The sequence below is a fragment of the Vidua macroura genome, chromosome Z (genome assembly GCF_024509145.1).
Source record: "Vidua macroura isolate BioBank_ID:100142 chromosome Z, ASM2450914v1, whole genome shotgun sequence".
In the NCBI taxonomy this organism is placed as follows: Eukaryota; Metazoa; Chordata; class Aves; order Passeriformes; family Viduidae; genus Vidua; species Vidua macroura.
Genome location: NC_071611.1, coordinates 42,267,625 through 42,844,340, shown reverse-complemented (window position 1 = coordinate 42,844,340; position 576,716 = coordinate 42,267,625). Strand labels below are relative to the sequence as shown.

At 44.1% G+C, this 576,716-nt stretch overlaps 13 protein-coding genes across 37 annotated transcripts; 5 read left to right on the top strand and 8 right to left on the bottom strand.

Moving 5' to 3' along the window:
* Positions 1 to 157,620: 157,620 nt before the first annotated feature.
* Positions 157,621 to 184,812, bottom strand: KIF24 (kinesin family member 24). 3 transcript variants are annotated; one of them, XM_054003913.1, is made up of 15 exons: positions 184,741 to 184,788; positions 183,371 to 183,477; positions 182,393 to 182,475; positions 178,398 to 179,019; positions 174,871 to 175,060; positions 173,537 to 173,634; positions 171,933 to 172,148; positions 170,717 to 170,804; positions 168,630 to 168,751; positions 166,974 to 167,079; positions 165,097 to 165,168; positions 164,311 to 164,420; positions 160,976 to 163,348; positions 159,986 to 160,079; positions 157,621 to 157,838 (listed from the first exon to the last, which is right to left on the bottom strand). In XM_054003913.1, the coding sequence occupies exons 4-15, from the start codon at positions 179,003 to 179,005 to the stop codon at positions 157,698 to 157,700; spliced, it is 4,218 nt and encodes a 1,405-aa protein (XP_053859888.1). In that variant the 5' UTR covers positions 179,006 to 179,019; positions 182,393 to 182,475; positions 183,371 to 183,477; positions 184,741 to 184,788; the 3' UTR covers positions 157,621 to 157,697. The 3 variants fall into 3 exon arrangements, with proteins under 3 accessions (XP_053859888.1, XP_053859889.1, XP_053859890.1); XM_054003914.1 differs by lacking the exon at positions 183,371 to 183,477 and having other exon boundaries at positions 184,741 to 184,812; XM_054003915.1 differs by lacking the exons at positions 182,393 to 182,475; positions 183,371 to 183,477 and having other exon boundaries at positions 184,741 to 184,801.
* Positions 184,813 to 184,974: 162 nt separating this feature from the next.
* On the top strand, positions 184,975 to 191,618 carry NUDT2 (nudix hydrolase 2). Of its 5 annotated transcripts, XM_054002849.1 has the most exons (5): positions 185,086 to 185,243; positions 185,608 to 185,661; positions 185,791 to 185,873; positions 186,206 to 186,363; positions 189,746 to 191,618. In XM_054002849.1, the coding sequence occupies exons 4-5, from the start codon at positions 186,231 to 186,233 to the stop codon at positions 190,057 to 190,059; spliced, it is 447 nt and encodes a 148-aa protein (XP_053858824.1). In that variant the 5' UTR covers positions 185,086 to 185,243; positions 185,608 to 185,661; positions 185,791 to 185,873; positions 186,206 to 186,230; the 3' UTR covers positions 190,060 to 191,618. The 5 variants fall into 5 exon arrangements, with proteins under 5 accessions (XP_053858826.1, XP_053858824.1, XP_053858823.1 ...); XM_054002848.1 differs by lacking the exon at positions 185,791 to 185,873; XM_054002851.1 differs by lacking the exons at positions 185,086 to 185,243; positions 185,608 to 185,661; positions 185,791 to 185,873 and adding an exon at positions 184,975 to 185,058.
* An 836-nt stretch (positions 191,619 to 192,454) lies between these two features.
* On the bottom strand, positions 192,455 to 205,901 carry LOC128822307 (uncharacterized). The gene is made up of 6 exons (XM_054003999.1): positions 205,890 to 205,901; positions 197,515 to 197,809; positions 194,833 to 194,973; positions 194,375 to 194,440; positions 193,760 to 193,850; positions 192,455 to 193,425 (listed from the first exon to the last, which is right to left on the bottom strand). The coding sequence occupies exons 1-6, from the start codon at positions 205,899 to 205,901 to the stop codon at positions 193,218 to 193,220; spliced, it is 813 nt and encodes a 270-aa protein (XP_053859974.1). The 3' UTR covers positions 192,455 to 193,217.
* Positions 205,902 to 213,694: 7,793 nt separating this feature from the next.
* On the top strand, positions 213,695 to 215,918 carry LOC128821647 (myogenesis-regulating glycosidase-like). The gene has a single exon (XM_054002843.1). The coding sequence runs from the start codon at positions 213,695 to 213,697 to the stop codon at positions 215,780 to 215,782; it is 2,088 nt and encodes a 695-aa protein (XP_053858818.1). The 3' UTR covers positions 215,783 to 215,918.
* A 2,934-nt stretch (positions 215,919 to 218,852) lies between these two features.
* On the bottom strand, positions 218,853 to 232,555 carry LOC128821648 (myogenesis-regulating glycosidase-like). 3 transcript variants are annotated; one of them, XM_054002846.1, is made up of 2 exons: positions 232,525 to 232,555; positions 218,853 to 225,484 (listed from the first exon to the last, which is right to left on the bottom strand). In XM_054002846.1, the coding sequence occupies exon 2, from the start codon at positions 225,360 to 225,362 to the stop codon at positions 223,326 to 223,328; it is 2,037 nt and encodes a 678-aa protein (XP_053858821.1). In that variant the 5' UTR covers positions 225,363 to 225,484; positions 232,525 to 232,555; the 3' UTR covers positions 218,853 to 223,325. The 3 variants fall into 3 exon arrangements, with proteins under 3 accessions (XP_053858821.1, XP_053858820.1, XP_053858819.1); XM_054002845.1 differs by lacking the exon at positions 232,525 to 232,555 and adding an exon at positions 229,871 to 229,989; XM_054002844.1 differs by lacking the exon at positions 232,525 to 232,555 and adding an exon at positions 227,137 to 227,170.
* A 13,279-nt stretch (positions 232,556 to 245,834) lies between these two features.
* FAM219A (family with sequence similarity 219 member A) lies at positions 245,835 to 331,157 on the bottom strand. Of its 3 annotated transcripts, none has more exons than XM_054002487.1 (6): positions 331,106 to 331,157; positions 274,651 to 274,750; positions 253,348 to 253,450; positions 248,393 to 248,473; positions 247,999 to 248,053; positions 245,835 to 246,856 (listed from the first exon to the last, which is right to left on the bottom strand). In XM_054002487.1, the coding sequence occupies exons 1-6, from the start codon at positions 331,130 to 331,132 to the stop codon at positions 246,698 to 246,700; spliced, it is 525 nt and encodes a 174-aa protein (XP_053858462.1). In that variant the 5' UTR covers positions 331,133 to 331,157; the 3' UTR covers positions 245,835 to 246,697. The 3 variants fall into 3 exon arrangements, with proteins under 3 accessions (XP_053858462.1, XP_053858459.1, XP_053858460.1); XM_054002484.1 differs by having other exon boundaries at positions 331,073 to 331,144; XM_054002485.1 differs by having other exon boundaries at positions 245,835 to 246,853; positions 331,073 to 331,144.
* DNAI1 (dynein axonemal intermediate chain 1) lies at positions 331,141 to 470,049 on the top strand. 6 transcript variants are annotated; one of them, XM_054002477.1, is made up of 20 exons: positions 331,141 to 331,900; positions 343,341 to 343,403; positions 345,236 to 345,325; positions 346,222 to 346,302; positions 348,057 to 348,183; positions 349,570 to 349,670; positions 350,505 to 350,663; positions 352,398 to 352,457; positions 354,535 to 354,669; positions 360,824 to 360,908; positions 361,700 to 361,817; positions 364,036 to 364,079; positions 393,886 to 394,133; positions 412,817 to 412,906; positions 418,164 to 418,251; positions 420,061 to 420,140; positions 427,204 to 427,352; positions 428,167 to 428,266; positions 441,165 to 441,350; positions 469,786 to 470,049. In XM_054002477.1, exons 1-20 carry the CDS (start codon positions 331,553 to 331,555, stop codon positions 469,888 to 469,890), a joined length of 2,457 nt encoding a protein of 818 aa, XP_053858452.1. In that variant the 5' UTR covers positions 331,141 to 331,552; the 3' UTR covers positions 469,891 to 470,049. The 6 variants fall into 6 exon arrangements, with proteins under 6 accessions (XP_053858452.1, XP_053858449.1, XP_053858453.1 ...); XM_054002474.1 differs by having other exon boundaries at positions 350,493 to 350,663; XM_054002475.1 differs by having other exon boundaries at positions 331,142 to 331,900; positions 360,821 to 360,908.
* On the top strand, positions 331,912 to 334,902 carry LOC128821433 (uncharacterized). 4 transcript variants are annotated; one of them, XM_054002481.1, is made up of 3 exons: positions 331,912 to 332,397; positions 333,575 to 333,670; positions 334,785 to 334,902. In XM_054002481.1, the coding sequence occupies exons 1-3, from the start codon at positions 331,975 to 331,977 to the stop codon at positions 334,848 to 334,850; spliced, it is 585 nt and encodes a 194-aa protein (XP_053858456.1). In that variant the 5' UTR covers positions 331,912 to 331,974; the 3' UTR covers positions 334,851 to 334,902. The 4 variants fall into 4 exon arrangements, with proteins under 4 accessions (XP_053858456.1, XP_053858458.1, XP_053858457.1 ...); XM_054002483.1 differs by lacking the exon at positions 333,575 to 333,670 and having other exon boundaries at positions 331,912 to 332,293; XM_054002482.1 differs by lacking the exon at positions 333,575 to 333,670.
* A 5,883-nt stretch (positions 470,050 to 475,932) lies between the features above and the next one.
* On the bottom strand, positions 475,933 to 478,528 carry RPP25L (ribonuclease P/MRP subunit p25 like). 3 transcript variants are annotated; one of them, XM_054003543.1, is made up of 2 exons: positions 478,176 to 478,528; positions 475,933 to 477,270 (listed from the first exon to the last, which is right to left on the bottom strand). In XM_054003543.1, exon 2 carries the CDS (start codon positions 477,259 to 477,261, stop codon positions 476,713 to 476,715), a length of 549 nt encoding a protein of 182 aa, XP_053859518.1. In that variant the 5' UTR covers positions 477,262 to 477,270; positions 478,176 to 478,528; the 3' UTR covers positions 475,933 to 476,712. The 3 variants fall into 3 exon arrangements, with proteins under 3 accessions (XP_053859518.1, XP_053859519.1, XP_053859517.1); XM_054003544.1 differs by lacking the exon at positions 478,176 to 478,528 and adding an exon at positions 478,047 to 478,154; XM_054003542.1 differs by lacking the exon at positions 478,176 to 478,528 and adding an exon at positions 477,669 to 478,026.
* Positions 478,529 to 479,032: 504 nt separating this feature from the next.
* DCTN3 (dynactin subunit 3) lies at positions 479,033 to 483,507 on the bottom strand. Of its 2 annotated transcripts, none has more exons than XM_054003545.1 (7): positions 483,394 to 483,507; positions 483,190 to 483,274; positions 482,196 to 482,282; positions 481,233 to 481,319; positions 480,628 to 480,686; positions 479,825 to 479,884; positions 479,033 to 479,410 (listed from the first exon to the last, which is right to left on the bottom strand). In XM_054003545.1, the coding sequence occupies exons 1-7, from the start codon at positions 483,490 to 483,492 to the stop codon at positions 479,321 to 479,323; spliced, it is 567 nt and encodes a 188-aa protein (XP_053859520.1). In that variant the 5' UTR covers positions 483,493 to 483,507; the 3' UTR covers positions 479,033 to 479,320. The 2 variants fall into 2 exon arrangements, with proteins under 2 accessions (XP_053859520.1, XP_053859521.1); XM_054003546.1 differs by having other exon boundaries at positions 481,233 to 481,316.
* Positions 483,508 to 486,910: 3,403 nt separating this feature from the next.
* On the bottom strand, positions 486,911 to 506,171 carry ARID3C (AT-rich interaction domain 3C). Its single transcript, XM_054004276.1, has 8 exons — positions 505,983 to 506,171; positions 505,019 to 505,342; positions 494,026 to 494,098; positions 490,196 to 490,379; positions 489,743 to 489,987; positions 489,183 to 489,452; positions 488,913 to 489,002; positions 486,911 to 488,104 (listed from the first exon to the last, which is right to left on the bottom strand). Exons 1-8 carry the CDS (start codon positions 506,019 to 506,021, stop codon positions 487,962 to 487,964), a joined length of 1,368 nt encoding a protein of 455 aa, XP_053860251.1. The 5' UTR covers positions 506,022 to 506,171; the 3' UTR covers positions 486,911 to 487,961.
* A 6,303-nt stretch (positions 506,172 to 512,474) lies between these two features.
* On the bottom strand, positions 512,475 to 514,687 carry SIGMAR1 (sigma non-opioid intracellular receptor 1). The gene is made up of 4 exons (XM_054003998.1): positions 514,537 to 514,687; positions 513,604 to 513,804; positions 512,993 to 513,085; positions 512,475 to 512,701 (listed from the first exon to the last, which is right to left on the bottom strand). The coding sequence occupies exons 1-4, from the start codon at positions 514,685 to 514,687 to the stop codon at positions 512,475 to 512,477; spliced, it is 672 nt and encodes a 223-aa protein (XP_053859973.1).
* Positions 514,608 to 519,424, top strand: GALT (galactose-1-phosphate uridylyltransferase). Of its 4 annotated transcripts, none has more exons than XM_054003650.1 (12): positions 514,608 to 514,911; positions 515,185 to 515,354; positions 515,429 to 515,504; positions 515,610 to 515,658; positions 515,889 to 516,018; positions 516,317 to 516,373; positions 516,671 to 516,793; positions 517,655 to 517,787; positions 518,218 to 518,301; positions 518,384 to 518,538; positions 518,637 to 518,730; positions 519,269 to 519,424. In XM_054003650.1, exons 1-11 carry the CDS (start codon positions 514,686 to 514,688, stop codon positions 518,697 to 518,699), a joined length of 1,266 nt encoding a protein of 421 aa, XP_053859625.1. In that variant the 5' UTR covers positions 514,608 to 514,685; the 3' UTR covers positions 518,700 to 518,730; positions 519,269 to 519,424. The 4 variants fall into 4 exon arrangements, with proteins under 4 accessions (XP_053859625.1, XP_053859624.1, XP_053859626.1 ...); XM_054003649.1 differs by having other exon boundaries at positions 519,246 to 519,424; XM_054003651.1 differs by having other exon boundaries at positions 518,637 to 518,736.
* The last annotated feature ends 57,292 nt before the right edge of the window (positions 519,425 to 576,716 follow it).

Sequence of the window (576,716 nt, the reverse complement as noted above, 5' to 3'; positions counted from 1 at the left end):
TAAGTCTCAGATTATTCTAGATGTTCAGTGAAGGACTCTGGAGAAAGAGTCTCTTCTTCATGCATCTCCATGCAATCTCCATGCATCTCCATGCAATCTCCATGCAATGCAATACATTAAAATATATTTTCAAAACATCAGGATATTATTAGCACAACTTTGCAAATATGTTTTCACCTTAGGCAAATTGCATTCATTACTGGTAGTGACTCAGGTGTCCTATAAATACAGACATTATTTTGCTTGTAAAATCTACCACATTGGTAGTTTGAGTAAATATTTGCATGTCTCTGCAGAACATATTCTGTCCATTCTCCCTTAGACAGATATCCATATAAATGCTGGGTAATGCATGTGGTTCAGGCATCCAACTGCATGAATGTCCTTGCCACAGACAGAAACAGACAGGATTGGATATAGCATTTACTCAGGCAGAAAAAGTGCTTCAGGGAAAAATTTTTCATGGGACTCCTATCTTCACTCGCAAATTTGAGCTGTGGCAGTAAAATTTATTCAGTTAGAGATTCTTCATACTGGAGAGCCTTCCTCAACCATAATAACTTGCCTAGAGGAAGATCTGGGCCTCCATAATCATTTACTGCACCAAACCTCTCCAGTGACAGATAACTTTTGACTTTCTGTTCCAGATAGGTACATATTTCTAATATGAAATGGGGAAGAATGCCAAAAAAGCAAAGTGGGCCATGCTAAAATGCCCTTGAAGACAATGGTAAGCCTGTGAATGTATTGCCACAGCAGAATCTTTTCTGTATAAAAAGCACATCTGTTTCTTTTTAGGATAAATTACAAGGTATGCCAAGACCCTTTATGGAATACCATGGTCTAGTGATCTCAGATTTCCTCCACAGATAAAGTCTGTTAGTCATTTTAATTCTTTAAAAGCTAAGAAACTATAAAATTACTTCAGTGGATAAACTGTTCAAGAGTTGTGATTATTTCTCCATTGACAGCTTTCCAGAAAATCCACTGCTCTTGAGCTAAGTAGTGCTCTCTCCAGGTCAATACCTTGTGTCTCAGTGTTTTGAAAACAGAACTTTTGGATTGGCATCTTGATCCTGCTCCATGATAGTAACACATCATGTTGCTCCTGGTGGGGCTTAGTGTAATTTTTTAAAGTTCTTCTTGAGCCGCAAGAAAGTTTCTCCTCCAACTGCAGCTATGTGGTATGCAACAGAGCATGCATGGCAGGTGACAAATCCACATATCTCAGGGTATGCAAAAAACCTTCCCTAAAGACAAAAATTGTCTGTCATGAATAGAAAATGGTGGTTAGATTCCTAGTGCTGCTTCCAAATCTATACATTAAAGTGTAAAGTAGCTGTTCACGCCCATTTAGGAACACTCTTATCCTGTCTAAATGTAGAAACTGCAACAGTTACAAATTTAATCTCTGCAGTAATCTTTGGAAACTTTACATCATCAAATTCACCAAACCATTTATCTTGCCTCTCTGCCTGTTAGCATGCTGTAAACATGGTTTAATTCCCATCAAAGCTAGTGGGATGACTTCAGAGTTCATTCTTTTGGTATTTAAAAATAACAATAGTTTTATAATTTCAGGATTGGATTACCAGCATTTCATGCTTAACAGCAGTACCTTGCTAACAGAAAAAGTAAGTCCTTATTGTGAAAGATACTGCCCATTATAAGTAACTGAAATATCTTTAAAAATCAGTTAAACCATGCTTGCAAGCTCTTTTGGCCAAGTTAGGAAATGTTGGGCTGTGTTTTTCCTAAAGACATCTTTCTCTTACACAAGAGAAAATAAAAAAATTTGTCCAGATATAAATATATAGGAAAGGCAGCCTTAAGCATTGGTCCTGGGGAAACTAGTTCAATTGAATAATACCAAGAAAATGTAGCAATTATTTGGTTGCAAAATAGAAAGGGGTGAAATCCCTCTGACGTGTGGAAGTGTAGTTACATAGGAGATAGGCATTTTGCAGTTTCCCTCAGAGAGCAGGGATAGCTGCTATATTTAAAGTATAATACTGAAGATGAAAATGCATTTACATGTAGCTGCAGTTCAGAAACCACTAAGGGCAAACACAAGAACGACAAAACAGTGGAATGAGTGTGTGTGTGCCAAGGTCTTTAAAAAAAGGAAAAAAATTAATTGAAAAATCATGCACAGTGAGCTTTAAAAATTGTCTTTGCCTAGGTTCATCACATAACTATCTAATATCACTGTATGCCACAAACTGAGATCTAAATTTGCAGAATCCTGTTTACTCAGGACCTGGATCTAGTGAAGTCTCACTGCCTCCATGTGCTCATGGCTTGCTAATCATCCTTTCCACAGGCAGAGGAAAACTATCCTTTTCTGGATAAATCCAACAAGTCCCCTTTGGGATGCTTTTTACCACTATTTTAACCAAGTCTCTTTAATGTGACAGATGCAACTTGAAGCTTCTTTCATGTTGGTGTTTTAGTTTCCTCTTCCACAATTTAATAGGTGGAAATTTTGATTAAATAAGCTGAGAAGCACAAACTGAATCTTTGAATCTACAGTGATGAACAGTTTCAAAGCTTTCGCAAAGCACACACCTGGGGTATGAGATTAAGATCTTCTTCTGTAGTTCATTCCTGCCTCAGTACATCAATTCCTCCTAATCATGCAGTATGTACATGAAATGTAACTTGCCAAGTCCTGTTAAAGCGAATATGAATAACATAAGGAGTGTCCCAAAGACGAAACATAATGTAGTCCAAAGGCTACTGTGGAAAAATCAATGTAGCACATGGCAGGTTCACTGAGAAACTAAATCAGCAAATTATCAAGTATTCTTTTTAATTTATCACAAGTGGGTGAAAAAAAGCTTTATTATTTTGCACCAACATTTGAAATAATACTCGAACCAAGGTTTTTTATTGAAAGAGTAGAGATGCGGCAGGCCCACTCCTATTCAAGCATGAGCAGTCCAGCTCTAAAAACAGACCTCCATGAATCATTCTTGTTGTTTGACAAAAATGTATTCCTGCCCTGGAAATTGATGCAAAAATCCAATAGATTTCTTTCAGTGACAAGGAAAGAAGTGTGAGTTTTCATTGTCCCCATAGAAAGGAAAATTGGGTGCAAAGCATAGTTTGCACAAAATAGTTGGCTAACTTCAACTGCCAAAGATTTAATGAATAATGAACAATATAAGCTGTAAGAACATATCAGAGTGTAACTTTTTTTAAGCAGATCTGAAGTCTTCAAAGCATCACTGTTTGTTATATTCCTGTATGACTGGAAAGAACACTGGACATTGTGAAAGTTAACAGTGTTTAATTAATTAAATAGCAAAGTAAAAATTGTTCTTCTGAATGGGTGAAGACAGACAAAGAATAGATATTTCCAGGAAAACTCAGTATTTTGTATAGGTTCAAGAACACATCAGACAAATTCCATCTCCCAGGTAACAAGTGACAGGATGAAAGGAAATGGCATCAAGATACACCAGGGAAGATTCAGGTTGGACATAGGAAGAATTTCTTTACAGAAAGGGTGATCATGTCAGAATGGGCTGCCCACAGAGCTGGTGGAGCCATCATCCCTGGAGATGTTCAAGAAATAACTGGACATGGCACTAAGTGCCATGGTCTAGTAAACAAGGTAGTAGCGTGGGTAATCAGACAAAGGTTGGACATGATGATCTTGGAGGTCTTTTCCAACTTAAATGATTCTCTGATATTCTGTAAAATTCTCTCAAGTGAAAGCTAGAGAAAAAAAATCACATAAATATCATATTACTAACAGTGAAAGACCTAGACACTGATGACTCACCACAGCATACCACCACCAGGATGAACTCAGCACCCTTCCAGGAGAAAGTAATAAAGCATTTTTCACCAAGAAAAACTGTATAAATTGTATAAGAATTTGGGCTTTATTTTTATTCTTCTCCCACCTGCCCAATTATTATACTCTAAATTGCATTAAAAATACTCTCTTACCTTTACAGAAGGCATACTATCTCTTCGCCCATAAAAAAATTTTAAGCCTAGCAATAGTAGATGCAAGTTTTCCGTTCATTCAGGAATGTCATTACCACATGCAATAGCAAACTAAAGCCCAGGTGATGATTGTCTCTCCTTTTATATAGAGACGTACACCATGCTGGAGGCCTTGTTGCAGAGAGAAACATCTGATGGCTGCAGCAATAGTGATACAATGAGATCTTGGAAGGAGAAGACAGTCCTGTAAATTCAAAGCATACACATATGTGGGACAGCAAAACTGCATGAGCCCCTGCTTACTTTTTCCTGTGACAGTATCAAACATCCTGGCTTTTAGGCAGCGCTATCTCCAGAAAGAAAAGACAACACCGAAGCTCTGAATTTGGCAGGAGTCAGAGTTAGATTGGGTAGCCTCACTCAGCAACATTACTCTTCACTTTTCAAAGTCTCCAATGCATTTCTTACTCTCTTCCTTCTCATTTAAGAACCCTCCCTGCACACCTTCCACCTAAATCTCCCATAATCACAGCAGTGGTAAAGCCGTGTACACATAATTGACGATAGTTTTGGGTGCCTGAATTTTCTCTTTGAAATGCAATACTTCCCTGATCTAAAAAGAAATCTACAATTATGTTTAGGAAACAAAATTGTCTTTATATATTTCCTGAATTCTGTTTTAATAGTAACATAACTTCTATGTCTGAAACTTCAAGATTAATTTACAGGTTACCAGGACAACACATTCTCCAGACAGATTCCGTTAAATATAGAGAAGAACGAAGAACAATCTGCAGATAATTCCTTTAATTCCAAACCAAAAAGACCTATTCCAGGATAATCCTGTCTGCACAGTCCTGAATTTAATAGCAGTTAAACCACTCAGTTGAGTTGCAACAGCTTCCACTTCTATCATTTATTACATCCCTTTGTTTTAATAGCACCTCTATTTGCAAGCCCAAACACAGCACCACAGTCTAATTTTGCCTGTTCTTTGGACTTTCTGTATCCTGTTTTCCCATCTGGTATATTCTATATTTGCTATAGTACACTCTCATTATTTAAACTTCTGTGGGAAGCAGGTTCTATGTTATACCCTGTAAAAACCATTTCACCTTTATATTAATTGAACAATAACATCTACAGTGAATATGCCCTGCAAATGTGCCCTGCAAATATGCTAATAACTTAATGGGTTTTTCAAGCTGTCATTGTGGACTATACAGAGGCTATGTTATAGGTACATAAGTGAGTAAAGGAAAAGGAGCAGAAGCTCTGTGTTCTATGTTATGTTAGATAGCTGACATTTAAATAGAAGCAGTTTAATTGTAAAGAGTCCTCAGCAGCTTGCTGAAGCTTTGGATGTCTAGTCGATTCACACAAAATACACTGCTACAGCAAATGATGGCACACATGTTTGTCTAAAGATCGAGAGTACATCACCTTCTTTACAGTATATGCCCAAGAAAAACACTTCACCTATTCTCTTTGCTGAGTAAGTTACAGTGTTTGAACTGTTACTCTCCAGAGCAATTATCCTTTTCATGACACAATCAGGCCACGAACTTGAGTATATCTTATTATTGTGGTCTTTTGCTTCTTATATCCCCTTCCTGGTTTTTCTGAACACAAGATTCTCATAACACCAGGCAAAACCACAGAAGCGGAAGCAAAGCGAATTAACAAGTTTGAATGAAACTGTAGAACACAACGATGAGTATTAAATTGTTATTATTTAACACAATTATTATTAAAATTTTCCTTGTGCCCAGCAGAAACCAAACCAACAGTGTTAACTAAGAAGTAATATTCTGTTGCCCTACCAGGCCATAAACATCCCCAAAGCCTGGGGATGATTTTTTTCTCTCCTCCTCACAAATTCTAATCCTAAATAGGGGCAATGAAAAAAGCATCCAGGAAAGTATGTGGGAAAGTATCCAGGAGCTTGTTATAATCCATTGCTCCAGTACTTCTTCTTTTTCATTTTTATATAGAACTGAAAACTACCAGAGACCAGAAGATTCATTTCTAGAAGGCCTTTTTTTCCAATATCTGCACAACCTGGAACTGTCATTAACCAACACGGTTGCTTTCCTGCGTTTCAGCTTATTTAGAGTATAGATAGCACAGAATATAATTTTTTTTCCCTAGAAGGTCAGGGCCATCCTGAAATGCACTGGACATGCACTTCTATTGCTTACTTATTGCCATCTAAATATTTTGTCCTTAAATTGCCTAAATATTGAGATACTATTAATATTTTTATGAAGCCCAAAATAACCTTTTTTGTAGGCACATCAGTTTACTGAAGTAGTGATCTGAATCTATATAATTTGTGTTTAATGTGTTTTCATGATTTACTTACAAAGTCTGAGTCACAAATTCAAGTCACAGAATCCAATTTAACATTGTAGACATGTCACGTTTTATAAAGTTCTCAAAAAATAACAAGTTCACTATCCTCTCTGATAGGCTCTTTAAATGTTTCATTATTATGCTAGCGATTTGCTTCTTATTTTAATATTGAAATTGTCAAATTTCAGCTTATAGCCACTGAATCCCATTATTGCTTTGTCTTATAAGCTTCCTAATATCTCTTTTCTGCATTAGTACAAGTCAGCCCTAAGTTTTCTCTGATAATGAGAATTAACTGAGTATCTCAGGCCTGTTTTCCTGTCTTAGACCTATAGTAGTTTTACGTGAACTACTTAAGTGAAGTGAACTACTTCACACTGTAATCCTTCTCTTTAGTCATCTTAATTTTGGATTCTCCAGAGTGTTCTTCAGCCTCAGATGTGTGGCTGGAGCACCTCTCCTATGAAAAAAGGCTGCAAGAGCAGGGGTTGTGCGGCCTGGAGGCAGAAGACTCCAAGAGGACCTTATAGCAGTTTTCTAGTGCCTAAGGAGCCCACAAGAAAGCTGGAAAAAAGACTTTTTATGAAACCAGAACAGACAGCAAGTAAGAGATCTCTCTTAGGGAAAAATCCGAGGGAAGCTCATCCTCTTGGTGAGTCTCTGCAATTCTTTGTTTGTCAGTGCCTCTAAACTATCAGCAACTGGCTACTTTGCATAAAATCCCCACCTAGGACAGTTGTGTTCCCCAATGGCAGAAGATTGCTCCTCAGCAGACATACACTACATTGCCTCTGTAAAGCTGGCAATTAAAGACATGCTTTCATATGTATAACCTAATCCTGAGCCTAAATGTACTGCACACTTTTCAAATTCTCAGTTTGTGTTCTCTCCTCTAAAGAGAGCATATTTGTATTCAACTTTTAAATTTTTCCTTGCAAATTACTGGGGTTTTGATTTTAACAATTCCATTGGCATTGAACAGAAGTAATTTCTAACAACTTTACATGTTCTGTAAACTGGTGGCCTTCTCAGTTTCAACTACACCACAGTGAAACGATAGCAGCAATAATTTTTGAGAAATGCATTTCTCCTCAGCCAAGGTCTGGACTTACTGAAGTCCCAAACCAAGCTTAGCTATCTAGTTAAATTACTAATAGTAAGGAGTAATAAATCTAAGTAAGCATCTAAGACTGCATGAGTGAAAACAGCTCACAGCTGACAGAGATTTCATGTAAGGAAGAAGCATGCTACATATATTCCAGTCAGCCAGAATTAATAGAGGCTTTGCTTTTTGTTCATGAAGATTTGAGTGGAATTTCACTAAACGTTGTTGAACTGCTACATCACCACAAAATACTGTTGTTTTATCTTTTAGTTAATCTAAATCTCATTTTCTCATTTTAACATACATGGAGTTTTAACACAGATTAGAAATTTGGCAGGTATGCACCAGCCCCTTTTTGCACTTTATCAGCACATGGTGTTTTCAGATACTGCTTCAACAAAGACAGTCATGACTTAACAGAGGAATGCACTATATATAATGTTCATAAATGGTAGTAAGAGGCAGCCATAAAATTGCAAACCAGACTTCCTTTGGAATTTTTTTAGCAACTGAAGTTTAGCAAAATTGAAGGAAGAAGTTTGTCTTCCAAGTCCCAAGACACAGTTTAAAGGAAGCTGGGAAAAAGGCTTTGACTACACACCTTTAAAATCTAGCTTTCAAAAGTAAAATGCTATAGCCAAGACATTACACATATATTATTTTAAATTAATAACTCTCAGAAACAGAAAGCTGTTCTGGAACACAGCAGTTCAAAAACATAATGAATAATGATGAAGAGCTGAACACAAACACTACAAAAATCAAACAACACCAACTTCTCAAAAATCTGTATACTAGCTATATTTATGCTGTAAACCACATGTGAAATGTGTATGGTCTATGAAAGTCACAGCCATCTTAAATCGAGTACAACACCATACTATGCAGTACAATGCTATATGTGCTATACATACATTTCACTTTTTGGTGTCAGTAATTCCACAGCAAAATTTATGTGGCAGAAATCTTGTTTTTATAGGACTTCATTATTGTGTGCAAATAAATGGAATAGACTTTTAAAAATTGTTTTAAGACACTCCTGAACATGGCCTTCCCATTAGGCTTCATTATACAATCCAAGTTCTGAGAAGATTTCGTTAAAGAGCACTGGCATAAAAGAGAATTTTGTTCTCATTTGTATCAGTGTCTCCAGTAGGCAGTCTAATCCAGATGGTATAAATACAAATGAAATACTAGGCCAAATAAAGTGAGCAGAGCACAAAATTTATGGGGTGGGGAGAAAGGGGGTGGGGACGGGGGAATCACAGTATCAGTTCATTATACTGAACATAGGACAAATGGCATTCAGAAATTGCTACAAAGGAAGACAAACTTATGATAGTACGGCATAAAAGCAGCAGTGATTATTTGAAAAGCTACATGCTGCCTTGTTTTTCTTTCCTCAGTGTTAATGTGGGGAGTACAACAGATGGGTATGCACTAGCCTACATCTTATTCTACCATTGCAGTTCTGGGGTGCTAGTATATGGGAGGAAAAGTAACCCAGTGGTTTGGTTGATTCCAGAGACAGAGGTTCAGGTGAGTACCTCAACCAATATCAGTATCACAAGTGCTATTCAATGAAATACATTCATAACATACAAAACATGCAACTCCACATGATATGACACCCTTCAATCCTGAATGTTATAGCACCATCCAAGAGAGTACCATGCCAATACTCGTGGAATACATACCCCATGAGTCATTGCGCACAAAATAATACAACCCACAGTCCAATAAATAACAGGCAATGCCATACACACATTACAATTTCATACATGCTATATATAATGTGACACAAAATACAGTGCAACACACAATATGTGCAATGTAATACAAAGCCATACCATGCAGTACAATGCAGTATGTGCAATACATACATACAAACGGTATCATGCTACACAGTACAAATACAGAGAAGTCCAAATACAGCACAAAATACAACTCAATCCATCAGAATACGACACACAATTACTATTGACGTAGTCTAAGAAACTACGACAATAAATACCATCCAACACATAGTCCAATATAATATACAATCTGTTAGCATACATGCTGTGTGGGATATATTTAATGTATTTTAAAAAACTAAAATATTTATATAGACCTAGTGAAGATATATTGCATGATTTGCATAAAATTTGTTTTATACAGCCTGAAAGACTATTAAATGTCAGTATAACAATCAGAAAATACAAAAACATAATAATGTATTCTACATAAGAGATGAAAAGATGGCAAAATATCAGGAAAATAATGGATTCAAAATACAAAAGAAATGTTCTGAATGTCAAGTCTGAATGTCTCCTGACATGATTTTGAACCATTTCCACACTGTGTTACTGGGAAATCTCAGAAAAATACAGATCTGTTAGTCTAAACTCAATGCCTGGAAAAATTATAAAGATTGTACTTGTGTGCTTCTGACAGACAGGAAATGCAATCATCAGGAACAGTCAGCATAAGTCCACAAAGGGAAAGCCCTGTCTCACTAATCTGGGATAAGGCCACCTGCCTTGTGGGTGAAGAGACAAGGGTGGATATGGCATTTCTAGATTTTTGTAATCCCTTTGACACTGTTCATTACAGCATCTTGGATAAGTTGCCCATCTGTGAGATGATCAGGTGCATGTTTGTTAGGTGAGGAACAGGCCTATGACATTTGGAAGCACTTCCTCACCAAGAGATTAAGGTTAAGCATTATAACAAGACATCCTAATGAGGTGTTTGATACTCCATACCTGAGAGTACCTTAAAAAGTACCTTAATGAGAGTACCTCATTTTTTTGTGCCAGACACCTGCAGAGCACCAGAGAAGACACTTTCACCCTTCACTTTTGTGCCCAGCTGCCTGCATAGCACATAGACCCACACAGGCTGTATAATGTTCCCACATCCAAATATACTCCCATATTGGTATCAAAGTCTTCTCAATTTTTAATTGTAAACTCAGATTAACAGAAGTCCTCTATCTTGATGCTTATCATTAGATTGGGATGACTGAAGAAATACATTCCATGATACTAAAAAAGAGCTTTATGAGTGAAAGCTTGTTAGAATCAGAATTAAACTTTATTAATGAGATCCAAGGTAGCAGGGTAGCTGTGTTGTGCAACAAACAAGGGACAATTTCTCCTTATCTCAACTCTGAGAGAGAAAAATCAGCAGACAAATTTCTATGCTGTGTGCTGAAACAGGAAATGCTGATGTTCCTACATAAGCATACAGGGATAACAGACCTCACAAAATCTCATTAGAGCTTGTGTAAGGTGCCCATTCTGGCCATTCTCCCTGCTGTGCAGGTATTGCTAATATCTGAATCGCCAAAATCCTGTTGGAGAAGGGACAAAGTGAGTGATCTGCTACTGCATTGTGTAAAGGTGCACTGCCTGCTTCTGGGAATAGAAAGGGCATAGTGTGCAGGAGAGAGAAAGCAGAAATGTTCAGAACTGCTTCTCATTGCAAGCAAAAAACATCTCTCATGTTATACAATAAACTGGCAAGCGATTGAGGATAGACCCAAGGAATTGAATTACTGCACTTCTATGGGGAAGATCTCAAGGCCTCGTTACCCAAAGGAAGAAGTTTTTAATAAAGAATGTGTACTTGGATGATGTTCCAGAGAGAGAACCCAAAAATATTCTCTTCAGTTCCAACTTTTTTGGACACTCTCAAGAAAGACAATAGCATAAGCTATTAGCCAACATGAAAAGACAATAAAGAAAAAAGAGCTGCAGAAATGTGACAGTCAAACAAATGACTTAAGAATAGGAAAGATGAACAGGCTACAAGCTAACTGAGAGAAACAGCACGAATGAAGTTTTACCCATGAGGTCTGGCTTTCTCTTGAGACTTAATATCAGCAAAAAAAACCCAAAACAACAACAAGACCAATATCAGTAATATAGTGAGAAATGTTATATATATATCAGAAATGTTATATATTTAAGACACTCAGATTCCTTTAACAATTTCAAAGTGCCCCACACTTCCACTGACTTCAAGCCTCATCAAGCTTACAGCAGATTTCTATTTCTATGAAATTTCAAACAGAAATACAGTGCCCAGACTTTTTCTAGCTGAGCTTCCAGCTGAGCCTGGTACCCAGCTGAGAGTCAGGGTGTGTCTATACACCCAAAAGGGAGTGATGCTCCTCCCCAAGGTGTGAACAAGAGAGAGGGATGTAGATGAAATGTTGAGTGCCAGGAGGAACTGTATCTAGGCATTCATGACCATCAGGCATTGGAGAGCAGCTTGTCAGCACTGGAACTGCAGGGTGTGAGACATTGCCTCTGGCAGTAAGTTCTTGCCATGCCTCTTCACTGTGAGGCAAGTTTACCCTGGAAGCCAAACCACACCCTTCTGTCTGGTTCCTTCTCATGGTCAGAGGAACTATAACAGTGCTCAGAGATGTTTACACCGAGGTGTCACAACTGTGCAGCAAAAATGGATGCCTGCGAGAACATGTGGGTTTTTGCCCCTCATGTTGCTTTTGCACAGGTTCTCTTGGCTTGCCACCCGAGGTTTTGCTTTGTTACCATGGACTGGAGCCCAGCCACAGTACAGATTCCATCCTGCTCCTGATGGTAAGGGACAAAGGTAATCAGAACTTTCTCACACACTTCTTTTTTCTTCCTAAATATAGGGCCCATTTCCCCAGGGAAATGAAAGGCAAATAAAAACAACAATGAAAGGTCATGAAAAAAATCTTTTCCTTGATTTGCCATACAGCTCATATTTTCATGCACTCCTACTCATGTGTGCTTTGGGAGGAAATACTAAGCAGAGGAGTAGAAACCAAAGGCAAGGGCTGTACCATGCCTGATGGACTAAGGCTGGTAGATATCTCTGAAAAAGGTTTAGCATGTTCATCTCTGCTTTCAGAGGAGTTCTGTCAGAGAGGGATTACATCATACTTATAAATAAGCTCAGATTCTGCTTTCTATTTGTCCTGAAGAGCTCAGACCACCCCCAAGACAAAATTTTTATTGTGTTGAACTATTACTTGGGAGCGAAATTCTGAAATCTTAACTCAGAGTCACACTATTTCTCTGATTTACTTTTAGACATTGAGCTACACATACAGTTTAGAGCAGCCAGCTTCCCACATTAGAGTATTTACATTCCTGTGCAGAGTCCTTGGGCCAGCTAAAATCATAACTGGTAGAGCCAGCTAACACTTTCACAGCACAGAAAGAAAGCATACACTCCATATTTCAATGGGAACATGAGCATCCACAAGCAATGAGTGCATTTTTTTCACTCGCATATTAGCCTGGGAGTGAAAACTGAAGTGGAATATTTTGAAAATTTCACAGAAGGAAGTGATAATCTTTACAAAGGTCTCACCTGCCTCCAAGAAATTAATGTTTGCTGTCTTAAAGAACGGTATCTTGAAGTACTTGGAACAGTTAGCTGAAGCTGGTTGCTGTCCTGACTTTGCATTTGGACAAGGGGAAAATAAAAGCAAAGAAAAGGAATCAAAGCAATGGCAAACTCTGCTTCCAAGTGTCTCTGAACAGGACATGGTATGAGGAAAAACTAAATAACAAGCTACAGAAAAGAAGAATAGCATCACTGAAGATATACTCTGGAGAAGACACCAGCACTTCAGGTAGTCTCCAAGTGATTGTGTGCAACAGCAGAGTGGAAGGAAGTTCGGAAGGAAGGAAGTTCGAAGGGAAGGGAAGGGAAGGGAAGGGAAGGGAAGGGAAGGGAAGGGAAGGGAAGGGAAGGGAAGGGAAGGGAAGGGAAGGGAAGGGAAGGGAAGGGAAGGGAAGGGAAGGGAAGGGAAGGGAAGGGAAGGGAAGGGAAGGGAAGGGAAGGGAAGGGAAGGGAAGGGAAGGGAAGGGAAGGGAAGGGAAGGGAAGGGAAGGGAAGGGAAGGGAAGGGAAGGGAAGGGAAGGGAAGGGAAGGGAAGGGAAGGGAAGGGAAGGGAAGGGAAGGGAAGGGAAGGGAAGGGAAGGGAAGGGAAGGGAAGGGAAGGGAAGGGAAGGGAAGGGAAGGGAAGGGAAGGGAAGGGAAGGGAAGGGAAGGGAAGGGAAGGGAAGGGAAGGGAAGGGAAGGGAAGGGAAGGGAAGGGAAGGGAAGGGAAGGGAAGGAGAATTATCTTCGATGGGGAGAGAAAAAATGTTAAAGTTCAGATGAGCCTATGCTACCTGATCCAGGGCTGAAGAGGAAAGTTAGAGCTCCAAATACTGACTGGGCTGCCTGTACAACTCTGGTTTAGATTAGGAGAGGAGAGGATTTTGCTGCACTCTGAAGATGTCAGAGGCTTCTGAAAGGGAACTAGTCTTTCATAAAGTAAAAATATTTGCTAACCAGCAGTTGCCCAGTCCAGACAGGAGACTTTTTTCCTGAATTGCTGTCTCAAAGAATAAATCTGACACAAGAATTTTCCACTCCTTTTCTCTGGAGACGTGTCCACAACTTCACTGAGCTGTACCTTGAATGCTTTTTCACAAAAGCCAACTGGAAGTGGTCGTGCTTAGCTGAGGAACAGTGCTCAGAAGCCTGAGCTCAGGCAAAGGATGAAGCAAACTGGTGTCAAAATTGTAGGCTCTGACCAGGACATGGTGTTAGGCTAAACATATCAAAAGCAGTCTGGGCAGAGTAAGAGTATGCACCAGAACAGAATAATTAAAAGAATTAATGTAAGCAGCAACTCCTTTCTTTCTAAAAATATCAAAATATTTGTATCACAAAACTTTGCTGCTGAGGCTGGCATCACACAAATGGTGTTCTAAGAAGTACAAAGGGAGAACTGATACTATTTTGCTGCTGAAATTTATGATTCTGTTTTAACAATGTCCATTAAAACAAAACAAAACAGACCCCTAAGGCAGAACAGAATGTGGAGCTCGTTTAAACAAACGTATAAACATATCACATGGGGCTATACATGCTCTTGCAAACAGCACAGGCCAAGGAAATGCCCAGCACTTGTGAAGCAATACAGCTATAAATGATTACGGCACTATGTAACAGAGTATGCAACACCACCACGCTGACAAAGGTGATGGCAGCAGCATTCACTGTGAGGTCAGAGGATCTTTTCCAGTAGCCTGCAAGCAAATCAATTCATGAAAGTCCAACTGACTGCAGGAAAACGTGGTGCCAGAAATACTGGCAATAATACTAAGGAGGAGCTACGGAAATAGCAGTGAAAGCCAGAGCCAAGCTTCCTGAAACTAAGGATACATTTGAAAAACACACAAACCAAGCACATGACAATCTGTTCTAGCACACCCTCGACACACACTGGTAGTTAGAAAGCTGTTCCCATGATTTTCAAACCATGCATGTTATTGTACATTACTGCTTTTTGCTTCAAAAGTAGTAGGCAGGGAGCTGACCTTTTTGGAAGGCTCCACAGGAAGCAGGTGGCACCAGGCTTGTGTTTGAGGGGGTGAGGGCAGACAGGGTGTGCTGTGTTACAAAAGCCATCCAGCTGAAAACTCTATGGTGAACACAAACCTCTCTGGCTCCAGGTGGTTACTGAAAAGCATATAGCTTTCCTCAGCCATGCCTGAGGAGGGCAAAGGAAACACGAAAGAAAAAAGGGTGCTATTCCTAATTAAGGAAGGAGGCAGAGGATATGTTCATAGGGATGGATCTAGATTTCCCAGGAGATTTGAACAATCTCTGCAGACCAACCCAGTCCTCCAAAATATTTATGTTGCTTCTCTGGTGATCCATGCATACAGCAGAGGTTACCTTTAGGGCAATAAATTTGGGGCATAACTCAGATGTGCTGCCAAGGTATTCTTGCATTTAGGAACTAGGAAGAGGAATATACAGGACTTCTTTCACCTGTCAGAGAGGGCCTGCAGACAAGACATATTTCCATCCTAGCTGAAATATATCCAAGAGAATCATAGCATAAAACTGAAAATCTCATAGGCCATCTTGCTTTAAGCATTGATAATTCAAAGAGTTTCCATGCCCACTGATTTTAATAAGTTGTTAAGAAAGCCACAAATGAGATAGAACTACCTAACTGATATATTCCCTTTTAAACTATTTCCTAATAATTATATAGGAATAAAATTTTCTTCTTTGCCTAATAAGCAGTTAATTTTCTAGAGATACTTTATGCATTAATGTGTCACAATAGTTGCTGTCAACAACCATTTTAACTTACAGAGGAATAGTCAATCCCCCTTTTCCCTCTTCCCTATATTAGCAAGTTCCCATTTTCCACTTAGAAATATTTTTAAAGTAGCAGCCATAAGAAAAACAAAACAACTGGTACCTTTTAAACTTAAAATTTTCAGCTAATATAATATTCTCTGGAGTGCTTCAGTTCTGTGGTTTTGAATGCCTTTCACATAATAGAGATTAGTTACTAGACAGTGACTCCCCATAACACTTGGCTGCAGCATGTCAGATTTTGTAATAGAAAGGGAAATTAAGACATAATGTCAACTTTTGCTTTTTGCTTTTGCTTTATGCAATGACCCTCATTCTGCAACATTTCACATATGGTGTTGTCTTTAAATGGTAGAACTATACTTTATGCTGAATTAAGAGATATCATAGTCATCATCAAAACTTTGTGGGACGAGCTTAAATATCTCTAAAAGAAGTTATGCAAGGAATAGAAATTTCTTACCTGAAGAGCTGATGGCTCTCTATGTCCATACACCCAGACACACAAAATGTTTACCCTCTTGGCTCATACAGAGAATTCTCTGTCAGGGGGCTAGCTCTAGGGATGCTCACAATCCCTGTGCCACACAGATGCCCCAAAGGATCTCTCTCAATATCGGCCAGTTTTTGGCACTGATGAGACAGGAGCCTCCTTGCTTCCTGTCTTTCCAGTTGTCACTGCGGTCCTTTACACACAAGCCAAGGCTGCACAGAGAAGTGAGGTGTGTTTAATACTTGCATTGGGACATATTTTCAATTCTTCATTTTTGCACACATTTCTTGTGGGCCTCCAGCACTGCCAAGTGTGAGGAAAGAACAGGTAGTAATCAATAACTGCTCTGCACCAAAATAAAATTGTTCATTTCAGTCCCATTTAGCAACAGCACAGAACTACACTACTACAAGATTTCTCCCTTCCAGTGAGCCTCTGATTTGCTACGGATGAAGAGAATTTATTCTTTATCTTTTCTATATTTAAGGTTCCTATATATACAGTAAACTGAAGCAGTCTCCAAGAAATTTTTCATTTTTCAATCTAAGAAATAAAAAAAACTGCCAATGCAACACCACCCTTTTTCCAGGGAAGAAATTAACTGCTCAGAGTTACTTCTGTTAATAGCAGATAAGCAGAACCTGATCTTTAATTCAGTCAGGAAATCTGATGAAAACATGCAAGGCCTGTGTTCCCCTCCACCAATATCCATTTAATGTATACATATGTGCATATTTGTGTTATTCATGGATTTCTGGGGTTTATAAGGGATTTTTTATTGGTCTGAAGACAAATTTTTCCTTATAACATATACATATAACAATCATCAGCAGAACTGTTACTACCAAGATCATGGGTTAAAATCTGTGGCCCATGCAAATATGTATATTGTTTATAATCCACTTACCTGTAAAGATTCTCAGTGGAGCATTTCCCTGTCAGAGGCAAATATCTGAACAATACCTACACTTACGTCTCTTTCCACCTTGTTGTAAGGGATGTTAGGCAACTTTAGGAAAATAAGAAAAGGCACTCATGAGTCTCCACTAAGACAGGATCCTTTGAGGACCATTTGTTTTAAGGACCAAAGAGGCTGAGAACTAGGAAGCCAAGCTTGGTCTATAACCGGTCATGAATTTCCTAATAAAATTGATGTTTTAGAGGCTTTTTGAAGCAAAAAAAAAAAAAGGTTTTGGCATTTTTTCTTATTTTGTAGTGCCCAGGGAAAGAGTTTCACAGTAGATATACAACAGACACATCAACGCATATGTATCTATCTAAATTATTTATTTTTGCTAGGATATATGGCTCCTGCAGAGCTGCTCTAACATGGAAGTACGGCTTTACTGTTGCTTGTCATCCACTTGCAGACACAGGGTGGCAAATGAGTCCTGGCAGGCAAACCAAGCATCAGGCTGCATGAACAGAATAGAAGGATACACTTATTTTAAAGTATAAACTTGATCAAAAATGCCCATTAGCAGCAAGCTAAGATAAAGCCTAAAATTCCCTTCGGTCTTGGCACAGAGTTGGAAGCTAATGAGTAGTTCTACCGTTTAAAGCACTTTCATTCCTGTTCCAATGTCCCTGGCACAGGGCAGATGGCAGAGCCAGAAGTCACAATGAGCTGAGGATTATCAAAAAAAAAAAACAATGGAAAGACAAAATTTCTACATGAATCAACTCAGGGAAGTGGCAGTGCCTGAAACGCCAGTCCTTACCAAGTTTACTGTGGGATCAGGCATCATGAAGTGTACTAATTTACTGTTTTTACAGATGCAAGCTGCTGGCAAAACACAGAGATTCATTAAACCCTTGTAAGACAATATCTGGGTATATATTTCCTGAATAAGCATAAGCTCAAGTGTTTTCCCTTGAAAATACAACATGCCCTGGGATAAACTGCACTTGTAATGGGGCCATCATCTTCTACTTTCAGCATCAATATTTAACCTGCTCTACAGGTACAGCAAAAGACATAAAGAAGTTCTGACATAAAAGCCCTCAAAACCAGTGAGCTTTTACTTATTTAACAGGTTTACACCCTGAATAATACTTTACATTGAATAACTAACTGGATCTGAAAGACGTATCTTCAATGAATAGGTGTGAGTTCAAGATCTATTGTTAATTAATAGGAATTACAGGCATTACAGTCCCTCTCTTTGGTCTACTTTAGAAAAAAATCTGGCTGTTGAGAAAACATAGCATCCAGTGCCCAGTAGCTTATGAAATTGACCACAAGTATTTTAAGAGACTGTGCCCAGAGCACAATCCTGTTGATTGGATTTTTACACAGGCTTGTACTTTTTTAATATTTACTTCTTCTGTCTCAGAGAATTTTATGGAAAAGTAAATTTCAATAGTCAAATGAGAGACACTGGAAAAAAATTACAATCCAGAACTGACAGTTCTGCAGATTTCTTATAGCAAGTTCCTGATTAATGCAGTAGGAAATGACAAATGGATAACCATGACTGTGCTGGATATACTTTTCCCTTTGACCTTGAGAAGAACTTTTTCAGGTGTAGCAGTACAGTAGGAACCTCTTACCTGTGTCACAGTTACACACTCCACAGAGCAAAGGTTCTCTTTTTTACTGGAGCTAATGTGACACATGTATGAATGAATTTATTTTTCCATACCAACAATGGCTAAATGGATCTTGCAGATTCATTTTAAAAACAGATTCCTCCAAGATGGGATTTTAAATAATAAATGCCGCCAACAGTAAGTTTGTAATGTCAGTTTTAAGCACAAGCAAAGGTGACTTGGACAGCCAAATAGACTCCAAGTAAAGTATGTCCCAATCTCCCTCGTTTTCTTGTGCCTGTTATGGCATTTCTTTTCACCTCCTTGGAAATTCTGGCTAAAAGGATTAGGAAAAATTTTACCTGTGTGTCCTCTATACCCCAAAGACAGAAAAAATGTGGAAGAGAGGAGCTGAACTCCTCATCTTGGTAGTCAGCACTTCGAGATTTGAAGGTTTTTGTCATCTTTTGAAAGTTGCAGCTGGGGTGGCTGATGGAGACTGGCAGCATAAGCATTTTCACAAAGGAATCTATCACAGCTCTGTACATCCATACAGAAATGTTACAGGAAACAGACAGGGATGTAATTTTTCATATCCCTAACTGAGTAACAGTGGATGGCTGGGGAAGAAAAAGGCAAGCAAGTATGGAAAGAGGTAAGATTACCACATTTCAAGGCGCCCTCTTGATATAGACAGTGCCCTGGCTAATCTCCTCCCACCTCCTTGTAGAGGAACACAATGAAAGGTGCAAATGACAGCTCCAGTGAGAGTGGCAGTGGTGCCGTCTTAGGAGTGGTGTAAGTAACCATAAATGACAAACATACATTGTGCTTCTGCCCCAGAAACACACTATCCCATCCAAGACTGGGTCCTTACTGAATGGGATCATGTAGATATCCCAAACCTGTGCCTTCAGGGATGAAAAGGCAGGCCAAAGACAGGGGTATAAATTCCTTTCACCTTGAAGAAGTCAGAACTTTTGTCTTCAGTGCTATTCCTTTAGGAAGTCTTTTCAGCAGCAGATGTTCCAGTATGTAATGAAAGAGGTTCACTGCTTGCATCTCCATCTGCTTGTGTCCCACGTTGCATGTAGTAAAAGGAGGCCTGGGGAGGGCATTCTGCAGCTGCAAAACCAAATTTTTTGCAAGGACGGAAGGCTGGTATCAGAAAGAGAAAAATCCATTTTACCTGGTCTACTGGCATGCCTTGAAGTCACTCAGAGCATCTGCAGTAAAGTCTTGGTGAGTGTATTTGGTGGATGAGAGAAACTCATACAGTTTTTTAATAATTTTTCAAAAAGCTGGCAGGAATATTTCAGATATATTTTTTGATTTTTTTTTTCATCCCTTTTGACTTTCCTACAAACCACATTAAGAATACACACAGTCTTCCCCTTAGGCACTATAAACATATGTCTAAACCCTTTAACTACTACTAGCCTGAGAAAGTTTACAGCTGCAGTACACCTGCAGTACACCGAAGCCCAGATCCAATTTCCCAGCACTCAACAAATACTGACACAAAGTCTTGGACAGCACAATTGTAGACTAGTTAGTTAGATTGGCTTTCATCCATTGTTTTATGAAATTATTTTAACCAACACTAGATTCAATAAAAGCTGTTAAAATCTGCCTAGAAGTTCCTTTTTCTATGGTGAACACTCATAGTGCTCCTACACTGCCTATTGATACAAATGGCACATGAACAGCAATATTAGAGAAGGTTCAAATATAAGAGCTCGATCCACCTTCAAACACACCTTAATTTGATGACACTGGCATAAATTTGATTCATTGACCCCCCAGCAATAATGGCCACTTTCTAGGTTTTTTACCTTGTCACTCTGGGTGATTAGTCACACTCGGGACTTTATTCAAACTGATTCTTTTTAAATCAATTAATTCTGTTAAAAGATGGGAGAAAAAATTGCTCATCTCCCTTGCCCTGACATGCTTGGGCATATGAGTGGAACATGACAGGGACATTAACTGACAAACAAAAATAAAGAAATTCAAATTATAAAGTAATTTTTCTTGTTTCACAGCCATGACTTTCCCTCTATTAAATATGATTGTGTATTTCACAGAGAAGGAGAAGTTCCAGACATTTCTAGGGCTGTACTTTTTATCTGGATCTAAGAGAAACCAAAGTACACACAATGTTCTTACAATCAGACCACAGTCTGATTTAATTGCTCAGAAATTCTGGGTGCTTTTCGAGCTACATGTCCTTGCTTCCAGGCCTATACACAGATACTTGAGACATGTCACAGTCACAGATGTCTCCTTTTCCTTGACATTGGCAACTTTCAATGAAGGGTACTCTTTTAAAACACAGGAACTTGATTTGTTTTTGACAAGATGCCAGGAAGTACAATTAGAGCATTTATGGCTGGGAATTGTCACTTTTTTTTTTTTGTTTTGTTTTTGTTTTTGTGGTTTGTTGTAGTTGTTGTTGTTGATAGATTTTTCCCCTTTTAGAATTTTATTTTATTATTGTTACCTCTCCTGTGGTCCCCAAAACCATAAGCTGTAAATTAGCAGGTTGATATTTCTAAAGAAACCAAGGTATGCAAAGAAATTGAGATGATTGAGAGAGCTTTTCTTTGTGCTCTTAGATTAATGGAGATTTACATAGGACTCCTTACAGCAAGAAAACTTCACCAAGATTTAGCCAGTTGATGACCTCTTGTAGGAAGATATTACATTGTCTTACCATTCAATAACTATGATGATAACTACATATCTTACCAAAAAAAGTCTTATGTTGCAATTGTGCTCAGAAGTGCTAAATCATGTGCTATGCACAACACAGCATACCACAAGAAGATACTGTGTGTCACAGGGTGTTTCTACTGCTTCCTAACACTTCTAATCCTCTTGGCTGTTGACTTGGTATCTCCAAAAATATGTGGTCCCATAAAATTCCTTTCTGATCACCGTAATACAACACAGTGATTTCTGAACATTGGCCTTGGTCATCTTTGTTTTGAAGGAAAGCTCAACTGTACTTTGGCAACTGAACAAGTTCAACTCAGAGTAGTAGAATTTCTGCTTCATCTCTCTCATACAAAATCCTCTACAAAAGTTACTATTACCTGCAAAAAGTCCAGCACTAATCAGTACTACTGCAGTCACTACTTCACAACATATTTTCTTTCACAAGTAAACAACCAGCAAGGTTCAATTTTCATTTAGCAATTTCAACTTAATTATTTTGCACTACTTCTCCTAATGTTTTGTCTCTCAATGAATACCAAACATTTGGAAGAGTTGTAGAACATACTTGAATTGGTCAGGATTTATTTGGTCACTTTCTAAAAGATAAGGTTATCTTCCTGGTTCAGGAAAAAAATAAGTTTAAAATGTTAGATATTTATATTTAAATAATGTAAATCAGATCATTTAATGGTAATAACTATAGATACTTGTTGGGATGCTAAAGAATTCTCTTTCTTTGCCAACGCTACTTAATTGTTGGCCTTCTTAGGCATAAATGAAATTTGCATGGCCAACAATTTAAATTAAAATGCACCATTTTTAAACCTGCAGATGATATAGGGTTAGCTTTCTTTTTGATGGTGAGGACATCCCACAGAATGACACAGATAAGCTGTATAAAGCTTTACTGCCTAGAAATATGGGTGGTTTTCCCCTGAATTTAAAAATAATTTTAATTCCTGAAAAAGACTACCCACTCTGAAAAGATAATTATTCATAATTCCATGCACCACCAACAGCTTGTGAAGCAGTAATTTGAGCTCCTCATTTTACCAGTTTGTCTCACTCTTCAGCTGCTAGGAATCTCCAAGACCTAGAAAAGTGAGTAGTACAGATTCATCTGCAAAGTCTGCCAAAAATGAGACCCATTCACATCTGGTAATTTTGTCTTGGTTTCCTTGATGTAAATTCATGCCAGTGAATTGATTGAGACTGTCAAAAGATTTCATAAGGGCCACCACTTGAATCAGATAGTCACCATGTCACTGATGAGATTATAGCATCAAAATAGGTAACTGATTATTACAACTCCCCTTGACTATGCAGTCCCAAACAAGCCCACAACTAGCACCCAAGAATTTTTTACCTAAGTATCTTAAAAATTAGTCTCAACCAGCTCTTCACTGATTCAGTTTCACATAGTATTTTGCAGAAGATATGGATATAAATTAATTCAGGCATTGCAATCAAACTAAATATTGAGTGGTATCAGCACAAATACAAAACAACATTGAAGCATCTATAAGTTATCAAGTCAGTATTTTATACTAGATCACAGAGCAAGTCAGTATTTTATACTAGATCACAGAGCATCAAAGAACTTCTCTCATTAGCAAACATTATTTCTGCTGGCATGAAAACGACAAGAATGTAGGCTAGAAGCATGTCCTCTGGAAAGATCTTTATGTGACAGAAATCTACAGATTACAGTACAAGTAAAGTAGTATTAAAGTGCAGTAGGACTTTACTTCAAGTATTTCCAGATAAATAAGAAGGCCAGGGAAAAGTCTAGTACCTCTTATTTATATGACAAAAACTGCATTGCCAATTAAGCACCAGATACTCACCTGAGAAGATGCAAGATGTACTGCTGTATTTTACAAAATGTGTTTCTCTCTATCCTTTCTAGATAGTATACTCAGCTCTTTAATGAAGTGCTGTGGGTAGAACAGACACATGCCTGCTTTTATAATGTTAAATTGGGCCTCCTATTTTAGCTTTCTCTTCTTTTCTGGAGAATCTTTTCATCTGTAGTGAGGCTGTGTGTATTTGGCTGCACTGTATCAAGAGAAAATTACTGAGACCAAACAAGTTCACATTAATGAGCCATGGAAGGCAAATACAACAGCATCAGTTATTTCATGAAAAAGAATAATTTTGCTTTCTCATGCCTGCAGGCAGAGAGATGTGATGTAGTAATTCCTGGAGTACATTAAATTTTTATAACTGAAATTTTAAAAAATCTTTGAGGATTCTATCATAAGGAAGTACATAATTGTACATATAATGACCCACATATCCATATTTCAGTATTTGGGGTAATTCAGCCCCAACATATCTGTGATTTTCTGACTTCCCAATTCAGAAAATAAAAGTCTGCAGTATTATTTATTTTTTCATTATTCTTCTACATTTCTGCCTTCTGTACCCAAAGACATGTTCTTTCTCCTTGCAGTTCTCCCTCATCAACTTCAAAGCTGGAAACAAGAATATAAGAAAATTGCTATCACTAATAACAAGAACATACCAAAGATGACAAAAGAGGGCCCTAAACCAATGAGAAACATGAGAGTGCAGCAGAAAGAGCAAACACTGTATGTTAGTATGAAGTTTCAACAAAGGGATTGGGAAGTCCCAGCACAGTGACCTGTTCCAGAGAGGAGGCAAGCTTGCTTGTGCTCTGAATGTCTCTCATGTCCACCACAATCAGATATCTATCTTGTAATGTCCTGCTAAATTTGAGTTCTTGAAATAGCTGAGACTAGGGAGACACAGCTACAGATTACAGCCTAGACATAGTCCCAGGCATAATGATACAGGCAGATAAATACAATTAAAATAATAAATCTGTCTCTCACTGGGGGGGTTTGAGCTTTTTCCTAGAGAAAGGTAATTTTCTAGAAAATAAAAGCTTTACAGTATTTTCCCAATTTTGCATATGTCTTCTCTTTTAGGGGATACTTTACCTAAAAAACAACCTATGGCTATAAATTGAAAATTGGCATGGCCTCATGGGCAATGCTCATTCCATCAGATGAGGTCCTGGTACTGGAAGAAAATCACTGTTTGGATTAATTATTCACCCAGGTTGTACAGAGTATATTGACAGCAGTGGCTAATAAGCAGCAAAGGAGTTTACTAGGAATTGAATGCTACATCCATGAAAAAAAATAATCTCATCCCTTTTAACATATGTTGGGTCAGATGCAAGTGCACTCTACGCTACATCAGTGAGGTTTGTTGAGTATTGAAGGTCATGCATGTTTCTACCCTACAGAAATTAAAATGGGCATTATTAATGTGACACAGACATTAGTTAGATGGTTGGCACAAAAAATGTGTTTGGGAGAGAGCCTCTAAAGGCACTCATGTAAACTCTACCAGAAGATTGTCTATCAAATGAGACCACTGGCTTGTTTGCAGTATGATTAGCAGACACTTATCAAAAGAGCATTAGCCAACTGAAGTGAAATCCTGGACAGAAAATAGGAGAGAGTCTAAAGCACTCTTCACGAGTTTATGTGCTGTTCATTGCTGTTCACTGGAAGGCCTTTTTTTCTAATCATGTTCAAATTTGGAAAAATTCGCCATCTGAATAGGTCTACACCCTAGATCAAGGCTTTGGCTTTGTTAAAGTCAATGGAATAACTGTTAAATGAAATCTAGAATGTCAAAAAAATCCTTTTCCTTACTATTCTGAACTAGAAAATTTAAGCTTTAGTGTTCAAAGTGATTTGAAGTAACATACTGAAATGCAAATAAAAGGCATACTCAAAAGAAAACAGAAGGTTATCTCTAAGTAGATAAAACCTCTCTTGATAAAACCCCTGCTTGTCATAATCCAGTGATAGCATCTTAGATACTGACAAAATATATAGTAAGTATTTGCAGGTCTTTTAAGTATATTTTACGGCTACTACCTTTAGCTCTCAATCTGACTTTCAGAAATACAGATTAATATGCAATATTCCTTGCTCCATCTCAAAATTCATGTTTTCCTGTGGCTTACACCTAAGTGCATTAGTATCAGGGCACTATCACTCCTCACCAGCAGTTTAATTATGGAGCTGTGGGAAAAGAAGAGAAAATACTGAACTCCTATTACATCAGGGATAGAAAATCAAATCACAAAAGGTTACTCCAGAAGCCCTAGTCACAAGTGTACAAACATATTCAAAGCAATGGAGCTGTCACTTTGGAGGATGCTTCATCTCCCTACATACCTCTGTAAGTTACATAAAGTGATTCTATTTCCCAGAATTACTTCAGAGTGAGTCCATTCACATCGACACAACAAAGCACAGTGCAGTGCTAAAGCACCTCTCTCTAAAAAAGTAACCCAACCTTTTCAGCCTGTTGGCTGAGTCTTGACTATAAAAGCTACCAAGGACACAGAAAGCATTTGGCTATATTCAATGCAAGTGATTAGGTAGAACAATATAAAATTAATTAATAGTCCCTATCTTTTCACCTACACAGCAAATCACAGAGATAAGGTTTTCTTAGATAGAGCAATATTTGCTGAGATCTGAAACAAATAATCATGTAGGTCAGCTTGGAGACAGCAAGGGTAATTTTCATTTGTACCAAGACAAATAATAAACAAAGTGCACCAGATCAGGTGACAACAAGGCACACACAAAAAAGATACAGACAGGGACGATGAATCCTGGGTCAACGGAACAAAATAGAACAAGGAAAGAAATGGGCTTAGACAACTACAGCAAAAGCAGTTGCACATTTTAACTTCACTGTGACAATCTGGTCATAAGCCAAGGACAGCCACCCTCACAATCTAAACAGCCAAAATATCTATGAATATATACTGAACAGGCTATTTTTCCAATTCTGACAAGACTCAGCACCAGTTCAGCTATGTATGTTTGCCATGTATCTGGTTGTGGAAATGCCATGAACAAGCTGTGAAGGGGACAATAAAATTAAAGAGTGCTACTGCTGTTACTGGAGAGCTAATTTTGAGCTCTAAGTTTAGATAGCTTGCAAAATTTGGCAACAGTTAATGCATAATGCAGTATCATAATTCTGGCATCCATTAATCACAGGTCTTATGGCCTTAACTCAAAATACCTTAAATTCAATGAGGAAAAAAATATAAGAAAGAAAAAAAAAAAAAACAGAGAGACTGGAAAAACTCTTAGTGAAGTTGAATCAGCTTTGATTTACTACTTAATATTTTTGGTTTGGGTTTGGTCTGTAATATCTGGGCATGTGTTTTGAAGACATAAAGCCGAAGACAATGTTGTGTGAAAGGACCATAAGGACCAGCTCATGCCACAGGACCAGGTGTGAAGATGTTAGGAGGTCACCAGCCTTACATAGCCCCCAGCCACGGCCATCTTTTTACCATGCTGCATCTCCTTACTTTTCTTATGAAGCTGAAGTGAGGTGATAGAAATTAGTCAGGAAAGAACTGCCTAACCAGAGCCCAGAGCAACAAAGGCAGTTTTGGAAGAAGAACCAATTGCCACTGTACCCAGGTTTTTGGAATATTTCTTTTCCACTTTTCTATAGGTCCACTGCTGTAGTGCAGTCACTGTGCTATTATGATGCTGTGCCTCACTGATGTCTGATAAGGCAGTTAATGAGACCAGAGTGCAAGTTTGGTATAAAAACAATTGGGAAATCTTACCCCTAAAGCCAGATGTCTTTTAAAATTTTTCATGCAGTGCAGATGAGCTTATTTTGCATACATGTCTGTTGTTTAAGCTAAAGACAAACCTAGTGAGCAAATGCTGATATGCTGAAAGTAGTATTTAACACTTGAAAGGACACTAGGAAGGATAAACTGGGATAAATAAACAAATCAGACCAATGCATATGAATTATAGGTAAATTGGTAGGGAATTACAACGAAATTTACTCATGCAAGGTTTTGGTGATGGCAGAAAACACAGGTCCCACTGTATACACAGAAATGTATTAGCTTCCTGTTTCTAATCCACATAACCATCTCCTGCCGCAAAGAAACCTGGAGATAACTTTGCTTATAAGGACTGAATGGTAATGCACTTAAGAATCCTTAACTGCTGAAATCTCTGCGCTTGACAGGCAGACTAATCTCAGCTGAAATATCCCTCCATTACAGCATGAACAGAAAAAATACATTTGCAATAAAATCATGTGCATAACTTTTTTTGTTTCTTTTTCTTTTTCTGTCAATTAACAAATTGAGGAATGTATAGCAAATCAAAGCAAGCATAATCTGGCAGATATTAAATGGGTTTTTAAATGCAGCCAGGGACTTTTTTTAAGAAAAGCTCCATTGTTTTGATTGAAAGACTAAAGTGAAAGATTAATTTTACTTTAAAATTTAGCACGAAAAATCAGCAATAACCAAATTAATTATTGAAATCTTTTGGTATTGCCACTCTTGTCAGTGCAGTCTCAGATGAAATATTTCAATCCTACATGCTATACCAAAATGTATAATTTCTCCTTCTTTCTGTCACCCACATAATGGCCTGCACAGCTGCTGAAGTCCCTTAACGGTTAACATATAACCAAAAAAGTTTGACAGCCTTTTCAAGAAAAAAAGTACGTTCTTAGTGCCATCATTCCTACTCTGAATTTGGAGGTATTGGAGGTATGGCTGTGATTTTTGGGAAATTGCATAAGCACTCTGTAATTTTAATTCCATTAGAAAAAGGTTTATCTGTGGAATGCTTTAATATATCCACTTCTTTGTCAGGCACAGCTAAGAAAATTCTTCATCAGAAGTGGTTCAGCAAACTCTAGAAACTCCAGCAGAACATCCAGACACTGTGTTTCAGGACACTTCTCTCATGGAAGATATTCTACTTACCACACTAGGCATTATGACAAAATAGAACTATTTAATGAACCATAAGATATTCTGAAATTATATCAGCAGTGTCTACTTGAGGATTCAGTTGCAGCATAAGCTCTGTCAGTAAAAGTTAGCTGTCACACAAGAAGTAACATCAGTGCAGCTACAGCATGTCTTCACTTGGTCATGCGAAAACAAAACACCAGAGCAGACCAGACAAATTGACAGGTTTAAATAACAGGCAGGAAAAGGCTTTTAGAAAAGATATGACATTTTTTTTGAGCAGATAAGTAAAAAACATGGGATCTGAATCTAAAGAAACTAAATTATCCTCCATAGTTATACAACTTCATTTGGGTCATATTCACTGCTTAGTTATCAGCAGCAAGTCCTGCAGAAATAATGCAGACTCACGTATAAATTCAGAACATTTCTTTGCTGTCTGAATTATTTCTTGATTATATGTGTATAGTCCATTTCAAATTTAATTATGCTCCATTTTTCCTAGCAGTATTTGTTCAGCAGCAGTGGTCTGAAAATATGAACCAGATATGGCTTGCAGAAAGAAGTAGTTCCATCTCTTTGTAAAATATGAGTTGTGGAGGTGGAGATATTTAAGAATTTGCTTTTCTATTTACTTTGCATCCAAACTTCAAGGGGCATGGCAGAACATCTGGTAACAAAAATTGAATTCAAGAACTAAATGCAGAAAATTGGTGAAGTGTTGTCTTTGAGAACATGAAAGCTGTGGAGAAAATTAATTTATAATTGTTTTTGAACACACATAAAATGTGTTGCTCAAATTCAATAATAGGATTTGATAGAAGATAAAACCCCGAAGTTTAACCTCAAATACAAAATAACATTACAATCTGCACACAGTTTACAACAGTACAGCAATAACAGTTTTAATGTCTGCAGAGACTCTTATTTATGTACAAATATGTAAGCACAATAACAGCAACCTTTAACTGCACAGAGTTCAGGTCTGCAGAGCTTTACTTTGAAGAACAAAAAATATTCAGTTTTGAGATGCAAAAGTTCAACAGCAACATCAAATTCTATAGCCCTCCAGACAAAGTCAAGCATATTTTTAGAAGATTTCTGAACCAGTGAAGAACTAAAATAACTTTTAGCACCCTGTTTGAACGTACTGCAATTTATTTTAAGACATAAATATAAAATAAAAAACAATGCTTTTTACATATAGAAGGCTTAATCCAGCTGGAATATCAGCAAGAACAAAGTAATAGGCTGCATAAGCCTTCAAGAACAAAAAATTAATTTTTTTAATTAATCCTGGCTATTGACTTTCAGTAAATTGTTTGTTTTTACACTTTGACCAAGAACCAAATGAGTCCACACAGAGATTTACACCAAAGTAGCTATATTTGCCAGAATTCCCTGTTTTTTTATCATTTCATGCCCTTTTTGATACTTAGATCATTTTAAGCTTCATTCAATTAATTAAAATGAACTGAAATCAAACAGCAGCTCTTAAAAACAAATGAGAAAACGTCTATGCTCACTTGCTTCTAGTTGAAGATTGCCCATCTAATGAAATCATATTAAATGTGTGTATCCCTACACTGATGTCTCCTTGTTCTTCTGCTTTTTTTAGTGGTGAAGCATACCAGCATGGTTTGGGTATTTGTCTAAAATTATCATAACTTATTCCTATGAATAAAAATTATATTTATAGTGTAATTTTCAGTAATTCTGTTGGCCTGGAGATAAGGTAGATTTTTCTAAGAACTAAATTCATGAGAAAAAGTCCAACTTTTTTCTCATTCTCATTGCAGGGAAACCATGCAGACCCAAAAAGACTCAGCACCTTAATGTGAGCCTTTCCAGTTGCTGGACTTTTAACTTGACAAAGAAGCTGTTGTCCCTTATGTATTTAAATCTACTGAGTTGAAACAGTAACTATAGAGACTCTCAGCTATGGTATTTGATAGTGAAGAAGGAAGTGCACAGAAGCCTCACACACTGCTTCTCTCTCCTCCATAACAGCAACTCCAGGGAACAAAGATCAGCACTTTGGGGAAGCTATAGGGAGCTGGCTGATATTGTCCAGGACTGATGCTTATTCATAAAAACTATAGACAACTACCGCATGAGGCCAGAGTGAAGCCACCCCAATATACTCCTTTAGGCTATGTCCACTGAATTAAGAAAATACTTAATCCAGAACACACTTCATCCTGGTGCTTGCCTTCAAGGATACCTGTGGCTTTTTCATGGCACTGACTTGCCCCAGGACCACTCCAAGACCACTCCATAAAAAGGCAACAAGTGGATTTGCTATGAGATCACAGCAGCAGACCCAGTTCTTATGAGGCAGTGTTTTTTTAAAAAAAGGTCAAATAAAATTTTCAATAGCTATTTTCCTGTGAAATACTTGTTTAATTCAAAGACTTAGGGAAATAATCATAGAAGGGTGAGAAAACTTTGAAAAATCTGAGCAGGGCAAGAGGGAGTTCTCCAAAGCACCAAAGTGCTTGCCAAAAGGCCAATGACAGGGAGGTATTGAGTGCCATAGCTCTTAACAACTTCAACATTTCATTCGGGAATGAAAAGGTCACATCAGGATTTGGATTGGACAAAAGAATTTAAACCTTCACTACCTACTGTTGGAACCTGATAATCTCCTCTTCACCAAAATTTCTGCATGATTTTGAATAGTAGAAGCAAAATTTGGCAATATACTGTAAAAAAAAAAAAAGCAAAAAACAAGGGTGTGATAACAACACTGCATGGGTAATGCATTTCTTTTTCCAGTACTATATATCATTTCAAGCTATACAACAAAAATCACCAAGTAATAAAACAAGTTATAACAGACTGTTAGGTACCACAGGAACGAGAATATTAACTAACTGGAGCAGCAAAGTAGGGTATCAAATCCTAAAACACATTTACCTGTCCTCGGACTGGACAAACATAAAATGTACTTGTGATATTTAACATTTTTATTACCAGAGAGGGCTCAAACATTTGAATATTCCCCTCTTTTTATTCTTCTATAATAAATAAACAAAATATCTGGGGAAAATAAAATAGGAAAAGAAAAACCTATTTTTCAGTCTATTCTAGGGATTTGTCTTCCCCTTTCAATTTTTCTCTTCATTTTTGTAGAACTTAATTTTGTCCTCAAACAACAGAAAATACAATCAGCACAAAATACTGCCAGTAGAGACCTGATCTTCCCTGCAGCCTCATTCACCTTCACTGATGCCATAATTCCCACCTGGTAATCTTCTGAGGTACATGCCTAACTTATTCCTTTGAGTATCTGTGTTTTGACATACTGACATACTTTGGGATATGACATCTGTGTTAGTGTATTACCTAAGCAGAGCCTAGAAGTCTTTGTCCAAAACAAGCTCCAAGAGCCAAAACCATGAAAATTAAGTGTAATTTCCATAAGAGCAGACATCTTAAGTTAAGAATAAACAAAGTGCAGTGGCAGAAACACTTCATTAAGTTTTTTTCTGATACCACTGGCAGGAAGAAAATGTTTGAATATTTTACAATGAAAGATTGCATGCAAAATTCTGCAGCTCTTTGTGAAAAACAGCACATGAAACAAACCTTGCTTGAGACTAGATGTGCAATACACAGAAGGATATATACTATCCTATTTCTCACAATTTCAGCATTTTAAGGAATTCTTCAGTAGTTTGGAGAAAGTTTTTAAAGTTTTTTCTGCTCAGAATTCTGCTTACCTTATGTACTTTTATTACTACTCTTCACCCATCTTTGCTGATACGTTTTCATTACTTTAAAGTAAGCACTACTAACCGTTCAGCAGATTCTCAGGACTTAACGTCAACAATGTTTGGGAGAAACTAATGGCAAGAAGAGGAGGCATATGGGTCAGGAGAAGAAAATTTTTCCGAAGTATTATTTCTCTATTTTCCCACGATCTGCTTCTTCCACAGCTCCATTTACCTGTATTTTGTACAGCAGTGAGTCTTATGCACATTATTACTCTCTAAAGCTCTTCTTTCTTTTTTTCTTTTTCCTTTTTTTTCCTTTTTCTATATTTCCTTTTTCTATATTTTCTTTTTTCTATTTTTTATTTTTTCTTTTTTTGTCTCAATTTCTTCCTTCATTGAAAAAAAATAAAGGATATGAGAGAAAAGCAGAAGAACACACAAGCAGCTAAAGTAATTTCTCAGAAAATTGAGGGTAGTATGATGGCTGCACCTTGCTTACATTGTTTCAGTGGTAAAAATGTCAAAATCACAGAATCTGCTCCAGAATAAAGGGATAAGGAGGTGGTGAAAGTTCAGTATTAGCTGTCTTTTTGGTGTTATTTATGGGCACATAGAAATGTTTTTCTTAAAAGGCTTTGCCACAGACTGCAAGATAATTGAAAAAGTGAGATTTTGCCAAAACACAATGAAACCTGTGCTGAACACAAGGCAGTGTGTTTTGGGAAAGAAGACTTTTCAAAAGGGAAAACTAATACCATGAACTTAGATTCCTCTTATGTCCTGGATTTCTCCTGTGATACTCTGAACATCCTCCACTTTAGGAGTAAAGCGAACAGTAAATATACCAATAAACACAAACATAGAAATTAAAAATGGAACTACTAGAGCAGTCTGTGATTTCCTTTCAAACAGCAAAATCTTTCAATGAGGAAAGAAAAAGGATCTGTAACCTTTCAAGTACTTGATAATGTAAAATTCCATTACCAAGATGATATGTCATTTAGAAATTAAACCATATTTTGCTATTTTTATAGACTACAAGAAAATAACCCCTTTGTTGGAGTTCAGTTGATATATTACACAACAATCCTCTTCATTCATAGCTAAAAGCTTAGCCTTTTTTTCACTGTTACTATGTGGAATCTGAGTCCCCCACCATGTATATACCTGGCATAGCCCACTGTGACATCTATTCCAGCAGGGAGCACAAAGGTTCTGGCAAAGTCGAAGAGATGTGCTCCCTTTCAGCATGCTCTACTAGATAGCACAGTCTGTCTGGCACTAGGGCAGCACTACAGTATCACTTCACTGCGAGACTCAAAATACCCTCCTCACTCAGGTACCACAACCAAGATGTGTCTGGGTATACCCATTGTGTAATAGCACACACAAGCTCCTCTGTACTACAAAAGATATTATACAAAATGCTGGTAGTGGGCTTTATGGAAGCTTCAGAGTCAGTGCATAGTTCTGTAACTCATACCTTGAAAAGGTCCTTGAAAGCCCCACAAAATGCCTCTCTCTGGTTTTAAATCTGGTCACTTTTGCCCTCTCCAGAGAAGATGCACAGCTTCTGGCTAGCTTGAGGACTCTGGAAAAGGGGAAGCAGGGCTTAAAGCAAGGAACCCTGCATGTTAATATTTTCTCCTTTGCTCAGAAACACCTGCAGAAATAACGCTAGCTGGAAAAATACAAGTACTTTACCAAAATGTCATTGTGGAAAGCCAGCCCACATAGAGATAAAGACTGATACTTCCTCTCAGAGGCAAGAACGTCAAGTTAGGAAAGGAAAGGAAAGAAAAGCTGGAAAGGAGGCATAATCACTGATAACTTCTGCTGTATAACTCAAAATCAAGATGAGTTTTATCCTCATTTAAACTTGATAGAAAGTAAACACCCCCAGAGTATAATTCTGTGTGGGTACTATACTGGAGGATATCAAGTATTTTAACCTGTCAGGCAACAAAGATGGGAACTTCTAATTTGCTCCCATGAAAAAGTTGGACATCCAAAGCAGAGAAAGCCTCTTGCACAAGAGGAGGAAAACAGCTGGGGAAAAAATACAGAGGAACAGTATTTGCTTGATGTAAATAACATTTGACTTCACTAACGAAAATGAAGTGTAGCAAAAACAGTGTGGCAAAGCCACGGAACTTCTTCCCAATATTTATTTTGAATGCTTTTTTTTGTGTTTTCAAAGATTCCTTACCATACTGATATAAATTTGACACAGTGATGCATGTCTACAAAGGCAAGGAGTCAAGTGAAGTATTAGAAAAAGTTATTTGAGCCTCTTTTCTCTTAGGTTCTGCTATTGACTTCTCAGGCGATACCGGATAGATAAATCGTTTAGACTCTCAGTGTTTCATGTTCTTTATCAATGAACTGAAGAGACACATTTTATGAAAAGTACAAGAGCTCAGTATTGCTATCACCAATATTGAGCCTTAACAGCTTTGAAAGCCATAGATGCTGGACAATGAGTTCAAATATAACTCAGAAGAGAAGAATTTCAATATGCTATGCAAGACACTTAGATCACTTAGATATTTGTCAGAAGGGCTTTAACATTAAGACAATAATAAAGATGCACAGCACTATCTAAGCACTCTCCCACAGCCAAATGCTTCTTCAGTCATTTTCAAAGCCAGGAAAAAATAAATTACAATATTTTTAAATCAAAACAATTGCAATGCTGCATTTTTCCTTATTTTCTTAAGGAACATAAGAAGCAGAATGGTACATTTTCTCCTGAGAATTGTGAGAATTTAGCAACAGATTAATACTTAAAATTAATTAGTCTCATTTTCACAACTAATTTAAATATTAAATATACTCAAATCCACAGCTAGCAATGCTGCAGCACAAAGGGTGGGTATTTACATTTTTTTTTTAATTAAACAAATGATCTGCTGTCCATGAAACTAATGTCCCTGTGTTTCTAACTTGAATATAATACTCAATGAGAGAATTTAAAGAACACTTAAGGGCATAAGATAAGGCTTTGCACTCCTGGAAAAAAAATGAACGGGCCCACTCTAAGTTCAATCAGACTTGTGCTAGCTACAACTGCAGCAGAGCAAAGAGCAAAAAGATTGCAGTCAGTGTAAATTAAATAAAAAATGACTGATTAAAGGCTAGAAGAATTGATTAGAAAAACAGTGCAGTAGACTTGAAAGGAAAGTAGCCCCTCTACCAGCATTACCTTCAGTTCCTAAATTTCCTCACGCACGCAAATTTCTTCCTGATTGCAAATGAATCTTTTCATCTATAGGGATAAATGAACATTAGAGCCTGATTTTCTTTCACAGAGAATCACAGAATAATGAGGTTGGAAGAGACCCCCAAGATCATAAAGTCCAACCTATGCCCTAACACCTCAACTGGACTATAGAACCAAGTGTCATGTCCAGTCTTTTTTTAAACACATCCAGAGATGGTGATTCTACCACCTCTCTGAAAAGACAATTATTTTTTCGGTGAAAATTTTTTCCTAATATCCAACCTGTACTTCTGCTCATGTAGCTTTTTGTGGTTCTAAGATTTTCACTGAAGTATCCCAAAATTTACTTTTATATACAAGTTACAATAAAGGAACAGTGTGGCAGGGGGAAAAAAAAGCTTAAAAAATCAGAAAAAATTGAAAGATCTGCAGAGAGATCTTGCTCCCAGTGCAGCCGTGGAAATACTTCTCTTTAAAATTGGACAAAGACCAAAGCCTGACTGATCTTAAAAGAATGTTCCTATTTGAAATATTTTCACAGTAGACGGCACCAGCTTTATCATCCAAACCACCTCTCAATCATAGCTAGGACCTCTGAATTCCAGTGACTGAAATAGTTCACCACATCAGAGGAATAGTAACATTAAAAACATAATGTTTTCTCCCTGTGATGGCAAGGCATGCCATGAGTTACCATATTTCCCATAGAAGCAAACGAAGCACTTCAAATCTTGCCTCTTGCCAATCCCATATGTTCAAATTGCCTTCTGACAGGGACTAAATCTGTCCTGATAAAATGGGAAGGCATTCAAAATAATGATTTTCATCAAGGATAATGCACTCCTGGGAACAATCACATCTAAGATATTCTGGGCATTGTTGCAAACTATCTTCTTCTTCTTTTTCTGTGGATAATGTAGACAAAAATCCCAAAATACATCCTTAAATTTGAGGGTTTTCAGACCCTGAGCCCATGTTGACTACTAAGTGATTGCTAATCCACTTTACTTTGAGGCCCTCAATAGCAACTAACACATCTCGGGCTGAGATTTACTTGTGCTCTTTATTTCTACAGCTTATTTGATCAAATTCTTGATGGTTTTTAATAAGCAGCCATACCACATCAGAGAAACTGTAAATAATGGCTATGCACCCCTGAGCAGTAGGAAAACACTTCCTATGTCATCTCAGGCCCTCCACTGATTGAAAAGGATTTCCAGGCCTATGAATACGCAGAAGCTGTGACACAGCACAGATATTACTAGCATTGTAAACAATGGAGTTAGGATTATCTGAGCAGGATGGTATGCAAAAGAATATATAGATAACTACAAGCAATATTCCACCATCGGTCTTTGCTAATGTGGCATTCTGACATCTTTTCCCAGTGTATTTTTGGTGATTATCACTGTAACATTATCTTTTTTGTGCCTTAGATCAATGAAGTAGTAATGTTGCCTATATTAAGCATAGGTACTTGTCCTCTGTAAAGAAACAAATGGATGACATGACTCTTTCTTTAAAAAGATTTGACTACATTAACTCAAGAGTTTGAAAACCTACATGTACACTGATATACTCACTTTTCACAGAACACTCATTATGACATCGCTAGTTAAACATTTGAACTTTTAATTTAGCATTACAGATTTCTAAGCAGTGTTCAAGTAGCAATGATGAGAAACAAAAATTATTGTAAGTAAAAATAGCTGAAGTGGTACTTTTTCCATACTTGAATATTTCTAGCTCTAAACTAACCTCCTTAAAATGCAGATTATGTTTTACTAGGTTTTGAAAAATTCCACCTAAAAAGTAATGCCTAATGCTTATGCTGCACTTCATCACTTGAATTCTCTTCTGACACAAATGCTGAACAGGTCCACAAAACCACCAGAAACCAAATCACTTCTTACCTTTCGGTTTTTAGTGTAGGCTTAGGGTTATGTTCATTATATACACTATGCACAATACAGTTATGTTCTGCTTTACATCTCTTTTACTGTTTGCTTTTCCACTTTCTAGACTTTAAAATTTTTTTTAGTTAGAAGAATATTATTTTTTAAAGTAATATGATGTTTTTTAATCCTCTTTTCTAATGCTTCAGAAGGGCATGAAAACGATGAGAAACATCTGAGGCACCATCTCTGTCTCACAACAATACACAAAGAAATCTGGAAAACTCCAGTGTACATCAAGTATGTTTCATACAATTAAACATTTGAGTTTTCCCAAAAGGAAGGGAACTGGTCAGCTTACAACTTGGTTTTCACCCTTATATTTTCTTTCTGAAACCAAATTAGATGCTGGGTGGCAAAGATCTTTCTTGGAGGACAGGGTTTTGCCATAGATGTACTTATAAAGGTATCCACTCATAAGGCAGCCTTCTTATGCAGGTTTCCTTTACACATACTCAAACACTGATGATGCTGAATGCTTCACAAGACTTTGCTCTATTGCTCTAATTTGTTGCATCAGACACCTAGAAGACAGCAGAATCAAAGCTGAACATGTTTCTGACATCACTCTTTGAACAGTACAGGAGACATAGAAAAAATATGAAGTCAGAAAAGAGTAAGAAGAAGACTTTTACACTTTTGACCAGAAGCATTAATTATTTTCCTTGAAATATTGAGACTGCAGGTGATGAAGAAAGTGTAAAGGAAGACCATGAAACAGAGCTGTGGACAGAGGCAAAGGAAATAAGAGACATTTCATTTCCAGGCCTTCCTAGTGTTAGGAAGTATCATATGACATGGATCATAACAAGGTTCAGGCAGCAAGTTCATTTTGGTGTGAGTAAAAAACCTTTCTTTTTTTAAAGAACAAATAAGAGCAGCAGTGGGCATTGAGATAAAGCAGAGAATAAGAGCTTGCCTTGCCTTGTCCTGCCCTGCCTTGCCAGTATTATTCCTGGGCTATAGCACAAGATCCAGAGCAGCAGTGAGCAGAAGTAGGGAGAGACTTCAAACACCCTTGGAATCCCAATTGATCCCTCTCGCCCCATCTTCCTTTAAATCCATAAGTAAATAGAGAAGTATATGAAGCATTCTGAGATTCCTAGCATAAAGAAACCCAAACGCTGGACTTGATGATTATTGTGATTCCAACTCAGGATATTCTGTGATTCTTTAAAATAGACTTGCAGCTGAGATAGCAAACTGAGTGAGGACAGAACAGAGACAGCCCCAGGAGTCTGAACATTTTTCTTCGTTGACCACTCAGGCACTGTTGTAGTGCATGGCTACACAAACAGAGCAGAAAGCTTTGTGAATTTGGAGTTTCTGTCTCCTAAACCCTAAAGCTGGAGTTTCTATTCTGTATTTTTACGTGTATTTACCCTTCCCCCTGAAGCTATTCCCATTGGATTTTACCTATAATGTATTCATACTGGGCATTGTTCTATTGGTTTCACCTTATCTCTTATTTTCCCCTATAAAACCTGTAACCCAACCCCAGACCGGGGTCACTTGTACGCACAGCGTTCGAGCAAATACAGCCTACTTCGGACTGCACACAAGTGTCCAATCTATTTAGTCTCTTTATCCCAGTCATGATCGCGCTCTCTAAATAGCTCTGTCTGTATCAAATAAACCACAAAGGTGCTTGTCGCTTCTCACCGGCTGCTCCCGGAAGTGCCTGGCCAGCACCCTGGGAAAAAGGAGCCGGGCGGAAACAAGGAAGTTGGAGAGAGAAAGCGACAGGGCACAGTCTCTGAGCAGGGACAGTGCAAGGAAGTACAAAAACAGAATCATGTTATTTGTGTTTTTCCGTGCTGGCAGCCATTCTGAGAGGTTTACAGATGACAGCAAGAAAATGTAACACATGTGTGTACTCCAGAAAAAAACAGGAGATCCCACACCACATAGCAGATTTCTTGTGGGGCCACATCTCATGATCTTCCTCTGTTCCCCTCGAATCTGTCTTCCACATGGGTCCAGATTTTAAAACAGGCACCATCACATCCGAAAGACATTTCTTTTCAGTTTGAAGTAGAAAGGGTGTATTTTCCTAGGCTTGAGGGAGTACGTCCATCTTAGGAAGCAATAAACTGATACTTTGATTCATGAGATTTCTGACTGATTTTCAGGATAAATTCCGGTGGAGTCTGCAGGATGTACTGCACTCCTACTGCTGCAGAGCACAGTGCTGAAGATCAGGAATAAAACAGTTGGACATGCAGCAATGCTAAAGAGAGGGAATTATATATGTTATCCAAATCATATAGTTCCTATAAGGCTCCACCTCTAGAAGCAAATACTGAGGAGGTTAAGAATACCCATCTTCTCAAACTCAGTTCATTTTAATCCTGCTGGAGTTAACATTTTTGTTCTACAGCTTCCTATGCATACCATTTCATACTGCTCAAAACATTGTCATGGATTTCCTGACCTCAGTGAATTGTCCAAAGGAGTCCTTCCTGCCAATTCTCAGCTGCTTGCTGCTGTGCGGGCTCCTGCAAAGGTCAAAAAATGGACACAGAGGAAGAAATCTCCCTTGATAACAGTGTGCTGCCATAGTGCACCTAACACTTCTCAACGACTTGGAAGAATGCTAGAACAACTGGGGGTTTTTTCCTGTTAAAAAGGCTTCCTAAATATAGGCATCATTTGAGGATGATATGTCTTTGCAAGACATAACTTTCTTTCCATCTCATCCCATTTTCTTCTGATGTGAATTTTTTTTCTGCCTGGGGAGTGTTCAGCACTCTGCAAAAGGCTCTGTAACATATGTTGTAGTTCTTTATAATTATATTTCCTTGTGCTGATGTTTTAGGTCTAATTCTTTAGTTTTGGACTGAAGGCTGGAGGTAAGCTCTTGCCATTTTTAATTATTTCCTTTACAAAAGATAAAGGAAGACATGTCCCTCTGATTTTATAATTACTGACAAATCTTTTGTCAGCCCTTTCTTTTTTTCTTAATATTTTGCACATTCTTAAATGAGCCTGAATCATTTGCACTGGCAGGCTTGCACAAACTCACACAGACACCTCACAGATAAGATCTCTCTTTTTAAATCTTAGCTTCAGGCATTTTAAGCTACACTTCATAGACTTTGCTTTTAATATTTAATTTGCCCGGAAATCATTATTGTACTAAACCAAGAATTTTTAATGGTTCAAATAATAAGTGTTTTAAGTTGCCACTGTAAAAAAGTCTAGACAAAAGTCCTGGGTGATAAATCATACAGAAGGTGTCTGTTTTGTTTTAAATTATCATTGTACATCAAGTTACCATGCTTCAGCAAGTATGCTTTTTTAGTCATTATGAAATAGCCCCAAAAAGTGCACATTTAGAATCATTTAGCTATGACTATACAATACATCTGTTCTGGTTTGAAAGCAAAACCAGTGAGAGACTCCAAGTCAGAAATACAATTTATTGGGAAAAGGGAAAAAAAGACAAAAAAATACACGCAATGATACAAAAGGAAGACCACTGGCAAAGTCAGAATACAACCTGATGCCTGCTTTGGCCAGTGTGCTGGTAGCAGTCTAAATTGGAGTGGCTGCAGTCCTCTTGGAGTGACAGATGTGGTTGCTGTGTCTTCTCGGAAAACCTGTGGAAAGTCTGCTTTTCAGTCTAGAAATCCCTGGATTTATCCAGGTGGGAATGCCTAGCTTCTCCCCCTGGGCGGAGCATCTCACAATGGGCTGATGTTATTTTGAGTCACAAGGTGTGTTCTTAATCACCTGTTAAACAGAACTGGCTCCTGGAGAGTGTTATCTCTGAGTCATGTGGCAAGACATTGATGGGCCCATTAACAGGAGGTAAGGAAAACTGTCCAGATGCAACTGCTACTCGGATGGTAATAGGAAACATCTTGGTGCTCAGCCTCGGACAACATCTTAATTCACTGGAAAGTGCTCAGCTGAGAAATGTTCTTACATAATGCATGCAATAGAGACCCTTACTGAACAGCATGGACTACGATTGAACAGTAATGGTAATTCTGCTTGGAGATAAGGTCAGATGATCCAGCCATGCTGAAATTGCCAAACTCACCTTTGTGCCACCAAGCACCAGCCTGGGAGCTGCTGTGGGTGGTATGTCCACAGAGAGTTTACAGGGAATGTAGACAACAGGAAAGAATAGCTGCAGATAGAAAAGGGATGAAGGATTTGGGAATGCCACAACATATATGAGCACCAACATAAACCCAGAGATACTGAGATGGGCATATGAAAGTAAGGGAGGATGTTACATGCAAGCACTTGAACATACAGTCAAAGAGAAATGACAGTCTGTGTTTACATGTCTTTGATGTAATCAGATAATAATTAGGATGAGTTTCAGCTCAGAATTCAAGTTCTTAATAATATTTATATTTAGTATAAATGTATGTGGTCCACAGTTACATATTTAATGTACATTTCTATTTTCAAACACTGTGCTAGTGCCCATAAAACTGAAAGGCCAGAGCTCATGCAACAGATTTCTGTTTTAAAAAAGCAGGCCATTTTCAGGTGTTTTGATGAGTTTAAGAATGCATTGAGCTGCACAGGCTATTCAGCTGGCACCACAGAAGAACTCCTTAATGCTCAGGTGTGCCCAGCCCTTAAAGGTTACCATCACCAAGGCATTTAATGATCTCCCAATGAAGGAGCAGGGATTGCAGACAGATGTGATTTGATGAATGAGCAACTGTTTTTAACAGGGCTAACCACTGAAGGAGCAGCACAAGCACTATGTAAACATGCTGCAATTTAGCCACCACCAGGTAGGAACCCTGCAGTGTGCAAACTGTAACATGGAAAGAAAAAGGATATGCTAAATGACAATGTTGGGCAGATTAAATTAAATTATCCAGAGGCAAATTATAAAATTGACTGCCCGTGCTGCCTGTAATTACTACCTGACATCCCTGAAGTATGTATTCACAACTTACACTATACCTGCTCTTTAGGTTGTTAAAATGCATTTGAGAGAGAGGAAATGTCCAAGTTGGTCAAAAGCTCACCTTCATGAGCTTACATTTACTCATCCAGATTTTGAGGGAAATTGCTGACTATTCTCCCGGTGTCCCTGATGACATGATTAGTGATCCAAGGACAAGTGTCACAGTGCTTGGATTTCATGGGAATAGCAGAGACATACAATGAGGGCAAAAGATGCTACACATAGGACCATTAATTTTCAATTATCTTTCAAAAAACTCCAGTTGTTGACAGTTAGTATCTCAGAGTTATTCTCCCCTTTTCTGTGGAAGCAGGCATTTAAAAAATTTATTAAAGCCTTACTAGTTTCTCTTGGATTAATTAAACACTTTATTGAACACTTGACTTTTCACAGTCAACTTGCCAGGTGATATTATTTTTTTTTAATCATTTACAAATAACCAAGATTAAAAATATTTTGTATTTCAAAATTTGCAAAAAATACAAAGTAGAAACAGAGATGGATCTTCTGCTAATTTTATTCTAATGTGAAATAAATTTAATCACTGAAGAATTACAAAGGAACCCAGTCAAGGTTAAGAGGAAATACAAAGCTCTGTTTAACAGTTCATGTCTGACTGGTCTGTTGTTAATCCTATACTGTAACTATTCCATAGGCTTTCTAAAAATGTGATTTTCCTGGAATTTTTAAATACAGTTTAAGTACCTTTTAAAATAATGTTTTTCTTTGCAAAGTGTCATAATTTAGGAATGGTACTTCCCAATTTATTTTCCCTCCTGAGATTTTCCATACCATACTGCTACTTTCTCCTTCCCCCTTCCCCCTCTTTAATCCCCACTCCAACACAGGTGGACAGAGAGTAGAATTGGAGGTACAAAAGGTGAAGATCATGAGTTTAGTTAAGAAGAACAATACTGGAAACAGCAATGAGGAAGACAATGAATAGTAACAGCAATAATGTTAATAACAAAAGTATACAAAAAGAGATAATTACTCACAAACAAAAATGCTCACTGCAGATCCTAGGACAATGAACAGGAAATGGAACCAGGACGCATGTCTGAAAGATAGATGTTTTTAAATTTCCTTAGTCTGAGGCAAGGAGAAGAGCTATAGACTTTATTAAACTGAACTTACTGTCACCTTTCCCTGAGGAGCACCAGAGAGTTCATGAAGAAGTAACATGTGGGGCAGGAAGAATTATTGACTTATGTGTAAAATACTGGGAACTTGACAGGGCCTTTGCAGAATTCATTCAATACCTTTGCAAAGAAAGAGAAATAAAGCTTTGGAGAGGACTGTTTTCCTGGTATCTTCTATTTTCTATCTATTCTGTAATTCGGTAGACAACCTGAACAAGAAGTAAAGAAAAATATGAGGACTTCAACAGTTTTACCTTAAAATGTGGTCAATGTTAATCTTGTATCTTGTATCACACAATCCTGTATAAAAGCCTGCTTTCTGAAAATACAATTTCGTCATTAAAAAAGACAAAATACATGTAAACATTGAATATTCTCTCCCCTAAATACTACTAACATAAAGCTTAGACATGTCTTATGTAAAATACATGTGAAAAACAGAGCTGCAAAAACCTCCGTTGTCTTCATAACTGAATTCACAGTCATCTTTAAAGGTACCGAGGCTTAACAACCATATGTGTTGTTTCACACCTTCTCCTGCATTTTATCTTTGCGCCTTTTATGTGCTATTTTATGCCTACAGTGAGTACTCTCCCTTACTTTAGTACTGGTTTCCAAAAATATGTCTGGGGTTCACCAGTTACCCAATTTGGGCCTTCTCTTTTCCCATCCAAGCACTTACAAATCTCCCTAAGCAGAGTCTTTCATGTGCTGCTGCGATGGCAGTCACCCAGACCTGAGGGACACGTCTACTCATGCTCACTCATATGAAGTGCTGGCTGGCTTCTGCACAGACACTGGGATAATTCCTCAAAACATAACCTGTGGCCATACTAGACCCCTGTTTTAATCTTCAGACTGACTGAGGTTTCTCATACAATCTAGAGACACAATAAATAGCCTAAGTACAGAGCCACATGGTACTGCTATTAAACTTTTGAAGACAGAACTGACCTTTTACTCCCACAGCACTTAACTCCTAATTAGCTTTGTGCCTATTTTTAAAACTTATCTTTAATCTCCTGAAGGTATCTGGCAAAGATTTTGAGACTTCAAACTATTTTTTGAAGGATGTATAATCATTGCAAAGAGATCATGCTTTGTAGTGACACCATTTCTACTTAATGCGTCAAGTGTAAAATGAAGCTCATGTTTAATTTCTGTACTTGGTCATTTGACATGAGGTCTAATGATATAGCAAACATGTAATTAAATGCTTTATAACTGCTAAGCTATAAAGGAAACCATAACAAATAAACTATACAGGACATTAAGCACTAATTCATTTAGTGTTATCTGCAAAGGATCTGCTTAAAAATCCTAAATTCTTCTGAGACTGCTACCCACTGCTTCATCCTTTCCTTTCAAACTTCCCCCATGTTGATCATTGCCTGTTGTCTTTAGCTGCTGTCTGCTGTCCTGTAATACGTCACCAGCTCCTTGTCCTTTTTGCATGGTTGTGAGAATTGTAGCTTATTTCTGACAGTCATCTTTGACCAAAATGCTGTGCTACCTGTTAAGAGGGAGCAGAAAGTGAGCTGACTAGGCACTGACCAGATCCTCCTGAACTGCACCATGATTTGTAGTTTGAGGGAAATGTTAATGAAAAACAAGGCAATCAAAAAAATTTCATAATTTTCAGTAACTCAGCTAATTTAAATTAGAATTACTTTTTGCTTCATTTTAGGATTCAATAAGAGACTGTGCATTCTTTAAAAATTAAAAGATTTCTTTCTCTTGCTCTTCCTGTAAAATATGGATTTTTTTTTTGTTGTTGTTATGAGGACATCAGGACAAGAGTCAGGAACATAAACTAAAACTATTGCAAAGCACTATGGCAAAACTACAGTTTCTGCATTCTGTGCCCATATATGGGCAGGTACATGGCATTAAGCGTAGTTCAGATTTTAAAAAATTAAGCTTATTAGATATTCTTTACGGTCATCTTCTTAGACAATATCTGACATGGACTAATGCTCCTAGAGGCAAACTCACATCACTTCCAAAACAGAAGACGCCTCAACCACTCTTGGGTCACAAATGGGGACAATATTTCTGCCTCAAGGACTTGGCAATATTAAGACTGAGCCTCTTTCTGGAGCTGTGGATATTATGTCTGAGCTCCTGCCAAGCTTCTGTACAGCTTCTGTGAAAAGATCCTTTCTTACATAAAGTGCAGCTAAAGTTAACATTGGTATTGACAGATGCACACTCTGTCTCTTTCATTGGAATGTCAGTCAAGAATCAGATTAATCAGAAGTTGAGAAACGAGGTTAAGTCACAGAGAATCTAAGACTTGAAAGAGAAAGATAGTAACAAGAACTGCTCTTTGAAATAATTCAATTTATTTTCTTCTTATTATATAATTATCTTTAGGGTTTTCTGCCTTAGTTATACACTTAGGATAAGTAGGCTTTTAGAGATAGGAAATGTTTAAATAAAGATTTTTTTAAAGTGTATTGTTATCCTGGTTTTCAGTGCTCTATGTGCAACAGGGTTTCCAAAGATTGTTTCAAATAACTTTATATGCATGGATAATAAATAAATAAATATTTTTATTGCTAGGCTTAAGCTGCCAAATATCCCAACCTGTGTCCCCTGCCCCTCAGCTCCATCTGCTAACCTGCATTTGCTCACACACCAGTTTTAGAACACTACAAATCCAAATTTCAGCCTGCTAATAGAGAATTAAAAATACTGCCCCCTTCTAACACAATCTGCTATTTTATATTTTCAAGGTATTTTCAAACAATATGCTCTATGCAATCAGCCTCATGTATTTTCTCAAAGACAGCATAAAACTGCCATGGAGGAAGCATAAATGCTCACTAAGTCCTCTGGCTAATCTGACTAAAATATAGCAGAAAAATGGGTAAAGTGAATTTTCTCTAAAGACTAACTTGGCAGTGTTGCTCTGAAATTTCAGAATGCCCACATTCCATCAGTAGTGTTGTAAAGGTCCCCAGTAGTCATCTTCAGGATGTTGCCTCTTTAAAGGGCGCAAAAAATTTTAAGAATGGAAAATTTTTGTATGTTTTATTCTGCTACCTTTTTATATTATTTTAATTTAGAGCATGTTTTACTCTTCCCAAATAAGTAACAAAGTTAGATTTATACTTTCACTCGGAGAGAAGTGTGTGAGAACAGAGGCCTTCACAGAGTAGCACTTTTATATTTCCTATTGGTGATGGGAAGATGCAAAAATAAGTTATGATGATGTTTCTGTGTGAGCATGGCTCAGTTAGAGAGAAGAATTCTAAGTTTATTAGTTGCCAGGAAAAGCGATCTGCTTCCATATGTATGGCTCTCTTTCTCTGCATTTTGTCTCATTAACAGTAAGTAAAAGTAAAATTTAAAAAATCAAGAAAAGTAAGAGGTAAGTAAGTAAGTGAAAAAACCCAAATATAAGGGTACTATTTGCTGTGACCATTATAGCTATTTCATAAAGTTATGTTAACTCATTTTTCAGGCTTTGCCACCTGGGGCTTATATTCTGCTTGCTGAGCTGCTTTCTCTGCTGTGTAGAATGTCCTGACAGCAAGATGAAAGAGCATAGCCCTAGTGCATTTGAAAATCACCTCATGCAGCAGAATTTGCTTTCTACTCCATGGAACAGGTTTCTCAACTGCTGGTCAGAAAACTGACTACTGAGCAGGCCTTCCTACTTTTCAAGTATGAAACAACAATTCTAATGCACCCTAAGAGCAAAGAAGACCTACATTATTACAGGTCAGGAAATTAGGAAAACCATCAACAACTGGACAAGTGAGAGACCCTTTGAGATCAATCGGAAGTGCTGTGTCCAGTTCTAGCCTCCCCAGCACAAGAGGAAGACAGACGTAGTGAAGCAAGTGTCCAGTGCAGGACCATTTAAATGGATGCAGAACAGGAGTATCTCTCATGTAAGGAGAGGCTGAGAGAGCTGGAGCAGCTCAGATGGTAAAAGAGAAGGCTCCAGAGTATCTTTTCAAAGTGCATTGAGTCTGGGGCACAAGATTTATGAGGAGCAGCTGAGGGAGCAGGGATTGTTTAGAAAAAAGGTGGCTCAGGGGTGGGTGGTGTTATCACTCTGCACAACTGCCAGAAGGGAAGGTGTTGCCAGGTGGGGATTGGTCTCTTCACCCAAGTAACAAGAGAGAGGACCAGGGGAAATGGCCTCAAGTTGCACCAGAGTTTTAAATTGGGTATTAGGAAAAATTTCTTTGCCAGAAGGGTTGTCAAATCCTGGAACAGGCTGTCCAGGGAAGTGGTTGAGTCATCATCCAAAGTATGCATTTAAAAGATGTGTAGATAGGGCAGTGATGGACATGGTTTTGTGGTGAACTTAATGATCTTAGAGGACCTCTCAAGGACCTTTCCAACTTAAACTATTCTATGATTCTGCAGGAGGGAGGGAATGAAGTAGTTTATTACATCCCTTAATTGACAGGAGGATCATGCTCTCAAATGAACTACCACACAGCCAACATTGCCTCGCAGTTACAAGCAGAGAACCAATACTCTGTGAGGCCTCTTCACACAAAAAGCAGAAGCATCTCTAGAGTGCTTCCCTGTTCCTCACCATCTCTCCTACACACAATGCCATGGTGACGGACTGCTTCTGAGGATATAACTTCTCCAGTTGTTCAAAAGCTTTGCCCTTACACTCCCCTTGCTAGGCCCTCCTGGGCACACAGGACATGTCGGAGGGAAAGGACAGCAGAGAGACTCGCCATTTCTCTTTCAACTGAAAGATCTGGCCCAAGAATTTGCATTACTTGTATCCTCATGTGGTTCTGAAGAATAAAGTAAGACAATACAGCAGCCAATCAAAATACCCACTTTCTTTACAGAGATTTATTGGGACATCACATTAAGTTTCCTTAATCTCAATCTTACATCAATACTTCTGTCCAGCCAATAACTGAAAGAAAATAACACTGAATTTCAATCCTCCCAGCTACTTCAGCCTTCAAAACTGCTGAGAGATCATAGGAGCAGATCTATGATGCAGATCTATGCATTCTCCCCTCTCTTGCCTTCTACCAGCAAAAGCTACACTATTTTACTTAATGAATATATTTTAAATATGCTAGATGAAAAAAAAAAAAAAGAGCAACACAACAACAAGAAAAAAAAAAGACCAACACAACAACTCTGCTAGGTATGGACTCCTAGAAATATAGGTTGAAAAATAATATGGGATTTTTTCTCATGTTGGCAGTCTATCATATGATCCTCATGGATCAATAGTGGGAACCACACCGTTCAACATCTTCACCATCTTCATTAATGACTGGGATGATGGGATTGAAATCACCCTCACTAGGTATGATGATGATGCTAGACTGTGTGTTGAAGTGAACATATCAGAAGAGAGAGCCATCTTACAGAGAGATCTGGTCAGGCTGAGAGTAATACACGGGTAGCAAGAACAGAACTGCATGAAGTCTAACCAAAGCAAGAGCAAATTCCTGCACCTGGGTCAGGATAACCAAGAGCCCAGTATCAACTAGGATCCATGTGGCTGGGGAGCCACAGCAACCATTCTAGGGGTCCTGATGGACAACAAGATGAACATGAGTCAGCTGGGTAACAATAACAAAAGCAAATCAGATCCTGGGCTGCATCTACAGAGGCATTATTAGCAGAGATGCAGACATGGTCATCCTCATCCTAGAGCTTGTCATGACGCATCTGGAGTGGTGCACTGAGTTCTGGTCCACACTATTCAAGAGCGATGTGGGCAGACTGGAGATAGTTCAAAAGCAGGGCCGTGAAAATGACTAAAGGGCAGGAGAACCTGGTCTGTCTAGAAAGATTGAAGGATTCAAGTCTCATCTCTCTGGAGAAGAGGAAACTCAGTGAGAACCTCATCAGAGTCTTCCAGTATTTAAAAGATGTTAGAAAGACAGCATAAGCTTTCTCTTTACAAAGAAAGGGAGAAGAAAAAGTGCAACAGGTACAGATTTCATTTCAACTTAGGAAATAATTTTTTTGCACTGAGAACAATCCTTCACTCCAGGGAACAATATCCTGGGATGTGGTGAAGTCCTCTTCACTTGCAGGCTTTCAAGATGCAATTGGACAGGGTATTTTGTCATCTCATCTAGGCTTCCTTATCCATGAAAGGCTGAATCAGGTTATCTTTTGAGAGTTATATTATGATTCAAGGACAAGAATCATGATCACAACTAAATCTGTTTTCAATTTATTTCTGTGAATGAGCCCAAGGATGCAATATGACATTTAGGATAAATTCCAAGGCTTTATATTACACCATATACTTACAGTTGAAGTGATGAAATAACAGATACTACTGATAACTGAAATAACTGTACAGATCTGAACTTTGTAATAGTCAGTATAAATACAATATTGAAGAAAATAAATTGGGAGGGGTGAAAGATATTACTGGAAAGTAAGAATATTAATTCTATTTAGATGAAATTTAGCAAGAAAAAAAATAATCCAACACCTGACTTGACATTTGGGGCTGCATATCAGAAACCTATGATCTCAAAATGCCAAGGCATCCTTGGCCTCATGTAACAAAGAGGAGAAAAGAGAATGTTCTCTTTTCTCTGCTCCATACTACATCTTTAAAATGGCCCAGTATTTAGAGTGAATGCTCTACTCTGTCTCAGGTCACTATCTAGTTAAACACATATTCTCCAGCAATCGTGATATACTTCTCCTTCAGGGTTACTGTAGAGAGATTTAGCATTGGCCAGTAAGTTTGCAGCATGGCTGTCAAACAATTATAAAAGCTGCTGCCAATCAAGGGCCAGAAATACCTCAAGGAAAAGTATATGGCTGGTGTTTGGAATCCTTTCTGGCCCCACAGAAAGAGGCATTAAGAGACTATGGGGGGATTGGCACTTGTAGAAGGAAAAGTTGAAAATTATCCAAGAAAAATAAATTTTAAAATATAGATCCCAAATTCTGCTGTTAGCCACCTACAATCATCTCTTCGGTTTTACTGGCACATTCAAAATTGAAGCTTCATTCCTAGCAGAAAGTTTCAATTGTATGGTGTCTGCAAAATTATGGCAAATCTATATTTATTTCACTTCCAGAAAAAAAAAAAAATGTTTAGCTATCAAAAGCACCTTTAACTCTGCCACCTAATCAGGTGGTGGCATTATTTCTTCATGTTGGTGACATAATCTTTTAAAGATAAATAGATTAAAAAGCCAATTTTTAATTGAAGATAAATACAGAATTATCTATCAAATGAGATTGCCTCCACCATCTTTTCCTTCTGTCACCTACAATGCTTCAGACACTTTAAAATGCTTCAACTGAAAAAAAGCAAACAGAGCAACAATAAAATAAATAAATAAAACACAACCATTTTTATAGTAGTTAACTTTTCAGGGATAGCATAAGACACAAATACATCTTCAGTCTATGCTATTGATAGTAGAAAATGGAACAGAGACAGCTTCTGAAGAAAAACACCCTAGGCAGAAAATGCATTTACAAATGAAATATCTTCATAAGGAAATCTTCACACGTTTTACACATAAGAGAAAATATTTTCTTGAAAAGTAATGCTGTGAAGATTAGAAATGCACCAGTCAGGCATTCTATTATTACAGAAATTGAAAAACAACTTTCATACAGACAATGCACAAGTAGCTTAATAAAGGATATAGTTATTTTAGGAGACAGCTGTTAAGAAAAAAGGAGTTGGTAGGAAGCAGCAACTAGACACTAAAAAAAGAAATAGCCTTACGTCAAAGTACTCGCAGCTGCATCTTATATTTTTGTATAAAACGAAAACACTGACAAAAAGTATGGGGAAAGCAGATTATGTAAGCTTATGCATTTAGGGGGAAAAACCAAAAAAAAAAAAAAAAAAAACCAAAAAAATCAGGTAGTAATTCAAAAACTAAAGAAGAGAACAAAACTGATATCTTCTTAACTCCCTACTATTAAGCAGACACAGATAGAATTGTACACCACTGTGCACTGTATGATTAACAGCAATGAGAAATGTATGTTGAGGTGATTCAGGGATCAGTGACTTCAGATCAAGTCTGAAGAATGTTTCTCAGGAAGTAGATATAACCTTTTAAATCTCTTCTGTCAACTTTTTTTATAGTTGTGCTGTCTCAAATCAATATGTAAATGCATGCAATAAAATGTGGACACATGTTGAGAATAAAGAATATATTCAAATAAAAGGTAAAAAAATAGCCCAATGCAAGAGCTGAGCATTACTACATAAGGCAGACATAGCTTCTGGCTGAAAACTTTTGATCAGAGGGGTTAAGGTACAGATTTTCTTCACAGGAAGGCTGAAAACAGCCTCTTTTTATTAGACTTCCTTTTCTATTTGATTTTAATTGATTATGTTTGTTGAGCTCATTCCTTTGGGAACCAATATACTATGTTATCCTTCTAAAAGCCATAGAAATGAGTTCAAGAAAAAATAATCACCATTTTGTCAATGATAGGAAATAATTGGTATAATCTTCTAGCTTACTACCTTTTTCAAGTCAAAAATTAATCCTCAGTTCTATCAACTGCAAGCTGCAGATGCAGATGTAAGAAAATCCTCACAAGATTCAACCATCCTGGTCGATCTTTCTTGCTGACAATATCTTACTTTTAGAGAAGAAGATGCAGGCATGCTGCAAGATATACAGCTGAGTGAAAACCAAGATGCAGCAGAGACAAGCTTAGCAAAAGCTCCAGAAGCTCCTGGTGGCTTGGGGAGGGATAACTATCAGCAGCTAAAAACAAAGCTTTTGCTTGGTATTTCATCTGTGATAATACAAAAAGCCCAGATAGCAAATCTTATCTGAAATTGGGTCAAAACATTTTGAGGAACAGAGCAGAGAGCACAAGCATAGGACTTCAACTGGGGCATCCATACCAGATCATGCATATAACTGCACCCATATCCAGACGATTCTCTCATCACATTTGTTGCTGCAGTGAAGCAATTTAAAATAGTGATTTAAAAATTGTGGATTATCTTTTAGTCATTTTCAAATGCATGAAAAATACCTCAGAGGAGAGGCTTGTAGGAGAGGCTTGGAGTCTTTTATTGCTATGGTAGTATCTATTGTGCTACATTGGATGGCACTCCAAGAGGTAAATACTCAAGTTTTTGAATTGTCTAATGAGTTCCCAAAGAATATGCCTATTTTCACTGAAAGTAGTTCAAAAAAGCAGAGATATGAATTATGGATAGAAACAAACAAACAAACAAGAAAAAAACCAAGAAACCAAATGAAACAGCACTGAAAAGGTGTTTTCTACTGGTGTAAGAAGAAGAGACAGTGGTGCTGCGCAATGTGTAGCAAATACTTTTTCATGAAAATGGGAGGCAATGTGCTTGAAAAAAAGGTTCAGAAAGCCATTTACTTTCATGTGAATATCTGGGAAACACACCCTTGCTTATAAACTCTGATCAGAAACTGCAGAGAAAGGCTGATTTACTGAGAACTTCAGCAAATAAGGTGAGGTAGCTGAATAGAGGATTTTTCCCTCAAAATTTTTGACAGTCCAAGACAGGTTGTTTCTTGGACTAACCATGGCAGACCCAACCTTTCTGTCTGAGTGATTCCTCCCACAACCAGCTAGTTTTCAATCTTTCTCAATTACAGAAAACCAGGTATAACAATCAAGAATTCAAAACATATGCATTTGAACTTGAAACTGGTATCTCAAATTCAGTCAACACCACCTTGTAAAATCGTGTTTTTCAGATAGGTGATTCAAATCAGCCTGGTGTACTCCAACTTTCACAGTCCACCATAAGAGGAGTCTCTGATCAGTGTAAAAAATATATATATATATCTGGACCGGTCTAAATTGGATTTTATTTTTATTTTTAGTGTTGATTTTTACAGTTTCTGTTTTCCAAGGAAAATATTTCTTTTCAACCCCATAAACACTGCTCATACAGCCAGCACTTGTGGGAGGTCTCCTCTTGGCTCAGTATGTGCCATGTAGCTGACATTCATACAGCAGTAAATCTCACCAAGATTTTGGGAGGAAGACCTTTACATTGTCTAGGGCCTGTGAGCTTTCTGTATTTAGACAAGAGAAAGGCAAAACCACAGGCTCAACCTCCAGAAAGAAGCTGGGAATGTTTTTGCTCAAACTGTCTAGCACTCCAGTCAGGCAAAGCAGGATTTTTGTGAGTTATAGTGATGCGAGTTGTAACTGAACAAGTAATCTGAAAGACATCATTATTAATAACAAAAAGCAAATACTATGAAATGAAGCTTTCCACAGCAGTTAGCCTAGTCACAAAAAACCCACAATATTTCAAGTTAAAATACAACTGAGCAACAGAATACACTTTTACATTGTAGGCTACAAAGTCACAAATAGGTGTAGAAATGCACACAGAAGACACAGAGGGTTCTGAACAGTACATTAGAAACACCAAACCACTTCTGTAAAGTAAAAAAACTCCTTTCTTCTAAAGTTGGAGTATCTTTCCTCCAAATAAATTTCCTGACAAAAAATATGGGAATGAGGCAATGGAAAGAAGGCAAAAGTAAGTGGGCACACAAAAGTAAACCAAAATTTACAGAATTTCTCTTCTAAAATAAGGTGAACCAAAAAATTGCTGCCTCAAGCACCCTACACTAGAACTCAGCAGTATTAACTCCTTGTCACACAATTACTGCTTGTTACTCTGGTCCTCTTATATGAAAAATCTTACGGTCTGGTAAAATGTTTTTGCAGTCTACTTTCTACTGTTGTTCATAACCTTACGGGTTTAGTTTTATTTAAATTTCAAAATTTCACTGTGGATCTTTTTCAGTCCCTTCTGCTACAGACTTGTTTATGGCTGATCTGTGCTTTTGAGAGAACTGGTGAAATCGGACTTCCAGCTGAAAATAAGAACTTTCAGTGTTCAAGCTTTCCCACTTCTTTTCCTCAAGTTTTTCTTTCATACTTCTAAAGTTTACTCTTTTTTTTTGATTTTCTGTCTTTGCACTCACTATTTAGATAGTGGTTAATCTTTCTTCTCACACATTTTTGGCATTTCCTGCTGCTAGATCTACATAAATAATCATCATTTAATTTTCAAGATAGTGGTCCAAAATATACAGCCTAACTCATCATATTCTCAGCCTACCATTCTGATTTGCTTACAAGGTGCTTAGTGCTATATGTTCTGCATTTAATATTCTTTCTGTTATGGCAAATCTATGCTGTATTGTGCTCTAGAATTAGCTGTCAGTGAAACAGGATTGTAATTCTGTCTAACCCCATAGTCAAGGCAATTTGCAAAGCAATCGCAAGTATTGCACTCTAAGCCTCAACCTGTCATCACTGCTATTCTTGTCATTGTTTTCCTTTTCCCTTCATTGGTAAGTCTGTCGATATTGCAATTTGAGATTTGTATGGTTCTCTAAGGCCCTCCATCCATACCCCTACCTTCAAGAACTCTAAATGCACAAAAAACGTGGAAACAAAACTTAAGCCATCATCCGACCAAAAAAATAAAAAGCTAAGAAGTCTAATCCTAACTCTATTTTGGACTTTTTCTGGACTCTGTGTTAAACTCTCACATTTGTTTCTGTTCCCTGGTATTTAAAGTTCTAAAATATTGCCTAAAGTCCTCTTGTAGCTGAGTGAATTAATATTTCTAACATTTATTTCTCCCTTTGTTCTTTGTCACAAACTGTATGTAACAAAATCTATTCATTATTCAGAATGATTCACAATTTCCTTCAGTGGCTAATTCTTAACCAACCCATAAATCTCAAATACTGAAGGAATAATATTGGAATCAAATGTGCTATCTGAAATCCTTTCCAGGTTGGCTAACTCTGTAAGCCAATCAATAAGAAAAGACAAAAGAATCTCAAATGTTATAGAATTTTTTTGGCGGAGAGCAAGTTCAGAATGATGAGATTTTTGTGGCATGACTAAGTAATTAGTATATTATTACAATTCACCGCAGATATGATCCCCATTTGCCAAACAGCCTCTATCCTAAAGCAAGGTGTAAAATTTTTTTGGTGAAACTTCCATCTGAAAATTATAAACCCATGACACATATTCTTGAAATGAAATAACTGAAAGTGAAAATGACACAGATTCCAACCAGTATTTTTTTAGAAGAACACACCCTCAGGAACAAACCAACAGATATATTCAGCCTAGCATTTTTCCCCTAGCTATCAATGAATCAACAAAGGCCAGATGCTGTAGTCCTGCTGCAGTCCTGCAGTCCTCCAGACCAAGCAGACACCACTCCACCAACCATAAGCATCCCAACAGGTCTCTGAAAATATGCTGCTTTCTAAGATGATGCTAAGATAGAATCTCTACAAGGCTGATGGAGGACAAAGTCAAAATTCACAATTACCTTGGCAGATCGAAAACACAGTCTCAAAAACAAAAGAAAAAGCGGATGCAATTTAGTTAGTTTATTGTACCGCTCTGTACTTTGGGGGGAATAACCATTTTCACAAACAGGAAAAAACAGACAGCAAAGGATTGACAAGGTAATAGATATTCAAGACAGATCCCAGGAACTACAATAGACTATGAATTGCAGATGAATGAGCAGTGAGATACTACTAGAAAATATAATTTTTTTCAAAAAGTCAAATATTAGATAAAAACTTGACACCACAATTTTTTCATTCTACTCAGCACTACTAAAACTAAAGTCTAATGCCCAGTTTTATATACTGCAATTCAAAAAAATAATGTGTATCAAATTGGAGATAATCCAGAGTAGAGAAAAAAGAATGAGGAGGCATCTGCAAAACACAAGCAATAAAGTAAGATTGAAATAATTGGGTTTGTTTAGTCTAAAGTTAAAAAGATTACAGCCAGGTGTGCAAAAGGGTGGAGAAGGACAAGGCTTGAGAGAAAATGATGACACTCTTTAAATATTTAAGAGGCTTCTTCAAATGGGAAAGAAAAAAAAAATCATATACACTCTTTGGTGCCAACAACAACAAAAAAAGTTTGTTGTGTAATAAGAGAAATTGAAATTAAACTTCATGAAAAAGAATTTATAAAATTAAAATAGGAAAGTACTATGATAGAAATCAAAAGGATAGGATTTCTAACTGAAAAACTATAGCTTTTGAAATAACAAATTAAACCAATACCTGTCTAGAATAAATGAATTTTTCTAGTCCTTTACAGCCTTTTTTTCTGTCACCATGATTATCCGTGCTACACAGATCATCTCTTTTAGGCTTAAAAACTGTCTTCACTAGAGTTCTGTGCCTGTCATTTATTTGCAAGTATTTAGCTACTTATTATGTCCTTAGGTCAATTACATCCAAAAAATCATTAAAAATGTAATAAAAGAAATGCAGTATGTATTTCTGAAGAAAACAGGAGCAACACCTAATTAAGTCAGTGTTTAAGACATCTACTTTTATTCCCTTTGCTCATATAGTTATCACAAATTGCATGCTATGTTCTCAGTCTGTAGTGAGATTTCCAACAAGGTACATTTCTCAGGGTCATTTGACATGTGAACATATAAAACATACCCTCTTACTTTGACATACTAGCCCCCCTCAAGATTTCATACCTCAGTAAGTCTTTCATGATAAATGGATTCCAAATCAACTCCCATCCCTCCAAAAAAATTTAAAAAAACCAAAAAAACCCCACCCACGTTTGCATGGAAAAAAATACCTTTCTGATATTTTTAGTGCATAACTCTTTCCTGAGACAGATTATTATTTACTCCTGTATAAAGAAAATTTGCAGCAGTATTCTTCATATCTAGTTTCATGTCATGACAAAGTTCAAGGAATACAGAAGACATTACTAGCTTGCAAAATTGTCATGACAACCACCAAACACAAATCTTTCATCTGCTCCTTAACAGGGATATGCTGCATGAAAAATGACAAAAGAAATCTCAAGTGTCAGATAAATCTTTTCTAACACATCAACTAAGTCACCTTGGCAAGAACTGAGGCGATCAGAGCTCTATTGCTGATTCTGACAGCAATCAAAAATATCTTGATCAATGTCCTTCACAGCACTGCTTTTCTTCTTGTATTTCATTAATGCAGATTACACAAATCCATTGGAATATTTTTTCTACAGGTATGTAAAGTGAAAATCAGGTTAGTTTTGACTTCAGCCAGGCACTGCAGTAAGGCCATTGAATAATTAATTTTAATGGTATATAGAGAGCCTTGTGAAGATATGTAGGTAGTGATCTCCAGTGGATACCAAAAATTAACAGCACTGACTATCCTTTAAATCAAAAATAACAGGAAAACGTCAACACAGCTAATCTGTATGACAAGCAGAAATAAAGAATTATTGATTACTGTTCACAAGAACCTACAGGGCTTCTGGATTAAATATTGATAATTGCTTCCACAGACAAACACAGTCATAACTATTTTTCAGAAGATGGCAATGGATCAGTATTTATTTTGCAGATACTTTTTATGCTAATCTGTTTACCATCGTATTCATTAAGGAATATATATTGATCAGCCATACAGGAATGCACTGTTAGTAAGACTCAGAATATATGATACATATGATATTTAATTTATGACTTGCTTCTTTTGTAAAGTTACTTGAAAAAAAGAAAATAAAAGGAAAAAAAAGGAAAAATAAAAGAACTTTTGGCTGTGATTCACCCCTTGTTAGGGAGGAAATATGCAAATAGTAATTGGGAAAGACAGAATAGCTGCTTATGGGTCTGACAGACACCAAATAAACCTCCTACTGAAACTGGGATCTTGCACAAACTTATAAAAGACAAGGAATTCCCCATTAAAGCATAAACTCTTGTGTAACTAGTAATCACATGAAATTGTCTCAACAAGACATAGCCTGTGACACAGAACAACAGGCGAATTTTGATTATGCCCTTACTTTTGTTTGTATACTTGTCTTAATTCTGAAGGGGATCACCACTTATTCTCTAGTTTCTGTGGCTAAGAAACTGAACAGGTTTAGAGCATCCACCGCATAGCTTCCCTTTGGAACCTTCCAGTTCAATCTGGTCTGCTGGCTTCAGCGCATACAGAGACATGTTCACTGTTCTTTGAATAATCATTTTGACCATCACAAATAGAGTCAATAGAAATAAGATCATCATCTTTCACAGCCGCAGGCTTAGAGCAAATGCTTCTTTTCAGCCATCTCTACACTCTCTTTTCCTCAAGCAGCCAAATAAGGTCAGAACTGACAAAATAAGAATAGTTGGCTTCCTGTTACAGCCACCAACTTATGAAGACTATACAAACTCAAGGATTCATAAGATGACAAAGAAATAATTGTGGGTTTTTTTTTCCTAGAAGAAGAAAATTATACTTTAAAAAATTACAGTAATATATTCTTACTTTTTTAAAAATAATGTTTAATCTTGTTGAGAAGTTATTTATTTTCAATGCTTACTTTAGTAATTTTTTCCATTCAGACCGAGGAAGAAATTACGTATAGAGGCTTAGGAGTTGGGTCAATGAGACTGAAAAATTCCTGTCAGGCTGGAGGAAGTAAGGGTTCCATTTTGAATCCTATCTCATTCAAGTTACAGCACATTTTTCATTCTAACTAAAGCAAACAAACTATAGCAAACAAATTATAGATGTTTTGTGACAAATTCATAATACATTATTTTTCTAATTACTTCATGCACTTTTTTTCCCCCTAGTTCTGCAGCTAAGTTACAGCTGTTACCCCCACTCACTTTAGGTGGTTTCAATTCAATACATCCAAGTGTATAGAAATATAGATATTAGATCCTAAAGACTTGATTTCTTTTCTATTCTTATAGTGTGTTTGTATAATACTGTAGGTCTTCTGAATATTTAAGTTACATGGTTCTGTTGTATCTTTAAGGTACAGAAAAGTGATTGGCATTTTCTGTCTTTGTAACAGCTCTAATTGTAACTAATATGATTGTTATTCTATTTATTTCCATTAGCATTGCTTCTAATTATTATTTGTTATTTCTTCTAACAGTACTATTATTTGACTGCATTCATCAGATAAATCATCCAAAAATTGCTCGTGAAGAAAGGCAAAGGCAAAGAAGAAACAGAATTTCACTCTGGACCATACAGAATTTGGAGCTCCCCTGGAAAAAGCTTTTGATATAGTATTTGTACAACAGAATCTCCTCACAGCATACCTCTGCAAGACACTCACCCTGAGTCTTCATAAAGCATGTTCCCCATTATGTGCAGCATGGAAATGAAAAGATGTTTCCTTGCTAATCTAAACAGTGGAGGAAATGTCCACAGCTCCATGCAGAAAAAACAGCTAAGCGACCTTTTCTGCTTGAAAGTTTCCTGCCATGCTGAGTACCTACAGCTCTGGAAACACAGCCAGAATGTCTGTAATTAAACTAAAAGCAGAAAAGAAAGCAAGAGCCAGCTGGAGACACTATGGACCTTCTGCTGGATGATAGAGACATTTACAATGTGATATATTCCAGCCTTCAGCAGCTGAAGACTGCATGCAGGCCAGCATGGAGAAATGTTACATGTTGACAGAGCATGTTCTTTAGATTTCATCTCAACCCAGCTGAGCAAATGAGATGCGTAATGTGGGCTGAATGAATACATTTGATCTAAAGGAGAATACCACATTTGTGAATAGAGTGGTTTAAGCCATAAGTCTCAAATTCATGGGCTATTTTCATTATATTTGTGTATGTGCTGTAAGGCGTTGCTTATCAATATTCTCATCTGACTTACTCTACCTTAAAAACAAACACAAAAATATACTTGGCAGAAGTAAACACATGCTAATATATTTGAATTTAAACTGTAAGCCAAGAACTAAATATGAATATTAAGAAGCAGGTTTCTCTATGTCATTAAGTTGTTTATTTACAATACTTTGTGAACAATTCAAGAACCCTAGTTTTAAAACTCTCTAATAGATCATGCTTTAGTTGTAGCTTTTTTCAGCTACTCATCACAGAGGTACCTAACTTCACATTTCTTTGGATTCTTTTAACAACTTAGCTGTCCTCAGCTCATTTTTAAATTGCTCATTAAGCCCCTTCTGTGTTTCTATTTTTGCCCTTGGTTTACAACAAAATTAATTTTCTGGTTTAATTGCAGGAAATATAATATTTCTCCTGCAAGCATTAGTGTTTCTGCATTATATATAGCAAAAACCACACAGGACTAAAGACCAGATGAGAAGATATTCCAAAAGTCTCAAGGATCTACAATGTTGTGTTTTCATTAGCTTGTCTAAACCATCTGAACCAACACAGAGATATTTTAATGGATTTTAAAAGAGAAATCAGGTCTCAGATGTACCACTAGATTTTATCTTGCCTAGTATTCAGGCCTAGATTTAGGTTAGGGTTAGGAAAAAAAAACCCAGAAGTTTTCATTTTATAGTGTTAAATGTAGATTTGGGAGGAGGAAAAGCTATAGCCTCATTGATTATGTTCTTAAGAAGTGGCCCTATGTAAGTCATTATAGCAACATATCCTGAAGACCTCATTAAAAAGACATTCTCTGCTTTTAGCCGGTTTTAGGTTTAGAATACCAACAATTTCCTCTACAGTTGATAAAGCTGTGGTTTCAGGATATGAAGAATGAATATATTAATTCAAGACGGTAATATGTCTAAATTCTTCATGTTGGAATTACCTAAAACTGTAAAGTAAGAAGAGGAAGTTGATAGAAACAGACTTTGTCACTCCACTAAGTCAGTAAAAACTTTCTGATACACTTAAAGAAAAATATACTGTCTGAAAGTTGAAATATAAGTAAAGGGCGAAATAATCACAATACAGCAGGAAGTTGATCCTCAGCTTTTGCGGATCATCTGGAAACCTCTTCAATAGTGCTGTCTCCACTACAAAACTGGAGGAAATGTCTAAGTAAGGTTAATCAACTCAGCCAAGGCTGAGAAGTGTTACATGAAGTCCTAGATTGGAGACAAACACATGACACAACACCATGGGCCATCAGCAAACAGCAATGAGTTTAATATGGCTGCCCCTTTTATAGGGACTTTGGATTTCCTGGGCTCAGATAGTTGATTGTTTGGGACCTCTCTCCACCCCGCTCTCTGCCCAGTGGTGTATCTGAATCTAAGCTAGAACAGGGGTGGCTGAGGTCTTTGCTTGGGTTTGAATCCAACCTAACGCTGCCTTATCCAGGGACTTGTTTTCTGCTAGGTTGGTTGAGTTTAAGGGGCAGCTTCAGATCAGCTGCAATGCAACAGAGAAGATGCAGAAAGAGACTTTATGGCATCTGACTGTTTGTAGCTCATCTATACTGTTGCATCCTGGGATTGGGTCTTACGGGTTCTTATCTGTGTTAGCTAGCTGAGTCCTGTGTTACCCCTGGGCTTCCCCTGTGTCGTTACCCCCCCTGCGGTTTCTGGCCCCATGCTGCCTGCCGTTGGATTTTCCCCCCCTGCCACTCCTGTAACCACTCCTGGGAACCCCCATGTCCGCTGCCCCATCCCCATGATCCCACTCAGCCAGAGGCACAGTGTCCGCCCCTGTGGTATGCCGGTTGGTCGCTGTCCTACGTCATCATCGCGGCACCCGCACGGATTGGGGGGGCGGTGTCTGCCCTCCCTATCACATCCCCTATATCATCCTGCTCCCTTCCGGGTCCTGGCGCCATTTCCCTCATGTGGAGTGGGAAGTGCGGGTCGCTACCCCCGCACTTCATCTCTCAGCAACAATAAAGCCTTCCTGCCTTCCTTCGTGGGTGATCTGGACATTCCTTCCCTCTTTACCTTGGATCCTCACGCGGGCGACTGAACCCGGCAGACCCCGACCGGCGTGCTGGTGCCAGTGGCATGCGGGAGAGAAGAGGCAGACCCAGAAGTCTGGGTGGGGGCGGTGCCAGAGGGCATGAAGCTGCCCTGGACCTGGGAGAAAGAGTGCGACGCTGCACTATACATTTGATGTTATATCACTTTCGTTGAAAAATCGCCTGAGACCACTGACCTTGACAGAAAACACTGAAGTTCTTGAGAAGCATTTCAAAGCAGTTGACATGCTGCTCTTAGGTATCTTGAGGATGCCATGGCAAGAACCTTAAGCACTAGAATTTCATGCTAACAAGTTAGATTTGTGACAATAATCACACAAATTAAGATAGTTACTTCAGGTTAGCTGAAAAAATTAGCTTAACTACATGATGTTTATCCCAGTTTTACCCTCAGGGCTGCTAATTCTTTAAGCTTTCCTTGACAGCTAGCCTGGAGAAGCATGGGGCTTAGTTCCCACAGGAAATTAATGTCTCTATGATACATTTGTGGGGATGTTACTGGAGTATCTTAACCAAGCAGTTGAGAAAACCACCTTACAGGTAAAAGAATAACTCTAGTTTTCAACACTGCAGAAGATACTGCACTGCATATGATTCTGACTCAGTCTTCTAGGAAAGATTTCTAGGAATTCAGGATTTCAGATCCTAGGAATAGGATTTCAGATTTCTAGGAAATCAAACCTAGACTATCTGGCAACGTAGTGCTTCAACAGAAGCTCACACCACATTAAACATCTTTCTGTGGTAGCCTCAATCCTGACTAAAACTTTTGGACAGTACCAGGCCACCATAACTGAAAAGGGGTATATTCCTCAATAAGGCAACGTGGAGAAACCTATAGAAAACTTTGTGAAAAGATAAAGCATATGACAAGTCTAACAAGAGTTGTAATTAGATTAAATTTGTGGCAAACTATTCTTTGGTGTCACAGGGGATCATCAGTAAGGGGTCCTGATATCAGGGATCTGTGTGTGGCTGGTTGAAAGAAATGATGATAGGAGTAGTTGAACTGTAAATGTAAGAAAAATCCAAGTGCTAGAAAAAATCCAAGCGCAGACCCATCATGGAGTTGCCATCTGAGAGTTCCTTGGGCTGAGGTTCAACTGACTTTTCTCTATTGATAAAGGTCCTGGTAAGACTTTGATGAACATGACAAAAGTCACTTACGCAAAAAAGTAGCAAACAAGGCATTCTGAATTGTGACCATGACTGTCATTGCACAGTTACATGGTGACAATAAATCATTGCATCAATGTAATCACTGGTTAAATTCGTACCTATCTTGCAACTGCATTTCAAACCTCAGCTTAAGAGTTACATCCTTGGGTAGTTTGTAGTCACTGCATAAAGAAAATTGAAGTTCTTTTGTTTACAAAGCATAAAGAATTAAATTTCTGGACATATCTGCAAACTCTCCAACAGATAAAGGGAAAGGTTCAGGCCTTTTTCACCTACCATTTTTTGTTGTGATTCCTAAGACCATTCTCTCTGACACAAGAAGACTGTAAATGTAATTTCAAATGGCAAAGAACCGAAAAGGTTAGAGAATATTTGCAAATCTAAAATTTAAGCTCAATTAAATGAATTGGTTCATTGGGCTTTATTACTAACAAACACCTAAATACAAATTTGCTTGTGTAGGCAAACAAATTTAAAAGGCACTAAAAGAAATATGAGGTGAAATAAAAACTTATGACTGCACATTAAACACCTTCCTCCCAAATAAAAACAAGGATGGAAATTTCCCTGCAGTTCTTTGCAGTTTGGCTGGCCCTAATTTTTAATTAGTCAGTTTATGCTTAAGCCACAGTAACTCCTTCCAACTTATATCGCAGTATGTCTGAAATATTAAGAATGTCATTTCCTGTTGCTACACCAAGTTGCAGTAGGATTTCTGGTAGGAAAATATCAAGATTCATTAGAAAGTCAATGACTTACCAAGTAAACTCACAAAATGACAAAATGCCTTCTCCACCTGCCCACACATACGGATTAATTTTGATTTGCTTTGCTGTTCCTATTGTCTTGTATATGCATAGAGACTACACTAAAATGCGATCTAGCCTTTCTCATTGCAAACCCTTTAGAGGCAAACTTCTGAGGTGAGAGAAAATAATGAAACTTGAGAATTTTTGAGACCACTGTTTCAGAATTTTATTTCCAAATTATTGAGAATAGTATGAGAAGAAAAAAAAGTTACAAAACTATGCCCAAGTCAATTTCCTAATCTGTGATATATCTAATCTTTGTTTCTCTCTGTGTCGCCTAGTTATATAATTTAATACAGGCTAATAAATTACTTTCATGTCATTTTCTGCAACCCCTTATTATAATAAGACAAACTCCTTATTGGAAGTTAAACATTTTCACCACTCACTTATCATAAAAGAGTGGGGGAGGAAGAAAAGTGGATTAATTGTAACAGTGAAAGAACACCAAATCTGGGTGCATTGGGTGCACTGGCACAGAAGGTGCTTGAGTCTGACTGTGCCTTCTGATCTTGACAGCACAAGTGGGAGATATTAACCCTCTCAATCACTGGATAATCTCCTCATAGTAAGGCACATGTCATCTCCTGCATGTATATTTCAGAAGTCTGCTTGAAAATTCTGGAACCTGAGTGAAAAGGTGCTGTGTATGGACTGGGGATGAGGGAAATTAGATTTAGACTAGGATGGTTTTCAAAGTTCTGCAACCTCCCTAGGAAGTCTGAAGTGTCAGAGTGAGAAACATCAAACTGAAGGATGATTGCATTTCTCCTGAATTTGCACCCAATTGTACTCTGTACATAGATAATGAAGCTTTCAGAGGCACCTTCAGGAAGAAGTCCAAGATTCAAAAGTGTCTGTTTTGACCTTCCAGTTTCCTTCCGGAAGCCCTCCCTCATCCATGAAGACTATGGCAGCCACAGAAGAATACCTCTGAAAACACAATCTTTACAAAACTATATGTGCCCTTCAGAAACCGTATACAGTCTCAGCTTCACTGCCTTGAGAAACAGCTCAGGTGTTTCTCAAGACTCCACAGAAATGTTAAATATGCAAACACCTGGCCAGATTCTTCTGTGAATGAAACTGCAGTGAAGGCAAAAAAAGAGAACAATTTAAATTGCTTGTCTGCTAACAGGAAAGGAAGGCTACAAGGAGGAGGCTGGATAGTGATAGCTTTATGTTTTCAAGAGAGGAACAAAAGCAGAACAAGCCTTCTGGCCTCTGAGCTTCTGAGTGTTTCCCAGGGTACAGAGATTTCACTAAGAGGAGAACAGGTGAAATAAAGAGCCCACAGGACAGAAAACCAGTGAAAGAAAGGAATTCAATTTTGTTCAAAAATTCTGCATATCTACCATTTCATCTTAGAACAAATTATTTTGATATGCAAAAGAAGAAATAATCAAAAAGAAGACATTTAAATTGAATTAAGCTACTAAAAGAGTATGAGAGCCATGAAAAATGGCATAGCTCAGAAAACTCTCCAGGAGGAGTTTGACAAACCGCCATAATGAACGGGAATTGAACTTTCTCTCTTGATTCCAAATATATGATCCATCACAATCCTGGCCTGTCATCTGGTAAGGTCAAGAGACCTGTGTTCAGTTGCTGATTTTCTATCCCTCTTGGCTTCTAACAGGACTTTCTTGAAACAATGCTGTGTTTACTGAAGCACAAATGATAACCATATTTTGATAGGCTCATGGGTGTGATATGGAAGCCTAACTTGCTGGAAGTAAAGCTGTATAAAAGCTAACATCTAATAAAGTTCTCTTAGCTACATATAGACTATTAATATGTTGTGGCTTGTAGGCAAGTGCAATCGAGAAACTAACAAAACGGGCTCTGCTCAAGAAGGAACAAAATGCTCATAATGGAAAGAAGGGATAAGTTGTCATAAGATATATATAAAAAAATCTTTTCTGGGCCTAAGAGTTCCAGCTCATTATAATCTTGTATTAAACAGCTTTACATGGTGTATTGGGTTTTTGTGGCAAACTGTTTATAGCAAGGGGGGCTACAGAGGTGGATTCTGTGAGAAGTTTCCAGAAGCTTCCCCTGTGTCCAAGACAGACCCATCGCTGGCCAGGGTCAAACCCAACAGTGATGGTGGCAATGCCTCTGGAACAATGAACTTACAAAGGGGGAAAAAACCCGTGCAGCAGCAATCACAGCCAGAGAATGGAGGAGTGAATGAGTACACATGACAGCAAGAACCCTGCAAACACCAAAGTCAGTGAGAATGAGGGGCAGGAGGTGCTCCAGGGGCTGGAGCAGATGTTTCCCTGCAGCCCCTGGTGCAGACCATGGTGAAGCAGCTCTGCCCCTGCAGCCCATATTAGAGCAGAGATCCACCTGCAGCCCATGGAGGACCCCACTCTGGAGAAGGTAAACATGCCTAAGGGAAACTCTGACCCTGTAGGAAAGCTCTGCTAGGCTCTTGGCAGGACCCGTGAAGAGAGGAGATCAGGTGGGAGCACATTTGCTGGCAGGACTTTTGACCCCACAGGAGACCTACTATAGAGCAGCCTGATCCTGAAGGAAGGGATTCATGCTGTGGAAGGGTTCACACTGGAGCAATTTGGGAAGAACTGCAGCCTGTGGGAATGGTTCACACTGGAGAAGTTCATGGAAGACTCTCTCCTGTGGGAGGGACCCCACACTGGAGCAAGGGAAGACTATGAGGAATCCTTCCCCTGACGAAGGAAGAGCAGCAGAGACAATGTGTGATGAACTGACTACAACCTCCATTGTCCACCCCCTGTGTCAAGGTAGAGAAAATCACGAGTGAAGCTGAATTTGGGAAGAAAGGAAGGGTAGGGGGAAGGTGTTTTAAGATTTGGTTTGTACTTCTCATTATCCTCTGATTTGATTGGAAATAAACTAATTTCTCCAAGTTTGCCCCATATGGTAATCAGTGAGTGATCTCTCCCTGTTCTTATCTCAATCCTCAAGCTTTTGGTTTTATTTTCTCTACCCTGTCCAGCCAAGGAGCAGACAGATAGAGTGGCTTTGGTGGGCACCTGGTGACTAGCCAGGGCCAACCCACCATATACATGACAAAATAATGTTAAAACAGACAACTTAGTATTATTTTATATAAGCAAATCAGCAGCAGATACCTCAGAGAACTGAATAACAATGGCATTTAAAATTTATAAAATCATTATGTTCCACAGGGTCTCAAAACTTTTGGGGAGCATTTTGTTCATTACAGGAGCTCCAAGAAAACCTCACATACCCTCCATAATTAGCAACAAAGAAAACAGATCATAAGCAATTTCTGTGTATTTTGTAAATATTGGCATATTTAGTTCTAAATAGAATTAGTTGCACAGCTGTAAATTTAGTAAATACATCTTAGTCATGAAACACATAATGAGTAAAACCACTTAATTAGTATATCTCCCTCAGATATTATTTACCTAATGAAATGTAATTGCAGTGAATGTTGTTTAATTGAACACAATTAGCATGTGTTCCATACCATGGTACTTATTCATTACCGAGGACATTCTGTGGTGGTTACCCAAGTGTTAAAATCACTGCAAAGTTTCAACTTTTCCACCAGCTGATAACACAAGTTGCCAAAAAAGACAGTGATCACACTGTGATCACACTGTGATTTCTTTTCTTGCATTTCTATTCAATTACAGTATTTTCTGTCAGCTTTTTCCCTAATTCTAAAATTAGAGACTTAAAAACTGGATGCTAGGAAGTATTTGTAATTTCTTCCATTTAGGGAAACACTCTAAATTCCTTCGGGCAATTAGAGAACTTATTCACACATTCATAAAAATTGCACATGCAAATGGAACATGGATCCCAAGTCTTCAGAGATGATTATTCTCAAAATATCTTATAACCATGAAAGCCACTTAATTAGGACTCCAGGATATCTAATTAGATTTCCCAATTACCAAAATAAAAATATAACTCAAACCAGCTGTAAATCTGAAGGTAAAAAAGAAATAGATTGGCAGGCATGTTGCCTTACTCTCTCTGTGCCTGCAGCTGCTCTATAATGAGCTGGCAGCTGAGCAGAGCCACTGTTCACTTAGAGAACTGGCAAGAGACAAAGTGATGGGGTCACCAGTTCATCCAGTAAGGGGGCAGAGGCAAACCAGGCAAACAAAATCCTGAGCTAACAAGGCACTCACTGACAGCTGGAGGTGATATGTTTTCTCATGGACTAATAGTAGTTTAAAGACACACTGCCTCCAAAATGCATTTTGAATTCACATTTGTTCATTTATAGACAGAATCTTAGTCCAATACTGAGTTTTTACCAGTGGAATAAACATTCAAGAAGCTGCACTGCAGGTACTACTGAGATGAACCCACTTGCCCATTCTCTCTGTTACACTACATGGTGATCTCAAAATAGTTTTCCAAAAGCTAAATGGAGCTGTCAGAGCTGAAATGACCCTTATCTAGCACTGGGACCCATATGGCTGTGTCTGTGCCATTCAACCACTGCACTACAAGCAGTCACTGGGGCCTCTCAAGGTGAAATCCTCACTCACATTGTCATTGCACTGGAATTCACTATGTGTCTGGGACAACAGTGCTCAAACCAGGTTGCTCTGAGAATCACTGAGGTGCGTGCAGATCACTATAACACTTCAGCTCATTATTGAAGAGTAACAACAAATAAGACAGCATGGAAAAACCTTGACATACAAAATCTAACTTCACCAAGCTACATCTTTTGACATGGAGCATCAAGGGCAAAGGTTGGCATATTGCCTGATAGACCCCACACAGGGCTATTTCACAACTGGAGCAGGCAGTACATCAGCGAGCACACAGAAACAGAGCCACCCCTGTTGCCCTCATCTCAAAAAGCTCTTCTTTCACTGTTCAGAAATAAGGATAATAGGTCCATGGGATGTCAGCATCATACCTTCAGTGCTCCTCAAACCACCCTATCCACTTCATGAACACATGATGTTTACACACATGGAAAATTCTGCTTGCAGTTTCACTAGGTGTTTGTCTGTCTCCATCATCCAAGGTCCACAGCCAATACTAGTGAGTATGCAGGCAGCCACTCTCATTAAGACAGCTTCTTGGGGCCAAGGGCCAGCTTGCACTGTACCTTCTAGATGAAAGCAGGTAGAGAGGGAGGAAAGAAGGTACGGGCTTGGCACTGCCTGCTCTTGCATTGAGAATGTCTCTCTATCATCCATTACATAATCATCACCATATGCCAGGAAAAGGGCCAAATTTCCTAATCTATTTGCAGCTGAAGAAGTCCCCCATCCTTGTCCAGGGACGCCTTCAAAGTGCTCACATAGCAGTCAAGTGAGACTACTGTAACAAATATGTTTGTAGGAAGGAGACAAAAGTTCCCTTTATCTTCAGAATAATTTGGATAATGTTCTCTCCTGGATCTGAATGTTCTGATTGCACATGGTGATTGGTCACTGTATCTAGGACAGGCCTTGTCACAGAGGGAATTATGCACTTCACTGATAAAAGAGAAGTCACAATATACTTAATTGATATAAAGCTGTGATATTACAAAGTGCAATAGTAAATGCAACAGTGGTTTAATGGCAAGGCATACTTGACTATTTACTATATAGAAAACGGACAAAACTGTCAGTGAGAGCTCACAGGCTTATATGTGAGAAAAGACCAAACGAGCAGCTACTGCCTCTATATTTAAACATTTTAAAAAGCCAGATCTTACATGACTTCAGCCCTACACAAATGAAAACTGAAGGTTGACTCATGATGTTAAAAGCACTCCTGTGCCCATTGGGGTTGTTCTGTATCATCCAGGAAGAACAACTGCCTGGACAGAGAGCCTTCAGATGATTGCTTTAGGGCCCAAACTGAACTACATACTAAGACAGGAGACACTCTTTTCTGTCCATTGTGATTTCTACATGATGGCAGGACTCTAGAGTATCTTCTTTGCTCAAAATCCCTGCAAATGGAAAAATAAAATTTAATTCTGTCGTGGAAATTAAGAGCAAAATATTCTTCTGATGTCTATTACTTTTATATATGTTTTACCTCTTGACAAGGTGCTCTGGGTGCCAATAGAAACTGCCACATCATCAATCCACAGAGGACTTTGTTCTTACAGTTCCAGTACAGTAGTCTTAAACCATCTTCCCCAGGTATGTCAGGTTCAGCACTTCTTCTGTGGGAGCACGAGGGTAGGTTCCCACATTTCCCTACTCTTGCTACAATGTGCTGGTAAATTTGTGGCATAAATCAGCCTGGCCCACACAGGTAGGCCAAAGCAGGCAGTTTGGGTTGAAGCAAGTATTAGGCATACTCTACCAAGGTCCCCAAGGATAGATATTATCTATTCACCTATTAATGTGCAACGTGCCATAGGGTGTAAATGGAGTAACATTCAGGGTATGGGTATAAATAAGGTGCATTCTACTGAGCTGGACCTTAGGGATGACCGCACAGATCAACATGAATGTAGACGTTAAAGCTGCAAATCAAAAGATTTTCAGCATCCCTTAAGCCTTGAACCCATTAACAACCACAATACCCAACAGACCTTACAGGTACTTTATTTTCAGGCAATCTAAATTATGTGTTTTAAGTAGATAGCTTTTACTTGCAGCCGATAACATTGAACAGGTGAAAAACATTATGTAAAAGCCCATCAAAGCATAGAAGAGGCATAGTAAAGAGGTAATAAGGATATATTTGAATGACTACCATTGCTCTCTGTCTTTTGTGCTGTCTTTTAAGTATCCACAGCAGTCACACAAAGTACTAATGGGTTTAGCTCTTTTATATCCCTACATTCATGCCTCTGGGATCTTCAGAGTGACTCTATCTTCCCTTCGCCAGTGACATCCTCCACAGAAATTACTTTGGGTATCCTTTCTGATTTGACTATGCCACAAAAAGTGTGTCAGAAATCCCAGACTGGAAAAAAATTCAGAAGTGTTTATATTTCTGGACTGGTAGCTTTCTAAGAGTGCCTGGGAGCACGAATTCCTGGAGAATGAGAAAAAACAAAAAAAACCCCACAAAATAGGGAGAAAGAAAACAAGTGTATTATACAACACTCATAATCTCATCCTACTTTGCTGTCTGCTTGCTTAGCAGCAGCAAGTTTGCCAAGCAAGGAAAGTGCATATTAAGAAAATCTTTCTCAAGTAACAACCTGTTTCAAGTTTCAACTCTCACAGGCAACGAAACTGGCAGCTACTTGTATTAACAGAGTAAAAGACACACAGCCATTTTCAATTTAGAGATACTAGTAGTCCACAGGATAGCAACAAGATTCGCTAAGTTTTACAGAGAAAAAAAAAAAAAATAACCCTCCATTGATTTAGTACAAATCTCCCCATATCATTTGCTTTAATAAGACTGTAGCAGTACATCCGAAGAAATACATTTTCTATCAATGACTTTTCTGAAGAGAAAGTAACATAAAGCACTTGAAGCAGGCAGAAATATTGGAGAACTTTGTGTTAAGTGCAGATGATTTCGATAGCTCCACAATATGTAAGTAAAATCTTGAGCACAACACTGAGTTTCTCTGCCATGAGTTTTTCCATTCTTTGTGCAGGAATACTGATGCTTACAGAATTGCCAGCCTTCTTAGCATTTGACATACATGATTGAGTCTACTGACAGGAGGCAAAGTGCTAGAACAAAAATACTAGAAATGCTTATTCACTGAGTATCAGAAAACATTGATATTACACATTACAACATTCCAGAAGTCCTTTTAAAACTGTTTATCATGAACTCAGGAAGATATTCTGTGTTTTTTAGGACTAGTTAATGAGAGTTCATCCTTCAAAGTTATGATGTGGATTTGGGTTTCTAATGAAATTAAAAATAGACATAATTTTGCCTCATTTGGGTCTAAGACCTCAGCTATGTGAATCTGATGTGCTCTGGAGTACATTCCCTCTTTACATTCAAAACAATTCTGTATTTAAGGCATAACAAAGGCTTAGTAAAAGAAGACTGCAATATACTGTGTTCTTACTAAAATAGCATGATAGACAAGCAGAATTAAAAAAACCAACCAGGGCTACTGCATTTATATTATGTCAAATTACTGTTTTCTCCTCAATATGTAGAAAAACAGTTCTAGCTAGAAGCCTCCAAAACCAAGAGAGTTGTGTATGCCATGTCTACATGACACCAAACATAGACAACAGTGAGTGAAAACCTCACTGGCTTCAGAGGCCAATACAGGATAGCTGCTGTAGCACATTTTATTCCACAAGATGCAAGAGCCATTAGCTTGGGCACACTGCCATGGTAACAGATGATTAGGAACAAGGTTTTACATGCAAGACATTATATGCTTTCAGGAACAAGGCACTCTACCCAAACAGTGCTGTGCTGCACTTTGTGATCCTCAAGCACATTTGAAATCTTTATACCTTTATACACAATAAAGAAGATTGTCCCTAGGGAAAAGAAAAAAAAAAAAAAAAAAAAGAAAAAAAAAAAAAAAAAGGAAAAAAAAAGAAAAAAAAAAGTTGGCTTCAGATCTTTCATTGGATGTTTTTATTAGAAAATGCTGTGTTGCAATAGATGGAACAGTGTTTCAAAAATCTGCAAATGTACAGTACCCTGAGGAAAAGATGCCCTCATTTTCCAGCTCCATCTAAGATTTTTTTCTCTTGTGGATTCAGTAAGGAAAATGTTGTAAAGAAAAGACAAATCATTTTGGCAGATAAGATGCACTTAAAATTTAAAGTGAGCAGGAGGGATAGTCAACTACCTGCTGAGCCATCTGTGTTGAAAGATAAAAGCCAGTACTCACCTAGGCTTTCTTCACACAGCAACACAGATCCCCCAGCATGCTCATTCTTAAATAAAACCTGGGAGCAACAAGGATCTCAGCATCAAACAGAAATGGAAACAATATCAAGCAGAGGGAGTTCTAACAAGCAGCCATGAATCTCAGAATTTTTGTTAGAGATGCATTAGCAAATGGAAGCTTACATAGAAGGTGTGTTAAGTAACATTCTCTTGTGCCTTCTGTGCTGTATCAGTGGTAAGTAAGACACTGATGTAAGCACAATTTGTTCTTTATGACTCCATAGCTTGCTGTCTTTACAGTTCAAGAAAAGTAAGTTTTACGTATATATGTTCATCTACATATTTATGTACACATATATATTTATAAACTGATATATCTATGTACATATATATATTAAAAGACTTCATATATGAAAGCAGTCCTGAAGATAGAAAATTTCATGCCCTGTAGGCATGCATGCAGAATGTAACTCTGCATAGGAATATACTATTTAGCTGGTGAAATTTTCAAATTTCAAGTCTGTGGACCGCTATATAAAATATATGTGAAAAATGCATATTTTATGATTGGCTTTTCGCAATAGTTACAATGAATATTATATGTGTAATGTTGGAAAGTTATGCTGTATTAATTCTCTCAAGTAGTGTGTTGAATGTATTTTTAGGTTATAACACAATGTTAAAATAGAAACTATACTATGTAAGATACTTTTTAACTAGCTCAAGAAAGAGATGAGATAATCAAGGAATTCTTTGCACAAAGGTAACAATTACAGAAACCCCTAAATTTTCCAGAGGAGAGGAATTTATGACTTTCCTTATCAACAGAAACGAACTTCTTCAAGCCTGACTGAGACTCGAAGGCACCTGGGAATTAACAGAAACTTTTTGACAAGTACCAGACAAATTTCTTGTTTTAAATAAAATATATGCATAATCATGAAGTGTTTTGTATATGCAACAGGCTATTGCTTTTAAGGTTATTCCTTTGTTCACAAGACATGCTTGTCGTGGCTTAAGTGCCCGAGAGCATCCGGACGTCCGTAATTCTTTGCTTTTTAATGTCTTGTAATTGTCCTAACTCTAAATTTTTATTACTCTGACTGTATTACTATTTTTATAACCATTTTATTATTATTATTAAACTTTAAAACTTTTAAAAACCAAGTGATTGGCATTTTTCACATATATGTGCAAGTTTAAAAAATATTCCAGTCTTTTTTTTTTTTTTTAATTAAATGTAATTTGGAGGTAAAATCCTTGCATAGGCAAAAGAAAAATATTATCATATTTCTCGCACTCATTATATATTAGATTCAAAACTCATATAAACTACACATACTTGTCTCTTTTTTTTAATCAAATGTAAAGTATTTTCCATTATTATGTATATCAGGACAAAATTTCAAAAATTTATACCACTTATGGGTGCCAAAAAGGTGTAAGATACAGTCCCAAAGAAGAAATGGATCTTCAATATGCAAAATTCTTGATTTCTGTTATGATATTGTATTGAAGAACTAGAAGTAGAAATTTTGAAATTATGATTTTGTTCTGTCAGAAAGCAGAACAACCTGCAGGTCTTTTAGAGGACATTTAGAACCCTCTTCTCCTAATTATCTCTATAGGAGCCAAAGTAGTCTGCTGCTAGTCACAGAAATCGAAAATGCTCCCATTACTTATTTAGTGTAGAACTGCCATAAGGAATCTGCAGTTTCTCATATAGCATACAACATAGGAAAGTATCAGATAGTGTATGTAGATTTCAGTGGTTGACCAGAAAGTCATGATACAGATTTCTTTCATTATTCATTCACACTGTTACCAGTAAATGGGCTGATTACTCTCCCATTCTTCTTCTTGGTTAATGTGTAACACAATCTTACAGAATAAGCATTGAGTGGTTCCATAGGCTGTTGGTTTCTGATTAATGAGCATTGTATTAACCCACAAGGTGTGCAAACAGTTCTTTATCTGGCAAGAACACAACATGCCCTAGAGCCAAGACAGGAATTTGAACCCTATTTGGGTTTGAATCTAACCCTTCACAGAGCTGAGATTCATCTCTGCTGAGAGCTGAGTGGGAGTATTCAGTATCTCCATATAGCCACTTTCATTGCTGCAAAGGTAAATTCTCAGCTTGGTGTCATGAGACCACAGGACTCCAGTGGAAGACTGGGTGATTTCAAGAACAAAGGATGACAACCATTCAGTACCTCAGCTGGTCAATAAGGCTGCTGCATATGCTTAAAAACAATGCAGAATAAAATACCATAGGAAATTTATACTCAATTTACTTCTTCCCATGGACATGTATATCTGAAAGCAGCCTATCTGTAATGTTTGTAACGTTACATCACCATGGTCCCACTGGACAACAGGTCAACATTGTGCCCTTGTGGCAAAGAAGGTTAATGGAATCCCGGGCTGCATGAAGAGAAGAGCAGGCTGTGGTGCAAGTAATCCTGACCCTCCATTTAGCACCACTGAAGCCACACTTGGAGTCCTGTGCCCAGCTGTGGGATTATTAGTACAAGAGGGACATGGAGTTACTGGAGACAGTGCAGTAAACAGTCACTAAGATGATGAAAGGACTGGAGTATCTTTCCTTTGAAGAGAGACTGAGAGAATGAGGTTGTTCAGGCTGTAGAAGAAAAGGCTCAGCGGAATCTCCTGATACTCTTGAAGGGAGGGCACTAACAAGACACAGCCTCTTTCCAGTGGTTCCCTGTGACAGAACCAGATGTAGCAGGCCCACATTGAAAGACTGGAGGTTCCATTTGAACAGTGGGAAATGATTTCTTTACTGGGAAGGTGACTGAGCTCTGGCAAAGATTGCCCAGAGATGAGGTGGAATCTCCATCCTTGAGAGACATGGTTCTGGGCATCATGCTCTAGCTCTCCTTATTGGAACAGGGAATTTAAACCAGGTGACCTCCTGAGATCCCTTCCAACTGCAGCCCCATCATGATTTTATATTTTGTTCAGGGAAAGTAGCATAAGTAACCACATGAGAAGTTTCAGCTGAGGAAAAAAATCAGATTAATGATCTTAGGATCATTAAAAATAGCATCACACTTGTCAGAGTTCTCAGTATGCTGACTGGAAAGAAACATAAAATTGCAATAATATTTTACCAGAAAGGTTACTATATATTGAGATAAAATTTTTATCAAGTTCTCTTTCCCATGCAAAGAGAAGAAGTAGAACTAGTACATGGCATATAGGTGAGTAGAAAATTCTGCTTCCTCAGCACTATTTAACATGCTGTTCTGTATGTTCTGTACCATGCTTCTGAATTAATTTATAAACTGTATATAGGTAAGGTCATAATGTCTAATGACCTATCAAGACCACTTAGACCCACACAAAAAAGGATTCCTGAAAAAAATAAAGAAAGATACAGGAGCTGTACTTCTTCATTTGACATTGCCACAAGCTTCTGAACACTAGTTCTCTTAATAGAATGGCTATCTTGATACCTTTTTTGGTGGCTAAGAAAACCTTCAGGACCAATAATTTCAATTAAATTCAAATTAATAAGAACCTCAGAATATGCAAAAGAAAAAATACCCATAAATCGGTACTTGTTTATCGCAAAACATATAAAATGGTCTGTTGTCAATGATCTCATGACAATGTTATTACCTACTAGCCTATAAGAGACCAAAATGTAAGATATATGAAGGAAATTGCAACTTGCTATTTCCTTTCTAATAATTCAATATTCTCAAATATCTTTTCTGCCAGTCTGTATGCACCATACTGCCTTATACCACAAAAATGATAAATGAACAAAGTCAGCCTCTGACTTTTTGATCTGTCTCTTAGGATAAGCACAGAGGCTGCTTTGGACAATGAGGTCGTAATTCAATTGGAGTCTTCAAACACTTTCTGCAATTCAAACACAAGTGAAATTATGATGCCAAGAAGTTAAATTCCAGCTCTGTTTAGATAAGTCTGGATATCTCCAAAACAGCATGTTAAAATATTATAAGATACATAAAATACAGCACTGCCAGAAAGAATCCATGAAAGAAAATCAGGAAACTGTAAAGATAAAGTATGAAAAATGAAAAATTGGAGAGAAAATCAGGCTCTGCAAACCACTCAACTTGTTCTTCTGTATACTGTACTCACATTTGGTCCGAGAGATGCAGGACTGCAGTCCATAATCTAAATTTGCATCAGATTCCAAAAGGTATTCTGCCTGATTTTCACCGTCATTCTCACAGAGTGCAGAGTATCTCTTCAGTATTAATGATCTAAGGAGCAAACTTTCTTTCACCAATGAACAAAAGGTTTCCATTCTTCTGTTTAGGTCAGTGCTGGAGACAAAACAGTTCACTGGCTGACTGCGTTACAACTAAGGATAGATTCTGTTGTAAAACACACTGGTCAAATACAAAGCTATGCTTATTTTTCACCTTGTTATGTAAGTTTTCAGAGGCACTCAAGTCCTCATCTTGACTTACAGGAAGGAGAAAATCCAATGAGACCACAAACATTTGTGCATGGGCCTGTACAAGTACCACACAGCACAAAAAAATGTAACTGTATTTGATAGCAAAGAGAGGATTTTTGAGTGAAATCTAGAGGCTGAGAGCTCTGGAAACACATTCCCAAATGCACTCCCAGTCACTCAAAAACTCCCAGTTACTCAAAAAGCCCAGACAATCCACACCTGTTACAGCCTAGAAACAATTAGACATGCCCTGTGCTGATTTCCATCAGTATATATCCTGAGGAAAAAGAAGTCCTAAAAGCAGCCATGAAGCCCCAAGAGAGGACAATTCAGGATGTTTCATAGGATAAACTATCTTGAATATTTTAGTTTATATATATATATAAACTATTGATGAATATTCTTAATGCAGACAAGACACTAATGCAGGAAAAAATAAAGTGAACCTTCATAAATCTATGAAAATTAATGATTTCATGTTAATTTCATACTGTTTGTCATAGCACATGTGGTATAGACAAGTCATAAACAAAATTGAAAAAAATAACACACAGCCCTCTCTTAAACACCTTGCAGAAATTCTGTACCATTTGGGCACTGTACTGGTGTTCCTCACTTAATACCACAAGATTTTTCTCTGAGAAATATTTAAAGTCCAAATCCTCAAAAAGACACCAAAAACAGTCACTGCACTTAGGAGGATGCTAATACAGGAAATAATTGTCTATGGCCGGCAGAATATCAGTTTCTTTTAAGTCCCAGATAGGACTTTTCTTTCAGTAAGGGTTTTAAGACCAATTCATCTCTCAGTAAAAATATTTCAGACATGAGCATTTCACAATCTTTAACAGCAGGAATACAGTAAACTTACAGTAAACTTGTAAAGAAGGCATACACAGAGACAAAGGAAAACTATACTATTAAATAGTCTGATGTTTCTGGGAGTAAATTAAATGTCTAAATTTACTTAGAAGCTTAAAAAACATAGCATCTACTATTCCTTAGCAGCCACAATAAAATTTTGGTCACAAATTTTCATTATGCTCATTCATACACAGTGATCTGGCTTAAAATTTTCAGTCTCAGTCTTCTACTGCACACACAGGTGAACACAATAACTGCAAAGGGAAGAGAATCCACATTATAATAACTAGAGATGGAAATACCTAAAACACAGAGGTATGGGGTTTGAACATGGAAACATGAGTTCTTGAATAAATCAAATTTACTGAGCTGTAAACCAATGAGTAGCACTAATAGCAAGAAGCAGGCCCTTTTGCTGTGTGCCAGTGCTACCATAGCAGCAGTCTCTGCTATATGATTATTCTGCAAAGAACTCATTTTGTCATATATTCATAGTGCCTTTAGAAACAGAAGAACTGGCAACTCTTTGGTGTACAATCTTTGTGTGCTGTCCTGGCTTCCATTTCATTAATTCATTCACATTCACATACAGGATTAAAATATGTTGTGTTCTTTATGTTAGTCAACAGTCACATATTTTTACTAGATTTCTTCTACAAACTACAAGCTGTCCTCCTTCTCTTTCTCCAGAAAGATTCATATTCCCAGCATGTATTTCTGAGTACATGCCACAGTCATGATTTGAGGACAGTGGAATGTCAGTATTTGTGTGGTCACCTTCCCAATGCAGTCTCCTTGCAATCTCTGGGTGGTCAACTCAGTGCCAGATTTTTCATCTGTGGTGAAAATACTGATTTGGTCCAGGGAAACAGACAGCACAGTAAGTCATATAAAGGATGCGACTGGGAACAATTTTTCTAAAAACTGAGATCCCATAAAATACTTGTTCTTAATACACAAATCTCCTAGGCACACCTCCAAGGTGATTTTCCACTGCTTTTCTAAGTACCTTTTTTCCACTTACAAACAGTAGCAACACCAAATACAAATCCAGTACAGTTGCATTTCTCTCATAGTGGAGGACTTAAAAAAATTCCCAAACTCTAGTGTGCAAGCCTGGCCTCAGCAAATGGGTCGGTGGGCTATGGTCTCCCCCTGCCGGGCCCAGCCAGAGATGATTTTTAGCACAGCAGCTGAGCCAGTTTTCCTTGCAAATACTTTCTTCTCCTCCAGTTGTGTTTACTTCTCCTTAAACCTGAGTTAATTGGACAATAGTACCACCTTTATCTTATATCAAGTTCCCAGAACACAGAAGGCCTATTTGGGCAGTGTTGAGTTTTGGTGATCGTAGATTCTTTATGCAGTTTGCCATAGCAGGCAAAGTCCTTCAGTGGTCTTTATAGTGTTTAAGACAAATATGATTTTTAAGGCTCTTACACTATGGAGTGTAAGAGTGTAAGCCACATACATGTTCCTAGTTTCATGGTGAGATATGCAGATAACCCTCATACCATGACCAGTGAAATACCCTGGATAAAATTTTCCTAGCACTGGAATAAGCTGGTTTACTACCTTGTGGAAATCTGGCAGTCTGAAGGTTGTGGGGACACCAGCAGTAAAGTGCAGCACAAGAAAACTTAGAACATGTAGGGGACAGAGCACATTTCAACAGCACACATTTCACTTGACTAGGACAGAGCACATTCCAACAAGCTAGACACATACAAGCCCATGGGAACTGACAGCAAACACCAAGTGGTGCTCAGGGAACTGGACAATGTCACTCCCTCAGTCATCACAGCAATTAGAAAGGGTGTTCCTGAGCACTGAAAGAAAGAAAGCTATTATTTCTATTTACAAGAAGAGGAAGAAGGAGGAGCTGGAGAACTACATGCTGATCTGCTTTGCTGTTTCTCCTGGGAAGATGATGGACTAGACATATAGTCTAGTCCAAATGTATAAAGCACAAGAAGGTTATTTGGAGCAGTCAGCATGGATTAATGAAGGTGATTCATTAGTGAACAATGTTATAGCCTTCTATGATGAGATGAGCAGTTTAGTGCATGGAGAGAGAGGAGAATGAGAGAGGCTGCTTTATCTTAACTTTAAAAGATTGTCTCACATCACACCTTCCCAGACAAACTGAAGAAGTACAGACTAAATAAGGGGCAAGCAAGAGGACTGAAAACTGACAGATTGACAGGCTCAGAGTGCTGTGGATAAGTGTCACAAAAAACAGTTGAAGGCCAGCTGTCCACAGTGTACTCAAGGCATTGATTCTGGGACCAACACTGCTTAAAATCATCATTAATGACAGGGCTGAATGAACTCTCAGAGAGTTTTCAGATGACAGAAAACTACAAGAAATAATTAATATTCCTGAGTGCTGCCATCCAGAGGGACTTTACAAGCTGAAGAAAAGGGTAAACCTCATGAAATGCAGCAAAGGAAAATTTAAGGTCCTGTCCCTGAGAAGAAGTAACTGCAGACACAGTATGTGCTGGGGGCTGGCCACCTGGCCAGTAGCTTTGTGAAGAAGGATCTCAGTCCTAGATAACAAGCTGAAAATGAGCAATGTAGTACATCTTTAGGGCAAAGATGGGCAGCAATTTCCTGGCTGCACTAGAAAAAGCTTTGCCAGCAGGTCAAGCAAATTGTCCCTCCTCTTTTCACAGAGCTAGTAAGATACTTCTGCAGTTCTGGGTGTAGATCTGGGCACTCCCGTACAAGAGACGTGGAAATACTAGAGAGAGTCCAATGCAGGACCACAAAAACCTCAGAAGACTGGGGTATCTTCACAGAACTCCAGGGTGAAGGAGTTGGGTCATCTATAGCATGGTGAAGACAAAGCTCAGAAAGATCTTGTGCATTTGTAAAAATACTTGATAGAAGGATGTAAGGATGATAAAGCCAAAATCTTCTAAGCAGTGTTCTGTGACAGGATGAGGAGCAATGAGAACAACCCAAAACACAGGAAATTCCCAATAGGTGTAAGAAACCCTCCTTTTTTATTATAGAGTTGATAAAACACTGTCACATGTTGCCCAGAGATTACGTGGAATCTCCATTCTTGATGATATCCCATACTCAGCTAAGAGATGGCTGGGGGAACCTGCCTCAGTTGGCCTTTTCCTCATGCTGGAGGATTGTCATAGACAATTTCCAGACGTGCCTTCCAAAATCATTGACTCCGAATTTTACTGTTTTACACTTCTTTCCTCTATAAAGGATAGGACTCACAGCATGCTCAAACCAGGTGACAGGGAAAAAGGTAGGGAGCTGAGGAGAAAGAAAGTGGCAGGATAAATCCTGCATTACCAAACCCTTACACAAAATAGGGTCAGGCTGGAAACCCACAAGCAGCAAAGGTTCAGCTAGACCAGAACTTCTCTACATTTTCTAAGTCTACTTTTAAAGTGACATGGTAAAAAATTATTAAAATACACTATTTTTAACAAGTTGAATAGTTCAAAGTTATTTTCACATGTGAATGAATATTTTCTTTCACACTGCACAATGGATCTTGATTATCTGCTTTCCTTATGGTTACAAAGTCACATTTATCACTGAAAATATGTGTGAAAGGCTTCCCTGTCCAAGCAAGGCTTTTTACACATTCTTCTCTCTAAAAGTTATGCCCTTTCCCTTCCAAAAGCAAAATCTTTTTACAGAATGATGATAATTAGTCCCAAAACTTTAAAAAATATCAGGTGCACATTTTTCAACATTTCTGCAAGTCCAAAATTATGGTCAGCCTTCCCTTACTAATACAAATTCACCTCAAGTGCCAAAAGCAATATCCACCTTTACCTATAACATATTTCTGTATCCCACGATGAAGCCATAATTCCCTTTTGGCATGAACTTCAAATCTCTACTTAATACACCAGGAGAAAATTCTGCAAAAACTACTCCCACACCTGACATTTAGGCCACAGTTTATATGTAAATCTATTCCCACTTCTCTGGATTGTGTGTAAGCAAGGAATTATTTAATCTCCTCTCACATTTGTTGCTTTACTAAGCCTACCTCACACCAACTATTACATTACACACAAAATCTTCTTACGCCATATTCATAATACATCAAATAATAAATACAATTCAAAATGTATCTTTATGCAACAAAGTGCTACAACGGGTTTTATCTGCAGTCCTGAAGGACTCTGTTACCTTAGATATTCACTTTGCAGATCACAACTCCTGAATAAAGCAGTGTTGGAGGAGGGCATGGTTGATTGTTTCTCTATTCTCTTTTACATCTTTGGAGGCAGCTGCTAACTGATTTGCCTAACAGAAATTTCCATACAGCTTCCAATTACAGAGAATTATGAAGGAAGAACAAGCAGATGAGAACCTCTACAAATACATAAGAGCAACCAGACATTCACAAACCCTGGTCCTCATGGGGAACTTCCAACACCCCAATAGCTGGTGGAGGGAAAACACATCAGGACATAAGTAAACCAGGAAGTCCATGGAATGCACTGATGATAATTTCCATCTCGAAGTGATAGAGGAGCCAACAAGGAGAGGTGCTATGCTGGACCTTGTTCCCACCAACAAGGACGGTCTGTTGGGGTATGTGAAGCTCAAATACAGCCTTGGCTGCAGTGACCATTTACCTGTGGAATTCAAGATACTTAGGGCAGCAAAGAAGGCACACAGCAAGCTCACTACCCTTGAGCTCAGTGTCTTGGTTTGGAAAGACAGGTGTCTGCTAAGGAAGACAGGAGTCTCCCCTGAAATGGAAAAATGTAAACCCCTTCCCTCCAAATTGTTATATATTTGAAATTAAGGGGGGCTCTCAGGCAAAAATATGGGAGCAGGAATAACAATTCTTTATTAGGGAAGAATTTTTTTTTTAATGAAATAAACAATGCAGTGAACCAAAACAACACTGACAGAGTCAGAATACAACCTGACACCCTGTTAGTTAGGGTGTTGGCAGCAGTCCAATTGGGAATTATGGCTGCAGTCCTCTGGAGTGTCAGGTGTGGTTCTGTTGGAGCAGTGATCCTGTAGAAAAGGGGTGTAGTCTTCCTGCAGTGGAAGAGGCACCTGTTCCTCTGGGAAAGCCAGTGCAGGAAAAGCCATACTGGGGCTCCAGAAACTCAAGACTATATCCAGGTAGAAATTCTTGGCTCCTCCCTCTGGGCGGAGCATCTCACAATGGGATATTATAGTTCTTATCAGTCATGCAGTGACATTCAATAGCCCATTATCAGCAGATGTCTCCCCTGAGAGAGGATTGGTTGTGAAAGAGATAAGGAAAACTGCTCACTTAACAGAAGACAACTGCCATACAGATGGGAAATGGAATACATCTTGCTTCTCAGTCTGGGACACTCAGGAAACCAGATGTTGGCCTCTTCAGGGATTTGCTTGGTAGACTACCATGGGATAATTCTCTTCTCCTAGAGAGAAGAGAGGCCTAAGAAAGCCAGTTAATATTCAAGGACTACTTCCTCCAAGCTCAAGAGTAATGTACCCTGAAAACAGAAAGCCAGGCAAAAGCTCTGGGAGGCCTGGATAGATGAACAATATCCTGGAAAATCTCAAATGCAAAAAGGAAGGACACAGAGGGTGGAAGCAAGGATAGGTAGCCTGGGAGGAGTACAGAGAGACTATCTGAGGACCCAAGGATTAGTTAAATCTGGCCACAGACATCAAAGGCAAAAAGAAAACCTTCTACAGATATATCATGATAAAAGAAAGACCAGGGCAAATGGTCTTCTTTCCTCTCCAGAGAAATGGGAGGCCTGGTTATGCAGGATTTGGATAAGACTGCAGTACTCAAAGACTTTTTTTTCCTCAGTACTGGCAAGTAATCTGTGTCATGACACATGGAAGTAAGGTGATGTTTATAAGGACCCAGGTAAGGAAGGTGATGTTTATAATAAAGTCTCATCCTGCTATTCAAAGATACCAGTCCATGTGATAGAGAACTCTTGCTTTTATTATAGAGTCATCTTAACTCTGGCAAGTACTCCTCTATTTAGTCTCAAAAGCGCTGGTTAACAAGCCCTTACATTCACACAAGCTTCCAATTCCTTCAAAAAACTCCAATACAGAGTAAGGGGTAGAATATTATAGCACTTTGCCCAAACAAAGCAAGGTAGGAGAGAAATAAAGACATAAAAGAGAGAAAGAGAAGAAAGAAGTTTGCCAATCTGCAGTTCCACATTGATACTGCTGCACAGATCGTCTGGATCTGGGATAGCTAGACAAAAAGAAAAAGAGGAAAAAGGGGTACAGGAAGGATCAAATTTTTATAGTTATTCTGTTGTATGCCTCTTATGCAAACTAAAATTTTTGTGCCAGTTCGTTCGCCCATGAACATCCAGATCTCTAGGAGGTGAGTCAGAATGGGCATCTCTAGGTGGAAAGGGAAGTTGGCTTAGAACAGGGATGTCCCACCTCCATAGGATCTTTCTTCCAATCACTACTTTTCTTTCACAACAGTCAGAATGCCTGAGATGTGCCTGGTCCTCACATCTAGCCACACCAAGCTGCGGAAGGCAAAGGTGGGACTGGGCGAATGAAGAGAGCAGAGCAGATCTGATTCAAAACCTTATCTAAGAGGTCTGAAGGTGCAAAAGTCCTTGGGACTTGATAAGAATTCATGAATCCTGATGGAACTGCCAGAAGAAGTGGCTAAGCCACCATCATAATATTTGTGAAGTAGTGAGAGTCTGGTGAGGATATCACAAACTGGAAAAGAAGAAGTATAAACACCCATTTTTAAAAAGGGAACAAAAAGATCCAGGTAACTACAAGCCAGCCAGGCTCAATGAGTGTGGCTCGCAGCGGCCATGGGATGGAGGCTTGCCGGCTAGCTGTCCCGCTGGTGGCCGGAGGGCAGACACGCGAGTGGCCGCCCCCGAGTCTCTGCCGAGACTGTTGCAGGTGGCAGTGATTGCTGCGGCGTGAGTAGCACAGCAGAGGCACAGAGCACGAGGAAACCGAGGCAGAGGAATAAGGGAAGGACACTTGTCTGAGTCTCCAATATTTAATCTCCAAGGGGGGCAGAGCAAGTGACAAATCTGAACCTGAAGGGGCTACTTTTAAAGGGTAGGGGGAACATGGGGAGGACACAACCTTTGACCAATAGGAAGGCATTCGGGGAGGGGTGCAGGGTAAGGGCTCCCCAACAGAAGCCAACATGGGGAGGGAGCAAACCTTACAATCCAATTCTGCTTCGAGGAAGGGATGAAGACAGGGAACACTCCAGAACCAAAGGAGTGTGCTATCTTTGACAGACAGGGGTAAGACAAGGGAACAAGGGAGGTATACAGGTGGATTGACAAGTAGATTGACATATATTTTGGTGGGGAAAACTGTGGTAAATGACTCAGGACTCAGGACTCAGAACCATCAGGGAAGCCAAATGGGTTACATAGGAGGAACCATTACAAATTTATAACAAGGAATATTAAAACATATTACAGAAGAACAAAGTGTAAAATAACAGACTACTACAGCTCACTTCTATGCCAAGTAGGATCTAGGTGCAGATCCTCCTGGAAACTATGCTAAGGCCTATGGAAAATAAGGAGTGACAGTTAACTTGGCTTCACTAAGGGCAAATTGTGCCTGACAAATTTGGTGGCTTTCTATGACAGGGTTACAGAATTGGTGGACAAGGAAAGAGTGACTGACCTTTGCAAAGCATTTGACATTGATCCACACAACATCCTTTTCTCTAAAAAGGATTTGAGAGATTGATTGTGAATAAGGAATTGGCTGGATGGTCATGCACAAAGACCTCAACATGCAAGAGGAGACCAGTGGTGAGTGTTGTCCCCAGGGCCTGGCACTGAGACCAGCACTATTTAACAAAGACATGGACAGCAGGATCAAGGGCACCCTCAGAATCACACGGAATCTCAGAATCATCTACAGCCAGATTAGCCCAGATTAGCCCTCAGAATATACAGCTAGATTAGCCCTGTTTGTGAATTCTGAAAACATTCCCATTCATCCATTCATGTTTCTTCACTTGCTGTCATGTAAAAACTTATATTAGGAATAGGGGCATTTTATAAATTATAACATTAATTTTATTTATGTTCTTATCTATAATTTACCTAAATTGTAATGTGGAAGGAGTAAAAAAAAATTTCAGGATGAATTAACTAAAATAAAGCACATTTAAGGTATGACATGTTCTGCTTAAATGGCAAGAAAATGCAAAAACTGGATAACAAATTATTTTGTTGCTATTTATTGTAGCATACACATCACTACCATCAAATTCAAGGAAATATAAATTGGAACAGAGATTATCTCTAGCTTGAGAACTCCCAAGGGTGTATGTAACCTTTTAAATCACAATGACTGAAAACATTAGAGTTGTTTTTTGAATAATTCTAGAGGTAAAAATCCTGCTCATTAAATGAAGAACACCTTACAAAGAGTATTATATTTTGGAGCATCCTGGTTACAACTTCCATGATTCTTTCAAATGGTATTCTCCATACTTCTGAAATTAGCATAATTTCCTTGGTCTGCATCCTATAACAAAATGGGGAGATTTCAGGTGAAAAAAATGTTGCTGTTAATACAGTGAAATTATCTTCTCACTGGACAGTAGAATTTGAGCTACAAAGAAAGCCTTTGTTTCACCTCTAATAGTAAAATATTTCTTCAGAAAGCAGATGAGGTATTCTCTCATTATTCAAAAGGATGTTAGGACCCAAAGCAATCATACCACAAGTGTGCAATCATTGCCTCAGCATCTTACAGTAGATAAGAGTCACAGGAAGAAGCCAAGGACACGTCCTGAGAAGCACCCTCAGAAAATGTTGATGTCTCTATCTAGTATTCCCCAAAGTGCTAACGGTACATGCTATTTAAAGCAAAATGAGAAAACAATACTGCAGTGGTTCTCCATCTGTTTTGGATATCCAGCTGTGAAACTGGTGCAGGCTGGGGGTTCATGTGGTTCAGCTGAATGTGAAGCAGATGTTGTAAGGGCACAGGGTGTGTTGCATCCTGGGTTTTAGGTTCAGATTTGGGGTTCTGGTCTTTGTTAACTTATCGGTTCCATGTATCCTTATGTATCCCCTGTGTTTTCCCCCCCACGGCAGTTAGCCCCAGGCTGCCTGCCATTGGGTTTTCTCCCCTGCCACTCCTGTGACCACTCACCTGTCTGGTCCCTGGCAGTTCTATGCTCGTCACCTCATTCTCGCGGTCCCACTGGCCCTGAACCCCTGTGCCCACTCCCCCGCCCGGCCCCGGGAGTTCCCATTGGCCGTTGTGGTAACGTCACCGCCACGGCGTCTGTGTTCATTGGGTGGAGGGTTGCTGTCCTTCCCTGTCCCATCCCTATATCCCTCCGTGGCACCCCAGCCTCGGGGCCAGATTCATCCACGTGAGGTTGGGAGTGGCCGCGGCTTCTCCATCGCGGCTCCAATAAAGCATCCAGCCGCCACGCGGATGGGTTTGGACAATTCCCTGCCTCTTCGTTTCCTTCCCTTGCGCCGACGACAAAGCGCAGCCAGCCCCGCCCTCGGAGCGCAACCGCAGAAGCGCCCGGAAGTAGTGGCGGCACCGACCCTGACAAGAAGCCGAGGCGCCGAGGCGCCAAGACGCATTCTCGGGAGCCAATCGGGGCGGGAAACGTAACGCGCAGCCATAGGATGGATGTTAGGTGGGTGTGCCAGGTCAGCAGTTTCAGCTGGCAGCCCACATGCTGATACTGCCCCAATAGCTCACAGGTCCACACAACACCAGCCTGGTGCTCCACAGAGTCATAGCAACTGAAGCAAAGCCAGCATCCTCTTCCAGAGCTGACATATGGATCATTAGTCCGTCTCTCTGCTGGAACTGGTCAGAAGATGATGGGCTCTGTAACTAACCCACTCAGAGCTGCATGCTTTATGCACCTCAGCCAAAGTTTAGCTGAAACTGTAACAATGGCTCAAATTGCTCGCTCCAGATAGTGGCAAAATCCACATAAACATGCACATAAATTCATACAATATATGATATTCAGAACCACCGGCATGTATATATCAACATGTTAAAAGGGTTCTGCAAAACAGCTCCATGTGAACAAACCTTAGCAAGCACATTATTTAAGAAAGGTGTGAGAGGATGATCAAATAATATTCTAAAATCAGATAATCAGAAAGCACTCCAGTTAGGTAGAACTGAACTAGTTATAATCTAAAAATGCTGAAAATTAAAAGGACTTGAGATGGGATGAAATGCAGAAAGAAGGCCAAAATGGAAAAAAACCCCAAACCTGTAATGACATGTCTGCCTTTTTCACTCCTTTATGTATTTAAATATAGTTAATCAATTAGTTATACTCATTTTGGTATTTAAGTAATATAACAAGGCCTTAATGCAACTGTTACTTCAAACCTTTACATGATCATGTTTCACAGCTCAAGACCTGAATACAAATTTTCTCACTCAGAAAAATGATTTTGAAGGTACTTGGGATTTCCTAGTCTGATCACGCACACACAGCTGGCAATGGTGTGAGTTAGAAATCCTTGACAGCTTTTCATTGCAAGGATGGCCTTAGCAATATCTTACTGTCACTTTCTACCATATGTTAATTTTTCAATGATATCTAGAGAGAAATGAGAAAGTATGAATATCCTCATATAAACAAGTATTTTGTCTTTTCCCAACACTCTAATACACCCACCCTATGAATGAAAAAGAACCTCATAAGCTCCCATTTTTGGCTGAAGAAGAGGTTGTTTTTGAGACTATGCTCCTCCTCATTATCCATAAGTAAATACACCTTCTATAAAATAGACTACTGAACACTGTCATTTAATATTTATGATATTTCAGCATATGCTCAAAACAAGGAATTTACATGCCCCACACCAAATTTGGCTTTGTTGTGGTTCATTGCCAACTCTGCCAACATAGAGGCGTCTGCTGCAGAGCTGCAGTTTTTGGCATAACATACAATCCAGCCAACATAGCTACATGATTCTTTTATTATGCAGTACATCAACAATGATATATTAACTTTCAAAAGTGTCCTAAATGCACTATTTGACCTGGAGTCACAAAAAAAAATATTATTTTGAAGGAGCCTGTTTCTGTGTTTGGTAAGCTGAAACAGAGCTTCAAAATACACTTAGGCACAGACAAATTAAAACTATCAGACTGCTTCAATGCACCTCTGTAATAACTACTTCTTTGCCTATTCTAGCCACCTGGATCTTTGTCTTACCAGGCACAACCAGACAACATATGCTGCACTTAACCTAATTCTCTACCTCTTATCTGCACAGCTAAATACAGAGGACTTGGGTAGAGCTGCTGCTGCCACCTTTACATTCATGAGAAGGATGAAGGTGGATAAGACCACAGTCTCTCTCAGAAGCAAAAGCTGCCTTTCACCTCCTCCTCAGCAGCCTCAGAAGCGGGAAGCCCAATTTCTGAGTTCTCAGCCGGCCACTTGTGCCAGATACTTATTTTGATACAGGTTTTTGTTGTTTGGTCTTCATTCTTGGTTTGGGCAAATTCACATTGACATTGCTCAGAAAATTGTAAACAGTCCAGAAATGTTAAAGTGGAATAGAAGAGAGAACAGGACAAATATATGGCCGCAGCCCATCAAGGGAGCAAGGCTGTACTGAGTGCCCTTAGTGCTGCTTGTAGAGGAGAGAAAGACAAAAGAAGGTAATTGTATTTCTACCCTTCCTCTGCCACTCAATACCATTTTAATTTTTCAAACCAGCTGCCCTCTCGTGCAGGGCATTAATGCTGTCCATACTAAGTAAGTAAATGTCCAGCAGAGGAAAGTGAGTTAGCACAAGGTGACTCATGTGAGCAACGTTTGCAGCCCCAGCAGGTTCCATGAAAATATTCAGGCTTTTATGATATTAATGTGACTATTGGTCAGATGAAGCCTAAAGTGAGATTGGTTTGAAATTTGATACAGCAGTGCCTCAGCATGTATCTGCCAGATTTAGAGAAAAATTAAAACAGCAAGGTTCAGTTAAAAACTGCCAACACCTTAGCATTCCCAAATAAATATCTTTTAAGAAGCTCTTTCATCACAACACATGTTTAAAAGGCACATAGATTTACAGTACCTTTTAAAAGCCTTAAAAGATATTTTCTCTTTACTGAAAACCCCTCAATTCTTATAACAGTACTTGGTTTTGTTAGTGTAATGCATTCCTATAGTAGAAGGAATACTTTGCCAAGGCAAACATGCTCATGATTACATTATCCATAAACCTGAAAGGAACATTCTGCCTAAGATCGAGATTCAGACCCACACAAGGATACTCCAGCTGCACAGATAATTACAAGCTGTGCAAAATTTGCACATGGTAGCTGTCAGAGGACTTACAGCAACAGGAATGCACAAGGGCAGACATTTCTGTTAGGGCTTACATGGGCATTCTCTCCACACAGCATTGAGTTCTTAATGCAACACTTTAGAAATAACAAAAGAAAAACTGCTAGTTCTTATCCTATTATATCCTTTCTCCATACTGCTATTATCATGACATCATTCTTTTATGCATCACTGATACTCTTTCAATTCCAAAACACTTTAGAAGATTAACACAAACTTTGCCCAAGTTAAAATCACATATCCCCAAAACATTTCAGGAAAAGCCCAAAAATAAATATTATCAAAAGATGGCAAAAATCAAGAAGGAAGAGTACAATTTTCCAAACAAAGGACTTGATGACTTACAACTACATAGAGATTAATACAAGTTTTGCAAAAAAATATGGGGATGTTCTGGCCACAGAAAGGTCTCTGAAAATCACTGAGACAAAAAATGTATCCAACAGTGGTAAAGTGGCTGTTTTCTTTATTGGATCAGACTGTTATAAATGAATGCTCCAAATTATTAATTAAAGTAAATTTATTAATTGGTCCAAATAAAAATTTAGAAAATAACAATGAAAAAGCCACTATCTAAAAAAAGGCAGTGCCAAGACCGGGTATTGGTGCTGGGTGAGACACAGGTTTGACCGCTACAGCAGAGCGTCTCCTATGCTTCACGCCAACTGTTCTGTCCAAGCGATTTTTATATGGTTTTTCTTGCCTGAGGTAGAGTCCCTTTTCTTCCTTTTCGGACTGCGGATATTCATGTGGAGTTCTTTCTCTGTGGCAAATTGAACAAAACATATCTGGAGAGTGATGAGCACCCATGATCCCATTCCCAGAATTCGGTATTGAGATGTATCTGCTATCTCAATCTCAGATGTTATAATGAAAAATAATCCAGCCGAATTAAAAAAATAAAAAGAATTTATTTTAGCAATAGAGATCTAACTTAGCCAGCCACAAGGAAAAGGACAGTGCCGAGCCCGGGATCGGCGCTGGGTGCAAGACGCAGAGATCAGCCTCAGCAGAGGTTTCACCCTATGCTCCCACCCCACCATCCTGGTACAAGCGATTTTTATAGGGAAAATTTTGCCTGAAGCCAGGATTTCAGCATTCAGTCCTTTGTTTCATTCAAAGTCCCATAAGTTGATGAGATTTCCTTCTCTGCGACAAGGCAGAACAATTCGAAGTCCGGTGTCATTGAAACCCTTGATGAAATTTACGGGAACACGGTAATCACATGTCTCGGCCCAGGGGGATTTTCCTGATGTCCATCTCGGGTCGCTCACGCGATGATCAGCGCCTGAGTGTCTCCATATCGCCTCAGATAAGGCTCATCTCCTGGCGAGCCACATCCTTTTGCTTGTAAATCAGGTTTCAACACACACCTGGTTTTGCCTGAGAAGGGGGGCTTCTAATGCCAAAGGGTACATTCTAACAACTATTTAATATTATATATATATCATGCAAAAAAAATGGCACGAATTATACCTGTTACATATAACATCAGATATTTATCACGTATTCATCATCCAGGTGTTTCTCGGATCACCGTGATGGACAATCCATCTCCGGCCTGGCCACGTTCATTTGATTGTAAATGAAGGTCTCCCTCCTTTGTCCAGGTGGTTTCGACATTGTATTACAATCCCTCTCACTGGCTTGTGCATTTTAAAACTTCTTCTAAAAGTTAACAGTACATAACTATAAAATATATGACAATTTTATTTGTGTATATGAATTTTATTTGTGTATATGAATTATCATATACACATATAACAAGACCAAAGGCACCACAGTATCTGCAGCACTGGTTAACTACTGATAGAAATTCTTTGCCTTCATGGCCTTTTGCAGCACTAAGCTACATAAAGCAAGCTACATTTGCAAGCTCTGCCATGCATTTACTTCAGTACTTGAGCATGGCTCAAGTGACTCAGGTCACTTGATCTGAGTTGATCTCATCACCATCAGGCAGCACTTATCACACTCTTGACAGCAAATTGATCCAACCTGCTCCAAGAGTCGTATGGAGGGATTTTTGTAAATTGAATGCCTGTTCATGGGCAGAACATCAAGGAATAAACGAATCTACTTTTATTTTTGCTGGATTTCTTTAAAATAATTTGAAGTGCACTTACTCATGTCATAAATAATAATGCCAAAACAATCTAACTACCTAACCTCTGTCTGTGAACACTTCAAGCAACCAATCTTTCTAACTATATTTATTAAAGTTTTTGTAGGTGTATCAGAGATTTTGCTCTTCTGTGACAGAAGGCAGGATTTCCATTAAGTCATTATTTGTTTAGAGGTTCTGTAAAATTGCATTTTATAACTGTAACCTTTTATAGTCTTCAACACAGACTACAGCTGCCGTTTACTCATATTGATTGTTGCATGCAAGGGGAAGGACTGAAATCAGGATGCTCTCTATAGCATCACTGTTAAAGATCTAGGAAAAGGGGAAAAAAGTGCAACTGTGATTTTAAAACCTCCCTAGTACCACATAGTGGATGGAATCAAGAACTACCATAGCACTTCAGAAATCATACTCCATTCTGGTTTTCTCTATATAGGAACAGCAAAGCTACACCTAAAAAAAAACGTGCACCTCTTTGTGTCCATTTTCCTAGTCAAATTGTCTGAAGCAATTCTGTTCATGGCCTACTGGGGGGGACAATCCATTAATTTGTTTAAGGTTCCTTGTGTTAGTGAAGAGAGGCAGTTCTTAATGGAAAGATTCCTTGGTGACTGCTTCCCTTCTTTTTCATAGATGAACAATCCCTATGCCCAAACAATACTCCAGCAACTGCAAGTCTTGTATGTAGGGAAATGGTATTGGGAGAGTATTTAAATACTGTTAACTTCTGGAGGCATTTGGCAGCTAGACAATGAAAAGAAGAATGATCAAGTTAGTCCTCCAGAGAAGAATATCCCACAGGAGACAGCAATGCTGATATCCCCCTTGTAGTTAACAGGGAATCATGCTGGAGTTCCATTCGTCAAAACCAGGAAACTCTGCTCAGCACACAAGTTTTTTTTTTCAGTAACAGCAGCGGAAAGAAGAAACTTTAGCTTCATAAAGATGCTGCAGAAACATAATCCTATTTCAGTTTTGTAGCAATTCAAAAGGCAGAGTTATCTTTCTGAAAGTTTAGTTCCATACTGTGCAGGATCTTCTTTAATGGTGATGGTGCTCCATCTGTCATCCAAATAAGCCAATATTCCGTTCTGCAAGGGTACTGTCACAACTGCCATGTACAGGATATTCTTCCATATTCTTCCAAATCCTTCCTTCCTCTGCTGTTTTGGACTTGTGTTACATCAGCCACTGTTTTTCTTTGCCCTCTCTCAGGGCCTTTCCTTCTTGTAGTTACCTCTATTTTATCATCTACGTAAAAATCTGACACTTTCTGGACTTCTCCTAAAGTCCTTTTCAGGAAAAACAAATCTGTTATATTCAGTTTATAGGAAGCAGATACTGATTCAAAGCTATTTTCAGCAGTAAAGTATATTTCTTTTTATACTTCTGTGATCTTGCATTGAAGAGAGATCTGTGAGACAGCTCTGAATTCTAAATCGTTCAAAACCAAACACACACTGGCCTGTTCAGCTACTTCACTGCAAATCCATAAAGGCAACTTACTCCTACTTATGTATCATCACAATCACAGCACACCATTGTGTCATTAGCAGCATAAATTTCAAGGAGCATAAGTTCACAAATACCAGCAGCAGGTCTATTCCAGTGGCTACCAAGAGAGTCCTAGAGATGCTTTTGATGATAAATCTTGCCAGAAACCTCAGGATTCTACAGTTATTTTGTAGAAAGTCTCGAGAGCTATTTCTAGGAGGTTACTGAATTTCCGGTCACAGAGGGAATATCACTGCCTTGAAAAATCATTAACAGCCGCAGTCAGAACCTACTTTCTTTCTTGAACCAATGCTATTTCAGACACTCAAACCCTTTCATATTTTCTGCTGCATTTCTCAAGTTCACACTCTAATGCACTATAACATCTGTTTTGGAAACCTGTGAAGATAACCAATATGAAAGCACTCTAAGTAGATAATTTAAAAGGAAGAGTATTTTAAAAATAGTCCAGATGGGGAATAATGAGTAAGTTGTTTCTTTAAGTTCATCTCCAGCTTAGAGGCTCCCAGGCTTCAAAGTCAAACATCTAACCTGAAAGATAGGGGGAGGGATATTTATAACTGCCTTCCAGCTCCTGTTACTGACACACTCACTGATATTGGGGGTGGGTTTTTCTCATGTTTGGTGAGTGGTTGATTCAGCATTTCTCCTTGATACAACCACACGTGCAGGAAGGAATGGGTATCAGACTCTGTGCTCCCCAGTCAAGCAGTTAATGTGGTCAGTAAGCACAGATATGCATTGCAAGAGAATACAGAGTACAGTGAGAAAGAGAAGGGTAGAAACAAGTAAGTCCTAAATTAGTTTGGCAACAGAGTGCACACCAAAAAGAGTGGGGAGGCCATTGGGAATACCGAGTTGGGACTGGTATGAGAAAACTGGGACAGTACAGTTCTGTGCCTGACTGGCGAATATTTTCTTTGTTCTCAAGTCATAGATTCTCAATTTTTTCCATACACAAAGTCAATGAAGATTCAGCTTTCCCTTTGATTTAATATTGAACTTCAGTTGCATTTTGCATGGTGAATTTGATGGTGAATGAGTAATTTCAAAGTAAGGACACAGACATAAGAAAATTTCTTTGATGAGCTAGTAAACATAGTGCCTCAAGAGTCAAGTTATAGAAAATGAAATTTCAGACAATACTGCAAAAACATCTTTCCTCGTTTTTTAATTTCAAGATTACAAGAAAGTAGGATTCTATTTACCCTTTCATTCAAAATTTGCACAATTGGATGAGAAAAGTGAAAGAAACCCTCAAGAGGTACCCTTCATGAGAAAGTGTACATCATTGCTGTATAAATGCATAAGGCACATAACCTTTCCTATTCCAGCATTACCCCACTGAAAATACAGCTATTTAAAAAGTAAGTTTCTGGTTGTTTTTATCACCTTTTTTCAGAGGAAACTATGTAAACTGAAAAAATAGAACAGATAACAATGTTCCTTTGAGATTTTCAAATTACAGCATTACAGCAATTGTAATATGCAAATTGGACATGATCATTTGTTCTGACTAGGAATTCCATACACATAATGACTTTTACAATGTCCTTCTCTGCAAGAAGTCTATTTTTGGGCATATACATGAAGAATGGATTGATAAGCCTTCTCTATTTTATAATAAACTGTCAAAACACTTGAAAATATTGCCCATCAAAAACAAGGACAAAGTTGTATTTTCCTCTTCTAGCCAGTATACTACATTAAATCGTCCAGAGCTGGAGTTCATTTCCCCATAGCAGACCTCATGGTGCTGTGCTTTGCATTGATAGCTGGAAAGGTCTTGATAACATACCAGTGGTTTGGCTACTTAACCTAAGATGGTAAAATGGCACAAGCTTACTTAGGATTCACAGATGGATCTTTGTGTTTGCAGTGGAAAATTTGCTGGGCAAAATTTAGCCCCTCCATTTTCTGAGTCATTGCAGTAATCATCACTCAGTACTAAATTCCAAAAACATCCTGAACTGGACTGTGAAGGTCCGATGCTTCATATAGTGCTTCTATTGTCACAGCATGATGAGGAAACCACTGTAAATTATAATTATTCTTATATTACAATTAAGGAGTAATCATAAAAATGTATTATCCACATTAATATGAGGCTTTTGAGGAGAAGGAATAGGCTTGCCTCCTTGTGCTTCATTCAGAGATAAGTATTTTTCTGAATAATTTCAGTTTTAAAGATCAGTTTTATTGATTGCATGTAGAACAGTTGTGTTTGTCAGAATTATGGTCTACAGCTGATATTATCATAAAACAAGAGCTAAATTATTTTACTCTGCTAAAGTACCATGGTTTATTAAGGCTCGCAGTAAAACTATTTATTAGAAGAAATCTAGTTCATAACTATAGGTTCATAAAAGGAAAACATTTAATGCCATTCAAAACCTGGATTACATATATATCTTTATTAGAAGAAAGTGCTCAATCACTTAATTTATCAGCAAAGGGAGAAGAGTTGTCAGTACTGTTGGTGATGCAATTGTGAATTTCACAAATTTGTTCAATGCTTGCAATTTTGCCCGACAGGTACTTCTTCCACAATGTCGTCTTGGTTTGAAAAGACAGGAGTCTGTGAAGGAAGGCAAGGGCCTCCCATTAAATGGAAAAGGTAAACCCCCTCTCTCCAAATTACCAAAATTTCAAAATAAAAAGGCTCTCAGGCAAAGATATGGGAATGGGAGTAACAGTTCTTTACTAGGAAAAAAACTAAAAAAAATATAATTAGTACAAAAAAAACTACTGATAGAGTCAGAAACCTGACACCCTGAAGAGTCAAGGGTGTGATAATCCAGTTAAATGGTGGCTGCTCCCCCTGTAGTGGTGGATGAAATGCTGCTGAAGCGATGATCCAGTAGAAGGGTGTAGTTTTCTCTGAAGGTCTAGTGATAGAGTAGATGGGCCTGGTCTTCCTCTGGGAATCCAGTGAAGAGGCTGAGTTGATGTCCCAAGAAATGCTGATTTTATGCAGGTAGGGATGCTTGGCTCCTCCCTCTGGGTAGAGCATCTCACAATGGGATGATGTAACTCTCTCAGTCATGCAGTGAGCCATTCAATGTCCCATTAACAGAAGATATCTCCCCGCAGGGAGACATTGTTCTTGGAAGAGATAAGAAAACTGCCCAACAGAAGATACCTGCCCCACCTCCAACAGATGGCAAATAGAATATATGCTTATCTTACAAGCCAGGACAGACATATTCTGTATCAAAAGTAGCTGTGGTTTGAAATTAATTTGTATGATCAGTCAATGCTCTCCACACAACTACCATACTAAACCTTGTTCTAGAAAATGGTATCTAGAAAAACCAGGATGTATGCACTTGTTTATCCAACATATATAGAAAGACTATTATGAACACCAGCAAGAGAAAGTCCTATTTCATAATGAAGATTACATTAGAAATCTGGATTTCACTCATGAATAAGTAATATGTCATGTGACATATTACTTTCCAGTGCAAAGGAAAATTTAGGGTATTTCAAAGAACAAAATACAAATGTGGTACTCATTCTAAAATACATATTAAATGCCTTAAGTTATCATTACCCTTTGTATCTCTTGGCATACACTTATGTGACCTTTATCCTCCTAGAAATGAGCACCTAAAGGCAAAGACCAAGTCCATGTCTCTTGTGGCAGGCCTTAAAGAAATTACTAAAATTAATAATTAGATATATTAAAATATTAAGTATCCCTTGAGGTATCTGCATGGTATATATTTTCACTGCTCAAGTCTACATTGATTCAGTGATCTCAGCATTAAAGTAGTATTAAAATATTAGTCTAAATATTTGACTAAAGGTAGTCAAAGTTTGCCACACATCAGTAAATGACTCGAAGTAAACTTCAGTAAGATTTTTTTTCTATCTGACAAGATACCATAGCAATAAAAAAATTCCTAGCAATAAGGCAAAACCATATCATTAGCTACCAGCTAGGTGTTGCTTTACAGTCAGTATTACAACTCTCATTCCAAAATCAGCTAAAAAGTGTTCACAAGCACAAGCACAGTTTCACTGAAAAATTCTAAGAGATCTGGTAGTATGCCATTCACAGGTGTTTTCTTTGCTCTTGAACCCATTCATGACTCCTGTTTTTACCACTTTAAATCCTAAATATTCATGCCAGGCACAGCAGGCCCATCTATACACTAATCTGTTCACTCACTGCACTGAGTTACAGTCTCTAAAGACAAACCAGAAATTTCTCTGCTGCTGGTCTGCTATAGTGAGGTAAAGAAACCTTTTAGGAAACTCCCAAGTTCTCTTCCCCATTTTGGGATGTCTTTTCCTTTTGCCCAGTCTCTTCATGGTATGACCTTGTGTCTTAGCAGAAGACACACTACAGTTCTCTATGCTTTTGAGATAATAAGTTTTCATATGCCTATTGGCATGGAAAAATTATTTCATGTCACAATCACAGTGGTAAATGACATGCCAAAATACAGGACTTTTGGGATGGGATCCTTTTCCTGGATGATTTTTTCAGTCATGCTGGTATGGCTTCTCATCTTGATGAAGAAGCCCATTTCCCACTCACCTGGTCCTCCAGCTCCAAGAATTGTGTTCTTCACTTATGTATAGAGTTTTACTCTCTCTCAAACCCTTATGTCTTATTCCCTGTACACTGTAATGGGTTTTTCCAGTTCCTAAAGCCTGAAAACCAAACTACAAAGCCCTAGTGAAAATGTGGTGCGGACTTCAGCCCAGGAGAGGTAGTGATGAACAGCCCGGGGATAGGAATTGAACACCTCCCTTGGACAGAATTTTACCCCATAGAAACACATACCACTCACATGACAAACTGTAAGGGAACAAGTGCCTTAGCCTCCTTGTTTCCAATATCCAGCCCATGGTTTGTTTCTTTGTGAGTGTTCCTAGCCACACTACCAGTCTCTGTAAATTCAGACATTGAGAGAAATAAGGAGGGCACAGATTTGCAAGTCTACATCATCTCATGCAGTATAAGGAATGGGGGTGCTATTATGTACATAGACAGTAAATGCAGTTTCAGTTGGTATTCAGAGGGATTTATGAGATTTATGATGAAAAAAGGAGAGTACTTAAGCCTCTGAAAGTTGATTAGGATGTTTTCCTCTCTGTCTAAATCACATTGCTCACCAATCAGATGCTAAAACAGCAGATGGAAAGGCGACCACAATGTGAAGTTTGCCTGGAAACAAACATCATGCTATGTATACTATAGCAGCTCAAAAACTGTCTCGTACATCCATGCAGCAAGAGCAGAGCTGACTTTGGAGGACATAAACATTTGTTTTCCATAAGAACCTTAGATCCAAGCCTGGATCCATGATGTGTTGAGTGTCTTTTGGCCCTTAACTACAAGAAAAACATTGAGGTGCTGGAACAAGTCCGGACAAGTGCAACAGAGCTGGTAAAGGATGTGGAGCACAAGTCTTATGAGGACTAGCCGGGGGACTTGGGGGGTGTTTATTCTGGAGAAAAGGAGACTCAGAGGAGATCTTACCCCTCTCTACAATTATCTGAAAGGAGGTCATAGTGACATGGGGGTCATTCTCTTTTCCTCAGTCACAAGTGACAGGACGAGAGAAAACAGCCTCAAGTTGCACCAGAGATGTTTAGATTGGAAACATTTTTTTCATGGAAAGGATTGGCAAGCATCTGATGCTCAAAGACCAGTAAGGAAGAAAAGGCTTTTTTTCTTGGAGTCCATCTGATTTCTAGATGTCTAAAAAAGATTAAATATGCACAAGCAAAAGAGAGGCAATCCTTTTCTTACAGAAATGGGAGCTAGAGAGCATGCTGAACTCTTTCTGACACAAGAAAGTGCCTGTGATCCCCACACAAGTAGTCACTTCTCATTTGGAGTTCTTCCTCATGCAACATATCATTTTCAGATTGCTCATATCTAATAGTGCTTAGGAAACAAAGCAGTACCTTAACAATCAAGAATCGCAGCAGCTTTTGGAAGACACGTGGATCTTGACCAAAACCTCACATGAAAGCACCCATAAGATCCGCAGAAGTTCTCATGTAATCAAATACATTGCTAAGCTCTTGAAGCAGGGAAATTTGAACAATAAATAAAATCAGTAGGAAAACTGGGGATGTAACAGATGATGTATACGTATTTCTGTTTACTACTAAGAAAAAGAACTACCCATTATTTTTACATATACAGTTCAATGGCTGAGATTCTACTACTGGTTCAGAGGCCCCTCTTAACTTCCAGCTTCATCTTAGATTTCAGACATTAATAGGTAAGTCACTGCCACCCAAAAGCAAGAGTAAATACAAAACAGAAGTTTAAAATAATTTCATGTTTTATTTAATGTTACTGTTAAGGATATTTTAGGTTACTATATCAATTGTATTCACCATCAACTTCTGGGATTTGATGCCAGCACAACATAAAAAAACTCCACCACTGAGGTTATAACAAAAGGACTTAGCTTACTAAAATCAGTATAGTTGAAAGTTTTACTATCAAAGCTGTTAGATGCATGCATAATTATACACTAGTAGCACTGTATTCATCCTCATATAAAGGATGCTTTCAGTAGGAAGAATTTCTTGCTTTCTAAATTATAAGACTAAAAATTCAGTATACATAGGCCCAAGAAAAGACAGTGTTTAGGGAACAAAGCAACTGAAAAATATGTTAGGATATTTTCTCTTTGGCAATGAAAAATCCCAGAATAAATGAGATCAAAGGCAGCCTAAATAAATGTCACCCCCGATACATATCTACAGAGTGGTGTCAAAATGTAGAGCCTTCCAACAGAGTATTATTTTTACCTGCTATATATACTTCTTAGCACATACCCCTACATACCTAAAGAATACAAGCAGTTTATTTTACAGAGATCTCTCAGTACACTTGAAAGACTATTGTTCTTTAGTATTTCTCCACAGCTTTAGAGCTTAGAAGTTAACAGTCAATCCCCGAGACAGACACATGCCTCTCAGTTGCATGCTGGCAACTTTCTCCTTACACCTGCCCAAACAAAAGGGAATTACTTTTCAGGCAGAGAAACAGCCAGATTGTACAGCATTTCCTAAAGGCCCTTAAAGGACTTCTGATTTACAGGAAGGTGTAATCAACCCAAGAATAAAGCAGACTCCACAGCTCATGTGTCTTTCCCACTTTGTATCTAGCTGAAGCAGCAGATGTCAATACCTTCTTCAGTAGACACACTTTTTTTTGGAAGACAAGGAGAGAAACAGGGCAGATTTCTGCAGACTAGATGAATATGCAGCTTTTAAGCACAGTAAAGCTTCAGCTAATTAGAAAGTTCTAAAGAATACAGCTGCTTGTTTACAATTATAATGTTTTAAGATCATTAAAAATCAAGTATCTTTGGAGCAGACCAGCATTCTTTGCAGTTGCAAAATGTAAGAAACATACAGTAGAGAAAATTAAACTGATTCATGGCCATCTATCAATAGATCTATTCTGTATGTAAAATTGGTTTTGAGATATTTAGACCCCCTCCTTGAAAAAGAAAGTAATTGTCTTTCAATCTCTAAAGATTATTCATTTTGGAAAGTGAGCACCAAAAACTATCAGCTGAAACCCATGTTAATCAGGAACATTAACTCTATATTAGAAGTGTTAATGCCATTGGGAACTTTGCTAAAGTTAGTGCTTCCAGCTACACAGATCTTCTCATGGCTCTTTTCCACAGTTTTCTCTTCCACTGTGATACAGAAATCCTTCACAGGACTTCTATATCATTGTGACTACACATGGAGATTGATAAAACACAGAAGTACACAGGCCATACTCCAAAGACCTAACATTTAACAAAACAAACTGAGCACAGGATTTATAGCATCTACTTTCTATATTGCAGGTGTTCTGGTTTGAAAGCAAAACCAGTGAGAGACTCTAAGTCAGAAATACAATTTATTGGGAAAGGGGAAAACAAAAGACAAAAATACACGCAATGATACAAAAGGAAGACCACTGGCAAAGTCAGAATACAACCTGACACCCCTTTGGCCAGCGTGCTGGTAGCAGTCCAAATTGGAGTGGCTGCAGTCCTCTTGGAGTGGCAGATGTGGTTGCTGTGTCTTCTTGGAAACCTGTGGAAAGGCTGCCTTTCTGTCTAGAAATCCCTGGATTTATCCAGGTGGGAATGCCTAGCTTCTCCCCCTGGGTGGAGCATCTCACAGTGGGCTGATGTTATTTTGAGTCACAAGGTGTGTTCTTAATCACCTGTTAAACAGAACTGGCTCTTGGAGAGTGTTATCTCTGAGTCATGTGGCGAGACATTGATGGGCCTATCAACAAGAGATAAGGAAAACTGTCCAGATGCAACTGCTACTCGGATGGTAATAGGAAACATCTTGGTGCTCAGTCTTGGACAGCAGGTTTTGGATCATAGGAAATAAATGCATTCACACAGAATAAAAAAGTGAAATCAGAAAAAGCAGCAGCTTATCATAGTGATTTTTCTATTTCCACACCACTCCCATAGAAAACCAGGAAGACTGTCCAATACACAGGGTGCTGAGCTAAAGCCAGTTCTGGCAGCAAACACAGGACTGGACCGCCATCCCTGCAATAGGGAAACAAAATTAACCAGCTTGCATACACACTATCATTTCTTTCCATAATAATAGTTTCTTGATATAAGGATTTGCAGCAGTAAGTTCCTTCACTTCTGCCTAAAGATGAAGCACTACAGTGACTCCAGGATTTTGTCTCTCTAAGACACATTTTACCTTTTTTAGGTGGTTATGGTTACCTTTCAGTTGCAGATTGCAACTCTGTAAATTCACAGCTGGAAGATCTAAAAGCAAATGAGTCAATGGAATACCTGCAACTCACTGCAAGCAGTGAAACGCATGGACAAAGCATATAAAGGCCAAACTCGAACCACTTTGCTATATAGTTTAGGTACTAGTGGTGATGTCCCCAGGTACAAGAAGATCTCAGAATTTTACAAAAGCATGCAGTTGAGCATTTAGCTTCCTTTATTTAAGGGAGGAAAAATTTATCTTGAACAAATTTTCAGAAAACAAAATTTTGAGAAGTTTCAGGATCTTGCCTAAATCTGCTTCAACAGTTTGGCTACTGCACTTATATGCATGCAAAGCCTCACTTCATTGTTGCTTCAGTCTTTTACAATTCTTGAATGCAAAAGCATATGTAATCAGAAATGTTGCTAATTCATAGCCTTTAATTTGTTTCTCAACCTCTTCCAAAGTCAAAATACAAAGATGCAAGTCTGCTACGTAGGTGGTAAAATACCTCTAAAAAACAATTAACACCCCCCTCCCAACTTTTAGAACCTGACACCTGTTGGGGAAGATGAAAGAAGAAGGCCTTATAAGTATGATTGCCTAGTGGGGGATTGGGAAAGTGCAGAGAATGCGAGCCAGATTGAGATGAAAAAGAGCTTTGAGATGACAGACCTTGGTTGCTAAGTAGCTAGTGGACAGTGGTGTAGCTGGTGGAAGATAACTCCCTTTTTTGACCCACAGACAAAGCAAAGGGTCAGATAAAGTGTTCTGTCTCATTCCTCAAAAATGTAGAGTTTATCTTGCAGTTGTAACCATCCCCTGAAGTATAATGTATCTGTAATCCCATTGGTCCAAAGTCCTTTTCCGCATCCACCTTCAAGCCCCCTTGATAAGGTGTACCCGAGAAGCCGGGGCCATCTTCTTCTCTTCTCTTTGTTTTTCTTCTTGCTCTTTTGCCTCTCTCTTGGACCCTTTCGCTATCTCGCCCTGCCCCCACTCCCTGGGGCCTGCTTCGGTCTGTGCCTGGCAGCTCCGAGCAGGGCCCCCACAATAAACCATATATCCTAAGATCGGGCTCTAGATCTCTCGTCTCTGTCTGTCGTGACCATCCTGGACCAGCACTTGCCACCGACTGGCACCCAACATGGATGTGCCACAACCTTCAGCTTTTCCACCTGTGTGAGACTTCTCCATGGACGGTAACTAAATAACCAGTTCTACCCCTCAAATCGGTGTCGTGAGCGTGGCATCTCGCTGCTGGACAGCGTGAAAGCCACAGCTCAATTTTGCCGAGGCTGTCCTCCAGCACAGGCTGCCATTACTATATAGCGAGCACCTGGAGCTCCCTGAGGAGCCTTGCCATGCCTTCCCTCGAGCATGGAGACGCTGCTAATCAGCGCCGACCGGAGCTCTCTGGAGGACTTCGTCAAGCACAAGCGAACACTGCTCTGCACCACCCGCACTGTGGCTCTGAGTGAGTGAGTGGAGTTTGGAGCACGGAAAGCCATTGCCTAGCAATGCCTGGAACCGGAGCTCTGAGGGGATCCTCAAAGCAGCGTCCTGGACCCCAACTGGAGTGTCTGGACAACATCCCGACGGAGTTCTGAGGAGGACCCTGCTTCTGTGACACCAAGGTGAGCTATACTTGTGAAAAAAATGGGACAATCCCACTCTGCTCATGACAGAGATCTCTATAAGCAACTAAAGCATTCCTTAAGATGTAGCAACATCACATTACCTAAGCAAGAGCTAAAAAACCTTTTGGAATGGACTGTAGTTAACTTTCCAAATGCTGACCGTTCAGCATCTTTACCAGAGACTTTTGATACACAGTCAGAAATAGACTCTTTAATAATCTCTCCCGTTGCGACACGGCTGCTGCTGACCCTGTGTCAGCGTGCGGGGCATTGCTCGAGTTGTTTGCTGCACAGACCACACCCGCAGTAGTTTCTCCATCTGTCCATGCTGTTGCTCCATCCCTCTGCAAGTCTGGAGCGCGGCACATCCCCCGTTTTCCCCCCACGCCCTGCAGCATATGTATTCGCGGCTCCGTTAACCCCTACCCCGTCGCGGTAGCGCCCATTCCCCCGGACCCCTCCCATCATCGCGTTCAACCCTGCTGTCCCTGTTACTGCAGTTCCTCCCCCCAGCTCCAGCGTCACCGCTGCGTCTCCACCCCTCGCTGCCGCCCTTGCGAGCCCGCCCACTAGCGCCATCGCGGCAACACCCCCTACTGCTGGCTTCACAGCAGCCCTGCCCCCCACTTTCGCCGCAGCTCCGCCTGTGTCGCCCCCACCCCCGCGGGTCCCGCTGCTCCTTCACTACGCCTCTTACGGCAGTGGCCGTAGCCACCACCATTGCCAGCCTCTTGCAAAGCCAGGCTGCCACACTTCTGCAAGCAGCCCAAGTCCCCTTCGCCGCCGCTGACGCGACGCTGGTTGTCCCTGGAATCTCGTCTCCGTTCGCCGCAGCCTCCTCTTCACTGTTTCTCACCAGTTCCGGATCTGCAGTGCCGACAACGACAGCCATGCCCGCGCTCGCGTCCCCAGCACCTCCTGCACACGTGGCCATGGGAACACTGCCCACTTGCCCTGCTGTTCCAACACATACAGTGTTATAAATTGAGGCAAATAATTTGTTCAGCCTTTCAAGAGTCAATCAGAAATTTATTGGTTACAGCAAGCAATGGCAAGCAGTGCTGAGTGCAGCCAGGGAGTCAGCACTCCGCCTACGGCTCATACCATTTCCCCCTTCCCACAGTCTTTTTATACTCTTTTTCTTCCGTGTCTGTGGTATTTCTGGGTGTACTCTGCGCTTGCGCCCTCTGTTGCTAGGGGGTCTTCTTTTAGTCTCTGGTGGTCGTTTGAGGAAGGCTCCTCACTTCCTCCTCGGTGAAAGTTCATGGCCCTGTAATGATCTTTTCCATATAAGGTTATATGTTATATATGCCTAAGTTCTAGCTACACAGTCAGTTTAAGTAATCAACATACTAGCTAGTTTCTGTCTTGCAGTTTTCTGTTATCTACACAAGTATTTTCCTTTCTGTCTTGGGTTTTTCTGTTATCTACACAAGGCTTCTCCTTTCTGCCTTGCGGTTTCTTTAATGATGAACAAAGAGTCCTTTCCAACTTACCACAGTCCCCCCTTTTCTTCTTCTTTATTTTGTTCATCAAACCTTTTTAGTTCTTGTAAGCTAAGGGCTAAGGTTTCATTAGTCTCAGGATCCTCTGGTTCATATTTGGCTCTTATCAACATGAGGTGAGCGGCCTCCAATCTCCCCTTTACTATGTCTATGACCCTATTAAAAATACACGGGCCAAAGGTTAGTCCCAAAATCAACAAAATTAGGGGCCCTGCAATTGTGGACAATAGGGTAGTCAGCCACGGGGAACTGTTTAACCAGGTTTCATACCAACTTTGTTGGGCTTCTTTTTCCCTTTTTTGTTTCTCTAATCCTTCCCTTAGTTTTGCCATTGTATCCCTGACCACCCCTGTGTGATCAGCAAAAATACAACATTCTTCTCTGAGGGCAGCACATAAACCTCCTTGCTGTAAGAACAGTAAGTCTAAGCCCCATCTATTTTGTAAAACTACCTCAGACAATGACCTTACGGATTTCTCTAATGCTGAGATGGATTGCTCTATTCAGGTCAAATCTTCATCCACGGCAATTCTTAGATTATTAAATTCTTTGATCTGTTTCACTAGAGAGGCTACCCCAGTGCCTACACCAGCAGTTCCCATAATCATTAGGGTAACTACTGTAAGTGCAGTTAGTGGTTCTCGTTTCTGTAGGTGGTGTGTATCCTATACATATTCATTAGAATGATATACAACCTTAGGAATTACTGCCACCTGTATACAGTAGTCAGAGGTTTCATCAAATATTTCCAAAGAGATGCACAGGGTTAACTTTGAACATATCCATTTAGTGTTTTTAGCTGGAATTAACCACCTAGCTGGATTATCTTCCCTCTTAGCCTTAGTAATTGCTTCACATAGGTGTTCCATGTTTGTTGGGACTCTTCCAATACATCGTCCCCTTCCTATTACTGAAGTAAGAGTTATTCCCTGTGTCTGGCTTTCCTTCCAATTACATTGTGGGGGATTACTACCGTTCAGTCGTCTGGCTCTTTCAGATATCCCTATAGCTTCATAATATGGAGGTCAAATATCAAAGCAAAGCCAACAATGCTCTGTGAGTAAAGGGTTCATCTTATTAAGGACTTGATAGGCCCCTTCTATCAGTTTCCAGAGAGTACCAAGTTGAGGATTACTCGTTGGTAATATCCTTGTTTGATTAGTAAGGGTTTGGTTAGTATCCTTGGCCCCTGAATGGGTTGAATTACCATCTTCCCCAAGGTAAATGTCTTTTCTCTCTTCAGCTATTACAGGATTTGGGCCTAAAGCTTGTAGGTCTTGGGGCACAAATCCTTTCTTTACAGCAAACATGTTACCTCTGTCCCTACCCGGCTCCCAGTATCTAATCCCCCAGGTTCGCCCCACAATCCATCCGGGATCTGTTGGTTCAGTTATATTCAGATATATGAATTCACAGTTTCCCGGGTTTGTCACCCCCCCACTTGAATCCCATTTTGGAGGGTCACAGCCATATGGCCCCCAGGATACTTTAAGGAATTTATCTTTCTTTACTTCCCAGTCCAGTGCTACCGTTTCACAACCCCAATATCCACAAAAAAATTCCTCAGGGTAATTACAGTACACTTTCTGGGGTTTGATGCTGGACACATATAGAATCCTTTTGTGTCTAAGCAAGGGTCTATGGGGGTAGCTCACATAAAGGGGTGAAACTTGGAGACCCAGATGTTATCTTTTCCTGAATGTCTGTACCATCTACTCAGGTCAGTGTCCATCTAAAGGATTGATGTGAAATTTGGGAACCTTTCCCTTGATTCAAGGCACAGAGTATGATTATTCCCACAATTTGCCAACAAAGGTGGGGTCCTGGCCATACTAAACCAAATTTATTATGTCTCATTTCCCTTTTCTGGATTCATTGCCCTCTAGGTGCTTTAGGGACAGCTGAGCCATCCTGCAGAGGGAGATCAGTATTCAGTTGGCAGTAATTGGAGCATTTCAGCATTATTCCACTCGCGGGGGGCCTGGTTCTTTCCCCTCTGCCTCACCCACCGACTTGGGTGCTTCAAGCCGCAGGGTAGACCATCTTCCTGGCAGCAGCAGTACTCGCCAGTGCACCCAACCCCTTGCCCCTGCCTAACTTTATACTGCTCCCAGTTTTTATCCTTTACTGGGGTTGAGTCGCACAGAACCCTCTTTATTTCTGTCCGGCAGCACCTCTTTGTAATCTGGGCAACAAAGGGAGTGGGCTCACTAGGGTGGAAGCAAAAATTTTCTGCATGTACTCCTCTGGAATACACCTCCCACCACGTCCCAGTCAAATCGTATGCACTCCCCTGCCAATTCCCCTAATTTTAGCACTACCTCCTTTAGTTCCCTCTCGGTTTGATAACACCCTTTACAGATTTCAGTAGGTGGTCTCCCGTTCTGGCAATGGACCCACCACCGTTCTTGGCAAATTTTACAAACAAAGCATACAAATGGGTAACATTCACAGTCTGTTCTTTCACAAACAACCGTATAATCACTAACAAGGGGGTAGGTGTATCCTTTTTGGTCTCATATATGGTTAGTCTGTACTATCGGTACTGAGTCCATTAGTTCTTCTTTAGAGTGACCTTTGTATCTCCCGGCTGACTTGTGATTTTCCAGTGATCGTCCAAAGTGATTGGTCCTTTTACTTGGCTCGCATGAGTCCACCCTTTTTTAGCAGTTCGTATCGCAGTTTCTGTAGTAAGCAAAACAACATACGGGCCTTCCCAACAAGGTGTTGAAGAGTTTTCTTTCCTGATTTAATAAGTACTTTATCCCCAGGCTTAATTTTATGCATTGCCAAGTCCAGGGGTGGTCTCTGAACTAGAAGTCCTTTTTCCCTCAATTCCTTCCTTCTATTCATAATTTGTATAAGGTAATTGTTGATCTGTGAGTTATCTATACAAGGATGGTCAACAGGAGCTTCCAAATCATATGGCATATCATATAACATTTCAAAGGGGGAGATTCCCACATCAGTTTGGGGTTGTGTACGAATATTTAGCAAGGCTAGGGGCAAGCATTTTACCCAAGACATTTTGGTTTCCATCATCAACTTAGTTAATTGCTTCTTAATTTCCCCATTCATTCGTTCTACTCTTCCCGAACTTTGTGGGTGCCAGGGGGTGTGGTACTTCCACTGAGTGCCTAAGGCTGTAAAGACCTCCCTTGCTACTTTAGATGCAAAATAGGGGCCTCAATCTGAATCTATTATTTCTATTAGTCCATACCTGGGGATTATCTCCTCCAAGAGTAGTCTTACTACTGCCTGCGTGGTGGCCCTTGCTGTGGGAAACGCTTCCAAATCATGAGTCAAATGATCTACCATCACTAGCAGGTATTTTTATCTCCCCACTTTAGGTAGGTCTGTAAAATCCACTTGTATGTGTGAAAAAGGCCTTCAAGCTAGTTCCCTTCTGCCTATCACCCTCTCTCTTTGCTGTTGTTTGTTTACCCTTTGGCATGTTAAACATTGCTGTATTACCTGTTTAGCTAAGTTGTATATCCCTATACACATGTATTTAATGGCAAACTGATCAATTAACGCCTGAGTTCCCCAATGAGTTTTATTATGTATTGCTTGCAATATTCTTAAGGTCATTGCTTTAGAGAGCACCTCTCGGCCATCGGGTAAAACCCATTTGCCTTCCTCTTTTTCCCGCACTCCCATTTGATCCAATCTTTCTTTTTCTCGTGTGGTGAATGTTAAGATGTATTTTAGACCATGAAACCAACAATGCTTTTTCTTACGATTTCTGCAGGCACATCGTATGGAATCTACTCCATACGTTTTCCAACATGACCAGCAAGGTGTTGTCTCTAGATCTTCTCCACAGGTGGTACAGTCTTCCCTCCGCATAATCACTGGTTTGTATGTTAGCGTCAGCAATGCTGCTCTTTTTGCCTCTTGACCAGCTAGGTTGTTTCCTCTTACTATAGTTCCTATCCCTGCCTGATGCCCTCACACACCACTACTATTTTCTTCGGGTATCGTAGGGCTCGCAAAATTTCTTTTATCAATTCTTCATTAATCAGTCCTTTTCCCTGGGAGTTCATTAACCCTCTTTCCTCCCAAATTTTCCCAAAGGTGTGCACTATCCCATAAGCATACTTAGAGTCAGTATAAATGGTTCCTTCCTTCCCTTTCAATAGTTCCAATGCTCTAAGTACTGCATATAACTCACATGCCTGAGCGGACCAGCTAGGGCTTAGGGGACCAGATTCAACTACCTTCAAGGTTTTTCCATCTACTATAGCATACCCAGACTTTCGTTTCCCTTCTACAACCCAGGATGATCCATCTACAAATAATCGGTCTCCAAGCTCCAATTCTTCTTCTTCTAGATCTAGTTGGATCTTTGTTTGCTTCTCTATTTGTTGGAGGCAATCATGGGCAAGCTCGGAGGTTGTCTCCCCATACAAAAATTGGGCAGGGTTTTGCAAATTTGTGGTTTCTATGGATAATTTAGGAGATGATATCAAAACACCGTCATACTTCAAAAGTCTAGCATCTGTAATCCATTTCTCCGCCTTCTGCTGTAATACTCCTCTTATGTTATGGAGTGACATAACTTGCAGTTCTCCCCCAAAGGTAATCTTGCCTGTTTCTTCCACCAAAAGAGTTGCTGCTACTACTACTTGTAGGCAGGTAGGCCAACCCTGGCTAACGGGATCGAGGAGTTTGGATAAATATGCCACGGGTTTCTTACTTCCAGCCCAGTCTTGGGCCAAAACCCCATGTGCTGTCCCTTCACCTACATCAACAAATAAATAAAAGGGTCTCTTGAGGTCTGGAAGACTGAGGACAGGAGCATTCACTAGTTAGGTCTTAAGGACCTTCAGTCGTTCCTCATCCTCTGGGGACCACTTTAATAATCCATCTTTGGTTAGTTTGCCATAAAGAAATTTTACCTTTCCACTGAAATTCTCTATCCATTGTCTACAGTATCCCAAAAGTCCCAATAATTGCCTTACTTGTCTTTTTGTCCAGGGAGCCTGAAGTGAAAATATTCCCTGGACTCTTTCAGGATCCATTTTTTTTGTTCCCTTAGTCAATCTGTGTCCTAGGTATTTCACCTCCTCTTCTACAAATTGTAATTTAGATTTTGATACTTTTAGTCCTCTTAGGCTAAGGAAATTTAGCAATTTTATTCTTTCTTACCTTACTGCTTCTTCTTACTTTCCTGCAATTAATAAATCATCTACATATTGTATTAGAGTTGTCTCTTCCCCCAGTGTATAATCTTTTAGGATCTGTTCCAAGGCCTGTCCAAACAAATTAGGAGATTCAGTAAACCCTTGGGGGAGCACAGTCCATCTCAATTGCTGCTTCCTATGTGTGTCTGGGTCTTCCCATTCAAAAGCAAAATGACCTCTACAATTTTCTTTAAAGGGGACAAGCTCAGAAAGCATCTTTCAAATCTATTACACTATACCATTGATTCTCAGGTCCCAATTGACTTAAAAGTGTGTAGGGGTTGGCAACCACGGGAAATCTCTCAATAGTTCTCTTATTTATCTCCCTCAGATCATGTACCAACCTGTAGCTGCCATCCGGTTTCTTTACCGGTAAAATGGGGGTGTTAAAAGGGGACATACATGGTTCAAGCAATCCTTGCCTGAAGAGCCCTCTATTTCCCGTTTCAATCCTCGTCTCCCTTCATTGGATAAATGATACTGTTTGACCCTTATGGGAACCTCAGGGTTCCTAATGGTTACTTCAAAGGGTTCAATTTCCAAGCTTCCCACCGTGTCAGGGGTATACCAAACTTCAGGGTTTATCTTTGCTTCATCCACAGCTTGTAAGGGGCACAATTTAACACTTAACCTATTTTCTATTATATCTACTCCAATTCCTAATTCTACCATTAAATCTCGCCCCAGGAGATTATAGTCTGCTTCTGGAACTAGTAGGAATGAGCCCAGCCCTACTTTGGAATGAGTTTCAAGGAAAACATCTTTTATTACAGGGACTCCAAAAGGTTCCCCTTTGGCCCCAACTACCTGTATTGTTTCAGATGATATTTTACATCCCTGGGGAAGGGTTTGGACAGGAGACCTTTCTGCCCCCGAGTCCACAAGGAACTCAGACGCTTGTTGCTGGGGACCTAGTTTAACCTTTACCAGGGGCTCTGTTCTCTCCCGTGTCCCCAGCAAATAAAGCCCCTGACACCCCTAGTCTTCATGAAACTGTTTTTCATCAGCCATCCTTTGTCGACATTCCTGCTTCATATGACCCCTCCTCCCACAGTAAAAGCAGGTAATTCCCCTTTCCTCCTTCCTCCCATCCATCCCATCAGTCCACCTTGGAACTCGCTTATTTCCCCGCACGGCTGCCCCCTTCTGTAAAGGGGAGGGGGAAGTTTTCTGTCCTTCCCGAACTGCCACTACCATCATTCTAACTTGCTTTTTATGAGTTTGATCCTCCCTCCTTACATAAACCTTTTGCACCTTTCGCAATAATTCATCCAATCCTCTTCCTTGCCAATCCTCCAATTTTTCTAGCTTCTTCCGAATGTCCACCCATGAGTTTGCTACAAACTGTGTTTTTAGCAGGGCCTCGCCCACTGGGGTATCAGGGTCCACTCCAGAGTATAACTGAAAGGTTATACTATATACAGAGTATAACTGAAGGTTTTTCTCAACCTTTCCAACCATTCTGTGGGGTCTTCATCTTTTTTCTGCTGTTCACGAAAAGCCCTGTGAATATTCTGTCCTCAAGGGACAGCTCTTCTTATTCCTTGTATTATAATGTTCCACAAATCTACCCATATGGGCTCTGTGTTGTGGATCCTGGTTGTTGAAGTCAGGGCATTGCATAGGCCACTTGGTGTCTGCAAGGGGCCCTTGTTGGTGTTCATCATCCCATATTCTCATCCCTACATCTCTAATCATCCTCCTTTCCTCTGAGGTAAATAATATACCTAAAATAGATTGCATCTCATCCCAAGTATAAACGTTTGGACCCAGAAATTGGTCTAACCTTTCGGCAACTCCAAGAGGGTCCTCTAAGAGGTGTCCCATTTCCTTTCTGAACTCCCTCACATCTCCCGAGTTCAAGGGTACAGACATATACCCAGTTCCTAAGATTTGGGCCGGTTGCCCTGGTTGTCCTGCATTAGGGTTAGAGACCATCCCCATTCCTGCTTCTCGGAGTGGGAACAATCCCAATTCCTCCAGCCTTTTCCTAGTCTGGCTTCTAGTTACCCGCTGGTTATTCCCCTGGAGCTCAACATCCAACTCATCCCCCACCGAGTCATCTTGTACCGGGGCAGAGGGTTCAGGATGTTGTGGTGAATGTGGCGGTAGGGATGGGTAAAGGTTCCGGGGAGGAGAAGGGTGGGGGATGGGCGGTAAGGGGTGGAAGAGGTGGTGGAGGGGGAGGAGGTATGTAGGGTGGAGGGGTGGAATCAGGTAAGTCTGTATCCTCTTTCAATCTTTTCTTCTTCTCCCTAGTACTAAGTGCAAACAACAGTGCGAGTTTCCTCCACTATCCAGAGGGAGGCATACTCGCTTTCCTCTAAGTTCAAGGGCTCTTTAGAACTCACGAGTGGAGGGAGCGCAGCGCAGGGCTTAAGTCGGGGCTTGCAAAGGTGCTTTAGGCGCGGCCTAGCTGATAGCGCAGCGGGCGCGCGGGCACAAGCCGCAGTTTGAGGAGCTGCTTTGAACGCTGCTAGCTGATAGCGCAGCTAGTGGGAGTGTGGTACAAGTTGGGAGTTACAAGCACCGCTTACAAGCATCTCTGGTTAGTAAAGGGCTTGCAAAAGTAGCCAGCGAACCCGGCTGGGCTAAGAGTTAAGTGTTTGTTGTGCAATAGCACTGCCCTTTAGTGTTAAAAGCTGTCACTGGGAGATCCTTTGCATTACGGGGTTTGCTGTTTAGTTCTTGTTACAAGTGAGAGGCGATCTGCCCACAGTGGCTGCAGAACTCCAAGCCCGGGCCAAGGGAGCCCAGCCTCCCAGATAGGCTCTCCACAGGTGGTGTCAGCTTGAACTAAGTCAGTTTCTTCATCCATCAGGGGACTGGGTAGTCATAGAGCGGGAGGACAGAGAGAGAGACAGAGTGTTCTTGGGAGGGATATACCAAAGTTCAACAAGTTGCTATCTAGCTTTTGACTGGGAACAACCGCCAGTTGAATGGGTGCTTAAGAACCCCTTGAAGTGGAGTCTGGAAGGGGTAATCCCCTGCTTCGTGTGTGGATTGACAACCTTTTGCTAGAAACCAGACTGGCACACAGCTTGGGTTCTCCTCCGATGCTTGAAGTATCAGAGGAGGTGGTATTGTGTTTCATGTAGACAGAGATCCACATGCCGTGCATGTACCCCTGAAGTACCAAGATACTATAACCCAGGGGCTGAACAAGCAAAGTGTGAAATAGTGAATTTAATCTGTAAGAAAAGCATTAAAAGGAAGAACTAAGGCAATTTTTTTCTCCTTTTCTTTCCTCCCCAGTAGTTTGGATTGAACCCTTAGGAGTTCATAAATTTATGTGAGATGGGGCAGATAAAGGGAGAATGAATGTGTGTGAATGAAAGGCGGGCTGGTTACCCCAGACCTGCTAAGCGAGAGCGGTAGTCTCCCATGCTGCGTTTCCGTCTTTTTCGCGAGAAAAGCGGCCAGTAAAGAGACGAAGCGAGTGATAAAAAGGGTGAGAGAACCCCCCCCCCCCGGGACTGGGTCTCAGAGAAAGAGTGGGACCCCTTAGTGGGGGGGGGGAATAAAAGGTAATTAATTAGAAAAAAAAATTAAAAGGTAAAAAGAGGGTTTTCTTGGCATAATCTATTGGGGAAAAATAAAAGGTAAAATGTGTAGGAGGGGCCCCTAAAAATTCTGCTGGATTGAGGGATAAGAATGCCCAAGAACATCCAGAATTAAACCTGCTGGGTTGAGGGATTAACATACCAAGAGCACCCAGAATTAAGTTTGCTGGGTTGAGATATTAATATTCGAGAGCACCCAGAATTAAGTTTTGCAGGGTTGAGATATTAATATTCAAGAGCACCCAGAATTGAATAAAAATTTTGCTGGTTTGAAGATAAATCTGAGAGGATGTGGAGTTGGGAACAGCACAGCTAGATTGACGGGTATCCAAGAACACTGGGACTGGCCAGGGAAACCTAAAAGTGTAATAAGTGTGTTGAAAAATAAAAGGTACCTTGTTGTTGTGATTGTTTTGTTGTGTGTGAGAGTAAGTGAAAAATAAAGTTAAGTGAATGTGGACAAATAAAAGCATATGTATGCATCCTGCCCTGTTAGGCAGCCTCACTGTGCTCCCCTAGTGTGACCAACAGACGCCAGTTACGATCCGATAGACAAAAGGACTACAGCTGACCATTGGAGAGTAACAAGCCAACCCGGAAACCTGAAGGTCACCTTGAAGAAAAACTAATGGACTCAGTGTGGGTAATCCAGATAGACCAATAAGGGGAACAGAAAGGATACACTTACTCCTTGGCTGATGATTATAGAGTAGCGTGTAAAGAAATACGTTGTGATTGTTATCCTTTTGTGTGCTTTGTAAAACTTGCCAAGAACGGTGGTGGGTCCATTGCCGCAAAGGAAAGCCACCTACTGGGATCTGCTCCAGCTGCTACAAGCTAGAGCGAGGATTAACAAGAATCATATTAGAATTAGGGGAATTGGAGAATAAGTGGGTAAGGTCCAAATCAGAAGAGTGGTGGGAGGTTTACAGAAAAGGGGTTAACCCTGAGAATTTTTGTTTCCACCTGAATGAACCTGCCCCCTTTGTTGCCCATATTGTAAACCGGTGTTGTCGGAAAGAGCTGAAAGGAATCCCGTGTGACTCATCCCCGGTCAAGGATAAGAACTGGGAGCAGTATAAGGCTAGAAGGGGAAAAGGGAATGGATGTGCTGGAGAGTACCGCTGCTGCCGAGAAGATGGTAATCCCCGCAGCTCGAAGCACTCGAGTCGGTGGGTGAGGCAGAGGGGAAAGAACCAGGCTCTTCCCAATCCCAAGTAGAATAATGCAGAAATACTCCAAATATTACCAACTGGGTATTGATAATCTCCCCAAAGGTACCAACTCAACCACCTGGGTAGACAAAAAGGGCAACAAGCTAAAAGGGAAATGGTAGGAAATTATGAGTTAAGTGCAGAACCAAGACTCCATCCTCCTTGGCAAGTTATTGTTATTGTAATTCTGATTATTTTATTACCAGGAAGATATTCTCAATTTTCACATCAACCCTTTAAATAGATATTAACCCGAGTAGATAGGAAGGAAATTCAAACTCAGATATCGTCCAGATCTCCTAGTTTTACATCGTCATTATGTACATTGGCCCCCATTGAACCATGTTTCTACATGTGTCCAGCATCAAATCCAGGAAAGGGATTTGCAATTACCCCAGGGAATACTTCTGTGAGTACTGGGGCTGTGAAAGAATTGCATTGGATTAGTCAGTAGAAGGAGATCAATGGCTTACTGTTTCTTGGGGACCCCATGGCTGTAAAGCTCCACAGAAGGACTGGTCGGGTGGCATAGTCAATCAGGGGAATTGTCAATTTGTGTATCTGAATGTAATTAAACCATCAGATCCAGGATGGACAGTAGGACGAACATAGGGTTTTCAGTACGTAGAACCCGGTAAGGACAGAGGTAACATGTCTACCATAAAGAAGGAGCCTATCCCACCAGATACCCGGCCAGTAGGCCCTAACCCGGTAATAGCCAAAGATAGAGAGCCAGGTTATGTTGAAATAATCAGTAATCAAAGTAACTCAAGAATGGAAAATTCAACTGTTGATACCCAGACAATAGTACCCCATGTGAGGATTCTTGATTTAACACCCTTTGGAAGCTGGTAGAGGGAGCGTACCGGGTCTTGAATGTAACTAACCCCCACTTACAGAGCTTTGTTGGCTTTGCTTTGATGTTAAACACCCATTTTATGAAACTGTTGTTAGAATATCAGAAAAAGGCAAGACGTGCAAATGGCAGTAACCCCCCTTCATGTAATTGGAAAGATTTGCAGGAGCAAGGAATCACATTAGCCTCAGTAACAGGGAAGGGGAGATGCATTAGCCGAGTGCCCCAGCACATGGAGTTCCTGTGGAAACAATGACTACAGCAAAACAAGAGGATAAGCCAACCAAGTAGTTATTCCCTGCTAAAAACACAAAGTGGATCTGTGCAAAAAGAGGACTCACACCCTGCACCTCCCTAGAAATTTTCAATGAGACCTCAAATTACTGCATACAAGTAGTTATAATCCCAAAAATTTTATATCACCTTCAAGAATGCTCATGGGGGGAGCGGTTGTAAGCACGGGAGTGGCCTCCTTAGTAAAACAAACGAAAGAATTTCACTCTCTAAGGGTAGCAGTGGACAAAGACTTAGAGCAAATAGAGCAATCGATATCATCCTTAGAGAAATCAGTAAGATCCTTATCTGAAGTGGTTTTGCAAAATAGGAGTGGATTAGACCTCCTGTTCCTACAGCAAAGAGGGCTATGTGCAGCGCTCAGAGAGGAGTGTTGTATCTATGCAGATCACACAGGGGTAGTCAGGGAAACCTGGTTCAAAAGTTCCCCATGGCTGACTACCCTATTGTCCACAATTGCAGGGCCCCTAATTTTGCTGAATTTGGACCCTTTAGCCCGTGTATTTTTAATAAAATCATGAACATAGTAAAGGGGAGATTAGAAGCCACTCACCTCATGTTGATAAAGGCCAAATATGAACCCACACCAGAGGATCCTGAGACTAATGAAACCTTAACCCTTAGTTTACAAGAACTAAAAAGGTTTGATGAACAAAATAAAGAAAAAGAAGAAGAAAAGGGGGGATTGTGATAAGTTAGAAAAGACTCTTTGTTCATCAAGACAAAAAGGGGAAGTCTTGTGTAGATAACAGAAAACCAAAGGGGAAGCCTTGTGTAAATAACAGGAATCCAAAGGGGAAACCTTGTGTAGATAACAGGACTTGAGCTTAGGCACATATAACATATAACCTTATATGGAAAAGTTCATTACAGGGCCGTGGACTTCCACCAAGGAAGAAGAGAGGAGCCTTCGTCAAACGACCACCAGAGAGTAAAAGAAGACCCCCTAGCAACAGAGGGCGTAAGCGCAGAGTACACCCAGAGATACCGCAGACACAGAAGAAAGAGAGTATAAAAAGACTGTGGGAAGGGGGAAACGGTGTGAGTCGTTGGCAGAGTGCTGACTCCCCGGCTGCACCCAGCGCTGTTTGCTTGCCATTGCTTGCTGTAACCAATAAATTTCTGATTGACTCTCGAAAGGCTGAACAAATTATTTGCCTCAATTTATAACACAATGATGCTCCAGGGCTCCGTGGCGCAGCGCTGCCGCCTCCATGGCCACGGACGTCCTGGCGTTCCCTTCTACGGCCACAACGGCGGCCCCTGTTATAGTCTCCACTGTTTTGCTGCCTTTTGCGGCTCCCACAGCCACCATCACTGCTGGCCACGCAGACCTTGTGGCGCAACCCCCGCATGTGCAGTTGCTGTGACTCCCAGACCAGCCATGTCACTCCGCACTGACCCATTCGCCTGCACCAATGTTTCCGGGATCAGCCGCACACAATTCCTACACATCCGCGGCACCGCTGCCACCCCACACCGCTCCCGCCATGGCCTTCGTACAGCCTTCTGGTTCCCACCCGCAGCATGCCGCAGTCCACCCCCAGGCGATATCGCTGTGCCCTCCTGCGACACTCCCGCCACCCCCAATTCCAGCACCAGAATTATCAGTTTCCATCCATGCTAATGTATCCCTCCGTACCGCAGCACAGCCGGATCCTGTTACTTTTTCATCACAAATAGTCCCCCCTGCAATGCGTCTTGCACAGCCGCTGGAACCCCCAACACTACAACCACCAGCTGTTCCTGCGCAACTGCAGCCTCCAGTCGTCTTTCACCTGCCTCCACCACCACCGACTTTCTATACGGCACCACAGCACCATGATTCTGCAGCGTCTTACATGAATCCTTCCGCAGCTCCCGGTTCTACAGGTACCATGGCCCCTCCCCTGCTTCTCTGGCCCCGCTGCCTGCACCCCTGCCTCCACTGCTGCACCAACTGGAAGGGGGAGGATGGCCTGTGACAGCCACTTCAGCAGGACAGACAGAGAACTGCCTTGACCCTGCAAATGCTCACCCTTTTAACCCAGTGCAAAGAAATTCCAAAAAAGAACTAACCCTGTTCTCAAACAGCTCTAAAGTCTCTCCAGAGTTTCGCACAGATTTCTCAATCCAAAATAAGACCCTAAACCCTCAAAATTTGCCACCATCAATCCCAAATTCAGGAAACTCCCAGAAAGGTTTTGATAATCTTCAACTGACAGACTGGCATGAAGTCAGACGTGAAATTTGCAAAGAGGAAAGTCTAAACCCTTTGGCAATGCCTGTGATATTCAGCCAGCAGGCCGGCGGTCCTAGAACATGGACAGCTATCCCATCTCATGAGGTGAAAAATTACGAAAAGCAATAAGGGACAGTGGTATTTGCTCTCCATATTTCAAGCAACTGCTGAAAAGTACCCTAGAAGCACATACATTTCCATCAAATGACTGTAAAAATCTTGCTGGTATAATTCTTACAGATTCACAATATATGTTATGGGAACTCAAATGGAAGAGACTGCTTACAGGGGTACTAGCCACTTACAAACAATGTACTGATGCAGACCTTCGTACTCTCACCTTGTCTAAGCTAACAGGTGACCCTCCTGATGATGAAAATTATAATCACGTGAATTTACCCAGAATGGCATTGGATGACATCAAAAAGATGGCTCGCAGAGCCTTTTTGCAAGTTCAGCATGCAGGAAGTTTCGAAAAAGCCTACAATCTAATTAGCCAAGAGTCGTCTGAACCATTCACCACATTTGTGGACCAAGTAGTCCAAGCAACAGAAAGGCAATGCATCAATGATACAGCTCGCCCAATAATGATACAGGACACCATTGAAAATAACTCAAACGCAGAATGCAAAAGAGGTATCAAAGCCCTGGGAAAAGAAAAACCTACAGTGCCTGAAATGATTGAAGCCTGCAACAAAATTGGAAATCCACAGCAAGTGGTAGTGACTCAAGCAAATGAACTTGGAAAAACTCTAGGAGAACAAATTCAAAAGGCTCTCACAGAACAGGCAACACAAGCAGAAGCACGAGACCAAAAACTTACTGAATTCCTGGCTGCCTTGCATCTCAACTCCCAGCAACAAGGCAACACTATGGCTGTTATGCAAGCTGTTGTATCTTCAGGACCTTGCTACTTCTGCAAAAAACCTGGCCATATCATGAGGAATTGTCCAGAAGTCAACAGGAGTGCACAAGTGCCAGATCACTGCCCTATCTGCAAGAAGGGAAAGCATTTTGCCTGGCAGTGTTGATTCAGACATAATATGAGTGGAAGAGCCAACCCAAAAAACTCCAAGGCGAGTGCGTAGCGCCATCGCGTGACGAAACAAATAGTGGCACCCCAAACTCATGAGGTAAAATTTGTGAATACCCCGACCCAAAAGCACTTCGCTTCATCACCAGCACAATCCCAAATAACAACCCAGACCTATTACCCCCAGGGTCTTGGTGCACCATGGCAATTCCAAGCCAACAACCTTTTTAAAGAATGATGGCTATAACTATATTTCAACAGGGATCACTGGGCCTTCACAACATAGACAAGACTTTTTAGTTGTTGGTAAAGAAAGGAATAGCATCCTGGGACTTCTTGTTTTGCCTTGTGTAATGTCTGTTAACTGCAACAAAGAACTACTAGTGCTAGCCAATGCCTGCTATCCCCCATTGCATGTCCCACCTAGAACCCCTATAACTATTGTTATAGCACTGCCCTTGGGAACCACGGATCAAATGCCACCACGCTGTTTCCCAGTTGCTCCTGAAAATCCTGAGGCCCTATGGATTCAACATATAAGTCAACGACAACCAATGCTGACTTGTGAATTGTCAAATGGTGGGATTCAAGTAAACATCAAGGGGATGATTGATACGGGGGCAGACGTTTCTGTGGTCTCTTCCTATCGTTGGCCGACAGATTGGAAGTTGGTAACTCCCCCAGGTACTCTCACAGGCATTGGACGTGTCACTCTGTGCTTGCAAAACGAGTCTGTAATCAGTATTACAGGACCTGAGGGGAAGAAAGCATCAATCTGACCCTATGTAGTACAGAAATCCATCACAGTGTGGGGAAGAGATTTGCTCTCTGAATGGGGAACCAAAATTGAACTGGGTTTTTCATAGGGGCCACTGAGGCACTCAGTGTTTTAAAACTGACCTAGAAAACTGACACGCCTGTCTGGGTCAACCAGTGGCCCCTGCCAGACAATAAGCTGAGTGCCCTCAAGAATCTAGTGGCTGAACAACTACAAAAAGGCCACATTGAGCCCACTTACAGTCCTTGGAACTCACCTGTGTTTGTAATCCATAGGAAAACTTCTGACACCTGGCGATTGTTACATGATATCAGAAAAATTAATTCAGTGATTGAGAACATGAACCCTCTCCAACCTGGCCTGCCCAACTGTCGCTTTTCTTTTCGTTTCTGGTTCCTTTTGTTCCCACATGGCTGCTTTTCCCTGTGTGCCTGCCAGCTTCCGGGAGCAGCCGGGGGGGAGTGACAACCTTGTTTGGGGTTTGGTTTGAGCCGGACAGGGCTGGTTTAGATCGCTATTGCGACCGAGATAAAGAGACCAAGAGGACACTTGTTGTGCAGTCTGAAGAAGGTTGTATTTGCTCGAACGCCACACGTACAAGAGACGGCGTGCTGGGGTTGGGTTACAGGTTTTATAGGGAATACAAGAGCTAAGGTAAATCCAATAGAAACAATGCCCAGTATGAATACATTACAGGTTAAATCCAATGGGAATAGATTCAGGGGGATGGATGAATACACGTAAAAATACAGAATAGAAACTCCAACTTCAGCTTTACGAAACAGAAACTCCCATTTCAAATTCACAAAGCTTTTCGCTCCTTCTGCATAGTCACGCACCACCACATCTCCCTCTCTTTTTTTAAATAAAATGAACAGAGCTTTGGGGGAAAGAGAAATTGCGGTTATTAAACTGCAGTGTCGTCCTGTTTGCCATTCTCCCACCATTCTCCTCCCGTGGTGGCAGCAGCAACGCCAGGTGTGGAAGTTGCAGACTTGGAGGAGGCAATGCTAGAAATGATTAGCTTAAGAATCCCAAATGATAGCAAAACTTAAAAAATTGCAACTACAACATAACAAATGTCTTTAAAAAGGGACAACACCCACCCAGAAAGATCCCAGCCTTTAAACATGCCCTTGAACCAGTCCTCATTCTCCTGCTTCACACTCCCAATGAGGTTTCTCATTTCCCGGATGGATGATTGAACACTTTGGCCTTTTGATCTCAAATCAAAGCAACACAGTCCCTCAAATTCTTTGCATCCATGCCCATGTGCCAACAGCAGGAAATTGATAGCTGCTCGATTTTGCAGGGTAGCTTTCCTGGTAATTTCCTTGTCTGCAAGGAGTCACTCAAGGCTGCCGATGTTAAATTTGCCTGCTTCGTCATCCAGCATTCTGAATTGCCTAATTCACTCAGTGCTTTGGCTGCCGCTACCCATGGTAGAAACACAGAGATGGCAACCCTTTTTGATTTTGCCCAATGGTAAATTTCAGCGTCACAATATTCATCAAATTGATTTGCACTCCATTTAGTAATTTTTGTTTCACTTTTTGCTTGCCCGATTGTAATTTGAGTCATGTTGGGGGAAGCAAGGGAAAGATGCCCCAGAGTGCATAGACCTCCAACAAGACGAGAAGGGATTCCTGGATATGCTCTATCCCCACAGATGAAAAACATTCCCTTTTCCAGCTTGCGGGGATAGAAATCCGCGGTGGTAGGGATCTCTAAAACAGCAACAGCTGTGCACCATTGGCCCGCTCTGAATTCTATCTTGTATTGTCTGACCTGTGCATATAGGTTTATTTCTTTAACTGGTGAAAAATTGAATTGAACGCAAAATTCAGCTTTTGTGGAGCCCAGTAGTTCTAATTCCTGGGGCTCCCCATCAGCAGCGGACAGGTCTAGAACAAACTTTTGCCACAGGAGCAGGGGATTCTGAACAGGTATTTTAACACGTTCTACAACACCCCTGTGCTTGTAGAACTCTGCCCAAATATTTGGTGGATTGTTTTCATTTAACGCATTTTGCAAATGGATTAAGGACTTTGGAAATTCTTGCCCCTCACTCGGAATCCCTACCAAGTATGTGGACATTGGATTTTCTGCTGAGGCAGTGGCTAAACACAGGTGTTCTTGTTTCAAGGCTTGGGCAAGAGTGACCCACACATTTTTCTGTGGCTGAGGGACAATCCACGCGTCCCCTGCGGGCAGGTAGAAGGTCATTTTCTGGAGCCAAACGAGGAGCAGGAACATGGAAATTGACATCCTGCTAGTCTGAAAGAAAAATGAAATCATACAACAGGGTAAATCAGCTATAAAAAATCTGCCAGTATAAAGGAAAAACAGGAATTAGGGTTCTCTTCCTCCCTTGCGGCATTTCCTGTTTGACGCAACTGCGTCATCTGTGGGGTCTCCAATAACCCCCTGACCCACCCCATTTGTATTATCACGCGGGGTGGAGCCGCGCTCCCCAATTAGTTTTTTTTGCTGGTTGAAGTACTCTCCCTCCCCCTCCCTCCCCCCCTGAGGAGGCGCTGTCCCCTGAAAGGGGCACTGGCTGATGAAATGGCCTTCCTCATTGCAGTAATAACACCTGCGTTTGGGAGGAGGAGATCCCGATGTTGGAGTTTTTGGGATTGCTGATGTCAGAGCAACCACTTTTTCCTGAGGATTTTTTACCAAGTCCTCTGCCATCAGTGTGGCTTTTCTTGTGCACTCCTCAATGAGCTGATCCAGCGTTGGAGGAGGGGATGCCAGAAGTGCCATGATGACTCGCCGGCAGGCTTCATTTGCATTTGTGGTAACAATTTCTAACATGATTTCGTCTCGTGCTTCTTGCCCTTCCACCTTTTTCTCGACCGTGTCTCTCACTCAATCAACAAAATCCATGAATGGCTCTGAAACAGATTGCTTGAGAGCGATATAAGGTATTATAGGTTCCTTTGGGGGCATACTAAGAAATGCCCGCTCTGCTGCGTCTTTTGTGAGGTCTAACATGGGTTTTGGAATCCCTGCCACTTGCTTCTGGGCTTGGTTCCAATCCCCCTCACCCACAAGATGTTCGAGGGTGATCTCATCATCCCCTATATCTTTGGCATAATCGGCACTCTGCAAAATTCCTGGAAGAAGGAAATCCTGCAATCCTTTTCCAAGTTCTTCCCCACATTTTGTATTCTGATGGAGGGAGCAAGCAACTGAACAAGCGCTTTAAATCAGCAGGAACTAAGGTGTTAGAATTGGAAGTTGATTTTAACATGTTCTTAAAAAATTCACTTTTCTGTCCGAATTCACGTTTTGTTTTGCAGAGTTCCATTATGCATTCATATGAAAGGGGTTCCCATCTGGGGTTTTGCCCTCTTGCATTGTATAACACCAGGGCTAGGAACAGAGAATTTGAATCCCTGCCTGCTTTCTGTTTCCCGGCTTCAGTTCCCCGGCCTTTCTCATCACCATGGGAACCAGAGGCCAGGATGAGGGAAACAGGATGGGGGAGGGCAGGGTTCGGAGGTTCGGGGGTGGAGGTTTGTGTGGGAGTGGCTGAGGTTGGTGATGCTGTGTGGAGCGAGGCGGGATTGGGTGATGGAACCTCAAGGGGTGGAGCTGAAGGAACAACCTGGAGGGGCGGAGCTGTGGGCGGAGGCCTGCAATAGCACCTGGGAGGGGTTTCATCTGCTGCAAGAGAGGAGGAGGAGGAGGGGTTGGGACAAAGGGAAGGAGGATCAGGGACTGGCATGGGGGAGTGTATGAAGGAATTCTGGGAAGGAGAAGTCCCCGCCATGCTTCTTTGTCCATCTTGCGATGAGACAAAGACCCCCGCCACATGGCCGCCGGCATCTTGTGGCTGGTCCTCCTGTGGGAGGTGAGGGAAGGGGTTAGAAGGGGTACAGCATTTTTGGGAACAGCCAGAACTGTGAAAGGGATCAGGAAAGGGGTTAGAAATGGAGGTTTCAGCAGAGCGATTAGAATTTTCAGATCGAGGAGACACAGGAGGCACACGAGGTAAAGCAGATGGAATCTTTTCAATTTCCTGCGCTTCCTGACCGTCTGCACCCTCTTTTACAATGTCATAAACTAACAAAAAGATCCTCATAAAGCCTTCTCTGACTGAAGGGTCCCCCTTCTTAGTGCCCTCAGTCAAAACGGCCCCAACATACTTCCAAAAACCCTTTTGCCTTACATCCTGAGCTGAAATGTTTTGGAACCTTAAAATCAACCACTTAATAAACTTTTTCACAAAACCTTTAGAAAAACTTTCTCCTGAGTCTCTCATGTTTACTTTTACTTGGTTATAAATCTCTTTTTGCCGCATGGACATTTTAACACCCATCCTATCCACGGGCAAAGTCCCACCTGCCTGCTGCTGGAAAAAAACAAAGAAAAAAAAAACTCAAAAAGGCTAAGAATCGGCGGCGGCACTGCCCATGCTGCGTGCTATGCGGCCCTTTCCCTCCACAGGAACACGAGTGCCTCCACCCAGTTCCACTAGCCAGGGCCCTCCTGTGCTAGTACCAAACCATCGACCCTTAGAAAACAACAAACAAAAAACAGCGGCGGTCCTTGGTTTGAAGCTGTCTTTCTGGCTGTGTGAAAGGTGCGTCTCCCCCCTACTGAAAGCAGCTTCCAGACAGAAATCGGAACTGTTTCTCAGCGGTTATAGTGCTGCCAGGCCGGACGTAAGTGGCGTGAGCACCTCACATGAACGGCGTGATCCGAAAGCTTTTCCCCTCCAGTCTGACTGCGGCGCCGACAGCTCTATGGTGGCGGTGTCGGCGGCTGTGTCTCCTGCAGCAACGGTGGTGGAAAAGCCGTCTGGAAAAGCTGAGAGCCGGTGCGCTATCTGTAGCACTCTTAAAACAGGTGCTGGATCAGGCTCCATGTTCGGCACCACTTGTTGCTTTTCTTTTCGTTTCTGGTTCCTTTTGTTCCTGCATGGCTGCTTTTCCCCGTGCGCCTGCCGGCTTCCGGGAGCGGCTGGTGGGGGAGTGACAACCTTGTTTGGGGTTCGGTTTGATCTGGACAGGGCTGGTTTAGAGCACTATTGTGACCGTTATAAAAAGACCAAGAGGACACTTGTTGTGCAGTCTGAAGAAGGTTGTATTTGCTCGAACGCCACACGTACAAGAGACGGTGTGCTGGGGTTGGGTTACAGGTTTTATAGGGAATACAAGAGCTAAGGTAAATCCAATAGAAACAATGCCCAGTATGAATACATTACAGGTTAAATCCAATGGGAATAGATTCAGGGGGATGGGTGAATACGCGTAAAAATACAGAATAGAAACTCCAACTTCAGCTTTACGAAACAGAAACTCCCATTTCAAATTCACAAAGCTTTTTGCTCCTTCTGCGTAGCCATGCACCACCACACCCAACCTTTCCATGATCCCGAGAGATTGGCCTCTTGTAATTATTGACCTGAAAGACTGTTTTTTCAACATCCCACTGCATTCAGATGATGCTTCTTGTTTTGCCTTTGCCGTTCCAAGCACAAACTTACAAGAACCGCTCCAAAGGTACCATTGGCTTGTTTTGCCACAAGGCATGAAAAATTCGCCAACTATCTGCCAACATTTTGTGGCCCACGCGTTGTCTCCAGTCCGTGAGCAGTTCCTGCAATCAGTTATTCTCCACTACATGGATGATTTGCTCATAGCAGCACCAACACAAAAACAAATGGAAGAGACTCATAGTAGTGTTGTTGCTGAAATCAAAAAGGCTGGATTGGTGATCTCTGAATCAAAAATACAAGAGACTGCTCCCTGGAAATATTTGGGTTGGAAACTAACAGAACAGTCTATTACACCTCAAAAGATACAAATTCAAACTGATGTTCATACTTTGCAGGACTTACAACAGCTTTTAGGATAAATTAATTGGGTTAGGCCTGTGTTAGGAATCACTGCTGATGAACTCGCTCCACTTTTTGATTTGTTGAGAGGAGACAATTAATCAGATCCCCTAGGTCTCTCACTCCTGAAGCTTGCAAGGCCTTAGAAGAAATTACTGATGCTCTGCAGAACAGGCAGGCACATTGCTGTATTCCTGATAAACCCTTTTTTCTTGCAGTTTTAGGAGAAAAGTTGATACTGTGCAGTCTCATTTTTCAATGGGATTCCTCTCAAAAAGATCCATTGTTAATAATTGAATGGGTTTTTATCTCTTATAGGTCGCCAAAGACAATCCTTACACCATTAGAAATGATGTTAGAAATCATCATCAAAGGCAGAGCAAGGCTTCTTTCAATAGCAGGTTGTGAATTCGCAATTATCTATTTACCCATGAAGAAAACATATTTTGATTGGGCCATGCAAAAATCAGAGGACTTGCTGTATGCCTTGCTCGATTTCCCAGGTGCTTGCTCTATTCATTATCCAGCACACAAAATGATCAAAGCTAAATTATGCTACAAAGAGAAACCCCTGATCAGTGAAGAGCCTTTTGATGCTGTCACTATCTTCACTGATGGGTCAGGGTTAACGCACAATTCAGTCATTACATGGCAAAATAAAGATACTAAATCCTGGGAACAAGATGTTCAAAAAGCTGAAGGTTCCCCTCAGATTGTTGAGTTGGCAGCAGTTGTAAGAGCATTTCAGCTCTTTCCAGAACCTTTCAACCTGATCACTGATTTGGCATACGTTGCTAATATTATTAAGAGAATTGAAGGATCCGTTCTAAAGGATGTGAACAACGACAAGTTGTGTCTTTGGCTTACCTGTATCTATCAAATTTTATCACACAGAACTAATCCTTACTTTGTTTCTCATGTTAGAACTCATTCAGGTCTTCCAGGATTTATGGCAGAAGGAAATGCACGAGCTGATGCATTGGCATCAGCAGCATCTGACGAAGAAGGTGCAGCAGGCATTGAAAATTTTACCTCAGTGCTTGCTGCAACCACCTTACCTAACACTATTGAACAAGCCAAATTGAGTCATGCATTTTTTCACCAAAATGCACAAGCAATCAAATGAGATTTTCACACTACCCTGGAGCAAGCACAAAATATTGTACGGGCTTGCCCAGACTGTCAGCTTGTTCAACCTCTCCCTTCCTCAGGAGCCACCAACCCACGAGGGCTGGAAAGCTTGCAGAAATGGCATACAGATGTTACTAAGTACCTCTCTTTTGGGAAACTTAAAAATATCCATGTCTCTATTGACACATTCTCAAATGCGGTTTTTGCTTCTGTGCATACAGGAAAAACAGCTAAGCATGTTTGACAACATTTTTCATAAGCTTTTTCCTATTTAGGTATCCCCCAAGAATTAAAACTGACAATGGTCCTTCATATGCCTCACAAGAATTAGCTATATTTCTGAATAACTGGGGTGTTCGCCATACATTTGGCATTCCCTACTGTCCTGCGGGTCAAGGAATGATAGAAAGAACACATCAAACTCTAAAACGCATTTTAGATCAACAGAAAGGGGAAGAAGACCAGGCTGTGCCTCAAAGGAAGTTGAACAAGGCTTTGTATGTTTACAATTTTTTAAATAGCTCTGCAGAAGAGCCGGACCCTCCCATTTACAGACATTGTTTGAACAGCAAAAAAGGAAAACTTAAGGAGCACCCCCCAGTTTTGATTAAAAATTTAGAATCAGGACAGATAGAAAGACCATATGATCTTATAACATGAGGAAGGGGGTTTGTGTGTGTTTCCACAGGCAGAGGACTCAAGTGGGTTCCAGCAAAGAATGTGAAGCCCTACTATGCATCGAAACCCGCCGACGCCCCCACATCAGCCAGTACTTCCGCAAGTACAAGCCAAGAAGCAAGCACCCAGACCTGATGAGAAAGTGATCTGCCAGAAACAGCTCAAGAAAAGAATGGAGTTTTATCGTTTGTGCACGTGCATGTTACTTTTTTTTTGTTTTAGTTTTTGTAGTGAAGCTTTACCTGTAAGTCAACCAAAGGCAAATGTTTGGGTTGCTTTAGCCAAGGCTGCAGGCTCTGATACCATCTGTCTATCCAACACAAGCCCTGACAAACCTTAGAGTTCTTTATTATGTGAAAGAGGGAGTATTCACATCTTCTTATAGTAACTCATTATTTTACTGGCCTCTATCTCCCTACCAGCTTTTTACTTTCTTCATGTACAGAAGCAACTCTCTGCCTTTGTTCATCATTGTTGATTTTATTTTTGAGTTGTTCAAATGCTCCCTTTTGTCTCAACTGCAGCTTTCATGATATGGAATCATAATGAAATTATATATTGACATGGTGGGTTTTTGTGGTGCTCTCAACAAGTAGAGAAAAAAATATTCTATTTTAGTTTTTTAAAACACTACTAAACAACACACAAAATAATTAATATAATTTCAAGACAAAAATCATCACTTAGAAGGAAAAAAGCATTTGAAAGGTAAATATCATGCTTAATATAAGAGTAATTATGAAGATCTTCAGTATGTCTGAAGAGATGTTACATTCAGTAGGTCAAAATGTCTTATTCAAGCTTATGGGCTAGTTTTGCTGCAGCGGTAACCTGCTATGACCTCAAGCAGTCATAAAGCCCCGACTAGCACTGCCTTTGTGAGACTGTAGTTGCCACATGAACAGGAGCTCTAGGGTTATGGCGTTCGCCTCCCCGATAGTGCTGAGCGCTCCAGCGTGGGTAAGCAGCTTTGGTAGCTTCACACTGAGAGGAAGCGAAGGGATGAGAGAAGGACACTTTGCTTGCTAGCCTGAGAACATTTATTTCCGCATGTGTGGACAGAGCAACCCACCCTCAGCGCAATGCAAGGCAAAATGGTGACAGGACAAAAGAATGCATTAGATTAAATAGGGGGTGGGCGGACAGGGGTGGAAACCTGCCTTGCCCTATGAGGACACACGACAGGGGAGTGACATAGATTATAATAACCTATGGGAACATAACAGAGGTGGGTACAGTGTTCTGGGACAAATAGCAGTGCAAAGGTGGGGTGATTGATGCAGAACTTTCATGAAGACAACCCCTGACTGACAGAACCTTGTAAGGAGAACATTGTGTAAGGTGAGAAGATTGACATGTTTGAGTGACAAGAGCTCCCGTGGTAAACAACTTGGAGCAAACCATTGTGAGGGAAAATAGGGGTACGGAGAACCAACTAACTAACATTAATAAAATCCCTAACTAAACCAACCCAACCTACAACATTTTGCAAGTGGAATTTAGGCATTGTAATATCCAGCTTGTAGATGGCTAGTGCTCAGTTTCTTTTATGTTCCTTTTATGTCATATATAGGTAGAATTTATAGCGTAAAGCATTATCTTTATTGAAATCAATACAGTGATTCAATCTGCTCCTTTAATGTGTTGGACATGCCAAGAAAGAGACTCTAATGTCACTCAGAAATTTCACAGGTCTAGCCATAGACTAGAGAGAGGTATTGTCTTCTGTTTGGGACTAATGTCTGCAAATCCATGTGTCTGGGATGAGTTGTATGGTCTCTTTCCTCTCTCAGGAATTCATTGCTGCAGAATGTTGTGGATAGCTGAGGCATATTAAAATCCAAAAAGAAATTGGACAAATACATTGGGAGAAAAGTTTAAGTGGAGGCAAAAAGCCTGAACTCATACTTCTGGACCAAAAAGTCTATGCTGGAAAAATATATTGAGGAAGTATCTGTACATTTCTTCCTGCCTTTCTTTATGTTTTCACAAGCACTGACCACCTTCAGAGGCAGAACATGCTGTTTAACAGACTATTCCAATACTTGAAACTATACATGTATCCTGAAAAGTTTTATGGTCTTCTTGGCTGAAGAAATAGCACTAGAAAAGAAAAATCCCAAGGAAGATGGAAAAAAAGATGATCTTACACACTTGATTCTTAGATGTGTTCAGGATATCTAGGCAATTTGTTTAGAAAAGTTTGATGATTGCAGTTTCAAAAAAAAAAAAAAAAAGGGCAATATCAAAAAATTGGGCAAGATCAGAGCATAGAAGACACTCTGTGTTGGTTTCAGATGGGGTAGAGTTAATTTTCTTCACAATGACTGGTACGGGGCTGTTTTGGATTTGTGCTGAACACAGGGTTGATAATGGAGAGATGTTTTTGTTATTGCTGAGCAGGGCTTGCACAGAGCCAAGGCCTTTTCTGCTTTTTGCACTGCCACAATGGCAAAGAAGTTGGGGTGCATGGGAGGTTGGGAGGAGACACAGCCAGGACAGGTGACCCCAAGTGATAAAAGGGATATTCCAAACATGGCATCATACTCAGTACATAAAGTAGGCACAAGAAGGCAGAAGTGGGGAATATTTGGAGTTTATCTTCCCAAGTAATCCTTACTTGTGATGGGGCCCTGCTCTCCTGGAGATGGCTAAACACCTGCCTGCCCACAGGAAGCACTGAATTAATTCCTTGGTTTGCTTTGCTTAAGTGTGCAGCTTTTTTTATCCCTGATAAACTAAACTGTCTTTATCTCAACCAATGAGTTTTCCAGATTTTACCCTTCTGATTATCTCCCCCATCCTGCAGGTGAGGAAGTGAGCCAGAAGTTCATGATAATTGGGTCATTAGTGGTTAAACCATTATATAACCTGAAGAGCTGCTGTAATATTCAAAGAAAACATTTATAAGAATGGAGACCAGAAAGCTGTCATTGAAATCTCAAATGGTCTATTTGAAAATAAAGCAAGCAAACCCAGTCTGGTTCACATTTCAGTCAGACATTTCAAGACATTGAGGTCAAATTGGTTTTATTTGTATTTTTTTCATAAAAATAATGAGTCATGTACGAATCTGGACTTGTGAAATATCCTTTCAGAAAAATAGGCAGAACACAGAGAAAAGGAATTTTTTTTCTGTTTCTGTTCTTTTCTGTTTGATGTTTGCTAGGCATCTGGAATTCACACTAATTTGTTTTAACACCTGCAGAAGTTGTTTAATTAGCTATGTAAAAGCATTGAGCTATTGAGTCTCTTACAAAGTGTCCTCCAGTGCAACTTGCTGGCTGCAGACTAATTAATATGTATGTCAGCACATCAGCAGCATGGATGAGGAGGGCACACTGACCTGAGTTGCAAGCCAGCATCACCATGCAGACGTGTCCACAGAAACAAAGCTCAGATCACCTACCCCCCATAAAATCAACACCCTTTTGTCTCTGCCCACAAATAGTCTGCCTATTCCATAAGGCAGAGAGAAGAGGTAGCAAGCATCTTATTATTGCTAATTTTGCATTTCTGACAACACACAGGAGTCAATAATCATACAATTCATAAGTGAACCAGAACTATCTCAATGGAAAACAGGCAGAGCCACTGCAGCTCTCTCTCCGCCAAATTCCCTCTGCGGGAAAAGCAAACCTCATATATTCCCTGTCTCCTACTGAAGCTGGTTGTGGAGCACTGGGTTGAATTTATATTCTCCTAGATAAATTATAATGAATATTGTGCAGTACTAGGAACAATTTGTAGAGTTGTGTAAATTACTGTGATTTTTACAGCCTTATTTTTTATACTTCGATGTCAGGACTAGTAACAATATAGTATATCACTAGAAATAGAAAAACTGTAATTAAGATTTGCTGGTGACCATTTGTCCACAATATGTGTGTAGCTATGGTGCACAGGAAGATACTATTAGCTCCATCACACGTTGCATTGCTCCACCTACGTGTAACAAAAACACTGTATTTCCCTCTCTTTATAAATGCATGTAACAATGACGTGTCCATGATTAGTTCTCAAAACAAATCCTCAAAAAGGACCTTTGTGCATTTATTACGTATTTGAAAGACAACATCAGGATGTCATTTCAAATGGCCAGGCAATAGTTCTCAGTCAGAAGTCAGAGAATCATTTACTCTCTTCAACCTTGTCGTGGGGACAGGACATTTTCATGCTCATTATCCCAATCGTGGTTTCTGCTCCCTGTTCTCAGTTTGTTTTGTCTTCCTTCCCCCCCCCCCCCCCGGCTGGCTGCTGGCTTGCTGCTTAGCTTGCTTGCTGCTCTTGCTTGCTGCTGACTGCATGCTTTGCTGGCTCTGTTTTCCTCTCTTTTTTTCTCTGCTTTTCGCTGGCTTGCTTTTTTGCCATTTTTTTTCCTTTTCCCCAGTTTCCGTTGTTCCCTTCCCCCCCCCCCCCGCCCCGAAGACATCAGACCTACTCCGGGCAGGAGCTCCCCCGGGGTCTGCGAAAGAAGCTCCGTACCCTCTGCGGCGAAGAGAGATACAGCTCAACCCCTTGGACTGGTGAAAACATCTGTGGTCATCTTGGGTTATTTCTCTTGTGCTGGGGAGTGTTTTTTTGTTGTGCCTTAATAAACAAGTTTTTTCCACTTCCCCTCTGAAGGAATTCCTCCCGAACCCGGTGGTGGGGGGGAGGTTGCGGAGGGTTTGGTTTCCTATAAGGGGCTCCTTTGGAGGTGTTTTCCCCTAATTTGTCCTAAACCAGGACAAACCTTTGCTTTGTTAACCTTGTCCACACAAAAATACTTATCTAAAAGTCAAATTTTTCCACATGTGTGGAGACACCAGTGCAAATCAGACTAATTTTGCAAGGATGTCAGGAAGCCAGAACGAATATTACAACTTCCTCACATTTATCCAGCAATTCTCATTCTCAGTGAGATAATATAGCAAGTACAAGTATGTCTCCAGCATTATGCTCTTTGTAAAATATCTTAACTTCCTTTTCCTCCTTTCTAGCCCCTAAAAATTTTGGTTTCTGTATTTCTGTCCATCGTTAGCCAATAAGGACAAGTATGAAAGACATCCTGCCCATTTCAAACAACTGAGAGCACACAGCTAAGACTGTTCCATGTGTCAAATAAAAATTAGAATTTTTCTTTTATGCAATATGCTTTAAAAAGGTTTGTCTTCATTCAGAAATTAGCTCCAAGGAGCTACAAAAATATTAAGAATATAGCTTGATTTAGCACATTCCTTTTGAATATTAGCTTTATTACTGCAGCTGGCAACTGAGACACTTCATTTATATGTGGTTCAACCCCATCTTGCATCAGGTAAACTAGTGATCTAGAACAAATTCTGACAGGCACAAAAAGAAAAAAGGCTAAGTGACCCATTCTTTCACACTTCCAACTTAAAGCAAAAAGTTCACAATTATGGAACTACCACAGAAATCTGCACTTCAGATCTACTCAGAAGTCCTAGAGGTCTTTGGAAAATAAAATTATGTTTTTCTTTTTTAAGCATAAGGATTTCTGAAGCAAAACTACTCGGACATTTAAAACTTCAAACCAGAAAAGCATTTGTTTCCTTTTAAGTGCAATTTACCCCTGACTTAGGAAATACATGTTTAGTTGGATCAGGAAATGCACATGGATGCCACAGTTAGTTCTCCTCAATGGAAAGCAGAGTTCACTAGTTTTTCCAGATCTCTGAAGGAAAAAAGTCAATGAAAGGACTTTCATCTCAAACAGGGAAGTAAGAACAGATGGGGCTCAAGAAAATAACCAAAGCTATTGAAATGAAAAAAGTCAAGTAAATAAGGTAGAGAATTATCCAGGTGCAGTCCCTATGGTTGATCTTGCATTGAAATATTTTACAGGTGATTAATATTTCAATCTAACCTGAACACTAGCACTACTTTACCAGTCATGATTTAGTCAAATAGTGACTGAGTCTCTAAGAAGCAACCAAGTATTCATAATGGCAATGTGTAGAGACAGATACCATCAACCTCTTGCATTGCACGCTGTACAAATGTATGAAGAGAGATAGGCCCTGCTAACATGGAGTTAAGTCCAAAACAGTGGAGAATGGTGCACAAAAAGGATGGTGCAAATTAGTCAAAATCTCATAGAAAAATAAAAAAGGAGAATATTAGGTCAATTCTAGTTTACCCAGCCATGTGCCCTGGTCTATCAGACAACATTGCCTCTGTCCCGACTCTTCTCAGATGGAAGTTTTCACTTTCTTCAGAAAAAAAGCAAGGAACCAGGAAGCTGATATAATTCTTTCCCCTCCCCTTCTGCTATCATCCAAAAGGTAATTCGCTTAATGACAGACACAGTGACAATGAATATACAAAACAAAAAATTAGTCTGAAAGGAATCCACAGCCTATGAGTAGCCCAGCTATTCATAGTGAATCTTGTATTATGAAAACATTGTCAACTCAAAACAAGTTTGTCCAAGTGTGTACAGAGATACTTGGACAAACTCAAGAGCTGGGCCCATGAGAATCTCATGAGGTTTAACAAGACCAAGTGCAAGGTGCTGTACCTGAGTCATGGCAACCCCTGGTACCAGCACATGCTGGGGCAGAGTAGCACTGGGGAGGACTCAGGGGCTGGACATGACCCAGCCATGGGCACTCCCAGCCCAGAAAGCCAAACATGTCCTGGGCTGCATCCAAAGCAGTGTGGGCAGCAGGGGAGGAAGGGGATTCTGCCCCTCTACTCTGCTCTGGTGAGACCCCACCTGGAACCCTGCATCCAGCTCTGGGGTCCCAGCACAGGAAGAACATGGACCTGTTGGAGTGAGTCCAGAGGATGTTACCAAGTTGATCAAAGGGATGAAGCACCTTTTCTATAAGAGCAGGCTGAGAGAATTGGGATTGTTCACTCTTGAAAAGAAACAGCTTCAGGATGATCTAATTGCAGCCTTCCAGCACCTGAAAGTTGAAGAGAGATGAAGAGACTGTTTACAAGGACAGGTAGTGACAGGACATGGCTTCCAACAGAATGAGAGGAGGTTTAGATTAGGTACTAGTAAAAAATTCTTTACTGTGAGGGTGGTGAGGCACTGGAACAGCTTGCACAGAGAAGCCATGGATGCCCCAAGCCTTGAAGTGTTCAAGGCCAGGCTGGATGGAGCTCCGAGCAGCCTTGCTTAGTGAAAGGTGTTTTTGTCCATGGCTGGGTGGTTGGAACCATATGGTCTTTAATGTCCCTTACAACCCAATCCATTTTATGATTCTATGAAATATTTTCATTAACAACTAGAGGACAGATGAAAAATAGGCTATAATTTTTCATCTTGACATTGCTCTACCAATAACATATCATCTCGTGAGTTTTAATTTTAGAGCTCCTATCTCACTCTAGTATTTGTAGTTTTTACAGAAACAGGAAATTACATGGGCTTATATAACATGTATTATTTATTGTCTACACCTTGGGCAAACATAGCAGTACGGTTCCACAAGAGTCTAAGGCATTTTAAATCCTGGAAGCTCCCCTCTTGGCCCATCTTCTGACCTTCTCTTCTGCACTGGCTCTGTGTGGTTAAGATGTTGCAGGAAGCAAGCAGGGTAAAAAGCATATATTTTAGTGCTGGCAATAGCAAAATATTTTACCCTAGTCACCTCCTAGTTCATTGTGCAATGGAAACAACATAGTTACTAGCACAAGAAAAAGCACAAGAAGGCACAAGGAGGAGCAGATAAAATTTGTGACAGTTCAGACGGGCAACAGGCTTAAATTGCTCTGGACTTGTATTCTTAACTGTACTGTACTGTGCTGTACCAGCACAACTGAGGTAGCTGGCGCATGACATGGGGCACATGAACTATTGGTTTTGGCTGAAATCAAATTTCATAGCTGCACCTCTAGAGTGTGTGGTTTTCCCTAAGGAACATAGAAAATCTGAGTCAAACATAGAATGGTGATCTCAGTGCCTAGACACCAGCTCATTAGAGCTTTTTTTACGGAACAAAAACAAAACAAATATAAAACCCCAACCAAAACCAAACCAACCAGAAAAACCAACAAACAAACAAAAAACACAACCATAAACATTCCTTACTTTCTTCTGCATGATTGTCCTGCTTAAAAGACTCATCAGTGCTAGTCCAGGCACTAAGTTACACACTGAGAAGATCAGTGAAATATGGACATGGCAGATCCACAGAGAAATAAGGGTTGATGTAACACAAACTGGGATGTTTTGGAAAATACCTGGAAGAAACATATATTATTGTAGAACTTAAAATTAGGAAGCAAATGAAATGCTTACAACAACTGCTTACAACAAACTGAATTCTCAAGTGTCCCCATTGTGAAATCTCATCTAATTCACTACTATGTGGAGATACACCAATATCTTTTAGAAGATTTGACTGGGACAGTGTTTTAGCTCTCTTTTAAGTATTTTTCTTCAGGAACATTTAAAACACAAACAGCAGTTACATTGTCATCAGTGCTATGAAAGGATCTGTGAGTAGGGCTAGGGTGAAAGCTATTTGGCTCCACTAATGAAAACAAAGCACAGGAAGTCCTATGACTCTACCACTCCTTAAAAGTCCCCATGACATTTCCTGTGTTGGAACACTATGTCAAAGTAAGCATGAACATCAGTCCTTGCCTGAGTTCCTAACATTTCTGACTGATGTTTCTCAAAAATGGCTCATACCCCTACATTTGACAGGAGGACCACAGAGCCATGTTAGGCTCACTGAATAAATGTGAAAGAGTAATACAAAGAGTGATTCCTAAGGTGACTGTGTTCTGAGTGAGTATTCCTTTCTCTCTGGGAGAAGATGCTGTTGGATATTACAGATGCACCTTAAAAACTCATCAGTTTGAGTAGGACCAGATTAATGTTACAAAGAATCACCCTCAACACAATTACCCAACATCCTCTTACTTTCTTTTGCATAATGTCTTTCTTAAAAGACTAATTTAATTTATACATATACATATATATATATATATATATATATATATATATATATATATATATATATATATGTATAAAATTAATAAAAAATCTAAGCTCACATTCAGAACTCAGTTTACACATAAGTATAGAAGACACATTCAAATCTTAATAAGATAGTATATTATTTATGTTCATTTTGGAGTTTCCATTTTAAGATGATTTCAAGTGATTTTAAATGTGTCACTGTATGTTAGACCACTACATGATGTTAAAAAATATCAGCAATGAAAAAAAAAGTTACTTCTGAGTTTGGTCTCCTGATTGTGAGCAAAAAGACTGTCTTCATGGAAGTAAAATAGGGGTGTAAAAAATCTAATGCAGTCAAACTCTCATTTTTATAGTAAGAATAATGCACTGAAAGGAATATCTGACATTTTTGATAGAAGAGTCATGGTAACATTCTCAAGATGCTTATATAACTGAATTATTTATTAATTGGGTTATATCTATCTATCTATCTATCTATCTATCTATCTATCCTAACCACTTATTTCTATTTCACAAATACTCAGTTTAAAGGCACAAACTGATAACAGAACTCAGGTGATGGTTATCTCTTGTTTGTAAAAGGATGCAAAATTTTCTGTAGAGGAAAACCAGGATGTGAGCTGAAATAACCTTGTCTCAGTGGAGGCTGACTCTGTTCTGATGTCAAAAACATACAGCTTTACAAAGGGAAATAGTCCAGAGGCAACAAAATAATCATCAGGGCATCAAATCTATTTAGCACAATAAACCAATAAACATAATTCTTACAATTATGCATTGGAAGCCAGGTGGACTGCTTCAACAGAAGGAAACAATAGCAAAAAAAAAAAACCAAACATTTGCAGAATTCTGCTGTATACTGCTCACTGAATTAGATTAGTTCATTACAGTGAGTTCAGTACAAACAAATAACCATCGTCTATGGAGCCCTCAAAGTAACATGTCAGAGGGATGATACCAGTTTTTGTCTAACAGTGAATTTCAGTCTCAGGATGGTAGGAGTATAGCTGAAATACTGATAAACAAATGTTACTCTTACTCCCATAACACTAAAGCTCGTCTAATTATTTTGTTTATTTCCACCTTGAGATTGCACTATGTATGAGCAATCAGGAATCAGCTCTGCTTCTGGTGTATTAATTAATTTTCAGGAAATACTATGAACAAATTTTCATATTAGAATCATTCAGTAAACCTGAGCTTTAATGTTTTATTAATCACCTTTGCCTAGTGCTTTCACTTTTGTCTGTAGAAAAGCACCTGTCATGGTCTATCATACAGATAGGAAGAATATTTCCCTCAATTATGGAACTCCTTCATTTCTGCCAGCATAAAACCAGAATAATTTCTTCCCCATACTGGAAAATGCAGTTGCCAATAGTCTTCCTGGAATATCTCAGTCACCATCTCTTTTCTTATTATCGCTGGACTTCATTTACAGAAATGTGCTTTCAGAAAGTTGCTGTCAAAACAATAATAACACAGGCAGATACAGGGTGAACTTAGCAAGATGCAGTACAGCTCCTCTATAGCATAATGCAGAATCATCCAAAATGTAACAAAATGCACTGAGAAAGGATGTTAAAATGACTTGAGAGCACTTTGCAACCTTCTAATTCTCTGCTATTCACCAGGGATTAACAAGGACTTCCACGAGTTATGCAGCTTTTGTTCTCAAATTAGTACCACCAAGCTGCTCTAACTGCTGGCTTTTAGATCAGAGCTTGCTCATGACATACATTCCCAACTCCCAGTCCCACCTCTGGCTCATCCCAAATATTGCCAGATGGGGTACCTGCATAAACTACCTGACAAGGACATTTTTCAGTCTGACACAGGCTTCTGCACACTGCCCTGAGCCTTCCAATCACTACATTCAAGCCTAGAGGAATTTACTCTTTCTTTTCCTACTTTTTTAGTGGCTGAACATATAGCCAAAAACAACTCATCTCTATCAAACAGACTGGCAAATTTTAGCATTGACACTACATCGCCAGTGGTAGTACACAGGTTGAGAATTGAAGCATTAACTAACTATTCCCTCTAATGCTCGGGTATATTGGGAAGCAGTGGATATTTTTTACATATAGCTAACCAGAATTTTTCAGTTAAGCTCAATATTCTGGCCATTTAAAATACAGCCGACTAATTCCAATTATATAAACAGAAATTAGCAGTGAAGCAAGTAATACTACGTTAAATACCTGGATTTCACAGTAATACCTGATACTTTGGTGGATAAGGATACATTAATGCTCACAATAAAGCAGCATAAGAATAACTAGAAAATAACCCATAGCTTTCATGTGTTTTTAAGAGTCCTATTTGCAAGAGCTCTTTGCTCTTTTCTGGAAAAAGCAGCAATAGTTGTAATAGGCAAAAAACCATAACCTTGCTAACAATCTTGTTATTCCAACTCTCTAACTTTCACTTAGAAGCAAGACAAACATCTTATTAAGCTAATTCTGCCTCCTTTCTGATCTCATTTCCCTGTGAGGAGCTAGTGTTATTAGGGTGTTGGGTATTTTCATGCATTAGCAGAGCTACATTCTAAATATCTTACAAAGAACTTCTCTAAACTCAAATCATTTTTCTACCTGTAAGTGCTCATTTTTTGTGACACTTTTACAGATGTAGCCTCATAAAAGCTGGCAACAGGACATGAAGGAAGAATAAAGCCTATTTTACCACAGAAGCACTCTGCTGTATCTAAATAGAAAACTCATGAATCAGCTAATAGCAAGATATCAAAATTACCTCAAAGGATAAGAAGGTCCTACAAGAATAAGAAAAAGTATTTTTTATGTTAAAATATATACTGAACCCAAAGGCTGCCTAGTGAAAAACTGATTCCTGAAATTATCAGTCAGTGATAAAAGCTTACCAGAAATATTTCCACTTTATAATAATTTTAATCAGCTTATAGGAAACAGTTTTCTATAAGAGAGTAAGGCTTAGTACAATACAAGTTCCTTGATTCATAGCACACTAAAAAGAACAGCAAGCAGTGGTGGAAGTCTGGGGAAAGAAAAAGAAGTCTGGTGTCTTTAAGTTATAGCAATGAACTCTTGAAACCACTAGAGCACAAAGTCAGGGCTTTTCAAAAATGAGACAGCAATGAGCAACAACATGGAAACTTACATATTCCAGAAAGACAGAAAATAGATCTGTGGCTTTCTGACTTATTTTTTTCATGAGAGAGAAGCCAGAACTTTAAGCAATCTTTCTTCAGGTCAGCATACAGAGGCACTGCCTCTTATGATTCCACTTTTGCCTGGATTGCCAGGCATCTCAAACCTACATTGTATTTCCCTAGGGATTCAGTGCCCTTATAATGCTTTTAGAAGCCCTAGAAAAATTAAAAAGTGACTGTTCCCAGATTAATTTTCCACTTCCTATCTCTCATCCATATCTCTTCTCTGTGAAAACATAAAAATAAACTGAGCTGCAGCTAAACAATAATCTCTCTATTAGAGTTGTCAAAAGTGCCAAAGCTAAACCCGTGTGTTGTTATTTGTTGTTTTTTTTTTTTTTTCCAGTAGCTTGCATTTAGTCAATCTAAATGCAAGTAGAAATCTATGGAAACTGAAGAGTAGAAATCTAAGGAAGAAGATACAAACATTTTATATTTGCAGTTCATTAAGCAGTTTATTAAAAAATATGTTCCTTGGTCACAGTCAAAGACAGTTCTTCTAATACATTGATTTCATGCTAGTACTACTACAAAGCTGAGGACACATGAGTAAACATTTTTCCAGCTAAGGCAATCACAACCCAGACGTACTGAGCAATATGGTGGGACTATTACTCCATTTACATTTTTGCTAATTCTGACTCATGCTTGATTCTGTCACGTTGACTTTCCATACATTATTAATCTAAGGATTAAACTCTGCTCCCATAAATGCTCATAGAAGGCTGATCTTTGCTGTATGGGTGATAAAAACAAACATCTAACCTAGCCTGTGAGGAAAGAATTATCTACTGAAGCCCAGTTATATTCTAAGATGACTTGTATATTCCAATGAGAAAAAGCAAGTACCTTTTCACGTCACAAGCTACAGGTATGAAACAGAGCTGTTCCCAGCAAATAACACAAAATCATAGTCTTGGTAACATTAGAAGGGACCTTAATATTTCATTTAGTCCAACCTCTATGCCAAAGGCAAAGACATCTTTCAGCAGATCAAGCTGCTCAAAGCCTCATTCAAACTGATCTTAAAGATTTCTAGGAATGGGGGCATCTACTTCCCTGGGCAACGTTTCAATGTCTTACCAACCTTACCGTAAAAATGTCTTCCTTGTATCCAATCTAAATCTATCTTCTTTCAATTTCAAAAAGCCTTTCTCTGTCTTTCTGCTAACTCATCTCCTTCATATATTGAAAAACTGCTGTAAGTTCTCTCTGCAGCCTTCTTTTTTCCAGGCTTGAACAACCACAGCTCTCTCAGCCTTTCCTCACAGAAGGGATGCTCAAGCCCCTCTGATTCTTTTTGTGGCTGTCAACGACCCACTCCCAACAGGTCCATGTCTTTCTTGTACTAGGGACTCCAGAGCTGGACACAATACTCCAGCTGAGGTCACACAAGAGCAGAAGGCAAGAATCACCCCCTGTACTCACTGACCATGCTCACTTTGATGCAGCCCAGGATATTATTAACTTTCTACACTACTACTAATTGAGAGCTTATACCTAATTTTTCATCAGCCAATATGGCCAAGTCTTTCTCTGAGGGCTGCCATCAATCCAATCTCCCATCCTCCCAACAAATACTGATATTGATCACTGCCCTAAACGAGGTACAGGACCTTGCAGTTGGCCTTCTCTCCATCTCTATCTGCAAACTTTCTGAGGATGTATTCACTCCCACTGTCTATGTTGCTATGAAGATACTGAACCGTACTGGTCCCAGTATGGACTCCTGAGGGACAGCATTCAGTATTTCTATTTGAACATTGAGCTTTTGGATTAGCAATTCCATCTGCTAGTTCCCTCAGGACTCCAGAATGCATCTCATTCTGCCCCATATTTTTAGGTGTTCTGTCCCATATTTTTAGGTTTTTAGATGGTCTTAAGCCTGATCTATTATGGTAGATGCAACTACATTCCTCCGGTTCCTCCCTTGACATGCAGGGATATGATAACAGCAGGAAGAGAATTATCAGTGAAAACTCAGGCAATGCAGCTCTTGAATACCTCAGTGTCTCCATGTCAGTTGTCTCATTTATTAGAGGTGTGTGGAGTGGTGTCTTTCTTTTCTGACTAACGTACCTGTGGAAGCCCTTAGTATTTCTTACACACTTTGTAAAATTAAGCTCTAGCTGGGCCTCCTGATCCCAGGCATCTACCTGCTCTGGTGTGGGGCTCCTCCATGGGCTGTGGGTGGATCTCAGCATCCCCATGGACTTCCCTGGGCTGCAGGAACACAGCTGCTTCACCATGGTCTGCACCAGGAGCTTCAGGGGAATCCCCGCTCTGTGCCTGGAGCACCTCCTGCCTCTCCTTCACTGACCTTGGTGTCTGCAGGGCTCTTGATTCTCTCACTCTGCTCTTCTCTGGCAGATTTTTCTTCTTCTTAAAGAAGTTATCAGAGAGATGTTACCATCACTTCTAACTGGCCCAGTCTTGGCCAGTGGCACATCCATCTTGGAGCTGCCTGAGATGGCTCTGCTGAACACAAAGAAGCTTCTGGCAGCTTCTCACAGAAGCCACCCCTGTAGGACCCCCCACAAACAGCCCCACTACCAAAATCTGAGATGGCTCTGCTGAACACAAAGAAGCTTCTGGCAGCTTCTCACAGAAGCCACCCCTGTAGGACCCCCCACAAACAGCCCCACTACCAAAATCTGGCATGCAACTCAATACAAGGGCCAAACTATACCTACCAGTTTTCACTACCTTTTCTTTCCTTTTTTAATAACAAAACCCTTAAAACAATGTACTTTTTGAAACAAGTATTCCTAAAAGATTTGGAATTACATATCAAGAGTCTTTAAAACAACTTACCCCTCAAAAGTAGTGTTCTCAAAATTATTTTTAATTGGATAGTAAGATTCAAAAAATATATACTTCTCTACTTCATTTTCACCTTTTCAGATCACTAGCAGCCTGAAATAAGATCCATATTGTATTAAGGGTCTCATCTCGTTTATGATTCCATTAGTAAGTCCTATGTTGTTGGTTTTGCTGCTTTAACAACCACAATGTACAGACGTGCACATATATGCAGCTGCTTGGAAAAAAACACTGAGAAAACAGATGTTTTTCTTGTAGACTGAAAAGGACATTTTCAGGGGATGCAGGGTATCTTGAAGTAAAAGCTTTCTCATTAGTTTCCACAACTTATAACTACAACTATTTTAGAATTGTGCTTTCTATTCCAACATAGCTCTACAGCTAACCAAAAGATAGCACTACTGGATTATTTTTTTCCCTAATATGGATTGATTTATTCAGCATCACATATGCTCATTATGCTCTTGCAAACAAACAGGTGCCTCTGACTATAAGAATATTCAAGAACCTCATCTTGTGAGCTGTCTAGGTTAATTGAAGTGTTTGTCCATGACATACACAGGATTGGTTCCTGCTTCAGTAAGTTTTTGAGGCATGCATGGCACCAGTTGCAGTTTAAATGAAAACATATGGAAAGAGCTAGTGAATCAGATACAAGAACCCCACTTGCAGGGGGAAAATATTACCAAAAAAGCCACAAAAAACAAAAAAAACAAAACAAAACCGAGAAAACCAACCAACCAACCAACCAACCAACCAACCAACCAAAACAAACAAAAAAAAACCCAAAAACAAACAAACAAAAAAACCCCAGCAAAATGAAAGAACCAGTGAGATTCAGAATACTCATGACAACATTTGGCATTTCAGTCTCCATTTTGTATCTTAATGCCCCTCCAAACTGAAATGCAACTCACCTGAAGAGTGATTTTTAAAAAGTGTTTTTTTCAGCCAATGTTAAGTAACTACAGCATTATTCAGTAGGGGTTTTTATAGTATTGTGCATAAATCCAAAGCATTTCCGAAAAAAAAGATTGCATTGTTATATAATTACAGCTAAGTGATTGTTAAGCTATTTTGAGTTATTACTCAGAGATTATCAATAACCCTTTTCTGCTAAAGGTTCGCATAAAGCCCTAGAAATGTAATGATACACTGCAACAATCTAGTAATGGTCTGAATCATGAGACAACAAAGGTAGAATTTCTATTGTAAAGAGTTATGCAACCACCAATGTTTTATGTCACTACAGTGACTATATAATAGATGTGAATATAAGTTTTTACACATGCCTTCTTCAAAATATGAAATGTGTATCATCTTTGTAGCACTTACATTAATAATTTTTGAAAAGGATCCTCCAGAAACATCAAGTTCGTATAAAACTGAGTGTATGTAATGAATCCTCAAGGGCAATCAATGCATGATACACAAGGACAACAGCAAGACTCTTTTTCCTAAACTAACACTATGCAGCTCCTGAGATTGTATTCAGCTAATTAGAAGATAGAACTCTGGAAAAAGGCAATCTAAACCACGCTGAAGTGACAAATGCTGTTTTGCAAACCAGAAACAGTGTGCATCAGAGAAGAAGCCATTTAAAAGCTCTTTTATTACAACTTTTGCCATTAGCATGCAGCCGCTGTCGCACCGACGGGCAGAACCTCGCCGCCCGAAGCCGAGCCCAACAGCGGTCCTAGGCTGCACCCGCCTGGCCGCACCTGGGCAGCACACGTAAGGAGATCGGCTCGGGAATTTCATCCGCCGCCCCAAGGCACGATCCTGCCCCTGAAAAGACAGCAAGCTGCTTGTAACAAAGAGACAAGGGCTCTTCGCTGTGGAATCGCTGGGTGTGACATTTGTCACGGCACCTGCCTACAAAGCCCATGTCATTTCAGTTACAGAACGCACACTAGAATCAGGATGTCTTTCATTGGAAAACAATATTTCTTGCTACTGCAAATGGTTTTTATATATTTTAATATGCCCTGGTGTAGCCAGACAGGACATGTGGAATTTTTACAAGTGCTCAGGAAGGGCTGAATGGATCTCAGAGAAATCAGTGTAAATTACAAAGACAAATGCCTGTTAAGAGCATTTGAAAAGCACTTCAATAGAATACACATTGAAATTATACTTACTGCAATACTCAGTATCTGTGGACCTGAAGTCATGTTCAGTAATCCATATTTATTTAATTTCCTCTCAGCATCCCATTATGTGGTTATCTACCTTGAGATTCACCTTCTTCCTTTCCATTACACTTCATAATTTTTAAATTTGTGACTATCATAGTCTTTCTTACTCTATTTTGCTCAGTTATTCATTGTTCCTTTTACAATGGATCAAATTCTTAAAATTTATTCCATTTTTTAACCTCATTTTGTCATATCACTTTTGAAACACATCAGATGCAGTATGTTTCATAACGTTCTAGAAGTCTAAGATAAACAACTAATAAAAATTTCCTTGTGAAAGCTTTATTTAGAGTTATTTTGTTTAAATTTATCCCAGTGTTTCTGAAATGGGAGCTACAAAAAGGTCAGACTGATCACAGCAAGTCAAAAAATTGTAGTGCTAGCCATGAATAACTTAATTTGCTTAGGGAAATAAAAGAACATGGATTTCAATATCTGGCAGCCACAAGTGCCTAGATTAGCCAGCCAACTGCTGCAGGTCACTTCTTTCATTTTAAACATTTGTTTAAATGTGAAGATCATTTTAAACATTTGTGCTCACAAAATACTGTAATTTTTCTATTCCTCAATCCTTCTCTATTATAATTTCAAAAGATAGAAAAATCTAGTTGACAGAGGATAAGATAATTTTTCCTGTTCGACTACGTCACAGTACCAACTAAACAAATTACCTTCATAAATCTTTGCAAAATTTACAATATTGGCAAGTATGTAACAAGTACAACTTTTCACTTTTTTTTTACACATTTTCACTTTTTCTTCTGAGGACAAAAGAGGACTAGGATCCAATGAGAAGTTTGGGGATTGGAGCTTCAGACATCCTATAGAACAGCTTTTTGTTTGTCTGTAACCACTACCAGACAGTTTATTAATTCCGTATCAAATTAATCAGCTTTTTCTGAGTTCACATGGAAATTAACAGTGGCTGACTAACATCCCAAGATAGCTGCAACCCACGAGGGAATGCAAGGCATGTAGGGACACATTCTTCATGCTTCTTTCAAAATTTATATCCTGTAAAACAAAAAACAATTATGCATCTTTCAATACAGAATATCCAGTCTGCTCATCACTGCATAAGAGCTCTAATTCTCCTTTGTTCCATTTCTTTGGGTTCTCTTTTATTTTTGTACTTGCAAGAAATGTGTTCCACATTCTGATTGTTTCCAGACATTGATTTATAATTAATTGTGGCTAACAATGAGCAGCTTAATATGGCTTCTCTCTCTGCCTCAAGACAGAAGGCTAAGATATGTCATAAATTCTATACAAACATATGAACTCTCATTGCATTTAAATTTCAAAATTACAGGATTTAAGATACAACCAACTCCTCTTCCTCACATTTTTTTATTTCAGTTCTGTAATTTTGGCTGTTTGGGTTTTTTGCTTTATGGCTTTCTTTCCATCACTTTATTTTGACTCTTTGTAGAAGAAGTTTATGCTGCTGCTAATGGAACCATAGAACCATGTTGGAAGGGATCTTTAGTGACTCTCTAGTCCACATTTCTGCTCAGATGAGAGAAACCTTTTAGTCAGATAACACTGCTGAGTCTTGTCTAGTCAAGCTTTGAGCATCATCTCCAGTCTCCACAGTCTCTATAAGCAATCTTCTCCAGCCTTTAACCTTTCTCACCCTGAAATCTTTCCTAATATTCCTACTCAGAACTCCACCTGCTGCAACATCAGCCCATTTATTCTTACCCTTTCCCTCTGACCTCCAGAAGCCTGAAGTCTGTACAACCACCCATTAAAAAGCTGCAGAGATAAAGACCCCTCCAAACCACTCCTTCTTCAAGACAAAACAAGACAATTTCTCAGACTCTTTTTGAATATCGTGCATTTCAGCAACTGTCTCAGTGGCTCACCACTAAGCTCTTTCCTGTATGTCTGCATCTTTCTCGTATTAATGAGCACAAGCTGCACCTAGGCACTACCTCGTAAATGCTGAATTTAGAGGGTTAATGAATTTTCTCAATTAAACCATTCCTAATGCTGCACAGGGTGGGCTCAGCTTGCATGGCTGTAAAGGGAATCTGTGGGAATCCAGAACATCCCTCTGGCTGTCTGACTGTCTCGAGACCCTGGCAGGGGGCTCAGAGACCTTGGCACGAAATCAAAACCACCTGTGGCTTTGATTTTAGCCCATGGAAAAAGCTGCCAACTTTGCATGAAGAATTACAAGCCACAAGGGTTTGAGAAGTGTGGTAGTTGAATAAACAAAGGGTGAAAAAGTAGAATTTTGGGGCTTTTTAGAATGGGGTTCAGGGGGACAAGATGGAGGGATTTGGGTGTGTCCTGGCCTTCTTCTCCTTCTTCTTGTCCTCCATGTGTTGGTGTGATGGTGACACTTTTCTATTGGTTTAAGGTAGAGACACACTGTCTAACATAAATGATAGATATTGGCACATTTTTGTAAACATAGTACACTTAGTTTTTAGTATAAAACGTAAACACCATCTGAGAGGGCAGACAGAATGCCATGGCTGACTTGCTAGACGGAGCTCAGTAGGTCAGAGAAAGAATGTTATAGATAAGGAAAAATAAACAACCTTGAGAAGCCAACTCTATGCATCCAGACTCCTCCTTTGGCAGCGTGGGCTGGGAAACAAGGACTTCTACACTCTTGGGGTCATCTTTACACCCAGACCCCGAGAGGAATCCTGCTGACTTTTCTTCACCAGACTTCTGAGATTCTGCTTTGCAAGAAAGCTTTGCAGCCAGTCAATCCCCAGTGTATCTGTTGTTAGAGATCAATCCCTTCCAGGTGCAGGGCTCAGCACCTTTGTTGAACTTCAAAAGGTCCCCATCAGTCTGTTCTTTCAACCTCTTGTGCCTCTGAGTACCAGTCCTGACATCCAGCTTATCAATCATTCCCATTCCCAATTTTATGTCAACTGCGAATGTCCTGAGGGTGTGCTCCATCCCATTTTCTAAGTGATTGATGAAGACAGTAAATGTTAGCAATTCAAAACCCTGAGGAATGTCATGCCTAACCAGCCGCTATTCGAACCCTTACCCTTTGAACACGTAAGTCCAGCCAGTTTTCCACCCACATGGAATTCTACCAATCCAGTCATGTTCGTCCCCTTCAGATACAAAAAGACTGTGTTCTGTTTTGTTCTCTCCACACCCACACTGTTAATCACATAATTGTATAAGGCAATCAGGTTGGTTAGGCACAATCTGAACAGGTAACTCTGTGCTTGCTCTTCCTGATCACCTTTTTCTGATGGGCCTAGAAATTATTTCCAGGAAGACTGGCTCGATGATCTCCTGGAGACTTCAATTAGGCTTGAAATTCCCCAAATCCATCTTATTTTTCTTCAGGCCAGCTGTGATGTGTGCCTTCTAATCATAATGCAGCTCATACTGGCATCGTAACTGTTTGAATGTCAGAGACGGGTTTCACAGTGACATTGATCAGTATCCTTAGTAGTACTGGCTGCACCTCACTCAGTCCCATGACCTTATCCTTAAGTCTAGATTGTTTAAGAAGTCTTTAACTCAATCTTTCTTTGTCATAGTCCAAACTTGGCCTCTGTGTACGCAGGCTTAGGAGACCTGATAGCAGAATTTACCAGTAAAGAAAGAGCAAAAAATGCTACTCAGCCTTTTCTATTTCCTATTGTCACTAGGTCTACCACTTCATCTTTTCATCAGGTCTACATGTTCCTTAGACTGCTCTTGCTGCTTAGGCAGCCTTTGCTGCCCTTCTCATCTACCACAGATTTCAGTTCCAGCTGCATTGGGCTCTTCAACAACACAAGAAATGACCCTTCCTTCCTCTCTCCATTTCTTTCCTCCTATCCCTCCCTTCCACTGGTATAGAAGTGCTTTTTGCATTTGAGTTCAGTCAGAGTTGCCCATTCAACCATGTGGACCCCCTGACACATCCCCTCAGTCTGTGAACTTCAAAACATGTTGTTACTATGCCCAAAGGAGGCTATTCTTGACAATCAAAAAGTTGTCTTAGACTTCTCCATAGCTACCTCTCATGGGATCTCATCTACAAGCTGACTCAGGAAGTTTAAGTCTGTCCTTTTAAACACAAGGATCCTTATTCTGCTACATGTCCTCTTTTCCAGCAATAATACATGGATAAACTGAGGAAACCACTTTCGTAACATACTGATGAAGAAGTAGTACCAATAATCATAACCAGTCTAAGCTGAAACCTCTTACAAAGATAAATGTGCTCCTGTAAAGGTCTGGAAGAATTCCATAAATATATTTTATTTCTCTCCAATAAAAAGGACACTCTTCTACTTAAGCAGATGATTTCTGTTACACGCATGGCCTCTCTTTCAAGTCTGAAGATACTGACAGTAAAGATGATAGAGATGTGTAGCTCACTCAAGTCCAAAAACCTCAGACAAAACCATCCTTGACACACAATTGCTTTAATGTCCAAGGAACCAATTTGCTTGTCCTGGCTATCTCCAGAAAGGTCTGTGTTTACCTATATTTTTTCAAAGAGGGCATTACAATATAACTCACACACAAAGTCAGATGTCACATACTATTGCCTCAGCAATATCAGGACACATGTCATAGAGTCAGAACTTCTTCTTTTAATTGAAAAGCTGTCTGAAGGAAACCACTAATTATTAAAAAATGTCTACCTCTGCATCCTATATTTAGCACTTAAAGCAGTCACCATATTCTATCCCAAATGCTGTCACTATGAGATAGATTACTTGAGCTTCAATACAGGAATATAATTCTACCCTCTTGTTGTTCCCATCTTCTTTTGCAAAACAGTACCCTGATTCTCATGTTAATGTTCAACACATATAGACCAGAGTAATAGTATTTTCCACATTTCTCCAAGCTAACTATAAATAAGCATTCTAACCACTGGATATAGTCCAATGGATCTTGTTTGGCCATGAAGCTGAAATTCCATTCTGTTTGTGCAGAAATAACAGAGGAAGGCTCTAGGCTAGCTTATGACTTAAAGATAACTGGAGTCTCCAGGGAGACCAAGATGAAACCAACAAGGTGCCTTAGAGCAGAAAGTGAACTGTACCATGATTCTCACTTACTTCACATCTTCTGATTCAAAACTTGACTGTTGTCATGTTACAGCTGGAAAAGCAAATGCATGTTTTTTCTCTACTGTGAATAAAAACAGAAGTAATTTTGTGGATGTTGCTGTGCTGCTAAATGACAGAAAACCCCACAATATTAAGAATCATATGAGGTTTTTCTAACTACAAAAAAAGGCAGTAATGAGCTGATTAATTCCATCAACCATAAACCAAACTGTTCTCACTAAACTAACATCCAGACACAATTTACGGTATATAGCTTTTGGACAAGATAAATAATTTTCTAGAAAATATTATGAAGATAGAAGAACTTAATAATATTATTAATACAAAATACAAGCCACAAGCTTGTTATTAATACAAAATACAAGCCACAAGCAAGGCGGAATGTTCTCCTTCTCATCTATGACCCAGAAGGATGGGAATTTTCCATATATAGTCTCCATCTTTCAAACATTAGCATGATGTTTTATTAAGTTTCTAGAAAATTTATTATCTTCTTCACAGTAACAGAATTTTTACACTGACAAAATTCAATAGGCCCACTGTTCTTCAATATCTTCATAAATGTCTTGGACATAGGACTCAAACTTATTAATAATATTATTAATAAGTAGCAGTACAACTTGCAACTTAATCATTTAATGCATTCCAAGTATTGTGATGTTAGGTTTGTCACCATAGCTCATTGGAACCTCAGCTCTGTGCAAGAGTACAGACATGTTATGGACAGGTGGATAAGCTCTGATGCAAATCAAATCACTGAGCTTCCCTTGGCTTCCTTTGGCTACAATCAAATAACTTCCAAACACGTTGTTTGACAGGGGGAGACCCTACCTAGCATGGAGCTATACCATGAAGGAGCAACCATTCTCAGGAGCTTCACTTCCAGATTCCTACATCTTTGCACTTAGCAAACTACCCAGACAGAAAAACCAGAAATATACTATACCATGAAAAAAAAAAAAAAAAAAAAAAAAAAAAAAAAAAAAAAAAAAAAAAAAAAGGAGAGAGAAATTTTCTCCTTCTCCTTTTCCCCACAGATATTTTCTTCCTGAAATTGTGCTTCTGGAATTGCTATTCTATGCATGCCACACACTGTAGTTTAGATCTTACTGTAATAATAAAACAGAAGCATAGGGATATAAAGCAGTATCTCCACTCTGCAAGGATAAATGGCCTTATAAGAGACTTAAGCCTGTAGGTCCAACCAGATGCCTCAGGAAGTGCTAGCTTACATTGTCTAAAATACTGATAATACCTCCTTACATAAAACAGCACTTAAAGACTGGCAGTCTCAGAGAAGAAAAATAAAGTACCTTAAGCAGATGCGTATTTCATTAATGAACTGACAGTTCATTATATTGCAAGTTCAGACAGTCATTATTTTGTTCCTATTTTGCAAGAGGATACGACTCTGCACCCCTTTAGAGCTTTCCACAAAATACAAGCCACAAACAAGGCAGAATGCTCTCCTTCTCATCTATGACCCAGAAGGATGGGAATTTTCCATATATAGTTTCCATCTTTCAAACATTAGCATGATGTTTTATTAAGTTTCTAGAAAATTTATTATCTTCTTCACAGTAACAGAATTTTAACACTGACAAAATTCAATAGGCCCATTGTTCTTCAATATCTTCATAAATGTCTTGGACATAGGACTCAAATTAATATTAAGTAAATTTGCCAATGACACTAAATTGGGAGGAGCTGTCAACTCCCTCAAGTATAGAAAGGAAGGGTCTGCAGAGACCTTGACAAATCACAGGGCTGGGCAATCAGCAACCGTATGAAGTTTTAAAAGGGCAAGTTCCATATTCTGCACCTGGGATGGGCCAACCCTGGGTGTATGGACAGACCTTGGAACAAGAGGCTGGAGCACAGTGCTGAAGAAAGGGTCCTGGGGGTCCTGGTTGAGGGTGAGTTGAACACAAGTCAGCTGTGCTCTAGCAGCCAGGAGGGCCAACTGTGCACAGCATCACCAGCCAGGCAAGAGAGGGGATTATCTCGCTCTGCTCTGCACTGGGGCAGCCTCACCTTGAGTGCTGGGGGCAGTTTTAAGTGCCACAATACAAAAAAGACGTGAAGCCGTTGGAGAGCATCCAAAGCAGGGCCACAAGGATGGTGCAGGGTCTGGAAGTGAAGCCATATGAGGAGCAGCTTAGTCTGTTCAGCCTGGAGGAGACTGAGGGGAGACCTCACTGAGGTCTTCAACATCCACACAGGCCAAAACAGAGGGGCAGGGACCGACCTCTTCACTCTCACGACTAGTGACTGGTTCTAAGGATGTGGCATGAAGCTGAATCAGGAAAGATTCAGGTTGGATATCAGGAATAAGTCTTTCACCAAGAGGGTGGCCCAGCGCTGGAAAAGTAGTCACAGTACCAAGGCTGTCTAGTTCAAGAAGCATTTGGACAACATTCTCAGGCACATGGGGTGATTCTTGGGATGTCTTGCACAGCACCATGAGTCCATGATCCTGATGGGTCCCTTCAAACTCAGGATATTCTATGATTCTGCTCTACGAAAATATGACAGAAGTACAGCTACCATGACAATGAAATAAAAATACTTGATTGTTTTGGAGTACAATTATTCTCAACTGTCTTCTCTGATACTGAAGTCTGTTGTAAGAGACTGACCAGTCCTTGACCTTCAGCCAAACCAACACAACAAATTCTTCACAAAAAAGGGGTCAGCAACTACAGCTCCAGCCAGTTTTTGTCTCTTTATCCTTCACATCCTAAGAGCAGTCTCTCCAGTGAGACTGTGTTTTGAGGAAGTTTAGCAAGACCAAATTAAACATGTTCCCATCTACTCTGTAACATGTCAGAATCACGGAATTATGAAGACTGAAAATGTAGACCATCATGTACAACAATCTTCATTGTTGCTGGGTTTCCAACATACAGAACACCCCCAATGGCCAATACTTACAGTTTTTATTCATTGCACACAAAATTGCTGGTTCTTTTTCACTTTTATCACAGGTAGAGAAGAGGTGGTCTCTTTCTTCTGGAATCTCTACACATTTTTTCTCTCAAGATCTTCTGTTTCTCAGGACAATTTGCTGTCTTGAAGCTTCCCACTCAAAAGGAATATTTCTCAATTTTTCTATCATCAGAGTCATGGTCCTAACCCACTTACTAAAGCAGTGACTTCTCCTTAAATCAGTACCTCTTCAACTTATACCTAAAAGACTGAATTTTATACTCAGATTCAAGTTTTTTTCTCCCACCTGTCAGCCCTGTAATTACCTAAGTGTTGTGTGTAACCACATCACAGTCCAATGAAAAACCACATTTCTTCTTCAAATCCTTGATGACAGATAGGTATAGGGCACATACCTAACAGCCAAAACTGGCAAACAGCTTTGCACAACACCATCAGCCTAGGTTTTGATTTTCCCCCAATTCTTTCAAGCTCAGCTGTGAACTAGCTGAAGTACCTATAGTTTCTCAAAAGGAAAGAAATTATTAACTGGAAATGACAATAAAACAAGATAAAATTTTGCCAGTTTACCAGACATTTCCTATCTGTTAGGAAGTAAAAGGAATTGTTGCAATGGTGGTTTTCCCCTCCAGTAACTGAAGCAGAAAATAAATCAAGACAGAACTTTGTATTTAAATCCATAGCAAACACAAACACAATCAAATAAAATATCAACACACTGCTCCTGAGAGAAATGCCACAAAAATTGAGCGTAGTCCACAAAAATGAGTTCTAACACACAAGAAAACAGCAAATAGAAAAGTAAAAATAAGACAACTGCCGTCTCAGTCAGGATAACTTGTCCAAACCTGCAATTGTTACTGTCATGAGATTTTCAAGAACTCCATGGGTCCATGTGGACAGCTTGGCACAAGACTGGACAGTTCAATACCCAAAAGAATGCAAATTTTCATACCTTGGAAGTGTTACTTCAAATTCAGTATCTGACATTTTAAAAATAGACATAAATTTCCCACATGCAGTGTAGCTCTCAGACAGTCAGGTTGTCTCTGATTAAGAGTGATGTAACAGTGGTATTATCTGGAAGATTAGACACAAATTCCACCAGAAACCACTACAGTTTACAGTAATAATGCAGTCTTCCTGAAATGACAAGCCACATTAAAACTCCCTGTTGCTTCCAAACATACTCTCTACTGCATTCCTATCTCTGATAACTGGAACAACTTCCTGATACATCAGGGAGTTTACAGAGATTAACAATAGATGTTGCCTATCTCAATCATTTCATTAAGTGAACACAGATTACAAATTAGCCTGTACTTAAGTCAGGTAAACTGTTTCTACCTTCAGCCCATGAAGATAATATAGAGGTGAAATCCTTGGATTGCTCACAGGCTATTGTCATTCAACTACATTTGACTAATTGAGAGATCGAGATCTTCCACTAGGTGTTTCAGATCTATCACTAATGTAGAGTAAAAGGACATGTAGTTTAACTACTTTCTTATGTCCATTGCACTAGTTTTTCCTAAGATGAAGTTTGCTGCCTCCCTGTGATGCAGTTAACACATCTCACTTTGTTAAGTGCCCTTAGAAATCACAGACCAGCAGTACTAGAGTCATTGCCTCACCACAAAAAACAATGCAAGCAGAAGAAAACTGATGACAAGGAGGCTGGCCTGCATTTCAGCAACAAACTGACAAGTGATTTTGAGGCAGAAGGTGTCAACTAATGCCCAGGTTTCCCATTTCCTACATGCACAAATTAGGGAAGAGTTTTCCTTCAATTTTATTTTTCCCACGACTATACCATTGTCTGAACTCAGAACTAGTAATCATTTGAGCATCAGTCCAGAAGGTACTCATCTGAAACCTAAGCACAATTAAATTGGTTAGCAAGCTGGCCTCACGGCTACCTTTGCAAGATTCATGGTTCTGCCCTCACTTGGAAGTCTTCTTACCTTCCCAAAGCACATATCTGCATATATCAACACATCCATCTCCAAGATTCCAAATAAAGCAACAGAAGTTTTACTGAGTTGCTTTCATACAGGGTTCAGCAGTAAAAAGTTCACCAGTCATGCTTCAAATCACATATGCCAGTGTTGGTAAAAAGGACACATGCAACAGAAATTAGGGAAGTCAAAGCAGTACACCCATGTCACATGTCCTTTCCTGCATTTGCATGCCAGCAGTTCATCTCACTATCCTTAAGGGCCTTTCATGAACTCATTCTGACAGCCAGTTTCCAGTCACAAACCTTTACTGCAGCCCCACTGTGTCTGCTAGTGATACTTCATTCTTGTGATATGCATTCAGCTTCTACTCATGTAGATGAGTAGATGCTGTACCTCTGGGGATTGGGTGGTTTTCTTCTTTACTTCTATGCAAGTTAAACAGGAGAAGAGCCATTATGCTACTACTACAGAACCACATGTTTATTCCTAACTCAACTATAGACCAACCTCCTTCAGAAGCACTAGCTGATTTTCCTGTATAAGTCACATCTTAGGGTAAAACTGTGAAAGCTCAGAACATTCTGAAGCACTTACAGACTATTTTCTGGTAGAATGAATTCAAAAGGTTTTACCAAACTTGCAAGTTTTATCTGAAAAGAAAATAAAATTCACTGCTTTTAACTGTACACTCTATACACACATTCCCACATTTCTTTAACACTTTCAATGCTCACAAGAAACCAGCTTTTATCAAGGCATCTGAGGCTTTTAGGTATCTTGATCATAAAAACTAGTTAGTTGTGACCTAATTTTATCAGAAAGAACAGTTGTTTTGTATTTACACTAGGAGACACATCTGTACTCCTTTATTTCAAGAAAATTTATTGGCTTGGAGATCTGATGACTGTGTTTCTGGCTACTGAGCAGGCTTTGAACGAGCTACCACAGGCGTTACTGAGAAGACACAGAGATGGATGAATGTGTTGCGACTGCCCTAATTTTGGAGTGGGAACACTCACACAGCATTTTGTCAGCAAGCCTATCTCAAGGTCACTTGTGCCTTCAAAGCAAGTGGACTGGCTTTGTGGTTCGGAGGCGATGCGTGCAGCACCAGGGCTACTGCAGAGCTCCAGCTGATGGCTCCGTAGTTCTTGACTCAAATACCAGTTTCAAATAACAGTGCTGTCAGCAGCTTCTGGAAGCCCAGTGCCTCCAAGCAGACCCCGTTTTCATGTGAGAAATCTGCTCAGCTCTGCTCAGTGCAGGTGTTAGATGTGGTGTGCAGCAGGTGCAGCTGTTGGCGTCTTCCTCTGGGAAGCAGCATGAAACCCATGTGCTTATTAACATGCCAGATGGAATCTGGTAGGAAGTGCCTGCTAAACGACTCCTTACCCATAACTTAGAGCCATCTCTTTCAGGAGCTCTAGAGGGTTCATCCTAAGTGCTAATTCAACAATAGGTTTCCTTCTTCTGAAACTGACAGCACTTCACACCCTGCCTTGACTTCCAAATACTTAAGGTCCAGACACATTAGTGTAACCCCTGGCTCCTCTCTCTTTCCTGGCTTTTGCTTGCAAAGACTTTTCTGGGTAGTTTTTGAGCATTTCTGTTCTGACTTGTATCTGGCTTCAAAGTTGTTTCCCTTACTTGGCAACACAGGATTGCCTTTAACATGTGAGAAGCTGCTATGATACATTAACATGACTTGCCTGCTACTTGGTGAGATATTTAAAGGCTGCTGAATTGTTACTGTTCAGAATGTGGCTTACTGGCTGGTGCCAGAATTGGCACCACCTTATGGTGCCAATTAGTCATCTCTCATTTACTCAGAATTCTCTCCATCCTTATAAAAAACACACACTAATCACAAATATCAAACCAACCAAGTGTAATAAAGTGCTGGCTGGGGTTTCCTGTAGCTGCTCCAGTGCATGTGGAAGCAAAGAAGGTCTAAACTGGTGGACGTGTTTGCAGTGATGTGTCAGTGCCAGGGGGGGCTGAACAAAGCTGAAGCTGGGCTCGCATTGTTTGGACACACTTTGACTTCAGCACCAAGATTTCATCCAGCATGGCCATCAAATTCTGAAAATCCTGGTGAGGAAGGCACAAAGAAACAGTAGGGAACAGTATCAGCAGGTTGAAAAAATTAGCATATTTTTTACACTGCAGCAGAACATAAAAGCATTCTCCAGACTAGTAGATTAAATCAGCATTTCCTTATTAAAGTCACAGCCCTAACAGACAAAGGTCAGTGCCTCTAAATACCAAGTTCACTGACTCTGTTAGTTTTATCTGTTGGTGAAATTACAGCTCACGTAGTGGCTTAAAAATAAAAATAAAGCAGCTGCTGTCACTCTTCTACTCTGGTAGGCTTTTCAAAGGCTTGGTACTGGGACTGGCCACCTGGTTTTACCATGTACTGAACTCTGTTCTTGACACTTCTCATGTTGGATTTATCAATTATGAAAATAAATGGTGAGTGAGCCTAGTCTTGAGAGATGCAAGGGATTTATTTCCCATCAGGTCATGGGGCCATGGCTGCAGGTCTGCCATGAGCAATATCAGCACTGTATCCTGCCTCAGCCCAGGGAACTCTACCTTTCATAGCCACATGGACAAAAAACCAGTATGGAACTGGAACTCCATTAAAACAGGAGTTTTAATCCTTTTCTAAGTAGGGCTTATATTAATAAGGGGGCACTTGGACATGCTCTGCTCTCCAGCTGAGAGTAGTTTGGTGCCTTTGTTCACAGGTCTGTGCCTGAGAAGCTGGGAGGTGTCAGCATCCCCAGGGCTGAAAAATTCAGCTACTGTGTATGAAAATCAATCATGCAAGAGTTTATTTGGCAGTACTCCAGCTGTATCTCCTGCCCTGTATCTCTGTCCTGCAGGGAAATCAGGACAGTGATGAAGACTAGCCCAGCTGCTGTGGCACATTTTTCTTAAGCACTTTAAATATTGCTTTGTTCATTGTGTGGCTGGTCTTGGCAGGAGTTTCTCCTACAGCCAAAGTTTCATGGCTGGAGAAATTGAAAGCATCTGCAAATAGAAGGAGAGAAGCTGATGTATGAAGCCCAAGCACATTTCATTACCTTAAAAACTACAGGGTATGTTATTGACACACTGCTGGAAGGCCTGGCAAGCTTGTAAGAATTCTGCTAGCCAGAAAATAACTGCTTGCTGCAAGGGGCAAATAAATGTGGGGGTAGAGCTGGTGTCCAGTGACCAACAGACTTAAGAAGAACAATCTCAGAAGATTAAAAAAAAAAAATTAAGAAGATGAAAGATAGCTTTGTTTCACTGCATTGTCTGCCACAAAACAAAAACAGTTTATGTCTCTTGTGCTGGTTTGTGATCTGTAAAACAGCGTGCAGCTTGAAATCACAGAGAATAAGCCACATGGTGGCCCCACTCTGAAGTCCCTGAGGGAAGAGTCCCTGTACTTCAGATCTGAACTGTGATAGGAATTGAAATTGTTTGATAATGCAATGCAGCAATGGAGCTTGGCTTTACTTAGAAGATGAGGGAATGGGGAAGGCAGGAGTTCTTACTGGAAAATGTTCATAGTCTGGATTTTCACATAGGTGTGACATGCATCTGTTGGGATACAGGAGAAACAGGTAACTTGGATTGTCTAGCTAGCAGTGGGGCCATGCAGGTGCCAGTTTTTAGGTCTAGGGTACACCACTGTCATCTGAGGCAAAGACAAGCCAAGAAACATTTGAATAACCAAAGCCAAGAGCATGTGAGGCACAAGCCACAGTGGTCAGAACACTGGAGTAAGTGAGGCCCAGGTTGTTGGCACACCTGCAGTGTGATAGGCAAAGAGGCTCCCAGAGGGAAGAGCCAAATTCCATCAGTGTCCTGCTCTAAGGGTGTGCTCTGTTCTGTGGTGTTGGCTTACTTGTTCCAGTCTTGCAAGAGCTAAAACATCACAGGGACAGATGGCCTGTCTGGTACAGTCTGCCCCGTGATGCAAGACAAGGGAAGGCTCTCTTATCAGAGACAAGAGCTTCAGGGTTGGCCCATCCATCTCCTGCTCCCCAAGGGTCTGTCGGAGTGGTGACTGGCAGACACAATAGGCCCTGAAAATGAGAGGCCTCTCCCAGGACTAAGAAAGGCCTTGGAGAAGGGCTTGAATGGACAAGGAACATCACATGAGCAATTCATGTTAATAATCTCTAAGATTAATTTATGCAGGCTCAACAGGCTCCAAAACCATAATGTGAAACACTTACCATTGCTGACATCTGATTTATTAAGCACTCCTCTTTGAAGCACAGGTGTGCCATTTCATCCAGCTGCTGCCGATAAGCACAAATTACAGTCTTTCTGATTAACAAAAAACACACACTGGTTACACAGCTTGTAGTGTAATCACTGCTTGTAATCACAGCTGGCCTCAATAAACCTTCAAGAAAGAGGAAAACCCCAGAGGAAGCCTTGCTGTCCTGTGTCCCTGGTACTCAGGGAGGGCACACCAGTGCTCCGTGAAGTGCAGTGGGCTGTACTGGTGTGGGCTTTAGGATGAACTGGGTGACTGAGGGCTGCTCACAGAGGAGTGACCACAGCCTGCCCTTAGCACAGGCAGCACACAACTGCTTTTCACTGTAGGAGAATCAAAGAGCACAACAATCACCTAATTAATAGATGAAATGGTTTATAGCCATGAGTCTGTAAATATTTCCAGTGAGAAACAGGCTGAACAGGAATGCAGTGCTGCTGTTGATTCCTCTGAGCAAATTTCACGGACTAACAATGTCTTTTCAGTCAAGAGAAAGCAGTCCAGTCCCTGGGAGCTCACAATGGCAGCTCAGAGCACTCAGAAGCTTTATATCTTCATCTTCAGTGAGTGCTCAGCTGCTCTAGCAGCTTTTCTTTTCATTAATAGAACAGCTATAACCTGATTCTTGGTTTTGATATATTTTAGGTAATTTACAGCTTATAGTAAGCCAATTAATTACTGAGAACTGCAGTTTGTATTTTAGTATTTATTCCTCTAGCATTATCCTAACAGCTCTAATTGGCTTCCTGTGAGATTTTAAAATATCATTAAATAACAAGCAACTATATATTTTTAAGATAATTACTATAAATTATGATTAATCTTGTAATTATTTAATAGAACCATTGGTTTTTGAAGTACATATGAGTATGACATACACATAAAGGCAAGTGTATCACATGTCCAGATTTTCTAAGCTTTACTACAAACTTCAAAGACTTACTGTGCCTTTTCTAGGGCTTCCCTCTGCCATTTCCCCATCTTGGATGCAGCACTTGGAGAACTGCTGCTGGACATGTGTGAGGGACATTTTGCATTTGCTATTGGCTTACTGTCTTTGGTTGCAAATCCTGCATCTGCAGCAAAAGACTCTTGTGTAAAAATACTCTGCTTTAATTTCTTTTTTAGCAACCCTGTTTCCTCATTGCCGAACGATGACTTGGCAGGGTCTTCAGAATGGGTGAGGTCCTCATTCCTCAGTCCTGGCTTGGGCTGCAGCAGCCCGCTGCTCTCCTGAGAGGGAGACTGGGATGCATAGCTCTTTTCAGGTATTTCAGCATTTATTTCCTCAGCACGGGACCCTTGACTTGAGTTAGACTTCCCTGAATTACCAGCATTGCTATGCTGATTAACATCAGCACCACATCGTCTGCCTCCCAAGTGTTCTTTGAAGAGGGAGTCACTGCAAAGCCCCCCACCCTCTCTCTCTGGCCTGGGGATGGCGATGGTGGATCCAGCTGTAGATGTTTCTGTTGGGTCATGTCCAACAAACAAACTGCACCGGACTCCCTGCTTGGACAAAACTGATCCCAGGTGGCAGCAGCATGGCTTCACAGGGCCACAGGTGGACTGGAGTTTCTTGTGCATGGCTTGAGGGGAGTCCAGCAGGGCACAGAGCCTTTCCCCGTGGCAGGGCTGCTCCCACAGCTCCAGCATGCTGTCGGTCAGAGATCTGCTCCTGGTGCACTGCCAGCCCTCGTCCTCAAACCTGCTCTGGGCGTCATTATCTGGCACCTGCTTCTCGCGGTGGGGCTTCTCGTGGTTGGAATACGCTTTCTCTGTTTCAGTTGTGTCCTCACCATCAAGAGCTGATACCAGGAGCGGGGCCATGAGCTCGGAGGTGAATTCTGAGGAATAAGTGGAAGAAACAGAGTGGCTAACTCCATTTTTTCGAGCTTTCCATTTTACACCTCTTCCTGCAAGGGCAGCCTTTTTATCCAAAGTGGATTCTTCCTTCTCCTCAAGCTGGAGATCAAACTCTTTGCACTCTGGAATTCCTGATTTCAATACAGGAGATACATATGGGGTTGAAGCATCCTTTTCTGGAGTTAAGGTGGCTTCACTGGAGTAAACAAGACATCTGTGTTTGGACTTGTACTCCTTGCGATCAGCTAGGAAATCCTTGTCATTTCTCCAGCTGCAAGCAGGATCTTCCTGCAGGCAGTAAGGTTTTTCTGCAGTATTGCTTGGAGGGGATTCAACAGCTAAGTCATAGCTCCAGTCTGCAGGAGTATTGCTGCAGCCTGCATTTTTAATGGATTCCTCTGCCTCTGAGCTACCCTCACTACAATCCCAGCTGTCATCTAATCCATGGTCTTCCATGGGTTTTGCACATTTAAAAAATAAATCCTGACGCTTTTGGCCTTTTTGCTCTTCTTTGGTTCCTTGCTCTCTTTCATGAAGGAAAAATGAATGTTGACTGGATTTGTTGCTATTTCCTTTTTTCACACTCTTTTGACTACAGACAAGTGAGAAAGAATCTTCACTGAAATCACTGTCATCCAGATCTTCCAGCTGTACCCACTCTTTGTTCTGAACTTCAGTCAGAGTAAGGCTCAGCTCTGGTTTCACTTGAATCTCCTCGGGCTTGTACTGCATTAAAAACCTCTCAAGGGGTTGGTAGTTCAATTTTTGCTTTAGAATAGGGGGTTGCTGAAACTGCTGGTGATAAAGACGTAAATGCTCTTCCCTTTCCTTCTGATATGGAGGCAGGTATGACCAAGGTTCAACAGACTGTTTAGCAAAAGTATTTCCCCATTCCTGTTTGCTGTCAGAGGGCAGATTGCCATCTCCAAAGGTATTATCTTCACTAGGAACAAGTTGTTTCTGAAGAGGTTGCACTGTCTGGACTTTCAGACACTGGACAGGTGTTCTGTTTTGCATATATTTTTCTTGCTGGCCACTCTCTTCTGTTTCTGCTGTGGCAATGAAATCCTTCACTGAGGGGCTCTTTTCAGAGTGGGGGGATAGATCATTTTTCTTCAGAGGATGTGTTATCCGTAGGACTCCCTTAATTGGGGTGGTGTGGTGGAAGCAGGGAGTGCTGGTATTTCCTTTGTAGGCATGTCCTTTGTCAGTTCCCTTGGGGGTAGAGGTAAGAGGGACACCAGGTGACTGGAGTGCTGCAGGATATGCCTTTGGTTTTATAGCACTTGAGGGACGCTGTAGGCCAAGCTTCACTTTCTTTGGAGAGCTCTTTTCCCCAGGCGGCAAAGAGGGAATGCTTTGTACACGTTTTGGAGATATATTTCCAGCTTTGGATCGCCTTTTTGTGACAGGAGTAGTATATCTAATCCCTTTCTTCAGCTCTTTGACCCTGTAAAAAAAGAGGGTGGATTTAGATGTCATGCTTTCAGATAAATAACAGCATCTTCAGAACAAATCAATGCTTTCACATACTAAGACTAAATATTGAATTCAACATCATGGTTTGTTTTCTGTCTGTGATCTTCACAAGTATCAAAACCCTTCTGCCAAAATGCCTGGACTTTTAGAAAAATCTATAGCAGTCTTTTTAAGTGCTTCCTTGAGCAGTGCATAACAGGTCAAGTGAGGGGAAATGGCCTCAGTTTTAGTGCAAGGGGGTGGCATTTCCATACATTATAATGCAGCAGAACAAGCTGGTATTCTCCACAGCACATCACAGGGTCCCACAAGGCTCAATGTAGGACTTTTAAAGTAGTTGCAGTGGGGCTCCTTAGCTCAGGTGATGTGCACAGGGCTGCACTGCTCCTGGATCAGACTCAGCAGTGCAGCTGTGAAGAGCTGATTAACTGGCATCATCTTTTACCCCACCACCCTGACCTTCAGCTGCTCCCTCTGTTCCTCTTGCCCCTTTAAAAGGACAAGTTATCTATTGTCCTTTTAAGACCAGCATTGCACAGCCTGTAATTTACTTCCTGCTCCGCAGGAGGGAGGGTGAAGGCCTTGCACACATTCTAAGTAGAATCAAAATACAAAACTAAATCAAAACTTTGATTGCTAAGGTCAGTAATCCTGCAGATACAGGGCACACAGTGATCTTTTCATCACTGAAAGCAGTCATCAGAAAGTACTTACAAGACCCAAAAAAATTTAAGACAAAATATAAGAGTTGGAATAGGTAACAATTTTATTAGCTTTGTAACAATTCTGTTTCTTGCCTAAATTGATATTTTCAATACAAGTATAATAAAATGTAATGGCATCACACACAAGTATAATAAAATGTAATGACATCACACATTACTCTTTACTTTGTGATTTTTGCCCTAGCAAGAACTGAGTTTCACCTCCTACCTGTCAGCATATCGCAGAGTGTTCAGGGTGTGCTCTGTAGCCATGTGGCTTGGTGAAACATTGGCTATCATACATGTCTTGGAATTGCCAATGAAAGAGTCTTTTAGCACCTATGGTTTGAAGGAAAAAAAAATTGGGTTTTAGCAGTTCATGTCCCCTTGCACATCCTGTAAATTAGCAACATCTGCAAAAGAAATTCAACATGAGGTGTTTTTTTTTTTAATTTTTTTGATAAATGTAGTCCTCTTGTCTCAGTTTTTCTTGCCTTTGTTTACAGTTTAAAATGAATACAAGTATTAAGTAGGGCTCTAATCAAGTCCTTGTTCCAGATGCCTCAAGGATGCCAATATGGTTTGAGGAATAAAGCAGATGTTACAGCTGAAGTCAAGAAATATTGATGAAAGCTCCCAGGACAGTAACTGAATAAAATATGCAAGATTGGTTTCAGATTGTGGGGAGATGGATGGTAACTCTGTTTGAGTCTGGAAGGTGGTGTTTGGGGTTTTGTTTTTGGTTTTTGTTTGTTTTTTTTTTCTTGGCTTGTTTCTTTTTTATCCCATGGCAGTCCCCATTGTTGGCTGGAGGAAATTAGCAATTGGCTTAACTCCATGATTACCTTTAAAATTAAAATTTAAAAAAGCTATGCATCTCCTCTCTTCCTCAAGAGAGGAAGCAATTACTGAATGATGCCATATTTATTTATTTAGTTAGTTAGTTATTTGATTTTTTTGTTTATTTTTGTCCTCAGCAGGGAAACCTCTCCTCTTGCCTTTCTGCTCATTTTACCTGAGTTAACTTGCTTTGCCGGAAAGGGGTATGTGTGTGTTCCTGATCCAATGCCCGAATGCATTCCTTTAGCTACCAAAAAAAGAAAAAAACAGAAGGAAAAAACACATCAGTCATGCACTGGCAAGGAACTGGAGAGCATCAAACCAAACCTACCCAGGTCCTGTGTCACTTTGATTCCTACTATGCGTTGTCCCTTGCAAGGTCAATTTGTGCCCTGCCTGATGGCTCCGTGGGCTGCACCAAATGCAAGGAGCTGGGTAAGCACACACATTTAGCACACATGGAGCTCCACAGAGCTGCTGCCTGCACTACATCTAGCTAGTCTGAAGCCAAATTGTGTGTAGCCTAGACTATGCTGCAGCTTGCAGGGCAGGCGTACCCAAAGGACAGAGCTTTTTGAGCTCTCTTATTTTCTTTCTTCTGGAGATAGAAGATTACAATATTGTCATGGTGATAATCAAGCATTTTACAGCCTTTCTACATTTTACAAACTCCCACTGAATATTACACGTATTTCTCACTTTTACAGCATTTTATTAAAAACTGCACCTGTAACAAGTAAGAAATCAAACTATTGTAATTCTTTAGTCTGGCTCTCATAGTTGCAGTGTCTGAAAGTCTTCCACTTGAAAACAACATGAATATTCAAACCAGCAGCAGACTTCAGACCTCATGGGTTAAAAGGTCTGAAGAGAGTGTTTTGATCATTGAGGCCAGAGCTAGGTTTTACAGGCTGCAGGTCATGAAGATTTACCTAAAATGCTTTTTATATTTAATTCAGTCACTACTTGTAGACTGTCCAAGTATCTTCTTAGTTTCACAATACCAAAAATGTACAGACTCTGATTTTAGAGTTTCTTTTAAAATAATTTCATGGGCTTACACTCAGGATTCTTGGGTATCACAGAATTGTTTAGGATGGAGAAGACTTTCAAGATCAGACTTCTTTCTATTCAGGTACCAACTCCCTGTGACACTCAGTTATTCACCAGCAAGTACTCAAGAAAGCATGAAGTACAGAAACACATTCACTTCACAAGCTACTTCCCCAGCACAAACACTAATATCCCTGTGCAGGAAAAGCCTCTGTGCAAAAGAGCATCTACATTCCCAAAGCAGAGCAAGCCATCTCCTATTTATAGCACACTAAGAGGTACAGTTGTGTGCAGACTTCTGCACTGCTGGCTCATACCCTGGAACCTGTATCACCTTCAGCCTCACTTAGAGAAGCCCCCAGTCACCACTGAGCTTCACTTGTTTGCATTACAGGAGGTGCAAACCTTTCTGCAGCATTTACACTTACAGGCATTTCTGCTTTATCTTAGATGGCATTTTTCTGTTCCTTTGTCCCTCTTTGCCTGACTGTGGACACTTATAAAGACAGTTTGCCTCAGGACTGCATTTTTTCCTGTTCCTTCCTCCACACACATAAACTGATAGTTTTTATGCTCTTAAGTCCTTTATTCCTAATTTGAAAGAGAAGTCTGAGTTTAAGTGGTAAAAATAACTGGCAGGAACAGATGTGCTTTTATGAAACAAACATGGCAATTCCAAGCCAGTATTCTTTAGAAGGGACAAAACCTTCTATATAAAATATGGGACACTTATACTACACCTAACATTGTCCATGCTGTGTTTACCTGTCTAGCAGTACGAATGGATTAAAAATACTTAGTTTCCATAATGATATCTCTTCCTTCTTAAATTGTTTTTCAGTCATTTTTCAGACAAATTAAACTGAACATACTTAGTACCTTGGTTATTTTTTTCTCTCCATGGTATGCATACATATATTATTCTGTGGTTCATTTTTATCCTAAAACACATGCTAGTAATTGAATCCAAAACCTTCCCTAGACATAATAGTAGCTTACTGCCAAAAGACTTTGGTTTATTTCTGCTCCTTCCATTTTTGTTTGTCGATCCGAGTCTTTGGCATCAGCTGCCCTTTCACTGCCAGCCAAGTCAATGAATGATATCCTAGAAGAAACAAAGTTGCATTTATATTAGGGGCTTTTTTTCCATCTTCTTTTTTTCTTTATTAAACCAGCAGGCTGCAACATATGGCATCAGAAGAGTGATTAGAAATTACTACTTTTGAACAAGAAGAAATATCCACTGGAAATATCTGAGATACCACAATAAGCATAGCAGCAGAAGCCATGTCAGAGCATCTTAACATTAAATAATAGAAAATGTAGTTACACTTTCTATTACATGTGATGACAGTGCTCCACAGTTTAATGGACGAGCTGTGTAAAGTACAACGCATTCATCTCTCCAGATAATCACTGTGTTTGTAGTTTCCTAAGAACAGGGCTGAAAGGAATTGTAAGTGTTTTGATTTCTCCTCCCAGATAAAACAGACAACTGCCATGTCAAATGGGAATTCAAGACAATAGGAACAGAAATTTCCAGTGTAGAAAGTAATACACTGAGCTTTCAGTGATCCCTGTTGTTTCTTTCCACAAAACTCCATTACTCCCTTTCACACTCCCTAGCTCTGGGTGCCAGCTGCTGTACTGACTGTTGCACTGTATCTTTGTCTTTGTCCTTCCTCCTTTTCTGCAACAGCCCTGACTTCTTTTATAGGCACATCTTGGCACCCTTCCCTCAGTTCAGCTCCACCTCCCTTTCAGACACACAACCCCCTCCCTGCCAATTCAGATGCCACACCTACATAAACCTCTATACTTTTATTTCTAAGCCTGCCTGTTCTGTCTTTTCCTCTCTTCAGTGTTTGTGGCTCTCCCATTTTGCCTTATGTTCAAAATTAGATCCTGGGAAAGAAGACAGTGTGGTAGCTAATGGAAGGAGGTGTCAGCAGGATACTTGGCAGTAATGCAGATGCACAGACATTCTTCCTCAGACCTATTTCTTAAGGTTGTTTACTGGAGAAAAGATGACTGAGAAGAGGTACAATTAATTTTTGAATAAATAAAGTGGATGCCACAAGAGTACGTAAACTGCTCTATCTGTCTGCTGCAGATAGCATCAGAGTCACACACTTGAATTATCATGGAGGTTTATGTGAGGTACTCTGATTCTTCTGGCCAAAGGCAAACATCTGTCATGGAATCATCTCCACCTGGGCTGGTCATCCCACACTCCGTTTGTAGTCAATTACAGGACAGAAATGCTTTGACAGGCAAATGCACCTGACCTAATTTACTGCAGGGATCCCAGAAGTGACAATTTCATTCTACTGACTTCAAAGGTGATGAGTTCACATGTGGATATGTCCACTGCAGGCATCTACCTTTAGCCAAATTAAACACTGAACACGAGGGGATGGATTTGATTGTCAAACTCCTTCACTGGAAATTTGTATGAACAATTTTGACAAAGCTCTTATAGATGTGCCTAAAACATTCTCCTTGGAAACAGAGAAAGGACTATGAAACTTTTCAAAATCCCTTTTAACCCTGTCTTCTAATTTAACTCACACTTGTGCACTAACACCTCCTCTTTGTCTCTTGGATGTCCCTAGGCTTGACATCAGCACTGTGCACTTCTGCTTCTGGTCTTACCTTCCAAATGCCCTGTTGGCTGTGCCTTTAATTTGAATTTGGATGATAGCATGAGACCGAGAGGAATCTGAGTTGACTGCAGTAGCTCCTGTGCTACGTTCTTTTCCCCCCTTCAAAATCACCTGCAAAATAAGGGGGACAAAATCCAAATGAATTGTAAATAAAATCACAATCTCTCAGAAAGAGATCTTGTTATCCTAAGGCGAGGAAACATTGTGAGGAAAGGTGCATTACAGCCTTAAGATTTGGTGCAAGGCAGTAGAGATAGACTGGATCCCTTCCAATATTTCTTTCAGAGCTTTGTGCATGGACTTGCTTGTAGTGACACTACAGAGCTTAAAGAGCACCTGCAAGTAACAATCTGTTGCATCACACACTCACTCATATTTGCAAAATATCCAAATTATAAAACTAAATTGTCTTGTATTGCTGGCATACTTTTGTAGTGCTATAGATACAATCTAAGAGACTTATGAGATTGATCATTTGTTGTGTTCTTTTAAAATTTTACTTTCCCTTGTAGTAGATGAGTACAGTTATCCAGAAAGTCACACAAAAAGTTATAAACTGCCAAAACCTTTCTAAATTTCCAAAACTAAAAAAAAAAAAAAAAAATTATGCCAGAGTAAGGAACAAACTTAAAATATTAATTATAATCAATAAAACAGTAAAATAAGAAAACAAGGAAGGAAGGCAAGGCAGAAGGATAAAGGCTCCTTCAGAATACAAATCTGGGTAATTCTTTTTTGAAAACTTTAAAGGACTATTGCAGAAAGTCTAACAATGACTGCAGCAGGGCTTTCATAGAAAAGCCATTAATTTTGCTTCTGGTTGCAAGAACAAATCAAAATATTGCCTAGAAAAATCAATACATTCTCAGATGATAGATGTGAATTATTCATGCTTTTCAGTGGCCAGTTCTCAATGAGCAACATAACCACCCACTACAGCTTCTGAGCTTTATATCAGTGCTAAGTGCAGATAATTTCTGAATCAAAGCCAACATCAATGAGTAGTGAATAACCAAGGATGCGTTCAAAGCTCTTTTGATATACAGAGTATATACAGAGTATATGAAAAGTAGAGTACTCACTAGAGTACTCAGAAGTTCTGAGTCAAGCCAGTGACATTTCTGTGTTCAAAAGAACCTGTGAACAATGTATTTTGCCCCCAGGATATCTGTAAGAATTAAGTAATTTAATAGCTCTTCTGTGTGTGGAATGTGATAATACCAAGAAATTATATATCAACCATATAGTAAATTTGGACTCTAACTTGCAGAAGCATCATCAGCTTGTCCTAAAGCTTGGAGTTAATGGGAAGATGAACAACTAAATTAAGTGCAATATCAGTGGACAACATCATGACAATTTTAATGAGCCAGTTACAGTATCAGGCACTTGTAATTAACACTTCCTTACCAAAAAAAAAAAAAAAAAGAATTAAACTGTGCAGTCAGGCTAAATAGAAAGTAAATTTAATCAGCTTGCTTGTTGCAGGACAATACAGAAAATTTGCCAGTGTCCTTTTAGGGCTCAGACAGGTAGGGAAGAAAACTGAAGCCTTTTCTTGGTGAATGTTAGCTACTCTTTAAAGATCTTAATTTTACTTGGCTGTTGTCATGCACAGATGTAAGTAGTATTTTAATCCTAACTCAGACAAAATATCTCAATCTTAAGTATGTTCTAATTTCTGTTTCTAATAATTTTCAAATTTATATATTCTGTGCCAAAACCACATATCTTTTATACACAAAAATCTAAGTTAATAGAACCACAAGACACCACACTGGGAGAAAATACATATCCAGGTTTCAAGACCCCTTACTGGGACACTATTTCACTTCTGAAATCTTTCCCTATGGAATGGCAGCAGAAGTGACAGCTGTGAATCAACTACTTGCATGTGGCTAACACAAGAAACAGCTTAATGAATAAAGGCACTTTTAATAGGGCCCCTTGGTGCCCTCTGGGGTTGCCAGCTTTAGCGCCTTAAACAGGAACACATACAATAAATAATCTAAGTGACACACCTCACAAATAAGCAAATTGGGCTGCAGAAGACAAAGAACGAATCTCAAACATTACCTCCAACAGCTCATCTACAGAATCCACCTGAACCTCCCGCAGTCCAACTATCTGAACAACGTGCTTGCCATCTTCTCTTGCAAAAAGCCTGACAAGAGAACAGTGCAAAAAGGAGATATCTGAAATCTTAGAAAGCAGCAATGAAAACACATGTCTTTGTCGTGACACTGAGAAAAAGCAGTCAAGGCTACTGTCAGGATAGAGGCCCTGCTGTCATTCATTTATTTTCAGAGCTGAAGAAGTGCTTAATTTATATCAAGTACCACTGACATTTCACTGCTAAAGAGACATTACCAGTGCATTTCTGCTAGTTCAAGAATAAAATAAAGCAGGGAAGTAAATTACCATGTTTACATTTTAGAGTTCCTGTCTTCCTTTAAACTACATCTCAGGCTCCTCTAAGTCCTTATCAAACTGTAAATTTTGTTCTGTTCATATTTAAGGATTTTTGCACAGCTTCTACAGCCTTAGAGTCATATTTCAGCATCACCTCCAGAGGCTTGCTGGGCTGAGTCACTGGGCTGCCTGGTAAACGTGCCCAGGGAGAAGGTGAGCAGGCTCTGCAGAGTCAAGCATGTAGGAGATCAACAGGATCTTCAGAGACTGGATTGTGAAGCGCCAAATCCCCACCACAGGCACAGCAGGAGGGACAGCCAGAGTTTATGCTTGATCAGGGAAAGACAAGGACTCCACAATGGTTGACACATGACAGGCCATCCAAAGAAGTTGTGGATGTCCCATGCCCAAAAATGTTCAAGGCCAGGTTGGATGGGGCTCTGAGCAACCTGCTGTAGTGGACGTTGTCCCTGCCCAGGGCAGCAGAGGTGGAACAAGATGATTTTTAAGGTTCTTTCTCAAAATGTTCTATGATTTTAAGACAGGAACTTTTGGCCACAAGAAGCTTGTTTCTCTACCTATGGATGTCCAGCTATTATCTTATTACAGTGTAAGCAAGAGCCTGAGTTTGTATCTCAAATCGAAGTCCTTATTTTTCCCCCAAACAACAAACCACGAGTCCCTATCAATGTCACAGTATCTCCTGCAGATCTTGCTACCCTAAGTATCTCCTGTGAACAACCCTAATTAAATATGTAACATTTGCTATAAATGCTAGTATGTTACATGTAATCACATGAAAACAGTAACTGATTTCCAAACAGTAACCAACTGATTCACAACTGCAGGCTAGTAGGAAATAATGTTTTTACTTAAATACCTTTTCCTTCCATTTAGCAGGTCATAAAGCTGTCCGCAGTAGATCTCATAAAAACTGATCAGAACAGTAAGATCTTTCCTGGATGGTGATGCTTCCAGGTGCCTAAAGATGTCCTGGGCAGCCAGGGCATAGAGTCCTGGGTTCCGGTGATTCCCTATCATGGTGTACGTCTTGCCAGCACCAGTCTGCCCGTATGCAAAACAAATTGCATTGCCTCTGTGAAGACAGCGTATGTGTTTAGTGCCACATCTGATTAATTAATATCTATTAAATAATATTCTGCAATGCTGGTATATATCTATAGTGGCCCCTTAGCAAAGAGGTTTGGTCTGCTACCCTCTCTGGGAAACTGCAGAATGCTTAACAATGATTTCCAAGTATACCCTGTGGAGATCTGATGTGGCACAAGGTGCTGGCCCTCTTCCTTTCTTTTCCTTTCCCTGACACCCTTAAGAAAAAGACTTTGTACCTGGTTCAGTACTCCTGGCAGAGGAATAGGTAAAAGTGTAGGCCTGCAGTAATCACAGTGAACAATTTCTTACCAGTTTAGATTGCAGATTGACCTCACTATGGTGTCAGATTAAATGAATGCCAGCAGGAGGGATGGAAAAGTAAGGGGAAAGCTGAGGTAAAAAATAGCATAATCTCTTCTGGTGGCATTACTGGACTAGCGGTAATGTGAATTGTGGCTTTAGTGATTATTGCTTGCTTGCGCACAGCAAGGTGCAAGCCTCATTCTCCTTTCTCACTTTCCTTTTCTCAAGATCATGGTACTCTGTCTCTCTTGATGACACTTGGAGATTTTTAGTAACAGAGTACTACATTTTGTTAATTTTTAACATGGATACATAATCTTTTCCTTCAAAGACTCAAAAAAGTAATTATATTCAAGTATATATTCAATATATATATAACCTTGCATAGAAATAAGATGTCTCATGTAAAGCCACCATAAATTTCCCATTGATCAGGAAGTATGTAATTACAATTAAACCTCTAAGCAAATATAAATCAATAAAGATAAATCACAAGGTTATTCATCATTTCTATTACCTTGTGACCTGTACAACAGCAGGGTCTGTGGAAATGATTCAGCATGTGTCCCACAGTAAAGGGTGGCACATGAACTGGGTCTGAGAGATACCTGAAATTTTACTAGATACTCCGAACAGTTGTTCCTAGGACCCAGTTTGTAAAAATACATGTAAAAATATCTCTCAGTAGTCTCAGGAAAGAGGTAACATTATTTCTCTACAGATGAGTGTGCTCTGCCACACAGGAGCCTTTGTTAGAGTGAAGATGAAAATTCAGAAATCCTGGGACACATCTTTATTCTAGGCTGATCATGCTGTCACTTTGTTGCTACTGAGGTTCAATTTAACCTTCTGTAACTGAGATTAGTCAGCTAGTGTGAAGAAAGTTTTTCCTGATTTATTTTTGTAAAAACTGCAATCAAAGATATTCTGAAAGGGGGAAGGCATGTGGCAAATGTGAAATGAAGGTACGTTTCAAAAGATGAAAAGCATTAAGAAAAATTCAGGCATACACAAAAAACTGGAAAACAACAAAACAAAAAATAACCAATATAAGCACTGATGCCCTACCCATTAAAAATATGCTGGATGAGAGGATAGGCTGTCTTCATATACACATCCTGATTGGTACATGACTCCTCAAAGACTTCATCAAAATAAAAAACATGCTGAAAAACAAAGATAATATTTACATGAGAATATGTTTTACTTCCCCTCCAATTCCATTCAAAAGTAAAATGAAATAACGTAAGTCTTTCCAGTGACTTCACATGGCTTTGGATTAGGTAGAGAGTGATCTAGCACACTTAATATGCAGCACAACTCATGTAGGAACACACTAGTCAAGAGATTCAGGGTAGGGGGAAAAAAAAAGGAAACAAAAATGCATCGATTTCCCATAATTCTGAAGCATAACATACCAGAGCCTTTTAACAAGAAAGAAAAAAAAAGCTAATTAAAGAAAATCTATTCATGAAATGAATCAGCCTACAGATGTACTGTCAGACTGTAACAGTAAAAAGAACTGAGAGTCAACTCTTGTCTCTCTCAAAATTAGTTTTCACTTGTGACTTACTTGTGATTAATTGCCTCTGTTCTTAAAAAGTTTTGTGCCAGAGAAGAAACAAGCTGTTCCTAAGCAAAGCTACATTGTCTGAACTCAAGAGGGGGCAAGAAAATCAAAACTTCCCACACTCCAGATCAGACTCAAAAAAGCAGGGTCTATGGAAATGATTCAGCATGTGTCCCACTGTAAAAGGTGGCACATGAACTGGGTGTGAGAGATATCTGAAATTTTACCAGATACTTTGAACAGTTGTTCCTAGGGCGCAGATTGTAAAAATAACACTCAGGAGAGCAAGACTAGCTTGCTGCCTCTACAAATCAGTTCTGCTCCTGGTGCTGTCAGTCACAAGTGAGCATTTGAAACATGAGAGCAGAAAGTATTTGGGATTAAGAGACAAAGACAAAAGGGAACTTAATTTTCAAAAGCATTTTAGAAAAATGGAAGGGAGGGGATGAGGGTGTGTATGATTCATTGAAACAGACCCACAGTGCTTAAACAGTGGAAAGGGAACTTCTCACTGAAGTACCCTGGAAAGCCATCAGCAGGTATTTCTGCAGCAATGGCATGTAGCAGAGGGTTTATTTTGCCACATACAAAGAAAGTTGCAAGAGACATACTTCTAGACCTTAAAATTCTGGGCTTAGGTTTGCTGGCACAGTCTGGCATAAATCAAAAGCAACTCAAATACAGACAACTCTGACCTAAAACAAAAGCCTATTTCAGTGTAAGAAATAGAGTCCTTTTCCGTTTTCCCTCATGGAAACTCCAGGCACAATAAGCTTTACCCTTCCATGCAAGTGACTAGCCCATAAGCACAACCTTCAATGGAGGATGTTACCTGTAAAATGTATTGTGTAAGATCAACTGCCTCCTTCTTCTCATGGAGAAGTAGGGTTTCCTTATCTTTTACTGTGATTATATTAGTCTCCCCACGTCTCTCCTCTCTCAGGCAGAGAGGACGTTTTCGGACACACACTCTGATTTTTTCACTCTCTGTCCACGGAGTCTCTTTGTCGAAAGTATTGGATCTACAACAATAATGGAGGTCCACATTTTAAAATCAGGTTACAACAGCATCTAGAATATGCCTGAATTTGTTACATTTATCACAGAATGTTTTCTTTTGTTAATGCCTATCAAAAAACTCCAAAACACACCTCATTTTTACATGATGCAGTTTCTGATGCTTTTTCCTAAACAGACTGATGCCTCCTGTACACTTCTGTTAAAGGAATAGTTATGTTTGTAAAGCTACACTCCTGAACTTGCTGCTGGATTGACATATTTTCAGTTGCACACAAACATGAGATGGAAGCTGGCATAATATCTAAGTTAATGTAATGAAATTTAATCTTGCCGAAATTATTTGCACTCATGATTAGTCACTTAATCATGTGTAATTAAAGTATGAATAGATCTTGAAAAGGAAAATATACAATACTTAGTTGCTTTTCCTCTCATGCTGGACTTTTTTCTTCCCATTATAGACTGTCCAACTGGTTACAAGTAAATGACTCAAACTGGCAAATGAGATAGTATCCCCATGTTCCTGTTCAGCTCAAAAAAAAAAAAAAAAAAAAAAAAAAAAAAAAAAAAAAAAAAAAAAAAAAAAAAAAATATATATATATATATATATATATATATATATATATATATATACTGATCGCATCCTTGTCTCCCCTTTGGTCTTTTTTCATTAAAAGGTTATGTGGTTTCAGATCATAAACAAAATGGTCTTATGAAAAAAGGTTATGAAATGTGCTCTTATGTTTAAGCAATTTTACTTTAGTCCCCTTCCAGATACTCAGAAACAGGAGGTAATTTCATGTTTCATTGATTAACCTGCTGTGTACAGCATTTTGTAAATGGAATAGGCTTGAATTAACAAAAGTATTTTCAACATATCTCTCCCTTCTGCAAATTGTCTTCAGCCAAATCAGTAACGATTTTCAGCCTGGATTTGCATTTCAAATAATCAGGCCCCAGCTTGCCCAAAAGCAGTGTTTCTGCCACACTGTCCAGATGCCAAAATCTCTTAGCATAGCAACTGAAAACTCATATATACAGTTGTCTAACAAATTGTAACCCACAAGTAACTCAACCTCTCATTAACATCCACAGGCTTTTGATATCATTGCTGTTGTGCTCCATGATTCCCCAGAAGCACATAAGATGCAGATTTAAATCTCAAGATATGTCTTTGAAGACCACACACAAGCAATCTTTACTTGTCACTAGAGTCCCTTTAATTCTAGTACAGCTTTCCCATGCAGTCCAGGATCAGGCTGTGCATTTAGATGGAAAATTCTTTTGTTGGAAAAGAAAGGCAATGACACTTGAAATAAGATGCTTCATAAGCTGATGTGAGCTTATGCATACCACTAGGCACCAAATGTTGTCCAACAAATGATCAGAGATTCTGAAGTTTAATTCTCGTGCCAGAGGATCTAACTGGTGACCTGCAGCAAGAGCCTGCTGTGCTCTAAGAGCTTGAAGCAGAAAGGATTGCAATATTTAGAGAAAAGAAAAACTGAAATTTTAGAGACTCTCTTAATGAGAAAAAAGGAATAAATTTTCTCTAGTACAGAGGTACATTTTGTTGAGTATATTTTGTATGGGAATAGAATGCATGTTAATTCTATATGCTGAACCCAAAGTTTGTGTTTCTTACTAACTCTTTTAAAATATCAATTTTATTTTATAATAAAATAATTTTTCATTACTAGAAAAAAAATCAAACAAAAGTGATGATACAGATCGTCAGAAATCTGACTAAATAATAGGTCAGAAGGACAATTATGTCTTTGCAAAATCAAGTTACTTGCTGTGGGCAACTTCAAAATAAATTTGAACATATTAAAAGAGCTCTTTGTCTTTCTGCTATCTGAAATCATGTCTGTGCTTTCCAATATTTCTCATAGATGAGATTAGATAAGCCTTCACAGTGGTCAGATCACAAGGTGACGTGGGAATGGATGGATTCAGAGAAGCAGTTAAGCACTTGCAAAACAGGAATCACAAACCTGAGTTTGCTCATGCTGCTCCAAGCCTGCCTGAAATGCACAACTCTCCAAACACGAGAAAATTAAGTTGAGGCATATCAGGAGGAGAATGCAGAAAGCCCACGAGATGAGCCATAATGCTTGGTACAGAAGAATGTGCTTACAAAAGAAGAGAACAAGGAAAGAGAGAACAATGAAGAACACGTCTTTATTGCAGGATTAAAAATCTTTAACTCCTTTACTTGAGCCATTAGGTTTAATAATGTATCATTTTTTAATTTGCCAATATTATAAATCCTGTTCTTTTAGCTGCACATTGGCTCATCTTCCAGGAGAGACAGAGAATGCACCTAGGTATTAATATATATTGGAGGCTAGTGCACTTCTCCACAAGATGGGAATGATTTTTTTTTTTTCCAGCCAAGGAGAGTTATAAACCTTTGTCTTGCTTTTCACAGTTTAAGTGCTCTACTTACTACATCACCTTAGTACTTTTCCACCATGGCAGCAGCATCTATCCCTCCAGGCTACGTGCAGTCTTGGTGGGAGCTGTAATTGACACCTCAACTCCATGGATCTTTCCCTGTACCTTCCACAGCCTTCCCAGACCAGACCTAACTTCATAAAACTACCTATTTTCATTGCATATTAACTACCATGACTGCATTGCAACAAGCTAGATACTGGTATTACATGCGCATACGTGCTCTGCTGCTGAATCAGGAAAAAAAATATTTGGTACTTTAAAAATGTTGCCAGGGTAGATTTACTAGTGGTTCATGATAACCCCAGCCCCTCCAGTATCAAACACTGGGAAAAGTATGGAAGTTACTGATTACATGCCTAAGGAGCAGCTGCAAGGCATCCCTCTCACCACCAGGTCTGTAGCCCTTCCCAGCTGTATTAATTCTGTCTCCTTTTAAAGCTTCAGTTCAGAAATTTCTTTATAAACAAATATAGCCATCACAGCCTGTATCCTTTTCACCAAGAAAAGCTTGACAAATTTAACGACAGGCAATGCTGTATTTTGGAAAAATAATGTTTTAAAAAATAGTCCCATGGAAAGACAAAGATTGGCTCAAATACCAAGAAAACAAAGCCTTAAATCCTGAAAGACAATAAAGACTATTCTTAGATAACCTTGGTGAGTAGCAGCTGGTCAAATTCAGGTGATTCCTTCTGTAAGACTCGGAGAGTTGCAAATGCCTATTAATATCTCTCTTGTCTGTAAGACTTTGCATTGCTCTGTAGTGCTTGGATTGCTTATTTGGAGGTGAGGAAGACAAATTCTGCTCCATAATTAAGAAAGAATCAATTATGACTAACCTGAAGTATTAGCAAAATAAAGGTGAGTGATTATTACCTGATACAGGAATGAGGTAGTCCATAATTATACCCTGAAATATGAGTTACTCTTTGTACAATAGGAAGTTCAGAATCGCCCAGGAGAGGAGCAATATCATCAGAAACTGTTGGACAGCTCAGGTCATCTTTTGTACCTGATCCAGGAATATTTAGGTCTGTTCTAATTAATCTGATTGGCTCTGAATCATGTGGTGGAATGTGTCCCAGCATTTCCCCTACACTGTCCTCTTCATTGACACTGAAATCCGGTGAATGATGCAATTCAGATTCAGAGTCTTTAACTGTTCCATCATTTTCTTCACAGAAGGACTCGAAACGCAGCTGTCTACGGGGTCCTGACTTGGTCACCTGAGGCTGAATGAAAAGGCCATGTGGTTGAAAATCTTGCTTGCTTAAGTCTGCAGTGCCTTGTTGCGCAATTTTGATTATTCTAATGAGCTGGAAAAGACGTTTGCGGTCATTTACATCATAGACCCCCAGTTTGGTGTAATCTTCCATGGAAACTTTGGCAAGCTCATCAACTGTCTGAAGACCAAAGGCAGCAAAGTGGGGATAGTATTTTTCAAGTTCTGCTTCACAAAGGCATTCATAAAGGCATGATGCCATCTTCAACCTAGAGCCTACAAGAAATCAAACAAAATAAACATTAGAATCATATGAAACATCACATCTGACAAAGTTACTAATGAAGAAACTGCATGTTTCCTGATGCCATTACTTGCAGTTAGGCTAGAAGCTTGTTTTACTCCAAGTTTACCACACAATAGACTGACAAACACTACAGAAAATAGCAGTAATGACAATAAAGTAAAACATGAAACAAATATTTTATACATGAAACTATCATTTAAAATTATATACAATACATATAAATTATACAAATTATATACAATACATATATACAACATGTAAGAAATGCACAAGGCAATATTACTCACTGCCACAGAGTTCCTACATGCCTGATGTCTACTTGATGAATGCCACAGCTACAGAAACCCTGTCCTCAAGCTATAGAATGTAAAATGACTAATTTTAGACAGTCAATTTAATATCAAGGCACGTGGTCTAACATGGTTCAGCTACCCCTGGTTAACTAACCAGAGGAGAAAAAATTGCACTTGTCCTCACCTCAAGCTGCCTAATTAAGACCATTCATCTAACAGATGAACTATAGCAAAGTTGTAGTTTTGCTGTGTACCTTTTATATCATGAATCCTATGAGAATTTCTGAGTCTCCTTGACAGAAAAACCAAAAAAACAATTCTACAAAATCTGAAAGACAGCATTTCTTTAAATCTATATATGCCACTGGAATGCTATACTTGCATTCTTGGGAAACCCAAAAAAGAAACATGAATCACTGAGAAGTCTGCCCCAAATACCCCAACTTCTTCACTTATGTCTTAGTGGCAGTGCATGGTGCAGCTGTTTGTATCCTGATGAATTAATATCTGCAGATATTTTTACTTCTTCCATAAAACACAAAAATGATAGCACTTCAAGTATTTGTTGCCCACTGCCTTCTCATATCTTTGTTCAGTCTAGGACCTTAAAAAATACTGCTCCAACTCATGTTTGGAGGTCACAGTAAGACTCAACAAAAACAAGTTATTTAAGTTTTCCTCCCTGTAATTCAGGGTAGATTCTTTGAGAGGATTTTCAAGGCTCTCTATAATGACATTACAGAAGAAAATAAGGTCATCCCCAAATTTGAATCCATGTTATTAATTAATACATTATGTTGAAGAACTAATAATAATAAAATCATAAATATGAATATATAAAGTGCTGACTGTGTAAAATATTACTGAGGCCAAAATGTACAGTGGAGAATATCTAAAATGACTTAGAGTCCATGCTTTAGGTAAAATTATGAGATTCAACAACAAAAAACTCCAAGATCAAAAAATTCACCTGTAAGTGAATTTATTTAATATGTAGGTAATGTGATTCTGAATCCTGAGGTAGAGTCACTGCTGAGCCTGCTAGATCCTGGGAGGGGGAAATCAAAACTGACAGAGAGGACAGCAAACCCAGAGGTCAGGGAGACTAAATACTATATGTGTGCAAGGGTTTCACAAGCATTCACTACTTGCCAACTTCTCTAACATATTAAAACACACAGGAACCTGAGACTTAATTTAAAGAATTACATTTTGGAAAAATTCCCTTTCTTACATAAGGTAGCTTTAGATGTAAAACTTTATATAAAACCTTATATATATATATATATGTAAAATCTGTACTGTTACACCAGTACAGGTGCTGTGCAACTCTCTGTATGCACTGTCATGGGAAACTTTTTCTGTTTGATGAAAGGAGCAGCTAGAACTCAAGGCCAAGACATCAACCTCAAAAGTGTTGAGAATCTGTTAAAGACAAAACTAATCCAATAAATTTACTTTGTCTTCTCTCTGTCTGTATCCTAGATTACACCTACATCTTTATATATCCTTGTATTAAATACAGAGTGTCCAAAGACCCTAACTCAGTGATAACCTCTGTTCAAATTATAATGGTGAACACAGGAGAGAGAAAAAAGAATAAAAAGGAAAACAGTGGAGAACACTTTCTTAAAAAAGAACAGCAGACAAGGGAAGAGAATTACAAATTTGAAGGTCAAGGTTCTAATTAAAAATGAAACAAAATATATTTAAATAGCTAGAAATAGCAGGCTGTCATTATATGGAGTGACAAGTCAGAAGAATGCTCAGCATTAGGAAAATCCAAGTAATGTAGGTACCGCAGAACCTATAAGAGCAATGTAAGCAGTTCTAATAGGCTAATTGGCTAAGGCTCTGTGTCATGTGAAAGCAACTAAATGGTTTCTTAATGAGACCTGGTCTCTTAATGAGACCTGAGATCTGCCTTCCCAGATAGAATAAATCTTACTGGATCTAAGTGGTTTCAGGGATAACTCCACTGACTCCTTAGTAACAGGACAATAATTTCACAAGCTAGGGGAAAAAACGTTGTTCACTAATAAAGGAGTAACAAATTAATTAACCACAGAAAAGAAAAAAATTAGGGTTTGGCATAATGAGAAGATCAGCATTTCTGATCATTTTGAAACTCGAGAGTAGACAATTGCTAAAAGATTTTGTGTCATTCAAGCATGAAAGAACTCAGGGAAAACTGCCATTCCCAGTGAAACTCTTCTCACCTTTCCATCACTGATGCTCTAAAAAAAAGGGATATCTTTCTCTTAATTGAAAGAATACTTTAATTTATCCAACCCTGTATAGATCTTTGTGTCTGAAGATGATTTTCCTAACAGATATATAATTCACCAAAATAAACTGGCTTTGTGAAAACTAAGAGGAGGTTTTCAAGAATCCTAAATAGTTAATGCCATCTTCTGGCAAAAAAAGGCAGAAGACTTTTAGTCTTGTAACAGCCAGCATTTCCTCAGTTGTTTGTTTGTTCATGCATGAGAATAATATGTCATGGGGCAGAAAAGCATACAATTCTTCAGTGTAAAACCTAGGTCTTGTTCCCCACAAAGATATGGGTAGCTTCACTGAAAACAGGGTTGAGATAAAAGACTAGGACTTCTTGAAATAGTTGGGTATAACATATTTTGAGAAACAGGTGAGTGTGGAGGTATAATTCTCCACGTGCACCTAGCCTGACACCTCTACGTGGCAAACATGACTTCTCTACAACTTGTTTCTTATGCGCCAAGACATTTTACAAAGATCTTAAAAGGCTTCCAGATGCTGGTAATGTGTAAGTGCTTGTTGTAAAAAAGCATTAGAATTATACATAAAAGGGAGCCAGAATTAGCTCACAGCTTGTTCATCAGAGAACTCTTCCTCAGCTTCAGTATTAGAGGTTTTTCAAAGGTCATAAAGCTGATGAAAAACAGAAAAGTCAGTGTAAATAATAGAAAGCAGTGGTTACATTTGTCTGTCCTGAAGGAAATTAACTTACAACAAAATTACACTCTAGGAGCTGACTCTCCATTTTAAAATGCTTTTAATTATTAATTACCTCTTTCAAAAGATCTTTTCCTTCTCAATGCACTTTTCAAGGTGGAGGAAAGGTCTTCAAAGGTGCTTGGTGGCTGTCAATCACTGTGTATAAAATACATGATGTAAAAGCCCCATAGAGATTATTTTAAGAATAAAGCAGCCTAGAACCACTATACCTTGATCAGTATTAACTTCTGATTTATTAAAGATCTCAGCATCCCATTCACTTGAGTAACCCTCACATGTACAGTTTTCCTACTGTAGCTCACTCATATTGACCTGACAATTTTAGATATTTTAGAGTGACAATTTTAGATTTAGATGATTTCCTGAGTGTCACCACTGAGAGAAAACACAAGTGTCATTACATCTATTCTTTAAATTAGGGAAATAAAGTGAAGAAATCTTACGTGAGACTGCTACAACTGCAAATTATACATTTTGTCCTGCATATAGTCTAAGGTTATCACTCTGAACCATAAACCCTGGCATGATCATTAAATAATTTTATTAGTCATGCTTTTCAAGGGTATTTGATAAACATAGAAATTGTTAATCAGCATACAAAACATAAACACCACCTTGTTTTCTTTTAACTTTTTTATAAGGTGCTCTACAAGTACATTATAAAAATAAAACTTCAGAGCTTTAAAAGATTGGAAATGTGTGTAGCAGGTGGGTGCTTTCTCCTGATAGCAACTACAGCAGCACACTGTACTCGTTACTTGCAACCATTTTACTGCAAAAAAGACTTCAGCACTTCAGCACAGGTTCTGCTCATGCCAAAGAATTTGCAGGTTTCTTGAAATACAGAAGCAAAGAACGAATAGCGAAAAGGGAAAGGTATTAATTCGTGTCACTACACACCCATCTTCATTCCTTATTCATTTGAACATTAAGCTCTTACTTTTAAGGTGATCCAAAGCCAAATCTGATTTAACCCTCCAGAAGTGAATGGCTAATTTGCTTTCCCAGAGCACCACACAAAATGCTTTACCTTTAATAATTCTGACCCCATTCCTTGGGAATTAGGGCACTCCTGTGAAGAACAGGGTCAGGCTGCAGCTGCACTTTTTTAAGACAAGCTCCACAACAAGAGATAATCTGTATTGTAAAACGAGCACAGAATTTTAGTTTAATGCAACAGGTAGGGATCTGTGAAACTGTGATTGACGTTGCAGCAGATCCCTTTGGAAGATCATAGGATTCCTCTACCCTGCACGTAAACAACACAGCATTAAATATTCCACTGCTCCTTGGAACAAGTGTTCAGCTGTTTTGAAGCCAGATACTGACAACAGACAGCCACTTACTTAGCTTCAGTACAGCAAAAGTAACAGGAGAGGAGGGAATGGTTTTCATGCTAAATGGTTTTAATGCTATTTTACAGCTGGAGCTTGAAACAGGTCTAATGCTTGCAGCAACAAGAAACAGGAGTTTCCCTTGCCACTGACATACCTTGAAGAAGTTACTAAAACAATTAACGGCATTAAAACCGCCTTACAAACAACTAAATATTGGGGATTTCTTGTTTCCCCAGATAGCATTTCAGAGTATTGTATTGCTCTATCCACACTAATTAATGTCATTAAAACTGGCTGATAAACAAATGAATATTTGATTTTTTTTTTTTGTTTCCCCAAAAAGTATTTCAGAATATTTTATTCCTCTTTCTATACTAATTTTAGCCTGGTGACCTCAGGAGAATAGGCCCCATTCTGCAGCTGATCTTGACAGCTGCCAGGAACAGCTGCATGGAGAAGGGGAAGTCTCCAATATTGGGATACTGAATATTGGAAGTGTTCAATATTCAACCACATGCCGAGAAAATAACCCAGGAGTTATGTCAGGGTGCCAATTATTTGAAATCTGTGCCTGAGCTCAGCCTCCCAGCAGGATCAACCAAATGTCCCTCATGGTCTTTTTAACAATTTAAAAGTTTTATTTATGTTTTAAAATATAAAACATAAAAAATATATTTCATAGATATTATATAAAATATATTAACACTGTATTTTAAATAGTACTTAAGTATTTTATATATTTTACATAATGTATGTAAATATGTATTTTTAATTGCACTTACATATTTTACATGTTATATAAACTATGTGCTATCTGTAAAATATATAAAATACATAATTGAAAAGTATTTTATAATTATAAAAATGCAGTTAAACAAACCGCCACGCGTCCGGACTTGCACCGCGTGTCTGAAGGGGGGACATGTCTCATCCTTCCCGGAGCTGTCCCACCACGGCTTTTCCCCGTCCAGAGCCCGGTGGGGCCGGTCAGGGCGATGTCCCTAGAACCCTCCCTGACCCAGCTGAACCTGTCCCCTCAGGGCTGGGATCCCCCCTCACTCACCGGCCGCGGCGGCGCCGCTCGGCGGCGGCCATTAAGCCGCGTCTCCATGGCAACAACGCTTTTCCCTCTTCAAACGCCCGCGCGCAGCCTCGCGCGCACAGCCAGCCAATAGAGAGAGGGGAGAGGGGCGGGTAGGGCACTTCCCGGCGGCGAGAGGCCAATCCGAGGCCTTCTCGGGTATGGGGCGGGGCCCAAGGGGAGGCTGGAGGGAGGGAGGAGAAGGGAGTGGCTATCGCCCTCGCCGCTGCCTCTGCGATTGGTTCCGGCTGACGCCAATCATGCGCTGGTTCCCACCCGCTGCCGGATCCGGAAGTGGAGGTGAGGGCAGGGGTCCATAATGGCCGCTGTGGGAGTGACACATGCCAGTGTCCCCATCCCTGGGCACGGGCGCGACCCTCTGCGGGCGGCGAGGAGAGGCCAGGGCAGCGGAGCCGCGTGGTGCCAGGCGCCGGCGGAGGGTCCCCGCTGGGATTTGTCTTTGTCCTTCCAGGCGCGCACGGGAGGTGGTGCTGGTTCCTCGGGCTGGCCCCGGGGCTGTGGGGGCCGGAGTGGGGATGCTGTCCTTGTTGCAGCTGAGCTAAAGGAACTAGGCAGGAACTAAAGGAAGTGGTTGAAGTGGTTAAGCAAAAGAGCTGAGCGTCGTCCACGGACGTGGTTGATGGCGAAGGGCTTCGTGTTGTGGTTTCTCGTGTTGGAAGCTGGAGGTGTCACGATGCCGCTCTTGGCGTCCCAGGAAAATGCGTTGTTCTATAAAGTTATTTACTGGACTATGCGTCTCTGTCAGAATGCAAAGCTTTGCCCAGAACTGGGAATCGGCCAAATTTGTAGAATGGATTACTCATGTCCATTGCTTCTTTTTCTCTATAGAACTACTCATGCTGGCCGCATAGCTTACTGCTGACAATATTTATCACTTAAAAGGTGTGTTCCTTATTGTTTACATCAAATCAGTGTTTAACACACGTGCTAAGAAACTTTTAGTTTTGTATGAGGTTTCCTATGTCTAGGTGAGACAGCAGAGAGCCTGTCCTTTGTCATTCCTTTTCTCAGCTTTGCTCCTGATATCCTGAGGAGTCCTGTGCTCCAGGGAAACTGTCCAGAGCAATTATTTCCATATGCCAGTTCCAGTAATGGTGAGGTATTACCTCTGCACAGAGCTTTTGGAGTTCTGTGGTGGAAAAGTTTCAGAGTATTAATCTATGGCTTTCCTTTTGTTTTGTAATTTTTTTCCCTCCCTGCAATATGGTTTATAATTTATGAGCAGCAAAGGCATGGCATGCAGGTAATTTTTCATGCTTCTCAATAGCAAAGGAAATTTTTTTGTAATTCAAAGGTAGCTAATAATATACAAATTAATTCTGTAGTAACTTCAAAGGGGTGGACAACTTTTTTATTGTGCTGAGATGTGTTCACCGGCTAAATACAGCAGGTCTGTTTGAGCCCTGTGTTTTGTGCTGTTCTGCAGCTCCTGGTGCAGTTGGCAGAGGGGAATGGCTGTGAGAGCTTGTGGCTTGATCATCTACAGGAGGCTGCAGCCAGCACCATCCTCTAAGGTCACTGACAGCATCGAGTACCTCCTGCTTCAGACATCCTACGGGACCCACCACTGGACCCCACCCAAAGGTGATTTTTTGTTCTGGTAACACTCCTGGAGGTCATTGGTGTCAGGTTGCAGAGAGGATTTTGGTTGAGGTCAGTTTAGAGGGGCAGTTACCACCTGAGAGTAGCTGCTGGCTGTGCTGTTTGTCTGATGGTGCTGCTGATGCAGGTGAAGGGGCAGTTTTGAGGTTGAAATTCTCTGCACGTTGTGGCTGTACAAAGTGTTGGGCACGACTGATTTGGGTTGGGGCAAAGGCTGTCACCCAGCTGAGCTCCTCAGGCATCTGATGTTTCTGACAAAGATGTGCAGGTGACTGAAGCGAGGTAATGTGGGGATGTTCTACCTTCTTGCCTCGGCTCTCACCCTTTGCCAGGCACCTGCAGTGTTGCCAGTGCAGGATTGTTTGACCCATGTGTGATCAGAGTCTGCAGGGCTGTGGTCACAGTCTGCAGGGTGGCAAACTGAAATCTGTAATAGAACACTTTAATACACCATTCTTATGATGCAGGAGATCGTTGATGAAGATCACTTGCCTAATGCAGTAGAGAGGAACAGATAGGAGAATTAACCTTACCAGCCATTCTTGGTCATTCTTGGTCTGCCTCAGAGCAGAAAACAAGCCCTGTGTCCCAGGACAGAGCAGCACCTCCTCTGTAAAGGCACATTGGAGAGCCAGTGTTTGGTAGTACACAGTCACAGCCCTGGTACCAGGAAAAGTGCAACACAGAAATACTTTAGGTTCCCTGGAGATCTTCTTGCATGCTCTTTTTTACCACCTGAGATTTTTTCCTGATAGTTTTTACTTCTCATTTTGTAAAAGCATGGTGCAGCAGTTTATAAACAAGAACTTGCAAATTGGGGGGAAAAAAATCTTTGAATGCTATCAGCTAGGCTCTTCTATTGAGGGAAAGAACAAAACTTTCCAAACGTCCCCCTTTGTCTACTCCACCAACAACCTAAGGGAGTTGAGTTTGCAGCCTAGTGGAAAGCTAAAAAAACATCTGCTGGGACATGATTGATTGTTGTGAGAAGAAATCTTGTGGAAGGATCCCTGGGAACACAGTAATTCTGGACAAGTGATTTAAATTACTTCTAGGCATTTTGGTAGGGAGCTAATTGTCTCATAAGCATACATTTAACACACCCAGAACCACAGAATAATGTAGGTTGGGAAGGACTCTTAAAGGTTGTCTAGTCCAAGCCCCCACCAGTGGGCAGGAACATCCTCAACTAGAGCAGATTGCTCGGAGTCCCATCCAACCTGGATGTTTCCAGGGATCGGGCACCCACCACCTCTCTGGGAAACTTGTGTCAGTATTTCACCACCCTCATAGTAAAAGCAAGTCTTCCTTGTCTGTAGTCTGAGTCTGCCCTCTCCTAGATGAAAAGCAGGAGCCTTTCTCCTGTCACTCCAGGCCCTTTTCAAACATCTGTCCCCAATTTTCTTATAAACAACCATCCTTTAGGCACCAGAAGGGGCTTTGAGGTCTCCCCAGAGTCTTCTCTTCTCCAGACTGAACAGCCCCAACTCTCTCATCCTGTCTCCAAAGCAGAGGTGCTCCACTCCCTGATCGTATTCATGGCTTTATCTGAACTCAATCCAGCAGGTCAATGTCCTTCCCTTGCTGAGGACTCCAGAGATTGATGCAGCATTGCAGGTGGGGTCACACCAGAGCAGAGGGGGAGAATCACCTCCCTTAACACACTGCTTCAGATTTTAGAGCTCAAAGACCAGAATCTTATCATGGCCTGTAATAGAAGCTTGATATTGATTTGGGGGGGATTTAATGAAGAGAAGCTATTTCATTTTATAGTATCTGTGATAGGAGTGGTCTTCCAAGGTGGCCCTGGGACGTGCAGTGTGGTAACATGTATGTGATGTTGACATAGATTCCATGGGGTAGGAGTCAGAAGGAGAAGTTGTACTTGTCTCTCAAAGCACACTCAAAAGGCAGTTTACAGCTACAGCTGTACCTTGTTATTTTACAAATTCTCTAAGCTGCTGCAACTCTTATGGGATTAAACTGGACTTGCTTGGATCCCCTCACATGAACCTCATCAGCCTTATCTCTGCCCCTAGGACCATGACTTTGCACTAGCTGAGGCTGATGGGAGGGGGATGTAGGGTTCATTTTCCTTCTCAATCTATTAGAACTGCACCAGTGGGAACAGGTGGGAGGATCTGAAAGCTGTGGTGTGCAAGGTGCTGCCTGCAGTCCTTTTTCTGCTCTGCAGGTAGACTGTACTGCACAAATGTGGCAACTTACTGAGCTTAGACCTGAAGTTATCAACAGGTATCAACATCAGATGCTGTTTTCTGCACAGCTGCTGCTTGAAGGAAACGTGTATTTTACATTTGAGGTGATGTCGTGTTGTAAGAGGTATTCATGTTTTTGATACACAGGCAGGGAAGTGAGTGGGACCTGTTGCAAAGGCAAAACAAACTTCCCACATACCCCAGATGTGGTACTAAAAGGGCACTTTGGGTACCTGAGACCTGAGGAACAATTCATCTCTGTGATGAAATTATAGCTATTTGGAGCCAGCTACATAGAAAATAGAGTGACATCAGGGACAAAACAAAGCTTAAACCTTTTACCTCCTAAAATGTCCCAGCTCCTGCTATGTTGCTTTTTTGAGGTATTGCTTGGCTTGGTCTATTTATGTTCTGGTCCAGAGCTTTCATGAGAAAACCAAATCTGACATTTTTCAACAAAAGTACAAACGGCTGGGGATTTGTTATATTTATCTGTTGTTTGTAGTGGCACCTCTCATTCTGAGCAACGTAAAATAAATGGTGTGTCCTAGGAGAACTACCCAGCTGGTGAAAGGACTGGCTTTTAGATTTGTTGCTTGTTTCAGAGGGGAGTATGGAAGAGAAAAATATCCCTGGCTGCCTAAATGAAATGCACCTTTTAAATGGTAGGTGTCTGTGCCTGGTCCTGTTGTTTCTGGACTGTTGGCACAACTAAGAGTTTTGCAGAATTGAGCCTTAAGCTGATGTGAGAGGACATAATTGAGAGAGGATTAAGACTCCCAGATGACCTGTTTCTGCTCTAACTGCATAAAGGAAAAATGAGGGACTCAGTCCTCAGTATAATCTTAAGTTGGAACTTTACGGGTGTAGAGTACTCCAGAAGTGGAGGGGAGGAGTGGGAAGAAAAGATGTCTGATGCTGAGAGGCTGATGGAAGTTTCAAGAGGTGAGGGATAAACAATGATCCTAAAAGCCATAAGACAAAGATAAATCAAGACATAAGATCTGGAAAAGCAATCTCTCGTCTCCAATTTCCATTTCATTCTGTGTCAGCTACCATGTACTGTCATCTCTGCCTCCCAGTGTTTCCTGATTAAAGCAAAATGTGAGTTTCCTTCCCAGAGATTTACTTTTGCACCCTCTTGGCAGGCCACGTGGACCCTGGGGAGGATGACTTGCAGACAGCCTTCCGGGAAACACAGGAGGAGGCTGGTCTGCGGGCCAGCCAGCTCACTCTCATCGAGGGCTACAAGAAAGAGCTGCACTACCCTGTCCATGGCAAGCCTAAGACCGTCGTGTACTGGCTGGCAGAAATGAAGGACTGCAACACAGAAATCAAGCTGTCAGAGGAGCACCAAGCTTTCCAGTGGCTGAAGCTGGAGGATGCCTGCAAATTTGCAGAATATGAGGACATGCAAGCAATGCTGAAAGAAGTGCATCAGTTTCTCTGCTCCAGAGAATAAGTGTTTTTGTGAAGTACAAGGGGATTTCTTGAGGAGACAGGTGTGCTTTTTATGTTTTAAACTGGAGAAAGAATTATATGGCTGCAGAAATGTAGATTTCTTTTTTTCTTAATCTGTAGAAATTCAGTGAGGATACATGGAGCTTTTAAAGAGATTGTGCTTTTGTCTCTCCTAACTAGCACAAAAAACCGTAGTCTGATTGAACCATAAGCCAGAGATGTCTGAATTGAAGCCCAGTGCTAACAAAAGACTTCCTCTGTCTCCTTGTCTTTTTTTTCCTTCCCTTTCTTTTTCTTCCTTGAAGTGCTGAACAAGTGTTTGAAAAATCAAACACTTGATACATCTTGACTTGCTGATATAAAGCTAGAGAGTTGAGAAAATGAGCATATGGGGATTTTTAATAACAAAACGCTTACTGCAGAAGTCATACCTTGAATTTCAAATGAGGAAGCAGTAGTTCTATTCCCAACTCTTCCAGTGATATGCAGTGATAACTTGTCAGATCATTTCAGGTCTTTTTTTTTTTGTATTATGAATTTATGTACATCCATAATTTACTGTTGTGAGAACATTTTCCATCCAGACAGTCTTAGTAAATGGTTGAGGTATGGTATTTAAGTGGTAAATTGAAATTGGTTTGCCTCTTTCTTTTAGTTTTTTGATCTTTAACAGACACCTTAGCCATACATTTTCCAGGGGATTGGGAAAGGGTATTTAATCCACTTTCTGCACAGGATATCCAAGCTTATGTGCAATCTTGTGTCTGTTTCATACTATCAGTGATTCTATGGCTGCAGCCACTCATCTTTTGGGGCAGCAGATATTACTGATGTTGGTACCAGTGTGACAAGTCTTTTGCTTGTCACTTCATTATCTTCCAATGGAGTAATTTAAAATTGCATGTATTTGTATTTTCAAAAAAGGGGATGCACTATAAGGAGGCTTTTATATATAAATATGAATGCATATATATATGCACAAAAAACTCCATTGCTCATCCACATTACAGTCAGGCTTTATTTTGATTATGAACACTGCTCAGAAGTGTTTCATTCAGGTGGTGGCATAGAGTGTAACAACCAGTGAGAGTAGGAAAGAGTTAAAAGCCTGTGCAGCTTCAGTCTTGGTTTTTCATTATTGTTTGAGGTACCATTTAATCAGCGCTGTGTAAACAGTGGTGTTGCTGCCTTCCTGTTTATGAGCAAGATTAGCATATTAAGCTGGAGTTAAGAGAGTCATTAACAAGTCAATGGGTTCTGCCCATTCAGCAGTAATGAACGAAAGCACTTGATGCTTTGGAAAACACATTTGCTCAGGTCCAAGCCAGTATTTCCTTTTTAATGGCACTGCTCACATAGTGTTCCCAAAGCGTGTCAAAGTTTTGGAGGGTGACCTGTGCTGTGCACTCTAAGGTGATGTGCTCCTTGAACAAAATTCGGAGGGGTGTAACTGTGATAATGGGTCAGGCACCATGTGTGCTTTTTAAGTGATTTATGTACAGAATGTATTCCCACTGATTTTGTGAGTAAAATGATTATTAAACATTTTTTGATCCCAGAGTCTTTGAGTTTCGTTTAAAGTAGAAATGTTAGAAAGTCAGAATTTAACTCTGATTCTTGCTGCTCACTGGTGAAGAAAGAGTTCTTCCTCTGCCCATGTCTAATAATAAAATATTTTCACAAGGAGCATCTGGGAAACCCTCCAGTAAATAATTATGGAATAATCTGCCTGGCAAAGATATTTATTTTCAGCCTCTGTGATATTTATGCCCTAAACCAATAGGGCTTTTTTTTTTAAGACCAGTTAAGTTTTTGGTTATAATAATATCTCATGACAGTAAACTTTTTACCATTTAAAAAGAAAAATAATTTTTAAAACCCCAAAACCAACCAAACAAACAAAAAACCCAGAGATTTGAAATTCCCTGAAGAGACCTTACTTCTGCTGCAGGTTAAATAAAGCCATACCCAAGAGAAGTCCATGCTACACTGAAATAACAGCTTAATTTAGGTCAAGTGAAAGGCGTTGCTCAAGTAAGAGACATGAGGATATGGTTTCCCTTGCTCTACTGAACAAATACACTGACACAGCTCATACTTGTAATTTCCTGGTGTTATTGTTTCTTTCTCCACATAACTCTTGACTTATGGCCATGATTACATCATCTCAGAATCAGAGAGAAAGAACACAGATTCATGAATATTAGGAAAGCTCTAAGACATTGCAGATTTCACTGAGAAAAGGTCAGGATTGAGTGTGACAATCACAGGGAATTTTGCTCAAACAAGAAGTGTAAAGGCTGAAAACAATGTCTTACTCCTATCTAAAAGAAAAACAACTGTATTACTGCTCTGGTGGAGCAATGTATCTTTTCATTGACTATTCTATATGATTACAAGAAATCAGAGACTGAAGCTGGAATAAAGTGGCTCTATATGCAATATCCCCAATAAGCATGACCGACATTTCTTGCCAGTCTATATAATAAAAGAGGATGTGTGTTATTATAAGGTTTAGTACATCCTAAATATGGAAAAGTTTTGAGACACATACTCTCTCAGCAGGGCTCTTGCAGTGATGCAGAGAGGACAGTGGAGTGCTACATTTTAAGTTAGAAAAATGACTTGCTGTTACTTAATTGACAACTTACTGGGGAATGAATATTTTGGCATATACCTAGAAGAGATTTATAGGAGGCAGTGCTTATTAATTACATTCCTACACTGACAATGTAACTGATTGCCTTCTGTGTCTATTGGCAGCTAGTTTTATCTTAAAAAGAATTTAAGGATCATCAGGATTTCTGTTTTTTACCTTTTGCCTTGTCTTCAAAGATTCACTTTTTCATATGCTCAGTAACTCTATTCAGTGGGCAGTTCCAGCTGGCAGAAGTCCCAGCTTCACATAGGGAAACCTGGGATTTGTTATGGGTTAAAGCAGCTCTGAAATTACTAAGCAGCATGTGCTATACAAACCAAACAATCTACTCTGCTTCAGCTTTGTCCTGTGCAAGGAGATTGTACTCAAGTGTTTAAAAAAAACCTCCAAACTGTGCTTCCTGTCAAAACAGCAAGGGTAGGGAGGAGATCACCTGTGGTGGCAGTCTTCCTGGTGGGAACAGTGACACGGGATGGAACAAAAGCTCTGTCATTTTGGAACTAGTCCACTTGGTAATTGATGTTATCAAAAAGAGGAGTGACAGTCCCGTCTTTCCACTCAATAAGGATCTCTCCATGCCTCAGGGAAGGGGAGCGGGATGGTGGAAGGTATGGCTGGGGGCCTCTTCGCAAGGGGGTCGGCTCCCGTAAATCAACTCTGCTGCTGTTGTCTGGAGGGCTCTTCAGAGCAGAGAGGATTTTCTTCTTCCTAAGAGAAGAGAGTAGAGAGTAACTGCACTTGTCTGTCACTTGGTTACTTCTCCACATCAGCAACTGTAATGCCACTTCCTTCAGTGATGGCACAAGATGTGTAGGGGAGGAGGACCAACATTTGAGTGGGTCAGTGGATGGATAAACTGGGGGGCAGAGAAGAGAAATCCCAAAGGGTGACACATTGGTGACCAGACCCATCTGCTGAGAGCCAGTGACATTGGGTGTGGAATGTGGAGGGGTGCCAAGACCAAGACTTTTGTTTTGAGATGTTGGAGTTTTTCTTTAAGATGCTGTTCATGGCAAAGCCAATGAACCTGACTCTCACTTACTTGTTGTAGTGAACATTGAGTGTCAGTATTATTAATCCCAGTATGAATGCCAAGGGGCTGAGGACCAGCATGGCTGTCTTCCAGTTCGTGCCTGAAAGGGTAACAGAGAAAGCACCATATGTTTGCTGTACGTATCCCTGTTCTTATGCAATAGCCACGATTGCCACAAAAAATCACTTGTGATGTCCCTGAAAAATGCCAGATAGCAGGAAAAGTGCTCTGTCTACAAGATCAACATCTTACAGCTGCTTTTACACTGCATAGCATCCTTCTATTGAAAGTGAGCACAAAAGTTTTTATTTCTTGCTATGAAGACAATGATATCTCATGCTCTCCAGTCTGCATCTTTCTGAATAAAGAAAATAAGAAAGGCTGGGGGAAAGCAGTAGTGCTAGCAGCTGATTTTCATGTTTTTACTATTTTTTTTTTAATCACAGGCCTGTGGAGATTGAAAAAGAGTCTTTCTGACAGGTAATTTTCTGCCCTCATTCCCTATTAAGCATTCTCAGCAGAACTCCAGGGAAATGTATCTCAGTTACAATGGGAAGGACAGGGGCACTGATGAACCTTCATCTACCTGGTCCCTTCCTCCTCTGGAGGACTACCTGGACCTACCTGCAAGCCTGGCCCCAGTGTTTTTCCCCCGATTTCCATGTTTCTTGGATTGATTGTGGGATGGATCTAGTGGAAGAAGCAGAAAGACTCTGATTAGCAGCTTCCAGGTGGACCAGGGGTCCAGATTCCTCATGAGGCTTCACCGTAACCACAAATCCCTTTTGTATGGGACCCAAAAAGGAAAAGGAAACTTCATTGTCACTTGGTGTACCCCAGCCACAGATAATTTTTGCTTCTAAAACAGTTGGTGGCTATACCTCCAGGTTAAACCTGTATCGCTGAAGTGCTTGCCAAGGGAAACTCCTTAGCATGTTGGGGGAAGGCACTCAGTGGAAGTTCTTCAAAAATCCTCAGGTACTCTTCCACAACTGAAAATAGCTGAATAACCTCAAAGTTAGGTTAGCTGCCCACACTTTCTTTCCTGCTGTTCTTACTTACACATTCAGAAAAGAGCTCACCCTCATTTGCTGGAAAATGTGCCTGTTTGGTCTTTGCAGGAGACACTGTGCTGTTGAACTTGTTAGCCAGAGGGGGGTCAGTCAAGCTCACAGAAGACTCTCTGTCCACAGCATCAATCTTTGATGAATCAATGGTTTTAGCTTAGAAGGAAATAAAGCAAAGATCTGTGTGATTATCATCTACTTTTTGTACATGAACCTGGATATGCTCATTGCCCAGCAAGGAAAGGGAACCCAGCCCTGCTGGTTTGGTTCTCTGCCCTGCTGGGCAAGAAGGATGTGGTGCTGTAGCAATCACGTCCTCCTATGCATCAGGGGCTTTCAGCTGTCACAGATTTTAAAGGTGAAATGAACCTCTCAAGATGGAATCAACAACCAAAGCAGAGCTTGCTTTCTGGTGGTAGATGTGGTCATGGGTTTTAAAAGTATGAGTGCAGCACCAGCTGTTAAAGGATGATGTGTGAGGAAGAGGCAAGTGGAAGAATATCAGCTATTAACAACACTGCAGATATAAAAATGGGATCCAAAGGGTGGTAAGTAGGCCATACCTCTTGCAAGGCTCAATACCTTCCTTTGCCCTCCAGTGCTACTGCAGAGTAGGGTGTGTGGGGAAACAACTGCTGCTAGAGGGGAGATTGTGGGAAGTTTGGTGTCAGCAATTCACCTGCAATGATGCACATGCTGAGAACAAGAAAACTGTGTCTTTGGGGCTCCCTGCTGCCTATCGAAACCACATCCCATCCTGTGGCATGAGCACCCACACCACAGCTACACAGGTGTAATTTATTGAGCAGATAATCCACCGAAGTGTAAGTAGTCTGTTGATGATCAGCTGGAAGTTAGATAAGAAATGAGCAAATACATTGGATTTTGATGTTGTTACTAAGTAGTCAGAGGTTCCCTCCAGTAGACTGAACCATGGAATTGATAGGAAAATTATGACTTTGCATGAGACACACTGAGTGGCACAGCCTGATTCAAAAGCTGCTCTATGTTTACCCTTACAGCCTTATTTGGGGATCCTGGCTCCAAGGCAGCCCTGGGCTGCCAGGAGCTTTGCCTTGGGGAATGAAAACGCTCTTTTCACATGTCTTTTTCCCATATCTTAAATGTTCCACGCATTTCCTAGCCTATATTTAACTAGCCTATTATGGTATCTAATTTGTCTGGTCCATATTTAACTTAATGTTAAATAAACACTAACACTTGTAACTATTGTGATAATTACATGTTGACCTTCTAGTTGTCTAATTAAAAACCTTGAGGGGAAAAAGGCCACCTTCTCCACACATGACAGCCAATTTTTATTGGCTTTTTATTTCAAATTAGATACAGTGTTTCTGTGTCAAAAGGTTATACTTATAATCCACTGCTTATGCCAGCCAGATACATCACATTTTCAGTTTACTCATTCCTGCAGTGCTCAAAATTTCATTGGGTCCATCAGCCTTCAGGTAAATCCTCCTGTCATGGAAATAATTTTCCCTGAGGAATGTTGGGAACTTCACCACCTACAGAATGGACAAACAGATAAAAACCATTACAAACACCAGCTCTTTTTGGGTCTCTGGAGTGGAAGAAAGGAGAGGAGGAGAGGAGGAATTGAACGTGATTTTGAGGTCTCAGTTCTGCACACAACTTTACAAGAGAAGTACCAAAAACGACCTTTATTAGCTAAATGGCCTTAAATGAAAGTGGGAAACAGACTGGACCATGAACTATCAGTGGTCAGCAGTGGGCTTTGCTGGGCATGCAACAAATGATCGCAGCCACATCTTGGTAAAATGGCCATGCCTGGTGTTTGGTAGCCTTATGTCAAACTCCTAAAATTGTGACTTTTGCCCTTTCTGTGTCCAGTCTAAGACAAGGGGCAGTGAATACTGGTTAAAGCAGCTTGGATTCTCTTCAGCAAAGGCCAAGGCCATAAATGGTTAATATAAACTCCATTTTTAATAATTTTTGATGTCATCTGGGATTTCCTAATGCAAAGGGAGGGCAACACTTAAGCTACCTCCCACTACCTACTGTGTTCACCAGTGTCTTTATGGCTACACTAGGCACCAGCAGCAAGATTCACTGAGGATAATGAGAACATCGAATGAAAGTTAGAACTAGGTTTCATTAGAGAGGGGTGCACTGTTGGGGTCTCACAGAAGAGAAATTTAATTTCTGAAGCAATAACTGAACTGAACTGAAGCAGTAATTTCTGATACAGCCGCTTCTCAATAATTCGTATAAGTTTAAAAGAGGTTTTCAGCTGCCTCCAGTTGTTGTCTTACCAAAAAGACATCACAAAGTACCAAAAGCTCTTTCAAAGTCTAAAGTTTCTGACTTTGGGAGACTTCCTTGGATATTTAGTGCTTGGGAGGCTCATTTCCACTATTCTTAACTGTGGGCACTAATTCAGAAATATTTTACCAAAATATTTGCCTGTCCTCAGAAATGCAGCTGGGTTTTGGAGACCTGATCATATAAGGTTTTGCATGCTTTTGGAAAACACTTAACAGCCACTACTGGAAACCAGTGGTACCAGGTAGTGGGGTTGACCTGGAGCCATTTGGTGTTTCTTCAGGTGGGGCCGAAGTGAACATGAGTTGGAATGACAGGTGAAAGCCTGGTGTTAGATGGCTTAGATGACATGAAAGTTAGATGTTATCTGACACTAAATCTACCTCATCTTACTTTCATAGATCCACACACATGTGTCTAGAGCTTGTTGTGTTGGTTTGCTGGGCCTCTGAGCTGCTGTCCGGGCAGCAGCACAGATAGTTTCATCTGCCAGCGTCTTCCACCTGCTGAACTTGTCCTTCTCCCTGGAGACAAAGACCTTGTGGCCTCCCTCCTTGGTGCCAAGGTGGAAGCCCAAGATCTGCAAAGTCAAGTGTCCTTTCTTGCTGCAGGACCATGCCTGACGTTCCCAGTCTCCACAGGGCTCCAGCTTGACCAGAGCGTACTGGTGCAGCGCTTCATGTGCAGGCTGATGATGGTGCCCGTGTCAGGGTCCCAGCCCCAGCGCTGCTACTGGGAGTGCTCCTTGCAGCTGGCCAGGCTGACGCTGTTGGTCTCGTGGGAGGCACGGATGCACTTTTCCAGCCAGGTGTTCCTTATGAGGAAGCCTTGTCCCTCTGCTACTGCGGTACAATTATAGATCGGTTTAGTAGTGTGCACGTCTGAGGCAAACACATCTCTTTGTAAATACCCCGGGGGAGGTTAGATATAACCCACCAGTCCTTTCCTGGATGGGCATGCCCAGGTAAACAGTTCCCACAGCTTCCTAATTTCCTGGAATGACATTTCTTTGGAAAAAAGGAGGGTGCAAATAGCCATGAGCAATGCCAGAGGAAAATAGCAGTTATGTAACTAATGAGGAAAAACATCCTTCCAACTTGAATGATTATATCAAATATCTGCCTATATATATATGTATGTGTGTGTGTGTGTGTATTTAATTCAGTACAATTGTTTTAACTATGTAGCCATCCTTCCCTCCCTCCAAATGAATTAGATAGTTTGAGGAGTTTGAGGGATCTTTTGCCTCTACCCAGGTCAAATCTTTCTTATAAAAGAGCAGTGGACATCCCTCTCATGCTGTTCATCTGGGGCCGACTAGGCCACCTTGGGCTACACTTTCTATTAAGTAGCTTCTGGAGGTATTAAAGTAGTGTAGGGATAAAACTATATCCCACCAGAAGTGTGTAAGTACTTGGCTGAGGCAGCTCATGTAAGTATTGAAATTATCTTGGATTTAGCACACCTGACATTGATGTGTCTCCTTAGGCTGTGCACCTTAGGAACAAAAGTACCACTTTTAAAAATCCTTTTGTAAGAGGGAGACATTGTAGCTGTCCCATAACAAACACACAATTTGAAGCAATTTCTGTAATTGCTTGCTGCTTTTAAGAGCAACAGGTCCCAACATCTCAGATGATTTAGGATGGATATCACATTAGCTGAAGGATTACTACTGTTTTCGGTATAACTTCATCATGTGTGGCCTGTGAATATCCTGAGCAAAATGTAAAGTGCTAAACCATCCACCACTGTTGCAGGTGAACTTTCTGCTGTATATTTTATGCCTAAGATATATGGATAGAAATAGAAGTTTCAAATTTCTGAACATTCTGAGAAATATTTTAATAACAACACATTGCAACTCCCAGTTTTTACAGTGATGTTTTTTCTCTTTTCCCCAGGAGACAGAATTATAAAAGCCCCATCAACATATATTACTGAGCATAAAGAGTAAGAGGACACTGAAAAGTGATGTTAGGCAAGAACACTGATTTTTATCTAAACTATTTCTGCAGTTTCCCCTCCCAAAAAAAAAAAAAAAAAAAAAAAAAAAAAAAAAAAAAAAAAAAAAAAAGCAAACCACAACACCACAACAAACCAAAACAATACTAAGCCAATACAAGTATTTGGCTCAGTACCTGAAAAGATTAGTGACAGTATAAACAGAAGCTGGTACATAATAACAACAGTATAGACAGTAGTTTAAAGGAGCTCTCATGTTTTTCTCTCAGGAAATTCTAGTGTTCTGCTAGATTAATAATGCCTTGGGGCTGTTAAATAAGAAACAGCTCAGGGCTTTCTGCTCATGAATGCCTGAGGAGAAGAGCCAGAAACCACAGTGCTTCTTCACCAACTCTGAGATTGCCTGATCAATGTGTCTGCACTGGGATATTGACTTGCATGGACTTGCGATAGCCACCAATCCAGACAATTCCTGCCAAGCCAATGTGTCTAAATGGAAATTAAATTTCTGGGCTATCTGTGGGCAACTTGTAAGTTCTGTTCTCTTTAACCCTTACTGAGGGCTTGGTGGAGGTAAGATATTTAATGCATTTTGGACTTGAGTTTCTGCCAGCCTCTAAAGGCAGAAGAATGTCTCATAAGTAATTTCCCATAAACTTTAGAAAATTGAAGTGGATTAATAGAACCCCCCCCAGCCCCACCCCACCCTCGCCATTTTTCCCTAGGATGTGGAATTCAGGATTCTCACATCTTTGCTTCAGTTTAACTGTGAGAAAGCCATTTCCAAAGTAATAATTTCAGACATGCATTACAATGTAATGGGGGAATATGACAACTGTGCTGGATCAGATAAAACATCTGCTGAGCCCAGGATCCTGTCTGCAGCGCTGGGCCATTAACATCTGCTAATAACAGAATAGATTCTTATCCTCTATTACCCTGCAATAGAGGGTAAGAATCAGACAAGTAAATAGCTTACTCAAAACAACAAAATGCCAGTGCCTCCTTCCAAAAATCACAGAATCACAGATTTGTTGGGGTTGGAAGGAACCACAGTCCAATCCAGCCAACACAGGATCACCTGGAGCAAGTGACACAGGAACACATCCACATAGGGATTGAACATCTCCAGAGAGGGAGATTCCACAACCTCTCTGGGCAGCCATTCCAGCGCTCTGTATGAACTAACTCAGTATCACTGGGTATTCATGGGTAAAATGTTTTTGCCCACTATATTTTTCAGCTCTGAAGTTCAAAGAATAATATCATTTTGTTGCTCCATCAGTATCAGAGCTCCTCCTGCAGTTTCACAAATTCAACTTAAGTTTTGATTATTCTTAATTACTTTGTGGCATCAGCAAGCTTAATTACTTCATTATTCATCCCTTCTGATCTTTCTGAGCACCTTCTGATACTATCACTGCTGTGATCATTGTCAACTTATTCCACGTCTTTGTTCCAGCCTGTGGGCTAGGTCTGTCTCCTACTCCATGAGAATGGAGTTTCTCAAGGGCCTTGGTGGAAGATTCTTATCAAAAGCCTTTTGCAAACACTGGCACAAGACCCTGATCTGCTCAGCACATTTATGTTCTTACTGACAACCATCATGGATGTCAGGCATTCCCATTACAAAAGCTGCATTGACTTTTCTCATGTTTATCTGTCTGTAAATACTCTTCTTTCCTTCCACTGACTTGTCTGATGCTGAAATGGAGCCTAAGGACCTCTGTCTCCTTAGGCTGTGCAAGGATCCATCTTAAGAGGGGCATTATTGCTGTAATGCAGCCCTTTGGTGTCGAGGTTGCTTTAAATAAGAATTTAATACACTCCTTAGAAATGTTTTAAATGTCATCTTTAGTTTCCTGTAACTCAAAAGATATCTGGACTGGTCCTTTGCCACAGATTATTTATACTTTTTTTTTCCCCTCCTTAAAATTCCTCTGTTGCCAATTCTATTTGATAACATTTTAAACTGCGGAGAGTGACTGCCACAACCTCCCTGATCATGTCTGAAGGGAGCACTACAGCCAGTAAGCTATTCAGCCTTTCTACACTGCCCTACTTTTGGTTGCCCTTCTTTCATTTGTGCCAGTTATTTACTGACCTCTTGACCCCCACCAGGTTTCTGCTTCAGATAATATTTGAAAATTTCTGCTGGCAGTTTTTGTATTCTCTCTCTAGGCTGCTCATCCAAGTCTTTTTCTCATATGTTTTATTACAGGTTTTGTTATTAAGCATACCACAATCTTTGCTGTATTTTCTTTTCCTTTCTTGGCAATGACTCTCCATTTGAAAGTTTTGGGTATTTTCATTACACTTTGAAGAGTGCTGCTGTTTGACCCAGCTGGAGATACGTGTTTTGCTCTCTGTGGAGTCCCTGATGTTTTATGTTCCCCTCTAAACAATCACTGTGTTTGGTACCTGCACAGTAGCAGCAAACATTGCAGTTACATGTGACTGCCAGCAGCCATTGCATGTGCCCCACATAGTCATAGGGGGTAGACTCACAACTAAACCTGGAGGATGTTTACTTTGAGATACACATCAGGCACCAAGAATCTTTACTCAGGAGACAAAATGATATCCCAAGTCCTGCTGCTCAGTGGTCCTACAAATAAGGCCATGAGCTCTAACATTTAAGAATGTTAACCTGGAACAACCAGACCATCCAGTGTACTCCCTGAGGATGGGACTCAGAGTCTCTGAAAAATGCCAGCCTTACCCACAGAGTCCAAGTAGATGCCTGCTTTGTGTTGCTCATACTTGAACACTTTGGCCTCTTCATATTTTTAGGAACAAAATAAACAATTTCTAGCATGACTCTTGATGCCAGCTCATTTGTCCTATGATACTGACACTCTGTCTGGTTACAAGATAGAAAAGCAAGCAAATACAGGCCCCTGCTTTTCTGCAGCATGACCACCCTTGGGACATGCTGTTCCATGTAGGATTAGGGGCAAAATCCATGCAATGTTCCTAATTAAGGTAATGCCACTGAGAAAGCCTTGGTTACCAGTAATCCCAGTGTGACTGGGGAAGTTTCTGCTGTTTCTAAGCACTGCCTGTGATGTCTTGATCAAAGACATTTGCAAATTGTTTGGGGTGGCTTGGCCCATATTTTTTCCCAACCACTGCTGCTTTCTTAAGAATATCTTGATTTTGGTTGACCAACAGGGCTTCGTATCTTTCCACATTACTGCAAGGTCCACTTTTGATCAAGTAGCTCAGCGAAGGCCTCCAAGGGAGCAGAGCAGCCATAGGAAAAGAAGGAAGGTTTTGACATAGAAAAAAATCTATAAATTATAGGAAGCAGTGGAGCTTGGTGAAGTCACCATGAAGCTGATGCAAGTGAGGAAAACCAGTCCCTGAGGTGGGCATATGATGGGTGTCTACAAAATCCAGAGAGGTGTGGAGGAGATGGAGAGGGGCTGACTGTTCAAGGACTGATCCTGGATAGGACAAGGGGTGCCAAGAAAAGGCTCGCAGTGTGCAGGAAGTGGTTCTGCACCCAGGCACTGTGTATTGCTGCTGGGGACAACCTGCACAAACCAAGGGAGAAGTTCTGGTAGCTACTGAAGCGTTAAATGCATCACAGCCAGAAAATCCCCCAACTGAAAAATAGTTGGAGGCTGTAAAAGTTGATGGGGAAGCAGAAGTATTGTACAAGATTGGCCTTTCTGCCTCTTCAGCGCAAGATGCTCAGGGCTGCCTTTTGAGGTCAGGGTTTCAGGAGTTAGGGCCAGCACTACCATGAGCTTGAGGGGTAGGAGAGTGGCTCCCAAGATAGGGGATCAGCCAAGATGCCAAACACAGCCACCACAGCCTCATACCCTGTGCATGGGGGTCCAAAGTCAGTGTTAAATACAGTTTTATTTCAGCAATTTTCTTTCTGTACATGTGGGCACAGATCCTGCTGGTGCCTGACTTCCCACTGCCCATTGCACCTCACGGGGTCACCATTAGGTCTGGCTTTTTAATAAAACTTTTTACAGAATCACAGAGTGAACTAGGTTGGAAAAGACTTTTGAGATCATCGAGTCCAACCTGTGACCTAATCTAAGGCCTCCTCATCAACTAAACCATGGCACTGAGTGCCACACACAGTCTTTTTTTAAACATCTCCGGGGATGGTCACTCCACCACTTTCCTGGGCAGCCCATTCCATTGCCCAACCACTCTTTCAGTGAAGAATTTTTTTCTGACATCTAAATAATTTTTGCCTCCTCTTTGCTTGCAGGTACTTTCCAAAGAAATAACTGTCAGAATCAGCTTAGCAAATTCCAGGATTTCCAGTTTTCAGCAGGAAACCAACCCCTCAGAGGTCTGTTGAGAGCAAGCATCTCTGTCCTGCCAGCAGCCTTAAAGCTCAGCAGCCCCAGGCAGAAGGGGATGGGGAAAAGCTGCTGCAGGGGGAGATCAGCCCCAAGCATGAACATGTTTGTGCTCTGTGCTTTGAGCTTCTTTGGTCATTGCCAGGCATTGGGAAGATTAATTCCTTTCTGCAAAACAGTGGTGGTTTTATTGTTTTATTACTGGTCTGGCTGAAATGCAATGGCTGATCATGTTTCCAACAAAAGCTTTACACTAGAAAGGAAATTAAATGCCCTGTGATGCTCCATACTTTACTAATAAAACAAAACCATGTGGATTGCATTGCATGGCAGCAGTAAAAAATCACTTTATTCTAACACCAGAAAAGATCCTACCTTAGAGGCAGAGGAAGAGCAACACCCTGAAGGCTGTTCTGCTCTCTTTGCATGCCATCATGGTGTCATCTCCAAGTCCTAACCAAATTTCCTCTTTTAAAAGATGCATGTGCATCATCACCCCTTACCACTACAAGGACATAGCCTCAGCCTGGGGCTTTACAAAGTGAGAGATTCAGTTCACTTTAGTTGGCAACTTTTGATGTGCAGAAAACAGCAATAGATGGAGCAGAAGTCAAACCTGTAGGAGCACAAACCTCTCCTGTTACCCAGCTGCAGAGCAAATTGAGGGGTAACTTCTCAAAGCATCCCAGGGAACACTTGCTTGGCAGCAAGGAATGGCAAGTAGCTGGATAGATGTGCCAGTCTGAGGTTGGTCTTCAAGGAATAAACATCCCAGCTGGGCAGCCCAAATAGCTGTGGTCCTCTGGTTGAGGGATTTTGAACAGCTCTGAGCATGTAACCTGTGAAACTGCAGGGCTGTTCTCCTTGCTGCTTGAGGGACTGAAGGAGCCTTGAAGAACTTCAGGGATTTATATCAATGAGTCGCTTTCTACCTGACATCTCAGTCATAGTAGCAAAATAAAAAGGCTTATTAGCTCAAGGACTTTTCCCATTATTAAAGAAAATTGATTCCTCCTGATGTCCATTATGGAATTGGTGAGACCATGGCAGCGCCACTCCTGGGAAACTTTTCCTGGGTAGCACTGCTCCAGATCTCTGGGACGATGCTCAGCAGGGACTTCTGCTTTTTGCATCTATCCATGCACGTCAAAATCAGGGCTGCTTGGATTCAAAATACTCCTGTGCATGGGCAGGATACAGGATTGGAGCAACCTCAGAAAGCAGCTGAATGTCAACATGAGCTGCTACCAAGTTTGCTCCATGGAGGTGAGCAGGGCAGAGTCTGCAGCTTCCCAGCACATCCTGCTCCCAGCCAACCACCACAGGAGCAAGACTAATACTTCTACACTCCCCATGCTGCTAGCATGCTCTGAGCTCACTCACTTCTGCTAGAAAGGAGCAGCTCGGACCAGGAGGAACATTAGTGTTTAGGAGGTCACTTTGCCTGCCTCCCTCCCTAGGCAGGTTTATTCATCCACTACCCATAGCAGTTTAAAAGCACTTTATAAAAGCTGCCGGCATGATGCCACAGTGTCCCTGGCCCAACCATCCCAGCACCTTGCCAGTCTGTCCCTCACTCTCCTGTACCCCTGTATTTAATCCCATTTTAAATGCTGCCCTGAAATGTGCCTGATGGCACTTGTTTTACAGCTGGTGGGTTCTTGAGCTTTGCAGCCCAAGCAACAGTTCAGCAGGAAAGCAGGTTAAAACCCAGGAGGCAGTTCTCTTCCCACTTTACAGCCACCCCAAAGGAGGAGAAACTTACCCTCAAGCCAAGGAAGGAGGCAAATGCAGCCCAAGCTCAGCCTGAAAAGCTCCATGATCTGCCAGCACAGCGGGGGACAAGGAGCCCCCAAAGCCTCTCGCCCACGAGGAGTGCCAGGCAGCTCACTTTTATCCCTTTCTCTGTCATTCACAGCAGAAAAACCCTGCTGGGAAGAGAAAAATTCTTTTGTCTCAGCAGTGGAGGCTTGGCAGCTGGCTTATCAGCAAAGGATCAGCTTGGAGACACAGTCCTGCTCAGCAGTTGTCCCTTAGGAGAAATCATATGATGAGCCAGGAGGGGGGGTACGCTGGATTGAGATGCTCGTGGCTGCTGGGCTCAGCTGCTTAGCAGCAGTGACTGCTCCCAGCAATGACAGATGCATGCTAAGCAGGCTGGCCCGCTGCCTTTGCCAGGGCTGGGAGCAGAGGGAGATGCAGGGCTGGCCTGGCAAAAAAAAAGCAAAGTTCAGCAGGAGTGCTCGGAGGGGCATGGGATATGTCTGCTGAAACCCTGCACTTGGCCATGCTGTCACAGGGTCGTTTTCTCTTTTGAGAGAATTATTCCTGCCAAGAGGATTTTAGGCAGTGTTATAGCTCATGGCAGAGATAAAGCCTCACAAACCAGCTGTGGTAGTCCTAGAGCTGGAGAGTGATGGAAGAGAGAGTTGAGCTCCTGGATGGGGGAGCAGGCTCCTGTTGTGGATTTACCCTGATCGTCATCCTTAGGGTTGCTTGGGTTGAATTTGGCTTTTCATGCATCACACTGGGCTCTGCATGGGGAGGAAACCTCACATCCCTCCCAAAGGAAAAGCAGCAAAGGCTGAGAGGTGAACAGCAGCAGGGCAAGTGACAGTTAAAATTTGCTAGCAAGATGTTCAGCCAAATCCTCTCAGCTCTTGTCTGTCTCATATGCTTGCTGAGGTCATTCTCACTTAAATAAACCATTAAGCCTTTTGCACAAAAACACTTAAAAAATGGTGGCTTTACTTTCACTTTTGGGGTCCAGTCCTGAACTGCACCAATGTCACAACTCCCATGAGACCAGGAGTCAGCTGGAGGGCTGGGAGTTGCTTCCTTTAGTGGCCAAGCTGACAAATAAAAATGGTGCAGTACTGGGAACCATGCAAGGGCATGGTCTCAGGTCAGGGCTTTGCAATGGTGCAGTTCCCCCTTTGTGCAGCCCTGGGATGATGGCTCTCAGCATTCCCACTATGAGAGGGGTAACCTGGCTTCAAACAAGATGTGGATATAGTAAAGGATATTCTACAACCAAACAAAGGGGAAGGCTGGGGTAAATTCTTGCCCTGCTGAGGTTGGTTTTGTCTGACTGTAGAACTGTGCATAAGAAAAATACTAGCTGTTTTCTTTGTGATTACTGTGGGTTTTTTCCCCCATGGAAACAGGTCAAATTGTGGTAAATTAGAGGCATTTTTAATAATAAAAAAAAATGCAGATGTTAAATTCTCTGCTACTTGACTGGGACTGAAAATGCAAACACTCTTCACTGCATCTCATTGGCACCAGACTGAGGAGAGCCCACACCAGAAACCAATGCCATATTTAAGCCCTGGAGAAAACTGATCAGTCTAAAAGGAATCTGTCAGCACAGACCAGAAAAGAATCAGTTGAACATTAGCCACTGAGATTTTTTGGGTTTCAGGACACCACTTTGGCCTGATTTCTTATATGTGCAAGAAAGTACTTGCATATAAAATTCCTCTGTATCCTTAGAGCCCATTCTTCCCCTCTACATTGGCATTCTTAGGGAATGGTGTAGCCTCATGCATACAGAAGCTTTCTTCAAATTGTTTTCACAGCTTTTCCTGGGATGTCCCTACGAGAGAGCAAGCTATTTTCCAGCTGTGGCCTCTCCCATGTGGAGCAGGAGAGTCCTGTAATTGCTGACCCTTGGTCACATAATTTCCACATCAGTAAGACCTTGACAGCCCAAGTCCCATGGAGCAGCCTTGTTCTTGTCTCCATCATCAGTTTGATGGGTGCATTGTTTTTTCTCATTGTGTTGCAGCTCATGGTGAATTTAATCAGAGTGAAGTAATGATCAAGTGAAACTTCATCTCCAGATTGTGGTGCTGGGCACCACACCTTCACACACAGGGGTCACTCACCACACACAAACTGCTGCCCTATCTGGTGTGGGACAGGCACTGCTTTCCAGCACACAACAGCTGTCAGAGGAAGTAGAGACAAATATTTTGCTAGCCCTAAACCTGTGGGATGCTCAGGGACAGCACAACCTGTTACACTTTCACCCCAGCCTTGTTGCCAGCACAGTGCTTTGTGACACTGGAGACATCAGGAAGAGGCTTAAAATCTGAGCTCAAAATTCTTGTCATTTACCCTTAGTGTTATCCCAGAAAAGAAATGGCAAAATTCCCACTGTATCTGCAGAGTGAGGAGGGCTGGGGTTCTGAGCAGTTTGTTCAGTATTTTAGAGGTGAAATCCTCCTCTTTTCAAAGGTAACATACTTTGGGCAAGGTGGAAATGCTCATTGGCTTTCTTTTCAGCTCTCTGGCATTTGGCAGGTTTTCTCTGCATTGGAACCTTTGATCACAGAGATCAAATGGCATCTGATGTTTAGGAAAATAACTACAGTAAAAATCCTGTATCTCCAAGAAGGGATGCAGAAGGAAAAGAAATTTTTACCTGCCAAAATGCTCCCATGGCTGGGAAGTGGAGCTAATCTGGGATAAAGCAACAGCACCAGAGATGCCTAGGTTTAGACGAGTCCTTGCAGACCTGCTCCCATGTGAGCAGCAGACTGAGTCTGTGGGGAGCCCAGAGCAGTTGCACTCAGCCTGTCTGAGAGCCTCATCTCCCATTGTGGGTACTAAGTGATACAAGAATTCCCACAGGTGCAGCCATGAGGTGTATTGCCCAGGACCCCTCACCCTGGCAGGCAGTTGGTTTAACCCATGCAGAGCATGAAGTATCCCTCAAGGATACCTGGTCCTGCCCTCATGGTAGGTCTGACTCACTGTCACAAGAAAATAGCAAGCAAGAGCAGTTCCCCTTCAGGAAAAGCCTTCAAGAATTGAGTTTCATCATCTCTTTGCTATTGCAGGCCATTCCCAGGAACTTCATCTCTAAGAGGAGCTGCCAGCTGAGCCCAGGTCTAAGTGGGAGAAAGCCCAACTGAGACCCAGGTGACTACCTGGCTCATTCCTTCACCTGGCATGAGCTCAGCCGACTGACTTCATTCAAAGCAGACTGAGATGACAGCACCCTTTTCTCCCCTCCCTTTTCCTGTATTTTCACAGTCCCCATGACTGCTCACATGGTTGCAGCTGTGACACACAAGGACCTTTTTTCCCCTCACCTGTGCTTTGCTTATCCCTCCTTGTTTGGTTTGTTTGAGGGGAATGCACCTCAAAGTTCCCCTGGAACTTCTCACAAGCACTGATCTTGGTAAACAGAGTCTGATGAGCTCGGTGCTACCCAGGAGATGCCTGATGACCAGTCACCCAACAGCCCTGGGACAGGTCTGGCAATGGTCCCTGGGTTTCAGCCTGGGCCACTGGCTCGGCAGATGGAGCTCCTTCCCAAGGATTTGGGCAAAGCGGCTCCCAGATTGCAGTGGGATGCTGTGGCCACTACTGGCAGCTTGGAGCAGTGCATGGACACTGTGTATAACTTTAAGAGTCAGAGAGAGATCTGAAACAGCAAAAAAAGTTGATTTTGCAAGGATTTTTTTTCTGCTGGCTTTGGAAGAGGAGTTTGAATAAGACAGGAGTGGATCTTCCAGTTCCTGCTCCTATAGCAATTAGGAATGAAAGACCTGTGCAGTAAACTCTACCTTTTTTTCCCAGTATTGAGGGACTGGAATACTCTGGATTAGGAAAAACCTCAGGTAATATTGCTGCTCTAGACCTGAGCTGGCTTTGCAAGGCTCCAGGGGGCTTATGACACTGTCAGGCTTGCACAGGGTAATCAGCTTTGCAGCAGCACTCTGTACAGGCAGAAACCAGCAATGTCTGTGCAGCCACCTTCACACTGAGGTGAGACAAAAACCCTCCTGGCATCAGGAACAGGGCAGAGTCCCCCAAATCAGGATGATTTCCAGAAAAAGTCCTGCTCAGAGTTGTCTGGTGGGGTTAAGGTCTCTCCATGTGCCTCCCACAGGCCTCCAGCTGGTCCGACTCTGCGGCTGGCATGGGGTTAATATGAACCAAACTGCTGCTCCAGCCCAAGGAGCTGGGTGAGATCCCCATGGGCCAAGGGCTGAAGCAGTGAGGCCAATCATCCCCCTCCATCACTGGAGCTACCAGGCATTTCTAAAATCCCAGACCTGTGGTGAGGGGTGCACTCAGCATTAGGGCTGGTATCTTCCCTGCTTCAGGACACAAATGAGTGTATTTCCAGGTGGAGCAGGACCCTGCACCACTCAGAGGAACAGACTCTGACTGTGTCCTTTCTCTCCACCTCCTCGTGCTGCTGCAGGTGTTCTGTAACTGCTGTGTGCTGATGGCAGAGATTTTGTTTTCCCTACATGCACCACATGGACTGCAGAGCAATGTCACCCTCTGCAGCCACCCCCCAGCCACTTCCACCTTGTGTTAAGCCTTGTTGGGCTTGTGGCTAATCTGTGACAGCTCATGCGATAACCTTGGCTCTCCCTCCTCAGCTGCAGAGGCAGCAGATACCTCTTTTCTCACACCATCTATATGCACAGAAAAAAAATGGTGAGCAAACCTCCCCTGAGTCCCTTTATTGTTAATAACTCCTCCATACATTAACCAAATTTGTCAAGCTGCTGTGGGAAATGAGAGCTAGTGGGAACTGCTTTCTATTTTGCATGACTTTTCTGCTAAAAAGGTCCATTTTAAACAGTCTAAAAGGGCTTGGTAAATGATTAATCAGTTCCTGCAGCATTTGACAGGCCAGTAGTTTGTTTATGGCTTATTATCTTTAGCTACCTATGGCTCTCTCTGCTAGGACATGTTGTATAATCTCCCTAAAAGCACCTGATAGTGACTAAGTGTTTGATAACCTGTAAAAGAAGCTTCTATATAGGAAACTGTCCTTCTGTTTAAAGGAAAAATTGTTTCCTGATGGGTCCTTTAAAGAGTGATGCTTTCCCTGAACTACTAGGAAGGTAAACATATGCAGAACCACAGAATATTCTGAGTTGGAGGGGACCTATAGGGATCGTCCTTTAGGCCAGTTCTTAAGTGAATAGCCCATACAGGGATCAAAACCGTGACTTTGGTGCTCTTAGTACCAAGTGAGGCACCCTCAGAGTCTTAGAATGTTGAAAATCTGAGGATTCAGGAATCACATAGCTGTAACCTGAATAGAGGCCTGACAAGGCATGAAGTGTGACACAGGTGCCAAGAGACCAGGGAAGGTTCTGGAGATAAATTTGGTCTGGGGGAAGGATACTCGGAGGGTAGGTGCACTAAGGGGTTTAGGTGTGTAGCTGCCCTTTGAGCTGGCTGATTTGTGTTTCGCCACTTGAAACCCTTGAAGCTCCTGTTTAGCTATAAGTGGGTCTAAAGTCCTGGCTCATTTTCGGCTTATCACAGTTACGTCAATGTTTAATCTGTGCATGCTAAGTGCTGCTAAGATCCTTGGGGTGAGGAATCCTGGCTTCTTTCAGCCTGGGGGACAGACAGACCCTGATCCATACCTGATTAGCACCTGATAAAGCAGCCCAAATATAACACAAGTGCTGTGTTACAGGGGACATCTGGCTTTCAGGGCACTGCGGGAGATTTCAGCCCAGCCTGGCTTGGAAGCACTTGCTTTATTAACCCACTCTGGGCAGGTTCGTAAAGCACTCACCAGAGCAGAGAGGCTTTCCAAGGCCCAGTTAAATATGCACAGGTAAGGGTCTCTGTGATGCCATAACCCCATGGATGGAGCAAGGATAGGGCTGGATCTGGGCTCTGGGTCACCGCTGCGCACCCCTTAGCAAAAGTCCTTGTCATCATCCTTGGGCATCACTCAGGCTGACAGCTAGGCCAGCAGACAATTAATGCTTTCTGGAGACATGAGGCTTAAAGGATGGGAGTGCAGCTTCAGAAACTCTTTTACCCTGGTGGAATCTATGCTAGGAATCCCAGTTTCATCCTGTGCTGCCTTGAGAAGTGCCAGTGCCTGCTCTCCCCACTGACCACTCACATCTCACCTCTTCTCTGTGAGGGGAAGGGCTGGGGTATCAAGATGGCATCCCACAACATCATAGGAGTGAGGAAAACCTAAAAAAACCTGGAGACAGGACGGCTTGGCTCAGGAGTTCTGGCTTGATTGTATATGATTTTTTTGCCCCAATCTTCTGCTCCTGGGGAAATCAAGGGATTTAAAACAACTCTCTGGGAGTGAAATCATTGCAGAGAAAGCTTGCAAACTTCTCTCACATTCTTTATTCTTGGACAGATTTTTGAGTCATGATGTCCATGTGTTTTGGAGATTTTTAATGGGTTGCTTAATATAAAAAAGAAAAAGAAAAAGAAAAAGAAAAAGAAAAAGAAAAAGAAAAAGAAAAAGAAAAAGAAAAAGAAAAAGAAAAAGAAAAAGAAAAAGAAAAAGAAAAAGAAAAAAGAAGACAGAGAAAAAAGAAAGAAGAAAAAGAAAGAAGAAAATTTTCTCTTTCCATTCCTTTTTTTATTCACCCTGGGAAATGGTGCAACTTGTCTTAAAGGAAAGAGAAAAGCCTGTCTCCAGGCTGGCTGGGATGGTGAAAGGAGGAAGGAAGAAGAGGAAGAAAGCTCCGAAGGCATCAACTGAGGTCTGACCCAGCACACAATAACACCTTCAAAGTGAAAATGTTGTTTTGCAAAACCACAAGGGTTTCACTGGAAACCACCCAGGCTGGAGCTGCAAAGCCGTGTCAGGAGCCAGGCCAGCACTGGGAGGCTGTCAGGTCTGAGCACTTTGGGGCTGGCAGAGTGCCCTGAGCACATGTAATCCAACCCGCTCCCCAAAACCACCCATGTTCTGGATCACCATCTCTTTGGGGCAGCAATAACCTTCCTTTTCTTACCCTCCTCCCCTGGCCAGGGCTTGCCTGAGAACACTTTTATCCACTCCAACTCTTTTTCTCAGCTAAGTCTCACTCATCCCAAGAATGCACTTCAAAAACTAACCAGGCTGTTAATACAGGTGTTTTGGGATCTGCTGTGATCGATCCAAATTGTGGTGACCTCTGGCATTTTTAATGGCTCTCTGGGTGGCTTATCATCTCTGTATATTTAGATACCAATGTCATAGTGACATGGGTAAATACACCCAGCCATCTATTGCTGGGCACAGATCAGATGAGCAAACTGGCTCCTTTTCCCTTTCTCCTTATAGGCTGTTCCTGCAAGTCTGCATCCTGTCAGATTACACAGACCCCAGGAAGGGGCCACGGGAGCCACAAACTCAGTTGCACAGAATGCATTGCCGCAAGCCACCAGCCTCAGTTTCGCCTGCCTGTGTTTTTGTTGGCAGTAGACACTCAGCTGTGCTGCATTAGCTGGCTTAGTGATGCTTGATGCAGCTGGAACACATCACCTTCTGTGCATTTCTCAGCAAAACAAGGTTTTGATGTAGTTCTGGTCTTGCAACAACTTCAGTTTAATGCACCTATCCTCATACTCTGTACCAGAATATCTTCCAGCCCCACTGCAATAGAGCATTTTGCCTGGCATAAGCCCAGGAGGTATTGAGTTGCAATAGATTAGAAGAACTGAATGATAATAAAAAAACAGAGACAGAAATGTAGTGGAAGATTCCCTTTTTCCCCTGCAAGGGCCAGAGGGGCTGTCCTGGAGTGATGGCTTTGGAATAGGTAGCAGGGCAGGCAGTTGAAGGGAAAGAGAAATACATCCCCACACCCCCACATCCCCATACATTTCAGGGAAGGAGCAAAGTGCATGGAGATAAAACATCTTTCACCAGCTGCGTCCCTGGGAGTGTGGTGGGGAGCAGCAGGTGGAGGCTGGAGACTTCAGCACAGCATTTCGCTGCCTGTGTTCAATGCAGAGAGGTTGTGGGCAGGAGAGGAAATCCAGCAGGGCTCATAATTAATGTAAACACAGATCAGCCTGTGATGTCCAGCTTGTATGCTCAGGCATTAGCCCTTTCCCCTGGCCCCATTCTCCTCCAGGCTCTAGTCTGACTTTCATCCCTTCATCCTTGCTCTGTGAGACAGACTGAGGCTGCAGCCAAGAGAGGGTCATAGGAATCCTGGCACAGACATGCTCCAAAAAAGCTCAACACAGCTGCCAGTGAGTAGGCTGCCACTGCAGAGCGAAGTGAGCCAGAGGGCAGAGAGGCTGGGCAGCAAACACAGCAGAGGAGCTGCGGCCCTCAGCAAAATTTAATTGGGTTTTTTTGGTGTTTATAACCCTCTGTTTTATGAAAAACCATTGCAGGTGTGAGAAGCCAAGCTTTGGAAAGGACATTGTGACATAGCTTCATGCAGCATCTTGGATTTTCTCTTCACCAGCTGGAGTAAAAAAATTCAGCAGCACAGTTGCCAACCAGGTGTTGAGGCTGCAAAAGTATAATGGATACTTGGATTACCCACCGCTGGGGAAAACACGGAAACTTAAAGGAGGATGCCAAAGAAGGGCACTTGACTGAAAATGTAACACCAGTGAAGCCCTCCAAGGAGCTGAGGCCCATGTTGGGCGCCATCTTGCTGGGCCTCATCCTGTTCATTGCTGCGGTGGTGGCCTGGTGCTACTACACGGTGTCCCTGAGGAAGGCAGAGTGGCTCAAGACAGAGCTGATGGACCTGCAGGCGGAAGGCTTTGTCATCCGCAACCAGCACGGGGAGGTGGTGTTCCGGTTGGCCTTCCGCTCGGGCAGCCTGGACCTGGAGTCGTGCTCCAAGGAGGGCGAGATCCTGAGCTGCTCGCGCTCAAGCCGGGGGCCGCTCAACTTCTTCATCCAGACGGTGAAGCCCAAGGACACGGTGATGTGCTACCGTGTGCGCTGGGAGGAGCTGGCAGCTGGCCCGGCCGTGGAGCACACCATGTTCTGGGAGGACGCCCACTGGTACGGGGGCTCAGAGATGAGCATCCAGCACTGGCCCATCCACCTGGCCGGCTACCAGGAGCCTGTGCCCTACGTGACCAGTGACGTCTACTCCTTCCGCGACAGCTTTGGCGGCATCCTCGAGCGCTACTGGCTCTCCTCCAAGGCGGCGGCCATCAAGATCAATGACTCCGTACCCTTCCACCTGGGCTTCAATGCCACCGAGCGCGCCCTCTTCTTCCAGGCCCGCTACAAGGACTCACCCTACAAGCCCCCACTGGGCCAGCAGCCCTTCCCCGAGCTCAGCTACCGCGTCTGCGTGGGCTCCGACATCACCTCCATCCACAAGTACATGGTGCGCAGGTACTTCAACAAGCCCTCCAAGATCCCTGCTGAGAACGCGTTCCGATACCCCATATGGTCCACGTGGGCCCTCTACAAGAATGATATCGACCAGGATAAACTCTTGCGGTTTGCTGAAAAGATCAAGAAGTACCATTTTAACTGCAGCCACATTGAGATTGATGACATGTACACCCAAGCCTATGGGGACTTTGACTTTGACCCTGCCAAGTTCCCCAATGTAACAGAGATGTTTGCAAAGCTGAGGGAAGATGGGTTTAAGGTCACTCTGTGGATTCATCCCTTTACGCACACAGATTCTTCCAATTTTGGTGTGGGGATTGAGCATCAGCTGTTCATCAAGGAGCCGTCGGGGCGGCTGCCAGCCATGGTGGAGTGGTGGAACGGCATCGGGGCCATCCTGGACTTCACCAACCCAGCAGCCCGTGACTGGTTCCAGAGCCACCTGCGCCAGCTCCGGCACAAGTACGGCATCTCATCCTTCAAGTTTGACGCGGGCGAGACCAGCTACCTGCCCAAGCAGTTCAGCACCTTCCGCCCGCTGTCGGACCCCAGCATCTGGTCCCGGCGCTACACGGAGATGGCCATCCCCTTCTATGAGCTGGCCGAGGTGCGGGTGGGCTACCAGTCGCAGAACATCTCCTGCTTCTTCCGCATCATTGACTGCGACTCTGTCTGGGGCTACGAGCTCGGCCTCAAGTCCCTCATCCCCACTGTCCTCACCATCAGCATGCTGGGGTACCCATTTGTACTGCCAGATATGATTGGAGGAAACTTCCTCCCCAACAAGACGGAGGGGGCAGCAGAGATCCCCAACCGGGAGCTGTATGTGCGCTGGCTGGAGCTGTCGGCCTTCATGCCCTCCATGCAGTTCTCCATCCCGCCCTGGCTCTACGACAAGGAGGTGGTGGAGATCGCGCAGAAGTTCACGCAGCTCCATGAGTCCCTGGTGGCCCCACTGCTGCTGGAGCTGGCGGGGGAGGTCACCGACACGGGCGACCCCATCATCCGTCCCATCTGGTGGATCTCGCCCCGCGACAAAGCCACTCACCGGATCGACTCCCAGTTCCTCATTGGGGACACCCTCATGGTAGCTCCTGTGCTGGAGATGGGCAAGCAGGAGCGGGATGTCTACCTGCCAGCGGGCAAGTGGCGCAGCTACAAGGGGGAGCTGTTTGAGAAGACCCCGATGCTGCTCACCGACTATCCTGTTGACCTGGACGAAGTTGCCTATTTCCTCTGGGTCTCCTAACAGGCTCTTCTTCAGCTGTGCAATGGACTCAGTGATTAGTTTACTAGTGGCTTTAATGACCTTGGAATTCTAATAATTTTTAATGTGGCAATATTTCAGAGTGAAATTTGAAGGAGACACTGAGACCTCTGTTCTGTGTGGCAACTGTTCTACAATAACTTATTAAAATGTATTGGATGAGTGTCTTTGTTACTGCATTATGATAAGTGTAATGTACAGAAACACAGTCTCTGCTCATAATTTTTTCCCACCAAGAAGTGCCATGCTTGCTTCTTCTCTCTAAAGGAAATTACATGGTCTCCTTTGTTACCCCGTTTCACAGATGATCCCCTGGGACATTGAAAATTTCATGTGCTTAGTGAAGGAGGCAGCTGCAGCAAAGTACTTTTTTTTTACAGAATACAGTCTGTGATTATCCTGAAGAGGAAGGCACACAATTTGCAGCCTGCATATGAGATGGGAGCTGATGCAGGGCTTAGGAGTTTGCATTTCCCATGGCCCGAGCTACCTGAGCAGCAAGAAAGCTACAGCACTTGCTAGTGCTGTGGTACCTATTTTCCCCCTTTTATAAGTTACTGAGAACCATGTCCATGGTGTGCATTCAGGTAAGCCTATGCAATGTGGTGATATCTCATGGCAGTGAAAATGAAATCCTAGTACCAAGTCATGCAGGGGTTTATACTTAGTAGGATCCATGTGTGTTTTAGGACCATGTTTAGGACAAATGTAATCTCTCAGGTGCCAGGACAGAACTTTGTCTCCTCAGAGAGTTAAGACAATTAACAAACCAGCCTGAGTACCAGGCCGCCTCCATTTCCCCACTGAGAATGTTTTCCCATCCTGTGTTAATGGAGATCCCTGTCCATGATCCTTCTGTATCCTTCTGCCCATAGAGGTGACTTCTCCAGAATGAGGGTATCTCAGCAGCTCCTGAATGCCTGGGGTAAACAGGCTGGCTGTGAAAAAGTCTCCACTCTTGGTCCAATGTTTCCTGCTGTTTTTAAGCAAAAAGAAATTTTATGTTGACACGACTGAGCAGTTTAAGAGAGTCCAAGGGTCTCTGGGCTGCAGTGTGCCTTCCCAAAGTGAGAGACAGCTGGCTCCAGCACATTTCCAGTGGGCACCTAGGAGGTAAAGCTGTGTGTGGCCCCAGGGCAAGAGAAAGCTCCTTTTTTTTAGGGGTTTGCCCCAGGGCTGCTCCATACAGAAAGCAAACAAAATGGGTGTGAGGAACATTGTCCTCAGTCAAAAGCTTGTTTGGTGCCTAGAGGAAGCAGACCCAAAACTGACTCAAACCTGTTACCCATCAGTAGGTCCATTGTGTCAGGAGGACCCTGCATGGACACAACAGCAGTGCCAAATGGGATGAGTCAGAACATCTTTCAGATGCCCCCTAAAGCAGCTGGAATCACAGTTATGCTATCATTGGTGTGGCAGTGGAGAGGGAAAACCAGCCTTAATGCAGGGGTGTGAAAGGGAAAAGCAATGTTCAGTCTGGCAGTTGTGTTCGGGGTTAACAGGACACCACTGAATCCTTACCACAGGCTTTCTCCCATGATAGGATAGTAGCTTCCAACGAAGCATCTCCCCCAAGGCTGAGAAAGTATTTCTACATTTGCTTCTTCGAAGCCCCAAATGGTCCCCCACATCTGGTCTTGGGGGAACCAGAGAGTCCCAGGGCGGCCCTGCAAAATTCCTCTGGCTGTTGTTCCTGAACTAAATAAAAGTTTTATGCAAAGCTCATGCCCACAGTGCTGAGAGAGGAGAGAGCCAGATTTCATCACCTTCATGCAGTACCTCTGCCCCTGTGATCAGTGTTCTCTGCATGCACACACAGCTCTGCCACCCACCTGCACCACAGGCTGATGGGGAAAAACACAGGCAACACTGAGACTTCCTGCAGACTCTGGGGGTGACATGGGATGCCTGGTCCCAAGGCTGAAAAAATGTCTCCCCCATCCTGTTCCAATCTGTCCCTCAGTGCCTTTCCTTGCTGCCCAGCTGAGCACAGGAAGCCATAGGGGATAGGTGCTGGAGGCATCCTGTGAGCAGGTGGCACCACAGCCAACTCTCCACACCCTCCTGCCACACAAGGGGCTGTGTGCTGTTGGAGGAACATCTTGTTTGCCTTGCTAAGCTTCAGTCCTGATTGATTTTTTACACTCCCAGCACTGTGCACCAGCTCTTTGCTGGAGGTACTGGTGACATGAGACTCTCCTACAGAACCTGGCTCACCACAGGCCGCCTGTTTTTTGGCAGGGGAAGTTTACTGCCCTCTTTGATGACTGCTGAGCTAAAAAACACCCAGCCCTACAGGCAAAATGAAAAATCCAAATAAATAAAAATCTGTTTTTCTCTACTTGGCCTCTGGGATTTTCTGTCAGCACAAACCATGTTCATGGCTCTCCTTGCACAAGGGATCTGCAGGCTGGCAGCTCCCGCCCAGATTGAGAAGGCTGTACTTTTTCCTGAGACTACCAGCCTGGCCATGTGCCCAAAGGAACTCCGCTGCTGTTAGTTTGTCCTTTCACCACAGTCACCTCCAGCCTCAGGCTCTGCCTGCCTTTTTCTTACTTTTAATCAAAGACGTGATTTCAGGCAGGCATGGACATGCTCACAGCTGGGGTCTCCTGGGCCAGCAGCCACTGCTCTGCTATCACCCACAGGCACCTCCATGAAATCCAGTTTGCAACAAATCTGGCTTCTGCTGTAGCTCCTCTGGGGTTTGGATTTGCAATGCACAGCTCTAGATGTTTTCAAGCACTGCCATGTAGCTGAGACCCAGCACGGAGCTGACCCCACTCACTGTCCCCATGTCCGTGGCAAGCCTCAGACACACTCTCTACACCTCTCTATACCAGGTGTTGTGAGGATGTAAAGCAAACTAAAACCCAAAGCACCAATTCCTAGGAGGACCTCTGTATCACTGAGGATCTCCCACACAGCTGTGAGTGCTCTAAGTTGTCAACCTGCTCAAAGGTTTTCAGCAGTGCCAGCTTCATCCCCCACGTGATCATCCACCAAGTGTATGGATGGCACTTGCACCCACAGAAGAAGTCAATGAAAAGCATTGGGAAATGTCTTTTATTGCAAAAGGAGTGAAATGAAGTACCTCTCAACCCTCAAGCCATGCTGTATGGGTTGGCCAATGCTAGTGATGCCCAATGGCATAAGGCAGCTATGGTTTGTTGTGGTAACAATGGAAAGGGAAGGAAAAACATTATTTGTGGCAAAGAGGTGATGTGCGGCAAGGCAGGCTCCTAAATAAGTCTCACGTGCTCCCTTCCTGGACCTCCCATAGCCACAAACATCAACTCCATCCATGTCCTTGCTGTCAGTGCCATCTGGAAAGGGGAACCATGGGGATGGTGGGGACAGTCAGAAGGACCTCCTGGAGAGCTCAAGGGAAGCTGAGAACAGGCTCCTCTTGCTCATCCCCTACAAATAGTCTTCAAGCATGTGTCCTCTGAGAGCAGCACGGACTAGCAAATCCCCAGAATCAGTGTTGATAAATGTTTTTTGGGGTGAATGTCCATAGAAATAGGGCCACGACCCTAGAGGTGTGTATGGTCCCCACTCCTGGGGGCTGACACAAACATTGGGGCTCACCTGGATATGGCCTTTTCATGGCCAGCCCTAAGGCACAGATAGTCTCTTTGTGTCACGACCTAAGGGAGGACAATCCTCAATCCAGTGGGATTGTCTGCCACCACTGCAAACACAGGAGTGAGGTTACTGTCAGTTTTTCCTTTTGAAACATACACAAAAGCTGCAGGCTGCAAGCTTTAAATAGAACAACAATCTCCACCCTGATTTCAGTGAAGACTAGGGTAAGAAAAGCCCCAAATCTCCCTGAACCACCAGCCCCACCAACTTGGTATAGATGGACATAGTTAAACTTCTTCTTGTTTTCCAAAATTTTATCTCAATCAAGGTGATTCATGTTACAGTTCATACCAATTAGCAATTAGAAAAGTGGTTAAAAACAGACCCACCAGCATTACAGTCTGACAGCATGTACAAACACAAGCATCCAGAAAACCTGATTCACAACAGTGCAAGCTTCAAAATTCAATCACATAAGCATTATGTGTGAAAAGGCTGAATCCAACTCCCAAACCTTGTTTGGGGCTTTTTCTTGGCTGAGACAAGCTAAACCCAGCTTTGGCCGGTGACCCATGGTGTGAATCAGAGAAATATCCCTAGCAGCAGTTCCCAAGGTATCTGTGCAGAGCTTCTGGTCTGCAAGGTCTGAGAGATCCTCAAGTTCTGCAGTGCTACAGCATAGGGTTAGAAATAGTGGTTTTGGTAAAAAGTTAGATGAAAAGGCCATCTAGAAGCCTGTGAGACAGCTTAAGGCAGCACTGCTGAGTTTATCCCCAACATCAGCTCATAGTCTTCTCAGCAGTTTTATCTTTCTCCTTGCTGGACCACTGAACACCCATGTCCACTTGTGCCCTAATGACATAATTTAGAAAAATAAGGGTATTCTATAATCTTACCCATTCATTGATGTAGTTAAATAAAAGGAAATTATAACTTTGTTAATGAAATCCTTTCTTTTTCAGGAGAGGGGAAAGACGACGGTGTGTCTAATGGAGAATTTTCCTCCATGAGCTTCCTGACAGTGTCTGAAACTACTGCAAGGAGATCGAAGGCACTCATCTGGCTGCTCCCATCATTTTATCAGTAGGATACTAACAGGGATGCTGTGTTTCTCTTCACACAGCCTCATTCCTCATGAGTGATGCATATGGTGAGTGGCACAGAACCAGGGAAGAAAAGACAGTATCTCATGGTCATGCCAGGATCCTTCCCATGACGTCCTGTGCCAATGATCCCAATTCTGCAATGGCAGCTGAGCTGTGCAACAACATCTCCTCCACCTAACTGATGCCTTAAGTTTTAGGTTTCATATTTTCCAGATTCTGTACTGCATTAGCATATAACTCTGAACTTCATATAAAGTGCTAGCAAGCTCTCATCACAGTTTAGTTAGACAAAGCAATCCTTTCCCAGCCTGACAACCAAGAACACTTTTGCAGCTTCAGGCCCAAAAAGTATAAACAGCAAATTGAGGAGAGCAAACTGGGAGGATGGGACTGCATAACCTGAAGCTGTAATTGGACAATTAATCCCAATATGTAAATGGACCAAAGCTTATAAAAGTGTGAAAACTTGTGACCCATCGTCCATCTTGGGTGGAGCTATGGCCAGGCCCTTGTACTGCCCAAAGTGTACCCTTTGAAGGCCTTTCTCATAAATAACTGCTCCTTTAATACTGTCGAGCCTCTGTTCTAAGTAGCCTCTTAAGGCATCATAATGACTCCCATGTCAAGGGATGACAAGTATTTAATGAGCAAAGGTTGAAAGGGAAGAGCTGGAGCCCATCAAAGCATGGTCTTCATGCACTTCTAGGGCTGCAAAAGCTCCCTCCACACTTGGCCCTTCTTAAAGGCTTTGGCCAGACTCATCTCCTCACCTTCAGCATCACCCTGCAAGCAAAGGACAAATCCTGCCAGTGCCCTGATGAGTGACATTGAGGCTCCAGGACTAATTCCTTGCCAGAAGGTGTCTGTAACATCACCATTACACCATTATCTGTACCAGTGGCAGAGAAGAAACTTGAGTCCTTCAGAAATAAAAACCTGAGAAACAAACAGGCTTCAGGAAATGCTTGTGTTCCAGCTGGGCAGGGACTTTTAAGGCTCCCCTACATCTCATTTTGAGATTAAATTATATAGGGCAGATTCAGGTCTTAAGGGAGTCCACCAAACCAGACTTCTTCACTTCCTAACTAAAAAAGCACTTCAGATTTTGCCCCTAACACCGAAATTTCTTCTCCTGCACCCCATCACAACCCTCAAGCTTAGTGCATCTCCTTTTCTGCCTCCTGAAAAGCTCTGGACATGGGCTTTGAGAAAGATCCTCACTACCCAAAACATGCACCATCTCCCTGTGTGGCTGACTTGTGCCAGACCCATGCCTAACGCAGACACAATTCCAGGAGAAGCCCCACAGATGCTGAGCTGTCCTTGGCTGGCTGTAGCCTGGGCAAAGTGCCCAACCCTTCCCAGCCATCACAATTCCATTCTGTAGAAGTTCGTTAAAAATTCAGTGGTTGACACATATTGCCAGCTGGGACAGAGCTGGGAATTCTTGCCTTTGGGAAGACTTCAATCCTGTTGGCTCTGCCTCAGGTCTCTGTAAATGTATTTTCCCATACAAAAGCAAATGGGAAATCTGCCAAAGAGGCAGCTGCTGGGGACTTGGGGTGCAGGATCACATCACCCTATGTGCCCTCCAGGAGCTTCTGACAGCAATTCCACCCCCACAACACCAACACTGCCTGAGAAAGCTCCCTGGGACTCTCCCAGGGAGAGAGGAGGGCTGACTCAGGAAAACCTTCAACAAAATCATCATCTCTAATGGTGACCTGAGATGGGCATTAGCTTAAGTTTGCATTCGATGAGAACATTTCTGTGGGTGCAGTGAGAACTGCCGCTGGCACAGACCCATTAGTTTGTAGAGCTGGTGTCTTCTTCCCACAGGCAAGCCGGCTATCGGCAAAAGGCGCTGTCAATCCATGACACGTTCTGCTCGCGGGAACCGGCTGTTCCCAGAGACGCACCGCACAGAGTGTCTGAGGACAGCTTTGCTCCAGGCAGCCCTTCTGCCAGCAACAACCCTCATCTGTCCTTAAAAACCAAAAAGGATGGTATCAGCAGGACAATCATGCAACCAGGCAGGGTCATAAGTGCTTTAAAAAATGGGACATGCTGGTACAGGCGGTGCTGCTCTAGGAAAGGCAATGTTGATGCCCCGGGCAAAGCACAGGCAAAAGCCTTGTAGAGGAAGTCAAATGAGTGAGCAGGTGGAATACAGCTGTCCAAGTAGGAAATAAGCAACCCATTCAGTTAAAACATATGGACATCACTTGAGTGATCTGGCCAGCCTGGTACCCAGGAAAGCAGGAGCATGGGGCAACTGTTAGTCCAGCGCCATGGCAGGCAAAAGGGGGAAAAAACAGGTGTGTATATATATATGTAACTCTTATTTTGCTTTATGCTCTTAAAAATATCCATTTGAATATATTTGCCATATTAAAAAACTCACAGCAGGCTGTGCTGTAGCAATCTTCCCACAGCACACACCCCCATACCCAGTGCCAGCTGCTCCCACAAGTCTAGGAATGCTCCTCACTGGCACTAAGCAACTTCCAACTCTTGAAATCATTGAGAACTGAAAAGGTAGTGGGTTTACCATGTGTCTGCAGACAGACTGACAACTCCTTTCTGACGTATACAGATAAATTGCTGCCTACTGTAATCCAGTCAGAACCTACCACCAGACCCAAATTTAAAAAATCGAGATCAATCCCCAAATAAAAAAAAAAAATTATCCCCGAGAACAGTGAAGTCGATTTAGTTGATTTAGTTCCCTTCCTCCAACCCAGTCTCAAATGAAATGTGCAATTAGAATTATTATTTGTTAGAAAGTCCTAAGTAAGGCATGGTTATTCCAAAGCTGATTAAGAAGCCTGTTAGGAAACCCAGAGGAAATAGGCAACTTCGTCCAGGTCAACAGGATAGTCGGTGAGCAGCATCGGGGTCTTCTCAAACAGCTCCCCCTTGTAGCTGCGCCACTTGCCCGCTGGCAGGTAGACATCCCGCTCCTGCTTGCCCATCTCCAGCACAGGAGCTACCATGAGGGTGTCCCCAATGAGGAACTGGGAGTCGATCCGGTGAGTGGCTTTGTCGCGGGGCGAGATCCACCAGATGGGACGGATGATGGGGTCGCCCGTGTCGGTGACCTCCCCCGCCAGCTCCAGCAGCAGTGGGGCCACCAGGGACTCATGGAGCTGCGTGAACTTCTGCGCGATCTCCACCACCTCCTTGTCGTAGAGCCAGGGCGGGATGGAGAACTGCATGGAGGGCATGAAGGCCGACAGCTCCAGCCAGCGCACATACAGCTCCCGGTTGGGGATCTCCACCGCCCCATTGGTTTTATTGGGGAAAAAATTGCCACCTATCATGTCGGCAGATATGAAGGGGTACCCCAGCATGCTGATGGTGAGGACAGTGGGGATGAGGGACTTGAGGCCGAGCTCGTAGCCCCAGACAGAGTCGCGGTCAATGATGCGGAAGAAGCAGGAGATGTTCTGCGACTGGTAGCCCACCCGCACCTCGGCCAGCTCATAGAAGGGGATGGCCATCTCCGTGTAGCGCCGGGACCAGATGCTGGGGTCCGACAGCGGGCGGAAGGTGCTGAACTGCTTGGGCAGGTAGCTGGTCTCGCCCGCGTCAAACTTGAAGGATGAGATGCCGTACTTGTGCCGGAGCTGGCGCAGGTGGCTCTGGAACCAGTCACGGGCTGCTGGGTTGGTGAAGTCCAGGATGGCCCCGATGCCGTTCCACCACTCCACCATGGCTGGCAGCCGCCCCGACGGCTCCTTGATGAACAGCTGACGCTCAATCCCCACACCAAAATTGGAAGAATTGTAGTTTATGAATGGGTGAGTCCACAGAGTGACCTTAAACCCATCTTCCCTCAGCTTTGCAAACATCTCTGTTACATTGGGGAACTTGGCAGGGTCAAAGTCAAAGTCCCCATAGGCTTGGGTGTACATGTCATCAATCTCAATGTGGCTGCAGTTAAAATGGTACTTCTTGATCTTTTCAGCAAACCGCAAGAGTTTATCCTGGTCGATATCATTCTTGTAGAGGGCCCACGTGGACCATATGGGGTATCGGAACGCGTTCTCAGCAGGGATCTTGGAGGGCTTGTTGAAGTACCTGCGCACCATGTACTTGTGGATGGAGGTGATGTCGGAGCCCACGCAGACGCGGTAGCTGAGCTCGGGGAAGGGCTGCTGGCCCAGTGGGGGCTTGTAGGGTGAGTCCTTGTAGCGGGCCTGGAAGAAGAGGGCGCGCTCGGTGGCATTGAAGCCCAGGTGGAAGGGTACAGAGTCATTGATCTTGATGGCCGCCGCCTTGGAGGAGAGCCAGTAGCGCTCGAGGATGCCGCCAAAGCTGTCGCGGAAGGAGTAGACGTCACTGGTCACGTAGGGCACAGGCTCCTGGTAGCCGGCCAGGTGGATGGGCCAGTGCTGGATGCTCATCTCTGAGCCCCCGTACCAGTGGGCGTCCTCCCAGAACATGGTGTGCTCCACGGCCGGGCCAGCTGCCAGCTCCTCCCAGCGCACACGGTAGCACATCACCGTGTCCTTGGGCTTCACCGTCTGGATGAAGAAGTTGAGCGGCCCCCGGCTTGAGCGCGAGCAGCTCAGGATCTCGCCCTCCTTGGAGCACGACTCCAGGTCCAGGCTGCCCGAGCGGAAGGCCAACCGGAACACCACCTCCCCGTGTTGGTTGCGGATGACAAAGCCTTCCGCCTGCAGGTCCATCAGCTCTGTCTTGAGCCGCTCTGCCTTCCTCAGGGACACCGTGTAGTAGCACCAGGCCACCACCGCAGCAATGAACAGGATGAGGCCCAGCAAGATGGCGCCCAACATGGGCCTCAGCTCCTTGGAGGGCTTCTGCTTCACCGGTGTGAAGCTCTCTGGCAGGAAGGTGTACATGGTGCTGCACTTCCCCTAGAGCTTTCTGCAGAGGAGTCAGAAGGAAGCACACCTGGCGTTCTCAGAAGACACTGGATTGTTAGGAGAGCTCCCACCTCCACCACATCCCTGAACACCCATCTCTGAAAAAGAAGAGCATATATACAGTCTGAGAGAACCTCTGAATCAAGGGACAGCATGTCATCCATTTGCCCCCCCCCCCCCCTCCCCCGGTCTCCTCTGCCCATCTGTGACGTGCCTGGTGCTATGTTCCAAGTACCAGACGTCATCTCCAATTACTCTGGGCAAGATAACACATGCGGAGAAAAGCCTGAGCCCTACACAGGGAATAACCCCAGGGCAATTAGGACCAAATCATTCCCATATGTAATGTTTTTTTGTTGTTGGGAAAACTTTCAGTGAGGCAGGAGTGGAGACTGGGTGGCAATAGGAGGCTGAACAGGAGCCAGATCAGCCCACTGATAGTGTCTTTAAGAGAAAGGGATAACTGAGAGCTGTAAAAGACACCACATAATGAATTCCAATTCAGCAGCCAATCCTAATTTTAATCATACTGCCTCCCTGGCAGATTTAATTCATCTGCAGCAACATCCCCTTCTTGTCTCAAGCATGTCCCAGCTGCTCCACTTGGATGATGCTTTGCAGTGAAGGTGAGTAAATCCCTGTTTCTCCACAGCTCACAGAGAGCCAAATGGTGTTGGGGTACCAGTGGCTCATGTCTGGTTTTGGGGGCATGTAGTGAGTAGCAGTGAGTAGCAGTGAGTAGCACAGAATGGCTGGCTCCTGGCTCCTCCACGTGCTCAGAGCTTTGCAGCAATTCTGGGCAGAAAAGAACTTCCAGCTTTTCTGGAAGAAAAACTAACCTTGTAGGAAGTGAGCAGTGGGCCCAAAGGGCCCTTCCTCCATCCAGCAAGGCTCCAGGCTGTATTTCAGCTCCAGCCCAGTCCCCGCTGCACGGCCCCCGGGAAATAGGCTGTGCCAAGAGCCTAATGGCTTTTCCTTGGCCACAGCTTGGCTGGGCTCCGCCAAGCATAACACCCGGGATCCAGGGGGGGAAAAGTATAGTAAGGACATGGGAGAGTGAGAAACAAACACAGCTGCAGGAGGAGCAGGGGAGGGAGAGGAGCTGCAAAGCTGCAGACCAACCGCCTGATATCTGCCTGGTGCCAACAAACACAGCCACCTCCTCCCTAGGCTCTGGGGCTGTAAACCTGCTGGCTGTGGGCAAACCAGAGGGGAAAAACCCTCTTTTTGGGCACAAATGAAACCAGTTGCAGAGACTCCCTCTAATAAGGTTGGTTTTTTTCTTAATGAAAAGGAAAAAAATCTTTTTCTAAAGATCCACAATGAATTACAGAACCCTCTCCCTGCCAAAGGCATGGCAATCCAGAACAAGTATTTCTCTGTGCCTCAACAGATCTTTCTGTTGAAAGGCAAGGAAAAGCAGAAAGAGGTCCTGAATGCCACCTAAGGTTTGTTGCTCCACTACAGGGATGGCCATGCGTAAACCCACAGCAGCATCTGTGCACAGGCTCGACAAAACATTCTGAGTTTATATCCATCTTGAAGCATGTATTGGACAAGACCTTGCAGCTGGGGGAACTTTTTGTGTGGTCAGATGGGTCATTCTAACCTTCCCCTGGGAGCCAGTAACTTTCTAGACAGCCAGTTGCTTTAAATGGGATTATAGAGGCATTAGGAAGTAATTAGCCTGAACAGGCGATAGGTTTAGTTAAACAACTTGTCCCACAGCCAACTCCCACAGAGCCCTCACTTGCCAGCAAGGAGTTCAGTCATGGTATGGGGACACCTCCAACCACTCCAGCTGTGTCACCTAGCACTGGATCCTGCCTCCCAGGAGGGCAACAGGGCTCTCACCCACACAGTATTTGTGATGCAAGGCCAGCTGAGCCCAGCCAAAATTTGGCAACAAAGACAGGGAGGAGGTGATGGTAGGATGAGGCTGTGTTTGGGATAAAGCTTCATCCTTGCCTCAACTCTTCCTTGGCTTTAAGATGAACCAGAAGCAGCACAGGGCTATCCCAGGGATGAGGAGGGTTTGCAGAAGGACCTTGGCCAAAACCAGCAAAGCTGAGTGAAGCCACAAAGCAGCAGGATGGTTCTGGAAATACAGACAGGTACGCTGAGCCCAAACAAGCCCTCACCCTCAACACTGGCAGGTTTGGGGATGTCAGAGAGAGAGGGACATGAAAATAAATACCTGTGACTCTGGAGGCATGCCTGTGTCTCACTTGTGCCTTATCTAGGGACTGCAAAGCTCAAGAGGGTGGGAAAAAATAAAATGCACCCTCCACCAAGCAGGACTTGCAAATTATTTTGGAAAATAATTTTTTGGAAGTTTTCAATTTTCTTTAAAAAAAAGAGGGGAAAATGGTGTTTTCTTTGCCAATTCTCATTCAGGGTTTTAAGCCCAAGAAGCATCTGATACTGCTGCTGTGGCTCCATCTAAAATTGACAGCAGCTCCCAGGGCTTCAGGGAGTTTCTGGATTTTTATCTCCCTTTCAGGAAGCTAGTTTATTATTTTTGAACTTCTTCGAAGGTGCTCTATTTTTGGCCGTTTCTTTCTTCCCCCCACCATGGACTGGAGCTCATGGCACACATGAGGGAGTCATCAATGCCACTGTCAGTAGAGAAACAGTATTTTTTAAGAAAGGTTTTGCAGCATCTTGAGTCCTTTGGACACTGATCTGCCTCAGAGGGATGTGCAAGCTGGATGATTGAGCTGGTGGAGTTAATCCTGCTCTGACTGCTGTGGTTGGGCCAGGATCAAACCCTGTGGCTGCTGATGGACATTACCCACTTGGACACCATTTCAACAAAGATGCTGAGAACGGTGTTTGCAGGCATTCCCCAGTGCAGTGATGGGCCAAGGAAGTCTCCAAAACCAATTCTGGTCTGTGCCCTCTATTTTTTTGCCTCGTTAACAGAGTGTATATTCTCCAGTGGGAGATTTGGCTCTGTCCCAGGTGAGAGCTAAGTCTCCCAGGCTCCCTGGAGATGTCTTCTGCCTCTCACTCACAAGCTGCAGCCCACAGAGGTGCCTGCTCAAGCACTTCCTGTTTAAACAATTTTTTTTTTTCTGTGTAATGCTAACTTATTATTTTGCTCCAAGATGACATTGTGGTGACTTTTAACTCCTAAAAAAAACCAAAGAAAAAAGAAAAGGAAAAGGGAGAGTGTCAAAGTCAAACAGCATGTTTGCAGCTTGCTGCATTGGATCTTCCCAGCTGACTCAAAACAAAGCTTTTTCTCTGTGTTCTGTGGAAGCAGTGAGCCTTGCCTCAACTCGAGGTGAAAGCAAAACATCTGAGCAGGACACACTTTATGGTGTAAAAATAAAAATCCATTTTTTGACCGCTTCTATTTTTACCAACACCACTGCTAACCGGGGCTGCGAGACCCACAGCACCACTAACACCAGCCACTTTGCAATTAGGACATTCATTTAAAGAGGGTCAATAACATACAACTGGTCTCTATTGCCCTGGCAGAGTCAGGTCTGAACCGCGCTGAGGGCCAATCTCCTGCCAGGGACACACACCCATTTCCCACACCAGGATGCCAGGAAACCCTCCCTCTTCCACTGCAAAGTGCTGCTGCTTCCTCCCCAAACATCTTGTCAAGAGTCGAACTCAGGAAATACTACAGAAACACTGCTGATTTTACCAGGAGGCATCTCCAACCCCACACAAGAGCAGGGAATTAGGACAGTAAGTTAAGGGAGAAATGCCTTCTCTGCAAAAAACCTGTGGGAGCAAAAAAGTCTCTACGTGCCAGTCTGAAACTGCCTGCAGGGAACCTGCCCTGACAAAGGGACTTTGCACACCTGACAGGGGGGACAAACAAACCCTTCCTGGGGGTTTAATTCCTTTGGAGGGGTCTGCAGCAGTGCACTGGAGTTTTCTGGAGGGCTTTGACTCCTTTATGGAGTCAAATAGGGTCAAATCACTGCTTCTCCTGCTTGGTGCTGATGGGAACAGGTGGGACACTTGGGAGCACCTTGGTGACAACACTGGCACAGGGCACAGGGCTGCTCCTCACACACCCTAATTCCACATGGATCAGAGGCACTGATTCCCCCCTAATTCTGTGGATTCCCCCAAATACTAAGCTGGATCACTCTGGGGGTCTTGGTTTATCCCTGCAATACTCAATCCACCTCGGGGGGCATGTATGTGGCACAGACACCCAGCTCCTGAGCCAGGGCAGCAACTCTGCCTTTGCAAGGACAGAGAGGAGAACACGGTGCCCCAGAGGTCCCCTCACCTTAACCATCCTTGCTGTGGTCAGAGCAGGGATGGACACACTGCCTGGCCTGAGGGGTTCCTGGATATGTGCTCTGGGGGGACTCTCTGCACCTCCTGCAAAGTGACAAACCCTTATTGTCAGGGCTGCCACAAATTCCCCCCACACCCGGCTGTTGGACACAGCCAGGCCCATGCAGGAGGCACCTCATCCCTCCGGAGTATGGTGCCCCAGTGCTTACCTGGCCATGGCTTCCTGGGGATCCCTGCCTACCGCCTGGCTCCGCCACAGATGTCTTTTTAAGCACATAAGAAAGGAGCACCGCTACATCTCCACGTCCCCGGCAGCTCCATCCTCTCCAAGACGTAGGGTGTTCCGGTGCTCCGAGCTGGCCGCTCCGTGAGCAGCGGGTGTCCGCGGGCAGGAGGAGGGGACCAGCACGTCACCGCTGTGTTTTCTCACATCGTGACGGATGCGTGACCAGCCAACCCTCCGGCCGGGGTGTGCCAAGGCGAGCGGAGCCCGGCCAGGAGAGGCGGCGGCACACGGGCGCTGATTCCACCAGATTCGGCTCCCAGAGAGCCGGGATCCGGGCTGGCATCTCACCTCCCTGCCAGGTGAGCGGGAAGGGCCGGCAAAGGCGCATCCCCTCCCGGCACTCACAGGAGCGGCACAATCAGAAAGCAAAACGGGGAAAAAAAAAAAAAAAACAAACACAAAAAAAACCCCCACCAAAAGCCAATACAGGGTTTGGGGTGGTTTTTGTTTTCTTCCCAAAATCTTGTGATTTTAAAGCAGAGTCATGATCCAGAGGAGTAATGAGGTTGCTTTGTGTGAAAAGAAACAAGCTGCCCCACTGCTGCTGGCTGGTTTGTAAGATAGGATTAAACAGCACTGGGCACTCGGAGGATAAACCCCAAATCCAAGGTGACCATGTGAATACAGAGCTCATCTGCAAAGTGTAGACAGGCTGCCAGCATCTCACTGTCTGCAAGAGGAGTTGAAGCTGTGGCATTAGCTCTGCCCAGCCTTAAATACTTCCACCTCTATTACAGGAATCTTGACTTTGCAGCCCGGTTTTGTCCTTTAAAGTTTTCAGTGTCAAGTGATGCTCCAAACCCATTTAGACACCTCATCCAGTGTTCGACCATGAATATAAAGCAGCCACTGGGATCCAATTCTGGCAGCAGACAACTTAATATTTAACACCCTGACAATTTCCCCTTTACACTACCCTCTTTCTTTGTTCTTCACCCCGTGCTAATTACCAAGATGAAGTTTAACAGGCTGGGTTTTCACTTTAACCCTACACACAGCTCATGGTGATTTTGTCTCATGACTAAATCATGACCAGAGGCTTTTCCTTTTCCCTGCCTGGAGGCACATCAGGGAGCCTGAATTTATCTGAACCACAAAGATTTGTGGAGACTTTAAAACAAAATGAGTCCTCCTGGTCCACTTGTATCAAAGTACGTTGGGCACAAGGGAGAGAAAGCTCTAGGGCTCTCCCTTTAAGAACATGTCTTTCTCCACCTTGGAGAAATCCCTCAGGCTCTGGGGGAGCTGGAGGGAGGGGGCTTGGCTCTGAAATTGTGGTCTATGGAGTAATCTTGAGCCCAGCAATGAGTTCCTCAGCACCTGAAGAGCCATCAGATCTTGTGCCCAGAAGTGGCAAAAGCAGAACACCAAATACTGGTGCTATTAGCTTATTTCATTTGCCACTTTTGCCATGCAAGATACACAGCCACAAAGATTTTGATATCTTTGCCACTGTCTGTTGGTCCCCCAGCCCATCTCTGGCTGGTACCAGACTTGTGCCATCTACCACCCCATCACTCCAACAGCCCCTCCCTAAAGCAGGTGTCAATCTCACTGTTCATCTCCGTCCTCCAAGACAAACCACCCCACAAGTGGGACCTAGTGCTCCATTTGGTCACACAGATTCTTTCTTCAAAAAGCTGACTCAGTCCTTTGGGAGCACTCAGCATTTCAGATGCGGATGCAGGCTGAAACTTGAGCCCACCTCAACATCCAATTGCTACAACACGATATGGGGGAGAAATGGAAACCTAAGTACGTCCCTCTGACACAGCCCTGCCGATTTTCCAGCCATCGAGTCACCATGAAACTCCAAGCACTGGCAGCTCCAGAGAGCTGTAGATGGCTCACGATGCTGGGCTGTTGATGCAAGTCCCGGAATTTACATCCATATTCAACAGTCGGTGACGCTGGACAATCTTGGCCCAAACACAGTCACCAATCCCTTTAACTGTTCCCTTGCAGCTCTTCCATGTGCAGATCCAGCCATGCAGACACAACCTCACAAGTGTCACTCTCCACTGGGATGTAGGTGTCTGCTGTGCCAGGCATTTGCCCCTTGGACATCATGAGTATCCCAGGGTAGTAAGGGGGGAAAAGAAGAAGCATTTGTGCTTTCTAGCAACTTTGGCTGCTCCTTGCCATAGCCAGTGATAGCGGAGCTGTCCCAAAACCCACTCCAAACCCAACCCAGCACAGAGCACAATGAGTTGCCTATACCCATCTGCAAAGTTTTCACTGACAAGCATCTTATCAAGCGGCAAAAGTTGAAGCTACACTTTGCAAGTGGTACCGGGGACGTGTCTCCCGGCTCCGTTCATCTTCTCTGGGCGGCCAGACTCTCACCCATCGGGGAACTCGCGCGATCCCTGCACGGCGGGGTGCGCAGAGCTCGCTCACCGCGGTCCAGGCAAAGCTCAGCACCTTCATCCCGCTTCCCGTGGGCCTTCCCGAGCCATCGCCGATGCCGCAGCCTAGGGTCTAAGGGAGGGGGCCCCCTCACCCGCCTCCACCCGCACCCCCCAAGCCGGGCTTGTGCCCCCGCCCCGAGCGCAGCCCCGGGAGCCGCTCACTCACCGACACCGCCGGGCCATGGCCAGGTCTGCCGGTCCCGGGGCTCCGGGCTCGCGGCTGAACGCGGTTCCGGGGTTGGGCACTGCCCGCCCCGCCCCGGCTCCCGCCCCGGCTCCCACCCCGGACCGGCCCACGGACCGGCGCTTCCCGATGGGAGATGTAGTTCGGTCCGGGGAGCGCAGCTCCAGGCGCGCCGGGGGCTGGACCTGCTGGGGATGTCCGGGGGTGCGTGGGGATGCGGGTACCCCCGAGGCTGGAAGGGATCGGAGTTTGGCGCTGGCAGGGCTGTGCCGGGATCCTTTTGAGTCGGGATAGGCTTTTCATGAAATGCCTTGGGGCTGGGATGTGCTTTTCATGGAATGATTTGGGGCCGGGCCCCAATTTTTTCAATGGGGTGCAAATTTTTCAAGGTTTTTCAACGGGGTGCTTTTAGGCCGGGACATGCTTTTCGCAGGATGGTTTTAGTGAGAGATGGGGTTTCATGGGGTTTCCCTGCTCCCAGGAGAATTGGGGTACTGCTTGGTGTGGGCACAGCATGGCAGGCTGCTGCCACATTGGGGTGGGGGTCCCCAGAGAGCTCTGTGCTGAAGCATCCCCCCACTGTGAGGACCACAGTGCCGAGGATTTATGATCAGCAGCACACATGGAGGGGCCCGGGTGGTGTTGCCCCTGGCACTGTGCTCTCAGATCAGAGTCAGACAAGGGCATTTCACGCCTTCATTAATTATGTGCTGCTTTCAAAGTACCCCTCCTTATTTAGCCTGTGTCAGTGCTCAGTATCCCAGATGGATGGCAGCTCTTCCTGGACAACTTGCCAAAAGCAAGCACGTCCTCAGCAGCCCAGCATGAAGCCGACAAACAGAGGTGTCAATGACAGCTTCTATTTTTGGCTGTGTTACTATGCTCCAAGAGCTTTGCCTTGGGTGCTTTCTTGGTCTCTAGCTTGTGCATGGTGGGAGGACACCAGCCTGCAAGGGCTGTTAAAGTGCCCACCAAACCAGCAGTCAATGAAGTTTCTCTACGCTTCCCAAGAACTTCCCCAGACTGTGGGAGGGGGTCAAGGGGGAAAATTGCCAAAGCCAGTTTTAATGAAAGACCACCTTTGCCCTTCACCAGTGCTATGGGGCAAAGTAAGCCTCTGAGATAAATTAATGTACCCTGGCATTGCCACCTCAATGGGCCATTTCCAGTGGGTCTCCCTGCCTGCAAACACCACTCTCTTTTGCATGGTCAGTTCCCTAAAATTCTCATTACCATGCCAATCGAGGAAAATATTTCTGTTTCTCAGTGGAGAAGACCTTGAGAAACTTCTCTCTGAGGCTCAGGCACAGGGACATATATGGGGAATCCAGTGCTCCTTCTTTATTCTTCTTGTTGCTTGGTTTTAGTTTCTAAACTCAGGAATTTAAAGCCAATTACAGGTTTTCTGCTAAGTCTCACACCTAATTTTGGCCCATGGTGATTTGATGCAGTAGCAGAATGATGACTGTGCTGGTTGAACAGCATCTTTACTGCCCTCTGCCCAGGGCTGAAGAAGCTGCTTCAGCAACAGGGACATCCTAAAGGTAAATATGTGGGGATTGAAAGGTGCTGCCAGACCTTCACCAGTGGGTGAAGGACAGGGCTGATTACTGCATAACAAAGTGTGGCCAGGGAACATGTTCTTGGTAAGCACAGCACACAATGACAACAGAAAATACAAGAGCAGCACAAGAAACACTGATGTGGTCCCAAAATCTGGGAGATGCTAAGGTACATGCTGTTGGGCTTAGGGATGCCAGCAGGATTTCAGGTGTTGTACAGTCCCAAGCATGGCTGGATGAGACCACGCATACAAACAACTGTCCAGGGAGTAAATCTGGCTTTCTTGAGGATCTGTCATAGGAGTCCTTGGGGACTATGGTGCACCAGGAGAATACTCCCCAGGCAGCACTTACTACCAGGGGATATTTATGGCCACTGGAAGTCAGAACCTTCAGGATGTGCAGATATCCCTGGGACAGGGACAGTCTCAGTCCAGGGAAGGAGATGGATGGCCATGGCAAAGCCACAAGCACATATACTGAGTAAGCATCCCTTTGGCACTGGGAGGAAGACACAAGAGGCAAAGAGGTGCTGAAGAGACCCACTGCCAGCACCATCAAACCCCAGACCCCATGGAGATATTCGCTCTCTGACACAGAAGGACAGCTAGCAACTTGGCATAATCAGTTCATCCCAGGCTGATAGGCAGTGAAATTGATGGCTGATGGTGTTCTGTAGTTCTCTTGCATTGTCACCTCAATCAGCTGCTTGGGCTGACCTTGGCCAATGGATTTTGTAATGGGGGCATTGTTAATCCCTACAGACAGTAGGGAGTGGGAAGAGACACCCATTCCATGTGGCAGCATCTGCCTTCATGGCTGCTGGGACACATGGTGAAAGTGATTACTAGGCAGGATCTAATGCTGGAAATGCAGCTGGAGATCTGAGCATCAAGCCTTCCAGGGGGTCATAGCAGTGCTGTGATTCTCTCCCCAAGCTCCCCACTCACCCAGAACCATAGGACAGAGGATAGAATCATTGGCTCCTCTGCCCCTGCATCCAGGGTGTCCACAAACATTTGAGCACTTTGCCTAGTGGGAGATAGGGTGAGTGCACTGAGACTGCCAGGAATGGGGCAAGCAGAGGTTGGATAGGGAATTACAGGACTGTACCAATATCCTACAGCAGGCAAGGCCTGAGAGGGCTGTGTTTCATGGAGGAGAGGGGTGCCCTGGTTGGTAGCATGCACTATTTCTGTCCTGCACAGTGGTGACGTCCCTGTCCATGCCCTCTGCTTGCTCCCTCATTACCATGCCCATGGTAATGGACAGGGCTGATTACTGCATAGCAAACAGTGTGGCCAGGGAACATGTTCTTGGTAAGCACAGCACACAATGACAACAGAAAATACAAGAGCAGCACAAGAAACACTGATGTGGTCCCAAAATCTGGGAGATGCTAAGGTACATGCTGTTGGTACATGCTGTCTCATTACCATGCCCATGGTAATGAAACTGCAGGAGATGAGCTGGTTTGCAGTGAGCTTTGCCTCAGTGCTGGTGACCTTCTCAGCCTGTGAGGGGAAAGCTATGTCCCACAGATGCCCTTTGAGTGGTCAGCTCAGGGATCGCTCCTCCTGCAGGACCAGGGCTGGGAGGGATTTTTCAGTGCTCAGAACTCTCCCCAGCCCTTCACATGGTCCCCTGGCATGGAAGACCCACCAGCTGGAACTCATATGAGTCTGGGAACTGTGTTATAGGAGCTCTCAGAGCAACCCCATCATCACCACATCAAACAGCAGCCTGAGCCTGACAGGCATGAGCCCTGTCACTGCCTCAGTTCCCCTTCAGCAGATCCTGTGCCTGGTGCTCTCTGAAACCTCTCCACGGACAGGGCTGACATGTCAGAGCTTCTGCTCTGCCAACTCTAAGAGACCAAAGCCACTGCAGGATGCAGCTCCAAGGGACAAGTCAGCAAGCACATACCATGGGGTATCAAACACTCTCCTGACCAGGGAGCATGACACTGCCTCACTACAGAGATATAGTGAGGCACCCTCTGAGTTCTTGTGCTACTCTCCTGCATCTGCAACTGGGTAGGTGTAGAAACCCTGAAGTTTCCTCCTCCTGCAGCACTTACCTGTCTTACAAACTTGTTCTATTTCCAGAGCTCCTGTGCAGCTCACTCTTGGATGGTCTTTCTGACAGAGCACAGCGAGCAGTAGGTGTTGGTGCAAGGGCTGCTGAGAGTCCTGTGTTTTTTTAAGAAGAGGAACATGCAGCCTGCTGGGACAGGTGTGGGTTGGCACTTGCAGCCCAGGGTGATGTTCATGTGATCAGTGATGCCACAGAATGGGAGCACTGGGATTTGGTGGCTTTCTGTCAGTCCCATAGCCATGCTCCCTGACTGCAATCATGTCTACATCCCTCTTGGGCTATACCCACCTCATTTTGCCTTGGCTCCCAGCTCCCTCCCCTCCTGCCAGCAGCTACCTTACAATGGTAGGAAATAGTTTCAGCCAGTCCTGGTCAAGATAATTTTATTTTGGGAGGTGCAGGAGCAGTGATTGTGGCTTTTCAAGCCCCTTTCTCCTGTATTTAATTGCAAATCCTACAGCAATCCAGCTGCAGGCAGAGATCCCCAAACCAGTGCAGCCAATGCCTGTGGCACAGCACCAGTACAGCTGCCCCAGCCTGATGAGGTAGCCAGGGAAATTATTGCCTGCTCTGTCTCCCCTTTTTAATAAAAAGCTGTATTTGCGTGATCCTGTGTGCCTTGTTTGCTGTTCCATCCAAGTAATGATCTCTGCAATCAGAGTGAGTAATCCTCATCCATCTCAGTGCAGAAGCAGCTGGGTCATGCCAGAGTGAGAGCAGCATGAACTGGGTTTGCTTTCTCCAGAGCTGGGGAGTTCAGCAGAGATGCCCCTGCAGGGATGGGGACAAGCCAAGCCCTACTCTGCTCTGGCTTGTAACACAGTGCCCACTCAGAGCCCTGCTGTGCTCTCTGTTCCAGTCCCTCTGCTGCTTCATTCTGGCAGATCCATGGGTGCAGAACCACACCCATCTTGGCAGGGGAAATATCAACCTGTGCCCCTGAAGGATTGCAGAGCCCTGCCTGGTCTGCTGCTGGACAACCTGGAACACCCGAGTGGGTCCCAGCAAAAGTGAATTATGTGCCCTTAGAGAAGAAGAAAACAAGCTGCCCTTGATTTTCACACCCTACTGCTCTCTGTTAAGCCAGGTTTAGGCCCTCCATCAGCCCCATTCCCTCCAGGGAGTCAGTGGGAGGCTGGGAGGGGAAGGTGGACACTGCAGTACCTATCCCTGCCTCAGCTCCCTGGTCTTGGAGCAGCCCAGGTCACAGGTCTGGGGAGCACCACTGTGCAGAGGTGTAACCCAACTCTCAGCTGTGCGGGTACTAATCCTGCACCAGATTTGTTGCCAGCATGATCCAGTGGCCTCCATGGCTGTCCTCTATCCATGGTGGTCCACAGGTTTTCCAGCTGCTGGTATTGGACTTTAAAATCAGGGCTTGGCTCCTGTGCCAACAGCTTAGAGGGGTAGAACACCTGCAAGGCTGGAGAAAAGGTTATTTCACCCACTGATGCTGTACAGATGCAGTAGTTCTTTCTGCTTCTTGCAGACCAGATGCAGGAGCTGGGTCCAGCCTTGTGTACCTTCCTGCTGCCCTGGGGACTCATGTTTCCCAAACGTTGGTGTCTAGTCCTGGAATATTTACCTCAGCCATTCACACAGGTCACAGCAGCCACAGGCAATGGCGTGGACCCCTGCTTTCAGTATCTGTGACTGCTGGGGGTTCAGAGGAGCTGGTGCAGTCCATACCCCCTCACCCTGGTTTGCTCCAATGAAAAAAAAAAGAGGCTGTCAGGCTGGTTTTCATATGTATGCTTTTTAATATCATTAATTCCGTTACACTACACACAACCAGTAACAATGATAAATACTGCAATGGAAATGTTAAAAAAAAAATATTATACATGTTTTTCATGTTTTTGAAAAAAAAACCCCACATTTTAAAATAAATTAATGCATAAAACTGATGGTAGAAAAGAGAAAACCCAAAACAAACCATAACACAACTGATCTGTTTAAGGCAATACTCTACACAGACAGAAACAAAAATACAACAGTGTGCTACATGACCTGAATGAGAAAAAAAGGGAACAAAAGTAAACCCACACAAGATGCAGACTGATGCTTCGGGAGTGAAAAAACTCCCAAAATCAGGCAAAAAAAACCAACAACAATGGCCAAGTTAAGTGCAGCATTAATATACTCTGCATGTCAAATGATTAGCAGGTTCCTAACAAGGACTAAGGTGAAGCTACAACAAATTTATCTTCCTAATTAAAAGGTTATTCAGGTCAAACCCTACATTTAACTCTATTTGTGTTTGGCTGTTTCAGCTATATTTCACTATATGCAAGGACAGCCAGAAATCCATCTCCTGCTCTCGAGATTAACACAAAGGTTGGGAGGTCTCCCGTCCTGAAATGTATTTCCATTAAATAAATCCAAGAAGGATCTTGCTTTTGGTGACCCTGAAATGCCTCCTACCACCCCTTTCCCTGGGGCATCAGGCACCACATGGGGGAATGGAAATCTGGAAGGCATTTGCTTAGGTTGTCTTTTTTCCCATGCTGAGGACACAAAATGGAAGTGCAGATTTGATCTGGACTTGGAGGAGTGCTGTTTTTCTGTCTGCCAGAAGTGTCCATCTGGAGCCTGCTGAAAGTACTTTGCCAGCATGGAAGAAACCCATCCTGTACACAGGCTCCAGCTACAGCCATGACATTTGCTATTAAGGTTGGTGCAAAGCTCCACACCTGCCTGGACAACCAATGCACCCCAATTATTAATGCAGCCCAGAACTTGGCCACTGGAAGATGGACAATAATTGTAATGCCAAAAAAATCCCCCTCTCCCTCAAAAAAGAAAAGAAAAGGTACAGTAGCCACTTTCTGCCAACTTCCTGGGGTGGATCCCCATCAGCTGCCACCCATTCAAGATCGGCAGTGCCAGATCTCACCAGCATTGACCCAGTACATTCCCAGTAAGGTGCATGTCTGCAAGGTGCTGCTGGGGGCAAAGAAATTTCCTGGGACATGGTCAGAGCCTCCCATACTGCCCTGCTAGAGTGCATGGGAAGGAAGCCATGAAACACAAGGAAAGAAACCCAACTGGAATTACTAGACTCGTGAAGGCCAACAACTGTCTGGGTTGCCTTGGGTTCAGGTGGGAAAGGGGGATGCAGAACTGGGCTGAGAATCACTTTGGTGCAACTGCCTCTGATGCTCATCACTAGTGCATGGGGCAGGGGGAAGAAAGGCTGCTTTGAGAAAAGGGGAGTGGAAGGAGGACGTGTGTGCAATATAACAAGGCTTGCAATTCTAGGACTAACCACTGGACACGGATACCGAAGATTACTTGTGACAACTAGCTATTCTTCTACTGCAGTTGCTCCTTCCCCCATTTTCTGGTCTGATTCTTCTTCAGTTTGGGAAGCCACGGCTGTTTGGCATGATGGCCAGTGCTGACCCTCCCACCCCAGTCCTTGCCCAGCTCATGGGGTGACTCTGCTACAGGTTGGACAATGAGGCCTGGAAATCACGTCAGGCACAGACCGGCTCCGCACGCCAGTCATCACCTGCTTTCAGACCCTTCAGAAACCTATTTAATGGCAGCTCATCTCCCTTATTAAACTGAAGGTTTAATAACCTCGGTGGAAGGAGTAAAAAGGGTTTAAAAAGTGCAAAAAGGGGAGGGGAAAAACCCAACTTTCTGAACTGTCTCCCTTGCAAAGACTTCATCCTGCACCAGAGTCCTTCTCCCGGCGGAACTACAGCCCCACCAGTATCTCAGAGCACCCTGCCCCAGTGCAGCAAAAGCAGAGCCAGCAGGCTCCCCATTAAGGCCTCTGCTGCAGGACTTAAGCCCACACCAGGAGCATATAGGTTGGCAGGTGTGGGACCTGATCTGCAGACCTGGACCCACAGCACTGAGGCCAGGAGGCTGAAGGCATCCAGCTTGGTGGGCTGCATCTCACCAGGTTTTGCATGAACCTGGTGAATCCTCAGCCCCACAGCCTTCATGTGGGTGAAGAGAAATCCCAGCCTCCTGTCTGATTCTCACCCCATCATGTTTACTGACCTACAGCTGGCCTGACTTTCGCTTGGGGTTTGTCTTAGGACAGAGGCAGCCACAAGTTGAACACAGCTGCTACTGCAGCTTCTCCATGCAAAGAAACTGAACAAACAAATCTGTGAGCAGGGGGTGGATATGAAGGTCTGTCATGAAGAGTGCTTGCCCAAGTTTTTCAGCTCTTTCCACGTATCTGTATTATATCTCTCAACAAACTGTGTTTCCCAAATCATGGAGGCTTGAGGAAGGTGGGTACCAAATGGAGTTGCAGCTTATTTAGGTTGTAAAAGCAAAAAGGCAGCCTGGGTGAAGAGCAGTGCTTCCCAGGGAGCTCACCTGGGACAGCTGGATGGGCAGCTAGAGGAGAAATGCTGCTCTAGAAGGGTAAATATCTGAGCAGCTATGGGACTTAGAATGGTCTTTCAGTGGCCTTTTCCTGGTGCCTACTGCTTTCCAGTAGGCACCAGGGAAAGCTGCAACTTGTCCTTCTGGTGTCTGTGCTGCTCTGTGACACGGTTTGCTGCATGCTTGTGTGGGCCATGGGGCTGTACTCTGTGTGATCTGAGTCCCAGCCTCTGCCTCCCCAGCAAGCTGTCAAAGATGTACTCAGACAGGCAGAATTCAGCTGTTGTCATCCTGGGACTGCCAGCAATGTCAAGTGGGGCAAAGGAAGGGATGTAGCTGTAACTTTTGGGAAGCAATGCAGCAGCTCAGCTGCATAATACAGGAAATTAAAATATGGACCACAACTACTATGAGAAACCTCCACTGACCTCCTGCAGATAATCCTGGCTACAAAATCTCCCTTTATGCTAAATTCCCCACCTTTCTGCTTCAGGTCTTGTGTGGTTCTGTAACAAAGGTGGGTTTGTCTGATGAGGTGTGGTTTGGAGCAATCCCTCTCACAGCTGAGCCTTGAAAGGAAGAGACAAGTGTGTCTAAAAGTGAAAAGCAGCTTAAACTGAAGACCTTTCCATGCCTTCCTAGCTAGCCCTGTGGCACTGCTCTTCTAAGCATATGTTGCTTTTGAACATACAGCCCAAGCTTGCTGAGCCAAGCAGCAGCCAGGTGTCAAAGCCTACGGCATTCTAGGTAAGAGTGGCAATACTCCAGTTGGGGTTTGAAGTGAGAATGGAAAAGATAAGGAGCAGCCCAGGCAGAACCACCAGTCTAAAGGCTAAGATGATCATATGGCTGCTAAAAGCAAGAGCATGAAACTGACATGGGAATATCCCAAAAATGAGCCTTTCAATCCTCTGCTCCCCTTCATCACATCTCGCCATCTCAAGCTGCACTCCTGAATTCCTTAATTCTGCTATCAGTGGATGGTGCTGTTGGGCCACCAAGTAGTTGTACATGTTCCCTCTGGGAGCAAGCAAACTCAGAAGGCAGTTGTGCAAGAGTCAGCTGTCAAGTAACTGGATAATATATCCTTGACAAACATCTTTCTCCAAAGATGTTTAACCTCTGTACTAACCTCCACCCTGCTGCATTCCAGCATGCATGAGGAATATCAAAAGATGGTAAACAGAGGGAAAGCGGAGTAGTACATTGAAAATAGGAATTCAATGTCTATAGCATGATATTTACATCCTGCTTGCAGAACTGTCCTATCAATGGTGCCTCTCATACTTGGCAGTATCCATGCAGGATGGTGGCAGCACTTTGGGAAGGCAGGTTTCTCCCATGTGCTGCAGAAGGGAATGGACATCAAGAAGGGATGTGGCTTGCCTGAGTTTAGAGCAAATACCAACAGCAGCAAGGACCCCAGATCTCATTTCTGTGCTCTAACAGTCCAGCAGACCCCCCAGGGCTGTATTTGGCTGCAGTGCCAGCTCAGGGACAGGGTGTTTCTGGTGTGTACATCTGAAAGCAAGCTTTGGTCCCTGCTGACATCAGCACGGTACTGAGATAGATCAACTCGGACAACTGGAATCTGCCCTAGGCCAAGACAGCACTTGGCAATCTTTCTAGTTATTGCTTGTTTTCCTTTTCCTGTTTTCCATCTGTTGCCCAGCAGTCTTTCTAGTTATTGCTTGTTTTTCTTTTCCTGTTTTCCATCTGTTGCCCAGCTGGGTCCTTCCTTTCTTCAAAAGCATCTTCATGTTTCTGTCGAGTCACACACAGGGTGCTGCATTTTTCAAGCCTCCTGCATTCTCCTGCACAGCCTGCAGGCCAGCCCAGGATCAGACTGTGCAGGAAAGGGAAGGATTCTGCTCAGGATTGCAGACCTGTGTGTCAGCCAGTGAACTGCTGAACACAGTGGGTGCCTCCTTTTGGGACAAGAGCTGGTGAAACAAACCAGAAGGAGCTGAGTCCATCTTGTCTGTGGAGAAGCTGTCCTGAAGCCCCTCTCAAAGACCATGCAGCAGAAATGGCCACCTGCTTTTGCAGTTGCAAGGCATCTGCAGGCAGGACAGTCAGGAGAGCACAGCAGATCCAATGGCCAAGCACACATGTTAGGGATAGACATGACACAATGTCAGATATCACCCAGTGGCTCTTCCAAGGTTCACTTCAAAATGTGCTTGTAAGGTATCAAATGAGCCTTCAGAATGGGCATCAGTCTCCTTTCAGCTGAGGTTTATGTACAAACATGAGAAAAGCAGACATGAACACACTATCTACAGACCTTCCTCAACACTAGGAGGATGTTCCTCCTCCCAAAGACATCTGGAAATGTGGAGTTTGCAGACAAGAGAGACTGAACAGAGTGCTGAGACCCTGGAGTTCAAATCCAGCTCACATTCAAGGATACTAGCTGATATTTTATCAGATTAACACCTGATAAAAGGATTTGCTGAAACTCACATAATTTGGTGACTGACATTACATAAAATCCTAACAAAAACCCAGTCTGGCTTTAGGAGGCATCAAATGCAAATTCCTTTGTGGAGGCACCAGCATCAATATCCTTACATTCTGTTTGCATGGTAATTTAGGTAGACAGAAATGCAGCATTTCATACTCCTTGGTGTTCCTCCCCTTGGTTTTCTGCACAACTTTGGACTGAAAATGTGGCCTGAGAGGGCCATTTTGTTTGGTGTAAAAACCGGAGGAAGGAACAATTTTCTTTCTTGCATGCCATCTGCATTTAGGAAAGCACCCAGCAGCTCTGTAGATTTTGTAGAAATGCTGTGACAGAGAGTCAGTCTGTGCTCCTGCCTTCTGCCTTCTTCTGGCTATGGTGGCAGAGACTGGTCTAAGGAAAGCAGTGCCAGGATAGCCATCTATCTCCACACCTTCCCAGGAAATCACCACAGTATTACCTACAACAAGGGTTGCTTGAGCAGAGAGGCTGGATCAGATGACCCCTTCCAGCCTTTCCTATTCTGTGACTCTGAGGGCATTCAGAAAACCTGCTGGCTAAAGAGCCCAGACAGGGGAACCAGCCTCATCTGTGGTCGATACATACCAATGGGCAGTCCTCAACATTCTATAATGAGCCAACAAACATGCTGCATGGTTATAATCTGCTGAAGAGGCTGCAGTTCAGAAGGGTTAGTGTTCAGTTTTCTATGACAACCATAAGTGCATTGCCTTAAGCCACTCAGCCTTTCTGATAACTCTACACAGGTAACTACTTTTCCCCACCCTTTCTACATTATCCCCCTAATAAAATATATGAACACAAAGCATAGAGAGGAGAAGCCAAAAAATTGCCATTTCATGGTCCTGTATTGTCATGCCAAACCAACTGTTTCTGCAATCAACTCCTTCTGAGCACAGACAAAAACGCTTGAGTTGTGCTTCGGTTTGTATTTGGAGAAGCATTGGGTGGAACATCTGAATTCATCTCCCTCCCTCCCTAAAGGGCTATGCTAGAAGCAGACACACATCACAAAATGCAAAGGGCTGAAGGCAGTTGCAGGGTTGGGGGATGTCTCAGGGCACATGGCAAGCAAAAACCAGCAACAGAGGGAATAAAAGGACTTGGTGCCATGGGACAGTAGGTGTTATAGAATCCCTCAAATTGGAAAAGACCTTTAAGATCACAGAATCCAACTGTTAATCCAGAACTGCCAAGTCCACTAAACGGAAGTCTGTCCCTCAGAGGAGAGGTGTTAACCCTGAGAGATAACAGTGACAGCAAGCCTCATTCTATGCTAGACTGAACAGGATAGTGCTTGGTTATTGCTGGACTCAGTGATCTTAAGGGGGTTTTTGAACATAGATGATGGCATGATTCTATGATGGTAGCATGATGGAGACCTGTGGCATGTGCAGCCCTCAGTGGCTGGCCCAGGCAAAGAGATGGCTTGTTGCTCTAGCAGGCACTCTGAAATGCTCCGAGCTCCTGAGCAAGGGCTGTGGGAAAGGCTGAGTGTGTGCAGCCTGGCTGGAAGGCACAGAGACTGACCCAGGAGGATAAATGTGATGAAGACATTCCATGATACCAGTGCTGAACTGCAAAGTCCCTCTCCAGAAGAGTGAAGATTTAAAGAGCATTGGTCATGTCCTATAGGATTTGGTTTTACCATGGTATTTCTATTAGGTTTTGACTATAATCCCCATTAAAAAAGACTCCTTAAGGAATGTTATTCTCTTTTATCTTTCTCTCTACTCTCTACTTCCCCCACGTCCAGACAACCTCGTACCTGAGTTGTATTTTGGAAATACTCCCTCTCAGCACTACCAAGTGGTGAGAAAAGGAGATGAATTCACTTGAGGAACACTATCCCTACAAGAGTTGGCAAGTTAACCATCACTTCTGCATGAAGAGGCAGGGACGCTCAGTAAACAGCACCATTCAAGTCCTCTTTCTATGGCCTGGAACCAGGGTGGCAGCATGTTGTTTTAGGCAGAGGGGACAAGCACAGCTTTAAAAGTTGTCAATACCATCAAGTAAATAAGCCCGGGAATCTTGTGTGCCTGCTCTTTCACTCACACTGTGGCTGGTATCAAGCTTTGCACTGCATAGATTAAATCTCCAGGATGTTAAAAAAATCTCCTGTTAATTAAGACTTCTTAAAGCCTCAGCTCACTTCATATAGATTTCAGATGGGGATTTCTGTTGTGGTGCAGCTCAAGCTCTGCTTTGTGACTCAGGAATTCTTATGGGAAGCTCAGAACTGGCCTTACTTTTTCCTTTCCCAGGCTACAAAGCAGGTGATGACCCAAGGCAGGTTGTTCTTCCTCCTGAAAGGCCAGGAAAACACAAGAATTTGTGGCAAAAGATTTCAACACCAAGAAAAATGCCAGCCCATCCCTTGCGTATGCTGCAGTAGTGAGAGGACATGTTTCCTAATTCCAGAAGTGATTCTGCATTCAAAACAATCTGCTGGTGAACTGGGAGCTCAGGCCAGCAACCTAATCTAACAGGTTTCCTAACTTTTCCAGCACCAACTGCTCCTGACCTGGGACCACGTCTGGCTCACAACTGGGCAGATAGGGGGTGAACAGTAGTTCTGTTCACACAAACAGCAGTGAACTCTTATGGGCATCTTTCATCTGAAGCTGAAAATTCCTCTCAAGTCTGACCCCACCACACTGATGACTTCAGCATTAATGAGTTTCTCCCACAGGCACCCAGAGACACAGTGTCAAGGGAATATCAAGAGTCAAGCACTGTTAAAATGTACTGTCTTCAACTAGCTTTTCCAGCACTGTTGTTCAGGCTGTACATCTGTAGTCCTGACTCATGCAGGATTCATTTCTTCTCAGCTGAACGAAGTTTAAAATTTTTGGAAAGAGATGGGTTGCACAGGGATTAAATACAGGCTGAAGTCAGAATATGTGACTGAAGTCACAAGTATGGTTGGTATTCCTGGGCAATGAGCAAATCCTTGAAGTGCATGAGTGGATTGCAGATCGAATCTGATGTGTTTGGTGGTAGTTTAATGTGGCGCTAAGGGTAGATTGCATTGGCTATGTGACACAACAGCTCTAGCTAGTACTGACTCACAGTGGGATGTCAGCTACTTGTCCCTTTTGCAAGTGAATGAATTGTGACATGCTAGTCCTGGCTAGCCTTGCCATAGGAAAGGATGCCCTGGTCCGTCCCCCTTCCTGTGCCCCAGTTATATCATTTTGGTTATGCAAATGGAACAGGTTTAGTGAATGAATTAAGAACTGACTTCCTCTCATTGGTAAAACACTTTGATACCTCCAACTTGCCCTAATCTTGCAGATGGATTGGTTTCAGTGGGCAGGATTACCTGAAGTCCCATCTGACCTTTCCCATTCTGGAAAAAGACACTTTACAAAATATCCCCAGTGCCTAAACAAACCAAGGAGGTATCTCTGGACCCCTCTGCATTTGCTCTCCAGACCAGTCAGCTCTGCCAGGCACTGCCTGGCACATTGAGCAACTTCTCTTTTGTTTTACCATAGTTTAAAATAAGTTATCAACCAATCATAAAATGAATTTTTTGGTTTCTCCTGGCTCCATGAACACAAAGAGGTGCACATCCTACCATAGGAGGAAGCAATGGCTGTTAAGTTTTACAGTTATAGAGGAAAGCACTGATCACAGCCTGCCGGCCTCACTACTGAATGTGACAGGCGGTGGAGGAGGTGGCTTGGCAACACATGCAGGTAGGGTTGACCGATTTAGGGGGGATTAGGTCGAGGTCCTCGTCATCCGGGATCTCATCTAACCGGTACCCATCCTTTAGCAGCTGGATGTTCAAGTCTTGGTTGATCTGCTACAGACAAAGAGACGAACAGTCAAACACTTGGGACTTCTTACTTCTGGTGGTCAGAAGATGTAGGAAGTCCCTTATTTGGAAATGTATTTCCCCATCATTAACAACTGCCCTACAGTCCTAGTTTTTGACCTCAGGTGAGGGGAGGGTACTAGCTTCTCCAGAATAGGAATATCTAGAGTGAGATACGCTATTTTGTTCTGGAATAATTTTTCCCCGAGGACAAGCCCTCAGTTAAAGTAATGCAATAATATTATTTACTGGCAGATGGGCAGTCCTCCCTCACAGTCTGGGGCACATTACAGCAGTTAAAAGATGGTAAAGATTGGCTCTGTGATCTCAAATTTAAGTTCTGTCTAACTGGATCTATAAAAACAACACTTAGGGCACAGAAACAGCTCAGATCATCTGATATGGTCACTGCTCTTGGCTGTTTCCCAGGGTTTCAGAGGTATTTTATCCAAGGAAGAGATACAAGAGGCAAGATTTCTGAACAGTTTGTGGGCAGAACAGCTGCTCAGCACCCTGAATGCAAAATCCTGTAGAAGCAGTAGTCACAGGCTGAGCAACAAATTCGTGAGAGAGTGTGGGAATATACTCAGAAACAATGCAGAGGGACTAACAAGCCTGAACTTCCTGCCTTTTCTCTTTGAAAGGGCAAGAGTTCATATCTGCAAGTCCTCCCTGGAATTTCTGCTTGTTCCAAGTAAACACACACTGGGTGACCCTGACCACTCCAATAACTGGAAATCACAGCACACCCTCAGATTCTTTGTGTCCTTGGCATACATACAGTTGCTGAGCTGCCATGGCAGACAAGATGATGCTTTTGTGCACCTCATGGGTCACTGCAGGACTAGGCAGAATGAGGGAAAGTTTGAGTGAAACCAAAGGTAGCTGTGAAAACTGCTGATGGGCAGATCTCTGTGCCATGGCAGTGAGAATATGGAGCCACTGGATCACCAGGGTAGAAAGTAACATGACACAGTTTCTGCTGTGGCCCCTTCCAGACTCATGGAGTCTATACCACTACTAAATTTGTTGTGTAGCCATTTCTGCCTGTGCAAGACCTCTATAAGCCATTTCCGGCTGCTCTGTTATTTGCATTCATAGCAAGGATGGCAAGAGAGAGTATAACTCACCTCAGCTGATGAGTATCCTGAGGAGGAATATCTGGACATATCAAAGTCATCATCACTGCAGGGAAGTACAAGACACAGCAAAGAAAGTATTGGTTAGATGAGACCTGTATTCCCCACTTAGTCCTATCTTTCTTGTGCCATGAAACTCTTCTGGAGGCACAGAGAAGTTACATCAAGGGAGCCTGTAGAGCAGCTTTCATCTGTGACCCTCATATTTTTCCATCACAGTGCTCTTTTCTCACAGCTCTTCTCACTTGCTCTCACACAAAACATAGGTCGTATGTCACCATGTCATAGGCCGGAGGGAACAGTGGAGGGAGAGTGTGAGTGCTGCCCTCTGGAATGAAAACTCACGTAAGCTGTCATCTATATCACTTTTTAACCTTTTGCATACCTGTCTGTATCCAGGGCTACCAGGGGCTTTTCATCTGGACTCTGGTCTAGCGATGAGTAGCCCTTGTTGGGAACGACGAGCCTGAAATAATTAAATGTTGTCCATTAACCACACGGTAAAGCTCAGAACCACACATTGCCTAGGGTAAAGCCATATGATAGTTGGCTTTTCCCATTTCACTTCTTTGCAAGCTCCCACCTGTTGGTGAAGATGTTTAAATGGGTGCAATTCAGAGGGAGCAAGCTGTGTCTCTGGGTAGCCTACAGTAGTTTCACAGGGATTAACACTGGGCATGCCTTGGGAACATACCCCTTACTGGAAGAAAAAAAAACATTGGGACACTCTGTACTTCATTCTGGTGAACCTGTTTGGCTAGCACTGCCTCTCATATCAGATTGCTCATTTTTGTGTTGCCTGTTTTTTTTCTGGCAAGGGTGCCTGACACCAGCAGTAAGTACACAGGAGAAGGAGGCTAGGGGAAGTCAAAGACCAGACTGATCCCAGTGTTCTGCTGTTGGACATCAGGGATATTATTATGTAGTACCTCTTTCTGAATCCCTGTCCAGGACCCTGGCAACACAACACTTCTGAGGTCTCAGTACTAAATTTAGTAATATTAGAAATCTGAGCTGGTGTGCCCAGCATAAGAAACCAATCAGACCATCACTCTTTAAATTCCATTTTTTTGTAATGACTTTCAGTTAATCAGAAATGTTACAAAGGCCAAGGATGACTTTGCACCTTTAACTGCTTGGGAGAGTTTGTGAAAAGGGGTGCAGGTTTCAGAACTTCTAGGATAAGGAAAATGTGTTAATACAATGGTATCTTGTTCACAATGGAGTTCTTTCATCCAAAAAATGCAAAAATAATTTGGTTCACAATTAAAATAAGATTAACTAAACCCAGAAAATGTAGTAAGGTTCTTTATTCAGCAGGTAAGAACCATAGGAGTGACAAAAATCTTCTCTTTCAATAAGTTAAGTCAGGTTTTCTTCCAAGTGGTCTTTAACAACACACCATGATGCACAACGATGCTTCACTAAGAGTTTAAGAAATATAAATCTAATTATCTATGATAATCTATCTCATCCGTGCTCCAACTACTCTCTAACTACCTGAAATGTTTTTCTGCTTCTGTGCAGATAATTGCAGCAAGACATTAACAATTTTAGAGATAAGAAGTCCTGGCAAACACTGTCAGTGGCCAGGCTCAGGGAGAATAAGATATATAAAATCTTGTAACAAAGCAGATATATATGTTCACAATTAGTTAAATTTTCTTACTGTGTTCACTGAAACATGAATTAAATATATTAATTTAAAACCTGACACAGAATTTCCAAACTGCTGCATGAGGGGACTGGAGAAAATAGGATCCACTTGCAAAATTCAGTAGGCCTTCTCATGGAAGTGGGGCAGTCCTCCTGCTCCTGAGGTATGTAGACAGGAAGTCAAGAAGCAAAGATGTCTGGAACTGAAGCTGAGATTTGGCACCACAAGTTTGCCCATACAGATATCAGAAGTACTGACTCCCATTTTCACTCTCCAGTTTTCCAGTCCCTGCTCCATATATACTCACTAACAGTTGTTACTAAATCATCAATGAACAAATCACTCTCAGGTGATCTAGGAGGAGAACACTGTGGTGATAGTTACTTGATGAAAAAAAACCCAATACATCTTCTTCTTGAGAAATGTCTTTTTTCTTAATAATAAAAAACTTTAATTTAACTGCAACAGACAAAACTGTTATAGTGTCTCTGCCCCAATTTAAGTCTTTCCCTCACATCCTGTTTGTCCTTATCTTCACTTCCCACTGTCCTTGGAATAAAGTCGGGTAGCAGTGATAGCTGCTTTTGTTTGCAGCTACCGTGGTATAAGTTTCTTTGTCTTTGTGTCTTTGCTAATTTGAAACAACACAAGTTGGACCATAAGGTCCAAGTTTAGGTTATCCTGAGTGGACTGTAGCACCTAGATGTGTTCAAGTGGTGTGGATGGTGTCATGGGCTCTGTCTGTGCTCACAGGAAGAGCATCACTCCTACCTCATTCACAGTTAATTTGCTTTTAGGGAGACTGAGAGTGTGTCTGAGATTGAAAATCAGGATGTTTTCTATTACCATCTGTGTAGCAGTTGTCTTCTGGGCAGTTTTCCTTATCTCCTGTTAATGGGCCCATCAATGTCTTGCCACATGACTCAGAGATAACTCCCTCCAGGAGCCAATTCTGTTTAACAGGTGATCAAGGACCCACCACATGACTCAGAATGACATCAGCCCTTTGTGAGATGCTCCATCCAGGGGGGAGGAGCTAAGCATTCCCACCTAGATATATTCTGGGATTTTTGGGCAGAGAGGTAGTCTTTCCACAGTCTTCCAAGAGGACACAGCTGGGGTTTTCCACTGGACTGACTACACCTTTTTTACTGGACCACTGCTCCAACAGAACCACATCTGCCACTCCAGGAGGACTGCAGCCACTCCAATTTAGACTGATACCAACACGCTGGCCAAAGGGGTGTCAGGTTGTATTCTGACTTTGACAGTGGTTCTCCTTTTGTATTATTGCATGTGTTTTGTTTCTTTTCCCAATAAATTGTATTTCTGACTTGAAGTCTCTCACTGGTTTTGCTTTCAAGCCAGAACATAATTTTGGTGCCCAATGTGGGGCATGAGGTACTGAGAAAAGTCAGAATTACAATTTTGTATTGTAGAAGGTACTATGATGCTTAACATGCTTACATGGGTCTTCTACCTAGCTCTCTATATTTTCCCGAATATGGGGAATTATCTGGTGATTGTAATACTCATGTGTAGACCAGGGTATGGTATGAGAATTGCTTTATTGATCTATTATGTCTATTGCATTATAACCTCCGAGGCAATGAACATGATTTGGAATATGTACTCAATTCTGTTTGCTTGTCTTAATCTAGGCTGCTACATCTGGGGCCTTGACATTCACACCCGGCCCCTGGGGGGAGGGGTAAAGATTGATTTTTTTCAACCTTTCAGGCTTGACACAGCAGTTTTTGAAAATGTTGAGTTCCCTCTGGATGCCAAGGACAGAGTCTTATGGATCCAATTACTCTTACCTGTAAGGCTGGCTGCACCCTTGTCTCAGAAGAGGACTGAATGGTGAAGCCTCTGGTACTAGAGGCTGGATGTCAGAAATCCACAGGGATAATACAGAATAACAGAAGTCTTGGGGAAGAAGGAGGAGGTGGAGTAGAGAGTACGAGAGGCAAAGCACAAAGGAAAACTTATTTGATGAGAAGAGAGAACTGTCAAAAAGGGGAAAATGCTTTTAGCTTAATTCTCCTGCAGATACCTGAGGAAGCCAACAGTTCAGATTTAAATAATAATCTGGAAATTTTGCAGTGTATCCTCCTGGAATATATCCCATTATACTGCAACTGTTACCCTGTGAAAACCTGCCTGAACAAGCTTGTGGCATTTCTGGCTTGCTGGTGTTGCCCTGTCTGTGGCAAGACAGACTGAAGCATTCAGATGTGCTCAGATGTCCTTAACTGAAATAAAACTGAGCTGGCTGTTTTAAATCTTTTGTCAATAGGTGTCACTGCTCTGCTCTTTCCATCAGCAGCTTGGAAACAACAATTTCTCCATGGAAAATTCACTCACGTTACAGGTAGGTACTACTATTTATCCCACCTTCTCTCCCTTATTATCTTCCTCCACTAATTTCAGTGTTTCAAAACCTCTCCAGCAGCAAATCTACTACCATTCCTCTCAGGATGCTAGCTTGCAGCCTATGGCCAAAAGAAAACAAGTTTTTCTACAATGTACTTGGAAGATAAGGAGGACCAGTGGCCATGGCCATGGAAAACCCAGTTCCCGAATTTCTTGCTGCCATGAAGAGTCCATGAAGGCTCTTTTATATGGCTGCAACACCTGAACACAGAGAGGAAGCAATGCAGCATATTCCCCCTGTATTTCAGGGTCTTACAACTAAAAGTTGACAAGGTCCTGTCAGGATTTATGACTAATATTTTGGGTCTGGGGAATTAGTGTGAACAAGAAATCTCATCTTTCAGATGCGTTGCATATAGAGAGGCTCTAATCTGCAGCTCCTATTCTACTTAATATATGGTACTCCAGGCAACTTTCCCATTCATCAGTAAACATCTGGCATTCCGCAGATTCCTCCATCATCTTAAGTGAGGTCCTCCACTACAACCTGCCACCTTTCTAGCAGCATGCAAAGCATGCAATCCTGTGGGCTCATGGGGTTTCCTCCCTTCTGAACATCAGTAAGTAATACATTGGTGTACTGAAGTCTGCAAAAAAAAAACCACAAAAAAACCCAAAAAACTCTGAAAGAAAATACCCAGCTCAGAATGTCTTTGTTTACAGCAAGTTGTAGTACTGCCTAATACTCTCTTACAGAGCTCTTCCAAAGCATCTCCAGCAAAGTGTGACCATGCTGCTCCAAGGGTGGAGAAGGTATATAGAAAGTCACACAGAGACGGATTATTTACAAGCCTTCATTAAATCTGTCAGTAGCAGAACAGGTCACCATCAAAAAGGAGCAGTGGAACTTACACTGACAAAAGCAACCAAGGCAGAACTAAGCTCTAAACCACTCTGTGTTTCATGAAGCAGCACAGCTCTTCTCCCACTGGCAGGATTAGGTGTTACCTGAGACTACTCAGAGTCTGCAGGATGGCTCTATCAACCCCTGATTTTAACCTGGCTGGACTGCCTCTGCCTTCCACAGGCTGCACTACCACTGGCTCAGCTGTCCATGCATCTTCCCGGGTCTGGGATGCAACACAACACAGAGCATTTGAGCCCCCTAGCTCCAGGAAGAGCCATCACTGCTCTTGCAGTGTGGCTGGCAGCAGGCAAATACAATGAACACTGTCCCTGACCACCCCAAGGATCCATTAGGGATTGCAGCTCAGAGCACAATTGCTGGTATTTCTCCAGTCCTTTACCTTGTTCGTGCCATCACGTTGTTCTTCTTGGGCTGCTGATTAACTGGGCTTCCCATGTTGCCATTCTTCAGGGACCCCTTCCGAGCCAGCTCCCTCTGCTTCTCTGCATAGGAGATAGGAATGGGAAAAGTAAAATTAGAGCAGCAGCCTAGCTGGCTGCCATAAAAAGAAACCCAGATCTGACAGTAGCAAAAGGCACAGCAGAATTAACAGCAAAGGCATGAGCTTGCCACCTCTTATGTAGGGATGTTGCAAAGGCCAGATGAGCTATGTCCCACTTTCTCCAAGGTCATCAGGGACTAAAACTAATCTACCTTTGCTCACAGCAGCCTGTTGACAGCAACACACTAAAATCTGGGTCTCCAAGACCCGTAAAGTCTTGGAGCTTCTGGATGAAACCCAGCTGAGGCAGACAGTGGGCACAGACCTTGTGCCTGGCTGCTGCATGGACCCCAATACTGTTGTCCAAGACTGAGCACCAAGATGTTTCCTATTACCATCCGAATAGCAGTTGCATCTGGACAGTTTTCCTTACCTCCTGTTAATGGGCCCATCAATGTCTTGCCACATGACTCAGAGATAACACTCTTCAGGAGCCAGTTCTGTTTAACAGGTGATTAAGGACACACCCTATAACTCAGAATAACATCAGCCCACTCTAAGATGCTCCGCCCAGGGGGAAGAGCTAGGCATTCCCACCTGGATAAATCCAGGGATTTCTAGACAGAAAGGCAGCCTTTCTACAGGTTTCTGAAAAAACACAGCAACCACATCTGCCACTCCAGGAGGACTGCAGCCACTCCAATTTGGACTGCTACCAACACGCTGGCCAAAGGGGTGTCAGGTTGTATTCTGACTTTGTCAGTGGTCTTCCTTTTGTATCATTGCATGTATTTTTGTCTTTTTTTTTCCCTTTTCCCAATAAGTTGTATTTCTGACTTAGAGTCTCTCACTGGTTTTGCTTTCAAACCAGAACAACTGTGCTGTACTAATATGGCTCTGCCTCTAGCAGGGGTGGGAACCTAGGGATGTATATAAATTGATATTAAATTTTCTGATTCGAAGTCCTTCCTTGTTTCTTGTGGAAGATCATTTGTGCTGAGTTACCAGTAAGTCACAAAAGTTGAGCTAACCCAACCTCATCGTGCAATGGTAGGCAAAGCTTGTATGGAAAAGCTGAGCACGGGGCCAGTAAGGCAGGAATGAGACCAGTTAAAAAAAAATTCTCCAGAGTGTGAGAAAATGATGGAAACTACTTTTGTGACATGCCTGAATAACAGGTGTTCCAGATTTCTTACTGAGGAACCTGAATAGTGAATTTGTTTTGCTTTGTCCTTTCCTGAAATGTATGAATTCTGTTATTGGGTTGTTTTTTCTTTCGCAGATTTTATTTCCACTTGGAGAGAAGAGCAGCTTTTCTCACTTGTTGTGGAAAACCAGCATGCTTCTATGGTGTGCAAGTTCAAGGTGAGCCAGCACTTTCCCTTCCTCACAAGTCAGAGCAGGGGGACACATATCCAAGGCTCCCTTTCTTGAGGGAGACACAAACAGCAGGGATGCCTAGAGATTGTGATGATGAGGAACATGGAGACAAGAGTACATACACTTGTAAACCATACCCAGCCTGCTCCTGCTGACAGCAGAGGTGAATAAATGCACATGGAACTTGGCAGGAAAAGAATTGGATTAATAACTCACTCTGGCTTGAGCAACTTGAGAGACTGATTCAGGATTGAAATCAAAACCTTAAATCAAAATAATTTCTCAGTACAGAACTTGGAAATGCATTGGTTACCTCTGTCTCTAGAATAAAAGGCTGGTAGTTTGCAGGGCACGTGAATTTTGCGATACTATGGAGGCAAATACTTGCAACACTAAATACAACCTGATTGTTACTCATCTCCATAAGAAGCTATAGCACTGACCACAATACACAGCACTGAGACAAGCTGCCAGGGCTTTACAATGCTGATGAAATGGTTACAGGGGGCTGAATACAGTGTGGGTGCAGGTATGATGGCTCACGGGCAATCAGCAGGGCTGAAACAGATAGGGGAGCCTTAACCACACCCAGGATCCTTCTGGCTTTTCACTAATTTTCCAGACAGAAGCTTCCTTCAAGAAGCAGGATAGAGCAGAGAAGACTGGGAGGACATGAAGCAGTTTGTGTGTGCCTTTGACATTACAAAACACATTCAATTAGGAGTCTGAAGTTCCTGTCTCATCATTAGCAGGATCACTGTGTTAGGTGATGGGTTGCAGAGATGGGTTCTGTGAGAAGCTTCTAGACATTTCCCTGTGTCTAACAGAGCCAATGCTAGCATGCTCCAAGACAGACCTGCTGCTGGGCATGGCTGGGCCCATTAGCAATGGTGGTAGAGACTCTGGAATAACACAGTTAGGAAAGGGAGAAAAATCTGCACAACTGCAGCCAGACACAGGAGTGAGGGTGTGCCAGAAACAGCCCTGCAGCGTGTCCTCATCTTCTAGCCATGCCATCCCAGCCCCACATCTCATGTTTCTGACCCTCATGTGATTATGGGAAGGAATGGCTTCTCTGCTTCTCCCCACTATTTGGCTTAGCCCCAGAAGAGAGCAGGTAATTTCCTGCAATGAAAACCTCATGGCTCTACACTTCAGTAAAAAAAAACAAAACAAAACAAACCAACACTATTTTGAACACACAGAGCATTTTACCTCGTCATGGCTTAATACAATAGTGAGTCATCTTTTTAAAATAATAAGTTGTATATTACTGCTGAATAGTGACTCATCTTTGTAAAATAATAAGTTGTGTATTACTGCTGGCAGAAACCACAAAACTGGTTTCCTTAAAGCCATGTAGAGGATCTGTGGCAGCAGGGGAGCACAGAACCAGGATTCCTGCTCCCAGTCCTCTGCTCGAGCTGTCTCTGCAGCCATTTTATGCAGACAGGTTGCAAGTGTGTAGCAGCAGGCAGCAATTAATCTCTCTTCATCTTTCAACACCTTTCTGTACTGATTTCAAAGGCATCTATTGTTGCAGCTCCTACCTCACAAGGGCATTTATTTTGTTCTCATTCAGCATGTGCTTTTTCACTTAATTTTAAAGGATTGAGATTTTTCTTCCTAATGGCTGCAAAATATTGGCTAGAAGGATTTCATTTATCACTGTCAAAACTGGAATACATGAACAGCACTGGCGATATTTAAATGTAATTTTTTTTTTTTCATTTTCCACATTTATCTTCAGAAAGGGACGTACATGGTATTTTCATTTACTTTTCAAAGAATATTTTACCTGCCAGCCAGAAGAACAAAGTTAGATATCTGGGGAAGGATTTGCACCCTGACAAGCGCAGCTAAAATTTTTCTGTTTACAAACTGATCTCTAAAAGACTTAATCCATAAAACTGAACTATGCTCTCTTTTAATGTATTTTAAAGGGACAAAGAGAATTAATTTACTTCACCTGGGGAGAACTTCTACAAATGCCCCCTCATTATTTTTACTCAACTGAACATAGGCTTAAGTCAAAGCCATTTGCTTGACCTCGCTAAATGGTATGACAGACAAAAGCAAAGAGAAAAAAAAAACAAAAAAGGGAGACTTTTAAGAGCAATTTAGCTCGCTTCATTTAAATAGTTAAATTCATTTAAAACATCACTTATGCTATAGGTACAATCTACAGATACACAGAGATAATATTAGTGCCTACATCATAATTATTATGAGTTCTGATGTTCAGTGAAGAAGCATTAAGGTTACTGGTGCATGTACTAAATGTGATGCATATTCAAAGAGTAATAGTATAAACTTGCTTCACTGAATATTCACAGCATTTGGTTACACAGGATGTTATCATACAGTGTGTATTTGTATAAAAAAACACTTTTAATATAATCTGACATCAGTAGGCTTGAACTTCATAGACACTTAGTCAAATGTCCACCCTTTCATGCCAAAGGTTGGTCTTGGGGAGACTGCATGTGTTATATTGCCTAAACAAACTACAGATTTAAAATAGTAAATAATAATTAAAATATTTTAATATGTTGTCATTGGGAAAGCTTTCATTGACTGGCAGATAGCCCTGCTTGGAATGACTTACTGAATTCCATCACTAGGCAAAACAAGTAAAGCCCTAAGTGAAAATTCTGCAGGCAGCAGATGAGCTTAGAAGGGACTCGCAGCATTCTGACTCCAGCATCGTGCTTGGAAAGGACTCTTGGCCTTTTCTTTTACCAGGACTGAACTGCAGTTGACAGTACAAGCCATGTTTCTGGCTTTATTTAGCAGAAAAAATGTTGTATATTTGATCCAGTCTGCTTTATCATCTGCTGCATTTGGTTTCCATGAACCTATGCATTTCAAACAAAATTCTGTATTTTCTGTCTAGTAAGATGAAAGCAGATGGAGACAGGCAACTAGGCTGGTTAACATGACCGTTTTCTTCCCTGGAAAAGGTAAAAAAGGAGAATTAATAGTGAGCAGAGTATTTGCAGGCCATGTCACCCTCCAATTACTCTGCTCCCCAGAAAGGGACTTTCAGGCATTGTTTCAGTGGATGAATTGCCTGTTTACCATGAAACTCTAAAGGAGAACAGGATATGTACAGCTCAGGGTGCCTCTTCCTGCTATTCAATTCATGAGCTGCAGTCCTGGGTACTTGGCTCATCTGGAGAGCTGTCCCACACAGCAACGTGCTCCCCTAACAGGATTACTGACCTGATCCCTCCTCTGAGGGGCTGCCACAGTCTGGAAATTTGACACACGGCCTCAGAGCTCAATTAATTATTTAATAAGTTTATGATTAACCAATCTGCTGATTAAGCTTTTATTAATTAGGTTGGTGGGAATTCTGTTTCAGAGGGATAGCAGACTCTATTGTCTTGGAGCAGGGTTGGAGAGCCCTTGTGTTTTGCATGCCTTGACATTTCTCTTTACTGCTCCAGAAATACCTGCAAAAGCTGTTTGGATGGCACCTGGGGCTGCTGCCAGATCACTGGGGCATGATGGCCCTTGGGGACAGCTCAGTATTAGCCTGGTTGTTACACCTGGGGCAGCTCAAAGGCTCCTGCTCCTCTCTTCTGAAGTCTTCTGAAGACAGCTGGTAAGGAGGCAGGCAGGGTTTATCTAGGGCAGCTGGAGACCTTGCAAGTGCAGTTTTAAAGAGCCTGGCCTGTCATTTTGCTATTTTGATTGTGGGGGGTGGCTCACCTTAGAGAGGAGTGGGAACCCTTTTCCTCTTTCTCTTTCTTTAGAGAGAGTTTAGAGAAAGTTCAGGGCTTCATCTCTGGCTTTGTTCTGTGGTTTATGCTGTGACGGATGGGGCTCAGTGGGTGCTGCAACCTGCTCCCTATAGGGTGCCTTGGCTGAGAGGGCAGGGTGCTGCCACCTTCCTCCTCCAGGCTGGCCCTGCTTTGGTAGAGAAATCAGGACTGGGCTCAGGGATTAGTCCCAAACTATAATAAATTGTTACATCTTTCCTCATCCACAAGGGACCCTCTATCTCCTTTCTTAGGCAGGGCTGGTATCTGTCGGTGTTAGACAGCAGAGGATGGCAAAGGGGATAGCAATCAACTGTTTCATGTTCCTTAATGTTCTCATGTTACAGATGCAGGGCTGAGGATTTGGCAGCTGCCTTCTCCTTACACCTCTTACAAGGATTGGTGGCAAAACACAGCCATGCTTCTAAAGGGCAGAGGGAAACAGGACTGGCCAGAGAAAACTCATGTCCCTGCTGAAATCCCTGAGAAAGAGTCTTGAAAGCCAAGATGAAAGACAAAATTCTGGCTGTAGCTGCTTTAAGAACTGCAGGAGAGGAAGCAGGGCTGGGGGATGACAGATGTCACCCCTACTGCAGAGCCTTGCAGCTGGAAATCAGGCGTGTGCACTGCTGATCTGAAGCCTCAGTCAAAGTGGCTTGGAGAGCTCAAAGGGGCTCAGGGAAAACCTGACTCATGCTGAAGAAAGCAGTAATGTGCTGGAAAAGATGATGACAATTTTTAACACAGATCTCCAACATGACAAGTTTAGGTCACAGTTTAGTATTTTAATGCTGATGTATTTTATGCTTTTGTTACCCTTTTTTTGTGGGGCAGTAGCGCTCAGAAGAGGTTTGTTACCACAAGCTGCCAGCTGCTGGCATGTCCCTTCAGGGCTGAGATTATGGCATTGCCACCCCAGCCCTGCTCACCACAGGCATCCTGAAAGCAGAAAGGATGGGTGCTAAAAAACTGCTGGCCTGAGCAAGGTTTAACATGGGTTTTTTGGGGCTGTAAATGGGTATTTAGGCAAAGGGGAGACAAGCATTAGCAAGACTGAATGCGAGCCTCCCTTCTGTCATGCCACACACTACTGATTGTGCAAAGACTCATGCCTTTTGATTGGCAAATGGGCCCATCTCCTTCAAACACCTGGCAGGGGAGGTTCCTGATTCTGCCTCCCAGCTGCCTGCTCTCAACACCGTAGCCCTAAATGAAACTTCTGGCAATGCTGCCATGTACCCGCTATCTGACCCTCTCTCCTAAATTAACCACTGAGGCAGAAATTCCGGCAGACCAACATTTTTACCTCCTTCCCAAATGGCCAGCTGTATGCACTGAAGGAAGGAAAAAAATCCCAGCTTGGATTTGCTTATCAAAAGACCATTAGCTAAGATTTTCAAAAGCATTTCGAAAAGAAAAGGATGAAGACATGCAAAAGCAATACAAAAATTATCATAATTTTTGTGCCCCTTACATGCCTGGGTCAGGTATATTTTGGGCCACAGTGAGCACGTGTTCAGCTTCACTTAGCACATTTGAGAGCTAAAATTGCCAACTGCATACAAACATAAGGTTTATTGTTCTACAGCTATCTGTTTGGCTGCCTGACTGGAGCTGTGGTAAGATGAAAGGAACAAGAGAGTTGTAAGAGTAGAAGAAAAGAGGAGAGAAACAGCCTGAGAGCGTTAGCAAGCAAGGCTTTATTGCAGTAGAGCTAAGGGACTAAGGAGTGTCTATAGAAGACACAGTTGCTTGCCTGAGGAAATTAAGACAAAAAAGATACTGTGCATAAGGACTACAGGCAGCTAGAATGTTGGGTGTTTCAGTGATGCACAGTTATTTTTAATGACAATTTCAGTTTGAATTATCTTTCAATAATTAAGAGATACAACAGGCTTTAAACTTTTGTATATACAGAGACATAAGCACAGTGAAAGTGGATTTAATTTATTGTTGAAAAAGGGGAGTGAAGAGGGTCAAGATATAAAAAGGACTTTTTAAGGGTCAGGAACCTTATTTGGGGCTTTATAAGAAATGACTTGCCTTCTCTTCAGTCAGATTGTGCTGCTGGGTGGACAGACAGAGGTGAGGGGAAGAGGAGATGATGGTGGGAAGACCCTGGCAGATTGCTGATGGAGTAGGCAGAATGTGCAAGGAACAAAATCCTGCAGACTCCAATGTAAAGCAAAAGACATGACAGCAGGGAGGTATAATCTCAAGGCATGCTGAGATTTCACAGAGTCTCTGCAAAGATACAAGCTCGCTCTGTGTTTCTTTTTGCTATGTATTCTTGTAAAATAATCTAATTTTTCATTAATAATCTGATTTGAATCAAGAACACAGGTTTCCATTGCTGATCAACTGCATCATCACCTGTTGTCTTTTTAACACCATCAACTGTTGTCTTTTTTTGCCTCATTATTTCTCTCCACACAGAAACTTTTAGGTCATACTGTATCTCAAATTACCCTGGGGAAAGAAAACAAAGGTGTCAGGTTTATCTGTCGTTAAGACAACTTCACTGTGAAGTGACATCAGAAACTCCCTCTGAATGAGGATGTCTGCAGGAGAGACTGGGAATGAGACACTGGGTCCCCTGAAGCAAGAAGTTCAAGTGCAGGGAGGATAGAGGAGCTGTGGTGTGCACACACAGACACCTGCATGTTCATTGACTAAGTATGGAATCTCTTTCTCTCACACTGGGCTGGAAGGAGCCTGGTTTTTGCCAAGACCCAGACAGAAACAGCATTAACACTCAGCTTTCTGGACAGCCTCTTCACCCTACTGATGCTGGCACAATCAGTGCTGAAAAAGGAAAAGCTGTGAGCAGAGAGAAAGCAGGACAGAAAATATTCTCTGCTTTCAGCAGGTTTTTGAGGCTTCTAACAGCTGTATTTGTGAGGTGAGTGGAAGGGTAATACAAGGCTTCAAGGAATAAAAAACCTTTAACTTCTCTTCAGCAGAGGTATGGAGGAAGCCCAGGGACTGGCAGCCTTGTCCTTTCCAGGGATGGCACTTAAGTCAAAATCTGACGGCACTGGGATCTGAAGAACTGTCTTCAACAGTGCTTCTCCTTGGGCAGTGTGTGCACTGGGAGAAGGAGAGTAAGGATCATTATTTTCTTATCAGTCAGTAAACAATCCAGCAAAACCATCTGATTGAGGAGACACATCCTGACTTGGAACTCATAGGGATAAAAATGAGAACAAACAGAAAAAGAACTCAAAGTAGCAATTTTCTATCTTCTGCATCTGTTCCCTGGGCGCCTGAAGTCATATTGACTCAGCCCAATGACAGAAACAAGGTTTCTTCCTGCCAGGTCTCCAGGGTCCACTAAAATATAAAGGAAAGCAAGCTGCATCTCCTCCCCTGACCACACTATGACAAAGCTGTCAGAACAGCTCTGACAGTATCATGCCTGCAGCAATGTCTGGTGAAAAAGCCACAGAGAGCCATTGCTCTTCTACATCCCTCTGGAGAGAAGTGTACTGGAAACCGGAGCCAGAAAGTATTTTCTTCTGTGAATTTCATTTATTTCATGCTTAAAAGCAGTGAATTGGAATAAACAAGACCTCCAACAAAATGTCCCAGCTTTTTCAGTTCTGGAGAGGGTGCTTTGTATTGGCAAATTCCAGTAACATGGAGAACTAAATTTGGGGGTTAAATCTAACACACTTTGCTCACTGGAAAGGCCTCGGTGGCAAGTAAAGTAACTATGGTTTTTGTACTTTACTTGCAGTCTTAAATGCACTCTGCTTACTTTGGCTGACCTTGTGAAAAATAGTACTTAGGATTTACTGCTGGCTTCATAACTTGATCATATGGAAGAGACCTCAAGAAGGTCATCCAACATCTAACAACAGGGCAAGGAGCTGGAGATGTGAAGGAAAAGTGAAATAAAAGAGCACAGGTCAGTGCTTGGGTAGATAGTGCCCAGGGGACACTTTCTGGTAGTCTCTGGGGACCACTTGAAAACAATTGGGTGACTTCAACACTGCTGCACTGGCAGAGGGATCTGTATGTAGCAGACCCCAGAAGCTTTGAAGGACTGTCCTGAATAATCTTTTTTTCAGTAATATCCATTTACAAATCATGTACTCCTGAGTTTTCATTTTTGGGACCTCAAATATTCTCTGTTTAACTTTTCACAATTCTGTGATCTGTCTCTGGATTATAGAGCTGATCTGTGAGGTCTGAAAAGTTGCTCTTTTGCTGCATCTTGCCTTTGAAAAGTTTTACTATTGTTCTGTAACCTTGTTAAGATGTTTTGTTTGAACAATTAGCTTTGTTCTGAACTCTTGGACTCTTGGGAGTATTTATTTTTTTCTGGACATCAGTTTGCTGCAGACCAACATTCACTTTTCCCCAAGGCAACATCTACACATTTAACAGTCTTGGACACCTGCCCACTGCCTCCACTCCTGCCCCAAAATCTTCTTAAGAAGATCAAAACAGTGCTTTTTCACATTAAAATCCTCCAGGATGGATTTTAATCTTCTTTGATTCAAATACATTCCCTCATTCTACAGGAAAAAAAGCATGGAATTCATAAAGGAAGAAATGTGGGATGGGATGACTCATTTGCTTTTGTTTTCTTCTATGTTTTCTTACATTATTTGTGGCATGCAGCAGGGAGGGATCTGTGTGGGACAACCAGCCTCTGGGTCACGATCTTTTTCTGCAAATCCCCTTAAAAATCCAAATCACAGATGAAAAGAATCCCTTTGCCAATCTAAGATAAAAGTGTTTTTCCCAAAGGCTAGTTGAGACATGACCAACCAAGAAGAGCTCAAATCGGTCTAAAAAATGGAGATGTTGTGCAGCTACCTTGGTAGCTGCTTGATTGTCACCTCACACAAACACATGCACAAACACTTTAATTTGGTTCTGCTTTGTACACTCTGTTAGTGCCCTGTGCTAATGCCCCAATGTTTTGCTAGGACACAGCAGGTAGAAGAAATCAGCTGCTTGCTCATATTACAAAATCATTCAGCATTGAGGTATGCAAGTTAGGAAACATATCTGTAAGAAAAACAATCTCCCTGTCTCTGCACTGGAGTCAGTAAGAGATACAAGCAAAAGAGAAAATTAGTTTTAACATGTTTTTAAAAACAATCAAGAAGGTTTGGTGAATTAAAGAGAAAAAAGAAAAAGCAGTAATTAAACCTTAAAAAGAACATTTATAATTAAGTGAAAATCAAGCAGCAATTGGGTTTTTCTTGTTTACCAGGGGACATACCAGAGGACTGCTTTATACCAGTTCATGCAAGTCACCTAAGTCTACCCCTGCAAATGCAGCTGGTAGTTATGCTGGGAATCCAAAAGTCTAACTAGACAGAATGGATTTTTTTATTGTGTTTGTTTGCTTTTTTTTTTTTTTTTTTTTTTTTTTTTTTTTTTTTTTTTGTTGTTGTTGTTGTTGTTGTTGTGTTGGTTTTTTTTGGTTTTGTTTTTTGGGGGGGGGTTTGGGGTTTTTTTTGGGGTTTTTTTGGTTTTTTTTTTTTTGTTTTTTTGGTAATGAGCAGAAACTATATGATATCTTAAAACAACTTGGAGTCCTAACCAGAAGCAGGATCACACGTTTCTAGTCCTGCTCAAAGCAGCATCAGCTATGGATCAGACTGGGCTGCTCAAAGCTTTATTCAGTCAGATTTTCAAAGTTTTCAGGGTTGAAGATGGCACTATCTCTCCAGGAAACATTTTGCATGCTTGACTGTCCTCATGGTGAAAAAGGATTTCTGTAAGGTGAGAAAAGTAACAGGCTGGGAATGAAGTACCCACTAATGCTCCAGAAAATTTACTGCCAGCTCAGGCATGATGCTATTCCTCAATAGCACAGACGAAGTTTCACATGAAGCTTTTCCTCAGAACTCTCAAGACTATCTTGGTCATGTCCCATCTGATGGTCATAACCAGATAAATGCAGACAACTGGCACAGTGTTTTGCTCTCCTTAGCCCTGCCCTTTCCCTGTTCTTTATCTGCCCTGCTTTGAAGCAGAGGAGATTACAGCCTAGTTCTAGGTCAGATGAATGTGCCATAGAGGGTTCAATTCACTTTGTCAATGAGACCCAGAGCAGCCACAGCCTTCTCTAATCCTGACTCTAATTTCCAGGGAGATGGGAACTCCCCAGTACCCAGGAATGTTTAATTGCAGATAGAAAGAAGAACATTGCCAACAAAGGAGCTAAGACGTCTCCTTTCATTGATCATCCCCTTCCAATGAAGGACAGGAAACCCAAAGGACCCGAAGTCAAATTCAAAGACTGTGGTTATTGTAGCTTTTCTGCATACAGGCAGATGTGAATCACCTATGTGAGCTCAGAGGAACTAAAAACATGACATCTGCCTGCACAGAAATAACTATGCCAAAGTTTTGCTTTCACAGTTTGCTTCAACCCCTGCCCCAAAGATCAGAGGCTGCATAAAGCCACACTTCAACCTGAGAGCTGAAGTATTCAGGCAGAAAAAGAAACTGAACTTGAGTCTTTCATGTTCTGGCTGAAAGTCAGCAGCTAAAACAGGCATAGCTGCTTTGTGACTTGAGTCTCCTGGACTTTTTATGGCCAAAACCACCTTGTGAATTAGACGTGAATTTGTGAAGAATTCTGGAACCATCAGTTATATGTTATTTTAGTCAACTTAAAAAAAAAAAAAATAGTGCTATGATTTACTAGGGAGTCTAAGCCCAGGATACTTTTCTTTTAAAAAATGTAAGCAAACCTGAAAATCCAAATTTTAAAGGTAGCCTCCATCATGGACGCAAACGACCCATGCTTGACAGCATCACTTTAAATATTTAGTATGCTTGGCCTGTTCGAGATACACTTTTAGCGGTGTCATTTATTACATCAAACATGGTTTCTCAGATGTACTTATACAAAGTACAATTGTCTCACTCGTACTCTTCATCTATTCTCCCAATTTTCTAGTTCTAGAACCAGTATTTAAAGCAAATGATAGAAAATCTTTCCCTTTTTTTGAAAAACAGCTCTTACTTTCAGGCTGGGTAGTGATGGGGAACAGAGAGAGCCTATTTTCTGGCACCTGTGAAACTTGGAGCTGAGTTGCAGCAAAGGGACTGCCAGCAGCCCACAGCTCTGAAACACCTGATGTGATTAAACCTTCTTCTCACAGCCAGCTCACAGTTTACTCATGGCAGAAAGCAGTTTAAAACTCATGAGCTTCAGACTACTGAGCTAGACAGAACTGCACCATTCCTCCAGAACACATTAACACCTGCTGACTTGGTTGTACTGATTTCACAGCTGTGATCAAAAAAAGAAGGTATGTGGGTTCTGTGGAAAAAGTGGGAATTGCCTTCCATTTAGAGCAGAAGGCAGAAAAAAATCAAAGTTATAGCAAAAAAAGAGATGGTTTGGGATTTACAGTAGAGTTATCTTAAAGCCCTGTAGAGGATTTATTTTATTGTGTTATAAACAGTGTTACTTAACGAGACAAAGGGTTGGAACATTGACAAAGACTTAGGCTGAATCAATTCAAGCTCCTCTCATGGTAAGTAGCAAGCAGGATAAAGAAAGGCAGAGAGCTAAGGAAAATAAAATTTGGGCAGAGTTCACAGGTGAAAGGGACATGATGAAGAAGGAAGGCAGGATTGACTGAGAGAAATGGCTCAGCTGTGCAGTCTCTAAAAGTGAGGATGTATGATTTCACTGATACAGAAAGTGGGAGGAAGCCTGGAAGAGGAACAGTTTGCAAAGCAGTGTGGAGAGGAGTCTCCTACTAGTAGGAGGCAGACACAAACAGATCACAATTATTACACAGGCTGGAGATGATTATTTGACAAAGACTTGGATCTATCTGCCAAAAATGTAGGTGTTACCCTTCCTTTCCACTTGTAACTGGACCTGGAGAAAGCATATTGTCTATGAGGCATCTTTTCCTATAGGTCAGTTTAGAAAGAGGGTTTGGACAGTGCTCAAACATTTTAAAATTTGATCAACAATTCCTACTTTTCCTTTTGGAAGATGTTTTGAAAAGAAGACCACAGCTATTTTGCACAGTACCAGGCTGCAAAGTCTCATTTCCATGAGTGATGCAGAAAAGCATACTCTCAGCACAAGCTATTCAGCCATGATGCAGGCACCACTTAAAGCTTTTTGAATGATAGTTGTGTTTAACAACTGGAGAAATGGGATCAGATTGTCCAATTACTGCTGTGACTTTTTTCTTAAATAAAATTCTGTCATGGTAAATATATGGCACCTGTAAAAATAGGTTTATTTTCCTTCAGTGTGCCCTGCTTTATAGAGCATGACTGCCAAGTGGAACAAGGGAAGAGTTGTGCCAAAAGACTGAGGTTTGAAAGAAACAGATAGGTGCCAAATGACTTTTTACACATGGCAGAGCAGGAAGGCTGTGGTCTTGCCTGGTGAGGTCACTGCCCTGGTCCTGTCAGGAGTGAAGTGATTGTCAGGGAACAGGTAAAACTTCCTCTTAGTCCCAGTCAGGACTCTGAAAGTTCAGAGGCCTTTTTAGTCCTGCTATCTCACTACAGCTTAATTCCCACTCCTAAAGCTTCTCTATAAAGCAGTGGTGTTGCCTGGTGTAAGAGGCTGAGACGCTGACAACAGCTGAAGCTGCTGAGTTGCTTCTACTAGTCTAGAAAACATGTGCTCAGCACAGGCCCCTACTGCTCCATGTCTTCAACCAGCTCTCCTTCCATGAAGAAATACAGAGTGGTTTCTTCTGTGTTGCCTCCTGTCTTTGGAGGGAATTGCTCCTCCCTAGACCTCTGGACCAAAACTGATGGACATGATGAAATGTGACTGTTGCTGACTGGGCAAAAACTGTCCTTTTTGCTGCTGCAACAAACATTTCTTGTGGCACACCTCCCTACCCACCACATTAGAGCTGGGCCTTGCAGGTGGTGCTTTGGCTGCACCACTGGCTGGGTCTGGAAAAATGGGGCTCTGCTGTGCATAGCTGGATGTAACACTGTCTACTCTGCCTGGAACCAACACTAGTGTCACAGAAGAAGGGTTCCTTGGGTGTACCTTTGCTCCTGCTCAGGTGAGGTCTGCATCCAGGACCACCATGGTACCTTCACCTAACAAGGACTCTACTACTAACAGGACACATTATATGGATGACAACCTTGTCTATTCTGCTCTCCTGCTGTGGCACACCAAGGTTTCTGTGTTTTTATGAATTCTGAGTCTCCAAAGAATCCTTTAATATCTCAGAGCAGCAACTTGAAGTTTTCGGGTTGCTATGAACACATCCTCTGTGCATAAAGATAGCAGCTAAAAACCAAGAATTGCAGTGAACTCACTATATCAGGACATGCTCCTTCCCTTTGAGAAGTGTATGTTATCTCTATTTCATAGAGCTTGATCAGCTGATGGAGCATTTTAGTCCCCATATTCAATAAGCACACAGTAACCTTTCCCTGTTAAGAGCTGAGAGTGCAGCACAGAGAAGACAAAATGGGAACCCACACCACTTGAAAATCAGAATAAATTCAATTAACCATCAAGCACAGTTTAAGGCCCATCATTAATAAATCAAACACATTAAATAAATGTATCACCCAGCACTATCTGTAGATGCTGTGGTCTGTTCTGGAGCCAATTTACATTAATTATACTGGCCTATACTTGCTTCCTTCAGCTGCTAGGCAGGAATGCATCTACCTTTGGAGACATCAGAAGGAACTATAGAAATAGTAACACCTGGGTAATGCAGAACTGGGAAAAAGTTACACTGTGGTGGAACCTACATTTAAGGACACAGGACTTGGAGAAACCAGAATACTACTGCCCTTTTCTGAGTTGATTTTTTTGAAGATATCAACATTTGAGCAGGCAGCCTTATCATCTCAGCTGCTGTTAATCTTTTTCATATCAGGAACAAGCTGTAAATCACCTTTGGGGACCTCTTTCTTTTAAACCAATTCTCTACATGCTTCACAGGAAACAGGGATGAGAGTAACTCGTACTTGTGTAATGAGACCTCTGAACAGACCACTGTGTGGTGCTGCCTGCTGGAGTTAGGCTTTGCTAGACCAGGTACTTTTTACTGTCATCACTACTTGCTTCTTTTACTGAATTTTTTTCTCCTTTCTATCAGAGACTCTCAATAATTTGCTCAATTTGGTTTTCCTCAACCTTCTGAGCTGCTTCTCATATTTGAGGTAATTTGACTGTGGTGGGTCAGACATAGAAGAGAACCTGTAATTTGAAGTTCTGGGCTTCTCCTTCAGGCATAAAACCCCCATTCAGACTCTGGATGCTTGGCCCATTCTCAATACAAAATAACATAATATCTTCAGGATCAGCTCTCTTTCCTAGACTATCACACTGCAGGTAGCATAAAAATATGGACTGGCTAAAGAACAACCAGGTAACACCCCAAAATTACCCACTTACATTACAGCTTCCTTCTTCATGACTTTTTACCCGAAGGAATATTAGCCAAGCAAGGTGTGTGCAACACAAGATGTGAGTGGGTGTGAGTCTGTTGGCTTGTGAGGTGTGTTGGTACCCAGGTATGTGTCATGGGAGAGGTGCACCTACCGTAGAGTATGTGCACTCCGCGTATGGGCAAGGCCAGCGAAGTCCTGGTGCAGTGGCATAACAAATCAAGCAAAATTACAATGATACAAAAAGCCAAGTCATTTGGTGAACCTCATGCCACATCATTCCTATATTCATGTGCTCATGCTCTGATCCTGGCATTTGCTGACTGGAACCTCCCTTCCCTCTGTCTCACTCCCTCACACATTCCCTCCTGCCTGGATCTCTCTGCTGAAATCCAGTGATTGCTTTGTTCCAGTTTGTCTGAATGGCTTTACTCTTTACCCAAGCCTGTCTCAGGCACCTCTTTCTTTCTGCCCCTCTACTTTTCTTCTAACTAATCTGCAATAATATGCCTGTCAGAACTGGTTTTCTGCCCTTATTTTTGCAGCTCTGTCTGCAGACAGCCCTACTAGCCTTAATGTGATGCAGCTGCTCACTCTCTCATCCTTTCCAAAAAGAGCCTGGAAATATCCTACAGGAAGGATGCTACCATAAATCTGTGTATACCATTTCTCTTATAAATGGAAAGAGTAGTAAGAGATGAAAAAATGTTTAAATAAATTCCTCCCAAGCTCCATGAGACTTCCGAGTGGTGGGCTGCACCAAGAAGAAAATCAATTGCAGTGCTGTATTGCTCCTGCTCTCTGGCTTCCACCCTGCCCTTCCCCCTGCACAGTGCACAGGCTGTGTTCAAGAAAATGGGTGCTCCCAGGGGAGCAAAATGGCTTTTTGCACTTAATGTAATGATGTCACTTGAGGTCACCATGCAAATAGTTATGGATATGAAAATCTGCAGTTCTGTCAACAGAGCTGGAACCTGGGAACCTAGCTTAAGAGTTAGAGCCTTTTTATAAAATGTTTCCCTAATTTACCTACAGAGCATCTTCTCAGAAAGAACAGCTGCTGTACCTAATTAGCATTAATCACCTTGTTACAGAAGAGCAACTGGGAATAGTACAGAACTTGAAATACTGACAAAATTATACACTAATGGCATTGATGTGTCTGGTCTACTTCAACTTCCCCTTTATTATTCTGTTTTCTGTATGAAAAGCTTCAGAAGTCACAAGTTTTGGAGAAGACTGGGAAGTGATGATGCAGAAAAGGATCCACAGATGGGAGTAGATACAGAGCCTTTCAGTCTACACACGATGCTTGCTTGCCGGCTCAATTTGTGACTGCACTTCCCAGTTCGGCATCTCAACCTGAGGCAAGAGTAGTCCTGGAAGGGGATCTCTGAGCACAGCATCCTTATGGGCAGCACTGGGATTGGTTGCTCTGCTGTGTGCTTTGTGGCTCTTCGATGGAGAGCTTTAAGACAAGCTCTGAACACACACCCCACGCCAGGGGAAGGGGCAAAACACCTACACCAATTGAAAGTTCAATCTCAGAAGCCACATGGGGCAGTCTGTTGTTTACTGGGATCAAAGACCTTCTGTAAAGTTTCAGCCAGAAATGCACCAATTTTGTGAAGTTGAACCCTGAGGGTTTTGTAGTTCTGACTGATACTCCTGGTACTATTCCTCCCTGATCACACAGCAATTCAGTATCTGCCATTGCAGCAGGCTGGAAGGCAGGAGAACAACACAGACATGTCATCAGCCACCGTCCCCTGATGGATTATATCCTCAGTTCACTTCAATCTCCACCAAGAAGGGACTCAGTCACAAATTAGTTTTGTCCAAGTCAGACCAGGGAACATCATTCTCTATGTCCTTGTGACAGTGTCTTTGCTGCTGTTTAACCCTACCAGTTCTGCTTGGTCTAAGTGAACAGCATTCCAGTAACTTCTTTGAGGTGTGACTCAGTTTCTTTAGCTTAGACATTCAGTTTTCAAATACGTTTATGAACGCTTTGAGTAACCTTCCAAAAACAGTGCCTTATTCCCTATCTAATCCAAGGAGAGGAGGTGCTTACATTTAAGGCCACAAGCACCTTGGAGGCTTGTGGCACTCACCTTGCTGTGAGTGTCTCTGCCTCTCTCCCACATGTTCATCTGCAGAGAGGCATGCAGAACATTTACTGCCAGGCTCCCAGTGTGGTGGATGTGCTGATGAAGATGCCTCTGCCACAACCCCTCATCCCACAGCACTCCAACTTCCACATTGCCCATTCTGTTTTAACACAAACTAATGTCATGACTGCTAGGAAAGACAGACACGGACTGTCTGGGTAGGGATTTCAGACCAGAGAAGGGAAATTAAAAATGCAAAATAGAAAAGCAGATGGCATAAGCTTCATTAAAATAATATCTGATCTGGGAATGCTATGAGGATCTGTTGCCTTCCAGTGGATGTGGTGCCCTGAGATTTACACTTGGGGATTATTCTGTTCCTCTCTCTCTCCTTATCGTAACTCTTCTCTGTTTTCAAAAGCCTTGTAGTATGTGCTCCATCTGGATATGGCTCCTAATAAGGATGTGCTGGAGATATCTCCTAAGCACTAATGTACACCCAGCCCCCAACCCTTGCTGTCAGGAGTCTCCTTATCAATGATCTGAAAGAAAGAAAGAAGCAAGGCTGAGCATTGAAGCTCCAGATAGAAAGACAAAGTGGGAGTGCTAGAAAAGTGAGAAATACATAATTAATGTGGATACAGTATCAATAAAGGTTGAAAATTATGAACTGTGTGAACTTGGAGATCTTATTTCCCCTTGCTGTGAGGTTCTTTTCTTTATGTGGCCCTAGCATCAAGGACCCTAGCATCAACCCATTTATGAACTAGGTGCAACCTTTAGGAAGTCACTAGAAATACAAGACACCTATGTATCTTGTATCTAACGGACCCCCCCTCAAGCAAACATGTAGCCAAAGGTATTTATTCAGAGGGGAAGAAACAACCAAGGAAAAAACCACTCAAGCAGCAGGATAAATCTGAGTGCAGTATGTGCAGTTTTCACGCTCTTTCTGTCACACTTCAATCACTGCAGCATCTGGAAGCAAAAGCTGTATTCATGCTGGGTTGGTATTTAATTGAGCTCACTTGAACCAAGCTTCCAGCAAGTACACACGACGGATTTACACATGAACCTTCTCAAACTGACAAATGAACATTTATCAACTTTCCATCACAACATTTGACATTTGAACAATTGATTCTGATTTAACATTAAAAAATGCCACCATCCATATGGAAAACTTGCAATAGGATAAAGCCCTTAGTTGCTACTATCCCCAACAATGGCTTTGCCAGATAAACTATTAAAAATTTATGTACCACCTTAACTTTTTCTAGCCTTGAAGAGATTAAAAATAACCCTGACAAGTTTAATGCAGAAGGGACAAAAAAAATCTAGTCAGAAGAATGGCAGCTAGAGCTGGGAGATGCAGTGATTAAGCTTCAAGAAAATCAAAGAGGCTGGGCAGATTTTAAGAATAAGAGCAGCAGGAGCTGGAGTGGATTAAAGGCATGTTACATTGGCTACAGACAATACTGTCAGTCTCATTTGCCTCAGATAACCTAGAGCTCATCTGGGTATAGTTAAGAGTAGAGTGCTGATCCAAGTGCCACTAGGTATGTGTTCACTTCATTAAAGAGGAACACTGTTTCCACAGAGATCTATCTCCAGAGCAGACTTCTCTCTGGAAAACAAGGCAGGAAGATGCTTGTCAGCCTTGCAGGGCAATTCCTCTTCAGCAGGTAGGTTTCACCCACTATCATCTTCATAAGCATACTGTGGTCAGCACTGAGTTCACCTGGCGGAAGCACCAGCAGGAAAGGAGGTCCTGGCAACAGTGTGTCTCTACTACAAAAACTGATCAAACACTTCCAGTACCTCTCTTTGACTGTTTATGCCATTCACCACTGGCTAAATGAAATAGAATGTTTCCTGTGTGGAAAAGCAGAAGTTCTGGCAGAAAGGCTAATCATTCTCCTCTATCTGATTCCCAGAAGAAAGCACATAAGTTCTGCAGAAGTGTGACTGTGGCCTGTTTTCATGTATTAGTCCATTTCAATAATAGTAACCTTACAATCAACTGATGTAATCATTCCCAGTTGATAAATTTCAGCTTACAGAATAGTGGGTTTCTCCTGTCTTATTTTTCTCATTTCTATTATTCCAGTTTTCATGTTTTTTTTTTCCTCTATGCCATTTCTGAGTCTTTATTGAACTTACTCCTTCCAAATATGCTCTACAAAATTTTCTTTACCAACTCCTGCTTTTTATGTAAAAGTCATTAATGAAAATATACACAAAATGACTGTTGGAGAACTCCATTAGTGATGTCCTTTCTGCTTCAACACTATTTGATGTGTTTTGACTTCCCAAGTTTCTCATTCTGCCAGCTTTATTCATAATACTGAGATTGGCTAAGGATCTACCTCTAATTACTTTTCCATTTAATTTGTATGAATTGTTTACCCTAAATCCAAATCTATTTTCAATGATCTGATCTCCTAGAATGGTCTCATGACATACCAAAGCCAAGTCTAAAAAAGTACCATTTCCTATCACATTAGTGAATCTCAGGAGGACATTTTATTGCCTAGAAAGTCAAGAATATCACAGACTTACCAATAATAGCATCAATTGCTCTCTAACCTGTTTCCTGGTGTTAAATTATCCAGAACAACTACTGCAGTAGTAATTATCTGTCTAGTAACATTAAAGAACTCTCTTGGCAGTGAAAAAGGATCCTGGTGGCATATGGCATGCTGGCAGTAATAATCTTTTACCAAACTATGAATTGTGCTGTCATTAACATACACTGCTGCTCCCTGCCTTTTCCTGAAAAGCAGCCACTGTTTCTGAGTATTCATCACTTGCATAACCACCCTCAATCAGCAGCATCCTCTCAACGTCACTTGTTCTGATGTGAAGGACAGCCAGGGGACTCCTTCCTGCTCCTAGTAAGAAATTTTCCACATTTAGATTTCCATTTTTTTTAAGCAAAAAGCACAGTGTTCCTTTGGCTTGTCTGTCATCAGGTTCTTGAAGTTATTCAGGTTTTGAAGGCAGGACGGGCATGTGTGGATTTCTCTTGTAAGTGTTAGCCTTGAAAGGACTAAGTGTCTTGTGGTAACAGGATGATTCTGCTTCCAGAATTAAAAAATATTGCTCAAAAATAGCATCAGTATTTGTGTGGGAATCTTTACAGCCTTAGAAGTCCTTCATCTCACAGTAATGCAGCTCTTTTTCTGGTAGTGTCTCAACTTCCTGATCCTTTCCCTTTTGTTGCAACTATTCTGTCTTCTTTTTACAGTCCCTCCATATTATCTTCATTCTTTATCTGGCCAAGTTTTGATCTCAGCTTAATAAAAAACCTGTAGGCTTAAAAGAACTATGCCTTGCTTTTAAGGCACTGCTTCCTTTCTTTACCACAACCATGGATACAGGGGCTTTACATGTTTGTAGGTCAGTTCCCTGAATCACAGCAATCACAGTGATAAAACTGCTCTGTGAGCTGCTTGAGCCTTGATGGCATGCTCAACCACACACACAGAGATATACATATGATCCTGTCTTTCAGGCCTTGGATTCAGCCTTTTCACTCTCCATCAGCACAGACTCACCTAGTTTCACTTGAAGTGGAGATGGCTTATAGTTCATGGCTACAGTCTCTCCCTCTCTCGTATCACAATCTCTGTCTGAAATAGCTGCAGCTGTTGGATCCTGTGAAGAAAGAACAGAAACAAAACAGAATGGTTTAGGTGATAGTTCTGCAGCTTCTTCTCTGAGTGGTTATTAGGCGACTCCACCCCCTTCACATTCAGAGGGAGCAAAGAACATGCTGGTGTTTTGAACACTGGTACCCAGGGACAAAACACAGAACTTTGGAAACACTTTATGTTAAAAGTACCTCTGGAAATGCCAAATTTCAACATCAGCTTATATTATGGATGATACTGGGAATATAATGTGGATGGTGGGTCACTAGCTCAAATTCAGCCTGGGCTGGTAATAGTCCCAAATAATTTTCACGTGATGACTCCTTGAAGTGTTTTATGCAACATATTTACAGTTTCAGATGAATTCCAAGTAGACCACTCAACTTTAAACTTAAAACTAAAAAGTTTGAGACCAGGTCTGTCTGGAAGTCCAGCTTGGAAGGACTACAGACTACATGGGTAGGAGAATTCAATTTCTGCTCCCTCTTGGGACCTATTTCATGGCTGACAGGAAAGATCTGTCAGCACCGTACCTTTCACTGTCACTAAAATTTCCCCCTGAAAAACCAATCTCCGCAAACACATTCTGCTCCTGCCTACTGGCAGACAACATGTATTGAACTCTATGGTACAGCAGATCAAAGAACTTAAGAGAGAAACAAACTAGCAACTCAGACAGTTCTACTACTGATAAAAATAACTGAAGTCCTTTCACAGCAAACTGCAAACCTGTTGGAACTCTCTCCACTTAGCACCATAGTGAAAATCAAAACTAGTTTTCAAACATGTTCTTACTTCTACCTAGAATATAGAAATTAAATTGAACATGCACATAGATATATGTGTATATAAATTTGGGTATATCACAGGTAGAGCTGCACAGGCAAAGCAAACATTCAGCATTAGGTCTAATACATGAATAAACCATCACTTGTGAGAAATGCAACAAGGCATTATAAATTAAATACTAGAATACTATTCCAAACTATTGAACTGATATTGTCTCTCTCTCTCAGTTTCTGGAGTTTTATTTTGTACACAATTTCATGTAAAATGCAACTCATCATTTGGCTGTGACACAAAGCACAGTCACTGAGTTTCAAAGCAAGATAACATCACTCTTCACTCTCAGTAAAAAAAAAAATCACTTGTTGAGCCACTCAGTGTTCATTAGCACTTTTTAATACACTGTGCTTAGGAGATAAAATTTAATTTTTGAATTTGGCTCTAGCTTGGTGGAAACTGGTTAAATAACATATGTAGACTTATAACATTTTATGAAAATCTTGCTCCTTTGCACTACCCAATAGACTTTCACAGTACTTAAAATGGATGGTGCGTACAAGACCTCACATTCAAGGACAATGTTGAACAAAAGACAATTTCTTCTGCTTTCCTCTAACGCAGTCACTGCTGCAGTTTTCCTCTAATGTAGCAGTTTAGTGACTAGGTAAAAAGCTAAGAGCAGGTTGCAAACCAAAAAACCAGTCTCCAGGAGAACATTTAGGCATAAATAGATCAGTTCATATGGTATCCTTGGAACGTGAATCTGGTCACAAACATGCCCAGATGAAGGGAATAGATCAGAATCCAAGCTGCAGGAAAGAATCATCAGGATGTGGCCTCACACCCTTCAGGTGAAGGGAGAACCCAAGATTTACAGATGTTTGTGGACAGAAGGAATGTCAAAAGCCAGAGGGTTCACAAAATCTTACAAAGTTCTGTTAGTAATTTACACATTTGTCATGGAAATAGGTACATTAGTTCTTAGCCTCCTATTAAACACCTAGGAGTGGGTTTAGGATAAAGGAGGGAGGTGAAAGGGAAGGGTGAAGAAGATAAAGGAAAGAAGGAAGGAAAGAAAGAAAGAGGGAGAGAAAGAGGGAAAGAGAGGGAGGAGAGGGGGAGGGAGGGAGGAGAGGGGGAGGGAGGGAGGGAGGGAGGGAGAAAGTTTGGAAGGAAGGAAGTTCAGAAGTATGGAAGGAAAGAAGGAAGGAAGTTTGGAAGTATGGAAGTTTGGAAGGAAGGAAGTTCATAAGTATGGAAGGAAAGAAGGAAAGAAGTTCGGAAAAAGTTTGGAAGGAAGTTCGGAAGGAAGGGAGGGAGGGAGGGAGGGAGGGAGGGAAGAAGGAAGGAAGGCAGTTTGGAAGGAATGGAAGGAAGGCAGGAAGGAAGGAAGCTGCGGAAGGAAGTTGCGGAAGGAAGGAAGGAAGGAAGTTGTGGAAAGAAGTTGCAGAAGTAACTTACGGAAGGAAGGAAGAAAGGAAGTTGCAGAAGGAAGGAAGTTGCAGAAGTAACTTACGGAAGGAAGGAAGTTGTGAAAGGAAGGAAAATGCAGAAGGAAGGAAGTTGCGGAAGGAAGAAAGGAAGTTGCGGAACTTGCGGAAGGAAGTTGCAGAAGGAAGGAAGTTGCGGAAGGAAGTAAGTTGTGGAAGGAAGGAGGGAAGGAAGGAAGGAAGTTGCGGAAGGATGGAAGGACATTCTGGAAGGAAGTTGCGGAAGGAAGTTGTGGAAGGAAGTTGCAGAAGGAAGCTGCGGAAGTTGGGGAAGTTGGGGAAGTTGGGGAAGGAAGTTGCGGAAGGAAGTTGCAGAAGGAAGGAAGTTGCGGAAGGAAGGAAGTTGCGGAAGGAAGTTGCAGAAGGAAGTTGCGGAAGGAAGTTGCGGAAGGAAGGAAGGAAGCTGCGGAAGTTGGGGAAGTTGGGGAAGTTGGGGAAGTTGGGGAAGGAAGTTGCGGAAGGAAGTTGTGGAAGGAAGGAAGTTGCGGAAGTTGCGGAAGTTGCGGAAGGAAGTTAAGAAAGGAAGTTGCAGAAGGAAGGAAGGAAGTTGCGGAAGGAAGGAAGTTGCGGAAGGAAGTTGCGGAAGTTGCGGAAGGAAGGAAGATCAGCAGAGCAGTGCTGGTTCCATTGCTAATGCAGATGGTGGGGTGTGAAAGGTCCTGTGGTACACACATATCTGGGCTTTGTAGGGGTACCTTTTTCTAGATGAGTTTCCCTGCACTGCAGGGAAATTTCTCCCTTTCTGTGTAATTTAGTTACTATTGACATGGGTTGGAGGCTTCAGGGTATTTGGTGGTCCCTATATCCTCCCTACATGCCTGTTTCTTGACCTCATTCCTACACTTGTGCTGTGTTGTGTTGTGCTAATGTCCAGGAGGCAGGATAATGATGTTTGTCCCAGAAAAGTGCTGCTCTATCTCCATGTGGCCCCTTCTCCAGCCACATTCTATTCAGTGTTCTATTACTAACAATCCTTGGCTGTTACTACCAACAATTCTTGGTTGGCTCCAAAGCCATCCAGCCACCAGTGTTTGAGACATTTACATGAGCTCCCTTATCTTCACACTTCTACACATGGGAACAGCTAGATAACACAAAGGATATGTCTGTCTGCCAGACATGCTAGGATCTCTCCAAGAGGGATGTCCAAATGGTATTAAGTGGCCACATTTGAGTCCAGGCTTCCTTTTCTCTGCCAATCTGGGAAAAGGCAGGATACAGCCATTTCTAAGGAACATGACTCCAAGACCTGCATGCTTCCTAGTTGCTACTGAACACAACAAGGAAGTCCTTGGAACCCCAATCTGCTGGCTGCAGGAAGGCACAAAAGTAGACATATTATGGGAACTTACATAGTATGATGATACTGTCTTCTGTGCTGGTGCAGTCCAGCAGAGTACACTGAGTTCAAAGCCAGAAGTCCACGTGGCAGAGAAGGGGTCTGGCCATTCCTGAAGTAGCCCAGGTTCACATTGGTAAAATCATGCTAAAACTCTCAATCCAAACCAGCCCTTCTGTTTTGGGGCAAACTTATGTGCCGACAGTAGCTTTACCTTTGTAGGCACCCTGACCGTGACATGAGACATCCACTTGCATCAGCAGAGGGAGGGGAGAAGTGTTCTGAGGTGTCTTTGAAGATTTGAACTCTGACCCTGGACCAGTGAATTCAGCTGGAGAAATCTCAAAAATGGGCTCTAGACCAAACACACACAAAAGACTTCCTAGGCCTCCAGAGAAAATGAAGATGATTTTCAAAGATTATTCCTATTCTGTCTAAGACACTCATCTTAAAAGGCAAGAATCTGTCCTTGGAGAAGTGTTTCCCTCTCCCCACAGTCTACAGAGAAGGCCTGGCAGCTGGTAGAGCTTCTGACACTGGAGGTGGAAATGATGCAGAACATGGCAGCAGAGTCAGCCCTAGGAATTCTTCCCAAAGGTTTGGCATGATGCTTTTCAGCCCCATCAGCACATTACAGCTGCACAAGAGATCCACAGCTTGAACAGAGGGATCACAAACACCATGACTGTGGGTGACCACAACTGCATGCATGGGCCAGGCCCACTCCCCCCAGAGAGTAAAAGAGATTTGAGAGGAAACCCAGCTGGGCCAGGGATAGTGTCCCCAGTTGCAGTAGCTATCTATCCCTGGCCCAGGAGTGGCAAGACACTATCATATTTCCCATCCATCACTTCACAGACATTCTGCGGCAACTCACAGGACTCCATAGTAACAATGCCCACTGTGAAAACAGCAGCATTCCCACGCCAGCTTGGCTGGAACTGTCTCTGCACAAACACACTCTGCTTCTGTGCATACCGAATGGATGCAGTTCTCTCTCTACAGCTCAACTGTCCAGAGAAATGTTTACTTGACTGATTAGCCTTTTGCTTGTGAATGCCTAAGAGCACACTGAGATTCAACACAGGCTTTTGCTGTTAGAATTTACTTGGCAATTTTTTTTCTTTTTCACAAGCCTCCCTACACCAATACACTCAGCTCTGCCCCCAACATCAAAATTTCAGTTACATGGTGTGACTGGTCTCAGGACAGATGATGTAACTTCTCTTTGCTCACTGAGGACAATGCAACGCTCCCAAACAAAAGGCAAGTGCTGAGAAGCGCCTGCAGGAGCTGTAGATGGCTAAAGATATTTAATATATTTAAGGGATTTTGTTTTTGTTCCTAAGGCTTCTGTATGTCTTCATTCCTAAGGAAAATATACATTCAATCAGTGCACTGCATGAACATTTGGCTGGGGCCAGAGTTTAATCAAAGTTTTCTCCCTACATGCTCACAGCTTAATTGGGCATGCACAATCACAGCATTTGAACGGTGGGGAGTTTTCTTACTAGATTGTTTGTTTCTATAGGCTCGACACAAAGGATCTTGAAAACTGCCCTCCTGCTAGGAGCAGCCATGTCCCACAGTGAGTGTACCATGTGCCATTTCTGAACATCAGAAATTAGTTCCAGCGAACCTTTGTGGAGCAGGAGTGCTGTGAATCATCAGTATGCAGAAGCACAGAGAGAAGGTGAAAACACTTTAAGCTGAAATCTGTAGTTTAAGGAAGATGGTATGCTTAGCAGGCTTTTTTATTTTTTCTCTTTTAAATCACTTTCCATTTTGCAGTACTTAAGAAAGCATCAGCTCAATAACCTTTTACTCTTATTATCTACCCCTCCCAATAATCCACACTGACTATGGGGTGGGGAATAGCCCCAAATGATGGAGCTGGGTGCTTGGTACAAACTTACCCTGGCAGCACCTGGGAAAACACAGCTTTCTATGCCTTCCTTCACAGTCAACACTTCTGATCCCTTGCAAGCTTAACAAGGCCCCATTTTCCACTCTGCAAATCCTCAGGGACCCCAGTGTATGTGGAAGAGAAAGGGCACACACAATTTCTTTGGTCTTCAGCTGAACCTCAAAAACATATGTGTAACTTGAGAAGCCTTTATCTGCCCCTCCTTCCCATCCTCATATTTACAGCTTTTATGAAAATATTCTCCACTTTGCTGTCTGTGGGAAATTGATCACCAATGCAGCTCTGCTGCTTTTTTTGGAAAAAAGCGGGGGGGCAAAATTGCCCTCATCCTCTAATCTCAAGGAAAGACCCAGTATACAGGGCTTGACCATCACTTCTCTCCATAGTTTACAGGCTTCTATCTGACCACCTGTCGTGGTTTGACATGGAAGTGAATTTTTTCTAGGAAGTTGGGTCAAACCAATCAGTGGTCAGGTTTGGATATTGGTACCTGGAGTGACCACTGAAAGTATGGACACGCCTTTGAGAACACAGGGGGTTAAAAGCAAGAACTCTTAGGAGAACTCTCTCTTTTGGTTCCGGTCGTCAGAGAGTGCAGACGCTCCCCTGCCCAGCTACGGGCTGGGTGGGGGAGGGGAAGCCACGCGGCCTTGTCCAGGTAGGCCGAGGGGCTGAGGGTCTGGAACCGAGCCAGCTCCTGTGGACGGAAGGGTGGAGAGGAGCGGAGATGCCTTTGTTCCCCCCCCCGCCCCCAAGAGGGAAAGAGACAGAGAGCCTGGCGGCACCTGGAAATTTGCCGGCAGAGGAGAAGGAGAAGGGGGGGGGGATGTCCAGCGTGGGAGGCAGCGGAACACCGGACCGAGATATCAGCCGTCCAAGGAGTCTGAACGTTTAACCCTTTCCAGGAAATGAGGGTTTTTTAAAAGTATTACTCTTCTTTGATTTGTAGTGGAAGAGAGCTAGTCCGGGACTTGAGATGTTAGAAGAAGAAATATTTAAGTGGGAGGAGATGATAAAGTAGCTTTTGGCTAGACTTTTCTTGTTAGCTATAGACTAAACCAAAATCTCTTGCAATAGAGACTGCATTTTAGGGGGATGCAGTGGTGACTCAGGGAGACCTGTTTCAGCTTTGAACAGCACAAGAATGGCGAGAAACGAAGAAAGCTGAAGAGGGAATGGTGATACCCTCTGTCTTCGGGAAGAAGATGAGTCCTGTTTTTGGACCCCTCGGCCCCAGAGGAAAATAGGGGGGACTGTAGTCCCAAGATGAGAAACTGAACTGTTGTATTTTTGGGTCCGTGGCAAAGCATCCTTAAAGGAGCCCTATGAGCAGTCTGTCCATGCACGGTGGTGAGAGCACTGTGACATGGAATGGAGAGTGTCACACTGGCAGATTTTTTTTTTCCGGGCGGTTGCCATGTGTGACAGGGAAACACAGGGGGGCAGCTGTGTTTCCTGGGGGGTCTGTGGTGCAAGAGAGACTTCTCTCTCCCTTGATAGTTTAAGTATAGATTACCTGAAGGGTGGTAATTTGATCAAGAATCCCGGGTGATGTTTCATGGCTGGGTGTTTTTGGAATTAGGAGGAGGAAGGGTAGTTTAAAAAGTCTTCATCCTGGATTTAGTTTATGTGTTTTCTGTATTAGTAGTAGTTTAATAAAGTTTTTTTCCTTTGTTATTAAGCTTAGGCCTGCTCTGCTCTGTTCCTGATAACATCTCACAGCATTTATTTAGAAAAGGTGCATTTTCATGGGGACGCTGGCATTGCGCCAGTGTCCAACCATGACACCACCATCAATTGTATCATTATGAGCCAACTGATCAAGAATATAATCCAGCTAACTTGTCTCTCTGCAGTACCCATCAATGAAGTACTTGCTGTCTTCTGTCCTACTTAAAAGATGCTGGAATTCTCAGTACCAACACATGTATGACAGCTTACAGCGAGTGCTTGCAGCTTAGCAGACATCTGCTTTCTGGAGCTGCCCATGTGGATTGCAAACTGCGCACAAATGCTAACAGGAAAGGACAAGTCAAAATGTTTTGTTTCTTTCCTACATCAAACATTAGTCTGAAAAATGGATAGATGTTCTGTGCATGGGGGACTGACTTAGTGAGCAGAAAAACAAGGGAGAAACCACACACCATGAATGCAGGGGGTACATTTGGGTCAACGAGAAATTTCTGTGATTCCAGTTGTCATTCAGACTCTTGGGCTAGAACATTGCTAAAAAATATTTATACCTTCAGTCTGTGCCCTGTGGAACAGAAAGTGCTGCGTTGTTGGCAGATTCCCTCTGCCTCAAGCTCTACCATGCCAGGTATTCCTGAGAAATCTGGCTATAGAAAGCTTCTGGAAAGGGGACTCTGATGTGCACAGGTAGGTATGTAAAATCTCACACTGTGTCGGACAGCAGACCTCTGTAGCCTCTACGTATCACTACAATATAGACGTAAAGTATCTATGAACATAAAGTGCGAAAAAAACCCACCAGGAACAAAAACATTGAAAACCAAGATGTGCGCAGTTTGATGTCTATGCAAGAAACAGCATAAAGGAAAGGCTCAAATTTACAGGGGATCAGATTTATACAGGGGATGAATCCAAGCCCAGTGTATAGACAAACAATGGTCAGTAATAATAGCATGTTTGTCTAGAGAAAGGAAAGAGTCACAGGGTGATGTACAGCAGGAATGGAACCAGAAAGCCTCACAAAAGACTCTCTCATGATTTCTTCCTCAGGCTTCAGCTTAACTGATTTCTTGGGTGGGATTCAGCTCACTTAATGGGCTTCAGTTTTGGAGCCCATTTTTTCAAGGGAGATATAATCCCCACATCAGTCCTATGGATAAAAGCTAGAAGCTACAACCACCCTAGAACACTAGAAGAATGGGATTGCTCAGAGAAGAAAGGGGGAGACTAAGGAAGGATAATATAGCTGTCTGCAGTTACAGAAAGGGCCACCAGGGAGAAAAAGAGGAGTATTTTTTTTCATGTTTCTTATCACGAGAATAAGAAATTATTATCTCAAATTGCAGTAGGATTACAAGGATGTATCACAGAAAAATAGAGAGGCAAGGTTAAGGAGATATGCATTTGCCTGATGAAGTTGTGGCATTGTTGCTGCAAACCCAGGTTAGAAACTGATGTCACACAGAAAGTCAACAGAGCTGATCTGGTTTTCAGGCTGACTGATCCTGATCTGGTGCAAACTGTGAAGATCCCTGGTGGTTTTGGGTCCCTTTCCTCATCTATCTTAACAAGAACTTCCTTCCATACCAGACTGACTTAGTCAGAACATCAGTCAACCCTGAAAGAGATGTTCTCCAAGTTTCCCTACCCACTGCCAAGGACCATGGCTGACCTCCACCTTCTCTCTGGGAGAGCTGAAGAAAACAATCTTTTTCCTAAGTCTCACATGTTGAAGGAACTCCAGAATCACATGGGGTCCAGAGCAGAAGGCTCCTGGGAAGACATGATTGTCACTTCTCATCAACGTGTGCACTCTGCCAGATCCAGAGCAGTAACTGTTCATCTCAGCATCCCACCCACCCTGTACCAAAGTCAAAATAAATGACATTTTGGCAACACGGTGACTGATGTACTGACAAACATTCTGATAGCTACTGACTCCATTTCAACAAAGCAATAAACAACAACTGTTTACTTTCTATGAGCTCTGCCAATGTACCACTTGCAACATTGCTGTTTTTCTTTTCTGAGCAACTACTGAACAGATCTTGTTTAAAAAATTAGGCCTGCAATATCCACTACAAGATCCAGATTTTGAACCTGATTAGTTTATAATTGTAAGACAAATTGGTGTTTGAAAGCATTTTATTTCAGCAACTGAGAAGCCAGCAGTATTAATATTGCTGCAAAATTAAAACCGTTAGTCTTATTAATTAAACTGAACCAGCATGTCACTAAAATGACTTTTTGCTGTGTACACCTGCAGTTGGGGTAGTTCAACACACTGACAGCTAGCCAGGAGTTCAGACCAAAGTTTGCTTTGCTTCAAATGGGGGCAGAAGAGAAGTGCCAGTCTCCCTGTGGGTACTGCAGTGCCAGTGCTGAAATGCTCCCTTGGAACCCTGGTCACAAAGGCTCTGTCCAACTGCCACATCCAGGCTGAACAAAATGCAGCAAACAGGCATAAGCTGTGGAAAGGGAACAAGATGTTTCAGTGATCTGTTTTCCTAATCAAAAATGACATTTGCAACACAGAGAAGAAACATTTTTTTTAGATGATGGTGTATGACTAATCCTGGGAGTCTACAGTAGCAGAGGAAGTACCAATGCAGTAACTAGACCAAATATTTTGGGAAAACATTTGAGGGACAAACGAGAAAAACGGGAGTAATTACATGATTTCTGTTAGATTTCCCTCTGAGCACACCAGCAGCACAAGCAGCCCCTGGCCCTTTCCTTTCCATCATGATAGAGTATATTTAACACCGTATTTCCCTCCAGGCTCTTTTGTACACATAAGCCATCTCTATTATCACATGCATTTATAAGTTTGGTATCTTGTGCTAGCTTTACATGACTTAAATTAACATTGCAAATTAGAGAAATGCCACACTGCACTCCCCACTGCCTGCAGCACTTACCAAGTGGCATGCAATAGCTATTTAAAACCAGCTATTAACTGAGGTATGTTTTCAGGATGATTCAGTATCAAAATAATTCCTTCCTTGTAAAGGATATATACATGAAGATATTACACCTTTCCTTTTGTGCCTCTGATTACACAGCCACAGTTCTGAGGTGCAACAGGAGTATTCAAGGTGCAAAAGCATCACAGATTCCTTGGTAGCTATTGTAAGAGTCAGTTTAGCAACTGGCATCTGGCCAAACCAGGATTATAAAAAACCCCATACAACTTTACAACTGCTCTTTAAACCTCAACTCTTGAGGGGAGATACCCTTAAAATTATTAAAAAATTGAGCAACGTGTCAGACCCGAGGTCACCGTGTGTTTGAAGAACAGAGGCAGGAACAGGAGCCCAGGCCCTTGGCTCTTATGTTGCAGTTGAGTCCTATGGAAAACTGCACAGCCCCAGTGCAGTCTGCAAGGGACCATGGCAGGTTCTTGTAGTGACTGAATTTGTGCCCATTGGTTATTGTCAAGAGCTTATTTCAGGTCTGTGTCCTATCTTTATTTCTTCAAGTCTTTAACAGAGCCTCACAAAGAGGAACAGCCTGTTTGCAAAGAGAGAGCTGTTTTCCACCTCAAATGAAGATTTTCACAGATTCTCCTGCATAGTGGAGGGGAACTGTGCTTCCTTTCTATAGACAACTCTAACACCTAGAGAAACCAGCTGAGGAAGTGTAAGACAAGTAGAGCCATCACTACTGAAATGCCATGATTGTGAGCATATACAGAGTGGTTTATAGATCCCCTCCATGCACAGGTACCCTGCCCCAGCTGTACAGGAAAGAAAAAATCAAAGTCTCTGGCTGAATGAAATACTAGAAATTTTGGTTGGTTCTAGCAGATACTGCAGAAGTGACATATTCTGACAAAAAAAGACCTGGTGCAATACAAATGACACTAGGAGAGCCCTGTTGCTGTGACGTTAGTTCCCACCAATGTCCCGAAGACTGCAGAATTGCTGCCACAGGCCATTGATTTGATCCAGCATAGCAAACACGATGTTACTGAGCTTTTACAGTCTCTGGCTGTAAGAACAATAGCCGGAAAAGCTGGGATGGCTCCACATCCACACCTTTCAACAGACCAAGGGCTCTATTCAGTGGTTCAAGGTCACAGCTATTACAAGCATAAATCTGGGGTCACCAGTTGGTATGGGTTTTTGTAAGGCAGCTGATTTTTACATGTTCAACTTCTGTACAAGTGTGATGAACGAGGTCTTGCTTTTTGCTTCTGGAATACCCCTGGCACCTTTAATCTAATCCCTCAGATCCTTTTCTGAGCTGTTTGATTGCTTCTTCTGTTCACTCCTTCTCCAAGAATAATTTTTCATCCTGCTTGTCTCCTGCAGCTGGTAAATCTCCCTTCTTCCAGAGAGCAAGGGTGTCTGGCTCTGCAGGCATTCTGACTGTGGTCTCAACCCAGGAAAGGAGACAGGTTGTACACAGGATACAAACAAAGCCCCGAAGAAGCACTGTGGGGCTCCACCACTCTGGAATGGAGGCTCTTCAGGGAAGCAATTATGGCACCAAGCCTGTGAGAGTTCAAGAAGCATGTGGACAACACTCTCAGGCACATGGTGTAACTTCTGTGATTATCTCGAGTAAATCCAGGAGTATGATCCTTGTGGGTCCCTACCAACTCAGAATGTTCTATGATTCAAAAGATTTATCAGGAACCATAATGGATGCCCACTGGCATTTAAAGCTCTGTAACAAATACAAAAACCACACACTCTTCCAACACAGCCCCAAAGATGTGCAGCTGTCCAGGGCTCATGCACCAAGCACATCTGCTGCACTGAAGACAAGTGGGGATCTCAGTGGTGGACACTAGCTTAGCCTGGACAGAGCAGACACTCTGACACAGGCCATGCTGTTGCTGGGCTCAGAGCTTTCCCAGGACGAAGTCCTCAGAGTTCATTTGTCCATACTGCAAAGGTGGATCCCAGCAATAAAAAATTGCCAGTTTCTCTGCACTAGTAGAGACAACAAAGCCACCAAGCTCAGAGTTCAGCAGCCCTTTTCTCTTTAGCACCACACTTTCAACTTGTCCCAGGAGACAGAAAGCTCAACCATCAGATTTCCATATTTATAAGGAGAGAATTTCTCTTTAGCCAAGCTTATGACAGAAATAACCTTGCAAACAGCAGCAGGAGCAGCAGCATGGCAAACACATCTGGGGGGCAGGGATGTGAAAGCCAGGGGAGATCTCACGGTGCTCCCTACCCTGGCATGGCTTTCCAGCCCTGCCTGAGAAATTCTGAGGGCACAAATTATTTCGGCTTCTAAAATAAGAGCTTGCCTGACCCCCGCCCCACACTCCTGTATCTCCGTGACTAATTAGCATCTGGAGGGATAAAGATTCTCTTCTGATAAAGCAATGTTTGGCTCCCCTCTCCCCTGACACATTTGTATTAGAAATATCCTCATTATGTGACTAATCAGGGAAGCTGAGACAAAGGCACAGAAGCTGATTTAAAGGGAAATCACTGATTTTTATAAAAGCAGCTTATAAATTATTCTGTCTCTAAAGGGCAGGGATATTTCCTCCCCTCCCAGTGCTGAAAAAAATGCAAAATTGAGGTTCCTAAAGAAAAAAAAATCATCTTTATTACGAGAAGTGGTGGGTTTTATCATTACCAGTATTTACTGAGCTTGCTCCCAGTTCCCTTGGTTACTGCAGAGTTGCAGTTAGTGCACTACAAAGGTCCTGGAGAGCCTGCCAGCCTGTGCTGCACACAGGGGCTGGGCTCAGCAAGGTGTCCAACAACTGCAGTGCTGCCTGATACAGTGGATGGCAAGTGACAAGGCTGGTTAGCAGTTTACCGCACTGAGTTTAAAATTCAGCAGCACATGAAAAGTCAGCCACATCACCTTGAGACGGTCTGAAGATATTTTAGCTATATCTTTCATGTAGCACAGCAGGCTGAGTGAAAACCAGAGTGTATTGAGGTAATCTGCCCTTGGCAGAAGGTCTCTGAAATAAAGGCAAGCAGAAACCATTTGGCAACAGCAACAGAAGAGCTTTTTAAAGGAATTTGTTTCCCTTGCATGCTCCCTGGAATGGAGCTGGTGTCCATCCAGCTCCAGCTTGTCTCCTTCACCTCCCGTTGATAGCACCAGAAAGAGATACCAGGCCAGACAGCTTCCATCTTGCTTCTTTCAAGGCAGCCCCTTTATCAGCTGAAATCAAGCCATCTGTCCCCGGCACCCTTTGAGGAGCTGCAGCAGATTGTGGAGCATGGGAGGATGCACTGCATGATGTGGGAACAGGAGGTTGAGTGAGCTCATTGCATGCACAAAAATCCCAACCAGATCCCTGTTTGAGCTGGGAATGGAGATGAAAAGGTGAACACACCATCAGTGCCCCCTGGGACAGGCTCAGGCACATGCACAGACTCTTGGCCTTTATTCAGGTCCCTCTGGGCTGCTGCTCCTTCTGCTGCTAATACACGGATCAGCCCCAAGGCCCTGTGCGGGCCCTCCCAAAGGCTTTGCTGTAAGGCAGACTGCTGTGAGCCATGGCAGGGGTTTGCCTGCTTTGCTTTTTAAGTGTGACTGCTCAAATCTTTGGATTTAGAGTGTTCTTCCAGATGCCAAGTGTCTATTCTTTGAGGTGAAATTTTGCACTTTGGACATTTCTCTTAGCCTAATTTGAAATATATTCCACATTTGTATATAGCTCTAAAATAATCCCAACTTTTTTCTTTTTCTTTTGTTGAGGTGGGGTCCTGGGAACACATTTGGTCACCTGAGCCCTCCCCTCCAAGTTATATCCCTCTCTGCAGGTACAGCCTGAGGCTGAGGCTGATGAGGGCAGGGGGACTGGCCAGAGGTGAGCAGGGAGGAAAAGCAGGATCTAGCAGTAGGACTAGAGCTGTCTGGAGAAGGTGATGGAAGAAAGAGACTGGATGGATAGCCAGATAGCCAGGAGGGGAAAGAAGAACAGTAGAGTTATGTTCCTAGAAGAATAGGTCCCAGAAGAGAATGAAGAGACACAATAGGGACAGCAAAAGGCACCCATGATTAAAAGCACTGGAAGACACAGCTGTCAGACATCAGTGATATGATGTACCCTCCTAGGCAGTGCTCTGCCAAGGCTCACAGACCTGAAGCACAACATCTGACCATTGCTGTTACTTCTCTAGGTGATCCCAGGCTACCTTTGAGTGAAGCTCCAGAAGCCTTCTGGCAATGAACAGATTTAGGAACCTGACTGCGACCTGAATACAGTTAAGGTTGCTGGCATGTAGCAGTGTGCTCAGACAGAGCCCAGAGACATGCTGGTGATGCTGTGACAGGCCATGTTGGGGTTTTCTTATAGTACATGTTTCTGTTTTAAAGCTGCAGGGAACTGACATTTGAAGAAAATAGCAGGGATAGTTTTCCAAGCTCTCAAACACAGCTAGTGCAGCCTAATTTGAGCCCCTGCAGCCTATGTGCTACAATACAGCCTGTAATGACATATCCATGTAAACCCTTTCCCTTTGTAGTGAAGCATGGACCTATGCTGGAGATGAATCAGGGTTACACAACGAAAGATCAGAAGCCCAAGTCTGTGGTTTCCTGCAGAAGCTGCAAGTGATGTAGGGAAAAGGGGAGCCCAGTGCAGAGACAGAAAGATGATTTTGTGATTATACAATGCAGAGCTGTCCTAGAGAATTGGGACTTGTATGCTCTTACAAGAAATGTGCCAAGTCTCTAAAAACAGATTTCCCACAAAGGGTCACTAATAAGGTCTCCCTGTTTCGCTGGAACACTGGATCAGAGCCCTGCAGTGTGATATGATGGGTGCTTACAAATGCTACCAAAATTGAGTAGGAGTCGTACTTGCTGCAGGTGAAAATATGTGAATCAGAAGCGGGGGAGTGGGAAAGACTCAGGCAATAGGTATCCTACACTGAAAACCCCAAATAAATTTCTGGCCTTAGTCCATCTGTCTTACCTGTGCTTGATGTCACAAGATCATGAGAGAGACAGGGAAGGTATTTTGAAAAGACATGGGGCATGCGGTAATTTCTGGCATTTCTAATACACCCCTTCACCTAGCAGCAGGGCTGCAGAGATGAACAAGGACTTTGTGAGGTATTCAGATATCTGTCATGCTAAATGCCACAGACAGTCCATAAAATGTCTTTCTAGGCCATCAGGGGAGTTTTGTTCTTCTGGCTTTTTTTCACCTTGTGTGTGTGTGGCTCTGACATGTCATTCTGTACATGAACTGTTTTTCCAGAATTAGCCTGTTAACGCCTTCATGCTCTTTGCTCAGTTAATTTTCTCACGAACTTACTCTTTTTCCATTGTCATTCAAACTACTGCAATTCAGGGAGAGAGACAGTGTTTCAATTATGTCACACATCCCTGGTCAATGTAAAGAGTCATCTCTCTACCAATCTGTCCTTTCCTCTGTCTTGAGAGCCTATTTGCAAGCTTCCCTGCTGGCATCATCCTGCTGCCTGTGCAGCCATCCTCCACCAAAAAATTGGAGAGTGGAAGATCTCGAGAAGTAAGAGCTATTGAAGTAAGGAACTATTATAAGAAATGAGAGCATCAGCCCTAACCACTACCTTGATCTTACCAAACACTTGCTCTCACCCTAAACAAGGTGCATGCCCTGGGATGGCATGGTGCTTGGAGAAGTTCCCTTTCTAGACCTAGTATTTAGAGGCCTGCCAGAGGTGATGAAAAAAGAATGCCTATTCCTTCTCACACTGTTTCTTTCTACTTCGGTATAGACCCCTGCATGCAGTAACCTGAGTCTTGTACCAGTAGATCCACAAGCTATAGGGAAGGATTTGCAATTCAGCCTCTTGCCCCTCATCCCACTGACTCAGCTTTGGGGACAGTGTCATTCAGACTCACTAAATCCTTAATACCTTGTGTTTTGAAGCAGGAGTTCAAGTATCTACTAACCCTTTACCTTTTTTTCCCCACCTCCTTGATTGCTTTCTTCCTCACAGCATGCCTCCGATGTGCTGCTTCAAGAAGAAACAATCTCAGTATTTTCACTATTTCTTTCTTTCTTGTTAGAGATGCTCAAACTCTTCCTGATTCTAAAATACTGTTTTTAGGATGGCCGAGCAGAAACACACACTGGCATGTTCCAGGCAACATACTACTGATTTAGGATGACTTCACAGTTTTTTGCCTGCATTTTAATCTCCCTGAACTTTTGTTTGCCTTGATGTCGCTATCACCACACTGCACAGCTGGCTTCATTCCTGTTCCCTGCAGTGATGCTAAGTTTTTTTTTCCCTGTGTCTCAGCTTTTCTACCTTCCTTTTAATATTCCACAGTGTTTTTGTAGGAAAAGTCTGAATCATTTCCCCCTCTTTTGTATTTGGGAAAACTGAGATCCAGAGAAGTGAAGCTGCTAAACACAAGAGCAGGAGAACTGGGTCCTTCTCCAGGGTTCTGTTCCCTGCAACAAAAGCATCTTCATATAGGCAGTTCTACCGAACACATTAGATCATGCATCAGAAAGCAGTGAGGACCAATATTACACCCCAAAATACACTGCAGGGGCAAAAAAAGTGGTCAGGAGCTGCAGTTCCAGCACTATATTACAGTCCTGAAATATGGTCCCTTCCGGCAAGCATTTTAAATGAAGAGGAAAGTTACATAAATAACCAGTCTCACATGCCAGACTATTCATCAGAATTTTTAAATGTTGGTGTCAGTACACAGTCTTGCATCTTTATCTCATTATCTCCCTTTTCCAGCAAATTGTTTTTCCGGAATCAGCTTGTGAATGTCTTCATGCTCTTCGCTCAGTAATTGTCTCAGGAACTTACCCTCTCCTATTATCATCCAAACCACTGTAACTCACAAAGAGAGCTGACGTTCCAATTATGTCACATGTCCCTGATCAGTGTGAAGAGCCACCTTACTACCAATCTGTCACTTCTGACAATTTCTTCTCCTGATGAGTCTCACTCATATAAGGAGCTTGGAACTAAAAAGGGGAAGAGCAACAAGTGATCTTAAAAAGAAAATTAAAAATGTGCATATTTTCTCTTAAGGTACCCTCTCAGTTTTAAGTTTTGAGCTGCGCACGGCATGTACAGTGTCCTGTATATATGTCTCCCCAGGACATATAGAAAAACAGAGACTAGAGAAAGAAATACTGGAACATAAGAATGGGAATTTCTGGGGCTTCAATTCAGTTTTTAAGCTTAGAATAGAATTAATACAAGTGAAAGCATTAGGAAGACCTTTCACTATCACTGAAGCCTTTTAGCTCAATAAGGACAGCTTAGACAACACATTCAGATACAGGAGAGATGGTTCACATAAAATTTCTATAAGAAAGGTCCCCTGAGCCTGGTTCTATTTGTGTGTCTTCACAGCTTTCAATTAACACTGCAGGTAGGCACAGAAACGCTTTCAGCTCATTATCCTCTTTTCAAATAGTGGTGGACATACGATTTTTAGCTGAAACAGCCCCTTGTAGATCTTTTAAATTCCATTATCATTAGGAAGACAGGCATCCAAAAGAGATATTGTTTTCCTTTCTAATACTTTTATCTTCTGCAGGCTAGAAGCAGCTTTGTGCATTAATTTAAGGTTTGCAATATCTGTGCTGCTGGAAAAATCTATCTGAAATGTAAATCTTCAGAGCAATGATGGATTGAAGCTGAACTCAGGCACTTGACTTATGGAGGCATAAATAGGAAGTGGATCAAATATTCATCAGCCTCCCCAGTGAAATAAAAAATGGTAAATAAATTGAAGTATCTCTGAGTGATAATTCTCATTATCTGGCTATACAACATAACCAGAGAATCACTAGAGAAAGTTTGTCATTAGTTAATTGAAGGCACTTTCAGAAAGTGCTGCTTAAGCCTTGAAAGATTGACTGTCTTTCCAACCACTAACTAATGTGTATGTTAGAGCTGTATTATAAAGCAGTCCCATTAGGACCCTGCCTCCAGCACCACAGCTCAGAGAGTTTCTGACGCTTTAAATGAAATTCACATTTGAAATAGCTCATCTACATACAGCCTAACCCCTGGGCACATCTTCAGCATACTTAACTACATACAGATCTATCTAAGCTGACTCTCATGTTGTAGAAACACAAGATACCTAAGTGCATTGTAATGACACTCAAAAGAGGCAGCAGTCCTGGCCCGTGGTGATGTACAATCATGCGATGTGCCAACGACACACATCATAATGATCAGCCTGTAAAAGCTGAGAGCAGCTACCTCAGGGCATGATTTTAGGTTTGCTTGCTCTTTCACAAACCTTCTTTTGCTCTTACCATCTTTCTCTCCTTATTTCCAGACCTTTTATTATCACACACTAATGGGAGCCTGTTAGTGTTGAAGAGGATCTGTCAAGATAATAATTCCTAGATGAGACACCATACTTCCCATGAAGCAGCCAGCCTCTACCTGTAACATGCTCTAACCTGATAAAACATGAAGGCTTTCAATTTACTTAAAAGTGGATACACTTCCACTTAAACTTTTCTCTGTCTCTACAATTGTTGAAGTGAACATCCATCTTGTATCTACTTTACGTCCAAAGCAATGTTTTCAATCTAAGTTATAGGGCCATCTATGGTAACTCAAAATCAGGCATCATCACAAGAACTGGTGCAAACGGCCTACAGAACCACTGTTTTTAATTGAGTGGTGTGATGTGGGGATTGTCCTGAGACAGTACACAGGGAGCCTGAGCCCAACAGAACAGGGTCACAGAAAATGAAACAGGGTCATAGCCAGAAAACACCCAAAACAACTCAACTGGCTCACCTATACCAGAGAGATCAACAGTTTAATTGTAATCTGTGTTCCAAACAGAAAAGGCATTTAGCTATCAGAAAGCACCCAAAAGAGGGCCATGAGGATGGTGAAAGTCTGGAGGGAAAAGCTTTATGAGGAGTGGCTGAGGTCACTTGGTCTGTTCAGCCTGGAGAAGAAGAGACTGAGGGGGGAGAGCTGATTGTAGTCTACAACTTCCTCATGAGGGGAGGCAGAGGGCAGACACTGGTTTCTTCTCTGTTGTGCTCAGTGGTAAGACCTGAGCGAATGGCCTGAAGCTGTGTCATGGGAGGTTTAGGTTGGATATCAGGAAAAAAAATTTCATCCAGAGGGTGGCTGAGCACTGGAAAAGGCTCCCCAGAGAAGTGGTCATGGCCCCAAGCCTGAGTTCAAGAAGTGTTTCGACAGTGCTCTAAGGCACAGAGTGTGACTTTTGGGATGTCCTGTGAATGGCAGGAATTGGATTCCTTGATACTTCTGGTTCTCTTCCAACTCAGTTTATTCTATGATTCAGTTTGCACAGCCACTAGAATAAATATCAGATGAGAAGAATGATATTGAGATTGTGTTATGTTTAATCACAGGATAGTGGTGTGCATCTACCCTGTCTCTGTTTTTTATGCTTCCACTTCTGCAGTAGTTGCAAACATCGGAAGCAGAGCAATAGGCAGCACTGAGCATACACCTGTGCTTACACAGAGACATGTAATTCACTCAAATTTCCATTCCAGTAATTTTAGAGTTGTACTACTCCTACAGCATGTAAAATCCCAGCAGAATTGATTTGATCAGAAATTAATATTAAATAGCACAAACAGTATAGTTTAGAGCCATTTACCTCAACTCCTCCAAGGGCTTTTCAGATACTACTCCCCCAACATCATTTAATGGGGCAGGGTTCAGGGAATTTGTGACTGACTGCTTTTTGAAGGTTCCAAAAGCACCTGTATGGCTGAACTCCAGTTTGAGGTGCTACTTCTCAGGTCCAGCTTTTACATAAGGCAAATTACAAAGGTAGCTGTGTCTTGCCATCATGGCTATAATAACCCTGAGCTGCTGACAGTGACCGCTGCACAAAGAAACAATGTGTGGCATCTTAACTACTCATTAATTAATGCCAAACATCCTCGTTTACAACCATGCCCAGCACCTTGTACCCCAACACTCACATAAACATTTTGGTTATCATTCTGTATTTCCATCACACAGGTAATCCAACTGCATTAGCACACCATGTTTTAACTCCAGACACAAAAAGTACACCAAGTAGAACAGGAGCTTGTATTGTGGTTTGTGCAGAGCCAGGATGTATCTTACAAAAGTGTGGTTGTGTGGAAAGCACAGATGCTGAAGCTGCATCCTTCCTTCACTTCAGTTTAACTCCTCACTGTCTCTACTCCCTGATATATCCAGCAACTGCTGCACAGCTTTTCCTGAGACTGTATATTTCTTCTGAATATCATTTCCCAAAGGCTTCCAGAACTAGCTTAGGTCTTACACCAGCAATACAGTTTTCAGGAGGCAATTATCACAGTGAAGGTATCTTAAGAGAGAAATATGCAGCCCACTAACAACCAGCAATCAGGGCTTCTAACTGAGCCCCTGTCAGGAGAACTCCTGCTCCTTCTATCAGTGTGATCCCTTGAGACTCCTATCTGCAGGTGATGCACAAAAAGAAGAGTTTGGAAAATCACTTTTCAGTCACATCCCCACAGAGAGTATGAACTAATAGAGGTAGGTGAACATAGTCTACGACAGTGACTTGAGTCAAGACCTCAGCTATTCAGGCGAGACTATTATTGCTAACACAAAGCATTCCCCATTCCACCACAACCAACTGCCAGGCTGACAAGTCTGACATTCACCCACAAATTGTGACATTTGCTCACATAATGTTTTTGCATTTCCTCAATCAATGGCACAGTTCAGCTGGCATGCTGCTTTTTCCTTGAAAAAGGAGGGATATGGCTTTTCTGGAAGCATAGGCTGCTTTATCATCTGATTACCTCCTCAAAGCTGTGCTGCTCACCTGCCCAGAGAGTCTGAGCAGCAGCTGCACTCCCTGGAGGGAAAGAATAAAGTTGGGATTACACCACTCCTTGCATACACAAGAATCTCAGTGCTTACTGCTGGGACCACAACTGCATAGACTGGTCCTTAAATCAGGACCCAGCTTTGTGAAGCCACTGCAGTTGGGCTATGCTGATTCACAGATGCTGCTGGCACAGCAAAGGGAGGGAGCTGGAGCATCTCATATCATATTCAAGATGACTGTCACAAAAACACCACTGGTGAAAAAAACAGACTTTGTAAGCAAGAGACTCTTACATCTGTTTAAGTCTGTGAGATAAGAGGCTACATGGCTCTGCTATGTGCACACTCATCCCTGCTTCAGAAACAGGAGTGTCAATGTTACCTGAGCAAGCTTAGTATTTTATATGGAAACAATTACATGGTCCAAACATCTGCTCTTCTTTCTGATAAACCTTCCTCAGTGGGGGAAATTAAGGGAAGAAAATTTCAAGGTCTAGACCAAGTGTCTTTCACACAAATGCACTCAGTAGCTCCCTTGTACAATTGTTTCTAGCTGGAGGAACTTCATATTTCCAAACAGATCTTTCTAGCTGAGTATGTTGCATTAGCACTGAAAATTAAGAAACGCAAGTCATTACTATTGTTCCTCTTGTTTTCAGAAGAAAAAATTTGGGGGGGGGGGGGGCGGGGGCAACACTTCACTGCAGAATTACTGGAGTGACACTATGTAATTACATTGGAATGAAAACAGCAGTCTTACTTAAATCCGCTCAAGATACCAGGATCTAAGAACAGCAAAAAAGCCCCACCAGGATGGAGGAAGCTGCTTTCATCCCAGCCAGTGCAAGAACCATCTGTTATGAGATTCACTTACGTTGTTGGTGTAACAATGCCACAGCTGTTCTCCATGAATTAAAAAGAAAGCCGAATCTAGAAGAATTGTGTGTTTCAGAAGACAGTTAAAGAGACTCTCTTTCTTTTAATCGCATTTCAAAATGATACAAGGAGGGAAATGCCACTGGCAAACTCCTGTTTTTTCTCTGGAGAAAATAGGAAAGCACATCACTTTAACCCAAACTTCACTATTGGTCTCCTAAATTTCATAAACCAAGGAATTTCAGTTCATATACATTCTATCCAGTAACAGATTTGAGACCTGTTTTAGGGTATTGATCCCTGTGTGCTAAGCATACCTCCCAAACAAACTACAAATCCATTTGGTACTGAACACCCTGCCAACAGAGGTGGACATAAGCAAAACAAAACATAAGGTTCTTCAACCTCCTCCCAGTAAAAGAAGCGCTGACCTAGAGGTCTTCTTTTAGCCAAGTGAAAGTTCCTCTACTGTTTCTGTTTAATAAGTAAAAAAGGGCAAGCTTCAAGCAAACTGGCATCCATTCAAATCTGATACAAGAACAAGATGTGGGTTTTAAAAATGTCCTCTGCCCAAGCCAACTAACGTAATTCCTGACAACCCCACTCAAACCATCTCTAAAACCATCTCAAACTGGGAGCCCCTGGCTCCCAGTGCAGCGAGCAGGTGTAGAGTCTGTATTCAGACCGCTGGCTGCAGATGTCAACCTCAGCCAGGTAAAGTTGATTTCTTTACAGCAGCCAGGACATGACAGATTTAGACAGTGAGTCTAATGAGACTTTAAGACACATTTTCTGCTCTCTTTGGTGGGATGCATGTGGTCCTGAACCCCTACCTGCTCCTTTTGTCCTGTGTCAGCTGTGACTGTGGCACTCTTGTTTCTGCATGAACACTGTGATGAACCAGTGATGTCTGAAGGTGTGCCCCACAGTCTTTAATCAGTTCAGTCAGCAAAGCATTTTCATAAAGCAGCAAACCTGGACCATAAGGATGCTGCTCTGCATAAGGAAAGGGCTTAAAATCCAAGCACAATTGCAGAACACTCAAATTCTAAATTATAATAACTATAACTATTTTTCTTTCCTGTAAAGAAATCTAATGCTTTTTTTTTTTTTTTTTTTTTTTTTTTTTTTTTTTTTTTTTGCCTTGCAGATACAAAAAGCATGGCCAAGACTAATTAAATCCTTCCAGGAACACTGCCTAATAGATATGGTAAGGCAGAGATAAATTACTTTCCCTTGAAACCAGACTAATGTGGAAAAGTCTGGAAATGTTAAAAAAATAAACATAAAACCATCTAATAATTATTTCAATTAAAAAAAAAACAACAACCCTGAACCCTGTTCTGCTTTTAAGAAACTGTCCTCAACTTCATGGACTCACAAAAAGTTATTGGATGTACAGGCTGTGAAGCACCATAAACTGTAAAGAGCAGAGCTACTGCTCCAGGCTAGTGGTGTAGTTTTCCACAGGGTGGTTTTCATTTACAATTCACTTATTATATCTGGAAGTCTAATTGTAGCCAAGTACATTTTCGGGTTGTTCAAAGTCTAATAAAGAACCAAATAGCTTAGAAAGGCAGCTTTAACTTTATAATTAGAAACATTTGCTATTTCAGGTGGCTTCTCCCTAGCATGTTTGTAACTTTCCCAATATACCTTTCAGCATGTTGTAAAAATAAATTATGACAAACACAGAATGACACATAGATACAATAAGAAAAAGGGGAGAGGAATCTGGATAAATCTGAGATGCAGAGCATCTGTATGTTCATAAGCAAAGTGTCTTCTAGTAGAAATAAAGATAGACAAGGAATATCTGCTCTTGATTCCCAGAAGGCCCATTAAACACAAGGCAGCATTTCCCCACACAGGAGATGAGACTAGTTTATCTGTCCATGTCAGAAAAATGCTGCGCATTGGCAGCCACCATCCCAGTGTAACCTGGTAGCTACTACCCACTGGAACAGCTAGAGATGCTTCTCCAACCTCTCCATTACCCCAGTTAATACAGACACTCCGGACCCTCCAGCGTTGCTGGCAGCAATCCAACCTCCTTTGGAAGTCACTGGGAGCAGTCTGCAGTGATGGAGCCAAGGCACGCCATCCTGCAGACCCTCCAAGTTATACCAGCAAGTGAAACACGAAGTTCACCGTGATGGGGGACAGTCAACACTGTTCCTTTGCAGCTAGTTTGGTGAGATCAAGAGCAAAATTAGTAGAAAGCATGTTTCATAACCAGTGTTTTTTATATGGGCTCTGGTACAGCAGAATTCAGTCTTTATGAAAATCTGTGGTTTTTTGTCCAAAAAATATTCTAATGACTCTTGTTTATTATCCTTGCTGAACCAGAAACAAATGTTTTCTACTGTTCTCCAACTCCCTAATTTGTCTCCTTGTAGGAGAATTATGAAAACGATGTTAGACACAGAAAACAGCACTTTAAATTTAAAAGGCCTAGAGTCAGTTGTTCCAAGGTTAGTGGAACAGTCATAAATAAACGGTTGAATGAAAAGATGAACTTTCTCTTACTTCCAGGAATTTAAGAGTTAATTCTTTCCTCCTGCTGTCTCTAAAATGGATATTAAGGAGCAGGGCTGAGATGCAAATATTTCTGATTGCTTTATTTTCTGCCCCGTATCATTGCAAGCTATTTTTTGGTATAACTGCCATTGCAGAATATACAAGTAAACACCAAATATCAAGTCTTCTAAAGACACTCCCTCCTTCCCTCTTTCTAGCATATCTGGATGTTGCTTCAATCATCCTAATGACACAGATGATACAGATAAACTCTCTTTAAGGACATTTGTCACAGATACCCTGTGAACAGTCAAAAAATGGAGGTCAGGAATCTACTTAAAAAAAGAAAGCAGAGCTGGACATAAGCACAAGACCAGACACCCCCTCTTCTGAGTAGTTGTGTGTGGCTGATGAATCCTCCTGCTGCACTGCTGCAAACCCTGACCTCCTGTCCACCACAAATGCAGCTCTGCATGCCAGCACTGCATGGGACATCCTGGTCAGGCAGCATACAGGATGAGGACATGGCTTGGGGAAGGTTCCTTCCCTTTTCATACTATTTTTTTTTGGCATTCTGTATAAGTAGATACATTGCTGATGGCTGTTTTTTCTGTATTGTGATTTTATCAGCACAGAGCTTCCACGCTTAAGACACAAGACTGCAGACCATTCTCTGCTTGCAGTGCACTAAAGAAACCTGAAGAAAAACCTTTGGTTTCAGTGGTATTGCTCTAACTTTACATTTAATGCACTTCTATAGCCCACACAGCCTTGTTGAGGGCTCTCACCCCTGCCAAAACAACGAGTAAGAAGAGAATGTAATACCTAAGTTTAAGCTCTTCTCTTTCCATAAATAACAATATGAACATCTCTATACAATTAACATTCAAAAGTTATTTTTTCATTTAACACCTTTTGCATTATTCCCATTAGATTGCCTGTTTAAACTAACAGAATATTGCAGAGATCATGGAAACCAGCTACCTTGACCCTTACACCAAAAAAAGTGAGAAATTCTGAATCCTAAAACTGTACTAAAAAGATTTACTATAAAGAAGAAAGAAAAATTCTGACTTTGCAACCTGATAAAATATTGGCTGTAGCCTAATAAAGCAAGCTAGGACTTGAACAATTTAATAAATTATCTGTTAATTAGGATAGTTTAATAAGAGATTAAAATTAATATTCTTACAAGTTTCATCATAAGCTTTATTAAGAGAAGCTATCAAACATATTAGTGCCTGCCCCACTAAACAGGTCACAGCAGATGGAGAGGCTGGAGAAAAAGCAAAGATGGCCAGAGATTCTGCATGGAGCAGTGCTATCAGCTCTCCTTTCTGTTGTGTCCATGTCCACAATGCTCCCTGGATGCAGAGCATTCCAGAATACACTTGCCAGGACTTTTAGAAATTAGTCTTTTATCTGTGATAAAACACTCTCTTGTTATAACATGAACTAGCTGTGTGATGAAATGATGTTTTGCTGTTCTTATACCTCCTCTCACTCAGCTCTGCTCTGATCACTACCAGTAGTGAGTGCAGAGCACCAAGATCCACCTGCAGAACAGAGGAGCCTAAAGCTCACCTTAGGCTATTGCTACATGATAGTTATACACAGAACAGCAACTGAGTGACTATTCATCCATCATCTGTGGCAAGTAAATTACTAACTAGCATCTCCCCAGTAATATTTTGCAGAGAAGACTTTGTTTATTACAACGAGACAGGACAATACTGGCTCTCAGTGCTTAAACTCACTTTAACCTAACAAGTTTCTTCTGTGTAATTTGCTAGCTATGACATTTCTAAAGATCACCATCTCTGCCACACAAATCACCTCTGCAGGCAAAGAATCAGCCACATGTCCTAGGATAGGTACTTCTGCTCTGATGCTGTTTATTTTATACAGCTAGTTAGGTTAAAATCTCTCTGCAAGACTCCCTAAAGCCAGAGCAGATTGTCTTTGGAGTTAGTTTCTTCAGTAGGTAGTGTTGCCTTGCATGTCACGAAACACTGGGCCATTTTATGCCTGCAGTGCTGTTGTCCTCCTTTTCATCCAAGGCTCCAGCAATTTTCCCATCTCCAGACTGGCCATGGCGCTGCATCATAACACCACTGGCTTCCAGCTAATCAGCAAAGAGAAAGTCAGGGTTTTATGAGGCCATTATTCAGGTTCTTCCTGAATTATCTCTGAGCCTGACTTTTTAAAAGTCAGTGTAAAATAGTTGCAGATAACATTGTTGCTAGCAGACTCCAGCAGATAACTTTGAACAGCTAAGATCAGGTAACTGAACCTCTGGAAAGTTTTAGCGACATAATAATACCCTGGCCATAATGATAGGAAACAGAGACCTAGTTATCTCAACTGCAGCAGTTAACAGAAGTTTACAGAGAACAAATTATAAAAAAAAAAATATTTCTTTCAAGCTTACAGCATCTTTAAGTGGATTCCCTGGCTTAAGGTAGAGAACAAGAAATGCAGGGAAAATAAATGGAAATGCTAGAGATTTTAACTAATTTTAGAACGAACCACATGCTGTTTGCTTGCAACTGGTGAGTGACCTTTGCATTATTCTCAGCTAGCAGGAAATTCCTATCTACATTAATAAACAGAACATTGTTCACTCTTCCAACACTTTTTACTTTAAAGGCTTTCTTGCACATATAGACCTCAGTCATTTTCTGTGCACTTCTTCACATTGTCTGCTCATCTCAATGCATTTGAATCAGTGAAGTGGTTTGCAACAGTGGTAGCAACCATGTGGCAGCTCTCTCAAACAAAACACTCTACTCAGAAAGTTTTAAATGGGAATGGAGAAGGAGGGATCCTTCACCCTTCACAGCTATTCTGCAACAGGCATTTCCTGATGGTCACTGCTATGAGGCAGTTACTTTTAATCAGGGATTCACCCCAAATTTTCTGAGATTATTTTAGCAATGAAGGATTTAATGTATGATTGGATGAAGACAAATGGGGTGCCATTCGTTGCACACATACAGTTCTCATTAAACTCAGTAATGGCTGTACACAGACATGACTGGGTTTCCAGATTTTGACTGCAATGTGCTAAAATATGTTTTCAGCTACAGTCACGCATTTAAAAAGGAAGCTGAAGTACAGTGACAAATCACTGTCTTTAAAATATAAATGGAAGGAGGTCCTAAATTAATTTTATAGAAATATTCTTCTGGTTGTTTTCTGTACTGCAGAAAGCCTGTCTGTGTGAGGTACCAAAGTGTTCTCCACTTGACTAAAAAAGTCCAAACCCATCTAACTAGAAGTGATGGCAATGATCCTGCCCAAACAGCACCTTCTCCCTGCTTTGCCCCTACACCCACAGCATGCTGCTGTCTCCAAGAGTGGCTGCATTTCTGCAGCAGGGACAGCAGGTGTCACTGTAAGAAGCGCTGAATGAGTTCTGTTGATACTTCAAAGAAACAAGTGGAATTTAGCACAGCATCCAGTAATTTGATGGCTTTGTAGCAGACAGCTAGGGAACATCGTTTGGATGCTGGAAAGCCAGTCCAAGTCACATGGAAACATTTCTGTTTGACAATGGACCCAGGCCCATGTTTTTGGGCACAAATTCTTCATCTCATTTGGAAATATCAAGTGTCATCTTTCATACCTTGGCTATGCCTCCTCCAAGAACAGGCTGGTTGGTTGCAAATGGCCCATTCCTCCCTGTCCTGCTGCACCTCTGCCAGCTGCTGACTGACAGACAGGGAGCATCCCTTCCCTCCTTTTGCTAGCTAAGAAGGATCACTGGCCGGCTCAGGTTTGCAGAGACCTCATGAGGTCACCTGGTCCAATTTCCCCTGCTCAAAAAAGGCTACCTAGAGCTGGATGTCCAGGACCATGATGAGATGGCTTTTGAATATCCTCAGGCATGGAGACTCCACCTGCGTGGGAAATCTGGACCACGCTCCACCAGAGAAGAGCACATTTCTGTTGCCACCCTACTACCTGTATTCATCTCCCAGGACAAACTGAGGCACCCAAGCAATGATCTGCTGCCCTAAAATGTAGAGACCTTCCCTAAAGAGGTCACCAGTGAAAATTCCTGCAGCAGTGTTGAATACAGGAACTCTGGCTTATGCTAGCTCTGAGGTATTCAAGTCCCATAAGTATACATTCTTTCTAGTAAGAAGACACTGAACCAGCTAGGGAAAACAGCCAATTAAATATTTCCCTGCAGGTCCTAACCGTAGCTAGAAATTCTTAATTAACAAGTTAAAACTCATTTACAAAAGGCTTATTAACATTTGTAGTACTGGTATACTCAGCCTGCCAACCAGAAAATAGCCTGAAACACCACATGGGAGTCACCAGATTTTCCTTTAGTATTTGCCTCAGTTCATATACAGCAAGTTTCAGAAGGAAGCATTTAACCTGCTGAAAGTTTATTTATCTGAGGGGTTTAAAAAAAAAATAATTAGAAGAGCTTTTAAAGCTATAGTTTATAATTTGTTTTGGAAACTACGACAAGGTATTTACTGTCCAAGACAGTGATTTGAAGGTTTTGACTTATTTAAGGATCAGTGGCTTTATCTGATCATCAAAATGAAAGAGCAACTGGATTAAAAAATTGGACTTGTCAATCTGTCAATTAATTTATTGAGATTAACTCAGGTGCCTTAATGTTGTAAGGCACTGATGGAGTACAATGCAGCTTTTTACCTTGGTGTCCTCTGGTTTAAATTGTAGATTTTATGAGCTGTTGCTTATGTAAGCCAACACAAATAGAAATAGGAGGCCAGAACTCTGTTCCTAACAGAGAGATGACCACATCTACCAGAAAAGCAAATGAAGCAATGAAGCCCTGACCCCTTTGCTTCCACATGTGAGGTATGCAGTGTTGTCCTCCGTCTGCAGACAGACAGGACTTTCATGGCATCTTGAGCTCTGCCCACCAGCAAGCACAGTGAGAACAGATGTTCTGGGTATTTCTGCTAGAGTGAAGAAAAGAATTGTGGGCAGTAAAAATTAGCAACACCAGCTCTGCTTTACTCTGTTGATTTTGGAACAATGTGAATAGCAACTATCAGCTATTAAAAAAGACAAATCTAAAAAATGGTCAAGGAAAAAGACAATGGAAATTCTCTCTTGTTCACAACCCAGACAATATGGCTTCAAAGACACAATGCTCCTTCTGTCCAGGAATAAAACCAGATAGAAGAGCCAACTCAGATATCTTATTTTCCATAGACACTGACTAAATGGAGCTCCAGAATACTAAACAGCAAGATCACTTCAGCAGGAATCATGACATATTTTAATTCCAGCATGACCCACAGCAGACAATGAAACCTCTCTCCCTTACTCTTTAGTCTCAGAGCTCCATCTCGGAGATATCAGATGCATAAGTATGTTTCATGAGCTTTATATGAACTTCAAAATTCCTTTGCTGCTCCACCTCTCCCTAACTCTCCCACACAGAAAGTCTGTGTCCAAGTCATCCTGTGCCTTTTTTTCCAAAGTCAGATAGGTCTGCAATATTGGAGAAAGGGGAGAAATAGACTTCAGAGAGAATGAACATTCTCTGTTGGCCTCAAGTGCTGTACCTCCTCTCTTCTCCACTTCCCACCATCCTCAGCCAGCTCAGAAAATGCTGCTTCATTCTGGCTATGAAGTCAGCAAGAAGGACCTCAGGAGGATGAAGGTGTACAGATTGCAATGACTTACATTTCATAGCTCCATCTGACAAGAATGAGATGGGCTTCCCCTGCACTGCAGTGTTACAGAGGGTAGCTCTGAAATTAAAGATAATGAGATAAAAGCCACATCCACCAAGACCCTTCCTTCCCTATTTGAATGAAACAAGCAATAAGTGGTTAGCACAACCACCCCCAGAATGCAGGCTGGTGACAGAAATAGGAGAGGTGCCCTGAGCTGTGCAGAGAGAACAGCTTGTCTCCACAGGGATAAGCAGAGCGCAGTGAACTGCCTTCCCTGAGGTGACCAAGCCAACAAAGCTCAGTGTGCCAGGGCTCAATCTGTAAGTGCTGTGTGGTGGAATGACCCTTTTTAGTCCACAGCATCACCCTCTCTGCTGACTGTCAGCATCTGTCCCACCCCTGATTTGCCTACTGCTTTCAGAGTGTTTCCACAGGCTGGAAATGTTCAGGACTTCCTTGTCATCCACCATACAAGAACATGTTTGCACCAAGTTCCCAGGGTGTGAAACATGCTGAGATCATTACCCAGCCCTGTTGTGAGAGGCTGATGGCTTGCACTGAATCTGGCTGGTAGGCTGCTAGTCACACCCTTCCCTGCCCATGCCAGGTGAAGGGCCTGAGGAAGGACTGCTCACAAAGTCAAGCTGCCATGGCACTGCTCTCCCATGGAATGTAAACACACAAGTAAGGACAGGTGACAGATCCGTGTGCACGGGCACAGTCACTGACCTTTGTAACAGAACATCAGAGCTGCAAAGGTGAATGAATTTTTATTTTGATTTAGATTTTGAAATGAATTCATACAAGGAAAAGAAGGAACTCTGCTAATGATAATGGAGCACAGCAGGAACTGAGGGGCTGTGTTCTGTTATGATGTGGTGGTATCTGGGTCATTTAAAGGGTCTGAAACACTAGTGCAGGTTTCTCCAATACTGTTCTTCTCCTAAACAGATCTTCCATTCCATTCAAGTCTGTGAGAGAGGGAAGAGCCAACATTATTGCAACTGAGCAATTTAATCTGTTGCTTAGATTTTTTTTTTTTTTAGCTCACCTTCCACCTGAAAAAAATCGTAACCTATAATTAAAAAAAAAAAAAACAAACCAACCCCCAAAAAGACACACTAGAAGAACCTTGACAACCATTATATAGAGGAACATTGGGCTACTGGGGACAATAGGAGATGCATCAGAGAGCCAGGGACAAATAAACTGAAACACAGGGTAGAAGGGACAAGCTTACAGCCTCAAAAACAAGATGAAAGTTAACAACACATGATGCTCTCACAGGGGCCTTTTCTGAACCATTTCATACCATTCTGACTCCAAGTGCTGTGGTACCCAGTGGTCAAACTCTTTGTTAACATGCTTGTGCCTTGCAAGTTGTTATCTGGTGGTTATTTGATGACACCAATTCATAGCCTGATTTTTTCTCTTAAGATCAATTTCCTAATTTCCTTCTAAAATGTAACAGGCTGTTGCCTGACTAGGAAAACTAAAGAAACTTGGTTACATAACAATTTGTTTACTTGCTCTTCAATACCCCTCCTAGAACACCACTGTCAGGACAGAGAAAGCATTGCTCAGACCCAGAGTGCATGGTACAGTTTGCAAGCAGCTACCATGCAAACACTAGCTTGCCTGAATTCTGTTCATCCTTTCTACAGTTGGACACTCATTTGGGTCTTTTCTACTCTAATGCTGGGTATTTTAGTGAACCCTGAAATATGGCATCCTAATTATCTTTCAAAAACAGCTCTAAAATTGGCTTGTATCAAACAACAAAAACGTATGTCAAGGGGAAATGGACAGATTCACTGTCACATAAGCCTACTGCCCCTCTGCAACCAAACTGTGTCATGGAGGGAGGATCTGCACTCCAATCATTATCTCATGACACACCTCCATGTTTCCACATGCTGCTGAAAATATGCTGTCGTTTTCCTGACACACAGGAAAATGAGATGCTTCAAACTAGTACTTACTCCACAGCTAAGCGGGGCAAATCAGTGGTATTCTGGCATTCACCTGCATTCCAATCCAGATGAGGGAAGAGTGTAAGAGCATTTACCTCTAGAAATCTGAACAATACTGAACAACTGAAACTTCATGGGCTTTTGTGCACATGCCTAAAAAACTGGAAGATATTAGTGAGAGGTTTCCCAGGGCCACCTTTTCTCTCTCCTTCCCCATCATACATACATCAAGCACAGCCTCTGTATTAAAGTCCTCTTCTACGCACCAAAAGCTATTAAAATGCAGGTTTTTAATTTCTAATTAGACTCATTAGATACAGATGTGCTTCTTTCAAGCCCAATCATGCATTTACAAGGGTCACCTGACCAGTCCTCCACAGAAATTAAATCATGGCTCTACATTTGGAAATCAGTTCTAAAAATATTATTGCAGAATTCACAAATCTTAATGACCTAGATCAAACGCACTCCATTTAAGTCCTCTAGGAACATTTTCCTGTTGAGCAGTGTGCACTGTAACCCTGTGGCAGAATCCTTTCCTACACTCCGAACTTTTTAAAGACTCACAGCCATTTTGTGGCAAACAGGGAACTGCAGTGTCAGAGACTGCGTGATTTGACCTGCACCCCCTTCAACTACAAGTGATGCTAACATGAAGCACGATGATGACCATCCAGGCCTGGACTAAGCTGCTCTTATAAAAGGAGTATCTTCCCACCATGGCAGGCGAGAGCTAACCCAGTCAGAAAACTGGAAGAACACCATCACCATGGTGTGACCATGAGTCAGGACCCAGGACCATTCTCTGCTTGAAGTTTTGGGAAGACAAACTCATTCTTTGTAGTTTGGAATTCCAGCTCTTTACGATCAGTTCTCCTCCTTATTTGCTCTGTACTACCCACTCAAAGTTTTTAATTCTTACAAAGAAAATCCAGGAAGGCCTCACTTCCTCAGATCAACAAGCCTTTGAATCATGGATGTGTTACTGGTAAAAATTTGCCAACTCCACAAGAGATTCTCCTTCAAAAAACATGCCTGCCCTATGCACAATTGTGACCCTTTCCCCCCAGTTTCACACAGGGCACTGTACTATGCCTATGGTGGTGCTAAGAGAAGGATTTTCAGGCCTCAGATTCTCCCCAAATTCCAGCCTATCCTACCAGTACTGCAGTAAGCCAGGACTGAATACCTTTATGGCTCCAGATTAGGATCAAAACTATTGAACAAAGACACTACAATACAATGCAGACACTACTACAACAATACAATGATTGTTTGTCCGTGGACAGCTAATTCTGGAAGGAAAATTTATTCTCCTTTTTGTAGTGATTCCATGAACAGACATTATAGTGAGAAAAAACACAGCCATGTTGGAACAGTTGAGTCTTTATCAAAGAGCTTTATGAAACAGCAAGTAGTGCAAATACACATCTATTAATGAGAACAACAGAAACTCAATCAAGAGAACATGCTGAAATAGAATGCTCCATAAGCTTTACAGAACAGTAGACTGGAGACTAAGCTGTACTGTACTGATCAGAAGAGTATGAAGGCACAAGGCTTCACCAGGGTAGAATGACCTGGCAGAATGGCAAGGGAAATGGCAAGGGAAAACACATCTCTGCTCCCTCTAGTATGTTTTTGCAGCACTGGTTTTCATTTATTTGAATTGCAAGGTAAAGATAAAAGGATGAGTTTAAGTGATTTAGACTCCTATTAACAAGTGACTTAAAAATAAAATCAGCAAGCATGGAACATAAATTTAAGTCATTCACTTTCCATTTATGCATTACTTTTTACTCTGATGACTGTTCTTTCTTCATTTTTCAGACAAGGTTAACTTTCACTTTGCCACTAAATCTAGACTTAGTTACTATTTCTGCTACTGGTATCAGTCTGCAAAGAAAAGTAATCATCCATTGTTATACCTTCCAGACTCTGGTGTCACAATAACATGAATCTGATATCCCACTCCCCCAATTCCTACTCTGCTACCGAAACTATGGAACAGAAATTGGAGGTATAGTGCACAAATACAGCTTTTAAAAAGCAATAAAAAACAAGCCTTAAAAATCCTGCACATGTAAGATTATAAATCCATTTTGAAGCAATGTGTTGTAAAAATGATCAGATTTCTGACCACAAATCGACAAGATCTCAGAAACAGATCTCTGCCTCAGTCCTTTTTCACAGTTTGATTTGAAAAAAAAAAGCTTTCTTCCCTTATTGTCTCAACTTCCCAATTGTGAAATTATTATTAGTAAACTGAAAATCCTTCTCATGCTCCTGAAGTGAATTACCAAAAAAGCTGTGGTTTTGCATGTCAAATCTAGGCACCATGCATTCATCTAGTGACTTGTGCAGTTTGCTAGTTGGACCATGAAGTGTGGATATCCCTGGTTCTCTGAATGTCTTCCTTATACAGTAGAAAGTTTCTTTCACTCAGGTTGAAATATTTGTCTCAAATCTTTAAAGTAGCTGATCACATGTTTAAAATTGAATTCAATTATGTTAGCCAGCAAATTGCCTGGCAAGTTCCATGTGATTACCTGTTACCTGACAGACATCACTGGGCAGAGACTGCAGCAATGAGCAACAGTATCATAATACAAATTTCAAATTCAAGCATCTCTCTCTCTTTCTTCTTAAAAAGCATGTGTAGTAACCACTACATTTCCTAATTTTGTGGTAGTATTCCCAAAAACCTTTGCACTTTGGTATGAATGTGCTTCTCTGCTCAACTGTCTTTCACACAAGAACTCCCGAAATGGCTGGTTTAAAGAAAAAGAAAAGTTGGAAATGTCAAGAAAACAGGCTAACAACTAATCAGACACTTTTGAAGCCTCTCTCTTTGTTTCCAGGGAGCAGAAGTGTGTGTTTTTCAGACTGGACAGGACACTTCTATATACACCTATCCAGATCCTGCTCTACTCCAGAAGCAGAAGTAATACTGTTTATTCAAAGAAGAGGTAAAAACAATTTGCAGTCTTCAGTGTTTGTACAAAAATCAACACTTTCTGCTTTTGAATTCTGCTCTGCTGTCAACCAGGTGTTTAGAAATGCACTGCCGAACAGGCAATTCTCAGGAAACCAGTGTCTTCAATGCTTTAAGTGATTAAATGAGTGACTTACCTCCCCACGAATGTGTCAACAAGAATTTCTCAGAGTGCAATTTAAAATAAGGTGGCCAATAAAGCTGGAAGTTGTACAAATTTGAAGGCATTTTTTATGGTGCAATTGCTTTTGGTTTCTAACATGTTGATTTCTATACCTGCACTTTGAAGGAGCCAGCCTAGACTGTGTAACCCAACTTACAGGGACAGGAAAATCAGAGTGGTCCAGCAGGATGCAGAGGCCTTTCTCTCTGAAAATTCTGAAAAGGGACATACATTTATGTTGAATTGTTTAGAAAAATAAGTTTGTGCTGAGAGGAGCACCCAAGGTATTGTATTTAGTATTCCCAAAAATGTTCACTCCATTTCACCAGATTTTAGTGGCAGATTTGTGTCTACCAAGGTTTCTGAAACTCTGACCTTGGAAAAGATTTGACTTTTATGGGCTGTGGCTTTCTATCAGAAGCCTCATTAGAAGTCAATGGCCTCTGGCACTTTATCAGTGCTGCCTAATTACAGCCTAATTGCTGTTTCCCATCCCACTGTAGACCCAACAAGCCTGTGGCTCCTGCTTCTGTTAGGTGTCTGATGAACGAGTTGTTGATTTGCAGTTCTCCTGGGTCTCTTTCCCTCTGCTCTGCTGCACAAGTAGCCTGTGTCACATCTCAGGTTGTCCCATGACCTGTGTGCTGGTACCTGCTGTCACCAGGTACACCCTGTGACACAAAAACACCCTCACAAGCCTCTGCTGGGAAACTGCAATCTTTCCTTAGCTGCTTCACCTCCAGTCTCTTGCAGACACACACAAAGCCTGGTGGCTCTCACACCAAGGACAGAAGCCTGTAATTGCACACAAGCACACCTGGATTTATCACAGTATTTGAAGTAAGATCTGACCCCATGGCAACCTGAAGTAATGTGGGGGAACAGCAGCAGAAGGACTGGTAGCAAGAAGGCAGCTTAGGATGGGCATTTTTGGTGACACCTTTGAAAGCAAACTAGTTGATCTGCAGAACCATCATGCAAAATAGTGGCATCTTAATCAATCTTAATCTCAACCAAACCCACTCCCAAGGCAGGAAAATCTCAACTCTCTGCTGAGCACAGTTGCACGGATGTCCAGGAATAAAAAGGCTATGTCATGGAGTCGAGCCTTACACACTGGCCAGGAAATGACACTGCATGTTCAGTCCTTTGGGGCTACTTGTCCTCAGTAACAAAACCCTGCACTGCAGCTCTAAGCCAGCACTAAGGCACAGCCATATTACAGTGAATTGGCACCAACTTTTTAGATACCTTTTTTCCATACAACATGCTGACACAGCAATGGTCTAGCAGAGACTTGTATTTTAGCTCACATATTTACTACATTTGATATTTCTGTCCTGAAACAAACACTTATTAGAAAAAAGGTCCCAAGTAGTTTCTCCTGTGAACCCAGTCCTCCACAATCATCTGGCAAAGTCTTAAATCACTGTTTACCCTCTTATTGGCTTTCGTATTTTATAGACACAGTCAAGGCATATAAGTAATTTAAAACTCTGATCTGATGGCTTTCATGAGGCCCTTGCTGAACTCTTCCATTGTTTTCAGTTTTTTCAGAGTCCAATACACCATGGCTGCATAGGAGTCACAGAAAACACCATAACCATCTGAAAAATGTTTACTGAGTAAAATTATTTCAAGAAAAAACAGGACAAATACCAGAGGCCAATCCACACAGCTTGATCATTTTCCCTACAGCTGCAGGATGCAAAAATCCTCCTTCCGAAACACCTTTCAGATAGGTTTTAAGAGGAAACATGGCAGCATAGCTGGCAATCCTGCTAATCTGCAAATTAATCTACAGACTGCCCCCTGTAATCACTGCCCTGAACAAATATGAAAGATGCACAGCTCTATACAATATGCAGTAGCACTTAGAATTTGCTTGGAAATCTAATTACAGTTTAGTTCAGCAAGTAACTGTAAAGGGAAATCACATTTTCACCCCTATTTTTTAAGCAAAGCCACTTCTAGTCAGGTTTCCATGCTGCAACCCCTGTAGTTACCTACAAAACACATCCTTTAGGACACAAACTGCAGCCAAATAAATGCACATCAAATAATCTCACTCCTGGCTCTCTCACCACAAGTAACCTGTCCAGAAGCAGCTGGAATTTGTTAGAAAATGAAGACACAAGTCCAAGAGGCAATGCAACCTCTTCATGACCAGCATGGATAGCTTAGAGGCAAATCTCTTTCAAGTGGTTAAAACATTTTCAGTGCTCTGAGGGTACTATCTGAGCTAGTGCAGTGCAACTGAAAGACAAGTCCACTTAGCTTTAAACAAGCTACCTGAGGTACATTTTCATCAAAAAAGCACAAAGCTCACTGAAAGCTAAATGACCCAACTTTTGGGGTGGTTAATGCAGTCCTCGAAGGCTCCATGCTGGCATGTCTGGTCCAAGATGCTCTGCTTACCATTAATTCAGGCATCTCTGCACTATGCCGGAGTCTTGTGGTTACAGAACAGATACACTCTCAGATATGCCTGGAAGTGGAGAAGAGCACCATATACCCATTCACTTTCTCATGTGGTTGTAAACAGCCACTACCAAAACCAACAGATCATATCATATCATAATGCATACTGGACAGGAGGTTCCTTCCAGGAAAGAGACTTAAGAAATCCACTAAAATAAAATTATATGAGCTCATAATGAACGAAATAGTTCCATCCCACCTAGCTAAAGGACATGGACAAATCATTCTGTTTTAAGAGAGAAATTCTTATTGAAATAATTTTCATTTCTGGTAAAGGCATATTCATATACTTCTTGCCTATATAAAAGTTAAAGAATTTCAGAACTGTAGGTCCTGTATCAAGTTAGCTTGTAACAACACCCTGTCCGCAGGAATAAGAGGAACTGCTGCTCAGGGAGAACAGAGGATGTAGACCTCACACTTGCAAAAGGCTCTTTCTAGCCCATGTTGGCTGCTGCCCACCATGACTTCAGCAAGAACACCAGAGGCTAGAAAGATAAAAATCAATGCCGCATGATTACATTAGAGATCATCTCTGGAACACAAGTGTCTACCTCTCAGGAGCTGTAAGGTTGCCTACACTGTTTCATTGTCAGGATAGAAATAATGGTTCTTTGAGTTGTTTTCATTGGAGAACTCCCACTGCTTCTAGGAGAGTCATGAGCTGCCGAGCTCCAGTGGCAAGTTCACTTGAACAGTTTATTAATTTAGTCTTGTTTTGTCCTCATCTGCATAGGTTTCTTAGGAAATGGCCAATACCTCCACAGGGAGACCTGCCAGAACCTCAGAGAAACTGCTGAAATGTGAAACCCAAATCCATGTTTCACCCTTAAAAACAGAAAATGGGCATTTTGTGATTCTATTGTGTTTGTCCCTGACCACCCCAGGAAGCAAAGGAAAGACAGACTTAAACAGAGAACTTCTTCCACAATGGAAAGATGTTTAAAAAATAACCGAGAACAGACATCAAAATCCCTGATCTTGTCAGCATTGCTTCAGTGTCCTCAAAGGGCTGTCAGAACTCTCTTCATCTATGGGAAGAAACCTTGTTTGTACCAGAAAGACAGAGGAAACATTAAATGTAAATCATTCAGTGAGTTTACAACATGTTGCTTGCCCATAGCAATAAAAGGGCAGTATTGCCAGACTCTGCTTAAATGAGACTGCAATTTTAATCAATATTAACTGAGTGCACATCCAACCAGATGTTTATTCTTGACACAGAGCTGACATTTATGTACAACTGTCAGGTTCAAAAACTATTTTTCTAGCATCCAAACCTGAGAATACATAATTATACAGTGGTACAGCACCACACAATTATTCTGTTCTTAATCAACACTGCATATGGAAAGTTTAAACCTTACAAAGAACAATCTAGAGGAGCATGAGACTCTTTCCTGGAAGTCTGGGTAAAAAGTCTCTTGTCTTGACCAGAAATTTTTACTGATTTTGCCTCATCAGGAAGTTTCTGTGACTCTTACCCACGTTCCACATATTTTGGGACAGAACTGAACCCCTTCAGCACCAGTTGTCCAGGTTCATTCAGTGTCCCTTTTTCAGTAGCTCTTTACTAAAGACAGGTTCACAGACAGAATAGACTCAAACAATTTGGAGAATAAGGATTTTTGCACTGATTTTATAACTCATCGCTTCAGCAGACCACTGTGGATGGAGCTTTGGCACAATTTTTAGCTTAAACAGGGAACCACAGAATATTCTGAGTTGGAAGGAACCTACAGGGATCATTGAGTCCAGCTCTTACTGCTATGTGTGTACCTGCTATGCCAAAACAGCAGAACAATAGCTTGCAGGAAGGCTTTGCCTTGCATGCCCTAAAGTATTTGAAGTACTCCTGCGTACCCAAATTTGTCAGAGGCCTGCAGGTAGCAAAGGAACCACCGCACAGCCTCCCACCATCCGCTGGATAATTAAGCAGATGGCAAGCCTGCAACAAAGCCACCATGAGGCAGTCCATGTTCCTGTTCACTGAACCTTGTAATGCAGCTTAGTTTCTCCAATCTAAATACCAAGCCCTGAAAGCTGCTGTATCTCTAGCCCATTTTCTAGATAACATTAGGTATCCAGAAGGGAGCTGTTTGCATTAAAAATAGGATGTGTCACATTAAGCCATTGGCACATTCTATAAAAGCCAGGGAAAGTATTTTTAAAAAAGCACTCTAAACAATATTGGTTGTTTTTCTTGCTACTTCTGTAATTCAAGGGGCATTCAGCACAGTAAAGGCTGCCCTGTGGCAGAGTTCTAGTGAGAAAAGTCCAAGCTCAGCACCATAAACATTGCTAAATCTATAGAAATCCTTCTCCAGGTTATGAGATGAAGATAAGGACTTCTAAGAGCAACTCCTCTGGAAAATAGGACTCCTTGACAGTTGCTTCACCAGTAACTTTTAACCCAGCTTTAAACCATAGATTTGTTATCAAAAGCTTTAGCTCAAGAGTCCCACAACGTGCAGTATTAATTCAGCTGACGCTGAGGCTGGTTGGTGCCCTGTCCTGTAATGTTTCCTGGCATGTATGATCACAAAGTCACCTCTGACTGTAACATTCAAGACTGTGACCATACAACTTGCTGTGGAACAAGTGACAGAAGCATACAGCAATGCTGCATCAGGAGCAAGGCAGCTAAGTTTACATATTAGTGTAAACTGAGCTAAAACACATGCTGAAGATGTTACAAACCAGCCACTGTAGCGTACATATACAAACTGGTTTTCCTTAAATTGAAATGTCTGTGCACTATTACTGCCAGTCAATGCACTGTGAAACTCTTTCTGTTTCACCAGAGCAATGTCATGCAATATTACTTTTAGATACTTTCACTGACACTTAGAGATCTAATATTTCACCCTCTACAAGTACTTCTGGAAGGGAAACATCTGGTAGCAAACAAAAGCTTGTTGCAGTACCAAAGCCAGCATCTAAGGAAAAACCAGAGCGATGACCAGCATCTCAAGTAGGACTAGGTACATCCTTCTTATTAGAAAAAGTTATTGCAATAACTCAAAGCAACATAAAAGAGTAATTTTCTCTGCACTGGCAGCTGTAAGAATCTCAATCATTCCACCATACTAACCTAATAATAATAGTAATATGGCAGATTTCAAGGAAATATGTTGTTCTTCTCATAAACCTACCAACTGAGGTTTGGAACAAAACAAAAAGGTAAAGGTTTCTCATTTATTTTTTATTTCTTGACTTCAGAGGTGTGAGGGAAAGAAAACCAGAGAGAAAAATTGAAAGAAAAACATCCATTCAACATCAAATCATCCTAGCTAGTGGTAGAATTCTATCAACACCATAGAGGAGAGACCCCTATAAAAAAAATAGTGGTAAAGGCAGGAGTTACTCAGAGTATTTACACTCAGAGTAACATAAAACAATACCAAGGCTAGAAGAGTTGGTTACTCATGTTTTTAGCCCTTCACAGAGCACAACTTGAAGGGCTCTGTCCTGCAAGACAGGACAGAGACCAATCTCAATAACAAGTAAAATGCCTTCCACCTCCTTACTCAGAGGTATGTAGCTCTTTGAAATGGCTTGGGTTTTGGTTGTTTGGTTTGAGTTTTTCAAGGTATATAAAGAGACTGATACACATCTTCTGTGTACTGGGGGATGTGCAGGTTTATCAGCAGCTCACTAGCTTTGTGAAACTGAAATCATGCTGTATTTCAGCCAGACCTGCACCCATGGCAGAGTAAAGCAATACCAAAACATCTGCTGACCTGGAGGTACGGGCCCATTAAGGATCCTTAAGATGTTTTTTTCTCTCTTCCCCTCCATCACTGATGCTAAGATTTCAGGCACCAAACCTTCCATCCCAGAAGATAGCTCTATTCTCAATTCAGAGCTTTTTGATGTGTGTTCATCGCTTAACACACCCCTCTGCCCTAAATAAAGTTTTGCTCTTTTTTGATACAAATCCAGTTGAGTTTCAGAGCAGGAACTCTAATAAGGAAACATTAATTAGGCTGAAATAGCTAGACATAGCTGGTGGTTTTCCAGGTGATCTGCCAAACCAAAGGAGGGCCAGGTTTACAGAGCCACTTATTCCACTCCAGCAAGCAGTAAAAGAATTTTTAAATAAGCCTCAGTGGTTTTTAAGTCCTTTCCCCACCCTAATTTAGAGGAATTACCAAGATATGTGTAAATATTAACAAGTAGAAACTGGACATACTCAGGAACTGCTAAATCATAGAGTCATCACAGATTCATAGAATGGCCTGGGTTGGAAGGGACCTTAAATATCATCTTGTTCCAACCCCCCTGCGCTGGGCAGGGAAACCTTCCACTAGACCAGGCTGTCCAGAGCCCCATCCAACCTGGCCTTCAACACTTTCAGGGATGGGACATCCACAATTTCTCCGGACAACCTGTTCTAGTACTTCCCCACCCTCATAGCAAAGAATTTCTTCCTAATATCTAATCTAAATCTACTCTCTTTCAATTTGAAGCCATTCATCCTTGTCCTGTCACCACATGCCCTTGTAAGAAGCTCCTCCCCATCTTCCTTGAAGGTTCCCTTTAGGTACTGGAAGGCTGCAATTAGGTAATCTCAAAGTCTTCTCTTCTCCAGGATGAACAATCCCAGTTCTCTTAGCCTGTTCTTGTATTAGAAATGCAACAACTCCTCTTTTTAAACTTTTATATTTCCAGAGTTGATTATTTTTAAAAAAAGTTTCTGCAAGAGAAAAACAAGTAGTTTTAAAATAACTTCAGAAGACAGTCCTTCCAGCCTGTAACAACTGGTAACACTTAAACAAGTGTCTAAGAACAGTTGACACCATTTAGGAGAGGTCCTACCCATGCATAGTTTCTACCACATCAAGGCCATGTCTGTTAGGTGCCTCTTTCCCTCTGAAGGAGAGTGTACATTCCATCAGAATGCAAGTGACCACAGCACGGTCCCATCCTTCAGATAGGAACCTTCCAAAACTAACCAAGCAGCTCTGGTTTAGTGCTGTGTGTGCTCACCATCCAAGCACTGCCTGCACCATCTGATGCACAGTGAGACTCTAGTTCAGGCAGTGTTTGCTTACAATAGACTTTGGCTGTGGGCAAACACTCAAGGCATTAACTCAAGGTCATGCTGACAAATACAGCAGAACTTGGAAACTCAAGGAAGGATGACAATATTTTGAAAAATCTGACCCAGCAATACAAAATGGCAATTGACAGAACTAATGGAGTATGGATTGAGTAAAGGATGGTATTTCCACGTGCGTAAAAATATTTTGAAGTTGATTCTGGTGATAGTGACAGATCCATAAGGACATTCACTATGCACTGCAACACAGGATGGGCAGCACTACTATGTGCCAGGGAAGCAGCCCAGGCATAGATCCTCTAAAAACTGATTAGACACATCATGTTTGTTAACCCCCCCCAAAAAAAAAAGGCTGAATGAGGACTGCTGAAATTACCAAGGTACTCCTTTGGAAGTGACCACCATTATATTTCATATGATTTACCAGTGAAGCTGAATGTTATGTTTTTATTATCACTGGCAATCAGCAGAATTAAATCCCATGCCCTAGTAATGCCCCAAGAAGAGCGCTTCTATTTTTGCATAATAAAAAGAATTAACTGACTTCAGCTCTGAAAAATTAAAGGATTTGTCATGTTTATCAATTAAGACCACAGTCTGAAGTACAGCTTCAGACTACTAAGATGAAGTTCTTCAGTCCTGCGAAACCAAAAGAACAAGTTTGCAATATCAAGGGGATAAAAACTCAGCAAGGGTCTAATACACTTCAGAATGTCACGCTTGGAGTGGTATTTAGCAGACCTGCTTCATCCAGGCCTCCTGGCTCTCTGTGTGTCAGCATGAACACGTTATCACCATTGCAACTGACTGCTGGCAGTTCCCCGTGATGTTAATGAGTTCTGAACTTATGCAAAGTCTCCCAGTTGGTGCTTCTGCAAAATTTACCAACAGAGAGATACCAAGGCAGGATACCTGTGGTAAAAGCATCTAGCTTTCTCCCAGTCATCAATTAATATAGCAAGCCAGACTCCAGTGGCCATTTGAAAATCTTTCAAAACACATAATTGACTGGCCTAGAAAAAAAGAGTTGACAAAAATGCATCACAACCCTATTTTGATGTCCTACATATCTATTGAAAAAACTTTATGACATATTCCTATAATCTGATGAATCTTTCACAAAAGGCAAATCAGAAACCAGAAATAAAATGCTTGATCCTCAAAGCAATTAGGATTTGCAAAAAGCTATCAGGACCTTGTGCAATCAAGTAAATCTGCAATGACAGAATAACGTCACAGCTTTTTTACAGAATTATTCATGGTCATTCAGAATCACAGCCACTGTCAAATATCCATGGCTTAATAAGAAGGAGGAAATTAAGTAATTGAGCCAGCATCAAACACATACCTCTTATGCCACTAAAAGAACTTTCTGCTTCTCCAGCCAAATCCTAGGACATTAGCCACCGTGCTTCCCAAAAACCACCACTACTATGCAGATTGTACTAAATATTGATTCAAGAGTTAATCATTTGGATAAGCAAGGGGAAACTTTGGGACTATTGGAGTCGGTACCATGAAATACTGGTTTTTCAGATCATAGTTGAAGAGAGATAAGGCAAATACATTCTCCATCTCATATGCAGACCCAACAACTGCAGTCCCACTCTGAAAAGAGTTGAAATGTGCACTTAATTCACCCATTTGTTAAATGGAGAACAACTCATAAAACTAAGCAGAAAGCACCACTCCTCTAAAAGTCAGTATGGAAACACCTCTAATCTTCTAAGTGCTAGCAGTTAACCTCGTGGGACAAACTTTTCTTTCTGGGTTGGACTCTATGTGAAGAAATTTTTTCCCAAAATTCAGGGACTAATCTTTGAGAATTCAGTGTTGCAAATATAGAACCTTAAAGTTAATAAAAGCTCATATCTGACATTTCCCACTGTAGCACAGGGGAACTTCTTTTCTGCAGAAAGCATGAATTATAAATTCTGTAGCAACATAATCCAAATAAAATATTCTCCCATAACCAGATAATCACTTTATAATAATTCTTACATGCACAGCATGGATTATCTCAGCTATTTTCACAATCACTTTGCCCTAATTTTTGCAAGAAGTACAAGAAATTATTTTCACAGAACTGCTTTTGCAGTATGCTTTCTAAGGTACATCCACCAAAGGGTTTGGCTCTGCTGGAAATGATGAAAATAAGAAGTAGTATGACATTTTATTTCATCAGAGCAGCAGAGGAATGACTAATGTTTTGCAGAATTCTAGACTATATCTTCAAGTTTTGTATTAGCATCCTGAATGCTGTAAATGGCAACTCCTGCTGCTTAAATCTCAGAAGAGATGTGTCACAACATATTTTCAAGAAGAGCTGGACTTGCTCTAACTCATTGAACAATACCCTTTTCCCCCTAATTGAGGTGACCAAAACTGGAAGATGATCTGACTTTTGACACACACATTAACAGAAATGGAATCAGAAGCCAGCAGTTTCTCCTTGGCTTATCAACTGCCAAGAACCCAATGTGAAGTGCAGCTTTTACACGCTCCAGTGGGCTAGGTGACCTCCATCCTCAGAGCCTATGAACATGATGCTCCTGTTACTATTCTCAGAACTGCAATTCCCTTTTTCACCCCCTTAAATAAGATGAAATTAAGATTAGAGATCTAGACAGACCCACAGGCCCAAAAGAGATTGGTAGGGGCAGAGTGGAATGGGTAGGTCTTTCCCTGGACTACAACATAATTTTCCTGCAAGATCCTTTGAAGTTTTAGAATTCTAGGCTTAGAAAAGAAAGCTTTTTCTGCTGTTTTCATATCACATGGATCCTATGAAAGCCCTTTTACACACTTCCATTCCCATCCTATCCACATATCCCCTAGTTTTTCTCAAGGGATATCATGCTTGACTTTCTCTTGTTCCACATATATTCCAGAGACAGATGTCATGAGAAACAAGGTTCAGGTATGCTGCATTGCCTTGTGCTTTCAAAATAATTCCACATTCACTAGTACTAGGGCTCAATGCCACAACTAGAAAGGCACCAGATAATTTTGATGATGCAAGCTGTACTTATGCTAATCTACTTTGCCTCTGGAACAAAGATGTCCCACAGAAGCATCAGCGGAAGTGTTGCTGCAGAGGGGAGGCTGTGCAGTAAGAGCTGGTCCCTGTACTGAAACGGGAGCACTGCACATTTTTCTGCACACTTCAGGCCCTTGCTCCAAATAAGTGAAGTCTGGAAGGCTGAACCTGCCCTAGTTCAGTTCCATCACCATGACTGCCCCTTTCCGTGCACTGACTGACAAAGCAGTTACTGTACAATCTGTATGTGGTGCTCATCTGGAGAGTCTGCTCTGGCCATCACAGACAGTGTATTTTTCATTTGCATCACATGCATGTTGTTGGGAAAAAAGTAATGCTTTCATACAAATAAGTATATTGGTTTTAGACATGTCAGTCACAAGATTCTACCAGACAAAAGCTTTGCAATGCCATCTCTCGTTAGGAACATTCCTATTCATTTTTTCATTTCAATTAACAGCATGTACCCCATCCAATGCACACCTCCTTGCCTCCCTCTCCCATTTCTCAGGTCAGTCTACTCAAACAGCTCCTTTGATGTTCAGGTTCTGCAAAGTTCAGAAATTTAAAAATTTGTCTTTTATTACACATCAAGCTACTCACAACAATTGACAATGAAACAAGTTTGATATTAGAAATTAGGCCCTATAATCAAGTCACTATCAATGAGCATAAGACCATAAGAATAAAAATTATAGTACTTTCCTCTACTATGTTAAACACTACAGGTAAAAGCCTTTTTAATCAGAGATTTCTAACCAAGCACCCCCAGGCCCTTTCCTGCATTCAACCTTTAACCTGTATTGGTGATTATTCCTCAGCAGGTGCATGGCTCTACACTTTGCTGAACTTCATGATTTTGTTTACCTTCTCTTTACCTTCTCTTCTCTAACAGATATTAGACCTTCTGCTTCAACAAACTCCAAGAAATTGCTTTCCTAGAACTAGCTGGCTCAAAACATGGCAAGTCCCATCTGCTTCCCTTGCCCTATCATTAGTCTGCTGCAAGGCTGGTACATCAGCCAAAGAGTGAAACGGGAACAGTTCACTGTCTGGGGACATGACTTAAGCAATACTACCAAAAGAGCTTAGGCAAGTGTAAATTAATCTCTTCTGAATTTACAAATGTGGGTCTAACCAACAGGTCCTTTTCAATACTGCAATACACTGCCAATATGCTTTTCTGCAGGGACTGCAGTACTTCCTCACTTAAAGGGAAAAAGCAACAGTTTCTTAAGTCTGAGAACACCATCAGAGCTGAACACAGAAACTTAAAAAATGTCAAATTACCATAGTTAACTATGCAAAAAAAGTGAAATGATGAACTGATGAAGACACAAAAATAACTGCATTTAAGGCAGCTAAAAATGCTTGGTCCACCAGGTAAAAAAGACCTACTGGCAGACATCTGTAAGATATCTGTTTGAAAGGAAGGATCATGAGAGGCCACCACCAAAGCAGGCTATCTCATCTCAGCTAAAAAGCTCTTCCAATGCCTGTGGCAAACTTGCTGAAAAAACCAGAAACCACCATGCCCCAAATTCAGCAGGGAATAGGGAAGGAAGCAATAATTAGATCAGCATAAGCAACTCTGACATTGATGCAAGAACCAAGATTGGTTTTCACTTGGGGGCACACACAAACAAAAACATGAAACAAGAAATAACCTAGGTAAACATTTTGCTTGGATATGGGTGTACTAAATCACTAACTGACATTCCCATGCAATCAGTAAAATACACAAGAGAGAAATGATCATTAGACTATTGCTGCTCTGCCTGGCTTAGGAAAAGGATTTATTGGACTGAAGGCTGCAGAACCCATAAGATAGGTGCTCATATAAATGGCAGTTGGCTCAGAAAGGAAACTGAAAATGAACTAAGAAAAAGCAGTGTCAGACAAGCATGAGTCAAGACACAATACCATGTCCAAACAGGAACAATCCATCTCTGATGGTCCTGGATGCTGAACAAAACAGCAGCTCCTCAGAAAAGCTCTAACACAGACTATTCTGGAAGAATGCTGAGGAAGGAGCTGAGGTATGTTTGTTCTACCTGGTTCAGCACCGTACACAGAGTCTAAACAATGTGCTCTGGGTAGGAAGATGGTGCTGGGTTACAGGAGTCACTTGCTGGCCAGTTATTTGATAGCAAACAACTTTGTTATATGCAGTAGAAATTAGCAGGCTCAGGAAGAATTTAAATATGTTCTAGCAATGTAACTTGCTCACAGCAGAGGCTGCATCTCCAGTAGAGAGCTTGCCACTACAGCTGAAATACCCTTTTAAGATGAAACAAACAGTAATCGCCCTTTTCCCTTCTGTATAGGAAATAAGGTCTTACCCATCCTTAGAGAACCAGGGCTCTTCTCAACAAAAGCAATGTGAGCTACCTTCAGCTTTACTAAAAATACACTTTTCTCAGTCCACAAATAAGATGACTGCGGCTTACCTAGTAAAAGCAGTTGGGATGCAGCCCGAATACTATGCACGTATTTAGGAGAGCATTTCTTTGTAAAGTAGTTTCCTGATGTGATAAAACCTTGCTATCCTGTGAATTGGATGGATGTGTCCAAAAGTTGAGCAGATTTGCTAGCAATTACTCTTCAAAATTAAGCAAATTTCCACCTGCAATTTCACTCTCTCCGACTCAGTAATCCTCAAAGACAAAGCAATGGAGCAAATGCTTGCTTCCAACTCCTTACCACAAAATGGACCCCAATCCATTGCACAAGATGACACTCTAAAATTCAAAGAATAATGGTTCAGACTACAAAAGCTTTGAGCTGAAACGATGGATTTACTAGTGCCAAGTGCCTGCATCACTACAATGTCAACTTTATAGTGCCAGATACAGAACAATGTTGGGGAAACCTTATACTCAAAATGGCACAAGACCTCACTGAAGATATATGGCATATGTGAGTGTGAGGGGAAAGTGCAGACACATTTCTACAGACTGCCTATGGAAAGTCACAAATAATTGATCTACATAGAAGCTGAAAGGCAACTACTCCAGCCAAGATCTTAAAATGTCTAGAAAAAACAGGCACACCATCATCACTGACTGACTAGAAGTCCTGCCAATAGCCAGCTTTTAATCCTCTAGCCCACAGATCAAACTGGTGATGGGGTCTCCTCCTCTATTTTTATCAAGTTCAGGCTTCAATTTCACCAAAAGTAAAACATACCTCCAGACAGGTCACAGCCCTGTTGGTAAGCTGAGGACTTTCCTGGACTGAAGGCTTGCAAAAATTAAGGCATGCCTTGTTCTCCTCTCACACCCTGGAATTTTCCTCATCTTGTCTCTTTACACACCTGCCACTACCTACTGGCAGAGAGAGGATACAGCTACACCAGTAGCAGAAATTGCTGTCTGAGTAAGTATTAACATCACACTACAGATAACAAGCTCTTGGGAATGATGGTAGAATCCCAAGAGTGGACTGTGCAGATTTAATTGTTCATAGAGTTCACTGCCCCCTTTTAAATACCTTTCTTCACTCAGAAGGATATTTCCAAATATGACTGACAGAACAACTGTAGTCAGAACTTGTACAAAGAAGCAGAGAAGAAGGAGCAATGCTCCTGCAGAGACAGTGCCAGCCAGAACATGCTCCAATATCCTGACAGGTTATCCTCCAGATACAACAGCACATCCCTCACAGCTTCCTTTGGGAGCATGTGGTGGATCACTGCTGGAGTTTCAGCCTGGCCTGGGGTGGTAACAAAAATGCTCCTGTACCTCTGCACCTCAGGCCTGACATGGGACAGGGAAGTGACAGGACAGAATCCCAATTAACTGAAGTACTCAGGGAGGCAGTCTCTAGGCCACTGCTACAGATGACATGACAGCACGTTAAAAAAGCTTGTGTAACTAAAAGCAGCACTAGCTGAAATAATTTTTTTCAGGACCTGCAGTCCTGCAACATTACAAATCTCATGTACTGTAAGCATTTACAAAACATGTAGCTGTGTAACCCCTGGGCTACATTACAATGAATATATATAAGGATGACATTTTCATTTTAGAAGCTTTTTCCTTCTAGAAAAAACAAGGGATTTTTGTACCTGCACTATAGACCTACTGTTATATTAACATACTATTTATAAGCCCTACTGGTATAGCATTTCTTTTTGCTTTAGTTACTTTTGGTTTTCTGTTCTTCAGTTTTTCCTCCTTTTATGGCAAGATCTTAGCATGCAGCACAACTTTCTTAAGGTGAGATAGGCAGTATTTTGCAGAAATAAATGCAGATTTTATAAGCATGCTGAGCACTCATACTTTCTACTGACTAAAATTACAGTTTTTAAAAAATACTAAGTATCTGGTAGATAATATAATTTATTTTTATTCTCATCTGATGTTAAAAACCAAAGCCGCACAGAAATGCATCTTCTGTACCTTCAAAATTTCTGAAGATTTTACACTTTCAGGACTGGTGCAGATTTGGCATCTCAGCTGAAGAGCCAGCAGTATCACTATAGGATTTGGCTGAACAAAATCCTTAGTTTGGCTGTAATCATTATAACTAGAGCTACCAGCCTGAGGCCCCTGCTGGCAAGGAACCAGGCTAGGCACAATGATTCAGACTGAGATACAGGAACCACCAGCCCAATTTCTCTTGAAAGAGCTCAGCTCATGTGGGCTGAAAACCAGGAAACTGAAATACTGCGTTCCTGCTGTTTTCAGAAGGTGAGCCAAAGTCTTAGAAGTTTGTGTTAAAGCTCCACTGAAGCTGCTGCACTTCAACAGGTGTGTTCTTGGGAAAAGTGGTACTGATGCCATATAAGCAAAAGCTTATATGTCTTATATATATAAAAGTCTTTTACTCTACTTTTATTTTTGTGCTAAGAACAGGAACTGCCTGTGTTGGTCTATGGGAGTAACGTGTGATCCAGCACTGCCACCTGTCAGTCTGCCATCACATGCCAGCCAGGGCTTGGTGCATGCTAGAGACACAGGCTTGGGAGGCATCCATGTTCCAACAGACTCAAGGTACAACTCACTGCACTGTGCTCAGTATGTTTCATTTTAACAAAAATTCTAAGGGTTTGGCAAGAGTTTAGGTAACAGTCCCAAAACACAGATTTAAAAATCACAGGGAAAGTGTGCAGTGAGACTCCAATGCTGAAGAAAAGATGGCTCTACACACAACTACAGGGTCAGCCATTCTTACTTCAAAGGAAATTTTACTTCTTTTTTGTCTGCAGAATCCTCATTGTTCAAGTTTCCCTTCATCTCTCTCTCCCTTTAATATCTACCACTGTAATAAGAATTTTATATTAGGAAACCTTCCCAGCAAAAAACTTGTGAGAAAACAAATCATCATAACAAATGCATCACCACCAACAGACCAGGAAAAAGTGACTAGTTGGAAGTTAAGGCATCAAATACCAACTCCATCAGCCAAGAGAGCTATCGACCAAATATAAGTGTCCCAGAAATAATGAATTTCAGGCCTCATCACATCCCTGGAGACCCTGAATTGATTTTATCTGGAAATAACCCACTACCCAGCAGCTAAGGCAGAAAAACCTTTCTGTGAGTAGAGAAGGATCACAACAGGTCGAGTTGGAAATGAACAGAATCTAAGCAGAACAGAGTTCCTGCAGTTGAGCTTGCATGATGTTGAGAAGGATGATGTGACACTAAATATTAGGAATAAAAACAAAAAACCCTGTAGATTAGTTTATATTCATTTGAAAAGGCAGACATTTTTAGGATGGAAGCCAAATGTGACCAATATACAAGAATAGAAATGTGAATAAGAACAAATAATTCCATTTTCATGGACTGGCATGACTTGAATGTGACCAAGTGCCAGTTACCAGCCTGTCTTCTCTTCCAGGATGAAAATGTACAGCACTGTACCACAACATCAAAATATGCAATGTGCAATATGCAAAGTGCAATGTGTTTCTTCAAGATTTAAAACACTGGGCCTCATCCCATCTGACAATTCAATGATGTTTAACCAGTTTAAACCAGATTGCCAGGTACTGTATGCCACCTTGTCCATCTGTACATAGCAACTCTGTCTCATTAAGTCTTGTGCTGAACCTCTCCTTTGGGTTTGCATCAGTTACCCAGCAGTTCTCAAAACACATTTGTAGAGGTCACACAGAGTCAAGCTAGCTTGCCTGACTTCACAATACTTAGCCAAACAAGCTGGAAAGAGGAAGAAAATGACTACCCACTTCATTAATTTCCCATCACTGCATCCAATGTGAAGCATTGGAGGGCACACATGACAGACCTGGCCAACATGCAACCTGTAGGCCAAACACCTCTCAGCTCTGTAACAAAATCCCTACCTGACTTGTTATTAGGGAAATGTTAGAGAGACATACAGCAACCAGAGGTTCTGGTAGGCTTTGTCCAGCCTGTACTAGTTGGGTGCTGCCCTTAGCCTTGCAATGGGAAGCCAACACAGATCTAGGTGGGAAAAGGCTGTCAAAGAGACAATGTTCCCCAACCAGACACATTTAAGCTTTAAAGAACTTAGTTTTGCAAAAAGCCATGTCAGGTTATCTGTCCCTGCTCTGTAAATAAAATACTGGTTATTGTCAGGATGTACTGTCAGTAGACACCAGACATCAGTACACTATCACCCCTGACAGACCAATTTATTAGATCAATAAATAGTGCAAGTGTCAGCGGCAGGTCTGGAGGGTGGAAGGGTTCAGAAAGGTTTCACACTGCATTCTAAGAAAGGTATAGCAGCCACATGCCAAAGAGAAGCCAATCTTTTAATTTTGAAGATGGGCAGACCAGGAGACATGTCAGATGGTTTCCAGGCAGATCAGCAGCAGTTGTCTTGGAGTTCAGTATAAAGACATCAAAAGCTAAGATGACACTTTATCCATGCAGATGAACAGACATTCAAAAAGCATGCATGCTGGTCAACAACACAAAGTTCAGGATTTTGAGCAAACCCTAGCTTCACAAACCTCATTTCAGGACCTGTAACACACTGGCCAGCACTCAGAGGGAACCGTGCTTTCCTGGGACACCCTGTTCCTGTTGGAACAGGATGAAAAAATATTTCATCTAGTGTATACTCTATAAATCAAGCAATAGACCTTCTTTGTTTGCTTTTAGCAGGGAATAATGTTTAGAAACATTTATTTTTATATATAGCTTCAGTGGCAAGTCACTTTTAGGTAGCATGTGAAAAACAAACTTTTAGGTAGCATGTGAAAAACAAATGTTTACTTCAGCTTTCTGGATGTGGAAAAGAGTGACAGATGCATCTCTCCCTGAGACCATTGGAACTGAAAGCTTTTAAACTGGGAAGAAAACAGTAAATCCTGAGATTATAATGTTATTCTGTACTTTTGTGCTGATTTTGACAGGGATAAAGTTAATTTTCTTCACAACAGCTACTATGGGGCTGTTTGTGTACTATGGGTTTGTGCTGAAAACAGTATTGATAACACAGGGATGTTTTGGTTATTTCTGGGCAGCATTTGCAGAATCAAGGCCTTTTCTGTTTCTCACCCCACCCCACCCCACCAACCAGGAGCCTGGGGGTGCACAAGAGGTTGCACAGGCACACGGATTGGACAGCTGACCCTAGCTGACCACAGAGATATTCCATACCATATGCTCAACATATAAAGCTAGGAAGAAAAAGGACAAGGGGGGATGTTGGGAATGATGGTATTCATCTTCCCAAGTATTCATCAGGTGTAATGGAGCCCTCCCTTTTTCTCTGGGCATGGCTGAACACCTGCCTGCCCAAAGGAAATGGTGGATGAATTCCTTGTTTTGCTTTGCTTGTGTGCATGGTTTTAGCTTTACTTATTAAACTGCCTTCATCTCAACCCACAAGTTTTCTCACTTTTACTTGTCTGATTCTTTCCCCCATCCTGATGTGGGAGGGAACTGAGCAAGTGGCTGTGAGTGATTTATTTGTTAACTGTGTTTAAACCGCAACCTTAAAAGTACAGAATGGGAGGGAAAATGACAGACACATGGTAATTGTAATGGCACAAAGCAGTAGTATTGGCCAGAACTGCAGCACCCAAACAAATTAATATGATAAATCCCAGACTTGCAAGGATTCTTGCAAGTCCCTATCTGCAAAGTACAGACCAGGAACCACAAAGCAGAGGAAACCACCAGAAATGTTGTACCACACTTGCTACATCCCACTTCTGAGACCATTGTCAACATTTCCATGCCTGTGGAAAAATCCTATACACCCAGTCACAAAAATTGTGCGTGTAGACCTCCAAACACTCAAGACCCCCAAAACCACAAGGTTTCATTATGAGCTCCAGTAGTTACAAAAGAACTGAAGCCCTGAAGCACAGATTCAGAGTATTTTTTAAATGCAAAGTGTTAAAGCTCTTTGTGAAAATTTTCTAATTCTTCCATGTTGAAGGAAACTGTTTCCCATGTTTACTATCACTGCTGCACAATCCACCATCATATCTCGAGAAAACTGGGTTGGACCAGAGAAGCTGTTTGGATTCTGCCTGGTTCATGTCTATGCAAACATGCATGTATCTGCAAATTCCACTCTTCCACTATTACAGAGTTTCTAGAAAACACTTAGGAGTATTGTTTTGTCTGGCAACAGCTTTTTCAAACTTGCTACTTTGACTACTATGCCTGCAGTAAAACAAATAAAGACGGCCATTCTTGATACATTTGTTGAAATCACCTATATGAAAACACCAACAATAAGTTGGGAATGCAACAAGCCCATATCAGCTTGTATGGACAGTTTTTTGCCCTACCACAAAGGTTTGAAGCCAAAAAAAAACAACCAACAAAAAACAAACCAAAACAAAAATAACCAACCCCAGAATGCAACACAAACATTCACACAGTAAGAGAAATATTTTTCTTGCCACTGAGGGATTATTTGAGTCTGTAGACCTTGACAAAGAGCTGTTCTGTTCACAAGACGTTTATGGTGCACTCAACTTCTTACAAACACTAACTGCAACAAGGAACTGAGGTTGTGTTTACATCAACTATAAATAACATATGGTTTGATATATTAGAAATCTCAGAAGTGCTTCAGTGCTAGCACATACCTGGCAACAACCTATCCTCACCTGCTGCCAAAAGGAACTATGCAAGTATTTCATTGAAGTTCTTTCCACCTTCCCAAACAATTCATATGCCTGTCTCACACAATCAGATGCCAAGGTGGGAATTGCTTACTTCAGGTGCCAAAAGGAATCAACACCTTGAGCAAGTGAGCTCGTTGTCCAGCTTTCACTTTAATGCCAAGAAGAACTGCATTTCAACAGGTCCCAGGTTACTAATAACACACCTCCAGGCAGGAACACGGGAGTAAGGGGAGGGGAACACACAAGAAAACCTCCTCCAGGTAGAAAACAGAAATGGGCAAACACATTCCAGAGTTCTGTGGTAGGGAGATGGGGCACAACATATACACAAATAAACCTTTGGCATTGGAGCAATGCAGCTACAAGCTCATAAGTCTTGCGCTACTTGATGATGGTCTAGCATCTCCCCTGGCTGCCAGCCAGCTGGCCTTCCTTCAAAACTGATTTCAAAAGCTATCAAAAGCCCAGGACCACTCTACCTGCTCACTTACACATTTGCAAAGTCCTGTGAGCCTGCAGACTTCCTTCTCTGAAAGATTCCCCAGGGTACCATGTAGTAGTGCAACCATTATGTCAGGCTCTTCAGAGCTCATTAATTGAGTATAATTGCGTCTACGACGTGAAAAAACATCCGGATACGAAAAGCACATGCTGTGGCATGGCATCAAACCCTCACAGATTGCTTTCCTTACACAAATAATTTAATATGAGCATAGCTACTTTGACAGAGATGTTTCTTTGCAGAACACCTGGACTTTACACAAGATGAGCATCTCCTTACTGCAGCTTAGTGTCGACAGTAGGCTATAAAACCATCCTCGGAGAAAGTCCTGCGGCTTCACAGCGCCTGTAACTTCACACCCACCCCGTGCAGCTCTGCTATCCCCGGGGAGCATCACTCCCCGCAGCTCCCAGCCCGGGATGAGCACAAACACCGCCCGATTCCTCCACAGACCTCACCTATCCGGTAGAAGTCAATTAAAAACCCAACCGTCCTCAGCGCCTACAACCGGGCTCCCCAGTCCCTCCGCCGCTTCCCCCTCATCCCCGGGCCATTCCCGTGCCCGGCGGCGGGAGATCAGCCCGGGATGCTCCGGGAGAAGCAGCGTTTCCATTGCGGCAGGAGCGGAGCCGCCCGCCTGCCCCCGCCCGCTTCTGCTACAGACGGCGCTCGGGGACACACCGCGGGGGGAGGAGGACGAGAAGGAGGAGAAGAGGCGTGGGGGGGGGATAAGGGCAGGCCAAGAGGATGGCCCGGGATGACACAGCAGCGGCCCCGGGCCCGCCGGGGATGGCGGCAGCGCCCACGATACCCCGTTATATAACGGCGGCACCGCCGCGCCCACAGCGCCGACACCCGAGGGCGTGTGCGCGACCCCCTCGGCACCGGGATCATTTCAACCCGGGCACAGCGCGGCTCCGCCCGCCCGCCCCTCACCAGCGGCTGCATCTCGGCGCGCACGGCGGGCACCTGGAACCGGTCTATCTCCTCCATCATCTTGGCGGCGGCGGCGAGCGGAGCACGGGGAGCAGGGCGGGCGGGCGCGGGCGGCTCCTCAGGCGCCGAGAGGGCACGGCGACGGCGACAATGACAACGGCAGCGGCTGCGGCTGCCTCATCGCCACCGCCGCCGCCGTGACTCAGCCGCGCCGCTTCCGGGTCCGGCCGCCGGCCCGCCCCTTCTGAATATTCATGAAAGGCGGGGCCACTGGCCCTCTCTCGGGGACCGGATGCTGGGTTCCGCTGCCCCGCCCTTCTGAATATTCATGAGGGGCGGGAGCGCTGTCGTCGGTGACCGAGCGGTGGTCTCCCTGCGGCCCCGCTTTCTTTTGAATAGTCATTCGAGGGCACGACCGCTGCAACCAGTTTCGTGCCCGGTCACTCCGTTCCCCGAGGCCTGCCCCGTCATTGAATATTTATGAACCGGGAGGGCTCGAGGCTGCGGTCACCAGGTCGAGGCCCAGCTGCTCCGCTTCCAGTGGCCCCGCCCTATTTGAATATTCATCAAGGGGCGGGGTCCGTCGTCGCTCTCGCTGGGCTGCGGTGCTCTTTTTGCAGCGGCAGCTGGGATGTACCATTTCCTCTCGAGGGGAGAGCGAGGGGGTTGGGGGAATGGCCGGGTCCATTTGCCGCTTCCGGCGCGTTGCCGTGGCTGCTGCCAAAAACTTCCGGCGTGCCGGGTGGGCGCGGGATTGCAGCGAGGGCTGTCCGCTGGCAGCAGAGAGGGACGGCGATGCCTCCCAAGGCGGCCGACAAGCGCCGGCAGGTAAGGGCTTGCCGCACTCCCGTGGTGGCAGTGCCATGGTGGCGTCACCACACGCGCCATGACGTCACACCCGAATGGCGGCCTCTGCGTCACTGCGGCGCCTCGCAGGAGTTGGCGGCCCACCAGAAGGAAGGTCGCTGTGCAGCCCCGGTGTGACCCTGTTACCCCCGGCTCCTTCTCTGAGCTCTATCCCAGGTGTGACATCGGCGGTGACGTCACCGTTACCCAAACCGCCACCGGTGACGTCACTGCATGCAGCACAGATCTTTCCCTCCGGGTTCACAGAACCACAGAGGGATCATCAGGGCTGGAAGGGATCCCTGGAGATCACTCAGTCCAACCCCCCTGCCAAGGCAGGGTCACCTGGAGCAGGTGACACAGGAACGCATCCAGGTGGGGTTGGAATGTCTCCAGAGAGGGAAATTCTACAACCTCCCTGCACAGCTGTTCCAGTGCTCTGCCACCCTCAGTGTAAAGAAGTTCTTCCTCAAGTGGAGGTGGAGTTTCTTGTGTTTTAGTTTATGGACACTGCTGCTTGTCCTGTCTCTGGGTACCACTGAAAAGAGTCTGGCACCATCTCCTTGTCACCCATCTTTGATCTATTTATGTGCATTAATGAAATCCCCTCTCAGTCTTCTCCAGATTGAACGGGGCCAGCAGTGCATGAGGACATGCAATGTCTCCTCATAAAAGAGATGTTTCAGACCCCAGATCATCCTTGTAGCCTCTGCTGGACCCTCTCCAGTAGTTCCTTGTTTTCCTTGTGCTGAGGGGCCCAGAAGGAGACAGAGCACTCCAGATGTGCCCTCACCAGGGCTGAGTAGAGGGGCAGGATCACCTCCCTTGATCGGCTGGCCACCTGATGCACCACAGGATATCACTGGCAGCACGGGCACACTGTGGACTCACAGTCACCTTGTCACCTGCCAATACACCCGAGTCCTACTAAGCAGAGCTGAGGGGTGGAAGTGATAGCTCAGGTTGCCCCACAGAGCTGTAACCCACAGGGCTGGGTGTGGCAGTGGAGTCAGCACAGCCCCTCTTGGACTTGTTGAGTCCTGGCTGCATCATATTGTGTCATGCTGTCCCTTCAGCTGCCCGTGATACCCTGAGAGTTCTGTGGCATTACACAGCTGTTCAAACCAGCCTGTCCCAAAGCTGCAGCACCCCTCTGTCACCGTCCTGTTCAGTCCTCAGACATTGTCAAGCCATTTCATCACACTTCTAGTATGCAACACTCCTTCCAAAGCAGGTTCTAATGTGCTCAAGGTATCTCCAGCCTGCCCAAGGATCTTCCAGAGACCCTGAGAACACAGGATAAAATCCTTTTCCTTAAAAAAAAAAAAAATAATTCTTAGTTATACCCAGCTGTGAGTTTTGTCTCTTTGCTTTTGCATTGCTATTTGGTCTTTGCTCAGCTCAAGCAATGAAGAGGAGTCATTTGCTACCCTTCCTGGCCCTAAGCCTAGTCTGCTGTGGGGTCTCTGTCTGTGAGACCTCATTGTAACCCTTTGGGCTCTGTGTAGACATGTCTGCGTGCATCCTCTTTTAGGATGAAAAACTCAGATTGATTTGAGTAATTCCTGCATCTTTTCTGCTACTGCAGTATCAAAGTGTTTAATTTAAAAGCAGATGATGGCCTGGCTGATAAAACCATTTTGTTAACATGTTTAGATCAATCCCAACACGCTTGATGTTAGACTTGGTGGGAGGAGGGTTAGCAGGCGTGTAAGCAAGAGTGAGAGGATCACTGACATTCCTAATTCCCTAGTAAGTACTAATAAGTACCAATATACACAGGGCTTTATAATGTTTTCAAAGGGCAAAAACTCAGAATCAAAACTCACATCCAGTCCTAGATAATAAAGATGTTTATGCTAAAATTGTAAAAACCCCATTAATAATGATGCATACTAAACTAGGGATGAAATGCTTGCTCTGAATTTCAGTTTATTTTATTTTCAGAATTTTCACATAAATATTTTAAATAATTTTCTGTAGCCATTATCTCAATACTCTGAAATGGAGAGACTTCAATTGACATGTTGTTTGAAAAACTTAATGTGCTGTGCAGGCATTCCTTTTCTTTTAAAGCTCTTGAAACATCATGAACTGTTTAAACTCTGAGGATGTTTGGCTTTTCACATAACTTTCATCACAATAACTTAAAAAGCAATAATTTTAACTTGTCCTTTATTACATTTCCCATATTTCCCTTGAGCTTGTTAAATCTGATTTCTGTTTCACATCATTTTATCTGCTAGAATATTGTCACAGTGGAGGAATTTTGTGGTTGACTGGCCCTGAATCCGGAGGCTTTTGCCTCATTTTCCTTGACTCACAGTACAGATACATCTCAGTGGCTTTGGGAGTGTGGGGCGTGAATGCCTTTGCACTACTCGCTGCCCAGCCAGGGCCTGATGTTTGATATCTACTTGGCCATAGTGGCCACTGTAAAACTAATTGGTGGATCAAGGTTTAGATTCCAATTATTGACAAGAATTCTTCTGTAGTATTATGCTCTTTTCCCCTGTCCTTGTGCTTTTTATTCCTCTAGTTTTTATATATTGCTTTATTCTGCTCTGCCTCTTAGGTTTTTCACTGCTGACTGCTTTCACTTTAGAAATTTTCTTCCTGAGATTGTTCTCAAAGCTGGGTGTAAGGTGTACTTACCTGTACACCTGTTCCATTTTACCATATATCACTTCCAGCTCCTCCTCTGCTTTCATGACTCCATGTTCTTCTCATACTTTGTAATAAATCTTGGTTTTTTTCTTCTTCTCCTTATGTGTGGGTTGTGTGCTCTTCTGTGTCTGTCTTGTATCTACATTCTCCTCTAACATCAGTTTCTTGCTTTATTTCACTCCTTTTTTTCTTTATCCAGATGATTTCTGCCTCCAGCTCAGTCTCCAGTCACCTGATGGGTGAAGATATGTCAAAGCTGCACTGATCATAAGAATTAAAGTCTGTGGTGTTCCAGATGAATTACTTGACTTGACCAAGTCAAATTTATAAATGCCTGTAGGCTTTCATATGTTTCTGTACACTAATAAGAAATTCTAGTATTTCAATGTTCAAAGTCTTAAAATAGTGCTGTATGTCTGGATCTTTGTGCTTCCAATGCAGCTTTGGAAATAACACCTATGTATGTTCTGTATGTCAATAACACCATTCCTTTCATATCTGAAATATGTTATGTACAATTGATCTCAACAGCTTTTTGTAGGGATGTGGAATTCTGGAAAGGCCTAAGCCAACTTTCCTGCATCAGAATGAAGGGAATGAGTGCATCAGATTCTCAGCTTTCCTGAAAAAAGAGGTCTTGAGCATGGCAAGCAGGACACTCGGAAGTGTAGTGTTAACAGCAGAGATGTGTGGCATGTGCATGGAAATGCAGAAAGTGTTGGGGCAGGTAACAGGACCCTGTGGGTCTTGTGTCAGTCCTGTGTGTGGTTCCGGGTGATGACAGAAAGTGGCCAGTGATTTTGAGATTGTTATTTTGAACATGTTTGACAGGTGTTTGTTTCAGATTTCCATGCCTTTGCTATGTAGCTCCAGGAAAATCCTTGAGTCAGCTGTGTTGAGCACCCTGTGCTAATGTGTACCTCTGTGGCTGCACCCACCTCAAGGAGAAGCAAGATCTCATTATGGTTCCTTAGAAGACCTTGCATACATTTAGCATTTAAAATACAGAACCAGACTCTTCAGTCTTATGAGTTAGGGTTAACCCCACTGCAGGAACAGATCACTTAAGCAGTGTTAAGAAAGGGTCTGAATTAGGACAGAGAGGCATTTCTTGTTACCCTTGTGGTCTTGCACACCCACTGACATTAAAACAGCTTCTTTGCTGTTCAGAAAGTCATAAAAGAAACAAATAGACCTCTTCCCCAAATACAGAAAACAATGAGACACAGTTTACTTTTTTGTAATTTTTTTATTTTCTATTTTTTTATTCCCCTGAGAAGGCTTTTAAGGTGCTTACTTCTTATACATGCATTAAAATATCCATGGAGTATAAAACAAACATTCCATTTAATGTTGCTCAGAAAGCATTGTAGAATGTATTGGCAAATAGCTCTTAAATTGGCATCCCTAGTGTGTGCAAATAAATATCTTCTACAGGGCAAGCTGGATGTGACTTTGTTTCCATGCTGTGATTTCTTGCTCCTTGTGCCAACTGGTGGTTTACTATGGAGTTTGCTAATACTCAAAACGTGAATAAAAAGCTAGCAGGAAACTTACAAAATTGTTTTACAGAAGTGCCAGGCTTAGCGCTCATAATGTCTCTACCTCTTTCTTTCAGAATCCAACAAGCACATTACTACCTTACAAGTACACTATATTTTTCCCCACAATTCTAGTTAATCTCTGTGCTGTGCTGTAGAGGAAGTGGAAATGACTGTCTCTGCTCAGGAAGATGAACTAAACTTAATAGGAGCATTCCGTGATTGCTCAGCCTTGTAGCCTAATTGTATTATGGTGACAACTAGCATGGGGAGCAGAAAGACTGCAGGAATGTCTCTTTAATGATATTTTAAAAAATATAGTCTGGGTTTGTCATTTGTCCTCATGAGTGTTTCATTAATATGTAATCAGTTTTCAGCTCTTGGAAAATTTGCTTAATATGAATTGACACTTCAGCTTGTCAGAGTGACCAGCTGCATCATCCCTGCTATTGAGTTCTCTGTTATTTTAGGCTGAATCTCTGAGTCCAGGTCTACTTATGCTTTAAGCATAAGGAGAAATTTTACATTTCTCAAGGAGTCACTGAATAGTGGTGTCTGGCTCCTCACCATACAGTGACCCATTACAAGAGCTAGTCTAAAAGGGGCAGTTTAATCCAGCAGTAAGGGAGAAAGATGTACCAGTCATCTGTGTAAGGCTGTAGTGACAGCCCTTATCCTGGATGGCAGCACAGTACATGTGGTAGCAATCATTGCATCTCCTGATTGGATAGACAGGGCTGGCCTTGGAACTGAACCTGAGGAATAGGCAAATTTTTCCAGGAGGATTTCTGTGCTCACCAATTCAGGATTCAACCTGGTTTTAAATGAACACTGTCTCTTGAGATTAAATCTCTACTTCCTAGGTTACCAGGATGATTTAGTTATCACCAGAATTGCCACAGACAAGTCAGAGAATTTGTGCAGCAAATGACAAAATAATTGAAAAGCAGGGCTCTAGAAAAAGCAGTTCAGAAGGAAACAGAAGTGGAAAAAACTTCAGAGCTTTTGATATTCAGTCAAGAATACTGAATAGCAGTAGGTACTGATAGTCCTGTCTGTTTTGTATAAATTCAATTAATGAGTCTTTGATCAGCAATTAGTGACTGTCATGTCACCAGTAAAAGGGAAAGCAATGTGAAAAAAAAATGTGGATAGAGTAAACAAGAAGAACAAGACCTGAATGTATGGTTGAGTGCGATTTTTTTATTTTCTTCATTGCAGGGTAATCTGGTAACATTACTAGGGAGTTGAAGGCAAAACTTCTATTAAACATTGCAAGTCTTTGATGGTTGCCCTCACTATCTTTTTCTTTTAGGATGCAGAAATATTATACCTCTTATGAAATGCCAGCCTGGTAGGGCTTTCTTTTAAAACTTCTTTTTCATTTACAGCACTGGTCTTTAAAAGTCACCAGTAGTTTATTCTTATTTTTGTTTTCCTATTTTATGACTACTATATATTTAATTTAATTTGTGACATGCTACCCAAAATACAATTGTAAATGCTTGTTGGATAGCTGAGCAGCAGGAAGACTCCCTGCTGAAAGACTTGATTTTGCAGCTATTTGTACGTCTTGGTGGCTTGTCTGCGATAGAGGGAGCTGTGAGAAGGGAAAGGAATATTAAATGGCATTTAAAACATCACTTGTCATCTGTCTCCTCTTTTCATTTTTATTGTCCTGTTGGATTATGGTATCTTTGCTGTAGTCTATAGTCAATTTGTCTTGTAGCATAGGAGATGTCTGGCCCAGGGAAGAATTCCTTGGTGCTTCTATAACACACACCCTGGAAGAAAGATCCAGAAAGAAACAGTAACTTGGGTTTTCTGTAGCCTTCATTTAAGTACTGTGGCTGTTACGGGCTTCTAATGTCTTTTTGCAGTTGGAAGTGTGGCAATCTGTTAATTTATTCAATGTAAGATAGTCATCAGAGTAAAGCATGATTAGCCTCCATTAATTCTGACTCTGGCATTTTTCTCTGGAGCACTTGAGTATCTCCCGGCGTGGTCAGAGTCACGATGGTGATCTGAAGGTGAGAAGAGAAGCTCCTTAATGCCTCCTGCCTGTTTCTTAGTTCCCTAGCAACCATGTCTGCTTTTTTTTTTTCCTAATATAAATTCCTTATGATTATTCACACTCCTCATTAATTAATGTTATTATTAAAGCCAGAGATAGGAGCACATTTATTAGGAAGATTTAGGAAGACTATTGATTTTTTTTTCCTGTAGCAAAACCATCTTTAGTTAATCTAGAATTTGCTAAAATGTAACTATTTGGATTGATTAGTTCTTTGTTGGATGTCTGACTTAGGCTATGGATTCCAAAAAGCCCCCACCACTTTAGATGCTGAACAATATAAACCAATAATCGATAGCAACATACCCTGAGAGGACTGAAGTGAGGCAGGAAACCTACAAAAAACAAAGTGTGTGACTATGGAATTAAGCTGTGTATCATAATGCCTGTGCCTAATGGAATGAAATGAATGTTTCCCCGGCAACCTTAATTCTCACATTTTCTAAGTTCTGAATGCTTCTCTTTGAGATGTTAATAATAGTCAGTTATTTTTTTTTCCCCGTATAGCTAATGTGATACACAAAAATGTGCTTGAATTTTAAACATGTATATGAAGGCAAGTTATTGTAAATGTCTTACTGGTGAATATACAGTCATTATGTTGATTCACAGTTATAATTTATTTTTTATTTGTATTGCAGATGTGGTCGTGAATTCTTCCCTATCGTATGAACACTGTGTGATATATTTAGGTAGCTGTCAGAGCAAAAGGGTTACATTTTTAATCATGGTTTACAGGTAATGCATTGTTACAGTAAAAAGAAGAATGAGGAAGCCATGGTGGCAGGACACAATCTACCTAGGTGATATTGAGGATTCTTTACAGCTAATGTGGCAGAAAGAACTTTTAAGAAAAGGTATGAAAAAGGAAAGTGTTCTGTCTTTGGAAAGATTTACAGAGAGTGGGAGTTTGCAAAAAAAAAAACCAGCAAAAGAACAGAGCACAGATACAGCAATAAAAAGAGATGTCAGGACTGCTCTTTTTATCAAGCAGCACAGCAGTATTGTCTGTGCTATTATCTGAATTAGAAGACAGAGTAAAAGATTTTGTATTCTTGACTGACTTAGGTTTGCTCCCCAGCTTCCTTCTTGTAATAATTTTAAACAGATCTACTACTTTTGATGACCTTTACCTACTGCTAATATTGCCAAAATACTAGGCTCTCATCTTTCCTCTTCTTATTTTTTCATCTTTGTGCCACCTTCCAGCTGGGTTCCAAAAGTTTGAGATACTTTGGGATGAGCCTTCTGTAGCATAGGTGGCAGTAGCAGGAATGATGCTTGCAGAGCAAAGTATGTCTTTGCTTTTTATGCTGACTTCAATAGAGTACTGAGTCAACTGGAGCTAGAGTCTCTACCTTCATTTGCAAGAGTCCAGAATATCCAGCAAAAAAGTAATTCAACTTTCATTGTTGTTGAAGTAGGCCTCTGCATTGTGAGGGATGTTTTATCTGGGCAGGAGATGAGAGTTTTGCTGAACAATCCCAGAATAAGCTAAGGACCAACTCCTTCTTAGACTGCTCCAGGTATGGCTGTCCTACCTTTGTAGACCACACATGGAAGAATGCCCCAGACCCACAATGATCTCTGTCTGCTGGCTCCCATCCTCCCACTTCAGGTTTATCATGTCTTTGGCATGGGCTGCGTCCATGCAGTGCATCATTTGACCAAGAATCATAACAAAGTAGTTCTGAAGCATAACTGTTTAGGTTGGATGGAGTGGTTGGAACTTCTTCAGTTCAAAATACCAGACATAATAATTTTGTGTCATGTCAGTCATGTGCTTGCTCCCTGCTGTAGGGGACTACTTGGCTTAGTTCCAGGGAGCCCCAAACCAAACTGTCACAGTCAGCAAGTAGAGGCTGGTAGGAAAGTAGGCGTAAGGCATGGAGAAGGCTGGCATATCTCATTGACAGATGAAATGAAACCTCTTCCTTGAACACCCTCTCCCAGTCATACACAACAGCTGTCCTTTGATAAAGGTTAAAAACATGCATAGGGTCAAAGCTATGACTTTCAGAGCCTGGTTCTGTATTTTGCAATAGTCTGTAAACTTTGTTGCACTCAAAATCTTGTTTATGGGCAAAGAGAAGGCACAACTTATAAAACTAAAAATTTCATGTCAGTGTGACTGAAATTTTAGTCTAAACATTATCATTTATCCAGATGTATTCATTAAAGAAAATAAAAAGTAATTCTGTGAAAAAAAAATCATTAATTGTGATACTGTAGTTAAAGTTATTGCATGAAAGCTTCCCAGTTTCTACCTCTTTTCTGGTATTGTGCTCACCCTTCTTCCAGTGCTCTGATTCCTAAAGTTGATGGTTTGATTTTGTGGTTGGTGGTGGTATTGGTGGGGATGTTATGATAAGTTGTCAGCAACTGGAGACCTTCACTGGGGAGGATTAAGATGTCCATTTTGATGGTTTCTTCTTCACCTGGAGTTTCTTTTATATGCTAGCTAATATATTTTCACGTTTCCCTTTTTCTGTTGGTCTGGTGCTCCACATTACACCTGATATTAATGCATATGGTGCTTTTTCAGTGCTAGATACTATTTTTTTGCTTCTTTGCTACCCCTAAACCAGATTTTCTTTGGTTCCCCTGTCTGCAGATCTGCAATTCTCTAACTGGACAGTGGTTGGATGCTTACAGCTGTGGGGTCTGTGATATCGAGTATGTGCTCCATATCTTATCATCCCCTACCTGTACTCCTCTGTGCCATATCCTGAGTCTCCTCAGGGTCTCTCTATCATTCCAGGCCTGTACTGCATCATTAAATTCCAGTCATAAAACCATGATAGTAATGTACAAAGACAAGGGAAATAAAGCCAACTAGCCACAGGTCCCTGGTTGATTAGAAAAATTGTTCATGTTCTACTCTACAAACTATTTATGGTAGGGGAAGCAGGTCAGGTTTTGTGTTGCTTCCTTACGGTGCACTCATAGCACCTTTTCTTTAGTCTCACTTTTAGATTTTAATACTGTTGCAGATATTTATTCACAGGTGGCTCTTCGGATTATTATGTTAATTGAAATCTGTGCAACTGCTAAAACCAATTATCTCAGATCGCCTTGGCAATGCCTTTGCTAATGGATAAATGCTTTTGTAGACCCATTTACAAATGATAATAATAAGTAGACTTTGTTTTATGTATAAAATTAAGAATCTGATTTTGATTTGGATCTGAATAATATTCTGCCCTGAAAACCTGTTTAAGTCACATCAATTCACACATAACAAGGTCCTTGTCAGAGAGAATCCCTTGTTGCCAATTGCCAAGCAATCACACAGGAGAGACAGGCCAGCTGCATGATCCAGTCATCTCAGTAGTGGTTGTGACATGAGATCTCTTAACCTCTCTGCTCTGCAATCATCCCATGGTGGGATTATAAAGGAAATGTTATAACTTTTATTTTCTCCACCTGCATCACAAAAAATTGTATTTCGAAGTGAGGCATATTTTCTAAGCATAGAAATGTGTTGTTCTGCTCATTTTTCACGGCTTTTAATATGTATCTTCTGGAATAAAGATAATCCCTAATACTTCGTTAGTAACAGCAGTTTTATGTGTCTTAGCTTGTACAAAGAGAAATAACACAGAGACACTGCCTCACATTTTTGCTGAACTTTGTTGTCCTCTGAAAATATTTATTTTCTGAGTTCTTATTGTCAAGACTTAACAAGTAATGGGGCTTGATGAACAATGCTTTGGGATTCTGGGTCAAAGTCTTTCCGGCAGCTTAATTGTTTAGTACCTAGAAAGTAGGTGGTGGAAGTGAATATTTAATTTTCATAATGAGGAGGAGTATATGAATCTCTGTGGAGGCTTGTGTTCCTGAAAGTGTTCTTAAGACATATAGAAGACAAGAAGAAGAATAGATGTTGTGATAAAGTGGGGCTTTCCAGAAGAAGAATGAGGAAAACCAGGTGAGAGAAACAAATGGCAGACTTAAAAAGCAAGCAGTTGTTCTTTGCATTACTATGTAGTTGTACTGCGGGAGTCCTTGCTGTGGAAGTTGTGCATGCTAAAAATGTGCATGGATTCCAAAATCACAGAATAAATTTTTGGAAAAAAAGATTCACTGGTATGGAGTAGAAAGGATAGCATTTCTGGTTCAAGTCCCTGTGGCAAGCTAAGAGGTCATCCTGGAGAGAATAAAATAGATACTTTCTTTTGAACAGTGTTGGTGAGAGATACTTGGCTATGTAGACCTTTGATCTGAGCTGAAAGGCATACACTAATGTTCTTCTGAAGACAATCAGTCAGCCCTTGGGAGCTTACTCTCTCACCCCTTTGTTTTCCTTCCCTCTTGTCTAGTATCCCCTTCTTTTCTGTCACAAAGTCAAACATTTTTTCTAAGTAACTCTATTTTTTTCATCCATACTATCAAATGTTATTTGTGACCCATCCTGAAACTGTTCTTGCCAAGGTTTCTAGTGTTGTTTCCTTTGCTCAATTTACCAGCTCTCTCTTTTCCTTCAGGGTTCATGGTCCTGTCTGTCCCTCACCATCTCCTCAAAAGGATCCTCTTCATTTCCTCTCCCACTTTCTGTTAAGTTTTCACAAATCTTGGTCAGTGATGCCCTTCTGTTATTCCTTGCCTCTGGGTAGGGTAGTCTCCCTCTGTAAGGCACCCTATAAACAACTATTTAATTTTTTCCTTAAAGCCTGTTGTAATAATTTTCCTGTGCTTTCATGTGTGCAGGGGGGTTGACAGTGGTTCATTTCCCAGCTGTTCTTCAGTGTTTCCCATGGTTTCTCAGTGCTCATGACTTTGTGGGTGTGGATCTACTGTCTTTGGGCTCCCTGTGCCGTGCAAGCGCTTAAAACTGGAACAGCCTTTTAGTGTGTTTGACCAAGGCACTAAAATGTGTCTATGACATTTGGGTGTATCACAGACTAGGACAGACTGGTAGTGTTTTACTAGACAGAGCCCGGCATTTTTTCTTGCTGAAAAATCACTGTCTTTTGTTGTAAAAGTGACTGTTTTACTTCAAATAAATTATAGACAGAATGCTGGCATACTCAGCTTTTTAAACATACCATTGGAACATGCAAAAAACTTTTATTCTGATTTGGTTAAATTCAGAAAGAAGGTGCTTTGAAAGTTTACATTGGATGTGTTCTCACTTTAGGGCCAAGGTGGACCTTCAGGCGGAAAGGCAGGAAAAGCTGGTAAAGCTGGACATAAAAAAAAGGTAAGATTCTGAAGTCTTAAAAAATCTTTTTTCCTTTTTTCAGCTATGAGATGCAAAAAAGATTTAATCTGAACAATGAGGGGTTTTAAAATAAAATTGGTAAAATATCAATTGATTTAGCAGTAAGAGGTTGCTGTAGGTTTCCACTGAGAAGGGAAGTACACCAGCAAGTTAGGACAAAAAGTATCACCTGGAACAAAGGCACAATTTGGGTAAAATGCAGTATGAAAGATTAAATTAAGATGTTTGTGATGTGAATTCCAAAATACTAGCTGGCTCAGACTGTGAGAAATCTGCCTGCTCAGTTTAGAAAATTTCAAGTATAGCCCATATTCACTTAACAAATAAGTACAAGCTGATAATAACTCATGGTAATGTTTTTACTATTGGGCAAATAAATTATTTGAATACCATGATTTAATCTACCTTTCTCTTATTTAGCTCCATTGGGAAAGATGGAGGATCCATGTCAGGGTTGGAAGAACAGTGTACATGCCTTTAAATAGACATATTGATAAACAGCTTTTCACTTTCTTGGGACAAGTCACAGTCTCATTAAATGTTCCCCTTTTCACTATTTAAAAATGGAAAGTTATTTACTTTTAAATGAAAATCATATAATAAAAATGTTAAAACCACAATACTTCTTACCTGATTCACTTGGGAAAACAGCTACTGAACTAACTGGCATCAAATTGTGTATGATAAATGTCCTACAAGCAAGTATTCATGTGGGGAGCATTAAATCACAAACAACTGTTCTGCAGTCATCGTCTCTTGTGCATCAGAGTGCCTGGCCTTCCTTACAGCTTGCCTCATTTCAGCTCCCTTGGGGAAAGAAAAAAGGCTGCAGCCCGTGACTTTCCCTGGGCTCTTGGAATATGCAAAATTCTCTGTTACTTTCAGCCACTGCACATTTTGACACAGTGTTGTGCTTTTTACCTTTGTGGTACTCTGCAGGTAGCAAAGCATTGCTGGGTCCAGCCTCTATGGCTTCAGCCAAAAGCTGAAGCACCTTGGACTCATCCTCAGCTTTGTGTGGCTGCAAAGTTAGCTTGCCTGAGAGAACTGTGTTTACAGGAATGATTGGTTTATTTTAAATCAACTCATTACACATTTTGAACTGAGGGAGAAATTTTGCCTGGAGCAGTTAAGCACTTTAATCAGCAGTTTTGTGTTCTGACAGTTTTTTTCTGTAAGGACAATTAATTGAAATTCATTCCTGCAGTGATTAATTTTCTTTTTAATGACCTTATATCATGACATGAACCCAGTGCTAGCCCAGGGAGAGCAGCAGTCTGTTGTTGGGAGAATGGAGACATGCTGGCCTTTGCAAGAAATTGGTTAACATTCCTCCAGGAGCCACATCCCTGCAGCTTTGTATTTCAAACTAAATTCTAAGAGTAGCCTATAAAATAACACGTCAGGATTAATTGCAAGTTCTTGGCTTGTGCCCTTGAGGAGTCCTTAAGTCCTATAATACTCTTGGGTACTATGTGGCAAGGGAAACAGAATTGCCAACTTTTAAACTGAGATTGAAGTGGAATCACTTGAATTTTGTTATTGGAATTAATCCAGTTTTGTGCCAGGGCAGGAATTATCTTCAGACTGCAGCTCCTCCAACCCACTGAACTCCTGCTGGCAAGTGTAGCCATATGAAAATCTTCAGATTTTGGCCTGCCATTTGTGTTCTTCTGCTGTGCTCAAAGCGAAGATGGGTGGGTGAATGTTGTTTTTATCTCTGTGTTCTGTGCTTCAAGAAGTGCTGCTTTGGCAGGGAGCAAAACTGTCAGAGTCTTGTTGTATTTCTGAGCTTGTCATTCCTGTTCTAGGATGAAGATGACTTCCCTGAAATGGGAGAGGACTGGTCAACAGGAAGGGCTGCAGTCAGATCCCCAGATCAGATGGAACTGACTGAAGATGTGCGTAAATCAATGCCTGTCTTGTCATGACGTGTGTATGAAACTTCATAAGCAGAACCAAACCCATTGGTTTTGGAGGAAATTCTGCAAAAGTGAAACTCCAGTACTTGCTGAAGTACAGTGTCTGCAGTACCATATGAAATGGCTTCAACAAGAAAACAGGGAGAATGTGCTATGAAACCCACTTCTGGGCTTAAAACACTGTAATGGCCTGGAGATAATCCCAAAGGGAAAATGGGGCTGGGGCTTCACTCAGTTAAGGAGGACCCAGAGCCAGCCCTGACCTTTTCAGGTGGCTGTGTGCAATACACAGGACAGGGAAGTGTCATACAATTTTATTGCTATTTCTTCTGTTGGTTCAGTAGCATTGCAATTGGTCACCCTTCAAACTGCAATTGTTTCTGTCTTCTCACTGTCTTAGAAAGCTTTAGCATTGTTCCCTGTCCTTAAACTAGCACTGTGAGAGGGATGGTTTTAGTGCCCCAACTCCGGCACTAAAAAATAGTTAGCAGTATTTCTTTTTTTTTGTTCATGGTGGTCAATCCTGCCACTGAGCTTATTGTTTATTTTTGACAGTGTAAATTTTAAAGACACAAGTTGTCTGTGTCACCCTATAGAATGCAGTTAGCATTTCTCAAGTGCTACTATATCTTAGATAAGAATTAAAATCAAAAAAGCCCATTGAAATACTGTAGTAGGAAGCAGGATGACTGTTCTGGATTCCACTCTGAGCCAGGTTGGCCCCAAGCACTGTTCTTGTGGTGGCATCAGCTGTATATGAGTTATCTGCAGTGAACTGAGCATCACAGAACTGAGCATAAACATGGTAAATTTATTGCTGTAGATTGTATTAGTAGTGAAATTTTATTTACAATACTTTTGTTTCCATTCCAAAGGAATTAAAAAAGGAAGTTACACGTACCTTGACAGCTAATAATCCCCATATTCCCCAGAATATCGTCAGATTCAGCTTTAAAGTAAGTGTGACATGACCCATAAAACTGGAATTTTTTGCAATTAATTTGTTTTGTGTTTTCTTTTGGTTTATAACCAAGTAAATTTTCTTTTAATGTGGCTACATTTTATTACATATTTACTGCTGATGGCTCTTAAAGGGTTTTTGTAGAGGGTAAAAGTCTAAAAGCATTGATGCATTTATTTAGAAATAGGATATCACAATTACAGAACAAGATCTGTTGTGAAGGTAATTAAGGCAGCTAATCTCAGGTAGTTACTTTTCCCATTCTGTGGTGGTTAAAGGACAAAAGGCAAGGCTTTTCTCAGTCTGTAAGAATTATGCCTCGATGTCCACACTTGAAGATTGAATTATGGGAAAGCTCAGAAATTTGTTTTGTGAAATCACTGACATGCTTTATTCATGATGAGTAGGAGTCAGCAACCGACAGCTAGAAAACATCCAAGAGTCACACCTTCACATTTATATGTGCAGCGTACACACCTGGAGCAGCCTTTTCTCACTACCATACACAGCCAGCAACACAGACAATCACATGGGGAGGGTAGAGTGATGGCTTTGCCCTGAAAGAAGGGGCATGGGGACAGCTCCTCCAACTCTGGCATTGAATTATTCCCAACTTTAGGAAAGTGTTGTGGTTTAATCCCAGCTGGCCATTGAACCCCACACAGCCATTCACTCAGTCTCCCATGGCAGGACAGAGGAGAGAATCAGAGGAGTAGAAGTGAGAAAACTCATGGGTTGAGATGAAGACAGTTTAATAGGGAAAGCAAAAGCTATATAAAGCAAAAGAAGGCATTAGTTCACCACTTGAGGCAGATATTTAGCAATCCCTAGGAAAGCAGGGCTCCGTGTCACTTAATGGTTACTTGGTAAGAAACACACCACGATTCCAAACATCCCCCCCCTGCCCCATTGTTATTCTTCCCCTCAGCATTCTTTTTCCCCCAGATTTATATGCTAAGCGTGCCACCATAATGGTATGGAATATCCTTGGGGTCAGATGGGTGAGTTAGTGATGAGGTGGGGCAGGGAACAGAACTTTGTGCAAGTGCTGCTCAGCCATAACTAAAACATCCCTGTGTTATCAGCATTGTTTTCAGTACAAATCCAAAATACAGCCCCAAAATAACAGTAGATACTGTGAAGAAAATTATCCCTGTCAAAACCAACATCTAAGAGAAGAGAAAACCAAGCAAAATATTTCCAAGTCTGTCTCACCTCTGTGCTACCATTACATGATTCCAGAGAAAGGAAATCGGTCTTGTGGAATCAAATAAAGCCCTTCTCTTCCATTTGGAGTTAAAGTTTTCCATATTTGTGGTATATAGACAGGTGATCAGTAATCCATATCTTCAAATTCTCCACAATGACAGAAGTGAGCTCAGTGCTACACTATGATTGACATAGTTAGCAAATCAAAGTAAGCAAACTATTGAAGCATCTGTGTTCTTTAGTGGCTTCTGATTGCTTTTAGATGCAGCTCAAAACTAAATTATACAGATTCAGCTGTTCTTTACTGTGAAGATGGTGAGGCACTGGAACAGTGAATCAGAAGAATTATGGATTCTGCAGCCCTGGGAGTGTTCAAAGCTGAGTTGGATGGGGCTTTAAGCAACCTGGGCTAGGGAAGGTGTCCCTGCTCAGGGCAGTGAGGTTACAACAAGATATTCTTTAAGATCCCTTCCAGCCTAAACCATTCCAGGATTCTATGAATCTGTGATTCTATGATTTTGTTGGGTTTTACTTTTGTAGGAACGAGCATACAAGCTAGTGGACAATATGGATCAAACAGCCATTCACTTCACTTTGAATGGATATTTGATACACAAAGATTCAGATGAAGGCAGACGCCAGAGTATCAGATCAAGCACTGAAGCAGGTAGCTTTATTGTCTGATATCACAATAATTTTCAGATAGGCACTGGTTCCTCTTACTCAGCATGATGGAATGATCATGCTGCATTACCGTAGAATTAAACAGCTCCTACTTCATCTTGCATGCTTGTTGGCAATCAAAATTAGATTAATAATCAGCCAGATGTTTGCTGCAGTCTAGAAAATAGTGTGTGTTTTTTGAGTTATTTGAATGCTAACACTAAAATTTCCAGTTATTTAGTGTCTTTTAAATGTCTTTCACTACCATTAGTTGGACATACAAGTCTAAACTACCTAGCCTATTTTGAAAGTTTCAGACATGATTTACAGTATTAAAGCAAAAATGTTTGGAATCTGGGTGATTGTTCAGGAAACTATCACATGTGTGACCAATTCTTGAATTCTTACCAAGACATCTACTTTCAGACAATGTGAGATACAAAACCCTGATCTACTTGGACCTTTAATCTGAACTACTATCAACACTCTTAAGTGTTCAGACAAAAAGATACATTAACCAGAGACTGAAAGCTCTGTTGTTAGTAAAGAGTTCTAGGTTTGAATTTTCAGCAGGGAAGGATGTACTGGCTAATGATTTTATTGTATTTCTGCTGTTTATGAAGGGTGAATTTCTGTCACAATGAGTGTTCTGTCAAGTTGGTAACTGCCAGGCACAATGATAACACTGGATAAACTCCTGAGAATAGTTCTTGCCTGGGGCTTCTGAGGGTCAGTGTCTCCTTTATTTTACACTTAACAAACTATGTATCATGATTTGAAGTAGGGCAAAGTGCTTAATGGGATCTTCAATGCCATGAAGTCATGGATTTTTGGCAGTGCTTTTCATAGATTCCAGACCAATTAGTTTCAAGTGGCTCTATGCTAGCATGGCTATACAGTCAAGGCTATGATTGGAATGTAAATGTCCATCATTGTCAAACAAGACTAGTATATTAATTTTTATCCATATAAATAAAACAACCATGTTATAACTTCTGTGTGCCTTGAAGACATTCTTAGTAGTTGTACATAACTGCAGACAATTCTAGATGATAGAAAGGTCTGGAGCTGAAGGGATACCCAGAAACAGAGTTTCTCAGATCAGAAATGGGTTACAGAAGTTTGCTCTGAGTCAAAATATTTATTCTTTATTTCAATTCATCCAGAAGTACTGCAGATGAATTCTAGAAATACCCTTGTGACCTTTTGTGGCTTTGAGCAAACAATTGTTCTCCAAAGTGGGGATTTGTTATTGTGTAGCCTAATGATACAGCATTAGGAAAGGATATGTATGCTACCTATCAATGCTTCGGAAGACAGAGGTTCTGTAGAATATTGGATAAGATGTCCTGTTATTCTGGGCTCATTCATGCATCCTTTCTGTCATCAGAAGAGACTCCTGTTGACGAGGAAAAGGCTCCTGTGGAGGCTTCTGCTGAGGGAACTGAAGAGGCAGAGACTAAAGATGAAGAACCCACAGAAGATGCTGAGGTAATTCTCTAAAGCCAGCTAAGATCTGTCCACTTTATTTTTAGTATTAGCTTTTAAATTACATTAATATAAAATGGGTTTGCTTCTCTGATTGATTATTTTATGTCTGAGATGTCAATACTGTAGGTGAGAACCTGCAGGTTCTCCTGTGGTCCTGCTGCCATTTTTCAGATTTTCAGATTTCTGCTTTAATACTTTAAATCATAGAAGGTGAGTAGGGGGATTGTATCAGATCTGTCTTTATCCAGATATTATATCAAAATAAAGTATAATCTGCTGGGATCTAGAATCTTCCTGGACAGTATGTCCGTTGGTGAAAAACAAAAATCTGGAGGGGTGAAAGCAGCAGGCATAACTGAATGAAAGAAGTAGTGGCTTGATTTAAAGGTTGATAGGAAAGGAGCAGCCTGTGAATTTTTGTTCTTATCCAAACAGTGTCAGAAGCCTCAGTGTCAGAGCTTCAGCTGAAACTTGTTGTCTAGCAAGGAAATGAAAACACAGGGTAATGGGACTCTAATAAAATCTTCTGGTCCCTGAGTCCATTTTACCATAGGCAACCGTGCTATATTATCTCTCTCATGTCAGGTATCTCTCTTATGTCAGGTTTTAAAGTAATCTCAGTTCCTGAATGTATATATTCCCATTCAGATATAATTTCAGAATCTCACTGATCTGAGTGCTGGAAGTCTCCTGATTTTCATCTTAAATATTGAATCTTCAGTTACAGTCTCCTTCACTAGTCAGCAGAAACCAGCAGTCTGAGAAGAAGGAAAGAGTCGACTGATTCTCTCAGGGTGAAGTCACTGCTGTATTTTCTTGCAGGCTGCAGGAGAGGGAGAAGGAGAAGGAGAGGGAGAAGGGGAAAAAGAAGCTGAAGCAGCTGAGGCGGCAGAGGCTGAAGAGCCTCCTCCCCCAAAAGTGACAGAAAGGAAGCTTGCAAACCAGTTCAATTTCATTGAGAGAGGTTCAACTACATACCACAATCCTCCGCGGGTATGTTGCTGTTTCCTTCAGTGACTTGGAGGATCCTTCCTTTGGGAGGGCATGCTGTGTTTGTGTCATATCCTGTGATCTTTTGATACTATTAGGAAAAAAATTATAGTGGTTGTACTATTGTAAAACATTTGGTGTAATGACAAAGGTGACAGAAAATTTCTTGCCTCATGAACTCTTGGACAGCCTACAAAAAGTTTTGATGCTACTGTAAATCCTTAAGCCTTTACTTGGATATATTTTTTATGTCTATTTTTTCATCTGAAAAGGTACGGAGCAACATTAGGGTAGCAGCTGAGTACTTGGAATGTGTGAAAGCAATTTCTGTATGTCACTGTGTACTTTTATGCTCTTGTACCTCAGTTCTTATTAATGGAGCAGAGATATAAGTGCCCATATATTAAAAGGACAAATGTGTTTGGCTTGTATTAAGCATGGGTATTAGAGTAACAAACTTATATAAGTGTGACAAATCTGTATTTCTTGTACACGGTACATCTCCCTCCCACTCTGCATGCACTTTCCAATAAGTACCAATAAGGCCCAAGCCCTCATGTTCCTTCCCTAAGCTTTTTGCTGAACCTACAGCCATTCCCTGTGAGCATGTTTTCATGGGGCCTTCTGACTGAGCAATCCTGGTGATGTTGGTTCCTGACAGAGTGCTCAAAAAGGAGTTTCCTACACCAGGTATACAAGTTTCAGAGAGAAAATTCTGTTATTTTCCTTGCTACAATTGGAGTGTATATTTCCCCGAAGAGCCTGTCTGTTGTCTAACAGCCATTACACCTAGGGCTAGATGTCTTTACATATGAAGGACTCAGATATATGAGTTCCTGTGCTGCTTGAGACAGAAGGTCTCAGGAGAGTTTGTCCAGCAGTGGGGTGCTTGCTATGAAGCTTGAGCTAAGATTCTACATCTTTCAAAAATTCCCAGGAAGCCATGGAATTTCTTATTTCTTTGTTCCCAGATTTGCATATTCTTGTCTTCCCAGTGATTTTACTGGGAGAAGCTTGTATGTGTCTGTATGATTCTGCCTTTGAAAGCAGAATATAGGCTTTAAATTGCTGCATAGTACTGCTATGTAACTGTAACTGTACTGGATGTGCAGTTTCCACCCCTGATATGTCTTCATTTCAGAGGTCAGTGAAATGCTACAGGCAGCTTCTTAAAATTTTTCAGACACAACAGTTTTTTGAAAGAAGAAGCTGCTCTTTTAAGGGCATGTTTCATAGAAATATATTATTTCAGAATGTTGATGTAAGGATGGTAAAATATTAATTCAGTAGAATCAGATGAATTGTTTATAAGTTTCACTCTGTTCAATTCTTTTGTTCTTACTGTTGTATCCAATTGGCTTTTTAATATATAGGACAAGACTTTTCAAATTTTGTAGGATGTCATAACTGATACCAGAATTGGTACTAGGACATTTCAAATGGTAGAGGTGAAAAAAACCCATTTGAACTCCTTGAAAATTAACTGCTGAAGTATTTGAAGTATGTGGGAAAAAAACAGAAGGTCTTGTGAACATTCTTTTGGCCCACAACAAAATCTTTTTATAGTTTCACAATCACCAACAGTGTTGTACAGTGCCCTAGGAGTCATTTGGATATCAAATTATTCATGCAGACTGTTTCCACAACTAGACTATGGCACTGCAGAGTATTGTAAAAAGCCACAGCAGAGGGCTTCGATGCTGAGATTATGCTTGTTCAAGCTTTTTCTTTTTTCAGGAAAAAGGATTGCAAACTGACCCTGCACCTTTTGAAACTTTCTCAGACAATGCTAACCAGGTAAATCTTTACTTATATCTATCTCATTTTTATCTTTAAAGTTGCTTTAGAATATATTTCGGAAATTGAGATGTGAGAAAGTTAAAACTGAATTATTGTGTTTGCATTCCTTGCAGTGGCTTTGGCCTCCCATTTGACTTTGACAGCAAACTAGTATGACCCTCTCTTCTGCCGTAATGGGTGAACTTGCTCATGGTTTATATTCCTAAGGTTAAGTGTCTCGGTTTAGATTCTTTTCACTGGTTTATTTTTTGCTAGTAACCCTGACCTGTATCCTTTAGAGAGTATTAAGTGAGTGGGAATGGAAAAACCACAGAGTGAGAATAGTTTCGGGTTCAGCAAGAGGTGGGCTGTAGCCTGCAGGGTACTAGCTCCTCTAGGGACATAGCTCTCTCTTGGAGTATTGTTAGGAATTTGGCATATACAGCACTTGGGTTTTTACTCTGACTAAGTTTAGCAGTATGCAAAAGCAGATTTCCAAAGCCTGAACCTGAACAAAATGAGAACTACAGCCTAAGGAACATGGAAGACCTGTTGCAAGAGACTTAACTCTGCTTTATGTAGCAGAAATGTGCTTATCTATTAATGATGAAAGGCTCTGTAGCATTTTCCGCATCCCTTAAAATGTAAAATAAAATGTTTTGGATGAAATTTCACACAAAAAATATGTTACAGCTTTCAGTGGAAAGGGAATCAGCCAATTCTGCTGATTAATTCTCAGATATTTGTAAAATATAATTGTGTTTGTTACAGATATAAACATTGTTTCAAACTAGTGTATCAAACGGATATTGAAAACACTATTTTGTTACCAGTGAGTAGAGGAACAGGAGAAGACACTGTAACATAATGGCAGCAACTTAAAAAATGCTGGTATAGGAAAATGATAGGAAGAAGAGTGGAGGTATCTCTGTCAGGTTAAAAACTGTAATCTATTCTGTTCCTGAACCTGAAATTACAGAGTAATTGGCCTGAGATCTTCCCTCCCTCCATCTGGAGTTTTCTTCCATTTTTTTTCCTGACATCAGTGAGATGTCCTGAGACTTTGAACAGAGGTCTTTAGATAATTAGCCCCTGACTAAGATTTTGCATTAAATGTTTGAAAGCTAAGAGGAAAGTTTTTCCTTTGATTTCTTTTTATATTATTGAAATTTTCAGTGGGTCTAAAATAGTGGTTTTATATAAACTCCTTTTTCCCCTCAGGTTTTTTTTTCCTTTATGTTCTTTCTTATGCTCACAATTTCCTATTACAAACTTTTCTGTTCTACTCCTTCTCATACTTGTCTTATCTTCTTTGTTCTTTCCCTGATGTTTGGAGCAACTTTCCATTGCATTTCTGCAAATTTAGAATGGAATACAGTTGGGTTTTTTTCTAAAGAGTTCTGCTACCTTTATTTCAATGTTCTAGTCTGTATTCTATATTTGAATCATATTCCCTATCCTAAGCTAATGTGTCAAATTGTCTTTTGTTTTGTCCTGAAAGAAATATACCTCCTTCAGATACAATACTAGGATTTCAATACTAATGAATAATTCTTAAGAGAAGTTATTTTTGGATCTACTCAAGTAAGAGATGTGGGGCATGTGGCATAGCAGAAGATGTAACACTGCTCTCAGTTTCCATTTGATCATATGCTGCAGAGTTGGAGTCCAAATTTAAATTGTGTTAAGCAACTACAATTTAATTTTCCAACACCACATGAGAAATGTAATAAAGCAAATGTTTAATGCATGTTTCCTGTTAAACACTGGTAAATTAGCCAAATACAAAGTCCTGCAAAAATAAAGGTACGGACAGAGTCAAAGAAGCAAGTTGAGCGTTGGAGGAAAGAAATTGTTAAGAATTGTTAAGAATGCTTAACAATGTAATGTGTTCTTAAAATAAGACATGCTCCATCATTCTTGAAAAATCCTGGACCTCAACTCTTCACTTTTTATGTAAGAAGACAGATGTTCAGCTAATTCCAGCAGCAGTGGTACTGTTGTGATGACTATCATATTTTTTGTGATGGTGTAGTTGGCTGTACTCAGGAAAATGATGAGGTCCTAATAAATCCTGCCTCTGTCTGTCTCTCAGTGGTTTATCTATGATGCCTATATGGAGGAACTTGAGAGAATGGAAAAGGCAAAAGAGAAAGAAAAAGCAAAACCTGCAGCAGTAAAGAAAGAAGATAAGAAAACTGGAAGAAAGTTATCCTATGTGGAGCCACCGGTATGTTTCATAATGTGGGGAAAAAAGTTGTTCAAAGTGCTGGTGGGTGCATCTGTAGAGCAAGTCAGGTGAAAGCAAATCATGCTGGCTGTGTAGTTGTTGTCTTACTAGGCAAATAACAGCTTTAGGAAATGCAAAAGTTAGTTTTTGCTAGAAATTGAATTCCCAAACCAGGATTTCTATTATGCTATATAAAACAGGATTTTGATTTTGTGTAGTAATATTTTCAAACCTGATTTCCAAGTGGTTTTTGTGCACTGTGTATGTTTCACATTTTTGATTATTATGTGAGAGATAAAAGAACTAAATAGGTAGAAACACCCTGTGATTTTTCAAAGAATTTTAAGTGATGATGTTTTTACATACAATGTTTCAATCTGAAAGGCACTGAAATTTAGGATTATTTCAAAATACAGCACTGTAGTAAAATACTTCTCAATATTTTTTAATTTTTAATGATATTATATAATTACAATTATATAATTGTACATATATAATTATACATATATAATATACATATATTGTACATATATAATTATACATTTTCATTGTACATTATAATTATAATTCATTTGTACATTATAATTATACATTTTCTAATTATAAACACCTAAGTAGCATGCTTCTCAGAATATCAGGTGTCTTAACACCTGCCATGCCCTGAGCTGATGTTGTGACCTTGCTGTGAGGGTGATATTGACTCCTAATCCAGAACCAGGAGTAGCCTAGGAGTGCCTTGTGGAACAACACAGTTCATTCTATCAAAGTGACAGTATCACTGTCTTAAAAATATTATCCCACTTCAAACACTGAGTACACGGTATATAGGACAATATGGCAACCCTGAAAGATTTTCTTTATGTTCCAAAATTTTTTCAAGGATTTCAGGAAGTTTCTATTATGGTTTAACTGGCTGGTTCTTTCTTCCCCAGTCCAAGGTAAACAATTTAGAAGGCAAACTGAAATAATTTCTATAATGACTGGAGCAAGATACCCTGAGAATTATAATACAGAATCATGGAAATCAGTTCATAACTTGCTCCTAGAATAGGTGTAGACATATCAACATAAGATATAGATATAGATATAGATATAGATAGATAGATAGACAGACAGATAGATAGATAGATAGATAAATGTGTGTGTGCGTATATCTCTCTCTCTCTGTGTGTGTGTGTGTGTGTGCGTGTGTGTATGTAATAAGAGCTTACTCCTAAACTGGCTTTAGCTCTTTCCTACCATATGGCTGATACAATTGCAGAGGATTTGACTGGTTTAGCCACGAAGCAGCACTGTGCCAGCATAAACCTTACAGTATAAACAGACCAGGAACATGTTCTGATAGGCTTCTTCCTGTGAATTGTGCCATGGAAATTCACAGTCCTTTTGAAAACCAGTAAACCTTTCACCTCAGTATGTTTCTAAGAATTAAACCTCAGGTCAGCATTGCAGTTACAAGCTTAAAGGGTGGACTGCTAAAAGCTAAATGAAAATAAAGTGAAACCATATTGTAAAACACCTGCTGCCCACTCCACTGACAACAGTGAAAATTGAAATCCAGTCACTCATGCTATCTGTCCTTTTGGTGTTTTGCTTTTCACGCTTAACACTTTCCAGGGGGCTTGAAGGGAAGCCAAATACTTGATGCATTGAATAAGTGAAAGGAGAAGCTTCTTTATGCAGAGTCAGTGTCCCAAACTGAGGTCCTCTGTGAGGCTGATCAACTAACCTGAAGTGTATGAAAAACCTGATGAATTCTTCACCCGTTAACTGGAAAAAAATGCAACTTGAAGTACTCCAAGGCTCAACAGATGTAGGTATATGGAAATTAACGGTTGATGGCATCAGAATATATATTTCTGGCCTCAAGTCAGCAAATGGAGAATAGGAGCTGTAACTCACACATTACATATGTTACACCATGCTAATTGAAAAGAGCTTTTCCAGCTGAGCACTTTTTAAGGCCAAACTGTGCTTGGTCTTTGCTGGAGGAAACTGTGGAACATCAAGCAGGAAACATGGCTGATCTGGATCAAGCTGCAATGACTAGAAGCCACAATTAATTTCCACCATTGTTTTGGTCAGGCTAGGTATTAGCAAGAAAAAACTATGACAACTATTGAGATAGCACCAGATTTAAAGAAATCTTTAAAAAGATTTCTTTTTAAAGAAGAAAGAAGAAGATAAAATGAGTGGCTATTACCACAGGTGGGTCTCTCATGGAAGCTGTTGCTGTGGTAGGAGGCCATTAAAGAGAAGATCCAAGAACTAGAGCCACAGCTGGAGATGATGGTAGGAGTTAGATGAGGATTTAAAAATGTAGTAAATTAAAAGGGAGAGAAAACAGTACTAGTACTGAAAAAGAGGTCAAAGGAACACATGACTGGAAGAGAAAAGCAGTAAAGAAAAGAAAGGGGGAGAGGGGAAGGGAAGTTCAGGGAAGGGAAGGGAAGTTCAGGGAAGGGAAGGGAAGGGAAGTTCAGGGAAGGGAAGGGAAGTTCAGGGAAGGGAAGTTCAGGGAAGGGAAGGGAAGGGAAGGGAAGGGAAGGGAAGGGAAGGGAAGGGAAGGGAAGGGAAGGGAAGGGAAGGGAAGGGAAGGGAAGGGAAGGGAAGGGAAGGGAAGGGAAGGGAAGGGAAGGGAAGGGAAGGGAAGGGAAGGGAAGGGAAGGGAAGGGAAGGGAAGGGAAGGGAAGGGGAACCTTGACAGGTCCTGACAGAAGCTTCTTGCTAGGGGAAGAGAAGTAAAATGAAGCTATGCATTGCAGCTTTCTTGCTAGGAAAAGCAAGAAAGACGTGGTTTAGCAAAACAGACAATAGAGGCAGTCAACAGGAAAGAAAGAGAGATAACCAAGGATTTCAACAGAAGGAAGGCTGAGAATTTTATAAAGAAGACATATGAGGGAATAGAAGTTGGAATAATAGAAAGTATTTGACTGGAAACTGTAATGAGAAACTCCTAGAAGTCTCTCCATGTGCCTCTCACTCAAATGGAACTAAAGGGGAAAGGGTGTGCTGCATCTAGTAGCAGTGATACAACTTTTGGAACTTTTCCTCAGTATTTAGTCAAGGCAGTACACAGACCATGGATAACACAGAATACCAAAGTGGAATGATATGAAATTTTCTGAGCTGAAAATATCTGGAAGCAGAGATAACTAGGCAGAAGTGTTGTATCTGCCTGTCCTGCTCTTTCTGTTCCTGTACCATCTGTTTATGGCTCTGATTACAGGGAAGATACTCAATGATATTAAAGATCTTTTTCAACCCAAATGATTCTGTGATTCCACAGTCCTGACCCAGAGACATGCTTGGTCTGAGCCATAACCCTCCTTATATTCTTGAATGAACTTAGAAATGACAGTATTTGAGGCAGAAGCAAAATGCAAAGAGCTTAATGTAATTGATGCAGGCTTGCTCCTCTTACCCTTGGATGGCAAGGCACGAAACCACAAGTCTGACATTAAGGATTTTGAATGAATCTATGCAAAATGGGTGGAGCAATGTGATTGCTCCATAACAGGGACATGTTGTATGCAAGAGAGGTATATGCAGTTACATACCAGAAGAAGCTTTTTTTCATGCTTAGGTGACTCACACATTGCAACTGGCCAGCTGTTGAGAGGCAAGTATAAGGCAGTTAGTGATAAGGAATTACAGAGCAAGACCAAGACATTTTTTCCAAAGTATTAGTCCATTATCCATCTTCAATATGATTCAATTAAGGTTATTGCTGTTCTAAAAATAACTTATGCACAGAAATAAACAAAGCAGACATTATCCTATGAGCTCTCCTTGTATTTGGCTAGCTAGCTCAGAATTGGGCTAAGGTGGAAAAGGGTGTTTCAAAAAAATTTTTTTTTTAAAAAAGAGAAATTAGGCCTAGCACTTCCTCCAAAGATTTATTTCTTCAGCATACAGAATAAATAAAATCTGAAACAGGACAGGATACAAAGAGAAAATAACTTACTCTCATCCACTTACAATGTCAAAAATGTAGTCATGGATGTGTTGCATAGCTAACTGACAGAAAAGCTGACTTAAAACTCTTGTGATTCATCTGGAGAGTTTCCTGTTTTGCAGAAAAATAATCAATTGAATAATATATTGTTTCTGCATTTACAAAGTTGTTTTGGTTTTTGTTTTATTTCTTTTAAGTTTTAGCCTGCTTTCCACTGACACTCCCCAGAAATAAAATTTATCATAAATTAATATAATGGTTTGGGTTGGTTTTGGGTTAAAGATCATCTCATTCTGACCACCATACCATTGGCAGGGACACCTTCCTCTAGACCAAGTTATGCAAAGCCCTGTCCAACCCGGCTTTGAACACTTCCAGGGATGGGGCGTCCACAGCTTCTCTGGGCAACCTGTGCCAGTGCCTCAACACACTCACAGTAAAGAAATTTTTCCTAATATTTGATCCAAATAATTTTAAAACAGGTGTTCCTCACCTTCTCACTATACTTCCTGATAAATAGTCCCTCCCTATATTTCTGTAGGTTCCCTTTAGGGACTGGAAGGTACTTTAAGGTCTCCCCAGAGCCTTTTCTTCTCTAGGCTGAACAACCCAATTCTCTCAGCCCATCTCCATAGGAGAGGGGCTCCAGCCCCCGATCATATTCATGGCCTCCTCTGGGCTCACTCCAGCAGGTCCATGTCAGTCCTGTGCTGGGAGCCCAGAGCTGGATGCAGTGCTCCAGGTGGGTCTCACCAGAGTGGAGCAGAGGAGCAGAATCCCCTGCCTTGATCTGCTGCCTGCCTCTGAACTTGGTTTCAAGTTCTACTTATTTTTTTCTAGGCTGGGAAAAGAGGACTGCACACATTACTGGAGGTATAAGCAAACCATGGATTTATAAAAAATGTAACAGATTATAATTTTTTTTCACTTTTGTCCTCCCAGCTCTGTGTAGCCTTATTAATTTTGTGGTCTTTGAATGAGACTCAATCTCCCTTGAGTCTCTGCCGAGCCCAGGAAAGAAGCAGAGGGACACACATAATCTGAAGTCATGTTCCTAGTTCTGACTGTGACTGTGTGGTGTAGTTTGGTCAACCCATTTCACTTTTTCTTTTCACTTTTCATATTCAGAGCACTCTTTGAGCTGTGTCAAGGATGGCATGTTTCTTCCCAGTGTTGTCACTATGAAGGAAATCTTACTGTGCTGGCAGACATCAGTACATAGCAGGGGCTTAAAGATTAAAGGCTTTGGAACACTGGTGGAGCAAGTGATTAAAGGCTTTGGGGCAGCAGTAGTGGATGGGGATTCAGATACTTGGAGCAGCAAGCTCTCAGAGCACTTTGTATATGCCTTGGCATTCTGACATCATTGCACAGAGCTGTGATAACATACTTATATGGTCAGCACTGTGGACTTCCAAGCTTTGTCCTTCCTGCTGCTGGCACCCAGGCTTTTTGTCCTTCTTTCTAGTTAGACCAGTTTGGATTTCACTAGTGGTCACACACACACACACACACACACACACAGTATAGAGACCACACTCACAAAAAATAGTTGAGAATGGAGTTTAGTAAGATATGGTGATCAGCCACAGGGCTCTGTCAGATAAGCATATGAACCAGCCACCTTCTGACAAACAAACAGCTCCTGCTGAGCTCTCTTTTCTCCACTTGTCCGTGGATGTGTGAATGGATCAGGTTGGAATTATCCAATAATTGACTGAAGGACTCCTAAATCCTGTGATGTTTACTTAATGAATGAGGCCTTAAAGCTCTCCAGGTAGAGATGAGAGAGTGCTCATGCATGACCAAACCCTTCTGATTTCATCACCAAATCTGATGAACTGTTACGCAGTGAGATGGGGTAGGAATCATCTGTTCCTTTTAGGTCATCCTGTCAGGAGTTACCTTGCAAGACGAGTCTCTTATCTACCTTTATAGGTAAATACCTGTATTGAGCTAAATCAGGAACAAACACGGAAGCTACTGCACATCAGCTGTGGATGGCATCTTGCTAAATTTATAATAAAGCAATTGCATTTTTCCAAATGCCTGTATCATTAGGTCCTGGTATGACACATTTCAAATTAATCTGTATTCAAGATCAAAGGACTCAAGTTTTTTCAGTCACATGAGGTCTGAGGCACCTGTAAGCAGACAGGAAATACATTTTCGCTTCCTTTCTTTTCTTTTCAGCAGGTTGATTCTCTAAGAAAGGTTGCAAGGGCTGCTAAAATAGCGGAACGGATGGTGAACCTGAACACATATGATGACATTGCACAAGGTATGGCTTACTGAGAGGTGCTTCTAACTCAAGTCTCAAGTGTAAGTCCTGCAGATAAGTACCTACAGCCACAGCAAGGACAGGACAGGACAGAACAGAATAGAGAAACAGAAGTAAAACAAGCAGGTCTAGGAACCTGCTTACAGAAGGTAAATAGTACATCAGACTATGGGCATGCAAAGACCATGCCACATTAGCCCTGCTCTAAGCTGGCTGGGGACAGCAGGTCTGGTGAGCACTGCCCTCCTTGTAGCACTTCCTTCTCTCAGCAGGTACTTCACTCCTGGATGCAGGTGCTAGTGACAGCAGCCAGAGCAGAGGTGGTCCCTGCTCACATACCAACCACAGCAACGTACTCAATCTTGATGTCATTTTGCAAGAGACATTTTGCTTTCTCTGCTCAGCTTCCTCCTGAGGAAGTCAGCTTCCTTCCTTCCTTCCTTCCTTCCTGGCCAGGCCCAGCTCTGAGAGTGGCCTGAGGTCACACCTTGCTCAGGGCTTCTATTTTCTTGTTAATTCTTTGTCTGCTGATCATCAGTTTGATTTTTATTTTTCCTATGTGTGAGAGGATTTGGTAAAATACATTTAGAGGTCTGAGTTGCTGGTTCAGAGTCAGGACTTAAGAACGGAGACAGATTTTACACTAACAATTGGGTGGTTGTGCAGAGGCTGTGAGGATAGCATATTGTCTTTTAAAGTTTCCCTGACACTGAATTGTGCTGATTTATTTCTGATTGATATACTGGGAACTTTTCCTTCTTTTTTTTTTTTTTTTTTTTTTTTTTGTTTAGATTTTAAATATTTTGAGGATGCATCAGATGAATTCAGAGGCCAGAAAGGAACCCTCCTCCCACTCTGGAAGTTCCAGTATGAAAAAACCAAGAAACTTGCAGTTACTGCCCTCTCCTGGTAAGTCTCTTCATTCCAAACTTAATCTCTATTGTTGTGCAGGGAAGTGGAATGGAATGGAATGGAATGGAATGGAATGGAATGGAATGGAATGGAATGGAATGGAATGGAATGGAAAGGGATCTTTTGAGACAGGGTTGATTTCTCTGGGAACACGGGTTTGATTTTTTACAGTCGGTTGCTTGGGCAGCACTGAAATGTGCCTGGTGCTTCTGGTTGCAGAGAATATTGTGTAAGGCTGAATATGACAGGCTTGTGCCTTTCAGCAGAAACTGAAGGCAGAGCAGGCTCTGTGCAGAACTGGGGAAAAGTTAGTGCGGTTAAGAGGGCAAAGAAGAGTCCTTTATTGGAAAGCCTGGGATAGATGTGTCATATCTTTGGACAGTATGCTGTAGGAATCAATCCTGCACAGGACAGCTCCAAAAATCCTGCTATGTGCTTGAGTGTTGACCAAACACTTCTTGAACTCTGTCAGGCTTGGTGCTGTGACCACTTCCCTTGGGAGCCTGTTCTAGTGCCCAGCCACCCTCTGGGTGAAGAACCTTTTTTTAAGATTGAACGTAGCTCTCTCCGGATGCAGCTTGATGCCATTCCCTTGGCTTCCATCACTGTGCATCACGGAGAAGAGATCAGTGTCTGCCCCTCCTCTTCTCCTCAGTGATGTTTTAACTGCCATGATGTCTCCCCTCAGTCTCCTGTTCTCCAGGCTGAACAGACCAAGTGACCTGAGTCACTCCTCACACAAGGGCTTCCCCTCCAAACAAGAGAGGTATTTGTGTATTGGGATCTTGCACAGTTCATTGCAGTAGGCATTTGCCCTGCAGTCCACTTTTACATATTTGGTTAGTCCAAAAATGATCACCGATACTTGCAAATCTACTCTCTTTTGTTCTGAGATATTATTGCTGTGGTTATTACTGTGAAAAAAACCCACTTAGCACCAACACAAATTAGTCCTTTCACTTTTTAGTATGCTTGATCCTCCTCAGAGCTGGCTTGGTTCATGCACTGAGCATGAGACATACCTAGTCAGACCCCACCTGGTGCTCCCCTGCAATTAGGCCTCCTCTTGTTTATGTGAGCACATTTGTGCATTGACAAGGAGAATCTATGGAGAGATAGAGAAGGATTGCCCTCTTCTGCCTTTCAAGCCATTGTGGTATTATATAAGAGAGTATCAAGCATGCAGTTGTGTGAGAATTACAGATAACAGTAAAAATGGGCAACAAAATTGGGAGAAAGGGCATCTTTAATAGGTAGTTTATTCTGCTGTTAAATTTGTCTCCAGGAAAGATATCTCTGAAATTGGAAGAATTACTCCAAATTGCTTTATGGAATAAGCTTTTCTAATTCAATTTTTATTCTCTCATTTTTAGCAGTGATGGTGCATTTAGTGAAAAGAACAAGAGCATTAGGATGCCTAGGTTGTAGCCCAAGTGAAAAAAGGAGAAATGAAAAGAGAAGTGCATTTATTTTATCAATTCACAATAGCAAGTCAAAGAAAATACTCATCAATAATTTCCACATACGTTTATAACTCAGGGTTAGCAACAGGTCTGATCTTTGTCCCATGGAAATTCTATCTACAGTACCCTACCATCCACAGAAGAGGTGGTAGAGAGGGTAAATGTTTTTCAAGTAAAGGGACTTTAGAAGACATAGTAGATGTCTAATTGCTCATTGCCAGTATTTGCCATAGTAAATACAATGTTCACCAGCTGGGTCAAAAGGGAATTTCCCTTCCTGATTTGTGGTTGTGATAATGAATTTATGAACTGGTAGCTGTCTCTGGAAGCATCTCTCATAATTTAATAACAGGTAGGGACAGTGAGTTTATTGATTTAGAAACTCTAATTCTTGCCACTGAAAGATGGAAACCAATATATTCCTGCCTTTTCATTTTCCTGAAAGATCTCATTTTTAAAAGTAAAGTTCCTGTAATTATGAAATGGATAAGCCAAGAAGTGCTGGAGATTGACATGTCTGTCTTTTTATCTTTTTCATCTACTGTTTTGATCTTCTGATGTTCTGCTTTTTTGTGCATCATGAGTTTGGATAAGTTACTCACAAACTTTATTAGTGTATATGGTCAGAGCCCTCAGACTGAGTGCAGTCCTGTGAGAATGAACTCTGAAGTTAATGTATGAAACACTGTGTACTGCTGTGGAACTACATGGTTAATAATAAATGCTATCTTATATATATTTTCTCATTACAGGAATCCAAAGTACAAGGACCTATTTGCAGTGGGGTATGGTTCTTGTAAGTATTAAATGAAAAAGAATCACTGAGAGATTTAAAATATTTAACAAGTGCTCTGAGGTCAATTCAGACAATCCTCTGAGGCATGGATTGGATCTCATAGCAAGGACTCACCTAATTTCATAGCAAAAAATTGAGATTTGACTCAATACAGGGATTAGGCCTTTCCATTCCATGTCATGAACATTCAGAAATAAATCGGCATAGATAGCAATTATTGTAGGACTAAACCAAATTTAAAACAGGGTAATGTGATTCATAATGGAATTGCTGAACTATGCTTTCTTCCTTTGTGGTCTAGAAAGCAGAAATAGACATGATTTCAAAAAGAGTTTAGATAGATTCATGGAGAACCAGTTTGCTGTTGAAGGGATAAACCACCTGATTCAGCAAGTTGATAGCTGTGAGTTGCTGGGAGCTTGAGTACATACAAGGGACAGAACTGTATTTGCTGATCTTCTCTTTAAACAATTGCTACATGTTGGTGTAAGATACTTGGCTAGACTGGCTACAGGAACCTTTGGTATCATCCCAAATATGTCTTCTTTCTTACGTATTTTTCTGTGCTCTGACAATGGAACCAGAGGGATTGTCTTCATTTATACTGGTAAGGACTGTGCTCTGCTTGCAATATTGCAAAATTTCATTTTCCTTTTAAATTTACAATTTTCTTTTGACTTTCACTCCATCTGAGTCTGGAAATGTTTTTGTTAGTTTGCTGAGAAGCCTGAATTGGCCTGATATTCTTTTTAATTCAGCGAGCAGCAGCTATTCTGAAAAGCAGATTAGAATCAGCTTCTGGAAAAGAAAGCGTGATGTGAAGTGCTCAGGCTGTCCTTCCTTGTACAGCACAGCAAAATCTTATTGTTCTCAAATCCCAGTGCTGAGAGAGTGCAGGAATTTAGCAGTGCCTTCCCACTGCCCTGCCAGCCAGGAGGCAGAGAAGAGATACAAGCTCACAGAAGGTAATCTCCCTGCTTAACCTATTCCATTACCTATTCATTTAATTGTTCAAATTTCATACACTTCGTACTCTAGGCAAGACCAATATGCTTTCTGGGTTGTGTAAAAGTATTAGTTAGTTCTACCAGGGTCCATTGTGCCAAAGGCAATACAGAGATGCAAGGGGAGGGAGACTCTAATTCAGTGATTTGCCACATAACTGACAAGAGAGACAGAAATCTTCTTTTATAGAGGACAGAGGGCTTGTCTCAACCTTCTGATGGCAACTAACAGCTGAGTGCTGGTTCTCTGCTCTCAACTCGCCCTTTAGTCAGCACGGAGAAATAAGCACATCTAGAGGCCATCCATCCTGATTTCAAGGGGTGTGCTGAGTGGCTCTCTGGAAGGGATGATCCCTCCTCATAAGTGAGCCAAGGCAGACCACCTAACCTGGCTGCTTGTCTCTTAGATGACTAAAGTGAGGTGAGATAAATCCAGCCCAGAGGAAATGATCCTAGAGTCACAGGCAGGGATATCTTTGGGTCTTCTGTGGCCATAATTACATCACCAGTCTTCTGTGCAGCAGGCATTTGGGAGCACTGCCAAAATACAAGTAACACATTTGTCCTGCCGCCTAAAATGTACTTTTTGAAACAAAAGATCACTTGTTTACTGTGGGTTGACACCACTCCAGAGTGGTGGGTGCTTTCTTTACAGAAAGGGACCTAACCTCTCCCTTGCTTTTGTACCCTATTTCTACAGTCTTCTCCAGTGATTTATTTGGATGGGGTTTATAATGCTAACGGTGTTTCTTTGGCATGAGACAGGCTCTTCTGAACAAGGAAATATTGTCATCGTAATTTGCAATTCAGGGTTTATGATGCCTGGCTGGAACTAATTTTTATTCCCATGAGGAGGAGCTGTCTTTCTGTTTTTATTTTTGCATAAATGAGATTGCTGAGTTTCTGGCTACACTGACAGCTTGCGGTGCAGGGTTCAGAGCCTCTAGTGGTGTTGGGCTTGTGTTCTGCCTTGCTGATGGGAATACTACAAATACAAGCTCAGGTCTTTGCCATCACCTCAGTTCATGTTCCAAAAGCAATTGTGCCTCTGACAGTCTTCAGAGATGGTTTTTTATGTGCAGCTCCAACTGTCAGAACATGAGCTGAGTAAGGAAAAGCATTGTCTCTATGGCCAATGTATTTTATCCCACAGCTTCTTTGGATTTAATGGATGTAATTTTCCACCCAAGGATGTTTGAAGAGTACAGACTCACACAGAAAGCACTGGCAATCTGAGGTATTTGGCAAAGATGTCTACTCAGTTCTTCACAGTCTGAAATAGGGCTTTATGTAGGCAGAAGCAAAGCACATAAAGATACATATACTGTTCCAGCTTTCTAGTGTAAAATCAGCACAAGGTCCCTACACCAGCATGACAACATCCAAAGTAAGAGTTGTTTCAACTTTGTGATCAAACTAAATCAGTGTCAAATCCAGACCAGAGCTTTCATGGCGATGAGCTGGCTCTTAGTAGATGTCCTGAGCCTCCCTGAAGCTGAAGAGTAATTGTGGAACACAGAATATGAAACAGCTCTGGTTGCACTCTCCTAAAACATAGAGACAGGTAAATACAGGGAGGTTGGACATACTTACTGGGCAGTATTGTATTTTCCCATTTCTCAAATGAACTGCTCAATGACCATGGATAATCTTTTATTTACTGCCTTGCACTGAGTGAGGCTGATGGATGGTTGGTCACTGCAATAAGGGTATTCCTAAATAGGACATGTTTTAGGTACTTCAGAAGGAACAGCGAGAGGAGAAAATGAACCAAGTGACTTTAACAGCAAGGTACTGCCTCTTTGTGTTTGCCTCTCTACTTCATAGGCATTTTCAGAATCAGGCACTTAAATTAGAGATAGGAATCAAGAAAATATAAAGTAAAACTAGCTCACTCACAGAGGGAAAAAGTCATCCTGCAGGGACTGAGAGGAAATATGCATGGAGATATGATATTTGCCTCCTGTTTTTCTTTAACATGCCTCATTTCCCTCTATCTAGAAAAAAAAACAGTTGAAGAAATAATTAGTGGTGAATTCCCAATACACTACTCACTCAAAAGATTTAATAAAAACAAAGATGAGCTGCTTGTTACACTACTTAGGTTTGTACACAGCCTGTTTCAAGCCCCAGAGACCAAATATTTTGTTTTCTAGCAAAATATTTTTCAGTCAAATATGAATTTGAGAAACACAAGTAAAACATCATCGAATCATAGTGTGGTTTGGGTTGGAAGGAACATTAAAGATTGTTCAATTCAAATCCCTGTGCCACTGGCAGGAATGCCACTCACTAGATCATGTTGCTTAGGATTTCAAACCAGTCTGAACACTTCCAGGGATGAGACATCCACAGCTTCTCTGGGCAGCCTGTTCCAGTGTCTCACCATCTTCACAGTAAAGAATTTTTTCCTAATATCGAATCTAAACTCTCAGTTTAAGAAGGTTATCCCTTGTTCTGTCACTATCTGCCTATGTAAAAAGTCACTCTCCATCTCTTTTATAAGCCCGCTTTAAGTACTGGACCACTGGCCACAGTGAGGTCTTCCCAGAGCCTTCTCTTTTCCAGGTTGAACAACCCCAACTCTCTCAGCCTGTCTTCATAGTGGGAGTGCTCCAGCTGTCTGATCATGCCTGTGATCTCCTCTGAACTGACTCCAACAGGTCCATATCTTCCTTGGCCTCCAGAGATGATCATCAGGCAGTGTAAAATGGGATGGAAGGTGCTAAACGCTGAGGAGACAAGGGCTGAAGAGATTATTGTAGTGATGATGGCTAAGCCTTAGCTTCCCTACCCAATTTCTTGAGTATCAAGATTGAGATCTCTTGCACCCTAAGAAAAAAGAATCTAAATGTCTCCCAGGTCTTATTCACTCCTTTATCTCTGAGAGTGTTTTCCCAAAGGGTCGCACATGCTAATGCTCTAAACAACAAAGATTTAGGCTCTGGCAGTGAAATAATTTTTAATCCAGTTAGTGTGTGCTCTGCTGATTCAATGCCATGTAAGTTAAAATCAAATCTTATTATATACTTAACTGGATGCTGAATGATTGCATTCATACTTTTGCTAGTACAGTTATTCTATCAGTTATCCTGACAAGAGCGATGGTAGTTTTGACAAGACATTTACCCTCTCCTTAGGTCTAGGGATCCAGATAATAGGTGAGATAATTCAGCAGGATTGGAGTCCTACACTGAAAGAAGCCCACTGCATACAGATAAGATCTGTGAGCATTAATTCATGTTAACTACTTGTTAGCTGTTCCCGAAATGTAGATAAATCCTTCAAGTTTTCTATGAGATCTCAGTCAAATTATGGAAATAACAATTGAGAACCATGGAATCATAAAATGTCCTGAAATAGAAGGGACCCACAAGGATCATGGAAGCCCAACTCCTCTCTCTACACAGGATCATCCCCAAGAACACCACCATGTGCTTGTGAGTGTTTTCCAAATGCTTCTTGAACTCTGTCAGGCTTGATGCTGTGACCCATTCCTTGGGGAGCCTGTTCCAGTGCCCAGCCACCCTCTGGGAGAAGAATGTTTTGCTGATATCCAACCTAAACCCCCCTGACACAACTTCAGGCCATTCTCTCAGGTCCTGTCACTGATCACAGAGCAGAGATCAGTGTCTGCCCCTCCTCTCCTCCTCATGAGGAAGTTGTAAGTCTGATGAGGTCTCCTCTCAGTCTTCTCCAGACTGAACAGGCAAAGTGACCTCAGCCACTCCTCATACAGCTTCCTCTCAAGGCCCTTCATCATCCTTGTCGCTCTCTTTTGGATTCTCTCTAGTAGCTTTATAGCCTTCTTTTATTGTGGCCCCAAAACTGCACCCCAGTACAGAGCAGAGCAGAACATCTGCTCCCTTGCCCAGCTGGCCTGATGTCCCCAGGACAGAGATGTCCCTTCTGGCTGCCAGGGCACTTTCACTCATGTTCAGCTTCTCATCAATCAGGACCCCCATGGTCCCTTTCCTTGGCACTGCTTTCCACCTCTCATTCCCATTCTGTTTGTACAGCCAGGGTTGCCCCATCCCAGAAGCAGAATCCATCACATGTCTCTGTTAAACTTCATACAGTTGCTGATTGCACATCTCTCTAATATGTCAAGGTCTCTCAGATGGCTTCTCTGCTTTTGAGGGAAACATTAGCTCCTTCCAATTTAGTACCATAGACAAACTTGCTTAACAGTCCTTTGAGACCTATGTCCAAGTTGTTTATGAAGACACTGAAGAGCACTGGGCCGAAAATGGAGCCCTGCAGAACACCATCAGTGACCAGCTGTCAGCCTGATGTAATCCCATTTACTATAACCCTTTGTGTCCTGTGCATCAGCCAGTGTTCACCCACTGTAATTATCTATCTGCAAGCTGGACATTTTGTCCAAAATGGATATTTAGGGAGTCCAACTCTTTGATACAATGGAAAATCATAAAAAGATAGAACTGAAAATAATTTCAGAAAGTTATTAGTGTATCTCCATGCAAGATAATACTTTATTTAAAACATGGTTTGAGGTCTAAACTTAGTCCACCTAATGATGACTGCATGCCCTATAATTCCTGTCATTGTTGACAATGACATTGTTGTCATTGTCTACATAGCCTTGTAGATGACAGGCAAGCCTTGTGACAAGGACGGAAATGTATGTGTGAGAAGCAGAACATTAGAAAGCCTGAAAACTTTGATTTAACAGTATAGACTGTGGGCTTAAGAAGGCTCAGTATTACAAAATGTGCCAGATGTTTGCTTGTGTTTTCTTTTCTGCAGTGGTAAATTTAAAGGTTGTGATGCAGGATGTGGAACATAGTCTGGAATGGATTTCCATAACAAGCTGCAGTTAAATTGGGTATTTTCTGATGAATGACCAAAGAGCTTCAGCTAAAAGCACCAAGTGGATTGAATACTGCCTAAAAAATTCAGATCTTTGAAGCAGCTCTCAGAAAGTCCCTTCCAATATGTTTATATATCTAAATTATGTACCCAGAACAGGCAGAGAAGACTCCTGGGTACAGAAGTCCTTACTAATCTTTGTCTAAGCTACATGAGTTTGTTTTTATATTGGGAATAGAGATTTAAGACTTTGCCAGACAGAGAAAAAACATTTTATATTGCTTGGATGAAATTCCTTGTCTAGTATGAGGCTCTGTGTACATGCAATTCCTGGAAAGGAGGGGCTGGCATGTCCCCAGTAACATAATGTCCTGAGTGCTGGACCAGATACAGCACTGACTGTCAGACTTTTTATACCCCACAGTGAAGCTATTGAGGTTTTCTGAGTCAAATGCTACAAAGGGCTGATAGAGATTCATGTGGCTCACACACCTCACTCAAAGAGAAGTTCATGTTACAGGCTGGATTCAGTTTGCTGTTTGGCATACATTTGTGTGCTGTAACAGATTCCAGCTTTGGAAAAATGTCTTCATGTTCATTCAGTCATGTTTCCAGCGTGAAAATTGATAAATGCATCTTCAATGGTAAAAGATCCATGAGGCTCACCCTCTGTTTTTGGTTACAGGATTGAGAACTGCATTGTATCACCATTGAGTCTGAGTGTTTCCTTTTAGTCATGAATATATTTTTATTGATATTTTGGATATTTGTACTGTAAATTGAAAGACCGCCCCCTTTTGCAAATGCTTGTGATGACAGTTATTAATGGTAGTTGGTGCAAGAGTTAGTGATATCTAAATATCAGTAGTGAAATTATGCTGAGGAAAAAAATAATACAATCACAGAAATAAACATAGTGATTGTATAGTCACCAGTGATTTTAACTGATTATATTTAAGTTGCTATTGTAAGGGGATATTACAATACAGAAAAAAAGCATCAGTAGAATAAGGAGAGAGAAAAATTAAAAGGGAATTTGTAAGTTTTATTTGTGAATTGCTGTAGAACATTTGTGTGGGCACTGAGTATGCCCACAATCAAAAAGGAACACTCTGGAGGACTTGGGCTTGCTATGTACTAATTTAAGAGTGCTGTTTGTACTATGTGACTTTTAAAAGCTGAAAGGAATTTTCCACTAATACATTGTATTAATTCAAAGAGGCTGCTGGGGAATAAAATAGGAAATAAAATGTAGCAATCAGATGCCTCTTAGGCAAGCATATCAAAAGCCATTAGTAACTAGGTCTAATGCTAATCTACTATTTTATCCATGAAATCACTGCTGACAAAAAGTTTTGATGAGACAAATATCTGTAAAGTGTCAAGAAATGGAACAACCCTTCAAAGAGCAATTTAGATCCCATTTGTAGCAGAATACAAGGTATCACTCTATGTTATGGTGTTCAAAAAAATTCAAGCTGTGTACAAATACAGAGGTAAGCCCTATTTTCAGGAGCAATGATTTTTAAAATGTTTTGTGTAAAACTCCAATGCTGAACTTTGTAAGAGTTCCCTGGATCTATAGAGAGGAAAGGTTGCAAAGGAATTCAGGAGCTGAGAGAAATTTTAAATGTAGTTTTTAATTTAATGCTGAAATGACTACCCTGGAAAGGCATGCTCATCACTGGTGACATGCCGAAGAGAAGGGTAACAAATTGGAAAGGGTTCAAAAAAAAAAGAATGATCGAAGAGCAGGGTGACTGACCTGGGAAACACATTTAAGGAATTGGGTTTGTTCAGCATGTCAAAGAAAAGCTTATTAAATCATTGGATTGTGGTCTATTAACTCCCTGTATTGGGAAAGCAGATCATGTAACAAAGCGATCTTTAATCTGGCAGATAAATGATGTAACAAGATCTAAGAAAAGCTGGAGGTACATGAATCAGGCCAGACAATGTGTGGCTCTTAATAGCAGATGAGCAATTGAGAACAATTAATTTTGGCATGTGGTAAATTACCATCTTTTGGAAAATGTAAAATGTGGAAATTTTAAAGATTTGATATTTGTTCTCTGCAGTTTTGGTCTGTTGAAGATATGATTTCTTCTTTAAATATATAAAGTAGTGAAATCTTCTGTCCTTGGTATCTTCTCTTTTTCAGGAGTCTGATTTATTCACTCTTCTAACCTTTTTATGGGCTTCTTTCTGCACTGTCTCCTGTTTGAGGCTTCAAAGTTCATTTGCAAAACATCTATATCCTCCCCCACGGTCTGACAGTCTTTGAAAAACCTCTTTAGTGGAATCAGTGTTAGAAATTTAAGCCATCATACATCCACTTTATTGAGATAACCAATTGTGGTCAATTAAATGTAATTAAAATGAAAATAACACTTTAGAATCTGTTTTCCAAATACCAAATATCTCTTACCACATATCCAGGGAGAGAAAAAACCTATTACACTATCAACTCTGTTACTAAGTATAACCTAATAATCATAATACATTAAGTGTATCATATAAAAGATTAATTTAATTTGGAGACTTAATTACTGATTTGTAATGTAAATTCTGTGAGCTGGTGTGTGGTTTTTCTGAGTCTTAACCTTTTAATACATGTAATTTTCAATCAACTCACAATATTAACTTTTGCTGTAGCATTTTGTTATGCATGAGATAGTAGAGAGCTCTGTTGACGTGTTTGGGAAAAAAGATGTGTTAACAGATTTTCTAGAGCCTGGGGATCAAAGGAGCTGCTGAGCCATCCTGTTGTGTCTCTGGTGCATTGCAAGCCATTAAATTCCACCCACTTACCTCTCTGTGTAGACCAGTTAGTTTGATTTATCCATTTTTATCCACGGGAGACAAAACATTTTTGTACCGTAGAGTCTTACCTGTTCAATAAAACTAGTCTGACACCTTCCTTTCTTAGCTTTGTCTCTGGAAATGGCTCCATTTAAGTTATTGTGGGAATTCTTTTCTTAGCATTTGCACAACAGAATTCAAGGATAGACAGGTTAGCTCTCTTTGTCATCAGTGTCAAGGGGATGGTCTTGTGATGAAAATCTGCCAAATTATTAAGACACCCCTTGACTCACTAGGAGAAGATGGTCTACAAATATTGAGAACAGGCAAAACAGTTCTAAACACTCTCTCTTAAAAGGATCAGTGTTTGCTTTATTTTAAATATTAGTTTCCCCATATGCAGATGTTCTTATGCCTGTTTTCTATCACATAAACACTATATGCTTTTATTTTGTGTTCCCTCCAAATACTAAGGTTACATTTTCACCACAGCTTGACTTTTCCATAGCAAAAGATCTGGAATCAACCCTACTTCTCACACTCTAGTCTAAGAAGCAAAAAATTTGTCAGGCCCTGATGCTATAGTGGTCCTGACCATCTTCACCATCATATCTTCTCAAGGGCCATGGGATGAGCCCTGGCTTCCCGCAGAGCCCCTATACTGCTGGCTATGTTATTGTGCTTGGGTATCAGGTCCCTATCTCTTTACCTGCAACCAACCCTGACACATGACCTGTTTCCCTGATAATCCAGTGCTTAGGTCAATAAATAACAAAGTAAAATCTGTATAAAACACAAGCCACTGTTACTTAACTGTAATGTATTTACTCCTGCCAGATACTTAACCGTTTTTCCATTTAAATTTGTATTTTAAAGGGTTTGATTTCCTTCTGTTTGCTTTATATTTCATAGTTGAAACCTTGATATGGGGTACAAAGCAGATTTCTTAATCTAAGTGCTTTGACTTGTATCTGAGAGGTAACAGTAGTAAGACCAAAGATTCAGCCTTCACTTTACTCTTTGCATTAGAACTTTGAGGATGAGGTTTGGTAACTTGGGTAGATTCACAAAAAATAATAATTTAAAAATTGGTTTTTTACCTTACAATAGTTCAGATTTGTATGTCATTTTCTTCAGAGGAATTCCAGAGAGTCCATGTAAGGGAAAGTGTAATTAATTGATTGGCCTCCATAGTGCTCCGTAAGTGAATCAGGGCTGATGAATGCCAGGAGGTATAAGATCTATTTAGGGCTTGTGCAGACACATGCATTAGTTTGAGGGAGAGTTTGGTATGCTATGGATTTGTTCTGGTTGCCTCCCAAGAAAAGGCTCTGGATCCAGTGACCTTGAGAGGTTTTTCTATTTCCTCTGTCAGATGTCGCCATGCTTGTGAAATCAGCCACACAGATAAGAAACACTGTTGGCTCTGTAAGGTTTATTTATCAGTGAATGCATACTTTCCTGTGGTTAATCAGCTATTAAAGCTTAAAAGTTTTTAAATCCTTGTTAAGAATATAGAACTATTGTTAATCTGTCATGACTACAGGAGAGCAGCCTCTGTAGTGAAGCATTGCTGTTGAAAAACTCAATTATATAAATAATTTGTACAGAATTCTGTTATGATTTTTTGAGGTTACTGTTGCAGGCTTAGATATGACTGGGTGATCTGCAGTGTTCAGTTGCAATCAGAGTCTTTCAAGCTAAGGATGTACTTCAGTGGTGAATCCCTGTGTGGTGGCTGCAATTTGGCAAGTGGTTCCCTGGGAGTAGGAGGGGGATTTCAGTAGTCTTCTTGGAAGAATTACATGGAAACAGGTCCTGCAGGGAAGATGAGTCTGAGAGAGTTGGTTGATATTCAAATATCATTTATCCTCAGGCTTAAGAACAATGTGTCCCGATGAGCAAGAAATCAGGCAAAGCAGATGAGAGGCCCAATGTTGATCATTAAAGAGCTCTTATCATTAATCAGGCATAAGCAGGAAACACATAGGAGATAGAAGTGGGGATGGGCCACTTGGACTGAATATAGAAACGTTAACAGAACAAGTAAAAATGAGACAAGGAGGGCCAAGGCCAATCTGGAATTAATTTTAGCCAAGGATGTCAAGAACAACAAGAAGGTCTTCTTCAAATACATCAATAACAAAAGGAAAACAAAGGACAATGTGAGCCTGTTACTTAATGGAGAGGGGAAGCTAGTAAGAGAGAATTCAGGCAAGGCAGTTACTGAACATCTTCTTGCATTGGTCTTTATTGACTAGAACAGCCCTCAGGGATCTCTGACCCAAAAGATCAGTGTAGAGGAATGCTGGAAGCAAGACTTTCCTTTGATCATGTTAGAGAACACTTAGGCAACCTTGACATGCACAAGTCCCTGGGCCCTGATGCAATGCATCAACAAGCACTGAGGGAACTGACGGACACCGTAGTGAGGCTGCTCACAATCATCTTTCACAGGTTGTGGCAATCATGAAAGGTGCCTGGGGATTGGAAGAAACTAAATGTCACCCCAGTTTTCAGAAGGGGCAAGGAGGAGGACCCAGGGAACTACCAGCCAGTCAGCCTCACCTCAGTCCCTGGAAAGATGGTGGAACTCCTCGTTCTGGAGGCCATCTCTTACCACATGGATGACAAGAAGGTGGTCATGAGTAGTCAGCATGGATTCACAAAGGATAAATAATGCTCAATCAACCTGATTGCCTTCTGTGATGAAACAGCTACCTGAATAGGTGAGGGAAGAGCAGTGGATACTGTCTACCTTGACTTCAGCAAGACTTTTGTCAGTAACACTCTGGTGTCATCTTATAGTGCAGAAAATAATCAATAAAAATATATATAATAAAGCATGCAAAATATCCCCTGTGTATCTTCTCTATATGCCTTGATCTGCCCCTTGCTAAACTGCACACGTTAGCCACCCTTAAAAGCAAGACTGTGTATGTAAATAGCTTTTGTTACAAACCACTATAGGCAAAATATCTCTATATTTTTATCTAGTAACTGACCAAGAATATTAACTATTAGTTGTTCCTTTTTGTAGATGCCCTTAAAACGGTTGCTGGGACAGAAATTAAAGACAAAGGGAGTGATGGAATGCTTATCTTCTTGTCTATGACAAAAATAATATATTTAAGATTGTTTTGCAAATAACATAAGGATTTATGATGTCTTCAGCAGAGTTATTTGACATATGAAAGTGAGAAAACAGGAATAACTACAAGTGGAAAAGGTAATACTTAAAAGCATTGGGAGTTTGTCTCTCAGGGAGTAGATAAATTTTGTTCAGTAGCTAGGAAATTTTTCCGTGAGTGTGGCATGGTATTGCCAGGTCTGATCATTCAGAGATGACAAGGCATTATGAGATTAGTGATTAATTGAAAGACTTTATTTCTTTTTATTTGCCCTCTATAATTTCATAGTGGAATCTGTTTGTTTTAAAGCCTTCCTTTATTGCCATGAGGTCTAGCAGTGCTTTGGTCTGAAACAAAGCAGAAGCAGAACTTCGTTTAAATAATAAAGCTGAGACTTGAAAAGAAAACTTCCTGCTATTGCACCACTCCAGATTTCAGGAAATTGGCAGGCCTGTTGCAACTTTTTTGTCTCTCCTTGCATGACCCTCTAAGCAGTGTCACTTCATGAAGGTAGAAGCAGTGATTCCCAAAAAAATGGAGTTCTGTGACCTTAGTAGAATCTTAGTGGGCTTGGGTCTTTGCAAATCTGATGACTTGCAACTTTTGTATTTCATGTATCTTGAGTGATGAGCTCCCAGCTCCACTTTGATCCCTAGAGTACAAAAGGAAATCCTCAGTAAGTCATGGGTCTGGTTCACTTTTGCTAGTTTGTTGCTCCTTGCTTTTCATTTTCTTGTTTTAAGGCACCTCAGTTTGTCTGTAAAGAGATTAAATTGTTCTTGTGGCTGAATTATTTATGGCTTTTAATGTAATTTTCCAAATTTGTATTCCCACTGAGAAAAGTTAATTAAGTTTTGCAAAGGCAAGTTTGAAATACATTTCAGATTTGCAGAAGAGTTTCTGGAATTTCCACCCAAGCCCCAGTGGGATCTTCCATATTTTAAAGGCATCAGAGTTCAGCTTCTTCCTAAATGCCTGTTGTACTGCAGGATCTGTGACAGCCTCTAATCCTTCCAGGCTTCACAGAATGCTCTGAAAATTGCAATTTCCTTTTCTTCTTCGAAACAAATTCTTATCATTTCTTGCATATGCTATTATAGCTGACAGCATGAAGTCCCAGGCTGAATATTAAGATTGTAATTCTATTTCTTGAGTTGTGGTGCAGTGTGTAAATTCATTCAACTGGACTTCCAAGGTGGGTGCCACCAAAACGAAATCTCAATTAATTTACTAATGACAGTCAGTTGGGACCGTGTTCTGTGTTGAGCAGCAGGTGATTCATATTTTAAAAAGCTATTGTTTTCCCAGTTTAAATTCTATGATTTCTTGAATCATCAGCATTTCTCCAAGATGCACTGGGTGGTATTTGCATGACTAATCATGCGTTTTGACTTTTACTTAACACACATATTTACATAACTGCAGGACTAGTTAAGAAAAAGGGCAGAATGTGGCTTCCAGATGAAGTGGAAAAAAGTTAAGCAGTGGAAAGAAGTTTCAGCAAACAGCTGCAGGTCAGGAATTCTGAAAACTGGGCAGTGAAAGCTTTCTGCCAGTGAGGATGATGAGGGTGATACAACTTCTTACTGGTATATTCTGTGTTGAGTAGGAGAGGTCATTCAGGCAACATCTATAAAATACTGCTAGACTGTATTCTGATTTCATGCCTAGGTTTACTAGAGTGCCTAGCTATGAAATTATATCTAATTTCTGTTCACTGGAAAGGTATTTGATGGTGTCTGCCTCCTACATTACCAGATAAAATTTTTCTTTGTTGGTTGAAAAGAACTTTTTATTAGCATGTTGGTTTGATTTTAGCCTTTGGCTATTGCAGTGTTGGTTTCATACAATAAATGTGAATTTTAAGAATTATATAAAGTCAGGCTTAAGTGGGCCTCTAATTCTATCCAGAGAGGCTTAATTCTGTTTGATGGCTTCTGATAAATGTGTGACACTTTTAAAATCAGTGTCTTAAAGTTCGAGAGGATAGGGCTTCCTCTCCTCTTAAGCGGCTTGTCTCAGCATTCTCAGACTCACTTGCTGGAGCAAGAACCTGCACAAGTGCACCTGGCACACCTTGCCAAAGGGCTTGTTATAGCTCCAAAGCTGAAATTCAGAAGTACAGGGACAGACCTTGGACTGGGAATTAGAATAAGGATTTCTCACTTCAGCCAGGTAGGCAAGTAAGGATGCATCCTTCCTGGAGAACAGCCTCCTTCCCTGTGGCTGTGCTGCAGAGTTATTTTAATTCCTTGTGTGGATGTGCATGTACAGCAGCTTGAAGCTCATCACAGCCCTACCGATGTCCCTGTATTAGGAGAGAGAGTCATGGAAGGGAACACTTCTTCTATTCTGTTTCATTAAAACACCCACAGAAGAGCATGTGTGGGCTAATGACCCATCGAGTATTTTGTTACCCCTTGGGAAATTTTCAAAGGACACTTAGGATCAAGAAAGGAGGGGTCTTTCTGATTTTGAGAACGATCCCCTCTTTTGACTGGAAAAATTAGAACTGAGGGTTTACATAAAGACTCTGAAGATGCTTCAGCACTCTCCCTTTTATGTGCTATGCAGAGATGGAGTAGAAGAAAGTACCCAGTGTATCCTCTTAAAACTGTGGTAGCTGCTGTCAATCAGCTGTCTACAGATTGGATCTGTCTGAATCCTGATATTGTATGGACAGAGTGACTCATGAAGTATTTGGTGTAGTCCCACATGTGTTAATGGTTGCTGGCATCACCTCTGTACTATAAATAACCCACTGGATAGTGACACAGTGTTAATTCTTGCATGTGTTCATACAATTTTTACTTGCTTTTTCTAACCAAATATTTACAAACAATCCTATTGTACTCTCTGGCATCATGAGGCAGCTCCCTAAAGGAAACCATTAATTTTCTGCTGTATAGCATTGGTTGATTAGATGCTTTGTGGAGGAGGAACTGATATGAAAGTGTAGAAATGAAAACAGCAACACTCCTGCCAAGCACTGTAGCCTGTTGCTTTCATTCATCAGCTGGTTTTATTTATTCATCTGAAGGAATGCTAGTGAATGAATCTTATTGGTGAACTACACAGACTGTGAGGCAGCCTCCCTTGCTGTCTTCTATCAGTGTCCCTGTTCCCAACACCAGGGGTCAGCTTTCTACTGTTAATTTGAAGCCCTCTCTGCTCTAGCTATGGCATCTAGCTTTACAAGATGCAAGGAAACCAATGAGGAGTTCCAGCCCTCTCTAGAGCAAACATACTTTACAGGAACAGTTAAGGTAGAAATACTTACGTTGGGTAACTTGTATTGCACTTCTCCCAGCAGAGCTATTTTCTAGTTGCCTTTCTCTTCCATCCAGGAGTTGCAGTTATCTGTTTGTTGTTTAGACTGACTTCGGAGCCAATGGATGTGACAGCTCCTTCACGGTGACCTGGGATTTTAGAGTGGGCAGGATCTCTGCCTGCCTGTTACAGTTACTTACATGGTCTTCATTGCTGTCATATCTGGGGTTCTTTTCTGCCTTGAGAGTCTGTGTCTTTCCAGATGAGGTCACACAATGCTGCTTTACTTCTCAATGATGAAAAAATTAAGCCAAGGGGCTCACAGCAAACAGCAAATACCCAGATCACCATTCATCTCAAATCCTGTAGAGCAGTCCTAGAAACAGCAGGCTCTATTCCAGCAATTCCCATAGAAGGGAAGTGACTCTAGAGGCATTTTTTTCAAATATGTTATTCAACCCTGATTGCTGCTTCCCCAGGCCTGTGCCATCACACTGTGATTCTATTCTGGAGAGCTCCTAACTTTTCCCAACTATCCCATGCAAGGAGCAAGAAGCTTTCCAACTCAGCTGTCTTTGCTGGCTAGCATTCAATCAGACAGCTGGGTCACCAGGCAGCTTTAAAGACCTAGTCCTTCTTAGATTTATTTTAGGAATTGCTAGTTACATAGATTGAGTGTTACATAAATGTAATGTCATTTTCAGTATCCAAAGATGGCAGTGTCATTTAAAATTATTATTTTTCAGCCAGGTCAACAACCACAGGGCCACTGGGGTGAAAACAGAGCAGTTAATCAGAAATGGCAGAGGGAAAGAGAGATCAGCACTTTTAGCAGCCGTCCATAGTTAGATTGGTTTGTGTCAGACATGAAACTGGACTTGAAGATATTTTCCTATCTTGGTCTACACTCTGAGAATGAAAACTTCCAGCTAAACCTGAAAAAGCGGTTGCAGAAATATTTGTAAGGGAGTCTGACATGGCATGTCCTATGCATTCTCTTACTTTGGAGTAGCAGGGGGAAGAGGTGCTACTTCTGTGTATGATGCTGATGAGATCTTCCCTGGAATGTTGTATCCAGCTATTAATAGTTCAGTCTTCAAAATGGGTGTTAAAATTTAAAAAGGTTCAGAGATGAACCACATTATGACTTATGTTTGAAAACTCTGCCTTACAGTTAAATTCTTAAACAATTCAACTTGACTTGTTAAGGAGAAGATTAAGTAGTGATTTAATTACTGTCCATTAGTTACTTGAAGGGAAAGGAAGGAGATATCTTATAGAAAAGAACTCTTTCATCTTTTTCATCTAGGACAGAATCTAGCAACTGGAAGTAGAATTCAGAGATCCCAGAAAGCTGGAAATGAATTTTTAATGGTGAAAGTGATTAAGCATAGGAACAAATAAAGGATTTATTCATCACAAGTATCTTCTTTAATCTTAGAATTTACAAATCTGCATTGAACACATTCCGTCATTAATTCTAGCAATATGTAAGTTACTTTGTAAGCTCCTGAAGTTAGATGGCTTGTCATTATTCCTAGGGCAGAATGGTACAAAGAAAATGTAAAAGGCTCCTTTAAAGACTTCTTCTCCAAAGACTTTTCTGTCTTTTGTCCTGGAGATGAGTGTGGATCATTTTTCAACAGAGTGCATTAGTAAAAACCTGAAGAAAATCTATCTAATTTAATGTTTTCATTAGTTGAAATTTGAAAGATGTTCAGACTCTTCTTAGCTTAACTTTGGTTTCTTGCTGCTGTAAAGCAAAACCACATTTTCTGCAATGTAAAATCTTCCTCTCTTTGTCCCTGCTTAGGGAACTCAATCATACTTTTTCAATTCTTCTCTTCATGCTTGGTAATAGTTATGAGGCTGCCAAACTGTAGAATATAGCCAGAAACATCTGGATGCTAACCTCCACAGATTCATATGATAGGCCACTTCAGGTTAAAATTCTATCAGGAATACTTTGGAAATTCTGGCCATTGAAAAGTAAGTGCAGATAAAATTTGCTTTTTTTGGAAACTTTTAACATCAGAACAACATGAAAAACAACCCATTTTGCGTGTGTGTGGTTTTTAAAAAATTGTTTTGCATTGTCTGTTCTCATGGGTATCACTTTGCTGTAGCATATGTGAGAGGTTATAAAATTGAGTATTTTTGCGGGTATTGTAAAATGAAGTCAACTAGAGAAGGTAGGAAGAAAAAGTGTTCAGAGATGCTTAACTGTATCAGTGAGGGATCAAAGTGGTGAATCATGTAAGTAGATTTGAGTTGTTTGATCCTTATACTTCTGTTTTTCTGGCTATGAGACAAGCAGAATACAACTTTGCTGTGTGAAGAACTTGATGCTTACTCTGTTTGTATGACTGTTCAATCTATGCATCCTTGATTTTTCAACATTATCACGCTGTATTTAAATAATTGATGAAATTTAGCAAGTGGCTGCTCTTGGGAAAAGGCTCACCAGCAATAAAAGAAAGGCAGCAGGTATTGCTCCAAGAGCTATTGCAAAGTCTTTCAGTCCTGAGTTATTCTTATCAGATTCCTCCAGGTGTGAGAGAGCTGGCTGGGATTCACTGGCATTCTCCAGCTTCTCCCATCAAGCAGTGTGTGATGAAGTGGTTTCCACTGCTGTATAAGAGATCTTCATAGAGGGACAGTTGTATCAGCTCTGGTATTTTTTGGTGAGTCCTCGAAAGAGGAGCCAGCACAGTAGATTCTCAAGATGCTTATACTGTTCCCCACCTTGGCTCCCACTGAATAGGAGAGGAATTTTATGGAGCAGAACACGCTTTCTAGATGCTATGCAGTCCCAGTCTTCTTCCTGTACTGCAGAGATGCTGGAAGGAAGACCGATTGTCCAACAGCAGCCTGGCTGGTGGAGACGGGAGATGGGAGATAATGGGGACATAAATTCCCCTTTAACTCCCACAGCAGATGCATGTTTTGGCCAGAGCCAGATCTATTTTAGGTAATGGTTGGCTGAGCTGCAGTTCTACAAAGGTGGCTGTCACTAGAGAAAGGTAGAAGTTTCTTATGTGGATAAATACCTGGTGGAGGGGAATGACAAAAACAGAGATGGACTCTTCTCAGTGGTATCAAATGAAAGGCCAAAGTCAATTGATGTGAAATGAGATAGATAAAAGTCCCTTAAATTGTAAGATACAACTTCTTTACTTTTGGGGTGGTTGAGCAGAAGAGCAGTATTGCCACAGTCTAGAGAGGCTGATTTTAAAAATCTGATAACACAGTCATGTATGCCATGCTCTGACTGACACTGGTTTAAGACGGCAGAATTGGACTAGATGTTCTCCAGAGGTACCTTCAAACCTCAGGTATCCTGTGGTTCTGTAATTTATTTTCTTTTTTTTTCATCCTTTATCCAACATATATAAGTGTAAGCCAAAATATGCCCCATGTTTTGCATGGATACTTGATGCTTTATATGAAACTTTTGGACCAGTTCCATTCCCTAGTAGCAGCTTTTTGTTCTTTGGAAATTTCACTCTGAAGGACCCTCTGTCCTTTTGCCTCAACTATCTTTTTCCCCCTGACCTTGTTACTTGGTCAAAAGATTGAAAGCCATTGCTTTGTTGCAGTGTACAGTGCAAACTGATGTTATTTAGGAAATTTGGGGGTGAGGAAGGCCAAGGTGAAGCTGGAACTGAACCTGGCAAGGGACACAAAAAAAGCTTCTATAGATACATTAACCAGCAAAGGAAGGTCAAATGAGGTGCAACCCACCCAATAAAAAAAATTATGGAAAAGTGGTAACAACAAATGAGGAAAAGGCTGAGGTACTCGGCAATTTTTTCCCCTCAGTCTTCAATGGCAACCTCTCTTCCTATACCTCTCAAGTGGACAAACATCAGGATGGGGACTGGGGGAGCAAAGTCCCTCCCACTGTAAGAGAAAGTCAGATTCCCCACCTGAGGAACCTTAATGTACATAAGTCTTGGAACCCAATGAAAGTATGTGGTTGCCAAGCCACTCTCCATGATATTTGAAAAATCATGGTAGTCAGATGAAGTCCCAGGTGACTGGAAAAGGGAAGCCATTGTATCTATCTTGAGAAGTGGTAGAAAGAAGGACTCCAGGAACTACTGACCTGTCAGCCTCCTCTCTGCCTGGGAAGATCATGGGATCTAGTTTCCTTCTAGAAACTCTGCTAAGGCACATGGAGGACAGGGAGTTGAATTGAGGCAACCAGCATGGCTTCACCAAGAGTAAGTCCTACCTGACAAACCAGAGGCTTTCTGTGATGCAGTGACAGAAGGAGTGGACAAGGAAGGGGTTAGAGATGTCATTTATCTGGACTTTTGTACAGTCTTTGACATGGTCCCCTGCAACATCCTTCTGTCTAAATTGGAGGGAGATGGAGTTGATGGATGGACTGTTGGGTGGTGAGGCATTGGTTGGATACATCCAGAGAGTTGGTTGGATAATCACATCCAGAGAGTAGTGTTCAATGTCTCAGAGTCCCAGTGGACATCAGTGACAAGTGATGGTCACGGATCCATACTGAAACCAGCGTTCTTTAATGTCTTCATTAATGGCATAGATAGAGGGATCCAGTGCACTCAGCAGGTTTGATGACAGCACCAAGCTGAGTGGTGCTTTGACATACCTGAACAATGGGATGCCATCCAGAGACAAGCTTGAGGAGGGGGTCCATGTGAGCATCATAAAGCTCAAGGCCAAGTGCTGGTGCTTCACCTGGGCTGGGACAGCCCCTGGTACCAGCACAGGCTGTGGAATGAACAGACCCAGAGCAGCCCTGCCCAGAAGGGCCTGGGGGTGCTGTGGGTGAGAGGCTGCACATGGCCCAGCCATGGCACTCACAGCCCAGAGAGCCAAACGTGTCCTGGGCTGCATCCAGAGCCCCTTGGGCAGCAGGGCGGGGAGGGGATTCTGCCCCTCTGCTCTGCTCTGCTGAGACCCACCTGGAGCACTGCATCCAGCTCTGGGCTCCCAGCACAGGAGGGACAGGGACCTGCTGGAGTGAGCCCAGAGGGGACCACCAATGTGATCAGAGAGATGGAGCATCTCTCCTGTGAAAAAAAGGCTGAGATTATTTGGGTTGTTCAGCCTGGAAAGGAGAGAGCTTCAGAGTTTTTTATGTCCTTCCAGTATCTGAAGGGAGCCTACAAGGACTATTTACAAGAACATGACAAGGGTGGATGACTTTAAACTGAAAGAGTGTCGGTGTAAATTAAATATTGGTAAGAGATTCTTTACTGTGAAGGTGCTGAGGCACTGGCACAGGTTGTCAGAGAATGCCCTGTCATTGGAAGCGTACCAGGCCAGTGTGTTGCCCCGTGGATGCCCTGTCATTGGAAGTGTTCTAGGCTAGGTTGGATGGGGCTTGGAGTGAGTTGGTCTAGTGGAAGGTGCCCCTGCCCATATCAGGGGAGTTGGAACAAGATGATCTTTAAGGTCCCTTCCAACTCAGGCCATTCCATCATTATGTGATTCTGTTTGAGACTAACAATTGTTTAGGTATTTGTGTTTTCTTTCTTTCTTTCTTTTTTTTTTTTCAGTAGCTCTTAAAATCCATTTATGCTAACCCCCAATTATACACTTAACATACCTGCTTAAGATACATAATATTTCATGTACTGAAAATAAAAGCAAGCAAAACCCCCTACAATTTCTGTCAAAGAAGTGAATATCTGGTTTATATCCCAGGCTTATACAATGAGGAATTCTGATAAATATTGTCCAAATTTAATGTTCAGTAGCTGGCTGCATTGAAAAATGGGAAGAGGTCCATTAGAGACCTGGGAAATGCTTAACTACAAATTAGTAGAGGCCTAGGCAGTCCTCTAGAAGAAATATCACTGGTTTTATGACCTGTTTTTATACACTTCCCTAAATATTTGATGTTAACTACTGATGCAAATGGGTTAGGGGCAGGTGTTGGATCTGTAATGGCTACTCTTAATTTTCATGGTGCATGCTAGTGCAAAACTGACTGCATGCCCATATGTAAGACTCTGCTTCTTCCTTGCTCTTCTATCAAATCTGGGTCTTCTGCCAAATGTCTTCAAAAATGTTCTCAGAGCTGCTGTATCATCTCTCAATGTCTCCTCAATGGCCTGAGCTGTACATGTCCATCTCATCAGGCATCATCTGTCTGTTTCCAAGAGACCATAGCACTGCCATAAAACACTAACTTTCCTGTCTCTTAATTATGGAATACATAAGCATCTCCTGCAGTGTGTGCATCCCCCTCAAAGCTGTTCTGGTCAGGAATACTAAAATGCTGGCAGCCTGGCTTGTTTGCAGGCTGCTTTGATTATCCAGAGGCAGCACATTTGTAGATATCCATTTGTGGCATGATCCTGGGGATTTCTAATCATTGCATGCCACCTGGAAGGCCCTCACTTGGCCACTTGATGGCACTCTTAAATATTTAATTGGTTGCAAATGTTCTCAAATTTCATAGTTTCATAGAACAGGGATAGAGGAAACAGAGCCTCAGGTATTAAAGAGTGAAATACAATCAAAATTGGAGCTTATATCAATGAAAACAAGAAAGGCAGGAGCAAAAGTTCAGGTGATTGTGGCAAATGCTGCCCAGTGTGTAACGAGAGGATTAGCACCTGTCTGGCTTCCCAGCTCCAGAGTGCTCTGCAGAGACAAGAGCTGCCTCAGCCTTTCCTCATGGGAGAGGTGCTCCATCCTTTTGATCATCTTGGTGGCCTTCTCTGGACTTGCTCCAAGAGGCTGAGGTCTGATATGCTGAAGACACCAGAGCTTGATGCAGCACTCCAGGAGGGGTCTTATGACAGCAGAGCAGAGGGGCAGAATCCCTTCCCTCAACCTGATGTTAGCTTTCATAAAATACAGGCAGCTGCATCATTAGTATTTACATTATAAAATCATGCCCTTATGAGCATTTATTTAAAGAAGAAAATTTAAGGAAGAATTATAGTGTGTCTGATCAGAATGAGAAAATTCTGTTTTTTTATATAGAGCATTGCAAACTCAGACAAGTCACATATTCCTTCTTTTTGCACTGCTCACCTGCTCCCCTCACTTTCAGGGGAGCTCAGATGAAATCCAGATCTTTCTGCTCTTTTCAGGAAACTGCTACCTCTTTTCATCCCCTTCTCCCCTGTTTTTGTTTGCTTTTGAGCCTCTGCTTTCACAGGCCCTGACAAACAGTGCATGGTTCCCGTGGTTCCTAACTACTCATTTTTGTTGGCCTGGTTGACTGTGGTTTCTCTTGTATTACTCTGCCAGACTGTATTTTAGAGTAAAAAAGGCTATCTCTATCTGTCCATCTCTGCTTCTAAGGTGTGTCTTGCCTCTGACGTGCTGAGCCCACAGTACATATTAGGATGGCAACAAGGCCTCAGGACATGTATAAATTACTACTTGCTTCATCATCTGTTAATTTTGTCTTCTCCAAAATATCCAGAAGACTTTGAAATTCTGGTTTTGTACCTCTGTTATCCAAACTGCAAGTTCCTAAGAGCCCCAGCTAAAAATGTTAACTGGATCAGGAGTAACAGGGATTAGTCAAGCAGCTGGTGAAAGGTGTCAAGCAGAATGTTAAATTTGACATTCAAGCATCTAAATCAGCATAAGCCAAAATAATCTATCACTTGCTTCCTCTGCACTGGTGGACTTGCTCAGCATTTGCAGATCTTGCAGTATTAACACTGGTAATTGGGGGGTACATATTTCCCTGTGATAGGAAATGCCTATGCTCACAGAGTTCAGGCCAATGCAGGTGGTCTCAACAGGGGTGTTCAACTTCCACTGATGAATGTCAGAAAATAAATGCTGGTGGAATTATCATCTGAGGCAGCATCTCAGAGGGGGTGCTGTAGTAGCCCTGGATCTAGGCATTGTTTTCATTGATCCTGTGGGTGGGAATATAAACTCACAGCAGATGAAATATGTGACTGATGAAAAGGCAGGTGAAGTTGTAAATAATACTGGGGACAGAGCTGTCGTACAGAGAGATTAATGTTGTGGTAAACCAGAATTATTCAAAGCAAATGCATTTTGGTGCAGTCAAATATAGTATAATACTTCTCTAGACAAAAAGGAGTGTTGTATTTTGGAAGGCAGCAACTCTTAAAAAAAAGGAAGAAAATCCGACTTTTGTGTACAGGTAAGGAATTTGAGTCCCTAGTATGGTAGCTTGGCAAGGAGGCTGAACATGATTCTGATGTGCGACAGGGAATCCTGAATAGCAGTAGAGATATTATTTAAACATTAGTGAGACTAATACTGGAATATTATGTTTGATTCCAGAGTCAACATTTTCCAAAGCATGCAGAAAAATTGTAGGTAGTTCAGAAAAAGCCCCAGGTTGATTCAAGAGTTGAAGAGCACACACCAAATGTGGAGAGAGAACAACATCCAGTTGAAATTTGGACTTGAATTATGTCTGGCCCTCGCACAAATTCTGGCCATGTGATATCCTCCACTTGTCTCTGGAAAATTTCTAAATATTCTAGTCTTCTCCATGTCTGCTGAGAAGTGGCTTTCTCTTTGCAGCTGTGGAGGCAGTGCCTTTCACTGGATGTGGCAAAGTAAATGTTGGTTCCTGGCTTTTTGCTAAGCAGTACTGTGCAGTGCTGGTGAAAATAAATGGGATTTTTTGAGTTCAGGCTGTGATGGTTATCAAAAGTATGCTGAAATGTGACTAGTGTTCAGTTTTTAAAGTATTTAATGAAGAGAAGCACCAGATATGAAAGAAGTCCTTTATCCAGTCAAGGTAGGCATAATAAGAATTAGCAGTGGCAAGCCAGGTAAGTTATTGCAGTCTGGAGTCCCAGGGGTCCGTCTGGCCCCCGGGCCAGCAACCGCCGTAGGTTTCCCAGATAGCACTGTGCTGATGAGGCGCAGCCTGTCTGGGCCCCCCCAGCTAGCTCTGAGCTGCAGGCTACTTCAGCAAGCACTTGTGGAGTGATTTCAGCTCTTAGTGATTTCAGCTCTGTGCTCGCAAAGTGCCTCAGCAGATGCAGGGATGGAGAGAGGTGAAGGCTGTGTGGAGTTCTGCAGAGATGTCTTTATTGGCAGCTTCTGCAAAGGGTTCCAGTGACAGTTCTTCCGCTGAACAGGGCAAAGGTGTGGGTTTAAGTAGGCTTTTAGGAGATCGGGAATTGTCCAATGGCTGGGGTCGAGGAGAATACGACCTATAGCCTTACAGAGAGATAACAGGGGTCTGATGTGTGGAAGAGGGGCAGCTCTGTTCCACTCATCATGACTCTGCATTTCTTATCTTAGGCTAGTGACTGCCATGGAGGCCTTGCAGGGCCTCTGACTGCTACAGTAAGTCAAGTAAGGAATTAGGTGCAGCTTTTTAATCACTCAAAGCAAATAAATGTTGAAACAAACTGCAAAATGAAACAGTGGCTTCTCTGTTTTTTGAGATCTTCATATGAAGTATGCATATACTTGCCAAAACCAAGTTATCAGGCTCAAAACAAGATATGCCAGTAACATTTTTGGATCTGCGGAAAAGAGGAGGCCAGGCTTTCTGGCCTTGAGTTATGAAGTAATGAGTTCTCAAAACATTTTCTTTTCTGGGAAGGGACTGTTTTGAAAGTCCAATATTTGTATTTTCATTGCCCACAATATGGTTCACAGCCTGATCCATAGTGATGTGGGATATATCAACACAGCATTGTGTTGTACACAAGTATGGTGGACCTGAGTGCTCTGAGCATTTAAAGGAATAGGAACAGAATGAGCACAAATGATCCTATTTAAATTTCTCAGGGATCCTGGGATGAGGTCTGCTTGGGCAGAGCCCTCTGAAGTCCCAGTTCTGTTCTCTGTTCTAGCTTGCTGTAGTGTCTTTGGCAGTCCCCTCTGCTGCTCTATCTCATTCTGTAAACAGGAATGCTGCGTATACAAGCTTAAAGCACTCTCAGGTGCTATAAAACTTTGAGATATTATTGTTGTTCCTGAAGAGCTTTCAAAACACATTCAGCCCATGCCCAAACTCTCTGAGCTCTTGGAAAGATTTGTTCTTTCCTGATTTTTCGGAACTACTGGCATACAGTTAAGCCCAAAGTGCCAGCTATTTCCTTTCTTACAGCACACCAATTCTGTGACTGCAGCAAAGTGTGGAATTGGCACAGCTTTTTAAAATAAGCCAGGAGAGAGTCTTGCTAGAGCAGTGCAAGGTCATTCAACTTGTTTCACAGTGGGTTAGATTAGCCTGTGCTCAGTGCTCTGCTGCACAGGATTTGCTCACCGATAAAAAATAAATAGTATTGAAAATTCACTAATTTGTGACTTGCTTGATCATCATGTCTGTGCCATGCAGATGGAAGCACAGGAATGTTCTTAGATTGTGCTCAGGGTTTTGAAGATTTCCAATTTACTAGGGAAAATTTGCTGGTCTTTTTTTTCTTGTCCTCTACACTTTAAATATTGGAAAGACAAATAAATAGCTGAGATATTTCTTTTGTGAAACTGATCTCTCCTCCAAAGAGGAGATTGCCCCACCAAGTGTAGAGCATAACCAGCCCCTTCCCTTAGCTTCTTAGTAAAGTAGTCCTAAAGGATAGAGCCCCAGCTAGTCAGCTCAAAGCATGAGTGTATCTGGGAGAGTAGAACTGCTTGTGTAGCTGTGATGCTCAGAAACAATCAGTTGTTCACAAATGTACTTCATTTTGCTTTTTTTTTTTTTTTTTTTTTCCCAGATGGGCTCTTAGAGCTCACAAGACAGATTTTAGGTACCAGTAGTTCTTTTTAGTGTGATGATAACTTGATCCAAGCCATATCAGTGAGACAGCTTGCAGACTTGATTTTTAGAAAGCCATCACAGGATCACAGGATCTAAGATATAAGGCTACAGTTTTTTGGAGTTTAATTCCTCTAAAGAGAAAGTAATCTGACAGCTTGTCACACAAGAAACTGTAGCACTGGCTCCTTGTGTAGTAAAAATACTGACTTTAACTCATGTCCGTGGAGGGTCCCCACATTGAGATTTATTATATGGCTGCAGGATTTACCTGAAGCATTGTGCTTTCTACCTTGGCGATGATGTTGCTTTGAGCATAGTTGTTCAGCCCTAAACATTTTGGAGGAAACGGAAGAAAACCATGCATGTCTCATGGATTTGTTCATGACTAAAGAGGGAAAGATACAAATAATTTTTTTTTAATTCTGTCCAGCAAACAAAAGACTTTGATCTGATATTGGACATTTGCTGATTCTTTTAAATTCAGGTAAGGAATAATATAAATGAAAAATCTGTTAAACCAGGTACTTAGTAAGCATCAGAATAAAAGATTCAGATGCTTTTCAGATTATTACTTTGTATAAACTATTTGGTGATATGATAATGATATTCTGGGATACTTTTCTAACACTACAGTATTTTTCTGAAAAGGATTTGGGGTGAATCTGTTCAGCTATAAAGGCATATTCAGGGGAGTATTTTAGACAGTGGTCATAGTTGGTTTGAAACCTGTTTCTGTTTGCATGTGATGTTTACAGGCTCAGTTCTCCATGTTGAGACCAGTAATCATGCTATCTGCATCTTTCCTTAGTAAAACTTGTCTTCCTACATACACTTGTTACATGTCAGTGTCTAAAATTTAGCCTCTGCTCAGGTGAACACTGAGGGCTCCTCATGGAGCCTGTATTCAGTCTGTTCATTCTCTTCTTCTTCTTCTTGTGTCTTCCTGTAAAGAACAAGTCCTGCTGGCATTGATTATCAAAAAAACTGTCCGATATCTCTAATATCTCCAGCCCTTGTATCTCAGGGGAAAAAAAACCCAAAAAACAAACAAAAAAAAAAAAACAAAAAAAAAAAAAAAAAAAAACAAAAAAAAAAAAACAAAAAAAAACAAAAAAAAAAAAAAAAAAAAAAAAAAAAAACCAAAAAACCACTAGTTTGCACTTAGTGGATTTGCATAGGGCAGATCTATTACTCTTCCAGTCCCTACCACTGCATCTGCATGAGGTGCAGAGCTGCTGTCTCAGGTCTGAAGCTGCTACCTTCACTTCCAACAGTGGTTCACCATTGCCAGATCTTGGTCTGTGTCTTTTGCACCTTTTGGCTGTGCTCTGTGATCTTCTAGAATTGATTCACCCTGCATCCTGAGAGTCTGTTTGCCCAGTGTTTTGGGGCAAAGTGCAGTACTCTGCTTGTTTTTACTGAAAACCAAAAACCTTTTTCTTGAAAATGCTGCTCTTTAAAGCTATAGCAAAGATGTGTTGCTGTGGGTATGTGCTGTGCTTGCTATTCTGGAACACTGTATATCACTAATGAAATAAGCCCTTTTTAAAAACTATTAATTAAAGAATATATTGATATGTCACAGGTTAGTACTCTGAATGAGAATTCACCGTAAGTTAAAATAGATTGATATGCCTATGCTCAGCAGGTTAGTGTTTTGCTGAGGTTTATGTCTCATGCTTCAGTGTTAATTGTGGGTTATTCTCATCACATTACCTTTCATCAAGAATAGGCTGTACTTTAGCAATCATATTCTTCAGCTGTACATGTAGTATTCACACATCTGTGATTTAACCCACACTCCTGGTATTTGATAACATAAAGGATAACATATGGGTAGGATTCAGCTCTTAGATTAAGGCAGGTTTAACATTCTGTAGTGGCCACTGCAGTCAATGGAGCCTAGAGAGTGAAGCAGCACTCATCGAAAACTCCCCTTTAAGGTGCTGCTGATACTGATGGTAGCAGAGCTTGGACTCTGAGTGTACAGCCAGCATACACAGACCTACATTTGGATGTTGTAAGCTGCAAACTTCCTCTACATTTCACTCTGCCAGAGCTTCTTCTCAAGGCTTTGCTTTCCTCCTGCCAGACTAACCCTCAGGTGGAATTGCTGAAGCTGCTGAACGATTTCACCTGATGAAGGCCTGCTCTATTACCTCTCACTGAGGAATGTGGGTGGACTCTGTTCCTGTTGGGTCACTGGCAAGAGAACCACCTCCAAAAACCCCACTTAGATCTCTGGCTGAATCACCCTCTGTAGAGGTGTCTCCTCTGCTGTCTGTGCAAGGAACATGGGGCCAGCTCTCTGAGGCTCCTCAAAACACTGCTAACATATAGAAAATTAATATACAATACAGACCTTCTGGGAATATGCCTGGCTGGTCAGCCCACTCCGAGAGAAATAAGAGCATGATATAGGTTAAATTCAAAGGCTGTCCAACCAATTTTACTTCATTCTGCTCTGAGTCACTCCTGGTGGTCATTTCCACAGCCTTCCCAAGTGCTTTTGCTTCTAAGGAGAGCACAGATTCATCCTTATCATGCATGGACCTCAACTAAATATCAGTTCAATGACATTACTTGGTTAAGAACAAAGACAATTCTGTGAATTAAAAGAACTGGAAAATCTTTGATGGAGAAAGTAAGCTCACTTCCTTTTCAGCAAGAATTCTAAGAATAAGATTCCCCTTCATTAAAAAAAAAAAAAATTAGAAATATTATTTGGGGTCAGGTATGTTTAATGCCAGTTTTGGAATCTCACCTTTCTGCAAAATAAAGAAGCCATTTTCCTCTTCTATCCCCAGTACAGAGAGACCTGTGAAAATATTCTATCTTTATAATCTAGTACAAAGCAGCCGTAATAATTTTGTTAATGTGTGTTTCTTTACTGATTCTTTGAATGTTTTAATGTGGTCCTGTTAAACATGGGGTACACAATGTCTGTACCTGCATGCTGACTTGGAATCAGTTTGCTACTAACTCTCTAAAGTTAGTGTTATCACTGGAGTACACATTTACCAAGACCTGATCCTGCAGGTCGGAAAAAATGTTAAGAAAGGCAGGAAGCAGTTTTAAAATGAGAGGACTGTTCTGGAAACAGAATGTATAGTATAGTGAGTACTTGAAACACAGAAAGCAGTAAATTTATTTCCCATATACTGTGTGCCTGAAGGCATTGGCAGTAATAAAAAGCACTGGATGGCTAGAATGCTTTCAGAGGCAACATTGTTTTCATAGATTAGCAAAGTTCCTTCTTTGTTTCTGGAGAGCTTATCTACATCAACAGCTTTTCTTTCCGTTTCAGAGAATTTGGAAATTGTTTTTTTACATGATCGAAATACCCTAAGAATTGCAGAAACAGTCAGGGCATGATAACAAAAAAACACAAAAGAAAGATGATCCTACTGAGAAAAGGGAGAGCTCATTTCAGAAAGCACAAAGAAAAGTTGAAAGTAAATAGAAAAAATATTGGAAAGTCTAGGCAAAAAAAGAGCTTCTGTGCCAAACTGGGAGATGTTGGACATAAATAGAAAATAAAGCTGTAGTGACTTTTATATTGTCCAGTTATGAATAATGGCAATTGATATAATTCTTTATATATACATTAATGAAATCTTTTTCTTTGAAAAAATAGTGGAGACTGAAACATCAAATATCGCCAATACGGAAATTGAAATGGTGCTGTCCTTGGTTCAGCCTTTATGTGTGCAGTGTAGTGAAGTCCTAGGCCACAAAAAGAAGTGTAATCCTAGCCCAAGAAAAGAAATGTCCACAAAATTCTTTCTTTCCTCCACACTTCTCCTCACAGCTCTCTCTCCTGGGAAAAAAAAGCACACCAAAATAGTAATTTTTCTGTATAAGTACATTGTGCCTATGTCCTGGAGGTGGCATATCAGTGGTGGAAAGGATGTTCAAAATGACTATTTGGTCCTGTGACTGGTAACTTTGCATTCAGGTAGATTTTGGGCATAGGCGAGAGCTGTCTGTTTCTACCTTTCAATAGCTGAGGATCCTGGAAACTGATCTGACATCTCCTTGTTTAGATGACTTCATGAAGCAGGGCCATGGCATGCTCCTGCTCTACACCCTGAAGAACCCCTCCTTCCCAGAGTACTCCTTCAGCAGTGAGAGTGGTGTCATGTGCCTGGACTTCCACAGTGACCACCCCTACCTCCTGGCAGTGGGCTTCTACGACGGCAATGTGGCCATCTACAACCTGAAGAAGGCAAGCTCCCAGCCCAGCTACAAGAGTAGTGCTAAGTCAGGAAAGCACACAGAGCCAGTGTGGCAGGTAAGGGTGTTTTCCTTTCCTGTGATTTGGCCTTGAATTGCATGGAGCTTGGGCACAGCAGGAATGTCCTGTATGGGGAAAGGGTGCTGTTTTAGTACATGCGGTTGATTAAGTTATATTTCAAGCTAATTTTGAATTATGCACAAAGGCAAAGCAATGAATCCTTGGTCCTCAGTAGACACTAGACGTGTGAGCAAAAGTGTGCTGTAAACAATTATTTCTCCTTAGTTTTCATTATTAGAGTTGACATCTTCTTGGAGAAGAACTGGTATCTTCTGTATGTACCAGCATGCAACACTATTTGTGTTCCAAACAGATCACAGGATAAGCAGTGCATAAAAACAAATAAAACAAGTATATGAGCCTAAAAGAGAGTGCTGTTGGGCGCAGTAAGTTCAGGGGCAGCTGCCTGTGGAACTGGCTGCCACCAGGATTCAAGACACACTACCTACCTTTTAGTTAACTTTTAGTTGACCTTGAAATACTCTAGTGAATTCAGAACTGCGGTGTGCAGGTAATGTTCTTAAACTACTGCCACTCTGGCATCTGCCACAAAGAGCCACCAGATGGGTGGCACTGTGAAGGGTCAAGGTAAATACATTGCTACATCCAGCTAACTAGCTGTGTCTGCAAGGTAATCTGAGCTCAGATTGAAGCACTGGTATCTGTGCTTTTGATCTTGTTCTTAGCAGTAGAAATGTGGCAGCACATATTTTAACACAGTCTGTATGGGGCTGTTGAGATGCATGGGTGTGTGTTTGGTTTGCTAGCCTGGGCTAAAGATGTTGCTGTGGTGACTATGGCTGTCACTGACTTAGGCTGGCTGATACAGCCTCACGCCAGTGTTCCTTGAACTTTGGCACATGCCTTGCAAGGATTGTCCCCCAGCCATGGCTCCATCTTCCAGTAAAAGTCCCGGAGATCAAGGGAACCTGATGGGACTACAGATGAATGTGGAATATGCCAAGAGCAAGACCTCTGCTTGCTAGAAACAGAGAGTTTGTGCAAATGTAACATTTCAGAGAAGACATGAATTTTATATTTCCTTCCTGTCTGTCCAAAGCTTTTCCTCTAGCAGATATTTATACCTCTTCTATAAGAGGCTAACAGAGTAGCCTGAACACACACACACACTCACACACACACACACACCCATGAAGAAAACGTCTGAGCTTTTCCCATTGCCATTTAGGCTTCCAGTAAAAAAAACCTGGCAAAATAGTAAGTCCTATGTGAAGTTTTTCATGGTCTTGCTGCAGCATGCTATAGGAAGTCGCAGCTGTTACATTAGAGACACAAAAATGCCAGATCTCTTGTGCCCCAGATGATATTGGAGAGGACTGTGTGCTGAAGAGGCGTTATTAGCAGCCTGTTCCCTGCAGACCAGGAGCAGGTACACATAGCAGTGGAGGCATTCTTTGTGAGGTTTGTAGGGGAAGGTTTATGTGTACCACTTGGCAGCAGTGAGGCTCAGAAGTGAAAAAAATCATTAGACACTCTAGGAAGATAGCTCTGAAAAGGAAATAATCTACTCCATGGATATGGATAGATGTGTAAAGAAGTTCCTGCTTCTTTATTTCCAGAGGTTGAGTGCTGAGAATCATAATCATTAGTTTTCTCTGACAATAAGAGAATTTCTCTGAGCAACCTGTTCTAGTGGAGTGTCCCTGTCCATGGCAAGGAGGTTGGAACAGAAAGGTCTTGTTCCAACTTTCCAACCCAAATGATTCTGTGATTCTGTGATTAAAGTACCAATATTTTACTAAACTTTAGAATTTTTAACTTCTACAAAACTAGCAAGCAAAGTTAGTAGTTAGGTGATTGTACAGCAATCCAAAGAGCTTGTACCTCAGTTGGAAAGAGATGAAGTGTAAGCATTTGTCAATATCAGCCAAAAGGTTTAGAAAAGATTTGCACTCCATTCAATGTGATGAAAAGCAGCATGGACTATATGTTAGGTTGAGACAAAGGATTGTTATTCTTCATTCAGCATTAAATGGTTCTAGAAAGTGATGCTTTTTTTCTCATATTTAGCTCAAGGATCCCCTATTCTCCCCTACCACCACCCCACTAGTCTGAGGGCCAGTCTTTGTCTAGATCCTAGACCTCAAAAAAATCCCCCTTTTTTATAGGAAAAATGAACAAAGTAGAAAAGTAACAATGGTATCCTGAGCAATTAGGAGCCTTTGTTCTCTGGACTGCCTGGCTTTTTTCTTTTGAAACAATGCAGTCCTTTCACAATGGAAGCAAAATGGGAAGTGGGTAAAACAGACTGACAGCTCTTTTCTTGTGCTGTTTCATTTTCAGTGACTTAGTAATATCTCAGTATATTTGCATAAAACAAAGCTGATGTAATGTTCCCATTGGTAAGACCAAAATGAAATAATACAAATTTTCTACTTCTGTTACCTAAGAAATAGTTTGTCTACCTTATACCACTCCCTATTTTTTAAAAAAGCATAGCAATGGTTTCTTATAGATTTGGGAATTATCTCTCAAGTATTAAGTGCTATTGCATTGTAAATAATGGAAAAGTCTAGCCTGTTTTAAATTACACATTTCTAATTGCTTATTACTAATGGGTGAGGATCCAAATCATCGGAGAGGAATAAACAGAGAGGAATAAACACGTACATAGACATATGAATGGATATGCATGCAGTTCTGCCATCAAAACTCAGGTGTCACAGGATCATAGAACTAGAAATTATCTCCCACATCAGAGAATTCAGGCCTCTCCCTTTGAATGTAAACACCAGCTTAAAAGGAGTCACCTCCTAAAAAACTGTGTAAAACCTGTCATGTTCTGCTGGGGGAACATTAACCTAATGGTTAATGGTGCCATTAACCTAAACTCTTCTTTAATAAAAATAATTCTCAATTAGTCAGCAAAATCCTCACACTCCCATCATCTCTGAATAGGCCTACAAAGCAGGTCCCTGAACAGTGTGTTTTTTGAGCCAATGGCTCAGTCCCAGGGCTTGGCTCTGAAGGTTAATGAGGTTGGCCAATGTGGAACTACTGGACGAGACTTTGCAGCCACAGGAGCGGTGTTCTCTGGGAAAAGTGACACCTTGCTGGGAAGGGGCTCTCAGCATAGAACCTCTCCTTTTTCTAGCTTTAGCTTTTCTTCTTTCTCCTTTCTTTTAAAAAGTTTATGTTTAGGGTTTATTTACAGCTGAGAAGAGTGATTTTTCTCTTATCTTTTTTCACTGGGATATACCAAATGTTTTAGGTTTGAACTATTTGGAAGCTGGAGTAATTCAGAATTAGGAATTGATAATTGAAACTATGTATTAGGGTTTGTTTCTGTTGCTCAATCCCCTTCCTAAAACACATCTTATTTGACAGATTTGTTTTCACTGTGAGCTTCTATTTTACTTTCACATCAAGCCAAAAGCATGTTATTTCTGGTGAGACTAGTGCAGAGCTAATCCTCTTGCAGAGGGTTGAAAATATTTTTTTTTTATTTGCTCACCATCAGAGTTACTGATGAAATTCCCACTGCAGAGTGTTGACCCTAGGATTTGCAAATGGAACATTTCTTTTAGTTGTGCTTCAAGCAAATCTCGCATGCCCATGTGGATAGTGTGTTTTGGAATTGCTGTGGGGACTTCACTGGTTAAAAACATAACTTTGTTCAGTGTTGATTTACTGAAGCTGATCTGTTCTCCCTGAGGAGCTGCTACCCTGAGCTTCAGATGGTATCCTGAGAGAATTATTTTCTGCCCTATATTTCTACATGGGAAGAGAAAGGGCTGGCCACTGCAGGCTAATTCTTCACCAAATCCCAGTCAGGTTAGATGTGATGCTCATGGTTTGGACAAAGAAGTCAAGGCAAGATGGTGATAGCCTGCAAACTACCAAAGGAAAGTAAAAGGAGTGTCAGCTTGCAGAACAGTTTTCCAGCAGAACTTGTGGACGTCCCATCTCAAGTGTCAACCTGACAAAACACACCTGAAATTGCTCACTGGAGTTTGTCACATAATTGGATTATCCCTTCTATTTGTCTGTTTTCTGTGTTTTAGTCTAAGTTCTTAAATAAATCTACACTGAAGTTTTGCAATTTGTGAAGCCACCCCAAGCTCTCTGAATTTTTGTTTTGTTGATAGAAGTAAACGAAAGTCCCTTTAAAGTAAGCACAGCCTGCTGTTCTTTACCCCATTCTGTGCTTCCAAACACAACTCCACAAAGAAAGGTCTTTATGAAAAGCTGAACATATTTTCTGCACTTAGAAGAAAAAAAAAAAAGGATTTTGTTCATGATCCACTGTCACACCAGCACATTGTTTCATTCTCATGATGAGCATTCTCCTAAATCTGTCATCTGCAGTCAGACAAACAGATTTTGCTGCTTGCATTGCCTCTGAGATGTTACTGCTTCACATAATATTTTGTACCTGTGGCTTCAGGCACACAAATTTTTTAATGCAAAGGAAATACAAGAAAAATATAAGATAGAAGGTTGCTATCAAGGTCAGAATAAAGATCAGCTGTATCAGAACAGCCTCAACACTCCACCTGTTTTCTTCACTAAAAAGCACACAATAGGTGGTTGCTGAGGAGAGTTCAGTGAAAAAAAATCTTGTTCAACTCTGTGATGATAGTGCTAGGGGATAACTCTAGAGGAGAAATAGGAATCTGGAGAATAGAATCTGAAACAGAGACCTGAAGCCAAGGAGTCTAAACCCAAGAAAGGGGGAAGAATCTAGCCTGAAAGCAAAATGGAGCACAAACCTAATTGTGAGGGTCATTTGGCATCAAACCTCTTCAGTAATGCAAGCCAACTGTGTTTCTCATATTGGGTTAGCTCAATGTTTTCACAGAGGACCTTCCTCTTCAGCTCCAGCTTTCTACTACATTGTTTGTGCCGCCAGCCATGCCTTGCATACATGGCCAGTACAAGCAGGACAGACAGTTGAATTAACTTCTGACATCCCAGAAGTAAAAGAGACCAGAGAGGTCACTCATTCTCTACTTGCACAGAAGTAGGAAGCAGTGGGAGAAATATCCATGGACCAGTGAGCATGTATTTTGGGTCCAAAGATCTCTGTCTGTCAGAGGCTCTCTTGCTGGAAGTAATTTTTATTCCTCCTGCAGTCCTTAGCTGCAGTCCTGCTCCCTACACTGAATTCTGTGTCCAGTAACAGGCTGTTGCAGCAGCAGTTGTCCTGTCTGCTGAGTACCTGACACTGGCTCCTCACTGCAGCACCATGAGGCATTTAGTGACTGACTAGCATCAGTTGTGATCCTGTCCTCTCCTGAAGGGAACTGGAGAGGAAGGGCTGTGCTTGGGAAGAGTTGCCATATGCTTGCTGTAGAAATCAGGGTCAAGATCAGCAGCTTTCTGGTTGTTCTTAGGGCTCTGAGCACAGCCCTAATGGAGGAAATCCTATGTCCCACAGAGTTAACTTCTACCACTTTTTGGAAAGGCTGTACTGAACCACAAAATCATCTGGAAGCTTTGGGCTCATTTCTGCATGGTAGAAATGATGGAAACTGCAAGATAGTCTGGTGGCAGAAATGCTGGATAAAATTTTTGCAGTATGCTTATACATTGTCCAAAACTGTTGGACACTGTTTAAGCCACTATAGGTTAGGAAAGGTAAACATCCAAATGCTTATTCCTAAATGTCTTTGACAATAATGAACAAAATCTCTGATAGTTTAACTTTGCTATTGTACTTCTTGAGATGGTATCTTCTGGAGATTCAGAAATTATTCATGGTTACTTTTAAATTGTGCCTTGGGCATGGATTCTTTTGGGTTAGAAATTGTCTAGCAAAGTGTCCATTGCAGATCATGTAATGTTTGTCTAAAAAATGAGCTCTTTTTGCTTTGATGCTGCATTTCCCTCTGTACTTCATTCAGATGCTGAACTTATTTTCTACCTTCTGCTCTCACTATTTCTTGCTAAATAGATTCTTCTCTCATGCTACTCTTACCCTCTTCCTTTTACTTAAGAGCCAAACCATCCTTCTATGGGTTTTCAGATTGATTATTTCTTTTCTGGTGTCTCCAAGCAACATACAAGAAACTTTCTTTGCCTGTTAGTTGCACTGGGGCTAATTTGTGGAGAAAATTTCACTTATAAAATTGTGAAGTCCCTTTAAGTCTTGGGATGTTGGAAGATGTTAGCCTGAGGTTTAAAATACCAGAGAGGTTGTAATGCATTTGTTTGGTTGCTTGCGTCTTTGAATTCTGTTCTGCTGCTTTATAGTGTACATATAAACACACTGATGGGTTGTAATGGCTCTTATACAGCCTGTGAAACAACAGAATGCTGCTCTGAAGAGGATAAAATAAAAGCAAGAGAATGTTAATGGCAGAGTTAGAGGCAAGTTGGGCAGGGATGCTGCAGGCAAGGTCACATTGATACATAGTGAGATACAGGGAGCTGGGGCTGGCCATAACTCCCACCCTTCTCCCACCCTGAGAGCCACGGTGAGCTACCACAGCTTGATGTGGTGTCCGGGGCTCTCAGCATCCAACAGGCTCTGGGAAAGTCTCTCCCCATCCCTGCTGCAATCCACGTGATCCTATGGTGATGGGAACCTTCTGTCAGGCATATTGCAGACACTGTTCCTGATGTAGCAACATCAGGCAGCTTGGGGGTTTGGGTGTGAACCTGCCTGCCCTGTGTGCCTGCTTTTCCTGCACACAGAGTGGGAAACTTCGTATTTTGTCTATTGCAAATTGGGAATCTTGCACCATGAGCACAGTCAGAATTGAAACCAAGAGCTGTGAATTGCAACTGGTGAAATACCCCTGAGCTTTGTTGGCCTCTGGCACGCATTGCTCAGCTGCGTGCTGTGTCTGACATGGGAACACTGACACTGACAGGACAAACAGGTGACAGTCTAATGTCTGGTTCCTCCCTCCTGGTCTGTTAACATGCCAGCCTAATAAATTCACTGGGCAGTGCTGTGAGGGGAACAAGCACACAGATTCCTGGTGAAACACTGTACAAAGGAAAGCATCCAAATCCCAGCAGGAAGAAAACAAACTGAAAGTAGGGCCAGCCTTATCCAGTGCTATTTATAACTGAGCTCTGCTTCCTTCAGATAAATCTGAGTCTCTGAAGCATGAGTAATGCACAAGCCTCAGGCTGGGCCTTTGCCCTGCTTCAGTGGCACTCCTATGTCCATACTCTCTGTTTACTGCTGAGTCCCACCCACCACCACCACATATGCTCTTTAGTAAGAAAAGTTTTGAAAGAAAAAAGTTTTGAAAGAAAGAAAAGCTACCCTTTTTCTATACCCAAAATTTGTGGATGGTCTGATGCCATAAGTCTAATTTCTTGCTCCTCTTGGCTGACCTTGCACCCTTGAGTTCACTTGTGCTGAAGAGATGGCACCTGGTACTCTGAATCCCAGGAAGATCCCATCAGGGTGGAGGGCACTTGATCGAGGTGTAGAAGAGCGGTGTGTTTCTAAAGAACAGTTTTTATGGGACTAAATATGATGTGGGAGTTTATCTTGGAGTGTTTCCTCATTGCTGTTGAGCTCATCTAGTTGTTTTCCCTCAGATATCAGGAAGCTTTCAACAACTTTGGAGGAGAAAACCCTGAGAATGTTTGTAGTAAAACTTGTAAGTAGCCGTATACTGCTAGAAGTAGAGAAATAATTTGCAAAATTATTAGATGGGAAGTCTCTGGTATTGCCTGTAGCCAGAACAGCTATATTCCACCAGATAGGCTGAATATTTGGTGGAACCCATAAATAAAGTCGTCATCCAGCCTCATGCCCATGATGTGGGTGCCTGACAGCTGGAGCTGAGGGCTGCTCCTGGAGCATCCAGGCAGTGCTGGGCTGTGTCTTCTGTTCCAGGGGGTCTTGAGATGCTTTTCATTATCATAGGTATTCTGAAAGAATTCTTCCTCCTGCATCTTTACTTGGTGACATATGATCCTGCCAGGCCGGCTGCCTTGGTTGATGCCTGATTTCTTTGTAGATGAAGCACCTAACTTTGTTTCAGTACCTGTTTACTGTTACCAAGCCTGTCAGCCATCCTGACTCTCCTAACTGCTGTGTTCATCATCACTAACATACAGTGGGTAAAGTAAGGAGAAATCTGAGTAAATCCCTGCCTCTGCTACAGATAGGACGCCAGGGAGTCCTTTAGGTCAGAGTTGCTCATTAAAGATGTAAGAGAAATGCAGGAAGCCCAAACTGATTGAGAGACATTGGAATCTCTGAACACTTTGATATTCATCAGATGTCTAAGCCATTTCCTCTCTAAGGCAAACACTACAGCCAAATATTTAAATATTACTGACTCACCTTAGAAGGAGTTACTCCTTATAGACCTTACCTCTTCAATGGTTGCTGTCATTGAGGCAAGTTTACTTCCTAAGCAAATTGAACTGATCCATTCTCTCTTGTTGCATGATTTAATGGTAAAATGTCAACAGATTTTTCTGCAAAAGACTAAACAGCACTGAAAACCCTCCTTTGCTTAGCAGCTCCTTTATCTGCAGATTCCTGTCATAGCTGGAACATTTGCATTTAAAAGAAACCCCAGATTTTAAGATAGGAACATTTTTCGATGGATTTATTTTTAAGTAACAAGTAATTTTCATTTATCTCTCCCCATCAGCTTTTACTCACACTCAAAAGACTTGTTTGCTATACAAAGCAGTTTCATCTATTGCAGGGAACAAAACAGTCACAGTGTGATTGAACATGACACACAGTAAACATGTAAGAGGTGAGATGAATTTAAAATAAAACTGAACTTTCCTTTCTGGAACTGGGAAACTGTGAACGACAGAAACGAGAAGTGGCAGAGGTCTTGAGAGTGTCCTCTTCTTCCCATCATGCCTTCACAGACATTGTGTTATCATTCTTGAAGTGTTTTCTTCAAAATGAGACCGGGCAGTCTAGGTGTCTTCATCAGTACTGACAGACTGGAGATATTGCCTTCTGTGTCTTACATGGTACACACTTCTTAATACATGTGAAAATATATCTGTGCCACTCCGGCAGTATCACTTTGCTGATTTCCCTCACCAGCCACTGATGCTTTTCTGCACTACAGTCGCTTAGCCAGAAATTCCCTAATTTCTACACATTTAATGCTTTCTTCTTCTTGTCTGTGTCCCTCTGCCCTTGTCTTTATCACATTTCACCTTATTATTTTCAGATTATGTCTCCAGCTGATCAAGATAATGTAGAGTCTTTATCCTAATGGAATTCAATGTCTTTCAACTGCATCATCCGCAAATGTTCTGTGTATTTTGCAATTCAGTATGCAACTTACTAATGAAAATATTATATAGAACTGAGCCTGATGCCTTGAAGAGGTTACCTAGAACAGAGGCTAGACAAAATTAAAAGAATAAAACTAAAAAAGTTAAAAGAAACAAGGATAATCTCTCATGGGAACCATCTAGAGATGTTCTCCCATCTGGTCAAGAATCGCTGTCTAAACTCTTGGGAATTTATTTTCAAGCACTCAGCCACTTCACAGTAATTTCTTATCTTTCTTCTGAAGACATCATAGGGAGTATGCCGAAAGCCTTACAAAATTAAAGATAAGAAATCTACTCTTTCTTTTAGACTTGTTACCCTGATAAGTAAGGAAATAAATTCTCTTTGACAAGGTTTTTTTTTGAGGAGACCATATTCACTGATTCTCGTTTTCTTATCCTGTACATATGTACAGATGACTTAATACTTTGTTCCAGCTCTCAAAGTTCAGCATTAGGCTGACTCATCCACTGTCCTTTAACCTATCCTTCAAGACAGGATTGTTTTGTGTTTCCTGGGGGCATTTTCCCCTGTTCCTGTCCCCCAGGACCTCTCCTCTCTTCTAGTTTTCATAGCTAATTGCTATGAAATTCAGAGATTGCTTCAGCTGCTCACTTAAGTACCCTAGATGTAATTTCATCAGGCCTTACAGAGTCAGATATATCTGCCTGTACTCCTTAAAGTTAGTTTTGTTAAATGTCTAGTTACAGTTTATTTTTTTATATGTCACTGAAAGAAAGGCAGCCTTAATGCTTCTGTTTTACTTGTAGTTTGATGTGGGACTTGCCTTCCTTTAAACAATAAATGGATTCTAGGAGGGAGAGGCTCAAATGAGCCTTTCTGGGTTATCTGATTTTGTTCTCATGCAGGCATCAGCCTCCTGGCCTAAAAAGTAATTTTTGCCTCAAAAAAGTCTCCAGCATCGTCCCCATGGAAGTATCTCAGTCAGTGGCAGAGAGGTGACCCCAACTCATGGACTCTTTTTACCGTGAAGTTCCTGGATGTGCAAAAACTCCTGAGTGTGACAATGACAGCCCAGCTCTCACCATATGGCAGACCTGGTTCTTCATCTCTGGGATGGTCTCTCCTCTTTTGTTGTGGCTTGCTTCACTGTGTTTATACCAGTATTTTTCTAGAGCCCAGGGGGGCAGATGTGGACAGGGACTGTGCTTTCACAGCAGGGTTTCTGAGGGAAAAAAAAAAAAAATCAAGCAGTAATACCTTCTATGACAATGTTGACCAAAGCATGCCTTTTTAAAAAGAATTTTGAGATCTTCCATTCTTACTAGACATCCCACAGAAATGCTCCCTGTTTCCCAGGAAATAGACAGGAATGGCAAAAAATGCAGATAGAGACCAGTAATCTCTTTTGCTCAGGGTGCATCACAGGACAGGAGCTCTTTATGCCCTTTATGCAGGAGCCCTGCTGGCTCCAGCATGGACATGTTGGTGATTCCATGGTTCTGGTGCCCCTCACTGAAAGACCAGCTGGTCATACTAAGGTTCCTGCCTGCCTGCCCACATTTACCTTTGGCAGAAGTCCACACCTACAGATAACCAGAGCACAGCTAAATCTTCTCCACAGTCATATTATATGCTCCAAGTGTAAGCAGGACCCAGAAGCTCTTTCTTCACCAAATATAGATTTAGCCAAAGAGTCTGACTGTGCTGCTTTGACCTTTGACCAGGCTGCACTCAGTTATCACAGCCCTTTAAAATCTTCATTACTGCCTTGAGTCAAAATGAGTCATCTGGACTAAGCTCAGTTTTTGCTTTTATCTCAAATAACAAAGGTGAGGAATGAAGTTTTCTGTCTTCCTTCCTCCCACCTCTACATAAGATAACTTGTACTGCTGGCCAAGTTGGCACTGAGGAAGGGCTCCAGACACTGCACTGTTCCTCACCTCTAAGCCTTCCTCTTCCTGTCTCTGGATGTATAAAAACTGATGCTGGAGTTACTTTGCTTGTGAGTTAAGTACTCTACTTTCTAGATGGCCAAGTGATTAATTTTGGTGTGTCTCTTGTGACTAATTGCAGGAGAGCAGCCTTGCATTTTGCTTACACTCGTCAGGGTACCTGGCCTTGGCTTCACTTGTGGTTGCTGGCAGAGGATCCTCTGGGAAGTGTTAAGGTCCACTTATTGTGTCAGACATGATGAGCAGCAAATGCAGAATAGCTGGCAATGTCCTTGATGGAGGGCATTTGGGAACTTTGTTGTAGATGCACTGCTTTGTCTCAGCACCAAGGATGGACAAACTATTTTCTCTAGCAAAATAAAAAAGTCAGAGGACTCTGGATAAGCTGAGTGTAGAAGCAGACTTTCAGACCAGCAGATCCCTTGGCAAACAGCACAGATAAGTGACCCAGAAAGGAGAATAACCAAAAAAATTGTGATTTATCATTGACAGGAAAAGAAAGTGAAAGATTTCTTCTCTGCTGGTAATGACTTGATGTTTCTGGATGCTGTTTTGGTGAAAGTTGCTGTCAGGAATCAACAAGAAACACATTTGAGTGGGTGACAGCATGAAGAAATAGAACTACTTCTTAGTTCAAATCAGAAACTGCTATAAGGTAGTCCAGGAAGATATTTGCACTAGAGCACAGGGCAAATCAAATCAGGCTTTGGAAGACGTGACCTGTGGAACAATTTATTGTAGATCCACACTTCAACATGAGCCCTCAGCATGATGCTGGGGCAGACTAAAAGGCAGACTAGCTGCAAAATGGAGAAAGTGTCCACTACACAGATCAAAGGTGCCCACAGCTGGACTAGCATGGCCAGGTTTAGGTGGGTATTCCCAGTTGTAGTTTGGTCTGTCTTAGTCTCTGAAAGAATCCATACAGTTTTCATCTGCCAGCTGGTGAGCTGGGCCATTGTGCAATAGATGCAGCCAAACTGCATCCATGAGAGTTTGTGCTCTTGCTAAATCCCAGCACATGTTCAGCTTGTCCACCTCAAGTGAGTCCAGAGCTCTTCTGGCACTTTGCTTTGGCCCAGGCTTGTGCATTCTGACACAGGAAATGTGGTTTGGACAGCAGGTTTGTGTCTGTGCTTGGCTGCCGGGTCAGGCACTGCAAGAGAGAACTGAGGCTGATTCCCTTCCTCAAGGGTCAGATGTTTGCCAGTGGGAAGCCTGGAGTAAAAGTCTTTAGCCTCTGTGAATATAAGGAGAAGGGTCCTAATCCCACTGCTTACATTGTGTGACCGAGGTATGGGCAAAAGAGGATGGCTGAAAGTGCACAGCAGGGCTGGGAAGCACTTGTACTTCTGTGGACTTGTGCAAGTCTGCAAGTCTGTGTCTCTCTTCAGCTAAGGAGGCAGGTGAATGAAATCCCTGAGCTGCTGGGCTGGGCAGAATGGCAGAGCCTCTGAGAGGGGCCTGTGCAGCTGCATCTACAGCTCAACAGTGACTTACAAAGAAACGCTTGAGGCACAGAAACAAAGACATGTCTAACGCTGAGTATTAAGGAAAAGCACAAACATAAATTAATAAAAAGAAGTGAATGTGTTAAGTGAGCTGTGGTTATCCTGGGTCATTAAAGGGAAAGGGAAAACTTTTGGGAACCATGTAAGTAGTTAAAGGAATGAAGATATAGAGTTATTACTAAAGCAAGCTTTCAGCTACTACTGAGTGGTATGAATAAGGATGAAATATTTGATGCTGTATTCTTTAATCTTACCATGAGTGTCTGAGACTCTCTGCTTAATGTAACAAGAGGATAAAAGCACAGGTCAGAATAAGGAAAGAGCATATTAAAGAATATTTAGATAAGTTCTTGCTCATCAGCAAGATCAGATTAATCATACCCAGGAGCACTTAAAAGAAATAACCAGACCAATTTTATGCCATTATATGCATTTCAGAGAGTTTTTGGGCTACATCTGTCCTGGGTTTTAGGCAGAGGCTGGGGTTTGTGTACAAACCCATTTACAGCATGTGAGCTGAGTGAACACCTTGACTCAGAGGCAGGGTTGGGATGTGCTCTGCAGCATGGATGAGGGGAAGCACCACTCCACTGTCACCTAGGGACTCACACTTATTTGTGTACCTATGCCATGGGCAAACTAAAATATGATAGTCTACTGTCATGAGTCCCCACACACCTTTCAGTGATGCTGTAGAGCCAATGTCTGGCTAAAAGGTATCTGCAGGTTCTTTCTTCAAAGGACCTGTCCTTAAATGCAGGAGGGGAAGTGGTACAGACAGAGTACCAGAGCCCAGAAAACAACATCTGGACAATTCACCCAGCTAGAGGCATCCAAAGCCAGCCATAGGAGGTAAAAATTGTGGGTAAGAGCACAGCAATGCATCAGGTTGCAGACTGGCCTGTAGCACCAGCATGGCCAGGGAAAGGAGGAAAGATCTCAAAGGGCTGGAAGGAGTGGAAAAATGTCCGGAGGAAAATGATAGAATTGGACCCAGGGAATTACTGACCAGTCAGACCAATTTCAAATACTGGAAAAGCACTTGAATAAATGGCAACGCTAGTGTTAAATATCTACCTAATAAGGTGATTCAGAGAAGCTGACATGGATTTGTCCAGAATAGATTATTAAGCCAGTACAATTTCTTTTCCTTTTTTTCCAGAGAGATGAGCCTCATGGATAAGGGAGAGGCAATCAAGGTTATCAGCTCAATCCATCTTGAACTAAAACTTTTGATCTAGGCTTACACAGTGACATACATATAACCAAAGCAGAGAAAAATGAATTAGGTAAAATCGCCACAAAGAGGCTGCACAGGTGGCTGAAGCAGTGTGCTCAAAGAGCAGTTATACAGAGCTGACTGTCAGACTCTGAAAGTGCTACAAGTGAGACTCTCCAGCTGTCGCTTCTGGTCTTTTTTTGATCAATACTTTCATTAACAACTCAAGTTACAGAATAGGGAAGCCCCCCTGGGAGGACAAGGCACTTTGCAGGACATGATTATGTTCAAAATTATCTTGATAAATTGGAAGAAAGGCCCAAAATCAATGTGATGAAATTCAATAAAGACAAGAGCAAATACTGCATTTAGAGAGGGGAAATTAAATGCACAGATACAAAATAGGAGATGGCTGGTTAGGCAGCAGGGCGCCCAAGGAGAAGCATAGAATCAGCATTGCTGATCACCACCAGTTGTTGCACAAAGATATGTGTCATTCTAATTAATTAGCAAGAATGTAAGAGAAAGGAGGTTGTAACTCAGGGTAGTCCTGTGCCATGTGTTTGCAGCTGCAGAACCAGGCTGAAGAGGAAGAACAAGAGTGGTGAAGGCTTGGGTTCTGAAGACAGGACCTGGAAGCAGCAGCTGAGATAGTTGATTTGAGCTGGAGAGAGGGAAAAAGAGAAGAGAACAGTGGCACAAACTTTTCTTGCCCTTTTGAAAACTGTTACAGAAGGGGAATAAACTGTTGTTCTTTGCATCCACTGGGGAGATGGTAAGGAGTAATTGGCTTGACTCTTGGTAAAGGAAATCTTCTGTGCAAGGGCAATTAAGCACTGATGTATCTACAGGGAGGTTTTTGAGTTCCTGTTGTTGGAGACTTGTGAGAGCAACCTGTGTGAATTGTCACCAGTGGTAGGAGAGTGTCTGATTTCACCTCAGAAGTGAATAGATATGCATTTTGTGTCCCTCCAAACCCTGCAATGCCATGATGGCTTTGCCTAGGAGTCTACTGATAGCCAGGTTGGCGCTGGAATGAATTTGTCCCCAGGTCAAAACAGCATGAACTTACTTCAGCAGCCCAAGGAGATGTTTGTATGCCAAAGTCATCTGAGTGTCTTACTTGCCAGTTCATGTAAGGGTGAACCAGGGGGTGGGGGGGATTGATAGTGCCCTTGTTTTTCCTCTTCCCTAGCTGGGCCAGATTTTGTTAGTTTTTTTCAGGCCCCGAATGACAACAAATCTGCCTTGTTTCACTTAGGGCAGGTATCAGCAGGGCCATGGTATAGCAATGCTGACAAAGGCCTCCTTGAAGGATAATTATAGGGAAAGAAAGGGAAGAAATTTCTCATCAATTCAATTGCTCATTAATTTAATTAATTAATCAGTTAATGTGCATGTGTTGCATGTGGGACCCCATACCTGAGTTTGGTAGATCTGTGTTTGCAGTAGCTTGTGCCTGCACCACACTCCAGACTCTGGGCCAGGGTAATTTTGACCAATTGTATTGTGTCAGTGCAAGTGACTTACAGCCTGTGTCCCATGAAAACGGATCAAGCATTATTTATTTCACTGGAATGACATCAGAAATGTGGGCATTTTCAAATCAGATTGGATAAATGGTTTAATCTCCTGCTGGACAGGAGCTGCCAGAGATAAAAATGATAGTATTATCTCACTAGAAATGAATGGATTATCACCCTGCTAACCTTCTGTACATAGTAATGAGCATGAGATCTTAATATTTATATTTCTGTGTATTAAATAAGGTTTTGAATTGTCTCAAATTCTTTATAAATAAATGAGCTTTAAGAAATCAAAACTGGTAGGCTGTTCTTACAGCAATGAGTTTCACACACTAATTTTGCACTGCAATAATAGTCAAGTTAAAGATCACTGAAAAAATTGCTTGCTTTTGTTACAGTTCTCATCATGATCAGGAACAGAAAATGCCGCTTTTTGCTTGCTTGTCTCTTCTCTGCTGTTTACATGCACTTTTCTTTCTCATGTGCTTCTTTACTCTGTTTGTATCATAGTTTAACTTTTGCTCTAAATAATTTCACATAACCAAAATCCTTGGCTGATTATCACATGCTTCAGGGGGAAAATTAACTGCATGCCACTGTGCAGACAGTTGCTTGGTTCTGTCCTCAAATACTCCACCCCTCACAGATACTGCTAATGATGGGAGGTTGTGCCATGTTGACAAGCCTCTGGGAGCAGAGAAAAGGCCAGTTCTGAGCAGATGCCCAATTTGATTGCAGTATCATGAGGGCTAATTACTCTAATAAGCATTTATGGGATTCAGAGATCAGGAGGAAAAAAGATCACAAACATGATTAAGGTGTCAAAGGTGTTGAAGGAAAATTGAAAGTATTAAGTGCCAATTTCTGTTTTCTGAAATTCAAGCTACCATCACTGAGAGCAGCTAATATTCATCTGAGGGCAGAGCCTGGTGTCCCTGAGAGGCTGTTTTTCAAGCTGTCTACAAAAAGTACTCAACAAACAGTACTCAAGTACTGTTGTCTGCTTTGAATAGAGAAGCAAGAATACCCCAAGCAATTCAGCCTACTTGACTTTGGGGCTGGTGACCCCACCTATCCATGTGATGGATTAAGAGCTGTGACACCTAACTAATAGGAGAAAACTTGAATAGCTCTCCAGCAGAGAGAGGTTATTTGGAGTAGGCAATCCCTGGGGTAAAAACTCTTTGCTTTGGGAATGCTGAAAGGAATTAGCTTGGGAAAACCCCCCCATGAGCTCATGATAGCTCTTATGCTGTTTGGTCACCTCCAGATGAGGTTCTTGCAACACTGTGTTAGTGTAGACATCAGGACCCAGAAGTTGTGTCTGCACAGAATGATGGGGATGGAGTAAAGCTGCTGAGCCTTCATCCATGTATTTGCCAGTGGTCTGATGGTCTGCAAAGTTTTTCCCAATTATTTGGGACAACAAGCTGGAGAGGAAGAATATGTGTTAGAGGAGGACTCTGTTGGACGTACACATAAAAACGTCTTACTGTCAGACCATTTTAGAGTGAGATTTAAAAAATCTTTTGATTCAAAATATGACCTTTTTTCTTGCCCAGCATGAGGCAGATTGGACATGTTTTTGTAACCAGTGTCCCTGAGCTCTGCATTTCCCACCTTGAATTAAACCTTCTCACTATGCCACCTCCTTCATTTGAAGCAGCTGCTCGTGACTATCACTGTCAGCAGTAGCTCATGATCACAGGGAGATGTTCTTGGAATAGATACACCCAGCACATCTTGTCCACAATGGGTCAGCCTTGGCAATCATTGTCCTGTTGAACCTGCTTTTTAATCATTAATCATTTTATCCTGGGTCATATTGAATTATACTATTCCTTTAATGCCAGATAAAAGAAGTAGTTCCACATAGAAAATTGCCATTTCACCTGTGCAGGGATATTCAAAGGTATATGCCACTCAAAGCTCTTCAGTTGTGTCTTATAGGCATGAAACTGGCATCTTGAAGTATTCTCAGATGGATTCCTCTTACATTCTATTTTTCCTTCCTCAGAAAAGGAAGAAAATGTTCAGTGGAGGGTTAACTACTCTCTTATTTAATTGCTCTTGCTGAGTCTCTTGCCGAGTCTCTTGCTTAATTTTCATGCTCCACAGAACTTCACAGTCTAAACAATTTTACAAAAGAGAATTAACAGTTTTTCACAAGGACCTGTCACAGGAATACCCAATCTGTGTAATTAAAGTATTGAGAAGGCTGTTTGTTTTCTGGACTAGGTATGAGTTACATAAGTGGTCATGGATAGAGTATTTGGTAAGTTCTGGGATGATCAAACTCATTTATCATGTTTATGGGATGATGTTAAGGGAATTTTATGTGCCCCACTGCTTGGACAGGAACTGATATACCTTTGAAAAACTTTTGAGAACCTTCTAAAGTGCTTGTCCCCATCCTGATCTGACAGATGCCAACAGGAGTGTGTGCTGACAGACCCAGTGACAAGTCATTCTTTTCCCTTCAGTCTGATTGAATTCCCAGATCTGAAAATCGAGTGTTCTTAATGCTTTTGGTCTGACTGAAATGTCTCTTCTAAACTGTAAGCCATTTATCTGAGTTCTAATCTCTCCTGCTGAGCTGTCACAGTCGAAAGGCAAATCTCCTTACCAGGCAGACAGATGCTCTGAAGGTGTAGGGAGCATTTCAATTTTAATGGAGAAGTTTTCATCTCCCTGAAATAGAAGTGCCCCAAAGACCCTTGTCACACGTTGCTTGCAAGGTCTTGCCTGCACCCCACATAGGGGCAGAAAGCTAATTTGAGGTTGTCTGGCTGAAGGGTAGCCATGTGTCACTGCTCTTGGAGTAATGTAATTAGTCAAATGTGAAAGGCAAGGCTAATGCTTGGGGATCTTTGTGTGGTGTCACTGGTGGTGTTTGGAGATGTCTTAGGGCTCTCTGGGATGGTGCTGTGCCACAGTGTAGAAGTCTGGTGCATAGCTCAGACACCTCATAAGGCCTGTCCTTGATGGCTAATGCTCCAGTGGCCACGGGTGGGTGCAGAGTTTCCAGCTGAGGGGCTTTACTCCCTTGCTGGAGCATCCTGCAGGAAAGTGACTGACCAGAGTGCTTAGGACAGTTGCTGGTGGAAACAAGTGTTCATAACATCAAACCTCCAGGGTGCAAAACAGCTGCTCTTTAGGAAGGATTTCAGAAGACCTTGCTGAGGCCATGGGACTCTGTCCTGCTAATGCTAAACGCCTTGTGCTGACCGGGACTGTCTTCTTGTTTCTTCTTGTTTTAAGGTCAAGTGGCAGAAGGATGACATGGACAACAATTCCAACTTTTTTTCTGTCTCATCGGATGGGCGGATTGTTTTGTGGACTTTAGTTAAGGTAAACAGTAGGTGGCAATTTCTTTTTCCAGTCAAATTATAACCAATTGCTTCAAAAGTTCAGTGATTCATTAGTATTATTTTTATTTCTAATGAGCTTTAAAATAAATGTCAGCAATAGCAGCTGGTGCAGTCACAGCTGGATCTGGGGCTCCACAATGAACTCTGAAATGAAACAGGGTCAGCCTACTCATTGTCAGGACGTAACCTTCATCCTGCCTGCACGTATAGCATCCCACAGGCCTGAAAATGAGAGATCATTTTCCTACTTGGCAGCAGCAGGAATTCAAGCCTGGTCCTTGTTCTCAACACTTTATTTGTCCCAGAAGGGTCAATTAGTCATAGAACAGAATAACCTGCTTTATTTCACAGCTTCCAGATTCTCATCCCCAAAATGCTCCCCTACAGATTGCAATTTGAATTGGGAGAGGGTCAATTTAAATTTCTCCTCATGTGGGACAGAGTGAGTAGTACAAAGTTTGCATTGCAGTGGGATGGCAGCATTCTATCAGACAGGCAGAGGGCTTCCCCCTGCCATGACATTGCCTACTCCAATACACATCCAATACAACTTTTTAAAACTGGTTTGCATGCCCTGCCTTTGTTCGCTTTTCCTTTTGGAGTATGTTGAAATACGCTGATAGAAACCTAGAATTAATGTCCCAAAATGTCCCTTAGATTCATGTCTCTGAATCTCAATGTGTGGGTTTTTCTGTTGGCTATTTCATTTTACATTTAAAGATTTCAAATCTCTTGCTAAAAAATAATAGCATTGCCCTAAATATGAGTTTGAAGCAGCTGTCCCATTATTCCTCAACAAAAGAAAAAATTTCTTTACATCCTAGGATGCTCATTTTTCAATCTGTTATTCCAAGGCTTGCCTGTTCTGAAATTTTTAGGCCTTGCTGCAATGGCAGGGATTAATTTCTAGCATTATATGTAAATCTTAGCCTCATGTCCAATTCAGGAACAGGAGCATCTCCTATGAACAGTGTAAGCACAGGCAGACGGCACAGATTTTGAAGTTATTTTTTATAGACTTTTCCAGGTTCATACATGCAGCTTCAGAATCAAAAATCCCTTCTGCAAATGCATCCCAAATCCTTCTCCCAAAAGAGCTCCCTAGACAGGGACAGATTAAGAGTGTCCCAGCACTCAGCTCCTGTGTTTTCCCCCATTTTTGTTTGAAAGTAAAACCAGTGAGAGACTCCAAGTCAGAAATACAATTTAATAGGAAAAGGAAAAAAAAAAATCCAAAATACATACAATAAAACGAAAGAAAAACCACTGACAGAGTCAGAATACAACCTGACACCCTGTTGGTCAGGGTGTTGGTGCAGTCCAAATTGGAATGGCTGCAGTCCTCCTGGAGTGTCAGGTGTGGTTCTGTTGGAGCAGTGATCCTGTAGAAGGGTGTAGTCTTCCTCTGAAGATCCAGTGGAAAAGGCAGCTGTTCCTCTGGGAATCCTGTGGAAAGGCTGAGTCTGGTGTCCCAAAAACTCAGATTATATCCAGGTAGGAATGCTTGGCTCCTCCCTCTGGGGTGAACATCTCACAATGGGATGCTGTAACTCTTATCAGTCATGCAGTGACATTTAATAGGCCATTAACAGCAGATGTCTCCCCAGGGGGGAGGATTGGTTTGTGGAAGAGATAAAGAATACTGCCCAATAAACAGAAGAAAAATGCCACACTTCTAATAGATGGCAAATAGAATACATCTTGCCTTGCAATCTAGGACATCTCCTGAGTATGAATACCCAAAAGATTTGGGTTGAAGTGGGTAGTACATGCCTGCATCCAGAAACATCCAGCTGAGGTGATTTGGCAGGGTACAATTAGCAACTGAGCCCCAGTAACTGAGTGTGCTCAGCACGGTCCCCTTAGGAGGCAGGAAACACTGGCTGAAGTCTCTTACTTCAGAGAAATACCATAACTGGGACAACCTAGGTGTTTGCAGATGGACTCTGAGAGCAGCTCACCCAGCAGAGGGTCTTTTGCACAATGCTTAACTTTTCCTCATCATAATCTGTGCTTTTGCTGTCACTTGAGCACATAGGGGTTTTTTTCTAAGTATCCTTAGTATGACTTCTAAGATCTGCATCCACTTAGCCCGTTGTCATTTCTACTTATTCCTTGCATTACTGTAATGAACTTGTCCATGTGAAAAGACTATTTTAAAGGTTTTTTTTGGTTTTTTTGGTTTGGTTTTTTGTTTGTTTGTTTGTTTGGGTTTTTGTTTTTGTTTTTGTTTTTGTTTTTGTTTTGTTTTGTTTTTTAAGATGAAATTACCTCAGAAATTGCCAGAAGTGGTATTTACTTAGTAGTCAGGGGTGGAAAACAGTGATGTTTTAGGTGCTGTCTGCTGTGGACATTTTTGGGGAGGACAGATATTCAACAGGGAAAACAAGAAACAGGATGAAAATAATGTTTTGTTATAATCTGTGGGGTTTTTATCCAGCAAGGAGAAATGGACAATCTGCTTGAATTCCAGTTTCACAAGAGCTTTTTTTGGGTTTCATTTAGAGTAAAACTGAAGATATTCCAGTGGTTTTCTATTCTACAAAACCATGGTGCAAACAGGGAATAAATGAAAGAGTTCTTTGTTAATCTTTTCGAGAGGGCTATCCAAAAATAAAGCTTCTTCAAACACTATTAGCTGTTTGACACTTTCAAAGCTGAGAGCACAAAGTGAATAATTTCATTCTTTCTTCCAGCTGAATATTTGGCAAACCACACTCAAGATTTGGATAGGAGTTGTCAAATGTTAGCCAGGGACAATTGATCTACCTTGACCATAGTGGTTGTCTCTGTTAGAAATGGGCACAATCACTTTGGACAAATTTCATGAAAAAGCACATTAATTATGTGTACTTAGACTGTCTTGACTTGACTGTGGGTCCTCATAAAGATGTAAAACATCAAGGAAGGATGCAGGACTTCTGCTGCTGGATGATTCTATGTGCCCTCTTTGGGTGTACACATTCAAAAAGGAGAAATGTCTCAGCCATTTCAAAGAATTGTTTGGGATGCAGCATGACACTGCTTCTCAGGCTGATGCTCAGCAATCCCATATTTCATTAGTAGTCGTAGTTCACCCCCTCCTGTGTGACCTACAGCTAAATTACTGAACAGCTCTGGGCCTGCTTCATCACTTAAGGCTAATAAGAGCTAAGGGGAAAACAGCAGCTGTAAGGCCTGATTTACTAATGCTTACAAAGTGCTCTGCAATTATTAGGCAGAAGCAACATATTATTGCTTGGTATTCCTGGAAGGCCAAATTGTCAGCAGGCTGTTTACCCAGAGGTATATGTGAATGGCTCTGGTGACAAAGAGCCCCAGGAACAGAAGCACTTTTTATGCTGTGAAGCTGGGTACAAGATAAAGCCAGCACAGCAGGGGAGACTGCACAAGCAGAGTCCTTTGTGAAGGACAGGGGTTGCAGAAACTGTCCACAGGGGCCTCTGCCAGGTTAAGGTACTGGCAAAAATCTTCAGAGGAAGGCTGCAGAAATGTGTGCGCTTAGAAAGAAGGTCTCTTGAGGTTTGCCTTTCTACCAGAACACAGCGATAGTGTACCAGCACATCTGTGGGCCTGCAAAGATCACGTCTGTCACACTGGGTGTATCAACATGACCCACTGCAGGCAGCTCCAAAGCTGGTCTTTAGACTGGACTCATGTCTAGAACAGGGCACATGCTTTCTGGAGAGCAGGCAGACCTGGGAGCCTGGGCAGGGGCAAGTGCCTGCTTAGCTTGTCCTATCTGCACTCCCAACAACCCACCAGCACTGGTATTTGGACGTGCAGTGGAACGTACTCTGCTGCTCTGGGTGCTGCTCTTTCCAGTTCATGCACATGTACACGAGCACATGTGGCCTCTTTCTTAGCATCTCTCCTGCCTTTACCCACTGAATCAGACTTGTAACCAACATGCTGTAAGAGCTGCTAAGGTGGAACTCTGCAGGAGTCTGTCCTGCTTCTTGCTCCTCTCTCAGAGAACAATTTGCTGCTGTCAATAGGACAGCACATGTGGGTGTGCAGCAGTGAGAATTAGTGAGAAGGAAGAACATTATGGGGTTTTGACCTTTGTTGAAACTTCTGTAACTTTGTAACCCCAGAGTATGATAAAAATGCCTTCTAGAGCATTGTCCTCTCTCAACTGCAGTAATGAACAGGTGCCCACAAGATCTTCTCCCACATTCCCCAACATGGAAATTCTTGGGGTTGACTTTGCCAGGCAGAATCTCTTTTTCCACCTGAGTCCTGCTCTGGGCTAAGAGAAGTTTCAACTACAGCTTAATTCACTGAGCTAAGTAGTTATGTTTTATTCCCACAGAGCTTCAGTGGGATATTTGCAGATTATACTATCCAGTCCACACTGGAGCCCATACTGCTGACTAATCATTAGTTGTTTGTTCTTTTTATCACATATTCAGAGAATCACTGAATGGTTGGGGTTGGCAGAGACCTCTGGAGCCCCAAGGGTGTTCTTACAGGCACAGCCAACTCCATTCTGCAGTGTTATTCCAACTCCCAAAGCTAGTCTAAGAATGCAACTTTCCCTCTGGTAGTTTCTTTATATTTACCTACATTGTGTCTATTTGCATCTGTCTTTTGTCTCCCACCTCGTCTGTAAACTCTTTGGGACACAACTTTTGGCCCTGTGTTCACCTTGCACAGCAGTGTCATGATAGTTCTTTAGAACTCTGCTGAGAACATAAACATGGGGCAGTTTTCCCTTGGAGCAAACTGCTTGCTAGATGTTGCTGGCATCTCAGAGCCCATGAAGTTGAGAGTATTTTGAATTGAGGCTGCTCTGGGGATAACAAGATGTTAAGAAGCAAGAACTGGAAAGATGATAAGTTATTATTCATTAATGTAGGGCTTTAGTTCACTCCCTGAGAATATGAAATATCCATCTTAAACCACACAGGGTGATTTAACTAAACACTATGATTTAAGCTGACTGTGCCAACTTTCACTAAAAAACACTGACCCCGAAACTCAGAATTTTCCAGGTCAAGTGCACATGTCAAGGTAATGTACCAGTGTCTCTCAGTTCCAGTGCACTAAAGCATCACTTTCCTGAAGGTTTTGTGGAAAGCACCATGTTAGCAAGCTGCCAAATGTGAAACATTAAGCAACTTCTGGGCAGCTTTTTAGAATTCCTCCATAAAATTTGCTGTTTCAAAATACTGAATGTCTCTGTATTGTTGCTGCAAAGCATGCTATTCATGTAAAATCTCCTCTGCCTGCAGAATGAGCTGGTTCACATGGATGTCATCAAGCTGTCAGCAGATGAAACAACGATGCAGGGGCCAGAGGGGCTGCAGCTGCAAATGCTTGGTAAGAGCCCAAGTTCTTGCCATGCTGATTAATTACTGACACAAAGCCTCTAATCAGTCATTCTGGGAAATTAAACTGGGAGCAGGGTGTTGAGATGGAAAGGCGCTAAAGGAGGGCTATGACTCCTTGCTTTCATCATGCAGTAGGGCAAAGTCTGTCTGGAGCAATGGCCACTGAGTCAAGTTTTACTGGTTACATATTGCCTTTACTTACATAAAAAGATGAATTGAACATTAATCCAAGAAATGTCCATTTTACTGGGCTATCTCTGTGTGGATAAAGTACACACACCTGTTTATGTCAAAACTTAGTTTTGTTCTTATTGTCAGACATTGATCTGGACTGGCAAAATCAAGGTGAAAAGAAACCTCTGCCCTTTCCTTTTGGGATGTGTCTCATCGAGTTTGGGCTCTGTAAAAACACAGCATCTATTCTGAGCTACTATGTTAGGCTTCCTCCATACAAAGTGGAGTCAATGCAGTCCTTCTAGGCTGAATGCTCTCATCCTGATTATACTGCGTTTGAGACAGGATGGGATGAGTCAGCTCTGGAGGTCCTCAACATCAGGAAGTCCTTGAGGAATCCTCTTATCATCCTTCTACACCTGCTTTTGGCTGAGAAGATGGGACCTCTGTTTGGAGGAGAGCCTTGCTCTGCTTTTAAGAATTGCTGTGTTTCTATGCTAGTAACTGCTGAACAGTCTGTGGGAAGCTTTGCAGTGCCACAATAGGTTGCAAGAAACCAGCTAAAGCAGCACACTGCAGAACTCTCAGGGCTTTGGGATTATTTGTTAGTGTTACTGGGAAATGGATTTTCAAAGACTTGTCTTGAATATTAAACAATCTATTTGAATGTTAAAAATGCAGATGGTATTAGAGAGTTGAAATTACCCTAACAATTCCTTTGAGAACTACATTTTATTAATGTTAAAGACATAATGCTTGAGGTAACTGCCTGCACCAGAAGTTTCTGTAACTGTGTGCTTCTGAGCCTTGTCTGCCCATTCCTGTTTCTCATCTGATGGTTGCTGTGAGTATTCCTGTGGTAGGGACAGCCTCAAGTAGTTCTGGCACTCAACAGACATCCCATCTTCTGCTCAAGAACCCTGCTGAAATTTTCTTTCACCAACATGTGAACTGGCTTTCTTGGATGGTGATACATCTGCCTCAGGAGCAGAGGCCAGAAAAGCTCAATGAGTCACATCCTGTTTGTGGTTGACACCTCTTTTAAACATAGTTCACAATGTTGCACAATTCAGGGCTTTTGACGTTAACAGGATTCTTCTGTCCCTAGCAGAGAATTTCTTCCCAAAACACATTCTTTGCTATTGGCTTTACTGAAGTGAGCCTGCTAAATGGTTTCTGAATTAAGGGAAAAAAGAGCACAGGCAGGTATGATGGGATATTTTCTCACTGGGCTCTTTTATGCATAGGAAACCACTTACATTTTTGTGGATGTAAGATCTGTTATTCCCCAATAGGAGGTGACCAGATCCTTACAATATTTATGTTTGCACCAGGTATTTTAGGCTTTTAGTAAAATGAATCGTAGGCTAAAGTGGTTTCCAGTTCCCTTCTGGTCCTTTCAGTGCTCTTTTACATGTCTTCGGGGGTGGCTTTTCAAATTTCAGGTCTTGGGGACACACAGCTTGGAAAGTTTAGTGGAAGGGTTGGCTTTGATTTCTTTTGGGAGCTTCTGGCTAATAAATCACTTCTGAAAACACAGGCAGTGTGTGTTTACCATAGTCAGGAAACATGTTTTGGCCAGCTGAACCAATTCTCTACGTGACAGACCTTTTTTTGTTAACAGGCAGTGGGACATCGTTTGATTTTCACAAAAAGATTGACTATTTGTTTCTCGTTGGTACTGAAGAGGGCAAGATCTATAAGGTAAAAATGATTTCTTTATCCTTTGTTTTACATCCCCTGACCCATGTGTGTCTTTCAGGCTCATCATCTGAACTATTTGCTCAGGTGGTAACAAAGTACAGCTTCAGAGCCTGGTCCTGCCCTGGGATGCCTGTGGTGAGCCTGAGACCAGATCAGCACTGCAGAGGGTCACAGGGAGCTCTCTGCACAGACCCAGTTAAGACCCTATTTTGAAGAAACTAAGTAGGATCAGAGCAGAAGTTAAAAGGCATTGATCCTCTGTCCCCATGACTGTGGGGAAATGGCAGGAAAGACATCAGCTCTTTTCCTTTTCAGACTCTTTAGCTTTTAGACTTTCCTTTTTAGACTCTCTTTCTTTTTAGAATAACTGTGAGCAGTGAGGCTAATGAAGCCATATTCCCTATGGATTAGCATCCTACAGCCCTCCCCTTCCACAATCACATAGAATCATAGAATCATTTAGGTTGGAAAAGACATCTAAGATCTTTCTAGATCCTTTCCCAGTCCCACTTTCTACTTGCTCTCCTATCCCCAGTCCATTACTACATACCCAAACCTTCCTCCTCCTGATCACCCCATGCTGTTCCTAGGTCGGTGATCCCACGTCCACACTGTAACCCTTGTTTCCTGCAGACAGTGCTGGTTACCTCCCCTCCAGTGCCCTCCTGCAGCCTGGTGCCTTGGTTCCCAGTGCCAGGCAGGAGCTGTCAGCCAGCCAGCTCCAGCTGTCTGGTGAGTGCAGCAGCCACACTGTGCTTGCCCTTCCCACACTGGGGGCACTGTCCAGATGTTTTGTCCTCTTTGGCCATTGCTTTTCACAGAATGTGTAAGACCTTATGTTACCACATCCCACATGCAGCCAGCTTTGGCTGAAATTGGCAGTGAGGGCAAATGTTGTTTGTGAAGAGAGATGAGCACACAGAAGGACACAGGCATCATGTTTTCTTGAGAAATTGAGTTAAAAATAGAAAGTTTTGAGTTCTGCTGTATTTAGCCTTGAAAATAAAGCCAGTAGCGCCTTCCTAATACAACTGTTATTTGCACAGCATTCCTCTGAGCTGGCTCTGGGGCTTTGTTAAATCTGTAGCCACAGCCCTTCATCATGGGAGTGTGGACAATCAGCAGGAAGCTGACATGCAGAGCAGATGCATGCAGCCATCCCTAGAGGATGATCTAAATTCTTTCCCCCATATCCCACCTGCAAAATGAACCTGAAACAGAATAATGACCCAAAGGAAATCCTATCTTGAAATAAGTATCAATCATTTAGGCAAGATGTGCTTAACAAATAAGTATCCCTTGCAGAGGATGCTGATTGAAATCTCTCCCTCTGCCAGGCAGTATCTAGGGAGGATTTTTGAGTAGTGCTCACTTGCTTTGGACAAGATAGGTACAGAAGGGAGGTGGGAGGAGTGGGCAGCTGAGCTGTTGGCAGTGGGCAGTGGGTAGGTGCATCGTTTTTTTGTTGGTGCTTTCAGAACACAAAACATCCATAAAGTCATGGGCAGATGTTCTGAGTTGTCTAGTCACCCACAAGAGTTGGTACCCTGGGTATTGAACTCTAAATTGATAGGTACTTGTAGGAATATAAAAAGGTAAAAGATACTTTCTAAAGCTGAGAAAGGCTGGGAAATTTCTAAACCTTCTCATGGGAAGCTAGGAAGTTAAGAACCAAGTGAATACATTTATATTTATCATAAGGAACAAGAAAGAACAAGAACTTATTGATAGTTCGAGATGTGAAAAGTGTACAAAGATAGAAGAAGTTTCCATCTTAAATAATGAATTATTGTGTATTGTTTGAAGTTCATAGAAGTCCTTTTGTTAATGTTAAACCCACGTGGGTCCTTTTCTTATTGGTTAGAGTATAATGACTTTACACCTTTTCTTTCATGCTATTAGTTCAAAGAAGATGTAGAAAAAGGCTTTGCATGGGCTGCCATCTTGTCTCTGATCTAGAGTTACATAGATGTTATTTTCCTGTGTCTCTTACTTTTTGCATGTATGATACAGACAGATAATAAATCCTAAGTCTGCAACCAGTCAAGATCCCATCCCATTTGTAGGACACAGACCAATACAGCAGACTGTGTTTAGTCCTGATCAAAAGGCAGTAAGGAACCACAGGTTTTAAATTCCTCTGTGATTGGGTGAGTGATGAATGTAGGTGAGTGTGGCAGTGGATATCAGTGTGAGATGGGGGCCATCAGGAGAAATATTTAGTATTGTGTCCTGGCTGAGTTATACAAGAAAGGAAACTCTTCATGGAGGAGCACTGGTCAGGAGACAATTTGACATTGAAAAAGCTGTAGGTGTTTCTGCCTTAAATAATCTTCAATGAAACTAGAACTAGGATGGGGTTTTAACATAATAAATGATCCCAGCCATGAAACCATGCAGATATTTTAGCATTTTTGTGTGGACAAATGTGGAGAGACACTGATACTTAGCATCTCCCCTTTCTTTGTCAGGGTTACTGGGAAGCAACATTCTTGAATTTGTGAGCCTCAGTGAAAAGTGACCATTCTCACATTGTGCAACACAGCCTTATAAAACCCTGTTGTTCCCATGGGCAGGAAGAGCCTATCTTCAATCAGACTGTAGGGGTCAACATAGGGAAATCTTATGTGTAGCAGGCTTTCACAATATCTACAAAAAACATGGGGAAGAGTGGTTCCACCCTTGGCATCCCGCAAGAGCTTGCTATAAGCAGTTTGAAAAGTTTTGGGGTCAGCTGCTGCTCCAGACATTTCTCAAGGAATACCATGCACCTTCATCACATACTTTATTGAAACATTGCACATCTGAACCCCTTACTGGAGCTGCCCATGGGCTGCCTCCTGCGGCCTTGCTCCACTTGGATACTGGGAACAATGACAGCCCCACAGTAACCTGAGTAGCTCTCAAGTCCTGTGGCTGGACTGAGCAGGAGTGAGCTGTTCAGATCTCTATGCTGCACTTGCATCTTGAGTGAAACAGACAGACTCCTCACGAGCTGTCTGAGTCAGGGATCAAACACGGGCTGCTCTCCCCTTGGGCTAAATTTTAGATTATTTATTAAATAAATTGGAAAGTGAATTCCAGAGAAACTTTTTTTTCATTTCCCCAGAAAGCAGGAATGCCCACAAATAGTATGAAAATATGTTAATTCTTTAGCTGCAGAACAATTATGGTGAAGTTCTGAAAATGGCTTCGTTAATAATGTTTCTGAAGCCAAGAAATCATTATCTAAATTACACATGGACTAATCTATTGCCCTTTTTTGTAGAGGAGAAACTGTTTCTGCGTTAATATGATTCTGTAACACAATTCTGAATGCTTTTTTGCATATCTTACTGGCTGTTTAGGAATTGTTCAGCTTGACATCAAAAAGTATGGTCTCTGAGATTCGTGTTGAAACATTGTGACTCTAAGTCTCTGGTCAGAATAACTTCCAATAAACAGGCCTTCAATAGAAAAATTGTGAGGAAATTGGAATACACTCATGCCTTCAATAGAAAAAATTGTGAGGAAATTGGAATACACTCATGTAAGAAAGGCTTTGGTTTTTTTAGTGTTAGGCAGCTTTCTTGAGAGTAACGAATATAATAAAACCTAGTGCAAGACTGACTAGAAGAAAAGGTTATTCTAATTTTAAACAAAACTAATTCCACTCATACTCATTCTCTTATACTATGTACTGGAACATTTGTATCTTTCTGTTCAGGACAGGATTATTATTATGATTATTATTATTATTATTATTATTATTATTATTATTACAGACGACAAAGGATGGTGGTTGTTGAATCCTTATCACATCACTTGAGTTTTCCCTAAAACAGGATGACAAACTGTTTTCTGGGCAGGTCTGACTTCCAGTGACCCTTTAGTAATAGAGAGATCATTTGCCTCAGTGTTTATCCTTGCTCTGTATTAGGCAAAGTTGTTTTCCGTGTCTGAATACTTTATGGTTTGAGTTCTGTTCCTCATCTTCTCACCATTTTATCTTTGGGGCTTCTGTCGTGTTCTGTCTGGTTGTCTAGTTCCTGGACTGACAGAATTTTTAATCAATTACCATAGGTTCTTTCTCATACCATTTCCTATTGTTCCTCCCTATGTGTTCATGTGCCTTGGTTTCTATTTGTGAGCCTTTCTGCAAATCTCAGCATTTCTGTTACAGACCTGTACAAGCAGTAACTGAGTTAAAACCAGAAGAACATCTGGTGTAGCTGGTGACAGACTGTCCACCACAACATGGGACACGTTTGTGTCTGGTTTCTAAAGAGCATCTGGATGTCCTGAGCTGCCTGAAAGTGCCCATGTTGGGCAGTACTGTCTTTCTGTTGCCAGATACAAACCTTCTCTGAAAAAAATTGCTCTTGGATTTCTGTATTGTGTAGATTCTCTGTGCTCCTGTTAGTGAAGTGAAGAAACTCTCTACCTTATAAGGACAGTAGTAACCACCAATTCACCAGGTATGTGGGAGAGTTTTGTGTCAGACTAACGTCTAGTGTAAACTGAAGTGCTGTTGATGAAGATTATTCATAAGTTTTGTGTCCTCAGAGTTCTCCTTTTCTCCCAGTATTCCTCCCACATGTTTTGTAGCCTTGTCAAGAGTCATCTTTGACTGGTTTTCTGTATTGCCATAGATGTATTTTTGCATTTCTGTCTCATTATATAAATACTGTTCACCATTCAAACACATCATTTAAGTAGGAGAAAAACACTCCCAGCAAATTTGAGCAGTGCTCTAGAAGATCAGAGAGGCTGCACAAATTCCTTCTCTCTGAATCTAGTCATCCCCTTCAAAGCTCTCCTGTCAGGACTTAGGTGTCACATATTCCAGTGGTTCTGTTTTCATACTGATATATCTAATAATCTTAGGGTTCTTGAACTGAATAGTAGGGAAAGACTTTGCCAGTTCTAGTTAGCTCAGAAACTGTTTTTATTCGTTAAAGTCATACTTTTTTTCTGAGCTTTTTCTCAAGTTTGTGGTGTTTCTTCAAAATGCATCTTGGGAAGAAAGCAGCCCTGTCTTGCACTCAGAGATAATGATAAGGGTTGTGGTTAATGTGGTATGGGGCTGGCAGGCACTGCCAAAACACAGTGGATGCCTTTAGGCTAGAGCACACATGCAAGGTTCATTTCTCACAAGGGACACAGGTAGGAGTATGCCCTACAAAAATCTTTTTGCTGCTGATTTCATAGAAAAAAATGCAGATCCCTTTCCAGCCCAGAGTGTGATCTCCTGTACCAGTGCCCAGACAGCTGCACTGATCAAGGGCTTAGCCCCCACAAGCCTTTGAGAATAGGGCACTGAGCATTACAGTTCTGTTGGAGGCAGACAAATCTGGTTAACGCCTCCCTTTTCAAAGTTTTTAGGTATTAGAGACACACACGTGAAAGGACAGATGGACAAAGCAGCTGCTCTCTTGTGTTAATTACTTGTGACCCATCATGTTGTTTCCAGCAAAATGACTTTCAAAACAAGCCAAATACTGATTTTTCTAAAGCTGAACATTAAGAATTATGAAGTAACATTACAAAACATGACATTAAAGAGGATTTCTGTTCCACAATTAAATGCAAGGGCAGCAACACAGTGTATGCAATAAACTATTAGCAAGCTATAGATACTGTCAGTAAATCTCAATGGGACATGAGCCACTTTCTTGTTTCCATTTCCTACCATAACAAGGCTCTCAGGGATGTAGGAACTGCTACTGTGGGAATGGTTTAGCACCCTTATTCCAATGCCTGCAACAGTGAACAGTACCCAGACAGTAAGTGTCACTTGTAATAAACAGTTAAGCCTTAAGATTAGTTAGATTTTGGTTTGCAAGGGTTAAAGTTATGTAGCACTTCAGCAATCCTGCTGCTTGGGCAGATGATGTGGTGCTGCATTCAGTAGGGAATAATGAAAAGTCATTGCTGTGACAGTAGTGAGACAAACCAACAGAAAATCCTGAAACTAACTCCAAGCTGCTGTATGAATACAGCTTGTGTGAAAACACAAGCAAAAGGACATTTCATGTGAGATGGAGTCTTTGTTGCTAGTAAAGGAAGCCTCTAACATGCTTGGAGGGAAGGAGGTTTGGGGAGGATAACCAAAAATTTCTGTGTACACAGAACTGACAGGATCTGGATCAATTCCCCTTGCAGCCAATTAGATTGTAATTTCTCCCTGCTTCATAGGCTCACATACAAAGTGACTTTTCCAAGGGTCCCAAATGTTTTCCTTTTCCAGCTCTTAAAGGCATCCTTCATTTTGCAATTCAGCAGCACCCACAGCTGTGATGCTGCTGGTCTGACCCTTGCATGTCTGTGTAGGCATTGTCCACTTCAAGGTTGCTGTTGGCTGCCATTCAGTGGGGTCCCCTGGCTTGTCAGGGAGATGCCTGACTCCTGGACAACCTCTGTGGGTTTCACACTGCTCTGGGAAGTCTCAAGTGGCAGAACAGAAAGAGCTGCAGAGTTGTATGATGGGACAGGCTCTCTGAGCAGGCTGTCCAGGGTGGTGACAGGAGAGGACTTACAGCATCTTTCCAAAGTCCTTAGAGTCAAAGGGACCAGTAAGACATTCTTGTGCTGAAACACCGTTACTGGAGGTTTTAACTGTGACACTTCAAATGCACACAGTGCTGTGAGCATTTGTACTTCTGAGCAGTACACGGTACTCTGAGCTCACAGTGCTCCTAAGCAGCACAGCGATGTTCTTCCCTGCCTTTCCTGTGAACCTTTTACACAGGAGAAGCACAGCAAGAGCCCAGGCTGGCAGGAAGGCAATATAGCTCCCACAGTGGAGAATGGTCTCTGAGGTCTGGCTGTTTAAATCCAACCAGACAACTTCAATTCCTATCTCTGTGTGTTGCAGAGGGGAGCAGGATGTTGCCTGCAAGTGGGGTGAAACAGCATGTGCTAAATTATTGATTATCTGTAGCACCTCTGGGTACCAGCTACCTCTTCACAGCCAGCCCAGAAGATCCTGAGAGGCCATACAAGTAATCAGAGGCATCTTCCTACATGAATTTAAGCTTCAGGAGGTCTAGCTCTGATTACTGAGTAGTTCTTTCCATTGCAGTGTTCAAAAAGTTATTCAAGCCAGTTTCTGGATGTGTTTGAAGCCCATCACATGGCTGTGGACACAATCAGCTGGAATCCCTTCCACTTGAAAGTCTTCATTTCCTGCAGCTCTGACTGGACAGTCAAGATCTGGGATCACACCATCAAGTAGGTCCTGCTGAGTCCTGGTGTGGGTGAGGAGGTCCAGCCTGACATACCAGAAGCACATGTTGACTCTACTCATACCTTAGTCTCAGTTTCCTTCCCAGCTAATTGCTGTTTTATTTTTTGTACTCAGGTTTGTACTCCCCAGGTATGAGATATAAGATATAGCATCGGCTGCCCCATGAACTTGCCAAGCAGCATAGTCAGCCCAGAGCCTGACTGCTTTACTTCAAATCTGGCTTTCTTCAGGCAGGACCTACTGTGGCAGAGAAATGCTACAGAGAAATGTCAGGGACGGGTTTCTATCTTCAGGGGCCAGAAACCTCCTAAGAGCCAGAGAAGAAAAAAAAAAAGGAACATTTTAAAATATGGAATGAAATTCAGGGTTAGTGGTTAAGGAATGTCTGGTTTCAATCAGGAAATTGATTTTGTTGTAAATCAGTCAGTCATATATTTCCTGTTGCCAATATTGCTCTAATATTCAATGTTGTCAGAAGGGAGATAATTTTTTCCCATATGATTATTAATATTAACCAGAGAGACTCCATCTTTGTTTGTTGGGAAGAAGTTTTCAAAATGCTTTCAGAAAGAAAGAAAGGAGGAAAGAAACATGCTACTTCTCTTCTCATTGCAGCAAATCCTGACCTATTTGTATTGGTGCTCAGCTTTGCCTTTGGCTCAGACCCTGCCTGTTATCTGTCATAGAGAAATACTCCATCTCCCACTTCTGCAACATCCAGGTGTTCATGGCTCAGTGTTACACTTCCAGAGTGGCCTATGTTTACATGAATTTTTCTCTCTGTGTCCTTTTTTATAGGACTCCATTGTTTGTTTATGACCTGAGTACTGCTGTAGGGGATGTTGCGTGGTCTCCTTACTCCTCCACAGTGTTTGCTGCAGTCACCATTGATGGCCAGGTGAGAGGCTGGGAACAACACTGCTCTGATTCAAGCTGAGAGAAAGTCAAAGGAGATTAGGGCTGAGCATGGGAGGGGGCCATCCCAATCCTGGCCAGGCATATCAGGGAGCCACCAGCTGGGAGCCACCCTCTCCTATGCTTTCCTGCCTTTGGCATACACATCCCTGGGCATTAATCTCTCAGTCCTTCTCAAAGTAGGGGTTGCAAATACATACAAGTCCCTTCCTGCTCTCCTGTTAACCATGTGAATGAAGGTGTGCAGCTTGCACATGGTTGTGCATGACTAAAACACTGAACTTCCTCAATATGAAATCCCTGGTACGTCCCTGGGGATGGAAAGATAATGTTCCAGATCAGAACTGCCCTACACAAGCTGACATCAGGGCATTGGTTCTGAACTTTAAAGGTGTAGAGCAACAGTAGAATACAGTGGTTATATACTTACACTGATATTTAAAAATCATTTATAGTAATATGCCCAGGGTCAGCCAATAGAACTTTGTTACAGTTAAATAAAATCAACATTTTTCCATCATGTGAGGCTGTCTCTAAGAGTAATAGTTTGGTAATGAATCTGTAGACCAGTCCTAATATTGGCATGATGGCAGTTATACTTTTGCCTCTAGGCATGTATTGCAGTAGCTCAGATGGTTAATTTGGGCTTGGCAAGTAGCCAGGACATGTAGCTATCCATCAGTACTTGTTGAATACTGTAAGAGCACATTGCTCTAATACCATGAGCTTTATGTTTAGCTGATATAAACTAGAAAGTCGGTGCAGTTTGGCCAGAATTACTCTAGCAAAAGGATAGCCTTTATGTATCCCTATCATTGAACTGATGCCTTGGCTACTTTATTGTAGTTTAACCTTTATGTTATAGCAACAAATTAATTTCACTGATATGCTGGCTCAGGCTGTGAATTTGTCTCTCCTAAGCAATAGAAATCTCTTCACTGGTCACCTATTCTCCCTGGAAATCTCAGGATGCCACAGCCTACAGAATGTTGATGCTCTTCCTTCACAGTCAGGGTCAAGATTGGGTTCTTCTTTTGTGAATCTGTCTGTCCCCAGTCTCCAATACACCAAATGAAGGGCCTGCATGAAGGCAGTGAGTGTATTCAGTGCATCAGTCACATCCTCAGACTTGTTTTCCACAAGTGACATTGTGTGTTCAAGGGTTCTGCTGGCAGTCACAGCTTTGATTGAGTGCTAGGGTAAGCAGAGCTGAGAGCTGGGTACCCCAGTTATGTCCTGGTGCTTAACTGTGGGGAAAAGGATGAAGATGTCTGCAGGCAGGGATACATGCTGGGCAGCATGAACAGATAGAGGGTAAACACTGTCTATACTTGGATTTCCTACTTACGTGGTCAGGTTTTGGCAGTGAATTCATCTCTAGAGATGCCTCATGCCACTTGAGTTCTTTTTCAGAGCTTTACCTCCTGCAGAGAAACTGTTGTGGTCTTAGCAAGAGTTGGCACTCTGGGGTCTTCCCATCCCACCCACAGCTTGTCCTAGCCACATTAGCCACAGATTCCATGGATTGGAGTCTATATGAGGCTACTGATAAGGCAAAAGCCCATTTGAGTTGGCAGCACTGCACCTAGGGTATCTCACTTGGCTATCCTTGGATCTAATTGAGTAATCCTAAATAGAACCTAATTTAACAGGATCTAATTCTGCTTTATGGTGTCTGTCCCAAACTCTGAGAAGAGTAGCCATCAGCCAGGAGCAGCCCAAAACTGGGCTTGCTAGCAGGACAGATCCAGGAAGGAGCTGCCTTCCTATTGCAGTAGGCTGGCCAGGGCTGATGCAGATAAGAATTCTGGGTCTCTGTGTTAACTACTACCCATGGCTGCAGCAGGATGTGTCTGAGACATAGCTTAGTTACTATTGTTTAACAGAACCTTCTAGATCTGTAGTGGAAGTGGAATAAACAGTTGTTTACAGCCTTTTCTATTCTGGACATATTTCATTTTGTAGCAGAGTGAACTTCTTATGAATATCTCAGTGCCTCACAAAGGGCAGGCTCCATTAATGCTGGGGAAAAAAAAAAAATCTGTATTAACAGGATGTTCTATGATTCTCCAGAACAGAAAAATACAGAACATGAAGCCAGAAAATAAAACATTAAAGCCTCCTGTTAGCAAACAGCCTCTGTCTTGGCATCTGCACATAATCATGCCTGCAAAATCTGAAGGTTGCCTGGAGGTGGTTTTAAAATCAGGCCCTAATTGCAGTCTTCAAGAGATACCTGGCATATTCTGTAAAACACTTTTCCTTATTCAAGCTGATGCTATGTGTCCAAAATGTGTATGAGCCCCTTAAGACTGACTTGAAAATTGGGGCATTTTAGTATATAAAAATCTCTCAATCCCCATGAATCCAGGAGGTAGGGATTTAATAAAAGCTGTAAATATCAGGGTCATTATGATAAAATGTGTTTGTTGGCAGCTGGGCATCTGCTTTGCTCAGCACTGCTCTTCATAAATAACCCAAGGGTGCACATTCCACCACTGGTGCAGTGGATAATAACTGCTACTATTGCTCTCCATCATGTTCTGGTTAATTTCCTTAGTTTCCTGCTCTGCTTGCTGATCATTTTATTTCAGAAAGATCATAAACAGAGATTCATAAAAGAGAACACCTTTATGCTATAGATGGTAAAAGCCTGACAGGAAGAAAAAGGCTAGTTGGTTTGAGAGACCCACTTTGGAAATAAAAAAAAAATATGGAGGTGGATATGAATACCTGGACACTTCCATTTAGGGTACAGGAAATGTGGAGATACTGGTCAGCTTAATGTAAGAACAGAGGGCAGAGAAATGGAAAGGATTGAATTCCTCAATCTAGAAGTATTTGCTTTTGAAAGTTTGCTGTTAGTCCATCTTAAACTTACATTTAAAGTATAAAAAAATAATTGAAACATGTAAAATTTGGATTCATACCTGAAATTTCCTCTTAGTCTTATTTTACTTACTTCCATTAAAGAAGGAAATGGTGTTGACATTTTCTCCACTTCTGTGTGAATTCATGCATGAATTATTACACCTGTTAAAAAAACCAAAGACTCAAATCACAAGTGTCCTTCTGGTTGGATCCCCTGGCTGGATCCCAGGCTGTGGGCCATAGGCTGCCCTAAGCAATGGGTGTGATGTTGTGGTCAAACTGGGTTTTTTCAGTCTGGAGAAGGAGCCCAGCAGCCTGCCATTAAGGACCTGCCTTCAAGGAGGTCATTAAGAAGTTCGAGCTAAAACCTTCACAGCAGCACATGAAGTGATGTTGAGACACAACAGCTGAAGTGAGTTGAAATGAGGGGTTTGGGCCAGATATATGGAAAAACTTTAGCTCTGAAGGCAGTCAGGTAGTGAAATAGCTTGCTCAGAGGGGCTGTGCTGTCTCTGTCTGTGGAAGGCTTCAAGACCAGATTGGACAGAGCCCTGAAAAACCATATTGGTCCTCAGGGTTGACCCTTCTTTAAGCAGAAGGTTAGAGACTTTGTTGAGTCTCTTTCAACATGAATTGCCTTCTAATCCTATGACCCTATGAAATGTCCTGTGTAAAAAGGAGGATCCCAGGGTTTTTACCACAGGCTTGTACAGGTCCATTCGTTCTCATGTTTTTGTGGGCTGTGTTATTCATTAGTAGTGCAGCAAGAGGAAGGTCCTGTTATAACCATCTGTAGTAAATATTGATAGCCTCAAGATAAATGCCATCTCAGTATTCACTCTGCAGAGAAAACTGGTCAGACACTTGCTCCAGGGCTTTTCCCCATTAGTGAAACTGTTGACCTTTCAAGATGTGAAATACTTCAAACAACCCAAACCTTCAGGAAGTTAGTTAATGGTTTGTGCTGCTGCTCAGGAAGCAAGTGTGCTCTTTCCTGCTTATATAAACCTATTGTTGTACTGTTTGTACAACTGTTTTGAATGTGAAACCTTTAAGACCAGCTTTCTGTTGAATCTAACTTATAGGACAACATGCCAGCTGGTCTTGATGCCCATCCTTTCTCAGTGAAGAGAGAAGCGCTTGCTTAGTGCTGGCACTATATACATGTGTGAATGTACACAGAGCAATTTGCAGAAACTTGCTGCCCATTTAGCATGGACTTGAAGCAAAAGCCAAACTCTATCTTGAAAGCATGAATGATTTTGCAGACAAGAGGCTTGTTAAACCTTTCAGGCTTGGAAATATTTCCCTAGGTATTTTTGACATAGTTCTGCCTCTCCTTGTAGAGCATGAATCAGGGGTGCCAACAGGCCTCTCATTTGTTAATACTTTTGCCCAGAGGTGTCAGGACAGTGAACATGACTACAAATGCCCTTGCTGCATTTGAATCTTTCCTCCTCCCCTTCTGCAGTAGCCCAGGGGGATTATCCATACCTTATGGAGCTACCACTAGCTCTGCAGGGCTGGGACAAGGTCTTTCCTGGCTCTCAGCACTGTGACCAGGGCAATTGCAAGGGTATAAAGACACTGAATGAGGCTAAGTCTCTTTGCCATCACCCAAAAGGACCTTTGAGTAGGCTGAAGCGGGTAGGAACTTTCTTAAAATGGTTTTGAAATTGTATTTGCAGCGTAAGTGGCTGTTTCTTGTAAAACTGTTCATTTTCTTCTACTGCAAAACCTAAAAGGCTCATTCTTATTCCCTGCTGAATCTTTGAGATTGATGTGGACTGCTGGAGAGTCAGCTTTAGAACAAGGGTTGGTGGCATGTCAATGCTCAATGAGATAGATCGTCAGAGTCCCAAAATTAATGCTGCCTTCACTTTGTGCCAATTAGACTGTTCCCCATTCTCCTCCCTCTGCCACCAGACTCTTTGTACATCAGCATTTCTCTCCACTAGCAGCTATTTTTAGGGAATAAAGCTGGCCTGGACTTTGGTTTACTATTGCAGGCTCTGAGCCCTCACTTCTATACTGATGTAGCCCCCATCCCATCATAGCATGCTCTAGTGGTCTTCAAGCCTCAAAATGAGCATCAGGCATCTCAGGACACTACTGCTCACTCACATCCATTAGCTACTGATTGCAGGTGAGGTGCCTTTATCAGCACTGTAGTTAGTTTCAGTACAAAGTCAAATTTAAACCCCTTTTGTTGATGACTTTACAGGAATTGTTTTTTTGCAGAGAGGCTCACAGGCCAGTTTTTCATTACTAAATCCATTGCTCTTTCAGATTATGAAATATGGCATTTTGACAAAACTGATCCGCTGAGATTAACTAGTTCATTCAGGCACACAGGAACCAAGTTGGAACCAAACTGGCCTTTTTCTGCTTCATGGATGTGTGAATCAAAAAATTACTTCAACAGCATCTCAAAAGATTTTCTGTGTTGATTAATCTGTTAGACTTTGCATAAAGACCTACTTGGGAGCACAGAGTCCATCAGGTGAATATGCAAGAGTTTATAAAGCTGCCCCTCTCTGGTCTTAATTAATTAATTTATTCACTGCTAGGAATGGCTCCTCACTTAGGTTTGAATTTTCAAGTCTGGACTTTTGTTGTTTTGGCCACTGAGAGCCTCCAGCTGTGTGTCAGATCCTTCTGTACAGAGACAGCAGCTCCTGAACCTTGATTTTTTTTTTTCCTTGGCATTTTATAATGACCTGCAATCTGTGTGGGTTAATTTTAAATGCCAGACTCCAAACCATGGCAGTTCAGTGTCTGTCCTGTGAGCAGCTTTGCTGTCATACTATGGGGTGCAGGTGGCAGAGACCAGTGACTTCCTCTCCCATCAGCTGTGATGCTGCCCTTTCTTGTGCCACTGCCTGTCCTTGCCCTTGCCCCTGCCCCAGCCTGCAGTGCTGACTCTCTGGCAGTGCATAGCCAGGACCCTGCCAGCATGAGAAGAATGAAACTTCAGCCTGACATCAGGGATTGAATGACCCACTGACTGTGGGTCACAGCAGAGAGAGCACAGAAGGACTGACACAACTGGGGTGTGTATTCAGGTAGCTCAGCCTTGGCAGATTTACCCTGGGGCACTTAATGGACTGGTTGAAACCATCTCCCTGTTCTTTATCAAGTATTTGTGGTGGATGTCAGAGTAAGGAACTGTCAGAAGACTGGAAAAAAAGACTCTTTGCCCAGTATTCAGTACTGTGACAGTGCAGAAGAGATTATCCAGCCTAAAGAAGCTACCCATAAAGATCCTAGGACAAATCCTGGATTGTTCCATTTGTGAGCACTGGTAAATCAAGGAGCAGGCAGTGTGGTAAGGTTTTACTTAGGCTGTATCACATAAAACCAATCTAATGCTGTTCTTAAGACTAACAAGGCTGGTAGATCAGAGGAAGGGAATGTAGCCAATGCTTACAGGTTGACTTCAGGAATACTGCTTTATCCTAATCACTGAGGCATTCAGGGGAGAGCCAGGCTGGCAGAACTGGTGACTGACAAAGAATTTAGCTTGGATAAACAAGCACTTTCTTGCAAAACAATGTCTTAGGGTTTCCAGAAGAGGCCAAGACTCAGCTTGTCTGAATGAATAGCGGCTCTTCTACATGCTGAGGCTTTGATTTCTTACTGACTTGTGGGAGCTGAGTCAAATCACCTAAGGCTGATGCTGTTTTCCTACCATATCAATTTGGGAATGACCCAGGTCTTACTGAATGAGGAAAAGATATGAGATGCAGCCCTACAGTTAAGTCAGGTGACGGGCATTCTTTTCCCTGCTGTGTCATTGGGCTGGGATGCTGCAGGACATAGAGATGTGCTTAGCCCTCTCCCATACCTCAGAACATGCAGCTGGCTCCTGGCTGACTCAGCCCAAGAAGTAGGTTTCACACATTGCCTGCTCATCCTCCAAGCAGAAGGCTGCCTCTGAACATACCTGTAGCAGAGCTGGAGCATGCTCTTTCACCAGTTGCATGAAAGTGCTGTGAAAGGCCATGAATTTTATGATCAGGACCACTGAGGATCAGGACTCTTGTGTTGTCATTGCAGAAGCAGGGAGGCAATGAATGTTTTCTGAGTCAGGTCTCCTTTACTCCTGCCAGGACCCTGACTGCCCTGCATATCAAAGGGACCAAGAACTGTCTTGCAACATTAATTTGTAAATGAAAAATGTCCTGCTAGAGAAAATTAACTGTATTGCAACCTGTTCTTGCTACAGTGGCAGTATAGAAATCAAACAAACTAAGGTCTCCAGTGCAGAGCAAGCTGGGCTGCCTTGCCTGCCCTGTGCATTTGGCATGCTCCAGTAGCTGCCATGGTGCTAGACAGAGTCTGGGGGTGGCCTGCCCACTTGTTAAATGTATTACCTGAGAGTTTGAAACAAATCATCTCTGGAGTTTGCAAATAGATAAGGGATCATGATTCAGTCAAGAAAATTAGGTAAATCAATCAAAAGGACAATGAAAGCTAAGCTCTGAAAGAGATGTCAACTGGTAAAGGGCAGCATGGTATTAAATTATCCCCCACCTTTTGCTCTTACACTGATTTTATTCTTTGTTGCCAAGTTACCAGGCATATCTGCCTTATTCTTACACATATATATATTTCCCCCAGTCTTGGTTCTGGATGCCATCAGGATGTTTTTGAACACACTAGCCTTGTCCAGCCCACTTCTGGGGAAGGAAGGCTTGTAAGACTGGAATAAAAGTACAGGAAAGGCTCCAGTGATGGCAAATTCAGTAGGGGTTTGAGGACAAAATAAAGACAGTGTCAGTCAAAGTAGCTCTTCACCTCCCTTCTTCATGACTCACAAAAATCAAGTAGTTTGTTGTGCTGGCAGAGAAGTTCTGTCGAGGGTTTTGCTTCCCCCCACATCTTCTTGCATTTCCCTTCCTGTTGCCTCAGGGCAGGGAGCAAAAGGGTGTGAGGACAGAGGAGTCCAAGTCAACCCAGAGGTGCCAAGCAGATGAGAACCTGGGCTGACTTCCAAGCTGTAAGTGCAGTTGGTAGAGCAGGTGGGGAAAATAAGTCCAAAACTCTGAATGTGGTTTGTTGCTGGAGTTGTGGTATTTGCCTTGGACATGCACAGTGCCATGCTTGCAGAGGAGCTATATGGAGTTGCAGTGGGGAACAGCTGGATTTTAGGAGGTGGAATACATTAGCATGGTTTATAGACAGAGAAGCTGTTGGTCTGGATAAGACAGCTGGATTTCTTCTCTGGCTGTTTGGAAGTCAAGCATCAAAGCAGCTCATTTATGTCAAACATTTTCTGCAATGGTGACACAATAGACTTAGATCCATTATTGCCTGTACATAAAGCATGAAGAGAAACTCTGTTATTACTCTGATGGCAGTTTAAAATTGTTCTAAGTAGATAAAAAGCATCAGAAACTGCAGAATTCACTTGGTCCCACCTCAGAGAAAAATGGGCTCAGTACTTGTTTTCAGGGACTTAGCAGAATTGCTGCCCTTCCATCAAGAAATTTACTTTGAATATCTGCCTGGCTTATCTACTACCAGCCTGTCCAGCACTTCAGTCCTGTGGGTCTAGGTCTTTTGATTGTGGTTGATACCAACTCATAAATCCCCATGCTGCAAGGAGCTGCTTAACTCAGCAGCTTGGGCTTCATTTGGAAGATGCTCCTGCACTTTCTTGGAGCAGGCATGGAGGTTTACAAGGATCGTAAATAAAATTGCTGTCAGAGAATTGGTTACTGTCCAGAGTTTTATTCTCCTGTAGTTGTGTGTGAAACAGAAGGGAATTCTTCCACTTTCCTATTTCAGACATTTTCAGATTTCTTTTACGTCTCTCTTTGTGTCTTTTTCCTTGTTTCTTGTTCTTGGAGTCTGATTTATGTTCCTTTAAACAAGTGACCATATATTGTTCCTAAGTACTCTGTAAAAAAGAACTGAAATGCCCTTACTCATTGTTTTTTAGCTCATTAGCAGAAAAAAAATAAGGTGTCTGCTTTGGCCTGCAAGCAGCAGGCGCTCCAGATTCCTCACTTGTTTCTACGGAATCTGCAGAAGGTATTGAAATGAGTTTGTCAGGAGGCTTTTGCTTCCTTCCCTGCTGATGTATACCAAAATGGAAACATTTTTGAGGTCTGAAAACCGGAGATTTGAAACCATCACTCTTTAGATTCTAAATTGCTCCTGGATGAGTGTGAATGAGTAAATGTGAAGGCCCCAGGTCTCAGCACCTGCAGTGAGGGACCAGCCTTGACAGCATGAATAGAGGCATGCAGAGCTGGCAGAAAAGAAGAGAACTCTCCCTGGTTTGTAAACTCTGAAAGGATAATGACACAAGTAACATTTTCTAAAAATGCCCTTTTGTACCAGCTGCCTGGCAGTGTCTGCGTATCAGTTCTTGTCTGGGTATCGTGGCCTGGGGTCCCAGGGGTCTGTCTGGCCCCCTGGGCAGCTGCCGCAGTAGGTGTCCTGGATAGCGCTGTGCTTTATCAGCTCAGCCTGTCAGGACCCTCGGGCTAGCTCCCAGCCACAGGAGACCTAGCGAGCAATTCTGGAGTGATTTCAACTCTAGTGAGTTCAGCTCTCAGTGATTTCAGCTCAGTGCTCACTAAGTGCCTCAGCAGACGCAGGGATGGAGAGAGGAGAAGTCTGTATGGAGTTCTGCAGAGATGCCTTTATTGCAAAGTGTTCCAGTGACAGTTCTGTCAAATTGGGCAGAGGTGAGGGTTGAAGTAGGCTACTGGGGGATTGGAAATTGTCCAGTGGCTAGGGTTGAGGAGAATACGACCTATAGCCTTACAGAGAGATAACAGGGGTCTGATGTGCAGAAGAGGGGCAGCACTCGTCCACTCATCATGACTCTGCGTTTCTTATCTTAGGCTAGTGACTGCCATGGAGGCCTTGCAGGGCCTCTGACTGCTACATCTGGGTGCTGCTGGATGGGTGCCTGCTCTGGAACCTGTGCTCCATGAAGGAGGGTTTGGACGTGGTTCTGGTTCTGGTCATCCTGGCTGCCCATGAATTTGATACTTGAGTCACACATTGGGTTGGGTAGCACTTGTGTGGGTCATGGTTGTTCTTCTCTGGGTCATAGACTTTGAGAGGGCTCATCTGGCAAGACCTAAGAGGCCATCCATCCCTGTGTGCAAGCAGTGGTCTTGGGGCAGGGGCCACCATGGCAGTGGGATGAAGAGAAAACTGTGTGTTGTTGGTGATTCTCTGTGATAGGAGATTCAGCTGGATTCCACTCCATAATCCTTAATTTCAGGACCAGAGTGAGCAGAGCAGGGGTTTAGGGACTCTGTGACTAGGGAACTCAAGAGACTAAGAGTCCCAAGGAAAGCTGCAGATTTTCAGTCTCCATTCTTTGCGCAAAAAGCCCTAGGCAGCTCTACAGATGGTGCTGGCCACATGCAGCTCTGCTGCTTTGCAGCACTATTAACCTGCCTCAAGTGTTGAGGGAAGCCCTGTGCTTCTTTTAGTCTACTCCCAAAGCATCAAAACCAGTGTTGCTCTGACCCCATTTCCCTTTCTCCTAAGAGTAACCGTGAGTCTCTAAATCAAAGCCTCTGAAGTCCTTCTCAGTGCCCATGGCCCACCCCTCCATCTGGTGTATCTGACAGCTGATAGGAGGCTGATGTTTCCATCTGAAGAACTGAAATAGTTTGTTCTTTTCCATGATTCCCTTGGCAAAGGAAAACAAGCCCATTTGTTTAGAAGCTCATAAAAGAGGAGCTTTATAGTAGGAACATTCATAAACTTGTTTGCTTTTGACCTTCTCCACATTGCTGATGGTTTCAAGTTCTTGTCCCAGGCATTGCGCTTGTCTGGGCTGTTCGTGACATATTTGAGAAACAGCCTCACCCAGAATAATTTAAATTGCTGAGCACTCCAGCACTGAGCCTTTGGCCATGCCATCTTTCTCCAGTGCAAGGCTGGGCAGGATGTGTGTGTGGAGGGTACATTGACAGCCCTACAGAGAGCAGTGCAGACCTGGCTGCCAAGAAGAAACCTGGCCACTAATCCCCTGTCACTTTTTTTTCCCCAACATTAAATGGTGCTACTCAATCAGTGAGCATTTCCCAGGCTCTTAGATTACTAAATTAATAAGAAATGTATTCTATGAAGGCAAGAAATCAGATCTTTAATGAGTGTGGCTCCTGGGATACTGATATGCTTGAAAGAGTGCTTGTTTCTTTTCTGAAAAAGTAAGAGAGCAGGTGTAAAATACAAGCCAGAATAGCCACCTTGATTTATGTTGAGAGGCAGGAAATTGAAGTTACCTTTGCTGGACTTTGAGACCTCAAGTGTCAGGTCAAAATTCACAATGTAATACTGGCATCTAGTAATTTGAACAGATAAAAATGCTGCTGTGCTTTCACCTATGTTTCTGCTGACTGGGGAAGGGCTCCCCAAACTGCAAATCCTTGTATGTGGCTGATGCTTTGTATTCCCTTCTTGAATTGTACTGTCATGGATTTCTTCAAAATATGTCTTGACAACCCTATCCACTTTTCAAGCATTTTCCCATTTTATTTTACTTCAGTCTGGAGGCAGTGTTCCTTTTCTTATTTTTTGTGTCTGTAAGACCTTTTTCTCCTGCTCAGACCAAGGACACCACAAATTCCTAGACTTTTAGTCCTATGGAGACACAGCAGCTTATGAGACTGCCTGGGACTGCTTGCACATGGCTGAGCTCTGTGCTATAAATGGATTCAGATAAAATTCACTGACTCATTAGTGCATAATGGGAAAGTACATGTAGAGATTTGATACCTTCCACACTCTTTGGAATAAGCTTTAATAGAGTAGCATTGTCTGATTTCAGGTAATTCCTAGATGCAAATTGTCAGCATGGCATACTGTTGAAATTACATGTTTCCTTTGTCTCTTAAGTGATGGTAAACAAGCCACAGCTGGAAGGAGGTTTACAAGTAGTTTCAGTTCTAATTTCCTCTATATTCTCACTGTACTTGTTAGCATAAAGCATTCCCTTCCTAGTTTTTCTGAAGACAGAAAAGGGAAGGTAAACATAAGGCTGAAAGTCTTCATGGTGGATACCAGGTGGAAATTCAGGATGCTGGAAATGGCTCACCTCAGCCCTGGGCAAGAGAGGCACATCATGTTTTATTAGCCTTTGCAGTCTATATCAGTAACTGGAGCTAATTGCAATTATTGGGAGATAATGTTAAGTTAATTCATTCGTTTGAGTAACTGCCACTCTTTCCTCTGCAAAATGAAATGTGCATTATTGTGCAGCTGGGGATGTGGCAGGTGTGTGTCACTGGGTCAGAGGTCTAAAATCCAGTGGGACTCCTACCTGAGTGGGCCCTCGGGCCTCTCTCCCTCTACCCTCACCTTTCCTGTTTGGCTAATATCCTGGCACTTTTCCTGATGCTGTGGGAGTAGGACATGTGTGCAGGTGTAGTGTCTGGGCTGGAGTGAGCTGCCAAGCTGTCCTGTTCTTCTCTGGCATTACCCCAGGGTACACTCTAATCATACTATGGCTGTTCCCATCACTTCACCATTACTTACTGGTTTGTGTCTTTATTGTCTTTATTAAGCTGAAAATGTTAGAGAGTTCTGTAATAAGCAGTAATAAGAATTTCTGACAGCATTCCCCATTTTGGGCATCAGTCTGTGTTAGACTCTGATTTAATGCCTGTTTGTCTCATTACTCACACTGAGAAGGGATATTAACGTCTGTGGGGTTAGCAGTGCTGGCTCTGAGCCTTCTCCAGTCCAGATCAGCTGGAGCCTTGCCAAGGCTTGCACCCACAGCAGGGAAGTGGTCCTTGTCCGTGAGCCCTTGCAGGAGAGGGGCAGTTGTCACAAACAGCACCTGACTTCTGCACACTGGTTACTTAAAAGAAGACCACAGCCCGGAGCACAGATGGTAATTGTGTGCTGTGCCTGGGATGTTTTTTCAACAGAATCTTTTCTTTCTGATTTCTCCAGCCATCAATCTGTCACTGAGAGATCTGCTTGCCTTATTAATCCCTTTTGCATTCTTTGCTTTTTTCCCCCAGGCCCATGTGTTTGATCTGAACATTAATAAGCTTGAACCTCTCTGCACCCAGCTAGTGGTGACCAGGAAGAAAAATAAAACAACACATGTCCAGTTTAATCCTGTCTACCCTATTATCATTGTTGGAGATGAACGAGGCCTCACCATCTGCTTGAAGCTCTCTCCCAATCTGCGCAAGATGCCCAAGGTAAGGATAAGCTGCATTCTCCCAACCACAGAAGTTCTCTTCAGACCTTGTTGCTGTCCCTTCTCCTTCCATGCAATGGTGTTGGCAAAGCTCCTCTCTCTAGCAAGGTACTTAAAATTGCCTCAAGCCTTTTGGGTGGGATGTCTGAGATGTTAAATCCTTCTGTCTGTTCCTGTTTGAGCAAGAGGACTCAGTTTGCTTCTGGTAAGGACTGGGGACTGGTGGGAAGGGAGTTTGCTTTCCCCAGTTGTCGCCATGGTCCAGACATGCTCTGGTCCAGAAGCTCTGCAAATGTTCATTTGTTTCCCAAAGTTCACATATTTTCTGAGTTTTGGGTTTTATTTGCAAAATTCTTTGAAATCAAGCGAAGGAGAACCCAGCTCTTGCCCAAGTCCTCCCACACAAACCATGCTACTGTTTTCTTGTGCTCCTGCATCAGAGCCTGTCCCTTGACCACCATGTCAACTTTCCTGTAAATGAGCAAACAGTATCTAACACATAAGGAGACTTGGGGTCCTTGACTCGAGTGACAGCAAGGAGATACATGTGCCTCTGTGACTTGGTGAAGTTTTTTTTTCACCCATCCATGAGGGCCAATTGTGAAGGATGATAACATCTCTTACGTGGATCTATTACTGGATTTTCTTTCTGGTCATCATTAAGCTATGAGTTGAATGACAGTAAATGCAATGTCCTTTTACGCCCTTGTAATTCTTATATCCAGTTTTCTTAAGTGGAGTCTTTCAGTTTCAGGCTTTTTAGAACTGATCCAAGAAAACAATCTCTCAAGATGATAATCTTTTATTTATGTACTCCCAAATGTTTTATATACTCTACTAATCTGCTGTATTAGGCAGGGTCTTTGGCCAGGAACTAATCACACTAGTGTCACTCCAGAGTCTTTGGAATGGTTTTTAAAAGGTTCCTGCAGCTGGCTGCCACTAGAAATGTGACTCTTCCCTGTGCAGAGAGGGCATATAAAACAGTAACTGGCACTTTGTTTGGGGCTGAGTTGTGGAAGCTGTGGAGAAGAATCTCTCATATGCTTCACACTTTCTATTTCCTGCAATACTTCAGACTGAGACTGTCGAAGTTCTCCATGTTGTCATTAGGTTGGCTCAGGATAAGTTTCCTTGGTGATTTATGAGACCTTCCTGGGCATGGGTGAGCACAGTGTCTGCCATGGACCCTGCCTGCACACAGACTTAAGCAGTGGAGAGTCACACACACGTAAATGTGGCTGCTCTCCTCTTCATCCCAGCTGTGGACTGATCAGCAGTCAGCAATACTGCGGTGTGGACCAGAGTCATAGAATGGTTTTGGCTGGGAGAGACTAGAAGACCATCTAGTTCCAAACCCCTGCCTTGGGCAGGGACACCTTCCACTAGATCAGGTTGCCCAGAACTCCTGAGAACTCTCAGCAGAGCAGAGCAGAGGGGCAGAATCCCCTCCCTGCCCTGCTGCCCACGGGGCTCTGGATGCAGCCCAGGACACATTTGGCTCTCTGGGCTGTGAGTGCCATGGCCGGGCCATGTGCAGCCTCTCACCCACAGCACCCCCAGGCCTTTCTGGGCAGGGCTGCTCTGGGTCTGTTCATGCCCAGCCTGTGCTGGTACCGAAGGCTGCCCTGGCCCAGGTGCAGCACCAGCACTTGGCCTTGAGCTTTATGATGCTCACATGGACCCACTCCTCAAGCTTGTCTGGGTCCCTCTGGATGGCATCCCGTCCTTCAGGTGTGAATTCAAATGTCTCCTTCTGCTCCTGGTGGCCAGCAGCAGCCCTCCATGCAGTTATGGGTGTTGTCATTTCTCTTTACTGAACTTCTTTAAAGGCAAAATTGGATGTTGTTGACAAAGCAATCTAAACTGTGAGTTTAGGAGCAACTCCGATGCTTACTGCTGACCATAAACCAACATGTAACTACATCCCACGCAACTTATAAATGGGATGGAAATGGACTCTGCTGCTGTGATGTTATTAAACTATCTTTCTTCTACTGGCCTGGTTAGGTCTGAAGGGACACTGAACACTGAACTAAAACTTTCCGCACATGTGGAGAGAAAAGAGGGATGTTCAGGCACAGCTGGTTATGTATGGGGGTTTTTGACTGCAGCCAGCCTGAAAGATACAAGCATTTAAAACAGATGATATGCAGTGTGGTGGCAAAGTGATGGATCTGGCCTAGCCTGCTCAGTGCCATAAGTGAGCAAGTGGTGAGGAGATTCAGCTGATGGAAGAGAATGTTTTAGCAGAGGGGTGTCAAGTCCTGTCAGAACAGGCTTCAGAACAGGCTGTGCCATCCAATGTGTGCTCCTGTCTATATCATTCCTTTGCCAGCACCAGCCTTTGTGTCTTTAGCAGCAAACCTCCAGCTGTGTTTGCAAGAATATCGTCTCACGGTAGGAAGTCAGATATATTTCCAGAGTATTGATCCAGGTTCTTCTAAAGATCAACTCAGTGTACTCTTTACACCCTTACCCTGTGCAATCAGCTTTCCTCTGTAAAATGATTCAACTTTTCCCTCTTTTCTGGGATTCCCCAGGCTGGAGTTGACAGTCACAGAACTTCCAGAGCTTTTTGTAAATTAAGAGGGTCCAAAACTGTGCAGAGGAGTCCTGACATCCCAGCTGCCTCGTTACATATAGAAAAACCTGTCCATGCCTGGCTCAGCACCTGGGTATCCCAGGCTGTTCTCCTTGCCCCTTGATCCCCACAGAGCCCAGTGGGGAAAACTGTTGACAACAATGTGGACAAGCCACAGCGAGTGCTTCTGAAGGTTGGGGCCATCTGTGAGCTCAGCTGCCTGGTCTTGCTCTGTCAGCTCCTTTGGCAAAAGAAAGGTGCCTTTTGCTGAGTTCTGGCAGAACCCAGGATGCCAAAGGAACAGGGCAGTCAGGGGCTCATCCAGGTCCCACTGCCCCTCTGTTTCACACTGATGTCACAGAGGGTTGCCTTCTCAAACAGCTGGGACAATTGCTTTTGACAAGTAAAACTTGCAGACAAATCAACCTGTTTTGGGAGAACTCTTAATAGTCACATCATTCCAAACCCCAAACTTCCCCTAAAAATAGACACAGTGCTGTCTGCTCCATGTTCTGCAGATTCTTTAGCTATTGCTGGGCTTGCAAGATAGAGCTTACAAAAAGTGACTGAATTAATGTCATCCTGGTGAAATCCCAGCCATTCTGAGTTTATTGGGTTTTGGCTGTTAGTTAGAGCTGATGTGGTGGATAAGTGGAAATGGGCATAATAAGGATGCTTTGGTTCTCATCAGACCTTGGTCCTCCCTTCCTCTCTTCGTGTCCTTGAGCAAGGAAGGAAGGTTCAAGATCTCTTCAAATAATTTGTGGGGTTGGCCTGCAGTTCAATTAATTAAAGTTCGTAAAGCACTTGAGGATCTTTGAGAAGTGTTTAATAGTCTGAGTTTTGCTGTCAGCTACATTAGCACAGTCTCATTTATGAACACTTGGCAGAACAAATACGCCAAGGGGGGAACTTCTTGAAAGCACTCAGGTGGTGTTTTCAGAAGTGACTTTCACCAAGACACATAGTAAAATCTTAAAAAAAGGTGTAAAATTCCTCGTGAGTTTTGGCATCCTAAACTCATGGTGGCTCATGGGAAAAGGTGCATTTCTTGTTGAGAGGAAGCTAGGGACAGAGTGTCTGCCACCCATCAGGCACTTGTGTCAAAGGCACACAGAGGGCACAGGGTCCTGTGTACAAGAGATGTCAAACACAGTGGGTGTCCGTGTGTCTATGCCGTGGGGATTTGAGTCCTGGATATCCCCCTATCCCCACAGACGGAAGTCTCTGGGGCAGGACAGAGAGATCCCCTTGCCCCAAGCTGTATTTATTTCCATGAAGTGAAACTAGTTTGGGTCCTTCTGCTCAGAAGTGGGGGGACAGAAATGCCTGCAGTATTTTAGGATGCAGCGGTAGGAACAAGTGACTTTCTGCTGTCATCCAAGCCACTTTTAGACTCCAAGCACTCTTTAAATATTGCAGCAGATGTCAGGCAGGAATTGTTTAACTAATAAAGTATATTTTCTAATTTGTAATGACCTTGGTGGTGGAGTTCACCCAAGGGAAGCATTGTTGTAAGAAGAATCAGTTTGGGACAGAGCTGTTTAATTAGCGAGCCTTCCGGGTTTTGTTCAAGGGTTGGAAGAAATTAAAGCATTTTGTCATTGCTGTCAAAAGAATGTATGCTCATAGGCTTTGTTTTATTTTTTAAAAACTGCTAAAGTAGCCTGGCTTAACCTGGCTTAACCTTAACTTTTGCCAGTGCCAAAAGTAAGCAGAAGATAGTAAAAAAAACAGTGTGCAACATTTTTTAGAAATTTTAGGAGAGCACAGGCTGAGTAAGAATAGTAGAGAAAGTGGATCAAAGAAAAGTTGCAATACAGAATTTGCTGAGGCTAAGGCAAATTTCTTGGCCAGTACCCAGGATGAATGCCAGGGAGGCAGACAACTTCTTTGCCTGATGCTTGTCTTGGATATTTATCTTGGATTATTTAGGATGATAATCTCTGTTCCTGCTACTGGTTTCCTTACATGCAAAACATCTCTTTTTTTGTGTTTCTTGGTAACAACTGAATTTCTTCCCAGGCAGTAAATTCTAATTGACTGGGTCTAGCTGGGCATGAGTGGAGTGGGAAGGGGAACACAGCTGCTTGCCCACACCAGGACACAGTGCCAGGACTATGCATGTTCAGGAGCTGTAGGCACACACCTGTGGGTCTGATGCTTTGTGCCTGTGACCAGCTTATAATGTGGGGATAAGTGAGGGGTAAGGGCTAGCTCTTACACTGAGCATTCACATCCATGTGCACATGCTGGGCAGCTGCTCTGCTCTCTCTGTGCCTTCTCACACCAGCCAGTGTCATCTCTGTAGTCTGACTCATTGCACCTTTGCAGCCCTGACAATTTTGCCCTCAGACCGATTCAGCCCAAGGCTGCTCAGCCAAGGAAGGAGCATTGAGTTTTGCTTCCTGAAGCACTGTGGCTTTTTGGCCATGGCTGATGGCAGGGTCTGGGAGGGATTTGGTAAGTGTGATGGACCATTGGAGGATGTTGGTGTTTTAAGGAGATGAAAGAGGGAAGGGGATTTGGAGAAGGTTGGTGTAAGTGTCTGAAGTTTTAAAGGTGACAATAGGAGAGTAGTTGAAATCTCCTCTTCAACCTATCCTCATCCCCAGCACTGCATCCTGGCACAGAGATCTCCTGAGGCCTGAGGTTTCTTTCTCCTCCACCCTCCCCAGCAGCACCCACTGCACACAAGTGGTCTCAGGAAGTGACCCTGGTTTCATGCCTGTTCCCAGTTTCAGTGAGATACTACTGAAGTCCAGAGCAGGTCCTAGCCTGGAACACTGTGAACAGAGAGTGGGATGCTTGATCATTAACTGCTTTGTAGCCTTGTGTTGCTATCACCTGGGGTGACAGGGAGTAACTTGAAGGAGTAAAGGATCAGGAGACTGTTTCTGTCCATAGCGTTTTCCTGTAGCTGTGGGAGATGTAAGGCATCAGCCAACCAGCATGTACATACAGAAATACACACTTGAACTCCCTCCTTCTGTTGCAACACGTGCAACATCTGCACATCTGACTGTATTTAAGGAAGGAAGCTATGGATTAGATCCATTATCCAAAGTCATATCAGTCCTGGATTGGTAAGCTGTTTAGTACTGAGGGAAGTATATTTTGTCCCTAAATTTCCTATCCCAGCAGTTCTCATTCTGTCTGAGAGAAAAGCACTTGTCTCTCCTCTCCAAACAGGTCAAGTTTTGCTCTTCTAGCAGTGTAATTCTTAGTCCCTCTGTTTTCATGCAAATGCTTCTCTCTCAATGCCTTCTGTGCTGCTCAGCCGTGGCCAATTTTCTCAGTGTCTCTTCAGAACTGGCTAATTGCTCAGTGACCCAGAAGCACAAAGCACAAGCAGTGCTGGAGGAATTTGGTGTGCTGCTGTGCCCTGCCTTCATGAGGATTGCCTCCTCCAGAGCCAATTTGGCCTCTGGATAAGGAAGCACATTACAAATGAGTTTGGGTCTCATAAAAACTGACCTGCAGCTTGATGGCTTACTCTGAACCTTGAAAATGCTTTTTGCTTTCTTTTCAGTCCCTCCCCTGTTATTTAGTCTAGTTGCAAGTAGCTGCTCTCTGTTAGAGGGAGAGCTGAGGAACACGGGGTGCATCCAGGGACTTGTGAAACCACAAGCTTTCTGAGCCACTTTTGTAGGCCATGTAGGGATATATGCACTGGTGTTTATTCTTTGGTATGAGAAGGAAACCCAGTGCTGGAGGCCTTCAAGAAGAGCAGGTTGGAGACATGTACAGACAGGTGGCTCTGAGCCTGCCTTGGAGCAGGAAGGTCTGGAGGTGGCTGCTACAACAGTCTCTAGGTTCAGGGCACACAGGTCCCAGCAAGAGGCTGTGCCATTGGTGTGGAGCTCGACAGGGTGCGAACAGCGTTGCTTGTGGCCTGCGGCTGTCTTGCTGCATGGCCCTGTGACTCATAACTGTAAATCAACAACCACCACAGGGAACACCGGCAAATGCAGGCTCCCGTGCCCCTTCTGCCTTCTCCTTGGCCTCCATAATTTCCTGCCTGACACTATGCTAGGAAAGCCATTAGCAGGAAGACGTTTGCATCCCCAAAGCATCTCTTCTCCCTCCACTGTCCCACATCAGGTTCCTCCTCGTCTAGCATAGCCTGAGATAAAATGAAGGGACTGTCTAAGCCTAGAAAGCTGTTACTTGGGAAATGAGATGGTCCATGTGCCAGCAGGCTACAGTTCCTGGGCAAAACAGAAGCCTTTGGATATTTACCTGGACACCCTGGGCACAGGCACAGTGCACAAATCCAGGTGTCCAAGAGTGTTGCCCCACAGTTACAAAGGGCTCTAGATCCTGAACAGAGGTGTGACAACCTTAGACACTCAGCATGTTTGGAGAACTAACCCAAACTAGCAGGGGTAGATTGACAGGGCTTGAATACTCTCATTAAATCTATTTTCTTTGCTTTTGGTGAAATAACTTTTGGGTTGCATCAATGTATGTGAAGGAAGAAGACAGCTCCATGTAGTAGAAGCATTGCTGAACCCCAAGGTCAAGAGCTGGAATTTTTCTTCTGTTTACTGTTCCTGGCCACATCTTCAACTTTTTTTGTTATGTAGTGTCCCTTTCTGCGGCTGCTGTGTTTGGCAGTTGTTGGAGATAGAACATCAGTGTATTTACAAGTCATTTTAAGCTGGAGTCAATTCCCAGTGGTCAGGGTGAAATGTGTTTAGTATGTTAAATGGAAACACTGGCAACTGAAGCAAGGTCCCATTTTACAAAAAATCCATAGTACTTATGAATAATTTCTAAAGTGTAAGTCTCATTCTGTGAGGTGCTGTGTGCTGTCAAGGGGATACTGACAAAGCCAAGAAGACTGGCTTTGATTTTTAAGTTTTGTCTTTGAAGGTCTGTATAATAAAAAGAGTTGCCTATGTTTGAAAGTAATGTGAGACTGCTCCATTTTGCAATACTAGCAGTTTGGAGAAAAATGCTAGGGGGATTTGGTTTTGTGATCAGTAATAGTCAAGACTTCCTAGGCATAATTCTGGTGTGTGCCCTTGGATTTGCTGTCCTTAGTAACTGAGATCTCAATCTGGCCAAGCAAAATTGTTTCTAGTTGTGTCTTGTTTACACCTTCCCTTTTATTTCTCCACATTGCTACAAGCACTGTGTGTTGCTACAAGCACTGTTTTTTCTGCAGGCTTTGCATTCTCTTCCTTTGTGCACAGATTGTGTCTGTTCTTTGGTGTCTGCCATCCTAGAGCTCCCCAAGTCCCAGCAGTCTGGATTTTGCTCCTCTGCAGCCTGAAGAGCCCATTGCTGCCTGTCCTGGGAAATGCCTAATGCATGAGAAGGAGCCTTGCCTTATGTTTTCAAAGGAGTTTCATTTTGGTTAGATCTGCAATTGCCTGAATATACCTGTTCAACTTGCACAGCTCCTCTTTGAGGCAGAGCCTCAGCTTTCTTCAGTGCCTTGGCAGAAAGCACAGGGCATTATGGCAAGTAAGGCACTGCTCAACCTCACAGGATCTGCTTGGCTCACCTGTTCTTCCTGTTTCTTTATTTGTTCTCTGTGCATTTATTTCTCTGCAGATGACTTAAATCCCATCCTGGAGATAGGGAGATCATGAGAAATGACCAGCTCTTTGCCTGAATAACAGCCCCAGTACAAGGGCAGAGGGACCCCTAGGGAAACAAGCTGTTTTCAAAGCATGGCTTTGGCAAAGCCAGCAGTGGAGGCTTTTTGGGAGGCTCTCATTCTTCCAGCAATGACTGAATGTGAATGCAGGACTGCCAGCCATCAACCTGCTCTGCAGTGACAGTTCAATGTTCAGCCACGCTGCCAGAACTGATTAGAGTGGCCTGATGAAGGAGGTAACGTGGGTGCTTATCCTCCAGGTCATCTGAGGGTGAGCTGATTTTATGCCAGAGAGCCCCAAGCAGCTCTCAGGAGTGCAGCTATTCCTGAGCACTGGCTCTGCACAGGGGAATGAAGGAAGAAAGCTTGTTTGCTCAGCCCCTCAGCCACAAGCTGTGTCTGAAGGACAAGGTAATGGTTTGTCATGAGGACAAGGTGCAAAGCAATGCCTGGGGTCTTGGAGACCCAGCCATGGTCCTGGCCTCTGTATGTCCTTGGATGAGATACAGCTCCTCTCCATGTTGAGTAGGATGAGGACACCCATCTGTCTTGGAGCCACAGCAGCCAAGTGACGTTTGTCCATAAGCACCGTGGATCTACTCTCCTAGAGCCTCTTGCCTCTTGCTGAGTGCTTTTGGGACTCATCCAATATCATCATACCTGAGGAGTGGAGCTGCAGTTGGGGTGCAGTGATAGACAGCCCTGTCCCACCAGGGCCCAGATCCTGGAAGGCTCTCCTGCCTCCTTCCTGCGCTTGGATGTCACATGCTATTGAGCCCAAGATTTCAAGCTGAGCCAGCTAGGTCACTGAAAAACTGAATAAAATTAGGAAGTGGAGCTAGGGGCAGAGGGAAGAGATGGCAGTGGTATGAGTGAAGGGATGAGAAGCTGGATCATAGTACAAGTAGGAAGGAGCAGGCACCCCATGGGGGACCTGGCCAGAAAAGCACACAAAATCCTGGAACATAGGTCAGCAGCTCCTTGTTGGCTCTCTACCTCCATGGTGTAGGTTTGGCCTCTGTTTGCCATGGCGTCCACTGGTCATGCAGTTAAGGTGGAGAAAAGTAACTGATTCTCCCCCAGCTCATGGTTATATAGTGTTTTGAGCACCTGAGAACTCACTCAGCAGGGATGGAGAACAGGACACTGGTCTTCATTTGCAAGACCCTTTCCCATCATGTTTCTGCCTTACCTCACAGAATCTAGTCATGCCCCAAAGCTTGAAGGAGGAGGGCTTTTACTCTTCTTGGAGCTCTACAAGGAGAATGGATACAAATTAAGAGGGGAAATTTAGGTTAGATACTAAGAAGAATTCTTTTCCTGTGAGATTGGTTAGACCACAGGACAGTTTGCCCAGGGAGGCTGTGGATAGCACAACCCGGGCAGTGTTCAAAGCCAGATTGGATAATGCCTTGAGCAGCCCAGTCTAGTGGGATGTGTGCTTGCCCATGGTATGGTGGGGGTTGGGACTGGATGGTCTTTCAGGTCCTTTCCAAACCTTAAGGTTCTACGATTCTGCGATACCTTGTCCCTGGGCATTGACTGGGAGCTCTGGGACAGTGTTTCTCATTGCAGAGCATGGTGGTATTTGCTACAGTGACAAATGCAGGAAATTTTTCATGACATGGAATAGGAAGAAATGCAGCTATGAGGGCCAAAGGAACAGCTTGATACCTGGCACATTCCTGTAATTCCTCCTGAGCCTCTGCCAGAGCCTGACACAGCCTTCCCCAAACAGCTGGCCTGGACTGGAAAGGGCTGAGAAAGGGCTGAGGCTGCCTGTGGAGACACAGAGGGCAGCTCCCTGCCTGGGGGATTATGTCTGTGCCATTGTAAAACACACCCCAAATGCACTGCTGTAAAAAGCCCTTCACTTGCAGACTTCACCTGTGGCTTTAGTGGCTCTGGGTGCATCCATCTGAAGTCCTTCATGCCCCTGCACACCCTGATCGAAACCATTGTGCTGCTTCCGGCCCTTCCTGAGCCTCTCCCCAGCTCACGCTTGTGCCATCTCCCAGCCTCCTGCAAAAGAAAAGAAACAGAGACACCTACACCTGCAGGCAGGGCAAATAAATATTTCTTGCACAAATTAATTTGATGGGGTCAATGCAGAATTGTTTAAATGAGAGAAGGGAAGGGATTGCCGATGAATAAAATGTCTCACTGCTCACAGAGATGGAACTGACGCAAGAGGATTATTTTTATCCTGTGGAGAAAAGGAAGAGCCCTGTGAAGCAGAGGAGAAGAGGGTCTGACTTACAGTCCTGCTGGCTGTGTGAGATGCAGTGATGGCTACAAGCAAAGCAGCTCTGAGGTTATCCTGGAGGGAAACTGTTATGATCCAATTCATTGACTGATTTTGTGAGAAGGGATGCCAGGCACCAACTGTGTGAGGCTGTTCTAGGGCAAATATCCCCTGGTCTCCTCTACTCCCATATCTCACCAGGGAGCTGCCAGTAATCCCACTGCTCTCAGTCTAAGGTGTGCCTGAGCTTCTCACCCCTCATGGGGCCTGGTCAGTGCAGAGACCTGTTCTGCCAGGACAATGTCGTGTTTTTCAACCTCCCACCTGTTGGGCTAAAATCTTGTTGTTATCCCCCAGATCACCTTCCATGAACTGTGCCCTTGCTGCACCATGTCCTGTGGGTGCTGCCCTCCCCAGCACAAAGAGATCCTTTCACATGCCTGCCCATGATGCTCCCATTCCTTTTCAGTGGAAGAGCTGGCTGTGTTACTGTTTCACAGGAGTGCCAGGTCCCATCCAGGTGATTATCCCTCTAACTCCAACCCTGATGGTAAAACACTCCCTCCCCACAATCATATATTCGTGCTGGGGATTGTCCCTGCTTACTCATAGTATCTTGCATTTGTCCTTGCTAATTCACATGCAGGTTTTCCAGATTATATCTCTTGTACAGCAAAGTAATTTCAAATTCCAGTCCTGCCTTCCTGGACACCTGCAGCCTTCCCATCTGTCCCACTATCCAAGCACTAACAGAAACTCTGACCAGATCCCCACCAGACGACAGAGTTGTGAGAGTTACACACATCTCAGTGCTGACAGCTCTGGGTACAAGTATTCAGCTGGGTCTTACTAGTTTCTACTCACTTTGTGTAAATCTAATGTCTCACTTCAGGATCAGAATATCAAGGGAGACAATGGCAAAGTCTTCCCGAGGTCATGGTTAATGACTTCCGTGCATGCCTTTCCCATCCACAAGGTGTATTGTACTGTTGCAAAAAGGAATCAGATTGATGCAGCATGACTTCTTTGGTGCAAATTCACATTAGAAATGATGCATTTTAGGCATTTACAGGTTGTTGACTTGTTCCATTCATCTTCTGAAAAGTGAGATTAAACGGAATTATTTTCTTTTCTGGATAGTTGCTGCATTTACCTTTTTCAGCTTCCTGATCCCTATCCTCTCCTAAAATTCCCCCAAGAAATACATGAGGTTAAGGCTGTTAGATTGATCAGGTGACTTCTGCCCTTCCCAGGGAGCTGGGGCTGTTGTGGTCAGGATGGTGTCAAACACAGTAATCAAATCAAAGTGTGTGGGTAGAGATAGCACCTTCTATTACACAAATAAGTATTCTTGTGAAGAAAAGAGAAATGCTTTTGCCCTAAAGCTGGTATTTTATTCTCCAGATATGTATTATTTGAGTTAATAAAAGTCATTGCCTTTCCCTGCAAGCCTGTGCTGTCTTGGTACACACTAACCCTGCTCACCTAGACCAGAAATCTCCCCACGTGGTTGCTGGTGTTAGCTCTTATATCCTGAGGAGAGGGGAAAGGATCCTTCCCAGAAGCACAGGAGGGTGCATGAATATCAGCACTGCTCAGTTATTGCTTTCTTATTTTTTTGCCTCATCTGACTTTTTGATGATTATATAGACTTGCTGTCAGAAGTAAGATGCCAAAACAGTCAGACACCAGAATGACCAGAAACAACTTTGCAAATGCTGCTATGAGACTGGAGGATGTTCATTCCTCTCCAGAATTAGGTTTCCTGCTTTGATCTGCACTGAAGCAACATGCTAAGCCAGGGCAATGAACTCAAAGGCTGTCATTTTATCTGGCCTGGCCAACTGATGGACGTTCAGTGGGAATGCAGGAAATTAATAATTTTGTTTATTTCATGTCAATAACAACAACAACAACAAAAGCATGCCAGGCTTTGCCTCTTGGTTTGATTTCATAACAGAGCTGAGCAAAAAGCTGATGGATTTGATATCAATTAGAACTGCCTGCTCAAGAAGAAAAGCTGTGCTTTAAAAGCTATGCTGTAAAAACATTGCAGCCCAAATGACTCCTGCAACCTGAGGGCTGAAAAAATTAGGCAGCACAAGTGAAATGGAAGCCCACCCTGAGGAACCTCTTCTTGTCTGCTTCCACAAGGCTGAAGGTAGGGCTGTGGAGGTGGTCTCACTCAGCTCAACCTCATGGGGTTTTCCAGACTAAAGCACCAGGAAAAGAGAGGGATGTGGGTCCCTCTTCTGCAACTGGGAGAGCCTGGGGTAGCTTGAGCCTGAAGTGCAGTGCCCAAGGATGGAAATCTTGACTGGCTGTGGAGTATAAAGACTTGCAGAAGACTTGTCCCCAAGTTGCTTGTGCCTTGCTGTATGGGGAAATTTCATTCTTGAGAGTGCTTTTACCCGGCTCATAGCCAGGGATGTGCTACCAGCCATGGTTTTTCAGATGCCTGTGTGTTAGGCAAATTCTTCTGCAATCAGGCCTGCATTTCAAGCCAAAGTTAGTCTGAACTCTGATTTAGAAAAGCAGCAAGAAATTGGGGCACCACCACTGTGCACGTGAAAAGGAAGAAAGAGATACGGCTTGGCAGAGAGAGCTCCAGTCCTCGGTTTCCTTATCTCTGAAATATTCGGGTGTGGTGGCAGGCTGAGCAGGGGTTAACAAGACAAGGCAATTGGTATCTCCAGTCAGTATCTTCTTTCTACCCCTGTCCCTTACCCAGACTGAGATAACTGGCAGGGGTTCACTGGAGAGGTACAGCCTTTGTGCCCGGGCTTCACTTTGGGCTTTTACCTTTCTGAAGGCTTTAGTGAAACCCCTGAGTGCACCTTGTCCCTGCCTCTCCCTGAGTGAGTAACCCCAGGTTTTTGAAAGGCTCGTGTGGATCGGGCTGGGAGGAGCTAGAGAAATATCACATGTTATGTGATGTGGTTGAAGGACTTAGAGAAAATTTAAATGTTGCAATTGACCTGTTTCCCCTGCTTCAGAAAGAATTGCTTGTCTATCAACATGAGATCTCTTAAACACCACCACGCTCCCGTATACACATAGTATTCCTTGGGCTTTCAGCCTTACTTGACAATTGCTGTTTGACTCAGACCTATGGTAAACCTTTGTCAAGATGCTACTTATGCCTCAAAGAACGGTTGAACATGGACTTTCTCTGGAAAATAATCACCCTGCTTAAAAGAAAAAGCACCCCAAAACACCTGTATGGATTCTGTTAAAGAGAGCTGGGACCAGCAGAACTTTAAATGTAACTAGGAAGGGGTCTGCACACATCCAGGGTTGACTCTGCAGTGGAAGTGGTTGATTGATTGATTTACCCATTGATTGATTAATAGAAAGTAGAAATGGAAAGTAAGTCTTAAAAGACCAAGATGGTTGACCTAAGGCCTAGGAAAAATAACTTCAAGGAGGTTTTGAGGACCTTGCAAGTAACTTAAGCTTTATAACTTATAATTTAAAATGTGTGATTTAAGATTGTATATGTAATACAATTGTATTCTATATTGTATGCATATATAAAATATTACATAATATATAGTATGTAATGCAATTCTATATAATATCTGAATATATTTTAAGAAAATATAATGTGATCTCATCCTAAAGGCATCTACATAGGGAGGGATTTGCAATGGAGGAAAGCTCTTTAAAATCAGCAGAAAGAGATATAATGGGATTTGGCAGCTGACCAAATTAAACAAGGGCTTGAACACACCTATTTAGCATGGCACTAGCTTGTCTGCATCCCTCAAACTCCTTCAGGTCAAAACACCTTGTCTTTTAGTGAAAGCTCTGATTTAGCTCCAGGAAGAGTCATTGCTGTGTTCAGGATACTGACTGGAGCTGTGTGAATCATAATCATTATTTCTGGGTTTAAAAAGATATAAAATCTACTTCCACTTTTTGATCTTACTGACCTGACAGGGGAATTGTCAGGCAGCATTACAGAGAGAGATTCACAACTTTTACAAAGGGGTAATGACAGCTCAGAACAGGCCACCTAGCTGCATTTACAGACTCCTGAACTCCTCACTTTTGTTGATTATGGCTTGGTTTTTAGCCTGTGTGTTAAATGATCAAACTGCAAGCACGCAGCAAGAGCAAGGTGCTACAGTAACAGTGGGAATTTATTGACGCTAAACCCATGTTATGATTTTTTTATGCCACTGATATAAGCATAGTGGGATAATATATACTTGTCCTACATGTCTAGGATTATATAAGCTCCCCTCTTACATCAGCTTTTCAATTTGTGGGTAGGCATGGGGAAACAATCCCCACTTTCTCATCCTTGCCAGCTCTCACAGGCTTGTAGTCCAGCTTTCTCCTTGGTCCTGTCACCATCTGCCTCAGGCTTCTGCTCTCCATGGGTTTTCTCCAGTGCTTCCTGGTTGTCATTTTTCACTGAAGGACCTTCTTCTTCTCTTTAGCCCTTTGACACCAACATTCAAATTGGTGTGTGTAGCTTCCACACCATCTAGATACTCTGGGAGGAGGGTGCTGGGGAACTGGTTCCCACTGTGCTAGTGTTCTCCAGGAGCTGGGAATTGAAAGCTGTATTGGTCTGCACTGGTTCTGACATTATGAACTCTATAAGGTTTAAGAGGACATTTGGTTAGGAATGCTGTCTGCAATAAGAGCATGATAGCAGAGTAGGGTAGAGCTGAAAGAATCATCGTCCAGTTTACACTTGGTGATGAAGAACATCCTGGGATTGCAAAGCCATGGGCACCTTCAGGCTGGAGGTGATGTTGGGATATTTCTAGTCCAGCCTCCAGCTCAGAGCAAGTACAGCCCTGAAATCAGACAAGGTTGCTCAGAGCTTAGGCTTCTCTTGAAAAACTCCAGGGCTGGAGATCTCACAGCCACTCTGGAGTCTTGTTCCAATGACTAAGTGTCACAGTGGAGAAAAACTTTCTTATGTCACATTGAATCCTTCCCTGTTTCAGTTTATGGCTGTTGTGACTCATTCTCCTGCTGTGCACTCCAACAGAGTCCATTTCTGTCTTCTTAATATCCTCCACTTGGGTGCAGGCAGGTGCCTGTTAGGTCACCCAGAACTGCATCTGCTATAGGCTGAGCAAGCCCAGCAGTATCTGTCCAGTACAAATCCTCCAGCCATCAGCAGTCTTGGTAGTGTCTGCTGGACTCAGTCTGCTATATCAACACCTATATTCACCCCTTAAACTACCTTCTGCCTCTCTTTCTGTAGGTGAAACCGTTAGCTGAAAGTGAAGATCTTTCAGAGCCTGTTTTTCATCACCAGGGCAGAGAACACCAATCCAGCACAGCTGTCATCTCCTTGTCTTATTTCTTTCCTTCCTAAAAAGCTCCTTTCCTTTCTTTTCAGTGTCTAAGAACACAGGGACAGGAGGTGAGAAGGGTTCATCCACTTCATTTTCTCTCACCTCTCAAAATTTCTTTCATTAACACTCACCTAGTGTTTCTTAATTAGTGCCTTCTAGCTTGGAGCTGCCTGCCTGTGTTGCAGAAAATCCGCTCAAGCTCTTGTCTGTTGTATGACAGGAAATATCAAACATTTGGGCTGTTTACTAGACTGACAGCTCCTCTTACACCATGGATTACACAGGGACTGAGTGTTGTTCTCACCCTCAGCCTCTGTAGCCATCCTTGGCTTTACCTGCCCCTCCTGAAGGAACCTTCTGTGGTTCTGTACTTGTTTCTGGTGCCAAGCCAAATGGCAAGTGCATTTCTGAGCTAAACCAGGAGAGTGCAGAGAGTGCAGAAGTTATGCCAGAAACAGGAAGAGTAACCAGCTGAAAAATCACTGCAAAAGAGCAGTTATCTGTGAAAAAAACCTGGGATGAAATCTCAGGGCAGTCTGCAGGTTCATTTGAGAGGGTGGGTTGGTGTCCTCACTGGCATTTCAAATTTTTTATTCATTCCTCAGCTGATCTAGCAGAGTCCACTTATAAAGTCTTGAGAGGACCTGGCAGCATGGAAATCACAAGGACTTTGAAAGGCTTTTTACTAGATCTCCACATGGGGATATGGACTGAAATCGAGGAAGTGGTTTCAGTGCAGACCTTCCCAAAGTACCAACAACATCTACCAGGGCTGGTCTCCACTGTGCTTGATTCTGCTTAGGTGCAGAAGGTGAATCAAGTTTCTGTGGTCCAAGGACTCAGAATTATGCTAATGAGATCAGTGTAGTCGGTAATCCCATGCCTCCAATAGGATGTGATTTATTCATGGAGTGAGGTGAGAATTTGTCTCATATTATGTACACCACAATAGAATACAAACCCCAGATTATCATATAGAAAACAATGCCTTTCTTTATGGTTAAATCATGGATTGCTGGAATAAATCAGCTGTGTTACAGGTTCTCTGCTGTTCTAGCTGGATTGCTGACTCATTTACAGGTGGTTGCTGGGGAATTTAAATTGCAAACAACCATTCATGATGATCCAGACTTCTTAAGGATTTTACAAGTTAGGAAGAAGCTGGCACTCTTTCTCCAGTTACCTTCTTCTCACCTTCAGGACAGTTACAGCTCTCACCTAAGGATGTTATGCATCTTTATGGCAAATAGGGTGTTAATGCAAGTATAATTACTATAATTTGGATTTAATTTTCTGAGCACAAGTGCTTCCTTTCTGTCTTCCTTTTATCTCCTGCTTGGTTGCCAGCTGTGAAAATGTCTCTTTCCAGGACTGTTCTTGATGCCAGGCATGCAGCAGTGTAATGGGCTCATCCCCTGCTGGGTTGTGTCTCACCCAGCTCTCAAGTGATGGTGACTATTCCCTCACAGAGAGACAAAGAGCTGGATCAGCAAAGGGCCTGGAGAAACCACCATGCCTTGGCATTTCTGTCTGCATCTCCCAGCACTTTACAGGCAGGATCCACAGGGTAACTGTTTTGTGGGAGAAGCAGTGGGATATCGGAGGTTGAGGCAACATTATTTCTACAAAGCAATTGCTTCCACCACTCCTCTAAGCAAGTTTAAGCATCTCCTTTTGCTTGTGGAGAGGAACAACTCTGGCTCTCATCTTGAGCACTCTGAAAGCATCACCAGGTTCTTGTTCAGTCCTTACTGGTTCCCTCCAGACCTGCAGCCTGACAACACATCTGAGTTTCAGGGATTTCCTCACACCAGGGTGATACCAGAAGTCAGTTCCTCAGGGCTCAGATCAGAATGGAAACAGAGAGCCTGGGGAGAAGTGACCCCTCTTGAGATGATGATCTGACTATGCCACTGGAATCTGCACCAGAAGTGGTATCCAGATGTGACAAGATCTCTGCCATCTCCATGAAGGAGATACCTCCTTTAAGGGCCCCCAGAAGGAATTGTGGCAGTTTGCCTGGCAGCATTGCCCCAGCCATGTCTGTCTGTCCCAGCTCCAGCAATACAAAGAGTGAGGCAAGGATCAGGCCATGTTTGCTGGTGTTTTGAGGTTTTCAGTGGCACTACGGTGACCGGCTTGGTGTCATAGTTCCAGCTGTTAACCCAGCACTGCCAAGCCCCATCACTAAACCATGTCCCTGAGTGTCAACATATCTTTTAAATACCTCCAGCACTGGTAGCACCACAACTTCCCTGGGCAGCCTCTTCCAGTGCTTGACAAGCCTTTTTGGTGAAGAATTTTTCTGTAGCAGACCTATCCACTTAGTGTTAAGGATGTGCATCAATGTCAGTTAAGCTCTGTCAACAGGTCCCCTCTAGTCCTTACATCTGCAATTATTTGTCAGATAATTTATTTTGCCACTTGGCCACTGTTTTGCTGAAACTGACAGCTGCTGGTTAACCTTATTCCGTCTTTGGTACTTGTGGGACTTGCTCAGCAATGGAGAGATTACTTTGGGAAGTGCTTGCCTTAAGGACCTTGATGACTTCTACATAATTTTCTTTCCAGCATGCCTCTATTTTGCAATACTTTGTTTCAAAAAAACATCCATTAGTTTCAGCAGCCAGCTGAGCAGATGGGTTTAACTGTTCTATGGCTCTGAAGTAATTACATTTTGGTACAACAGAGACACAGAAGCAAACATGTAAAATTAATTCAGATGCAGCATCCCAGTCAGTGTCTCAAAGCAAAGAGGACTTTAGGGAGCCCACTCCTGGCTACACTGAGACTGTGCTGTTGGCAATGTGGACAATCACTAGGAATATCTCCCTCCGGTTTCCACAGATTATGTTGGATTGGCTTTTCCCATGGCCAGTTCCTTCTTCAAAAATATATTAGTATCAGAGAGACTGATTACTGCTCCCATCTCTCTCTCCTGCTTCTGTTATAATTAAAACAGTAATATATGCATGAAGCAATTAGATTTTAATAATGCTTTTCTAAACAGGATGTCAAGGAGCTTAGTACAAAGACTTGGGCTGGAGCCAGATCAGCATCTTAAGGCTGGATTGTCGTTAAAATTGGCTGCCTCCTGCTTGAACAGCTTACACGAACACAGAATCTGGATTTGCTTTTTATTCAGAGAGTACCTCATCTTTGTCTCCAGACAGGACCCAGAAGACCCCCTGTTCCTGGGTGGCAGGGTCAGAGTGAGGGATGGGTAGGGACACATCACCAGTGCATACAGTAATCTGTGCCTGCTGGTGGGACAGGAGCATCCCCAACTCCAGCCCTGTTGCCATCCCCACCACTGCATGCCAGGGAGCCCATATCCAGGTCCATCCAGGGTTCCTTCCAGCAGAGCAGCTTTTGACCAGGTCAGGCCATATCAGCACACTGCTGGCAGTGTCTCCCAGAAGGAAATTAATGGTCCTGTGTGTGCCTGTGCCTCAGAGGAGCACTCCCTGAACTGCCTCCCAGCATGTTGCTGGAATTCTCCTGCACTGTTTTATCCTGTCTGTTTCTGGCTGATATGCAGTGCTTGGGCCCTGCATTTGCAGCCAGATGAGTAGGAATCCTGTTCTCTGCACAGCTCTTGCTCAGACCCTTATGGACAGTCCAATGCAGCTGGGTCAGTGAACATGGGTGGGGAGTGTGTAACACAACCTCAGCATCACTGCAGGATGTGGGCTCAGAGGGCAGATGTCTCAACAAGCAGCAAAAAATATTGTGCATGGACCAGCACTATGCCAAGCCCACTCAGGAGAGGACTGACACCAGGAGCTCCTCAGGAGCTCCCAGGGCAAAGCAGCGCTGTGGTGGGATACAACAGGGCTCTATCTGTCTGTGTGGCAGGAAGGGATTTCTCAGCTGCCATAAATGTGTAAAATCCAAGGGAAGAACAACAGCTCTAGCTGCAGAATTTCCTGTGCTTGTCCTGCGTCCAGCTCCTCGCTGACCTCTTTTAAGCCCTGATTTGCATGCTGCAGCGTAACTCAGTTGTGGCTGATGTGATTTAGCATGACGTCCCACGCTGTCCAGGCTAACAGTGTATCTGGTTCCCAGGCCTGGGAGTGTTTGTGTGGCATTTATCATTTGCCTGGCGGTTTCCTGTGCAGCAGGTGGAGAGAAGCTGTGCAAGTCATTTAATCTGAGGTAAATGGGGAGACTCAGTCTGAAGTAAACAGGATGCACTTCGGTGAGAGTGGAGGCAAACAGAAGGAGAGGGAAAGGAGGTTAGAATAAGCGATTGAGGAGGTGAGCAGAGAAAGGTCTCACTTGCCTGAGCAGAGAGCACAGGCAGAAGAGGAGTGAGCAGGAAACATGATCTGATCCTGTTGCACTGCTTTGCAACACAAAGGCCTCTGCTCCAGTTTTGGGTACTGGGGTTGAGGGACATGAGGAGCAGGAGAGCAGCAAGGACAGTAGAGCCAGCTGCAAGGCTGGAGGCAGGGAGATGAGAGAGGTGGGCACACCCAAAGAGATCCGGGGCTGGCAGGGTAAGGAGGGCAGTGCTCTGAGGTAACAAGGCAGCAGGAAAAGACTTAGGGAGAAGGTTTCATTGGGCATAAGAGGGACGTGCTGACAGACATCTCCAAGAGATGGGTTGGCAGTACCATTCCTGGGGGGTTTCAAAAGAAATGGCTGTGCAGATGTTGGGAGCAGAGTGGGACAATCCACTGCATGGGGCCTCTTGTGTTGGGGTGTTAATAAACATCCCAAGGACTGGACAAGCATCTGTCAGAAGCTATTTAAGAGTAGCTGCTCCCACCATGGACAAGAGTGCACTAGTGAACTAACTCCTCCTAGCTCTGCCCCAAGTGACTCTGTGATTTAAAAGAAAAATACACAAGGAGAATGCATTGTTGAGATGACACAATTGTTCACAGGGCTGAAATATCTAGTGCAATTTCTGAAGCATCCCTGAGTTCAGTCATGGAGAGCAGGAAAGAGAAAGAGAGAAATGTGGCTTGACATTAAATTGCGGACTGAGTTCTTTCATAAGCAGAAGAATATCAGTCATAATACATCTTTCATGCCATTGGCATTTAATGTTATTACATATGAGGCTTCTTTGAGCAAGGACATTTATTTTTACTTCTAATAATAGCAAAATCTGGTTTCCCGTGTACTTGCATTTATCCAAATGAAGTATATTCACATGCTCCCATGTAAGTAGCAACCCAGAATATATTTCCTATACAAATACTTTTATGAACTGTATTAAAAAAAATTAAAGAAGGTGCTGTGTTAAAAGAAAAACAGCAACTGGACTTTCTTAAGGCAGTTAAAAAGTGATCATGGAGGGCATGTATATGTTAACAGTGGTGGCCAGAGAAAAAGACATTGAAAAAACTCCAGCTTTTTAAAATATACTGTTCATACAACTGCAAATGTTCTCTCATGAGATGCTGTGCTCTATGATATAACAGAAGCACACAAGAATTGCAGGAGCTGCATATTCATATTTGTGTTTGATTGCTTTTATTAAACTCTAATCTGTAACTGCTGACTGAGCTGGCATGCCAAAGTAAAGCTGAAGTAATTAAAAAAAAAAAAAAAAAGAGAGAGAGAGAGAGATGCTGAGTGATAAGGAAATGTTGCTGGGTGGCTGACTGTGCTTCCTGGCAGGAATCAAGGGCTGCAGCTTAAGAATGCTGGGGTCACTGCACTCTGCAGAGCATATCCTTGATTTTATCCCTCTGGATGGGTTTGATGTATGTGCCTTTGGATGCTGTGTGTGCCCAGGCCTTTCACGTCAGGTTTGCCAACCCAAGTGAAGAGGTGCTGTAGACGTGGCCCCTCATGGCAGGTGCAAGATTTAGGGCAGTCTAGTCAGCTTTTGGATTGTCTAGGTTACACTGAGGTTTGGTGTCTGGGTGTTACTGGAATTGCAGCAATGTTTAAAGTCAAGCTAGAACACTAGGTATTGCCTGTCTAGTGGGTTTTATGGACAATCTCAATTAAAATCCCCTTCTCATTTCCTTCCTCCCCACTGCGGGTCTGAGAAATCCCACAGCTCAAACACTTGGCACTAATGCCCCCAGCAGCCTTTGCATCTCATGCCGTTGTAACATGTGGCACATAGACAGGCTTTGAGTACTGGGGCTTCCCAAAAAGTTAAAAGCTACTTGAAACAATTTATCCCATCCTGATGAGCCAGATGGCACTGCAGAAAATCTGAATCTGGTAGGGCTGGATCCAGGGTTTGAGTGGGTGATGCACTCCCTCTCCCCACAGTGAGGTGAAGGAAAGGGTGTCCCATTCCCTCTGTCCTCATCCCAATGGGGGTTTGTACCATTGGACTTGAGGAAAAGGCTTTTAGGGGTTTTATTCCACTCTGACTCCTTCAGGAGGTTTCAGTGTGCCAGGACAGGGTATTCCTGCCTGGACTTGAGGAAAAAGCTTTTAGGAGTTTTATTCCACTCTGATTCCTTCAGGACGTCTCAGTGTGCCAGGACAGGGTAATTGCCTTGCACAGTGAGCACACAATGGTTTTTCTCAGTGCTTAGTACAACTCACTTAAGTGATACGACTGGAAGTCTTTTCCATGTACCTTGTGAAGAGGTTTTTTTTCCTCACCAGGCTGTTCTATTTGAATAGAGTCTATAGATGTTGGCTCATCTCAGTGACTAAGGCTGATGACACCCAAAAGAAAGCTGTTCTTCATCTCATACACCCAGAGCTCAGAGTTTAGCCAGATTGTCCTCAAGGCTGACAAAACACAGTTGTGACCTCTTGGGACCCTGTTGCTGATGTTTCCTAGTCACAGCATCTGTGCAGGGCAGAGTTAATGGTACTGGCTCATTTCAGACCCATAATGTCTTAAGATGACTTTAAAATTTATCCTTCTCTTGAAAGCTATTTCTTTGGTGATTCATGAACTGAGGGTCATGACAACATCCCTCTTTTGAACTTGTGTCAGACAATGGAAAAGATGGAAGACCAACAGTCTTAAATGGTTTTGGTGGGTTTTTGCAGCTGGTACAGGGATAAATTCAGAAGGAGATAACAAATCATTGTAATGCCCAGTTCAGAGGAGCTGTGGGGACTGCCATGAGATAAATCTGCATTCGGCTTGGCCTTGTTCACTGAAGTTTTCATGCTAAATGTGGTCTTCTTATGGCTAAATTTAGGTGCCTAAATTAGTGGTCTGTAAGAGACATTGCTCAATGCTCTGGAGTTAGCAAGAATAGGGAACATTCTTCAGGGAACAGCTCCTGCTGTGTCCACAACTTCTGCTTGGCCAGAGGACACTGCAGTGGGGGTGAGCAAGGAGGTGGAGTCCCAGCCAGCCCCTGGCAGAACAGACACAGAGCAGTGACAATGCACAGGCTGTACTCCCTCATGGCCATGGATTTGACCAGGCTGTTAGCTCCCTGCTGCTGCAGAGCCCATCCATTCCATCAAGCATTCCCTCCCCTCTCCCATGGATATTTGTGAACAGGCCAGCTCTGTGGTGTGCTGTGGTCAGCTACCCACTATGTAGGGACAAGTGACCCCTGCTCACAAGCCCTGCCCAATGCCTTCTGGTTTATTTCCAGTGACAATCCCATCTGCTTCCAGGTCTGATCCAATTTGGTTTGCACTTCCTGCCTGCTGGATGTCCTGACCTTTGTTCCCATGCCTTTCCTGGCAGATGTGTGCTGCTGAGCCACAGGCTGGTCCTGGCACTGTGACTCAACCAATTTAAATGGTGACTTCCAACAAGCAAAGGCAGGTCAGCTGGGGCCCTGAGACCCATGTGCCATGTGCCCTGCTGTGCTTTGGCATGGGCCAGCCAGATTCCAGGCAAAGTCTCTGAGTCAGGATGTGAACTTGAGCAATGTGAGGGTGCTTGCCCTGAACTGCAGAGACGGTTCCTGAAGCTGGAGGTAAGAGCATCCTTGAGGCCAGTGATCCTGTGTGACTGCTGTCACCTGAATGACCCAGCCATCCCCTGGGCTTTTCCGCTGGTTTCATTTCCTGCAAAAACATTTACTGTGTCATTTATTTCCAAACAGTAGCAGAATAAGCTTAAATCCTTATCTCCAGTCTGTCAGTTAATCCTTCCATGGGCCAGGAGCGATGCTGTCAGATAAGGCTGTGAGTGTACCTAGATGCTTTCTGTGGTTGAAAAGCATGTTGCTGTTGCATGTAAATGGACTTCTTGAGAGCCCAGAAGTGGTCCTGGCACAGACATCATCCCCAGCTCAGCATAACTCCAGCTTCATTTGACAGCACTGGGTAGCAATAGGACCATGATGAGGTGGATCTGGGAGGCTTCAGGGCTGCAGCTCATATCATATTCCTGTTGATACTATTAATGTTTGGTTAGTGGCCCAGGAAGATGATGAGGAAAATTTTTCTGTGTTCATGAAGGAGTTTGGCTTTCCTTGGTCTTCCTGACAGAAATGCTCCAGGGAAGCTTCGTCTTTGCTTTCATTAATTGAGTTCACCCGGCCAGTCACTAGTGTGGAGCCCTTACCCTGGAACTGTCACCTTAACCTAAGCAGAAGCAACAAAAAAATATCTTCTCCCAAAGAAATACACCTCTGAACAGCTAGCAGACTGTGTGCCCTTTCCCACTGAGGATAAGAATAAGCAGTTTTAGGTATCTTCTTGAGGCTTCTCATGCCCTTCAAAACAACTCTGTAAAAGCTTAAACCCTTATGCATGGGAGGCCAGTTCTTAGGTCACTGGGCTGCTTTATAAAATGTCTAGATCCTGTTCCAGCATGACTGTATCCAGAAGTCCCATCGAGTAAGGAATGACGACAGTACCATGACAACAGCAGGGCAGAGACAAGCCTGTGCCCCTTGGCCAAGGCTCAGCAGGGTAAAGGGTCGCCTCTGCTCCCAAGGAAATCGTGGGGACTTTCCTGACTATGCTCATGTCAGCGTGGTTGATTTCCTTGCTGCTTTAAAACATAAACATGTTTGGCCTTTTTTAATCAAAACTTTAGAGCAGATGTTTCATGATTATTCCCCCAATGGGAAAAAGACATGGAAACTGAGAAGTGCCAGCATCATGGCTTTTATGGGAGAGTTTTGTTAACTCAGTGGCATACTGTTCAACTAGGGAATGAAGGCATTAGCCAAGACTCCAGTTTAAATGAGTCCCTTAACCTGCATGCAGAGTTCAGCATGTGCCAGCATAGGGATGGGTGGGGCTGAGGCTCCCAAGGGTCAAGGGATCTTCAAGCAGTCAATCCTCATCCTCATCTTTGTCCTAGTTCTCACTCCACCCTTCCGTTTGAGGCTTCACCTCAGTCATCTGTCACCTCCTGCTTCACTTCCAGTGTCAGTACTCACCCTGGGGCTGAGAGGACCATCAAGGGTCCTGCACACTGCCTGTAGACCTGAGCCCCTTGCCTCAGTTTCCCTGCTTGACAAGCCAGGGAAGACCCCAGACATGAGGTAAAGGGAGTGTAAGGGCCATGAGAAACTTGGCAACAAATATAGCAGCACGGACACAAACAGGGGGGTCTCTTCCCCACCTCTCCTCCCTGAGGTCATGTTCTGTAAGCAGTGCAGAGTCTATCCCCACACAGCACTTTTCCTGGCCCTGCCATGTCCCTCATCACCATTTCAACAGGAACATTTTGCTCTCCAGTTGGAAGCAGTTAACAGTAAAGCCAATGCAAATGCTGCTCTGAGCAGCTCCAATACCCATTCCATGAGCTGCTCAGGGACAGACCTCCCCATGTAATCTCAGCTCTGCATCTAACAGCTTCATGGGGAAGATTGATCTGCCCTGACTCACTCTGAGCTCCTGATGAGCCCTATGGATGTGGTACAATCAGGGATGTAGGTGGAGGACAGGCTCAGCTACACACATGTGGCAGAGCCCCACGAGTGCCCTCTCCACACCTGGCTGTGGCATCTGCTGGAGGCTGAGCCTTTCGGCAGCCGTCTGTGGAAGTGACACTTCCCCACCTCGTGTGGGGATAGCTCTGCTCCAAGAAGGACTGCTCATCAGAGGTCTGATGCACCTAAGGTCCCTGGATTTGTAGGAAGCTGCCACGTGCATCCAAGCAGATCCCACCAGTGCTATGCTGGTGCCATCAGTGGCCTAGCCAGCTCACAAGCACAAGTGCCCTGGGAGAAGCAGATGACAGAATAAAGGGAAACCTTCCATTCCAGTGCCCCCAAAAGGACATTATAATTTCCATTCCCTGTGTCATCTTGCTTGCTTGGTTATGTGGCGTTAAATTAGGGCTCTGGTTCAGTTATGGCTCATTACAAGCTTGTGTGTGGCTTTATTACAGCATGCTCAGAAGCACCAAAAGAGCTGAGCCAGTGTGAAAGTGAAAGTTTTAGGGACAGTTTGGTGACTAGGAGCTGAGCCTCAGGCTGGTGAATTCAGCAAGGCTTAGACACAGTTCCCATGGGCCTGCAGGACATCAGTCAGGGTTTCTTCCTGACCCTGCCAGTAGAGATATCAAAGGGCTTGGGATGGAGATGGATTGGTGGGAGATGGCTTCAGCATCTTCTCTTCCCATTTGAGCAAAGCAGGTGCCTCTTTTGCCTGTCCCGAGGACCTTTGTGCGGTGCTGTATGTAACACAGAGTGCCAAAGGGAGGAGTTTGAATGTTGTCAGACAGCAAAACAGCTTTTCTGCAGAAATAGCTAAGTGCTGAAATACCTCAAGCAGCTGTGTTTATCCCAAGGCTCTCACTCAGAGAGATGCTCTGCTGTGGTGTGGGCCATTATCACAAACATCACTCTCAGTGCCCAGACCAGAGCCACGAAGGGTGCTGCTCATTTGTTGGCATTAATACAAACCACCATTGTCCCACCATGCAGCTGATGGACTCCGTAAATTAAAGAACCTGGGCTCATCCCAGTGCTCAGAAGCAGCTCTTCTTGGGAGCAGAGGGGTTTCCAAATATCCCTGTCCCCATCCTCCCCCCAGGACTGCTTTCATCTCAGCATTGTCCTCTGGCAGTTTAGGAAACCTCTGTTCCATCGAGGTTGTGCTGGGCTGGGAGGAGGGTGGACACAGGGATTCTCCGGGGAGTTCTTTGCGCATTGTCATCACTCAGCAATGCCCACATTTGCTAGAGGAGCGCAGTCAGATCCATGTGGGCTAACAACTTTCTCCGTGTTGTGTGTTGGCAGGTCTTCAGGGAAGGTGTGTGTTTGTAATTGCTGCATCCGCGGCCATTAGTGGGGCTTATTCAGCGGGAGGAGAATTGATCTGTTAGATCAATTAGGTAGAGAGGAAAGCTGGCAGTCTCCTTCCTCCGATGCTGAGTGCTACTCCTCTGGCCTTCTGAGAGCATGGAGAGCAGAGGCTGTGCTTTGGGGATGCCAAGAAGAGCCAGTACAGCAGCTTCCTGCAGGCTGCCTTCAAGCATGGTCAGGGATGTTCCTTTCTCTTTGCTCTGCTGCAGTTTTGGAGGCCTGCTGCCACCTCTCCTGAGCCCACCTGCCAGACTGTGCCAATCTCCTGCTCACCTGTGCTTGGCAGCTGCTTTCTGGGGTGCCCAGAGCCATGCTACACACAGAGGAGCTCCCCAGCCCCAAAGCAGGGGTATCCCACCAAATCCAGAGGCAAGGCAAGATCCAGCAGGCTGGCAAAGGGGAAGGCTGTGACTAAAAGGCAACACTTAATGATAGAAGTGGTGACTGTGGGGACGCTGTTTTGGAGAAATCGCATGGTATGGATGCTCAGCTGCAGGAGGGCTTGATGGGCTCAGTGTAGCTTGGAAAATTCCTCTGCTGCAGCTGTGTCTTACATGATGTGAACCTGGAGAGCCTAAGCCCGGTTAATCACTTTCCCAAAGTGCCAGAACTCTGTTGAGAGCAATGCTGCAGCCCACAGCACAGCAGAAACATGTTCTGCACAAAGGACTGAGTGGAATTTGTGCCTTCAGTGGGGACATCGTCCTCTGCCAGGCCTGGAAAGCTCCTGCTGTGCCCAAACAAGCGAGGGCTGAAGTGGGCTGGCTCTTTCCCTTGTGCTATGTGATTTTTCTCAAGATGCTGGTAGTTTGCTTTAGCACTCAGGCAGGGAGCCCCTGGCATGCTTGGAACAGGTGCTAGGGGAATGTGGGAAGTGCTTTTTCTCTGTGCCTGTGCTGAGGTGGGCATCAGGACTGGCACAGAAGTGTGTCCAGGCACAGGAGAGCCTCAGTGAGGAGTTAACAGCACACCTGGGAGCCCTGACTCACTTCTCCTCACCAGGTTAGGGGCTCTCAACACCCAGCTGCCCTCCTGGGAAAAGCCATTTGGGTGCAAAAGGGATAATCCCTGCTCCTCTGTCTGCCTCTGTCCAGGAGCACCTGCACAGGATGGGCATGGTGGGGCTGTTTTGGGGAGGTCTGGACATCTGCACACTGGACATCTGTCTTGCATGCCTGGCACCTACCTACACCTTGGGGGCATAGCTTAGAGGGTGGTCCAGTCCCATGGGGCTAAGAACATCTAGGAAGAGAGAGGCCACCCCCATTCCTATCCAAACACTTCATTAGTGTCCTTTCCCAGCTCACAGGAGCTTTCACACATCTCATGGCACCTTGGGCTTGAAATATGAGGATAAGCAGGTGCATCCCCCTGTGGATCAACTGCCAGTGAGGGGTGAGAGCTCAGATACAGCACTCCAGCAGCCCTCCCTGTGTTGGACCTTTCCTCATCCCTACTTTCCTCCCTGCTCACAGTTCTATCCTGTTTGATCTTTTTGCAGGAGAAGAAAGGCCAGGAGGTGAAGAAAGGTCCCGAGGTGGAAATAGCAAAACTGGAGAAGCTGCTCAGCCTGGTGAGAGAGCCAGGGAGCAAGGAAGAGCAGTGAGAGAGGGGGAAGATGACTCTGTGGGCAGCCTCTGGCCAAACAAGCTCAGCTTTAATTGGTGGCTGCTTGGCATGCAAGCCACAGGCCCCTGCTGCCCACTTTTTGCACAGCAGAAACACTTTTCCTCTGTGCCCAAACAAACAAACCGAGGTGCAGGGAGAGCTGTGGTATGCAGTCATTTCTGGGTTAGGCAAATCTCACCATGCTTGGCCCTCCAGAGCCACAAGGCCCTTGACTTTCCCAAGCCTTGGCTGGGCTTGCACCAGATGAGAGCCCCATGGAGGGCAGGAGGGGGACTAGGAAAACTTCAGGGCTGCAGCTTCATGGCAGCCAGTCCCACTGTGTGAGTGGTGACCAGAGAGACCGAGTTCTAAGCTGTAGAGCCCCCAAGCATTTGTGCAAGTCAAATGGAATGCCACACCTGGATTTTGGGGCAGCAGCCTAAGCCAGAGAGTGCCTGGAAACCAGGCCTAGTGCCCCAGGACTGTGGGAGAGACATTCCATGCCTCCAGACAGCACATGGCAGCAGCTGCCAGTCACCAGCTGTGGGAGACTCACAGCTTCCCTCTCCCCAGGGGCCTCAGTATGGGGCTGGGGTGCCTCTGCCCAGCTGGTGCCTGTGGAACTGCTGGGCAGCAGGGTTTGCAGAGCCTTCCACACTGTGTGCAGCAGAGGATTAGCTGTTGTGTGGCTGTGGTGGCAGCAGGAGCAGCAGTGGCCTCACAGCATGCTGATGAGCGGTGGCTGTCACCACCGGATCTTTGCACACAGCTCCTAGGCCTGGGGACCAAAGCCACCAGACAGGTGTGGTGGCAGGTGTCCTCCATATGCTCAGCTGGCCTGTCTCCCACAAGCATCCTTGGAAAGTGCAGCCACAGCTTGGAAACTCTCTGTGCCTCTGGCACAAAGGTTGGGGAATGCTCCCTGCTGACTCCCACATGCCCCAGGCAGGCAGGCAGGCAGGCAGGAAATACCCAGTCAGGTTTCACCCAGCATTTAAAAGCCACAGATAGATGTGGACATGAGCCCTTCCTAGTCACCATCCCTGAGCAAACCACCCACAGTCCTCCGGAGACATCGGTCCACAGGACAGCCACTTCTCAGCCTCCCAGGATGGCAGGATGTGCCACCTCCCCCCAAATTTTCCAGGCACTGGGTAGAGCTCAGAGACACAACGTGGGTCCTACAGTCCATTTATTAGTCTAGTAAAAACAAGGCTGCAAAGGGATGTGTTTGCTACACCTGACACAGTGAAGAGCTGCAGGCTCTGCCAGGCCTGACCAAGCCTCTGCAGGAACCCTGACTGGCATCTCTCCCACCCCACCCTTCTGTCCCCTTATTGCAGTGGCTATGCCAGTGGTGACCGTGGCTATTGCTCAGCTCTAGGAAAGGCAAGGCAGAGCCCTCCAAAACCCACAGCACCCACTGGCAGGACAGGGGATGCAGCTGTCAGGCTTGCAGACAAGCCAGATGACAGCATCCCTCCCCACAGAGCCACTGTGATCCCCAGGGAACAGGCAGGGTCAAAGAACTTTCAAAGCTATTTGTCCAGGCACCCTCATCTCCCCAGGAAAAACCCACACCAGGCTGCTCTCAGCAGGATGCCTGCAAGAGCACATCTGCTGCTCACCGGCAGGGCTGAATACCATGGCTGACCTGGGCTGGGAGCAGGCAGGGGGGAGGGCAGAGACACACACCCAGCGAGGAGGAGGAGGGTCGTTTGCCTAGCAGCATTGGTGCTATTGCTGCAGGGGACTGACAGACAGGGGATGATCAGGCAGACCATGCAGGCCCTCTTCTGCCTCACTAAACCCGCTGCTTGGGCCAAATGCCAAATGCCATCTGAGGCTGAGGGCACATGGCACCCAGGGCCACCCCCAAGCATCTGGACTGCTCTGCCAGCAGGGCTGGGGCTGCTCAGGTTTCCCTGGGCACACCCTGCCATGGAGCAGCCAGCCTGCTAGGGAAGAAGCACTTGTGCCAGCCCTGCTGCCTCCCTTCTCCAGGGCCCCAACTGACTTTGCTCAGGTCTGTGATGTTGTTGCCATTGTCCCAGGCCATGAGCACCAGAGAAGAGCCCACAATCTCTTCCCAAACGAGGGGTGCACTCGAAGGCAGAGCTCTTGCTGTGCTCACTGGCTGCTCAGACAGGCATGATTGTCCCTGTAGCATATCCCCATCAGTTGTCTCTCTATCCCCATCATCGCTGTGGGCACTCTCAGGAACTTCACACACCAAAACCACAAAGGCAAAGGACTGTGCTCCCTGTCACAGCCCCTGCAAACAGTTGGGTGTCCCCTCAGCTTTCATTGTGCCTGGTCCAGCACTCGAGTCACAGCACAGGCATCCAGTCTGGCACAACTCCTTCGTCACAGCTGGATACCCCAGCCCCCAGGCAGATCAGGGATGCAGCAGGTACTTCTCTTCATTCCTTGACTCATCCACATCAGAAGCTGGGGTCTTCTTGGGACACGAGGGGGTCCTGCAGGCTTTGCAGAGGATGAGGAAGAGGATGAGGATGAGCAACGCAATGACACAGTTAAAAGAAATTGCCACGATCGCTCCGGTGGAGAGAGCAGCTGCCATGGCCACAGTCCCGCAGGAATCGGCAGGGCCCACAGCCTGGTCTCACGGTTGGGATGCCAGGGCAGTGATGGAGCATGCAGCCTCCACCTGCTGGCATTGGCAGGGGACAAAGGGGATGGCGGTGGTGCTGGTGGTGGGATGGGGATGGGGGCCAGGCCAGCAGCAGGACAGTGTCCAGTGTCACCCTGTCAGTTTGGCCGCTTACTGCTGTGTCCCGGGCTGCACCACATCACAGGGAAGGTTTCTCTCAGCTGCCCCTCCTCTGGCAGGGCAGTGAGGACACAGGGATCACTGCTCTCCCTCCAGCACCTGGAAGAGAGAAAGTCACAGTCACCGAAGGCACAGTCACGTGAAGGGACAGGCTCTGCGAGCCCCTCAGGGTGGGCTGTGGGGGTGACAGGGGACAGCTGTCCCAGGGCCCACAGGGCTCCGCTGGAGTTTGAAGGCTGCAGCAGCTCCTAGGTCAGATGCTGTTTGTGGGACATTTCCAGCACCCCTTTCCAGCCCTGGCTCTGCCCTAATCCCCTGCGTGGGCCACCAAGCTGGAGATGTCCTCGTCGCCTCACCCCAGCCCAAACGCTCCTCCCCGTGACTCCGGGCGACTCCGGAGAGCCCTGGCCCTGCTCCGATCCCCTCTCCATCCTCCAACTCCTTTCCCTGGCGGCGGGACGCCGCTGCGATGTCCCGCATCCAGAACGGTGCCGGGGCCGGATGGCAGCAGGTGCGCGGACAGGGCAGCCCCCGTTGTGCTTTTTACCGGGGTCGGGCAGAGCCCCGGCTGCGGCGTTCCCCGGGGCCTCTGACCCCCCGCCCGCCGCGGAGCGGGACAGCCGCGGAGTGGGACAACCACGGTGGCCCCCGGAACCGGACAGCAACAGGTCCTACCAACGCCGCCCTCCCGCCGCGGAGCCCCGGCGTTACCCACCTGCCTCCGCTTCTCCCCCGGGGTCGGACCCCAGTGCCGGCGGGAGGGCGGGCGGCACTACCGGGGTCGGGGCCCCGCTGGGAACGGGTTGGCGGCGCGGAGTCTCGGCGCGGAGCGGCGCCGGCACGGCCCCGCGGAGCGCTCGGAGCCGGCGCGGTCCCGCCGCGGCCGCCCGAGGGTGCCGCAGCCCCGCGCGCCGCTCGCGCCCTCCCGCCGGCATCGGGGAGCGGGCCCCGCCGGCGCCTCGCCCCCGCCCCGCCATTGGTCACCCCCTCCGCCCGCCGCCTACCATTGGCTGAACGCCTCACTCGGGACACGCCCCCTCGCCCGGCTCCCACGTGAGCGGTGGGGGACAAGGCCGGGCAGCGCGCGCTCTGCCGGCCCGGCCCGGGACCCGGCGCGGTACTGCCAGCTGTGCTGCCCCGGTACTGCCCTGATACTGCCAGCCGTACTGCCCCGGTACTGCTGGCTGTGCTGCCCTGGTACTGCCCTCGGTACTGCCCGGACTGGCCCTGGTGCTGCCCTCTCGCCGCTGCTGGTGCAGCCCTGCCTCCTTCCTGCTGCGCCTGCTCTCCTGTGCTGCCTGCCCTGCCCTGCCGTGCCCGGGGGCCACCGGCTGGCTCTCTCTGCTGCTGCCTGCCCTGCCCCTGCACACACACAGAAACACACACACACAAACACACGTGCAGTTGGTCCCACACACATTGGGGCTTGAGGATGCTGAGGATGGACTTGCCAGGACTGGGTTGGAGTCCTTCTCGAGTCACAAGGGCTACAGGCAGGCAGGGGTGGGCTTATAGCCCATGATAGCCCAAGGAGAGAAGGGAACAGGACATCTGGGGAAAATCAGTACCTGGGAATATAAGCGAGATCAGCCTCACTGGCACAGCCGGCTTCCCCCTGTCCTGTCGGTGGGGAAATTGAGGTACAGGGCAGCCTGACCCTGTGCACAGCTGCCAGTTTCCACATGGGCATTGGAGCCAGAGAAGCCCTTGTGTGGGGCATCACCCCAAAGGGTGTGTACTCTTACTGAAAGGTACAGATGTGGCACCCAAAGGAGATGGCTGGGAGACAGGAGAGGGGCTGGAGGGGCCCTCGGGGTGCTTCTTGGAGACCTGCAGGGATCAGCACCTGCAATTGCTTTGAAAAGCCACATCCAAGTGCCACATATGCCTGGTGACACAGATGCACAGCAGTGACACCGGGGTCTGTAGCAGCCAGGCATTGCCACATGGTGTGTCTCCATGGGAGAAGAGGCAGCCAGATGAAGGATGGGTGAAGGGCAGAGCTGTAAGGGAGCTGGAACATCTCTCCACTGACCCGAACCCAAGGGTTTGATGGTTGGGTAAAGCTCTCAGTCCTGAAAGGAGAGCCACCAAGTCAGCTGAGGATAACTTCCAGTGAAACAAAAATAACAATCACTTTGCAGCTTTGATGAGGTGGCTTTAAACGTGCCATGGCCATGAGGGAGGGTTACACAGGCTGCCTGAGGATCTGGCTCTCAGCTCTCTACTAACCGGGTGTTTTGAGTAAACAGAGACACATTGCCAGTTGAAATGTCAGAAGCCATCTGATCAGACACTCAAGCATCTTCCTTGGCATTTATGGCTAATCTGCTAATTAGTCAAGAAAAGCGGTCTCCTCCTTAGATGTAAGGGAGCAGCAGCTGGGAACAGCACAAAGATAGAACAGATTAACTCTGCCCCATCCTCAGGACTCACATCTGCTGGCACAGGAGACAGGTCCAAGCGTTTCCCTGACTACCTCCAGGGAAGATCTCCAGTGAGGTCTCCAGTGAGACCTCCAGAAGGGGAGGAAGAGGCCTGCAAGCCTGGCACAGTCCTGGCTCCACTGGGCGCTTGTTTGGATGCGAGGCAGGTGTCTGTGTGCCAGGCAGGCTGGTGGAGTCTTGTCTGGTTGCACAGGTAACACACTGAACCTCTCCTGCTCCCCCTCGCTTTGGTAAAATCTCTTCTTTTGGTGCTTGTATTGTTACTCTTTAACTGACAGTGCAGAGTGCTGGGTCCAGCTGGAGCTCCCTGCATAAGCACAGGACATAAGCGCACAGGACAGGGAGTGCTCAGGACACGAGTGAGCTCTCTGAGGCGAGAGCTCAGCCCATCACAGGAACAGCAGCCCTTCTCTCTGGCCCAGAATAACTCACCAGACCTGTTCCAGGAGGGAAACTACTGCACAAGAAAAGATGATACATCCTTTCCCTCGCTCAGCAGAGTTCCAGACAAGTCTTTTTGAGGCTGCAGTTCCAGCCAGTTTAAAGGAGGGAAAAAAAATTAGCAAAAAAACTTCAGAGGAAAAAAACAGAACCTTGGTCTATTTTGGATGTGAAAGGAGGTTAATATTTGGATATTAACCTCCCCTTGGATCAGGGTCCATTTACAGTCACGAGAAGAACAAACACAGAGCAGCAGGAAGGCTGGAAGAGTAGAGCTTCAGCCAGCAGCCGCAACCCCATCACCAGTGCTTACAGGGTGACCTCCAGTGGGATGAGTAAGACATGACAAATTTCCAAGTTACATGAAGTTACATCTTTATTTTAAAGCCATCTTTGTGCATTATCAAGGAACAGAAACGGGAAAGAACAGGATCCTCTGGAGCGTCCCATTACCACCACCCCACGACAGCTGCAGAGCCACAGGATTTCAGGCTGGTTACAACACGAGTCGACTGCTGCCTGTTTGGAGAGAGAACCACGACCGCCAGCTCTGCTGACCCAAGGAGCTACATGCACATGATGCCAGAGCTGTATCCTGGCAGTCCTACATTCAACACCCTCAACAGGCTCAGCAGGAGGACTCTTCAGGCCCAGAAATGGCTGGCCCTGCCCTGTGCCCTGCTGTCTGTACACTCATGAGCCCAGGTGACGCAGGCAGCTGCCTGGGGATTCCACATCAGGTCCTGACTCCCCTCTGTACTGGTCAGAGCAACCTGCACCTGGCATACAGACAAGTGTCTGTCCCACTGCCTGGGCTGCTGCACGCCCAGGCACCTGAAACCTCACTGGGCTAGCAGCCCTTCTCTGGGGCTCACTGACAGCACACCAACAGTTTTTGCTCAAGAAGAGGCAAATCTCATCTTCCATGATCCCCTAAGGAGTACAGCCTGGCAGCCTTTGGCAAGGGAACTTGTCAAAACACATTTTCAGACAGCTATGATCACACCCAGTTGTAACAGTCTGCTCCTCCTGCCCTCCCCTCACACCTCTGTGAGTCCCCGTGTTCAGCAGCAGCTGTGCAGCCACAGCCCCGGGCCGGTTTCCACAGCTCCCCTGAACCACGCACGGAGCTGCCACCTCAGGGCCCCCCCAGCATTCCCCCGGTGGAGCGAGGGTGCTTCCCTGTGCTGGCAGCTCCTCGGCCTCCACCCTGCTTCCTCTTCATCTGGCCCTGCGATTCTGCTTTCAGTGTCTCAGTCCAGAAGGCATCAAAAGATCCTGGGGCCTGGTATCCAGGCTCCTGAGGATCCAGGGCATCTTTGCTCAGCAGGACACATATGGCAGGAATGTTTCTCTTCACTGTCAAGGCATCGAGGCCTGCCTCAGGCACAATGGGTTCCCAGATTTCTTCAATCTGTTTAAAGAGCACTTTGGTGATCTGGTGCAGCTCCTTGAGCCTTCGTTTCATGATTTCCACACAGGTGATGGTCTTGCTAACAGCCTTGCCTGAGCCAGTGAAAAGAATATGCCTCACTGAGTCCTGCTCCATCTTGCTCATGGCATAGCCCATCAGATTCCTAATTTTGCTCCCATCCTTCACCTTCATTTCAATAATATCAGCGGGCAGGTCAGTGAAAGGAGGAGGACAAGGTTTCTCCACAATTTTGGTCTTCTTATAGTTCTCCATTCTGCAATGCTGAAAAGGAAAACAGACCCATGAACACCCAGCCCACTGTAATTGCTGCCCAAAGAAACTCTCACCACAGTTAGCTACAACCTTTTCTCTGAAGAGCACTCTGAGCTATGAGGGTTGGGAATCCTGGAAAGGCATAATCAAAAGATTAGTCCAGTCCTCATAAGGACATACCTACAATACGAATGTTACCACAGGGCAGCCTGAGCCCTGGCAGGCAGGCTGTGAAAAAAGCAGTGTTAGTGTTGTGGGCCTAAGCAGGGTGACATGAAAAACACTGCTGTATCTCAAGAGAAGACAGAACAAAAAGTGAGCTGGGGTGACTGAGAACAGAACTTGGGGATGCTGGCCACGCCTGCACCAGAACATGCACAGGATAAATTCAAGCATACATGCAGCACCTCGTGTACAAATACAGGCTCATGGGGACCTGGCCAGCCCAGCTGAGGATAAAACACTGCATGCCACACGGGAGATGGCAAGCCAGGGGTTGCAGGAATAAAAAAATGCTTCCTCAAGAGAAAGACAGAAAGGCCAGGCCTCACAGCTGCCGTCTCTGCCAAGGCAGATGCCATCCCGACCTAAGTCTGCGTGACCCTGTGCAAGGCACTCCACGCCCCCACCGCACAGCTCAAGGTGCTGAAGGACGCAGTACTTTGTTACCCGCAGGCTCCTGAGTCCCGCTGCACCCAGACCCTGCACCTCGCACCCCAGCCTCCTCAGGGACATGGCAGCACGGAGATCCCGCTCCGAACCCTGGGAGCACACGAGGCCCTCACCCCCACACGGCCGCCGCCGCCATCGGTGCCTGGGGTCCCGGGGGGGGAGCCGGACCACCGCGGTGGGATGTGGGAATGCTGAGTGGGAGTCAGGGATGCCCCGGTGGGGCGTGCGAAGCCCTCGCTCACCTGCAGCCGCCTCAGCGCGCCCTCCGACAGAAGATGGCGGCCGACGCCGGGCGCGCGCAAGCGTGAGGCGGATAGGCGGGTCTCGAAGCCGGGGGCACGCCCATCAATCACATGACTGGGTGAGCAGTAGTGGGCGGGGCGAGCGCGGCCGGGCCCGGGGCAGGCCCAACTCCCAGCGGCACATCCCGCTTTCCCGGCACCGAGCACAGATACGGTGTCCTCGTGCGCGCCCACCAAGGGCGTGCTTCAGCTCCCACCCTTACCTCAGCTCCTCAGGCAGCTGGAGGGAGCGGGGGTTCTCCGCAGGCCTGCAGCCCCACTGTGGTTTGACAACCAGCGAGGTTGCTGATCAGAGAGAGCTCTGGGACCAGTGAGCTCTTCTGCGGGCATTCTGCCCCATTTCTGCAGGACTCCCAGGTCACACTCAGCTGGGCAGTGTCTCACCAACCTGAAGGGTTTGAGACCCTTCCAAAAACATAGCCTTGGAAACTCCATGCTACAGCCAGACCAGGCAAGGCATGGCCTGTGCCCCTCTCTTAAAAGGGAAAGAGCCAGCACGGGCCTTAGACTGCAGCAGCCTCAGGAATGCAGAGGCAGGATAAAGGCAAAAGCTGCTGCCTTCTCTCAGCACAGAGATGGAAGAACAGCAAAGCAGAAAAATTCCATAAGACCAGATTCCCCTGGGCACAGACAACTCACACAAACAGGAAGAGTGTGGCATTTCCCTGCCCTTGGCCCAAGGCTGAAAGGAATCACTGGCCATCTCCTGGAGGCTGCCAAGAGATCACTGCCTGGGGAAAAAACCCCAGTCTGTGCCAGGAGCAGTCCTCACACCGAGGGAGAGACAGACAACCCAGTTAGCATTCCAGGACTTTACTATGGCCCACACTAAGCACAGAAATGGGGTTTTTAAATATGTTAAAACCGAGATGCCTTTCAGAGAAGTGCAAGATTTGCAAACAGTGGCAGATTACGGAGCAGTGTGGCTTTGACTGGGGGCTGGCACAGCTCTGTACAGAGCTGGGTGCCCCAGGATCCTGCCGCGTCACTTCAGCATGCTCGCACCAAGCAGGAAGGAGCTGGGCCCAGCAGGATGCAAGCTGTGCCACAGGGGCCCTGGGCACGCCGCGCTCCCAGCTCTGCCATCACTCTGTCACAGGTTTTGCTTGCTTGGCCACTTCCAGACGTGTCAGTATTTCATTCCACTGCACAAACTGCTTGGAGAGAAGCAGGGTCTGGACATGACACTTAAGGAAAGTAATGTGGAAAGTGTGAGGAAGAAACCCAGCTCAGAGTATCCTGACAGCACCATTACAATCCTGATTCCTTGGGAGAGGCCTAGGGCACCAGGCTGTTTTAAGTCTTCATGGATTCAATCACCCAGTAGCTGAGCCACTGAACAGCACCATACACCCAAGGGAGTCTAGGAGGCACTTGTGAACTCCACACACCACTGCCATGCAAGTGCTTTCTACACAGCTTCCCTACCCACTGTGGCTTTGGGACGTGCCTCAGTACTGGGATCCTACACAGCCAGGACAGGGATACAGGTATCGAATAGGCTGTTAAACCCCAGGCTGGAGATGCAACAAGATCAGCCAGGGGAAGGGGTCAGTTCAGCTGTTCCAGGCCCGCAGTTCAAAGGATACCATTTTGTTGTAATCCTCAAGGAGTGTCTTGACACTATCAGTGAGATCATGACGCTTCTCCTGTGAAGAGGGGAGCCGCAGTGCATGAGCAATAAATAAGGTGAACGACATTCCTCCCTTCTCAGTCCATGACAGCACGGCAGGAAACTCATGCAAGGCTAGCACTGAGATCAGTGCTCAGGCCCTGGCTGTGGTGCCCACTGCAGCTGGACACGTTTCCACAATCAAGAGAAAAGTGACAAACACTGGTCCCATGAAGCAGCAAAGCCCCCAGGCTTGCACTGCTACCTGCCTCTCCTCAGTATCCAGGCTTTGCTTGCCCCAGAACAGAAACTCACAGCAAAATACTGAAAGAGACCATTAGGAACTGCCCAGGCTACTCACTGCCAGCTCCAAGAGTGCTCATACAGGGAGGGAAAGGGTGAAGGGACAGGGTGACAGTGTCAACAACATTCCAGAGAGTAGGACACTGGAGGAGCGCAATGCTTCACCTCAGTCTCTCAGTAAAAGGGGGAATTCAAGATGGTTATACCCACTGTCACTTACTACATGTCACTGAAAGCTGTTTTGAGCAGGGTTATGGTGGGCAAATTTCTAACTTGGACTCAATTCACAGAAATCCTGGCTCCTTTTCCCCCTTGGAGTACTTAAACTTCTTTAAGACCGTGGTATGAAAATTCAGATTGCAAAAAACTGCCATAAATGAGCAATTCAAGCAATTACAAATACTGGGTGTAAGTATAGCCACTTGCAAAAGATTCCTAGGCCCTTCTAGTCAATACTGATAGGAATATTCACGGTACCTGCTGCTGTATGTGGATCTGTGAGAGCCGCTGCAGTTTGGCTGCATGGTCAGGAACCGCTGGAAGCACAAAGGAGAAATCAGTTTGGGTTGTTTTACAGCACATGGGAGTAGCTCCCTATGCTGTGCTCCTCCATGAGCACAGCATAGGAGAACTCCACTCACTGAGTGCAAGTGTCCCATACTATAGATAAAACTCACATAGGATTAAAAAAAAACTACTTAACTACCCTGCACATGGCACAAGCTCAGGGATGCCCGCAGCAAGGGCTACTCAAGAAATACACTGGAGTAAACCACCTGCCAGAACAGAGATGTTCTGGATGTAAAACAGCTCACAGGAAGGAATGACCTGTCAGGCTCCACCCTCTCTGCCATAGTGCTCTCTCTAGCCTGTTTCACAAGCTACTCTATCACCTCCTTGACCTTGCAAGGGAGACTAGGGCAGCATGAGGCAGCAGTAGACCAAGTTTGTACTCAGTTTACTCTCACACCTATAAGCTGTCTTCTTCTCTAAGCTCAGGCCCAAGAGAAAAGAAAAAGCAAGACAGGCCACAGCTTAGCAGGTGGCATTTGCAGCTCCAGCTTGAAGAAGAACATGCATACCTTGGATACTGGTGCTGTCCAAGATAGGCTGGAGGTTCTTCACCTGCTCCAGAAGGGCTGCACGGGCAGGAATAGCCTGTTCCTCTGCTTGTGGGGGGACAAGAAGCAACATCAGTAAACACAAAACACAGCTCTGATTTTTCACTAGCAGTGGTCATTTTTCCAGCTGATCTGTCTTTACAGAAAGGAGCTTGTTCATGATTTTATTTACACTTTTGTGCTGCTCATCCCTGGGTCTTGATTCACACTAATTTCATGCAGGAGAATCTCCACCAAGTTCTAATGATAGGACAAGGAGGGTACAAATTGAAAGAGAGGAAATTTAGGCTGGATATTAGGAAGAAATTCTTTACTGTGAGGATGGTGAGATGGCCCAGGTTGCCCAGGAGGATGTGGATGCTCCATCCCTGGCAGTGTTCAAGGCCAAGTTGGATGGAGGTCTGAGCAACCTGGGAGAGTTAGGGAGGGTGGATTGGGACTGGATGGCCCTTAAGTTCCCTTCCACTCTCTTAACATTCCATGATTCTATGGAATTCCATTCACATATTATACTGGTCCCGGGTGATCAAATTCCTTGGGTCAAGAGAGGACAAGGCTAGGGGATGTCAAAATACACCCAAATGTCTTCTATTTTTGTCCCAGCCTGGAGAATACTGGAAGTGGGGTGAGGAAACCATTCTAGCTCCAGCTTTTCTTACCAGCCTTTGATTAATTTGGGGCTGAAGTGAATGATCAATACAGGAGAGATCAGAGCTGATAAAACTGCAACATGGGTGTGCACAAGGGAGCACCGAGGGTGACAGACATCCTTGTACAAACCATCTCTCTGATACCTCCACAGGGCGTGCTGTGCCACATCTTTACAACTGAAGAAAAGAAATCCATTTCGACCCATCTTAGGTAAAGGACACTTTTTCTGCAGTGCTACAAAAGCCTCCTGTTTCCCCTCATTTCATGCCATACCTGCCAAGATGAACTGCAGCTTCATAGTGTCTGGAACAGCCATCCTGTCAATGTACTGAGGGTCAAGGTATTTTATTACATCTTCAACTGGGGGGATAAACAGATTTGGAGACGAAAAGTAGGGGAGATGTTATGGCATTCACAAGATCTTGCTCTCCCTCTATGTATCAGGTTACTTTGCAAACACTGCTTATTTAGCCACTTCTTTTTTTTTTCTTCCCCATATTAATTAATTTCTATGTGACTTTGGAGCTCTGTGACCACGAACTGACAAATGGCTCAAGCCAGGAAACACTGCTTTAGGGACAACTGGAAATCTTGCTTTTTGTCTGGATAACAATGATCAAAGGTGAGTGAAATCTGCTTTCTTCCACCCTCAAGACAAAAGCAGCCAACAGCCCCCCATCTTGGTCCTTAAAATCACCCACAAATGCATGGTTTACGCTTCTATACTGAGCAGCCACTACAGACTTGGACCGCAACAAGCCTCCCTGCCCTTCCTGTGACAACACACAGCAAAACCTGGCCAACAGGCAGCTCTGCAGGATAAAGTACCCCCCGGTTTGGAGGCAGCTCCCCAGTTCTGCCTACTGAATGTGAACATTATTGCTTCCACCACACAAAGAGGCAGAGCTACTTCAGCATGCCCAAGAAGTCCAAGTGTGCAGGAACTCATTTAAGAAGCTCATGCTCCAGGAGCCTTCAGAGTCTGCATTTCAGGCAGAGCAGACCCTGACATGGACACTGACATGGGCAGATGGCAATTGAGCAAATAACAGGCTCCTGCCGCCCATTTCCCACCCCCGACTGCTGAACTGGAGGATCGTGAGCACAAAACCTTCTCCCGGTTATTTATTTCTGTGACAAACAAACTGAAATAAGCGCCCAAACCAAACAGGTGTGGAGAAGGTACTTTTGTTTAGAGCAGCGAAACGGTTTGGAGCTCCCCCCTCCCGCCCTCTGCGATACCTCCCGTTCCGCAAGAGCCGCTCACTTTTCTTAAACAGGATTTTGATCCTCTCCCTCTTGCCGCCGATATTGTTCAGCGCCACTTGCACCTTCACCAGCTCGTCTGCCACCTGCAGAGGCACAGAGGGAGGAAACGGGGCTGTCAGGCCCCGCCGGGCAGCGGCACCCCAGGCCCCGCCGGACCGCACCAAACGGCCCCCGACCGCTCTCCGCAGCTCCCCTCCGGCACCTTTCGCGGCCCACAGCCCCCGCCGCCGAGGCCGACGCGTTGCTCCAGCTCCTCCAGCCGCCACTGCAGCCGCCGCAACTCCGCAGCACCCGCCGCCATCTTCGTGCCGAGCGGAAATGGTCGCGCCTCACTTCCGGCGTGCCCTGGCGGTTGCCAAGGCGGTGCGTTGCTAAGGACCGCGGTTGCCATGGAGACAGGAGGGCAGGCCGCGTCTGGCGAAGCGGAGCCCCTCTCAGAGGATGCGGCGCGGTCGATGGCGATTTGCACTTCAGAGGGAGGCGTGCAGCCCTCCCGCCGCCTGGGAAGGCAGTCGATGGTCGCTTCATTCCGGCGTGGTCTTCCAGGAAAGAGGCGCTCAGATGTATTAAAAGGAATTGATATAGCGATCTGTGTGGATGCAGGCCCTTTGAAATCCGGGAGGCTGCCACCGGCTTTCCCCTAGGCCTCTGTCTGCCCGCGTTCACCTTTCTGTAATCGACTGCCACAGGTGACACTCGCGAAGAAGAGAAGCACTAATGAATGGTGCAGCCAACCCCAGCCACGCTGCTGCCTTCAGCTGGCACTCACAATTACATGGATTTCTGGCATGGGATGAAATTAATTCATAGTAGCAGCATTTCCCACAGAAAAAATCCAGAGGGTTTCCCAGCTGCAGAGCAAAAAGTATCTCAGGATACATTAGGAAGACTGTGACCAGCAGGTCAAGGGAGGTGATCATGCCCCTCTACTCAGCCCTGGTGAGGGCACATCTGGAGTGCTCTGTCTCCTTCTGGGCTCCTCAGCACAAGGAAAACAAGGAACTACTGGAGAGGGTCCAGCAGAGGCTACAAGGATGATCTGGGGTCTGGAGCATCTCTTTTCTGGGAGGAGACTGCTGGAGATGGGCCTGTTCAGTCTGGAGAAAAGACTGAGGGGATCTCATGAATGCATATAAATATATCAAAGGCTGGTGTCAGAGGGCATGGTGCCAGACTCTTTCCAGTGGCACCCTGTGACAGGATGATGACCAATGGCCATAAAACAGAAGGAAGGACATCATTATCCTGAGGGTGGCAGAGCACTGGAACAGCTGTGCAGGGAGGTTGTAGACTCTCCTCTCTGGAGACTTTCAACCCCACCTGGATATGTTCCTGTGTCACCTGCTCCAGGTGACCCTGTCTTGGCAGAGGGGTTGGACTGGATTATCTCCAGGGGTCCCTTCCAGCCCTGATGATTCTGTGATTCTAGGAATTTTCAAAGTGCATTCTGATGTCATTCTCTGTATCCCAGGGCTCAGTCCCATCATGTAGAGATGACTTCAGCAGTGCCAGGATGAACATGGGCCTGGGTATTGCACTGCCATAGCCCAGGCACCAGGTAACACCAAGTCAAGGTTCCAGGCCACTCTTTAGATAAAGACCATCTGCTAACAGCAGGTATTTTGCTATCACTGATAATGTGTGCGGCATGGCTTTGGGGAATTCTCCCATTGCCCTTTGCTGAAAGCTAAACCCACCATGCCCTGAAAAATCATTGTCCTTACAGGTACATTCCTACTGAGCATTGTACAGGCCTACCAGGATGCAGGAGGAAGCTGTGGGGTGGCCCAGTGCCTCATGCAGCCCTTATGCCCCACCAAATCACCTGCAGAAGCTGTGCAGAGCACTCAGGCAGCAGAAGGCTGAGGCTTCGTGTGTGCTGCCTTTTCTTTCCAGGGATCGATAACTGGGATCTTCAGAGGGTGAAGAGCTGTACTTCAGAGGGTACTAGCTCTACTGTGGCCTGGGCTCAAACACACAAATGCCTATACTAGAGGGTCCCAGACTACCCAGTACCCTGAGCTGAGAAACTCAGGCAGTCCTGGGCCTCAAACACTGGGGTGCTTTGGGACTGTCCCCATCCACCCTTCAGAGTTCCATCCAGTTTGCAAGCCTTGGAACAGAGCTGCAGCCACAGCACTGATTGCCCACAGCCCAGCACATGGAGCCTGTTCCCTGCTCCTTGGGAATAGGATCTGGCCTTTGACCATGTCCCCATCCCTGGAGCCTGCAGGGGCAAACTGATTCAACACTTGCCCTCGGCTCAGTGCTGAAGCTGGATTTAATGCTCCATCGGCTGGGCTGGATTGTCCCCTCATCCTCCACCTTCTATCTCCTGCTCAATTACAGTGCCTGCAGGACATGTGGAAGCAGGCATCAATCACAGCTAGTTACTCAGGTGACAGGAGCTGTGTCCCCAAGCTCCCCAGGGAGCACGGAAACTCACATCACCCTCTGAGCCTGGTAATGAGTGGGGATGTGGGCCCACATGTGCCCTGCTGGTTCCCTGGGGCTGCGGTGCTCGATGAGCTGTGGCCAGCACTTCACTGCAGTGCAAAGGGACACAAGACCCCAATTAAGGCTGCATCAATCCCACTCCAACTCTGCTTGGTTCACTCACAAACAACCCCCCCACACACGCACTCACACCCCCCATGTTCATGAACCTTCCTCCATCCCCAGTGGCCAGACCACAGGGGTGGATCCGCCAGACCACCGGTCCTCTGCAGGGGTTCTGTGTCAACCCCATGCCATCAACACGTTTCCAGCGTGACACCTCCCCCCTCCGTGTCACCTCGTGTCCCCGGGGCGGGCAGCATTGCTGCAGCACCCTGGAGAGTGACACCACTCCCCGGGTGGGCTCAGGGGTTCGGACTGGGGGTGTTCCCTTGCCCTGAGAATCCGCACTGGGGATGTCAGCAGGAGTCTGGGTTGTGGCTGTCCCCGAGGGGCTGGGGCTGTTCCCGGAGGACTGGGGACTGTCCTCGAGGGACTGAGTTGGGCTGTCCCCGAGAAGCTGTGTGTCCCCAGGGGTCTGAGTCTGGCCTCAGTGTGGGACTCAATCAGGAGTTTCTGTCCCCTTGGGTGCAAGGGACCTATCTTCGTGGTTGCCTCTAGCTGGAGTGTCTGTCCCCACAGAAGTCCCTTGTGCCTCTTCAAATGTACAGGTGGCTGCACACACGTGGAAGTCCATGTGTGAGCATGAGTGCGACAGTCTGAGTGTGCATGCCATTGAGTTTGTACAAGGGAGCACAAGTGACCACCCACATACGTGTGTGCCTGCCAGCTCCACCACGGTCACCTGTGTCCTCTATGGGCACTGCTCAGGTGCCAGGCTGGTGCATCACTGCTGGTATCTCGCCAGGTCCAACCTGACAGCCCCATGGACATGGTTTCAGCAGCTCCACTGTCATGGAACTGCCCTGGCACAGGGCAGCCTATGGGATCCCCACCCATGCTGCCACTGAGGGCTCATGGGGGCAAGCCACACAGCCTGGCTGGCACAGCTGGAGTTGGTGCCCTGTCTGATCCAGCCCATATCTGCGAGCTTTTGTGGGCATAGGGCACTTGTTTGCAACTCAGAGTTCCCAGAAGCTGAGCTGGAGGCAAGCCTGAGATGGGCTGTGAAACCTCAGGCATCGCAGGTGTTACCCCAGGGTATCACAGGCTGTTGGGGTGTCCTGCACCTCCATCTGGGCCCTGGGGCTCTGTGGGTGGCACCGTGCCCTGCACACAACCCTCAGCACCATTTTGGTTCAGGAGTTAATTTCCTTTAATAGATACACAGAGTTGCGCAGCTGTGGTGGGAGTGCGGGGAGCAGGCTGGTGCTGCCGAGCCCCCTGCACTGAGGTAGAGGTAAGCATCGCTCCACGCTCACCTGCTTTGGCACCCTGGGGTACACACGGGTGGAGGAGGCGCCTGCCCAGCCCCAACGAGGTAGTTCAGAGTACCCTCTGTCTCCCTGTCACCCATCTGGGGACCCTGGCACCCAACAGTCTTTGGTGGTGGGGGGGATCTACTGGGCAACTCTGCCCTCCCCCCCACCAACAAACCTCCAACCCCAGCCACACCCCAATAAGCTTCACCTGCACCATTCCCACCAATATCCCCATTATTTGCCCCCCCAGAGTGATCCCCCTGAGCTGAGGACCTGGGGGGCTGAGATGCCACCACCCTGGGGGTGTCTCAGGGCAGGGACATCAAGCCCAGGCAGCACAGGAGGACTGGGTAGGGGCGTCTGCAGTGGGTAGGGGGTGCAGTATATATATCGGGGCTGCAGTGTATAGGGGCTACAGTTTACAGGGGCTGCAGTATATCGTGCCTGCAGTGTTTACACGGAGGGTGTGTATGGAGAGGCAATGTGGGCATCAAGGGTGTGTGCTGGGGATATAGTGTATGCACTGAGGTGTGTACAGGAGCAGCAGTGCGTGCATTGAGGTGGGTTAGGGACTGCAGGATGTAGGGGATGCAGCATGCAGGTCCCAGGGGTCCCCCAGGCATCAGGGCAGCAGGAGATGTATGGGAGGGTCACCGGGGGGTGGTGACTTGGGAAGGAACGTGTGTGTGTGTGTCTGTCAGATGGCACACATGGGGATAAGGGATAAAAGGGCCAGCATGGGTGTTCCCAGCCTTGCATGGACACAGCTCAGCATTGCAGCAAGAGGCACCTCTGGGTCCCCCATCCCACCCTGCTGGCCCAGCAGGTCCCACAGCTCAGATCCCAGACTCTGGGCACCCCCAGCTGCTTTCAGGGTGGGGGCACATCTGCCTTACAGTGAGGTGCTAGTGGGAGTGTGGCTTTGAGAGGAGGCTGGGAGCAGGGGGTTTGGAGCAGGCATGGAGTTTGGATGGGTTTGGGTACTCCCTCCACCAGGTGCCAGGGTGGCTGAGGGCCGGCGGGCGAAGAGGACACCTGTGGGACAAGAACAAGCCGGTTAGGGCAAGCCCAGGGCTGGAGGATCAGCTCACCTGGCCCCCAGCACCCAGGCTGGGGAGTGTGGGACCAAGACTCATGGGGGCTTCAGTCCCCTCTCATCACCTGTGGTGTCTCCCCCAACCCAGTCATCCTTGCCTGCATGGGACAGCCTGTGGGGTGGCCCAGGGCCCATTTGGATGGCAGCCCCACATGATGCTTAGCCCTGACCTTTCCCATTTGTTAAATATATTTAAGTTCTGAAGGCAAAGCCATTCATTTAATTGTAGGATATCTCAGCAGGACAGGCATGGATCTGGGGAGCATGGGATGGGCTGCTTAGCCAGGCTGGTGCACATTGGCACCCCAAAGGATCCTCTGCTCCACCAAAGCACCCCAACATCTTTCCCTGCACAATACTCTGCAATCAGCCAATCCCCACACCTAGCCAGAGACCCTCTGGGCACACAAGCATAGGGGTGACCCCAAATCCAAGCCCTGCCTTTGGGACCCTGTGGTGTGGAATGACCCTAGATGCAGGGTCACTTCTCAGCCAGAGTCTGTCCATCTGTCCATCTATTCACCCCCTACTTTAGCCCTTCATCGCTAGCACCTGCTTTGGGCCAATTTCCATCTTTGTCAACCCCCTCCTTCTCCTGCCCCCTCTCCCCAAGCCCTGCCACTTCATTACGATGGATTTTATAGTAAAGACATCAGATTGAAGGAAGGACTTGCTGGCCAGGCAGTGGCTATAAATTATTGGATTTCCCGGCCGCAATTACATGGGCCAAGCAGCCCTTCTATTTACCTGTGTAGACAACTCCATTTATTTCTATTGACATGTTGATACTGCTAATGCTGTTGGTGGACAGGTTCAATGCAGTCTCCTGTCTGTCATCTGGGGAAAGGAAATACCAATATGAGTGTTAAGCGAAACAGAAACAAGAACCTGTCCGAGACAGATAAGCCGGGATGCAGTCCCTCTGGGCATCCATACTCCTCTCCAGTGGCTGCTGCTGTTCCCACCTTGGGTGCCAGGGAAAGGGATGACCAAGGCTGAGGTGCTGCATCTCTTTACCTCGGTTGGAGATCTTGATGTTCATGGGGAATTGGGAGGCCATGGCCAGAAGGTTGTGCTGAAGCGCATGTTGCACCAGCTGCTGCTGCTCCTCCACTGTCAGGGCCACCTTCTTCTCTGGGGGCTCCCCTGTCTCCAGCTTCTCCCGCAGCTGCTCCAGCACCACTGCCTGTGAGGCAGCTGCTGCCTGGGCTGCTGTGAGATGGTGGCCAGCCAGTCCCACCGGGACAGCAATGTGCCCCGGCACTGATGCTGCCAGCATTCCGTCCTCTGCAGTGACCAAGAGAGCTCAGTGGGTCCCATATCACCACCCCACCTCACCATCCCCACTGGTGCCAATTCCACCCCACCAGCAATGGGGCAGAGCAAGACACCACTCCCAATATCTGGGCTTGGTCCTTCTCCAAAACCAGGGAAAATAAACTCATTTCACTCCCTCAAAGGGACTAAAAGAACAACATGGTTCCTATTTTCCCCAAGCAAAAAGGGCAAGAACAGATAGGGAACATCCCTTCTGCTGGAGTAGTGTCCATCTCTGGGAAGATGGAATCCTCACTCACCTTTCTTAACACTGTGCATTTGGCTGAGCTGGCCACAGCTGTGTGTGGAGATGCTAAGAGCTGGCAGAGGCATTTTGGGGGTGCCCAGCAGGCTTGGGGTGCTGGCTGGTGAGTAGTTGAAGAGTGCTGTGCCAAAAGTCTGCCTCCGCCCCTCCCGACGGTTGCTGTCGATGGCAGCTTGGAGCTCTCCGGGAGAGCTGAGTGCCCGCTTCTCACATTCATAGGGATACAGGTACTTCATATATCTGCACAGGGAGAGAGCCAGGAGGAGATCCACAGTCGTGCACCTCCCAGCCAGCCCTGTGCTGAGCAAAGAGCCCTTGGGAAGGAGCAGAGCCCTCCAACCACTTTTGTGGTACTCCATGTCAGACCTCATCCAGGGCTCTGGGGCATGTGAGCCAGCAGGTATCCCAGGAGAGGTGTCCCCCACCTGCCACGCTGCCAGGGACTCACTGTGTGCGGAGGGTGAAGGCAGCGCTGGTGATGGAGGTAGGTAGGTTGAGGCCCTTGGTGATCTCCCGCCAGATCTTCTTGTTGATGACTTCAACCAGGCCACCCTTGTCTGTCACCAGCTGGTACAGTGTGTACAGGTCCAGCACTTGCTTGGCCATGATGGGGATGCGGTTCACTGGTGTTCCTTCCGGAGGCACACAGGAGACAGAAGAAGGTGTGGGGGGATGTGGGGGGCTGCCCACAGGGACCCTTTGTATCTGGGATTACAGCCCTCCACTCTCCCCCCACTGCCACTGCACAATAGGAGTCTTATCTCTCCATGCTCAGGTGAGCACCCATGGGCACCTGGGATGCAGGTAAGACCCCAGGGTGCCTGGGAGAGTGGAACTGTGCCAAAAAACAGGGGAGACCCCAGCATGCTGGCAGAAGAGTCACCTTTGATGGAGCTGTCAGTGCAGCTGGGTATGCTCTCATCTGGGATATGGAGCCTCAGTGGGATGGGCAAAGTACCCCCTCCAGACACCCTTAGATAAAGTTGTCTCCCTACAATTCTCAGAGCTAGCTGTACAGCACCAATCTACAAAATCTCTCAGAGCATCCTAGAATGATTCACTCCGTAATGCTTTTTTAGAGCCCCATAAAGAGAGACTCCATCTACACTTTAAAAAGAGACCCATCCCTTTCTGAAGAGGGATGACCCCCACAACCCTTCTGGGAGGGCTCAGCCTACCATCTCTCTCTGGAGAGGTTTTCTCTTCCAGCTCCAGACTCTTCCAAAGAGTTCCTGAAAAACCTCTTAACCCTACAGATGGCCCCAGAAGTTTCCTCTGCTTAAAGGACTTTAGTGCCCTGCTTCAAGAAACATGACCCCAAATCCTTTTCAACTGCTCTCAGCAGAGACCCTGACCCCTGGTGCCCCACCATCACCCTCTTCTATTAGGCTATGGGGCAAGGGGACATGGGTTCACCAGGGTTCTGTGAGCCCAGTATAGATCAGCATGGTCTCCACAGCCAACAAGTCTGGCTAAAAAACCCTCCCCACTTTTTCAACACCCTCAGATAACCTCACAGCCTTGCTGTGCTCCATGTCTCCTTGGGACAATGGTCTGGGCATTCGCTGGAAGCTGGGCAGAGAAGGGACAAGCATCACATTCCATCCCACCCTGTCCCGTTCTGTGCCATTCCACCCCATATTTATTCCTCCTGCAAGGTGGCGGGGCACAGGCAGTATTGGAAAGCCATCCATTTGGCCAAGGGAGGTTGTCACGACTGCACTTCGCCCCTTAAACAAAACCGTCATTCACTGCCATCCTCCAGCATCCCTAATTTATGGCCCTGATATTGGCTTGGCTTCTTCACATAAGCCTGAAAAATGAGCTCTCTTTATTCTTTTACTGAGTTAATTTAACTTTTTTTTTTTTTCTGTGTGTCTGTGTTGTTCACCAGGTCAGGAAGGGGGAGAGGAGTTTATCCTTCTGGGAGAAAGGCAGAGATATTGACTTGACATCTGCTGTCAGCAGCTCACCAGCCCTGCTTGGGGCTGCTGGCACAAGACCCATCACCTCGGGGAGCCAGTTTGAGGGCTCTTCCTCACCCTCAAACAATGAGTTCTCAGGGTCTCAGCCCCCAGCCAATGGCCCATGGATTTCTCTTCTCCTGTCTCCATCCTTGGTGGCTTACGAAAGTGCCTCACCATTAATCTCAGGGCTGTGCAGGCTGAGTGGCGGATGCCTGGTCCCACTGACAAAGGCACCTGTCTGCATCCCCACAGAGTGATGGCCCCGGCCCCAGCCAGGGCAAAGGGCACAAAAGCCCAGGGAGGTGATGCAGCCATTGTGGTGCTGCAATTAGCGCCTTGATTGATTAACAGCCCCGTGCTATCAGCAGGGCACTCAGCTTGATGGTGAAATGGTGGGAGGAGCTTGCAGACCCCAGAAAGCAAATGCAGGAAAAGCCCCCTTCTGTCCCTGATTATTGCCTTTGAGGTGCCATAGAAGTTGGAGCATGGCCATGAGCTGCCTCTACCCTGTAACCCCGTATCTGATGGTGGTGGTTGTATCACCTCCATGAGTACCAGGGCCAGCCCTTGTGCCATGGGGTGGCCTCAGAAGGTCTGCCCCCCAACCCATTTTTCAGCCCTACAAATTTTCCACTCTGCTGACAAATGTCAGTGCTGATACTGTCCTGACAGACAGCAAGCAGGATGCAGTCCCTTTGAGCAGGGCTCACTCTGTGGACATCAACCCCTCCTGGAGACCTTGGAGACACAGACTGGGTGTCACAGTCCCCTGCCCATGCACCTCTGGGTGCCCCAGCTGCACCTGCAGTGGTTCTCAGGTACTGCTTCTTACCTAGCTCTTGATGACCCCTGGGATGCTGTCCTTCCCCTCAGCCCTTCTGCCCTCTTTCTCTTTAGTACCCCAGTCCAAAATCCCTGTCTCCTCCAACAGGTTCATGCACACTGATCCCTTCACACCTGTACCTGTGCACCCACACCCTGCCTGCCCTCCCCAGAGGGATGGCACCCACTCAGAGGGGAGGCAGGACAGAAGGGATGGAGGGCACAGGAGTGGGACATCCAGACACAGAGGGATGTGGAGCAGCACTGTCAGGGAAGCATTAGGCTCCCTCCCTCCTCCCCACACCAGCAGGCACTTACTTAATTAGCCCCAGCCCCAATAGCGAGGGAGTTAATTAGCTCTGGAGAGAGAGATAATGAAGCTGCAGAACAGCCCATGAATCTTGTAGCTGATGGATGCTGGAGGGCTGAGGCAGTGCTGATGCTTCCGCTCGCTCCCAACAGCTCTGCACCAGGGCCAGGGGGCACCCATGGGGCAGTACCCAGTCCATCCACAGCCAACAACTGGCCCCAGCGTGAGTCCTGTGGATGTGCCAGCCACTCACCACACACCCATGACTGCAACAAGTTTGTGGTGTCCCAGCCCAGACCAAAAGTCAATCTCTGCAGCCCCACAGCCAGGTGGGGACCCTCACCACCCTTCCAATGGGCAGGGTGTGCAAGTGACTGCCCCCTCTGCCCTCCCTCACCCCATGAACAGCCAGCCCCAAAGCTCCTGCACCCTCCTCAGCCTTTCCCCATTAATTAGCTCGGCATTAACCTCTGCCTGGGGTTTACTGGCTATCGAGCGGCTTGTTCATTAATCCACACACCAGCAAAAGGCTCTGATTAATACGGCCGGCCACACGCCCGTGCTCGGCAACTTTTAATTGTCGCAGGCCCGGCCGGGGAGGGCGAAGGTTAAAGCATTTATCGAGTCCCTGGGAGCCGGCTCCCCGTGCCGTGCCGATAGTAAAGATTTCCGATGAGGATGGGTTGGCTGGTGAGCCCTTAACCCCTGGGTGCCCGGCACTGCCCGGATTGCTGGCCCCACTCCCGCAAATCATAGGCATCGCTGAGAGGTGCTGATGGTGGGCATTGTCACCAGGTGCTGCTAACAGGGAGCCCTAAAGGACACTGCCAAGAGCATTCCCACCGGGCTTGCCTAAAACGTCCTGAAAACTGCTAATGGGCATTATTAACGGGTGTTGCTAATGCTTGTCACCAAGGGGTATGTCAATGGACATCTTCACCAGTGTGGGCATCCCTGCTGGGCATCGCTAATGGGCATGGGATATCCGGGATATCTGCATGGACATCTGCCCCAGCTTGGGGTTACAGGGGAGAGCCAGGGGGAGCACCACAAGAGCTGCCTGAGGGATTTGAAGAGACGTGGAGCAACTCAGAGCCTGAGAGCAACACACCATGAGCCCCACCCCCAGCAGCTGAGGCAGGGATGGCAGTGGCACCCACCCCAGCCACCCACCTTTACCTCTCTTCTGCATGAAGCCAAAGAGGTCATCCAGGAACTCCTTGCGTTTTGGGTCCTCATCCAGTTCATAGAGCTGGAGGCAGGAGAGAGAGGGGTCAGTGCTTCCAGGACATGCAGGTGAGAATGGGGAGGGGAGCAGTGCCTGGGGCTGAACACTGCCTGTGCTAGAAGCTGGCATCACCCCTGGCCCCACCTGCCTGCTCTGCCAGCTCTGTGCACCACTAACAGAATCCCCTGACACACCCTCAGCCTGGGTGTGGGCTCTCCTTGTTCCTCGGGTCTGGCACGGGCTCCCCACAGACCACAATTTTGAATCTTTGCTGCAGAGACGCTGGGTCTGTGCCTCAGTTTGTCCCACCCCTCACCCTCTTAGATGCAAGAATCACAGCCCAGAGGCATCAGCAAAAACCAAGCCCCAGCCAGGACCCCGGGACCAGGATGCTCAGCTCTGCTCTGGCACTGCCAAGTGTTGTTGTTCCCGAAGTCCCAGCATGGGATCAGCATCCTCATCAACCCTCATCCCTCACAGGGACACAGGCCCATCTGAACAGTGGGGGATGATCCCATCCTGGGGAAGGAAAAGTTGGCTCGACCATGTCACTGGGTACCATCAAGGGAGCTGCAAGTGCCAGGGCTGCCATGTGCACAGGATTGCACAGACACAAACATGTGGCTGTGAGGATACTTGTGGGTGCTCGCGGGTCTGGACACATGGACACAGCCTGAGCTGAGGGACAGCACTGGGGAGGTGAGTGCAGCCAGGGACACCAAGTGCCAGCTCCGAGTGAAGGTTCGGGCTCGCCTGATTCCAGCACAGCGCCTGAGTGACCATGACAAATTGGAGCCTGCCAGATCGATGGCCCAGCAGTAAAAGTCAGAGCACATGAAGGAAAAATTAGCACCAATCGAAGACACTATAGACACCAATTCCTCCCAGCAAGCCCGGTAAGAATTTAAAGCCATTGAAAAGAAACAAAACTCAGCAGTCCAGAATGGATTTCCAAAACGTATACAAAGAAATGCAAGCTGGAAAACAAAGTCAGGCACAAAATAGAGTCGTTTAAAAAACAATTGTGCTGGGAAAGGCCGTTAAAAAACAATAAAAAGGGAGCACACACCTCACTCCACACAGAACATCATTCACCAGACAGATAAAGGGAGCTGTGCTTAAGGGTCGTCAGGCTGCAGGCACACGGGGATGTGGGGATGGGGGTGGATGCCATGGGGACACATGAATGCAGAGATATGGGAATGTAGGGATGTGGAGCTGCAGGGAGTCAGGGGACACGGAGTTGAGGTGATGCAGGGATGCAATGGGGACACAAGAATACAGGGACATGAGAATGTAAGGATGTGGGGTGTAGAGACTTTGGGGACATGGAGATATGAGGATGTAGGGATGGGGGAATTTGGGGAACTACAGGGATGTGAGGATGCTTCTAGACACCCCACGGTTCCCACCACTGAACAGACACACCTAACACAGTCCCTTGTCTAACTCAGGTGCCAGCTGCCTGTCTCTTGTCAGAGACAGATCGGTGCAAACTGCCTGTCCCTAACTTTGTCTAGAGGTACAACTGCCAGACTCTCACCCTAGCCACAGGTGCTGACTGCCTGGCTCCATGGAGCTCCCTCTGCACTGCTTCCCTGCTTACGTATCCCCTCCTTGCAGCTGGGTGCTCTTGGAGCGCCCTGACCCCTTGGTGCCAGTATTGTGTCCCTCTCTACCGCAGAGTTCCCTGCCTCGCTCTGTGCCCCCTCCCCATCGCCTGCTCTTTTCCAGGAGGTCCCAGAGCCATTGATTACAGTAACTAGGTCAGGCTCTGAGCAAAGCTCCAGGAGGCTGCTTTGATTTCTGCCCCAGGAAGGCTGTGTCAGCCAGGTTTTGCCTGCATTTTCCTGCCGGTCCCTGCCTCTGGAAGACCTCCACACCAAGTGCTTTGATATCACCTGACATCTGGCTTGTAAAGGCAGGGGTAAACCCACAGAATTGGCAACTACCACTCATCCCACTGCAAGGTGAAGCCATGGCCTTCCCGAGGGTCACCTAGTGGATGGGCTTCAGCACCCACACACCTCTGTCCTGGGTGCCACTGTGCCACTCATGTTTCTCCTCCCATGGATGCAGGCAGGATCCCACCTAGAGCAGGCTGCTACTGACTCCAGCCCCCAAAACAGGTGTGACCTTCAAGGGCCAGGTTCTATTTTTCCACTGTTTATTAACCTCTAACCTTTTATCTGTGGGGCACTGAGATGCAAAAACACATTACATCAAACAGGGAGCAAAGGTCAGCTTTTAAGTGGAGATGAGAGCGGAGCTGAATAGCTGGTGACAAGCCGGCATGGCCCTTGGTACGCCTGGGATGCATGGGGTGTTCCATGAGATTTGGGGATGCCCAGGCTGGAGAAGAGGTCTTCTGGGCCACACAAAGTTGCTGTGCAGGGACACATGCCTCACGTGGGTGTACATAACCCCACATGGGCTGCCACTGTCCCATGTGGGGGTGCACAAGCCCATGTGAGCATATACAACTCTACACAGGCACGCACAATACACCTAGGCTTGCACAACCCCACAGGCGTGCACATCCTTGTGTGGTCAACACAACCCCACAGGAGCGTGCACAGCCCGTCGTGGGCAGTGCACAGCTCCACATAAGCATAGGCACAACTCTGTACAGGGACACAGATCCCCCCAGTGCCACACAGAAGGTGGAATAGGCATGTACAATCCTGTAAAACCTTGCATTAGTGTGCACAGCCCCACAAGGACACATAGAACATCACAGGAGCGTGCACAAGCCTGTGATGCACAGGCACACACAACCCACAGGGGCACAAATCCCTACACAGACACACACAGCCACATCTGGATGTGCACAGCCTTCCACAGGCATGTACAGCAGTCTGGTGCGTGCGCAGACTTCCACGGGCACACAGCAGAACTGCAGGAGCATCCACAACCCCATACACACATCATGGGCACACACTCCAAATGTGTGTGCACAGCCCCAGATGGAACATGCACACTGCTGTATGTGCACCCACAACCCAAGACTGGAACACACAACACCAGACAGGCATTCACAACCCCATACATACATACACAATTCTGGACAGGCAGTCACAACCCCGGAGGAGCATGTACAACACCAGAATGCAACACACAACTCTAGACAGGCATGCACAACCCTGACAGGCACACACAAATCCCAGCTGGGCATGCACAGCCCCAAATGGGCAGAGCCCCATACATGCATGCACAACCCAAAATATGCACACACAAACCCTGTATGTGCATCCTCAACCCCAGATGGGCACATAGAGCCCCAAACAGGATCACAGAACTCCAGAAGGGGATGTACTGTCCCACACATGCATACACAACCCCAGACAGGCACTCCACATAAATGGGCACCCCTGACCCCGCAGGGCACATAGAGCCCCAGAGCATCCCCCGGCCACGTGCCTTGGAGCAGTGGTCTGAGCCTTGCCCAGAGGCAGTTGTGCAACACAACCAGTGGCTCCTGCTTGTGGTGACCTATGAGCAAGGACCCTTTTAATCGTGTTTGTATTGATATAATTAGTAACTCATTTAACGCCATCGATGTAACTATATTCCTCTATAAACGGAAGTATTAAACTGTCAAGTCCCGGGATCAATATCCCACTGGTGTGCAGTGCAGCCCTGCTCTGCTGGCCTCGGGGATGTGTCCATGTTTGGCCACCCCACTGGCCTTGGAACCCCAGCAGCATCCCACCTCCACCTGACACTGCTGGCCTGGGTGCTTGTGCAGGGCTAGTTCGGTGTGTCCTCAACCCACACCCCACGCTGGGTGCAGCTCTGGGACCTGCTCCCTCCTGTCATCCCATTGTCATGGCAACATCTATATTCCTTAAGGGATGGGGATAACGGGGCTTGTCAGGCAGGTTAAAGGTCAGCGGGTCGAACATGGTTTATTAACAGGATGTGAATAAGCCTTGTGCTTCCTCCTCCTCCTCCTCCTCCTCACGATTAAGTAACACTGTTAGCACCACTCATTCACCCAGGGCATGACTTTCCTGGAGCCAGGAGGGCTTCTAGAGATGAAGCTTGGGTCCCTGAGACCCCTTAGCCTAGCTGACACACTAGACAGAGGAAGGCTGTGATGAAGTGCTAAGCCACCTGCCAGGCACTTCAGCTTTCCCTGGTCTGGTGAGTCCCCACACAGTCCCCCCTGGGCCCTGCTGCCAAGAGAAGTGATCTCAGTGGGACCCCCACACTCCCCACTCAGCTCCCACCTCCTGCTGGCAGTGAGGGCTCAGATCAGCAGCCAGGATTTAAGCCACTTAATATGAGCTGTATTGATCCTAGACCCTGCTCAGCTCCCCCCCACCATGCAAACCCCCCAACCCTCAGCTGCTTAATATCCACCACATTGATTAGCCACACTGCTAATTTTTCCATCTGGCCACTGTTCACGCAGGGCGCCCAGGTAATGCTCACCTCCCTGCACCCCCCAGCCACACTCCACGGGTGGCTGACTGCTGATGAACTCTTTTGGAGTCACTGCACCTCTCTGGAGCTCGACTGTTGCCTCTGAGATCCTTCCCGAGGAAGATGGCTGGTGCACAACCAAGCACCCAGACACTGGGGTGTCCTCCCCTGTGCCCTGCTGGCATGCCTCAGTTTACCCTGCAGATAATCACAGGATTTGGCCATTCCCAGTTGAGGCACAGCCCTGAGCACACTGGGGTTCAGGGATCCCAACAGTATCCACAGTTAGAGTCTTCCCTGCCATGGAGCACACACAACAAACTAAGGGTTTTTAGGTCCCTCCCCCAATCCCCATTGCCAGAGCTGGGGGGCAGTTCACTCCCCGCCAGGCACAAACCACCCCCTGACCTTGCAAGCCACCACTCGCCTCTTCCACCAGTTGTTAATAAGTTAATGGTTATGGGACGGCTTTGCTGGGACAGTCAGTTGCATTCAAAGGCAGCGCTGGCTTGCGGGGGGACACTGCTCCCCTGACCCCAGAGCCCTGAGCGGTGCAGGGTGCTCACTCATCCCAACACCACCAACCTCAGCAGTTACCCCACTAGCGTGGCTGGACACCTGTGTCTGGGGACCTCTCCCAGTGCTGTGGTTCCCCCTCAAAGCCTTTCATCATGCTTAATATTTAACGGCTCTTTATAGAGTAGGCAGGTTTAATCAGCGCTGATAATGCAGCAGATCCGGCAGGTCATGAAAACCCCCCTTCCTGCCGCAGCTGCTCCCGGGAGGGCTGCCTGCTGCAAACATTAACCCGGCCCCGCGCAAGGTTGTCTGGCAAGCACTGGCCTTGGGACAGCAGCCCCCCACCCACAGCCTGGCCCCGGCATGGCGTGGGGCGCTCACAGGGTCCCCACTCTTCTGCCTAACACACTTTGCAGGAGGGAAAACTGCGGCACGGGGTGCTGGCATGGCTGCCCCACAGGCAGGAGCCAGAGGAAACACGGAGCCCATGACAGTGTGGTGCCGCCATGGGAACCCTTCATGGCCCCTTGTCCCGTCTGGGGGCTGCGGCATGGGAGAGGCAGTCCCGGCTCCTGGCGAACGTGCGTCCCCCACGATCAGCCCCTTGTTACTCGTTCATGGCTGAGCAGACAGGGAGTCAATGAGCAGATTTGTTTGGGTTAACCTCCCTGATCCAGCGGTGCTTGCTACGCCACTGCCTCCCCCTTCATCCTTGCTTTCCTCTCCATGTCTGCCTCCCCCTCCATTCTTGTCCTCCCCCAACCCTTGATACCTCCATGGGTGACTGAAGTCGTGGGACACCCTTCCCCTTCAATCCCTTACTAGGTGACTGGAACCATGGCACCCTAGGTGTCCCCAAGCCACGCACACACACCCCCAAGGCACTTGTATGGGTGAGCACACAGGACATGCTCTAGCACACATCGGGTCTGTGTATGCACACACCTGCTGTGGGGCTGTGAGTACAGGGGGCTGCCAGGGGCTGTGTGCATGCCTGGGATGCGCATGGGCTGTTCAATCCCCTTCTCCACCATGCACCTCTGGCCCCATCCCCTTCCTACAACTTCTCTGAAGCGACAATGTAGAAGGAAAGGTTGGTGGCTGCCCCAAACCACACCCTGTGAAAGCAACCCCAGCCCCTGCCTCAGCTACTGGAAGAGCTGTGTGTCTGAGCAGAAAGAGAATCTGGGCCTGGTTCTCACTCATGCTGTCCCACAGACATGGGATGTAAGCTCTGGATCCATGATGGAGAACACAGCCTCACCAACAGAGGCATCTCCAGTGGGTGCCCTGTGCCCCAGGGGACAGGCTTCCAGAGCCCCCACATAGAGTCTGCTCACCCTCTGCACATTCATGCACACTGCAGCTTGCTCTGCAGATGCACACATGTGTGCATGCTCTCCTTGTGCACCCTCACCCTGGACAAGCAGCCCCAGCAAGCACACTCACACAGCCCCTGTATGTGCTCCCCCTCTGCACAGACCCTGTCCCCACTTAGGCATCCCTACACACTCTTCACATACACACACAATCCTTGTGCACATCCATCCATCCATCCATCCATCCATCCATCCATCCATCCATCCATCCATCCATCCATCCATCCCTTTGAGACCAGAATCCACCACCTCAGATCTGATCTCCCCACTGCAGCCCTGCCCAGCTGGCTGGCAGCACAGGACATTTACCTCCATTATTAACCCAATTAGTTGATTATTGGAGGCCCAAGTTAATGTGGGGGTGCATCCTCCTCAAAGACCCAACTGGCATCTGATTTCAGGGAGGTAGCTGGGGAGGGAGCTGGAAGCAGCCTCACTGTGAGCTCCTGACAGTGCTCCTCTCCCCTCCATAGTATTCTCATGCCCTCAACTAGTTTTTACACCTCCTCTTTGGACTCCCATTCCCAAACCCTTTGGACCCTGTCTGGAAGATAGTGTTGTGGCAGCTTCTGAGGCTCTGAGCATCCCACAGATTCCAGTGGGGCCAGGAAGTGCCCTGGGGGCAGCAAATAGGAGCAGGTGACTGGCATCACCAGGACTGCTCAGCACTGTGGGCGACCTTGGAGGGAGCTCAGCCCTCAAACCCTGCCTCAAGCACCCGTGGATCCATGCAATTCCAAGACTGTGACACTGGTAAGGGCATGCAGATGCCTAAACACACTGGGACACCCCACATGTGCCTGTACATGCATGGGTGTGTTCAGACTCCTGTGGACACACACACACAGTGCCATATACACACCTACAGCCATATGGATCCATGCACACCTGCATGCTCATATGGATCCATAAACACATTCCAGCACTCCCATGGGTTCACACACACTCTGCACGCTCCTGTGGATCCATACAGACACACAGGGCCTCCCAAGAATTGCTACACACAGGGGTACACATGCGGGTCCACATACACACACGTACCCCCATACTTACATGTGCATTTATGCAGATGCACACACTCAGGTTGGTCTGTGGGCACACACACCCCAAGAACACCTCTGTTTGCCCTTCCAGCCACACCCCAGCACCCTCCTGTCCTGTCCTGTCCTGTGCCCTCCACTGCTGCTGGGTTGCCAGAACTGTTGGAGCTCCAGGGACTGGCATACTGACCCTTGCTGCTAATGCCACAGCCCCACTGCAGGTGGCCCCAGATTAGGGGCACAGCTCTGCTCATGGGTTCGCTGGAGAAAAGCCTCCAGGCAGACGTGGATAGGGGCAAACACACTGTGTCCATTCGTCCCTCTCTGCCTCTGCAGTGTGACCAGAGACCCTCTAATTTAGTCCTGGGAGCCCTTGGTCCTGCCCTTAGGTTGAAGATGTGCTGACGGCGAGGAGGGGACTGCGGCATGGAGACACTACCCTCTCCTCAGAGTCCTCCTCTTAAGCTACCTCCATTCCCTGAACATTCCTGACTCTATTTCCTCCATCCCCAGGGACAACAGCACTGGAGAAAGCAATAGGGACAGAGGTAGGAGGGTGCACACCACTCATTTTGGGATGACCGTCTGTGGCACAAGGAGGTCTTTGTCTAAAGGGGAACAAACACCTTCAGGCTCTGAAATGTGAGTGCACACATTCACAGCTGGCAAGCCCTCCCTAAATGCATGTTAAAGACAGGTGGGTGGGTGTAAGAGGCAACTCCTGGCATCAGGGACAGGCAAGGCAAGAGGAACAGCCACTCTAGGGTTAGGCTGAGGATAATGGTAAACAGCTGCTGGCAAAACCAGCCACCCGCAAATTAACCATCGAAGCTACCAGACACCCTGGAGTTCCTAAAGGGCTGGCTGGGGCTCACCCCCTGCAGCTGCTCCTGGGAAGGGAGGAAGAAGCTTCAGAGGATCCTGATCCCCCCAGTCACAGATGGCTGTGAACATGCCAGAGGGGCCCTGGCATGGCATCCTCCTGCCAGCAAACACTCTGCTAACAGAGAGCTGGATGCAAAGCCCAGATGTTCAAATCCCTCCCACCCCGGGGAATGGAGAAGAAAGCCCCAGGTTCTAGTGCTGTTCTTCTATCACTTGGAGGAAACCAGCACACCCCTCCCTCTCTATATGCATGGTTTCCCTAGGGCGAAAGCTGAATTCATGGAGCTGAGCTTGGCACCAGAAATGCCAAGCTCTTACCTGTGCCCTCCCAAGTCAAACATAATGCAGCACCACAGAATTAAAACCTGGAGGCATCTCAGCCCTTAGGGAAGCTGGGGTTCATGGTTAATGCATAATCACACCCCACTTGGTGCCCCCCATCTCAGGGCTGGGTCTGCCTGACAGCCCTGGGTGCGGAGACCTCCCAGACCTTTGCCCAGGTCTCTACCCATGTGTCCTTATCAATGTACATAAACCGGCGCCGGGGGCTGATGCAAGCAGCAGGGGTGAGGGGGTCTCTGAGCCTTGTAACATTACAGCAGCCCTCCCAGTCAGAGCAAAGGTCTCACCAGCCTCCACTCCCTAAACCAGCACCTCAGGAAGCATATAAAACTACTCCATACATGTGGGCTATTTCCCCAAAAAGCTCCTTTGTGCAAAGCAGCATTTGCTCATTAACCCTGTGGATTTAGGCACAACCACCTCATCCTCTGCTCCCATTTTTAGCACTACTGTGCTCTGCGGAAGCCCTTCTTGGACTGGTCCTGCACCAACCTCCCACCCCATCCCCATCAAGGCATCCTCCCCACTGGAGAGAGAAGGGGAAGTCTCTCTCTGCCCACTTTCTGCCAATCAGCCTGGATTTGGTGGTCTCTGTTCACTTAGCTGTGCCCTCAGTACAGGAGGATGAGAGCAGGGACAAGCCCTGAACCTCACCATGGGTGATGGCATGATGGCTTGGGCAGTTTCAAGCAGGGACTCTTGATGGAAAATACAGTTCTGGCTACTACAGGACCCTCACAACCACACTGCCACTGCCCCAGCAGATTTCCAGCCGACACATGCTGGCCCCCCACCTCCCCCACAGCATCACAGCCCAGCCCCTGGGAAACCTCCAAAAGCTGAAGCACAGCCACCCTCCCCACTGAGTCCCTGCAGAAAGTGGAGAACCTGTTCCCCAGGCTGGGTGAGCCACAGCCCTGCAGCCTGGGGAGGACCCAGCAGGGACATGTCCCTCCCAGGCAGAGGTATGTCCCCTCCTGCATGATCTCAGGGGAGAGACAGGAGTGACAGCCACCCTGCAGACCCCAAAGCAAGCTGGCAGCGCAGCCTGTTCCAAACTGCAGAAGGACATCCTGTTGTTCCCTGGGCTGGCTGGGACACACCACAAGGTGGGAAACACAGGTGTGGGTCTCTGGATGAGGAGTCCATCACTTTTCCAATGAGGGTTGAAAAAACCCAAAGAGAGTAAATAAGGAACAAGCCAGCTCTCACCCTGGGAAGCTGTGGCAGGATTTATCCTGCACCCCAACCTCTCCTGTCATTCCTCTCCTACTATTCACAACATTCCTGCCCTGCACAAGGAGAGCAGGCAGCCCCAGACAGGGGCAGGGCGGGAGGCTGAAGGATGAGAAATGCCGGGGATGCCTTCCTAGCCTCCCTGGGAGGGAGGAGCTGCTTCCCACCTCCCAGCTGACCCCGGGAACCGGACAGTCAGCCTTTTTCTGTGCAGCGGGGTGTAATGTAACACTTCCTGGATGAGCTGTTTGGCCTGTGCAGTTCACCCACCCGGCCCTTCCTGGGCTGCTTCAAGGCAGTGTCAGCGCTGGCAGCATCACAGCCGGGGGGGCATGTGCTGCCCGTGGCCTGTCTGCATCTCAACCTGCCGCCTTGTAGACAGGGGATGAGCCCCGGCCCCACAAAATAACAACATGTTGAGCAATTTGAAACAAAAAAGGCAGCAGCACTGCTGCCCCCACAGCAACCAAAAGTTGGGTCCCTGCTGCTGTTCCCTTTCTCTCCTGCCAAAACTGGATGAGACTGAAGTGCCCTCATCCTCCTGTCCCTGAGCCTGTTTTACCCATTATGGATAGCACCAGGATGGAGCACAGATCAGGGTGGCACAGGGAGATGCCTGGACACTGGACACCCTATCATGATGCAGGGCCTGTGGACAGGCACAGGGGACACTGAAGAGGTGGGGTCATGAAGCAGGGTTGAAATGGGGTTTGGTATCAGGGAGATGGGGAGCACATAGGTTGATGATGCCTATAGGGTGGGACAGGGCTTAGGGACAGGGACAGTGAAGAGCATTCAGGGGGTACCCATTTAGGGGAGGATGAGGTTTGGGGGCACAGGATGAGTATACTGGTGGGGTTTAATTTACCGTGGGATCGCAGTAATGTCTGGGGTTAATGGGGTTAATGGGGACATGGAGGATATCTACTCGGGGTGGGTCTGGGCTGGGGCACGGTGTTGCCCATTTAGGGTGGGACGCAGACAGGGTTTGGGAGCAGTGGGGGGCAAAAGAGTTGTTCATTCAGGGAAAGCTGAAGCCGAATTTGGGGACCATGGGGGGACACCGGGGATGCCTGCTGGGAGCGGTCGGTGCCGGGGCAGCGATGCCTCCTTACCTGCTTGAACTGCTCCTCGTAGGTCCATTCGTGGTGCTGTGGTGGCGGTGGGTCGCGGGGCTCCCCGTCGTCCTCCTCTTCCTCTTCCTCCTCCTCGTCCCCTTCCTCCTCCCCCGCAGTGGGGAGCGGCGGGCGCGGGTCGGAGGCCGGGCGCCGGCGGGGAGTGGCGGGCGGCGGCCCGGGGCCGGGCTCCACCGGGGGCCGTCGGGGAGCGCCGTCGGGGCCGCGGGCCAGGCGGGCCGCCTGCTGCCGCTGCAGGCTCTCCATCACCGCCGCCAAGCGCAGCCCCCCCGCCGCCCCCGGGCCCCGCGGCGGGGCGGCCGGCTGCGGGCACAGGTCACGGCCTCAGCGCTGCCGCCGGAGCCGGAGGAGGAGGGAGGGGACGAAGCATCGCCCACCCCACTCGCTCTCCCCGCCGCTCCCGGGGGCCTTGCCCAAAAGTTGCCCGCGGAACCGTCGCCGAGCCGGGCGCGGCTCCCGCCGCCGGAGGGGCTTCCTCCCCCGCCGGGACCACCCGGCACCCTGCCCCGGGGGGGACCCGGCCCTCCTGTACCACATCCCGGCTCCTCCGGACGACACCTTCCCCGCTCCTACTGGACACGGGTCCGACCCGAGGAGCCTCCTTCCTCAATCCCGCTGGGGACCCATGTCTTGGTGGGACTCCCGCCCCAGTTCCACTGGGAACCGCGTACTACCGAGGACCCCTTTCCTCCCCGGTCCCAACGGAGACATCCCCCCCGACAGGGAGCCCTCTCTTACCGAGCCCCGCAACGCCCCGTCCCCGCTGGGGACCGTGTCCCGATCCCGCCGGAAGGTCTCACCGGGCGCCTTGTCCTCTCGGGACGCCCCTCCCGCTCCCACCGGGAACCCCGATCCCACTCCCTGTCCAACGCGGGTGTCCCTACCCCGCTCCCGCCATGCACCCCCGCGTCGCCGGGGCCCCTCCGGCCGCTCCGTCCCTCACCAGGGTGGGTTTGGCCGCCAGGCTGGGGTTTTCCACCATGCCGCTGGCTCCGAGCGCCGCCCGGGGCTCGCCCCGCCGTCCCGGGGGGCACGGCCGGCTGCTCCGCCCGGTCCCGGCCCCGGCCCCGGCCCGCCGCTCACATGGCGCCGCGCCCGCCGATATTTCTTTTATTCCGCAGCAGATGAAGGTGGGTGGGATTTTTCCCTCTTTTCTTTCTTTCTCTCTTTCTTCCTTTTTTTTTTTTTTTTTTTTTTTTTTTTTTTTTTTTTTTTTTTGCAACAAGTGGCAGTCAAACAGCAACACCCCTCCCCGCTCCCATTTGCTAGCGCACGTCTAGGGAGTCACCCGGGGAGGGCTGGGCTTACGGCAGCCCCGGGGGATCGCCCGGACCGGCCCGCCGCGAGCCGGCCCGGAGGCGCTCTACGCGGAGCCGCGGAAGGGACTGGGACCGATATGGCAGCGGACTGGGAGACCCGCAGGCTGTATCCATGCGTGGGTGCTGGTCAGGAGGAGTGCATGGGGGTGTGTACACATATGCAGGCTGTACACACATAAACGTGTGAGGAGAAGGGAGTATGAAGGAGGGAGGGTTGTGTGAGGGGTCTGTGCACACGTGTGTAAGAGGGTGCTGCACCCATCGCACGCCTTTTAGAGGGTCTGTCTGTGTGTGTGTAGTTACCTGTGTGTGCTGGGAGAAGGTGAATGTGTGTGTTCATTGCCTGCATGAGTCCAGTGGGATGGATGAGCCTCCCCCACACGTGTATGTGCAGGGTGTCTGAGCACCCCTGTGCCTGTGCACAGTGGGAGAAGTGAGTGCATTAAACGTGTGGGAGCCCCCACACACCAACGGGAGTATGCCCGGTGTTTAAGGGGTCTGTACGCCCTGGTAGTGCATGTGGAGGACGTGTGTCCATCACCTGGAGCAGTAACCATGCACACGCGTGTGCCAAGCCATGTGCACTGTCAGAGGGGCTGAGCACCTGCAGTGTGTGCACACACGTGTGTGTTTGCTCCTGGGGACAATAATAAATGCCGTATATATGTCCGTGGGGAACTTGGGAGTGTGTGTTTGTGTGTTCACCTGTTAGTGAGTGCAATCTCTGTTGGGACGGGTAGGAGGGGCAGGCGTGTGCACACGCGCTTTTTTGGGGGAGGTGGGTGCGTGTGCTCATGCTACCAATCCATGTGCAGGCACAAAGGGGTGTTTGGGGCAAGCTCCAAGTGCTGAACCCTGAGCTCCATCCTCAAGGGCTGGGGTATCACACCAGTGTGACCCTCAGCCTGAGACTTCGAAGGGATCTTTGTGGCAGGTGCTGTGGGTGCCTGGCCCCTGGCTGAAGGGGTCAGATTGTAATGTGGCCTGGATGCCCAAAGAGGCTTCCAGGCACAGATGGAACAAGGCCATGTGTCTCTGTCACTGGAGTGGCTCAATGCTCTTGGCTTGCCCTGTGTCCCTGCTTGCAGTGGGGTAAACTGTGGCACCAGGGTATCATCAAGTGTGTCTCTAGATGTCAGACAAGGATGTAAGATGAGGTGAGAGCACCGCACCTCTCTGCCTTGCAGACTGTTTCCTTACTGTCCCTCCACCTGCCTGTCTGCTTGATTTTCCTGACTCCATTCTCTATGGAGGGAACTTTGCCAGGAAGCAAAGGAGGCATCCGCTCTTCCTTGGGCTTTTTTTTGGCCAGGGCAGCTGCAAGATTTACGTGGATGCCTGGGGAGCAGCATTACCCCACAACACTGGGACAGAAGGGACAGTGGCTTTGATCCCATCCCACAGCCATAACAGTTTGTCACTGAGACTTCCTACTGCTGCACTGGGTTTTGGCGGCATGGGATGACAGGACATTAGGTGGTAGCTGGTAGCTCTGTCCCCTCCATGGCCACCTGTGTGGAGGTGCCCCTGGCTGCAGAGGCCAGGGGCAGCCACCATGAGCCAAGTCCTCCCTTTTCCTCAAAGCACTTTGAGGAAAAACAGCCACTGGCCATGCTGTTGGTAGGAGCTGACTGTTCTCAAGCTCCATGGCCCAACTCTGTCCCCTTCACCACTTCCCTCAGTGGGGAAAAGCTGCTGTTTCTGTGCTCTCCATTTTCCCTATGAACATCTCTGTGACACTCCTGCCATGGCTCTGGTGATTCTCAGGGCTCCTTAAGCTCCTGGCACCTCAGCAGCATTCAACACAGTGCACCCTGCTCACCAGGGAGGCTCTCTTGGAAAAAGGAGACCATTCCCTGGGAGCGCAGGGCAGCTCCTGACCCTGCAGGGCCCCCAGGCACTGTTTATCTTTGCACAGGAGATAAATTAGCTGTCGGCCATCCTATTTCAGGGCTGGACAGCTGTAGCTTGCACTGGCCCATCCCATCCCACTGCAGCAGAGGCAGGGACCTCCTGGTGCTTGCCAGCCTCTGAGTGCTAGTCAGTGTGGCACTCTTGTTGAATTGCCACTGAGAAGATGAGACCTGGCCCTATTTCAGAAGGATCGACAGGGCCAGATGACCCTCAGGATTCATTGCACAGGATCCCATGCCACATGGTTCCAGCTTCCCCTCCCGGTGCTGCTGCCTTGCACCCCACTGTGCTGCACTCTCTGCTCTGGGCTGTGCCTTATCCCCTACACACTGAAAGCTGGGCTAGGTGGGGTGAGACAGACATGGTGACTTCTCCATGGCCCAACAGGAACCCAAGTGTTTGGGAAAGCTTTCCTTCTGCAAGGCAGAGGGGTTGGGGTGCTTGGGTCAGTTTAACACCCAGGCCAGCTAGTGGCAACACCAAGGTCTCCAGAAGGCACAGTGTGTCCCATTGCCTTGGTCATGGCCACCAAGGGACCTGTTCCTCTCAGTTCCTCTCTAGAACCTCCACACTGATAACAGCAGCTCTGGGGTTCTGCACGTGTGTCATGAAGTATGTCAGGCTCTCCTTGGGGCAAGCAAGAAGGCCCATGTCCCCTTTGCCCTGCTGCTCAGCATTTTGCACCAGTGGGGTCTGGTGATGCTCCCAGCTGGAGAGAAATTCCCCAAATGGCTATTGACGCCTGCGGCTGAGGCGGCACAGATAGATAGTGGAGGTATAGACGGGCACAGCAGACAGCAGAGCAGAGTGAGAGATAGTTGGAGCAGAGAGATACCATAGGAGGAATCAAGAGATAGATCCTGCAGGCTGATCAATACCCACTGCTTGTGGAGGGACAGCAAGATAAAGCAAGTTGCAGGGGGAAGGTGTTAGGAGGGCAGCGATCTGCATTTGTCCTGGTGACAGCTCTGGGGAGATGCCACTCATGGTTGCTTCAGCTGGGACTGGGGTAGAGCCAGACCTGGGGTGCAGGTGCCTATGGCTGACTCTCCTTGCCCGTCTCCAGCCTCTCCAATAGCGTTTGGTGCCCTTTGAGGTGTCCTGGGGTCCCATCTGGCCTCTGATACACCAAAGGGTGCATATTTCCTGCGTGTCCTGGTCATATCTTCTGTCTCTACAAGGAGTACCTGCTGCCTGTGGGCATTTTGAAGGATGCTATGTCCCTGGCAGCCAAGGGGGAAAGGGGCAAACCCTGGCCCTGGCACAGGGGCTGTGCTGCAGCTGGGTGATTGCAGATGAGCTTCCAACCTGTTCCTCGGTTTCTCCATGAGAACCAAATGATGGCAAAGCTGCAGGCAGCTAGGTCAGGCCAGCATGGACTTGGGAACAGATGAGGAGGCACAGGAAGAAGAGGCAGAGGCACCAACAGCCTGCAGAACTTGCTGTGTCCAGAACTCATCTCTGCTGGTCATTGGAGACACCTGATTAAGAGGTTGCAACCATGAAAGGGATGCTTTTTGTGACCTTTTAATGAATGCCTGGCACTCAGTGCTCGGTGCTGGGATGGGGACAACCCCTCTTGCTGCAGCAGAGCAGACAGGGTTCCTGGGTCTAAGCCCAGCTCCACCCTACTGGCATTTGCCTGAGCCACCCCATGCTATGTAGTTTCTCTCTTGTCATGGTTTCTCTATTCATGCCAGCTGCACTGGGAATGCTGAGGAAGGAACCCCCAGAGCAGCCTTTTGCATGGACAGGGCTGCTGGCCCTGCAGCCAGGCTGGAGGGGATCCCCCACCCACTGTGGAGTTATTGACACGGGCACTACAGAAAACACTGCTGAGATTGTTCACACTAATGTTATTTAGCAGCAATATTTCCGTAATAAAAGAAATCAATGGGCAAGAGAAAAGACCTGTCCAGAGCTTAGATTTTCTTATTTTAATGGCATACTTATTTACTCCCACCAGCGTGCCCATCGGATTTTCATTACGTGGCCTTCGCTGTAAGTGGAGCAGTATTGATACGAGCTGCTGAGTTAGCACTGTGCCGTGCGGGCCAGCTTGGGTGGATTGCTCGTGTTCCCCAACAGGGCCCTTCCAAACCTCAGGGAAAAGGCCTGGTGTGGGCCAGCGAGGCCTGGTAGCCCACAGGAACACACGTATGTGCTCACACAGAGGCTGCCTGTATGCACACACACACAAACATAGCCTGCCTGTCCATGAACACACAGGGATGCACACCTGCTGCCATGTGCACTGCAGGCTGTGCACACACACAGGTGTGACACATGTGTTAGCTGCTTAGGCACACACACACACACACACACACAGGAACAAAACTCTTCTGACTACACCCATGCACACATATCCTACCCAGATGTGCCCCAGTGCTCACACACCTGTAGTTGCTCTGTATGGACAGATGCCTGTTTATAAATGTGATGCCATTTATAAATGTGTGCTAGCCCCACCTGTTGTACCCACACCCACCTGAAAACTATTCTACCTATATGCACACATGATTTGTGAACACACACACGCGTGATGTGTCTGACAGCATGTGTGTGCACCTATGTGTGTGTGTGCGCGCACGTGTGTGTAAGCCTCTCAAAACCACCTGCTGTGTGCAGGTCCAACCATCCTTGGGGGGCCACAGACTCAGTACTGCCACTATCCCACAAAAGGATGGAACCCCCTGAGCTCTGGGATTGCCCATGGAAGCAGGGACCTGGCACCAGCCAAGGCCTTTGGTCACCAGTGACTGCGGTGGTGAGAGGAGTAACAGCACCATCTTCTGCCAATCCCCGGCAGCTGAGGCAGGGCTGATCCTCCCCAGTGATATACCCCCAGCTCCCAGGACCTTGAGTGGGATAATACCAGCTTCCCCGGGGACACCCAGCTGTCAACAGGACTGCTGCTGAGGCTGGAGCTGGCCCTCACCGTGGCAAGGCTCAGCACGCTCCAGAGACTCATCCAGAAACCCAAGTATGTGGGATGAACAACTTTATTACTGCTATCTCCTTTCAGGTAGCAAATTAAGAAGTAGCCCATGTGCAGGGCTGCTGGTCAGCAGAACAGGGACAGTCCAGGGAGCAGGAGAATCAACATGCTACAGGCCTGGGTGGCCAGGAACACACTTGTGTGTTTGGCAGCAGAATGGAGGTGAAAGCCCTCCACCAAGCAGTGAGCTCACACGGGTCTGACCACAGGGGTGCAAGCAGGGTGCACATCTGGGTTTGGTTGGAGGACTACAGCACTCTCTTGGCAGCCGGGATCCCATGCCGGGAGCCGAGCAGAGTGGCTGTTCCCTGGGGTCTCACAGCCAGGGGAAGCGTTTTGAGGGGCGAGATCCCATCCTGAGCTAGTACAGACATTTCGGCACTCGAGGACACTAGGTACGTGCATAGCCAAGAGGCCACGCAGAATGGGGTCTCCATTAAGGCAACAGACGATGGGTTTCCCCCTTGGGGGGCACTGCCCGGAGAGGCCTCTGGGGAAATGACCCTCTTCCAGCCCCAGCCATCCCCAAGGGCAGATGACACACAGGGGAGCAGGGGGCCCTCTGGCACAGAAGCCAGGCATCCCCCCACTGCCGGAGGTCTCAGTGCAGATCCTGCCCTGTGCCAGGGAGACACTGTGTGCTGCCAACCCACATCAGCACGGATGGAGCCACAGGAGATGCTGCCAGCTGGACACAGCACTTTGCGCTGCCCACAGTCCCATCACGCTGCCAGAGACATGGGAGACTTAGTAAGTGACCGCTGCAATGAGTGCTCTGGTCTGGTCTGTGCACCCTGCCCTGAGGGCAGCATCATTCCCCTGATGTCTCAGGAGCTGAGGAAATCTTTCAGGGCCTGGGGGCAGCCAGCTCCAGCTTCTCTCCCACTGCATGCTGAGGGCACACAGGGGTGTTTGTACACTGCAAGGCCACTCCAGCCCCGAGGGATGAAAAAGCAGGATGTGAGTCCGATAGAAAGGAGGGACAGGCAGGTAGTAAAGAGAACTGATGTTCTGTGTTGCTGTGACTGCCAAGGTCCCTCTGTCCTGGCACTCTGTTGGCCTGTGGGGAAAGGACAGAACAATTTGGGGAAAGCACAGGGGATCTTCTGCTGCCTCTGCTAGAACCTGGGCTTGGGGAGGAAGAGAAAATGGCTGGGAGGAAAGGAGCCAACTGGGCTCAGCAGGGTGCCCTGGTGAGACAGGCTCAGCACCCAAAGGTGCTGAAGAAGGCATTTGCTTCCAGGAGCAGGCCCTTTGCGTAGACACGCAGGGTGTAGAAGAGGGTGACGAAGTCCTGAGTGCTGAAGAGGGTGTCAGCCAGGGCGAAGGCGAGTGTGGAGGGGATGAAGCCCCGGCCATACTCCACCATCCAGGTGCCTGCACTCCACTGCACTGATGTGGCCTCTCCCGCCTGGTGCACGATGGTGTCGCCTGCCAAAACACACAAACAGCACAGCTCCCAGTGACTGCCTCACATCACGCCCAAAGGGGAGACATGGGGTTAGGGCCTGCAGGGTTGAGCCTTCCAAGCCCACCCCAGCCTTGCTCCCTTTTCCCTTACTGCCACCCATTGAGATGCTGGGATGTGCCACTGGGGACGCAAACTGCTCTATCCTGAGCTCTTGGCTTCTGTCAGCTCAAAGGAACGGCCTCTACAACAGCATGTGGCTGTGCCCCAAAGACATGGATGCAGCCCACAGGTCTCCATACTGCTGCACTTACCTGGATAGTAGATCTCACTTCTGGTGGTCCCCTCCTTCCATTGCCGGAATGTCCCCGAGATGACGGTGTCAGAAATATCTGCCCAGTAGCGACCTGTGGGAGGACAGACAACACTGGCTCAGTGTCGCCCTGCCAGGGACAGTACAGGAACCCAGGTCTCAATTGTGGAGCACAAGGGTCAGGATGGTAGTCCCACTGCCTCAATACACCAAGAAGTGTCAACAGCTCTGGTCCCTCACTGTCTCTGTGAAGAACCATACACCACCAGCCAGGGCTGCTTGGTGTCCTTCAGCCCCATCATTTCCAACTTCTTTGGCATTTGCTCCCTCCTGAAGCACTGGGAGATGAGATGTCTGCCATCGCCTGCCAGCTGGATGCAGAAAGTCCTGGCCACAGAGCATGTCACACACAGGGACCTGCAGATGCTGCAGGACACCACAGGGGCTGATCCCCTTGCAGGCAGTGTTTGGCCAGCATCATTCACCCAATACAAGTAGTGAAGCAGTGGGCTCCCTGTGCTGGGCACACCATGGCCAGCTGCACCTGAAAGAGTGGAGTAGAAATAGCTTGGAGAACTCCCCTGCCCAGCAGCCCTGGGTCCCCCTGCTTACCTGAGTGTCCCCCCGTGTCGATAGCTGTCCCGAAGAGCAGCACGTACTCAGTGAGTGAGGCATGGAGCAGGCACATGGAGCCCATCCACCCGCCCGCATTCACAAACACCCACTGCAGGTCCTCGTCTGGCAGGATGTGGCCTGGGTGCTTCTTTCGCAGCTCCACAATGATCTTGGAGAAAGCCAGCTCATGGTCCAGCCCTGCAGCACCCAGGGTCACTGTAAGTCCCTGGCACAGAAAAAGCTCAGCCGACCAACCCCCTGAATCCCCTGCACAGCCACAGGGTTTCAGCACACCCTTGGAGAGGTCTGCCTAGGGAAGATATCTCCTCTCTCCAGCCCTCAGCTCCCACTGACCTAGCTCCACCGCCTCCCTGGATGGTGACGGAGGATAAGCAGCACCAAGTGCTCCAGTCCTACAGCCCATTCCAGGTGCTGGGCAATATGGGAGATCTAAACAACGTCACAGTGCCCCTGTCCTGGTGACATGCAGCCCCGACCAAACTCCCTGGGCCCTGTTGCTCTCTTCTGAAGCCCCAGGCCTGACCCACCTGTGGCTTCAGTCCCAACCAGGTTGGATGATGCTGCTGTCCTGGTCCCCTTTGCTCCAGTCCTATCTTCCACCCTGCTTCCCCCACGTTCCGCGTTGCTATTCCCCGGTACCGATCCCCTCCCTCTCCCAGTCTTGCTGCCCAGGTCCAGCTCCCTACCAGCCCCATTCCTCCCAGGATCCCGGCCCCCCTGTACCAGATTCTCCTCGAACCTTCACTCCCGCTACGCCTCCCCCCTCCAGCCCAGGCCGCCGCTCCCCTCCACGTCCCCGGCTCCTCTCTCCATCCCCAAGCCCTTGCCTATCCCCATCCCCACCGCCAGCCCTCCTGGCGGAGGCCCCGCTCCCCGCCGCCCCTCCGCGTCCCCACGGGCGGCGCGTACCCGCGTGGTGCCGGGCGAGCTGTGCGATCTCGGCGGGGGTGAACTCGTACCGCTTGGCCGCCAGCCACCCGCGCAGCCCCTGCAACAGCAGCGCCAGCGCGCCCAGCGCCAGCCCGGCCCACAGCGCTCGCCGCCCCCACGCAGCGCCCATGCCGCGCTCCACCGCCCCGGCACCGGGAGCGGGACCCGGGCCGGGACCGCCCCCGCCGCGGCCACGCCACACACGGCTAGAGCGGCTGCGCCGGCGCGGCGCGGCGGGGCGGGGCGGGGCCGGAGGCTGGAAGGGGCCGATCCCTCCGGGTTTCTGGGAGTGGGGAGGCATGGAGCCGTCGCTGGCCGGGGCAGCGGAGGGAGGCGACCGCTTCCGCGCCAGCGGTACGGATGGGGTTGCCTTCATCCATGCTTCCCTTCAGATCCCCGGCGGAGCCCAGCACGACCCCGGGAAGCGGGAGCTGTGGCGACCTTCCCTGCCCATAGCAGCGGGGCTCCCGGGCTGGGACAGGGAGGAAGGGGTGAAGCTGAGGGAGGGCATAAAGCATCGTGCAGACCGTCCTGCTTGCCCCTTGAGGGGGCGTGGCGGGTGGGCTGCGTGTACCCACGTTGCGGGGGGGTCTGAATCTGACGGCCCGTTGCTCTCCCTCCCCCCAGAGCACCAGCACGTTCGGTACAACCCGCTGCGGGACGACTGGGTGCTGGTATCGGCCCACCGGGTAAAGCGCCCTTGGCAGGGTCAGCTTGAGAAGCCGCCCCCTGAGGATGTGCCCCGCTGGGACCCCAAGAACCCCCTCTGCCCTGGGGCCACCCGGGCCAACGGCGAGGTACCTCCAGGGACACAGGGACCCGGGCTGCCCCTGCCACCCCCTCTCCTTCATACCATCTCTCGCCCCGGCAGGTGAACCCCAAGTACGAGGGTACTTTCATCTTCCCAAATGACTTTCCTGCACTGCAGCCTGATGCTCCAGAGCCTGGTAAATTTGGGGAGCAGAGCAGACTGCTGGGGTCCTAGGGTGGTCTGGAGAGGCTTGGGTTCTCCCTCAGCACTTTCTCCCTGCCCACTCTCTGTCCTTCCCCAGATGACAGTGATCACCCCTTGTTTCGAGCTGCCCCAGCCCGGGGTGTATGGTAAGTACCTACATGGCTCCAGCAGGTCTGGGACACAGTTTGTTGAGAACCTGTGGAATGGTGCTGGGCTGGGCCTGCTCCTCTCATGCAGTGCCTATTCTCTACACACCTGCTCAGTTTTGGGGTCGTTCTGGGGGTTTTGGCCCTGTCCCACGTCCCACTGCACCCAGCAAAGCTGTGAGGGTCTCTGGAGACACCCACAGTCGCAGCTAAGCGTGTTTGCTCTACAGCAAAGTGATGTGTTTCCACCCCTGGTCGGACCTGACGCTGCCCCTCATGTCCCTGACAGAGATCCGGGCTGTCATCGATGCATGGGCAGAGCTGGTGACGGAGCTGGGTGCTTCCTACCCCTGGGTGCAGGTGTGGGGCTGGTGGGGGCTGCTCTTTTGTGGGTGAAGGTGAAGGTGGGAGGCCGTCACTGGGTACTCTGGTAGTACTTGGGGTTGGGAGTATCCTAGTTTGTGTGTGGATCTATTGCTTTGTGCCCTTTGTCCCCTTTGTGCCATTTGAGCCTTTGTGCCCTGCTGAGCCTTCCAGTGGGTGTGAGGCTCTGTCCTCCTGCGGGCTGCGTCCCTGCTGTGCTGGGGACACCATTACAGCCTGCAGTGGGGGCCCTGTGGCTGGGACCTGCTGGCTGCACCTCTTCCTCTTCTCGTAGATCTTCGAGAACAAGGGAGCGATGATGGGTTGCTCCAACCCACACCCCCACTGCCAGGTGAGGCTGTCCCACCTGTAACCTGGCTAAATTACATCCCTGTGGTGACCCTACAGCAAACCCTGAGGGCAGATGTGAATGGCAGTCGCCCTGCCCTGGTGCCGAAGCTTTTTACAGTGAGGATACCCCTGTGTCTGTCCTGTTACTTTCCCTCTGGGGATTGTCCCTTATGGCTGTCACATGCCAGACTCTCTTCCTGGTGGCAGCAGGGACCTCCAGATGAGAAGCGTGACTAGGGGTACCCCTGCCAGTGAGGGGTATGAGCACCTCAGTCCTGTGCCCCAATGTCCCTCGCAGGTGTGGGCCAGCAGCTTCCTCCCAAACGAGGCACATCTAGAGGACCGGACCCAGCGCCAGCACCTGAGCCAGCATGGCATGCCCATGCTGCTGGAGTACGCTGAGCAGGAGGCTCGCCGAAAGGTAAAGGCATGGATGTTGTCCGAATCCCCTCCCCGGGAGCTGGTTGTGTGCTGGGGTGTGCTCCCCAGCCCCCAGGAACTGGGCCCTAAGAGTGCCCTGGGACTTTGGGGGTTTGTATGTCCCCATCAAGTGCCACATGTAGCACCCACCTGCAGTGCTATAGGCTGGGGACAGAGTGGCTGGACAGTGGCCAGGCAGAAAGGGATGTGGGGGTGCTGGTTGGCAGCTGACTGAACACGAGCCAGCAGTGTGCCCAGGTGGCCAAGAAGGTCAAAGGCACCTGGCCTGTATCAGGAATAGTGTGGCCAGCAGGAGCAGGGAAGTAATTCTTCTGTACTTGGCACTGGTGAGGCTCCACCATATATACTGTGTCCAGTTCTGGGCCCCCAATTTAGGAAGGACGTTGAGATGCTCAAATTCATCTGGTCAAAGGCAGCAAGGCTGGTGAAAGATCTGGAACACAAGCCTTATAAGGAACAGCTGAGGGAGCTGGGGATATTTAATCTGGAAAAAAAGGAGGTTTAGGGGAGGCCTTATCACCCTCTACAACTCCCTGAAAAGAGGTTTTAGTCAGCAGGGGGTCGGTCTCTTCTGCCAGGCAACCAGTGACAGGACAAGATGAGAGTCTTGGGCTGTGCCAGGGAAGTTTAGGCTAGACATTAGGGAAAAATTCTTCACTGAAATAGTGATTGGGCATTGGAATGGGCTGTTCCACCCAGGGAAGTGGTGGAGTCAGAAGAACTGGGTGTGACACTCAGGGCCATGATTTAGTTGATAAGGTAGTGTTAGATTATAGGTTGGACTTGATTATCTAAAAAGTCTTTTCCAGCCAAGCTAATTCTGTGATTCTGTGCCCTGCAGGAACGGCTGGTGGTGGAAAATGCAGACTGGCTGGTTGTGGTGCCATACTGGGCTACCTGGCCCTACCAGACCCTGCTGCTGCCCCGCCACCATGTCTGTCGCCTCCAGGACCTCAGTGACAGTGAGAAGGACAGTGAGTGGCTCTAAGCCTTGTTGTACCCCATCCCACATCCTTTGGGCTTGACCTTTGTTAGGAAGCGACCGTGCTGGTGCTGGAGGGCTTGTGTCCCTGGGGTGGGGGCTGCCAAGGTCAGCTGAGGAGGGGAATGGCACCTCTGTTTTGTTAGGATAAGAACTAGTTGTTTGGGCACAGTCAGCACTGCTGGTGGCACTCATGTCCTTTTGGGGTGATGAAGCACATGGTACTCCCTGCTTTGGTGGGAACTTCTCCTACTGCATTGCTTGGGCTCCCTGTGTGAATGGGGAGGGGTGGGAATTCCCAAGTGCATCTCTCCTGCCTGTCACTGATGTCCACCCAGAGGGAGGTGCTTTGGGTGACCCCACTGCACACCTGGCAAGCTGCTGGCCAGCTCAGGGTCTGAATCACTGTCACTTTCCTGCAGGCCTGGCCTCCATCATGCAGAGGCTGCTCATCAAGTACGACAATCTCTTCGAAGTCTCCTTCCCCTACTCCATGGGCTGGCATGGTGAGTGGCATGGCTTTGCAACCCTCTCATCCACATCCCTGTCTCCTCCCTGCGGCTCATACAGTGCCTCTACCCCCTGCAGGAGCCCCCACAGGCCCCTACCTGGAGGAGGACTGCAGGCACTGGCAGCTCCATGCCCACTACTACCCGCCACTGCTGCGCTCCGCCACTGTCCGCAAGTTCATGGTGGGATACGAGATGCTGGCGCAGGTGCAGAGGGACCTCACCCCGGAGCAGGTGAGTGCAGCTCAGAGGGATTGGGGGGCCCAGGGGGTTGTGTGCCAGGGCTGTCCCTGGGACCAGCCCCTGGCTGTCCCCTGTGCTGTGCCCTGCAGGCAGCTGAGCGCCTGAGGAGCCTCCCTGAGGTGCACTACAAGAAGAGGGCTGAGGAGGTGTGATGGGGAGCAGCAGAGCATCCAGTCCTCGGATGTGAGTGTGAGGAGGGGGTCTTACTGCTTCCCACCACTACCTGAAGGGAGGTCATAGCCAAGTGGGGGTTGGTCTTTTCTCACAGGTAACTAAAGGTAGGATGAGAGGGGGCAGCCTGAAGTTGTGTTAGGGGAGGTTTAAATTGGATGTTGGGGAAAATTTCTTCACCGAAAAGGTGGTCAGACATTGGAACAGGCTGCCCACAGAAGTGGTGAAATCACTGTTGCCTGGAAGTATTAAAAAAAAGTGTAAATGTGGCACTTAGGGACATGGTGTAATGATGGGCTTGACAGTGCTGCACTTACAGTAGAGGTTTAAGATTGCATCGTTTGGTGTGCTCGGTGAGGCCACAAGTCAGCTGGGAGTGGTGACAACTGAGGTCTGGGAATTCATGTCAGTTGTGAGCCCTTTGAGCTCCCAGATTCTCCTGAACCTTGTCATGGCTTGGGTGGTTTTTGGGACTGGTTTTACCTGTCTGGGGACTCAGGGCCTAATTCTGTGGCATCCTTGTGTAGGTGGTGTTCCTTATCTCTTTCAGCATCCCAGGCTCTGTCTTCTGCACCCATGGCATGCTCCTACCACCACTAAAGGGCTTACCCTCCTTATCAGTCCAGTCTCACTGGTGGGACTGGGACGATTTCTGCCTTGTGGAGGGGCACAACACCCCTGGACAATAAAACCTGGAAGCAAAGTGCCTCTACCTGTGCTCTCGTGGCTTTCAGCCCTAGGTGGGAGGTTTGGGGTCTCTGGTGAAGACCCCCAGCTGCTGGTGGGGGGTAACACAGGGCTCAGGGGATGTGCTGGCAGCCCAATACCTGTTGCTTGTGTCCCTGCTTCTGCGCTGCCTCCTCTTCCTCCCTGGGGGGAGCTCTGAGTCTGTCTCTGAGTGCTGCAAGCTTGTGGAGGAGTGGGAAACAGAGAAGGAATGGATGCAGCCCAAGGCCTAGCCAGCTCCTGGGGGAGGGCTGAGTCCTGGCAGACTTGCTGCACAGAGGCTGCTGGCTGAGATGCTCAGCCCTGGAGCTGTTCCTCTTCATCCTCTCTGGCTGGGACTGCTGGGTGGCAGCCCTCATGGTGCCTCCTGCAGGTACAGGGGCTGCTGGGATACAGCAGTTCATCACTCACATGGGAGCTGCCAGGGAGTCCAGTTCTCTTTCTGGTGCTGCTCCCCCCTTCACTGTGCCCACCTGTGGGGTGGGATAGTGGTAGCCTGGATGCTGGGCTGAGCTGGGGGATAGTCTATTCACTTCTGTCTTTGCTCTCCTCCCTTTCCCTCCAGGAAAGCCCTGGGACTCTGCAGGGGTAGCCACGAGAGTTGATGTGAGGGGATGCCAAGCACTATGAACCCTCACATCTTCACAAATATTTGTATTTGTCACTAATGAGCCATTCTTACAACTCTCTGATGAGACCCCTCTCCTTGTCCAGTCTGAATGTGCTCCTGGGGACTAGAAATACCTTGACACGAGATAAATGCTCTCCTCCTACCTCCAAGACAGCAGTTCATGGGGAGGGCTGTGTTCCCTGTGCCCCATCTGTGCGTTGCTCTCCCATGGGGCTAGGACAGATGGAAGGGCCTCTTGGCCTGTGTGATGCTGGATGCCCTCCTACATGCTGGTCATATCTTTCTGCCTGATTGTCTCCTCCCAGAGCCCACAGACTGCCCTCACCTGACCTCAGCACTCCCCAGGTGCTCCGGGACTATGCGGAGGAGCTGGTGGCTGACCATGGAGCTTGGAGCCGTCATTGTACACAGCATCTCTCACTAGGGCATGGGGGCTGCCCAGCTGGGAACTTGACCTCTTGCAAAACTGATTTCTCCGCTGATGGGACAAGGAGACTCCATTTGGTCTCTGCCACCATCCCGATCACGAGCCCTTTCCATTGCAGCAAGTGCCTCTGCTCCAACTTCCCAACTTCCCTGCTTATTCTCCAGGGTCCTGGGAAAGCAGCAACAAATTAAGTGTGGCAATCCAGCTCGGGGTAATTAGCCACTGAAGTGGTTGTAACGAAGCTAGTCATCTCCCTGCACGCGCAGTTAGCTCTGATTTAATGGCCCGGCGGCTCCCAGCCCCGGACTGCCACGCCTCGGCCCACGGCCGTAAATGAAACTCGCAGTTAAGTCAAGCAGTATTAAACTTTACAGTCGCCGTCTCTAAAAATGGGAGTCTCTCCAATAAATCAGGGCAAGTGGGATTGTAAATATCGGGGCAGGATCCATATTGCTTAATTAAACAGCACGTAATGAACAGCCTGTTTGTTGTGTTGTGATTTAGGATCGAGGCTGGGGAGGCAGTGCATGCTGAGGAGGGCTGGTGCCCGTGCCAGGGTCTTCTCTGCTGCAGGTACCAGCCGCTCAAGTTTATCTGGTGTTAAAAAATCTCAAAGATGGCCTGAGAATTAGTTTTTTAGTTAAAACAAAATCTGCCCCTTGAAATCTGAAACAGGATGAAAGCAGCAGTTAGAGGAGGAAGAGGAGGGGGTATACCCAGGTATGAGAGCTTGATCCTGGTTATGCTGAGCTCCCCACTTCCTCACAACAGATGCAACCTCCTGTTGCCCTCATATTTTTAGCTTTTTTTACTACTTTTTTTCTTTTTACTTCTTTTTTTGCCCTCATACTTTTAGTGCGTGGGGGTGCAAAAGGCTGGAAGGGAGCAATGAGCCTTTCCCATGGCACAGGGAGTCATCAGGGTGGTGCAAATGGAGCTGCTGGGGATGGAAAGGCATTGCAATCCATAGGAACCATGGCTGGTGTGCTGTAAAGCCCCAGATCTTTTATATTTTGGTAGTTGCAGTCCAATTGTAATTAAAAAGTTATTTATTGCAGGAGATTAAAAAAGTCCAGCTGTTGAGGGATGAGGGAGTGGAGGGCCTGCAGGGTACCCAGCTGTTGTTCTTGACTTGGGAGCATCAAAGGGGAGCTGTGGCCCATTGGGTTTCCCCATAAGGATATTCCTTGATGCTGTTTCATTTCTCCAGGGGAGCTGTTGGAAATGTTGGGAGAAGTATCTCTGTGACTGGGTCATCCTTGTCCTGAGTCTCCAACTCCTGGCACGAGGGCAGAAATGTCCTCTGCAATCACTGCCCTGTGCTGCTCTGGAAGAATGAACAGGGCTGGTGGTGGAGAGAGTGAGAGGGACTCAAGCATGGAATGAATGAGTTAAAATCTACTGGGGTCCCACAGAGGTGTTTGCACCCTCTGTGGTGCACTAATGGTTCTGTGAGGGATTAGGAAAGGGACAGAATGCTGCTGTGCCAGTCTGGCACAAGCTGTGCCTGCAAGGAGCAAGGGGTATACCCAGTGAGGCATCCAGATATACAGAGATTCTTGAGGGGGTGTGGCTAGGAATTTATTTTCATTTTTTGTCCCATTTTCTGATGCCACTGAAAGAAATTGGTCAATCTGCCAAGGGTTGTGGCTTCCCCAAAGCTCCTGGAGCTTTGTCTCTACTGAAATGAGCCAATGTCATTGCCCAGGTTGTAGCAGCAGCTGTGTCCATCATTGTGCCTGCCCTGCATGTTTGGGAGACCCAGAGCACCCCCAGCTCTGACACTGACTCCTTCTGTAGCCATGGTTGAGCCCTTGGGTGCCAGTCTGGGAGGCACATGCTGGACAGACACCATTTGGCATGAGCACTTCATGGTAGAGGGCAACTGCTGGAGGCAGGTTCCTGCCCTTTGGTTGAGTGTCCATGTCCTTGGCACCTGCCAAAGGCTGCAGAGCTGCAGACAAGCTGCAGATCCTGAGTCCCCAGTCCTGCCCACCCCTCTTCCTCTTCCCCCTGCCTTCCAGTGCAGGTGAGACAATAAAATAGTGAGCAAAGGAAGTTAATCTGCGACCAGTGTGTTTTAATCAGAAAGAAGAGTTACGAGCTGAGGCCTGCTGGCTCTTGCCATGCTGCAGTTTTACTGTCGTTCCTGATACCAGGTTAATGGCTGTCATTTCATTCCAGTTTTACTATGGATTTGCCCTTATTGTTGAGTTTCTTCTTGTCCGCTGCTGCCTGTCACTGAGTAGGGGTTTTGGCAATGGAATAAGGAAGAAATTAGTAAATTTTTAGGGAGGAAGTGAGGAAGGATGAAAGGAAGAAATGGAGGAAAGGAGAGAGAAAGGAAGGAGAGGAGGATGGGAAACAGGGAGGGAGAGAAAGCTAAATCCCTCCTATTTCTATTTAAAAGACATCATCAGGCACTTACCATTAAAACAATTAATAATTTTAAGCAGATGCTAAACACCATGGTGCCCTGAAGCAGGCGGGCTCCATGCAGTGGGGAGATTTTGTGTGCCAGGAGAATGCAAATCAAAACCCAGACCCCTTTTAGATCTTGTCTTAGCTTGGCCATGCAAGAGCAGCTGGGGCAGCAAAGAGCACCCACTTTGTCCTTGGCCATGTGGTGCATCTTCCCTGGGTTTGGCAGCTTCCTTGACAGGAGTTCAGACTAGCAGGAAACAATTTTGGAGGTGTCTTGCCCATGTTTCAGGTAGCTGGTGTGTTTTCCTCTGCCAATGGTCCCTGAGTCCTTCATGTAAGGCATTTTCAGAGCCCTCGGGGACCATGAGTTGTGGGATGGCTGCTGCCTAGCAAGCTCTAGATGGACTTCAGGATGGCAGCCCCAAGGCTGGAATTTAGTTGGTTAATCATCTGATAATACAGGTAATTTAATACTGTCACATTACAACATCCATGTGGTCAATAAGCACCGGTCCCCCCAAAATTTTCTGCATGCCTGGTATTGAGGAGGTACCTTGGGGCTTCAGTTCTTGGCAGTGGGGTCCTGTCATTGCATATGGTTTGATCCTTTCCCATCCTGGGACCACATCCCAGAGCCAGTGGCCTCTGTTTGGAGCAAGAGAAACAACAGGAGCATCCCGATTCCAGCTGGATTCAACCCAAACAAAACTGTCTAGGGATGGAGGGGAGCAGGTGTGGGTGGAAGAGCAGGGGACTGCTCTGGGATAGGGGCAGACAAAGGGAAGGTAATCTTTGCCTGCAAAAGGGAGTTATCCACCAGCAGTGCAGATGCTGGGAGAAGGCTGGAGCCCTTGCAGCACCCAGGATCTGGCATGGCTGGGATTGGGCACCCTGGCTGTTCCTGGCAAACTGCTGCTGCTGGAGCCAGCTGTGAAAGCTCACAGACATCTGTGCCTGCCCCATGGGGAGGGATCCCCCTTCATTCTGATGTTCCAGAGAAGAAATCTCTACATATTTGCTAATTATCATGAGTGATGCTGAGAAGTCTGCTACAAAGCCCCAGGAGCAGCAAGACATTGCAATGCCAGGATGGATCTGAGGTGGAAAATAATCCCCTGGGGTGTGCCTGGGCATGAGGTGACTCATGCCAGAAGCAGAGCCCTTGGGAAAGAGGAGGAAGTGGAGAGATACTAATTAGATTCTAGTAAGTGAGTAATTAGTAGATCTTCAGCCTTCTTGATGCCCCTGGAGCTCCCTTGCCCAGCTCCAAGCCAAACCACCTGCTTCAACGTACCTAAGGTGGTTTGAGCCCCAGAGGATATGGCTGGAGCAGGGATTAACCAGCTGCTGTTCCCCATACATAGTGACAGGCTCAATCTCACAAAATATCCTCATAAATTGCCCTCATGAAACAAAACTTGACAAATAAAAGCCGAAAGTCCATTTGCAGCCTTTTAGCTTTTAGTGTTTAATCCCTCACTTATTTTGCCTGCATTTATCTCAATATTAGGGCTAGTCCTCCACTCCCTCATGGCTTTGTGCTTGGGCAGGGAGATAGGACTCCTAGGCTGCCTGTGCTCTTCCTGTGCTCTCCCTGTGCCTCCCCGCCTTATGCCTCAGTTTCCCCATGGCTCAAACAGGATCAATCGCACAGAAGCCAGACCCCATCAGCTGACCAGGCAGTGGGAGCCCCTGTGACAGCCCTGCAGATGCCTCTGGGCTTTAATAGGATCCTTGGGACATCCTCAATGTGACACCTTTGCAGTTCCTCTGGCTTGCATGACTCCGTCCCATCTGGCACAGGTCTTGAAGATATGAGGAGAAAGGTTTCTCAGCCCTGGGACTGGCTGCTGCCCCAAAGCAGCGCTGTGCAACAAACCCCTGGGTTAGCACACCCAAACTGCTGGCTTAATATTTAATTTCAGACAATAAAACTATCTAGTTTTAATTCAAATTTTAAAATAAAATTTTTAATTCTCACACAGGCAAGAAACAGAGTGAGAGCAAAGCCAGGATGGGTCCCCAGGATGCCAGCTTGCTTTTTAACCCTTCCCTTCCTGCTTTCAAATTCCTCTTGGGATCAGAGATGCTCAAAAAGTATCTGTCTGGTTCCAACTGCTTCCAATGCGCTTTAGTAGCAGCAGGACCCTGCTCCATCACAGCCAGTCAGGTCACCTCAGAAGTAGCAGATCCACTGGCACAGGAGAAAAGGAATGACCCCCAGCCTCTGCTGGGGTCTAAAATTCTCTCTGCCCTGGAAAGGACTAGCCAACACATCAGGAACTTGGAATGATTATGATAAAACCTGTGGGACACCAAGGGCATCACTATGATTTGTGCTGTCTAAATGTTAATCAGAATAATAATACCTATTGAGACAGCTGTTTTAAAAGGCTGTGATGTTGGAGTAAAAATTCCAATAAAACTCTATTAGCCCTTCCTCGTTACACTAATGGTGCCTGCTGCTAAAAGCCCCCTGCTATAGACACCCGTATTAATGGGCTTATTACAGGAAATAAAATCTGAGGCTGAACATTACAGAGAAGCCTGATTAATTCAGCAAGGTAATCTTTTTTTTCTTCCCCCTCCTCCCTGCCTGTTCTTATTCTCCCCCTCTTTATTTAATGAATGTACTTCTTGAACTGCCAACTTTTAGCTTTTCATGGAGTTTGGGGATGATTTTAAACTGATGTTGTTCACAAAGAGATGAATCTTTGAGCCAGCGCCTGGTGCAGATGGGGGGGTAGGCTTGTCAGATATCTCCATCAAACCAGGGAAGAGGAAAAGCAGCCAGGCTAGAAGTGAAAAGGTTAGAGAGGGGGGAACAATGGATGTCCCAGGGATATCCACCTGGAGTTGTGGCTTGTGGGCCAGAACAGCCCATTGCTTGTCACCAGGCAGGTGCATGTGACAGTGGCCAAGGTGAAGCTGCTGGGGGTAAGCAACATCTGCCCTCAGATTCTCCTTCCCACCCTTTCTTGTCCTGATTTATCCTCTTTTGCTGTCCCTGTCCCTGCAGGAAGGTTTGCCTGGGTCTCCCGTTGCAGGTGCCATCCCAAAGCCCACTGGCTTCACCCGGCAAGGCCCGCTGTCACGCTGGGCTCATGCTGAGAGGCAGAAACACTCTGATAGACACACCACTATTCATTCAGGCTATAAATAACTCCCATAAAAATCCTCTTCTTAGCCTTTTGTGTTCAGCCAAACCCTGCCAATGGGAAAGGAGACGGCATCTATTTTATGGGCAGCTGGAAGCCGGCTTTGCATTTTTCTGGCTCACGTAATCCCACAGGTACCCTTGTTTCTTTTCTTTTTTAACAGACTTTTGATTCACATTCCTCCCAGCCAAATTTAATTATGGCTTCAGCTCCTGCTGCTCAGGGAGGGGAAGGAAAGAGGGCAGCTCTGCTGGTGTGTGCAAGGACAGGGAACATGGGGCAAGAAGGAGGGAGGAAAAGGGAAGAACAGGAGGGAAAGAGGAAATTGAGAAGGAGGGAAAGCAGGAAGGAGCAGACAGGCTGTAAAAAAGGAAGAGGAAGAGGCAAAGAAAAAAAAGGAAGGAAAGTGGAGCCCAGGTGTGTGCCCATCCTGGGAAGCACAGAAGGGTATCCAGATCCCAGACTGTGTAATGACTGCATTTCCTGATTTTTTAATTAACCACAGCAAGAAGCGGTGAACACTGTGAGCTTTTGGAGTAGTCTGGACATACTGGGTGATGGGCTATAAAAGTCTGGTCCTAAAAGTTCCTTAGTCCTAATTCCACACGGGTATGTTGTAGTCATACACAGGGCCAACATGCAACAGGCAGTTACTGATTTAATGGTAATGTAGGGAAGTTGAATTGTATTGGGAAGGAGAAGATGATGGGATTGCACAGACCCTGCCAAGCAATCCTCAGGGGTCTGCAGATGGGGCTGGAGTTGAGGTTTCCCTCTGGGGATCTGTGACTTCCTTACCTTAGGAAATATGGTGGTCTTGGTTTGAGGATGGCTTGAGATTTTTTCCCTACCCTGCCTGTGCCCATCATGCTGTCAAGGCAAGCACCCTGTTAACAGCAGGGGTCTCTTCTGCCCTGTACAATAACACAGCCAATGCTGTCTTACTTACATGTCTACCCTAAAAAAAGAATGCCTTCCACGTCATTAGTCCCTCAGATATTGATGGATGGGTTCTTGCTGTGATCTCCTCACCACCACACCTTTATCAGTGCCATCTGGCAGTGAAGGTGAGGATCAGCATGGGAAACCCTGTGAGGAGGGAGAACACTCTGCGGAGTGGGAAGAGGGAACAAAAGCATCCAGAAGGAAGGAAAAAAAAAGATGAAATAAATTTAGTTACAATAAAGCCTCTTACTGTATTATCTGCTAATCCACAAATAAACAAACACACAGAGGGAGTCCTTGGAATAAAGTCATTTAATTAGGCTATTTGCTTGAAGCTGGCTCTGAGAGGTCTGGCACAATGGAGAAACAGGCACAGTGGGAACCTTGTGGGATACGCTTGCCAGGACCACTGGTGACCTTTCCCCTTTGGTTCAAGGCCATGGAGCAGTGCTGTCCCCTCCATGGGGACATGGACCACCCTCCAACCATATCTGGATCTCTTTGGACTTCCCTTTACTAGCTGTGGAGAATATCTCCTGGCCCCCCATGGACACTGAGGAGCTGACTTTTCATGATATTTCCCATCCAGCTGGGGTGTGAGCTGTTGGCATCATGGGCCCATTTGCTTTTTCCTCCTCTCCTTTTCCTTGAAGGGAGGGGGTTGCAGTCAGGGGGCTTATAACTCTTCTCTCCTTTCATTTGATCTGCCAGAGGGCTCAGCAGGGGGAAGACCCTGTCTTGGCAGGCTGCCCATGAGATAAAAGGAAGAGAGGGCCAAGCCAAGACATTTTTCCACTGTTCCCCCCACCTCTTCACCCCTTCCTCTATCCCCCTGGTTTTTTTGGCAAAGGACGAAACAGGGAAATGAGCATACTCCTTTCAAAGCCCTCCTTTCAGTATTGAACCGGGCCTGGATTCCCTTCTGGATGCTTGATTGCTGGCATTCCCACTCCCCATGCAGCCTAAACTGTAACAGCTGAGGGTTGGGGATGCTGTTGGGTGACTGCAAGCACGTGTGGGGAGGCTTTAAGGGAAACACCAGCCTCCTGCTTCCCATTCCAGTACTGGGGTTGTGCTGCAACCCACAGACCCCCTTGGGGTCCCTCAGCCTCCGAAACTCTGCTGCTCTGGTATGTCACAAGGTGTGGGGTCTCTGCTCCTGGCAAGCTTATGGGTTGGAAGATGTTCAGCTGTGTCACCGTGTCCTGCAAAGCCTGTGCTAGTGTGGGTCATGGGAATCAGCTCCTGGGGTTCTTGTTAAGACTTGGGAATCATGTCCTGCCCCGAACTGGGATGAAAGCCACACCAGGGAACCTGGCAGAATGCAGCCCAACTCCCACTTGCTGCATTGAACTCAGCAGAGTGTTTAATTTTAACTTTTTCCAGAGGTTTTCTTTTGATTTCACTCTTTTCTATTTGATTTTTTTTTTCTGAAGAAGATAATGATCTTACATTTCCAAATGAAATCATTTGGCACCTGGGTGGGGTGAGGGAGAAAATATTTATTTTTCATTTAAAGCTGTTGAAACAGGATAGCTGAAATGTTACGTGTCTTTTTTTTTTTTTCCCAGAAGGTTTTTGGAAAGAGAAATTTGTTTGAAGTGACCTTTTCTTAGGAAATGTTTTGATGAACTGGCATTTTGTGGATGAAAAAGCATTTCTGGCCAAAGTGCCTGGCCCTTCCTAAAAGAAAGGGCAGGAGCAGAGGGGCCATGTGAGCTGCAGAAGGACAGGGTTTGGTTTTGGGATTTCACCAGTGTTCTGGGGAGGATGCTTGTATTGGTGTGCCAAATTTGGTGCCAGAACCTGGGGCATAATGACCAAGGTGGTGGGGGCAGCTCTGGTGTTGTGGCTCTCTGGGGCTGCTGGTGAGGGGAGTCCAGTGCTGCAAGGCAGCAGGGAAGGGGAAGTTAGATGGGACAGCTCAGATCTCCAGCACAGCACTCCCCAGTTCCTCCTTATCAACCCCTTAGCATCTCTCATGCCTTTATCATACTCTGTGTAACTTCCCAAGGAAGGAGGGCAGCCCACTCACTGGTGAGGCTTTAGTGTAAACCTTTAATTAGCAACCACTTCTAGTTATGCTTGAGGGCCTTTGGGGCAGGAGGATTTGGATTTGTGAAGGCACAGCAGGGATGGAGATCTGCTGGGTGTGATCCACAGTTCTCTTCCTGGGAGAGTCTCCCATTGGCAGGTTCCCCAGACCCAGATCCTGGCAATGCACAATTCTCCCTGGGGCTGGAGAAACACAGTGTGCCTCTGCGCTGGCATGATCCTGCCTTACATCCAGGGCTGCAAAAAGCTTTTCAGCTCCAACAGCCCAAGGACTGAGCTGGACATCCCACGGGGCAGCACTGATACTCTACAGAGCTGCTGCCTCCAGCCAGGGGCCCACATGGTCAGTGCAGCCCACTCCCAGGAGGGTTACATCTTCTCTCCTGCATCCCATGTGCATGTGAGAGGGGTGGGAGTTGGGGATGCCCCAGGAGACACTCTCTTGGAGGCTGTTTCCCTCCTTTAATCCCATTTGGCTGTCCTCATTTGCTGCTTTCCTGCACATCTCGTGTGGTATGTCGATTTGCTGTCACTCTGGTTTATTAATCAGAGTGTCAGGCAGGGGCAGATCAAATGGCTTACAAGAGCCTAAGTACGTTACAGCAATGCTATTATCTCTCTCCACTAAAATTTGTAATCTCCATGAAAAATTAGAGCAAGCTGCTCTGACAAGCCCCATTCTCCATATGCCCCACAAGCAGGACCCTAATTATTTTACCTTTTTTTTAAACTCTTTATTAATCCCATCCTCCACCAGCTGCCTATTATTTTGCCTGGGATTTGTGCATTGACAAAAGAGATTGGCTTCACAAATGCTTTTAAACCCCTGGTGCTCGCAGACTGCCAGTGTGAGACTGCTCTACTTGCATTGAGATACCTGCCAGAGAGGAAAGCAGCTGCTTTTGTGGGGTCCCTCATGCTTTTTGGGGTGACCTTCCCTGGCAGGGTGGCAGTGTCTGAGGCTCCTTCCTGAGGTACCCAGCAGGTGGTGGTGATGTATAAGTAATTCCTCACAGTGTTTTCTTTTTGGAGGATTTTAATGTTTTATTCAGCTTCAGGTTGATGTTATTCATCTCTTTGGCTTCCAGTGGGGACTCTCCACATCATAAGACTTTCTTTTTATATTTGCCAGGCTGGACACAGGCAGGGTTCGGTTCTTGCACCCCTTTTTGTGCTCTCCAGACTGTGCCATGTGTAGACTTTCATATGGATAGAAAACAAGCAAAACCTCTTATCGCTCCTGCAAGTCTAGTTGACACAGTCTTTCTATTCTTTGACTACATTTAATACCTTTTATTTCACACCTTTCAGCACTTTACAATATAGAACCAATATAATATCCATAACAGTTCCAGTTTTGAAGGGATGGTGTCTGGAAGGAGAGAAATTATTGGCCTGGGATAGGGATGATGCTGTGGGTGTACCTGGGCAGAGAGAAACATCAGTGGACTGGGAAGCTGGGGTGCTCTTGTCCACTCTCTGGGGGTGAGAAGCAGTGCCGTGGTTGTCACTCAGTCCCTTCCCGGTGGCTGTTGGGACAGCTATTGTCCTCTGCGGAAGGCACTGGGACAGATCCTGGAAAAACTCACTAATTCTCCCAAGAGCTGCAGCCAAGCTGAACCAGAGGAACATGCTGGGGCTGGAAGTGGAGAAATCAGGAATGTGCCTGTCAAAATCTTTGGCCAGGGGAGGGGCAGAGGGGAGCGGAGGGTGTGCAGGTTGGTTGTGCTGGGCTGGAGCCTGTCTGGGTGTTGGTGAAGGGTTGGGACTGCAAGGGCTGGGTCCAACTTGGCACTGCTGGGTTTGCAGCCCCATTTCATCCCAGGGATGCTCAGTCTCCCAGCTGCACCCCATGGGCATCAGTACAGAACAGTCGAGGGGAACAGTGCTCCATCTCACTGCCCTTCAGCATGGAAATACCCACAGGTACCGAGGGAATTTCTAATTCTAGGAGCCACCTACTTCCCTAGAGAGGCAGAGATGTTCTCAGATCCTCCATCTTGAATGACTGACCCCAATGCCACTGCTTTGCATGGGAATTAACTGGTTCCTCTCTGCTTTTTACTCTCTGCCACATTTATGTCCAGGTGTTTAACTCTGATCTTGGATCAATTTAAACTTATCAATTTTTTTCTATGACAAGGGTCTCTGAGATGATGAAAAATTGACATGATGTAATAGCAGAGAAACAGCTTTGGATCTGCAGCCAACCTCTCCTGCAGCATTGAAATTAAGCCCTCCAAACACTACAGAACATCTGAGCAAATTCAATTGTTTCTCATTTTTATATAGGTATATATGCATGTGTATGTACATGTGCATAGCTCCATAATACTTGTATTAATATTCTCCACCCATTTCATTGCAGCATCTGGCCATCAGAAATGCAGCTCCTAATGCCGTGGGCTAATGGGATGTGTTTTATTTGCCCTTGTTATAAAATAGGTACCTCTGTATTAACTTTGCAGGGCATTATATTGATGTAGGGCACTAAACTTTATGGCAGATTTCACAACCCTGTTTAGTGCATCATATCAGGCTGTAATATCTATCTGGGAAGACAAGTGAAACCCTTGCCAGAAATACATGCCTGGGAAGGTGGTGTGAAGCTGTGGAAGGAGAGGAAAAGTGGTGTTGATACCTGCAGGATCCTGGGGTGTGCAGAAGTCTCTCTAGGTCCCAGGGAAAGGGGTTTGCTCACTGCTCTTTGGCTGCTCACAAAGTGTCTGTGAGCAGTGTCTGTGCCAGCAGCGATTGCATCCCTCGGGGTTCTGGCTGGCTGCTCCAGAGGCTGTTTGCTCTCCTGTCCCTCCACCTTTTACATCCCTCGTAAATCTGACACTTTGCACACTGTGGCCGCTGGTCACAGATAACTGTTTCGCTTAAATCCTGCTTGAATTCCCTTGGCCTATCTGCTAAATGGGATCTTGGTTATAAATAGAGTCCTGAAGACATGAAGATCTATTTGGGCAGGGGCTTGTTTGGCAAGGAGTTTTGAGCAAATTGCTGGGGAAAAGCTGAGAGATAATAACAAGGAAAATTATATTAAACTGGCTTCTCTGCTCCCTCTTTATCCCTTAGCTGTTAGCAACTCACCAGGAGAGTACAGCTCTCAACAAAGCATCGTGAGTCTCGAAACTCCAGTCCAGCAATTACAGTTGTGAAATTCTATCTCAAAGCCAGGAAAAGGAAAGAAAGTAATTCTCACGTGTGTCCCCATGGCTGCCCTCAGAGAGGAATGGGTCTGTGCAGGGTGAAGATGAGCTCCATGGCCATTGAGGCACAGAAGCTGCAGGGATGCTGGCCCTCCTCCCCCAGCTCTTGATGGCTGGCTGCCATCACTGTCAGCTAATTAGGATGCTGATAATTATTAGTGTTTCATGATTTAATTTTCTCCTCATTACAGTCTCTGCCTCAGCCTTATTGGCGCTGAGCAGATCTCTACAAAAGGCCATAGGAGGTGGTGGGTGTGATCCTCACCTTGCAGGACACTGGTGAAACCAGATTAGGTGCAAACTGTGCCCCGGGGGAACCAGGTCAAAACCCTATAGCTTTGGGACATAGTGAAGACCAGGCTGGGCAGTGGGTCAGCAAGGCTGGGCCTGCAACAAATCACAAGAATCCTCATTCTTCTGAAAGGCTCTGGAGAATGAGTTCAGCACCTGCAGAAGACAACCATCGGGGTTGGGGGGTGGTCTGTGTGCAGGAGAAAAGCTTTATTGGTGTGTGTATCAAAAATTGCACAGTAACTCAGGTGAAAAACAGCCAACAAATTAATTTACATGGGTTAGCACAGGATAAATGTTGTGGGAAATCAGTCTGCTGGACAGGTTGGTTGGTCAGTGTCTGGTGGTGATAGGAGCCTCCATCACAAGGGTTCTTGCTGTTGTGTCCTCAGCTGGGCCAAGAAAATCTGCCAAACTTTGTCTTGCTCAGTTCTTACAGCCTAGCCAGGCATGATCCTAATTGAGCCCCCAGAGCATGCATAATTCAGTACCACTGACACCTCAAGTACATGAGGAGCATCTCTTAAGTCCCTTAATTGCATACAGAGGACAATCCTACATGACCATTCCTACTGATGACCTGCAAACCTCTTGTCTTGACACAGGGAGCTCACTGCTGTGGCAGGGATGCTTTAAGACTTTCCTCCAAGGTGGAGAACATCCCTTTCAGGCACACAGATAGGCCAGGACTGAAATTCCCGCCTGGAAGGGTCCTGTAGAATTAGTCAGATACTTAATTCTGAAGTTGCCCTGAGGGTGTTTGCAGCCAACATGACTTTTTGGGACTTCTTCCATCCTTTTGCTTGTAAAGCCTTTTAATTTCTTTCCCATGTTTGGTCATCCCCATCAGGGAAGAGTCAGGTTTTCCTGAATCCTGGGGTGCTGCAGGGAAAGGGCATTTGAGCAGACATTGCTGGCTGGAATTCAGCACCTAGACCCTTCCCTGTGCACAGTCCAGGACTCAGTTGCCAAATAAGCTTTGGCTTGGGCCAAATGTTCCCCAAGGGCAGAGAGGTGGGTAGGAGAGGGAGCTGGTGGTAGGGAACCTTGGAGTAACCTCTGTCTGGGTCAGTGCAAGCCCAGATTGATGCCAGCACTGCCTGGCACTGGGCTTGAACCAGGAGCATGGTGTGGTACAAATGGGAAACGAGAGAAGCCGCTTGACAGAGGGCAATTTGGGTAAAACAGCATCAGGAGTGTCAAAATAGATTTGTTTCCAATATAGAAAACACCTCCCCAGGGAGCATGAGGGAGACTTAGGAGTTGTTAGTTTTGGATGAGAGAGGCAGTGAATTTGATGTGCGAACAAAGGGGAACTGGCAAAGCTGACAGCTTTTGCTCTGATTGCTTTGCTTCCTCTGTGCGGGGCTATGTCTTTTTTTTTTTTTTTTTTTCCTTTATTTTTTTTTCCCTTTTAATTTATTGAAATGCTCTGGATCTCAATTCACTTTCTTTGCTCTTTACTTCTTATTGCTTTGGCTGAAACTTTAAATCCCCAGTATGACTGGGATCAGGGCAAGAATAAAAATATCCCATGGAAAAACAAACCAGCCCAAGGACATGAAAACAAGCTGCAGCATTTCTGATGTTCAGTTTTGGTAGCAGAGGGTGGTGTCTCTTGGGAGCAGGACAGGGACATGGGGATGGAGGGTGGTTGCCAATCCCTGCACAATGGGGTGGTCAAAGTGAATTAGTGGGCTGCACTCCGACTCCTAAGGATCAGTCTCTGCTAATATCATCTGCCTGACTTGAAGGGCAGGATAAAGGAGAAAGCTCCCTGCCAAGGGGTGAGGCTAGAGGCTTTTCCTGAAGCTAAGAAAGTGCCAAGAAGGAAGCTTTGCCTTGTGAAATGTCCTCTGAGAGCTGAAGGGACATTAAAAAGTAGCTGCCAAACCACCTCCTTGCCTGATCCTGTTTTTTCAGAAATGAAAATCCTTTTTCACAGGGGCAAACTCAGGCCCAGGGCAATGGCATGCTATCAATATGTGGGGATGGCTTGGAGCAGCACCCCACATTTCTGGGCATCAGCTGTTTTCCCTCTGTGCAGACAGCTTGTGTAGTCAATGTGTCACGTTACTCTCCTTTCATCAGCCTGAAATTAACATTTGTAAAAAGGGGAAAAAAATCCAAATCTTCAAGAAGCCACTCAGGCTGTTATCTGAGGGTTGTTTCTTTTTTTTTTGTTGGTTTAGGGTTTTTTTTGGTTGGCTTTTTTTTTTTCCTTTTTTTTTTAATCAAAGGAACAGATGTTTCTTTTTGATATTAAATGGGCTGCAGGGCTGGATCCTGCTGTTGCTTTCATCACTGTGTATCTGGAGTGAAGCAGCAGTCCCTCCAGCTAGGGAGAGGTACTTCTTTGCAGTGCCTGACCCCTGGAAATTTGGGAAAGGGGCTTTCCCCTCTTTGTGGCACTTTGCTGTTGATGACATTAGTAATGGTGAAAAACAGATGCATTTGCTGCCTGCTTTGGAGTGGCTGTGGGAATATTTCTCCTTCCTGATTACTGTTTTGTCGACCTCAAAACAGGGCAGGTTTAGTTTTTTGCAGCCTCCCCATGTGCCTTTGGCTCAGTTTTTCTTTCAGTGGTGCTTTTTTAGCACTGTGCATGGTTGCCAATCAAAGTGACCTAGGGTGGACCACTGCGGCTCATCTCAACAACTTCCTGGGGAAAACCATTTCCCAAAGGGATTCTGGAGCCTTGCTCAACCTTAACCTTTCTGTCAGGTGCAGACCAGCTTCCTGCAGCACTTTGTGTGCAGGGACTGGTTTGTAAAATGTTTTTCTGCAGCAGTTGGGCTGTTGTCACCTGTCTTAGCCCTTCTTGTGTTTCTACTCCAGAAGATGTGGTGAGTAACTATTTGCCCTGCCAATGACCTTGAAGCACGGGGCCAGGGGCTTGTGTCCAGATGAAACCTCCTGCACACCCTGCATGGACATGGCCTGCTGTCAGGGTCTGATTCTGCCAGCTGCATCTCTGGTCTGTGTCACAGTTGGATTTAGCTCTAGGTGAAAAAGATGAGAAAGCTGGAGCTCAAGTGATGTGCAAGGTTGGATCCTCAGGGCTGAATTTTGTCATTGCCCTCCCTAAAACAGGTGATTCTTTACAGATCATAGTGGCATCTGCTCGCAGGGTATTTGAGCTGAGACTCAGGAAGGAGCTCAGCAATGCACAGTGCTGAACCTCACCATCATCATCCCCACCATCAGATCGGCAATGGCGCACAGCAAGGCCAGGGGCTGCAGCACATGGACAGATGCCTGGTGGAGGGAACAGTTTGTCAGTCCTGTCTCCTCAGGGCTCCCTGCCCTGAAAAGAGAATGGGGTTGTCATAGTTTGACACTGGCACAATGCCAGTGCCCCCATGAAAATACACCTTCCCAATAGAAATGCTGTGAGATTTATCAGGAACAGAGCAGAGCAGGCCCAAGCTTAATAACAAAGGAAAAAAAGTTGATTAAACTACTACTACTGTACAAGACACACACACTAAATCCAGGATGAAGACCCTCCAAGACACTCCTCCTCCCACCCAGTTTCCAAAACAACCACAATGAGACATCACCCGGGATTCCTGATCAAGTTGCCACCCTTCAGATAATCAATACTCAGTCCATCAAGGGAGAGAGGAGTCTCTCTTGCACCACAGACCCCCCCAGGAAACACAGCTGCCACCTCCTGTGTTTCCATGTCACACATGGCAACCGCCCGGAGAAAATCTGCCAGTGTAACACTCTCCTTTCCATGTCACAGTGCTCTCACCACCGTGCATGGACAGACTGCCTGTAGGGCTCTTTTAAAGATGCTTTGCCACAGACCAAAAGAGACAACAGTTCAGCTTCTCATCTTGGGACTACAGTCCCCCCCCATTTTCCCCTGGGGCCGAGGGTCTAAGAACAGAGATCATCTTCTTCCTGAAGACAGGAGGCATCACCATTCCCTCCTCAGCTTTTCTCCGTTCTTGCCATTCCTGTGCTGGTTGTTGCTGAAGCAGGTCTCTTTGATTCACCAGTGCATCCCCCTGAAATGCAGTCTCTGTTGCAGGAGAATTTGGTTCAGTCTATGGCTAACAAGAAAAGTCCAGCCAAAAGCTACTCCATCATCTCCTCCCACCTAAAAATTTCTTCTTCTAACATCTCAGGTCCCGGACTGTCTCTCTTCCACTATAAATTGAGGAGGAGTAATATTTTACAAAGCCTTCATTTTCCAGGATAGGGTTAAAAGTTCAGACTCCCTGGATGGCTGAAATCTCTGCCCAGAGCTCCAACTCCCCCACTGGGCATCTTTCCCCCGCTTCTCCTTCTCCTCTGCCGGCAAATCTCCAGGTGCCGTCAGGCTCTCTGTGAGGACGGGACAAAGGCATCTCCGCTTCTCTCCACCCTTCCGTCCGCAGGAGCTGGCCCGGTTCCAGTCCTTCAGCCCCCCTGGCCTACATCCCTCAGGCTGCATGGCTTCCCCTCCCCCACCCAGCCCATGGCTGGGCAGGGGAGAGTCTGCACTCTCTGACAAGATAGTTCCCCTGGGAGTTCTTGCTTTTAACCCACTGTGTTCTCAGAGGCATGTCCATACCTTCAGTGGTCAGTCCAGGTGCCAATATCCAAACCTGACCACTGATTGGTTTGACCCAACTTCCTGAAAAAATTCACTTCCGTGTCAAACCATGACAGGGGTCCACCCCAGAAATGCCTCATCCTGGGCCCAAGAGAGTAAACTTCATGATCACCCTTCTTTGAGAAGCAGCATCTCAGGGGTGTCTGCTGCATTTCCACCAATTTTAACACCTAATCTGAAAGAGAGGAACCTAATTTGAGAGAGAGGTGCTGGCCTGGAAAGTGCATGAACACTATTCCTGGCCACACTGCAAAGATTGGTCTCCACACCTCCAGCACCACAGATGTCCTGACACAGCCCCAGCTGCTCTCTGAGGATGGTGGCCACTTTTCAGAAAAGGTTATGGGCTCCCTGATCAATAGCTGAAGACTCTCACTGCTCCAGATTAGGGCTGAGGTATGGGAACTATGGCTGGTTAGGTACAGAAAAGAGTTCTGGACTACATCAGAAGCATCCAAAATGTCAGATTGTCTTTAATCATGAAAATACAAAAGAATCTAGTCTGGGAGCTTGGCTGTGCTGAAATAATAGCTTATTTAGAAGGTGGAATTTAAGCCTAAAAGCTAACATTTTTGGTGTGTATTTATAACAGGCAGGCACAAACAACCTATCTACACTGCATTTAATTTATTTCACAAGCTCTTTTGATCCAGGCATTACTGTCCAGGCAAAACTGGCATAAGTTCCTTCGCAGGCATGACCAACCATGCTGCTGTGAGCTGCCCAGCACTGGAACTGAGAGTGGATTCATTTTAATTGAGTGTTTGGGCTAGCTACACCAGCCAGAAATCTTGCTTCAGCTTGTCACCATGAGCTCATTACCTCCGAAATCCAAAGCCTTGCCTAGCTCACAGGGGTGGAAAAATGGGGCACTTGCCAGGTGTCTGCAGCTGGTCTCAGCTACAGTGTGTTGGGTGATGTAGAGGAGATGCTGGGATGGGGAGGGGAGGACACCCAGTTTGGCTGGGATGGAACCAGGGAAGTGTTTGTGCAGCCTCTTGAATGCCCATGGGATGTGTGGAGTAAAATCCCTGAAGAGAAGGGCACGAACCCTGGGTTTTCAGCACATTATCACTCTGTCTGCTCCAGGGCAAGCGGGGGGACCATGAGCTCTGTGAAAATCAGGCATCCCTTTCCTTTGAAGGCAGGGATGTGACTGCTGGAGTCACTGGTCCTGCTCCAAAGTCCTCCTGCACTGGCCTCCAGGGTACAGTTATTTTTGCAAAGAAGGAGAGGCATTTTTAAAGGGTGGCCCATTTTGAACACATCAGAGCCAAGCTGGACCACAGATCCATCTGGGAGGGAAGACAAACACACTGCCTGGGCTCTTCCAGTAGCACATGCCTAACACATGCCCAGTAAAGCCTGCTCCCTCTCCCAAATAATGTTTCAGCCTACCTCAAGCTCTGGGATTGCTGGAGCATGGCAATTTCAGTTGCTGACCATTCCTTGTACCAAGAGACAGAGAAGAATGTACTCCCTCTGCACCTTCTCCATGCATTTATGGACTTCTATTTTCCCTGGCTGTACACAATCTCTTTTCCAGGCAACAGTGTCCCACTTGACCAATTCCTCCTGGTACAGAAGCTTTCCCAGACCTTGGATTATCTCCATCTGGGGATCTGGGAGAGCAGGAGCATACACACTGTCCATGTATACAGATATACATTGTTATATGATGATGTGGACATTTTGCTTTTATTTGCTAACAACTGGTACCATTCTCTGGAACAGCAGCACCTAGCTCATGAGCTTGGCAGTGCCCCAAAGAGTTTATTTCCATTGTGTAAATCAACCCTATATCTCGTTTGTTATCTCATTGATAAGCAGTTTTGGCAGGCCTTTCGGCAGCTTTTTGAAATCAGGTTGCCCTAAACACGTGGTGCTGGCAGAAGATGTCACCTGAGTGCCCACACCCGTCCCTAATTCATTCATGCACAGACTGAGCATTGCAGGTGCCTGTGCTCCCTGCCTGAAGGGCTGTGCCCCTTTGCTGAGAAACTGGCCATGCATCCCAGCCTGTTTGTCCATTTCTAACTGGAAGAAAACTTCCCTGCTCTTCTGCCACCAACTCGGCTCCTTTAGGGGTTGTTTTGCTGCTTGTCTTCAGGTTTGTTTTGAAATCAGCCATAGAATATCATGTGAGATGGGAACCTTTCCAAACCTGCTTGCACTGTGTTTGAATAATAATGGTCCTCTGCTTTGTTCTGCTGTAGGATTGTCCTCAACTAATCATCTCCTGCATCTGGGGAGGAATTAACCCCTTGCATCAGCACAGAATGTGGGCTGACCAGCTGGAAAGCAGAAGGACAAGGACCTGGGCCACCTGCTGGACAACGAGCCAGCAGTGCCCTTGTGGCCAGGAGGGCCAATGGTGTCCTGGGACTCATTAGGAGGAGAATTGCAGCAGGTTAAGGAGGTGAATCTGCCCCTCTACTCAGCCCTGTTGAGGTGCATCTGGAGTGCTGTGTCCAGATCTGGGCTTCTTAGTACAGGAGAGGCATGCTGCTTCTGGAGTGGACCCAGCAGAGGGCTGTGAAGATGATTGAGGGAATGGAGCATCTCTCTTATGAGAAAAGGCTGAGGGAGCTGGGCCTGTTCAGCCTGGAGGAGAGATGACTGAGAGGGGTCCTCCTCAGTGTATACAAGTATCTGAAGGGTGTCAGAGGAGGGACCAGGCTCTGCTTGGCGGTTTTGCACAATAGGGCATGAGGCAATGGGTAGAAACTGATGCACAGAAAGTTTCATCTGAACATGAGGAGGAATTTCTTTCCTGTGTGGGTGATCACACACTGGACCAGATTTCCCAGAGGGGCTGTGGAGTCTGCCTCACAGGTGGTACTCTTAAACCGTCTGGATGCAATCCTGTGCCACGTACTCTAGGACGGTCAGGGTGGTGGGACCAGGTGGCCCTCTGTGCTACCTTCCAAAATTCTGGAATTCTGTGATTCTGTGAGCTCATGGTCCTGCAAACTCTGCTGCTCCTGAAACAGGGATGCTGAGGGACCCTTGAAGGGACTGTTCATTTTTATGGTAATGGCAAATTGATCTTCATACTCTTTTCTGGCTGTCTTATTGTGTATTTACATTTAACCTGCCCGAAGCTGTGCTTTTTAAAATTCCTTAGCTGTACAAGCCTTCAATATGTGAAATCTGCCCCCTTTCCTTCCTTGCTCTGCAATTTTACCCAGCTGGCCTTTCAAAGCTCTTTTTCTGTGAGGAGGAATGTGCCCATGCTGAGCCTCCAATAGGCTATTTTTATCCAGTCCCTATGTTTCCTGCACAGGATTAATCTCCTTGACTATTTTTCTAGTTTTGATTCTTTTTAATGAGTGTCCTCATGGCAATGTCATTCCCCTTTCCCAAGGAAACACTGTTGAGGGGGATTTTGCCATCCATACATGTATGTGATGGGCACCTCGTGTGTGGGTTGTGGGCACTGTTGGCTTGGAGGACAGACTAGAGTTTCATGGCTTCTTTGGTGAGCTCAGGGACCAAGTGCTTTGTGCAAAATCCTCTCTAGCAACAAAAATATCATTCAGCATCACACAGGGAAATGGTTGGGAAACACTAATTTAGTTTCAGAGACCTCCTGAAGCCACAGTAAGAAGGGAGCCTGGAGCTGTTCTTCTAGAAATTGTCAACAGTGTTGTTTTGATTAATTTATTCATGGAAAAGATTGTCAATCATTCAAACAGACTGCTCTGGGAAGTGGTGGAGTTACCATCCTTGGAGGTGTCTGAGAAACCAATGAGCATGGCCCCTTGTGCTGTGCTCTAGTTGGCAAGGTGGGGATTTGTCGAAGGTTGCACTCATTGATCTTGGAGGTCATTCCTGACCTAAAAGATTCTACGATTCCTCACTGCCTTCCATCCCTCCTCCCTCAGGAGAGGTCTGTTTTTCTCTCTGGACCCACAGCAGTGAGGGTTGGCTGGTCCTGCACTGCAGAGAGTGCAGCAGACACCCCTATCAGCCTTCCAATGGCTGCTCTGTCAGAATAGGAATAGCGTATCCAGCTTGATCTGTGAGGTCTCTGTGGTCTTTTGGAGGGAAGTGGCACTCCAGGTGGCAAAAATTGCTGGGTACCTGTGGAGGAAATGTGCATTGGACCTTCTTTTAATTTTCTTGTTATCAGTCTTTGCCTGTGCAGCAGCCAAGTTGTCTTCTCTAGTAGCTTTGCAGCTTGCAATATTTGAGTCTGTTTTCCTGCCCTGGGTAGTCTCCCATGAGCAGCCACACTGTGCCAGGAATTTTCCCCCAACACTGCTTCCCCCAACACCCCCAAGTCGTCTTGTGCACTTGCAGCAGAGCCAGAGCAGAGAGGTAAGATGCTTTCATGGCAAGCGTAGCATGACTGACAGGATTTACCAGATTTCTCTGTGAGACAGCATTGGTTTGCTTACAGCAATGTTTCCTGAATGCTGCTGGTCCTCAGGGCTCCTTTGGAGACCAGAATGAATGTAGTGAGCAGATGAGGGTGGAGTCTCCCAAGGTCTGGGTTTGGCTTTGCTGTGGCTCCCTTAGGGTCTCCATGGTGAGGTATGTATCCCACTCTTCCTCAGCTGGATACCCAGATCAAGAAAGAGGAGAAAGGCCAGCAGAAAGTGCTCTGAGCCCAGCAGCTCAGTGGCTGCCTTCATCCCATCACAAAAGCAAGCTGAGGCTGAGCTGGGGAGCCTTCTGCACTGGGACCAGCCTGCACTGATGAGCAGTGGTCTTACTGTATTAATTAGACATCTGGAGAATCTGGCAGGAAGCCCACTTAATTATCCATGGTGATTAAGGATGCTCTCAGGAGTCTTTCCCTTTTTGCCTTCTTTCAGAGCTTCTTCCTTCCAGTGTGTCACCATTTGTACACCCTGGAGAGACCCTCACTCTTGGCCCAGGTGGGGAAATTATTCTTCCAAACTTCAGGAGCCCAGGAGTGTCCATCAGTCATCAGATACAATATGGGCACAACAAGGTGGTGGGGAGGGCAAGATGGGGTAGAAAAGTCAGGCTGTGGAGCGTTTCTCTTCTTGTGGGCCAGTGCTGCATTGCCTGAAACTGCATTTTGGAGTGTCCTGAAGGCAAAGTTCACATCTCTGGCTAACAGCAATATTTGCAGTGCCTTGTCCCTGGTGTTTGGCACAGCATGTGAAATATCCCTAGGGTTTGCCTTCCTGCACCTCCCAGACTCAGAACAGAGCTGAGATGTGTTTCCAGCCCTGTGTCTCACACTGCTGTGAGGGTGGTGAGGCTCTGGCACAGGTTGCCCAGAGAAGCTGTGGATGCCCCATCCCTGGTAGTGTTCAAGATCAGGTTGGATGGGGCTCTGAGCAACCTGGTCTAGTGGAAAGTGTCCCTGCCTGTGGCAGGTGGGTGGAACGAGATGGTCTTTAAGGTCCTTCCAGTTCAGACCATTCTGTGATTTTGTGATTAGCAGCTGTGCACAGGGCAGGGTGTTCAGATGCCTTGTCCTTCCCCGTAAATATAGTAACCTGCAATCCACTAGCCAAAGAGGTCCTTGCTGCCTGAACTGACTGCTTGGCTGCTGCTTGTAGCCTGGGGACCCTTAGCTCTGCCACCAGCCCCCAGAGCCTGGCTTTGCATCAGACTCCTCTATTGTCCTAAGGGATGCTGACACCGCCCCCTAATCCCCTGATGGACCTAAATAGCTGCAAACTCCTCTCTGAACATCTAGTGCCATTAGCAAAAATGGGGAAGGGCCAGCTCCTTGATACTGCAACTGGGACCCCAAGGGTAGGTACAGAAGCATGAAAAGCACTAGAGAAACAGATCTGCTGACTTGATCCTTCCTAAAGCTTCAGTGGTACTGGTAGGCTATAGGAAACACTTAGTTTGCAATTATTGCATGGGAGGCACAATGAGATAATTAGCCACCAGTTAGCAGGAGGAATGTGACGACCATTCCCTGCTTACTGATGTTTGGCTAATTTGACATCACCTGCTTTGTTAAGTGATTGTAAATTACACAGGAGGTGCAACAAGCTGGATCTTGCTAACAAGGGTGCAATGAATTGTGACTTGCACCGGGTCATTAATTGCTCCCGGGGTGACTGCCCCTGTCCCACAGGGTTGCAATGTCTCCTGGATTCTCCTGCTCCCCAGCTGCTGTGACGGCCCTGCCAGAGCTCGCTGCTGGCTTTGACCCTGTGGGGAGGGAAGGCACAGACCCCAGCTTGGCAATGGCCCCTGCACCTTGGTGTCCTCTTGGACTGTCATACCCAATTTGACAAGACCACTCTGCCATCCTCTGGTCTGTTTGACCAGCAGCAGGGTTGGATGTTAAGGGACATGGACCTTGGCATGAAAGGGATGAGGAGGCCTAGCAGGATATGTACCAGGTACAAGAAGGTGGCTTTTGCAGACAAAAAATCAGTGTAATGAGGAGTAAGAAAGTACTCCAGTGGATGATACTAAGGAGAAGGGGCAGATAGCACCAATATGGGCACAAAGGAGGAAAGAGGGGAAGGAAAATTTTTGTGATGGCCTAAGGGAAACCTTTGGGATGGAACTTGCCAGACACAGAGCTCCTGTGTGGTCCTGAGGGACTCTGACATGCCACTTCTGTCCTAGGCAGAGGGAATGGCATGGAGACATCAAGAACACCCTTGGGAACCTGGGATGTTGTGGGGCTATGCCTGGGAGTTACAGCCTCAACACCAGGAGAGATGAAGTCCTGGTCTGGACAGTGTCCATCTCCACAGTGGTTGTCTTGCTACCCCCACATCTGGGCACAGCAAGGAATGGGAGGGAAGCAGGAATGCCCAGCTGGTACCTGCCCGGGTTTGAGACAGGCAGGCACAGATGTGCCTGTGGAAGCAGTCCTGTGACTGGGTCAGCACTGTGCGCTGGACTGAGCCAATTGTCCTGCTGGGAGATGGGGATAATTAGCTTGAGCCCAGTGTGATGTTGATGGTACTTTTGAAAAATGCTGCCTTAGATATTTCAAGGGCATGCAGCTAAGCAACCTGTTAAATGCTCTTACAAATCTAACAAGATAACCAGCCTCCTGAGAAGCTGAACAAACACTTGCATTTCCACTCAGAGGAGGTGAGCAACCTTTGGAAACGTCAAGCTGTTCTCCAGGAGGCTTGGGGGCAGTGCAAGAAGAATCCCCAGGGGCCGCAAAATGGGAATAGAAACCCTTGTAAAGTGGCTTGTCTTCAGTGATTTGTCTCTTTGCTCCCTGACTTGAATGCGAAGCTGCAGAGACAGCTGAAAATGAAATATAACCAAGAGGAATACTCCATTTCAGCTCTCCTGCATCTCTTACTACTCCCTCCGGTCCCTGCCGCTCATCTGCTGAAGTCCAAGGCAAAGTGTTATTGAGCTGCTGGATCTGATTGAATTTTTTTCTCATCCCTGAAGGGCCACAGTGACTGGAGCACTGCTCTGAGCAGGAGAGGACATGGTTAGCCAGTTGGCAGGACCAGTCCTCGTGAGACCCAAGCAGTGTTTGGCTCAGACTGCTGAATGAACGGGTAGCAAGGCCAGCTCTCTGTTGCCGTGTGGAGACTGCAGCAGATATTTGAAGCAGGGATAGAGGCTGAAAGTAAACCTGCCTTAGTAACACACTCAGAGAATAGTCATATCCTGAAATGTATCTGTGGAGAGGAGCTCTCTGCTGCCCCATTGCTCTGACTCCTCCTAATGGGGTTTGATGGGCTCCAGGTAACAGTGTTGGGATTAAACTGTGTAGGGAGACAGACCTTTCTGTCCCTGGATTGAATGTCTGTCTTGGGACGCCCTGGAATTTGACTCAGCTCTGAACTGCTCACCTGCTGGTAAGCCCTGGAGAGCTGCCAACATTTTGGAGAGGAAGAGAGTAGCAACTCATGGCTTCAAAGAGGGCTCTGAGCCACTCAACTCCCAAAGCAAATCAAAGAGTGAACATGGACCCAGAGGCATCTGAATCATCCTTCCTATGTAGATTACAGTGTGGGAATGTGACGGAGTCTTCCCCGGATTGGGGTGACTCCGGATGGTGGTAAAGTCTCTCCTCCAACCCGTGCCTTCAAAGAAAGACTCAGTAGTCTTCAGTCGTCCGGTCTCAAGGCAGTTTATTGCATGTTATCTCAAGGCACACAGACTCCCTGACATTGTCCCTGACTCTGTCTGTCCCCGTCTCTGGCTGTCCCCGTCTCCCCTCCCCGAGGGGCTGGTGCCATCTTTTATATCACACATTACGTATTAGGTGTTTATAGTTTTTCCCCAATGCCTACTACCTATGTTGAACAGTGACTTTCTACTCTAAACCAATCTGTGAGTGCCAACACCACCAAGAACATGGAGAATAGGAAGAAGAAAGAAGGAGGACAGGGCACGCCCAAATCCCTCCATCTTAGAACCTCTGACCCCCATGTACAAACCTCAGACCCCCCTGTACAAGGCCTAAAACCCCCCTGTACAGCACTCAAAAATCCTACCTTTCACCTTGTGACTACTTCTATTATAATATCTAAACTTTTGTGATTTCTTGTTCTTCCTGCAAGGTTGGTAAATTGTTCCATGGGTCAAGCTCAAGACCACAGGGGTCCCTGGCCGCCTGCCAGGGTCTCAGAGGCTTCTGCCCTGGGCCCAGAACATCCAAGAGTGTCTGAGGGACACCTTGGGTTCCGACATGAATGTGGTAGACAGCCCCTGCCACCACACAGTGGTGAAAGGAGGAAGGCAAAACTTCAGAGCCTTTGGGGACACTCGTCTCCTGAAAGCCCTAGGCTGTAGGTGGCCACTGTGGTGAATGAGGGAGCTGATATTGAAATGCAAGTCTGTGCTGGGGTTGAGAAGGTGAGGATGATGATGCTATTGCTATGCACTGTCCATTGTTATGGGAGGATTGACAGAGGAATCATCCTAGTTTTCAGGGTGTGCTCTGCCACCTCTTCAAAGCTGTTCATCCAGACCCATGGGGCTCAGTGTGGTGCAGCTCAGGAAATGAGAATGCAACCTGTTCCCTGGCTGAGCTGCAGGCAGGAAGCACAAGAGCACCTGGACCTTTGGGATGGGGTAAGAAGTGTTGTGAGCTCTTGCAGCTATTTGCATAGAACAAGTCCATCCATAGTTTTCAGCATTGCTGTGATATTCAAAAGCTGAGCTGTGGTTTTCAGTTTCATCCCTCTCTGGGGGACCCCAGCTGTGTCTCTTTAGCTTTAGGGTGGAGGGTCCTGCCTGTCTCTGCACAGCTGGGACTCCCAAATGGGGTGTGAGTCTGTTCCCAAGCCAACACTGCTCAAGCCTGGAGAGGAGATGGCTCCTGTTGGCTTCAGTGACATCAGGCCGAGCTCTGAGCAGAGCTGGCTGGGGACAACATGTGTTTGTTGTCCAGCTAGCCCCACCAAAGGTAGGAGCAGAGATCTGGCTGTGGTACCTGTTTCCACCTCCCTGGTGCAGAGGGAGAGCAAACCCAGCCCAGCAAGGACAATGGATGAATTAAGATGAGGTGAGGTGGCCAAGGAGGCTGGTGGTGGGGCTGGGCTGAGCACATGGGAGCTGGACCATGATGAAACCCCCTCAAAGGGCAGTGTAGTCTCATAGATCCCCATTCCTTGGGAGTGGAGAGAGACCTCGGCTCCACATTTCTGTGGTTTTTTTGCTCATTATAGGAAAAACGAAGGGTGAAGACAGGTCCATGAATCATTACTGTTTGGTTTGGCTGCATCACCGCTCTGTGTTTAGGAATGGCTGGTTCTTTTTATTTCTTGTGAGTTGTTCTCTCTTCCCCCACTCCTTCGGGTTTTGGGGTTGTTTTCTGGTTTTTGTCCCTTCAATTGTCCTGAATTATTGCAAGATGGTGAAACAGAAGATCTCTTCCTTTCCTTTCATTGGCTTCTCTTGCAGCAGATGTCAGATAAAAGAGTCCAGGTTTTGAATAACTCATCCCAAAAGGGGATATTTCACCGTTCTGTGATGAGACATTGCAGGAAGCCACTGGCGTGGCCTTCAGGCTCATGGGAGCACTTTCCAGGGAAAAGAAAAACCCAGAGTAAAGAGGAACAGGGTTCCTCTGTCTATTTCTTAATTGTGTATTTTTTTTTTTTGGTTCTTGCTGGAACATCTGTTCTGAATTTGTGCACAATGTTAATATCTCTAGATTTGTTCATTCCTTCGCTGCTGGGATGCTGGGGTTGCACAGTGAGAGGGTGCACACACCACCACACCGTTGTACCTCAGCAGGGTGGGCATGACAGAGGACACAGCAGCAGAATGGCTGCTTCCATCTCATGCTCCACAGGAGAATTGGGGCTGCTCCCTTCCCCTCCCACTGCTACACATCAGGGGTGGCTGTGCCATGTGCTTTTGGCATGCACAAGCTCAGTGTGCAGTTTTTGTCTTGTGGCAGGTGTATGTGCCTCAGTACCTGGGGAAGGTGTTTCCAGCCCCGCTTCCCTTCTGCTGTTCCAGGCTGAGGCTGGGAGGGGAGGCAGCATTCCTGTGTTTGCAGTGATGAGGGTCCTGGAAAGACAGGGTGCAATTTTCTCATTTGAATCTGTGCTGGGTTATAATTTTTCCTAATTTGTCACCTGTCATGACACAGGAGTGAGGAATGAGAGCTCCCTCTTACATATCACTGCTTGATTACATGGTGTCAGAAGAGGCTTTCACAAATTATTCCACATAGGTGGAACAGTCTGGAAGGGGACTTGGTAGTAAGGCATGCCCAGGGGCTGCAGTGTTTACAGCTCACCTGGCAGTCTGTTATGTTGAGGAGGCCAAGGGGTGGACATCCTGATCTCTCAGGTAGATGGACACCCTCAGGAGCCAAAAATTGATTTTAGGTTGAGCTGGAAGGAAAAAAGCAAATGTCCCTTGGACATCTGAGTGTGGCTGTCATCCTGATGGCACTGTCCCTTGGCAGGACCTGCTTCTGCCCTGTTGTCCCAGTCTGGGTAGGGATTGTTACAGAGCACAGTGGCATCCTAATGGAGATCAGGCTGGGGAGCTGTTCACCACCCACAACTCTGCAGCGGGATTGTTCTGGGGATTGCAGCAGGAGGGCTAATCAGGGAGCAAACTGCCAGTGATATAATCAAATCAGGGACAGGCTGCTTTGAGAATTGGAGGTGACATTGCAAAGTGTGTGTGTGTGGGGGGGGGGGGGGCTGTTTGCAAAACGGCACGTGATCACTGAAGGAAGGCAAGCAGGTGGCCAAAGAGTAACAGTGAGTCTGGCTAACAGACCCCAGCTCAAACATGTGCTGTGGACAGGGATTGAGACATTTCTTCCAATTTTTTCTGCCTTAGTTTTCATGGGCTCTTTAGGGAAAGCAGGTTTGTGTTCCGTTGTATCTTACAGAGACAGTGAGGGGGCACAGATTTATTGAATGACCATGTGGGTACTGGCTGTTGGAAGCAGTGGGACAATATAATAAACTGAGAAAGGATTGTGAGGTACTGCCTTCTGCCAAAAACAATTCTACCCCATTGCAAAATTCATCACCAGTGCTCTTGTGACTGCATAGCGAGCCAAGAAGTGGCACAGATCTGGCAAAAAAAACCTATTTTGGGTGTTGTAGGGCATGTCAGGTTCATTTCAGGTGGATCAGCTGCATGAACGGGCTCACTGTGCCATGGTATAACTAGTGGAGTCAAGCAGGGGAAATGAAGGGTGCAGGAAAGGACTGGGTGGGAATAGCTTCAAAACTTTGGTGGGCTGCAAAGCCAAAGCTGAAACTTGCGGCTGCTTTTAATCAGGCCAGGAGCTCCCTCAGAGCTCACTCTCAAAGAGGGAGCTGTTACCAGCAGCAGCACAAGTATTAGAGAGCCTGAACTGCTCAACCTGCTATTACACTGTCCCCAGTGGCTCAAGCATCCGTGCTTAATGTGGGCTTGGATTCCCCACTCCACATCTTGTGCTTGGGCTTTCCTGACTGAACTTGGAACGGAGGCTGGCTGTGGGACTGTGGTGTGAGCTGCTTGTGAGGGCCTGCAGTGAACTGAGGAATGCTCAGAAAAGGTCTTTGGCACATATGCTGGCCTTGTCCACCCCATGCTATGCCCAGGGCAGCTGCAGAACATATCCTGACACGGGGAGTCCCAGGAGAAAGAAGTGGTCCAGATCATGGTGAATGACAGCCTCTAGTGTCTGCCCATGGGCTTGTGGTGACTTCAGCCCATTTTTGAAGAACCCTAGCCCCAAAGGGTGTGTGGCCTTTTTCTTTTTGCCCCCGTGAAGTTTGTGTGTTGCTGTAGCCCTTTGCCTTCAATGACTCTGGCCTAGAGACCTGGGGATGCCTAAAATGCAGCTGACCTGGTCTCATAAAATCATAGAATCATAGAATGGTTTTAGTTGGCAAGGGACCTTGAAGATTATCTCATTTCAACCCCCCTTGCCATGGGCAGGAACACTTTCCACTAGACCAGGTTGCTCAGAGCTCCATCCAACCTGGCCTTGAATGTTTCCAGGGATGGGGCATCCACAACTTCCCTGGGCAAGTTTTCAGTGCCTTACCAACCTCATGGTGAAGATTTTGTTCCTAATACCTATTCTAAATCTACTCCAAACATCTCCTTGCACCATAACAGCTCTGGCTGACGTGCTGCTGAAATGCTGCTGGCCATCTCAGGGGCTTGGCAGCACATGACATGGTTTGTCAGGGGAATTGCAGGGCTGTGCTTGAGCTGACTGAAGATGCCCCAAGGAGATTCTTGAGCTGGTCTTCAAGCTGGCAGAAAGGGATATTTAATGATCCCTGATCCATGCTGGCCAGGGAGGCCACCTTCCACGTTCTCAAGGACCAGGGAGAATCTGACAATAGGTGTTATGGGAGAGCATGCACAGATAACACAATAGAGCTGGAATAAATCAGCAATGGGCACTGCCTCACTCAGCTCCCTCTAGTCCAACTCTCCTGCAGCACAAATGTTTTCCCTGTTTGCATCCCTGGATCCACTCTTTAATCTAGTTTCAAATGCCCCAGGCTTTCCTTGGTAAAAGCTTCTCCACAGCCTTATAAATCTTCCTGTCAGGAAGTTTTTTTCTTGCTGCAGACCTGAGAATTTCCCTTTCTTAATTTCATGCTGCTTATCCTCCCTTTCCAATGCTGAGCCCTCCCCTGGATAGGTGCTGAAGCAGGACAGGAGCAGCATATCTTTCCCTCAGTCTGGTCTCTTAAGGGTTATTTCTCACTTAGGACTTGTTCCTTTCCTCCTGTCTTGTCTTACCTGCTCCTAGGTTATTCTGTGAGAGCCTTGGGCTGTGCTGGTAGTGCTGGGAGAGGCACAGGATAAACCTCAAGGGGAAGCAGATGAGTTGGAGAGGCTCTCTGGAGCCTCTGGTCCCATGATCAGCTCTCCTTAGCTTGCCTGGCCTCTTCCTAAAATCCCCCTCACTTCTCACCTCTGACAGTCAGAAATGACCAGTTGCTCTATTTTTTTCTGCTGTCTAGCTTAAACTTTCTTTGCTGCAGCTTCAGTCCCTCCCTGTATTGCTTTGCCCAGCACAGCCACGGAGTAAAGCTCATTGTTGTGACTTTTGTTGCAGCTTTTCCTCCACTGGATGCCTACTCATTTCCTACTCACACCACTGCTTGAGGTGACAAGAAACACTGGTTCTGAAAGTCCTTTGTGCTCTCCTGGGAAAGGGTTTCAGGCTGCCTTTGCTGCCCATGTACTGAAAACAGATGAGCCCAGAGAAGCACCTTGCAGGTTAATCTTGAGCCTCTAAATGTGGTCAGGTTGGGTTGCAGATGTTGATGCCAGAGTGTATTTATTCATTTCACAGTTTTGCTTATTTATCAGATCCTGTGATCATTAAATTGTGCATTACCATTTGGCATGTGGCAGGTTTTAATTCCTATGGCTTGTTTATGCCCTCTGCAGGTATTAGCCTAAATGCATTTCCTGACAAGTGATGGATGCTCTGAAAAGCTGTGGCAACATACTTATTGATCAGAGCTCTCCATAACCCCAGCTCACTAATGCAAGCTCTCACAGCGCTAGGAACTATTGTCTCCTCAGACTGTTTCATTAACTCAGATGTGAGGGTTTGGTCTTTCCTTTCATGCAGGATGGAGTAAATCTTGCTCAGTGTCAACTCTGACAACAACTACGGCTCTTTAAGTAGGGTAGACCTGACTTGTGCTTGGCAAGGGGACCTCTGAGGGATATTTAGGGATAGAGAAGCCCTTCAATGACTTTCCAGAGAATGTAGAGGCAAACATGAACCTCCCAGGTGTACTTGGGGTTGGAAGGTGCCTCTGCAATTGCCTTTCTTGCAGATATGTCTGACCTACCTGTGTACTGGATTGTGCAGCAGAGGTGGGAGAACAGCAGCTGGGTGCTGCTGCAGGCTCTCCCTAGAACAGATGGAGCTGATTTGGGAAGTGCCATCTTGAGGCTTCCTGCAGGGTCTGCAGTGCAGAGCTGCCTAGGTGCTTCAGGGAATGGGATGTGTCTGCTGCTGGCAGGGCTCTGTTGCATCTTGGGATTGGGTTTTAGGGGTTCTTATTTGTGTTAGCTAGCTGAGTCCTGTGTACCCCCACACTTCCCCTGTGTCGTTCCCCCCCCGGCAGTTTCTGGCCCCATGCTGCCTGCCGTTGGACTATCCCCCTCTGCCGCTCCTGTAACCACCCCCCCGTCCAGCCCTGGGAAACCCCGTGCCTGCCACCCCAATCCACACGATCCCGCTCAGCCCGAGGCTCAGTGCCCGCCCCTGCGGGGTTCTCTGGTTGGTCGCTGTTGCTGGCGTCACCGCCACGGCAGGTGCCCCTATTGCCCGGCAGGCCGTGGATCCTCTCGCCCCGCCCCTCCATAAAATCCTACCCCGCCGGCACCCAGGCACCATTTTCTCCCATGCGAGTGCCAGGAGCGGTTGCGTCTTTCCATCGACCCGCGCCACGTGACCAATAAACCATTCCTGCCAAGCACGGAGTAAATGGAAAAATTCCTTACTTCTTTACCGGATTCCTAGTGCACGGTAACAGCGGCTGGTCAGCCCACGTGTCTGAGACACAGAGCCGTGTCTGGGAACCCACGGCAGAAAACCCCAGCAGCACGTGGAAGCTACGCCCCAGCTGGACTCCCAAGAGTTGCGTGCAGCTGGGGAGAACAAAAGCTAATGCTGCAATTGGCGCCCAAATGCAGGGCTGAGGCCAGCACTCAGCTGATCGCGTGGATGGAGGTTCACTGCGGAGCTCCAGAAACAGTGCCGGAAGCCGCCACTGCCGTCCTGGGGCCACGCGCCGCCACCAAGGGGGGAGCGCCACCGCCAAGCCAGAGCGGGCAGTGTTCGCGCCGGATCACGGCTCCGTGCTGGATGGAAACAGAGAGCAGGGGCTTTCCAGAGTACGTCAGTGAAGTGTCCATCGCCCACGGGGGAGCAGACAGTGTGCCCTGTGTGGGACAGGAAGTGCAAACTTTCGCAGCCAAGAGGGCGGCAGAAAGGATACTTCTCGGGACTCCCAGACCCTGGTGGCAGCTTTTCTTTGCAGAGACTTCAGTCTGGTGAGTATTGGTCATGGAAACATGTCCAGTTAACACGTGGAGGGCTGGCTGTATTCCTGAGGTTGGGACGTGCGGCGTGCAGCACGAACGGCAGCCGCTGGAGTCGCCTGCATTTTTTTGCTTTTTTTTTTTCTTTTTACTGCCCCAGGGGTGAGGTGGGCTGGGTGGAAGAAGCATGGGGACTGTGCTATCTGCCCAACAAAAGGAATTTTATACCCGAGTTAAGGAAATCCTTGTGGTGAAGGGCCCCTACCCAAAAAATTTAGTTAAGAAATTTGTTCAGTGGCTGTTCTTTGCTTTCCTCCGTCTGTCTGCCGAGGACAGGCGCAAAACAGAATTTTGGGAGCAAGTGGGAAAAAGGCTAGCAGAGGGGATCGGTAGGGATCCCTCCATAAACGACTGCTTCCCTAAATTCCATTTGTTGATCTCGGATGAGGTGAAATCAGACCCCGCACAAAACTCGGTTGGGGAAAGGAAAGAACCATCCAGAAAATCTGTTACTCCCCCTGAATCCATTTCCCCATCCCCTTTTCCTACCCTTTCTTCCCCTAACCCAGGGGGGCGGGGGGGGTACTCCACTGTTTTAAGGCTCAGGGCAGCCCCACAAGCGTGGGCCGTGCTCCTGGCTCCCCCAAGCTCCTCCGGCACCCCTGCTTTAGTGAGATCGGCCGATTCGCTGAGGCAACGACCCTAAACCCCTTTCCCAACCCCTTTTTCCCTGCTGAAAATCCCAGTTCTAGAGCTGCTTCACGCTGTTCTGTTTCTTTAAAGCCCTTCCTTTGTTCTGAGGAGGCCGAGGCCACGTGGTCGATCCCTTTGTCTTCCCAAGATGGAGGGCAGCCACATGGCAGGGTCTCTTCTTCCCACAACCCCTTTCTGTCCTTTGTTCCCGGTGTCCCCACCTTTAACCCAACCCCCACCTGCTTCCCTGTGGGCGTGGGCGCTGCCCCCTCGGGAGGTCAGGTTACTCCCTCAGCCATTGTTCCCCCTCGAGTGGACATTCCCTCCAGTCCTTTGCATGTCCTCCCTGCTGAGTCATTGACCCTGCCCTCTCCCACCGGGGAGAGCTCTGCCGTCTCCACCCCGCTGCCTGAGGGATGCAGCCCCCGTCCTGTTCCCTGCACCCTGTCCCCATTTTCCCATGGGTCCTGGAGATCCGGGCGGGAGGGAAGAGGGGGGAGGGAGGAGCGGGGACCCCTACCCCCATCTTCCCATGGGCCCCAGAGAGCCGGGCGGGAGGGAAGAGGAGATGGGGGGGACGGGAACCCCTACCTCCAAGTTCCCATGGGCCCCAGATGTCTGGACAGGAGGGAAAAGGAGCGGGGGGGGAATGGGAGCCCCTGCCTCCACATTCCCATGGTTCCCAGAGACCCGGGAGGGAGGGAAGAGGAGGGAGGGGGGAGCAAGAGCCCCTGACTCTGCATTCCCATGGTTCCCGGAGACCCGGGAGGGAGGGAAGCAGGGGGAGGGGGAAGCTGATGTGGGTCTCTGAGCATTTTCCAGATTCCGTGGAACGGGACGAGCTGGCAGCTGAGAGGCATGTGGAGGGATCAGAGGTTCAGGACAAGTCTGTCCTGGAAGCGGCATCCATGAACACTGACACACAGCTTGAGATCCCTAAAAGGCCCAGAAGCTACGTGGTTGCCTTGGATGCTGTGCCTCCAAAGAACGCTAGTCCAAAGCAGCCTCCAGCAAGACACCAGTGCTTCCACTGTGATCAGAGGGGACATTTTGTCGTTCAGTGTCCATTTTTGGGCAGGGCACTCCCAGGGACAGTGGGACGGGGGAGAGGGGGGGAGGGAGACCCCATTCCCCCAAAAAACTGAAAAAACAACACGCATCTGCCTCGCGTGAAGATAAAAGTAAGGCAGGCCACACCACCTTAAGGGGAGCTGTGATTTATCAAGTAATTGTGCAGGTGGTAGTTCAAAATATCAGGGTGCCTGTGAGTGCAGCAGATGACCCCACCAATAGGGGGGTTGCATCAAACCGCAAGCGATGCAAAAAGAAAAAGGACCCTACAATCTCCTTAAAAAATGCTTTTCCCCAAATCCCCATGTTTGTAATAAAGTTGTCCCAGTTCCCCTATCCCCAGGCATCCAGGGAAGAACCACCCCCAGCATCATCACAGCAGGCCCTTTCCATCTGCAAAGGGCAGCCGTTGCAGCAGCTGAGACACCAAGAGCAGAAGCTGAGCAAAGAAGCACTCAGATGAGCAGCGAAAAAGATCAAGCAGCTGTTCTTTTTTATATTTTGAAAAAGAGGGAATTGTTGCCTCCTGGGATTGGGTTTTAGGGGTTCTTATTTGTGTTAGCTAGCCGAGTCCTGTGTACCCCCGCGCTTCCCCTGTGTCGTTCCCCTTCCCCCCCCTCCCCCCCACCCCCGGTTTCTGGCCCCACGCTGCCTGCTGCCGGATGTTCCCCCTCTGCCGCTCCTGTAACCGCCCCCCCCGTCCGGCCCCGGGAAACCCCGTGCCTGCCACCCCAATCCACACGATCCCGCTCAGCCCGAGGCTCGGTGCCCGCCCCTGCGGGGTTCTCTGGTTGGTCGCTGTTGCTGGCGTCCCCTCCACGGCAGGTGCCCCTATTGCCCGGCAGGCCGTGGATCCTCTCGCCCCGCCCCTCCATAAAACCCTATCCCGCCGGCACCCAGGCGCCATTTTCTCCCATGCGAGTGCCGGGAGCAGTTGCGTCTTTCCATCGACCCGCGCCACGTGATCAATCAACCGTTCCTGCCAAGCATGGAGTAAATGGAAAAATTCCTTACTTCTTTATCGGATTCCTAGCGCACGGTAACAGCGGCTGGCCAGCCCATGCGCCCGAGACATGGAGCTGTGTCCAGGAACCCACGTCAGAAAACCCCAGCAGCACGTGGAAGCTACGCCACAGCCAGGCTCCCAAGAGCTGTGTGCATCCGGGGAGAATGAAAGCTAACGCCACAGGGCTCTGCTTGGAAAAAACTAGTAGGAAAGTTCTGTCAGAAAGGTCTGTCTTGTGAAGGGAAAAGCTTCTGCTAACCCTTGAAGAGGTGGAGGACCACAGAGGCATCTTGAGTTACCTCCTGTTTCATGGAGGTGTGTGTGGACTCGGACACACTCAGGAACCTAAGAGATTACCACAAGTGAGGAGTAGATTATGGTGTGGCCAAGCTGGTCAAAAATTGGTCAGGAAACAAATTCAGCTCAAAGGCAAGTTATGGAGGCTTGAAGGAGTGATAGGCTACAGTGTAGTGGAGACAGGGTTGCCTGCCCATGCACATGGCATGACATCCTTTCCCTCTCTGCAGCTGCAAAGCTTTGCTCCTGCCTATTTTTTCCAAGCCCACCCTGAATGAGTCTACCTTCTTCAGAAACAAAAAACAGAAGCCTTGAGAATTTCCCCATTCTTCTGGGAGAGAGCAGGGTAGACAAATGCAGGACATGCTGCCTTATTCAGCATCCCAGTAGAGCTGGGGCTTCATGAGGTGGAATGACCTCTCAAGACCATGCCCAGAACTCCGTGTGGTCATCCCCCCTCCCCTGAGAGCAGCAAGGTGGGATGGCATCAACTGGGAGCTTATTGGACCTTAACCTTGCAGGGTGAAGTGGGGAGTTCATGCTGTGACAGTGGCTTTGCAGAGCCACACCTGGACACAGGCACTGGGGGATGGAGAAAACAGAAGGAAGCTGCCAAACCCATGGCTGGTGGGGGAAAAGGTGAGAGGTCAGAAAAAGCTGATGGGAGGGTGATGTTGGCTCCTCAGTTATAGGAAACTCCAGCTGATCCCAACCTGCTGGCATGGTGTCTGCTGGAGAAGTTGCTCTCTGCTCATACCGGAGGGGAGTGACATCCCACATGTTGTAAATATTTCTAGAAAACATCTTCTCACCCCTTCTCCTGCAGTTTGCATGGCCTGAACACCTGTGGAAAGAACAGATGAGGCTGTGAGGAGAGAGAACTCTGGCCTCAATGTGACACCAGAGCACTCCACACAGATGTGACCCCTGTGGACAGTACTGGCCTCAGCTCTGCCATTCCTCACCACCTGGGCATGGATTATTTGTGTGCTCCATGGACACTGGCTCATCTCCTCTGACCTCTCTTGCACAAAGCCCTTGCTCTGGGGCTGGAACCTGGAAATGGAGCCCCTGGAGGGCCTGAGGCCAGAAGAAAGACAAGCTGTGTGCTCACACCTCACTCATGCCAGTGCTCACAGCTGCCTGGCACGAGCAGGTTTGTGTCTAAATTGACCACCAAGGGGGCAAATCCACCAACCAGCAAACTCAGTGCTGAAACTAGAGTTTCCCTACAGTCCTATGCAATCCTCCCAAAATGTCAGTGGCATCAGGGGATGATCATCCAGGCTCCCACCACTTGGAGGGAAATACTTTTTGGTTTGCCTGCATAAGCATCCCTATCTCTCCTCAGCTGAAAGTCCTTGGGCCTGTTAGTAGATGACCATTAGGTTTGAAAGCTCTCAGTTGTCCTCACAGCTTGATCACCAATGATAATGAACAGTGTCTTCAGAGGGCTGCAGCAGGGTATGAGCTGGAGCCAGGGCCCTTTGTCGAGGGCACCTGTACAGGTGGGTGCAAAAGACCTTTGGGAAGAGCAGGGTTGACCCTCCTGTCATTGCATGGGCAGCGAAATGCCTGGGGAAAAAGAGTAGGACAAGAATATTTTCACCTGGGGCAACACAGACAAAAGGACTCTTTCCACCTTCAACTTCCCATGCTGGAGACTGGTGAAGAGAAACAGTTGTTTTATAGAAAGAAACTGGGTCTTACATTGATAGAGAGAGATTACAACTTTATGTGAGAAGAAAGAAGCTAAACGAGGTGCTGATGCAGTGGGGATCTTTATTGTTAAGCACTCTTAATAATGCATAGAGTTGTGCTCATCTTTCAGTAACTTTTTTCCACTATTGTAAATCTCGTTTTAGTGATCCCATCATTTCAGCCTTAATTCTAGCTGGCATGGTGGAGCCATCTGCCAGCCAGGAGAAACTCTTACCTTTCCCTCCTAGTACCAAACACTGGGAAATGCCCTGCTCCTGCAAATACAGCTCCCACATACCTGGGGGACAGCACAGGAACCATCTGGAGTAGATGGACCTCCCAGACACCGCAGTGAGGAGAAGTCTCTGGCCTCCAGTGGGAAACCAGAAATTGGGCAGGGAGAAGTCCTGGGGGGGAGATAACAGCTTAAGAGTAAAACTTGACAATGCTAAGTCAGAGTGTGAAGTTAGAAATACCATCCCTTTCACACAGGCTCACCAAACAGCTGCGAAAGCTCTCTTATCAGAGGAAAAACCCCAACCAAATAAATTAAATAGACATTTTGGTTTGTAAATCACTAGAATGGGACAGAAGCCAGCAGGTTTCCTCATGCATCCTGCTAATGCCTGTGTCCCTTTGCTGGTCCTGTGAGGCTGGATACAAACTTTGGGAAATGCTCTTGGGGACCAGGTAACAGTGCCTGAGCTGAGCTTTAATTAACAGAAAGTGGCTGCCATTCTGCTCAGCGCAGCAATCTCAGACTTCAATTGCTGATTGAGGCAACAGCCATTTCTCACCAGGTAGAGGAAATAAGGCTTGCATCTGAACATAAAAGATTGTTTTAATTAAACCTGGTATTTCTAAGCCTGTTGCTGGCTGCAGCCAAACGGGGGAGGCAGCTAGACTCTGTCAGAAAATTCCAAGAAAAAAGGCACTTTTTTTTTCACTCTGTAGGCTGGAAATGGAGCATGATAGAAAAACAAAAGGCTTTTGTTTCTTTCAGAGTTTTATTTGCCTCTTGATCATACAGGCTGGGGGTATCACAGAATTGCCTGTGCGGTGTCACAAAGGAGGAAAAGACCTAAAGACCTCTTCTGCATCCAGCTCCTGGGGCTGCATTTGGCCCCAGGACTGACTGCAGCCCAGGGCAGCCTCTTTCTCTGCACCGGGGTTCTCCCCCGCTTTCCCCAGCTCATTTTTATCTCCACAATGGCCTTTGCAGGAAGGTCAGTATCCAGATAAATTTCTGCCTCAGCACTGTAAAAATCTTGGGTTGTTCTACACTTAAGTCCGAGAGGTTTTTTTTCCCAAGTAGTTGTGTGTCAAGCCTGTGACTCTCCCCACCAGCAGCCAGGTTGAGTTTTGGGTGGTTTAGTCTTGCCACACAGGAGCAAAACCAAGCAGACAACAAGCCCCAAGTTCACCAAACACTCTGAGCAGGCTGTAGAAAGAACCCCAGCCTCTTTCTGCTCGTCTTTCTGCTGCACTTTCTAAATCTTTGAGGATTTTGAAATCCTCAGATGCAGCAGCAAATCCCTCCAGCTGTTCCCATTCCCACTGTACTCATCCAGCCCAGGAACAGCTTACACTGATCACTGAGCATCTTCTCTGAGCTGCAGCAACCTGCACCCTGGGCAGAGGCAGCCATCCTGACAAAATCACATTAAGTGCATGTCACCTTTGGGGTTTTCCTGCTAAAGAAGGTAAAATTCAGAGCTCCCAAAAATCATGACTGCCCTGCAAATAAAACTGGATTTAGGCTTGGGCTTCACTGGCAAGGGACAACCAGAGTCAGTGTGACAGCACAAAAAACCCGGATGGGACACATGGGGTGGACCACGCTTTTCTGTAGCCACAGGCCACCTCCCACCCATACATGCCTACAGGGTGAAGGTGGGTTTAGAATCATAGAATATGTTGAGTTGGAAGGGACTCAAAAGGAATCACTGAAATAGAACTCCTAACCCTGCACAGGACAATCCCAAGAACCTCACCATGTGCCTGAGAGTGTTGTCCAGACACTTCTTGAGCTCTGTCAGACTTGGTGCTGTGACCCCTTCCCTCGGGAGCCTGTTCCAGGGCCCAGCCACCCTCTGGGTCTGCTGAGATGTTGCTCTGCATCAGGTATGGCCCTTTTCCTGCATTTGTTTTGCCTTTGTTTTGGACCAACCTAGTAGCTCATTCTCCAGGAGCCCCAAGCTGATTGTGACAGCATATGGTCTGGGTGAATTGACTGTGGCACTGGCCTGCATCTGGAAAAAGGGTCTCCTTCTGAGCCCTTTGGAGGTGCTCAGGGCCTCCAGCATCTCCCAGGCCACCACTGCAAGCCAGGGGAAAGGCTAAGCCACAGTGGTGGGAGTGTGGAATGCAAGCAGCACCATCAGACCATAACATCCAAAACAGAAACTTCCCAGCTTGCTGTGTGCAACTTGTTGATATTAAATCATCAATTTCTTGCCTAAAATAAACACAATTGAGCAAACACATAAAAATATGTCTGTATTCACAGACAGAAATACGCTTACACGCCACATATCTGGAGTTTCAAATGTTTCATTTGCTCAGAATGCCACTTCAGCAAAACCAAAACTATTTGCAGAACAAAGTCAGTCACAAAACCTCAACTTTCCCAGCTCAGAAATTTCTGGGGGCAAAAGCAACAATGGGTATTAAAATGAAACTGCCTGCCAATGTATTTCCAAACCAGAGAGCTGCAGATGAATCCAAATGGTCCCATTTCAACACTGGAATAAATTTAGACAAACAAACAAGTAAATTGAGACTAGCATGAACTATTGGAAGTTATCAAGTCAACCTACTGTTTTTCCCCTTTTTTGGAATTACCAGCTTCTCACTACCAGTGAGAAGGTAAAAGAGCTCAAATTTTTGTCTCAGCACAAGACAGAAAATAGTCCTGAAATCTCAAATATTTCCATGGATTAGATTTTTCAAAGTTTTATTACTTATTTTCAGTGTTTCATGGTGCTTCTGAAATACCTCCTGCTAACAGCTGATCTAAAATAACTTCACCTGATTGAGCAGAGGAACCAAGATGTTTTGGTGGTGCATCAGGGATGTTTTCCAGCTCTCTGGGTCCTGTCAGGGGGGGACCTGTAGCCAGCTGAATTAAACTGCATATGCAAATCTTAATTAATTAGCAATTAGTTATGGCAGCTTGTCAAACTGCAAAGCCTGGCACTGACTGATGAACTCTGTGGCCACATCCTTTTGGAGTGTCAGCCCTTAAGCAGGGCAGCATTAAAGCTTTAGTGACAGGGATGTGTTGCTAAGCTGTGGGCTTTGGGAACATCCAGCTCAGTTCCAAGGAGTGGAAAATGGGTGGAAATGTTTTGGAGATGGATGGATATATACTGGAGATGGTCTGCCCCAAATTGCTCTGTATAGGCATAAAAGAGGGGGTGTGGGGTTGTGGGTTCTTTTCTCTCCTTACAGGTCAGGTGTGTTTGTGACTCTCCAGCCAGACATTCCCCTGGCTGGGGACATCAGGTGGATATCCCAGCTTGCAGAGGCAGAGGTCTTACCTTCCTGGAGGTCTTATTAACCTGTATCAGAGCCCGCGTCTCATCTGTTCCACTGCTGGGACTAGCTCAATCCATGCCAACAGAGGAATTTCCTTAAAGCCAAATTTAATTTTGGATCATCCTGGCTGGTGGGCAGCTGAGCCAGGGCTCTGGTGGTGCAGCACATTGGGACCAAAGAGCACGCTTCTCATCACAGCCTCTGCCCCGTGGGAGGAAACGCTCCCCTGCATGGCTGCTCCCCTGCCCACATCCAGCTGCTCTGCAGCATCCATGGATCCACCATTTCCAGCATCCCAGTATGTGTAGGAGGTGCTGGGCAGAGGAGATGGCAGGGCAGCCAGGGCCTTGGTACCCCTAGGAGCACCACGTCTGCTGGAATGCCCTCCAAGGGTTTTTCTCTCTAAGCTTGCGGCTCACGTCCTGCTGCTGCTGTTAGCCAGCCTGGCCAGAATCAAATAATTTATTTCCCACACAGCCTGGAAAAAAACACATTTCGAACCAATTTATTTTGGGGACCTTTGCACATTTTCTAACAGATTTTCCAGCAGATTTCTGGTGCATTAAAGCCCACTGACCATTGCCATGGTTCCTCCTGTGGGCCCCTCAAGCTGCCCTTATGTTTCTTAACAGGAAAACACGATGGAAAAATACTGACCTACATTTCCCCATGAAAAGTTTGAAACATCACACAGGAGTGGCACCACAGCTTTGAGCCAAATGATATGAATGGCTGCCCACATTCATCTGCACTTTAAGTCATCACCAAAGAGCAATGGTGGGAGCCAGACAGGGTACATTAGAGACCCCCATGGGGATGTTATTGTGCTGCTGTGATTTTAATATCATTAGACAGGAGATAACCTATCTCCACAGATAAAACCAGGAAACCAACATGGAAAATGCAGCCATTATCCAATAAGACACAGGTTCTTTGGGAAGCTCTGAGTGGAGGTAAATGCATCTAGGATTGAAATTTCAGTTTGTTCCAGCTTCCTCCTGGGGCCAGATCTATGCATAGAGAAAGGAAAAGATTTGTTTCTTTCAGAAGAGGTGTAAAGCTCTTTACATATCACCAGGTGCCTCGGGCAGCATGCTGACCAGGTCTACTCATTCTGTCTCATTTTGTTAGCACTTTAATCATGTTAATGAGAGTCCTAACATTTCAAGATGGCTCTGGATCAACAGCTGAACTCTGAGAATTTCACTGCAAAGAAGAGGATTCCAGAAGTTAGACTCCACTCTCAGGTGTCCTGGCACCCTCTCTGCACAGCACCAGCATCCTGGGGACATCTTCTGAGGAGATGGAGAGGTGGTCCTGGCAGGAAATCATCTTCTCAGCCCCCTCCTGCACATTTCCTGTTACAGCTCTTTGCATCAAGCAGAAGTCTTATTTGGGGGTCCGTGATTAAGGCAATATTTGCAAAAATAAAGACAGCTTAGTCCATAGCTTCCAAGAGGAGGCAAAGGGGAGAGGATAAATGTGTCCAGATACATAGAGAGGAGCTGCAGAGGGGACTGGAATAAGCAGAGATCAGCTCCACTGAGCACAGACAAAACCAGCTGCTGGTTGTCGGCAAGGAAAGTTTAGGTAAGACATTAGGGGACATTTCCCAATGATATGGGTGTCATAGCACAGGAACCAGGGGCTAGGAGAAGGCAGGAGGTCTCACCAGCCCCATGCCTGGTTGGGCAGTGCTGGGCTCAGCTCAGGCAGGAGCATGGGGCTGCTGGCTGCTTGTGATCACTCGCAGCATGATGACCTCCATGAAACACAGAGGAGACAGCACTGTCAGCCCTGCCTTGGTATCCACGCCTCAGAGCAGGCAGGGAACAGCTGATGTTGTGTCTGCAGTGGCATCCTACAGGTCCTGTTAATCACACTGAAATAATCAAGCCCGGAGGAGGAAAGTCAAATGCATTAACTGCTAATTACAGGCGCTGCTAACCATGCAGGCACTTTGTGCCCCCATCACCAGGCTCGCACAAAGACAGGGAGTCTGGCACTGTGAAGGGGATGTGACAGCCCTGGGCATGACCTGCTGGCCTCACCACCCCATTGCTAGTCTCTCTTCTTCCTCACTCGAGGGAACTCACAGCTTCCTGGGCACATCCACAGTCCACTAATTAAAGGATGTGTTAATATTCCTGAAATAACCTCCCTGTTGACTCATTCCATGACCTGGGGCAACAATTTTTTCCCCCTTGCAGGGCAGATAGTGCTTGGCCAGAGCCTGGCATGGGGCAGAGGGGAGGCTGAGAGCCAGACCTGCAGTGCTCTGATCCAACATGGTACTGCATGTCCATGTGGTGAAAATGCATGAAAAGCTTGAATCCCGCTGGCATTTCTCTTCTGCCTGCCCATTTCAGCTCTGCTTGTCTCATCTCAGCACTCAGCAATGCAGCAGATGTGGAGAATCTTGAAATAACAGGACAGTCTTTAGCATAACTGGAAGATCTAACAAGAGGAGATGAAATACTGGAAATTAGACCTCTAAGCTGCACCAAACACCTCCTGAAATGCAGGGAGCCCTCCCTAAGAAGCAGCAAATCTTTGTCATTTTTTCTCCATGGTCTCAATCCTGCATCAGCACCAGGGCAGGTTTCCATTTCAAACCTAACCTTTCTCTCAGCAGAAGTGGGGCTAACCTGGCACTCAAAACAGGGCACAAAACCAGGAATATCAAATTGTGCTTCAAAGCAGCAACTATGCCTGGGTGTCTCCTTGCTGCAGCCAGACACCCACCTCCTGGGCAGCCTCTAATACATAATCACCACACAGACCTCATTTCAACCAGCATGCCTCAAACTACCTATTTAATTGTCTGATTTTCATCTCTTTATGAATCTATAATTACTATAATCTTATTTGTGTTTGCACTGAATAGATGCCCAGGCAGCATCAGGCTCGTTCTGCCACATTACTTGCCAGGTCTTTTACTGAGCTGTGGATGCAGATCTCCTTTTCCAAGTGAATTTTATTCCTTGCATTAACTTGGCTTTACAGACAAGGCTTTAAACATGGAACAAATTAACTCATTAGCCTTCAATAATCCAGTGACCAAAACAGGCCATGTTTCATGGACTGTTTTCCAGCCCAAACTGTCCTGGCAGCAACTGCAATCGAGAGGGTGGGATATTTTCTCAGTGGCTGCCCTGGGGATCTCCCCACACGAGCACTCACAAAAAGCACCAGCAAATTTAGAGTAAAAGTTGGACCCACATTTCTCCAGCCAAAACTTTCTGACTGGAACACTAAATATTTTCACCAGAAAGAGAGCAACAGGAAGAAAAATACTGCAGTTCAGGCCAGGCAAATTGGGACTGCCTGCAGTGTGATGATGGCTTATGAGAAAGAATTTCTGAGCCTCACCTACCACAGTTTGTATGTGTAATGTGGGGTCTGTCCTGTCACCTGGGGGGTGCATTTTATCCCCTCCTGCAGATAACATATCTGAGTGCTCTAGGGAAGCCTGGTGCCTGAGGCCATTTCCCAAGTAAGGAAAGCCTAAGTCTTTAAGTCTCTTATCAGTGAAACACCATGGAGATCCACATAATTTCTCCTTTTTTACATTCAGCTCCAAAGCAAGCTGGCTGGTAAGTGCAAGAGCTCAACCCGTGGGTAGCCAGCTCCCAGCCTGACCTCCAGCCAGGGCTCTATACCAATTGCTCTGCACCAGGCTTTTATGGCTCTTCCAGCTGCACTCAGCTTTGATTGTGCCTGATCAAAATGCACATGGCCAGTGTTGATAACCACTGATGATCAGGAGCTTTTAGGAAGCAAATGATGGGGCCAGTGCTCACTTGATGGATCAGGTCATTAGGAGCAGCTGTTTCCCTCCTTGACTTGCTTTTTGAAGGGAATTTGTGTTGTTGTTTTTTCTCTTGCCCCTCTGGGAAACTGTGTGAAGGTATTTTGGGGGTCTCTGGCTATTGGACCTACTCAAAAACATAAAGATTTTGGTGGGTGTGACGGGGGAGGTCAGCATAGTCCTGCTGTGTCCTGGCTGGCATGCACAGCATGGGTTTGAACAGTAATTTCTGCATAAATCAGCTGCTGGTCCTGCTGGTGCTCAAATAGTTCTCCTAGCTGCAAGTGGAGCATCTTTATCATCACAGACCTCCTGATGACGGCAGAGGCACAGGTGTGGCGCAGAGGGATTTAGAGGCAGTTTCCAAGGCAGTTTTGTTCCTGAGCTCTGCCTGCTTAGCTGGGTGGGCTGAAGGTGTGAAGGGCTCCTCTGTGGTGGCCCAGCTGTGAGCATCACCTGGGGATTTGGGGGTGAGGGGCTGCTTGGGAGGCAGTGAGGCAGCTCCCACCCTGCTTGGTGAAACCTTGGTGGGGCACTGTGCTGAATCAGGTTCCTTCCTCAGTGAGGCTGTGATTTTCCAGATGAGACTTCAGCCCTTGAGGACAGAGAAGTGACTGTAACTACCACCCACCAATGCAAGAGTATAAATATGGGGCCACAAACATCCTAACGGAGCTCCTTGGAGGAGCTAAGCTGCTGCCAGAAATTAGGGAGTTGGTTACAAACTCCAGAATATGTCCCAGCCCACCTGATGCTTCCTTTCCCTGTCCTTCTTGGGACCTCAAACCAACCCTCAATGGCCTCTCCAGAGCACATTCCCACCGTACAGATGGAGACAGAGACCTGCTGTAGTAGCTGAACTTCAGAAAAGGTTGTGCAAACTGGCCCCCAGATCCTGCTGGGCTGCAAGCCCCAGGGCGAAGCCAGGCAAGGAAGAGTGAAGCAGTATTTAGAGGAGCCCACTGGAGATGGTATGATGGCTCTTTCTGCCTGTAGAGATTTGGCAGCCCTACACTGGAGCCAGGCTGAACTGCTTTATACAACCACAGTAGGTATTTCTGCCATGGTAGCGCTGAATGCATCCTGGGAGAGGTTAATCCTTAGATGTTGCACTGGTCTCTGGGGATGGGTGTGCACACAAAGTTAGTTGTAGGTGATGAGCATCTGCTTCCCTGTAGATACCTAGTTCAGCCCTCCTTGCTCTGGTGAGACATTGTGTGTTTAGGAATTAATTACAAACATGAGCTACAAAAAAATAGAATTTTGTTTAATAATAATTAAAAAAAGTGGGGGAGGCAGAGAGAATTTGCCAGAGCCATATATTAAAAACAAATTTTGTTCAGCAGGCAGGTGAGTCAAGGCCACCAGGCAATTGGGAAGGCAGCGTGCAGGCGGTAATTGAAAAAAGTGAGATGCAAGTGAACAGCCAAAGCTCTGGCATAATAACTCCCAGCAGATACACAATCACAAAGTTAGCAACAGGTACTGGCTAGGGTGGGAGTTGCCCTATACTGTGTTCTGGGGATGCCTGGCACCCCCTGGCAGTGGGTTGGGGTCTCTGTGCCTGGGAGCAGGGCAGTGGTGATTCCTCAAGGTGTTGCCTCACCGTGCTCCTTTCTTGGGCCTGATGAACCTCAAATCACCCCCAGGTGTTTATTGAATCTGAGTAAGTGCCAGGGCTCCCTTTACAGCTCAAATTATGGGTTATTGCAGAGCATGAGCACTAAATACCTGCTGCAGGAGGGATGCTGTTGTCCCTTGTCAGTCGTCTGCTTCTCCTTCTAGCTCCCTCCCTGGGGAAAGCCTTGGCATCTCATCCTTCTCCACTTCTCCTGACATCCCTGCTGGGTCCAGCCTTTGTCCCCAGGAAGCCATCGATGCCCCCCTGGACACCTGGGAGCAGCTCTGCCCAAGGCTCTCCTGAGGCTGCCTGCCCTGGCTAGCAGCTGAACTGGATGTATGAAAGCAGATGTTTTTTGGGTTTTTTTGGGCTTTGTGTCTGGGAGGCACTCCTCTTCTGGGGTCAGGTATTTCCTTGCTTTGTGAGCTCATGAAGTGTGATGAGGGTCCCTCTTTTCAAGGGGAGCAGACCATCTTGCCTGCTGCAGAGAATCCCTCTCACTCACACTGTGTTGGCTCCCATGCCCAGCTGTTCCTGGGGGAGAACTGGGGATACAGGGCAGCCTTTTGGTCTCCTCCTCTTTACCACCTAATCACCAGGAGTCTTGAGAAACAAGGAAGTTGTGGCAATGGAAAGGAGACTGGGAGTGCTTTCCATCCCACTGCTTTACTTGGGTCCTGTCTACACATTGACAACTGGCACACAGTCAGGCCTGAGTTTGCACCAGTGAGAATGTAGACAGCATCTGCATCTCAAGGAGTGCAGCAGCTCCTCCACTTAATGGCTACCTTGGCCCAATTGCCATCCTAGCCCATCTTACCAGGACTCTTGCCCTCAGGAGATGTTATATATAACATCTGCTGCTGCTAATCCCTTCTCTAATCCCATTCCCTCTTCCTCCTGTTACTCCCTCCCTCACAGTTCCTTTGTTATCATGTCATGGTTTGGGCTCTGTTGCTTCGATTGCTTCACATCCAATGGGTCAGCCAAGATCAAGACTCATTTATGAGAGATGCTGTATATGCAGAGACCATTCCCTGCCCTGGGAGCTTATGGATAGCTCAGAAAGCCACAGTTTATCCAGGGATGGCAAGGGATAGAGACATGGAGAGAGGAGGTAACTTGCCCCATGCTGCTTAGAGGACTCTATATGAGAAACAGTCCCAGCCCAGGTGCAGCCATGGCCCCACATAAGGCATGTGGAGTGCTAAAAACAGACAAACTAAGTGCAGCTGGCATAAAATCCATGCAGTACATTGAACTGTAATGATTCTGACAATAAAGCAACCCAATAAATATTATGAAATGAAAACAGCCCTCCGGGAACGTTTGCAATCGATTGCTGAGAGCTGGCATTTGTGCAGCAGATTATGTGTGAGACAGGTTTGCTCTGCCTTTTCTTCTTTCCCTTCTAAATGCAGAATGAAAAGAGCTCTCTGGAGTGGATGCTGGGGGGAGACCCCCTCCCTTCTGTGCTTGGGCACTGTCAGAAAGGGAGAAAAAGGTGACTGAGATAGGAGAGGCTGTGAAGCCAGTGGGGTAGGAGCTAAGGGGTGCAATTCTTGTCCTTGCAAGCAGTGACAATTCTGTCAGTGTCCCCCTGCAGAATTAGGTTTTCCTTTCCTACCCTGAGACGTTAATTTCCCAGTGGTTGATGGGTTGTGGGTGCCCTGCCCCAGCATGGGGTGAGGGGAATTGGGTGGTGTGTGGGGCTGAGCAATGGGATCTGGAGTGGGTTTGTCTGTGCTGGGATGGACTGGTGGTGGGAGGAGGTTGTTTGCCATTGGCACCTTGCTAAGGTACAGCTCTGCCCTTCCTGCCTCCCTATCCCTTTCTTGAGCATGGGTGACCATAAATGCTCCTTGGCTGGCCTGGCACACAGACCAGTGTTCATCTGGGTCTTGTAGAGCTGGTCCTGTGAAGATGGGAGTGCTGGAGTATTCAGGATCACTGCTTCAAACCTCACCCAGTTTCTCTGGTCTTTGCCTGCCATGTACTACTCAGTGTGACTTTACCACCACAGCCTGGATTTTCTTTTTCACTTCCCCTGTCCCCTCGGTGCCCCATGAGATGCTCAGCTGAGCCAGCCCTTATTCAGCTTCTATTCATCTCCCTGGGTGGATTATCTGGTGTTGTGTGCCCACCATGGAGCACAGGGAGGTCCCTGCTCCTGCTTTCTGGCTGGTGTTAACCATGCACCTGGGCATCCCATGCAGCTAAGCCAGGCTCTGACTTCCCTCACACACAGCCTGGGCATGCAATCCCCTTGATTTTACTGGCTCCTGCCTGCTCCCTCTTGAATCCTCTCCACTGGGCTAATTAATCCTATTCTGAATTTTTTACTTTTTACTGCTTTTTAATCCTTTTTACTGCTGCTAATTACAGGAACACCAGCCTGTGAGATAAGTGTGATGGGCTGGAAACCTGTGGTTTGCAATGATTTTGGTGAAACTCACAGGGTGTGAGAGGGGTAAGGGAATTCCTCATGAATTCAAGACATGAACCAGGTGGGCAAGGTGTCTCTTCTGGTGTGAGGAGTAGGATGCAATTGGATGAAGCAAAGTGGAGGCAGGTTCCAGAGTAAATAAGAAATACTTCTAGCAATAAGTAGTGAATGTTCAGCAATCTGGTCATGGATGCTAAATGCTTACCTGGATGGCAGGAAAGGCTGGGCAGTTTTATAGAAAAGAAAAGTTCATAGTTACATGGGAATTCTGTCTTGCTCAGGAAGTCCCTGAGCCATGCGGCTGCTGTGTCTTTAGCAAACACCCAGAAACTGGCAAAAGAGAGTCCATGCCAGCAAACCTTGGTGCTGAGGAGGGCTTCTCCAGCACACAAACCCTCCTCAGCCAGTACCTCTTCTTCTCTGCTTTCCATTACCACCATTCCATCAGAATCTTCTCTTCTGCAGACTTGAGGCAGGGCACCGAACACTGAGAAACATTGCTCAGGCACTGCTGGCATGTTTGCCATTAATAGCTCTGTATCAAAATAAGTAAGTTTTAAAGGTGCTGCAACATAGCAAGAGCTGTCTTAGAGACTGTGTTATCCCATCAAGTGTGCCCAGAGTGAGCTCAGCTCTTTCACCAGCCTCATTTTTCTGAGCAGCAGCTGATTGCGATTTACCAAGTGATACCTCTAGAGCTATGGGTTCTTTTTTGTTTTTGTTTTTGGTGGGTTTTTTTTGTTTTTTTGTTTTTTTTTAAGTTATTAAGTTGTTTGATTTTTTTTGGTTATTGTTGTTTTTCATCTTAGGAAGCTCTTCTGCGAACAGCTTAGACAGGAAAAAGAAAAAAAGAAATAACAATTATCTTTCACTGGGGAGTGAGGATAAATAACTCCACCTATTGGGGTGTTTCACAGACTGATGGTATGGCCAGCTGCTGGGTCCATGACAAGAATGGGTCCAAGTCTGCTCTCAAATACTTACCGGAATAAATTTGAAGTATCTGTGCTAGAGTCAATAGTTATTACACTGGATTTTTATCAGTGTGAGTGATAGCAATTGAAGATTTTTTTCAAGCATTTATAAATAAAAATGTTCCCGCTGGCTAAATAGATACACTTCTTTGCTATCTGGGAGTAATCATATGCATTTTGATATCAGCATCTGCTAAATAAGTCCAGGGCTGTGTATTAATGAGGGTGCTGCAAGAATTTTGGAGTACAGGCTCAGAATTCAAAACAACTGGGATGGATGGAAGAGAGTGTCTTGAATCAGCCAGATGAAATTTAGTACAGAGAGCACAGGGTACCACATTTGGGAGAGATAAATGAATGCATGAATGCATAGACAGAAGAGCCTGGAGAGGCAGCAGGATGGCAGGCAAGGATCAGGGGGTTCAGATGGATGACTAACTTAGTATGAGTCAATAGTGGGATGGTTTAGCAAAAAGGGCAGCTCACCTCCTGGGATGCATTAATGCTGGATGTTGGATGTAAGCCATTGAAATCTGCAATTCTGCTTTGTCTGAGCTGTGTCCAGGTCTGGACACTGCTGCTGAGGGCACCTGCAGATGAACTGGAGAAAAACAGCAGCATGTTTGAATGGAGAGATGCCAGAGTGGGCCAGAAATCAATGTTTCCTTCCTGTGAAAACATGTTTTTCAGGGGAAGAAAAGGAAGGGCATTAGCTCACTTCATTTCTGAAAATGAACCTCAGACTCCTCTGAGTTTGACCCTATGGGGCAACATAGCATTCACTTTTTGCTATTTCTGTCCCTCAGACCATTCTCCCAGGTAATTTGGCCCTGCCTTAATGGGATCCCATATTTTGACACAACAGCTTTCTTTTAGAATGCATTATGGTGCAGAGCAAACCATTCTCACTTCTTCTTTTGCAAGTTATCTCCATTTCAAATCACATTCCTTGGGTTTGATGAGAAATGAGCTCCTTGACTGACTTCTGGACAGGAAGTTTGGCTTCAGCATTCATAATCCAGGATTTCCCTTTGTGTTATTTCCTTAAAAGCTAAAAAGGGGCTTCTGGGCCAAAAATATGTCTCATCATTGTGATACGAATTGTAAGTCTGAGCAATGTTTGGGGAAAAAAGTAACCTAGATAGCCAACAGCGACAATGTGTTATTTTTCTCGGCCCCGGTCAGCTCCCGAGTGCCCAGCTTTGGGCACCTTGGCTTCTCATCGGGGCCGGCGCTTGTCGTGATTCCTGGGCGCTTCTGTTGCCGCGCTCCGGGGCAGGCTGGCCACACTTTGCCAAGTGTGGCACAAGGGAGGAAATAAAGAGGCAGGGAAAACGTCCAAATCCATCCGCGTGGCAGCTGGATGCTTTAATGGCTGCAGGAACTGCAATGGAGAAGCCACCGACTGCTCCTAACCTCGCGTGGACGAAAATGGCAACAGGATCGGGTGGGGAGCGGGATGATATAGGGGGTGGGACAGGGAGGATAGGAGCCCTCCTGCCCAATGAGTGCGGGTACCGCGGTGATGACGTGGACCACAGCAATCAACGGGAGTGTGGCAGGGGCGGACACGGGGCTTCAGGGCAAGTGGGATCGTGGGAACAGGGTGACGGACACAGAATCCTCAGGAGTGGGAAGGGAGTGGCTACAGGAGTGGCAGGGGAAAGCTCCAATGGCAGGCAGCCTGGAGCTAATCACCGCAGGGGGGGGGAAACATGTGGGATGCACAAGGGTACACAGAACCGGCTAACTAACAAAGATCAGAACTCCTAATCTGAACCCAAACCCAGGATGCAACAATTTCCTGCTTTAAAAAAATATAAAAAGACAGTTACTTTGACCTGGTTTCTCATGCGGTGGCTTCTTCTCCCAGCTTCTTCTGCTGCTGCGACTGTGGTAACTGTTTTGCAGATGGAGAGGGCCTGGAGATGATGCTGGAGCTGGTTTTTCCCTGGGTGTTTGGGGATAGAGGAACTAGGGCAACAACTTTATTACAAACGTGTGGAGTGGGGACCTACACGGACTGAGGTAGTTGTAAGGAGAGTGCTATTTAGGAAAATGTTGGGTCCCTTCCCTCCCTGTGGCACCTGCAATTGGATGCAACCCCTTGATTGGTGGGATCACTGGTTGCATCCACTGGCACTGTATCGTTCTGACCCACTAACTGTCCTCGAATGTAAGGTTTAACATGCCTCCTGGGGACCCACTTGACTACTGAGCAACAGGACTAGGGGGGGAGCGGGATGATATAGGGGGTGGGAGAGGGAGGATAGAAGCCCTCCCGCCCAATGAGTGCGGGTGCTGCGGTGATGACGTGGACCACAGCGACCAACGGGAGCGTGGCAGGGGCGGACACGGGGCTTCGGGGCAAGTGGGATCGTGGGAACAGGGTGACGGACACAGAATCCTCAGGAGTGGGCAGGGAGTGGCTGCAGGAGTGGCAGGGGGAAGCTCCAATGGCAGGCAGCCTGGAGCTAATCACCGCAGGGGGGGAAACACGTGGGATGCACGAGGGTACACAGAACTGGCTAACTAACAAAGATGAGAACCCCTAATCTGAATCCAAACCCAGGATGCAACAGCCAACACCCCCTCTCACCTACTGCTCATGATACCTGTGCTCAGGATCCCAAGAACAAACAGCAGTAAACCGGAAAACAGCTATTTACACGTGGAAGCGGGACTGCTTTGGGGCTGGCCCTTTCTGACTGGAAAGTAACTGTCTCCTTTGGCTCCAAGACAGCCTGCGAAGGTGTGGGGAGGCTGCAAAAACTGTTCATTATCCAGGGCTCGATGAAAGCAGGAGGCAGAGTTTTGCACACTGGCTCCTTCCTCTTTGCAATGCGCTGTGCATAGCGGCTTCTGGGTGACATTAGCGTTCAGGCAGGCGTGTGTGCACTGGAGGAATACAGGAACGCTGAGCATATTCCAGAGCGCCAACATGGCCTGTGGATTAAGCTCCTCTTTCAGCAATATTAGGGCAAACCTGCAGGAGGTCTCCTGAAATCAGAGGGATAGATTATCTTGATAGTAAAAGCAATCAGAATCTGTCCTGCCCAGGATATTTAAATGACGCCTTCGATTGCAGGAGTGTCAGGGATGTGCCTGGCACTGGTGCGGGAAGTGTTTTTCATGGGGTTTGTGGCAGTGCTGCTGGATCTGGCAGGGCAGAGGGAGGTTGAGAAGGATGCCCTGTACCTTCAACCACCCTGACCCCACACTACCTCTGTGTGGGATGGGCAGGGAATGGGGCAGCAGGGCAGTGTGAGACTGAATGCCTACATTGAGAAAACAACAGTCTAGAGAGTGATTTATCCCTATCCGAGGTGGCTGAAAGGAGTCGGATGAACCATAACCTCAAAGGACTTAATTACTCCTTCCTTTAATCTTGCCCATCTCCCTGCTCCTGCCTGGAGGGCACCCATGCATGCTCTTCTCCAGGGTCCCATCACCCCAGATACAGACCCATGCCCCATACTGGCCTTGGCGAGGGTGGATCCTTCTTACTCCTCCTCCCCCTCCTTGCCCATGTCCATGCATGCCTCACACAGCCCTGCTGGGTATACCTCTGGCTGTCAGACAAACCTACTGTCCTCCACATGCATGTGTCACCTGTGCCAGCTGCAGAGTCCCTTTCAGACAATTTGAGGGGCTGACAGGGCACACCATCAGGTAAGTCCATGTCCTGGGAGCTCTCTGCTAATGCTGCTGGACATCCAGGGTACAGTCCCGCTATGTGTGGTCAACCTGTGTGACACCAGTCAGCCTGGTGTTGAATGCTGAGTGATTCACTGTGCTCTTCAGCAGTTCAGTGACACCCCCTTGGTCTCCAGCTGTGCAAGGATACCAGGCTGTGGTTGTATTATTTATCTGCCTCTCCTAAAGTGTTTTGCACTGAGCTGGATTCTACCAGAATAAGTCATCTGCTGGGCTGGGGAGAGGAGCCTGAGGTGAGGTGTAAAGCCCTGACTTGACAATACTCCCCTGTCCCATCTCACCAGACCCAAATGAGCAGGTTCTTAGGGCTAGGGGCTTGGTCTTAGGAATGTGGTGGGAGCTGATAGAAATCTGATAGAAATCAGCATTCACACACACCAGAGCACTCAGATGTCTGCTGCTTAACGGGGCTTGTGAGCTGCGTCTGAAGTACTGTGCTCAGATGAGATGTGTCCTCTTCAGAGGGTTGCACTTCCCTGTTGGCTTCGCATTTTGATTCCTCCTAGCCTTTTTTCTGTCTTTTTTTTTTCTTTTTTTTTTTTTTTTTTTTCTTTTAATAGGGTTTTAGAAATGAGGCCAGTGCTTGAATATAAAACACTACTTATTTTTAAGGAATAGCAGATAGGTCACCTTGTTCGGTATTTGAACAGTGATGCCTCTTGTTTACCCCATCCTGTCTGCCAAGGGAGGGCTTTGAGGGGTAAAGTCTGTCCCATGTGTTGCCGTAGGGGTGCAAAGGCACAACTGCTACACACACACACACAGACACACAGACCAAAGCATGAACAGACACCTGACAAAAGCCTTTCACACCACGTCCCACACCAACTGTGCATGCAAAGCTGTCACCCACATTCCCTGTCATACAGCCTTACTGCTTAAATGCATTGCCAGAGCATCTCTTTGCACCCAAACACACATCTCCAGCCTAGGGAGCCTGTTGCTTAAATGTTTTGCTCCACTTACCACACACAGACACACATCACCTCTCTCGTGCACTTCTTGAAACGTTCAGAGGAGCACACAGAGCCACAGTCTCACATACGCTGTCACCTCAGCACAGTGATCCTCCCCAGTGCTGCTCTGCACCCATCACAGCCACCCAGCTGAGCACAGCCTGTTCAGACAGTGTCATCCCACTCCACATCTCCTCCCACCTGCACACCCCTGACCCACGGACTCATTTGCTCTCCTGCCGACCGCATGGCTGCTGTAAGAGATTACTGCTCGGTCCCTTATTAGCAAGAAAAACAAATCTAATCAGGAGCAGCAGTGGCCACAGATCTCTCCTGGGCAAACAGAAGGGCTGAGCAAGCCCTGGGTGCTGTGTGCAGACAGGTCTTGTGGCCCCAGAGGTGTCACTACCACAGCTGGAATAAGAATTGACACAGATCCATGTGACATTTTGAATCATAAGGCTGCGTGCACAAGGGTGTCAAAGGCCTGGCTGAGAGCAAAGTGCAAGGCAGAGATAAGCCCCTGTTTATTACCACTGGAGAGATGTCAGACCTTGCTTTTCTCCTCTGTAAAACAGACCTGGTGATTGCATACAGCTCAGACAGCTCAGAGAGGGCAGGCTCCAAGGTGCAAGCTCTGATTCCGAGGATCTATGGCTAGCTTGGCATCTTTGGGATAGAATTTCCTCCAAAAGACACCCGAAGCATATTTCCCCATCCTCTCTGTTCCAAGAGGCTCTCTGGAGGTACAACCTGTTGCTGCCACCAGTTGCCAGTCCCGGCAGCGCCCTAGGGCTACTGATGTCTCTGTCTCCTGCACCTTTTGGCACCTCTGTCTCCCTGCAGCTCCCCATCCCTTGTGCTTCCACTACAGGCAATGAAGCAGGGACAGCCCAGTGTGAGACACTACGTGCTTCAGGGAAAGAAGCCCTGCAACCAGGTGAAGTGTAAGCGAGGTTTTTGAGTGATCTGATTATTGCTGTTTCCTCTTGTCCCATTTTTCCGACAGCAAAGGGACCCCTGACCTCGGCACTGTGCTATGTTTCAGCTGCTGCCTTTGATTTCCTGTACCAGGGATGCAGCCAGCTCCATACCCAGGTTTGCTGGCAGATGAATTTCTGGGAGTGTGTGTGCCTGAGCAAAGACAGGGACCTCTTGTCTTTCCCATAGATGGGTCTAAAGGAATGGAAATTAGCAGGAGACTGGACACAGAGGTTAGGACAGAGCACTGAAACTGGAGCTCCTGCCCAAACCTGGGGATACTCCTCCTGCCCCTGGCGTGACTGAGCAGGAGGTGAGTGGAGTAACCTGCCTGCGAATGGCAGAGGCACGGATCTGATGTGAGGCCAAAATAATCTCCTTGGGAGTGGAGAGTGTTGGGGAAGATGAAATAGCAAGGCCCTATAAATATGAGGGCCTGGCAAAAGAATCAGAGAATACAGATATCGAGATGAAAACGAGGTTTGAAATACCAAACCTTCATTACTGAGCATCCCGAAAACAATAATGCAATCCCCCCTTTCTGATAGATCCTAAGGTCAAATGGAATGTCCTGTCTCACCCCCCAATGTATGGTTCATCCCATACCTGTAACCCTCCCCTGAAGTATCTGATGTCTGTAACCCCATTGGCCCAAGTCCTGTCCCAGCCCACCTTGAAGCCCCCTGATAAGGTGTGGCCGAGGGACCGGACGCTCTCTCTCTCTCTCTCTCTCTCTCGGACCCTCCTGCTGGGACGCCCACCTGGCACCATCTCTCTCTCCCTCTCTCTCCCCCCGCTCTCCCCGGGCCTGCCACGAGTTGCGGCTAGCAACTCTAAGCAGGGCCCTTCATCCTTTATAATAAACCCTATGCTCTAAAGACCGGGCCTCAGAGATCCTTCGTTACCACCCACCCAAACCGTCCTGGAGTCCAGCAATCCCCGCAGAGAGGATGCAGGATCTGCTGTGGCTGCTGTGTATAAGCCCTGAGTTCCAGGATGTGGTGTCAGCTGGGTTTGGGATAGGAAAATGTATGAAGTTGAGGCAGGAGGAGGTAACACTGCAGCACTGAGTCCCCCAGGCTGGCAGTGATAGTTAATGACCCTCCATCTGCTCTGTCCTGGGGGGAACTTGGCTCTGTACTTCAGCTACTCAGCTCCCAGCTCTTCTTTAGTTCAGATGTCTGGTGCAGCTCCAGACAGTTCCCTGAGCATCATGGTGTGCTGCGTACTGCTTGCTTTGCAGGCACAAAATGCCATTTTCCATGGTC

Bases quoted from the DNA above. Each gene is read 5' to 3' on its own strand.
- SIGMAR1 (XM_054003998.1), bottom strand. From the start codon at position 514,687: ATGGGCGCTGCGTGGGGGCGGCGAGCGCTGTGGGCCGGGCTGGCGCTG. The intron at 513,805-514,536 runs GTACGCGCCGCC...TGGGTGCTGCAG, and splicing joins GCTCGCCCGGCACCACGCGG to GGCTGGACCATGAGCTGGCT. The intron at 512,702-512,992 runs GTAAGTGCAGCA...GTGTTTTGGCAG, and splicing joins AAGTGAGATCTACTATCCAG to GCGACACCATCGTGCACCAG.
- KIF24 (XM_054003914.1), bottom strand. From the start codon at position 179,005: ATGGCATCATGCCTTTATGAATGCCTTTGTGAAGCAGAACTTGAAAAA. The intron at 160,080-160,975 runs GTAAGTCTTTGA...TTTGTTAATCAG, and splicing joins GAAGCCCTAGAAAAGGCACA to AAAGACTGTAATTTGTGCTT. The intron at 157,839-159,985 runs GTAAGTGTTTCA...CTTCCTCACCAG, and splicing joins TAAATCAGATGTCAGCAATG to GATTTTCAGAATTTGATGGC.
- LOC128822307 (XM_054003999.1), bottom strand. The intron at 194,441-194,832 runs GTGAGCTCTTTT...TTCTTCCACTAG, and splicing joins ACATTTTCCAGCAAATGAGG to ATCCATCCCACAATCAATCC. The intron at 193,851-194,374 runs GTAGGTCCAGGT...TTACCCTTTCAG, and splicing joins CACTGGGGCCAGGCTTGCAG to GCACGAACTGGAAGACAGCC.
- ARID3C (XM_054004276.1), bottom strand. From the start codon at position 506,021: ATGGTGGAAAACCCCAGCCTGGCGGCCAAACCCACCCTG. The intron at 505,343-505,982 runs GTGAGGGACGGA...CTGTGCCCGCAG, and splicing joins TGGCGGCCAAACCCACCCTG to CCGGCCGCCCCGCCGCGGGG. The intron at 488,105-488,912 runs GTAAATAGAAGG...CTTGTCCCACAG, and splicing joins AAATGGAGTTGTCTACACAG to GTGTCCTCTTCGCCCGCCGG.
- NUDT2 (XM_054002851.1), top strand. From the start codon at position 186,231: ATGGCTGTGAGAGCTTGTGGCTTGATCATCTACAGGAGGCTGCAGCCA. The intron at 186,364-189,745 runs GTGATTTTTTGT...CCCTCTTGGCAG, and splicing joins CCACTGGACCCCACCCAAAG to GCCACGTGGACCCTGGGGAG.
- LOC128821433 (XM_054002480.1), top strand. From the start codon at position 331,975: ATGGCGGCCTCTGCGTCACTGCGGCGCCTCGCAGGAGTTGGCGGCCCA. The intron at 332,398-333,574 runs GTGGAGTTTCTT...TAACATGTTTAG, and splicing joins AAGTTCTTCCTCAAGTGGAG to ATCAATCCCAACACGCTTGA.
- LOC128821648 (XM_054002846.1), bottom strand. From the start codon at position 225,362: ATGTACACCTTCCTGCCAGAGAGCTTCACACCGGTGAAGCAGAAGCCC.
- RPP25L (XM_054003542.1), bottom strand. From the start codon at position 477,842: ATGGCATCTGCCTTGGCAGAGACGGCAGCTGTGAGGCCTGGCCTTTCT. The intron at 477,271-477,668 runs GTGCTGCATGTA...TTTCCTTTTCAG, and splicing joins AGCCTGTATTTGTACACGAG to CATTGCAGAATGGAGAACTA.
- LOC128821647 (XM_054002843.1), top strand. From the start codon at position 213,695: ATGGATACTTGGATTACCCACCGCTGGGGAAAACACGGAAACTTAAAG.
- DNAI1 (XM_054002473.1), top strand. From the start codon at position 331,553: ATGAACCGGGAGGGCTCGAGGCTGCGGTCACCAGGTCGAGGCCCAGCT. The intron at 364,080-393,885 runs GTAAGTATTAAA...CTCCTTGTTTAG, and splicing joins TGCAGTGGGGTATGGTTCTT to ATGACTTCATGAAGCAGGGC. The intron at 418,252-420,060 runs GTAAGAGCCCAA...TTTTGTTAACAG, and splicing joins GCTGCAGCTGCAAATGCTTG to GCAGTGGGACATCGTTTGAT.
- DCTN3 (XM_054003545.1), bottom strand. From the start codon at position 483,492: ATGGCGGCGGGTGCTGCGGAGTTGCGGCGGCTGCAGTGGCGGCTGGAG. The intron at 482,283-483,189 runs GTGAGCGGCTCT...TTATCCCCCCAG, and splicing joins CAAAATCCTGTTTAAGAAAA to TTGAAGATGTAATAAAATAC. The intron at 481,320-482,195 runs GTATGGCATGAA...TCCCCCCACAAG, and splicing joins GCTGCAGTTCATCTTGGCAG to CAGAGGAACAGGCTATTCCT.
- GALT (XM_054003650.1), top strand. From the start codon at position 514,686: ATGCCGCGCTCCACCGCCCCGGCACCGGGAGCGGGACCCGGGCCGGGA. The intron at 515,505-515,609 runs GTAAATTTGGGG...GTCCTTCCCCAG, and splicing joins GCCTGATGCTCCAGAGCCTG to ATGACAGTGATCACCCCTTG. The intron at 517,788-518,217 runs GTGAGTGGCTCT...ACTTTCCTGCAG, and splicing joins CAGTGACAGTGAGAAGGACA to GCCTGGCCTCCATCATGCAG.
- FAM219A (XM_054002484.1), bottom strand. From the start codon at position 331,132: ATGATGGAGGAGATAGACCGGTTCCAGGTGCCCGCCGTGCGCGCCGAG. The intron at 274,751-331,072 runs GTGAGGGGCGGG...CTTTCTTCACAG, and splicing joins GCGCCGAGATGCAGCCGCTG to GATCCAACAGCTGCAGCTAT. The intron at 246,857-247,998 runs GTGAGTTATACT...CTTTGTCTGTAG, and splicing joins CAGGATACTCATCAGCTGAG to CAGATCAACCAAGACTTGAA.